Genomic DNA, 576,716 nt, shown 5'->3' on the forward strand with positions numbered 1-576,716 from the left:
CTCGCTTGGCGCATTCCAAGGCCCCCAAGTTTGCCCTCATTGTCTGTGAGCTTTGCAGACATGGAGAACCATAACTATGGAGAGATTGACATTTTGGTGAGGAAAAGTATAAAGTACCTGAGGAGTTGAGCTGAAAGTGAGATTTATTGTTTGTTTGTTTTATTATTTGTAATGCGCAAGCCTCCCCTCAGGTAACAGTGCGCAGCATTTACATGAGATTGCGAAGCTTAGTTACAACAACAAAAATATATACATACACATATTGAAAAGGTCAGCGATATGAGGTGAATAGAGAGAGAAGTCAAAGATGACAACCAGGTTGTTCGCCACTCAGGATGGTGACACGAGTGGTTATGGTTAGCATACTTTATATGTACACCGTACAATAGAATAAAATTCAAAAAGACAATCAGATTATAATCATTTATACCGGGATTTGTACTTCTCAACGAGCTCTGCTTTGGGTGGACATGGCACAGTGGCAATGTTTGGTGGCAATATATCTGTGCTGTGCACAGAATCGCTCAAAATTCCATGTGTGTGCATCTCTAGTACATTAACAATAAGGCATTTAACAAAGTCGAATTCCATTTCCTCATATACTGGTTTGACCACCCATTTTTTACTTCTTTTTGTAAAAGCCGTAGTGTAGCGAAGCATCCCTACATTTCCCGTAGTCCTAGATTGTTCACGGCACACATTCTCGGTATGTGCCAAGACCGCTAGTAGAGTCCTAGGTTTCATGCCTTGTATGCCGAAATGCAATCGCTTTAGCCTGTACTTTAGGCACATATTGTGGAACACCTCCAAACATCCTGTGTGACAGAATTCTGTCAGTCCCCTCAAATCTCTTGATAGAGTTTTATCAAACACAATCTTCTCAATGGCTTTGTGTGTAGGTGAAGATGGAATCAACCACTTCTTCCGTGCTTCCTCTGGGGACAAAGGGCCATGTTCACATTGGTGGAAATGTTGGTTTTCTGTCCAGCGGTGAACGTTGGTACGGTGGTGCATTAGTGACCGCCATTTTTCAAGTAGAATTTCCACTGACCCTTCACAAGTTTTGGAGCTCTACCAAAGATGGTTGCTGATAGACTGGGACCACTGTGAAATACTTTCCAAACCTTTTTTTTCCCTGCAGCCGAGATTTTCTTATTGATTGATTTAGCAAGATGCCATACATCAAATTGATTTTTAAAATGTGGGAACTGCTCTCTCATTGTCTTGGTTATTGAAACGTGTCTGTCCGTGGCTATGAGGTCGATGTGCATTCCCCTCGATTGTAGATATTCCAATGATTTTATAAATCCTAGTTTCTCCATGTCCACTGAGGATCTACATTGGGACACCTGCACGACCACCAAACTCACAATTTTCTTACTATCCATGTCCTGAAAGTGGTAGGTGCAGTACTTGGCTGAAAATCCAGGGCTGTCGCACTGTCCATTGCCGGCTAGCCTGAACCGTTTGCCTTTGAATGTACTTTCTATAGGCAATTGTTCAATTTTCCAAGCATCACTAATGGCCAGAAATAGATAATCATATTGGAATTTGTAGTACTGCATTTTAGAAATGAAATGGAGTCCCACAAACTGAAAGAAAGACTCTAACTTTCTGAAACTGGACCCACTAAAAAGTGAGGCAGCTGCACACAGTAGATTGCCTGCTTGCAGTTTCCCCAGCATCGCTTGTGCAGACCATGAGAACGTATGATGTAATGTACAGGTGGCATGTATTTTGACGTTACTGCCTTGTGTTTGGCGAGTCACGTTCATCAATGGCTTCCCACATACTTGCCCTCTAACTGAATGCCCACATTTCAGCATACTTATAATATCCATCAAACAACAGTTGAATACTATGTAGTTGCCCTCTTTCATTAGACTGTCATCCTGCATCATAGTTGTTTCGGACTGTACCGTTGTGGACATATCACCCAAATTGAAACTAATATCGGTGATATCATGTTCTGATGCATCGGTGAATAGTGCTGCTGGTTCATTCTCTGTCATTTCAACATCCGTTACTTAAACATTGATGGGAGAACACAACAATGTCGACAGTTTTTTGGGTGGCATTTTTTTGACGGGTGTAGATTGTGTGAATTGACATGCGACTACTTCAGAGCTTTCTTCAATACATTCAGTATCATCTTCTTGTGGTGGTGCAGTCGCACTACAGCAATGGTCCAATGACACTTTGCTTGATTCTCTGGACACATTCAATTCATGTTCTAGCCATTGGACAAACGCATCTCGAGCCTGAACGCGCGGCACCTCAATTAATAGTTCCTCCATAATGTAAATGGTTTGGCAAGCAACATCTCTCATTTGTTTCACTGTCTGTGTATGTATAGTTCATACACCCATGGGCAACTAGAGGACAGATGGGAAAAGGGATGTTCAGTTTAAACCCAAGATACAGTATTGTACAATTGACAGAAAAAAAAACATAATATAGTCCCCAGCTCAAAACAATTTCTAAAAATATGAACTGTTTGTAACTAACCTTATTTTTGTTTCTTTTCTTTGCAACTTTCTTGACTCAAACTTCAACATCTGCACGCTGTCGCTCCGATTGGTATCCGCATGTCTCCCCTTTCTCTTGCGCTGCAACGACTATAATTTCTGGATCCGCATAGACAGCACAGAATGACGCTCCATCGACTCCCTGAAACATAGCACTTTCATTACTATGGATCACAATATTGAAAACATAAAACACACTTGAGGACGACCACACAGGTACATCTCAATAGCTAAACACGAATGAAACATTGTGTAGAACAATAAAACGACAAGTATTCGAGCTCTGATGATCTAGTTCGATGGAACTGTCTGTATCCATACCTCTGGCTCCGCATAGACTGCCATGAATGATTTTATTGAAGAGGACGGTTCAGCAACTCCCTGAAACACAGTAATTGCATTAGTATGGTTTTCAATATTGTAAACATAACACACACTTGGGGTCGACGGCACAGGTACATATAAATAGATAACCACAAATGATCCATTGTCTAAAAGAATCAATTGATATCTAAATATGATCTGATTTTCTCAACTTATTTCTCCGATTTATTTACATCTGCATCACCTACAAGGGATGTTGTGATTGTAGAGGAAGCTCCGTCGTCTCCCTGAAACACAATACTTGCGTTAATAAGGAAGAAAGTATAGCAAATGGAATCACGTTATATGATCTCGCTCGATGGAACTGTCAGTATCCATACCTCGTGCTGCTGAAGAATATCTAGGGATGTTGTAAATGCAGTGTGCACTTCAGAAAGCTGTTGCACCAAATCGTATATGCATGCTCCCGCTTCAACTTCGTCTGGAATTACTTGATTGTCAGGCTCCGCATCAAGTGCAGGGGTTGACGCTCCATCTACTCCCTGAAACATAGTACGTGCATTAGTAAGGATTACAATATTGAAAACATAACACAAACTTGGGGCCCTTGACACAAGTACATATCAATGGCTAACCACGAATGAAACATTGTGTAGAACAATCAAACAACTAGTATACAAGATCTGATGATCTCGTTCGATGGAACTGTCAGTATCCATACCTCGTGCTGCTGAAGAACATCTAGGGATGTTGTCAATGTGGTGGACGCTTCAGCATCTCCCTGAAAGACAGTACTTGCATTAGTATGGTTAACAATAATTATAACTGAAAACAAACACTAGGGGACGACAACTAAGGTGTATATCAATTGGAAAGCACTAACCAAACATTCGGTAAAATAATTACACGATACCTAAAAACTATTACTTGACATGCATAAAACAAGTCTGTAGTGGAATAGCTAAGTAAGATTACCTGATACATGCTAGAAGTGGTTGATAACTGCAGGAACAACACGGATGGAGAATCTTGTTGCTTCATATTCAGTGGATAGTCAAGAAGTTGTAAAGGTAAATTATTGTTTGATAGTGAAATGCCAATATTAAAAATTGCCATGTAAGGCGAAAGAATACTTGAGAATAATGCTATTGAAAATGCGCAATATAGCAAAGTTCTCTGTGCCCATAAATATATTTCCTTTGAGGGTTATAAAATCGAAAAATAATTTATTGCTAAATGTCATTATTCAGAAAGCTATACACTCATATCAATATCGAAAGTATTACAAGGGACTTAACACCTAAAATATCAATTAATCCATTCGGCTACCTACACACTACCGCAAGGCCTAAAGCTAAATCCGGACACTTGACTCAACAGTGGCGGAATGTGGACGAATAAAGTGGGAATAGCGTTTGCGAACAATTTTCGTGTCGTTCGCTGTTTATTCTTCTTTGTTACCCAGGATGTGGCGTGCATGTTCAAGGGAAAGTGCCAGCTGCAGATGTGGTATCGATCACCCCTCTTGCCCTCAAAGACTTTTTGGACTCTACTTTCAAGCTCTGACGGTGCATATCCGCAATATCGGACCCATTCTCTTATCCGATCTACAGTCTTACGGAATACATGCATTGTAGTGCCTTCAGATTTATCATTGGTCTTCGAAGGGCAACCGCTAATCGAACAGGAAGGCATTGTTGAAAATTCTGAAAAGTAAATATCAACATTATTATAAATTCTTGATGAATAAAAATGTGATAAAAAGTAAATGAACCATACAATGTTCAATGCAAGGTTTGTTTTGGTCGCCGGAACTATGCCAGTTCATCATGTGCGGCTTAGTATTTGCATAACTTTCCCAAATTAATAAATGATGTGACTAAACTCTGAACATGTGACTCGTCCCTTGGATGTACTGTCTTGCACGAAAAGGAAACATGCTTATATCACAGACAGGACGCGCGACGGATGCAATTCAATGACAATTGACACAGATGAAAATAAATAGATCTATTGATGGCATAACAATTGAAACTCAAGTCAATAGCAATGAGACCAATGAACATAGCACTATTGAGCACTCTATTCGCAAATAGATAGAAATTTAAAAATGAACGAAATATGACTGTGATACATGGCCTTACCTTGACCAACAAACAGTTAGATTCAACAAGCCGAGTAGTTTGTTGCAGGAGAACAGGTAGATGGCCACAGGTAGCACACTGACGAGTCTGCTCAAAGCGGTCACAGAACTTCACAGATAGCACGACGACGAGCAGATTAGCATCGATCTCAGTGGTTCTCAGGTAGCACGTTCAGGAGTTGACTTGCAAAGCACAAAGATGTTCTCATGAGACATATCAAGTGGTTTATAAAGTATTAGAAACAGGGGTGTGTTTGTGAATGAATGATGTGTATATGTTGTGGTATTATGTGGTTTGCAGGGGGGCGGCAAGCGTGAGGGGGGATCCTGGCCAGAGACAAGGGGACTGAGGAGGCCATGTGAGCAATGCCCCCTGGGCGTGGGATACCTTTTGAAGTGTACATGCTGTTTGGCACCTTGGCCGTTTGCACCCCTGACAGCACACCTTGGCAGCGCACATCCACTGGCGCGAACTGCCTTTGATAGAGTGGGGTGGGATGGATGGGCCGGGGGCGTGCAGACAAGGCACCGGAACACTGCTGAATGGAGACATACTTATGTGGATTGCAGGGACGCGGCCTGCTTCAGGGGAGGCCTGCCTGGAGACACGGGCTCTGAGGAGGCCATGTGAGCAATGGCCCCTGGGTGTGGGATACCTTTTGAAGTGTACATGTTGTTTGGCACCTTGGCCGATATCGCCCCTGACAGCACACCTTGGCAGCGCTCATCCCCTGGTGCGAACTGCCTTTGATAGGGGGGGGCGGGTGGATGGGCCAGTGGGCGTGCAGACAAGGCGGAAGACTCTTGAATGGAGACACACTTGATTCATTTAAAAAATCAAAACAACCGTTGTTAAAATATATGTTGTGTTTTATTTTTTTTCTTATTTTGATGGCACAAAAATACTAAACTTTACACATTGTACAGGTCAGGTTGCAGCACAGCCTGGCAAAATCCCCTGTACTGACCGCTGGTACTGGGGAAAGTTTGTCTTATGGCACCAACGACACAGGCGGGTATTACTCCTCGAACGTGGTGTCTAAGCCTCCCGTGAAGCCACCATGTAAAGGAACGATAGGTCACCAGTCTGTACCACCTGTGAAAAAGAATGATACAAACTGTTTTTAAATGACCAAGATACGTTTATTAAACCTTTGTTGTCAATGACAATTCTTGTAACTAATGGCATTCTGCTCAGACAAATGCTATCTAGACACTGCACACTATTGAACGACTTCCATGCGTTACAATGATATGTAGATGTATTTTTGAATATAGGAGACGACCATGAAATAGTAGTGGCATCACAACCAGAGTATACTTACTCGTTACTCGGATTACGAGGACGACAGTTGCGCGAAGTTCATGCATAAGCACCATCATTATCCTCAACACGGACCGTGTGAGGCAGGCTGCCCTGAAGTCTGGCAGCTCGGTGATGCATTGCGGCCGTGGCTCGCCTTCCGAAATGTAGGCCATGCATCCAGAGTTTTCACAGCAGCAGCAGTTCTCGTCCTCGGTTGGCATTAGCTCGCACCGATTGCATTATTTTGATGGCACAAAAATACAAAACGTTACACATTGTACAGGTCAGGTGGCAGCACAGCGAGGGAATATCCCCTGTACTGACTGCTGGCACTGGGGAAAGTATGTCTTATGGCACCAACGACACAGGCGGGTATTACTCTTCGAACGCGGTGTCCAAGCCTCCCGTGAAGCCACCATGTAAAGGAACGATAGGCCACCAGTCTGTACCACCTGTGAAAAGAATGATACAAACTGTTTTTAAATGACCAAGATAAGTTTATTAAACCTTTGTTGTCAATGACAATTCTTGTAACTAATGGCATTCTGCTCGGACAAATGCTATCTAGACACTGCACACTATTGAACGACTTCCATGCGTTACAATGATATGTAGATGTATTTTTGAATATAGGAGACTACCATGAAATTTAAGTGGCATCACAACCAGAGTATACTTACTCGTTACTCGGATTACGAGGACGAACAGTTGCGCGAAGTTCGTGCATAAGCACCATCATTATCCTCAACACGGACCGTGTGAGGCAGGCTGCCCTGAAGTCTGGCAGCTCGGTGATGCATTGTGGCTGTGGCTCGCCTTCCCAAATGTAGGCCACCCATCCAGAGTTTTCACAGCAGCAGCAGTTCTCGTCCTCTGTTGGCATTAGCTTGCACCGATTGCATCTACAACAGGTGGAAACACTGTCCATGCGACTAGGTCTAGGGTCTTCATCCGTTGATTCGTCCTGTCAACTGCCGTCTGAAGCTCCATTGTTTTCGCATGTTTCCCTTTCCAGTAGTTCCTCCTCGGTATACTAGGGCTCGTACATGTAGGGCATTATTGTAGCCATTGTGTGGTAAACAAACTAAAATAATTTATAGGGATGGTACAGGTATCTGCTCACACAGGCTACAAGCGGCAAAGGTAGCTGACCAGAGCACAGAAACGAGTCACAGAATACTCAAAGTAACACAGAGAGAGGAATGGAATCGAAAATCTGCTGCTGTGTGTTGTCAAACGGTCTGTTTATACTTGTTTGTTTGTTTGTTTATTTGGTAATGCGCACCAAACCCTCAGGTAGACGGGCGCAGCAGTAAAAGAATTCTCAAGACTTGGTTACAGTGTCTGTTGTGGGCAATTACATACATGTAGATAAGGTACAGTACAGTAATAAATGCAATGGAATACAGTATATAGTACGGGGGTATACCTGAGCTAGGTACAACTCAGTGCCACTTATTTACAATAGGTTTATACAGCATATACAATATTTATGTGCAAGTGCAGATCATATACTACAGTGTAAGGTATCAGAACTCGTTGACCCAGGTGCCAGTTAAAGGCCGGACTAGGCCAGTGCGTCCAGTGGGGCTAGTGAGGTGACTAGGGTTAAGGGTCGTTGGTGCAGAGCCAGTTAATAGCAATGTGTCTAAAGCTGGTGTAAGGTAGTGGGCATCTGAGGTCAATTGGGAGTGTATTCCAATATTGCGCAGCTTTGACTGGGAAGCTGGTTGCACCAGCCGTGGAATGCTTAAATCGTGGGGTTTCAAGCATGAATGAATTGGCGGACCTAGTAGGTCGGATTGTGGATTTGCTCAGGATTTTTTCCGCTAGGTATGGGGGAGCTAAGCTATTTAGGCATTTGGAGATTATGGAGATAGTTTTGAGGAAGATTCTGGGCCTCATTACACGGTAGGCGGAAAGGGTTTACCGGTACCGGTATTTTACCGGTACCGGTAAACCCTTACCGCCTTACTACAAGGTCCCTTTGCGGGTTGGGGAATTTAATGCCTGCTTTTTGCAGGCGTTAAAAACCAACCCGCAAAGGGACCAGGGAGATAATTACGGTACCGCAATTTGCGGTGCCGTAATTAGCACCTTCCCCATTCCCATTATGCCCTATGGGGTAAAAATGGGAATGGGGAAGAGCAATGGGGAAGGGGGAATTACCACCCCACCAACCTTAGAATAGGGCGGTAATTCCCCTTTCCACCAAGGCGGTGCCGGTATTTTACCGGCATGGCCCAAGGTGCTAATAGCACCTTGGTCCACCGCCATCCGTGTAATGAGGCCCTCTGTCTTTTATTTTTAGCCAATGGGTTTTTTCCTAAGTATAGAGATGTGGTCTCTGGATGGGACATTCAGTGCTGCTCTTAGGGCATTATTTTACAGTCGTCGTAATTTGTCCGTGATATATTTGTTAGCTCCAGAGTACAAGGCGTTGCAATAGTCTAGTCTAGACATAATTAATGCATTGGCCAGGATAGTACAACTAGTACTAGAGAGGAAAGGTCTGGCAGCGCGGATTAGCTTGCAAGTGTAAGCTGTTGAGGTGGCGAGGGAGCTAACTTGCTTTTTGAGGGTAAGGGCGGAGTCTAAGTAGAAACCTAAGGTTTTTACTACAGGCAGAACTGTGATGGTGTTCTCATCAATATTGAAGGAAGTGTATTTTGGGGGTCGTTTTTTTAGGTTAGAGGTGGATCCGAGGAGCAGTATCTCAGTTTTATCGTCGTTCAGGCAGAGGCCATGGGTCAACATCCATGTCTGAATGAGGATGTATATCTTGTTCACCAAGTCCAGGTCTGTTTCATAGTTGCCCGTAAGGGGTATGAGGATCTGGATATCATCTGCATAATTTGTGTAGGGGATGCCCAGCCTGTCCAACATATCAAACAGTGGCTTGGTGAAGATATTATACATGGTGGGTGAGACACAGGAGCCCTGTGGGACTCTGCATGTTATTTGGATCGGATCAGCACAAGTTGATGTTGAGAAGACTCTCATAGTCCGGTTAGCTAGAAAGGATTGGACCCATGCTATAGCTTCCCCTGTGAAGTTGGCAGCGATCTTGAGTTGGCTGCATAGGACTGCATGATCCACCAGATCGAAGGTGGCCGACAGGTCCAGTAGGAAAAGCAGGGCCCTTTTTCTGCTATCCTTCAGCTCCTCCATTTTTGTCTTGAGGTCAAGCAAGGCTGTTTCTGTGCCTTGGAAGGGGCGGAAGCCTGATTGTCGGGTGCCTAGCAAATGGTTAGCTTCCAGGTAGTCCTGGATTTGTAAGTATGCCACTGTGTCAATAATTTTGAGAAGGAAAGGCACTGTCGTGATAGGTCTGTAGTTAGTGGGGATGGAAGGGTTGAGGGTTTGTTTTTTAAGTAAGGGGAGGACCCAGGATTCTTTAAGGTTAGTTGGTACTGTTGGATTTAAAGGAGGAGTTTATAAGTTTCGAGATGAAAGGGGCTAGATCCCTAGCTGCGTCCTTTATTATTTGCGCTCGGCAACTGTCTCCCTTGCAGTTAGATGGTTTCAGTGAGAGAATCACTTTTTCGGTGTCCACAACCGATATGGTTTTGACACTGAAAGGAGGCATAGTGTTTGATTCGAGGGTGGGTGGTGGTTTATGATCAGTGAGAGGCAGGGAGTTCTTTTTTTGTGTTATTTTGTTTTGGAGGGTAGTGATTTTGTTGGATAGGGCTGTTTGCATGTTAGTACACCACCTCCTATCCTTGGGAGTAGTGTCTATAGGTTGTAAGGGGGATTCCATTTCACGGAGGATGGAGAAGAGTTCCTTAGTATTTGACTTAGCTTTGGTGATTCTGTCGTTAAAGAGGTTTTTTTTGTATTAGTGATTTTTTTCTTATAGAGTTTGGATAGCTGGGTTAGGTTAGCTTTATTATTTTTGGTAGGAGAGTTGCGCCAGATGGCATGAAGCTTTCTTTTTTATTTTCTTAGGTCCTTAAACTGGGGTGTGAACCAGGCATTCAGGTGGGCATCCTGCTTGCCTTTGCGCAGTTTGATTGGAGCAATGGTGTCTAATGCGGAGGTCATAGCTTTGTTAAAGGTGTCCACTGGAGTGTCGTGGTCCATGTTATTGTCAAAGCTATTAATGGTTGGGAGGCTGAGCGGGATTAGTTTTTCTGCAGTAATGTCTTTCTTACTTGTAGTAGAGAGGGATGGTGTCATGTTTGATGATTTTGGGGCTCAAGAGGTCAGGTGTGGCGGTAAAGTTTATTAAGTAGTGGTCTGCCCAGGTTTGTGGGAAAATGTCGGTGATAGCAATATTGCAGTTGAGTTCAGATACCCAGTCGAGGATTCTGCCGTTAATATGAGTCGGGGCAAGGACTTTTTGGGTGAGCCCATGGTCATTGAGAAGGGCTACGATAGTGTCAGCATGTTTGTTATCGGGGTCATTAAGGCCAATATTGAAATCACCCAGCAACAATATTTGGGAGTGGTTTTGAGAGTTGTTCATTATAAGGTTGGTGAGGTCATCTTCGAAGGTCCCCAATGGTCCCGGAGGCCTGTAAATCAAATGGATGGTCAATGTGCGGTTGTGAGATAACAGCAGTTTTGCTGTGAGTAATTCACAGGAGGAGCACGAGGGAGAGGTAACAAGCCTAATTTGCAAGGAAGTTTTATAAATAATGGCTAGGCCACCTCCTTTAATATTCGGTCTATCTACTCTAAGGATCTGGTAGCTGTCCGGTATGGCTATCATCAGGGTGGGTCCTGCAGCCTCGGGGAGCCAGGTCTCTGTTATGGCCAGTAGGTCCAGGTTATCATTGTTTAATAGGTCTGCAATGTCCGTGGCATGGGCAACCATAGATCTAGCATTAATGAGAGATCCTGTTAACATTAGAGTACTCTTGGGGTTGGGATTCTGAGCAGGGTTGGTTAAGTGATTATTTTGTATTGGGTGCTTCTTTAAGTGAGAGCGAGCTGTCACTAGGTTTGGGGTGGATGTATCAGTTGCCTGCACTCGCTTGGCCGAGTGGTAGGGGGTGGGTACTGGTCCAGTAGTGTTATTTGTTTGATTTCTTTTTGGTTCATAGATAGATGGTAGTCTTGACCTGAGTCTCTTGTTTCTGTCTAAAGGTGGTCTGGTATTGTAGGTGGCGGAGGCCATAATGATAGTGAGGCTGGCCGTGATAATGAGGGACAGGGTGTTAGTTGTCTTACTCATGTTGGGTGGGCAAGTTAGGTTGTAGGCACTAAGCTAGTGTAATAGTGAAAACAGTTGTGATAGGGTACACTTATTTGACTAGGTGGTAGAATTACAGCATTAGATGAGGACGCATGTGGCTAATTGAAAGCACATTCGCACTAGCTTTAGCAAATTGAGTTCACCTAGATTTCGAAAATCACAACAACGATTGAAAAAGCATGAACTAAATGAAGCACATTCGCACTAGCTTTAGCAAATTGAGTTCACCTAGATTCGAAAATCACAACAATGATTGAAAAAGCATGAACTAATTGAAGCACATTTGCACTAGTTTTGGCAATTGGGTTCACCTGCATTCAAGGGTCAGAACACAAGTTAGGGTGCAGGTGATAGGTTAGCGAAAGGAGAGGTTTGTGAATCTAGTAGTGCGAGTTAACAAGAGGTGACAGTGGAACAATCTGTTATAGGGATGGCATGTAGCACAGCGTGTCATTCAGAGGCAGGATAAGAAGTTATATACATGCTAGGCTGTAGGGTAGCATAACGAGGAGGTGGCTCAATGTAAGGTTTGGTAAACATATATAGCAGTGCACATTGTTTGGGCAGTGTAGGTTTAAGGCAGTTCACAGCAGTGGCACCAAGTGTGGTGGACCACAGTAGTCTCTTCACACAGAGAACGTTTTGCAGCTGTGGGTCGTGGAGCGCCATGACAATGAAGCAAAGTTGGTGTTCACAAGAGTGTTTTAAAGAAGGAGTGGGGTGTTTCTGGGCATAGTACCTGAGGCTGGAGACATCCAGGCAGTGAATTGTGGGATGCAGGGGTCCTGGCAGGCGGCATGGACAGGCTAGGACAGGTGTTCGCCTTCGTTCATGGCCTTAGTGAAGATGGCTGGCTCACGCCTCCCGGCGTTGGATTGGCTAGGTTCTAGCCAGCATCAGCCAATCCGAATGATCTGCAGGGTGGGGTGGGTCAGAAGCCAGGAAACGGGCCTCTGCTGCTGCTAGGCATCCATCTTGGACTGGTGCCTCATGAAGCTTAGCATGGGTGTAGGGCCGAAAGGCCCTTTATTGAGTAAAGAGGCGTCCTGCCATTTTCATGGCAACACGTCATTAGCTGAAGCGCAGCGATTGATGACACGAGACGTGCTTTGGCGTTGGGAAATGGGCGGTACACGTCTGCTGATGACAGGCTCAGGGGCGGGGGATATGATTTAGTGCCGCAAAAGCAGGTCACCCAGGGCGATGGGGCAAGTGATAAGATTATCACAAAATGGCAGCGCCCTGCTGCCTGTTTTCGCATGTGTTTAGTGGCCGAAAACTCGGGTAAGGTCCATAGGAAATTTTTCTACGATCAACCAATTTAGGCTTAAAAACACATGGCCGACCCGTAGGGACAATAAAAATTTCTGACCGAACCATTCCTTTAAGGTTTCATGGTAAAACACTTATTAATTTATTACACACTCACTTAGAAAACATTCACTAGAAGGAGGCAACTTAATATCATACACAAATATACTTCAGTTCCAAACCAATACTTTTCTGAGTACATTAGGCTCCCCTGAAATAGGAGCAAAATGGCAGTTCAGTCACTTTGAACAGGAGGAAAAAGCCACAAATTAATAAAATAGATCACAATTACTTTCTTAGGCAGTGCAAATAGTTTTAGTTCACTAGAGGACTCGATTCAGTTCAATAGGCCTAGGCCAAAGTCAATGGACCAGTGTCTTGGATAGGAAAGAACAGTTCTTGTAGTAAACGGTAAAGCCTTTGCCAAAGTTCTCAGAAGTAGTTTGTACGAAAAAGAATCATATGTTGTGTATCAAGCTGATTAGGCCTGCAAGTTGGGAAAGTTTCACGATCTTTCACCGCGAGAGGTAAGTTCTCTCAATCGGCACAGTACCTTAGTAAGAAGAAAAAGATGCAGCTGAATATGTTGGTTCCTGGCAGTTCCTGCAGATCTCTCTGTTCCTGAGCCTCAGTCATGTGGACAAGACGGAGGACGTTGGGGGACTCGTGCACTGCACGGGGACTGGTCAAACAAGCTGGCAAAATGGAAGATCTTCGGTTTGAGTAGCTGTCGTCAAGCACACAAGCTGGTGTCCTTGCCCCTGGTTAATCCGAACCAGCTCTGAGAATGGTATCCAGGTGGCTTATGAGTTGATTGGTCCTACCAACTCAAAGGAAGAAGTCGTCCTTGAAGGGGCTTTTCTGTTGAGATGAACTTGGCGATTCGGACCTGCAGCAGGGCTTCACCGGGCAAACCAATGGTCCAGGAGTTGTAGCAGCCGTCCTCTTCCAGCTCGTCTTTGGTTCTTTAATTCCAGTGGTCGACACTGCCTTTCAGTCCAAGAGACTCACCTTTTAAACAGTTTTATCCCTTTAATTCCAGCCTAGCTGTCACTCACCCAGCAGGGTGGCTGTCCTTGCCAGACAGTCAGCCAGTCAATCACGCCAGAGTGCATTTGGGTCTCCTAGGAGACTAAGCACAGGGAGTTTCGGGCACCTCCCTCACTTCCTATCCACCCCAGACATTCAGGCACAAGAGGCGGTCTTGAGTCCTGAAGCCCGCCAAAGGCATACGAACAAAGGGACCAAACCTGGTTTGGCGTGCAGAGGCAAACTCTAGAAGGACCTTTACAAAAAGAAACGGCGGAAAAAGAAGACCGGGACCTGTTTAAACAAAGGGGCTTAAGGCGCCATCTTGAAAAACATGATCTTCTGCGATTTTTAGCTACTGGTGTTCGCGGTTGGGAAAAATCATGGTAGTTTGTTGTAAAACCACTGCCATCAGCCATCATGATAGGTAAGGGTAGCATTTGACTGCTACATGAGTTTCTAGACACAGGGGATACTAGGTAACACCTCCAGGACTCTATAGGAAGATAGTGTGTGCTGGGTCTAGGAATTTAAAAAGACTAGTTAAGTCAATTTAACCTTATATTCTCTGGGAAACAGTAGTTTATCCCAGAGAAGGCATTTAAACCTTTTGGAAGTCTAAAAAGACATCTCTGTGTCACTGCACTGAAGGTGCTGTGTAGCACACATGAAAAGATGCCTATGGAGTTATCTTAAAACTCCATAATCAAAGAACACAATTGTAAAACACACATGAAAATACATGAAAGAGTGGGAAAAAAGGCTCACACTCTTTCCAGGTCAAAAAAAGTCATCTAATTCCAGCAAAGTTTCTGGGGGTCTCCAGTGCCTTAAGTGGCACTACAAATCGAGCCGGGGCTCATCGAGGGGGCGTGACCTAACAGCGGGGGTCTTGATGGCCCGTTAGGCCACGCCCCCTTGACGAGCCCCGGCTCAATGGGCTACTGCCACCCCTGCCAGGCAGCCTTTTGTAGAGATTAGCACCCTCTCCCCTATGGGGGAGAGGGTGCTGATCTCTGCATTTATTTTGTGTAGGCTTGCCTGGCAGGGGACAGCGCCTGCCTATTCAGCCTTAATGGTGGTGCTGCCCCTCGCCAGCTGGGGAGGGGCAGCACCACCATTAAGGCTGAAAGGGTGAGGCCACTGGAATCAGAGGCCTTTTTCCTAAATACTGAAACTCCCGCAAATCCGTGGGAGCTCCAGTATTTAGAAAGCAAGGCCTCTGCTTCCAGCGGCCTCACGTTTCTCCATAATGGTGGAGCCGACCGACGGGAATCTCTTGATTAAAGGGATGCCTCGCAGGTGGGGCGCCACCATTATGGCTGAAAGGCATTTTTTCTGTAGCCTGAAGCTCTCGCACACGAGCGAGAGCTTCAGGCTGTAGAAAAAAATGCCTTTTCGTGTAGTGGCCGGGGCTGTCAGGGGAGATTACTGGGCCCCGGCAGGGCCCCGCCTCAAAACGAAATTTCGGAGACTGCCGGGGCTTAGCCCTGGCAGGCCCCGGCCCACTTAAAGCCCTGGGGGTCTCTAAGGTGAAGGGAATTAGCACATTTATGAGAATTCTCCCTAACACTCACAACCCACTAATCTCTCGCAGGACATCAAGTCACTATGAAACACTAAGAGACAACCCCATCTATGCCTCAACCAATGGCTGACCTTATTGATCAAGCTGCCCCCACGCTCCACTCTGCTATCCTGGCACTTGGGGACATTTGTAAGGTAAAAGTAATCTTTCTTTACAATTCCCGGGCTGTGATGGGGGATGTTAGGTGTTACAAAGGACCTAACTTCCTCCTTGCTACCCAGACCTGGCACCCTAATGGTGCTCGCACTGGGAAGCAACTGGGGCAACCGACATGTCAACATTCTTGTTAAGTGGGCCAGAACAGCTACCCCTCCCCCAACACTATCCTCCCCTCTCTCTGGGGCATTCCCAACCACTCCCGTGGAGATGGAGGCCCACGACGCCAAATCCTCCACCATCTTTGTTAGCCTACAGATATCACACTTGAGCTCTGCGTTCTATAGCCGTATACGTTCTAGGAACTTCAATGCACTCTTGCACCCCTCGCACCCCTTTATAGCCGGTGCACGGTCATCAACAGTGTATTACACGTATCTATTCCCACCTAAAATGAAAGGGGGAGGCAGAAGGGGCAACACTATATCCCGGGACATACCCTGGACCACAGATGGGGTTGCTTCAGTAACTGTTCCTGATGTAGCTAAGATCTCAAACCTATTACTAATGGGAACCCCATGGGGATACTGTCGAATGGTTTCTAGGATGCTGGCCCCCTCAGCACTCCCACCATCCTCCCCTATGTGCTCCCCAGCCTTAGCAGCTGTAACCTCAACTGGAATTTTATAATGGACCCCCTCCATCCCATGGCCTGTGTGTTTGACCTGATAGCCTGGGAGAATGTTGCCCACCACCACAGGTGCACCCAAGCTAGCCTTTTTCATTGCTAGGGTTTCCTTGGCTGGGAGATGCATTTCCTTTAGGCTGAGCTTGCTCTTTGGGCCAGCCTAAGGTTTCTACCCTCCAGCTGAGCCTTCCTTTCCACCCTTACCAATCATTTTGAGCCCCTCAACACCAAGGCTACTACAGTTCGAGAGAATCCTTAAGCCTGGTAAGCCCGCTTTACCCCTCCTCCCTTGCAGTACCTCCTTTGGATTCTTCCTGGTGCTTCCTTGGGGTATCTATGTTGCTCAGGAACCCAGGTATTCCTTCAATCATAGTGTTAGCCTCATCTATCCTTTCGACAAACCTGGAAGTACGTTTTCTTGCTGAACTAGTAAGTGGGGGACTTAAGGCTTTCCTTTTAGGCATGATCAAACAATAAGATTAAACACCCCAACCTAGTACAAACCTACAAAAACCTTAAAAAAGGAACAAAATGCAAAAGCAGAAATAAGATCAAATAGTCCAATAAGCCCTATGAAGTCTTGACAAGTCCCTTTAAAATCTTGAATATCAAATATTCCAATAGGCCCTATGAAGTCTTAGCAAGGACCTTTAAAATGTTGGATATCACCACTGTAAAAGCAAAAAACGCTTTTCAAGCACCACTGGTGCTGTCAGGGGAGGTCCATGAGAGATTTGCCAGGGATGGTTCGTGTCAGGCTGTCCAGTCAAATGGTCGAATATATTTGATCGAATGACAAATTGGTCGAATCAATTTGGTCGAAAAAAAAAAGGTCGAATTTTTTTTTAAAAGTATATATATTTTTTTTGCTCTAGTATAGGTAAAAATAGGTAAAAAAAAGGTGTTTTAACACCAAAAACGGGGGTTGGGGGGGCCCCCAAAACAAAAATTTTAAAAAAAAAAAAATCGACCATTTTTTCGACCAAATTGATTCGACCATATTGTAATTCGATCAAATGCATTCGACCAAATGTCTGGTAACCGTTCGTCAGTCGGAGCCAGAAAGTCAAATTGTTCAAATAATCAATACACAAATGGTCATTTAAAGGAATATGGATGGATACTGCAGAACAAGGGTTGCCCGATGGCTATGGATGCTGCCCGAGTCCGACTTCTCCTCCCTGTTCCTGCCTCCTACTCCTCGACGTGGCGGCGAGCAGCAGAAAAACTCCAATACTATTCAGTAATCAGCAGTAAGATCTTTCAATGCCGGGAAAGTACTTAATTATCTCCTGTCTTACACCCCCTGAAGCCAACAGCCCAGCGGCCTGGCCGCCACAGTCACAGGGAAAAGGAGGGATTCTCCAGTGGGTTGTTGTCTTGACTTTTGTAGACTTATATTGTGGGACCTGATCAAGGGGTCCCTGCCCACTCCAAAGTACAGAGTACTCCCTGTAAAACTCCCGCCCTAAGACCAACACGGCTCTCAGAGAAGTACAGTCAAAAATGGGGATGTGGGATAACGAAATGAGACAGGTGCTGGTAGCACCACAGCTATATGGTGGCTACTTTCACTCGACTGCAGTGCCCCCATTATTGTTACAGGTGTGGTGTGACCCCCAGGCTCCCCCGCACGCACGCACACAAGCATACGCATGCACACTGCAGAGAGACACGGGACGTGTGTTGCTGGTATGGGGTCCTCACGGCAACTGGCGACCGGGCCTCCTTTATTCAATATGCGCATGCGCGAGCCAGAATGAGGCTCACGCATGCTCCCAACGATTGCCTACTACGCAACAACTCGTACTCTCCGTTACCCTCACAGGGATACAGCAGGCGGACACCAGCAGTCACCAACAGTCACCAGTTACATAAGGAACAATATGGGAGAGAGAATAATTCAGACGCAAGTGTTGTTATAGCTACACTTTCCCGTCGTCAAAGTCTTTTCAAATCTTCGCCGAGGGTAAATATACGCGCTCCTCCTTACACGCATGCGCCTAAGACAGCCTCAGACAGTGCCCTTTCCCCAGCAGGTTTATGCCGCAAGGGCATCCCAGGAGGGTTTTTATGTAGCCTTTACTTCCTTCCTCTTCCTCGGAAAGGGGGTGGAGCCAAATCCTCGTAGACTGCCGGGAGCGTGCACACAGCACAGCCTCAGACAGCCCTTTCTGCCGCAGAATATGCTGCAAGGGTGTCCAGGAGATTTTTTTATGGAGCCTTCACTGCCTTCCTCTTCCTTGGAAAGGGGGCAGAGCCAAGTTCCTCGAAGACTGCCAGGAGCAGCCCCAGAGAGCGCCCTTCCCCGAGTGGCATTCCTTCATGAGAGCCAACAATGATCATACTAATTTCCTACCACAGAGGTGCCAGGGCTTTTTTTAAATGAAAGTATATTGCTGCGGGGTCACTATTTTTCCAAGGGTTTACCTTAAATGATTTGCATTTCTTGTCAATATTATGAGACATGCAAATAAATAGACAATGGTTGTAGCACAATTGTCCATCCACCATGTCGAGTGGGCAGTAATGTCATTTCCTAAATGACCGTTTACCATAAGTAGACCCCATGATTTTGTACAGTCAGTAATTAGATCACCTCTGTGCTTTGCATAGGTACTGTTGCCCAGAGATCTAGCACCTATACAATCCAATTTCAAGTCCCCAGCAATGAATATCTCTCCATCTGATTTTCCATTCCATAAATTCAGGACCTCAAATAGGTCCTAGATAAACTTGGAGACATTAACCGCCCAAGGATTATAATAAATGTTCACAATAATACATTCATGCAACACATTATTGTCAGGAGAGCAATACAACCATGTTACTGATTATAGAACCCTGGAGTGCGTACACAGTTGTTCATGTTCACAGTTCCTAGTAAAAGCTATGTTAATAGCTGCTAGTAAACCACATAAGGATGACACTTAGAAACCTTCTTCGCAGGGACACGAAAGACCGCTGAATAACGATCCCATAAAGGTTTATGACGATGACGAAGCCGCTTTTCTTGAAGTAAAATGATGTCAACATGTTCCTTTTAAATCTGTATTAAAAATGGGTGAGTGGCCCCTCGAGTTCCACCATAATAATGAGAAAGAGAGTATTCTCATTTATTGGTGGTATTCTCATTGAATTGAACATGAAGAGCCGAGGTTATTTCTGACCAGTCATTTCTTTTGTTTAGTTGATAGATTTTAGAATTTAAATTAATCACCTTCCTTCTGGGGGGAACAAAGGCCACGATCAACTTGTATCTTCAATCGCCTCTTTAGTGGACCACTACTTGCTGTCCAGGTTGGTGTCGAAATGCCAGTGTCGTGTGTGAGACTGTGAAGTATAAACATAATAACGCAAAGAAAGACAATATTAGGCCTCTTTTGAAAGTAATGATGTGGTCAATCTAGAGTATAAATGCATTTTTACAAAGTCCAGTCTCGTTTTGGATATGAACTCAATGGCCCTCATTACGAGTAGGCCGGTAACAGCATGTTCATTACCGGCATGCCGGAACGTGCGAGTCCATGCCCGAATGAACCCGCTAACAGAGGATGATTACGAGTGCGCGAGCACGCGCGTTCCCCCATGCCGGTAGTGGCAAAACCGCCATGCCGGTAAAGGGCCACCAACCCCTCTATACCGGCATTGCGGGTGCCGCCCATTGCGTAACTGCCTGATAACAACCCCTAAATACCGGCATGGTAATACCGGCACGGTATTTCCGTGTTCGCAAAAACAGGACCCGGAAATTACGTCATCGCGCAGGAACGGGAAATGGGCTGCCGGCCATCTTCAAAAACACAATCCATTGCCATCCTCCATAACCACCACTTCTTTCGTGCTGTTGTGTGCCACAACAGAAGCAGGATGTCCAAGGCTACCGAGAAGTCGACCCAAAGGAAGAGAAAGCAGCGTTTTTCAGACACAGAACTCACCATACTTGCCAACACCCTTGCACAGCATGCAGATACAACCAACAGCACTGACCTGAAGCATGCGGCCCAAACAAGACAAGTCTGGCAGGAGGTCGCACAGAGGGTGTCGGCAGTGGGGAGTACCCCAAGGAGTGTGCGTGACTGCCGGAAGCGGTGGGAGGACCTCCTCCTCCGGCTGAGGAAGATCCTGGCGGAGAACAAGAGGGCCGCACTGGCGACAGGCAGGGGCCCACACTCGCCTGTGAAGTTGACAGAATGGGAGGAGACCGCAAGTTCCTTCATCGACCCTGAATCAATCGAGTGAATTGGAGACCAGGAGGTTGGTGCCGCATCATCCACAGAGGAAGGTGAGTGAACCATCACATCCATGTAGAATAAACCATGATGTGGCACAAGTGATGTGGAAGTGAGACTAGGCAAGGTAATGCATGTCCCAAGGCTACATCAACATATCCATTCAAGAATGTGTGCCACACCCTGAACCACACGCATGCTGAGTGCCAATCCCAACAGAGGTGCTACATGACCCAACCATGCCCATGGAACTCACCACACAGACACCAAACCAATGCCATGCCATCAGCCATGCATTGATTTTCCACATGCCCCCTCAGAACACCAAATGCCACAGCCCAGAAATGAAATGATGCCTGAATGTATGAACACATCACACCGCAATACATCATAGCTGCCATTTGATAGCATAACTGATGACCTGCATCTCTTCTATCTCCCAGGCACCGATGAGGAAGAAGGAATGCAGGACAGGGGTGCAGGTCCATCCACTGCACGCCAAGGGACCAGGGCCACCGCCACCCCCCAGCCCAAGAAACTGCCTAGAGCAACAGCCAGTTTACCACGCAAGGCAGTAACCCTGCAGGGGACACCTGCAGCCACAGAACAGCAGCAGCCACCCACAACAGTGGGAGGCGTTTCCATTGATGCCCCACCAGCCAGCACGGACGTTGTGTCTACAGAGGTGGTTAATGAGGCTGACATCATGTCCGGAACACCCACCCTAAGCCACATTACCACCCCCCACCCCTATAGACTCTGAGAGCATGGAGGATCCGTGCCTCCATGACTCGGACCTAGGAGACTCAGACATTGGCATCTTTGCGGAGGACAGTGCCCTGGACGTGGGCCCCACGCAGGAGACAGCCACCACCCTGCCCACCACCACCCTGCCAGCCACCAGTACTCCTGCAACCAACGACTCTTTCGAGGCTCGCCTGGCAAGGGTTGAGGCCCGACAAGAGTCCATGCTGGAACTCATGCGGCAACAAGTAAACAATGGGAATGAGGCCATGAGGGCCATTGCCACGGCCATTGCAGCCAATACTGCTGCTGTGGAAGCATCGACATGTGTCTTTAGGGAGTGTATGGGGTCACTTACACAGGCCCTTCTTGCAAGTCTGCCGCAAATGCAGCACCCACACCTTGACCCAGCAATGGGACTGACCATTGACACATCCTCTGCAACAACCCCTTCCACCTCGGCCCAATCGAGCCCTGTGCGGTTGACGCGGAGAAGTGCACGGCGCTTGACCATGGCACCCCGGATCCAAAAATCGCCAAAAAATAACAGGACAGGCAATGACATTTTGAAAAAGTACATCGGTGAAGGGACCACTGTTTGTTGGACACATGGGGACGTTTAGGTTCTGTGGGGTGGGAGAGGGAGTTTACTGGGTTATTTCTGGGGTTTGTGGGGTGGGAGAGGGAGTTTACTGGGTTATTTCTGGGGTTTGTGGGGTGGGAGAGGGAGTTTACTGGGGGTTGTGAGGGGATTATGTTCACCATATCACGTCTGCTGAAAATACACCGTTGTGTGCAGGCAAATCATTGGCTGGACATCGTTCTTTTCATACATGTACATTTATTGTGTGATGGTGCAGAGTGGGGCAATTCGAACTAAAAAAGTGTGCATGTCCAGATACAGTGTGTCGCAGACCCATTACTTACATTGTCCATGCATTTCAAAAGTATTTGTCAATTAGTGCCTGGTGTACAGCATGGCCATCCCGTGCATCACGTACTGGCAGGAGGGCTCCTTCGCCTCCGTCTCCATCCCATTCATCCTCACCCAGCCCATGCATGTCAATGTCAGGTGGCAGTGGTACATTCCTTCGGACGCACATGTTGTGCAGCATGACACAGGCCATGGTGATCTTTGCCACCTTCTCAGGCCCATAAAGGAATGCTCCACCAGACCTGCTGAGGCAGCGAAACCACGCCTTCAGCAGGCCAAAGGCCTGCTCAATCACAACACGGGTACGAGTGTGCACACGATCGTACTCCTCTTCATGGCTGTTCTGCGGGTTCCGCACAGGGGTAAGTAGCCACAACCTCAAGGGATATCCTCCATCACCTGCAGGCAGATACAAATAGGTGTGTGTCACACAGAACTGCCATCGTCAGGGAGCACAGTCATGGCAGCAGCTACTTGGTGTGGGCGTGCACATGTCCCTGTATGTGTACAAAAAGTCACCTAGATGCAATGTATACTGTAATGAGGCGTGGTACACTGGATGGGGTTCACTAGATGATGCTGGGTGTAATCATGCATGCACTGGCAGAAGTGCTTTGGTAGTGCGCAAATGTTTGGGCTCCAAATCATGCTGTATATTCCTTAATATGTGTGGTCACACTTGCCGCTTTGCCGCAGTTGCCATCCTATTCATTCATCCATTGCTTGCCATCACGATGGTGCCCTGGTTGTGCTTCTTACTTGTTGTCATCCATCTGCAATATTTGTGATAAGTGGCCCAGTGATGTGTTGTGTTCTGTTTTGCTGTTTTAGGGGAGGAGTGTTTAGCTCTGCATGCATTCTCCACTCACTGGCTAGTGCAACCCAGGTGCACTATTCACCCCCCTTTCCCACCCAGGTGCAGTAGCAACCCCCCACCTTCTGCATCCACACACATCAGTACCCCACAGCATGGCCATGGGCCTGTTGTGCAACTCACCGAGCAGCCAGGCACGTGGTCCAGCATGTCGCTCCATGTGACAGGGTAGCGTTGAGTTGCGCAGTACCATGGCATCATGTGTGGATCCAGGAAATCGGGCGCAGCAATGGGTGATGATCTTGCTGGAGTCACATACCATTTGCACATTGATGGAGTGATATTGCTTGCGATTGCGGTACACCACCTCTATGGCATGGGGGACTACCAATTCCACATGGGTGCAGTCGATGGCACCAACACAATTGGGCATGCCTGCCAGTGCATGGAAGCCTACTTTGGTTTCAGCTATCTCCATGGCAGTCCGTGGTAGGGATATATGGGTGCTTGCGTGCTTCAGGAGGGCATCCAGCACTTGGTTCAGCATGCGTGAGAATAGTGGTTGTGAAATGCCATGCAGCTGGCCCACTGTGTGTTGGTAGGTGCCTGTGGCCAGGAAGTGTAGCACAGACACCACCTTTGGTAGTGGGGGGATGGCAGTGCGTATTTGTATGTGGCTGGCAATGTCGTTATGTATCATCTCCACTATGGTGGTGATGGCGTCACTGTCCAACTGGTACAGGGTGTGGATATGCTCAGGGGTTAGGTTGAATGGGCTGGGTCTGGTGTGAGGGATTGGTGGCTGCCTACGAGGCACTGGTGGCTGCGCTGGTGGTAACTGCTGGGCCTGTCTCCTCCTGCGTCTCCTATGTGCTGCCTGTTCTTGATGCTGTAGTTGTTGTTGTTGTTGCTGTTGTTGCTGTAGTTGTAGCAGTATAGGCATGTCCTCCAGTGCCATGATTGCAACTGCTAGTGGTAGCATTTTGGTGTAGGAAGGGGTGTGGTGTGTAGGTGTGCTCCTTTTGTACTGGGCCACTCTAAATTGCATACACCTGTGGGGAGGGGTTGTGGTGTGTGGGTGTGCTCAGTTTATACTGGCACAGCCTCCATTGGCTGCCTTGTATCCTGCTTGCTGTTTGCGGGTGGTCCGCAATGCCTGTATGGCCGGCATCGTGCAGCCCGTGATTACCGGCTTCGCGATGCCGGTATTTGCATGTATGCGTGGGTTGGAATTACACCCTATTACCGGCATGCCAGTATTTGCTCCTTGAAGGGGCGCGTGTACGCGCCTATGCCGCTATTAGCGGCACCGTTGTTTAGTGTGCCGCTAGTACCGGGTTTGCGGGTCGGAATGCAACAGGACGATAAACGATGCCGGTATTAGCACACCGGCATAGTTTTTGCCTTACCGGCATACCTCGTAATGAGGCCCAATCTGTTTTAGGTCTCGGGAATATATCACTCGCAGCCTGGGATTCTCCTTTAATAGTAGTAGAATATTGTTTCTATTTAGGGTAAATACATGATCTGTGCAGAAGATCCTTTCCAAGCAACTACACAAAGAACTATCAATTGTAGCCTCTTTTATGGCACTGTTGTCCCTATCGCCTTTCAATAAAGCACTACCCCTTCTGCTCACAGTATTTCTTTTGTCTTGTAGTGTGTGAAAGCACAGTTCTCAGTTATTGGCATTCCTGTAAAGATGCTTATCACTCATTATACCCACAATTTCAAGATCGACGATTGGTGTATCAGTGAAAGACAGAAAAACACTCATCGGGGGATACTGTAGATCTTTGCTTCACGTTGTTGATGACCATTACGCCCATCACGCCCAAGGATGGATCCTCATCTGAATAAATTGATAGTTGGCTAAGATTGAGGACCTTCATCCTCCTGTTTCTGAACCTTGTCCAAGGGTAACAAATAGTGTTCTATTGTTGATTATGGGTTGGAAGGCTTGGGCCCAGGTTTTGACCTCAGATGGGGTAAATTACTCATTGCAATTTCCTACAATGTGGAGGGGCTCTGAGCACCATTGTCCACAATTTTAGTTTTTTTTCATTCCCCTTTTCTTTGTATTAGTGGAGTTGGCTTGGTTCATTTCTAACAAGCAATGTTTGCTTTTACTGCTTTTGCGCAGACATTTCCTTGAACCTCTGTTGTTGGCTCTTTGTTTGATTTCTTTCGAGGATTTTGAACGCTAACCTCATCTATCTTAGCCCTTTCCGATGAGTAAGCATTTCTTTCCAACGTAGATAGCTCCTTGTTTAAAATAGGTGAATGAAGTGTGGTCAATAAAGTTTCTTCGCTGCGGAAGAGTATAACAGAGACTGTTGTAGAAGGACCCGAGGAACCAGAAATTGCTTCCTCCGGTACAACAGATGCTGAGTACCTATGAGAATTCCTAGCACAAATGTAACCCTCTAGAAAGTTCATCTTCGAATTCAGTGAGTTAAGAGTGACCTTTTGCTCTTTGAACTCTTCGTGTATATTTTCATAAAGCTTTACTAGAGAGTTTAACATGAAGTTGAGGGCAAGCAGCGGAGGCTGGGATATCGGGAGCTAAGAAACCAGAGGATCTGTAAATTGTGAAGAATGCAGCGGAAAGGGTGTGGCTTCATAAGCAAAGCTTGATTGTTCAAAGGTTCCTGTGATGTCAATTTGGTATGACATAAATAAATTAGGAGAAGGTGAGACTTTAGGGCCTCTACACTGTGTTACAGGGATTGAAGTAAGAACAACATTGCCACTGACAGCTTGCCCCATGGTTCATTCTGTATGTTTTCCTCTGCGACCACTGTTGAATATTTGCACGTACAGGATATATTCTAGTCACCCTTTTAGAGGGTGGCTAAGTTGCATTGTCAAAGATCTCTGAAATTGAGGCATCACCTATGTTATGTAAGTAAGAGGTAATTTTGCTTCGGGCTTGATTTTCCTTTTTAGGGGTATTGCCTGCAGCCCTCTTAGAAGGAAAGGTCTTGTCTTTATCAATGTAACCATGCATCAGTAGGGGAGGGTCCAGTGACCTATTCTCGTCTGGATCACTGATTTTGTGGGGTTTGCTACGGAGAGCATATATTGGTGCTGCTGGAGATTAGCCAAAAACCCTGATAATAATCAAGACCAAACGTAGCAATGAAATTAAGCAGAAGAACAAGTGTAATTAAAGATAAAATGGGTACGACTCACAGCATGGACGTCCATGGCAGGCAGCTGGATCAAGGAAAGATAGAAACTTTCCCCGGCCAACCTCACACGACAAAGGAGCAACGATGTAGAACAGGTCCGGATACCAGATGTACGGGTACCTCTGTGTAACTGTGCTAACCCTGACACTCTGTGGCACTCCATGCGAGCGCTACGTGCTCCCATGTTTATACATGCCAGCTGGGCTCAAGCAGCAGGAACTCCTTCTCCTCAGTGAAATAAAACAAGCAGCTTATTCCAAGCATAACGCCTTGTGGCACTGCGCACAGCAGTGCAACTCTGCTAGACCAGACACTCTGCTGACACTAAACCGCTGAGGAGGTTGTAGTGCCTGGGGGGACGGGGTCCACGTCTTTGAATGATCCAGCTGGGACAGTCATCTGTGGAAATTTATGAGTCAAGCATCGCAACAAAGTTTAGTGGAAATCTTGTCCTGGAATTTAGCGCCATTATGCCTGAAGGCAAATGATGATAGTTGTCTTAATTCTGTAAATAAATGTGAAGTCCTCCTGTTTCAGGAAACCTGGCCTATTGAAGCTCCCATGATGGCTATGTTTTGTATGAAAACAAGGTCAAGGCTAATCCTCGTAGACACTGATCAGGAGGGCTAGCAACCTATGTTTCCACAGCATTTAAAGGAATGGATCGGTCAAAAGTTTTTATTGCCCATACGGGTCAGCCAAGTGTTTTTAAGCCTAAATCGCTCGATTTTAGAAAAATTTCCTATGGACCTTACCTGAGTTTTCGTCCATTAAATGCACGCGAAAACAGGCACCAGGGAGCTGCCATTTTGTGATAATCCTATCATTTCCCCCATCGCCCTGGCTGACCTGCTTTTGCGGCACTAAATCATATCACCCGCCCCTGAGCCTGTCATCAGCAGACGCGTACCGCCCATTTCACAACGCCAAAGCAAGTCTCGTGTCAACATTCGCTGCGCTTCAGCTAATGACGTGTCGCCATGGAAATGGCAGGACGCCTCTTTCCTCATTAAGTATAAACAGACCGTTTCACAACACACAGCAGCAGATTTTCGATTCCATTCCTCTCTCTGTGTTAGTTTGAGTATTATGTGACTCGTTTCTGTGCTCTGGTCAGCTACCTCCGTTGCTTGTAGCCCGTGTGGACAGATACCTGTACCACCGCTATCAATTATTTTAGTTTGTGCAACACACAATGGATACAATAATGCCCTACATGTACGAGCCCGAGTATACCGAGGAGGAACTACTGGAAAGGGAAACACGCGAAAACGATGGGGCTTTGGACAGCAGGTGGCAGGACGAATCAACGGATGAAGACACTGGACCTATTCGCATGGACGGTGTTTCCACCTGGTGCACATGCAATCGGTGCGAGCTAATGCCGACCGAGGAGGAGAACTGCTGCTGCTGTGAAAACTCGGGATACGTGGCCTACATTTCGGAAGGTGAGCCACGACCGCAATGCATCACCGAGCTGCCAGACTTCAGGGCAGCCTGCCTCACACGGTCCGTGTTGAGGATAATGATGGTGCTTATGCACGAACTTCGCGCAACTGTTCGTCCTCGTAATCCGAGTAACGAGTAAGTATACTCTGCTTGTCATGCCACTCCTATTTCATGGTCTTCTACTATATCCAAAATTACATATACATATCATTGTAACGCATGAAAGTCGTTCAATAGTGTGCAGTGTCTAGATAGCTTTTGTCCGAGCAGAATGCCATTAGTTACAAGAATTGTCATTGACAACAAACGTTTATTAAACTTATCTTGGTCATTTAAAAACAGTTTGTTCATTCCTTTTCACAGGTGGTACAGGCTGGTGGCCTATCGTTCCTTTACATGGTGGCTTCACGGGAGGCTTGGACAGCGCGTTCGAAGAGTGATACCCGCCTGTGCCGTTCGTGCCATAAGAGAAACGTTCCCGAGTGACAGCGGTCAGTACAGGGGATTTTCTCTCGCTGTGCTGCAACCTGAACTGTACAATGTGTAAAGTTTTGTATTTTTGTGTCATCAAAATAAGCTACAAAATAAAACACCACATATATTTTAACAACGGTTGTTTCGATTTTTTAAATCAATCAAGTGTGTCTCCATTCAAGGATGGACGTCAGACACCTGTGCTCGGAATGGGTGAAGTTCAGGTCGCTGGTCACTATCTAAGCTATCATAATATATTATCAATAATGCATGCACTAAATAACACTTGTTCAAAGTCTTTCAGTCGGTTATGTCTCTATAAAAGTCACACATATATCAATACTATCAATTAACATTGGATTATACAGGCCTCAGGTCAAGGGTCTTGACCACTATAACACACTGTTTGAAGTGTGGGTCTGTGCTCACAAGAATCTCTGATATGTGGCATTTGTTATTGATAGGCAACGATATGCTGCAGTACGGGTCTAATGTTAGTTGGGGATCTGCTAGGTGGCCATCATGGCGTGGTCAGTGGTCTGGCACATGAAGAGAATACCTTGCAGGGACACAGGGTCAGAATGGCAGTAACTTTCCACTGGCGAGGGTGCGTGGGCAAGGACACGTTTGTGGAGATGAATGAGCCATGTGCTTGGTTCAGGCCGGTTCACATGCAGGACCGTGATCTTAGAGAGTGATGTGTGATGTTTATTAGCTGTTGCAAATACCTCTGGAGTTTTCCAGTCAGAGTGGGAACGAGGCTGTGGGCCATGTGCTCTGCGTGCTGTACTATCGCAGTGAGCCCTGGTCACCAAAATGGAGTGGAAAGGGGGTACAAAAATGGATGCCCCGTGTCCTGCTCAGTGTTCCCATCTACGCGAATGTCATGCAAAGTTAACATCACATAAGGGCAAGGGACGGGAGCAAACGGCCAAGGTGCCAAACAGCATGTACACTTCAAAAGGTATCCCACGCCCAGGGGCCATCGCTCACATGGCCTCCTCAGACCCTGTGTCTCCAGGCAGGCCTCCCCTGAGGCAGGCCGCCCCCCTGCAATAAACATAATACCACGACATACACACGTCATTCATTCACAAACACACCCCTGTTTCTAATACTTTATAAACCACTTGATATGTCTCATGAGAACATCTTTGTGCTTAGCAAGTCAACTCCTGAACCTTCTACCTGAGAAGCACTGAGATCTATGCTAATCTGCTCGTCGCCGTGCTATCTCTGACCGCTTCGAGCAAACTCGTCAGTGTGCTACCTGTGGCCATCTACCTGTTCTCCTGCAACATACTGCTCGGCCTGCTGAATCCAACTGTTTGTTGGTCAAGCTAAGGCCATGTATCCCAGTCATATTTCGGTAATTTTTACATTTCAATCTATTTGCTATTACAGTACCCAATAGAGCTATGGTCATTGGTCTCATTGCTATTGACTTGAGTTTCAATTGTTATGCTATCAATAGATCTATTTATTTTCATCTGTGTCAATTGTCATCGAATTGCATCCTTCGGGGGTCCAGTCTATAATGTAAGCATGGTTCCTTTTCATGCAAGACAAAACAGAAATCTCTGTAACTTATGCAAATACTAAGCCGCACATGATGAACTGGTATAGTTCCGGCGACCAAAACAAACCTTGCATTGAGCATGGTATGGTTCATTTACTTTTTTATGACATTTTTATTCATCAAGGTTTTATAATAATCTTGATATTTACTTTTCAGAATTTTCAACAATGCCTGCCTGTTCGATTAGCGGTTGCCCTTCGAAGACCCATGCTAAATCTGAAGGCACTACAATGCATGTATTCCCGAAAACTGTTGATCGAATAAGGGAATGGGTCAGACATTGCGGATATCCACTGGATGAGATGGAAAGTAGAGTCCAACAAGTCTTTGAGGACAAGAGGGGTGATCAATACCACATCTGCAGCCGGCACTTTCCCTCGAACATGTACACCACATCTTGGGTAACAAAGAAGGACAAACGGCGATCGACACGAAAATTGTTCGCAAACGCTATTCCCACTCTATTCATCCACAATCCGCCACTGGTGAGTCAAGTGTCCGTTTTTAGCTTTAGGCCTTGCGGTAGTGTGTAGGTAGCCGAATGGATTCATTGATATTTTAGGTGTTGTTTCCAATTTGTAATACTTTCGTCATTGATATGAGTGTATAGCTTTTTGAATAATGACATTTATCAATATATTATTTTTAGATTTCATAACCCACAAACGAAATCTCTATATGGGCACAGGGAACTGTGCTTTATTGCGCATTACTCAAGTATTCTGTCTCCTTACATGGCAATTTTAAATATTGGCATTTCATTATCAAACAATAATTTACCTTTACAACTTCTTGACTATCCCTTGAATCTGAAGCAAGAAAATTCTACTTCCGTCACGTGCTCGCAGTTATCAACCACTTCTAGCGCGTATCAGGTAATCATACTTGGCTATTCCGCTACAGACTTGTTATATGCATGTCAAGTAATAGTTTGTATGTATCGTGTGATTATTTTACCAATTGTTTGGTTAGTGCTTTCCAATTGATATACACCTTAGTTGTCGTCCCCTGGTGTTTGTTTTCAGTTATAATTAGTGTTATCCATACTAATGCAAGTACTGTCTTTCAGGGAGATGCTGAAGTGTCCACCACATTGACAACAGCCCTAGATGTTCTTCAGCAGCCCGAGTAATGGATACTGACAGCTCAACTGACCGTGATCATCAGGACTGGAACACTTGGCGTTTGATTGTTCTACACCATGTTTCATTTGTGGTTAGCTGTTGATATGTACCTGTGCGGTCGACCCTAAGCGTGTGTTGTATTTTCAATATTGTAATCCTTACTAATGCAAATACTATGTTTCAGGCAGTTGTTGAATCGTCAACCCACGCACTTGATGCGGAGCCTGACATTCAAGTAATTCCGGTGGAAGCGGGACCATGCGGATACGAATCGGCGCAACAGCTTTCGGAAGTGCGCACCACATTGACAACAGCCCTAGATATTCTTCAGCAGCATGAGGTATGGATACTGACAGCTCCATCGAGCGTGATCATATAACGTGATTCCATTTGCTATACTTTCTTCCCTATTAACGCAAGTACTGTGTTTCAGGGAGATGATGGAGCTTCCACTACAATCACAAGATCCCATTTAGATGATGCAGATGTAAAGAAATTGGAGAAATAAGTCGATTAAATCTGATCATTTTGAAATATTCCTTGATTCTTTTAGACAATGCAACATTTGTGGTTATCTCTTTATATGTACCTGTGCCGTCGACCCTAAGTGTGTGTTATGTTTACGATATTGAAAATGATACTAACGCAAGTACTGTGTTTCAGGGAGTTGCTGATGCCTCCTCTTCAATACAATCATTCGTGGCAGTCCATGTAGAGCCAGAGGTATGGATACTGACATCTCAATCGAACTAGGTCATCAGAGCTCAAATACTTGTCATTTCATTGTTCCACACAATGTTTAAATCGTGTTTGGCTATTGAGATGTACATGTGTGTTCGTCCTCACGTGTGTTTTACGCTAACAATATTTTGATACACAGTAATGAAAATACTATGTTTCAGGGAGTCGATGGAGCCTCATTCCGTGCTGTCTATGCGGATACAGAAAATATAGTCGTTGCAGCGCAAGAGGAAGGGGAGACATGCAGATACGTATCGGAGCAACAGCGTGCAGATGTTGAAGGTCGAGTCAAAAAAGTTGCAAAGAAAAGAAACCAAAATAAGGTTAGTTACAAACAGTTCATAACTTTAGACATTTTTTTGTGCTGGGGACTATTTTATGGTTTTTTCCAGTCAATTGTACTATACTTTATCTTGTGTTTAAACTGAACATCCCTTTTCCAATCTGTCCTCTAGTTACCCGTGGGTCTACGAACTATACATACACAGACAGTGAAGCGAATGAGAGATGTTGCTTGCCAGACCATTTACACTATGGAGGAACTATTAATTCAGACGCGGCATGTTGAGACTCGGTATGCTCATGTCCAATGGCCAGAACATGAAATGAATGTGTCCGGAGAATCCAGCAAAGTTTTATTAGACCATTGCTACAGTACGACCGCACTGCCGCAACAACATGATACTGGAAGTATTGAAGATAGCTCTGAAGTAGTCGCAGATCAATTCACACAATATACACCCGCCAAAAAATTGACACCAAAAAAGCTGTCGACATTGTTGTGTTCTCCCATCAATGTTGAGGTAGCAGATGTTGAAATGACAGAGAATGAACCAGCAGCAGCATTCACCGACGCATCAGAACTTGATAGCAGCGATATTTCTTTCAAATGTGGTGATATGTCCTCAAAGTCACAGGCCGAAACAACTTTGACGCAGGATGACAGTCTAATGAAAAAGGGCAAATACATAGTATTCGACAGTTGTTTGATGGATATTATAAGTATGCTGAAATGTGGGCATTCTGTCAGAGGGAAAGTATGTGGGAAGCCATTGATTCATGTGACTCGTCAAAAACAAGGCAGTAACGTCACAATACATGCCGCCTGTAGATTACATCATACGTTCTCATGGTCTGCACAACGGGATGCTGAGGAACCTGCCAGGAGGCAATCTACTGTGTGCAGCTGCATCACTTTTTAGTGGCTCCAGTTTTAGAAAGTTAGTGTCTTTCTTTCAGTTTGTGGGACTCCATTTCATTTAAAAAACGCAGTACTACAAATACCAACATGATTATCTGTTTCCGGCTATTAGTCATGCTTGGAAAATTGAACAATTGTCTCTAGCAACTACATTCGAAGGCAAACGATTCAGGCTAGCTGGCGATGGACAGTGCGACAGCCCTGGATTTTCTGCCAAGTACTGCACCTACCACTTTCAGGACATGGATAGTAAGAAAATTGTGAGTTTGGTGGTCGTGCAGGTAACACAATGTACATCCTCAGTGGCCATGGAGAAACTAGGATTTATAAAATCAGTGGAATATCTACAATCGAGGGGAATGCACATCAACCTCATAGCCACGCACAGACACGTTTCAATTGCCAAGACAATGAGAGAGCAGTTTACACATATTAAACATCAATTTGACGTATGGCATCTTGCTAAATCAATCAATAAGAAAATCTCAGCTGCAGGGAAAAAAAAGGTTTGGAAAGTATTTCAGAGTCGTCCGAGTCTTTCAGCAACCATCTTTGGTGGAGCTCCAAAACTTGTGAAGGGTCAGTGGAAATACTACTTGAAAAATGGCGGTCACTGATGCACCACTGTACCAACGTGCACCGCTGGTCAGAAAACCTACATTTCCACCAATGTGAACATGGCCCTTTATCCCCAGTGGAGGCACGGAAGAAGAAGTGGTTGAATCCATCTTCACCGACACACAAAGCCATTGAGAAGATTGTTTTCGATAAAACTCTATCAAGAGATTTGAGGGGACTGACAGAATTCTGTCACATAGGAGGTTTGGAGGTGTTCCACGATATGTGCCTAAAGTACAGGCCAAAGCGCTTGCATTTCAGCATACAGGGCATGAGACATAGGACTCTACTTGCCGTCTTGGCCCATAACGAGAATCTCGGCCGTGAACAATCTAGGACTAAGGGTAATGTAAGGATGCCTCGCTACACTAAGGCCTTTTCAAAAAGAAGTAAGCAATGGGTGATCAAACCAGTCTATGAAGAAATGGAGTTCGACTTTGTCAAAAGCCTTATTGTTGCTGTATTAGAGAAGCACAGATATGGAATTTTGAACGTTTCTGTGCAGAGCACTGATCCATTGCCACCCAACATTGCCACTGTGCCATGTCCACCCAAAGGAGAGCTGGTTGTGAAGTACAAATCCCGGTTTAAATAATTGTAATACAATTGTCTTTTTGTAAATAAATTTTATTGTACAGTGTGCATACAAAGTACGCTAACCCTAACCCCTACCTTCACCATCCTGGGTGCCGAACTACCTGGGTGTCATCTTTGAATTCTCTCTCTATTCATCTCATATTGCTGACCTTGTCTATATGTGTATGTTTATATTTTTGTTGATGTAACTAATTTTTGCAATCTCTTATAAATGCTGGGCACTGTTAACCGAGGGGAGGCTTGCGTATTTCAAATAATAAAACAAACAAACAATAAATCTCACTTTCAACTCAACTCCTCGGGTACTTTATACTTTCCCTGACCTTCCCCAAAAAATTAAAAGTCTCAAAAGTTATGGTTTTTTGGGGCTTCAAAGCTCGCAGACAACGAGGACAAAATTGGGGCCTTAGAGAAGCCAGTTTGCATTTGCACATTGAGGCGCACTACATAGATGGATTCGAAACTTCAAGTTCTCACAGATGGCTTTACTACGGGATGTTGCAAAGAAAGAATGTATGCTCATTTCTAGTGAAGGTCAGCGGCTTTGATTTTCAGCTCGCGCCCTGAAGGGGCCCACAACTCGCACTGGCAGTATAAGGTTCTATTGTTTTTTGACCTTGAGAGACAGGGACCATGCAGAAAGAACTTCATTTGAAGGGGGTTTTTGGGGGGTGCAATAACGTTTGAGACGATAAGGCAGAAAATTCTTAAACTAGACCGAGTTTCATGTTAGTTCAGTATACGAAAAATCGTTGTCAAGAGCACAGTGGGATTTACGGACTGCATTACGCAGAGATACAATGGAAATTGCAAATATAATGTAAGTAACTCTTTAGACGCTTTTATACCGGAATGAAGAATTAATGAATGGATGCATGAATAAATGACTGAATGAAGAGCTTTGAAAAGGTTTGTGGGATCATCCTTGTAGCGGGCACATGGGCATGCAGGTCCACATTCCGTAGACAAAAAGTTGTTTCTCATTGTTACTAACCTCGAATTATTTTGTTAGTTTTCGCATTGATTTTAGAGCCGAACATACTCCATTGCACTATCCTTGAAAGCAAATAGTTTCAGCTCGGCCGTAATAAATAAAATTAATAATATTAATAAAGATCGGCTGGCGAGACTAATTATAAATTTTATGTTTTCAAAATAGGTACATCCTTCCCTTTTGCCCCTGCCACCAGTTTCAGACACCGGCAGATAGAATTTTTAACCGCCAGCTGCAGCTTAATGTAAACAACTGCACCATTCTGATGATCTTATGGGACGATCGCCAAGGGCCCATATGCCCTTACGCGGTACTAGCGGCTAGAAGCAACATATAAACCTTTACGCTGGCCTAGTGCCTACTTGATGGAACAGCCTTGCGGTTCAACGTGCGACAAAAGTGCTTCTTTGAACGAAAACCAACACCCTGTGTACCATAAAGGAACAGCGCGTGACTCACGATAAAATGTTACGGATTTACGGATAGAGATAAAAGAAAATAAATGACTTTTAGAGTTCATATGGTAATTGCAGAATATTCTATAAACATTTAATGTCAAATAAATATACTTTACCAAATTTACCGTGTTGCTGTTTGATTTTAAAGTACAGTTTAATATTCCGAATTGTGGCGCGCTGTGTTGTGAGCTGATCTGTGTTGGTTTCCGGGTTCTGTGTGAAGTCGCGTAGAAGACGAATGGGCGCGTTTGCCTACACAGCAGAGTAACGTCACAGAGAGAGGCGGGGAATATGAATGTTTTGATAATGCCAGGCTCAGGGGCGGGGGATATGATTTAGTGCCGCAAAAGCAGGTCAGCCAGGGCGATGGGGGGAATGATGGGATTATCACAAAATGGCAGCTCCCTGGTGCCTGTTTTCGCGTGCGTTTAATGGACGAAAACTCAGGTAAGGTCCATAGGAAATTTTTCTAAAATCGAGCGACTTAGGCTTAAAAACACATGGCCGACCCGTAGGGGCTATAAAACATTTTGACCGAACCATTCCTTTAAGATGAAGCCCAGGAAACATTTGTGGTCAAGTGAGGATATTTTTCAGTATTGTTCTCTGACTCAGATATAGGTCAGTTGGTTGTGGTACATTATTATAATGCACCAAGAGTCTGTAATAATAATGTATCTGTGACCCCTTTGATGATCTTTGAAACTCATGGAACTGGTTTCTTAGACTCCAATCCTAATAGTAATGATTAAAGCAGTGTATTTTAACGATAAAATAGGTCATAGATTATCCCATAAGGAAATAGACCAGAAAGAATAAAAACATGGGGTATTCTGGCCTTGGTAACAACACAGCCCCACAATTGTCCCAAAGGCTGCTTATTTAACCTCTTCCTTGTGGAAAGTGTGCTTCGAGGGGTAAATGGGAGGGTACCCTTAGATTGCCAGCAAGAGAAACATTTGTAGAGCATATTTAATATTCGTAAAATCCGTCCCTCTATCACCTTCCATGCCACCAAACCATTAATCTCCTCCCTCATCTTCTCTCGCCTTTTCTATTGCTCCACTCCCCTCTTTGGCCTTCCTATATCTCATCTTACTCCTCTTAAATCTCTCTATCATTCTGCCATTCGTAGCCTTTGCCTCCTCTCTCCTCTTTACTCTATTTATTCTTCCCTCTCTCAAATTGGCTGGCTTCCCTTCCACGCTCAACTTAAATTTAACTTCCTTTGTCTCGTCTTTAAATCTCTTCATGATCTCGCTCCTCCCTACCTTTCCTCTCTTCTCTCATTCTACTCCCCTTCTCGCCCCCTCCGATCTGCTGATCTCTTCCTACTCACTGTTCCCCCGCCTCCTTGTGCCCCTTCTCATTTCCGTTCCTTTCAGCTCCTTGCCCCCTACACTGGAACTCTCTACCTCTCTCTATCCGCTCCATTTCCTCCTACCCCTCCTTTCTTTCCTCCTTGAAATCCTATTTCCTTCATTCCCCGTCCTGTTAACCTCCTCACTTTTCTCTCATTCTCCCTGCTCCCTTCTTTCATTCACTGCCCTAGGTAAATTGTTCCTTATATTGTTTTGATGGTTTGTCTCATGTTTTTGCATTATGCTTCCATTTATTCAATGTACTTAGTTGTTGTAATGTAAAGCGCTTTGGAGTAAAGCGCTCTATAAATTCAATAAATAAATAAAATAAAAATCAGGATACATCCTTAATAGATTGTTGTAATGCCTCTTCAGTATTGGCATGGAGTAGTTGATATACAAGTGACAGATTGAATGAGAGTGTTCACAAACCCATAAATTTGGTTTGTCATATAGAGAAGTCATCCTTCAATTATTTAGAAGTTTCTCTCTTGGCAAAATGAACAAGGCTCTGTTAGGATATGGTTAACATAATATTCTCCTATGAGTCTGGTTTGAGGGGCCTTGTTCCCTTATTTCGGAATGTCTAAGGGATGAAATGAGGCCAAATCACCTAATTTCAGTCTTTGAAGAGTCAACAAGGGTAATTTCCTAAAGGGTGACAAAAATGCAGCTCTGAAACAGGTACAACGGGGTAAAGGTTGGTTTAATAGTAAACGGAAAGAAGCCAGGAAACAGCTCTGGGATGCACTTAGCGCCCACATTAGAAATAGGATGCTGGTAACAGTAAAAAGGAAAGAATGTAAGATGAATGTCCCATACATAAGCCAGAATATGCCTAGGAAGAGCTTTTGGAGGTTGCACACAGAAAAGATTCTAAGAGATTCTGGATGAAGGTGGCAAAAGAAGCCAACCGCACTGTAAATGTTTACATAGAGACCAACATAGCAGCCTCACTATGGGTTTCGTATTTCAGCAATATATTGCTCAGAATTGCCTGTTATAAGTGAAAGAATCAGCCGGGCCTGGGGGTGATTTGCCTGTTATAGTTGTGAAATACCTGAGGGTATCTCAAATAGCGAACCTCGAGAAACCCTTATTCAGGTGGCCAACGAAGAGCTGATCTGCTCAGATCCCAACTGTTAAGGATTTCAGTCAGGCGGCACACACTTTGGTCTCGGTCTAGTATGTTGCGCACAACTGAGATGCCTTTATCCTTATTTTATGCAGATTCGATTTGAGATGGTGCACAACTCATATCACACCCCCTTTTCAAATACCCGGGTCACAATGGACCATGAACCAAGCTGGTTGGTAAAATTCAATATTTATTTATTTTTTCTAAAATTCAAAAGGAATCATAAACATTTTTAATATGGGGCAGCAATCAGCAATGGGGCGATAATCACAATGCAAATGGAATCAAGACACTTGGTTACTCTTCTCCTAGAACATATACACTGAACAATTGAATTGGAGCACTTTTTGATTTAGGAAAGATAGCACCCAAGTTAAGGGTTCCCCCTGCAATGTTCCCTCAACCCACAGATAATCGAATTCTGAGTGTATAGAAAGAAGCAGCAGGTAATCAGGAATGAGAGGCAGAAGACAGAATAAAAATCAGACCTTCCCTCACAGAATAGATCTGACTTTAAACCCTTAACAAAGGCATAAAATATCACTTGGAAATAGCAAATAATTAATTAATGTGTGGTTAAATTATAATATACATATGTTTTATCACAATAGCATGTAGGATATATCACTGGCAATTACAAGGCAATGGATCAGAAAAAGGCCCTCATAGGAGAGACATTCCTGGTTGTAAGGTGGGATCACAAGTCTGTTATCGACCAAATACCTACCACAGTGGGTGCAGCCATCCAAATTATTCCCGAGTTATATTGGTCCTTTTCCTATTACAGCTCAAATGAATCCAGTTGCGTTGAAATTGAAATTACCAAACAATCTTCAACACATCCATCCTGTATTTCATTCCTCTTTGCTATGTTCTTACATTCCGGACAGCTATCAAAGAAAGACGAATCCATAAGACCTAATCAAGGATTCTTCGTCTGTGAACTACAAAGTCGAAAAGATATGTGATTCCCGGTATCAGAGAGGTAGATTACAGTATCTTGTACGATGGAAAGGGTATTCCTCATCAGACTCTTGGGAACCCTTATCTCATTTCAAGGCTCCAAGATTGATTCTACGTTTTCATCATCTACATCCAGGCAAAGCCGGAACCCCCAACTATAAAAGGGGGCATACTGTCACAAACTCTCGTTCTTGGAAAATATGGAACAGGTTGAAGCACCGCCATTGATTTCTTCCACACGATTTCTAGCAATTGGTCATGAGCGGTCTAGTGTTTCTCAATATGGCTTCCTTCTGTTCCCTTAAACACTCATTGTGATTGCCCCTTCCTCGCGTTGCAACCCTTGTCTTCCTTTGCGCCAGGTGCTGTTTTCCTGCTCTCTCTCCTTGGAACTGCTGCTTCCTCATGTGCTTTGCCTTACTCAGAGTGTGCTTTTGAGCCCCGCCTTTTATCCGTGTGGTGAAGTGTGATGGAAGTCAGGTGTTTGTAATTATCATTAATTGCCTGATCCTCCCTGACCATTGAATTGGGACACATCAGGTATACAGCTCAGGTATTAGTCCGTTTTCTCCCACAGTGAGCTATCCATGATAAAGTGTTTGGGGCTAGGCGGGTTGAGTTCCTATGTATCATACCTGGTAGCATGGGGTAAAGGTGTTACAGGAAAGGCGATACCATGTCTCAACATCCAGTGTCCCACTTCCACTCCCCGAAGACCCCTCATCCAGGTGATCTTCCCGCACTAGTTTACCCTGAGGAACTGGATCCAAAAGCGATGGCCGTGTCCTGGCCACCTGGATGACAGATCCCCGGGGACTAGCGGATGAGACACTTTCAGGTTTCTCACAGCTTCCAGTGATTGGGCCCTGTGTTCAGAGCACTTCTGAACGCCACGGGCCCTGCGGCTTTCTCCAGCTCCACCTCCTCCAGCTCCTACGCTCCCACAGGGCCTCCCCTGCCTGTGTATTCGATCTTCTCTCTCTCCGCCTCGTTCGGCCAGCATTCTTTCTTCAATCTCCTCGTCCCAGTTGATTGGAGATTTTTATTTAAAGAGAAATTTTCGTTTTCTTCTTGGTCATGGCATAACATAGCTTTCTCTTCAGCCAAGTCTCGGCTCTTGACACTACTTTGGATATTAGATAGTCCCCTGTAGGCCATCATTTGACATAGATTAGGGAGTCCCTCACAGGAAAGGGAGTCCATGTCACCTAAGGGGGAGTCTCTCCTGGTAAGGTTCTACTTGCCTCTTCCCCTAGGTAGGGTACTGTTGAGTGGGCTCACCTCCCTAGCCTCACAGGGGGGCTCCACCTTGGGGAGAGGGGATGAATTCCCTCGATTCATCACGGCATACATATCTGTAAAGACCTGCAAATCTTCCTTGGCCGTAACCTAATGCCAATCATGTAAAAACGCCAGGCACATGCGTTATTCTGAGTGACTCTTCCTCTTTCTTTGCTTGCTCGAGTCGCTTCCTTCGAAATGATGACACTTTCTAGATATGTATATGTTCTTCAGAATACACCCTTTAAAATTCTGGGAAAGGAATTTGATAATATGGAACAGGCTCTGAGACTATGGGCCTCATTACACGTTGTGCGGTAAGGGATTAACCCTACCGGTAAGGGAATATCGGTATCGTTAAACACCCATGGCAATTACGACCCGGATTGCCGCTATTAGCGGCACCGCTAATATGGTGCCACTAATAGCGGCTAGTTCGCGGGCGTGCGACCCTTCATCCCGTAAATAGCGGCATGGCGCTAATAGCACACCATCACAAGCCATGCGGACATGCTAATAGCGGCATGGTAAAGTCCCAAAAACCCCTTACCGGCATGGCGCTAATACCGGAATCGTGAACCACCCGTTAAGAGAACTGAGCAGTGTCCCCAACTGCCACAGGTGGACACAATTAGCACAGGTGGAGGCAATGGAGACTGTGGCAGCAGAAAAGGAGCACACCACACCCCTTCACACACCCCTTCCCACACCAAGATGGTTCCAATACTAGCAGCATTACATGGGCTGGAGGACATGATTCCAGTGCAGCAGCAAAAACAGGCAGCACAGAGGAGACTCAGGAGGAGGAGCAGGAGGAGGGCAAGACAGGCGCAGCAAGCACCACCAGGGCACCTAGTAATACCACAGAGGCAGCCACCAATCCCCAGGATCCGAGCCAGTCCATTCAACTTAACCCCTGAGCAGATACACACCCTGTACCGTCTGGACCGGGATACCATCACCAGCATCGTGGACATGATACATGACGACATTGTGAGCCTCATAGACATCAGAACTGCCATCCCCCCTCTACTGAAGGTGGGGACTGTGCTCCACTTCCTGGCCACAGGCACCTACCAGCATACAGTGGGGCAGATGCATGGCATCTCACAACCAGTATTCTCACGCATGCTGAACCAGGTACTCGATGCCCTCCTGAAGCATGCACGTGAACACATATTCCTGCCACGGACTGCCCTAGGAGATTGCAAACACCAAAGTTGGCTTCTATTCACTGGTAGGCATCCCAAGTTGCATCGGGGCCATCGACTGTACCCATGTGGAATTGGTAGTCCCACATCACAATGAAGTAATCTACCGAAACAGAAAGCAATTCCACTCCATCAATGTCCAAATGGTATGTGACGCAAACAAGATAATCACACATTGTTGTGCCCGATTTCCCGGATCAACCCATGATTCTATGGTCCTACGGAACTCAACCATACCACGCTACATGGAGCGACAAGCTGGACAACGTTCAAGGCTACTTGGTGAGTAGCAGGGCAAGCACATGGCAGTGTGATTGGGTGGGGGGAGAGATACATACTCCAACTGGTTGTTGACTGTCGTCCGTAGAACAAATGGACATACAGATGTACGCCAATGTCCATCAGGGAAGGCCACAATGTACTTGAGAAGAACCCACATGCAATTTGAAGCTGCACAACATTGGGAACAATCCAGGTTTCCAAATATTACACATACATCCACATCGCACATCATGCCACACCACAAAATACACAAATCAGCAACATGGCGTCAAGATAGTTATACAGAATTAGCGCAGCACAACATCAATACAGCAATGTGCCCTTGAATGCATGCAAAGGGATCACCCCTAGCCATAGCATTAAACCACATACCTACTGCACCACTGAAGTGATGCTTCACAGCATGGCAACATCGTTGTCGGAATGGCAGTACACTAGCAGTGTGGTACCAAATTTGCCTGGGCCCAGGGACACCTAAAACCTGGCCTCACCCAGGACATGTCAATTACTGTCGGAGGCATGAAGCGGGCATGTCCACTTGCAGGGTCGAGCTCACCTTTGCACATTGCAGTCACACAGAACGTCTGCATGCATGCTGGTAATCGTGGATTTCAATCACAATGTAAAGTCGATTTGTGTGATATGTACAGGCCGCTCTTGAGGTGAACAGTAACAAGTCCCCATTCTTCCCCCCCATACAGGTGATGCCGGCTATCCCCTGAAGAGGTGGCTCCTTACCCCTGTATGGAACCCACAGAACAGGCACGAAGAGGACTACAATCGTGCACATCCCCGTCCCCGCGTCGTGATTGAGCAGACATTTGGCCTTTTGAAGACACGGTTCAGGTGCATAAGCAGGTCGGGTGGGGCTCTCCTGTACGGCCATGAGAAGGTGGCCAAGATCACCATGGCATGTGTCATGCTGCACAATATGTGTATCAGACAGAATGTGCCACTGCCCCCTGACGTTGAAATGCAACCACCTGATGAGGATGATGATGATGGTGGTGGTGAGGACGGAGGTGACAGGGATGCTGGTCATGCTAGAGGCGATGCCCAGGAGGGACGCGATGTGCGACAGCAACTGATCAACCAAATATTCTGAGACACATGGTTTAACTCTGTAGGATGGATATGGGTATTAGTGCACTGGTGTCTGTGGTGAAGCGCACAATGGACCCTGTCACCTATAAAGTACACATACACAATGACGAAGTCCAAGCCTGTGTTTCAACTAGTCACCAGTGTATTAAGGTATAATGAGATGAAAAAGTGCATGTCCCCAACTATCCCACCCCCCACAACACTCCCGAAAGACCCTTTCCCCCCTCCCCCCACAACACTCGTGAAACACCCTTTCCCCCCTCCCCCCACAACAACCCCATGTGTGGCTTGCACAATGTTGGTGTCCTGCTGCACACGTGCCAGCTACACCCTGCTGTCCCTATTTCCCATTGCCACCACCACCATTAGGAGGTTGGGATGATGTGTGCCTCGTGGTGCGCATGGAGCGGCGGAGGGGGCTTGTCTGCCTTGAACTCGCAGATGATGAGGTGGCTGTCTGTCCCTGTGCTGGTGGTGGGAACTGGCGGTCCATCGCCTCCGCCGTGCACGTGAGGACCTGCCTCAGACCTGCCTCAGTTGGCCAATCTCCACGCACAGCCTGTTGGTACAGGCTTCCATCGCCTCCCTCGAGTGCCTGGCAGTCTCCGTGATCTCCCTCCTGAGACGGGCAGCCTCTTCCACATGTTGCCCAACCAGCACTCTAATGTCCTCCTGGCGCTGCCTGATGGTGACCAGGTCATGGCCACTGTGGCCAGCTCGTGGTGTGGCTGCTGCGCCTTCCTCTACGTCCCGGACATCAGGTGAGGCCACCGGTGGGCTCCAGCACCCTCCCGTGTTCTCCTCGCCAGACTGGCCATGGACACTGGATCCTGGCGTTGGCCGTGGAGTTGCTTCTGGGCTTCCTGGGGGCATGGAGGGGTGCATTTGCATGGTGAACTCTATAGTGTCCTCCACATCTGACAGCGGCGCTGTGGCTGCTGCCTCACCAGTGGAACTTGTGGCAGAGGAGGGTGGGCCCTCCGTGGGTGTAACCTGTGGTGGGGTGTTCACATCAGTGGGTGTGGCAATTGTTGCTGGCGTAGACTGCGGTATTGGTGCAGTGGCACTCTTGCAATGTTTAAACCTCTGCAGGGGCTCACTCCTCCCTGTGCCCCTTGATGTGGTGGGGGTGTCCCCTGTCTCCTGTGCCCTGGGTTTTTTCTTGGCAGGGGGAGCCTGGGTCCCAGTGGCAGGTTCTTCGCTGTCTGTATGTGAGCCTGTGGGGGACATAGAGGGGGATGGCATTGGTGATGGTTCAACATGCTTCATGCAGATTCAGTTCATCATGCTGTTCTGTGCATTGGGACTTCATTGGTGGGGATTCAGGTAATGGGGCTGTTGAGTGGGTCATCCATGCATGGGTCTGTGTGGCACTTGTCTGTGGTGATGCGTGCATGTGTGTGTGTTGGGGTGTGACACTCAAATGGGCAGGGTTGTGTGCATGTATGATTGTGGCCGCATCCATGAGGTGAATCTGGGCTCACATTTGGGGGGTGCCTCAACATTCACAGTGCATTGTTTCATGTGTACACTCACCTCTATCTGATGTAGTGCCCAAACCATGCTCCCGACTCCCTCGATTGATTTGACGCCAATCGTGCTGGCTCAGGTCTCCTCCCACTCCTTCAATTTAATTGGTGAATCAGCGCCACCTCCTGTGGCCTTGGCCAGCTGGCGGTTCGCAGGCAGTATGCTGCGGACCCGGAGGCGGAGATCGTCCCATCGCTTCCTGCACTCCCTGACGGTGCGGGTGGTGGTGCCCACCGCACTCACTTTCAGGGCAACCCCTGCCCAGATGGCCTTTTTCTGGATCAGGGTCTCCCACCGCATGTCGTTGGCAAATACCACATCACAGTTTGCTGCTAGGGTCTCTGTCAGCATTATGAGTTCCTCGTTCGTAAACTTCTCTTTACGCTGGCGGTCAGTGTTTTTTTTTATGGCCTTTGGCATGGTGAGGGGATCCTTGTGGCTTTGGGATGGCACAGTTGTCGGAACAGGTCCAGGGGGCAGAGGATGGCAATGGATAGTGTTTTTAAAGATGGCCGCCGTGCTCTTTCCTGTTCCTGTGCGATGACGCTATTTCCGGTTCCGCTATTTAACGGTGACCGCTAATAGTGGTGACCGCTATTTGCGTGGTGCAGGAGGTCGGAAGTGCTATCAGCGCTTTCGTCGGTGCCGCTAAGGGTTTTTTTGGGGTCTTTCACAGCATGGCGGTAGGGTCATTACCGGCATGGTGCAATGCTCGTGTCCGCGTACTCGTAATGGTACGCAATTAGCAGACTCTTGCCAAGGCGGACACGTTAATAGCGCCATGCCAGTAAATGCCGTTTTTTACTGCGTAGCGTGTAATGAGGCCCTATGTCATAGTTCTCAGCATACGATTGCGCTAGAAACTTTCTTCTGCTCAGCCTGTAAAGGAAGGATTGAGCTCCCTGATATTAAAAGGTACCACTGGGCTTCCTTACTGTCTATGGCTAATGAATGACTCAATGGGGTCCTTCCTACCCACCTATCAGAAGTGAACATGCCTGGATGGACCATACTAACGCCCTGCAAACAAAGCATGACAGTGGAAATCACAGACGGTTGCCTTCAGCCTTACAGTAGGTTATCTGCCTTAGTAGGGCAGTCACCAGGGTGACGGCATGGGAGAAATAACACTTTCGGTTCTGCTTTGGAACAACAGGGATTTGCTTGAGATCAAGAAAAGGGATATTACAAAAATATGGGCCGCTGAATATATCATGTTAGTCAGTGAATGGCGGGATTTTGGAGGGGAAATGAATGTCTTTTAATGGCCCGAGACAGAAATGTGCATTGTCCATTTTGGTCCAATATCATATTTAATGTACACATGCAATGCACACACAATTTCTTGGTAGATACGATCTACCTGTCCAAACTCCATTGGAAGCTAATCTAAATGAAGAATTAGTCTTGAAAAAGACCATATCGACTCCATACCAGGTTGCCCTCAATTTCACCCAATATTTCCTCTCAAAACTTAAACAAAAATTGGAAATAGTTATTGGCCCCATTGATCTGGAGGATTGGAAATTAGCCATATCTGCCAATTTTAGAATGATCCAACTCAAGATTATTCACAGAATATTGTGACAGGGTCTGTCTCAAGGCCTTGTCAGTGGAGGGATGGAGCCTGACCCCTAAAACACCAGTGGGTGCAGGAGAACATGCAGGAGTACCCCCTCCCATCCTCTCCTTACCTGTGACAACAATGGCAGCGGATTCACAGTGGAACGCTCAGAGAGGAGAGGCCATGTGAGCGAGCCGGATGCAGTTGCATTAGCAGCCCACACAACCCGGCACGTCAGCAAGCAGGACACTGAGCATTAGAGGGGCAGCACAGAGAATAAAAAGGACACCATGGGAAAGCCATGGGCCATGAGCCAGCTGGTAAAATGGATTTCTAAACTCTGACCAGGTGGACAGACGTTTAGGAGGCCAGAAACAGGGGAACCTTCTGGACAAGCCAGACCAATCAAGGTACTTGGTGGCGGTCTAGGCTAAGTCTCAGGAGGGGTGAGAGGGATCAGAAGGCCAAAATGAGCACACACAGTAACGAGCCACAGATTACTCTTAGACATGTCTATGTCAAAAATACATATACATTTATTATAGGACTTATAACTAAACACGAATAACCACAGTAATAGAGAAACAATTAGCACACAAGAGTATCACTAGTTAACATATGTACAATCGCTTTTAGTCTAATGCAAGCTTGGGGAAAACAAAACCACAACCTGTAACAGAAGGCAATTAAGACAATTATTGCATTGGGTACTCTTCGGAATCCAAACCCTAACTTAAGCAGTCCCACCCTACAAAATGGGGAGCCTTGCTCTCAAACGTACAGCAGTGCATTTACAAGGCACGGTCATGTGTCAAGAGCGAAAATTGGTAGCTCTTCAGGGGGCTGTAGCAGTTCAGGAAGGGGCTTGAGGTGATGAAGACTGAAGTTCCACTATTCGAGGAGGGTCTACTCTTGCAGGCATTGTTATTAGCTCTAAATTCATCTGTTCATTTTATGAGATGTATATATGAAAATGCTGAGGAGTGATTGATGTATGTGTGTGATGGATCTCAAATGCATTGTGTTTTTTTGAGTTTGAATATACTGTCTGTTTTCTGTTGTAAATATATGATTGTCACAGCCTACGATTGATAAAAATAAATTGTTTATTTTCTAAATTGGTAGTTTCTGTACACAATTGTTTTTGTTCCCTGGTTTCAGTGGGTGAGGGGGTAGGGACACCAGCGTTTCTGTTTCTTTTGCATAGTCAATAAGGGCCTGAGTAAATCCTCCACAGCAGCACCCTGAACGGTGTTCCAGGTAGGATCCAAGAACTGCCAATGAGGACCTAATGGGTGATTCCGATGGAGAGTAAGCCCCTCTCTTATCCCTGCCCACGCTCAGAACAGTAACCAAGACAATGCCCACACACATCACCATTATAGAATTTAAGACCATGGGCGTCCCATCTGCACTAGCCCCAAAGTGGGCAATATTGGTCAAAAGGCTGGAACTTTACTTTGACACCATGTAGGAAAATGATAACTCAAAAAAACTGCAATGATATTTTGTGCAGGACTTGGAGTGTACAGAATATTTGAAATGTTGCCGTCCATTGATAATTCATGTGCAACAGCAAAAGCAGTTTGGGCCAACTATTTAAACCCGCAGGTTTATGCAGATTTTGAAAGATTTCAGCTATGCCAGACAGTACAGGAACTGATTGACTCATTCCATGCAAGACTGAGAAAATTGGCGTCTACCTGCACACTAAAAGATGAAACAGTTGAAGTCTGGGCCCAATTAATACAAGATTGCTACTCCAACAAGCTAAGAAGGCAGATTTTGAGAGAATTCAGCCTACCACTATAAAGAATTCTGGAGTTGGGACGCTCGCACAAGTTCACAGAAAAAAAGGCTGAGAAAATGGAGGCCGCTTTTCCACATGTGGCAATGACGCCGGTACAGGTGAGTTCACACAACTTCCCATGCAAGAGCGCGGAGGAAAGACCGGCAAGGACCCCCACAGGAACCAGCCACCACAGACGCCCAGCAAGAAGTGTGACTAGTGTGGAAGCCGTATACCACAATCTAGGCAGTACTCTGCAAGAGGTGCGGAAAGCGCAAAGTGCGATAGACTAAACCACTTCACCAGTATGTGCAAGGCTGGCATCTTCCTTTCGCCCTCACAATCTCAGAGACCAATGCAGCGAGATATTCGCAGTGTAGCTGAATATCAATCTTCTGACTATGAAGAATCGGATAACGACCACACAGTTTTCCTCATCTCAACTTTAGGCCCTGGATCCTGTCAATTACGCCAACCGCAATGCAGAATTCTGGTGGAGGGCACTCCCATGCCCATGGTATTTGGCGCTGACGGAAATGTAAATGTCATGAGTATGGCACAAAAAAAACTACTGAATGTACGCCCCCTCAGCCCCACCCCCCCCGATGAGTGAACAGTTGTGCACATGGCAGCGACACACGTGTCCCTCTCGCCGGAGTGCACATAACAACATTCCGCCACGAAAAATCGGTGGTCCATTGCAAACTATACATCATCCCTCCTCACATTGCAAACCTCATCAGCTGCAACACCGTTGAAGACCTGGCTCTGGAACAATTCTCATTTGGTGTGCATGCAGGTGAGATTGAGAGCCTTCTGGAAAACTACGCTGAACTCTTCAAAAGGATTGGCTATTTGTGATCTCAGGGCATACTCCTCCATAGCGACAAGACGCTCCAACCAGTGGTGCTGAAACACAGGCGTATCCCTTCCCACCTACACCGCAAGTAGAAGAAGAACTGCCCAGGCTGGATTTATTGATTGAAAAAGCAGTAGATTAACTTCCTTGGGTTTCTCCCATTGTCATGGCCACAAGCACAACAGACCTGACCAGGTATGCATCTGTATCGGCATGGACCTTCTGAACCGTGCAGTCAAATGAAAAGGCACCTGACCCCAACCCTGGACGACCTTCTTGCAGGCATCTGTTATAATGAGTGTCTTCCCTCCTGTGCCTTCCCTCCATTCCATTTCCTTCCCTGGAGTGGTGGTGTCAGTGGAATGAGGTGATGTCACTGTGCTTAGAGTGTTGTCATCTGAATATGTGTTCCATGGGGGGCAGTTGGAGATAGAGAGCTGGCTGTCAAGGATGTGCCGGTGTTTCCTGCTGTGTACATACTAATAAACCCATATAACTTACCTGCTGGCTCAGGTGTGTTGATGACAATACAACCTTGTTACACTGGTGACGAGGATGGGATCCTGTCGAGGAGGGGACAGCAGCTGATAAGGACACCGCCCTCCAAGTGTCCACATCCTGGGAAGCACCCAGCTATGCAGCTCTAGAGGTCCGGACCAGAGCCTGCAGGTCAACAAGCCGGGTGGTGCTAAACAGGAGCAAGTGGCTCCTGAGACATCTTGAGCGGGAGCCTGGACTGTCTGAGCGCTCAAAGGTGTTCCTTCCAGCCTGTAGCGGGGGCTTGCTAGCACGATTGCCCTCGGGACCAAAGCCGGTAGTTGGAGCATCTAAGGAGGCGCACACAGTGCCACAAGGACCATAGGCACTCAGAAATCTCTGTGGGCAGTTATCCGCCATCTGTAGCAGGGACCACAAAGTGAAGGTCCTTGGGTCCAGAGCCGGAGGGTCGAGCGGAGATGTTGGAGGTGAGAGGGTTGCCGTGGTCGGGGCCAAGAGCGTGAGCTGGGCTGAGCGTTGTTGTCCCTGGAGACATTTTGATGGTCAATGGGATCCTGGTAGGCGCGGACGACTGTTGCCCTGCAGTAATGTGGCCCGGCCGGAGATGTGTTCGCCACAGCGGTATTGGTGAAATGATGACGTTGTCGGGTCATCATGGAGCGTTCCAGCATGTCGAGCTGGAACGCGGAACACGTTGGGGATGCGACTTCTACAGCGTCTGTAGAGGGAGGATGACGTGTGCTTGTCATTGTGTTGCGTCCCAACAGGTGGTGCAGGAACGCAGAAGTGATTTCCTCAATGCTGCGTATTCGACGCAGGTTATGATGTGCTCCCGATGTAGGACGAGGATCTGGGCGCGTAGGGTACAAGGAGGTGCGGGTTTCCTTGGCTTTCTATGTGTGCTAATCTACATGGCTGGGAAGCAGGACTGGACCTGGCGGTCATTACTTTCCCTGGAAAAGTTTTGTGGGGAATATGCGTGCAGTTTGCTGGAATGGAAACGAGGATCGCATTTTAAACACATTCCTCCAGAGGAATTGAAAGTTTAATTTGTACTTGCGTTGGCAGAAGTGAGTTTTTGCCGGTGTAACCAGGGGTGCAAGTTATGGTTTGGAGTCTACTTGGAGTGGACTTTTGTTTCTGCTTTTGGTTTCGCCCAGATGTGCCAGCTCAAGAGGACAAGATGCGTTTTTGAAAATTGATTTAAGTCCCTGTAGGGCCGTGTGAGTGATGTCTTGTTTGTGTGTTGTGGCCTATTTGTGTTGTGCTCTGGAGTGTTCAACGTTATTGGCCTGTATGAGTATGTGTGTTTGTGTTGTGGCCCTACTATTTAAGAGTTTTGAAAGTTAAACATGAATTTTATTTTATGTCATTTATTATGTTGTGCAACAAGATATAAAGTAATTGCAGTTGGTCTATACTGTGGGTACTTGGACTCGTGGGTGGCGGGTTAAAATGTATGGTGTGTTAACATTTTTTTCTATTACAGGTGGGGGCCAAATATGTTTTCTGGACGATCTCACGGGTGGGGTGGAGGACTCGTGGGTTCTGTGCATTGTCATTATTTCTTGCACATCTATGTTTGCCTATTTTCCACAGAGTAATTGTAGCTTTCGTCGCACAGTGGACTTTGTCATGTAATGATGTTGGAATTTGTTCATTTGTCTCTGTCTGCCACTTTAATGTGCTGATGGTCGTGTGGAGGGTGAAGTGCTAATGGCGGATATTGTGGCCACGTGCGTTATGATTATATTGCTGCCCTGTGGTCAGGCACAGACTTGGGGTCCAGGGTTTAAGAGTGGTGCGATGAGCTGCGGTGGCCCAGTGGGAGTGTTGTGTTGCTGTGGTGCACTCCAGTGTGGGGTTGCTGGGATGCACTCCATTAGTGTGCAAATTTGGCAGGGACTTGGGGTCTCAATTGTGCTCGGGTGTACTGCAGGTGCATTTGTGACATACTATATAGTACGGTGGGCAGGGACTTATCGGTCCCGGGAAGTGGAGGTGTACTGTAGATGCAGTAGTGGTACTGTGGTACAGTTGGCAGGGACCTGGGGTCCTGGGGTGTGTACGTGCACTGTATATGCGGTTGTGGAATACAGTAGTACAGATGGCAGATGTCTGTGTGGCAGGGACTAGGGGTCCCGTGGTGTTAGGGTGGTGTCTAGCTTGCACCGTGTTATAGGGGTCCTTGTTGGATCCTTCTTGTGAGCTTGTATGTTGTTTCACAGGGACTAAGTTGCATAGTATTTTCAGGTTTGGTTGTGGTCAGAGTTAATGTGTTCCCTGGTTTCGGGAGTTTTGGGAACTGATGTTGTTAGTTGTGCTTGTTGTTGCTCATTTGAGTTGGGATAGTGCCCGGTGGTTGCTCATTTGAGTTTGGGTTAGTGCCCGGGGGTGGCAGCCCTGGTGCCCTGGGGTGCAGACCAGGGTGGAAGATTTTAGGTGCACTGAAGGGTCGTGGTTGTTAGGTGGTATATACGTTTTTGGTGATACTGGGGTGTGGCAGGCCCTAGGCTTCAAGGGGCAGCTTGAAGCAGGTGGAGTGTTTTGTTTTATTGTTTTGTTCCTCGAGTGTAATTCCAGTTCAGTTGAAGGGAGGTGCAGCCCTTAATTCATGTCGGTGGGTTCCTCTTTTGTGAGTTTATTGGTGGACAGTGGGTAGTTAAAGTGTTGTAGGTTGAATCTGTGTTCCTTTTGAGTAGATGTCATTGTGCAAGGTTATATTTCCACCTACTTTGTTCTTCGGGGTTTTATTTGTGGGGAGCTAGTTTTCAGTGGTGTCAGTGCACTTTTCTACCTTTATGGTAGTGTGGAGTGTTTGTACTCTGTTGTTGGCCTTGGTGTGTGAATGGGCTTCATGTGGACTGGTTCCTGGGGTTGGGTCTCGTGTTCATGTGAGCTTGGGTGTTGCTGGGGCAGGTACGTGGTGGCCACGCGTATTTGTATCGGTATTGTGTAGGATGGTACTTTGTGTGTAGGAATGACTTAGACTCTACCAATGTTTGGTGCTTTCCTATTATTAAATGAAGGGAGGGAGAAGTGTTACAATGAGTGTCTTCCCTCCCGTGTCTTCCCTCCATTCCATTTCCGTCCCTGGAGTGGTGGTGTCAGTGGAATGAGGTGATGTCACTGTGCTTAGAGTGTTGTCATCTGAATATGTGTTCCATGGGGGGCAGTTGGAGATAGAGAGCTGGCTGGCAAGGATGTGCCGGTGTTTCCTGCTGTGTACATACTAATAAACCCACATAACTTACCTGCTGGCTCAGGTGTGTTGATGACAATACGACATTGTTACAACATCCAAGCAACTAACACTTCTTGAAGCTTGATCTGACTGTGGGATATCACCAGATCCCGTTGCACAAAGATTCCAGTTGCATTAGTATGTTGTCCTCTCATGCAGGCCTCCACGGTTATAAGTGGTTCATTTTTGGGATCTCCTCAGCAGCAGAGGTGTAAAAAACTATCCGGGGAGTCTTCAAAGGTATCTTGGGTGACCTAAATGTGAGAAATGACACCCTGATCTTTGGGAAAACACTGTTGGAATACCATCAGAGATTAACAGATCATGAACTGACCCTGAACAAAAAGATATACACAGACCCAAAGAAAGTGAAGGATATTGAATCGGCACCTACGTCAAAAGAATCAGTCTGAAGTGCACAGCTTCCTGAGAATGGTGAATTACTATGGCAGGTTCATCCCTGGCCCTACCACCCTCGCGGAGCCCCTTGGAAAACTGGCTAAGTCTTCAGAGCCATGTGAATGGAGATTAAAGCATTTAAAGACACAACAAAGGCTCTGCCAGAGGACACTAACATGGCATTTTTAGACCTGCAATTGGACACCAAATTAATCATTGACGCTAGCCTCCATGGGCTGGGTGCAGTCTTCACCCAATGATCAGCCTCAGGCACCATACTCCCGGTCGCATTTGCGAGTCAGGCATTCACCCCGCCTGAGACTAGATACTCGCAAATTGAGAAAGAGGCCATTACGGTTGTCTGCGCATGCCGACATTTTCATCTCTACGGATATGGCAGACCATTCCAGGTCCTCACGGACCACAAGCCATTTATCCCCATTTTCAACGGATCCTCACTACAAGGATAGAAAAGTGGACAATTCAATTGCAAGAATTCAACATGAAAATTGAATTCCACCCAGGGAAAGGAAATCCTGCTGACTTCCTGTCACGTCACACCAACAAAGCCAACTAGCAACAAACAGCTGCACACCTTGAGGAACATGTGTGCATTCTCATGGCTAGTCCCCAAAGCTTTGTCCTTGAAAGAGATCAAGGAAGCCACAGACAGTGATTAATGCATCATCGCAATCCAACATGCGCCCTAGCCACTGCAAATGGAATAGTTTTCTGAACAGAATCTGCTTAACGCCAACTGAGAAGCATCTTCCTTTGCCGAGATTTGCTATCCACATTAGAGGAGGGACTGCTCCTCAGAGATGCCAGGATCACCATTCCTTCATCGCTCGCCAATCATATGGTCCTCCTGGCCAACAGTGGTCACACAGTGTTGTGCAAAATGAAAGCCTGACAGACAGAAAAAGTCTGCTTTCCTGGGCTGGATCCTACAGTCCATACCAGCATTGCAAGATGCATTCAATGTCAAGCGACTGACGCAGTATCGCCCCCCAGACCCTCTGTAAACCATGTGCTAGTGTGACACACCCTAGGAACCTGTCAGCACTTACTTTGGGTATCTGCCAAATGGGAGACACCCTCTTCTAGTGATAAATGAGTTCTCTCATTACCTGGATGTTGAAATCATAGAGTCCAAATCAGCTGCTTCGGTCATACCCAAATTCGAGGAAATGTTCACCACGCATGACTTGCAAGTGTCAGTCAAATCTGACAATGGACCCCCTTTTCAGGGAAACTAATTCAAAGTCTTCCTGAACCACCTGGGTATAACACACAGGAGGATCAACTCATGCTTGCCCCAGGCAAACAGGGATACAGCGTGCTTTATGCACATACCTAATAAGACGTTCTGCATCTCTAACGAGATAGGTGAAGATCAGCTCCAAGCACTCAGTAAACTGACTCGACGCTTGGAGCACGAATTGGACTTTTTTCAGCAGATGGGATTTGACCCCAATTACTAACTGGACTGCAATAAAGCAGACTATTGGGACTGCGATACTTTAGGAAATGCCCGGATTTGAGAAAGGCCAAGTGTAATGCCGAAACACATGTCATCCAAAAGGGCCTAGAATTATCACAAAAATAAAAAAATCTACACGCAGACGGACTTGAATGCTTTCATTTCTTCGTTGGGAATAGGATAAGTCATATATGTGAAGACAGGAAATACTGGCGCAAAGAAAGGTGCAAGCAAAACCAAAAAAGTTTTCTATTTTTACTAACGGAGTTGAGGAGCTCATGGTCTCCGTGTTTGTATACACCTGTCCGACAAACTGTAGGTTAACAAAACAGAATCTCAAATTCAAAAAATCCAATTTCCAAATAGATTTGGAGCAAAAGTATTGGTCGCGAGAGTACAAATCTAAGGGTATCACCAAAATGCACCTCAAATTGAACCACTCCTCCACCTTCAAACCTCTGGTAGGAGGAGGAAACACCACCATGGACACAGAGGAAGCCCTTCCGGATCAAGACATCTTACCCGCATCTGAATCACATGAGGTAATCAGTTGTGAGCACACCTTTATAGACAACCTACCGAAAAGGGCCCTTGCACTAATGGAACAAAGTCTCCCCAGTGTGAATGAACAACCAATATTGTGCTGTTAGCTACCACAAAGAGAAGCTCGCTTCCCAGAAAGGTTCAAGGACTATGTGATGGGTAGGACTTGCCATCTGCTAAATTGTTCAAGATTGTTAAAGAAAGGATGATATGGCACAGCAGGAGTGCTGCACGAGCAATGATGTCATGGAACCTCATGAGGAGGAATGAAAGGCATGGGCTGACAGCAGGAGTGCCAGCCTGCACAGAATATATATTGGATGTGTGCGTGTGTTCTGTTGTCTCCAGCTCACAGTTCCTTCTGCTTCACGGGCCTGTTGACAAGGCCCTCCACACCTCACACCTGTGCAACAGTCAAGGCCAAACTCCTGGGGCCAGAGGCGGAGTGGCCTCTAGGGAATTGTGGAGATTTCCCAGTAGGTCACTCTGCACTCTAGGCCTCTTTAGTGTGGTAACCTATTTAATTTCCAAATGTTCTCATAGGAAAAGGGTTGGGCTTGTTGAAAATGTGTAATATGCGGCCACTTTGAACATTGTTTCCAGGGCCTTTTTTGGTTCCCAGTTTACCCCTGCCTGGAGACCTGCAGCATCCAGCAGAGGATTAATCTCTATTGCATTGACAATAAGTGCCATGGTGAGTAGATCCTGCACACCCACTGGAGTAACGCCCCCCCGCCCCAGGAACCCAAGGTCCATGGGGCCCCCGGCCAAGACCTCACCCGCCATTAAAACAGGGTGAGGGCAGGGCCAGGGAAAGCTGCAGGTGGCACAGGAAGGAGGCGTTATGTCTCCTGCTCGCTAGACATGCAGATCCTGCTTCCTTTCTGTGCACACTTGTAAGCAGGAGGCCTGCAGAGAAGACGGATCGGGGGCTGTGCCGGAACAGGTAAGGAAATCTCTTTTTTTTTAAAATGTGTATGTGTGAGAGTGTGTGCCTGAGTGCGTGTGTGTCGTGATTGTGTATATAAGTATGTAATGGTATGCATGCATGTATGTATGTATGCTTATGTGTCCATGCATGTGAATGGTGCATGTCTGAATGGGTGGTGAGTGCGCGTTTCATGTGATTGAGAATGCAGTTTGTGTGTAAATGTTCTGGGTGCTTGTGTTTAGGAATGCAGTGTGAGAGAAGGTGTATGGGTGAGTGACTGGTGGGTGAATGGGTATGAGTGTGATTTTGTGTGTGAATGTTCTGGGTCGTTGCTAGTGTGAAGAATGTATTTTGAGAAGGTGTATGGGAGTGACTGCTGAATGAAGGGGTATGACTGTGATTGTGTGTGTGTGAATGTACTGGGTGGCAGCCTGTGTGTAGAATGCAGCGTAAATGAATGTGAGAGAAGTTTAAAGGGTGACTGGTGGGTGATTGGGTATAAATCGGATTGAGTGAATGTTCTGGGTGGGTGGGTGTGTGGAGAATGCAGTTTGAGTGGATGTGGTAGAAGGTGTATGGGTGAGTGACTGGGTGTGAATGTGGTTATGTGTGTATGTAAATGTTCGGGGTGGGTGCCTGTGTGTAGGAGGCAATATTTGTGAATGTGACAAGCGTATGGATGAGTGAGAGCTAAGCGAATGGGTATGAATGTGACTGTGAATGTTCTGGGTGGGTGGGTGCATGTGTAGAAAATGCAGTGTGAATGAATGTGAGAGAAGGTGTATGGGCAAGTGACTGGTGGGTGAATGGGTATGAATGTGATTATATGGGAATGGTGAGTGTGTGGAGAATGCAGTGTGAATGTTTTGGATGTATGTGTGAGAGAAAGCATATGGGTGAGTGACTGGTGGTTAAATGGGTACAAATGTGATTCTGTAAGTGTGAGTCGCTGTGGAGCCCAAGGAACACTGGAGCATTTTTTACATTTCCTTATGGCATGTCTTACTGGCATTTTTGGGCAAAACCAACTTGATGTGTGTTATTGCTTGGTTAGATCTGCATTTTTGGGCAGCCAGTCTAGCCATTGCTTACTGTGGCATTACTTTTTTTCTGGGCATCTATGATAAGGCTGACAGTTTGGTGCAGCCAATTTAGCCATTCTTACAGTGAAATATTTTTTACTGACCATCTATGGTAACGCAAGCATTATACGTGTGTTTACATGGCTAGTTTAGCATTTTGGTGCAGCCAGCCTAGCTATTTCTTATTGTGGTATGACATTTTTCACTGCGCATCTATGATAAAGCGTGATAAGTGTACTTACATGTCTATATTGGTCTACATTTCAACCAGTTTTGACATGTTTCCTTATTGTAATATGGCAAAGCCAACAACAATCACGGAACCTGTTTAAGGTAAATAACACCTTAAGGGGGGTATTAGCCCTACTGTTAAGTATTACATGCTTTTTATCACACAGGTACAACCGTAGAGCATCTTTTTTATTTATATCATGAGCAATTCAACAGCAGACACTCAATGTGTACGCTAGAACTATCCCTACAAGGAAGCACACCCTGTCCTTGTAAGGTGGTGCTGTCCCTAGGTCAGAGCTGGTGCGCCGCCTATCTAATAGGAAAGAGCAGAGAGGATCTATCCCTGCCTCTACAATGTATAATATTCAAACAGAATTAAAAACAGGAGTTGTTGAACCAGATCTATTTTTTGCCTGGACTTTTCAAGGAGGAAGCATTTCCCTCCGGCTTAATGCCGTTTCTCTTTATTCACTTTCAAAGAAGTGTGTACATGCATTGCAGATCAGTTGGTATACTGTGGTTCAACATACATAAAGAAGTAAAAAAGGGGGTAGTTTCTAAAACTGCCCAGATAGATAGGTTTATCGGAACCATTTTTTTGTTGTACCGGTAACCCATGTTCAATTTGTTCTAACCAGATAAATCTGATAAAAATCACCAGGTCAATGTTGTTACTGCCAACATAGAGATTTCAGTGAACATAGAACATATCCCCAACTCCCTTCAGGGATATCATACAATAGAGAGGTCATCCGGTTTCGATGACATAGTTGGTGTAGTCATCTTCTTCAGGACCTGTATTTTTAGTGTGTGTTATCACTTGTGTTGTCCATCAGATAGGGTGGGGCCATCCATACCCGACCTGGGGAAGAATAAACATCATTTTTTCACCTGGGTGTGCTGAGCATCATTTGCAATTGCAGGTCAATGCCAAATTCATTATGGGAGATCATACAGATCTAATAGTGACCTGATCACTTTTGGGCGAACCCCCCTGCCCACACAATGGCACGTCTATCCCTCATGTGGCCCAAAGGGGCCATTTCTTATCCTTTACTAAGCAAACATTTTGGACTAGTGCCAATGAAGTAATCTCTAGTCTTTACCTCATGTCCCAGTTCGTGTTTCTCCATGTGGGCTAGAGGAAACTTCCTTTTCTTTTTGGTGCTGTCTCCCTGTTGTCGCTTTAATACACGGTATGGCTAAACCAAAAAAGGGGATAAGGGTCCTGTTAGAGTCCATTTTTTTTATATTATTCACTGTCCGTTTATAGACAGGTTATCCATGCAGGAGACACAATCTTGTAAGAAATTAGTCTAATAATTTGTGCCAGCGATGTAGTGCAGGGTTTGTTTGAGCCTTATATTATTAGAGCTAATGTGTACCATTATTGCCTGACCGCGAGGATTGAATGGTCATTCCAGCGATTACGGGTGCGGTAAGCATGCATCTTATTGTACGATCGCACTGAATGTAACATTCAAAGGGTTTTATACTCAATCTGGGAGCACATTCACATCCATGCGCGCACGTAACTTCATTACAGCGAAGATGCGGTTATAATGCATCTGCTTATACTTTCGCACTCGATATAGTAGTCAGGAAGTATCATTCCTAGTTTGGGGACGTGTTTTCCTTCTGTGTCCTTGCGCACATGTAGTATTGATTAAAGTGATCTGGAGCGAAAAGTCGTCTCATTACATGAATGCTTAATACCCGCAATGGCCGCTCATTCATTCTGATTAATATTTAAGGTTCCAAAGGAACTGTTCTTACCAACAGGTGTGGTGTGCCCTGACAATTCTTCCTGCCGCTGTACAACTCTAGCGTACAGCAAACAAACTTGTTGCTAAGCAACACGGTCTCCCAGGATCCCATTATTTGTACTCGTCCCTAGGGATTCTGGGACTCGGCTGTCTAACGTGTCGGCCATTTTGTAATGGTGTTGTTTTCACTACAAATCGAAGTGATTCTTCACTATTTTTGGAGTCCAGTTGAACAAGGGGCTCTTGTTCTACTCGACTCTGGTAGAGTTATTTATTACCAGAGTGTCTGAAGATGGCATACTCGTTTATTAATAAAATAATCAGGTGTGGTCAGTGATCAAAACTAATCAGTATGAATCACTATATGTGACGGGATGTGGATGTCCAGCACATCAGTGTGTGCAGGGGCATATTAAGCAGCTTGGCGGACGGTGCTTTTGGCATGCAAATACTCCTACTGGGGATGTTGGATTTGCATGTCCCCATCAATACGTCATAGTAGGCGTGGTCGTTGCTAAGCAAAGGCCAGTATATCAGGAAAATGCAAGGTGCATCTTCCTTGCTGGGCTAATGATAACCCAAAAGGTATCTACACTGGCTTTTTTTTAAATGAGGGCGCTTTTTGTTCTTTATGAATAAAAGGCTGCGGAGCACAGGTTCACATGTCTTTTACTGGTGGCACATGGAAGAGAAGTCTTCTCCATTAGTGATGTCACTTATCTGACAAGGGAAATATGTCTAGACTAGAATTGGCCCCATTCACGATATTTTGGTGGAAGGGTCCTCTATCAGATATGTGGCCCTCAATGGAGGCTCCAATGGATCAGTATGTGTATTCATCTTAGGTTGTGTAGCGCTTACCTGGACTCCTCGGGTGTGTAATACCTTCCCAGCCTGTGGAACTGATAACTTGGAGCCTTTAGGATTCTTTTTCTGTTTAAACAAACAAATGACAACAATAGAAATGCTATAACATCTATTGACTGAGATAATACTACATGAGATGTGTATTCCCTTAAATCACTCACTTCTAACTCTAGGGCTGAATTCCATTCTCACCTGTGTTTTATTATTGTGGAGCTCTCCATCCTGCTTTTCTAAAGGGGCACGTTGAGATGACTTCTGTCAGGTAAGTCTCTTCTGTGAACTATGGTACTCTGTGGCTATTCGTAAAACTAATGTCTCCATTATCTCTTTCTTTTGACAGGTTCTGTGAGGAAAAACGCTGGTAGCTTTACCAGCTGTCAGCGGAGCAGATGCGAAGCGCGTGTTCCAGCTGAGTCGGGGCTTAAGTATCTCCCTCTGCAAATATGAATAGAACAGTGCTGCTACTTGTAAATGGGTTTTGCGGCGGCCATGTTAAGTGTATGAATTTACTGTTGAACATCACAGGAGTCTATGGAAGGAGATGCTGTGGATGGTGTAATAGCCATTTGTGCCAGGCTAACACCCACTGTTGACCTGCTGATTGATATAATGATCCCTGCCGAGTCTGAATGCCAGAATGAGGACTATGCTCACTGACTGGGATCATGACAGGTTGTCTCCATGTGATGAATACCCTTGTGGTACACATACTTAGTCAATGGTGCTGTGGGCATGGCACCCATTTTCAAGGTGTAATGTGTGGTGTTATCTCATTATGGCCGACTCATGCCATTGGATTTCCTCATTTGGACCGTTCTTGATGGTATCAAGTCGGAAAATCCAATGCTGTTCCTGTCGTAGGAGGAGGTTAGCAAAGTTGCCACCCGTTCGCGGAGCACTGATCTTTCCCAGAATACTCCATTTGAATTGTTCAGCGGTATGTCCAAGAGCTTGGAAATGAGCATGCAGACCACCCGCAACACAAGCATCAACATTGGATGGTCTACCTCATGACATGCCCATGTGGCCTTCGGTATGTAGGAATGACACCAGAGAAGTCAACAAAAGACTGACAGAACACAAGTGCTGTATCACGACAAGAAAACTAAAGGCTCCCTTTGTAGCACATTTCCAAGCTCTTGGACATACCGCTGAACAATTCAAATGGATTATTCTGGAAAAGATCAGTGCTCCTCAAAGGGGTGGCAGCTTTGAGATGTCGTAGAAGGAGGTTAGCAAAGTTAACAAAATGGCTGACACTTTAGACAGCCGAGTCCCAGAATCCCCAGGGGTTGAGTACAAATAACGGGATCCTGGGAGACCGTGTTGCTTAGCAACCAGTTTGTTTGCTGTAAGCGCAGGTTATACTGAGGCAGGAAGAATTCTCAGGGTAAACCACCCGACGGTAGGAACAGTTCCTTTGGAACCTAGAATATTAATCAGAATGAGTGAGCGGCTGTTGCGGGTATTAAGCATTCATGTAATGAGACCACTTTTCGCTCCAGATCACTTTAATCAGTACTACCTGTGCACACGGACACGGAAGGGAAACACATCCCCAAACTGGGAATGATACTTCCTGACTACTATATCGAGTGTAAATGTATAAGCAGATGCATTATAACCACACCTTAACTGTAATGAATTTACGTGCGCGCATGGATGTAAACTTGTTCCCAGATTGAGTATAACACGCTTCGAATATTACATCCAGCACGATTGCACAATAAGATTTATGCTTACTGCACCCGTGATCACTGGAATGACCATTCAATCTTTGCGGTCAGGCAAAAGAGGTTAACATTAGCTCTAATAATATAAGGCTTAACCGGACACTGCACTACATCATGGGTACAGAGTATGAGACTAATTTCTTACAAGATTATGTCTCTTCCATGGATAACCTGTATAGAAATGGACAGTGAATAATATTTAAAAAAAACTGGCTCTAACAGCACCCTTCTCCCCTTTTTTTGGTTTAGCCATACCGTGTACTGAAGCAACAACAGGGAGACAGCACCAAAAAGAAAAGGAAGTTTCCTCTAGCCCACACGGAGAAACACGAGCTGGAACATGAGGTAAAGACTAGAGATTACTTCATTGGTACTAGTCCAACATGTTTGCTTTGTAAAGGATAAGAGATGGCCACTTAGAGTCACATGGGAGATAGACGTGCCATTGTGTGGGCAGAGGGGATCCCCCAATAGTGAACAGGTCACTATTAGATCTGTATGATCTCCCATTTGAATTTGGCATATACCTGCAATTTAAAATGATGCCCAGCACACCCAGGTGAAAAAATGATTTTAATTCTTCCCCAGGTCGGGTATGGATGGCCCCACCCTATCTGATGTACAATGCGATTGATAATACGCACAAAAAATAACGGTCCTAAAGAAGATGACTACACCGACTATGTAATTGAAACCGGTCGACCCCTCTATTGTATGATATCCCTGGAGGGAGTTGGGGATATGGTATTCATTCACTGAAATCTCTATATCTGCAGCACTGACATTTAACTGGTAATTTTTATCAGATTTATCTGGCTAGAACAAATTGACCGCAGAACGTACGGGTTACCGGCACAACAAAAAAAATGGTTTCCGATAAACTGATCTCTCTGGACAGTTTTAGAAATAACCCCCTTTTTGACTTCTTTATGTTTGTTGAACCACAGTATTCCAACTGATCTGCAGTGTATGTACACAATTCTTTGGGGTAAATAAAGAGAAACGGCATTAAGCCAGAAGGAAATGCTTCCTCCTTGAACTGTCCACGCAAAAAATAGATCTGGATCAACAACTCTTGTTTTAAATTCTGTTGGAATACTATACATTGCAGGGGGTAGGGATAGATCCTCTTAGCTCTTTCCTATTAGATAGGCTGCGCACCAGCTCTGACCTAGTGACAGCACCACCTTACAGAGAGAGGGTGTGCTACCTCCTAGGGATAGTGCTAGCGTACACATTGAGGGTCTGCTGTTGAATTGCTCATGATATAAATAAGAAAGATGCTCTACGGTTGTTCTGGTACGGCAAAGCCAGCAGGAGTAGGCTCTTATGTGCGGGTGCTGGCATATATTGGCAGAGCCTGCTCGGGAATTTTTTCTTATGGTATGATTATTGGCATTAAACGCAAATCATATGAGTATGCTCTTATACAGGAATGCTGGGATATATCGGTGTAGTGAGAATGGAAATGTATGGGCACAGCAAGCGTGAATAGCCTTTTTATACTGACATATGTTGTGGGGTAAGGTATGAAAATTGGGAAATGTTCCTGTGCACTGGTGGTGACATGCATCTATTAGATTTTTTTCATGAGTTACCCAACAAAACCGATTGTAAACTGTCTGGCTTTTTACCATAGCTCCCATCCTTTTGTGTCACCAAGGTGGGTGAAAACACCCGATTTTCTATTTGGCGGTTGAGAGCCCATAGAAGTGAATGGGCGTATGAGGGACTTGGAGGGTGTATCAGCTGCTTGCAAGGCGGGTGACACCTGCCAAAAGCGGGTGAGTTGAGAGCTATGTTTTTACCAATTTTTTCCAAGAAAGTGTGCTGTATAATGCACCATTTTAATGCATTATTTTAAAAAAAAATCTCTCGTACAGGGGTTCCCAGGCTATACTTGGGCGCTCTTGGATACTTGTGGCAAATATTTACACCCCTCTAATAAAAAAATTCACTACTTGCCAATGGTGGCTGGTACATTTGAGTGCCAGAGGACAGTCAACGCCACTTTGTTCTTACGCTAGGTGAAAGATTTTGATTAAAGCATACATCTCATCTAGCGCAGTACGCACATGCCGCAGCAGCATGACCATCATGGACAATGCGCACGCATGATGGTCCAGGCCGGCCCAGAGTGTGACGCATTCCATGATTTGTTGGGTGTCTGGGCGTGGAGGGGGGGGATCAGCATGGCAGTTTGTGTTATGCCACTGTACACAGCAGCACCCTATGTTGTGTTCCTCAGGTAGGAATTTAACAGGTACAAGCAGGCCTAAAATCTGCGAGTGACTCAAGAAATCTGGGACTTATGGTAACCTGTATTATAAGAAAAAAAGATGTCTTCATGTAGAAGATGGACAGGTTAGTACGGATTTAAGTTCTAAGATCTTGTGAAGTAGTGTTGCTAAAAATATAGTGTCCATTTCCTAGAGCTTCCTCGACTTCTTAATACGATGGTAAGGTGTACAAGCACTCACCATCCCCACACAACCACCGCACTACCAAAGCGAACAGCATGGGTAAAAAAATGTTTTAAAAAATACGTTGTAAAATTATTCGCGACGCATGCGTACGCATGCGCCCTCTTCTTGTGCTCTAATTGGTCCGTCATGTCTTGCTCTGTTTGGGTAGGTGTGCTGGCAGTGCGAAGTAACGAGGTGGAGGGTAGCACTGACACATGGAAACTCCGCCCAGTGCAGCACACCTCTCTCTCCCTGCCAGCTTGAAACTTGCGCAAGCCGCGCCCCGTTAGTTCTGGCGCGCTATAGTTCTCAGGCTAGGGGGCCAAGCCACCAGTTGGTTCCGTCCCTTTCTAGGCCACTCCCCTTGCAGGCCCTGTCCCCCCGCAGGACACGCCCAAAGTACGTATTTTACTGTTGGATAAGCCCGGCCTCTCCTTTCGCTCTGAGCACGCCGCACGGGTGGTTTCCGCGCAACAGCACACCGGCACCACCATGAGCTACAGTACCGAGGCGCGCGGCAGCCAAAACAGCCTGGAACGCCGCATTTTCTTCAGTGAGTCGGTGCGGGAGAGAGCGGGGTGGGGTGACTCGGGGGAGATGCAGGCACACTCCTCGTGTGTTCTATGCTCGTTCATTCATTCCTCGCTCTAGTTGGGCGCGCGAGCTTGCGTCTGCGCCCTACGACCTTGTTTGCACAGCATGTTCCTGATGCATTTTAATGCGTTTCTTTTCCAGGTGGCGCTAGGTTTCACGCAGGATCTAGGCTTATTAAACCATTCATAGCGTTACGTGTTTTTCACGCTCTGTGCGTTACCTCCTGTTTGCTGAAGTTCGGAGTCGGCATTCTCATTCGAACTTTCTAAATGGAAGTTTTTCCCTGTGTCACCTTGAGCTATTCACAAACCCAATCGGGCATCCCATATTACGTCACATTTGCGCATTCCCACAGCCCATTCTGCCACTGTGAACTGTCCAGTATCTCATTCAATGATTGACCTATTTAGTATTCCGTCAGATTAGTTTAGGATGTATTTATTCGGGCAGTCAGTTAAGTGCGAATGGAGCCATTCTGTCCCAGAGCTATTCACGCCCTTCACTAGTGTTAAGTCACGCTTTCCCTCTTCTGTAACTGAGCTGTGCATGCCATTACCCGCCCCTTTATCCACGTTTGTTTCACGTCTGCCGCACAATCTATGTATTCGCCACAGTGCTGACGACCCTATCTTCCCCGTCATACCCATACATGTATTAATCCCTCACATGGCTGCTCTAATCCTCAGCTACTCATCTGTAGCATCCAGTTCCTCGTTTATTTTTATACTTCTCTTTTCACGAATTCATCCATAATTTTAAGGGTCTCACAGCAGTTAACACTCATCATTATTGTCCCCTCCCCCATCTTTCACATGACTATGCAGATCCTCAGTCGTATTTACCTTCCTGTGGTGTAGGTGGTGAATTTGAGTTGCCTCGAAAGGGTCGTGAAATGTAAATGAGGCAATAGAATTTAGACACAAACTTCATAGTTTTAGGATCTTACTAGGACCAAGGGTTAAAATATACTTTTTTTTTCTTTCTTTTAATTTAAAGACCACTTTTGGCAATTGTAGGAATTTACCGTTTCTGAACACAATGCCAACCAAGGGATAGGTTTTGTTTTGACACCTTTCCATTATCACACATCTGAACCACTTTCTAGGAATGTAAGGATCATTATTTGTACTACGTGGGGCAGTGTAGGATTAACAAGAGTTTGGAGTTAGTATTTCTACCTGCTCTGGTGTCTAGAGATTCCTAGAAGGTGGTTCAGATGTTTGTCGCGTGGGAATACAGGAGCATGCCCAGACAACAGACCATGTCCGAAATGTGTTGCCTTTTTTGTAGTGTTATGTCTCTTTCCTTTGTGCTTTTATCTGCCCACGTTATGTCCTTATGGTCATTTGTTTTAGTACAATATTATGTGTTTGACATTGATGTTAATCACCAAGTAGTAGTTTGGCACTATTATGTGAGCTCACAGTACCCGGGAGGTTTCTCTGGCTTATGTTGGAGGGAACACATCATACCATACATAGATCAGTGGTCTTCAAACTGTGGCAGGGTGCTCTTGGGATGACCGGGGTGAAGGGGGAGAGGCAATTTAAAAAGTGCCAGTGACTTCTTACCATATTACCACCCGGCTGACTCCTCACTGTTAAGCCTGTGACCTCATGACGTTCTCTATATCCTGCTGTCCTTAAAACGCGTTGGGTTAATCTACACAGAAGGCGTTTGCCTTTGTCTGGGAAAGGAGCCATTTTGTTCCGAGGGCCAGAGACAGTTTTCTTTGAACATGACCTATTTACAGATTCCTTTCCAGTGATGAGTTTATCTTTGACTTGTAAGGTAGGAGTGTAATGACTTATGGTTCGTATTGTATGAATTTGTCAGGCTTGGTAACAATAATTCAACCCTTGTGTACTTGTCTGAAGTTCCTATCCAGTTAAAACCTGGTTATGGTTTTGAGTGAGTGGGGAATTGCGTATTCATTTGTCTGAAGCGAGAACCTAGCTAAGAAACAATCGGGTAGGGCACGATGCACCCAGATGTTTCAAAATAGGGTGCAGGGGCGGGGTGTCACGGTATTAGTTTTATGGCGGTACGATAACTTTCTTGCCAAATGACGGTACATCATGGTTATCGTGGTATAGCAGGTGGAGTTAACCAATCTTAACAAATATTTTCTAAAAGTTGTCAAATTTATCATCAAACAAAATCAGGCAACCAGGCCCAGAATTGGGCTTTTCAACATAATTTCCACTGAAATGCCATCTTTCTTCCACCAAACAACACAAGCACACGTGTGGAGAGGAGGGGGGGCCTGCTGAGACTGCAAAGCAAACTGAATAGCTTTTCTTAAGTGGTCATTTAGGCTTTTAGCTCCCCACTGGCTACTGGTGAAGATGAACATGTTGCCATCTTTATAACCTGCATGCCACAGATCAATGGGGGCTGATGGTAGTATACACTTATGCACACGCACGCTCTCTTTATGTTACAGCCTTTAGTTTACTTGTGGACCAAAAGGTGTTCAGTAATCACAGACATCTTACCCTTTGGTATGGCAGCAGGGAATACCCGCAGAGATGAGTGAATTTCACAGTGTGACTTATTATAAGTAAATTCAATGATAGAACCAGGGCAATCCTCCATTGTCATATGTTTAGCACATATTATCCATTATAAATATATAAACCCCAGAGCCGCCAACCCAAAGTAAACCCTTTTCCTTCTTGGCACTGTATTTATTCTTCCTATTGCTAACATACTGTTTTTGTGTCTGGTCAGACACGTGTGGTTTATGGAATGGCATTAAAAACTGCTCCAACTGGAACTACTTGGCAGATGGCACATCCAACAGTGCAAGACCATGACTGCGCAGCAATTGCTTACGCAGCCTTTCCAAATCAGATTGAAAAGCACACTTAACGGTATACCGGTATAAACAATGTGACGGTTATTGTTAATTGGTTCACGGTATCTTTAACGGTATACCGTTATACCGTTACATCCCTAGTGCAGCGTTAGCATAGGACCTTTGATGGGTAGAGCATCATTGAAGAGCATTATGATGTAATTATAATCACATGGATTTGTTATGAACTTGACTACTCGCATTTGTAACATGGCAATAAAAGACTAGGTGACTCATAGGCCCGAAAACGCCTGTTCTTAGGGCATGGTCAAATAGTCGCATCCATGCCACCACAGATGGTTACCCTGCCCCCAACTGAGACTCAGCCGCTCATACACTTGCTTCACCTGATAACATTTTTCAACTATGTTCTGGTGTGTTGCTTGCCTTGGGCTGCAATGCAGCTGTTTTCGTAAGTGTTATTACTGCTGCCAATGCCACCCTCATCACGTGGGAGCCATTATATATCCCTCATACTGCCTGCTTAGAGCTCAGTAGAAATTAAATGTACAGTGTGTTCTACATATTAAGAAACCTAAATGTTTCAGCGGCTGTAAGTGGTTTCTTTTTAAAACAATTTTATTAAACCTGTTATGAAATGTGATGCCCAAATTATTTGCAAATAAAATATGCAAAAGTGTAGTCTTCCATCTGAGTTTGTTTCATGTGTAAAAACAGACTAGATAACATCAGAATCCTTGCATTCTACATAAATTGACATTACATGTATAATCTTGATAACATTTAATTGGGAGTGGGATCAACATCCTAGCCCAGTGTACAGACGAGCCACCCTATCTGGCATTCCAGACCACTGCACAATGCACTCGGTCAATAAGCCTAGATCAGCAGTTTGGGTAGCTGGATGCCCACGCAAGAACATGCCGATCCTCTTGATGGCTGAACCAAATCTCATTCCAAACTGGGGAGGGAGGGCTTCATCCCCCTTAAGCACAGTTTTCCTGAACAGCACCATGACAAGGCTTAGAAAATTAGCTTATTTCTAATGTAATTTGTATTCAAGACTTTTGTTTTAATGGACATTTGTAGTGTTTTTTATGCCACTGTTTCTATTGCAAGTTCACAAGCTAAAACTCTTGGTGCTAAGTTAATCTGAAAGAAAGTCTGGTCCACTGCAAATTCCATGTGACTGAATGGCTGTGCGTGGTGCCATATTGCTTCCCCTACTTATTGCTTGCCTCCATGCCCTTGCTATTTCCTCCTCCCTTTTCTATTGGTCTTTTGGGGCTTGCTCATGTATGTTCATATCTGGCTTCCAAGCAGATTTATTTGGGAGTGGGTAGTAAAGATTGAGTGTGCTGATCTAGTTCACAGGCCATCAAGTGCTATGTAATTTATTCAAGCAGCTGCTGGGAAATTTAATGATGCCTCTGATTCATAAGGGTGACCGAAGCCTATTTGGGTATTGCATTAGTAATGAATATAGTTAACCTGCTGCAGTACCTAGGCCATTGAAGGCATAATGCCTTGTAACTCTGTGTCTAAACCCAGACGGGGCAATTGGTTAAATAGAAGAAATACCTAAAGCCTGGGTAGACCTAGTTTCAAGATCTTGACTTGGAAGTTTTCCCCAAGTTACTGCAGAAGTATCGTTTACTTGGTTAACTGTTGAGCCTGCTGAGTGCCAACTTCAAAGGAATTGTTACAGGGTCAATTTACCAACTGTACATCAGAAAAGCAATCCTTTGTGTATCTTAACTTTCACTCGTTTTTACGTTTGAGTTATCCAGAATTGACATGGAAGTGTTACTTGGAGGTAATGGCACCAAAGCCACTTGGCAATAAAAGTACTGCATTGCTATTGCACTTCACGCTGCCATTTTGGCCTTTTGTGCTTTCAAGGATGTGATTTATTGATCGTGTTTGTATATTTTCAAAAAGCTGGTCATTTCCACAGGCTCAAGAGGATTGCATTGTGCAACTTCAAAATCGAAGTGAAAGACTGTGACTTAATCCTTTTCTGTTTTGGCTCCAGGGTATAACACCACCCAGAAACATCCTGCCATTGCAGGCCTGCAGAAACATTTTTGCAAACAATTATCCGTAGCTCATTTGGTTAGGTGTGAATGTTTAGGTGATTGGAACTGCAATGTGTACATTTCCACCTGAAATCCCAGTTTAGACCATATCGGCATCTTCAAAGGCAAGCAAACTAAGACACAAACCTAGCACCGTTTTAAAACTGTTTAGCTGTCCAGTTTATATCCTATAACTAGTTTGACATGGGGGCGAGGTTTTTTATCTAGGTGGAAATCCAATTTCACTAACAATAAGCTGCAAGGTTGTCAAACAATGACTATAGGCAGATCACGCCATCAGACAGGTTTTTATTGTGTCTTTAAGTCCTGAAATTAGTGGTAAAACACACATGCTCACAATGTTGTATTTGTTTCTTTATTACCTTATAATGAACATACACTTGGACAGATGGGAAATAATCCTTTCTTCACTTGAAACATTGAAAAGCCGCACTGACTGGGAAATTCAAAGATTCTAATTCTGTTGCGGTGATTCGTGGTAGGGTGAATCCATCCAAATAAAACTTTTTGATCCATGTAATTTTAACAAGTTGTGCATATACGTATTTATAAAATACTGTACATTGTTGGTTAATACTTAAAGCATATTTTTCTCACTTTGAATTCACCATTTCATTTATTATATTGGTCTATTGATGTTTTGGGATGCAAGTGATTGGGCGTCTACCTATCTCCTTCAAATAAAGTCTTACTGGATATTCGTAAACATTTTTGCTTCTAACTGTGGTAACCGTTTCCTCTTTCAATTCTTTTCTAAGTCAACACAGCGGCTCCAGCAGGTGGGATTTTTTTTGTTGTTTTTAAGGGATACTATTTCAGCTTTTTCTGTCAAGTTGAACTGCCCATAAGAACTACATTGCCCCTGAATAAATGCCATAAAGGCACCCCAACATACCAACACATTGAAAATTACTGCTTAACCAATAAGGCGTTTAATCCATTCAGTTGCCTTCTTCAAAATCTGGATGTGCCAAGATTCTAAGTTTCATCTCACATAGTGGTGGTTATCCATAACACATTTCTACCAAATTTTACTTGGAAGGTGTGTGGTTTTACCTACGTCGTTATGTTTTCAAATCCGAGCTTCACTGCTCAACCAAAGTGGTCCTGGGCATTTCATGTCACTGTTCCTCATCTGCAAAAATAGTCTGTAGAAGTGATTTCACATCGAATATGTATTAAAAAAATACCCCTAGTTTAAAAAACAATATTGACCATTCATAAATTCTTCACCATAAGTTGTCTGTTTTGGTTTACACAAAATAACCATGACCCTCTTATGACAGAAAAGTGAAATGATGATCACCTATTGTTGGAAGCATCTTTGATTTGGGTGTTTAGTGACAATTTTGGTATTTTCGGCATCTGGCCTTATTTGTTGGTGGCATGCAGCTTTTTAATTTTATTTCTTCTGTGTTCCCTGATTGAGATCATTGAGGCAGAGAGTTGCAATCTATATTGATGGTGGGAGAATAGTGCGCTATATTGTTTTAATGTAACTATAGATGGTGCATGGGAGGACCAGTCCCCATAGAGACATCGGTTTGTGTGGGTGAGGCTTGAGAAGTATAATGAACGGGGCCAATTTGTAATACACTCCACAAACGGAATTGACCCCAAGTGCTTGAATAATGGGCTTTACTGCCCTGCATGTTGACGGTCACTTTATCAACCATGCCAAGAAGTGTTGAAAGGATGCCCTGCCAGCATTACATCCTTCTCTGCAGTTTTGTGCTGAGCTCCCTGGGCTCTTACCAATTCGATTTCTAATAGGTTTCCAGCTCATTGACCAAATATATAGTGGATTATTAAATGGCGTGCTCATGTTTTGTTGGGCATCGTTTTCCAATGCAACACTTTACTAAATAACTTTGTGAAAGAAGATTAATGTCCCTTTTGACCCATTTTACAGATTTTGCTAGTATTTTTCTTGTAATGTCTGACAGGGCTAAGAATGTGTGCTCACCACTAGCTATTGGCTAGTGATAATTGGCCCCAGGCGAGTAACAAACACTGTGCTGTTGATGTGTACAATTGAGGTGGCGAGTCACTTTATATGGCTGGCTAATAGCTTTCAATTTAAAGAACATCTAACCATCTTAAATGTGTGCCCTGCAGTATCAAGAACTGTCGTGTGGAAATTGGGGGCCGACTCAACTTTTGCTAAGCGGGACAACACATTTAGGATTGACTCTATACATACATGGCTGAGGACTTCATACTGTGTTCCGTTGCTTGTCTTCATTGATTTAGTGGCCTGGTCGGTGGGAGGCTCTGAGAACTTAGGGAGGCCCTCGTAATTCAGGAAGAACATCTGCTCTTTTTAATACGAAGCACCATATGGACCACCGTTGAGCAGCTCGGGGTAAAAGCCACAATTACTCCCTAAAATCCATACTCCAAAATCCAAGGAAACACTCTGAATAAAACTATTGATGGTAAAAATATTCCTAATGTGGGAAGTATTAACCCACTCATCCAAGCCCTGCAACATCACCGTGCATTGCTGGCAGCGGAAACATCAGAATGGCCAGTGGAGAGCATGCTGCTCTCTCAAAATCACCAGAAAATGCGCAGTGAAAATCTGACAAATAGGCGGCCATCCACTTTTGCCTATATTGGTGAGCACAGGAGATCAATGCCTAAAACCACCATTGGGCTGCCCACAAAGCAGCCTGAAACCACTAGGAAATAGCAATGCTGATTGCAAAAGCAACAGCTAGCTTCCAAAAAAAATATTTTCTTGATTGTGAGCCACCTAAAAGATCCAACCTCTATGTTGGGTGTTCCACATTACTCTGCTGCAAGAATCCACATCAATACAATGTCAGCAAGAATCATATGCTATCAAGCAAAATCCTATTTTAAAGATACTGATGAAGACAGCTGTCAAAAATGGGTGCAATACCGGTACTCGCCACTACCAGAAGCCAGCGTTTTAAACCATTTCTTTGTGAAAGTTGAACAGGGAACCCCAAACTATGCCAAAGAAAGACTTGCTTAGGGGTGGAGACAATGTAAAACTATATTCTGAAATGACTTTAAGGAAGCAATGGTTTAATGTATATATTAAAAACGTGGGTTATATTGTAAGAAGAGACAATTTGTTGCAGAGTTAAAGAGTTCCCACACTGGGATGAAACAGATTCCACACCTTTTCCCTGAACAAAAGAAGCTTCCTTCTGTCCTTGGCCAAGAGATTGACAGACTGGTGTGAACAGGAACTAGCTAAGGCACCCTGGCATGTTGCTCTCAGTCAAGACAATGGATTCTTTGGGATGAATATAATATGCTGATTTGGATGTGACTGATCAACAACTGCTCTGGGAGAGACAGGACATATGACCCCTGAGGCAGCCAAGCTTCTGGGGGCAGAGACAAACCGTTGTGTGTATTGAATTGAAAGCAAATATGTTTTATAAATTGCATATAACAGATTTTACCAAGCTGACAAAAATATGAAACGTTGGGATTCTTAACAGAAATTCACTCACAATTTAAGACTAAGCTGGACGCTATGTGATGTTCTGAGACCAAACCCCAGAATTTATCAATATTGCAGCTGCAGTGTTTTTGCTATGAACATAACGTACAGTAATATGCCCAGAGAGGATCTGCATGCATGTATCAAATTTGGTGCAGAACCAATATTGGGGAAACTCACCAAAAGTGTGAATAAGTTGTCATTTCCGAACCAAAGCTCCTAGGAAGATCAGAGTTGGACAAGAATGTACCTTAAGTAATCTGTGGTGTGTATGTATTATGAACAAGTTGTGCACCTTGGAAATATGTTATGAAAAATTGATTTTCTATGTAAAAGCAGAGGGGGATGTCAGCTAAACCATAAACACAGCATCACGGTGACACCTCCTGACACGCTGATCCTTTCTCCAGTCAAGACAGAATCCTCTAACCTTTTAAATCCTTGGGGGGTTGGGCATAGAGAATCAGCCTACCCACCCCCTTTGGAAACACATTAATAGGAACTGCTGAGACCCAGATAACACACTTTTTCTACTACTCAACGATTCTTGCGAAGCACTTTGCCAGACCAGAACTTAGGATCCAGACTCTAGAACCAAGCTCTAGATCCCTGAAGCAGAGGCCTAACTCACAAGCTGAACCCTTCTCAGCAGGCCTTCAGAATCTTTTGCAACCTGATTCTAACCCCTAAACTTCAACGGGGCCTAACCAAACCATTCAACAGCCTTGCTGAGCTGTCTAGCTTCTAGCTAAGAACCCTGTGCTAGAATCCAGACCCAGAGAGAGCAGTGCTGTATCCAGACCCGTCAGATCCAGTTAAAGAGACCCAGACTGCAGTGCTGAACGCAGAACCCAGAAGGCTTGAGACCTGTCCGGTGGCGAGAGTGAAGCCAAACCCCTTGACCAGATCTTTGACCAGGCCCATTCCAAAGCCTACGAGTGAGTATCTAGTCTAGAACTGTCCATAACCAATCTCTTAGTGTAAAGTACTCCTCTTCCATCCATTTAAACCTGAACTGCATTATAGAATCTTGTGTCCATCCTGTTGGTAAATATCTAAGGCGCATCTGTCATTTCTGAAATCTTGACTTTATTTTTGCAAAATCTACCTTCACAAAAACCTCCATAACTTTTGAACCGTCCTAGAAGCGAAATGTAACTGTCATTTTAAAGCTAAGATCCTATTCTTTCCAACAGACCCAAAACAACATTCCAATTCATTATAGTTTTTCCATAATCGCGATTTACGCACGCAGAAAAATTGCTGCGAATTGCAATTTGGCTCAATTTCATTTTCGGTCAAAATGGCTGCTCCTTGTTCTCAATTGCTGAAATTCGTTTTCAATTTGATAAATCATTCATGAATCATTGCTAGTGTTGACGTGAACAAATCTCAAGTAACTATCACTCATCCTGAATCTCTTTTTAGTGAATTAAAATCAATTTAGCAGATTTTCCCATCCTTTGCAAACACATTCAAAAGCGTTTTGACCTGGGTTTTAAAATCATACCTGTTTTCTCCAAGCTTTCTGGGGGGAACTGGAATTGAACTGCATTCTTGATTGTATTCCTGAAACCTGTGCCCTCATTTCCATCTCTTCATATTGCATAGGGGGGAGTGAGTAGTCACAGGGGGAAAAAGTGATTATATTATCTTTTGATTCAAATCATATCAAGTTTATTTCTGTGTTGCATTCTTTACCATTATTGCATTTCCTTGAATCACATAGTATTCTCTGCTACAGTATCCTTCATATCCATACTCCATAAGTGATAAGAGATTGTTACTTTTGTAATATTATCCATTTTTGATTAGTCTATAGTCATTAGTGTGCTATTCAAATATGTTCATAAAAGTGTAATATATATATATATATATATATATATATATATATATATATATATATATATTTTTTTTTTGTTTAATTATTCAAACCTTTTAATTTGCAAAACAAACCTACTTCTTGGCTCAGTGAGGTCGGGGAGATCCAAAGAGGGGCGTTATATAAGGGTTCATCATCCCGATTCAAAGAACCTCTGACATAAAAATATATAAATAAGGGCTTCCTTTGGGCATCCTCTACTAAACATTGACTTAGTTGGTGTGGAATTGAAGTTACTTACACTAACATGATATAATAAGCATCAAACACAGCCCTCTGCTTCCGCACAGGCAGCTCTACAGATCTGTCTGGTCAGTGATACCTGCAGAGTAGAGGAACCGGCTCCTAATGTTGTTGCTTGTTTTATTATTATTATTTTTTGTTAAACAAAACTTTTATTTAATACACTAGGGAACATGACAAGATCACATTCCAAATACATATATCAACAAGACTCAGAAGAGGCCATTTACAGAATGCAACATGAAATTTCCAACAGCCCATAAACACATACTTGGACCCAATACCTTAACAGTCATGTTTACAACATTGAGAATTGCCACACGAGGGGGGGGGGTATACCTACGACACCTGGGGCAGTAATTTTCTCAGCAACCAGCGTATTGCCGATCTTAACCCTCCATCTAGATCACTGGGCCCTCAACTGATTTTGGGGTAGTCAGCTTAGCCGCTAGGAGTAGATGCCCACTTAATGTAGATAAAGACCCCGCTAAGGGGAATACCCTGTTGCCCATGTCCCCCAATAGCACCACCCACGGTTCCATAGGCACCACCCACGGTTCCATAGGCACCAACAGTCCCGTAATGTCTTTAATTTTTGATAGCACTTCTTTCCAGAATATGACCACTTTCTTACATGTCCACACCATAGAGTGCCCTCCTCTGAGCATCCACATCAACAGTACATTGAGTAATCTCTGGACATGCGGTGTAGACTTAAGTACCAACGATAACATTTATACACACAAACTGTCTGTAATACACTGAGGATTTATGCATTTGTTCTCAATTACTTCCCCAATATCCTCTACCTATTTGGACATGTATGTAAGACGCACTATAGGGTTACCCGTATCGAGTAGTCGGTACAGCTGAGACACGCCACAAAGAGATTCCCCCCTTGGATATTTAGTTCAAGGGCATTCAGCACTCGAGTAGCACACCTTGTGTGGGGGTGAAAAGCCCAGTGTTTCAATTGGGTATAGTGAAACCTTTCCCTTTGTTATGTTTAAGGCTGTCTTGCATTTGTTAAAGGTCAGTGGTTCACCATTACTAAACAGCTGCTGCAAATGATTGAGCCTGCCATGCCTCAAAGCTTCTTGCCTCCATACCTGGTTGAAAGTTCAGGTTCTTTCAGATCAGTGTCACCGGGTCCATACCGAGCATGGCAACCCATCGCCGCAGTGCCCTTCTATATAATAGTGTATTTTTGGTCGTGGTCAGAATGAAGTGGGTTGTGATTGTAGAATATCCCTGTTGGGATACCTGAGCAGCTGAATTATAGCAGAATACATCCGGAACCACCAAGTCGCCTCCTAGAGATTCTCACCTGTTTGTTCTCCCATATGAAATTAAGGAATTTCCCCCTGTAGTGCGCGAAGCTCTGAATCAGGCATTTTAAACTCTAATGCTAGGCCGAGGTACAGGAGTCGAGGGATGATCTTCTTCTTTACAGCTGCAATTTTGCCAAACCAAGAGGTTTCTTGTCTACCCCACCTAGCGAGATCCTCGGTCAGCTCTTGGAATAGTGGCAGGAAGGTGCACCTGTTGATTTCAGAGATTCTCCCGAGTAGTTGTACTCCTAAGTAGGTAATAGATTCCTGGAACCATTTCATAGGGGCCAAACCCACAACAAAGGGTAAATCCTGTCTTTGCAAGGAGGCGTTTAGACCATGTGATTTATCATAACTAATCTTAGAGTGCCAAACAAATAATTTGCTCAGCACCTCCCCCAGAGCGGTTCGGAGATTCTGCATGGTTAACCGGATATCATCCGTGTAAAGGGAAGCCTTACAGCTCACTCCTCCAATCCCTGTACCCATTATGCTTGCATTATTCCTGATATGGCAGGCTAGCGGCTCCATACTCGGGGCAAAAATTAGTGGGGGCAATGGACAGCCCTGCCATGTACCGCTAGATATTGACAGGTTAGCGGAGAGTACCCCATTGATCCCATAACCCATTTGCTGAAGCTCGGACCAATCCCTATGTGCTCCATAACACCTTCAATGCCACCCCACCCTGTTGAAAGCTTTTTGTGTGCAGAGTGCAATTATCCCCATGTCAACCTCCAATAAACACCCCACATTCAGGGCCCACCGCACATTATCATGTGTACTATGTCCCGAGATGAGCCATGTTTGGTCCCCGTCATTCATCTTTGGTAGAACCTCAAACGGCCTACGTGCCAGAATTTAGAGAACATTTTTCAATCCATATTGGTGAGTTTAATTGGGCGGTAGGAGTCGCATGGTGATCTTTACCCCGTCTAGGGATTAGTACCGTGTTTGAAACCCGCATGGAAGGAGCCCCTCTACCCAAATCTAACATTGAATTAAAAAGATCTACCAGATGAGTGACCAGTAGAACTAAACTTTTTATAGAAGGGAGCAGTAAAACCGCCTGGCCCGAGTCTTATTCTTCAGGGATTTGATGGTGTATTCACCTTCCCTTGTGGAAATCTGGACCTCCACAGCTTCTCTCTCCTCTGCAGATGATCTTGGCAAACCCACTCCAACCAAAAAGTTGGTTTGCCTGTCGATCAGACCATGCTCTGCCTTAAGGCAGCCTGAAAATGAGCTTTGAGTATATTCCTTTTGCCCCCCCCCACCATCCCCTTCTGTACCACCTCTTGGAAATCCCTTAAAGCCATCACTCCATTACGATTTTGGAGTTTCTTCAGTTTCGCCACCAGGAGACTATTTGCCATTGGCATAATAGTACTGTCTAGTTTTGAACATTGCTTGGCCCATTCTCTCTGCCAGGTGATACTCTAATTTCTTATCTGCAGCGAGCGCAGAGCCGCCTGTGATCCCACTCTGTGTTCCTCCTGCTATTTTGAGGTCCTTTTCTAGTCTCACCCAGATCCGATGCTGCACTCTGGTGTATGCCGCAGTCTTACTGACTAGTTCCACCCTCAACCACTGCCTTTATGGCGTCTCATACGATACCCAGCGGAGGTCTTGAGGCCTTATTTTCCTGGAAGTAATTTATCACCTCACTTATCTCTCTACATAGAACTGGGTCCCTCAGTACTGGATAATATAATTTAGATGGGCGTCTAGTCCACTCCTCCCTGCCCGTGACAGAAATGGCAAGTGCAACTGGGGCGTGATCTGAGAGCATCCGTATATGTATCTCCACTCCTGAACACATGGATGTAGGTCACATGAGCAGTGGAAGATCTAGTTTGGAGAACGAAAAGTCCATCTTTCCCTGTGGAATATAGCCTCCAAGCATCCACCACCTCTAGTTCCCGAAGGAGAGATGCAAAGGCTATGGGATATTTAAAATCAAGCCTAGTTGGAGGTAAAGTCTTATCCACCAAATTGAAATCCCCTCCCATCAGAATGTGTCTCTCCACAAAGGGGAGGGTGCATAAGAGAAAGTCCTCAAGGAAAGCATCTTAACCAATATTGGGGGCATATAAAGACATTAGTGTGAACATGTGGTCCCATAGTAGGCCCTTATAAACCACAAACTACCCAGAGAGACTCTTAGAAACCTTCATAAAGTACAAATGTAGTGTGAATCAAAGTCCGCCCCACAGTGAGTATTTGTAATATATTCTCCTTGCCGCACCCCACCACAACCAACAATGCGCCCTTCTAATTGCAGCCCCCGCACCCAAGTAACTGAACAAGAAATCCATATACAAGATAACCAAGAACTACCGTAAAGACACCTGTGCCCCTTCCCCCACCTTCCATATCCCTGTATAACCATGCTCAACTAGAGCATAATTCCCAGTTTACCCCATCCTCCTAGCCAAAAGCCCACCCCCTGTTTTATGAAGGTTCCCCCCATATCTACCACTGCAGGGAATACCCCATCCATTGAAGCCCCCAACCCCTATTCTGGGCCGTAACCCGGCATATTGGAAGGCATTCTTTTAAAGACGACTTAAGCACCCAGTCTTGTTTCATTAGTTCACTAGTTTCAACCTCTTCAGGTCTTCCTGAGTGGGCCCTTTGATTTTCCTATTTCTGCCGCCTTCAACGACCTGTGCTCCTTCTTGCCTAGCGCCTGAACCTGGGATCTCCACCCCTGCCTCTTCCTCACCGCCTATCATCGGATGCTCAACTTCCTTCAGTTTACAGACAGACCATCTGTCTAAAAAAATAAGTGAATAAAAGTGCAGTGGGGAATTCTCACCTGTAGGTCACCTCTCTAGTCCACAACCACTCCGTCAATGGACGGAAAGTCAGTTTTACCAATGTAGCAGAGGCCAGGTCCTGATACAGATAGACCTGTTACAAATATGATGGTGGTTGAGGTCCTGGCCGCCGACATTATGCGTCCCTTCATCTTAAAAATAAATTAACTCCAGACAGTACATCTGGGGGTCTCTCCTGTGTTGAGGATGATCGTGTCATTGTTTGGTGTGCCTTGTACAATATGATAGCTACATCTTCAAGGAGTTTCAAAATGTGATGAAAGAGGCCCTCTACAAAAACCGGTAGCTCATCTTAGCGTGCGCATACAAGGAGATGCTGCAAATTTGAATTTTGTTCTGTTGAGATCGGTTCTCTCTATCCTGCTCGTCTTCCAGGGCTTGCAGCCTCTTGGAGCATTCCCCCACTTCATGTGATTGCTCACACAAGGTGTCCTCTTCAGAGACCCGCTGCTCCGTCTCCGCCACTCTTTTATCCAGCGCTATAATCTTATGGGAGAGCTCCTCGGTGCTATTGTGGATTTCTTTTCTAATTTTTGCAAAGAGATTTTGAAGATCCATTTTGGTGGACATCTCTGTAAGAAGAGCTGGGAGTCGATCTCCCGCATGGACCCGGGCTGCTACAGTTTTTGCATTCATTCTTCAGGCAGCTCTAAGACTGGAGATATCACCCGGATTTAGGAGTCTTCGCCATTGCGTCCACAAGTCTGTCTTCTGTCTCTTCACTGTTCATCCTTGTTTATGTATTTGACCATCTGCATTAACTGGGGATTAGTGTTATTCTGTTGTATTTTTGCTAGCCCCTTAGGTTAGGGATCTGTGTGGCTCACTAGATCATATTGATTAAGACTCCCATGGTCCCTTAGACTATGCTTGCTAGGGTTAATGGGAATATTGGTGTGAAACATCTCGAGAGCTAAAGGTCGTAGACCGCTGCCTTTGGTGATGACTCAGTGTTCTCTGTGTACAATTTTCTGTGCTTTCTCTTGCATTCAGAGCCATGGCCCAGTTTACTTGGTCTTCTCTCCATTTAATAGTGAATATTCTCACCAGGTGATGCACCTCAGCCACTTAGGTGGCTCAAAAGGCAGGCAATAACCACTGTTATTTGTCATTTTATTTTCCCTTGTTCCTTCCCTTGCCGCGCTTTGAAACGCCTGTATAGGCGCTATACAAATGATCAGTATCAAGTGGTTAAGGGGTTATGCCGTTTTGTGGCCTATACAAGCCATCTGGGGGAGTGGTGTTATTTATTTTTTAAATATTTGTTCCTTGAGTCCAGGTACAAAATAAGCTACTAAGTAGATGGGCAGACAAGATGGTGTCACTGGCCATCTAGGCATATGGATATTCAAAAAGAATATGAAATTAGTGGTATCCCAACCTTGTGGGTGTGGTTGGTTGAGAAATTGAAGTGCTATTTATATTGGTCAGGAAGTTTTGATTTTGCTTTTGCTGCCAAGCCATAGGTTCATTTCACCAAAGGATGACCAGGTTTTTTTAGTTTATTTTTAATGCCTTGTTAAATGTTGGCCCTTCTTGCAGGACGGAGTGCTTCCATAAGTTCGACAAATGGGTGACAAGAATGGAGATGTTGTAGTTGCACCTGGATGATGATAGGTGGACGAATATGCATTTAATATTGTAAAAGGGATTAGGGCAAGTGGGTGTCTTAGAGTTGTGAGTGCTGATCTAGCATAACTGCATTTTCTTAGGTGGGTATGTGTGAACCCAGACCTGGTTGTGTTTTTGCAGGTTGAGTTCTTGCTGGCAACCGCGTTTACAGAGAAGACGGTTTTGATAATTGTTGGATTTCTCAGGGGTTGTTTTCTTTTCTGTGTTGGCCATGTTAATGTTTTGGGGTTTTATATAGTACATTTGCTATTTTAACGGTACATTTGGACCTGATGATGAAAACTATGCTTAGGAGCAGTGCAAGAATGCAGATCAGAAAGACGTGGTCTTTGTATGATGGTTGGTTATTTGGGACAACTGTATGCATCCAGAAGGGTCTCCCAGGCACAGGTATCCCGCTCAGTTTGCTACCAATGAGGTCTGCATTGTGATCAAGGATATGGTCCCTGGAGGGCCGTTGGAAAGCTTATGGTAGAGGTGTTGAGTTAGGTGTTGGAGTGTTCAGTGGCGAAGGGAACTATTTGGGTGTCCACTGCGGGGAGAGAAAGGCTATCCAATGTGTGTAGTATAAGGGCACAAATTAAATTATGAGGGGGTTGATGTGATCAAACGGTCGAGAAGCCACATAGCAAGGCATAATGTGGCATGAAAAAGGCTATTCTTGGTTTTCTCTTGGAACTCCAAAAAAGCCCCCATTTCCCTTTCACTGTCGCATCCTGTCCCTCGCCCACACTCCCTACTTCTCTTGATGGAGGCGATCAAACTATTGCTCTTGATGGAGGCGATCAAACTATTGCCATCTAGTATCGAAAAGAAGGTCCATGGTAGTTGAGCTTATTTATTTTGTTGCATTTTTTGGATAGGCTGACTAAAGGTATTTAAGATAGCAATTAGCGAAGTCTGTGCTAGTTCCCCTCAATTGGCCAGGTGGTTGGTAGGGATGTAGGTACAGTGTTTGCCTAGTGTTTGGCAACTTGGAGAGTTTGGTAGTGGGGCAGGAAGTGGTGTATTGAGTCTTGTCCGCTTTGAGTATGGGGGCTCGGGGAGGGGGGCAAGTTTACATACTAAGAGGTCAGATGAGGCCTACATAGCAGTGATGTGCATTAATCAATCTGAAGAGTATTACCAGAGTAGTATTTAATATCTATTGGTATATAATGTGTCAGTTTACTGCATGTGCTAACGTCATGGATGTTTGTCTAGTTACTATAACTGGTTTGTGTTGGTAAACGGCAGGAGTGGTGGGGAGAGCAGATTTTCAAGGGGTTTAGATTTACCCATCTTCATTTACCTGACTGTTGACTGTTTGTTTGAGCTAGATAAAGTGCTGTTTTTAATAGTAAATGAGATGTCTCAGTGGCAACATGCACGCCTTGGAAGCAAGACGACACAGAGCAACACAGGTTTGATTTCCCCAGGTCCGCGCTTAAAAACCTCTGGGTATTATGCATGTTATAAATAACCTATATCATTACAGCTTAATAGGTGGCAGGGATAAGTGGGTAAAGAAAGACGGAAAACATTGCTAGCCATCACCTACTATGAGGTACAAAGCAAAATCCAGGGAGTTGATTCCAGGAAGTGAGTTGATGTAGGAGTCCATAGTCTCTTGCTTAGTGACTGCATGACTCTTAGGCTTGCAACCAAGTACGAGATGCTTGGAGAAATGAGCACATCAACCTGCTGAGTTTACCAAACATCTACGTAGAAGGGAAAGGTGAGAAGAGTGTAACTCTTCACTAGAAAAAGCGCACTTGCTAGCTTCAATAATTTTTTTTTTTTTAAGAGGCTTAAAATAATATCGATCGAAAGGCACGATCACTCTTCAAACTGGCAGTGTGCATGTGTAGGCTCCTCATTTTGTTTCTGTAACAAAGTGAAGGTGTAAACGGACACTTGCTATGAATTCTCTAAATAAAATATTGATCAGTGTTGGGGCGGGGGGGGGCTTTTTCCTAAAGTCCACTTGAGGTAAGACTTCATAAAACTATCCCTTGGCATACAGGCCCCCAACTCTTAGTAGAAGTCTGTGCTACCAAAAGGCTCTTGGTAGAATGGCAGAGCAGCCAGGCTTAACATAGGAGGAAGCTGTGAGCTGTAGATAAGTACAATAGTCCAAAGAAACACACTAAAAATGTTATTCAAATATACATTTATTATATTTACACAAATGTAGATAAATACAAACACACAGACATTCTTAATACTTTTCAAAGACCATTGCTTCAATGATAGTTGCTTGCAGTACAATTGTTAGTTTTTACACTGACAGTTCTACCGTATTATCGGTACTACTGCGCACTCGCGTTACTTCAGATATACAGTAATTCTATTTAGTTAGCAAAACCGCATAAGGTAAAGATTGGTTAATCACACAGCAGCAGAGCCTAATGTTCTAGACCCACTTTTCGGGCTATCTAAGCTTTAATCCAATCCCCAGCAATACAAAAGTCGGTGTCTGAATGGGATGTCTCAGCAGCAGTCTCGACAGAGGACCCTTAGTATGGATTTCTTGAGTCACCTTGGTCGGTCTGCGGTTTTGGCACCTTGTTCTCGACATCAATAAAGGACTGTATTCGCCTGGACGATCTTAGATTTTGAAGTCCTGCACTCTGAGGGGTCTTGGACAAATGGAATTGTGCCTCTGTAGCTCACCAAAGACTTGGATGAATTTGGCCTCGCAAAGACGTTGTAATGTAAATGGGTGGGAGGTCTCCTGGTATTTGCGGTCTGCAGCTCTGGAAAGGTAAAGCACCTCGGGAGATGGCTCAATTTGTAGTTCGTCTCAGGGCTGGTTGGTCCACCAGCCAAAGGGAAGGAGTTGTCTTCTTCGGAGCTCCTCTGTCCCGTAGAAAACTGGTTCAGGAGAGCAGTGGTCTCTTCAGTGACTGGAAGGGTCGGTAGTCTTCATCTTCGGTTCTTCTGTTCCAGTGTTCGACTTGCCTTTCACCTCAGGAACCTCAGCTTTTATTCAGTTTTCCCACACTCCTCTGCACTTTCAGCTTTTCCAGAAAAGGGCGGGTGGCTGTCCCATCGGGACAGCCAGCCCCCCAGAGGGAACCGGTTCCATTCAGGCACTCGGGCAGACATAAAGCAGGGCAGTGAATAACTCCTTCCTCACTGCCTGCCTGCCAAGACACACCGGAGCCTAGGCAGGGACACCCAAGGGTCCTTGCCAAATGCAAAACTATAGAAATGGCAAAAAAAGGAGCCGCCATGTTAGAGCATAGGTGACCCTATTGTGCATAACCGAGACTACAGTCTGCGGTTAAAAAATAGCACAATAGTTGGTAGAAACCACCACTGCCACCAGCTGTAGGGTTGTCTGTTAAGAAAAAAAAAACACAGGAGCATCCTGTTTAGCACTCCACATTAGCTGGTATTTGCTAATCTCTCATAGTATACTCTTAGGAGGGCTACAAAGTATCCTGCTATCCTTAATAACTGTAGTTATTGAGGATCTCAACTGAGCACCCAAAGGGTTCCCAGCAACACTGCACATAAGGTGCTGTGTGCTGCAAAGGTTAAACACAGATGCCTTTTTAAATGGATTTGGAGGAAAGCAGATTCCATAGTAAAGGTAAAACAAAGAACAGTGCTCCAAAAGTCAGAGCAAATAGGAGTGAATGAGGGGGTGTGGGGGGGACGCTCACCTCATTCAGGAAAGAAAGAAATGGGTCCTGACGTCCATCAAAAGGTGCTGGGCGTATCAACCGGAGAGTGGATGAAGCATAAACGTGATCTCCCGAACAACCAGGATTATACCTGAGCTGACATCTGGCTGCAAGTGAAAATCTGTACTTCTGATGGGCACAGCCCAAAGACCTGCATGCAGCTGAAATGTGAGTTTTCGTAGAAAAGTGACATACCTTCAAATGCGCAGTGGGAACATTTCAAGTTGCAAGCTACGACTGGCATAAGTAGTTTACTTTTCACCTGTAGGGAATTCTAATTGAAAGAAAAGCTGCAGAGCAAGATGCCATGTTAAAAACAAACCTGTAAAGTGTGGCCTGCGCCCAGCATTAGGATAACCTGTGCAAGCACTATGTGCATTCTCGCCCGGGTAGGGCGCTCAGCCAATCGAGTGGCTGGAACAACGGGCAAGAACACAGTGTACCACCCGCTGTTTCCAGCGACCCCAGGCCCTTCCCTGGGTGATGCCATATTGATTGTGTGGAGGCAACAAGGTGCTTCTAGTTGTCTCCCCACCCATACCCAAAACCATACCCTTTACTCCCCTCCCCACTTACTTGCTAGACTGTAGCTTTGTGCCCTAGTCCCATTGTTCCTCCCTCCTGCAGCTGCTGACATGGAAATGGAAAAGGGACGCCTCTTTTCCTATCGCGGCAGCCATTTATTTATTTATTTATTTTAAATGGGAGGCTTGCACTATACGCACACAGCTCATCTCTGGTTAAAAAAATAAACATTTGCATCTCCAGGTGAACCCCTGTGTTGCGATTGGCAATCTCCCCCTTGTCTGGGTGGTTATAACTGATAACCCACAGCTCTCGGGCCAGTCAAGGCTCAGGCTGGCAGGCTGTTAGCGGCCACGTCCACCCCCAGATGCGGGGTTGATTGCCATATTATTTTCAAGTCCCCTCAAACATAGTGACCAGGCCCAAGATTAGTATTTCCAAGGACAAGAAAGCACCTTACAACTTTTATGTCGCTCACTGCATTTTAAAGTGATGGGTGGGGAACAAATTAGTATTTTCTGCTCCTCTTGGTTCTTTTTTCCTTTAGATAGAAATGAAGAGTTGGGATAAGGGAAACTACAAATGTTGAAAAATGTGGACCTTTGATAGGAGTCAGCCAATACAATGGGTAACCTGCTGTTTGAAAATGTAAAAATCTAGGAACAGGATAATGTAAAGTTAAAAGCTGCAATTGTGAATGTGAGCAAATACACTGGACTGAACTCTGACAATCTGTTCAATCCACCAATCTTCTCCCCCCCCCCCCCCACCCCATATAAGAATAGAAAGGATATTGCCCTCTAAAGGATTTTCTTTGAAGTGGTCCATAAATATAATGGCGGTCTCTGCAACTAGGTTAAAGCAAGGCCGAACTTGCTATGCATTCTATGCAGACGTTATATGGGCTGCATATGCTTGTGGTGGCTTAACCTTAGTAATTCAGCTTGACCAGTGGATTTTTTTTTTTTTTTAAACCCCCCCCCCCCCCCCTCTCCATTCTGCTATTTCAATCTTCCAGGCATTCCTGAGGAATGAAGTCTTGACATGAAAAAACAAGCTTTTATCTAAAATCTGACAGGCTGTGGAAACCCCCAAGATCTTCAAACTCCAAACGATTATACTATCGCCAGGCCTCTGAAGTCATTGATATCTTAGCGAGGAGCTGATGGTGAAGATCCCAGATGCTGCAGATACCCTGTAATATTTTGTTGCAAAATAAAATATGCTTTTTGAATGTTGGTGTTCATTTTTTCACTCCTAATTTTTCAACAAAACCCCAGAGTTTGTTTCTGATAGCAAATGCTCAACTGTTTTTCCATTATGCAAATTCGGCGAATTTGCATTTCGTCGCATAGCCACGTCAGTAATATAAATTTTAGTGTCTGGATTGGTGAGACAGTTACTATGAGATGGAAAAATTATTTGAGGAAAGAATTTTGATTATGAAGTAAGTTATAAGCCAAAATCTGTAGGTCTTTCTCTTTGTGCTGTCTTAATAAAATTGTTTGCTTTGTGCCAGAGGAGAAATCTGGTGAGCAGATCAGTAGCGACCTTATGTCTTATTTCAGAATGTTACAATGTTTAATGCGAGAAATATCTGAGATGACCTCACATCAAATGGGAGGGACACTGGGTGTAGAAGGTACTCTCATCAGACTGCCCCTTCATTAATATGCCAATGATCTACTCTGTTGCCACTTTTGGAACACTGTCCATCATATACATTGCCCAATGCTGAGTTTCTCAATAAACGAGAGAGGGTGATTATTTGCTACTCATTTTCTCCACTTTTTAAGTTTCCCATTGCAAGTGAGAAAGGTACGCTTTCACACAGCAATTATAGGAACTTCACTAAAGGGAATCTAGCCGACATATATGCTAAACATACATTTTCCGTTCTCCATGCCATTTTTATACATGAGGGTTCAGTAGTTTTTCAATTGAGTTTTTAGAATGCTGTTATTCTGATGTCTATTGGGTAAGTGGGGTGGTGTTTATTAGCAATAAAGGGGAAGTAGTGAGAATTGGATGGGTAGAGCTGTTTTGAATAGAATCTTTGTTTTTTTTAGCAAATTAGTCTTATCCTGGACTTTCAATCAATGGTGCGTGCGCACCCGGGCAAACGCGACATAATTGGGGTGTGTGTGTTGTAAAAGTGTCCTGTAGCATTAAAAACTGAGGCGAGTAGCGTGTTGATTATTTTACATCATTACATTGGAATTTCATGGTTGCGTAACTTTTTAAACTGATTCAATTATTTCTATTTGGTTAATAAATATACCTTCTGTGCAACCCTGTGTTTCTTATCCTAAAAGAGGGAGTCAGTAAGAAATCGATGCCAAAATTCAACTATCGCTAGCCAACGGTTATTTAAACTTTTGAGGCCTGAATGTGCATATGGCGAAAACAGTGTAGTCACTTATTTCTCCAGCATTGGATCTTTCATGGATTCACATGCTTGGATTCACATGCTTAGAATATTCCCCGTCGTCAGACTGGGACCCCTCGGTACACATATATAGCCTTTTCCTATAGGAAAACTTCCGACACTTTTGTGTCCTATCTATGTCCTTTTAGGACCCGCCTACGCATGCTCCGTAGGTCGTCCCAGTATAAGAGGCCCGCCCCCGCGGTTCCCCTCCAGATTTCAACCGTCTCCAAAGTAGTGGGATCTCCTCGCGTTGTCTTACTATTTTGTACAAGGTTGTATTCCTGGAGTTTGAGTTAGAGAAAATGTCCTCCATGTCAGGAAAAGCGCTGTTCCGTCCATGTGCGGCTTGAAAAAAGTTTACGAGGGGGACGGACATATGGATTGTATATATTGCCTCCACCCTCATCATTCGGCGGATAACTGTTGCCACCAAAGTATAGCCAAACATATTTTAATATTACTACAGGAAGTCAGCTAGGCCTAAAGCTTCCTGACAATGATAGGTTATTTATACATGCTTAATACCCAGAGGTTGGTTTCTAAGTGCGGACCCGGGGATCGAACCTGTGGTGCTCCTTGTCTTGATTCCAAGGTGAGCATGTTGCCCCTGAGCTATCCTCCTGAGACTCTGTGGTTTTATTTGTTTATAACCCTTAGGCTTTACCCACTGTGTCACAACACCCACCCCAAAGGTAGGAACCTGGAATGGATAGCTGATCTTAGTCAGATCACCATCTCCTCCAAATACCCCTTGTCAGACCACCATATACTGACATTCACCTTCCCGTCCTCCACATGCCCCTCCCCTTGCTGATCTCCCACCCACATGGGCCAGCATCACATGCAAGATGACAACTCTCCTCAACTACAGCCAGAGTACACTCGGATGACCCTGCCATCCTTGAAAACATATACACAACTACACTTACTCAGGCAGTTGACCCTGTATCCCCTTTGGCCCTGCGCAAGGCCAAACCTGCAGGCCACATCAACACCTCGTTCACTCCTGCCCTCCATGCACTACATTGCTCTAAAAGCCTAGCAAAAACCACCTGGATAAAATCGACCACAAAACAACTTTCAGAAACTCTGCTTGAATATACAAACAAGCCATCGCCACTGCCAAACCACTAGTCTACAACACAAGAATTACTAAAGCCTCATCCAATTCCAAAGAACTATTCAAAATACTAGGGAACTCAAATCCCCGTCTGCCCCCCCAGCCTCCACCAAAGACTAGTAATGGTGCATAAACATACAAAATGCCATGCAATCCAAAACACGCTCCGGACATGAGAAAATTACATTCAAAATGATTCCACTTCCCACGACACTGCTCCAAACAACCTGGCAACTTGCCTGAAGAGACCCCTATCTTTCACTTCAGAAACATCACTGAATCAGAAACCGAGAACATCCCCAAATCCCTTAAACCCTCAAACTGGAAAGGGGATATCTGCCCAGCCTCCATCATTAAAGACTGCTCTTATGAATGAATCCTCTTCATCACCAAGTTCATAAAAGCCTTGTTCCACTAGCATTGTTCCGGTGAGCATCGAGGAATCCTCTTTCGACACAACATCCCCAAACTATGACCCAATAACGTCAGTTCCCTTCCTGTTAAGAATACTGGACAGAGTGGTTTACAACCAAATACAAACCTTCTTCGAAACCAATCGCATCCTAGGTATGTAACAATCTGGCTTCCCACCAGGACACAGAACCAAATCAGCCCTGTTCGACTTGAAAAATCAGCTCGACAACTTTAAGGATAAGGGCAAACCCGCCCTGCTGCTCCTACTATATCTCTCGGTGGCATTGGTAGATCACCAAATACTTTATCACCTCCTCTCAGCATCAGCCAACTTCTCCCAAAAAGCCTCCACGTGGGTTGCCTCACATGGGTTGCCTCATTCCTTGAAGGCAGATCTATGAGTCTTCTCAAATAGCTAGTGCCCCACCAGCTCCCACCACCAGTGGCATCCCACAAGGATCCTGTGTGGCCCCACCCTCTAAAACCTTTTCACAAAACCCCTCTTCGACATCTTAACCTACTACGCGTATGACACCCAAATCATCCTCCCTCTGAGCAACTGCGACATGGACACACACTCCCTCAACAAAATCTACTGACATCACTTATGCCTCAATGATGACAAGACTGAGATCCTGCTGGCAGGCTACCCAGCAACACTGACCAAGCTCAACAAACAGTACACTTCTTCATGATTGAGGAAATTCTTATCCCAGTCTGACTCGGTAAAAACCCTGGCTGTTCACCTTGGTGCCACCCTTTCCCTCACAAGACAAGTGAACGCGATTGCATCCTCCTCAGCCTATGCGACAAAATTGATTTACGCAGCCAGACAATTCCTATCCCCATCTAGTGGTCTTGCCCTAGCTCGAGCGATCATAGGGGCTAGACTCTATTATTGCAACGCCCTATTTGCTGGCGCCTCCAAACAAAACCTGAAGAAATTACAAGCAATTCAAAATGCCCTACGCTCAGCCCTCCATATTCCCTAAAGAGACCACAGAACACCAGCAAGAAGGGAGTCACACTGGCTCCTTAGTTGAGATGTCTGTCCAACACCGCATCTGCATACCTTGCTCAGAAAATGGTGCAAGCCCAGTTTACCAGACCAGTAAGGGCTGTCCACACCATCGCCTTGTTCTACCGAAATATACCTGAGCCAGAGCAGGTGGTTCAAGCTTCCCCAAAGGGCTGCTAAACTGCAACGCCCCCACCCAAAGAGCAGAGGAATCCTACTGGGTCTTCTGAAAACCTGGTTATTTACCCAATTGGGGCACCTCCACTCAGACCCTGCAACCTAGAACCTTTTTGACAACGATGCGTTCCTATTGTACACAGTTTCGGGTCAAACAAAGTAAATTGTAACGCCTCTTTGTTCCTTACTGTATGCAACTGGTTATAACCGTGCCCTGATGCCTCAGGGTTTAGGCGCTTTACAAATGCAAAAATACATTAAGGTACCATGTAACTCATTAGTAATTCCAGTATCCTATGGCACTGGTGCCGGGTCCTAGAACCTTATACATTGTTGGGTGATGGGTATAGCAAAAGGAAATGTTATGACTGAAAACATAGTTGCGTCCAGAAATGATCATTAATCTTGCCTTTCGCTCATGGGTTGTCAAGATGAAGGAAGCCGTTCCTCTGAAAGCTTTCATCCCTTGAGGTTTAAGCACATCCCAGGAAGTCCTTTGGGAAAACCAGTGGAAAGGGCTGGCTCGGTCATAATGGGAGACTGGACACTGATTATGAGGTCTCCCATTATGAACTTCTTATGGCAGTGCCAGAAGAAAGCCTCGAGAAAACCTCAACACTCCCTGTAGCATGCAGCTGAAGGAGCGCTGATGGACTAGCTCAAGTGTCATGAAACTACAGTACACCAGAGCGCATGCCCAATGGGCCATGTAAGGGCAGGTGCGTTATTCTTCCCCAGCCTTCAATGGCCCATTAGCTTTGCAGGCTGAAATATTTGTAAGGGGGTGCTCCTGTGCCTCCCACGTGCATTTCTATGAACTGGGTTGAGGAGATGATGGCGCTTTGGCTCCATCGTGCATGATGGAGGAACCAGGAAGCTCTCCCTGCTAACTTGTTCCTGACTGCATGCTGCACGTGAGCTGAAGGGCCACTGTGGTGGCGTGCATCGGTAGTCTCAAGCTTCAGCCCAGGCATGAATGTAAAACAACTTTCTTTGTGTATGTATGCTCTGTGTGGGTGTTAGGTGGTTGTGTGATGTGTGTAAGTGCATGTTAAGTGTAGTGATTGCGAAACGGTGGAGTGTGGATTTTGTAGTGTTTGGGTACACATGTGATTTGAATAAGTGTGCATTGTGATGACCGGAGTAGGTGAGGGATAGGGAGATGGTGTGTGTGAATAAATCGGTGCGAGTGCTGGGAGGGGTGGTAATCTTAGCCAATCAGTCAGAGGATCGAAAAACTGCCATCCACAATCGGGATTGGAGCTGGTAGTTATGACAGCAATACTCCACTGTGAAGCTTTTCCAAATCATGCAGATGGTTTCATTTCTACTGAACATTCTAGTTTGTTCAAATCGTTTTATTAACCACTCCTCGAGTTGCTCACATTAATGATGCAAGATAAAAGTGACGTTCTGTTTTGAATGAGACGTAGGGGTGTGAGACTGCGACTGATGGTGGGTAGTCAAGGCTTTTCTGCTCTGTGCCAAGAGTGTGCTCCATTGCTGCAAAAATTTGTAATCTTTTTAGTGAAACCAGTTAAAGTAGATAGTATACCTAATTTACCTCTATTCTAATAGCATGGGGGTCGAGGGCAGGCAGAGGTGTTGATCAGCAGAGGCACCTTCTAACCAATCTTCTGTTGAGCATCAATGTCTGAGCCAAGTTCGTTGAAAGTACAGCTTTTACTCTATACAGGCCATGATTACAATCCCACTGGGGTTGTCCCACATAGAGAATAAACACTAATATGCAGACTAAATATTTTGATAATCAAAATGGGGGTGGGGGTGGTAGCCAAAATTAGAATATAAATGTAAGCACAAACACGCAAAATGGTGCCTTCAAAGGGATTTGTGTAAGGTTGGGAAGTGGGACCAACCAGAGGCGCTTTGGAAAGGTTCAAGGGGCAAGTAAGTTTACAAATATGGTCCTACTAAGCCTTGTGGCATTCAGACGTGCAGTGAAGGAGGTAAAGAAGGGAAGTGCTGGAGAGCCCGGGAGGGAAGTGCAAGGGGTGCCGGGGAGGAGTCCACTAGTTAAGTGCTGAGCGCAAGGATGCTAAGGAGTGGGATGCACAGCCACCATACAGGGAGCCCATGGGGGCAGTGCTGAAGGAGGAGGGTGCTGGTATTGACTGCGTAGAGGGCCTGGTAACCTGTGAGATGTATGATGGTACTAGGCCTCCAGTCTCAGTGGCAGAGGGGTGGTTAGCGGGGGAGCAGAGTTTTGAGAAGCTTTCTAAATTTGAGGTCCGGCTTGGGGCAGGGAGGATGTTCCAGAGATCTGCTCCCACTCTCTGCTTGGACAGATCCAATCCGAGTTAACAATCAGAGTTAGAAGAGCAGAGGCCTCTAGCATGGAAGTATTTAAGGGGAGAAAGTTGGAGATAGCGTGGTCCCAGGCCCTAGAAAGCCTTGTGGATGATGCAGAGGGGTGTTAAATTTGATCCTTGCAGCCTCCGGGAGCTAGTGGAGATATCTTAGGGCTGGAGAGATACGGTCACTGGGCTTGAGGCCAAAGATGAGTCTTGCAGCCCTATTCTGGATTAACTGAAGGGGGCGTAGGGAGGAAAGGGGGAGATTGAGGAAGGGGCTGTTGCAGTAGTCCAGCCTAGAGAGGACCAGAGCTCTGGAAACCTTGAGCTTCTGGGGAAAGGTGAGGGAAAGGAGAATGCCTCTGAGATGAAGATGAAATGGGCATTCTTGGCAAGGTCCAAGATGTGTGGGGTGAAGGAGTCAAAGATACCAAGGTATTTGGCCTCGAGTAGGTGAAGGTAGGGAGGCTAGCGGGTAGGAGGGAAACGGGAGGCAGGAATCGCAATAGGAAGGATCTCTGTCTTACTGGCATTAAGACAGAGGTCATTAGCTGTGCACCATGCCTGGATAGCGAACAGTCTTGGGGGTGGAATGCGAGGGTGGAGAGGAATGCGAGGGTGGAGAGGAAGTGGTAGATGGAAGTTTGAAGGAAAGCTGTCATCCGTATGACCCTGGAAATGAGAGGAGATCAAGTGAGCGAGATAAATATTGAAGAGCCCTGGGGAAGCCACGGGTAGAGAGTGAAGTGATGGAAAAGGGTCCCAGGTGCAACTGAGATGGGCAATTGGTGAGAGAAAGGTCGGCCAATCCAGTGCCCAGCCTGTGATGAGGATAGTTATCGACAATGTGAAGGGCAGGAGAGATCGAGGAGAATACAGCAGTAGAATTAGAATCAAGATTTGCAAGCAGTTTCCGTGCCTCTGGATGTCCGGAATCCAGATTGATGTGTCATGGAGTCAACCAACGAGTTTGGTATGAAGGGTCAGTTAGGCGAGGGCCAAGTTCTCCAGGAGTTTACCCAGGGAGGGGGTGGTGGAGATGGGGCGATAGCTGAGCAGTAAGAGTCAGCTGACAGCGCTTCAGGAGAGGTAGCACAAAGTGTGTGGAGGGAAAGGGGGAAGGAGCCTTTGGTGAATGACTGGTTACAGATGTCGGCAAGGGCCGGGCCAAGAGAGGTCTTTAATGGCTCTAGAAGAGCAGGGGAGCACCTGTTTGAATGAGGCCTTCATAGATAGGATAACTTTAGCGACCACATCAGGTGTTATTGGCAGGAGGGAGGAGACAGGGGAGGCAGGACTGGGTACAGGAATGGAGGTGGTGCAGAGTGCAGACAGGATGTCCTGTGTATTAGAGGTGAAATGGGAGGCCAAGGCAGTGCAGAGAAGGAGGGACAGAGGTAGAGACTACAGTTGGATTGGAAAGTTCCACTTTCACCTCTCCAATTTTTCCATGAGCGCCAGACATGTTTCCCTCACACGCCCCCACCCCTCCCCACAAAACTCCATGTTGCCCTCTCTTCACAGATGACTTTGCCTCCTACTTCACCAGGATTGCAAAAATACAATACTTGGTCTACCTTACTAGCCCTCATTTGCTCCACCTCCTGCCTCCCCTACTAATCACTATGCCAATCCCACCCACACTTAACTCTCATTTAGCAAACTCCTCCTGTGCTCTGAGGCCACCTGAACTATAGACCATGCGCCCTTCACCTCCTCTTCCCCCCCCCTTCGTTTTCTGCTTCTCACAGTCCAATCCCCCACCTGTTACAAAGTGGACAACATAGTCTTGATAATCTGGGAAACCTGGAGCTGATCCTAACAATACATTATACTGACAGGTTTCTGGCTTGCCCAATCAATGTGAAGTGCTCCAGAGTACAATCACATGACTATTCATCGGACCTATCAAGCTTCTGGAGCACACGCCACCAAACTGCTCTCGCTCAAATTTGACCTTGGCCACTGCCTGCAACTCTCACCTCTCCTCCATACTTATCCTTTTTGATATTTCTGCATCTTTTGACAGCCAGCCCTCCCTCAATCTTACCGCTGACCATTCCTTCATCTCTTGGAACTCCTGCACCCCTGCCAGTAAGAATCTCCCAAGGCTCTGTCCTAAGCCCTCTCCTTCCAGTACTCCCTGTAAGTTCATGTCATATTTCGTTTTCCACTCTCCACTGACACCCACATCGTTTCCCCCTTTCCATCTGTAAACCCTGCCATCTCATTGCATTACCAACGGTCACTGCATGCCTCGACGCTGTGGAGCACGTTTAGTTTTCTCTTGGATTTAGCCCGTTTTGGTTCATGTTATTTGAAAACAACTTGGACAAGTCCCCAGTATCTACGTTTCTTTTCCAACCAATAATGCACCCCCCTTTCCTGAGTGACCATAACATCTGCAAAGAATGTTTCTCATTTCTGTGTTTTAAAAGTAGTTCCAGGAGTTTGCTATAGGCCGATCTCCCAAAATGCCCTGATGTAGTTTCTGACCTTCATCAAATTCTGATGTACCCTTCCCAAGGGATAAGCTTTAATGAGACACTCATCGGTGAACATCAGAGTCTGCTATTAAGTGCCAAAAAAAATAATTAAGTGCCATTCGGTTAGCGAGGCATGTGATCTGTGCTTGGGTGTCTTCTAAAGTAGTGTGAGAACATGTATAAGGCTTCGATCAATGCAAGTGGAACAATAAGTTAAGAATATTTCAAACCATAGTGAAATAGAAGTTCTGAATCACCATTTTCAAAAATAGAATTACTAGAACAAAGCATTTAGCTGTGAAAGGGAGAAAAGAGTCTTCTGTAGAAGGTAGAACATCTTGGGGCGAAAGGCAGTAGGGACATTTTTGTTGACGTAATTCAAGGGACCATTTCCAACGTTTTTGGAGTATACCTTTTTGGGGTGAAATATGTGTAATCCTAAATCAGTCTCTTCCCTCTACTAAGGTCAAAACCATGACAATTTAAAGTGAGCGCTCTAGTTTTTGATTTTATACTATACTATGCACTGTGGTGTGCTTCACCAGTCTGTATTCTGGAGTGTATGTGTGAGTTGTGGTGTGCATGTGGGTGCGCAACTAAGTGGTGAATGAGTTGGAAGCTACGCGTTACTGTGAGGACTTGTTCTGAGCATTAACGAGTACTTTTTTTGCTGAATTGTTTTAGTCTCAGCTTTAGAAAAAATGAGCCCTGAATCTGGAACTGCTGCTGGATGGATTCAGCCTTCTGAACAGATTGGATATATGCATATATGAAACCTTCATTGACACCGGCATGATGGACAGGTCTGTCCATAAGCTATCTGAGACAGGTGAGCCAAGGTGGTGAATAAGCTGTCATTTTCTTTTAACGGTTGGCTACACTGCTGCCACCCATGCAGGAGCAGAGCTTAACGCTTCAAAGTGTTTTCAGGAGTGCAAAGCTATGCACGCATATCCAAAACCACAAAGAACAAATTACTTGCCTAACCATGTTGCTTGTTGAGGTAGGGTTTGAGGACTTGAAACATCCCAAGAGATGTCTGCCACTCTGTCCTCTGGTGGACTCTCCAAAGTAAAGTGTCCAAGACTGCCATAACAAAACAGGGCGACTGGGGGAGGGAGGGGGAGAATCTGACTTTTAGAAAAGTTCAGATGCATTTGTAACCACCGTTACCTGTGGCAGGGTTGCCAAAGCATAGTACCTTTTTAAAGGTTGTCTCTCGGGGACCACCATGCAAGTTCGAGCCACACGACTCAATACTTCCACGAGATCTGATGGCTTTCCCTGACCATTGGCAAAGGAGGAGCCTCTGAAGCGATTGAATGAAAAGCTGGTCCTCTACCAGAATGCGGGAGGCATTAAGAATCAGCAAGGGCAGGAAGGCTGAGGCGGGAACCTGCCCCTAGGGTTTGAGGACTTGAAACATCCCAAAAGCTGTCTGCCACTCTGTCCTCTGGACTCTAAAGGAAAGTGCCCAAGACCACCCTAAAAAAGCAGGGCAACTGGGGTGGGGACTTTTTGACTTTCAGGGGGCTGTGCAATAGACTGCATGTGTGCAACAGATGTGCTGATGCCTGATCAGGGGAGTAAGCTCGGATTAGCCAGTCGTCACAGTAAGGAAAGACATGAATGCCTTTCCTTATGAGCTGAATTGTCGGCACCTTGGTGAAAACACTGTGCTTTATAGACAGAACAGCATAACTGGAAACTGTGTTTTACATGAATTAACCCATGGAAGCAGGCATGCTAAATATCAAGTAACCCCAGCCAGTCCTGAAAGTTGAGTGCTTGGATGGTGTGTGCTAATTTGAATTCGTCCTTGCTTGGGTACAGATTCTATAACGCAAGCCCCCATCCTCCTTCAGAACCAGAAAATAAATTGAGTGCCGGCCTCTTCCTTGTTCTGAGCTCAGAACCAGTTCATTCGTGTCTTCGCCATAAATTGACAGATGACCTCTAATGGTAGGGGATCCAGAGGTGAAGATGAGTGTATTGTCTGGAGAGCGTTGAAGCAAAGGGAGACGGTAACCCTGTTGAACGACCTGTAAGGACTGAGCATCAAACATGGTGTGGAGCCATTCCGAGCTGAACTGGGAAATTCTATTTCCCACTGGTGAATCGTGGAGAAGGCTCCCCTCAAAGGGGCTTTGCACCTGTGGCAGCTGAAGGGACTGTGGAGGAGGCAGTACCGCCTCTCTGAGCGCCTCTGCCTCTAGGGAAATGGCAAGTTTGTTGCCTATTGGGTCAGCCTGGCTTCTCACATGGGCTAATCTTAACATAACGAAGGATAGGTGTATTTTACCCTCACTGTGTCATGTCAAGCCATTGTGACTGTTTTTATCTGAATGTTAAAATGTATTGATAAGTATCAATCAGTATATGTCTTTGTGTTTTGTTATATTTGTGACTTAGTTAGATGGCTTTGTTTTTAAGATGTTGTGTACATTGTTTTTGTGATTCAATAGGTGGTTTCATTTGAAGTAGGATTTAAAAAAAATGATTTTACTTATCTCACCTTCTGATTGTATCGCCATCTGCTTGTATTTGTTTTGAGGTAGATGTGTAGTCTTCCCTGTTTTATAGAATAATATCTGGGTACACATGTGCAATGCCTTTCTATAATTTTCTTATTGTTTAACGACCTCATATTCCCACTTAGAAGGAAAATCATTCACCCTGTAGTAGGACATACCTTATTAGAATACTGGCGGTTCTCACGAGGAGTTCTGAAACCTACAACTTCTGCTTGGTGACAGTTGTTGAACAGCCGTGCCCAAGACTTGGCTTGTCATTTGACAGGATTCAATCCTCTCTAAAGAGTAGTGAGGTTATGTCCCTTAAAGGGCATTTCTAGGAACTTGATCTGCACATCTTGTGCAAACCCAGAGGTTCTCATCCAGGAGTGTTTGCGACCATGCCAGTAGGAATCGCATGCAGTCAGCAGTGTCTAGTCCCGATTAGAGGACTTGATGGGAAGCCTCCCTGCCATTGTGGACAAGGTTTTCAAAGCCCTCCCTCACCTTCTGGTCGATGTTCGGCTGCTCCACTCAATGCAGACCAGGAGGCTGAAGGAACATCTTGCCAGTGCATAGGAGGGCTTTGCCCTCAGGTCAAGGCTTCTTTAGGCGAACTTTCTTCCCTCATGTGTCCAGTCTCTTGCTTTCTCTCTGGAAGCAGAGAAGGGGAAGTGGATCTCCACAGGTTGAGAGGTTTGCATGGGTGTGTGTAAAGCAGAGTTTGTGGGGGGCAGGCGCTAATGTGCCAGCTCCCTGTCTACAGCTGGGACTGAGGCACATTTCTACCACGAATTTACCACTGGACCCTCAGCTGCTGCATTGAAAGACAGTAGCCTATTTTTCAGCCACTCATCCAGGATGCATGTAATACTGAACTTTAGATCTGGATGACGGACAACTGTAAGGTGTTGGCCATCTTGGCCATCAAGCACTGGAAAGACGCTGGAGGCCTCCCTGGAGTTGGAGCTGGAAGTATGCCCATCTTATGGAGATCTGTGGCCAGTTCAACCAAATCTGCCTCCTCGCCATAGAAATCTGAGTCGTCCCTTTCATCTCCATGGCACACTGATTGCATCCCAAAGGGGTGGGTTGTAGGTCCCCTTCTTTGAAGATCTGGCCCATCTTCAACAGAAAGGGCCTTGTAGGGAGACGAGCATATTCAATGGTCGGCTACACTGAAGTTGAAATTGTTGCCGGCGCTGAGGTATCGATGCCCCAAAGGTAGTGTCTCTTGGTGCAGGGATGGGTATTCGCCTACAGTAGCCGTGGCCAAGCCATTCTGCACACCTGACTTTTTTTGCTTAGCCCCTGTGGGCCCAGATGGTGCTGCCGGGGCCTAGGCGAATAATGTCAAGCCTCTTTAGCCCGAAGATGTCCTGTCCCTCTCATGTGAAGAATTGGGTCTTGAGTTGGACCTGTTTGCCGTCTCCAGGTAGTCCTTGATATCGGTAAATCTGTTTCTTCGAAGAAGAGTGTTTCTGGGAAGTTGTCCTCGGCAAGCAGTAACTCTTATAGTGCTTTCCTTGCAGGCTACGGATCAGTCTTCTGACTGACACGCTGCAACCTCAGTTTTGCGCCACCTTTTTCTTTGTGAAAAAGGTAACGTTTTGCTGCCGTCTCATTAAGGGCCTGTGGGTGGTGCATGGATTTGCATGACCCACGGCCTGGATGTCGCAATCCTCGTCAGCACAGTAAAAACTGATCATATCATTGTCGGCCGCATTATGCACAGTGATGTATGCTCTTCCTAACGTCTGGTGTTTATTGGGAGGTCGGGTAACACTCATCTGTCGCACTCGTTCTCGCACACTGAGCAAGGACAACTCGCGACTCACTCTTTCGGTTGCTCGCGCCAGAATCCTCTTCCAGGTTGTTGAGATGCGTGGGTGGGGGGGTGTGTCGGATGTGTATGAATGTTTGTGTTTGTATTTTGTGTGTATGTTGAGATGCGGGGGGTGAGGGGGTGTGTCGGATGTGTATGAATGTATTTGAATGTATTTTGTGTGTATGTTGAGATGCGGGGGTGTCGGATGTGTGTCGGATGTGTATGAATGTTTGTGTTTGTATTTTGTGTGTATGTTGAGATGCGGGGGTGAGGGGGTGTGTCGGATGTGTATGAATGTATTTGAATGTATTTTCTGTGTATGTTGAGATGCGGGGGTGGGGGGGTGTCGGATGTGTGTTGGATGTGTATGAATGTTTTGATTTGAATGTTTTTTGTGTGCTGAGTTGGGGGGTGGGGGTTCGGGTCTGTATGGGTGCATGTGTGTGCTGAGTTGGGGGGTGGGGGGGGTTCGGGTCTGTATGGGTGCATGTTTGTGTGTGTGCTGAGTTGGGGGTGGGGGGTTCGGGTCTGTATGGGTGCATGTTTGTGTGTGTGCTGAGTTGGGGGGTTTGGTTGGGGGTGAGAGGGCCATGGGGCATAGTGTTTGGTTGGGGGTGAGGGGGCCATGGGGCATAGTGTTTGGTTGGGGGTGAGGGGGCCATGGGGCATAGTGTTTGGTTGGGGGTGAGGGGGACATGGGGCATAGTGTTTGGTTGGGGGTGAGGTGGACATGGGGCATAGTGTTTGGTTGGGGGTGTGGGACATGGGGCATAATGTTTGGTTGGGGGCCATGGGGCATAGCGTATGTTTGGGGGTGAGGGGGCCATGGGGCATAGTGTATCTAGGGTCAATAAAATATATATAAGTTAAGTAAACAGGCGAGATACAATAACTAAATAGAAATAAATTATAACAATGGAAAATGTGTAGTACAAAATGTAAGTTTGAAATGCAAATAAAAATCGTTACCCCTCAAACATTCTTTTTCCATGTGTTTAGTACAAATTGGGGGTTTAAAAAGCCTCCTGCCACGCCCCGCCTACCGCCCCGCCCACATTTACTTTTCGGCCCACTATAGCCCTCATGTAAGGTACTTTCGGCCCTCTTTCAAAATCAGTTGTGCACCCCTGCTCTAAAGCATTGATGAGTGACTCTGCGTTCGTGGACTTCACATGCTCCATCTCCGGGTATCTGCTAAACTCGTCAACCAAAATGAGGACGTACCTCTCCTGCGATGGTACAAAAGTCCATGCTCACTGACTCCACCTCATGTGGCTCCTGGGTGCGTTTCCAATGGGTTCAGGCGTCGTTGGTCTCCTCGGGCTGGCATGCTGCGCAGGTTTCCACCAATTCTGTCACGCGGTGTTGAATCCGCGGCATCCACATTCTTGATTTCAAATAAGCTCAAGTCTTCACTATGCCTTGATGGCCTCTGTGCTAGTTTTTAGGGTCTTTTCTTCCAGGGTCTCGGGTCAGCACAATGCCTTCTGATAATGTGAGTTCATGGAGATGCCAAACAGTGCCTGTAGCTTCTCTTGAGCTATTGTGGTGCGTGGTGACAATGCGGTTAAGTAGTTTTTCCAGTTACCTGATTGGATTGTCTGCATGGTCCATTGTAGACACGTGTCTGCCTTAGTTTAATCTGCCATTTCTTGCATTTAAATCTTGTGGGCGTGTGCAGACAACTACGTGGCATACATGATCCTCCCTCTCGACCCCGCGTTCCTCTTCATGTCTGGTTGCGGGTGGCGAGACGGGTACTCAGCCGATTGTCTGCTCCAGCTCTGTACGCGACGCCGATGTTCAATGACTAGTTGGAGCATCCACTTTTCTAGCCGTGCTGGGGGTGCGGTGCTGACCCTCTGAAGATCTGTATCAGTGGTTTGTGATCTGTGAAATCTTTAGCTGGTTGCCCTAGTAAAGTGGCAGCAGCCCTATAGGATCGCCAGTGCTTCCTTCTCGATGTGGGCATAGTTTTGTTCAGTCTGTTAGTGCTCGACTGACAAAAGCAACTGGGTACACGTTGCCGTCTTTGTCCACGTGTGAGTACTGCTCCTAGCCGCACCGCGCTGGCATCCACCAGGAGGTCTGGTTCGGTCTGTGTTGAAAAACGCAATTTTTGCGGTGCTGGATAGCGAGTCTTTTATGTGTTGAGACGCATTTTGGTGATGTTTTGTCCCTTCCCATTGCTTGTCCTTTTTAGGAAGCTCTCTCAGCGGCGCTGCAAGGGTGGCCAGGTCGGATATAAACCTGGCACAGTGTGTAGCCATACCCATAAAACTTCTCACCTCAGATGCTGACGTGGGTGCTTTTGTTCCTTTTATGTCACTGACCTTGCCTGGGTCCAGCGACACTCCGTCAGAGTTGAACAAAAGTTCAGTTCGCTCTTATTGAATTCACATTTTTCTGCATGTAGGGTGAGACCTGAATCCTCTAGTCGTTGGAGGAACGCAGCTAGTCACTCGTGGTGTTCGCTTGTTGTGGTGCTATACACTAAGATGTCCTCACTAATGTTGATGATTACGGCAAGGCCATGGAGCACTCTCCTGATCTCATTCTGGAAGACCTCTGCCGCCGAGGAGATAACAAAATTCAACCTCTTGTACCTTTTGGAGGCCCAGATGAGATGAAAAAGATATGTACCTGGATTCTCAGGAGAGATGCAGCTGGTGATAGCCGGATCTTAGATCGAGCTTGCTGAATACTTTAGCTCCCGTTCGATCTACATCAGCTAATCAATGGTGGGGCTAACATCTCGCTGATGGCTACATTGGGCAGCCTCATCGATGCAGATTCTCACTGCGTTGGGTTAGATTTCACCCGGAAGAGTATTCCGGCACGAGCAACCGAAAGGGAGTCCTTGCTCTGTGTGTAAGAACGAGTGCGCAGTTCAGTGATACCTGACCTCCCAACACACACTGCAGGTCAGGAAGAGCATATCGCACTACGACGAGGATTCGACACTGCGCATGTGTCAGGAAAAAAGAAAATGAGCAGCTCTGCTGCACACAACAGCCCACAACCCGGACATAAGGCTTTGAACGGCCAGGATCACTACATGCCACTCTTCTGCCTGCCCAAAATTTGCATTCCAGGAAATCCGGAAGGCCTAGTAAGGACCAGAGACTGCCTCTACCACAACCCTAAGCCACCAGAAGGGGAGAACAGTGGTGGACCCCAACCAGAGGGCATCCACCTTCGCAGCGACCACGTGGGGACACGTGCTGCCACCGGCATAACAAAGGGGAGGAATTGCACAACGGAAAGGGTGCGAAGAAGGCAAACAGCAGGCCCACGCCAACACAGCGAGGTGAGCCAACATAACCAGCCCCATACCATCACATCCTTGTCACCAGTGTGTTATGCTCTTCCTGACCTCTGGTGTGTTTTGGGAGGTCGGGTAACACTTATCTGTCGCACTCGGTCTCGCACTCCTACACGGAGCCAGGACGACACATGACTCACTTTCAGTTGCTGGTGCCAGAATCCTCTTCCAGGCGAAATCTTTTACGCCGGGGTCATGTGGCTCGGGGGGCCCCCACCTTTGCCCACGTGATCGGCCCAGCCTGGCCACACCACACAGGGCTTTAAGCCTGAGGTCTTTGCACGGTTGCGGCAGGGCGGACAAACTAAGTGTTGTGCTCCCAAAGGAAAATGTGCAGAAAAAAGGAACTGAGGTAACTGGGAGGAGTCTACTGTGCCTTGCTATGTATTGGCCCCGATGTCCTGTCTGGCGCAGGGCACATAGTTGTCAGGCAAAGCAGCGCTCTCTGCACTAGGGGCAGAAACGTTTCCGAAGATTAGCTTTGTTGGTGATAGAATATCATAAGTGAGCAATCTGAGAAACAGCACATTTGTTTGTTGAGGTCAGGGCTGCAGCCCATCAGTTTTCGGCAAGCGGTTTTAATGAAATACACTGCTATCCAAGGGAACAAAGCTTCCAAGAGTGAGGGGGTCTACTGTAGTGACCAAGTTACATCGGCGCTGCAGCATACTAGCTCCGCAATAGGGATTGTGAGGCAACTAAGTTGCATTCTGACTGGGCCTACAGAGGGCAAGTCAATGACTGGGAGACTACTTTAACTAAATGCAGCCTATGCCTAGAATTTCTAACTAGAATAGAAATTGAAACGCAACAATAGTGAGGTAATGGGGAAAGCAGCCCTGCAACAGATGGTGGTGTGAGTTGGCACTACCATCTTGCTAGCACTGGATCTTTTTTCACCCCAAACTATAGATCAAATGAACCTTTTTATACACAAGGGCGTCAGCTATTAATTTCACAGGTAACCATTGGAAATTCTAGTATACTTATGCTTCTATACCTGTGGAAACTTATGCTTTTATACCCGACTAGAAGTAACAGATTACTCTTATTCGCATGATCGTAGAAATATATCAAACTAGATGTTAACAGTTGTCAGTTTTTAATAACCGATTGCCCATATGAGTACAAATGCAACAAAACAAAGATTTTTTTTCTTTCTAAAATTTATATAGGACTTCCTCATAACCCAAAACACCTTGGTGTGCTACGTATATCAAAAAGTTTATGCTCCAACAATTAATACAAAATAGACACATTTTCTTAATGTTCTTAACACCATTTCCCAACATTGGTATGTTTTGCTCTGTAATGCGTTCAAATGCTAGACCTTCAGGCGATAGAAGGCGCTATGGTTCCCACGAGACTTGCATTTATTTAGTTGGTGCTTTGCTGATATCCCAACATTTCCACAACTGGTACGGTGCATGCAAGATCAGCCTGGGTAATGGCTATCTTCAAGGTTTCTGTCTATGCGCAACATTAAGCCTATTGGGATTTATCTCTGTCCTCCTGTTCCCTTTCCCGCTTCCCAGAATTCAGGCCTGCTGTTGACTAGAACTCTCTCCTATATGGAGCGGTCATGAGCAGGGCAGAGATGAACGGTGTCTGGGGGATGCAGAGCCATGTTCACAAAGGCTTGGCAATCTGTTCCAGTTTGTTTCTAAGCAGTACTTTTCCTTCTGGATGAATGTTTAGGCAATTGAAATTGTGAAGCAAATGTCCCACTCCACGTCCCCACACAGCTATGTCCTACAAATTCTGTCTGCTTTCGAAATCATTAAATTGAGTCAGTTTAACAAGGCATAGATTTTAGAGTGAAACAGATGTAATCCTACAATAAATGAATGCAGGCCTTAATTAAGGAATTAGTGTCTGCACTCGTGTGGCAGGAGCGAGCATGGGAGATTAAAAGTGGACCAGCGGCAGGAGCGAGCATGGGAGATTAAAAGTGGACCAGAGACACTACTCCTTGACGGTCATCATGCAGTGTCTTTCATAAGCAAGCAGGAGAGTACAGCTTTTAAACTAAAGGCTACAGCTCAAGTCTCTCTACAAGGGTACTGAAGAGGTTAGATGCTCTTAACACCACAGTGGGCATAGGAGGACGAGAGCGAGCTTTAGTTTGGCTATAAGGTGGCGCTTCAGCGCAACCTAGGATCCGAAACGATTCCATTGCAGTACGTATGAGGGAGTAGGCATACACAGCTTTTATGTTTGGTCATTGATCCGCCCATTTACTGCCCATGCTAATTCCTATACCATTTCCGCCCAGTATCTGCCCCTCCCAAGATGCTGTCTCCTGGGATCTCTTTGAGCTACCGTTATCAAACCGTGATATTAACCTTTGACATGACCATATTGTTTCGAAGTTGTAGCAGAGTTAATGACTTAATTTCAGTTGCAAAATGTGCTACTGGTGTAATAAAAATGACTTAACTGAGTGTGCCTGCAGCCCCTTAATTTAGATCTGTAACGTGAGTACACATTTAGTCTCGAGGGGTGGGGGGGGGGTAATAGTGGAGATAGCTGAGGGGCAACGTGCCCTCGTTTGCAGCAAGACGACACGGAGCACCACAAGTTCGATCCCCGTGTCCGCGCTTAGAAACCTCTGGGTATTAAGCATGTTATAAGTAACCTATCATATATCAGATCATACCTTGCACTGAAGTCCTGTTAAAAACAAGCACTGATGTTTTATCAGACCAACCTGTACCACTCTCTCCTGACATGGGGCAGTACGACAGCTGTAAAGTGTGATTTTCAATTGATTATCATATAAGGCAGATTACACATTTTCTGATCACTTATTTTCTCTGTATCGTAAACTATTTTTTTTTATTTGTGAATGCTCATGATTGGCTTTAAATCTGTTTTACACCATTACATTTTAATGAGTGAATGTTTACATCAAACCATTTATTAAGTGGCCATCCCTTTGTTTCTCAGTAAATGAGATGTATTCAATGAAATATCAAATTGTCTTATTCACATCTGAACTTCATTACGTGGATATCGTTGGTAACTATTAGTCTGAACTTGCGCAACCATGATTGTTTATTAGTACCCGGGCGGTGGGATTGGCTGGCTCCCCCCTGCCGGGTGCTAATGAACAATCAGATGGCTAAGAATGCAGGCTTGAACGGCTGCAAAAAGCCCACGTTCCAAGCCGCCCGACAGCCAGCTCCTCCGCCGCCATCTTCCCGCTCCCTTCTTCCCTTTTGTCTCCTGCAGGCCACCATGGAAAGGGACTAGGGGCTCTGTATGGAGCCCCGCCTTCCCTTTCCAGGGCAGTCATCTTGGGATTTTCCTTCTTACAGTGAGATGCTGCACGCGACACGTTGTAGGAAGTTTATTTTAATAACTTCCATGTACTTGGTTATTTCATAGTTTACTGCCAATGTGTTTTCTGCAAGTTGGCCGGTCCATTCCTAGTTTGTTTAAGCTTACTCTCAAATTTCTCTGACTGCTTTTCAGTGGCCACGTGTCTTAGCCTTTGATTTCCCATAACCTTTCCTGAAATATTTAGTGACCTTTTTTGTTTTCAGTTTGCCCTGTTTTCAAGACTGTAGTGTGGGGGATGGCGAGGAACATTGTGGGGGGCAAATCACGATGTATCACCCTAACCATTGGTTTGCAGACTTGAGACAAATCAAAATGCTTTCTTGACAAATGTTTAAGCTCCCTGATATTCCAGTCTGAGCTCAAGTGTTTAGCTCTTACGTTTCCCATGGCCATGTGAGGTATGAGCATGCTAACCAGGCCTGCTTTTTACTTTCCCCATTTCAAATTTAAGGAAACTACAAGTCCCAACATAGAAAGTAAAAACCAGGACTGGATGCTTTTCCCACACATGGCCACTTGAAACTCGAGAGCTCTGGAATCAAGTGGCCCTTAAATCGCTGCCTAGAAGTTGAAAATATTTGCATGGGAAGTGAAGTCAGGGGATGTGAGGCATAGACGCACATTCTGCAGGTATTGTTTGGAAAGGTATCCACCCATTGACCACTCATAGCAATGCTAGTCCTTTTGGCCATTCTCAGCCTCCATCTTCCTCTCCCCGTGGAAAACTCTAGCTCTGTGTATTTATGGGGAAGCCAATATTATTTCCAAGCAGTCTTCTGTAATGTAATGGTATATTTGCAGCTATAGACCTGGCCCTTCTGTAATATAAATCTCTCTCAACCAAGTGTGCCTGCACTGTTTTGGAATAAGCACGTGTTTACTTGCATCTGTTCCTAGTGCTGAATTCCTATTAAAAAGCATTGGTAAATCCTCGCGTGAGAAGTGGCACAGCGAGTAGAGCGCTCGCTTTGACATCTGTGCTGAGCCTGCCGACGCAGGTTCGAATCCCGGCGGGGCCAAACTCGGCCTTTCATCCTTCCGAGATTGATAAATGAGCACCACGCACCGTGGGTAATAAGCAGCGCTCAGATACCTGAGGGTTCGTAGCGCTATATAAATGCCAAATTATTATTATTATTATAATAGTTTTGGCTTTTATAGGCAGTAGATTTACTAGGCACTGTGATGTACCCGGGTGCTTACAACATTTGCTGGCTGTTGCCATCTTCTAGTCAGATATTTCATTGGCTTAACTGCAACAATTGGAGTCCTTGGTCATTCCGTTCATTTGAAAAAGTCCCCCTTGGAGAGGGACCAGTTTAATTTATTAAGGGACTCGATGGTGCCCCCTCGAGCACGTCTGCTAGTAGATCCTGAGCCCAGCAGCTAGAATTGCCTTCTTGCGGAACTCTGCTTCCCTTAGTCTCAAATCACTATTTGACATTGTCTCAAACGCCAGTCGTTGCTCCAGAGATTCTAGTGTAGTGGACTGACTGTAAAATAGCCAACACTCATTTCCTCTACAGTTGCTAAGGTTCAGGCGGAACTCTGCCCCACAGGACAATGAGCAAAATTCTTTCTAGCGCTAGATTATTGAAAATTATTATTGTGGTCGGTTAAGCTATGTTGTTGCATCTCAAGCCCAGTTTCTTCCATTTTCATAGGTTCTTGGTGCTTCAGGATCTTCGGAGAAGGGTAGATGAATGGAGAAGCAGGAAGCATGACAGGAATGCTTTTGTTTCTCGCAGAACTAAAAAAAAATGTAGTGCTCTTTGTGATGTATCATTTTCAGTTATTTTGTGAGTAATCTGGAGAAATTATATTGTGCGCTCCCTGTCGCTTATGTAAATTGTGGTTTTCTGTGCAGTCTGCCAGTACTGTTTAGGTGTGTGGAGAGTTGTCTGATTGGTTAGTGTGGCGCTTAAGGACATTTCATGTAGGCAAATTCGTCTAAAGTGGTGGTGTATATTCTGTTGTGTACTTGTGGTGTTTCAGTGCTGGAGTTGTGTTGAGATGTCATTGGTTAGTGTGGGGGGTGGTATGGTTGGATTGTATTGGAGCTATACCTCACTCCACAGACCACCCAATAACTGGACAAACCTTTTTTATTTGGAAACCTGATATTTTATTTGCGCTTATTCATGCGCTGGAGAAATAATTTTTCATTTTCTGTTTTGCTATATTGTGTGATGTTAGGTTGTGAAGCTATGTCAGGTTGCACTATGGAATGGTTTGTAATCCAAGCCCATAATCGGTTGTCAGTTGGCCAGTACTGACAATTTTGAAAAATTGTGGGAGCCATGTTACGGATATCGAACGCTGCCAAATAACCTGCTCTCTGGGATGGTTCGGACTCTGGTGGGGCTACAAACGCGTTTTGGCTCACTGTACCATTCCCTGCCACCTCGGACGCTGGAACTGTAATTTTGTTATTTTCTTTGGTGTTTATGGGCAATATTGTGCCCCATTTGCTGTTAACTGGTCACAAGTTCCTACAAAACTTTTTGGGGGGAATACCTTCTCCCAGAAGTAATTTTCTCCCACCCCCAAACATTCTGAAAATTCAATCCCCCAAATAAGTGTCAGTCTTGTTATGACCCTGCAGGGACGCCATTTGGGGGTCGCCAGGAGTTGCAGCCTCGACCCCAGTGTTTTCCCTTTGTACCACTGTAAAAAAGAGAACCTGTATTTCTTAAACTGAATGAATCTCCTGGAATAACAGGGACCCAGAGCCCCTGCTGTGCGGGGGCCTTGCCACTCTGGGTCTGGGGTGCTCCGGCAAAGTCTTCAACCTTCAGGGGGAAGGCTGGGCAGTGGATTGTAGTTCGAAGGAAGAGCTCAGTAGGGGTTGGCGCGGACCATGACCTGTGGCATGTGTCGCATGCCATGTTGCACTCCAACCCCGGGCTTCCTCGCGGTACATGCAGCAACCAGGAAGCTCTCCCAGCTTCCTGGTTCCGGTTTGTGAGCAACACGGAGGAGCTGAGGGTGACCTGTAGTGACGGACCGACCGAAGCTGGGAAAAAAGTAAAGGCTTTTAAAAAAAAAAAAAAAATATATATATATATATATATATATATAACATGTCTATTTTACATGTGCAGATGTATTGTGCTATGGGTCAGTGAATTGTGGGTAAATGAGATTAAATGCGATTGTGTGTTTGAATGTTGTGGGTGGGTGTGTGACTAGATAATGCAGTGACAGTGGATGTAAGAGAAGGTGTATGAGTGAGTGACTGGTGGGTGAATGGGTCTGAATGTGATTGTGTAATATGTTCTGGGTGGGTGCATACCCGTGTGGTGAATGTAGTGTGAATGAATGCGAGAGATGCATCGGTGGGTGAAAGGGGATGCCTTGTGTGGACGGCCCTGGAGACTGTGGATCACTAGAGCATGTTTGACGCATCCTTTTTTACTTTGCACATTTTACTGGTGTATTCGGGCAAAGCCAAGTTAATGTCATGGTGAGACTGGCATTTTTGGTACGACCCATTGCTTACTGTGGCATGATATGTATTACTTGTCTTTGATAAAGCAAGCATGGTAAGTAGTATTACCTAGCCACCTTTTGGTGTAGCAGCCTATATATTTCTTACTGTAAGGTGGCTTTTTATTAACTGATCATCTATGATGAAGTAAGGATAAGTGTTCTTATGGGTCTTGACTGGCTTACATTGGAACCAGTTTGGACATGTTCTCTTATTGTGGCATGTCACTTTTTTAATGGCCAAACCACCAACAGCAGTATTTTCTTACATGGGAGTACTGGCATATATTGGAAGAGACAGCTTTGTGTCTAGTGCCAGTAATGATATTATAAAAAACATCTCGAAGTGAACAGGAGTATGCTATATGGGAATAGTAGCATATGTTGGTGGAGCCAGCATGGAATTGTGTGGGCACAGCCAGCATGAAAATGTTTTATACTGGCGTATATTGAAGCGACTGGCATGACAATGCATTGGGAAATCGCTTTTGGTGAATTGCATCTATTGTACTTTTTCCATGCGTTATCCTACCAAACAGATCGGCTGTCTGGCCGTCTACCCACATTTTCAGAGTGTGCTGTGCATAATTTTAACCCATTATTCAAAAGGTCTTCTCATGGGAGGGAGAAGAATCTGTCCAAACCAGTTTTCGTTAGCTCAGGCCCTCTTGCTATGCTGTCGCAATTGCATATTTGTGGCAAATATTTACACCCTCCAATAAAACTCAGCAGCCACCACTGGTTTGTTTTGGGACGAGGCACTTGCCCCCCCCCCCCCTTGTGAAACATTTGAGCTTTGGAAAAAAAAAATCTATTTATTTACTTCTTTCGCTTTGAGTAGTGCATGCCCCTGCAGCAGCATAATCATCATGGACATTGCGGACCGGCCTGGGGTATGGCATGCCCTGTGCTTTAAGCAGCTTGGGGGTGGGGGAGAGGAGGCCCCTCAGCTTGGCTCTCGGGGAGCCCCCAAATGTGCTATGCCACAGATTGGGCTCTGCTTGCCTTGAATGCATTAGTGTGATGCGAGTGATTAAGAGGGGTTGCAAACTCGACCAGTACACTGCTCTGGTGCAACACTATTTAAGAAGGTGTTGGACAGAGTCTCAGAAGTGAGAGCTATGGAGTAACCCGCCCTTCCCTCCTTGGAAAAGGTTTTGTGCAAGCTTTATTCACGGGCCGGTCCTTGTGGGGTCATTAAATAACGCAGCTTGCACATAGAGCTCTGAAAATCATAGATGCATTGAGCCCCACTCTTGACTGAAGTGCAGCCCCCTGTCCCCACACCTCACCCTGTTAAAGATTGAAGTCAAGTATCAAAGCCTAGGACATTAAGGTATTATTTTCGGCTCTGGGTTATGTGTACACAAACAGATGGCCTCAGCTTACACCTGCACAATAGGTTTCTATTGTAGTGTTGGCTGACTGATGGATCCAGTTATAACGAGGGAATTTAGTTCATACTAAACCGTGGTCGATTATTTAATTTTCAGCCCTTGCTCGTGCGTCATTTTGCGTCTTGGTAAACGGACAGCGCAGGCCTTGCCAGGTCACTGCTTTATTTTTTTGTTGGCTTAACACATCCATGCCACAGATGACGAGTACTTCAGTGTCCATTGGTCTATACATGTTTCATACGCTAGCTGTAGCCTGCGTTAGATATTTTGGTTACCCTGTTGCAAGTACAGAATTAAGGCTTCACATTGAATCTGGAAAATTATTTTACCCAAATGTGTGGTGGTGGACAAATCTCACCTCCCTCTGTGCCTAGGTTCTTATATCTGACTGAAATGAGAGCACCTGGAAACACGTGTTGGACACATCCGAAGGTTGTGTGCCATCACTTCCTGTGTTGTCACTTGGGGGTGGGGTCAAATTACATCACTGCCTGTGATGTCATCAGAGGGCTGTGTGGTGTCACTTCCGCTACCCCAGGCATTTTGGTGAATGACATCCCCATGACCCTGACTGTAACGGGGAAATCTCAGACTTTCATCCAGCACTGCAATGTCAGCTTGATATCATCTGTACTAAACTTTTTCTTCTCGAGTCCTCTGATTCCTCAGCTCATCTATGTAAAATAAGAAATCTATGAATACATTTAAGTTTTTTTGCAGCTATATCGACAGGCATACATCCCTCCATGCTGGCAGGTGGGTACAGTGGAATAAAAGGCCAGTTTTGGTACTCCTCCCCGCCTAAACGTTTGTTTGGGTTCGTGGGGGCCCATTTCAATATGAATGCCCCCCTTGCCTATAGTTAGGAAGGGTGAACACTGTGGCTCCCTTGGGTTGCTTTAATAAGAATGGATATTAATGGCCTTTTAATCTCACCGGGCAGGGAGCCAGAGGGGAGCTGAAACCCTAAACTGCCACTGAAAAGTTGGTAATGGTTCTGTCAGCAAGGTGCGAACGCAGATGAAACTAAAGTAAAAGAGTTGAGGATACTGCTGGATGCCATCTAAGCCAATCTGTAACCTTCTGCAAAGCGCATATTTACAGTATTTACTTAAGGTGATCGTAGACAGCAAAGGGCAGCATGTAACATGCACACAAGGCAAAGTGCACATTTAATGCCATGAAGTAAGATTTCTGTTGCTTTGTAGTAGCCAAAATGGGGACAGCTGATTGGGCCCTCATCCTCCAAGGCTCTTGGACACATGCACAGAACAAAATTGCAACATTGTGGGACTATTGGGCTATTTCAACACATTGATGAGTTATAATTGTCTTCAGAACCTGTCCAGAAAAAGATGTGCAGCACCCTAATTTGCACGATATGACATCAGTTTTTAACATTACAAGCCGTATCAGTCTTCAGTAATGTTGGACACGATTGGTAAACACACTAAGAGGTTTTACTTGTACTCCAAGAGTGTGCGATGCAATATATCACTATATGCAAAAACTAGTAAATCATGAGGGATGTTATTAATAAAATTGCAAACTCCATCACTTCTAGTGACACCCAATATCAGCTGATCAGGCACAGTGAGATTAAATGATTTGCCCAGGATCACACATTTCGTTCAAGTGGTGAAATGTATTTGGACCACAGCTGTGATTTAAGCACTTGACTATATATGTTCCTAGTGATTGGTCACAAAGATTTTTTACAATTGGGTTTCCAAACATTAATTAATTTTTCTGTCAATGCTTTGAAAAGTATACAAATCGCATAAGAAATCAACCTTACATTGGTATAGAAATGGGTCAAGCAAAAAGACATGCATAGCTTTATTTTTACCTGCCTGAATGCACAATTACAGTAGCAGCTTCCAAAGGAATGTGGACCTAAAATCAAGATTTGTTTTTTTTTAAAAAATACTCAAGGAGAGAGAAGCCTATAGAGGGTAATCTGTTTGAGCCATAATTTTAACCAGTATGTAGCATTCTAGTCCCCTCCATTACCCACCAATTTCCCCTTCTAAGGGACAACAGTCCTTACCCAGGTGCCCCAAAGTCTGGATCATCAACCTCTACTCATTCATTGAAATGAGGTTGGCACAAAGCTGATCTCAGGGGTGCTGTGCGACTGGTAGAGCAGGAGCTTTGCTTCCCTGCGCTTTTATCTGCCACAGGAAAAGTGTGAGCTGGCAAGACTTTGGACAGCTGATCCTGATTCAGAGGAGAAAAGTGAGCCCTCATGTCTGCCTCCAGCTGGCCGTGTCCGAGACGCAGCTTATGAAATTGGGACAGTCCGGCAAAATGCGGCATGGTTGGCCACCCTACAGACCCACCCAGCACTGTTCCCAGACCTTGGGTTTCATCTGGGCTTGTTTAGCTGCCAACTTTTGTTTTCGTTAACCATGTGGATCTTTTTAGCCTATTTCAGTGCAACCTCATGGAGTGGCTGCATTTCCATTGATTCGCTGTTAATTTATCTATTGCCGCTGTGACTGCGTATAGGTGGGCAGCTATGGCGAGCACCTGCTGACCTCGCATCACAAATATACTGCCCATTTACTCCTTTCCCACCTGCTTCCTTTTGCCCCACTTCTTTTTTTCCATACTAACAATTTCATCTCACGATCCTACTCTTTGCTGCACTTTTTGAACACGGTTGTCCCCTGTTCTTGCCTCCTTCCCTTAATCTCACTGCCTTTTTATCTTTCTCAATTTCTGCCTAAGGTTCTTTGCTATAAAGATCCCACTCTCCCTCATTTTGCTGGATACTCGCTTGATTTCCTTCACTCAATTTTTCCCTCCCTCGATTACTCACATCACACACCATTTGCCTACACTGCTGCCCCTTTACTCCACATCCCTAATTTTCCTCCCTTCTCTCCCTTTCTCCTGCCCTCCCTCACTCTTCATTTTTCCCACTCTTAGACCTCATCAAATTTTCCCCATTTTCATTAACCCCCTCCACTCCCCCTCCCTTTTTAATTCTCTACTCTGCATTTCACCTCACTTTTGTGCCTGCCTTCACTCATTCTCTGTAATATTCACTCGTGTTCCCTCACCGGGCTCTGGTCAATCTTCCCTCACTCTCAATCTCTCCCTCACTCTCCTGCCCTTCATTTTCCACTCTCCTGTCCCATCAGTGTTCATGTTACCTGCTTTTTCTTTACTTTGCTTCCCCACTATCCTGCCCTTATTTTCTCTCCATTTCCATTCCATGCCCTGCAGCAGGGCCCTGTGGAGCTGGAGGAGATATCGAGGTGGTGGGTTGGAGTTAAGGGGAAGGCCACAAACAGCACCCACACAAAAGGTAACCCCTTGTATGTTTTTGAGATTAGAAGGTTAACTCCTTTTATCTCTGTTCACATTTCAAGTGCTTGGGGGTAAGGACATGCACAAAATGGTTCTGTATCCTCTAGGAATTATCCCATGATATCGCCTCCTGTAAGTCCCTGCCCATGTTGTTACTCGTTGCCTTGAACCCCATCATTTCCAACATTAGCTTCAAGCTTGATTATTCATTCAATATTGCCACCAAAACCTGGCAAGGAGCCCACTTGTCTCTAGCTAGTCGGATCCCCAAACACAGAAAACTGAAAACGCCTTTAAAAAAAACTGAAGCATTGACCCGCCCACCAGGGGCCCTCTGTCATTTTGCCGAATGGGCCCTTTGCCTTAAATCCGCAACTGTTGGTGAGACCAGTACACAGACACTGGGAGGAAGGCTGGGAGCTAATCTGCATTCTGTTTTGAAACCGTCATTCCTAACCTTGACAAAGCCGACTTGCCAGATAAACCTAGACCAATGTACAAGAAACATTAACAGGAAAGGCTTTGTATTCCCATAAACAAGCTCCATAAAGCTCTCCGCCTTTCCCTAAACACATCCTAAAATGTCCCCAGAATAGCGAAAGCAGATTTTTTTTTTTGAATGGGGAATGAGGACTGTGACGAATTGAACAGAATAAGAAGAAATGGCAATTGGCCTGTTTAAATCGAGCATTAAATACAAATACCCCACGCATTCAAACACTGACACAATCGCAACAGCCGACGTGAAAACGCAGACCGAAAGTTTCTGCTGTTGAGCTGAAGAATTTTGCAGTTCCAAAATAGTAAATATGGCAGTGTTTAAAGTTCATGGAAAAGTTGCTTCCCACTTAAAACGATGTACGTGTTGTGCACTCTAGAATGAGTTCGCAGAGAAATCTACAATCATGCCTTGTTCGTTGTCAAGTCTGCTTGATTTTTTTGAATTCGTAAATTCGTCATTTCTTTCAGTTTTGAGAAATCGCTTGCAATTGTGAAAGTAGAGAGCATAATTGGGTAGGCCGTACATGAGTGCATGTCCGTCTTCTGTGGACTATTGTGCCTGCCCTTTGCAGTATCTCAGAAGGCATCGTGTTAAATGCTAACTTGATAAACGGCAATTGCCGCGTGCCACGCCTCTAATTGCGAAATAGTGCGCTGGTGCTCTTGCTCCATGTAAACACGCAAGACAGCCTTTGTCGCGAGAGCTCGTCCGTGGACACGAGATTTGATTAGGTCATGGCATGCAACCTAATCGGGAGACCTGTTCGCCCCCAACATACTTGGCTGATGGATCATATGGGCCCCCAAGACCTACTTTGGCTTATAACGTGTATACCCGCATAGATCGCGTGTAATCGCGAACACCCTGTTGCGAGTAAACTAAGATTTGTAACCCGTTTCTGTGTGCTTCTCGGTTTCTGAATATCGAAGCCTGTAAATCACATGATTGACCTTTTTAACTTGAATTGCTTTCAAAACATGAAATGGCGTTTTAAATAAACTGCCCCAGCACTGTAACGTGGCCAGTACCATTGCAGCTGGATTGGTGTAAGGTTGTGGCCCTTGGCATGCGCTGCAGTCTTGTCTGCCAACAGGAACACTGCTGGACTCAGATGCCATACTTGCTGCCGCACTTGATTTTTCATTTAAATCCGTCAACTGCGTTGAAGAGGTTAAGGACGCTAAAGGCAACTTGTTACTTAATGTCGCTGTACTGCATTTCGATTCATAGACGGGTTGATATTTTGAGTTTTACTCTTGCAATGCGCATTCTAGTTAAAATGTTAACTCATTGCAAACTAGTCGCAGCTTCCACCGGGCGTGTGGTTGCCTAAGAAAGCAGGTACTATAATGGAAGACGTGTGCCAGGTGCTGCTATGCATGCCTGACTAGAGCCAATAGCGAGGAAAATGGTACATTGTATGTAATGGGTTTTATATAGCACTAACCTAGGTGGGGAATTTGGACACTCTACAGCAAGAGTCCGTAATAGGATTCAATATACAGATAAAATGTCCAGTGGATATTAAAGGTCGACTTAAAGTTATATGGAGAGAAGGGGTGTAGGTGGTTGAAGGAAAAAGGGGACCCAGTCTTTGTCGTGTATGTTCCATTGAAGCTATATTTCAGAGCTGCCAATAACCCGACCTTCAAGCCTGGCACTGGGCCCACTGACGTTCAGCCTCTGACCGACACTATTCTGAGAACACTGTGTCCTTGCCAAGGGTTTATTGCAGCACAAAACCTGAATGCTCTCCTATCTGTGATCTGATTTGAAAAATCATTCTGTTTTGAAGACATTTTCGTGTTGGTTCCATATGAAAATGTTTTCTAAAACAGCTTGCCAATAAAGGACTACTGAGTGATATACATTGTATTGACCCCAACTTTATAGTAAATGCATTTTTTGTTTTGACAATTTCCTTACTACCTCCCTCCTTAGTTTCTCCCCTTTTTCTGATCAAACCAGTCTTATTTGCACTTTAAGGTTCATGCTCCTTATATATTTTTTGTACCTCTGCCCTCACCCCCTATTTCACCATTTTCATGTCTTTTACAGGGCCCACAAACCCACTATTCCTCCCTACAGGTTTTATTTGTTTGAACATTTATTTTTTAAGGTCCTGTATTGGTGTTTTTCAGAAGGTGTTCACTCTTGCTCAGATGCAACTGAGGGAAATCTGGTTTGGTAATCTGGAGGGCTTGCCTTACTTACAGGTTGAACAGACACCCCTCGAAGGAAAAAAGCTTGGTGCGCCTCTCCGCAAGGAAAACAAGATGCATTTTGTATACTGACACGAAGCTTCCTGTTAGTTCAAAGACCGTCCAAGGTTTTAAGGAAAGAAATGGTCACTCATGACGTGAACAATATACAGTATTGATCCACTACCTATATACATACTACCAGTCTCCTATAGTTCCCTGACCAATTGGCTGCACAATATCTAAACCATTCCCCTAACATGTGATTCCCTACATTGTCACTTTGGTGCCCAGCTAATGGATTGGCAGGTTACCTGCCCCATCGGCCTAGTCACATGGTGTGTGTACCTGGTCGTTGACCTGAGCTCAGTGGAAAACTCGGCCCCTTGAAATGGTGCACTTCTCTTGGTACCAGACAGGCGGGCAGCCCAATCGTGCCTCCCCAGCTCTGGACTAGATATGTTGGCATCACCTTTCTCTATGGTGTGTTCTACTCTTCTGCCCTCTTATCAGTTGCAAACCCACAGCACACCTCCATATTATCTCCCTCTCCATTAATTGGCCTAATTCTGATGTTTAGGTACTGTTTCAAGCCATCTGGCAGTTCAAATGGGATGGCCATTGTTCTGGAGGGCGCTAGTTTCCTAAATCTGGACAAGGAATATTAGCAGCTCTAGACCTCTAACCTGGCTGCCATGGTTTGTCCTTTGGGGCAGGCCTGTAAAACCAGAATGGAATGTGAATGGCAGAACAAGGGTAGCCTTGTTCTGCCATTCACATTCCATTCTGGTTTTACAGGCCTACTTGCTGATACAATTAAACCATTATCTTTTTGACGTGAATGTCGCTTTTTTCAGCTTCACTGCTGGGCTTGTTGAAGGGGAAAATGATTCAAACTCTTCACTGTGCCACGCTGCTACACCTCCAACAAACTGCTTGGCCTCACTTCCAATATGGAGATACTTCAGCATTTCCAGCAACCAGTCCCTGTCTACATCATTATTGTTAAAGATTAGATTTCACTACTGCAACACAATATCACTTGTGCCCTATACCCGGGCCTACCTATGCTTCTATGACTACTATAAAACCAATGCATTTGATTTGCTGTTCCCTTTTTCCCCTCTCCCAGCCGCCCCCTCCCGTGGCTGCGCACCTTCACTTTCTCGTGCGATAAATTTTTCTAAGCCTAAAACTTACATGTATTGTAACAAACCTTCCAATTCTGTCTCTGGTAATGTAGTCCTGGCTTCAGGGGCCAGAAAAGTGGGCCCTGTACAACATTGGACACCAGCTGTGCTTTATACTGATCATTAAAATAATTAGTCAGATGAATTTTCTTGGAAGGTAGGCACAGTATAACGCCACAACACTTGCTATTTCTGATGAGACCTTCCTTTCAGCCGTAAAGTGATCACACTAAAAGGCAGTTTTGAGGTTTGTCGTGCTATTTTCTTTTCCCAATCAGATCACTGGACGTAGAGGTCCTTGCCAAACTTAGTACCCAAGCACTTTGTATGTTTAGATTTATATCAAACCCCATCAAAGTTATGTATGGTAGTTTTGCAAAGGGTTGAGGAAAAAACATTCCTTCTGAAATGTGATGGTAGAATAAGCAATTTGAGACAAGTCACACATACATTTAACATTCCTCTCTCCCGTTTGTAAAAATGTTTGATTAAAATGTTATGGCTAAAACTGGTTTGCGCTTTGATTTTGTCTTAAGGTTTTATGGTTTCTCATTGTCTAAACAAATCTCGTTGTTGATTGTAGGAACACTGCAACTTGTGGTTTTGGGCCTTAAAGTGGGATTTTTGGGAAATGTGGGCTTGCATTGGAGATTAAGGATGAGCATTCTTCTTTCTTGTGAAATGTTTAGAACTGTGTATTTCTTTCAGAAAATGGAAAAGGACTGTACATTTCTCCCTTCCATGACATCCCTCTGTATGCTGATGAAGCCAAGGTAGGAATCCACGTTGATGTGGAATATGATTTTGCTGACATAATGGTCTTGAAATACTTTGAAAGCTGCTCAGTTTGGTGGGGTGGATTTTGGGGGGGGGGGGGTGTGAGGTTTACCTCCCGTCAAGCAGTCTTGACTTAAAAATGTATCCACCTTTGCAAAAGGTCTTTGAAATTCGAGGTTAAAGGCATATGTGATGGTCCCATGCATTTGATGTGACTGACGGGCTTGCTGTTACATTTTATTGAATTTTTTTAATTAAAAAATACATAATTCGTTCGAGACAGGTTTTTATTCAGAACATCCTGAACACAGAAGACTCCTTTCAGCCATGAATCATGACCTTGCACGTGTTTTTCTACAGTCCTCTGGTGAGGGGTGTATGAATGCTTCCCCATAGTGAAATGGGTCAGTCCATCAATGTAGACTGAACTCTTATCAATTGGCAGTGTGACTGAGCATTCAGGCCTTAAATTCAGGAGGAGGGCTGAGAAATCGGATGCAGAAGTACAATGAACCCTGCATAAGCACACTGATTGCCCACTCTGTATTCTTTTGTACAACATCCTATTTGATACCCAACATCATGAAAAGTCCAGATTTAGGTTGCAGGTAAGGGGATCATGTCAAATTAAACCTGACCATCATGCTCAAGTTACAGAAGTGTTGACATGGTGAACAGATTTACAGCTATGTACACTTTTCTTCTGTGGTTAAAGAGCCCAACCACAATATACACATGAGGCACAAAAGGACTGTCCCTTATTATACTGTGCATACCAGGACCTAATTTCCACCCAAAAGGTGGTCTAAATATCGACCTAGGACTGTGGCAGATTATGAGGCCGAGAACAATGCTGTACCCCAAGCAAGGCTCTGTAGAAACGGTGTCTCTGTGCTTGGTGCAGGAGAAAGAAACTACGATCTCTGAACACCTGGCATGCTGACTGTTGGACAACAAATGGTCGTAGGTCTACCTCTGTGCCAATGCTTATTGCCTATGTGTGTATGATAAATATTAGTGGCTATCCCTTTTAATCCAGTTTTATACTCCTAAATATGAACACATTAAGACCAGTTGCCAATGTTGGCAATAAAGTAGTGTGAACAGTGTTGCTCCAAAAGGCTAGGAATTAGGGCTGGAGGAGGTAAAATATTGACCTTGGAAAGACATCTTTACGCGTTCCCCAGAATAACCATAGCTCCGTAGAGTGATTAATCGGGCAGATGTTGTTCACTGTGCTTTGAATGGACACTCTTGAGTTGAAGTCCACTCGTCAAAAGAAAGACAGGCAATGGACTATTTTGCGACAGAAAACAATGAGAATGACACCTTGTATACTTCTGGACATGGTATCGTACGCTTTTTTTGAGAATCTTGCAAGACTCCTGCATTAGAGATTATATGTATTGACTAATCTTTTGAGAGGTCAGTTTGATAACGTTTTTATTTGTAATCTTTTTTTTTTAAATGATATCAGTTAATGTTTTTATATTTTGCTTATTTAAATGATGTACTACACTGGGGCCTGTGAGCCAAATAACAGAAAAAAATGTTAAAACTCTGGCCTGTGTCACTTCTGTCAATGGGCAATCCCAGATTGTTTTCATCTGTGGTCTGGCAGGCTATGGCAAAACCCAACCAACAAGCCTACGTACTTCCTAGGTAAACTGGTGCATAACTCTGGGAGGGGAGGCATTGGGAAACGCCGACTTCCTGAATAATTTCAGTACTTCAGTAGTAATTGCCCTCCCAGGTTAGAGGTTAATTCCTGTGAGGAATTATGCTTTGGCTTTCTTGATAACTGTATGCTTAGATTGGTCGTTATTGATGTTACGGGAATGTAAACAAATTCACCTTCGTTTGAAGCACAGTGGAAGGTAGATCCCATTATCTGGAGATGCTTTAAAAATACAATCAACATTTTTTAATCTGGTTCATCGGGACCTGCCCTCCTCCTGGTAGGATTATTAGGCAGAACTCTGGAGTCTTCCAACCAGTGGCAGCTCTATCAAATGCTTTGTAGAGATTGTTAACTTTATCATCTCGGCCAACTTTACTTTAATATTCCCAACCGAAACCCACATTACCATTGATGCAGTGCCAATACTTATTGATGTGGTAACTCCGAGCTACAAAACGAATTTGTTGAATATGTTGGTGGATTGTGGTAGTCGTTTCTAGTGCATTGTTACTTTCTTTGCTCCTGCATTGCAAAAAGATTTCAAGCTGTGAGCCCCTTCTTTGCCTACACACTCTACCTCTCCTTTGCGTAACTGTACTTCTTGTGTACAGAGCTCTGTTAAATGCTTCCTTTTCTAATGCAATCATTGACCTCTGTGCATATCTTTGATGTTAAATAATCCTGTGAGCCTTTGAGATGTCACTTTTCATGCAGAGCCAAGCAGCCTCCTACCTCTCAGAACACTTAGTGGTTTGAGGGATGTCGCTGAACAGCTCCACTTTCCCATTCACATATGTGACCCATAAGTTATCTGATCTTTTAGCATATAACAGTTAAAACCACAGGTTTGTTTTAAAGACTGTTTATTTATTGGTTATGCATACTATACAGAACTGTTTTAGGGCGTATGAAGATGGGGGGGGCGTGGGGGAGGAGGTATAAAATAAAAGGTCTTGAAACATTCTGAACATGCACGTGCTAAAGCTTAGAACAGGGGAGGAAGGCGAAGCGCAGGAAGGGGAAGAAGGGATGAAAACAAAGCGTTCTAACTAGGTCATGAGGCGATTCAGATCGTGCAAGTACGGAATGTGTAAAAAGGTAGGGCAGAAGGGGAGGGTGGGAGAGGGGTACAATCAAAAAGTGCAGGGACAGGTAGGTGAACTGCATTGAAGAACAGACAGACATGCAATTATGACAAAGAATGACTGCAGACTGGGAAATCCTTGCCTTATGTAAGGGCTACATCAGACGTGCCAGAATGAACATAGGTAAACCGAGTAAAATGCAGCACAGGCTTCAAGAGGCTATGCAGTGATTGTATGTAGGTAAAAAAAGTAGAAAACGCGAGGATACAAAGCCAATCATTGGTTGCGGGTAGGTGACAGTGCGAGACACAGCGCAGGCTGGAGTGAGTCTGGCCCGAAATAAGGCACCGCAAGGGCCACAGTGGATAAGATCAGGCAAGCCTCGTCAGGAGATGCAGGGCTGTGTTGCGTGTGCTTCCAGGTAAGGCGCTCGTAAGCAAGCAAAGCAATGGCCAAAACAGTGATCGGAAGTCAATGGCAACTCCATCCGCGAATGCCGGGGGCCTTTGGCAGGACCGGCGTGTGCAATAGGTGGTGCAGAAAGCGGTGAGGGAACAAGCAAGCCGGGCTTCGCATAAGGTGACGCCAGGCACAAGAGTGGGCGGGGGCCAGACATAGCCACGAATGTGGACTGTAAAGCGGCTGTGAGCCACAAGCGACAACTCCAAGACCCAACAGACAATACGGGAAGAGGCAAGAGCCTCATTGTAATTCAGTGAGCTGTTCCTGGAAATGCAAACCTAGGGTGTTGAATGCGACCTGACGTTTCTTCTTTAATGGAGATTACCTATACTGTTTACTTCTCCGGTTTTAGTATTCTAAAGATATTGATGGTAAATACATGTTCTTGATTTTCTACCTTATAGAATGTCTACGAACCATGATTTGTCAGCAGACTATAAATGTCAGAGGAATTTTTACTTCGATTGCTCTCCATTGGGGGGGGGGGGGGGCACTCCAAAAGACCTTTAAAATATCTCAAAGTAAATGGCAGGGGCTCTGGCAAATTGATAGTTTCCCCGAGTGTCCCCATGAGTTTTTCTCCTACTCCTTTATTGCTGCAGCTCCTCACATCCACACTTTTATGGACTTGTTTACAGAGGTATTTTGTTTTTGTGCTTATGCCTATTTGCAGGCCTTAATTTACTTGCTCATAATTCAAACTTTTTTTCTTTTAAGTATTGAAGGTTTTTAATCTATTGTTCGCCTGTAAGACTTTATGAAGTTTTTTTTAAAAATATTCCTTACTCTTTGTAAAAGCGGCAAATAGGTACATGGGCATACTGTGGGCCTGATATTTTCTTGCACTCAACTTCTCCAGAGAATTTTTGCTGCCTTAGCACACGGCCGCAGTGATTCTGGTCAGAAAATTGAATTACATCCCAGATCAATGTAAATATGGTGAAAAGAAGAACCAGGGAGTAAGGTTGTCAAGGGAAAATCTAGAGCCCCCAAGCGCTCAGTTAGAATAGTGAGGGCCAAACGCCCAACCTCCCAACTTTCGTTGGACCTATACCTAAAGAACATGGCAGGGAGCCTCAAAGATGGGATCCAGGTAACGGAAAAGGCCATTTGGGCGGGGGGGGGGGGGTTAAATGAGAGAATTCTAGGTGGGGGGTTTGCCTGCATACCCAGATGCAAGTAATATTGACCAATGTCCGGAGGTGGTCTGCCTAGAGCCCACTAATGGAACAATGGGAACACCCTTGTCGGGCAGTCTTAAAAGCACAAGATGTGACTGTTGCTGCAGGGGGTGTGATGACGGGGGAAGCGGTGTAACCGTGGAAAAAGGGGAGGTTGAGGTGGGGTTACAGCCGGGAGTGGGGGAACTGGTGGACAAATTGATGGTAATGAATGCATTGTCTGTGTCCACTGCAATAGAAGATGAGGCTTGGTTGGAGTCATTGGTTGATGGGAAGCTCAAGCCGATATACCAGCTTTTGGCCAGCCAGTGAGGCACACACAAAGAGAATGAGTGTGACATAGCTCATAGTGCCAAATGGGAGGAAAAAATCAAGGCCATCCATGCCACACACTCCAATCCTTTAAGAGCGGGGTCATGAACACCTTGGCCATTCTAGATGACTTAGTCAGAGGTTTGAAGCAGAAAGTGGAGGAATTTAGCGTGGAAAGAGAAAGGGGGCTATGCAAGGAAACTTTGGAGTGCTCTCGGCATTGGCACTGGCCCATAGGAGGGAGGGGTGTAGGGTGGATCGGATACAGGGGACACCTCTAGCAACAAGTGACGGAACAGTCAGGGTGCCAGGGCGAGCAGTTCTTGGATACATGTGGGAGGCATGTCTAGACCTAACTTGGGCACAGGCGAGGCAATCTGGGCATCTGATGTAAGTGAGGGATAAGGGGAGAATACTGTGTAAATATAAGGGAGAATACTGTGTAAATATTCCCCGGTGGGAGTAAAGTGCTTGCCCAAGGGTGTGTTTTGAATCTACCAGATAGATGATGAACAAAGCCACACACTGGATCAACACCAACCTGATGGGTCCCAGCATAGATCCTAATCTCTACTAAATGGCCAGTAGAGTACAGTGGGTAGGTTCCTCCCGTAAATCAGTGTAAGGAGACTATATTGTTTAATTTTCCAACCCACAAATCTTCACCTCTAACCGGACAAGAGGCTTAAGGGCGATTGGATAGCAAGTGGGTGGGGCTGGACTTTTTCTACCTTCCAGCGGGGGAGGGATGTGGCGTCAATACACTGCCAAAGGGAGGTGGATGGAATGGGGCTTGAGAGAATAGGAGCAGGTGGAGCACCTAGTTCAGTCAGGTGAACTCCCATGGGTCCGAAAAGGTAACAGTGGCCCATTAAGGGAAAGAAGGGATGAAGTCCCTACAGGTCTGTTCCAAAATAAATGTGCTTCCCATCTCGTCCATCGATGAGTTTGACTGACTGTAGGACTGAGGCCTGTAGGAGATGGGGAGGAAAGGTACCACTGTTGGGAACATCTTGGAGAATATGAAAGTGGGGGTATGACTGGAAGGGGGATGCCCCAGTGGTGAAGGTGGTATCCTGGAACATAGTGGGAACCAGAGGGTAACGAAGAATTTTTGTGGACCCAGTGAAATAATCCTCCTACAGGAAACCTGTGCCCCTCCTATAACATCATTGAATGGGTATATTTCTACGGCATTCCAGCAAAGAAAAATCGGAGGGGTAGGCATTATGGCGGGATGTCCTTAATGGTCAAGGTATCGCTAAATTGCAGAGCTAAAGTGGTGGAGACAGAGATGGACTTTCTACAGCTCCTGATACTTGGCTCCCATGGGAAGGACAAAGTCTCCATTTTTAAAATGTTTATAATGGCCCGCATAAGGCGGAGGTGAACCCTCTGGAAATGGTTAAGGGGTTGAAGTATCGGGAATGGTCGGGGTAGTCCTATTTGGTTTATCGGGGGGTGTGGGGGTTCATTTCAACCTCACGATGGGCAGAGGAATCTCTAGAGATCTTTTCAACCCACTTTAGAATCTACTCCTGAATGTCCAGGAACCACAATCAGTGCATGGCTGATCGAATGGGGAATGAGATCAGTAAACGGCTGCATCAAACCGAACATCCCAGGGAAACCAACTTTCCACAACCATTTGGGTTCCTCCACAATAGGTTATTTGTGCCTCTTGAGATCCAAAAATAACCTATTGTGGATCTTTAGATTTGTGGAGCGACATAGTAAGTTTCCAGGTGCCTGCAGAGTGCAATAGCGATCATAACCCCTTGGTTTTGCGGATGAGGCATGCTTGGGGTGGAGGGAGGGGTTTGCTGGAGAGTTGAAAGCATGATGTAAACTGTCAAGTAGAACCAGCAGCTGTCCTGAACTAAGGATAACTTGGGGGAGAATTTGGGACTTAGGCCTGCATGTGAAAATAGAAGCCGGGCTGACTCTGGAATATCGCCAAGAACATGGCCAAACCAGTTGAGGTGGTTGAGTACTTAAAGGGCATCCTGGAGGGCTTTACAGGAGGATTTGTGGTAGAGAATAAACAGGGTGGGGGAATCATGGGGGCAGGAATGGTTTAACAAAGCCTGCAGGAATGCTAAACAAGCTCTATTAGAAATCCCCGGTCATCGCCTGAGGCAAGAGCTCACTATCCCCTAGTAAGGAGAATGGAAACTTGGAGCTGGAGGAAGAGGCCTGGGAAGACTTCATTGAGGCCAATAGAACCAACAATGATGAAAGATTCTGGGAATTTGTTAAAGGGGGGCGGGGGGATCTACAATCTAAGAGCGACAGTGGCTCCCAGGTGGAAGGGAAAGTTTGGGTGCAGTACTTTGGTTCCCTGTTTAGACTTGGTGGTGTATCAGAGGAGAGGGGGAATAGTAGCTTGACCCTATGTTTAAAAGTCAGAGGTCTCCCTAGCGATCGGGGCCCAAGCACGCAACAGAGCCCTGATGATATATCAGCCGATCTTATTTTTGTATCAGTTCGAACTATGGGGTCTGGTATTGACCCTGGCCTTTAATGCCTGTTTGACTTCTGGCCAATATCCACCCTCCTGGAAATCTGCTGTCAAGGAGACCCCATTAGCCTGGCATCTCAGCAACCCATATCATTACTAGACACTTCATTCAAAATCTTTAGAAGGGTCTTATTGGGCTGCATTGAGTCCTGGCTTGAGGAAGGATCAGTCCTGATGGACATTCAACTTGGTTTTCGACCAGGATTGGCGACCATGGATCGCGGCCTCGGTTTGTATCTCCTATCTCTTTTTTTCACAGGAGAAGTGGTTTATCTTGGCTTTATGAACCGAAGCACAGCCTTTGATAAAGTTGATGGACCTAAGTTATGGGCTGTGCTTGGGTCGTTGGGGTGCCGAGGGGAAATATTGATAGTCCTGTGAGAGCCAATCAGAAAACGGGGCTATTCGTACTGGACCGGACGGGAGGGGGCTCTCGGGGTGCGGGGGGGGGGGGGAGTGCAGTGTTTCAATTTTGGAATCTGGGTTCGGCAGTGGTGTGTGTGCTCGCCACTATACTGTTCACACACTACATCAATTGCATTCTGCAGGCTTTGGTGGACACACGCGTGGTCTACTTGAGCCCGCAGGTAGGGCCTTTCTGGTTCTGGCCTATGCCGACGATACAGTCCTCATGGTCAGAACCCAGAGGGCTCTGCAGGCTTTAGTAGATGCCTATGCAACCTTTATGAAGGGGCTGGGGCTAAAAACGAATGCCACTAAGTCTGCAGTAATGGGCTGTATAGGAAGGAAAGGACAAGCAAAGATTCACCCCATGGTGTGCAATGGGGAAATCACCCTAGAATAACAGAATTTGATTATTTAGGAGTCAGATTCTCGGGCACTGCTCATCTGAAAAAATCAAAATGAGTCTGCAAATGGCAAATTGTTTCTTAACCAGGTGCAAGGGACAGCCTCTGAAAACTGTCCTGACGGTTTAGGCCACCCAGATCAAGGGGGCTACGCTGTATGGAGCCCCATTGTGGGGGTTATACAAAGGCCCTTGAAATTCACAGGAAAAAATAAACCGCTTTTGGGCCTCCCCTGCTTATCCCCCTGTCCATCCGTTCACAGGGAATTTGGGATGGAGTATTGGGAAGATGAGTCGGTAGCTGCCCCATTTAATTTTTGGTTACGCCTATGGGCTAATAATGCTACTTGGTCATTTTATCATTTGATCTACCATGTGCAGGGAAAATTGGCGTAAAATCCCATGGCTAATGTATGTAAAGGAGTCAATGTGCTGCAGCAACATTAAAGGAATGGTTCGCACAAAAATTATTTAAAAAATAGATAGGAAATATAAAAAAAAAAAGTGCCTTTTTTTTTTCTCCAAGTCCCTATGTAAAATTTTGAGCAATTCAAGCTAAAAAATGTGCAAAAGCAAGCACATGGGCGCATCCATTTTGTGGAATGGATGCCCGCCTGTGCTGGCTTTTGCGGCACTAATGAAGGAAAAGCCAGCCAGCTGTAGTAAACCAAAGCTACCACTGGGTGGCTTTTCCTTCATTGGTGCCGAGACTCGTAGGACGCGGACCGAAGACTACAGGCAGAAAAGCTGCAGCTGCATCTCTGGAAGTGCTATTTATTTTTGTTTTTAAAATAAGCACTAGCTGCGTTTATTTTTCTAAGTTTTCCAGGCTGGAGGAGCCCGGAAAACTTATAAATACGTTTTTAAAGCTGAGGTTTTATTTCTGTTTGCGGTAGCTTTTGAAGCGACCGCAAACATAAATACGTTATTGTGTTTGAAAACGCTGCGGTTTTTCTTTCTAGCTTTCTCAGGCTCCTCTGAGCCTGAGAAACTTAGAAAGAAAAACTGCAGCGTTTTCAAACACATCCGCGTTGTTTCTGCCTAAATCTGCTTTTCCATTTGGGGCTTTAGGGCTCTCCACGGGTAGCCCTAGAGCCGCAAATGGGAAAGCAGATTTAGGCAGAAACACAGCAGCATGTAAACGCAACCGTGTTGTGTTTCTGCCTGCCTTTGCTTTCACTTTGGGTCTCTGGTGCTCTCCTGGGGGAGCACCGGAGACCCAAAGTGATAACCAGGGCAGGCAGAAACGCAACGTTATTGTGTTTGAAAACGCTGCAGTTTTTCTTTCTGAGTTTCTCGGGCTCCTCCGAGCCTGAGAAACTTAGAAAGAAAAACCGCAGCGTTTTCAAACACAATAACGTTGTAGTTATGTTTGCGGTCGCTTCAAAAGCTACCGCAAACATAAATACAACGTTTTTAAAGCTGCGGTTTTATTTCTAAGTTTTCCGGGCTCCTCCAGCCCGGAAAACTTAGAAAAAAAACTGCAGGTAGTGTTTCTTTTTATTAAAAAAATAGCACTTACCGAGATGCAGCTTTTCTGCCTGTAGTCTCCGGTCCCCGTCCTCCGCGTAAAGCACCAATGAAGGAAAAGCCACCCAGTGGTAGCTTTTGTTTACTACAGCTGGCTGGCTTTTCCTTCATTAATGCAGCAAAAGCCAAAGCGATCACAGCTGCAGGCATCCATTTCACAATATGGATGCCCCCATGTGCTATCTTTGAGCTTGAATTGCTCAATTTTACACAGGGACTTCGAAAAAATAAAATGCCAATCGTGTTTTTTTTATATTGCCCATCTATTTTTGAAATAAACATTTTGGGGCAAACCATTCCTTTAAGGTGGAGTTCCCACCCATGCACTGCTGTCTCACATGCAATTAAGAGCACACAAGCAGGCTTTGAATCGGGGGGGGGGGGGGATACATGTAAAACGGGCTAACGCGGCACGATCACCCCACTCTGACAATCTGCACCTGTTGATGAGCTGGGTTGATGTGATCCAGCCGTATCTCGTGTGGGCCTCAAATGGATAGATGGCTCCTAATGCGGGCCAGGTTTAACTGCCTACAGCTAAGGGGCAATACAGAAAAGTGGCCAGGCTTCCCCCCCAATGATCCAAGCTGCCAATGTATGGGGCGGCTAGGGAAGACCTGAAGCACTTTTTACTGTTTTGCCCTGCCTTTGAGGAAATCCGAAGGGGTACTATTTTTGCAGGTAGTAAAGATGAATAATATTCATCTCTATATAAACCGGAATTATTGTTACTCCTGTTGGTAGAAACGGAAACGACTGCTTGGGCCCTTCGCTCTTGTTTAAAGAGCAATGTACTTGAGGAAGGGAATTGTAAGGGGTTGGAACAATTTTAACTGTTTACTATACGGTTTTAAAATGTCCTTTTTAAAGGTCACGCACTTTGTCAAAATTATGATTCTCTATTTGTATGATGCTTGTTTTATGGATCTAATCCGGATAAACTTTTGAAACGAAAATTAATATCACAAACTTCTGGTTCACCAAAGATATCCTTCTACTGAAGAGGTAGAAGGCAAAATTGGAGCTCGCCTTCAGGGAAGGTTTGGATTTGGCGCTCAAAAGCTGTACTAGACATGATTATCCCAGCTAATAAGCTATGTTATGATCAACCTATACAATCTGATAATGTGCAGAAAGAACTGCATTTTATTTGAACTGTGCTCCCCTATTGGCATGTGCAGTCTTGAAATTGTACATGGCAAGTTTTTCGTTTTTTGTGCAGCTTTTTGTAGTGCTTTAACTGAGGAGTTCTTGCCCCAGTCGATGTGGTAAATCACCACTGCACTAGTAAATGCATGCATAGTAAATTCTGATGTGCTGTAGCTGAGATGCGGGAGTCATACAACAGACTTGTGCATTGTAACGGTCTCAGGATAATTGCAGTGTTTTGCTGAGTCAAGATTTGGTTACCCCTTAACATGTTAAAGGATATTTATACCACACACTCGCCACCGGTGTGGTCTCCTGGCGCTCTGGTGGATATGAGAAGTGAGAGGGTAGGTTAGTAGGACTGAGCGGGCAAAGCACAGGAGAGCCGTGATGTGGTTTTGGCAGCTTCAGTTCGGTGTACAGTTTGCTGAACCTAGATGTGATTGTGTTCGGTCGGTAGTTGTCATATGCTGTTCAGTAGGTTGGTTAGTGGTGGCACGCCATCGTACCTCCCCTACTTTGGCTACCTGTGGTGCGCGTCCCTGCCAGTCTCGTATTGTGTTGTACAGGGGTGGGGATGGGTCCTCCCTCCTATAGTCTGAGCTAGGTTGTGGGTTGTCTGCAGGGCTAGCTACTGTTGAGGACTTCTTGACCGACCCCACCCACCCCTGCCCCAATCCCTGTGTTCAGACTAACGGATGGCTACACAGTTTTATCCTGGTGTGCCGCTGCCCTCTCCTCCCTGTGCCCTTGAGATACTTTGGCCCCATGCGGTTGCCACTCTTTTCCCCTTCAACTGTTATGCCCTCGGTCTATCGTTCAACCTAGGACTCTCCAATCTCTCGTGTTAGCCTCCTGGGTCTCCCTTCCACTCAGTCTCTCCACCTCCCTGCATTTGTCTTGGTACGGTCTAGTCCTCTGTTTTGCGATGCGTGTTAATTCTGTGGGGTGTGGGTGTTGCACATTCGTTTTCATCCAGTTCTGAGTTGAAGAGCAATTGTTTCAGAATTTTCGATGGTCCTTCATGTTTTGTATTTTTCTCGGGAGGCAGTTAAAACATTTTGCGGCTAGGCAAGAGAATGTTGATCCACCACACTTTTTCCATGTGTACAGATTGGGTTCCAGGTGGATGTTGTTGCTGGATGTGAGTGTTGGTCGGCTAGTAAATGGTGATTTTCTTTTGTAGGAATTCTGCTCCTTGGCTGTGGATTGCTCTGTGCATTATGCACATTGTTTTGAACACGATTCGTTTTTTTGACTGTCGGCCAATGTAGCATTTTTAGCGCCGGTGTGATCTCAAAATCTCATGAAGACCAGAAGTCTGGCTGCTGTAGTCTGCATATGTTGCAGTTTCTTCAGTGAATACTACAGCAATCCGAGGTATAGGCTGTTTAGTCTATCCTGGACGATGAGGGAGATGGCTATAGTTTTGTGCCTGAAGGAAGGGAATGGTACACACTTTTTGATAGTGTGTAGGTGGAAGAAGCATTTCTTATTGCGTTTAATTGCAGTTCTAGGGTTAGTTTGTCGATTAGGATTCCAAGATTTTTTACTGTTTTTGATGGTGTGGATGCTGTTTCTGTTCTGTGGGCCATTGGATGTATTGGTTGCTTTCCTGGGTTTTGGATATAATCATGATTTGCCTAGGTTGAGTCTCAGCCCGTTTGGCTTCATACATTCGTAGTTCTTAGTCTACTAGCGTTGGTCTCCTTGTACATCTTCTATTTTGTACATGAATTGGGTGTTATCTGCCTAGTTGTAGCAGGTGAGGCTGTGATCTTTCAGGTTGATTAGTGATCAAGTTGATTAGTGGAGTCATGTAGATCTTGAAAAGGCGTGGGGCTATGGAGGGTCCTTGCGGTACCCCACAGGTGGTCTAACGCGGTGCTGCACAGATTTGGATTCATCCATATTGTTTTCTTTCAGATAGGAACAATTTTATTCAGAGCAGCACTGTTGGTGATCCTCATTTCTTCCAGTCTCTTGAGGATGTTGTGGCTGACTGTGCCAACACTGCGGAGAGATCAAGTATTCTCCAGCATGGGGTCTGGCATGGATTCACATGCTCATGAATATTCCCTGTCGTCAGGCTGGGAATCCTCGGTAAAGAAAAGAATCAGTTTCAGTTTTCGTTTCTGTACTGTCTTTCTACTAGTAACCAATCACTGGTCTCTGGGTCATACTGCCCTCTACCTAAGCCCCTCCTCTGGCAGCCATCTTCAGATTTTTACCGCACGTTCCAGTGTTGGGAGTCCTCGTGCTGTAGCTCTCGAGCTTTTACTGCGTTTTGCGAATTTTCAAAGAGATTTAATCTCATTTTTCGGCATCGAGCCTCATGCTCCACTGTTTCTACTTCCGATCAACGGGGACCAGTTTCGGAATTTTCTATACCCCTCAAGGGCGGAAATTTCGTCAAGTTTCACTTCTTGGAGGCTTCCGGAAGATCTTTGAGGCCTACCCCGCGTGGATATGGCCCAGGAAAAAGGAAACACGACGCCCGGATCCAAGCTCTTCAGGAGCTGCCCTGGATGTGGATTGCAGAATGTCTTCAAGGAGGATGAACATTCTCGATGTCTCTACTGCCTTCATGAAGACAAAACGCACGTGGAGGCCTGTTTTGCAAGAATGTCAGAGCGGACGATGAGGGATCGTCGTACCCACCTCACCAACTGGCTGGAGGGGGAAGAGCCCAGCAGCGGGTGAGAAAAAGAAGTCTGAGCGGTCTTCTAAGTCCTTTGAGGGCGCTCCGGCGATGGGGGTGCCCAACAAAAGGCTAAGCACCGCGAGTCCGCGGGCCCCAGGAGCGCCGAACGGTCAGGCTCCTCTGCTGCCGGGCAGGGCGCAATTTCACCGACGCCATCAACCACAAGCCAACTCTCTGGCTCGGAAGAGGAAAGCGGAGAACCCGGGTAAGCTTCGGGAGAAGTCCCGGTCGATCCTGACGGCAGCCGAGGGGGAGCGAGGCAGTGACCCCCTCCCCACCCCCAAGGTGAAGGCCTCAAGCGCCTCCAAGGTCGTGAAGGCCTTGATTCACCCGGCTAAGGCCTCTATCGAGGGAGTCGTGGCGGCCCTGGCGTCGCCTGTGGAGGCGACCTCAGGGCCTAGAAGTTCCCTGCCACCGCAGAGGGAATCCTCTTTTCAGCCCATCGATAAGACCCCCATGAAAACCCCGGTGGGAAAAGGGGGGAGGGGGGGCGGTGGCCATTACGGACACGGATACAGCCTCTGAAGAGGAGCTGGCTGAAGTCGTGAAGATCCTGGATAAGAGGCCTGAGAAAGTCTGGTCCCACGGGAGGGATCCCGACGAGGCGGACGAAGAAAGTGACGGTGGCACCGCCGAGGTTCCCGTGGAGGCGGAGGATTCCTCTTCTCAACGGTCACGCCCGTCGCAGCTTGTCCCTGGGCCACAAGATATCTCGGGGGGGTGATCTTGATGGTGATTCAGGCCTTGTGTACGGAGATAGGACAAGGTTGCCCTTACCACAACGGACGACCCAGCGGAGCCTGGACCGTCGGAGCTCTCCAAACAAGCAGAGGAGAATTAATCCACCCCCTCCTTTCCATCCTTCTCGGCCCGCACAGCCTTCTTCCCCGTCTCCTGAGCCGAGGGATGATACGGGAACAGACGGCCACAACAGGTACGGACGACTACGGTGGTGGCAATGGGATGGACCTTCCATCACCACCTCCTCGGGCCTCCCCGCCTAACAAAATTGGCTCCTTCCATGCCATGATCGCCAGGGCATCCGAGCTCTTCCAGCTTTGCCCCGTGGAAGAGAAGAAATACTGTTTCCTCTATCAATGACGAGCGGCCAAAAGGAAGACGGTCCTCTTGGTCCCATTGCTCGACATCTGGGACGAAGGGCTGTTGCTCCTGAAGAACCCATCCACGGACCCTGCCAAGAGACCGGTATGAGAAGGAGTACCGGGTTCTGGATTCCGCCCCCATGTGCCTTGGGGCACAGCCTACCCCGGATTAGTTTGTCTCTGCGGCAGCCAAGAAGAAAGCGCCAGGGAGCGGCGGCGTCAACTTTGACATCTCCACCGGACGGTGAAGGGAACAAACTGGACTCCATGGGACGACTGGTCATCTCGTCTGCAGCGACTAGCATCAAAGCGGCCAACGCCCTCGATTGTGGCCCACTACAACAGGGAGCTATGGTTTAAGATCGCTCCCCTGCCCGATTGCCTCCTAGACGACAAGAGGGCGGAGGCCCTAGAGATCCTACAGGAGGGAGAAGTGGCGTCGGACCACGCCATAACGGTGGCCACGGACATTGCCGACACCAGCTTCCGCCAGATGGGCAACAGCAGTTGCCGGCGCGGTTGGCTCAAGACAACCAATTTCCGTCAAGACATGCAGACCAGGGTCCTAGACATGCCCTTCGACGGTAACAACCTGTTTGGCAAGGCAGTGGACGAGTTGCTGCAAGCCATCAAGGCAGACACGGAGACGGCTTGTGCCTTAGGTGTCGTTCAGCAACGACGGCCGCCCTTTCGGGCTTCCTGCGGCAATCTGGGTGCCTCCAAGGGATTTGGCAGGAGCTCCTCGACTTACCGCTAGGCGGCTCGCTCCTCGTCGCAGGAGGCCTACAGGGGACGCGGCAAGCACGGAGGATCTCGTCAAGGAGGCCAGGGCGGCAAGGCCGCCGCCAAGCAGGATTGAACCTGCCATAGTGTCGGGACCCCACCTGAGCACCCCGGTGGGAGGCCGGCTGCCAAACTTCGTCAGCATGTGGGAGTCCATCTCCACCGACCGTTGGGTGCTGGATGCCTGGCACGTGGGCCCACACTGGAATTTCTAAGAAGGTGTCCCCATATTCCACCTGTGGCCAGAAAGGAAAATCACGTCCCACAACTACCACTGGAGGTAAGAGCGATGCTAAAGAAGGGAGCCATCAAACTTGTCCCAATGAGGCTCCGGGGCTCCCGAGTATACTCGCGTTATTTCCTCGTAAGGAAAAAGACCGGCGGTTGGCGACCCATCCTGGACCTTCGTCGTCTAAACAAGCACATCAGGTCCCAGAAGTTCCGGATGGTTACCCTCCAGCACGTGCTCGGACAACTGGAGGAAGGCGACTTCCTATCGTCGCTGGACCTACTTTCACACCCCCATCTTGAAAAAACATCTAAAGTTTCTGCGATTTGTAGTCCAAAGACGGCACTACCAGTTCAAGGCCCTTCCCTTTGGACGGAAGTCGGCACCCAGGGTGTTCACCAAGTGCCTAGCACCAGTTGCGGTGCGGCTGCGCCTTCAGAGGATCCACGTCTACCTATACCTGGACGACTGGCTCATCCGGGCAGAGTCAAGGGAACTCGCCGTCGAATACAAAAGGAAGACCGTCCAACTGACACAAATCTAGGATTTTCGATCAAATTCACAAAATCCCACCTGGTACCGTCGCAAGTCGCCCTGTTCCTGCCAGCCAAGATCGACAGTGGCGCGAATAGCGTTTCCGTCGGAGGACGACGACCATCCTAGGCAAGGTGCAACGGCTGTCGACCATGGACATGGCCAAGGTGAGGTCCGTCAAGTCCCTGCTCGGCATGATGTCCTCCTGCATTTACCTCGTGCGCCTTTGCAGACTACGGATGCAACCACTGCCGGAGTTCCTCGACGCCCGTTGGATGCAAGCGACGGGCAACTTAGACAGGATCTCACTCAACGAGACCTTTCAACAAGCGATCTGGTGGTGGGGCACCCGCACGCATCTGACGGCAGGTATGGACTTCCAGACCCCAGCCCATCAGGAGACTGTGATGACTGACGCCTCCCTGGAGGGATGTGGGTCTCATTCCGGAGATCTCCACGCAAGAAGCCTTTGGCTGCCGGAGGAGAAGTCACTACACATCAACGTCCTGGAGCTCTGAGCCGTGTTCTGGGCCCTCAGGTCACTCCTTCCGTCCCTCAAGGGCAAGGTGGTGAGGATCTTCACCGACAACACCATGACAATGTTTTACATCCGGAAGCAGGGAGGAACCGGATCCCCCAGCCCTATCCAAGGAGGCCCAGGATCTGTGGTATTGGGCCGTAGCCCAAGGGATGTTTCTGGTACCCTTCACCTGGCAGGAATAAAAAACACCATCGCAAACGCACTCGGCAGGGAGCTGCGCTCGTGCCACGAGTGGTAACTGCGGCAGGATCAAGTGGACCTCTTCATCCGACGATGGGGCAATCCCCAGATCGACCTGTTCGAAACGGCGGCAAACACCAAGTGCCAGAAGTTCGCCAGCAGGTTCCCCCCCACCCGAGGAGTATGGGCAATGCCTTCTTGTTCCCCTGGGACGGCCTGTTCCTGTATGCGTTCCCTCCGTTGCTGCTGCGACTCATCAACCAACTCAAACGGTCCTGGTGCAGGATGATCCTCGTCGCACTGGCGTGGCCGAGGCAGATCTGGTTCCCAGACCTTCTAGACATGTCGGTGTACCCCCACTCCCCGCCCCCCCCCCCCCCCCCAGTCAAACTGCCGGCGGACGCAGATCTCATCAGAGAAGGAGGCGCCATCCTCCACCACGATCTGGCGTCGCTTAACTTGCAGGCCTGGCTCCTGCAGCGCTAGAGTTTGGAGAGTACGATATCCCGGCAGACTGCAAGGAGGTGCTTGCAAAGGCCAGGGCGCCCTAGACACTCGTGTTAGGGACACAAATGGAAGAGGTTCTCTGTCTGGTGCCATGCACAGAAGATTAACCCTCTGCAGGTTACGACCCCTCAAGTGCTGCCTTACCTAGTGTTGCTGGCCAGGGCAGGGCTGGCGCACGCCTCCATCATACATCTAGCAGCAATCTCCCTCTACTCCAGGACCCCGGGGCGATCATCTCTCTGGTCCCATCGCCTGGTGAAAGAGTTTATGAAGGGACTGTTCCGGTTATTCCCGCCGGTGAAGGCTCGGGCCCCGGCGTGGGAGCTCAACGTGGTGCTGTCCAGGCTCATGGGGCCGCCATTCGAGCCGCTGCATTCTGCACCGTTGAAGTTCCTGTGGTGGAAAACGGCGTTTTTTGCGGCCATCACCTCCACACGACGAGTGGGCGAGATCCAGGCCCTCTCCTGTACACCTCCATACTTGACTTTTCACGATATGAGGGTGGTGCTGACGACGCACCCCTCTTTTATGCCCAAGGTGCCGTCAGACTTCCATCTCAACAAGCCCTTGGTGTTAACTGTTTTCTTCCTGCCACCGGCAGAGAGGACTTTGCACTTGCTAGATGTAGCTAGAGCGCTGAAGTTCTATGTGGACCGCACAAAGTTTTCGGATGACATCACAGCTGTTTGTGAACTTTGGACCTGTGAACCAAGGGAAGGCCCTCTTGAAGGCTTCCATTTCCAGATGGCTCTCCGGCTGCATCATGCACTGTCACTGGTTGGCAAACGGACCGCTGCCCAGCCGCCCGAGAGCCCATTCAACCAGAGCGATCGATGCTACCCCGGCGATCCTGTCTGGTGTGCCCCTGCTCGACATCTGCAGGGCTGCTACGGGGAGGTCGACGCACACCTTCACGAGATTCTACTGCATCGACCGGGATTCCAGGGAGGAGTCCAGAGTCTGCCAGGCAGTGCTGCGCAACCTGTTCACTTAAGGTGAGCCTGGTGAGGAGGTAAGCAATGCTTAATGTTGAGTTGTTGTATTGCTTAATGTTGAGCCTTGCCACCTCCCGTGGTTTTGCATGTGTGTACTGCTATGTATTCATATATTCATGAGCATGTGAATCCATGCCAGACCCCATGCTGGAGAAGGAACAAGTTACTTACCTGTAACTGTTGTTCTCTGGCATGGATTCACATGCGAACCCTCCCTCCCTCCTACCTGTCTGCGGCTCTTCTCTTGGTCCTACTGCCACTTTACGTGTTACCAAATCTGAAGATGGCTGCCAGAGGAGGGGCTTAGGTAGAGGGCAGTCATTGGCTGGGGGCAGTATGAACCAGAGACCAGTGATTGGTTACTGGTAGAAAGACAGTTCAGAAACAAAACTGATTTTTTTCTTTACCGAGGATTTCCCAGCCTGACGGGGGAATATTCCTGAGCATGTGAATCCATGCCAGACCGATGCTGGAGAACAGTTACAGGTAAGTAACTTGTTCTGTATCAGTGCTAAGTTTGTGTTGGAATCTGCTTTGGTCCTTCTATCATCCCAGATAGAGGGGTACCGTCTCTCAACCTCTCTTAGGTTGAAGCCAATTTGTGGTTTGGTCAATAGTTTGTGTATTTCTACGTGTTCCGGTGTTTGTTCGTAGACATAGGTTTTTTAGCAGTTTTGCTGGATAGGGAATGTTTGATATTGGTCGGAGAGGTCTTCCATGTTGCTCGTAGTATCCTTGAGTGGTTTGATGTACGCAGATTTGTAAGTGGTACTCTCTCCAATGAGGGCGATAGTTGAAGGTTTCTTTGGTATTCCAATGGTGGGGATACGTCCATTAGGGAACCTGCTTTATTGGCATGTTTCACCAGCTTGATTAAGCTCTACTGATATTTGTGTGAAGATTTGCAGGTTGATCTGTGGTGCTAGAGTTGGTGGGTATCGTGCATCTTCATATTCTATTAAGTTTTCTGCGAGGTCTTTGCATAGTGCAATGGCAGCAGTGTTGCATACAGGCGGGTTCATCATATCATTTATGATGAATAGTGGGTGTTGTGGCTATTCGGTTGCCATAATATTTCTTTTTGGCATATGCTGATTTTGTTTTGATAATTTATTCTTTGTCGTTTTTTCCTCCATTGTAGTTAGTTTTTCCTGTTCATTGTACTGAGGTGGGGTTTGACCCATCTTGCCACTGCTTTCTTTTGCAAAGGGATGTAGGTTTTTTTCTGCGGAGATGCTGTCTTTTGTTTCGGCGATCCATTTCTGGATGAAGTTTTTTTTTTTTTTTTGTCTAGGTCATGTTCCATCCAGGCTTGTGTTTGATTTCTGGGATTCCAGTTCTTTTAAGTTATTACTTTTAATGGTATTCCAGTTTCTTTTCCAGATCGTGGGGAGCTTTTGGGTCTATTTGGGTGCTTCAGCTTGTATCTCAAATGGTATGATGAGGTGGTCACTCCATAATATTTGTATTGGTGGCGCAGTAGCGATCACATTTTTGATTGCGTGGAGTGTCCTGCTTTGGGTCACTCCTTTAACCATCTGGCATAGCTCAATTGTCTTGAGTTGTTTGATTAGTGATTTGTTTGACAGTTTGCATTATTTTCTTCAAATCATATGAAGTCCCAGAGTATTGTCAGGTGGTTGTTTGATGGCTATTCTCATGATGGCTTCTGTGAAGGTGTCCACAAAGGTTGTGTTGTAAGTCGTGTGCTATAGGAGTATGAATATAGGTTGGTTTTTGAGTCAGCTGAAGGACGAGGGATTTGCAGTTTGATGTTCAGTGGGTCGTCTGGTTTTTATTGTCAGGTGTTCTTTGTAGGCTATTGCAAGTTGTCCCCTTTTTTTCTTTTCTGTTTATCTGTGTGCTTTTGAAGTTGTCGGGTAGATGGTTGAGTAGTGACTTAGTTGTCATCTAACCAGGTTTCTATGATAAAATAAGATGTATATTCCTCTGTCATAGAGCAGATCGTAGATCTCTGTAGCATGTTTGGACATTGATCTTGCGCTGATTTAGGTTTGTTTTTTTAGTTTTTTTTTTTTTAAGTGCTTTGTTTTTTATTTAGTCTTATGGTGGTCTTGTCAGGTTTCCTTGTTCAGATCAGGATGTAAGGTGTGCTCAGTAGGGTCCGTTTCGTCATTGAGTATTTCTGCTAAGGTTTGTATCGGGTTCCTGACTCCTTCCAGTTCCTCTTCTGTATCTCATTGTAGTTGCTGTATGTGCCCTAGAGATTTGGTGATCTATGGAGTGATGGCATTGTTTTCCCTCTTGTTCGTTCTCAATGTTTCTGGTCTTTTCCTGTGCGGTCCTGGTATCTTGCTGGAGCGTCTAGCATAGTGTATGGTCAGGAAGAACTTCTTTCCTGCAACTGATCCTGTGAAGATGCAGTATTCAACACATCCATTTGGTAACTAAGTGAAACCCTGGCAGAAAGCAGTTTTTAAGCTATTTTCCTTTTCTGAAAGGTGCCAATGTGAATTGACGCCCTGTTGATTGCATTAAGGAAAAATACATTTTCTGCTTGCTATACACGCAAACTTCATTTTTTAAATATTTTTTTTATCACCAAGCACTAGCAGATTTGTTTGAGCTTTGGCATCAGTGATCGAGACCAGGACCTCAATCTTCTCTCACAGATGGACTTGATAATGCTAGTTGTGGCTCTTTATGGCTTTTTATAAAATTCAAGTGGATGCAAGTCCAACTGCCTGGAGAACTGCCATCCCGCTGCTTGTAGATGCCTTGAATCCAGCTTTTTTGGTTGAGTCATGTTAGAAGGTAGAAACATGAACCTTGTCTTCAACAGTAAAGAAGTCTTTAATTGTCCTAGTTTAAGATGCTCAAACCCTTTCATGCTGGGGCCCCTTCAGACACGTCCAACACAATGGGACCGCTTTGCTATTGCTCTTGACATATGCGATGTATTGCTGCCTGGCATATCTCTGGAGGTTGCTGGACAGAGCCATAATACTCTGCGTGGAGGCGACCGGGGGAGGAGGGGCGTGGCCACCCTCTATTGCAAAAGATGCATTAAGATGAGTGGATGATTCACTTGGCGACAGTGCATCAAAAACGTGTGCAAAAGAGGACTTTGTGCTCTTCCGAACAAAGAAAATTATGAAACGGGGATGGTGGATGAGCAGCCAGTTCATTTGCCAAGTAGCATGCCAACTCTTCCTGTTTGCAGAATGCACAGCAGTCTGTGGAAAAGTTGGTTTGATCACAGCTTGTTCGTTAATTTATCCATTGTCTTTGCATTGGTAGTGGACCCTGCTAAAGAGCTTGCTGACTGTATGCACGAGGAGAGCCCGATTTCCAAACGTTGATCAGTTTGTCGAACAGCCGCCATTAACCTGCTGGGTAGAGATGTGTGTGTTCAGACGAAAATGATGCTGTTTATGTATCCAGTTTATGAATGCCTGAATGGCATCCTTGTCCTGATCTAGGATGGATATGCTCCTCAGAGGACGCACACAGGAATGACCAAACTTTTATATCCACTATTCTTTGGGTGGCTGCCATTGCATGTGCCCATTTTGGAAATGGTATTGAGGACATGCCGCGACCATGGGTAAGTCTACTACTGCTCTTCATTGAGCACAGTACAAATTGAATGGTCATCTTATCAAATACCAATCCAGAATTTGCTTGACATGCAAATGGTGAAGGAGTCTTGTACGTCTGGAAATTGCCTGTAACCATCTTCTCTTCCATGGTGTTTTCCAGATATTCACTTGTGCTAATTTTGCAGAGTTTAAATTACCAGCTTAATAAAGGTATGGCAACCTTTGATTTATGATGTAGCTTCCGATTGCCACAACTCAGTTCTGATCACCATGGTGAACATTGTGTTTATGTATTTTAAATCCTCAATTTCGCAGTGTGCCCACTGTTCATTTTAGCATGCTGTACTTTTCCTCAATGGAGAATTGTTGGATCCAAAAGAGGCTTGGAGCCAACCATGTCTTCGAAATTTGATGTACTGATGAACGGTGAACTGTAGCATTCAAGCTGTCGGTGTCCTCTTTAGGAGTCTCCTCAAGGAGTTGAGTAGCTAAAGCCTGCATAGCCAATAAATGATTACACATTAATATGGACACCACTATTCTTGGCATATGGCAGTGGATGAGGCATATACTGTCTACTTTTGCAATGGGGTGCCCAAGGCAAAATGGTGGCTTGAGTTGATGGGTAAGTCGCGAACTGATCACCCCAGGAGATGTTTCAGAGCACTTTCTGGGTATATGATGAGCAACTGTAAAAAGCTGAGGGATGATTCTCATTTGTGAAGGATTATAGTGATGCACACAGAGGGTTGTTTCTTTCAACCAAAAAGTTCGAGTTTTAGTATAGTGACATTTCTTTCGAGGTTTGAGGGCAATAGGGAAACATTATTTTTAGATCTTGGTGAGGCCCCATCACTAGGTTTCCCTGAGCACCTTGTTTTGAAGTGCCCATAAAACGATCTTGGAAAAAAGTGTAAGCCCAACCCATAGATGTATGGTCCACATTGATACCAATAGGTTGGTGTGCGTTCTCGCATGCAAACCTGCCATTGTGCTTCCAGGTTTCGACATCCAGGAAAATAAAATGCTGCCCTTGAATTACCTTGTAGTCCCACATCTGGTAGTGATCAAAATGCCACCGCCCCATGTCCCTTTGGGTAAATACCAAGTTCAACAATATTGGCATTATGAAAAGCTTTCCTATTAGTGTCCCTGGGCCAGGGTTTTTAATGAATCCTTATGGGGCAAAAATGGGTACAGCTTTGAAACTACTTACTTTCAGCATTTTAACAGTACTTCAATTGATCACAAACGGTTTCACTGACCGGACTTTACATGCACACGTTCTCTTCTGTGATGCTGTCCGACTTTTTTTTTTTTACATGGGGGAATAAACTGAGACTTGATGGTCTTGTGAAATGATTTTGTAATGGGAGAGCTGTCGAGTGATTTTATATTTTGATGGATGGTATCTGTTTGGTGTTTTCTTTAGTACACAGTGGGGAATAAGTGTGCATTTGAAAGCGGCAAAACGCATTACCTTTTACAGTGTTCACATTTCCCGTCTAAATTGGCACTTTCCTGCAGTACCAGTAAATTGCCGATTAGCTCTAATATTAACCAGCCACTTATGTCAATCTCATAAAAGGATGATGTAACTGTAGGCGTTAAAGAACTGAAAAGCTAAACATTTATCAAAAAATGTTAAGTTGACATTCCCTTCTGAGATAAAGGCAGGATGAAAATGTCAAACTGTTAAGTGGAATTTTGTTTTAGGCTTTCAGTTGGTTAAATCTTAATCTTTAAACCCATTTGTCCCGTTTTTTTTTAAGTGTCACTCGTAGTTTGACTGGGGAAAATTGTCAAGGCATTTAATAGCCAGGTAAATACATCAACTTGTCTTTGCAATTAAGCATGTTTTGACGTGAGCACACATGCATTTTGGGGCAGATCTTTGTAGAAGCCAAATGTACTATGCCTTTAAATGCCCGTCCACTGATTTCAAATTTAACAAATGTACTTCTCCAGCATTGGTATCTTTCATGGATTCACATGCTTGGAATATTCCCCGTCGTCAGGCTGGGAATCCGGGGATTCCCAGCCTGACGACGGGGAATATTCCAAGCATGTGAATCCATGAAAGATACCAATGCTGGAGAAATGGAGTTACAGGTAAGAAACTATTCCCTACTCTTTTGTCCTAGATCTGTTGGCTCGTATAAACCTACATCTGTCTTATTTGTCTTCAATAGTATGAATTATTTACAGTTTAAAAAGGCTTCTTTTGCAGCCTTCCAGTTCCTTGCGGCACTCCAAACCCAGGTATTCTACTACTTAGTATAGAACCATGGGACATGCTTCGATGTGGAATCTTATAGGTGGGGACCTTTTTGTACATTTGGCTTCGGAATGGTTCTTGATGGGTAGACTACTTTGATGTAGTATTTTGGAATGCTAGCTAGGGTGTTTTTTCTACATGGCACATCACAAGCCAAAGAATACTGGTTTGATGCTTACATTTGCCATACTGTGGCTACCTTTTGATTTAAAATTGGAATATACATGGCCTGTAATTTATTTGTACCGCTGCCGGATGAGTTGTGTGGGATTATACAGTGCTCCGCTGCCGTTTGCATGGTCTACAGGTGCCCAATTTAAAGAATCTTTATAAGAAGATCTTAACACCTGTCAAACAGGCATTCGGAGTACATGTTATTAAAAACTCATGATGTGCCAATTGGGCTTGGATAGCACAGGGGCGTCACTTGAAGTTTTGACGACCAATCCTAACTTTGTCAAATGGAAAATTAAACTGGAATAATTGTTCGCTGCAATGCCATCCAAAAATGCAAGGCATGCGAACATTACAAATTTGTCAGCAGGTACTTGTTGGGAAAGATTTCTTTTCTAGCAACTTTCTCTCCAGATCTATGGACTCGCAAACCTTTTGTTTTTAATCTAACCTTAACTTTACACAGTGCAGTGAAGCCTTCTGCTTCCCAGCACTGGCTTTTGCTCTTTGTTATGGGGAAACGGACACGTCCTTCTGGCTGTCGGCACTGCGAAACATTGTTTTAGTCTTTCGACTTCGTTGCCACTGTTTGGTAACGTTTTACCATTGCGCATTACATTAGTGTCATGCAATGAAGCCATTGTGTTTTATGACCCTAGACAGCTTTTTAAGGAATCTGGTGGTTGTACAATGTGCAGACTGGTGGCAGAAGGAAAGTTTCCTTGGGTATAACTTTTTACCGAGCACTACCACGTTTACTGTTTGGCTCATTCATAACTGTGGCTAGTGTCAATCATGGCAGGGTCTGTTCCTTTGGCCATTTGCTCTCTTGACCCCCCCCCCCCCACTCCCCAGCCTTGCAGGTCCTGGACTTCCTTATTTGGGCCTGCAGTTGCCCATGAAAGCTGCTTCTTTCGCGAGGCCCTGCAGATCACGTGTTGGCACCCAGGAAGTGGACCGGGACTTTCGGGTCCCAATCCACATTACTGGTTGCCAGGGTGTCTGCTGTCCAGGAGGGTAAGAATACCCAGTGGTCCCACTGCTGATGTGCATGCATAGTGGTGGTCCGGTGCAAGCACTTGCCTGACTTTGGCTACAAAGAGGTGCCCTGCATTCTTAGAGATCAACAGGTTCAAACTGATCTGCAGAAGAAACCAAGTATTCTGAAGAGCCGAGCAGAAAAAAGGACGATCCTGAGACACACTGGATCCTGAATTCTGTAGTCCTGGTCGAGCCCTGCTTTGTGCTTGATCTCAGGGTACCTGTGAAGGTACTTACAAACCCTTGGAGTGATGGGTCTAATCACAGGAGAGTTCCACCAGTTGGTGGACATCTGTTCTATCCACATAGGTCGAAACCGCCCAGTGCCAGGGACGGTAATTCTCCCTTGTACCCCACTAATTTATATGAAGGTTTCTTAACTAGTACATTAACCTTAGGAGTGATTCAGATTACTCTGTCTGATCGCTGGGCGCCCCTTGGTAGCCCTGCAAGTAAGACTTCTCAGAAGTGTCCTTGGGCCATCCAGTGGACTGAACAGCTGAAATCTTGGTTATCGTGTAGGAGCGTCACCATTTTGAGTTCCAACCCGAGAGTTTGGGGAATCCTAGCTTACCCTTCAAAGAATTTTTCCGCTGTCCCAGTAGAATTAGGGTCGCAAGCTAGGAGGCTGCGACGTACTACGAGAGTTGAATGCCCCAGCATCACTGCGACGGTGGCTGAAGGCTGTTTTTCTGCGTTGCTTCCTGTCCCTGAGACCTGCTGCATCAGTGTTTTCTTCATCTAAATCGTGTAATCACGCCTGTCCCATTCCAGACCTGTCCTCGACCACATCACCTGTGCATCTGAGAGCTGATCCAAGGGTGGAAAATGGAACCTCTGGTGACCATCTCTTGACCTGACAAGTCTGGACCAAAACCAAGCCATGGGCAGACAGTAGTGAAGTCACTTGCTGGTGGCCCTTTGTTTTTCCAAAAACCTTTATGCATTGAAGGTTATTTTGGCATTCCTTTTGACTTGGGTAGTATCTGCTCCCTAAAGCACTCTGGAAGTTGGAAACCACTTTGTTCGACGTAGCAGAAGTACTAACTTTTGGAACCCTTTTCACCCCTTCAAAATTCTTCGCTTAACTTTTTCCTGCATCCTAAGAAGTAATTTTGGGAACTTAACACAAGACCAGCCGCTTTGACGTACGCATCGAACATTGGGCACAAGGCTCCATTCATCTTAGGGCTGGAATTATAAAGTTAGTTGTCGCCCCACAAGGTTGTGTGCTATAAATGTTTGCCCTTTTCCTTTGCAGGTATTGGTGGAGTTCTTTCTTGCACTGACTCCAGTGATCTGTATATATATGTTGCATAGTGTGTTGCTTGTGTGGTATTTTACCATTGCATCTCATGATTCTTTTGTGTTATTGGGCCTATAATAAATAGTATATTTTGTATACTATCTAATTGCAATTCTTGGTGTTTCACTGTGCACATAAGAGACCCCCATATCACTCCCCCCCCCCCTCTTAGGAGGGGTGAGTGATAAGGCCTGCTTTTGCAACATCAGGTTCAACTTTTTCCTGCTCCCTCGCTTTCATGTTATTTGAAGATCAGGCCAGCAGATAGCCTGTGAAACATCTCCTCTTAACATGGTCACTGTCAACGGAGCATTAAAATTTGAGCATTTGGAGGTTAATTGTTGCAGCCAAAGCAGTGCAGAGGCTATTGGTAGGGACGGCAAGGAAATAAAGCTAATCTTCTTTTTTTTTACGGTCATTAGCATTAGGTGGATTATGTAATTTGTGCACTTTTCTTACAACCAAGTATTGAAGCACATGAAACCCAAACCTTAAACTAAAGTTTTGGAAATGTGCTCAATTGTAAGTAAGTTGGCACACCTGTTTTACCACTTAACCAAACTGTGTGATCCTGGGCAAATAATGTCATCTCAGATCAGAGCTTATCCTTGCTATTCTAAAAAAAAAAGCACCACGCTTGGTTTACTTAACTCGGGTCACCATATGTAAGAATAGTAACCATTCTCCAATCTCATACCAGTTATTTTTCTCGTGATTTACTAATGTCAGTCTTACGTGACTTAACATGGTGCTTCTTGGCATCAGACTGAAGACCTTTCTTGTCCTTTTCTGTGACATAACTTCTGATGTCAATACGTATGAGGTTTGATTTTTATTTTGCCACACAAAGCCTTGGAAATCCCAGGACCAGAAATATCAAACCGATCAGTGCCTTGTATACATAATGGTTCTGTGGGTTTTTTGTGCTGTTAATATGCAATTTGCGCTTATGTTTACCCAAAAGAATATGGGGTTGACAAGATGGATGTATTGACACTATACTGTACAGTGCAGGCTGCTTCCAATGCACTTCCACATCTGAAGTGTCCTGACTGTGAAATTACTGTAAAGTTGGCCACCATAATTTTTGGCTGGCAGCAACCTTTGTGTTTGGCTAGCTCCACCGCTTATCAATGCTAGCCAATTGATTGTACTTTGGCATACCGACTCCTTTGCTTTGGGCGTGTACAGATTAGGTGAGGTAAATACCCCTGCCATGTCGGCTGCATCTGTTGCAAACTGCTGGAGCAAGCGATGGGTCGTATGAGGCCACTTGCAGTGGGAGTCAGCCAATCGTGCCTTCACTTGAACACTGTAAACCAGAGGGAAAGCGTTTTTTGTAAAAATAATTTAGTGACTGCATTGGGCTTCTGTAACGCTTGTCGGAAATAAATGCTATTTATTCGCTCCTTAAGGAAAGGGAATTTTGGAAAATGAACTGGAACAATGGAGGGGCAGTGCTGCTCATTGGGCCACTTGGATCCGGCACCATTTAGGAATTTTACTGTTTTCAATTTGGGACCGCCAGGTACCCAGTTGGAACTGGATCCAAGCAGTCTTATTGGAGGACAAAGACCAAGGAATTTTTAGTGACCTCCCAGACACACTGGCCCCTCGGGCAGGCTTCACAAAGGGACCCCAGCGAAGACTAGACACACAAGCACCTCTCCCCATCCAACACGGCCGAAGGACCAAGAAAGAACAAATCATTGCAAGTTGGCAAAACAAGACAAACTATTTTGGATCAATGGTGTCCCATAACAGCAGCTGTGAATACCACCTGCGATGCAAGTTTCACAAATGTATAAAATCATCCACTGCCACATGCCACTTGGATGGATTTGTTACTGTAACTAGAAAGTTATTGGAGAAATGAGAAGGGTTGAATGCCGTCTCCTCGGCACTCCACATAAGGTGGGGGTGAGGTGATCTCTCAAAGAAAAGTGTAGGGAGGATAAAAAGTATCCCCCTATCCATGTGAACAGTAGTTGTCACAAGGAAAAAAGCTAAGATTAAAAAAAAAGCTTGAGTTGCTGCGTACTGCAATGGGAAATTACAGATGCCATAGGAAAAGATGGAGAAAAGAACTCCATCAAAAGAGCCCAAGGGTGCCCAGGGTACAAAATAAGAATGAGTGAGGAAAAAGGTTCCCACTCACAGAAGTAAGAAAAAAACCCTGTGGGCCAGCAAAAATGTACTGGAGAATAGCACATATGGTGGACATTCTATGTGGTGTTCTCTTTTATGCTTTGCTTGCATAAAAGCGAACACTTTTATGCAAGCATTGTAAGAAACTCATATCCTCACTTGGATTATTTTACAGGTATTACTAATGAATTAATCTCCCGAAATAGAAATGCTTACTTATGCAGGGCCTTAAAATCTCATGTGTTCACCACACCGCCCCACCAACATCTCCCTCCTCCACCCCCACACCCTGCTGCCACTAGGTAACTGGTGGGATTCAGGGATCCCATAGTTGATTTCTATTTCCAGCACTGGAGGGGTAACTTATGTAAATAACAGCCGTGTACGTTTTTGGGACTGAATCTGTTTTGCATTCTTATGAGCACATAAAATAAGGGGTGAAGGTCAGAAGTGTAAATGTAGGGGCGGGCTACAGTCAAGAGGAATGGGATGCAGCAAGTGGAAAGTAGACTGAGGGAAAATATGAAAGTGGCGGCAGGCATACAGTTTGACAGGAGACATGAATTTTAAAGCAATGGCAATCATCTATTCACTTCCTCGCATTATAGCTCACCACAGATCATCCAGTCAGATACCCAACATCTTCAAGTTGACCTTTGAAGGCTTCTCAATGAGTCGCTAAGCAAACAAGCTTTCTCGTGTTCCCCCACCATCCCTGACTGTGTATAGGTCTTCACGCATGCTGTGCTTTAATTGCTAATATCCTTGCCTCATTCAATCTGGTTTTGTTGCTGAGCAGATAACTAAAGCCTTTTTGCTCTTGTCTTGGATCAGAGAGGCTGCTCTTTAGAGGACTTCGGTGAGAAAAGCGTAGTGTTGCTGTGCTTGCTGCTGAGGGTGTTTCATCAATTTCATGAAACCTAAAGAGATCGAGGTAAACAGTAACCCCAGACTGCACAACTGGGAATGCAGCAATACTATTGTACCATAATGAGAATTCAATTCTGTGGATAGGAAGTTGTCCATTATTTAACATGAATCTCGAAGCAGTTTGTGGGCTATAGATATCTTTTAAAAAAAAATATATACTTTATTAGTGAATTAGCACAAATGGAAGAGACTTAAACAATGTTTTTTCTTTTTCCGCTTTTTAGGAAATTCACTGTACAGATTTGTATTCCCCCAACAACTTTGTATCCTTCCTCACCTCCCCCCAAACCACCCCCCCCTATCCTTTCGGTCTTATGCAGCCCCACTTGGCTGTCTCATTGGATCCTGCTTTTCTCAACCTCCTACAGTTGTTAGCTCCACTGTTTAATTAGTCTTTCTTCCCTGTTCACTTGTGGTTTCTACAATCTCTCTACCCAGGGTCTGGGTTGAGGCTTTTTGGCATTGTCCATTTCCCCATCCCCCCTGTCTCCGGCTAAAGTCGCCTCTCCCCTCACTGGGTATGTTCATTCCATTGCTGTATACTCTTCCCTGCAAGGCCCTCCATAGACTATGCGCCCCCAATCTTGGCATCCAAGTGTGGCTTCTCTAGATTGTACTTCTCAAGGAAGGCTGCTGACTCAATTTCCCTTGATGGGGTGTGGTCAGGTCATGTATTTGTCTTGTCAGCTGTTCCATGCTATACATGTCCAGAGCTTTTGAGACCCATTGTCTTTCACTTAGAAGTTCCTCTCTTTCATCCCCCCCTGCCAGGCAAGCCCTGGCTGCTAACAGCAGGTAGTGGGGCATGTACGGGAGTTTTCATCCAGTCCCCTTCCACAATCTCCATACCATACCAAACCAAACCGTACAAGTAGGGGGTCCAAACGCCTGTCTACCCCGTCCAGGATCCTTATCCATCCCAGAATCTCATTCCAGTATTTCTGTACCTTTTCGCACAGCCACCACATATGCCAGTAGTCTGACGTTTGCCTGCATTTCCTCCAGCAGTGGGGGTCAGCCCCTGGGTACATCTTTGATAGTCTAACTGGATCCCTCTGCCACCTATGAGTTTGAGCCCATGCAGCTTAGATTGACAGGCTACTGAGGTGCGGTGTGCGTTCTCTCAACCTTCTCCACTGGTCTACTTCCATTTATATTCCCATGTCCCTCTCCCATTTCCTCTTAAATGATTCAATATCTACAACCTGCGCCTCCAGTAGAGCCTGGTACAATTTAGAAATTAGACCCCTCATTCGCCGCTCAGTGTTCATTATCCTTTTTGTGCCTGTCAGTTCCCTTTGCAACTCTTCCATTTATCTGAGATCAACACCCCTTTAATCTTTAGGAATTAGTATACAGAGATTTTTCCTATACCCTGGAGTCTCGTCTAGCTCCCCCAGATCTATAATTACATCCTTCTTTAGGACCTGCCCCACTCTCTCCAATCCTGCCTCAAACCAGTCTTGAAATCTCTCATGGTCTGGGATGTGATATCTTACTGGGGGAACTCATAAGTGACTCAGTGGCGAAGGCCATGCTGTGACCCCTGCCACTTCCCTTTTGATCCTTCACAGAATCTTGTGCGCCTTTACCTTTCTCAGAGCTGCTTTCTGCGGTGCCCGGACTCACTCCCCCTGCGTGACTGGTCTAAATAGGTAATTCTCAATGCCCAACCATTGCTTATGTTTGTCCACCCTCAAGTGAGGGGCCAGGCCCCTGAATTGAGCTGCCCTGTAGTAAATACGCATATCGGGGTAGACCCACTCCTCCTTTTTTCTTTGGGCTGCACCAGTACTCTGTAGGCTACTCCGTTTCTTCTCTTGCCACAGAAACCTCACTATCCTTTGCAATTCTGTGAAATGCAGATCCGGCAGCTCTATTGCAGTGCTTGATATAAGTACAATACCCTGGGGAGAAGCATCATCTTTAACGCATTCAGTCTTCCTAGCCAAGAGATGGTGCATTTTGACTGAGTTTCCAACTCGCCAAAGAGCCTGTGCAGTAATGGAGGGGAGGGGGGGGGGGCAGGGGGTGAGGTTCGCTCGTATAGATTGTCCAATTCTTTGGGTATTCTCACCCCCAGGTACTTTATGTCCTCGTCCACCGGTATCCCGAACCCTTCCCCTTCTGCTTTTTGTTCCCCGGCTTCCCCTTTCAGGGGGAGGAGAGCTCACTTATTCAAGTTTATTTTGAAACCTGATACACTTCTGTACTCATTATCTGAAGTACCCTGGGGACTGACCCCATTATCTGAGAGATATAACAGTGTCATCTGCTTACATGCTTATATTATGGCTGTTCTCCCCCAACAGTTCCATCTTCAAGGCGAATAGAAGGGGTAACCGGGGGCATGCCTGCCTAGTACCCCTGCTAAAACCAAACTCTTCAGACTTTGTCCCATTTACGATGATCCTCGCCGTAGGCCCTGAGTAAATCACTCTGATAGCTCGACAATTTCTATCTCCCACTCCTATCTTCCGCAGTATAGCAAATAAAAAAAACGATTCGACTGTCGAAGGCTTTTTCTTTCCAGCTCAAGGGTGCATAGCCCCTGGGTCCCATGCGACGTGTTCCATAAGATCTAAAGTCTTCCGAATTGCATCAGGGCCCTGTCTACCTGCTATAAACCCCATTTTAGTATGGGTGGACAATGGCAGGCAATTTCCCTTCGAAGCGTGTCGCTAAGATCTGTGTGAAATTTTTTTCTTATCCAGTTATAAGCGAGCTGGGATGATATGAACATTGGGCTAGGTCCCTTACTTCCTTTGGGATTAGCGATATTAATGACCACCTGAACGTGGCCGGTGCCTCCCCCATGTCTAGGATGTGATTTATATAGCTTCACCATATGTTGTGACCCGATCCCAGCATATGTTTTATAGAACCCTATGGTGTATCTGTCCTCTCCTGGCGCATTTCCATTCAGGAGGCGCGATATTGCCTCCTGTACCTCTTCGGCTGTTATTGGGCTCTTGGTCATTTTCACATGCATTAGGTATTTCCCCCATCCATTAGGTATTCCAGCCCCCCCCCCCGCTGGATGCTTCAGATTTATAAAGCTTCTCTTAATATTGGGCAAAACCTTCTGTTAGAACTTATGGTGTGTCCCAGCTGCCCTCTTCGGGGCCTCCCAAGTGGCTCCCAACTTTCTGTGCCCGAAGCCATGCGGCTAGTAGCGCGTCTGCCTTATCCCCTTTTTCGTAATATTTCTGTTTGAGGTACCTCAATTTCCAAAGTGTTTCCCACATCCATAGTGCTTTCAGCCATGCCCTCTTTGCTAGCAGCTCCCCCCTTATATCATCTGTGTTCCCCTCTGTAGCATGCATCCTTTCCTCCCCCTCATCACCATCTTTTCTCAATCTCTCTTCCGACCTTTTTCACCTCGCCCCCTCCAGGTTGCCTTGCCTGCATCCCAGATGACCACTGTATGTACTTCCCCAGTGTCATTTTAATTCAAAATATTCAGTTATTGCCTTAGCCAGTTGATCTGCGAAGAGTCTCTCCAGAGCGATTCGTTACAGTGCCAGCTAAGATCCGGCCAATGCAACCCTTCTATATCTAATGTCATTAGTACCATGTCATGATCTGTCCACCCCACCGGCCTGATATTGCAACTCATCACCCTCGTTCCCTGGTCCTTGTTTAAAAGTAGGTAGTCGATCCTAGTGTGTGTTTTTGTGCGGGGCTGAGAAAAAGGTGGAACCTTCCTCTTGCGGGTGCTGCCTTCCCCACCCACACATCCACTAGGCCCTTGTCTCTATTGCCTGCCCCAAGTGTCCCAATCTGTCTTCCGCTCCCTTCGGTCCCCCCCACCCCCTCTTGTTTCTGTCCCAGGTTTAATTTGCCCAGGAGTTGAAGCCCCCCCCCTACCCCCACCACCAAACCCCTCTCCCCCCCCGATATACAGATTACAGATCAGCTTCCAGCCATTGTATCTTGTTGAGCGCACAGAGTATAAATTGTGCTTGCCCCTGGTTGGGCGTGTATACCACTGCCAGTAGTACTCTTGCCCCTTCCATAGTAGCTTGCAGCATCAGCAACCCTCCTTCCGGTAGGTTCGTAGCTACACACTACCATAGTCTACATTGTTTATGTAATACAATTCCGACACCACTCCTCTTGGTGCTCCCTGAAGCCCAGTGGACTTGTCCTATCCCGCCCCTCTTAGTGCCCACACTTCCTCCTGTATTAGGTGTGTTTCCTGCAGAAAGAGCATGTCAAGGGAGGCCCTACGGAATTCCCTTGTGACTAGAGACTTCACCGGGGAATTGCGTCTGCACCACCTTGCCCTCCTGTTCCTCATTCCCATGGTTGGTGACTTTTTTTTTTTCTTCCTTCCTCTTCCCTGGGGCTACACCTGTTACAAAAAAAAACCATTAACTTTGTAACTTTAACTTGTGTTCAATAAGTCGTTGAGATACGCCCCACAGAGGGCCACCTTGGAGCGGAGACATTCACCTCCCGCCTGCAATCTATTTTCGTAGGTTTACTTTCCACCTGGTATTTTATCTCTCCAGCCGTCAAGTCTTTTCTCTAGGATTGTTTACCTGCGGTGTGTTGAGGCAACTTTCCATTCAGTCGCATGTATTTTTTGCCAGTTTGTCCTTCTCCTCCTGCGGGCCTGATGCAGATATTGGTTTTCCCCTGCTCGTATTTGGACCTTCAGGGCCCCTTGATTACGTATACATGTCTGCGCTGAGGTGACATAGTGCTTGCTCTGCTTTTTCTGAGGAGGTTATGCGGCAGTACACCGCTTCTACTTCAAATTGCAGACAGAATGGGTAACCCATCTATACCTGATGCCCTTTTCTTGTAGTCACTTTGTGAGGGGCCTGCAGTCTCTGCGCCTTGAGAGCGTGAGGTTGGACAAATCTTGATAGATCATAACCTTGGAGCCTTCGAAGTCCAATTCCCTTTGTTGCTTTGCCCTGTTCAGTACATCAGTTTTGTCCTTGTAGCTCAAGAACTTTGCTGCTATTGAGCCGGGGGCTGTTCCTGTATGGTTTACCTCAACTGTACGCTCTCAAGTTGCACTGGCTTTCCTCTTCTGCTTCAAATAGGTGGTGCAATAGTGCCTTTACGCTCTCCTCCACTTGTCTCAGAGTTTCTCTTGCCATCTCCTTCATGCCCAGTATCCTTAAGTTATTCTGTCTCTCTGTAAGTCATCCATTTTCAACATCACTTCCTCTTCTCGAATTTCCAGCTCTGTCAATCTTTCATCAAGCCTCATTTCAACCATGTCTCCACCTTGCTCTCTACCAAGTCCTCTTGCTAGTTAGGTCGGTCAGCAAGGCCTGTATGTCTTCCATGAGAGACTTCATTTCCACCAGAATATGTCCTGAGTCTTCATTCGCCGAATAGGGACATGTATATCTCGGTCATCATTTTCACCTCCGGAGCCTTCCTTGTTGACCCTTACTTCCCTGGTTGTGCCGTCATTCCGTCCATCTTTATCATGTTGTTGACCCAGGAGCCCCCTTTTCTCTCTTCTGGTTCCTGTTCTTCCTCCCTTTCTCTTATCCGAGTCTCCTCCTTTTTCCCGTTTGCCCAGCCTCCGCTGTTGATTTGTGCTCCTCACGTTCTCCCCACAGGCCCCCATCCCTGTGGTGTTCCACTCTGCACCACCGTTTTTGCTTCTCTTCTCTCAGGGGTTGTTCCTTCTGTCACACATCATTATTAAGCTACCTCCACTCCACGTCATTCCTTGAGGCGGTGCGCCCGCACCCTAATTTGGTTGTTTGTCGGCCACACTTTGTACCTCTTATTCTCCACTTATGTCCTTGTTTGCCAGGCACCTGTCCCTCTTGTATGGTTTGCAATAGTTATGGGGTAACTTCCAGTGCTGGGTGCACCCCTTCTCCTTGCCGTGGTGTTTGCGTCTTGTTTGATCTGTGATTATTGGCTCCCCTGGAGTTGTCTCAGCTGCTCCACCGTCCTGGTGTTCTGGACCACTCTGCCTACCGACTTCCGGTTTGAGTGTGAGCCCATCTCTTATTCCTTAGGATTCCGTGCCCTCCGGCCGCTTCTCTGGGCGCCTCTGTCCTCTTGCCACATGTTCTATAGGCAGTTGCTCCCCATAGGACCCAGGGGCGCCGGTGGGGAATCCCTTGCTTCACGTTCACTCTGGCGTTCTGTTCCTGTCCTCCAGGCCGCTCTGGTGTGCGACTGACTCTCACCTTTGTTTTCTTCTTGCCCTGCTGTGTCGCTGACTGCCCCCTCCGAGGGCTCCTGTGCTTTCTGCTATGGCCTCACTGGTGGCAGTATCTCCCTTGGTGTGTGTGCTCTGTCGGAGTGTGGTGTTTCCTTTGGGGGTACCGCCGCCTGCTGCTGTTTATTGTGGGCTCCAGGGCGTGTATTGGTCCCTTATGGGTCACTTCTGGGGGGAGGCAGGCATCATCCGTGATTCGCCACCACTTCCCCGCTCCTTTGCCGTTCCTTCTGTTTCTCTCCTGCTTGGGGGGGGGGGGGAAGAGTCAGGTGGAGGGAGAGGCAGTGCGGGGCTGGGGGCGACTGGCCGTGCAGTGAGCCTCACTGTCTCTCCCAGGCCCAGCTGGCCTCTCCTCCCTTGTGGGGTATCCTCCACTTCTCCTGCTCTCCTCTCTGCTCTCCTCCGGTTCTCCGGGGGGGGGGGGGGGCGGGCGGGGTCCCTTCACTAGCTGGGACAGCTCCTACCTCCGCCACTTATCAGCCTTTCCGCCTGGCTTGCAGGTGCGTCTCCGGCTACTCTTCCTTTCTGGGCTTCTGCGCCTCATAGTGGCTTATCTGTCTGGGTCTCTCCGTGGGATCCCTTCCTGCATTTCGGCATATGGAACACATGCCTGTGTTCCTTGATGCTTTCACTGAGGCGCCCTGCACGTCTTCTCACCACTGCTGTTAACACGTAGCACCTGAAGTGGCACACTGCTCTTCTATGTAGTGCTGTCTATCGGGACACAGGCCGTCTCCTCTCCTTCTGTCGGAGGGCCTCGCCTACGCCTCTGCCACCGTTTGCTTCTAATGGTCCACTTTCCCTCTTCCTATTGCAGTTGTTCTAGTTCCTAGTTACCCACTTCTGGACACCGTTTTAGATATTTTCCGGGTGGAAATGCTCATCTTTTTGCTGGAGAGAGCGGGAGCTGTACGCTTATGTGGCCATCTCGCCCCTCCCCTCCTCCCCCCCCCCCCCACTAGCAGTCTCCGGGATACAGATTTGTAATGTCTTTAATTTGAAATTCCATTGCAGAGCCAAGGATGCAACGAATGAGAAAAATCACATTTACAAAGACAATAGTTTTGTCCAGCAAGTCGACATTTGTTGGGTGTTGGCAATCTCTTGAAATAATGCCAATGGAATAATCTCATTTGTCAGATATTGCCATCACAAGCTCTGGACTTGCATCATTTAGGATAATTTCCGTGAAAACTACATTGACTCTGACCCCATAGCAATAATACCTAGGCAAACCCACAATGTTAAAGTATCAGCAAGGTTGTTGCCCTGATGTGCACAATTAGCACAGCACGGGCTGATGAGTCATCCCGCTAGAAAAGTGACATTCCTGTATGCCCAGCAATCCCAAAATCCACAATGCCATAATTTGCCTAGGTTTTACACGGAAGTGTGATTCCAGTATTCCCGGTTTGCAGAAGGCCATATTCCAGTATGCCACTTTAAGAGCACATTTCAGTGAGCCAGTTTAGCACATTGGGGCCAATTCTATTATGCCAGTAACATAGTAAAGCCATTTTCAGAATTTCCAGTAAAGGAATTTTATTCGGAAAACAATCCAATAACTTACAATAAAAACACTAGTATAAACATAGTAAACCGACAATGCATGGTAGATTTTTATTACTAAAACACTTGTCACTAAAAATCCAACAGTTCTGTTACAACATTGCTTCTAATTTCTTTAAAAGCATTCTTAAAAAATCTCTATAAAATCTCTATCAGATAAAACAATTATTTCATTTTTTTAAAAGCCATAGCACCCACACGTCATTATATTATTCCTAATAAAGTGAGGCCTGAGCCACTGTTTCCTTAGGTTGGTTGAAAACATACAGACTGTAAAGAAATGTATTAAATCTTCCTCAAATTCCAGGTCACAAGGATTGTTATTCCCCAGACCCAGTCAAGGTGCCCTGGCTCTAAGTGGTAGGGTATTTAGTCCGGAAGAAAGGAGAACTAGAAGTCCATCTCTTTCAAGGTGTGCTCATGCATAGCTCTCCTATGGAGCTGCAGTTGAATATCCTGTAACTGATATCTTTTCCGGTATATTCAAATGTCAAAAAGGACAAGAAAACTTCTTGTATACAGTGCTTTCAGTTTTTAATTGCTACGAGGCAAAAAGGTGCATCCAAAAGTCAGTGACACTATTCGTAGAATGCCAGTGCATTTCGGACCAAGTCCGTCTTGGCTGTCCTGGGAGTTTGAAAGGGAACCCAAAGCTGTCACATCCCCCAGAGTTTCATTAGATTAATCCCACTGTTGTACAAACTAGAGCAATCTTTACTTGGTTGGCAGCGTATGTCCCTCAATGCAGCAGCAAGATTTGTGTTTGTGGGGCTAGTTAGCTGGAGGTTCAAGAAGAACTCCAGAAACCGCTGCTCGATTAACAGGGTGATGTTAACAAGTCCCAATATGTGCCATAGCGCATCTCCGGGCGATCTGGGTGACAAGCTCAGGATCCTATGTAACCCTGCAGCGCCATAGAGGACCGCGTATTAGAATTGTGCACCTGGATGCATTTATCAAGACTTTCCCACTAAAATGGCCACATTTTGAAAAGCGCAAACTCAAATACCTGTATTAGTTTACGACTTCTATTGTCCAGTTTTTGATAGTCCATTTTAAATCCTTCTTTCCATTAACAAAAACCAGGATTTTTGTTTCGCCAACTTCAGTTTAAGGCCATGTGCATGAAAGTAGCCACTGGCATATTCTAGGCACTGCTGTAATCCTCTAGCTGTCGAGTCCATTCGAATGTTTCATCAGCGTGCTAAATTTGACACTGTCTAATAAAGGGTGTATTGGACCTTGTATGGCATTATGGGGATTGAATTCACAAAGAAAGAATAGAAGTGTGGCAAGGGGACATCCTTGCTTGACCCCCCCTGCCTATTAGTGAAAACTTGTGATTACCTATAATTCCGATCACACCCAACTGCAACTGAAGTGTCCACATAAAGTAACTTAATTAGTTGAGCCAATGAGGAACCCCAATTCTGTTAAGCTTGTCCCATAATGTCAGGCTTATGGAAATATGTCTTGGAGAGATCCAGAAAGGCAGTAAACAGAAGTACACAAAAAGGAGGAAGAAACCTTCCTCCTTTTTGTGTCAGTCTACACTATTAAATTCAGAATAAAGCACTAGTTGATAGAGGTGAAGCCTTTACAGAATCAAGCCCCTCTCTGGAAGAATACAATTCTTGAGACCCATTTTTCCAGTCGAGCCACTAAGCAGCCTGCAAATCATTGAAAGCGTCAATTAAAGAGATTGGACATAAAGCAGTGGGGCTGCGGTCATAATCTCCTTTTTTAAATATTGGGACTATGACTTCTTTACCAAGAGGATGGGGCCAAATAAAGTATGCTTAGTTGGCATGGCAAGGAGTTAGCAAGCCCACTTGCCACACGCAGGGTAGATTACAGGTTTTTAATTTAGGCTGGCATGTTTTCAGAGAAATTACTTATGCAGATCAGTCTCATGGTTCAGTCACCATATTGACAATTTCACATTATGAGGCCTCTGTCCATGCCACATTCCCGATTTGTGACCCCCATGCCCTCCTTATTGCTCACGCCCACCACCCCCATTCTGACTCCCCAGTGTCCACTACTTTGTGTGCGTCGTCCTTGGCCTTTGTTCTCGTCTTTCTCCTGCTCCTAACCCTCATTGCCAGCACACACAAATCCCACCTCCCTTGTCCTCCTTAACATATGGCCACTCCATGCCTCTTTATAGAGGGGTTGGGAGCGCCCCATGTAAACCCTTACATGTCCACTTGCTCTGCTCCAGTCTCCCTACCACTTACCCAACTTCATGATTCATTCCATGTGGACGCAATGACTTCCGTTCTACAGGAGGTGTGTGGAAATGCAGGAGTGTTGGCTGTCTTGGCTCTCGACTGCTGAGGCCCTCTCGAGGGGGGGGGGGGCTGGTCGGCTGGAGTAGTCCTTGTTCTCTGCCTCCCAGTGCAAGGCTGGTGCACACTTCTAGGAGTCGTCCACCACAGTGAGGGTCTGGGCAGCAATGTGACTGGCAGAGATGCAGGGCGTGTTCCTGCAGCAGGTTTACCACCAATGTGCCATGTGGATGGGTAGGAAAGAGTTTTCTTCTGCATTGGACGCTCCGTTTTTCACCTCATTGGTGGCCGGTCTTTGGAAAGTGAACTCTCACAATCCAATGAAATAATCTGTGGAGGAGTGGGGATTCTTCTTTTAAAGACACAAGCCACACATGATTATACTAAAGCTAGCCTGCTTTAGAAGTCCAATCCCGGTTTCTTCCATCCCTTCAGACGGTACTATGTGCAAGGGGGGGGAGGGGGGATGGTAGGGGTAACTAGGTTTGAACCTATTCAGTTTATGCGATGTGCATCAGATTCCAAACGTTTTTATACACTGTTTTGCTATCGATGTGATATTAATTTTCTTTTTTTTGTACCTAACCGTTCGGTTGTAAATGCCTGTATAGGATTGTAAAACTTTTATTTTGAAAACTAATAAAAAGACGAATTAAAAAAAAAGTCCAATCCCTGTTCTTGGGCCATGTGGACTTTCCTGACATCACACCCAAAACGCTGAGTGGTGGACAGAAAGGAAAGGGGAAGGCCGAGAAAAAAGATGGCAGAAGGGTCTCTTGCTGTAAGAGTCTCCCTCTGTCTACTAACCTGTACCCCTTCCCAGTAGTCAAAGGCCCTTCAGGTATGCAACTCTCTGTTGTGAGGCTATTCCCTTTTGTGACTTGATGTGCGCTTTGATTCCTGTTCCCATGGCAGCTTCCTATGGAGTGGTTGTCACTCTGAGGATGGTGTTACCTGTCCTCATGTAACTACCAATGATAGTCTTGCTGGCAGCAGCATGGGCAGCCTGGCTTGTGGGAATGCGCAACCTTTTCACAGCTGAGCTGGGCTCTGACACATGCGATATCAATTGCATGTGGCTGCAATAGTACTGAGAAATTACTCTTGTATATGACTTAATTTAAAGATTATCATGCCACCAGGACTGTAAACTCTCATGTATAGGTTTTTGGAACAGAGCTGCAGGTCTTGAATGCAGCCCTTGCACTGTGGTGACTTTGGCTGTCACAGCAGCTGTCGCGGGCACCTCTGCTCTGAACTTGCACTGTGCAACAGGAGAGCAGAGGCAGCAGATAAGCATACTGATGCAGTGGTGCATAGGGTGTACTATGCTTTGTGGAGAGGGCTAGGGGTTCTGGTGAGCAGCGGATAATCATCTCTGAGAAACAATTTGAGGTATGCCAGGGAAACCAAGGTAGCAATAAATAAAATGTTTATTTATTAATATGGAACCGGCGCCCTGCACTGCCGCTCACACTCTCGTCTAAGTCTCCCTCTCCTCTCTCTCGAACCTCTTTTAAACCTAAACATTCCTAACCTCGCAGCAGGCAGGGACGCCGTAGCTAGAAAACTAACATCAACAAAGTGAAGGTGGAATACTACATCACCTCCCCCTTTTTAATTTTTTAAAGGAAAATTATACAGAACCAATTAAAGTACTACAACTACACCATCTCCCCTTTTATAAAAGAAAAAAAAACAAGAAAAACAAAAAAAAAAATTCACAACCAAATATGCAAGAATGGAAATTGTATGTCTCTATTTCTCCATGACAGTCTCTAGACCAGAACGGTAACCTTCTTTCTCTAGAGTTGCGCGAAATCTCACATTCAACAACACTTCTGCTTCCATCACTTGTGCTAGCATTTCCTCTGTGAAGTATACCGTCTTCCCCAGAATCATCTTCCTGATGATTACCTCCCAAGGCTCGGTTGCCAGCTATGGTATCGCAGTTCTCTCTCACACGTACCTCTTCCTCCACATCTCGGGATCTAACGTCAGACTCCACATTCAAATTCTTCTCACTACCACTCTGAAATCCTATATCATTTCTCATCCATTCACTAAATCCTTGATCTTTTCTAAGGTGACTCCCTCTACCATGCTCCAACTCCCAATTCCATTTGCTTACTCTGTCAATATTCCATACTGACCCACCACTTACTCTTATAGCTTTACCGAGAACTTGTAAAACTTTAACCGGTTTGCTGCATTTGGAATCGCCCTTTCTAACACTGTGACCTAGTTTTATCCTTACCATATCACCTGGTGAAATTTCAACCATGCGCTTGTATCCCATTGACATCTTATTCTTGACTTCATGGCATTTATTATCTCTGACTTCCCTGGGTCCTGATGCTCTTTTACAATTTACCCACTCTGGAGTGAGCAGAGTGTTGGGCGTTCTGCCCCTCATCATTTCAAAAGGAGACCACTCCAAACCCCTTTTGACTGACATTCTTACACTCCACGGGCTTTCCATGAGTGCTTCATCCACAGGCATGTTTCTCAACGCCAACTCCACTGTCTCCACCACCCTGTTACACCTCTCAACTAAACCGTTGGTCTGGGGGTGGTACAAAGAATACTTCCAATCAATCCCAGATGTCGAGGCAAACTCTCTAATTTCCTTGCTTTTTAAATTGAACACCATTGTCACTGATAATGGTTTTGGAAAACCCTCTCTCCTGAAAATTTCTTTAAGAAATTTGATAATTTCTCCCGAATCAACTGACCGCTTTCAATTCCACCCAACTTGAGTAATAATCAATCATAACTATCAAAAACCTTTTCTCTCCTATTAATCTTGCATATGGTCCAACAATGTCAATACCTAACTTCATCCAGGTAGCCTCTCCTTTATCTATGACAACAGGCTCTGACTTGAAACTTTTACAACTTTTATCACTGTTCTGGCACGGCCAGCAGTTTCTAACAAACCTCTCAATCAAAAGATCCATTCCTGGCCACCAGTATGCAGACCGTACATTACTTTTAGTCCCCGTGATACCCGGATGACCTTGATGTGCTTTCTCTATGAGCTCATCATACAACACTTTCGGAGGTATCAACTTACTCCCTCTCCAAAAATCCTTCTTCCATGGACAACTCATCCTTCACTTCCCAAAACTTCATACATTCTCCATCAACTGCTCTCTTTTCTGGCCAACCCAACATTGTAAAATCTGCAATTTTTTGTAGTGCTACATCTTTAGAGATCTCATCCAGCCATTTTTCCTTAGAGGTCACTTCAAGAACAACTGCCACCATCTCTTCATTACTTTCTGACTCCAAATCCATATTCTTTAACGGTAACCTTGACAAGAAATCTGCAACCACATTTCTCTTACCTGGTACATACCTTGTCACAAAATGATAGTCCTGTAATTTGATGCTTAATCTAGCCAATCCAGGTGATGCTTTACACATTCCTTTCACAGTCAAAACCTCAATGAGTGGCTTGTGGTCTGTTTGTATAATAAATTTGTAACCCCATAGATACTTCCTAAAATAGTTTACAGCCCATGAACATGCCAATAGCTCCTTTTCAATCACAGAATACCTGCTTTCTGTGTCTGAAATCACTCTGGAGGCATAACAAATTGTCTTCTCCTTGCCATTTTCATCAATTTGGGATAACACTGCTCCTAGACCATTTCCACTAGCATCCACTGTAACTTTGGTCACACTGCCAAAAACATATCCACCCAATTCTGTGGGATTGCAGATTTGCCTCTTGATGTAATTCACCGCTTCATCACACTCCTTACTCCACACAAATTTGGCCTCCCTTTTTTAACAGTTTCCTTAATGGTTCTGTTACATTTGCAAACTTTTCAACAAACTTGTTATAATATTCGCAGAGCCCTAGAAATGATCTAAGCTCATCCTTATTACTGGGATTGGGAGATTCCCTAATAGCTTTCATAGCATCACTCTTTGGTTTATATCCCTTACCATTAACTGTGTGTCCCAAATAATCAACTTCATTCATGCCAAACTTGCATTTACTCTTTTCAATCTTCAAGCCCACGCTCTCCAACTTCAACAAAACACCTTTTAGCCTCATGTCATGTTCTTCTCGACCTTTGCCAAATACAGTGGTGTCGTCCTGATATACAAATATCCCCTTCAACCCCTTCAACACATGTTCCATGACCCGTTGAAATACTGTATTGTACAATCCATGAGGGGTAACAAATGCTGTGATGTCTCTACAGTCTTCTGTCAGAGATATTTGATGGTATGTGCTAGAGAGATCCAGAGTAGAAAACCCGTTTGCACTACCCATGCGATTCAGCATTTCCAATATTATGGCAAGCGGAAATATGTCAACTATGACGTTCTTATTTACATCTCTGAGGTCCACACAAATTCTAACTTTACCATTTTTCTTCATCACCACAATGGGGCTTGCCCACTCCGACGATTCAATCTTTTCTATCACTCCTTCTGCTTCCAACTTCGCCAGTTCTTGTTCAACCTTGTCCGCTATGGCAAAAGGTATAGGTCTGGACTTCACATGACTGACAGGCACAGCTCCTTCCTTCAAACGAATTCTGTGCGAAAAGTCTTTTAGTAATCCCATTTTTTTTCTGGTGCGTACCGTTCACAATCTTAACTTCTTTCTGCTTGTCACTAGTGTTAACAATCAAGACTTGCTCATTTTCACAGGGATCTGATCCGCAGACCAGCTTGATCTCTCCAGCCAATGATGTTAACTCCTTTTTCTGCAACGTAGATCTTCACTTCTGCACGCCTGTACTTAAATTCTACAATAATTGAAAACCAGCCAATAATCTTGATTCTTGACCCTTCAAATCCACCAGGGTTTTTTTTTATATCAGGATCGTTTAATTTGTTCTTAAGACCGCATGTCAATAGATTTTTCCAGGTTTTCTTCGTGATGATCGTCCATGGAGAACTGTCTACCTTTACTTTGAGTTTCCAGGTGTCAATTATTATGACACAACTCGGACATTTGAATTCTCCCTCGAGAGGTTCACGGATGGTGAATACACTTTCTTCATCCGATTCTTCTTCCTCATCTTGTATGACAAATTCTTTTTTTTTTCGTCTGCATGTGACAGCAAAGTGACCCTTAATTCCACAATTCCCACATTTTTGTCCTATTGCAGGACAATGTTTGGCATAAGCAAAAAGTCCTAGTCTTCCACAATTATAGCATCTATCGCCGCTTTGGATTGTGCGGTACTTGGCTTGGGTTCGGCTTTCACCCAACCTTTCCCTCTGACTGAGTGTCCTTTGTTCTCAAATCCTCTAGATCTATTGTTCTTGATAGCGTTGTTTTCTGCTCGATCGCTTGTCCTCAGTGCGTTGACCATACCTTGTTCTCCTGAGTCTAGTGAGGATTTGTCATTCTGTTGCTGCATGTTCAGAACAGCCTCCTGTTTTCTGTTTTTCATTTCTTTGGCGCACAAATGACTGTTCTATTCGTTTGGCAATAGCCATAGTTTCCGGCAAAGATGGATTTCCCACCATCCAAAGTCTGTCTTGAACCAAACTATCCTTTGCGTGCATGATAATCTGATCTCTTATGAGTTCATCCAGGGTGATCCCATTGCCAAAGCGACATGTACGTGACAACACTAACGCTCACCTGATTCCCGTAGAGGCGCCGGTCTTGACTGGGCGTATACCGTATCTTCAAAGGTGATGTGTAACACACGGCTGGCTCTTTGGGCTGGACCTCTGGGCACTGTATGTCTGACTCGAAGGGTAAGATGTCTTAGGTAAGTGAACGCCTTGCTCTCCATCTGCCTCGGGGCAGGGTGCTGTAACCAGTTTCTTCACTGGATAAGGGGAGCAGGCCTCTTGACTTCAGAGGACTGCTGTCCGTCGTTTACTGCACGAACGGTAAGTTTCGAGTAATTCTAATGTCTTTAAAGTCTTTAGTAATGATGTCTCTTGTTTTGCAGGGTTCCGGCGATGGTGGATGACGGGCTGAAGTGAGTTGAAGATGGAGCCCGTGTGATGAATAGAAGCGCCTGAAAGCACGTAAGTAAGCGCTTGTTGCCTGCTTCACGATGCGCTCTAACTGTCTTTTTATTTTGCAGGTAGAAGTTCGGAGCGGCTGCAGGGTGCCGGAATACCCACTGGGTTGGATGTGGAAAGGAGTAATGGCACGTGAGTATTAAAGTTCCCCAATGTCTTTAAACGCACCTTGTTTTGTCTTTCAGATGCGGGATGCAGCGCCGAAGGCCTCCGGAGCGTGCGAAGAGTTGGTAAGCTTTTGTCTTTCAGATGCCGGAATGCAGTGTGAAGACCTCCGGAGCGCACGAAGAGTAGGTAAGCCTTTGTCTTTCAGATGTCGGAATGCAGCGCGAGGCGTTGGTGACAGCCGATGGACCAGGTAAGTGAAGAGCTGTCACTGAAGACCGTAATGCTAACCTGTTCTTTCTTGTCTTTATAGGTGTTGCTGAAGACTGGATTCAGGATGGTAAGCCTTTTTCCTTAGGCCCAGGATCAGATGCAGAAGACACGATGAGCGTTCTGCTGCAGAGGATGCAGAATAACACAAAGCAAGATTCATCCATCGGGTGTGGTTTAAATAGCCTCCTGTAGTGCTTAGGTGTCTCCTTCCACAGCCACGCCTAGGTAAGAAAAGAGTTCCTGCTTTCCAGAAGAGTTCCAGTGTTCTGAACCTAGGGAGTGGCTCCTGCCCCACCCAACAGGAAAAGTAGTTCCAAACAGAAGAGGATCAGAGGCTCAACTAGCAGGCAAGTAAGCAGCATGGTCTGCTGCAGGTAAATCCACCCAAGCATTATGAGCCCGGCGCTTCCAGCGCTGGGACTGGGCATATTTATGAGCCTGGTGCCACTGGCGCCAGGACTGGGTCCAAAAGGTCCCAATTGGGACTGGTTGGCACTCGGAACCTGGGTTATGGATCTGCTTCCAAGGGAGTTGGGAAAACCCTGACCTTTTGGAAGCAGAGATCATGACAAACACTCTTAAAGCCGATACATAATCTTCGATAGATTCATGCTCCTTTTGAGTCCTGGTGTAGAAATTATACCTGTTTATAGCTACATTAGTCTCAGGGGTATAATATTTGTCTAGCTGTCTTATGGCTTTTTCATGTTCATCAGTATCCCCAGCTTCATCTATTGGCAACTCTGGTAACTCCCTGTATTTTCTTTGTCCTTCCAACCCCAGAGCGTGAAGCAGTAGTGATTTCTTCTTTTGAGGGGTTAGACCTTCCTGGTCAACTGTTTGAACATAGTTTAGCCAAAATTCCTTCCATTCCAACCAATTGACCACGGGTTGTCCTGCAGTTGAAAGGAAACTCGCTGGGGGTTGTATGCTAATGCCTTGCATTGTTTTGTATGGCTATGTTTGTGATAGATGAATCATAAATTGCTCCAATTTCAGTGTTCAAACTGCCTTTAATAGTTTAAATTCCACTCCCTTTTTTTTTAAATAATTGCTGAGTCAGAAGTACTGTGAAGAGGATGAGGAGATGATCGTTAACTCCCCATTTTGCCTGACTCCAGGAGGAACGGATCACGTGATCTGTATCCGTGGGGCGGGTCCCCTCCTTCAATACACCAGAGGCGTGAGGTTTATCAGGGTTGCAGTCAGCCCTGCAGCCAATCAGATTAGCTTAAAGCCGAAAAAAAAGAAAAAACAAACGCGGCACAAACCAACGCGGGCTTGTGTGTCGATTCGGAGCATCCGCTCTCTCCTGTACACAGTATCGTGTACAACAGCTCAAACCAACGTGTTAATCACGTTAGTTCCGAGCGTCCGCTCTCTCTCTCCCCCAAAGCAGCACAAGCCAAGCACAGCGCTGTGCGACGGCTCGGAGCGCCCGCTCTTGATTACTGTTCTCCGACGCCTTCGTGGGTCCTCAGGACGCCGGCAATCCTCGTCGCCAAATGAGGTATGCCAGGGAAACCAAGGTAGCAATAAATCGTTTATTAATATGGAACCGGCGCCCTGCACTGCCGCTCAAACTCTCGTCTAAGTCTCCCTCTCCTCTCTCTCTCTCTCGAGAACCTCTTTTAAACCTAAACATTGCTAACCTTGCAGCAGGCAGGGACGCCGTAGCTAGGAAACGAACATCAACAAAGTGAAGGTGGAATACTACACAATTACTATGGTGTTATGTTTAAACATAACAAAAGCTAGGGGCTTCTACACCCTTGCCAGATGGGAATCCTTCACACCATGCATGCATTTAAGTCAATAAAACATTCTCTGCACAAAGCAATGTTTCCAACTTCAGTCTGAGGTGGTGGTGCATAATCAAGGATTGAACAAGAGTCTCATTCCTAAAATGCAGTACATGCATTCAACACAATTTCCATTTCCAGGCTTTTTTTCCCTTCGTTTGAGGCATTGTTGTATTATTATATAGCACCATTTCCCATTTGTATGGCCTCCAAGTGCTTTGTGGTAGGAACACCCTCTGGGACTGAGGTCCATGTATGGAAAAGTTCTAAGAGAAGGCTTAAGATGTGTGTGTGCGCATTTGGCCAAGATTATGACTTGGGAGGGCTGGTTAGGCCCCAATAAGCAACCCAAGAGGCTAGGCATGTGCACAGGTGCTGAGGGACGTCAACGGGGCGCTAGTGCAGTAGACTCTATGTAAGCTAGCTAGACCAAATTGTGTCATATGTTTTTGCTGTAGTCTAATGGCAGAGGTGTTGAGGTAAGTCTGGTGTTTCATTCCAAAGCAGTTTGTGTCGTAGCTGCATTCTGAAGTGCGTGGATGGATAGCCGTGCTTACAGCAGATGTCCACCAAAGTGGTGCGTTTATACAGACCCTACGCTCATGTGGAGCTCATCTTTGATATTGCTGTGATCCAATCTTCTGCGGGGAAGAAAGTCTGCTACATTTGTAGACCTTTCTATGCCCTATGGACCTGCTACCCTTAAGTCTGCCAAGTGCAATAGAATGGATGTCCTAGAGCATCTTTTAGTCCGGACAGAAAGGTTGCTCCAGAAACTAGGACAATGGTTTTCTTTAAGCGCAATCGACAGGTTATAATCTTGCTTCATATCTTCCAAGTTCTACAAACGCTAGCAAAAGCAATCTACTAGGTGCGATATCCTAGACCAAATGCGGAGTGGGCCTTAGTCTGTAGTGAGCTATACTCTAGGCGAACAAGGGTAAAGATCAATGTTGGCTGCTTGTTTACTCCACGACAACACTGTAGGGAATATTCAGGATATCTTGTTTTAGCAGACCAATGCTGACCATGATGTGGAATGTAGATTCGGTACTTGGGGTGGAAAGGGATGCACATCTAATTTTCAGCACATTTCTTTTTCTTACCTTTCCAGTCCCCACTACCCATTCACTTGGTAGCCCCCTTAAAAAAGGAATGGAGCATAATGATCCCGTACTGCAAATGTAGACCTGGAAAGAAAGCCATTTCTAGTAACCTTTTTGCTGTTGATTATATAGATTTGGGGGTATCTCAAGATGAGCAAAAGATTTCTGACGAAAGTGTGCTTATGGAACAGCACAGCAAGCACAAAATTATAGATTTAGTTTGTGGTTTTGGTGTTCAATTTGTTTACTGATAATTCCTGGCTTTATTATAACTCATGATGGCTCTGTGGATTTCAGCTATTCAAGCAAGGGAATTTGACATCTTTAAACTTGATCGAAGCCCATTTTATTTATGTATTCATATGCGCAGACCTGGCTGGGAAGCAATGGAGCACTGCGCACCAAAGGGACATGGTAATAAACGCAACTGGAAGGATGATATTAAGGGTAATGTTAGAAAGGTATCTTGAGGGGGGGCACATAGTTTCATGCAGGGAATGTGAGTTAGGCAGGGAAATGTGGGTTGCAGGTTCCAGGGGTTGGGTTGTCTGTCCGTTTGTTTAGATGTCTCATTTCACATACAGTTTTATACCTGCTTAGTTGGTAGATTGATCCAAGTAAACTCATTTTTCTTTTTTCCAGAATGTGCTCTACATGGTGGTGGAAGTACCGCGATGGACCAATGCAAAAATGGAGGTAATTCTTTTGCTTACTGCTTATTAGCTTGTGAATAGCTTACATCATATGCATATTCCACTGTCCAGTTGTCAGTCTAGATGACCACTTGTTTACTTGCAAAGTAAGAGTAGGTTTTGACAGGGGTATTCCTTACAATAAATCTATAGATACCCATAGTGCCCTGCTTTGTCTATGCCCTCAGATTGTTTTTTCTTGTCGGGCATCGGATTGAAAGCAGAAACTGATACACCCTGTGAGGCCAAAGAAGACATTGAGCAGTTGGGCACTGATATACAATACACAGACTACACCCGCAAACTGCTCAAGCACTGGCGCATGGGGACGGGGTCATATAATAACAAATGACTGACTTCGAAATGTAATTCCTTGCGTCTCTTTGGGGTGCCACCTTTTAATGGTGAACTCATTTTTAAGTTTTTTCCTGGTGTCATGGATGGCTTTAACTCTACAAAATTCAGAGGAATAGTTAAAGGGTTTTATGGCTTTTCAAGGATTTTTGGTTATGTTTAGAGGACTGCAGTTTGATCTGACTATGGAGGCCCCCTCCACCCTAGCAGAGGCATTGCGCTATTCCCCAGTGTGGTGTAATGAAACCAGCAATCCATCGACCCTTCTTTCTAAGCAATCACAATCTGGTGGCGAGGGTCTAAAGGCAGAGGTCTTATCCATCTTGATCACTCACTGACTTTCTAAGGACTCCCTGCTCTTCTGGTGCCCCACAATATGACAAATCATGTTCAAGATGGAGGCTGTCTTTTTGCCCACTTTCATTCCTTACCGTTGTATGGCCCTACTTGCTCTCTACCTTGTTCTCCTCCTACTCTCTTCCATTTCTATTTTCCTACCTTTGAGCTTCCTAGGTACTTGCCGTCTTTCATTTTCTCTCCTTTGTCTCTTCAGTCCTTTTTCACTCCTTTCTTCTCAATATCCTCCTTTCTGTCACCCACTGTCCTACTCTCACAACCGCAATAAGTCTGGTTTTTCAAAATAATTTTAAATACTCATGTCAGTAGAACGACATAGAACCCTATGCATCCACATAACATAACGAGGTAATGCTATCCCTAGGACTAGTGAAGTGTTACTTCAAATTTGTTAAGCATTTTGCTGTGCAAAGCAAACCTGTCCAAGGACTTTGCAAAAAAGATACCAAATTTGAATGGTCTGAAGTGTTTGAACTTTAATTCATGGACATTAAATCCATCATAGAGCACCAGCTCTCGCATGCTTCACCATGGATTGTTGGAGCATTATTGTAAAGAATGCCAGTGAGACAGGTTTTGGGGGTGGTGCTGCTGTCGAACCAATGGGGCATAGAAAGCGTTCTCCTATGCTTCTCACACCCTATGGCGAGGGGAGCTTAGGTATTGGGTAATTGAAAAGGAGGCCTCGAGTGTTGTGGTATCTGAACAAATTCTGCTAAATCATATTGGGTTTGAAATTCGCCATCAGACTGCATCTGAAGCCTCTGGTGGATCTTCTCTGTTAAAGGTCTGAAGGGATCTTCCCACTAGATCATGAGATGGTGGTTCTCCTTCCTATCCCATCAGGGCTGATGAGCATATAACAGAAGACCATGATGATCCATATGGGTGGGTAAGGTGGAGGGTCAAGTGTTTCAATTCTAGGGGTATTTTCAGTGAAGAGTAAGAGGACACTTAGCATTGAGGGTTTTTTGAGGTAAGTCATTGCCCAGTTGAAGAGGGATTGAGAGAGGGAGGTTGTGGCAAGTGATTCTGAAACTGTACCACAGTGGTATATGAAGTCTCTAGATACAGGCTTCCTTTGCAAGGGCAGGAAAGCAATCCCACTTTCGGCTGTCAAGATACAGGAAGCATACCGTAAGGGGCCTGCAGTTATGACCAATACAAAGGGAAGAGTGTTGGAGGTGTATATGGGGATTTGGAAAGGTTATTAACTGCTGGCTTTGTTCAGAGAGCAACAGTCTTGAAGATGCTGGTATAGCAGCCAAGAGCCTTGCTGGGCCTCAATGGGAGTTGTGGTGCTGAAGGTATTGGGACCGTTAGATGTGGTACGGGGAAGGACTTGCTAGTTCTGATGGATCTCGGTTCCGAAAGTGTGGTGAAGAGCGTGTGCATGACATATGCGAGCTGTTGTATTTTTCTTGAGAGAATCTTCCAGAGGCAGAACTATTCAGGAAAAATACTTAAAGAACAATGGAGTGCAGTTTAATGGAATCCTTTATTGCTTGGATATTTATAAGGTGCTTGTAAAGTGTTTAAAAGCACAAGGCACTGGGGAAGTGAACAAAGGAGCAAGTAAACCATAAGTGACAATGAACAAATGGAAACAAAGCAGTCCTACTAGGCCTTGTAACATCCAGAATGTGCAGTGAAGAGGAAAAAGGGGCGTTGCAGGAGGGTTCGGGGGGGGTGGGGTAAATGCTATTATGGTCCCCCAGGGGAAGAAGTGCCAGAGGTGCCCATGGGGGAGGCAACAGATAAGTGCATGGGCCGGGACGTCCCAGGCAAAAGAAGTCTAACGACCAAAGGGTAAGTGTAGGCAAACTAGACGGGTGGGCCCAGAGGGCAGTGCAGAGGGGGGGGGGCGCTGGTGGCGATTGGGCAGAAGGCCAGGACTCTATTGGAATCTTGAGGGAGCACCCCGCCAATCTCGGCAATTGAGGGTAAGGTTAGCACAAGGGAGGGAAGGAGGAGAAGAAAAAGGTCTTGAGTTGTTTGCAGAACCTGAGGTTGTCCAGTTCAAGACCGAGAGAGGGAGACTGTTCCATAGGAGGGAGCCAGCTGCGGAGAGATCTGCCCCCAGCGCTCTGCTTGAAAAACATTTGATCAGCAGAGAGTTAGAGCAAGACAATGAAAGGGATCCAGAAGAGTATTTAGTGAGAGCTGCAGGTAGTGATCCCAAACAGCCTTGTGGGTGATGCAAAATTTCTTACATTTGATCCTTACAGCAACCGGGAGCCAGCAGAGAGATTTTAGTGCTGGAGAGAAGGTCCCTGGGCTTGAGGCCAAGGATAAGTCTTGCAGCTCTATTCTGGATTAGTTGAAGGATGGAGTGAAGAAAGAGGCTGTTAGTTATCCAGCCTGGAGAGGACCAGAGCTCTAGAGACATTGAGCTTCTAGGGGAAGGAGAGGAAAGGGAGAATGCCGAAGTTGAAAGTGAGTATTCTGGCAAGGTCCAAGATTTGAGCAGTAAAGGAAAGCGGGGAGTCGATGTTTCTGGCTTCAGTGGAAGGAGAGGGAGGTGAGCCCATAGAGGGCGGCCAGAGTGCAGGAGGGAAACGGGGACCATGTGTTGTGATAGGAAGAATCTGTCTTACTGGCCTTAAGACAGATCATTGGAGGTGCACCAAGACTGCATAGCAGACAAGCAGTTGGGGAAGATGGAGGAAGAAGAGGGGAGCTTGGAGAGTTGTCATTTGTGTAACACTGAAAATGAGAGAAGGTAGATGTTGAAAAGCCATGGCAGGAAGATAGATCGCGGAGTAACGCCACACGTAGAGAGTGGTGGTGGAGTGCAGGAGGGATACTGGGAATGGATAGGAAGAATCTTGAAGACCAACTGCGGTAGCCCATCACAAGACTTCCCTGTATCACCCAGAGACTAATGAGGCTGTTGAAAGGTTGAAGCGCACCTTGATGGATTCTGTGAGAATGGCAGCGAATGGGAGAAAAATGGAAATAAGTGTGACCATTGACAGACCTCTCCCCAAGGGGAGCCCACCCTTTTGGGGGGCTAGTGAGGTGATCCGGCCACTAAGCTGAACACCTTGGGGACTGCATGCGGGATCGCACTGGTGTTTATGCCAGGCCCCCTTTTTTAGTGGAGAGGCAACCCCTAAACGGAGGTTACTGTGACAAATAGTTTTGTTGGTTGTATGGGAGTTGAACTGTAGAATAACTCTTGCAACTTCTACACAAACGGCTGATATGGTCTCTGACCCTTTCCAACACTGTCCACACCTCCAAAGAAGGAAGAGGAGGTGAAATGCCCACCCCTGGGTTGTGTGGCGGATCAAGACCAATCAACGTGGCTACAGGGTGAGAAAATTAAACCAGTGCTACAGAGGAGGAGAGATCGTCTCCTTGGTGGTGTGGCAGGAAGAATGGTGCCTATGCTTGGCATGGTGGACCAAAGCACGTCCAAGCCTGCGCAACACTCAGCAACTCTGCCGAGACACAGACCGGATATGTACTTGGACAACAAAACCTAGCTGTGTATTGATGGCACGATTGGTTGAATACTAGTAAGTGCATTAGGCCATACGATTGTTCTGTGCCAGTGTTGCATTTCCCATTTCCTCTCAAAGCTCTCATAAAATCCTTACCCCTGTCCAACTTAAAGAAACCTTCTACTGGGCACACAAATATACTGTCTATTCCTCTCAAACAGGGCAGCTGAAATGGTCTACCTTAGCAAGTTTGGACCCGTCACTGGAGAACTCCCTTCAATGCAGGACTACACATATAGGAAGTTATTGACAATGCTCAACCTATGGGATGCTGGCCGCCCCCTTCTATTCCCCCCTCCCCCACACGATGATGCCAGCTCTTGCTCATTGGAAAGGGAGCATTGGTGTTCACGTCCTGTTTTCAAGAAACAGAACTGTGTATCGCAGCTACTGTAGGTTTTGCAGAGTATTTTGTTTCTTACTTATCAGTGCTGCTCAGGCACCATACCGCAATGTAGAAAATGCTCGGGCCCCATGCAAGACGCTTATTGAGCAGAGTTTCGCCTGCTAATCCCCAGCCTTCTGTGTAAACCGCTGCTGGTCACGCTCGGCATAACATCAGCTTTTTTTTTAACTGCTGAGCAATCCTGTCCCCTTCTTGCATACATGAATTGGATGAGCAAACGGTGTGTAAATTGAATTTCTTTGAGCGTTCATTTAAGTGTCTATTCTTTGCAGATTGCGACCAAGGATTCCCTAAATCCAATTAAGCAGGATGTTAAGAAAGGGAAGTTGAGATACGTTGCCAACGTGTTTCCTCACAAAGGCTACATATGGAATTATGGTGCACTCCCACAGGTAATGTTTGTGTGCAGATGTTTCAATGTGAACGCGGTAACTGTAAAAGTAACTTTTCCAGTTTGTTCAGAATTAACACGAATAGTTAAAGAATGAGTTTGTAATTTTGATACTGAGCGTTTTCTTTTTTCCAATATCGGTAGATATTAGAACAAAGTGTATTGTTGAATTACAAATGTGGTTGTAGAATTTGAATTGTGTACAGTGTTCTCAATTATTCAGGGCTGTCTTTAATTGCACTGTGGGTGATTTAAAATTATTGTTCCTTACATGTACAGGAAAATGTAATTTCCCACTGCTTGGAGTGATTGAAACCTACTGTGAATGTTAACCACAACAACCCCTTCAAAATCGGCCATGGCCTACCACTTGACCAGGACCCAGAAAGAGTATTCCAAAACCTATTGAATGCCAAGCAGACTCGTCTGCCTGCACCACATGAATCCCTGATTTCTACCTCTGTACAATTCCAGCAGGAGACTGGAGCATTCTATTCAGATTTGCATTTGCTCAAATCAACCCATTTGCTCTTGCGTGTTAACGTTAAAAATGCAACTTAGGATGAGGATAAATGCAATACAAATACAAAACAGAAAAGCACAGCAACAAATTGCAAAGGTGAGTAATAACGAAAGTGAGCAGTAGTAGGACTTAAATGAGCGTGTTTGGGAGTTGGACTGGAGATTAAAAGGATGGAATCTATTTGCATGTCTGACCATGGCATAGTTGGTATTAATTTCAACAATGGGGAGCTATGGCAAGGATGTGCATGGTTGAAATTGCGTGCCTATCAAAATCCCTCTAGTTTACAATGAGCTATCTATCGTGTGCCCAGTAGTCATCTTATAAACATTTTAAATGTTTTATGTTTGTGCTCCTCTATGACAAGGATTGCTTTGTTGGATTGAGCATCCTAAAATCATAATGAAGTTAAAACTACGTGTTTTATCTGGAAAAATGTGTTTTCTGATCAACAAACATTTGAAGATCTAATTGCCTCCTTTCATCAAAACATTTTTTTAACTGGATCGCTAATTGGGCCCCATAACTGGTTCCTCATCAGAAGCTGGACATTCTTTCTCAGCTGTAATTAAATCTTTTAATAAAGACGCGGGCTGCGAAGAATACCTGGACTATGTCTCGCCCAGGTCGGAAAGGGCATTATATTTAAAGTCCTGTATTGGAATCTTGCTGACTTCATGTATCCTTTGTGGGGAGCCTGAAGAGACGGTACAACACTATTTGCTACTCTGTCCGGCCATTAAGCCTCTGAGGAAGCGCTACCTGAAGCCTCTATTTTTAAGCCGTGGATGTAGGTCCCTAGCTGGTGCTATGGCAATTTGCCTGGATGCCTCGGATAAGGAGGCTGTGCTTGCCACTAAGTTATCTGAGCTGGTCAAGAAAAACTTATGAGGTAGGATAAGCTGCTGAACAGTGCTATGGGGGTAAAGGCATCTTTCAGTACGAGCTGCTATTGTATGTAGATTTTTATTTGGTTTTAAGGCAAAGCACTGACACTGTAATTTTACTGGTTATTATGAGCTAAGCAATTGTGACGAGGTAATAATGTGTTAACTTCTGTGAACTGCTTTTGACTATTTTGGCGAAATAAATTAATAAAAGTAAAGTAATAAAATCAGGATTTTCAGAATTCCATTCTGACATTTTTTTTTTCTCATTTACTTTTGGAGTTCATCCAGTATTAACCCACATTTATTTTTCCGCATAGAGATGTACAATCGATCTGAGGGGATCTGAATATTATGCCATCTTTGCCAGACGGTCGGCTTGTTACACTCGTCCTTATTTCCCTCTACCTTTGAACATCATATAATCTTGCTCCAATAAATCGTATTTACATTTTCTTGAAATACATCTATTTCTTGGATCAACTTTCCATGTTTTAGTGGCTTCTTATGAACACGTTTTCATGTGGTAATTCAATAAAACAATTTTTTGCATACTCTCAATTAGTTGCCTAGGTCCCGTAATTTAATATGGCTACTTAATTGCTGCATTGGGCAATCTTGAATAGCTTGGAAGGCATCCAAAAGTAATGTACTTATTCATTACAAACCCTGGCAGCAAGTTTAAATTTTTACCTTTTGTCTTTTGTGAGGGGAACACCCATAAACAATTACTATTAATACCCTTGACATAGACTTAAATGCATATTTTGTGATGGTAACTTAAATAGCTTGAATTTATATTTTCTTTTCTCATTTTCATTTTCTGCACGATTTTTATTCACACTATTGTAAAGTTCAACTAAGCGGTTTACTATTTTGAGCATATCGGACCTCAATGGGAAATCCTTACATATCGATTAACCTAGAAGCGATTGTGGAGTCTGATTTAATTCATGATTTTAATTTTACTTTGTAAATATTGTATAGGTTAATGTGTGGTTTCAACTATGATGATTATTGCTCAGAAGTAATTGCTTGAAATGTTCTATTGATCCTAAAACGTCCGGCAAAGCTGTCTTGCACAGGTCAAAATTAAAGTTCAACGTGAGACCTTTCTTTGCTGGCACATGCAATAATCATATTCACTTTGTCATGGTATTGACAAAAAATGCACACCTCTGAAAATCCTGATTCATGATACTGCATTTACCCTGATTGGGATAGCCAAGCATGGTGCAATGGATGGTCTTTGTAGAGTTTGGATAACTTTGATCTGAGGCAGATCCCAAACCCATGTGACTCCTTTACTCCACAACATGAGTGGTTGGGTGATTTCACCGTAATCTTCAATACATTTGGACAATATTGAGTTATTTATAATAGATTTTTTAACTCTTTGGTGGAACAGAACTTTCACCTTTTTCTTATCTGTATTTAAGCCAATGTCCGTTACACTCATGGACTAAAGAAATCTGTTTAGTTTTTTGCACCACTCGACTTTCTGATGCGAGACTTTAGCACCATAATTTTTCAATTGTATTAGTACATGTTTGAACAAAATCCAAACCTTGGATGAATTAAAATTGTCAACAGTCTCGTTTCTTAGCTTGTGGGTTTTGTAGAAAACCTAAATCTTGCTACCAGAGTTTAGCAGACCAAAAGGGACCTTAGTATATGAGAATTGTTAACTGAAAGTTGCGCGGAAGTAGGTGGTGGTGTTGGAGCCATGCACTCGTGCATGTTACCAGTCATTAAGTCTATTGAAGTGTGAAGACTTATTTTTGTTTGAGTGAGGCCATGATCCGTTAATTGTTAAGCCAAGCAGAAGGTACGACACTTTTTATTGAATTCCCGAAGAACGGTGCAAACAGCCATTCACCATTGGGTTTCATGACTTTTAAAATAAGATTGTTAAATGAGCTAATTCGGCTGATTTATTACTTTGGATTCCATTTTCTTAATCTGAAGACATTTCTCCAGCATGGATTCATATGCTCATGAATATTCCTGGTCGTCAGGCCGGGAATCCTCGATAAAAGAAAATAGTTTCACTTTAGTTTATAAACTTTCTCTTATAAACCACTGTCCCCAGCCAATGACTGCCCTCTCACTAAGCCCCTCCTCTGGCAGCCATCTTCAGATTTTTACTGCACGTTCAAGTGTTGGGAGTCCTCGCGTTTCATTCTTCGAGCTTTCTGCGTTTTGTCATGCTTTTTCGATAGGAAAACTGTTTTCGGTCAATCAAACCTTTGTTTATCCATCCGATTAACAGGGACCCGTTTTTCGGCATCTCCTTGCCCCTCAAGGGTTTAAATCGAGTTTACTTCTTGGAAGTTTCCAGAAGTCCATCAGGCCTACACTGTGCCGGATCATGTCTGAGGAGAAGGATGGAGCTTCCATATTCAAGCTCTGCACCAGCTGCAGCTTGCAGAATGTTTTTAGGGACTACAAGCATTCCCAGTGCCTGTACACCCGATGCATAAGAAGGTGAGATCTGCCATGGCTTTTCCAAGCGCACTATGAATGCCTCTACCCCGTGAGGGCCACAGGGGCATGCCTCATCCAGATCTAGCCAACCAGAGCGGGCTTCTAAGTCCTTTGAGGGCGCTCCATCCGTGGGGGCCCAAGACAAGCACCACAAGTCAGATTCCGCTGGGGTCGCTGTGCAAGCGGGTCCCGCGACGGTCGGGGCACGTTCATTGTCTCCATCAGCCTCAATCTCTGGCCATCGATCCAGCTCTTCGCCGAAGAGAAAGTCAGCTGCCCTGGGGAAGCTGCGGGAGAAATCAGAGAAGGCCAAGCAGGACAAGGTTTCTGTCCTGCCAGATAAAGCCCCGGTGATCCAGGCCAAGACGTTCACTTCCATCAAGATGGTTTTTGCCACCCTCTCAAAGGTGAAAGGGGCTGTCCCGGTCCAGGGTACCCCGGTGGTGGCTAGGGTGGCGCTTCCGCCAGACCAATCGAAGACTCAGAGGAGAAGGACGAGAAGAGGATGCCAGACCTCAGCCCAGCAACCCTGTACCCCAGGCACCCTCCCCCCGAGACCTGTCACAGGATATTCGCTCGACCCTCCACACACTGGTGTCAGATTCAGAAGAGGATGCCGACGGCTACACCAGATAGCACTTCTGAAGAACCCCTCCTCTGCCCTGGCAAAGGACTGTCTAGAGAAGTATCGGGTGCCGTAGTCTGCACCTGAATGTCTGCGGTCGCAACTATTGCTGGACTGTTCTCGGCTGCGACAAGGAAGAAGTCGTCCAACCCGTCGTGAACCTCTGACCCCCACCCCCCGGACGACGAGGGGAAGAACTTTGACGCCTTGGGACAGAAAGTAATTTACTCGCTGACGACTCGGGGCAGCCAATGCCTTAGCAAATCTGGCAAGGTACGACCAGGAGCTATGGTACATGATGGTCCTGATCCTGGATTTCCTCCCAGAGGAAAAGTGGGTAGAGGCAATGGCCTTCCTCCAGGAAGGCCAGGTGGCGTCAGACAATGTCATCACTGTGGCCCTGACATTGCGGACACAGGGTTCCGCCAGATGGGAAACGGGGTTTGCCTTAGTCACGACTGGCTGAAGGCCACCAACTTCAGGCAAGACGTCCAGACGTGGGTCCTAGACATGCCGTTCGACAGACAATCTTTTTGGCAAGGCGGTCGACTAATCCTTTCAGGCCATCAAAGCCAACATGGAGACTGCCCATGCCCTGGGCACTCTGCAGCAGCTCCGTCCCTCAGGAGGGAAGTCCGGGGGGTCTTCGAAAAGTTTCGGCGGTGGATCGTCCTCTTTACCGCCAACTCTCCCGTTACACGAGCCAAGAAGCCTACAGGGGTCGTTCCAGGACCTTTGGTGGCCGCCATTGTTATCAATGCTCCCGGGGCGGCATGCCAGCTGCCAAGCAGGACTGAACCGTCCAGGACGTCGGGCTACCACCCCTGCACCCTGGTGGTAGGCCGGCTGGCAAACTTCATCAGCATGTGGGACATCTTCACTGATCGATGGGTACTGGACACTCTAGGCCACGGACACACTTTGGAGTTTCACTGAGTGTCCGCCAATACCACTGGTAGCCCGGCAGGAACACATCCCTCCGATGCTGCTGGAAGTTCGGGCCATGTTAAGGAAAGGGGTAATAGAGCTGGTTCTGAAGCGAATTCAGGGTTCTGGAGTTTACTCGAGATACTTTCTGGTACGAAAGACCGGGGGCTGTGGGCCATTCTCGACCTACGACTCAAGTTCATAAAGTCACAAAAATTCCAGATGGTCAAGTTGCAGCAAGTGCTCCGCCAACTGGAAGAGGGAGACTTTGTCATCATTGTATCTGGAGGATGCGTACTTCCATGTCCCCATTCACGTAAAACATCGCAAGTTCCTGCGCTTCGTCGTACAAGGGAGGCATTACCAGTTCAAGGCTCTCCCCTTCGGACTGAATTCTGCGCCCAGAGTCTTTACGAAGTGCCTGGCTCCGGTGGCGGCCCATCTATGCCTACATGGAATTCATGTGTACCCTTACCTCGACGACTGGCTCATCCGGGCCAAGTTGAAGGACATCGCCGTCTATCACACAGAATAGACCATCCGGCTGCTGACGGATCTGGGGTTCTCGGTGAACTGTGCAAAATCCTGCTCAATTCCATCCCAGAACGTGCTGTTCATGGGGTCTTTGCTCAACAGTGTCCTGTCAGCGGCTCTGTCCATAGGACAGGATTGCGACCATTTTGGGCATGGTGCAACAGCTGTTGGCACCAAGGATCGCCACAGTGAGGGCCATCCAGTCACTGCTCGGCATGTCATGCATCTACCTGGTCCGGCTCTGCAGGTTGAGGATGCCACCGCTCAGGAGTTCCTGGACGCCCGTTGCACCCAAATGTCTGGAAGGTTCACAGACAGGATCGTGCTTGACGAGGAGTTCCGTTGAGCGATAAGATGGTGGGGCGTGTGCTTCAACATCGCCGGGGGCACAGCTTTCCATACCTGGTCTCGGTCACAACGGACGTTTCCCTGGAAGTATGGGGAGCACACACAGGTCGGCTCCACGCCAGAGGCCTGTGGCTGCTGGAGGTGAAGACGCTACACATCAATGTACTGTAACTACAGGCTGTGATTTTGGGCCCTCGACTCCTTTCTTATGTCTCTCATGGCCAAATTGGTGAGGGTCTTCACGGACAATACCACCACAATGTTTTATATCCGGATCAGGGGGGCGACAGTTCCCCAGTGCTCTCCAAAGAGGTGTAGGAGTTGTGGCACTGGGAATAACACACTGTCGCCAACTCCCTCAGCAGGGAGCTGTACCCGGGCCTTCTCAGCATGTCGGCGTCCCCTCCAGTCAAGCTGCCAGTGGTCGTGGATCTTCTCGCCAGGGAAGGAGGAGCGATCCTGCACCATGACCCAGGATCGCTAAACCTGATGGCCTGGCTCCTGCAGCATTTCGATGGGTAAGAGTTGCTTGCGGGCGGCAAGGAGGTCCTCGCCAAGGCTAGGGCGTCATCGACTCTGAAGTGTTACAGACACAAATGGAAGCAGCCTCCAAGGTGCTTCTGTACTTGTCATTGGCTAAGTCTGGGCTGGCGCACGCCTCCATCGTGCATCTGGCTGCTTATCTCCCGCTACACCAGATCTCGGACGGTATTCTCTTTGGTCGCACTGTCTGGTGGTGTTCATCAAAGGACTGTTCTGTTCTTTCCTGCCAGTGAAGGCTCCTGCCCCGGTGTGAGAACTCAACGTGGTACTGACTAGGCTCATGGGCGGGGCGGACCATTTGAGCTGATGCATCAAGCTCCGTTTAAGTTCCTGTCAAGGAAGACTGCTTTCCTTGTGGCCATCACCTCTGCTAGGAGAGTAGATGAGCTCCAGGCCCTGTCTTGCAAGCAGCCTTATTTGACTTTCCGCGAGACGAGGGTGATGGTGCGACGCACCCCTCACTTATTCCCAAGGTTTCCTCGAAATTTTATCTCAACAAGCCCTTGGTTTTACCTGTATTTTTCCGACGCCTTTGTCACCGACTGAAAGGACTTTGCACTCGCTGGATGTGGACGAGTTTTATGTGGCCTGCACGAAGAGCTTCTGAAAAACTTCTCAGCTTTTTGTGAACTTTGGTCCTGTGAACCATGGGAAGGCCTTGTCTAAGGCTTCCATCTCCAGGTGGCTTTCCGGCTGCATCAACTGACACTGGTTGGCAAACCGACTGTCTGGCCGTCCGAGAGCCCATTCTACCAGAGAGATCGCTGTGACAGCGTTCCTGTCTGGTGTGCCCCTGATGAACATGGAGGTCTATGCACACCTTCACGAAATTCTACTGCGTTGACAGGGATTCCAGGGAGGAGTCCAGAGTCGGCCAAGCAGTGCTACGCAATCCGTTCGCTTGAAGGGGAGCCTGGTGAAGAGGTACGAGTAATTGCGTCTGTTAAGCCTTGCCACCTCCCGTGGTTGTGCATGTGTGTACTGCTATGTATTCTCTATTCATGAGCATGTGAATCCATGCCAGACCCCATGCTGGAGAAGGAACAAGTTACTTACCGGTAACTGTTGTTCTCCAGCATAGGTCTGGCATGGATTCACATGCAAAGCCTCCTTCCTGCCCCTCTGCGGCTCTTCTTGGTCCTGCCACTTTACGTGCTACCAAATCTGAAGATGGCTGCCAGAGGAGGGCTTTAGGGAGAGGGCAGTCATTGGCTGGGGTCAGTATGACCCAGAGCACAGCGATTGGTTTATAGAAGAGAAACTGTTTCACTTTGGTCTATAAATTTTACTGAGGATTCTCGGTTTGACTGGGAATATTCATGAACATGTGAATCCATGCCAGACCCATGATGGAGAACAGTTACAAGCAACTTGTTCCTTTTTTACATGAACTGGAGGTTCACTTGGGTCTATTGAAATTGTATAGATCTTTGATGTCGACCCATAGCAACCTTCTTGAGTGAATAATATGCATATCTGTCTGATCTCATTCATATGCACTCAATTGACAGACCAGGTCTGAAATGTCACAAGTGACATCAATTTCAGTTGCTTCATTGTTCTTCATTTCAGCTATTTAGTGGCATTTTCAGTGTGGTGTTGCAGGGAATTGTCGTTTTTTAAAGTAATTTTTTTTTTTTGAGACCACAAATTGTAGTCCCCTTAATCCACACATCAGTTAATTTGTATCAGCTTTTTGGAGAGAGGAACTGAATAAAGTTTTATTCAAAAAACATTTTTTTATTACAAAAAAATTAATCGTACAATCTTTTCGAGGACAAATTCAAATGAACTGGCCATGATTGGCACAAAAAATTAAACTGTACAATGTACTTGACCATGCCAGTCATACACATCAAGCAACATCCTGTCAAGCTGAGTCCAGTAGAGATGGTCCGCGGAAGCTGCTGAACCCTGACAGTTCCCCTAAAGTGTAGCACACTAAGCCAAATTAAACAGCTGAGCCTGGTACACATCTGGAGGAAAGTGGATAAAATGAGAAACACCAGTTCTTCTATGGAAACGACCAAACTGCAGGCAGGCTGAAAAAGCAAAGATTCAAATTAAACAACCATAGATACTTACTCCCTTCACCTTCTATAAATATGACTTCCCCACCATACCCGGCTCTCCTCTGTTTGCCCACAGGATGTATTTGAGTGATTTCTTCTTCTGGCCTTGAAATCACTTTTTCCTGATGCAACTCTCAACTTAATACAAAAACCCTAAACCTTCTGACTTGGCTCTCCTTAAGACAGAAGCCACTGCTCCCATTGAATCTTGATGAGCCAGTCTCTCTCAAGGAAACAAACCTCTTGCTGCCTTAACTGGTTCCAGTTTATTTGCCTTATGAAAATACTACAAAACCATTCAGGTTCATATGAGTTTTAAGGTGCACACCAAACCTAGTTCGCTAGGAATCCTGGTACAACTATATACAGACTTGAGTTCCTTCTCATTGCCTTTAAAATAGTTTCTTTAGCTTGGAAATGGTGCAGTGTCTCCAACAATGAACTTCTTTTGCTGAGATCCGCGCTCGCGTGCCTCAGTCTACGTGTTAGTTGCAGTTAGTGCAACGTCACTGCGCTCCCGAGATTCAGTCTCCAAGGAAGAGAGTCCCCGTGCACACGTCCTCTTTTGACACGGCATACCGGAACGAAAATCACGCTGCACACACGGGGGGAAAGCTACAAACGCTCGAATCTAATGGGATAGAAAACCAGGAATACAAGCGCACACATTCCAAACTCAAACTTTTACTGACGGGTGTGCCGCGCTACGCTCCTCACCTGCTGCAGAGTTCAGCCAATTGGGTACGCTCGCTGTTCGCGTTGCCGGCCGAGCGAGGGGTGGGGGGAAAATAAATGTAAACCGCTGGGAGCGCCGACTCGTGTTGTCACAGCAATGGCACGAGCAGCTCCATCCAGCATAAGTTTATAATAAAATGACTCTCGTGCGAGAGTAACCTATATTTACAGTTTTACAGACTTTTGTTTTTTAACTTGCAGCCATTTAAATATTTATAATTATCTAATCAAACAAGTGCTATTGCAGACAATGGTCTTAGTTAAAGTCACTTTACTTCCGGCCTTGAAAAGTAACAGAATATTCCTCCAGCCACCAGACTCATCCTCCTACTCCTGGACACTTGCACAAAGGTCTTCATGACTCTTTTAACCCCACTAGACATCAGAAAACATGAAGTTAAGGCCAAACTAAGAAAGAAACTATTCATACTAAAGACTCAATTTCTAAAGGCACATGCAAACAGAACCTGACACTTTCACAATCGATAATAAAATTACATGCAGAAACACATAACTTGCAGTATAACACTTACTGAACATAAATCTTCAGTTCAAAGAGCAAGGGTTCCGAACCAACTTTTAGGCCCCTGCAATCAGTTCCAACCGGTTTTGACATAGATATTCAAGAACGTCTTAATCGGGGAAAAACAAAGCACTAAAAATGCAAAGAAAAAATAGTCTTGGAGACAACTCATTGTACATATTCATTACAAAGGACAACTTAATCCAAAGAAAATATGCCCAGTAAATTACGGTATACAATTCAAAAGAGCCAGGGGGAAGGCAGAAACGTTAGCTTCCCACAGCCTACAGTGTACCGATGCAAAAGGTGAGGACACCTCCATGTCCACATGCAGAACACTGTATGCCTAAAAAAAACCACCACCCGACTAATGGAAAATGAATTTAAAAGTGACCAACTCAGAGGAATTGTCTGAACCTAGCCTACCTATTTCGGATGCAGTTGTCCAAAGATGAACACCGACAAGAAAAGATGTTTTAAATCGGGAATCCGCCTTTTGGGCATGATTTGCTACTTAAAAATCTGGGCTTTTTTTTTGTCTCCACTCCATTTTAATGTCCACTTGTCCAAGTGCTATTTTTGAACCATTATAATTAATACTTTATTTCAGTAAATATCTCGCCATACAAATCCAAAAAATACCTAAATCTGCAATAAATATTATGTAGATATTAATACAATCTGATAAAATACATTGCATGCCAAAACCAATTAAACTCCTCACGCATTCATTAACTGATCAAGATTAAATTGACTAAATCAAATTCTCATGGTCTGTCCTGAAATGAGGAATAAACCTAAAAACCGTAGCAAATTGGGACTTCTGTTGCAGATGGTGACACAGCTTTCAATAAACTATTCTCAAATTGCTTTGCAAAGTGCATAAGTGCAGAAAGGTTAAGTCGTACCGAGTAAAGGTAATTAACGCCGGTTGGCATTGCTAAGAATTGAACTTTAGACCAGATACATTGAAATCACTCTGAGGAGAATTGGGACACACAAAGCAGTGCATTGTTGTTTCTTGGTTCTTACTAAAAAAAAAGGCAAACTATTTTTCCAAAACAAAGAATCATACTTTTGCAGTTGAAATTCATGACTTATCTTCAGTGGATTCATTTCAGTTATTTAAAGCAAGTGATCAGATTTTTTCAAAAATGTAGTGAAGTGGAATGACACTGTTACCTGTTAAGCTATGCTTTATTCCAAAGCACAAAGCAGATATTGGAATGTATTCGCTATTTCAGAATGTTCATTTTGTAAAGAAGTAGGATTTTCTAAAATTCAGATTTTAATTTCTTTTTTGTAATGCTTGAATCTGATTCTGAATTCTGTTGCTTGAATGGCATTATTTTCTGTACACTTCAATTACATTTTTTTACAGTACCTTGCCTGACGGTGCAAGTTTAGTGAAAAATGATGGCGATTGTCATCCAGCAATCATTCTGTGTTACGTCATTGCTCCCGTAATCTGTCTTGAAATTGTAATCATTGTATGCATTTGCTGGAATATTATAGAAGTGTTGCATCAACGTTTATTCAAATTGTAGTCAAATTATTTACCTGGCCGTATCTTTACCATGGCATTGCATGCATTTAGTGTGCCATAACAAAGTTCTGATATTTCGTTGCCTGCATGGACATAAGTCTACATGAAAATTTGTTTTGACTGCTTGATTAAAGGCATCTGTTTTCATTTCTGTGGTAGAACAGTATTTTTGTAAATTATAGGCTGAAGATTGTCTTTCTTCTTGGGGCGTGCTCCCAAAATCGTCCAAAAGCTTTGTGGTTTGGAGTGTCATGAAAAACCACCAAATCACGGGTTGTTTTTTGAGCCATTATGGGATACTGATCTGAAGAATTTACGTACGTGGCACTCCTCGTACTGGTGTTTTTATTTTTTGGAGCCTTTGAGATTTGTTTTTCAAGATTATAATCGTAACGAGTGCTCCAGGTAAAATTTTGAGGTGGCAGTATTTTACTGCATATTTTAAAATGGAGTGTAAATGTGCTTTCAAGAGAATAAAAATGACTTTTCACCTTTACAACAGTAAAATGTATGTGACATCCAGCTGTGGTGTGCGGAAACTGTATGGAAAACATTACCATGTGGCAGCTTTCTGCATTGACAGAATACACCTTTTCATTATTTCTCTAGTCTGACAATTTGATATCCTTTATATATTTAAATGTTGAAAATACAAAAACCTAGTCAATTGCATAGTAAAGCTAACATTGTATTGTGTGTTCTGAGGTTCGATACGAGAATTGTCTTTTGTTAAAGTATATTTATACTGTGTACTATTGCCACTGGAGTGGTCCTCTGGCTGCTCTGAAAGGCAAGGTGGTAGGTTAAGTTAGTAGGTCATCGCGGGAGACGGAGTAAGAGAGCTGTGATGTGCTGTTGGCAGCTTCAGTTCGATTTTCGCCGTTCGCTGAGCTGCAGCGTATTGGTTGCTAGCCTTCGATTGCTGATGTGCGAAACCAAAATGAAAGCATGCTGTTAAAGTCCTAATTTCCTGGAGCTATTGCTACCTAATGGTATGCCAATGTTATGATACAACAGTGCAGAGAGGAAAGGACTTCATGATAAATCATATACCTAATCTCATGGTTAAATGGTTAATTATAAAGCACTTTTTGGCAAAGCGCTGTACATAGAACATTTATCGCAATTATCACCAAACCGAAGTTGGTACTCCTTTATCGACCTCTAAAGGATGAAAGGCTGGGTTGGCCTTGGTAGGATTCAAACCTGCAACCTAGAGATCATGCACGGATCGCAGCAACAAGTGCTCAACATGCTGAGCGCTCTTATTGGTAAACATTCTTCGATAAACTGAGTATCGACTGAGGTATAATAATCAGTGCCTAAATGTTGGACGAACATGTATGAAGCTCTACATAAAGTTAAATGCCTATCTGGATTATCACAGGGACAGGTTTTGCTTAGTTTGTTAAATTACAAATGTTACATTCATTTGTTTCTTTTTGAACAGCGCATGCACTTCCTGGAGAGTCAGGTTTTGGATGTTTTAATTGTATTCTTAAAGATTTGAGGCTATAACACCTGTGATTGGTGTAATGACAATCACTCACCCTTGAGCAAAGACTCCTATAGTCAGTGGCAGCAATGTACCCCATTAGTATGCACGGTTTAGTGTACATCCATTCAACCTTGCAGTCAATCATTTTACACAGTTTTTATAATTAGTGTAAATTAAATTATAAGTGTGAAAATGATCTGCCTCTGCATGATTATGCACACAGCACAGGAACTCTGAAAAATGCAATTGTGCAATACTGGTTTGGTTTTACTGCAAAAAAGCATAATTTGTTACAAAATAATTTTCAATTGCAACTTAATTTTCCATAAAATTATACAATCCTAAAATGCTCGGAAAATAAATATGTAAGGTGCTTCCGTTTGCTGCAGGAGCATCTACACACCACAGCAGACGTGGTGTGCAGTTTTTTAAATATATATATATATTGTCTTTTAAAGGCTTCATAGAAATAAATTCTATTTCAGACGCTTTACTCTTTTCTCCATTGCTTGCAATTACACCCATGTAGATAAAAATCAAAGGAATCCTTCTGGTTTCTGTCAAGTAACCTGACCTTTGCACTGCCCTCTGCTCTAAACGTGGGCTTAAATGTACTTTTCGTATTTACAAGATTTTCATGGATAAAGTCCCGGTACGTACCTTATTTGGAGGCCTGATCGTAACTATCACTGTCTGAAGATGCAATCGCATGCTGACGGTGTATTTTGACAACGTGATTTCTTATCAAAGCGGTCTAGCATAAAAACAAATCTGAGATCTCCCTGGCCCTGTAGTTTGAGTTAATGTATTTGCGTTTGTTAAAATAATCTTATCTTTGTGCAGAAGGTGGTTTGTTCTTTGCTCAATTTGGGAGCCATTTTTTTGTTGTTGAAGATTCCAGATTAGTGTTTTCAATGTTAGCTTGAGGTTTCCAGGAGTATCTGAAGCCTATTTTGTGGCCTTCACACCATCTCTCCAATTGTGGATTTACAGTTTGATATTGACATTTCATGATTGGCTGATGGGAAAATGATGGAAAAATAATTTGACACACTCTAATTGATGCAAGTCCATTTCTATTTTACGAAAGGTATTCTTTTGCTGCTTTTGAGTTCAGTGACCAGTCGAATTTAGACTGGTTTTCTTTTTATTTATAATTTCTTGTTCATGTAATGTTTGTGAGCTCTCCATTATGACTTGATTTCTGAAGAGCTCATAATTGCTTATGCACAAACCATTCCCAACCAGATGTTGCATTATGGTTTCAGGAAGTTGATCGAAGAAGCATGAACAAATGTCTGTTAATTCCCATCAAAATCTATTTAATCACATAAATGCTGACCAGCACGAAAAACATTTTGTGGGTGTGATTGGCAGTAACAATGATGCGCAGAACATTTCATCTGTTGCTTCCAGGCATGCCAATTGGAAAAAAGTGAAGCTAGTTTATCATTGAAAGCCCAATAAACCACATACGATTCCCATGTCTATTTAAATTACTTTGTGTTCTCTCAAATGTGTACTGTACAGGTCTTAAAATGTGCACCCTCCTCTAGCCATTGGCAAGTGATAACTGATTCTTGGTGAGTAAAAGTGTGTGCTTTTTCGATTCGGAGAACTGAAGGGGACCACCCTTGCTACATGCACTTTATTTTGAGTCGATGTGTTTTTTTTTAAATGTATATATATTTTTTTTTTCAGCTGCTCTTGTGATGTGACTTTTGGTATTCATCAAGATCAAATTCTAGTCCCTGATCTTTCAATAACACTTTCCATATATTGTGGGCAACGCAACCATGGTGCTCTTCATGTCAACATTATATAATGGTTCTATGTAATTACTCCATCTATGAATTCCACTTTATTGCAGTTGTAGTTTAAAAAAGGAGTGAACCATAATTTGTCATCCCTCCCCAAATGTTTATTTCGGTACACCTACCTTACTGGATCTTGGAATTGCCACCATGCACGCACACATAAATACACATACACATATATTCTATCCGACGCTTGTGTGTCTGCTTAGATCACATGCCATGCACATAGGCCCACATTTAGTGGTAGTCGGTGGGATGTCGACTGGACGTGCCAGTAATACTATCCCTAGTGTGACGTATACTGTGCCCATGGCGCTTCACATCGTGGTTGGTCGATAGTTTGCAGAGTTCTTCTTGATTAGACCAAGATTAATTTTAGACTTTCTTCCTATCCTTACTATATTCCCCTCCCCCTTCGCCGCCCCCACCCGCCACACTGCCAACTGCTTCAGCGGCTTTCAACGGACCGCTCTTATTCCATTCTGCAGAGTAATTGTATTTTGAATTATTTGCCGTGTTCTGCTTTAGTATTTTTCATAGACGTGCTGTTATCAATAAATAACTTACTATCTTTATACTAAAGCCTGGTTGCGTGTTCACTCGTTTTGCTGCAGAGAATTACCCTATCTTGTACGCTCCCTATACTGACCAACTTTTCTTGAGAGAAGTCTGACTGCTCAGCCACAGCTACCAATTGAATCTGTGTGGTACAGACTGCTACCAAGTGGGTTCATCGCAACACCTGTAGTCCTAAATCTTTTGCAGTGGTCCCAGAGGGAACTGCACAGGTTTCCGCCTAACACTTTCTTCCTATCCTTATTATATTCCCCTCCCCCTTCGCCCCCCCCCCCCCCACCCGCCACACTGCCAACTGCTTCAGCGGCTTTCAACGGACCGCTCGATCGTTGACGCTACCACCGCCTTGACGATCAAAGACTGCGACCTACACAGGTCTCGCCAGGCCTTGGCCCATTACAGTAGGGAGAGTGGGGGGGTTCACATCTTCGCTGTTACAGAATGCCTCTTCTGATGCCTTATCTTCCTTGTTATCTCCACGCTGCCTTTTTGTCTCGCTGTGGACAACACACCATTAGTTTTGTCCTATCTGCAACAGGAAATACCCCTGGAAAGACTAGTACAAAGTGTGCAATCACTGGCTGCCAATGGATCACCCTGAAAAGACTTGCAAGTCCTGCAAATTTTTCCGCCCAAAAACCTTGAAGGACTGCCGAACCAAGCGCTGGGCGGCCCACGCCATGCAGGCCGAGGCCTCCATAGATGGCGCAGGGGAATCGAGTTAAGGCTGCATTCATGTCCTAAGTGACGCAGAGGACGATGGGGTCCAGAAGGAATCCCATGTGTGAGCCCCAGACTACAAGCAGGCCAGTGTTCCTGTGACAGAAATCCCCCGGCGGCAAAGGCATTCGCATCACACTAAGCACACACTGCACAGCCGAACGTTGACTATTTCACAAGGAACCTACACCCTTGCCGGGCGCTCCTACACCCTCAGCCCTTCCCAAATTGAGGACACCAGAGTTGATGGTCATGAGGATTTCCTGTCTTGTGGACTTGGACTGCCACCCTGAAGAATTTAGAAACCCCCAGGGCTTGCTACAGAAGGGAGGGGGAGCCAGAGATGAATCACTTGCTAAGGTGCTTTGTTTGGACACCTCAGCCCGGGCACCTCCAGCCAAACCTATGCCATTCTACAACACCATGACCCATCTCAGGATTGCTACATTGTAGACCCCTCAGGTTCTCAAGATCCTAGCTCCCAGGGAAACCAGTATGGTCAGTACCAGTATTACAATGATGATCAGGACATCTGTCGTCCAGTCCCCAGATAATCAAGATCAGCTGGTGGCTGATTCACCGATTGACAATCGGCTCCAGTATAATGATCTGCTCCTTAGGGCTGCCCAGCATTTTAAAATTGACACCCAGGAGGTACAACTTTACAAGGTTTTTGGAGAGGATATTCTGGGAGACAAATCTGCTACAAAGTTTATCCCCCTCCTGCAATCAGTCCAATGGCACATTCAGCCTTCCATCCTTAAACCAAATCTAGAGCATCAAGGTGTTCAGGCTGGCCTCTACTGACCCACTGTACATCAGGGGTCAACTCCAACCCGATTCCTTGGTTGTCACCACAACAAAGAGCAGGCACACCTCTGGCCTTTAAAGTTTGTTTGTTTATTTATTTGTATAGCGCTCTTGACCCAGGGGTATATGTGCGCTTTGAACATCAAGTTACAGGCAACAGTAGGGAACAATAGTACAGTAGTAATGAGACAAAGTAAAGGTTGTCAAGCAGGCAGTTAGTGCATAGATGATAATAGGCAAAACATAATAAAAAACATTTGTACATTAGGTATGCATACATACATGGTTGGTTATTTGTTGAGTAACCAAGTGATGACCTTAGTTCTGAAGGGTTGGAAGGTGGGTGTGGATTTGATATCCAGTGGAACAGTGTTCCAAAGTTGTGAGGCCAGAGTTGGGAAGCTGGATCCACCAGCTCTTTTGAGGGAGTATTTGGGCACCGTCAGTTGTAGTGTGTTAGAGGATCTAGTGGTTCTGGTGTTCTGTCTTAATGTAAATTTGTTAGTGAGATAGGGTGGGGCTAGATGGTTAAGAGCTTTGTATGTGAGGCATAAGGTTTTTAGGTCTATTTTTTGTTGGATGGAGAGCCAATTGCAAGCGATTCTTGTAGCGGAAATATGTTCTCTTCTAGGAATATTTAGGGCGGCACGGAGTGCGTTATTTTGTAAAACTTGCAGTTTGTTGATTACTGTTTTGTTGGCACCTACATAGAGGCTGTTACAGTAGTCCAATTTGGATTGAATGAGTGCTCTGGCTAAAGTGAGGCAGTTGTTAGGGGAGATCAATGGTCTGTAGGCCCTGATTAATTTACCAGTGTAGGCAGTGGCTGAGGCAGTCATATTAATTTGTTTGGCTAGGTTGGTATTCGTGTCTAAATAGAAACCGAGGGTTTTTACACTCTTTGCGATGGGTATGGTGTTACCGTCAATGGTAAAGCTGGTGTAGCTGGGACAGAGTATCCGGATGGTATTGGGTGAGCCGACAAGAAGCAGTTCGGTCTTATCATCATTTAGGCAGAGGCCATGTGTGGCCATCCATGCCTGAATAATGGAGAAGACTTCATTGATCCATTTGGCGTCCGCGTTGTAATTACCGGATAGGGTGAGGAGTATCTGGGTGTCATCTGCGTAATTCGTGTAGGTAACACCCAGATTGTCCAGCTTGTCGAATAGGGGCTTTGTAAATATATTGTACAAAGTAGGGGAGACACAGGAACCTTGTGGGACACCGCAAGTAATGGGAATAGGGTCAGCCGCTGCTAGGGGTGAGAAGACCCGCATGGTCCTGTTGTCCAGGAAGGATTGAATCCATGTGACCGCAGAGTGGGAGAAGTGTGCTGCCGATGACAAGTGGTTGCACAGGATTTTGTGGTCAACAGGTCAAAGGCAGCGGAGAGGTCTAGGAGAAGGAGAATGGCAGCCTTGCCTTTATCTTTGAGTTCATCTATCTGGCACTTGAGATCAACAAGGGCCGTTTCTGTCCCATGTTGTGGTCGAAAGCCAGATTGGCGAGTTCCTAGTAAATGGTTTGTCTCAAGGTAATCCTGGATTTGTAGATAGGCCACTCTATCAAGAATTTTTAGTAAGAATGGGACGGTGGTAATGGGTCTATAATTCGTGGGTATGTCCGGGTTGAGAGTGGTTTTTTTTAGTAGTGGTAGGACCCAGGATTGTTTCAGATTGCTGGGGACCAAGTTATTGGAGAAAGACAGGTTTATTAATTTAGTAATGAAGGGGGAGAGATCCCTGGCTGCATCTTTTATGATTTGTGCGGGGCAACTATCCCCCTTACAGTTCGAGGGTTTCAAAGATGCTATAATTTTCTGTACCTCCGGTATGGATACCTTTTAGAAGGTAAAGCCTGAGCTTGTGGCGGTGGGTGGAAGAGGGGTGGAACTGGAGGTAGGATCAGGAGTGAGTTGTTGTCGTTTGTTGTCAATTTTGGTTTGGAGCCCTGAAATTTTGATAGCAAGAGCATTCTGGATCCCTGGGCACCAAGGTTTATTCTTAGTGCAAGAGTCAGTGGGAGGAGTGGGGTTTTCTAATTCCTTTAGGATGTTAAAGAGCTCCTTTGTGCTGGAGCTTGCCTGGGAGATCCTAGTGTTGAGAGATTCTTTCTTAGCGCGTGTAATCTCATTTTTGTAGAGTGGAGATATTAGCGAGATTAGTTCTGTTATTTACTGAAGGCACTGATTTCCAAGTGCTTCGAGTTTACTTTTTTGTTGACAGAGTTTTGAGCTCCGGGGTGTACCATGTATTCAGGTGCGCTTTAGGTTTCCCTTTGCGCATTTTCAGTGGGGCAATGATGTCGATGGCTTTGGCCATGGAGTCGTTATAGACGTTGACCAATTGGTTCAAGTCAGTTGTAGCTGGAAGTGCGTTTAGAGTAGGGATCACCAAAGGTATTAATCCTTCCGCTGTGATGTTACTTTTTCCTAGTTGAACAGGCAGGTGCAATAATGGGCTTTTTATGCACTAGATTGCTGGTATTAATGTCAAAGGGAGGAAGTAGTGATCGGTCCAAATGAGCTGTGGGATCTTTCACGGTAAGGTCCCGCCTGATTTAAAAAAAAAAAAAAAAAAAAGCAAGAAGATATACACCTTTGGCAGAAAGGTGGCATCAGTTGCCTACCAGACTAAAATAGCCTACAATACCACCCTTGTGGCTAGCTATGGTTGCCACAAGTGGGATGAGCTGGAACAACAAATTGAAGCTGTTCCAGAGCCTCTAAAGTCACGACTCCTACAGACTGTATCAGAGGGCAAGCAAGTGGCCAACTGCATCTTACAAAACAACTTGGATGCCTCCTGGCAATGCAGAAGTTGAAGGCACATTAAATGCCATGCCTGGCTGAGACAGCCTGGGTGGATGTTGGAAACGCAGGCCACGCTATTGAACATGCCCATTGAGCCAAATGGCCTGTTCGGTAAGGCAGTTGAGGATGCTCTTAAAGTGCCAAAGAGGAATATGACTCCTTCAAATCTCTACGACAACTTTCCAACAAACCTTTTGTACAAAGGAGGGGCCTTCAATACAAGGAAATTCTTCCGTGGCAGGGCACACAACATTTCTCCAATTACGGTCAGAGTAGCCAATCACCATCATGGGGCAGCTCACGGGAACTGTCCTCACATTTTCAAAGAGGCTACAAAAGGTTGAGGAGCCGAGGTAGAGCCTCCTCCAGAGGCTCCACTCCATCCAAGCAATGACACCCTGCTCCAGGTCCCCTCCCATGCTACTCCAGTAGGATGCATCCTACAATTCACTTGCACATGGGAGGGGATCACTTTGGATAAGTGGGTGTTATCCACAGTGGCAGGCGGATATTGTATAGAGCTTCTACAGCAACCTTCCGCCAAGACAGAGATGACACCAGAGGGAGAGAGGGGCATTCTACTGGAAGAGGTCAAAACCCTGCTGGAAAAGGACGCCATAGAAAGTAGGTAAACAAGACTGTCTATTCAACGTACTTCCTTGTGCCAAAGAACGACTTAGCAATGCACCCAGTAGTAGACCTGTGCCCAGCGAACACGTATGTCGAGTCACATCACTTTCTCATGACACACTACAGGAGGTAATTCCTATCTTAAAACAGGGGATTAGATGGCAACATTGGATGTGAAAGATGCATACTTCAGATTTCAATGTTGCCAGTGCACAGAACAGATCTACACTTCCAAATATCTGGAGAAAACTACCAGTTGAAAGTGCTCCCCTTTTGGCATAGCCTGAGCTCCAGTGGTATTCACATAGATACTTGCAGTGGTAGCAGCGCACCTATGCAGAGTCCATCCCAGTGTACCCTTAAATAGACTGGATAATAACAGGGGAGTCTCCACAAATTTGCAAATACAACACCCAAAGATCAATCGACCTTCTGTTCCAATTGGGATTCTGTATCGACGAGAAAAAATAGTCTCGTACTCAGTCAAATAAAACAATTCCTGGGAGCAATCTTAAAAACGAGAGGAGTTGGTTTTCCCCTCAAATGAGTACAAAACATCCTGTTGCCTGTACCGCACTATCTATCTGGTCGCCTGATAACCGGAGTGCGCCTGCTTGGGATGATGGTCTTGTGCATTTACCTAGTTCCAAACCTGCGGCTGCACATGCGCCTAATGCAAGAGTGGTTAGCAAAACAATGGTCTCAGGCAAGCGGTCAGTGGGACGATCTACTGGTTTCGCTCACCCTACTACAGGCTCTTCGTTGGTGGTCCAAAGACCATTTGCTAAAAGGGAAACCCTTTTGCAATACACCAGGTCAAGTGATTACTTCAGATGCCTCATTCTCCAGATGGGGAGCCCACTACCTTCATCAAACAGCTCACGGCCAGTGGACATATTACACCCCCGAACCATATAAACAGTTTACAACTACTAGCAGTTCAAGGCTCTGAAAGCTTTTCAGCAGCATATAGTAGGACAAACAGTGTAAGTCCTCACAGATGACAACACTGCCATGTTCTACCAAAAAAAAAAAAAAAAAAGCAGGGAGGCACACACCATCTGTCCAGGCTATCCCAAAAAAATCTGGAAGTGGGCCCTCAAGTGGATCATGTTCCTAGTCTTTCAGCGCGTTCCAGGTGAACGCATTGCTCTAGCAGACTCTTGAGCAGAAATCCTCTACCAGAGGAGCACGAGTTGCAAACCAACAGATATTCTGGACTAAATCCTCTCCCTGTTGGGTTAGCCTTTTTCGATACAAGCCAAAACATAAAATGCCCAGACTTCCCATCCAGGTTTCCCCAACCAAGATCCAAGGGGATCACCCTGTTTATGAGCTGGTCAGGGAAATTTGGTTACACTTTTCCACTGACACCACTCGCGAGCAGGATAGTGTACATGATGCACCAGGAGCAAGTCACTCTAATCCTGATCGCTCCAATGTGGGCAAGACAACCATGGTTTCCACACTGACTCAAACTGGCGATGTGCAAACCACCAATCAAACTTCCGTGCCCCTCCAACATGCTGTCCCAACACGATGGGGACAACACTCCATCCACATATGAACTTGGCAGCCTGGCTCCTTAAACCTTCCTCAAAGGTGTATGGATGTCCTAAAGGAGGGCACACAAACCCAACAGACACTGTTAGTTCAACACGTGGAAAAGGTTTGTGGTATGGTGCAGAGCATAATCCTTCAATCCAATTGAAGGGTCACCATCCAGCATTCTACACTAGATGCTCCATCTACTAGACTCTGGTGTACCTTGATGGAGTTGAATACTAGACCAATCGGCAATGTCCGCGTACACCTTGTTTTGTGAAGTGGTGCCTTGGTGGAAAGTTCATCAAAGCTTTCATGGAGGGTATATTCCATTTACTCACTCAAATTTCTAACCCTCCACCAGTTTGGGACCTTAATGTTGTACTCTCAAAGCTCTCTCTTTGAGCCTATGCACATGGTCAGCCTAAAACACTTGACTTATAAAACAGCCTTTCCATCTGAAATCACTTCGATAAAACGAGTCAGTGAGCTACAGACTTTATCTGTATAAGACCCCTTCATTGTAATCCACAAGGACAAGGTGGTCCTTGGAACACATCCTAGGTTCTCACCATATCCAGGTCTATGCCAACCAGCCCATTGAACTACATATGTTTTTCCAAACTCCATCGAACTCTGCTGATTGAAGCCTCCATACTCTATATGTAAGGAGGGTGGTCTTGTACTACATACAAAACCTTCAAAGAAAACAGACCAGCTCTTTGTTTCCGTAGCATCTGGTAGGGAAGGTGATCAAATTTAAAAAACGCAGCATCTCCTGATGGATAGTCAAGTGCATACAACTATGCTATTCACTATTAAAAAGACCCTACCTTTCACACCAAAAACTCACTGTACCAGAGGTACAGGAGCTACTTCAGCATTTATTGCAAATGTCCCTCCAGACGCCATTTGCAAGGCAGCTACTTGCGTTTCATTCTTACCTTTACGCAGCATTACTGCATTTACACACATTCTAAAGCAGACTCAGTTGGGGCAAGCAGTGCTTCAACATCTATTTGCCGCTGTATTCTGTTTTCTGCTTTATTACAGCTGTACTCACGCTACACTTCATGGCAACATGTCCGCACCAAAACAATCTGAGGGACCTTGACGCATGAAGAACCAGTAGATGTCACACGAGGGATAGCATTACTAACGCTCACAATCGACGTCCCTATTTGAGCTTCGATTACAAATCGTGTAATGATCCGAGTACCAGTAGATGTCAGCCTATCCATAGCATGTGACTCTAAGCAGATACAAGCATCAGAAATAAGATTACAGCGAGTGTTGTATGCAATTTTATATTTACTCCACTTCTTGCCATTTTTTTTCCTTACAAATTTCGAATTTCATTACCTAAAGCAGTTTTTGATTTTTACGGAGGTTTGCTCATTTGTTTCATCTTTGGGGTCCCCCCCTCGTAATCACCTTCAATTATTAGGCATAGTAACGTAGTTCTGAGCACGTTATGATGGTGTCCTTCTACATTGTCATGTTTTATGTTTTATTTGAAATGTTAGCTAATGGCCCCTGCCCTGGATGTCTGAAAACTCGTTTTCCCTGCCCTCAACAGATAAGTCACATCAGGGCACTGAGCACAGCACCTGAGCTATTTTGGTTGCCAGTCTGAGATGCACTTCAAACCTCCCTAAGGAAGGTGAAATGGGTTACTGTGGTCCCCAAATTGCAAGCAACCCCTTCTGAAGCCATTTCCCTTAGCATGCAGCTAATGCTTATGATTGGATAATGGCCCTTTCCCTTTTCTGCCAACTTGCAGATGCTCTTTGATACATTGCATCCCAAATAAGACAGAGCGGGTCAGGTATAGCTGCTGATGTGGGATTGTCTCAAAGTGCTGAAGTCTTAAAGATCTCTACTCCCAAGCTGCTTCGCCAAAACCACAAAGCACACTAGTCACAGGAACTGGGTACTTCAACTTGCACCCATCGCCACCACAAGTTTCACATCTGCCTCTCCCACTGAAGCCCCCTTTTCTTACAGAGCCATGTGCTATGAGAGCACCAATGGTGGCAGAAAGAAATACCCCAAAAGACTGAAATAAAAAACTGGCATATTTGACAGAACTTGGACTGTACGAATGGTTCGTACCACCAAATATTTGATCGAATATGCCATTCAAACTCATTATAGCAAACCAGGGTTGCGGGGGTGTCCCCCGCTCCCATTGTTCTCTTTAATGGGGATTGTGGGGGTGTCCCCTGCATAAACCAATAAAAAGATGTAAAAAAAATATATAATAAAGGACCCTGCGGCGCTGGTTCCCAAGCATGTGAGAACCAGTATCGCAGGGAGTCGGGGGAGTCGGCAGCAGCACCCCAGGAGGTGCGCCGCAAATAGGTGTTAGGCAAGAATTGATGTAGTAACACTGAGACTACACAACAGTTGGATACTTGGTATTGGGTAACCCACCTTTTTGGTATAGGCAGTGTTCCAGATACAATTTTGAGGTGGGAATATTTTACTCCATTTTTAAACTTTGAGATTAAATGATTTTAAGAGTAAAAATGACTTCTCCTTCGCAAGAGTAAAATGTATGCGACATCCAGCCGACGTGTGAACTGTATGGAAATCATTACTATGCAGCAGCTTTCTGCATTGTGACAGAATACACCTTTCATTATCTCTGGCCATTTGATATCTCCTGTATATATTTAAATGCTGAAATCACAAAAACCTAGCCAATTATATAGTAAAGCATTCATGAATTTGTATTGTGTTTTGAGATTTGATAGCAGAATTGTCTTTTGAGGTTTAATGAAAGTCCTAATTTCCTGGAGCTATTTCTACCTTATGGTATGCCAATGTTATGATACAACAGCGCAGAGAGGCAAGGCCTCTGTTAAATTCTATATCTAATCTAGTGGTCAAATGGTTATTTATATAGCTCTTTTGGCAAAGCGCTGTACATGGAACATATTTATCACAATTGCCACCAAACCAAAGTCGGTACTCCTTTGCTGGGATTCGAACCCGCAACCCACAGATCACGCAGAGATTGCAGCAACGAGTGCTCAACCGGCTGAGCTATCTTATTGCTTAACATCCTTCAGAGGTTGGTTAACTGAGTATCGACTGAGGTATAATGATCACAGTACCTAACCTAGATGTATAACGAACCATTTATGAAGCGCTACATAAAGTTAAATACCTATCTGGATCACAGGGACAGGTTTTGCTGAGTTTCTATTTTAATTACCAATGTAACTTTCACTTGTTTGTTTTTGAACAGCGCTTGCACTTTCTTGAGTCAGGTTTTGGATGTTTTATTTGTAGGCTTGAAGATTTGAGAGGCTAGAACACCTGTGATGACAATTACTCACCCTTGAACAAAGACTCTGCTGCCACTGACCATTTATAATAATGTACCCCATTGACTGCAAGGTTGAATGGATGTAAACTAGACCGTGCATAGTGTGGGGATGACAAACTCTGGATCAGTCGGGTGCTGGTAGGGTATGATGGTCCAGTGGTTGCGGTTGAGCGATTTGATCAATTATACGGTCCAGTCAGGTCTTGGTCATTAATTTGTTTATTTTTAGTTAGCACCAAAGAAAACATCATTGTAGAAATGAATGACAAGTTTTTGACATGGTAAATCGCTACACAGCCGTCGCGCGTTTCAACCTAAGTCTTTCAAGACTGTGATTCGTGAGTTGGTTTGGTGATGTTGTGATGCACACCGTGAAGTGACAGTGATACCCATTGTTATTTATGACATATATATTCCATCCAATATGCATGTATTTAATAGATAGTTGCAGTAATGAGGAAATGGAAGCACATTGTGGCAACAGATTGGTAATTAGCAAAACCCATGATCGTGAGTGGTGGTGACGGGGTGAATAACAGGGCAGAACATAGAACAATTGATAGTTACATTTAGGCATAACAAGATGTATAGTTAGTTAAAGTAACACTGAGACAGAGTAAGAGACAATGTACCAAGGGAGACAAAGGAAAGGAGAGTCAGTTGAGTCAAGGGCCAAGAGAATTTGGTATGACAGCCTTATTGAAGGAATGTAGAAAACGCGGAATCTTACCCAATTGAGTTAAGAGGTGGGCTTCAAGATATTGTAGGCTGGTCCTCACAGATAAGGGTGCCAGGGGGGCTGGATAGCCGATCTGAAAAGTAGATGGGGTTCTCAGCAGGGATGGGACCCATGGGCGAGTGGGCGATGTTAGATATCTAGCGGGAAAGGTGAGGGTGCTAGGTTGTAGCAATTAGGCAGGAGGCCGGGAAGGGACGCATTTCCACCCACTCAAAGGGTGCCGGATAACCTCGGGTAACCATTTGTAAAACTAGAAAGACTTTGTACCAAGGAAATCAATAAATTCTGGGAGAGATGTACCCTCCAAACTTACATGGAACAAGAGAAAATCCCAAGGGGCTTAAGAATCATCATTTTCCTGGACTTTACGGACCCTGAGGACGCCGACTTGGCGGCCAAATGGGAAGAAAACCTCATCATGGGTTCCAAAATAATGATGGAACTATTCCTAGAGCATGCTGACAGAGCACATGGGAGATCCAACAATTTGCCCATGGCAACTAAGGAAAAGAACTACAAAATCATGTATGAAATATTGCGAAACCACCAAGACTAAGTCAAAATCAGAAAATGCAGAAAATTTGCAAGGGATGAGAGACTACCAAGACAATAGTCTTCACCTTCCAACCAAAGTTTGACAATATACAAGGAAATAACTCCAAAAGAAGTTCCCCAGCCAGCTCTCCAGCAACATCTGACGCAGACAGTGAACCAGAACAAGAAACTGAAGAGAATGAAGATTGTGACCAGGCACCCGATACGCCACAAGCAGAGACGGAAATGTCAGCACCCCACATAGAGAAGGAAGGGGCTGCATCAAGATTGTCCAGACAACATGAACTAAGCAGAAGCATTGGCTACAACTTCCTTGACGAGATCCAACGCTACAGGAAAGGAACCAGAGTCCCACAGCAGCAACAACAACGAAATAACAAACAAGTCAATTTTTAGACCCTACCCGTTGAAATATCCCACCAAGATTAGAGCCAAGAGAGCGGGGACCAAGAAGAACAAAGTGCTATCAGACTAACAAGATCCCAAACACAGGTACAGCAACGAACGCTAAGATAACATACTTGGTGACGAATCTCTCCAAACACATCCTCTCAGAACATAACTCAGAAATCCTGAACAAAGGTCTCTCTTTTGCTCCAGCAAAGCAAACCAACTATGTGAATGCCCAGATCGACCTATTCAAATACATCAGGAAACTAAAACTCAAGAAATTCTTCTCAAAACAAGTGGAAACAACCCAAACCTGTACCAGTACCACTGAGCACTTTAGATATGGAACATATTGAGTGTACCCACCTCCTGACAACCCTGGACCATTCACCCAACAAGGAAACGCAGACCATGCAAGAACTGAATATTGAAGAAAGCAACTTGAAAATACCAGAAATGAAACCAAAGTCCAAATTCACTCCCAACCTACAAGGGGACAATGCCATAGACCTTGTCAGCCTGGCGGTCACACGAGACCTCCAAGCATTACAGGACCGTATGAGAAGGAACCAATCGAGAGGAGAACATATTACCAGTCAAGAACGACTCGCTTTCAAGAGATTACAAGACAACCACCAAATCATAATCAAGGAAGCTGACAAGGGGGGGGGGGGCAACGTGGTCATAATGGACAGATCTGACTACGTAAAAATGGCCCTCACCCATTTGGCTACAACTGGTTGCTAAGTAACAACCCAACGAATGAAATCCTAACGGAAGCCAGCAGCCTGCTGACCAAATGGCATAAGCGTGGACTTTTGTCAGATGACGAAATGAAATACCTACACCTATCACACCCTAGGATGCCGACGATCTATATTTTGTTTGCCTAAAATCCACAAGATATTTGACTCCATACCAGAAGGACGCCCAATACTGAGTGGGATAGGATGGGTAACGGAACCTTTGAACAAATATATCAACAACGTCCTGGCACCTGAGGTCCCAAAGATACCAAACTTCCTACGTGACACAATGCACACCCTACTGATTTTGCAGGATATCGTGTGGAACCAAGACTACACTCTGGTAACTCTGGATGTGAAAGCCCTTTACACATCCATAGACCACGGATTAGCCCTAAAGGCCATTGACTTTGCCTTCACAAAAGCATCAGCCTCATTTTGGTCACACTTGGAACTTAAAAAAGAATTTCTAGAATTCTCACTGACCAATATGATCTTCCTATTTGACCAACAATACTACAGGCAAACAAGACATAGCCATGGGTGCGACATATGCACCCTCAATGGCCAACCTATTTATGCACCATTATGAACAAGTACACGCCTTCACCAACAACCATTTCAACAAACTGATCCACACTTGGATGCGATACATTGAAGACATCCTGATGATCTGGTGTGGTACAAATGAAGAGCTTGAGTCATTCAAACGCTATTTGAATGAGAACAATTTTGTTATTGAACTAACGGGGACCTCAAGTAAGGTGAGCATTGACTTCCTGGATATCACTATCACGGCAGCTGGCACAGAGCTAATGACCTCAACTTATAGGAAACCAACAGAAGTCAACTCAATCTTGCACGCATCCAGCTGCCACAAAAGATCTGTAATCAACAATATCCCCAAAGGTGAATTCCTCCGAGCCAAAAGGAACTGCAGCACCCAGCCATCATATGGAAACAAATGTGCAACACTTAGCAGACGCTTTCATGAGAGAGGATACCCGGAACAATCAATACAAGCAGCCATAGCTATGGCTAACAGTAGAGAACACAGCTCGCTTTTGACTCCCAAGGCACCCACCAGCAAACTGGTAACAAATGACAGACCATGAAGATACATTATCCAGTTCTGCAGTGATAGCCATCAAGTACAGAAGATTCTGAAGAGACATTGGCATATCTTATCAATAGATGAAGAGATCAAGGCATGGATCCCAGACAAGCCAATCCTAACCTATACCAAGGCCAGAACACTCATTATTCCGAAAACCGATGGCAACTGGCTCACCAGCAACAAACCAGTGGGCTTCTACAAGTGTGGAAACTGCTCCATGTGCAAATTCGCCACAACAACCAAGACTTTGTGAGTGTGTCACTGGTACTAAGTCAATCAGAGAATACATCCACTGTAGATCCAAATTTGTGGTTTATGCTATTAACTGTGTATGTAATAGCAAATATATTGGGAGTACTGAAAGAACTCAGAACAAGGATCAGGGAACATCTTAATTCCCTACATTCCCAGCACACCAGATATCCACTGGCAGGAAGAACACCAGTGGGACAACAAGGAAGACATCACCTTCGTGGGACTGGAGAAAATATCAACCAACATAAGGGGTGGAGATGGAGAACTCCAACTACGCCAGAAAGAAGCAAAGCTGATATGCAAATATCACACCATTACTTTTGGATTAAATGGTGACCATGATTTCCATGTTTTCCTGTATCGGTCGTACATAAACCTGTGAGTTTCTGCCAACACATGCATTATGGACGCAATTGATGTAACTTCCTTCCATGTACCAATCCTATATCGAGCCCATAGCCGGTCAAGTGGCACAGCGAGTAGAGCGCTCGCTTTGACATCCGTGCAGAGGCTGCTAACGCAGGTTCGAATCCCGGCAGGGCCAAACTCAGCCTTTCATCCTTCTGAGGTCGATAAATGAGCACCACACACCGTGGGTAATAATAAGCGGCGCTCAGATACCTCAGGGTTCGTAGCGCTATATAAATGCCAAATTATTATTATTATTATTATACCAAGACCGCCCCCGCCCCCTCCCCTCCACCTTGACTGTACCTATACAGACCAAATCTGCAACCTTCAGGGACCTACCCTACACCAACAACTCACCACGCGGCAACTTGCATATTATGACTGGGCTCTGCAGCAATTCACCATATCTATAATTGCCATTCAACTCTACAATGAAGTTTTCTTTTGTGCTAACTAACCAAAAATTAAACCAGTTCAAACCTACCACCAGGGCTATCCCTCCACCACACTATCAGACTAATCTGTCTGACCAGGCCCGGTTGTGGGCAATTCCCTTAGATTTTTCAAATCTCACCCCTGTGACGTAAACCATGACAGCTTCCCAACCCGCGGCACGGCCTTCTTAGACCAATCGCACTGCTCGATGAACCAACCAAGCCGCGCCATGTTCTTATAAATTCCCGGAAGTAGGGCCGTTCCACAGCACACGGATTTCTGAGAACGCTCGCACGCAACAAACTCGCCGGACCCGGCCATCAGTAAGCCTCCCATCAGACGCCCCTTCTTAGACGTCCCTCCCCGACCTCCTCCCTAATTGCTACAACCTAGCACCCTCACCTCTCCCGCTAGATATCTATCTAACATCGGCCACTCGCCCATGGGTCCCATCCCTGCTGAGAACCCTATCTATCTACTTTTCAGATCGGCACCCTTATCTGGGAGGACCAGTCTAAAGTATCTTGAAGCCCACCCCTTAACTCAATTGGGTAAGACTCCGCGTTTTCTACATTCCTTCAATAAGGCTGTCATACCAAATTCTCTTGGCCCTTGACTCAACTGACTCTCCTTTCCTTTGTCTCCCTTGGTACATTGTCTTACTGTCTCAATTTTACTTTAACTGTAACTATACATCTCGTTATGCCTAAATGTAACTATCAATTGTTATATGTTCTGCCCTGTTATTCACCCCGTCACCACCACTCACGATCACAGGTTTTGCTAATTACCAATCTGTTGCCACAATATGCTTCCATTTCCTCATTACTGCAACTATCTATTAAATACATGCATATTGGATGGAATATATATATGTCATAAATAGCAATGGGTATCACTGTCACTTCACGGTGTGCATCACAACATCACCAAACCAATTCACGAATCACAGCCTTGAAAAAGACTTGGGTTGAAACGCGTGTCGGCTGTGTAGCGATTTACCGTGTCAAAAACTTGTCATTCATTTCTACAATGATGTTTTCTTTGGTGCTAACTAACCAAAAATAAACAAATTAATGACTAAGACCTGACTGGACCATATAATTGATCAAATTGCTCAACAGCGACCACTGGACCATCATACCCTACCAGCGCCCAACTGATCCAGAGTTTGTCATCCCCACACTTCTTATAAATAAATGGGAACCCCGGAGTTGGTTCCTCGACAAACCAGGATCCAGGCTGCTGGTCAGATTCGGAAACAAGAAAAGAGGAGGTGCGCAGGAGAAAGGGAGTCCCGCCACGATTAACTCCACCCTTGCTAAAACTAGACTGTGCATAGTCCTCATTTTACACAATGTTTTTATAATTGGACTGTAAATTAAATTAGAAGCACCGGAACCCTGAACAATACAACTGCGCAATACTGGTTTGCTTTCACTGGAAAAAAAGCATAACTTGTAAAATAAAAAATGAAGAAAAAAAATTCTCAATTGCAACTTAGTTTTCCATCTTATTATACAATCCTAAAATTCTAGGAAAACATGCAGTGCTTCTGAAGCTGAATGGAAAGAAACCATTCCTTTTATCAGTGAGCAGTTTTTTTTTTTTTTTTAAAAGGCTTCAGAGAAATGCATTGTTTCAGAGGTGGCTTGCAATTACATCCATGTAGATAAAAATCACAAGAAGCCTTCTGGTTTGTCAAGTAACCTGACCTTTTCACTGCCCTCTGCTCTAAACCTGTGTAAATGTACCCAGGAAAATAATAAAGCTGGAATATTTACAAGATTTTCATGCGTTAAAAAGGCCTGGTACTCTCCTTATGTGGAGCCCTAAGTACAGGGCTGTACTACACAAGTTGGTAGTTTCACTGAGCAGCCAGGCCCATCTCAAGAGGGGTAAATGTGAGCTGTGGAAATGAAATTCGCAAATAAAAGTAGCCAAGTAACACTTCAGTTATAGTTATTTATTTAACATCCATTTTAAAGGAGCGTTTTTTAAAAGGGCAAGATACGTAACAATCTAATGCCGATTCTGGAAAAGTCATTTAAAGTATAAGTTTAGTGGCTACTCTTTAGAGATGCTTTGTGTACACACTTCCTACACCGGGAGGTGGCATCTTTCACAAGGACAGTAATGGCATTTATAGATCACTAGTACATTTTGCATATCCTGAGGTTGTCGAAATGGAAAGTTAAAGGAAGGAAAAAGGTTAAACAAGTTCTCAGGGCATGTGATTCTACTTAAATCTTCCAATGAAGTCTAGACCAAACCTTTCCCAGCAATAAGTCTAAACACAAGTTATCACCTCTTGAGGGACAGAAAATATTAGTCCATGAATAGAAGTCTGCAGGGAGCCAGGACAGCCAAAGTCAATGGGAGCAGTCTGGGAGCTGAGGCACTTCGTAGTTAATAAGTCTTGCACAAAGCTAGTTTTGTAGAAATTGCATGTAGGGTTACAAGATGTTACACTCGTGGAAAGCAGAGCTCAAATCAACTAACAAAAGTAGTCACTGCAAGTCTCAACTGAGAAGGGCAAAGCTAAACACATTGAGCCAAGCACCCCAAGTCTGAACAGTACCTCTGGTTTGAAGCAGCGATGCAGATCCTGGGTTCCTGAGCCTCAGTCGTGGGCATAAGAGGGAGGACGTCTGGAGTATTCCTGCGGCAGCAATTTGAGGTCGGCAAGCAACTGGCTCTTTTTCGGATCATCAGCACTTTCACTGGGATCTTGGATACCAGTTGGGCTTCCTTCACTACTTGAGTCCTGCACTCTGGTGAGGGGACTCGAGCTCTGGTCATCCTGCTTCTGGAGGGTCCTTAGACTCCTGGAGCTTCTGGCTGGATTGCAGACATGGCACTTTTTCTTAACCCCTGGCACTCAGTTGCTGCAGCAGCAAAGTTCAGCCATTTGGGGGAAGATGGTCCAGCTGAGTTAATCTCTGGGCTAGTTGGTCCCACTAACCGAAGGGAAGAAGTCGTCCCTTCCAGAGCTTCTCTTGTCAATCAGAAAAGGGAGTTTCAGAACAGCAGCAGGCATTCACCGGGCAATTCAAAGGTCCAGGAGGATGCATCAAGATTTGTTCAATTTCTTCGTCTGGTGTTTATCCCAGTGGTCGACTCTGCCTCTAGTCCCCAAACCCTTCTTTTTAAGCGGGTTTCTCCCTTTCATGCACAGCGTCGGCTGTCAGTCACACAGCAGGGTAGCTATCCTGGAAGGACAGTCGGCCAATCAGGACTCGCATTCAGGCACTCCTAGAGACATAGGACAGGGGTTTCGGGAACCTCCCTCACTTCCTACCCTTTCAGACACACTGGAGCCGGAGCCGGGATTCAGGACTGAAGCCTGCCAAAGGCAAAATGAACAAAGGGCTCAAACCTGGCTTGGCGCGCAGAGTAACACCCAAGAAAGACCTCCCAAACAGAAAATGGCAAAAAATAAAGACCGGGCCATTTTGATAAAATGGTCACTTATGGGTGCTATACTGCAGCTAAGGATTCAGCCTGCGGTAGAAACGCACAATGGTAGGAAAATAAAACCACTGCCACCAGCCATTTAAAGTAGTGAGGTTAACATACAAAAATGTTACATGAGAAAGTAGGATAAGGGGCTACTAGGTAACCCCCTTAGCACTCCACATAAGATGGTGTGTGCTGGACCCACAAAGAAAAAAAGGTAATTAAAGTCAATTTCAGTTCACTTTACTATTCTCGGGAACAATAGTTCACACAAGAAAAGATATTTAACCCTCATGAGAAATCTAAAGGATTTCTCCGACACTGGACTGGAGGTGCTGTGTGTCACCATACAAAATGCAGATGCCTATGGAGTTTGTCAGACTCCAAAAAACCGCGGAGAAACATAATCCAAATCGGGTCAAAACAAATGAGTAAAAGTTTCACTCACTCCAGGGTTAAAATTATAAAGTCAAAGTCCAGTAAAAGAGTGGGGATCTCTAAGGTTGAAGTGAATTGGCACACCTAATTCTCCCTTACAATAGGTAAGCAGAGACAATTTGGGGGGGGGGGGGGGGTTGGTGCATTCCTAATGTATGTGTTTGACCGTAATGGTCAAGTTAGCTACGGTCATTTTGCCCGTAAACATTTCCATTATATTGCGGCCAAACAACCCAAATCCGCTGCAGAAGGGATCCATACAAGACCACCGGCTGAACCTAAGATTACTCAGCTGCTCTTAACTGGATGAGAACTGCAGGTAGGCAAGACCAGATTGTGCAGATGAACTCCCAGAAGAGCCAAGCCTCGGGCCAAGAGCAATTAACTCGCCCACACATTACGGACATTACTATATCCATAAAGCTCCTAGGCCTCTCCAACCTTACAGGCAGCCTAGAACAGGGCCTTGTTCCCAGTAGAGCAACAGACCAGCAGCCTCCCGAAGAGTGGCCATAGTTCCTCCCTGCTTTCCTGTCCAAAGAACATCGCCATCCATGGCCTAGGGAGTAAAATGTATTTGCTCACCTGCTCCTTTGAGCATCTCTTGACTACACCTTGGCAGGAAGTGCTTAATGTGCTAGTCGGTCTGTGTATGGGCTTTATAATGGTTAAATGCCTTCCTAGAGTGTTGTCCATCGTCCAAAGCAGTGGACTTTACAGCTGCAGCAGCATTGCTTATTTTTTATTCAAACATGCATTGACAAAAGTTTCTCTTTATGGTTGGTGATGAGCCACACATGAGTAGGGAAGAAAAGAAATTTACGATTCGGATCACATTTTTATTTTACTGCCTATTTCCAAGGACAGGATAGGTGCGCTTAATATGTTAAATTTCAATAGACATTGATTTCAGTTGAGGGTGCCTAGGTGGCAATTTGGTGCACTACGATTACTTTTAGACCTGTGTTGGCTTTATTTGGCTTATTGGGTTTAGAGTCCAGTTGCGTCAGATTAACTGTTTGCATCAACTAGAAAACCTGCTCTGTCATGAACGCCCACACATGGCTTTGTGTACCCAGTAATTCTAAAGATGTATTATAAAGCTGGCTCAATTCATGGAATCCTCTTCCTCCTCTAACCGTTTTTAAAATGTTATGATTTTAAGCTTTTCTACAAAAGCAGTCCATGTATCTTTCATTACTTTTCCTTGTCCGGCTAATTGTCTAGAGCTTTGGACCACTACTTGGAAAGACTGTCCTTCTGTCAGCCATTGCTTTCATTACACATGGGCATTTTTAAGCTACTAGCCAGCCATCGGGTCACTCACCAACTCAATTCTACATGAATAAAAAGCATACAATGTCTTACTCGAGTCAATTACCACAAGCCAATGGCTAGTGGAGAGTGCAGATTTGTAACCCTGCTTAGGATAGTCCTAGTGCATCTCGCGCCCTTCATGCATCCACACAATACATCCACGTTGCATTCTCTCCACATTTGCATGCCGTTCATACTTACCTCATTTCTCTCTCCCTACTTTTCTTTTATCCTTTTTTTTCTCCCACTTTCATCCAAATGTTCATTTAGCTCCAGTAGACTAAGATCCTGAAATGTGGGCATCAATTCTCTATCAAATTTTTGATCAAATCAATATTACTCAAAATATACCTTCATCTTGTCCCTTCATGCGTTAATAGTCCCTATCCATAAGAATGGCGATCGGTGTCTTCCTGAAAATTATAGACCCGTTGCCTTACTGGATGCCCCCGTAAAACTTTATAGTGGCATTATATTACAAGAACTAAACATGTGGACTATTCGAGAGTTTAAAAGAGACCCTTTTCAATCTGGTTTCGGGGCTGGGAACATCTGTAAATTTAATCACCCTAAATATGCTAAAGTCCAAATACCTTGACATCAGTCAACCGATCTTTATGGCTTTTGTAGACTTCCGTATAGCATTTGATTCGGTTGATTGGGCTTTATTTCACAAATTACAAAAATATAGCTTTCCTTCCTCGCTTTTAACTGATTAAAAAGCTTCATAAAATACCAGTATTCAAGTCAGATTCTCACTTGATGGTGGCTTATCAGCTGACATTAAGACCTTAAGAGGATTAAAACAAGGGTGTATATTGGCATCAACCTCATTTAACCTTTTTCTGTTAGATATTGGAGTTTCTCTTGAAGATGCTGTGTCTGACTCCCCGAAATTAGGCTCACAAAAGATCATATGGCTATTGTATGCCAATGACCTGGTGTTACTTTTCCAGACACCTAAAGACCTGCAAGAATTGCTGAATAAATTAGCTGATTGTCACCAACAATAAGCTGACCATCAATGTTTTTTTTCCGGCTCTACCAGAAATGTCGTCAGGCCTAGTACGGTAGTCGCCTGTCAGTTTCCATTTCCTTCCCACTCTCCCCCTCCCTTCCTTATCTATGTTCTAGCTCTTACACTATCTGAAATGTCGTCAGGCCGAGTAGGATAGTTAATTTCACATCCTTACTGTTCATGGCCTGTAAGAATGTCATTGTTTTTTCCCTTGTTCCCTCCCTTGCCTTGAAGTGCTTTGAAACACATTGTGTATAGGTGCTATATAAATAAGCTATCATATATCATATCAATGTGGATAAAACTCATAGTGATGTGTCAAAGAAAGAAAAACTCAAATGTTAAACTATCAGTGGTACCTGCAGGCTACTCCATTAAAGGTGGTGCCACACTATAAATATTTGGGTTTGACTTTTGCGGGGTCAATGAAAAACCACATTTATGACGATACTTTAAAAGCTAAAACACTGTCTGATATCTCAAGCTAAAATCATATTGCATAAGTATGGTAAATTTACTTCAGCACACATTGTGACCTTCTTTACACAGAAAGTAGTGCTTATTCTTGGTTACGGCGCTGATACTATAATGCCGAGACCGAGACAATTTTGGGACTGCATGGAAGGAAGATTTTGGAAGGCAGTCTTTCGTATGCCGGCTTGTACTCCGGCTTGTACGCCTATGTGGTTTCTAAGATATGAATTGGGCTTGATCTCCATGTTTGGTCAAGTGCTTTGGAAGATGTGCAATTTTTATCAAAGTGTTTACTAGGAGTGAACTCAACAAACATTTTGGGCGTAGTAGCGGCTTATGTGTTCGCTGAAAGATGAGTTTCCAAAAAACTGGGTTAAAACCGTCCAGAAAGCTCTTGTTGACGCTGGCATATCAATTGATTTTTATTACTTACTAATCCTGAAAAAGCCAAAATACAACTTTACCGGTATGGTTGGATTGTGACTCAACAGACTTGTACAGGTTATGTTGATTTCGATCTGAATTTGTTCCCACACAAGAGATTCAGACAAATGGGATATTGTCTTTTTAAAATGTCCATCCACTTGTTCGCTCTGAAATGTTGAGATTATGCCTGAACCTGTGTCCGACGAATCAAATTCTAGCTAGACTAGGCAGAATCTCTAAAAAAAAAAAAAAAAAAATCAAGCTTTGTCGATTCTGTAAAAATTGAAGGCAGCTAGAGACTTTATCTCATTAATAGTTGAATGCCCGGCACTTACTAATTTACGAGAACAGTATTTTCAAAATCTATTGCAATTTTCATGTGTGCGCTCGTCCTATGAAATTTGGAGCTCCTTAATCATGAGCAACAGAACTGTTATACATATTGTGCTTACTCAATTTATAAAAACTATTTTCCTTGTGTCCTGTCTTCTAACGGAAATTGAGAAATGCTACTCTTGTTTGTGCTTTGTAACAGATTCTGTTCAAATGTAGTATTTAAAAAAAGTTTCCTTTTACTAAAAATTGTTCTCTTGTGTAAATGAATTTGTAAATCATGTATTAGGATGGAGCTATGTACTAATAGTGATTTTGTCTTGATTGAGGTTTTAGAAAGATGTAGTGTAATGTTTATTAATCATTTGTTTTTTCCATGTTGTAACCAAGTGTAATTTTGAAAGGTTGAATTTTTCAGCCAAATCAAATAATAATCAAAAATCTAGTGTTCCTAGGGAGGGACACAATTTGCCCTGTTTGGACCAGGATAGGCTTTGAAACCACTACAGTGGCATAACCGCATTGTTAAAGTGCAATTAATGTCAGACTATGCATGTATGGCTAATGCTAGTTCTCTGGTCCTTCCATTTAATAATGTTCTGGCCATCCTCAAACCCTACCTCACAAGTGTACATGCAATGAATGTATGTTCGACAGATCTGACGTATGTGCATGTAATTGGCATGTTATTGTGCGTGTGGTCTGCACGTAATGTTTAGCAGAGCCCTGAACTGTAGATTGGTGCCGATAGACTGATTTATAGTAGCCCCCCTTCTTCCACTGGATGGAAAACTGCTGAGTCTCTCAAAAAATGTGGTTCCGCTACCACATAGCCACTGACCTAGCAATCCATGTAGCACATGAGCACACGTCATACTAAAGCAATAAGAATGTCACTGGACTAGTCATCACTGCTAGTAAGTAAACTAGTTGCTTCAAATTATAAATACTATATGCATGCAATGTAATGCTCTTTTGGTTCATGTCTGTTAAGGCTATTGCCTACCAAGGGCCGTTAACCCAAAAACACATCAAAGCCATGGCAGTAAGGCGCTATGAAAATATCAAGTAGGATTAATTTAATTTAACTTTCTCCTAACATCAATTTGGCTCCCTTTTCATGAAATGAAGCCAATGCACCACCACTAAAGTATGTTCAGATAAAGCTTGGTGAACACATTATTTGCTCTATTCTATGCTCAAAACTTCAATATAGTAATTGAACAACAAAACCAGCTCAATCTGATGTACCGCCACAAACCAGCAAAATTCAATTTTGTTAATTTAATAATCCCGGGCGTATCTTCCAAAGAAGCAAATGGTTCAATAATTATCAAGTGATCACGTCCACATTGAGCATCAGCTAATTTTATGTCACATTATTGCTTTCAGCCTCAAGTTTCATTTTCTTTCTGCTGCAAGACACATTTTATCGACAAATGAATAGTGTCAGTTTTCTCCACATGTACACAATGGTCCTGCTGCACAATGTCGGAGATTTGTGCATACTATAGTATTTTGTCCACGAAAAGGTTTTACTCGTGTGAATCAGAGATTCACGTTTTTGACTTGAAATAGGTCATGGTTTGAAATGCAGACGACTTAATAAATGGAAGCACTTGAACTTGTGGACTATAATCAATATTTATGATTTGAGGCTTGTGGATCTGCTTAGAATCACCTTTTTTGCACCAACCACTAGATGTCGGCCTATGCAAAGTATTACATGATTTTTCTTTTTTTCGTCAAAGTGAGGTTGATGGGGTGTGTATGCAATACTTCCCCCTACTGTGGTGTGTACAGTACCCATAATCCTTCACGCATCAAAGTCCTTGTATTGTTTTTTTTTCCATCTGGTTCTAGTTTTCAGAATTCGTGCCTCGTATCGAGCATTTATGTTTAATCTACTTTAACTGACCAGCTTCGCTGAGCATGCTCGACGCAACTTGCCGAACTTCGACAGCAACTTCGTGGTACTCTAGGGTTCTGGAGCATCGCCAAAGGCCTACAACTCTTCAGACTACAGCCTTCACAGCAGGACAAGTGGGAAGGAAAACATTTAAAACTTCTGAAGAGAATGTCTCCACTTATTTTCCCCCATAATGTCTTCACTGTCTTCCAGCATTACTCATGGAGAAGACTCCTTTTAAATGTTGTCGCTCCTGTAACTTTCCTGGAAGAATGCCCAGAACGTCTGTCCGCGGGGAGGAAAGGACGCGCTGTTAACTGCTGTTCGGCTGGAGGACTGGAATCTCCTTCACTTACCTTCATTGACTGAATCTCTGTTACCGCTCCGAGTCGCGTAAGTTTGACAGCAGTTGAGGAGAGCAGGGCGCGAAGCAGGCCGATTTGCATTCTCACGTGACACGAGTCACGTGACATCCAGAAGTGACGCCCCCCCCTGGGCAATCCCATTTAAGCATAACAGCGCGGCCCTTGCGGCATGAAGCCCGCATGGAGGAAAGGGCGCGCTGTTAACTGCTGGAGTCGGCGCGATCTGCTGGTAAGTGTATACTAAAAACCTAAATTCTATTTTCTAAGTTGCTAGAAGTTTCACTTGCCTGATCAGCTACCACCACCAACAGATAAAATGGATACTGCCAAACCCCGTACAAGACTACAAGAGAAACTAGAAGAATCTGTAGCCTTGAACAATAGACTGACATCACACGCAAATACCAACCCTCTGACAACCATCATCTATAGAGGAGAGGCCCAGATCAGTTAAAAATAAAATGAATACCGTTCAGAAACCTGAGATAAAAGATAAAATCAGTGATTTAACACCAAAGACACCCATGCCTATGGTTGACAACATGGATGCACACATCCATTCTACAGTTGGAAGTACTACAGAGCTGACATACATATTACCAACTAAAACTTCATCCAAGGTGAAGTTAACAGAAGCAGATCGTACAGCAGCTACAGTATCATCAAGTCAAAGAAAAGCCCAAAGCAAAAAATTTCAAAAAAACAAGAGCCGAAGATTCCTGTTTTCTCTCCATTACAAGAGAGCAAGGATAGCAAAACTGCATTGGCAGTCAACATATTGTCCAACCAATTCCACCTGTGAGAATAACATGCAGTCTTTACCTATCGGGATAGCACGCCTGTTGCTTGATATCACTGAGATAGATGCAATAATGGACTCCCAAAAGAGAAGAAATGAAGTTTTTAAGGGAATCCGTCCATCTGCACAAATCAATCAAATACGTCAACGCCGATAGCACACAGTCAAATATCATCAGAAACACCCATGGAAAAATCTTATAACCATGTAAAGAACCAAAGATCAGAGACTCTTGAATCTTTATCCATAAGCACGCACTCTGAGCCGATGAGGGATTTGTTAAAATCTCCCTACCACGATGTTAGACTTGCAAAACACCTTGGTTGCAGTACTATCAAACGCAATGATTCAATTTCTGGAAATTCTGGAATCTATGGTTGACGCAACAAAAGATCAAGCGACACTATTGGCGATGATTATGACGAAACAGACTCGGTTTGAATCATTCACAAATGCCATACAAGAACGAATGAAATATGAAGCAGAAATGTCCAAGACATGGCAAGAGTGGATCGCATTGACAAACAGAATCTAATGGAAACAGTGTAAACTATAACAAAAAAATGAATAGATGAAAAAGCGAAAAAACTACTACATACGACACCGCAATTCCAAGCAACAACGAAAGAAACACAAACTGATGAAAAAAGTTACATCAATGGCATTCACATCAACCAGACAACACAGTATGAAATGCAACCTTTCACGATTGAAACAAATAATCCCTTACTTTTGGTAATCCCAGGCACTAATGAACCACCGATGTGCACACCATTCGATATATTCGACCTATCCAAACGAGGAATGGCAGGCCAAGATGCCTTGAATAAACCACTTCATAAAAAAGCGATCAAGAAATTGCAAACAGGGTCACGTGCATTCCTGAGAAAAATACAAACTATTCAAAAATCATTAGGCGCCAAAATACAGCCAATTAACCAACGAATTGCAACCAAGAACATAGTGCAAAAAGAGCTAAACCCAACTCTGGTTGCATCAAAGATATCGAATCCAACACCGCAAATTGCTAATCGAGTATTACCCAAACCATTGTATGAGTTGATAACAGAAATCAACCTTGATGCAACAAACTTGCCAACAACTAAGGTCCCTGTACTAGAGATTTTGACTAGTGAGGAACCGTCGGAGGACAATTCAATTTCCAGAAACTGACGAGATGACGCACTGATAGTTATCGATAATGCAATGAGACATCCTTGGACACCTCAATTACGCAAAGATCGGACGAACTGCACAACATTTTTTTTTACATATTCATCGGTATCAAACAATGAAACTTGGTTATCTGCAGAAAGGCAGAAGAGTGCTAAGGAAACTGACAGACCATTGCCTGCTGGAAGTCCTCCTATTACAAAACCTAAGTTCCAGAATCCACTTAGCTTGACGCATGCCTATAGAATTGCATTGTTTCAATTGACGCGAACTACAGAAGTGCCGGTGATGCCAAACCGATCCAACACTCTACGCTTATTCAAAGCCATACCTCAACTTAAAACAATTGGATCAAACAATATTTAAGTAATCATCTTCCCAGACACGAATTACATGGAAGAAGCCCACATAGATTTCTACACAGAAGAGACTATGCAGCGGGTTCTAGCGGAAAATCATCAATTTGAAAAACTCAGATTTAAAACGGAAGACATTTTTGTAACCAGAAGGATGGCGGAAAAAAAATCTAAGAACATTGCATCACTTGATCAAAATATAAACAAAAAACCAAGTGCCTAGGAAAACATATCTATAACGAACAAAGAAGCTGACACAAATAAAATCTCCCTAACATCATGGAATACAAGGGGTCACAAACCTCTTCTGGAAAACCCATCTACAATTCTTGCAGAATCAGAAATGATCTGTCTACAAGAAACTTGGTTAACTGAAGAGGTTCTTTGTGACGGATACATAACCTGGCTGAATCCCGCAATATCTTCAAATAAAGGCAGACCGGCATCAGGAATGTTAATCCTAATGAAAATCAACGCTACGTGGTCAATAAGAGCAAGAAAGAACATCAATCCTTGGGCGCAATACATTGCTATTCGCATGCCAGCCTACAATCCAGCACATAATGGCAACAGTGTTTAGATAATTGTATTTCAGTCTTTAACATTTATTGGAACCCTACTGCGATTAGCGACAACAAATAAATTGACGCTATTTGTGAGGAAATTGATTCCATCGCGCTTTCTAACAGCGGTAATGAATTTATCATAGTAGGTGATATTTAACATCCATCTATTTAATAAAGAAGGCCACAAACGCACTCCGCAAGAAATGCGCCTCGTGCATGTAAATGGTTGAAAGAAATGAGAATTCGTAATATCGCTCTAACTGACCAACCTACGAATGCGAAAGGATTACCATTCCCGACCTGGACAGGTGAACCCTCCACCTCAATCGACTATATATATATATATATATATATATATATATATATATATATATATATATATATATATATATATATATATGCCTCTGAAACCTTGCAGAAACTAATTGCAACCAATAATATATCACATTGTGCTAGTGACCGCCACCAAATTTCAATTTCCTGGATTGCTCAAAAAACTATCGTGGAGCAAATAAACTTACCAGAACTTGGTATTGAATGGGCTGAATAAGCTAAGAATCCGAAGCCATCAAGTATCTGAACTGCTTTCTAGTTTTCAAGAGGCCCCACTGAAAGACCAGGTAAAGTTGAATTCTGGATGGATTCTGGAAAAATACAAACCCATTCAAGCTAAATCTATGACCAAAGCTAATTCTTCTCATGGCCATCAATATAATCTAGAAATTAAGAAAAAGAAACGACCACCAAAAGAGACTACAGCAACTGAAAAAAAAGAGAACCTGATTTTGAAAACCAAATAAAAAAAGAAACACAAATATTCCAATTTCCTAAAGGCAAACAAGGCGACGATGAAACAAACTGACGCTGAATCGATTTTGAGGGCCTTACAAAAGACAAACACGAGAAACTTGTGGTCAATGATGAATGACAGTTCAAATCAACAAACTTTGATACAAGAAGTGGAGTCTCACAGGTGTCAAGCATTTCCTAGAAGTATATAACATCAAATCGTCAAATTTGCCGGAAATCGGAGAAAATAACTGTACTTGGAATTTCAATTGGGAAGTAGACGACATAACAATCGACATCAAAGCCCTAAATCCATCCAGAGCGCCAGGCCCTGATGGGCTGTCAAATGCAATCCTTAAAGCAACACCAGAAGAATGGGCAAAATTCCTTGTTCAGCTGCTACGTCTTATAGAGAAAAGAAAGGAGATCCCTTTATACCTGGACAGTCGCTATTCTAATTCCAATCTACAAGGCAGGTGACCGAAAGAATCCGAGTAACTACAGACCAATAGCTCTATTAGATCCACTGGGAAAACCTTTTGCAAACCATCTACAAAAACAACTTAATAACTGGGCAGCAAACAACGAAAGGCAAGCGAAAAGACAAACCGGGTTTGTTACCAAGATTGGAACCAATGTAAACCTATTGCTACTGAATATGGTAAAAACAGAAGCAATCATAAGAAAACAAGTCTATGCCCTTTTCATAGACCTGAAAATGGCGTTTGACTCCGTAAACGGGCATAAGCTCTGGGCAAAACTAACATGGGGTTGCCCTTCTTGCATTCTAAATCCAATAATTCAATTGTACTCAAATGCATCTGTTCGAGTTCGCCTAACAAATGATGGTATGATCACAGAATCCATTCCAACTTGGAATGGGTTGAAACAAGGATGCCCTCTAGCCGCTTGCTTGTATAACTTGTACACCAACGATTTTGAGGAACAAATACAAAATCCAAAAGCAAATCCACCGAAGATTAATAGTGAATCAATCCAAACACTAATCTATGACGATATCATCATACTTGATAAAACTACAAAAGGCTTACAAGAAACCCTGGACAGAGCACAAGGGTACATGCGCGAACACGATCTGCAAATTAACACATGCAAAACAAAGGTAATTAAACTTTTTATGCAGAACCGGAAAATCCAACAGCCCATAAAAATTGTGCTAGAAAGCCAAGAAATAACCACAACAAAGACAATAAAATAGTTGGGTGCTTTGATCAATTCCTCAAACGAAAAAGAATGGTGCAATCACATTGAGGGCAAGGCTAGATCCCTTGCAAGACAAGGGAGGTTTTTTCACCTGAAATACGGCACATATTCAGCAAAGGCTACCACCCTGTTATATAAGCAAAAGGTAGTTCCGATAATAACTGACGCCAGCAAAACTTTAGTAGATCAGAAAGTTATTAATTGGCCTTACCTTGAAGGGCTATACTGGCGGAAGACACTAGCCCTCCCAAAATCATTCCCAATAGCAAGGAACGATTTGAACTGGGATTAGTCAATCAAATCTATAGTTAAATGGAAGCAGATGGATCTGTATAGAAAGATAATCTTGGATCACAAGAGTCCGTCACTGGAAATATTAAAAGAAAAAACAAACTCTGCAAACCTCAGCTCTTTCGACATGGACCATAAACATAAAAAGAAAAATGCAACTAGAAGAAATATTGGATATGTTGATCGAGAGACCTCAGCAGACGAAACGAAAATTAAAAATCAATGATTGGATAAAAAGTGATACAAAAAACAAATAAACGTTATCCTAAATGTGATAATGAGGTAAGAGCTCTTAATGAACTACCCCATTATCTAATTCAATTTCCAGACAGAATGATTGGTGATTTGTTTCTACGTTTCCGGCTGAACATATTACCAACCCGAGAGTATCTAGCAATGCTGGACAAAACAGACATCACATCCCCGGATTGTAGATTTTGTAAAGAAGACCAAACAATAGAAAATTTATTTCATCTGATCATGGTGTGCCCTGCGTTGAAAGAAAAAAGAACTCTATAGAGATTTTTTTCAGAATCTCGAAAAAAGTGACAGCCGAAGAAAGATGGGCTAACTTACTTCAAGGAAACGACCAGTGGCTTATTACAATAATTACATTCTGGATCGAGATCACAAAAGAGAATAAATGGACTGAACAAATGAAATGTAAAAATATGTGAAACATTATCATAAATGAAGTTTGTAAAATCAAACAACATTTGAATTAAAAAAAGTAATTTGTCTTCAGAGACCCCCAGGAGGCAACCGAAGGTGCATAAAGATCGATCAAAACGCTGGGTAGCCTACATGAGGCAAGCAGAGGCATCGACTGAATACCCCCACCGGTGCGGAGGAGTTGGAGCCGGAGCATGACAGTCCAGCTTCATTAGTGCCACCAAGGAGAGATCTGTTGGGAAAACTGAGGATTCCAGAGTGCCAGTCCCCAGCTCTAACATCCTGCTCTGTTATGGACGCTTCCCCTAGCATCGCAAACTTATAAAGCTCACGTAGGGGCCCAGTGCGCCACACAGACGCCAAGCAAACGGAAGCATACTGTTTCTCACAAACCCACAACGCCCACTGCACCCATTTTGATGCCTTTGTCGAAGGGCGATAATACATCATCGGAACATGTCACCTGAGCAAGCAGCTTTGCGGCCCCTAAAACGTCTGCATCAAGTGGTTCTTTCGGTGCACGTTCCTAAAACTACACCCATGTTGAGCACGGGCAGTTCCGCTCTGAGTATCTACACATGCACAAAAACCTAAACTGCATGCGCCAAAACTGTTTAGACGACAGTAAAAACACCAAAGTCTGTGTACGCAGATGTCGCCTCACCTTTGTGGTAGACACGTTAAAGAAAAGACAAGCCCAAGTGTCGGGAAGAAGAGGCGTGTTTTCCAGTGCAAGACACTCCTTATGGTGCTTGGAGTAGTGATAGGTTTGATAATTGCTTTTTTCGTGGAATTGTTAGAAACACATCCCATCAAACCTAGACATGTGGTTCAAGAGAAGGAGGAGGAACCGGCATCAAACAGCTGGAGAAGAACCCACCCACTCTTATGAGGAGTCCATAATTGAACTGGATGCAGATGAGTTTTTTTGTAGAAGACCCATGCACTGAGCCAAAGGACTATACGGTCCCATCACCAGACATTGTCGATCCCATATCTTGACCACCTATTGATGATCATATTTTATACAATCTTCTTAAAAAGGCAGTTGATTATTTCAAAATTGACACCCATGAGTCTGAATAGGATACTGATTTTGTTGATCTTCTCAACAAACGGAAACTGGCAATATATCTCATTATTCCAATTGGTTAAAAGGACTCCAGCCTTAACGAGAGCAGTTTTCCCACGTATTGAAAAATGATTGTCAGCACCAACGTACGCCCTTTGATAAAAAAAAGGGGGATGGGGGCTCTTAAACCACATTCTCTGGTGGTCACTACTACGCGCAAGAGACTGGACTCTTAATAGCCCCATCTGAGGCACCACCTGATGAGTAAAGACAAAGGATCTACACACTGGGGGAAAAGGTCGCTATGTCGGCTGATTTCCAAATGCACATTGCAAATACTACTCTCATGGCAGTTTTTAACAGAGCACAATGGTACCATGTACCTGGTTAGTGGCTTCCTTGAGCCCCTGAAGTCTGAAATACTCAGGAAATTAAGTGAGGGCAATGAGCGAACACCATTATTAACAATACACTGGATGCCACAGAGGATAGTGGCACACTAATAGAGACATGCGTGGCTAAGCAATTTGAGTTTCAGACCAGACACTCTGGACGCACTGTTAAACATGCTGGTAGAGAATGTGTTCTTAGTAAGGCAGTAGAAGATGCTCTCGAAACTGCAAAGAACACGAAACCCTTAATTTTCAGGCAAATTTCAAATAAACCCCTTCAACAAGGTCATATTCCAACCCCTGTAGTTTTCGTAGTAGTCTACACAAGATCTTCAGCTCAGTCTAGCTACCTCAGGAGCTGGCTCCAGCTCATGGTATACCAACCAGTTACAATTAGCTATATCTCAATCATCCTTTCCAAGCCAATTTAGAAGGGGGGAAGCCCTAAGCCACTCGACGTTGGATTCCTCCCATCGAGCAATGACTTGCTGCTTCAGGTCCCTACCATATCACCCTAGGGTGGGGGGGATGGTTGCATTTTACTATTCGCCCACTCATTGGAGGGGAATCACCGCAGACTAGTGCATGTTCTTCACTGTAAAAACTGAAATTGCGTTGAATGCAAGGAACAACCGCAAGATGATCTGCTATGAATCGGAAGAATACCAATGTATTCTACAAGCCAAGGTAGAAGCACTTCTGTAGAAGGGACCACAATACTTGTTTCACCATTGGATGTAAACTAAGGTATTTCTGTGTACTTCCTTGTTCCAAAGAAAAACTAACAAACGCCCAAGTACTCTTTCTATGACCCAGCAAACATATGTGCAATCTCAAAAGTTCAGAATGACAATATTACAGGAAGCATTGATGCTGCTCAAAAGGGAGATTACATGGCAACAGTGCATATGAAGATGCATACTTTCATATTTCAATACTGCCAGAACATCGAAAATACCAAAGGTTCAAAGTGGGCTTGGTGCACTACCAATTCAGGGTACTTCACTTCAGAATCGTATCCACCCCCTGCGTGGTCACAAAAGTACTAGACGTTGTAGCAGCACACCTGTGCAGAGAAAATATCCCATTGTACCCTTATATGGACGACTGGCTAATAAGAGAAACATTGCAGTTATGTAATCAAAATACGCACAAACCAATAACTGAGCTTCTCTATCAACGAAAAGAAGTCCAGCGTAGTACCCAGTCAGGAAAGAGTTTTTGCTTCAAAAAACTCCCTAAAATGTCCACACTGGCACAAATTGTGGAAGTGGTGCTTCCTGAGATGGAAGATAAATTCCCCTCAACCTGGTCAAGGGGAACACAACTGCCTAGCAGACACACTGAGCAGAAATGCATTTCAACTTTTAAATCACGAGTGGGAGTTGCATTCGGACATTGTACATGACATTTCCTCACGTTGAAGGCAGCCAAACCTAGATCTGTTTGCAACAAAAGAAAACATAAAATACAGTAATGCCTCCAGGTTCTCAGAAGGGATCCAGGTGGAACCCACTGTGGATCACTTGGTCAGGTATATCTGTGTACGCTTTTCCATCAACACCACTCTTGAACAAGGTAATCCACAAGATGCACCAGGAGCACTAAACAAGGATTCTAGTTACTACAATGTGGGCACGTCAGATGTCCATTTGCCCATCAATGAAGCAAGCCTGCCCTCAAAACATGTCACAGAATCCAGGGTTAACCCTACACCCTCAAACAGCCAACTTAGCAGCTTGGCTCCTGAAATCCTAGTTTGGGCACCTTAACTTGCTGACTAGATGCACGGAAATATTAAATATTAAAGGAAGTGCATACACCAAACACTAGACAGTGCTTCGATAAAAAATGGAAAATATTTGTAATGTGGTTTAGTGTCAAATGTCAGCCCAATTGACTGCTCACCATTGTGTATAGCGCACTACTACTCCACTTGTTAGACTGTTCTTTATTTCTTTGAAAGTCCAGTTAGCTGCATATACAGCATTGCAAAGCAAGGTCTCTTGGTGGAACATTCCATTTGTTAAAGACTTCATGGAGGGGGTTAAAGTACTTTATTCTCCTGTTGCAAACCCACTCCCTGGGTGGGATTTAAATATCTTCAGTAAGCTCAAAGGGTCTCCCCTGCCTTGAGCCTATACATAAAGCAAGCCTCAGTGATCTGGCTTATGTCGCTTTCCTCATAGCCATCACTTCGATTAGAAGAGTAAGTGAGCTTCAGGCATTCTGTAACCAAACCTTTTGTCACAATACATAAAAAGGTGGTCTTGGGAACGCGCCCCTGTTTCTCACCAAAATGCGTTTGTATTTTTTCAAGTTCTATGTCAATCCATTGAGCTGCTAGCATTCTTTTAGGACCCTCGAAACTCTGGAGAGGGGGCTCTCCATTCACTCGATGTTCATAGGGCAATCATGTACCCCAACAAAACCAAGCAGGAAGATGGACCTGTTTTTTTATTTCCCTAGCCACCGGGAGAGAAGGATCTTGTTTTGAAGGCTACCATTACTAGATGGATAGTAAGATGCCCATAGCAGTGCTGCACTTTGTACAACAAGGAGTTGCCATTCATACCTAAAGCACACTGCACATGAGCTACATTGGCCTTGGTTGCTAATGTACCTCTAGAGGCTACCTGTGTTGAAACCAAAGTAAGGAATGACTTGCAAGTAGGACAAGCAGTATTGAAACATTTTTGTTGCCTTTTCTTTTTATCTATCCACCAACTTCACCTGGTTCCGCTTGCTAGTCTTTACAAAGCATGTGATTCGAATCCGATCCACAAGCCTCAGAAGATCAACATTACATGCCTCTAATCATCTTTATGATGCTTATATCTGTTTAGATTCACTTGTGCCCACCCTCCTCCCCTTGTTGGGAGTATAGGGTAACGTAGACAACAGGTTTCTAATGTGGAAACCTCTTCACATTAATTATTCAATATACACTTAATGCAACCTCAGGTCAGAAATAAAACTAAGGACCTCAACGCATGAAGGATCATGGGTACTGTATAGGTCACAGTATGATATATATATAATCTATCGCGCTTAATACCCAGAGGTTTCTAAGCACAGACCCGGGGATTGAACCTGTGTGCTGTGTCTTGCTTCCAAGGCTCTCGACGTCCCTTTTTGAAATCGAAAATAAATCCTGTAATACTCCACATAAACCACTAGAAGCATGTGAATCTTGGAGTTAAGGATCAGAAAGATGATTACAGGTATGTAATGTATGTCTTATACACTTATGTATAAATTGCTCTTCATCACTTTCGGTAAATGCTCAAAACCTACCTCCTAGCCCACACTTATTCGAGGCAGACCACCTCCCCGGTCATCCTCTAAATCCCCTGACCTTCCAGTCATATCCTGAACATTATGTAACTTTCTTTTCACCTTCTCCCTTTTGAACTTTTTCTGGTGCTCCAACTCCCTCTGGGTTCGGCAGGTGCTGGATAAAAATTTAAATGTCTAAAAATAAATGTTAATATGATTTGCTAATCCCACTTCATTCCAATCTCACGACCACTAACAATGAGGTGTTTTTATTAGAACCCCATTGAATAAATCTCAAACATGTTCCTTTCGTGAAACAGTGCTCCAATTTCAGTCTGAAGCAAGTGATGCACATGGTGATCAGTCACCCGCACTTGATCATGCAAACAAATGGACAATGCTGTAATTCTCAATCTGCTCTACATGTTCGACAAACTAGTTACATTGGCTAGTAACTGATATTTCATATACATCTTTACACATTGAATTGTGTGGGTACATCAGTGTATTGTGTAGAGCCATGTGACATAAATGCTAACTCCAATACACAACAGCAGCAACTGCCAAAAATGTATCCAGTTCTCTACTATGAAGATGTGTGGAATTAGTACTAGGGGATCTTCGTCCCAGAAGACAAGAGAAGTAACCAGAGGGTTATCTTGTCACAAAACAATCAGCAAATTAAAAGGTCAGTTAATTATCTCAAAGTTACTACCATGTCCTTAAATGGAAGATCTTCCTCAAGATTATCTTGGCTGAAAAGCAACACAAAAAAAATTCTGGGCAAACCTTTCTGGCTGTACTTTTTCATGCCTTGGTATAGGAGTAAGTGATGCTTAAGAAGTCTGAAGCAGACGCTGAAACTAGTGAGATCGTAGCCAAGAAAGGTAGCATTTAGCATCTTGTTATTCCGTTATTAGACAGGGTTTCAATGAGCTGGTGTCACCCTCCTATGGACATCACCAGCATCAATATCATAATTCCCAAAGATACTTGGGCCTTCTAAAGAGGTACCAGGGAAGAGGTGATGAATCGTCAGTGGCTGTAGCTAAGTTTGCCACTTGCACCAAAATAATCGCTCCAGCTATGCAGCTGGAATTTACTACTTTCTCACTTCTCAACACCAAAGTGGGTGGACAGTTCTCCTTGGAAAAACTTCTCAGGTGACACATTGCTGTTGAATGTTCAGGGAGATAACCATCACATTTGTGAGCTCTCCACGCAACATTCCACTGCAAAGAAATAAGAATCCTCTTCATTGAGAACAGCTGGTCCTGAAAATCTCTGCTACAGAAAGAGCCCCACTTTCACAAGGGGGCACGGTATCTACTTCTGGCACTCTCGAAATAAGGACACAACAGTTTGGACTAATCAGAGTAAAACATTCCCAGTGCTGGCATTGCAGCCGTGGTTTCCACTTCTTCAGAAAAGAGCTTGGATGTGAACTATAAATCTTCTGCACATATAATTTCACATCCTAGTTGGAGCAAAACATCAAAAGGTTCCTGAGATTTATGGTGACAAATCAACTCTTTATGCAAAGTCTTTCCATGTGGCCTTGAGTCACACTCATGATTTCTCTAAATTCATTGCAGAGATTTTGGCAGACCTTATGGTAACATGTTCCAGACAATCTTGTTGTTAATGGTGATCTCCTTCAGGAAAGTGGAAAGACTTTCATATTGTTTGCGAGGCCCTTCACATCATTGTGTTCTAGTGAACCTGGCGAAATCCTCACCAACTCCACTGCAAAAGCTTCAATACTTGGATGTGATTCTAGACACAAATGACACAACAGTGTTTTCCTGCAGGAAAGACTTACTTGGACCCTCAGTATCCCAGTCTCTAGATAATGTCATACGCAGCAGAAATCAAGTATTTCCTTCTGGGCTCCTGACATCCTGCGTCATAATTGCCAAATGCTAGGGTGTTCAGGAGTATTGTGGGAATGCGTAGTGGGCCAGTAGTCCCATAGACCAGACTCTTGGGGAGATGTTTAACTTTTCAAGAAGGCAAAACTGTAGGCTGGCAGTACAAGAGCTCATACCTGACGATATGATTTCCCTTCCAGTAAGTGGTTTGATTACTCCATGAAGGCTTTAGACCAAAAGATTCCCCATCCACATGCTACAACTAAAAACACAATGCCTAGCAATGAAGGAGTCTCTTCTTTCCTTCACCTCCACATTTTCTGCTGATTCAGACTGACAATACCACCACAATGTAGCAAAGGTGTTAACAGCATGTCACTGGTTGCTGCTGAGGAATTTGGTCATGTCCATATACATTCCGGCAGTGTGGAATATACTTGCAATTTAGCAAAGATCACAAGTGGGTGCTGAACGGCATATCGCTGTTCTTGACTTATTTGCTTGTTGGGGAAACTCCTTGGGCAGACTGGTCTGCTACTGATCAGGGATGGTGATTAGCTGTGCCACTAGTTCCTGCCTTTTCCAAGCTGATGGTCATCCTAAAACTGTACAATCCTGTGATGTTTGCGCTAGGTTGGCCGTGTCCTTGGGCAACCCGGACCTTCTATTCCAGTCACTAGAGCCACACAAGAAGCTTCCAGTCTGGCTGGAAACGCTGACCAGGTAAAAGGGTAGTGTTTCAGCACCACCTCAACATTTTACTTGGTTTGTTTGAGTACATGCAGTGTGGATACTTTAAACCTACCTGACTACAAGCACATAAGGGGTCACAGAGGCCATCCTAATGTCTTATGATATGATAGGTTATTTATAACACACTTAATACCCAGAGGTTTCTAAGCGCGGACCCGGGAATCGAACCTGTGGTGCTTTGTGTCGTCTTGTTTCCAAGGCGAGCACCTTGCCCCTGAGCTATCCTCCCATGGTCTTGCACCTTAAAATAGAAGAGGTTTTAAATGCTGCCCGACAGGTCGCACACAACTCCATTACCTGCCAAGAAATAATGTTATCCTACCTTTTTTTTTTTATATTTAGCAAAATGCAGCTTCCATTTATCCTCCACTAGCAGTTGTACCCATGCTTCTCACGGTAATGCCTAAAAGAAAATGGACCATGTTGTATTCATATTTTATACTATTGTCTACACCATGGAACCTACCCACATGCCAAATGTCACATGTGTAGCGTGTTGGGAATTATGATTAACTTTTTTAATACACACCCATCCACAAATGTCCCTTTTATATATAGAGGGGTAGAAGATGGATACAAGTTTATAGTTCAGCTATTACTGATTATAGAAAATATCCGTTTCTTTTTTCACTTCTCTGGTGATCAATTATTTTTTGTAAGCGCTCAATCTACCTGCTTACCAAGAGGCCTTCTGCCAGATCAGCAGCCTTAAAATGAATGGCATAGATAATTTGAATCTTTACATAAATATGAATTACAGCCCATATCTTGGAAGGTAGCCTTTCTTGTAACAACCATATGTTTTAGAAGAGTTGGTGAAACACAAGCCAGGTTTTTTGGAATTTTTCAGAACTCTCTTCGGGCCACTTAAGCAGCCCATTCAGATTGTCTTGGGAAGAAGTATGAGCATTTCAGACCAACCTCTATCGTGAAATCGATTTACTCCTTTTGATTGCAAAGATTTTGGAATTAAATACTCTTGCCCAGTAAGTTTGTTCATGATCATTGATTGGTCCCTTTGATGACCTATGCTTGATTTTACAAGAAACCAAGGTGGGGTGTGATCTCGCATCAATAGGGCTGCTTAATTGTATTGCTTCAGGGAAGCTTACAATCTAAAGGGCATGTCTGCTGCCTTGGCCAGTATCCGCCTCTTTACAATAACTAGTCCCACATTACGAGATGTGGAATCCAGCGGAACTCCTGCAGTGGCTTTTGATGGCACACATCTTATTTACCAGAGGGCAATCGGAAGCTCTGTGGCAAAGGCGTTTGATTGTTAATGCTCTGTGCAACTCTTGGCTGTCTTTTGCAAGCAGGGCTTAAATTTCATTCACTGCTTTAAGCTGCAGTTCTATGCATGGGCTGCGGTGTATGAGGGAATCTGGTAGTCATTTTGGAAGACTGAGCAGAGTGTGTAGGTCTGTGGACAAGAAAACAGAAATGTGTGGTTGGAATGGGAGCACAACTTGTGACAATAGGAAAGGGACTTGAACCTGAGAGACAAAATATAAACAAACCAAGCCTAGTTGCAGGAAAGTACCCTGATCATTTTTGTCCCATAATTCCTTTGCATGATTTTGGGTGTCTGTAAGATTGTTCTGTTTTTTTACATTCAAGAAGGGAAGACTCATCTTTCGGTAAAGCATACCTGTAACAAAAATGTATACCCCAGCCAGTTCACACTAATTTGAATTTTCCAATAAGGACATGAAATGCAGGGGGGCATTGCTCTGTTTGGAGGGGGTTCAGTTGGCAAAGGTTTGCAAAATATGAAAAAGGGCAAGACTAGCATTTCTTCACCCAAGACATACAAACTATGCCATTAGGCCTGTCAACATGGAGGCCTTCGCGCCCTCTAGGGATGCATATAGGATGAAATGCAAATTTAACAAGTTTAACGAGAGATGACACTCTTGAGGATTAAATTGGCAGTTTGGAAGGCAAGCTGAAGAAGGTAGAGAGGGAATGCTCGCAAACACTCCCAAAAACAACAAAACTAGACCAGATATTTGAAGCCTTGAAGAAAAATAAATCCCTGACCATAAGAGCCGTCCATCGAAAACCTACTTTCTTTGTCGCAACTGCATACCAAAACTCCTGGATTTAAAAATCATGACTGACTATGTAAACCTGCTACTGGATTAAGACAAAGTGATCATGGACCCTGGTGAAGGTATTGCACTCATTGGAGTATCTAACATGAAGGAGGGAGGGGGGGGTTGAGGGAGAAGTATCTCTCTGAAGGAGCACTGAAGTATGAGGGCCTAAAATCCATATATTCCCATACCTAGCCCCAGAAACTGAGATGGAGTAACAAACTGAACGAGATTGAGAAAATCTTAGCTATCTATGGGGGGCGGGGGTTCAGGTTGGTTATGGTTGGTGGTTGTTCTATCTGGCAAAGCTGAGAATCATTTGGAGGGTGAGGGAATAATGTTTTGAGTTTCATTGGAGCGATTAAGGTTCCCCCAGAAGATGCCGTTGAGAAGGTCTTTTGGGCTTGCCATTGTTAAAGGAAAGCATATCATTTTGAGTAGCGTTGGTTATGTCTGGGCTGAAGAAATAAGTATGTAAAATAATTCAGTTTGGCAGACTAGCTATGTTTAATGTTATTCACCCCCCTTTTAGAGATTTCTTAAATATTGGTCATTCTTTCCCCAGTTTCTTAGAGGACCCTGCCCAAGAAGTGTAAAAGATGTGTTGTCTTGCCTAGAAGGTTGTAAAATCGTTAAGATTCCTGCAAGCTAGGATGGTTGCCTCTAAGCTTTTGCCACCCTTGTTGTATAATAAAATAAAGAAAAAAATAAAACTAGTTAAGCAAATGGTCACCCAAAGTAATTGTTTTAACAAAAATGATTGTATGTTACTAAAATACATTGTGTTGAATATGAAACCATTTATCTGTCGGAAATGAAGAGCTCATTTAGTTTTGTCTCATAAATTATGAAGCATTTAAATGTATTCTGGAATTAAATGTGGCTTGGCAGTTTGAGTAAATAAAAAACTTGTCAAGTTTGCATTTCAATATTTTTTTTCAAACCGGACTCTAAATTCGATTGCTTAAATGTGCTATTTTATGTTCTATAGTCTTGCGTTTTGAGAACAGTGCACAGATGGGTTGGAAGTTATGCAGTACTGTGATAACTTGCAACGTAATTTAATTGGACAACTGAATTATTCTGTCTTAGACATGGGAGAACCCGAAACACATCGATGAGAACACAGGCTTCGGAGGTGACAATGATCCAATTGATGTCTGTGATATTGGAAGCAAGGTAAACTTATTTTGTGTGAAAAAATCTGTTAATTTAAAGTGCAACTAAAACTAATTGGAAAAATTACATTCTGAAATCTGAGTAACCATGTAAGCAATAAAAGACCTGCTTGCCACCAACTTTTTCCAGAAGGGACTTGTTGCTAGTTGCTTTTTATTGTTTTCCAAATAAGTCCTCTTTTATGGAGTGTTGTATTAAATGCAAAAAGCACAAACGAATGAACCTGAAGTATTGGAAAACCTGTAATTTATCTGTCTGGTCTCGGTAAGCTTCTTTAGGAAAGACCCATCTGAGATATCGGGGCAACTCAACTGTTCCACAAGACAATTTGGTGCTTCCAAGTCTTGCTCAGATATTTCTATGGCGTCTGAAATGTGTTGGTGTTTAGGCATCAAAATCAGTTGCCATTAACCACATTAGGTGGTTAAGAGTATCAATTTTGAATTGTTACTTGGAGCACCAACGTACAATGCTGTTTTCAGCAAGGATGAATAACCTCCCACTCCAGTAACAAAGACATTTGTTATGTTGACTTACATTGCACCCTGCTACCACACAGGATGTCCCCAAACGCTCATGTGGCTCTGCAAGAAAGAGGACACCATTGGTTATTGAGGGATAGGATGGGTCCAGAACCAGAAGAAACTGGAGTCTGTGTGTTGGGTTGCAGATGGGTTGTATGCGTGCACTGGCTTGTTGTATCCGTAAGGCTGGTGCCCAATACCTGGGTTGTTCATGAATGTCTTATGTTTGTGTTTCATGTGTACATTGGCTGGGTTTTAAGGTTATGGTAGTGCATACTGGGGGGGGGGTTTGGGGGGGAATTAGAACATTGGATAGTCTGTTTTTCCCGGTTGCTAATCTTCATGTTTTAAGTATGACCCGTGGCTAATCTTCACAATTCTTTCTAAATGTGACGCATGGCTAATCTTTACAAATCGATCTAAATATGATGCATGGCTAATCTTTTTGAATGCCTCGTCTGCAGGCTTGGTGTCGCTCCAACCCCATTGACTCTCGCCACCATCTACAGGACCACTGGTTCGGTCTCCCTCTTCCCCTCCGAGTGGTCTGACCTCGCCTCGTCGTGTCTCTACATCAAAGCTTCTCCTCAGACTTCAATATTCACCTTGACTCTCCTGATATGGCCACTGGACTCTTCCGCAGCCTCTTTATTTGCCTCCCCATTCACCCCTCCAGTCCAACGCGCTCTGCCAGACATACCTTGGATGCTCTAATCTCAGCAGACATCACCATCTCCAACCCTTTCGCCACACCTCTCTCCTGGTCTGAATATGCGCTACTGTCCTTTCACCTGGATCCCTCATGTACCCTGGTTAAGCCTCTGCCTGCACTGCCAGTCTCCGTCTCCATCATTCGACCGTTGAAGTGAGTATCACAGTTGCAGCTTTTGTCGCCACTTTCACCCCCCCCCACCCATTCCTGCCACAGACTCCCACACTCGCTCTTCCCTTGCTAATCTTCTACTCTCTATCACCAACACCCTGGACATCCTTGCCCCGGTCATGAGAATCCGTATAAATCTTGCCTCCAAGCGCAACACCTGGTATGACTCCGACCAAGCCTTTCTGAAATGCAAGTGCAGAGTTGCTGAATTGGCAGGCATCAGGCACATCCTCCGACAGACTGGCGTGCTCCAAAAAAGCTAAACGGACTCCATCTGCTCGAAGAGGACCCGTATCCATGGTGCATCTCTGGGGCCACTTACACTGGCGAACTGTTTACAATCTGCAAGGAACTCACCAATCCTAGTGTAGGCTCCACTTCTCCCCTGCCATTCATGACCCGCTGTACTTCATTTTCCTCCACTTCTTAACCAAAACTCAGGACATCCAGTCCTCACTCTCCTCCCCTCCCACCTTCCCCCCAGCTCTCAGGCCTCCCTTAGCCTCCCTCTCCTCTTCCCTCCTACTCTCCTCTTTCCCGCCCATAGCACTGGGTGAGGTCTCCAAGTCCTCTCTATGAAAGTCTCCTCCAAACAGGTGCTCTCCTTCTCGACAATCGAGGACAACATTGCCTCCCTTGGTCGATTTCTGTTATCTCTCCTTTGCCAATGGCTCCTTCCCTTCCTGCTACCCCTCAAGCACTCCCTTGTGCATCCTCTACTCAAAAAGCCCTCTGCCGACCCCTCCTGCCTGGCTAACTACTGCCCTATCTCCATTACCCCCTTCCCGGGCAAACTACTGGAGAAGCTGCCCATCTGCCAACTGATCCAACATACTGAAACTGTTGGTTGTCTCAACTGCCACCAGTCTGGCTTCAGAGCAGCCAGAGGCACGGAAACTGCTCCACTTGACACCCGTGAAGACTTCCTCTCAAATCTCGATTCCAACTCTCATCCATTCTTATCCCTCTGGATCTATCCTCTGCCTTCAGCACGGCCAATCAAGCCACCCTGACAAATCTGCTCTGTGCTACCCTAGGCATTACAGCTTGGTACTGGACTGGTGGACCTCATTCCTCTACGAACGACCTTCCCAGGTTCAACTGGGACACTTCTCTCCCGTATCACACCATCCATCTGTGGCGTCCCTCAAGGCTCTATCCTCTCGCCGTGGCTCTTCAACATCTACCTTACCCCTCTGGCCCACCAGATATCCTCCTCATCTCCTCTCTTCCAGTGTTATACAGACTACACAGCTCTCATTCAAGTGTCCCTTTACTGCCTCCCCTTCCTCCTCGCGCATCCCTGACTGCCATTCGGGCATGGTGTGCTGCCAGTGATCTCTGCCTTAATGGCAGTAAGACTGAGATCCTTCTCATTGGGACCCAAGCTCCTTCCCGCTGCCCTATATGGGTCCCCTCCCCTCACCCTTTCGTGTGGCAAAAACCTTGGTGTCATGACTCTTCTCTCCTCACATCGCAGACCTTGCCAAGAAGGCCCATTGTCAACTGCACCTCCTCAGAGGCATTCTCCCTTTCCTAACCTTCCCACAGAACTCAATGTCTCCAGAGCTCTAGTCCTCTTTAGGCTGGACTACTGCAACAGCCTCTTCCTCAATCTTCCTTTATCCTCCCTTCGCCCCTTCAACTAATCCACAAGACTTAACCTTGGCCTCAAACCCAGGGACTGCATATCTCCAGTCCAAACATCTCTCCACTGGCTCCTGGTTGCTCCTAGGATCAAGTTCAAGACCCCCTGCATCATCCACAAGGCCTTCTGGGGCCTGGACCCTGCTACATCCAACTCTCCCTAAATTATCCCCCCAGCCCCCTGCTAGAGCCCTTTGGTCTTTTAGCTCCAATTCTTGTGGCAAGTGTAGGAATTGGTTGAATAATTGGACTGCATTAGCGCATAGAAAATTACGCTTTATTGCAGGATTTTAGTAACATTAATCAGAACCATAATTAAGGAAGAACCACTGGAACTATTCATAATCCTATTTAAAGACTTTCATTCCCTTAGACATTCTTTTAAATTTTGTCAATGGTTTTGTAACATCTAATTTTCATGTTTTCAATACACTTAATGTGCCTGCCTTTAATCCCCAGCACGTGTTTCGACCCCACAGGTCCTTATCAAGGCTTGGATTAGCTGTTTGTTTTAGTAACAAATACCGTTTCACGTCTTTCCAAGAAGCTTCTTTGTTCTTATAACCAATTTATTTTTCTGGACTTGGATAATGTTGGAATTAAAATAAGAATAGTGTATATACAAATTCTCTTTTGAATGTAATTTCTCAAGTCGAATCTTATTGACCAATATATAACTGATCCCTGAAATTAAAGATTCCCCCGCCGCCCCTCCTTACCCCATGCAAACCAGCTATTCAACTGTAGGACTGTGCTCTACAGTGTTCCTTTTTCACAAAGTCATTTACCAGTGGTTGACAATGTGCAGGTGGCGACGATGAGCAGGGTTATCAACGCGCCAACAAATGGAACTCAATGGGGACGTTCTCTCTGTGGCATGGGGTACCCTCTGATTAAGACCTATGGTGTCCACTGTATGCTTCGCTAGGGTGGGGGGGTGGGGGTTGTTAATCCCTGGGAGATCGTATGGGAGGGTCACTACTTCTATGCTCTTCCTCGTTCCTCAAGAGAGCTCAGACCGAGTTGCCCAAGAGATCCCAGTTTTTGGACCTTCTGAAGTTGTTGGCATGTCTTTCTCCAATACTTCTACTCACCAAGAGGGACGGGTTCTCCATCTCTCCCTTCTTACCTTAGCTCTCTGGTTCTAGAAGTACATGTTTATGGAAGTCTGGGTTTTCAGAGAACATGGCAATTTTGTAAGTGGCTAGCAAGGATTCCATGAGGGGGGCAGTAAATGAAGGTTTGTCATTGGCTCCCTCTGCAAGGGCACTAATCCTCTCCAGTCTCTTTGGACAACGTACTGACCTCTGTCTTGATTGTGGCCTCACCTGGAATTAAACTATATTGTTTTGCATGCCTTTCTGCCATTAATGCACATCTCAATTCGTGGGGGGCAGAGTCTACCTTCTCCCTGCGAACCCGGAGGCGCTTCATTGAGCTCACTATTATGCCTGCCAGTGAAGTAGCATAGGTCCCAGTTGGATCTTAATATGGTTCTAGTTACTGTTATGCACAAACCCTAGAACCTATGGCTTCAGCGGATGTAAAACTGGTTTCATGGAGGGCCGGGTCTTTGCTGGCTCACATCCGCCAGGTGCATTGGGAAGCTGCAGGCGCTTAACTGCAGGGAACTGTTAATTTCTTCAAGGAGAAGTTGGTACTTTGCACAGACACCTCCGTTCTCCCAATGTAGTGAGTTCAATGTCACAGGAAAGGACTTGAACACACAAACTAACCAGAGTGTAGCAGACAGCCACCACAGACTCCAGGAAAGGAAGTTATGTAGCCAGATGAGAATCCAGACACCCCATCATAGAGCTTTGCAGCCGTGTGCACACAAAATAGCATCTGACCTAGTTAAAGACCTCTGTCCCAGATTCGAAGCTACAACACATTTCTACCACCAAGCATGCTCAAATGGACCACTGGATCCTTCCAGTTACTCAGACTATTCAATCCAAGTCCTATTTAAAGGACAGTTCACAGGGCAGAAGTCAGAGTACTGGAGTGCATAAAGCAGCCTGTAAGATCTAGAAAATGTAAGGGGCCTATGGTTTGCTAGAATAATGGTCCAGCACAAACCAGTTCAAGATCAGACGCCAGCATCTCTGCAACGGAGCCTGTACAACAATCCCGACAGGTAGAAAACCTTACGTCAGAATGCCAGTGCTAGAAATCAAGGCACATAACTGGTTTTCTGCGTGGTTCAAATGAGTGGGAGTGCAATACTGTCTGAATGGCACTGCTCAATGTCTCAACCATAGCACACTACATTGAGCTGCAAGTAATAGTGACTCATACTCGCGCCTCACTGTCCGACATGCATAATTGGTGAGTAGCATGTCCCACCTCATAACAGTAGTCGCCCACCTTCGCAATGTAATGACCATAATGAAGAGGAACTAGAATGCACTTGCTCCACCACCTCAGCTTGACCTGGCTAGGCTGTACACCAGAGCATGGTATGGAGGCCAACACCGGCTGTTACTCCAGGGCAGCATTATAAAGGCCCATTTATCCCTAGTCTAACGCCATCTCTGATTTGCACCACTGGTTTCTGGTTGTGCAAGTGAAATTGCAACTGGAAGTCAAACAAATCTCTAAATTGCGAACTTCTCATCCAGATGACACTATTGTTTACCATTGAAATGGTTACCTCTTAAGTCTATCTTCTGTCATATTACACCGTTTTTTCCACAGTACTAGGTCATGCTGATTTAAGACCGACTAAAAGGCACCAAACAGGGCTGGTGCAAAACTGCCACCCAATCCCCACCTTCGGAGAGCAGCCCGTTCTCAGCCAGTGCTATCTTGTGTCCTTTTGACCTGGAATATTGGCAATGTATATATTTTTTCCTTATTTTACACTGTGCTTCATCAGGAACTGGGAAGTTGGACTCTGCATTAAAAAAGACAAACTATAAAAACAAGGTCATTTAGTTGACACGTCTTTAATGATACAAGTCCAACTTTAGGCGCACTCATCAATGTGTGAAGCATCTAAACAGTGTCCTCCTAGATTCATCTAGCTAGAGAGGTATTTGAACGTAACAATCTTCCGTTTGCAGTGAATTGTAGTTCGGAAAACCGAGGCTCGAGGGGAAATCCCCTCTGTCCAGAAACGGAGGAGTGCAGTAATGTGACAAATTGCTTCTTTATTTAGTCCAAGCAGGGATATGCACACAAACTCCACAGCTCCAAATGTACTCGGCTCATTACAGGCGGGCAGTGAGTTTTGGAGCTGCTGTCACTTCACAACCAAAAGATACATTCCTTGCTCTTAAACAAAATGGGATTGGGTGAACAGTATAGGCATAATTAGTCTATAGGGGACAGATAATTTGATTGGTCTGGCTAGATCTTCTAGCTCCACCGGGCATGAAAAATGACTCTCTGCTGTCATTTGAGGGATTTCAGCCTTTTTGTCTTTGCATGTGCTTTATCTTTTCAGCTGACTCGGGCCCCTTCCCCAGTGTCCTTGGTAGAGCTGGACATGCTGCCAATGTAGCTGTGGGTTCCATTTAGCTGAAAATCACTTTTTCAGTGTGAGCAAGCAGTTCATGTGTTTTGCACCTGGCTATTGTCTCTGCGGGTGTGTTCAGCTACGTCACCTTTTCATGGTAACTTCGGAGATGTCATCCGTATGCCCTGTAGGGCGGCTTCAGTGGGTGGCATCTGTCATCTTGGGGGGGGGGGGGGATTATCTTGGGGTGCAGGGGTTTTGAGACACCCCCCGCCCCCCATCGACATCAAATTAGTAGCAATGTAGACCTGTTGGGACATTGTTGCTATATGCAACATGAAAAATGAATACAACGAATGACCTATTTAATCAGTGTATGAACACATTATTTGTTTTCCTTCTCCTTTTTTTGTTTATCGTTTTTTGGCAGGACACATGCACCCAGGCAGGTATAGAGACCCAATGTTGAAGATAACTGTTATAAATATGCATGTATAGGTTAGATCAACTTTCATGTTTCTATTCCTTGATTATTTCAGGTCCTTAAAGGACATTGTCTGACATCTGATCTACATAAAATAAAAACCTGGTCTCATTTTATATATACGAAAAGCTTGGTGTCAACACCAAAGGATATTCAAGACCTATCGCTAGACCATGTTCTAATAAATGCTGCAAGGCTAGGCAAGCTGATGGTTCACCTGTTTTCTGACATATCTTTTGTTAGAAGTTTTAGTACAAATATCACAAAGCCCCTGCAAAGCTCTCCAGTTTGGTCGGGTATGAGTAGCTTCTACAGTCCTGCTCTATTCTTGGCATTCTCAGAATTGTGGCATTGCATCTTCCATTCTAAATGGAAGACTACATTTCCCAAAATATCATGATTAATGGGTTCATCACACATGAAACCTTCAGAGCGCAGCAACTAGAATTTTACTGAAGCTGAAGAAACTACCCGGAGAAACCTACACTACTGCCTTCCCACCCCACGATGGACTGCGTATCATCTTTAAAAGTATGTGTAATGTGTTCTACCCCTTTCTCCAATAAATTCAAAATGTTTCCTTCTATTCAACCTCTTGGAAGTCATCAGACCAACTTATTAACTTCTGTGCCGTATAGAAAGGAACAGTGGTTCTCCAGCATGGGGTCTGGCATGGATTCACATGCTCATGAATATTCCCCGTCGTCAGGCTGGGAATCCTCGGTAAAGAAAAAACCAGTATCAGTTTCGTTTCTGATCTGTCTTTCGTAGTAATAACCAATCACTGGTCTCTGCGTCATACTGACCACAGCCAATGACTGCCCTCTACCTAAGCACCGCCTCTGGCAGCCATCTTCAGATTTTTACCGCACGTTCATGTGTTGGGATCCTCGTGCTATTGCTCTCGAGCGTTAGTGCTATTTTTTGCGCTTTTTCACAAAAAACTTCGATTCTTTCGGTCAAAAGAGCCTCAAGCTCCACCGATCCTACATCCGATCAACGGGGACCCGTGTCGGATTCGTCTGTGCCCCTCAAGGGTGAAGATTTCGTCGAGCTACACTTCGGAGGACTCCAGAAGCTTCTCAGGCCCGGTCTCGGAGATGGCCCAGGAGAAGGGAAGCTCGACGCCCGGAAAGCTGTTCAGGGTCTGCCCTGGATGCCAGCTGCAGAACGTCTTTAAGGAGGACGAACACTCTTTCTGCCTTTACTGGCTTCATGAGGACAAGACGCACGTGGAGAAGGACTGTGCGTTTTGCGGCAACATGTCGGAACGGACCATGAAGGACCGCCATCAACGTCTCGCCAACTGGCTGGAGGGTAAGAGCCCGTCTGGCGAGAAGAAGAAATCCGAGCGGTCTTCTAAGACCTTTGAGGGCGCCCCGGCGACGGGGGCCCAACATAAGGCTAAGCACCGCGAGTCCGCTGGCACCGGGAGTGCCGAACGGTCGGGCTCTACGGGCGCCAGGCAGGGCGCACCCTCCCCGGCACCATCAACCACGAGCCAACGCTCTGGGTCGGGTAAGAGGAAGGCCGAGCACCCGGCGAAGCTCCTGGAGAGGCCCCGGTCGAGCTCTAAGGCAGAGGAGGAGCGTGGCAGTGCCCCCTCCCTCAAGGATAAGGCGGTGAGCGCACCTAAGGTGGTGAAGGCCTTGATCCATCCGACCAAGCCCTCTATCGAAACGGTCGCGGCGGCCCTGGCTCAGCCTGTGGAGGCTGCACCAGTGGTGGCGACCTCGGGGCCCAGAATCTCCCTGCCTCCTCGGAGGGAGTCTTCTTTTGTTCCCATCGATAGGACCCCCGTGAAACCCTCCGTGGGGAAGAAGAAGGGGGGGCAGGGCGTCGTCGTAGATTCGGCCTCAACCTCAGAAGAGGAGCTGATCGAGGTCTTAAGCCACGGCCTAGGCGTGGAAGAAGGCCAGCCCGTCGGAATGGACCCCGACGCAGGTGACTACGACATCGTCGAGGATACCGACGGGGCCCCTGCTCGCCCGTCGGACTCCCCTCTGCCAGCGCCGCAAGACAACTCGGCGGCCATTTTGTTGGCCATACAGTCCTTATGCTCCGAGATAAGGACGAGGCTACCGTTACCGACGGAGGAACCTCTCCCGTCGGGGGATCCAGAACCGGGACCTTCTGGTGTTCCCCCTACCAAGAAAAGAAGGATCCATCCACCACCTCCTTTTCAACCGTCGCGTCCCGTCCAGCCCTCCTCCCCGTCCACCCGAGGGGATGATACGGGGACTGACGCGGCAGCGACGGGTACGGACGACGAGGCATACGACGAGGATTTTCCGTCGTCGCCTCCCGCCAGGGCTTCTCCGCCCGACGAGATCGGATCTTTCCACTCCATGATCTCCAGGGCTTCCGAGCTTTTCCAGCTCTGCCCTGAGGAGAAGAAAAAGGAAGGCTTCCTTTATCAGCGGCGCGAGGCCAAGAGGAAGACGGTCCTCGCAGTGCCTCTGTTGGACGACATTTGGGATGAGGGCCTTTCCCTCCTCGAGAACCCTTCCACGACGCCAGCTAGAAGAGACCGGTACGAGAAAAAGTACCGGGTCCCGGACACGGCCCCCCTGTGCCTCCGGGCGCAGCCTACCCCGGATTCCGTCGTCTCCGCGGCAGCCAGGAAGAAAGCGGGGGGGGGTGCGGCCTCCACATCGACTTCCCCGCCGGACGGCGAGGGAAGGAAATTGGATGCTATGGGACGTAGAGTCATCTCGTCGGCAGCGACGACGATTAAAGCGGCCAACGCCTTGGCTATCGTGGCTCGCTACGACAGGGAGCTCTGGTACAAGATAGCTCCCCTGCTGGATTTTCTGCCGGACGACAAGAGGGCGGAGGCCCTGGAGATCCTGCAGGAAGGTGAGGTGGCCTCGGACCACGCCATCACCGTGGCGACGGACATCGCCGACACTGGGTTCCGCCAGCTGGGCAACGGCGTTTGCCTTCGACGTCGTGGATGGCTCAAAGCTACGGACTTCCGGCAGGACGTCCAGACCAGAGTCCTGGACATGCCCTTCGACGGGAACAATCTGTTTGGGAAGACAGTGGACGATTCCCTTCAGGCCATCAAGGCGGATACTGAGACGGCCCGGGCCCTTGGAGTTCTGCAGCAACGACGGACGCCCTTTCGGAGCAGCGGAGGCAAGGGCGCCTCCAAAGGTTGCGGCGGTTTCGCTTCCTACCGTCAAGCGGCCCGCTCGTCGTCGCAAGAGGCCTACAGAGGACGAGGCAAGTCTAGCGGACCCCGCCGTCGTCGCCAAGGAGGTCAAGGCGGCAAGGCCGCGTCCAAGCAGGATTGAACCGGCCGTGGGGTCGGGCCCCCACCGAAGCACCCCGGTGGGAGGCCGGATGGCGGGCTTCGTCAGCGTGTGGGAGTCCATCTCCACCGACCGATGGGTGCTGGACGCCCTGGCCCGGGGCCACGCGCTCGAGTTTCAAAGAAGGTGCCCGCGCGTCCCCCCCGTGGCCAGGTAAGAACTTCACGCCCCTCAACTTCTCCTGGAGGCGCAGAAGTTCCGGATGGTCACCCTCCAGCACGTCCTGGGTCAGCTGGAGGAAGGAGACTTCCTATCGTCGTTGGATTTGGAGGATGCCTACTTCCACATTCCCATCCTAAAGGGGCACCGGAAGTTCCTCAGGTTCGTGGTCCAAGGGCGTCATTACCAGTTCAAAGCCCTTCCCTTCGGACTACGGTCGGCACCCAGGGTATTCACCAAGTGCCTCGCACCGGTGGCGGCGCAGCTGCGCCGCGAGGGGATTCACGTCTACCCCTACCTGGACGACTGGCTCATCCGCGCCAAGACGAGGGAGCTCGCCGTGGTCCACACGGCAAGGACCGTCCAACTCCTCACGGACCTGGGATTCTCCGTGAACTACGCCAAATCCCACCTGGTGCCCGCGAAAGTCGCACTGTTTCTGGGAGCGAGGCTCGACAGTGTCCCTTCTGGCCTCCCCGTCGGAGGAGAGGACCAGGACCATCTTGGGCAAGGTGCAACGGATGTTGGTGGCCGACGCGGCCAAAGTGAGGTCCATCAAGTCCCTCCTCGGGATGATGTCTTCCTGCATCTACCTCATTCCCATGTGCAGGCTCCGGATGCGCCCGTTGCAAGAATTCCTGGATGCGCGCTGGATCCAGACGACGGGCAGCTTCGAGGAAAGGATCAAGCTCGACGAGAGCTTCCGACGAGCGATACGGTGGTGGGGCACCCGCGCGCATCTGACGGCGGGCATGGACTTCCAGGCCCCAGCCCACCGGGAGACTGTGACCACGGATGCCTCCCTGGAAGGGTGGGGAGCGCACACCGAAAATCTGCACGCAAGGGGACTCTGGCTCCCGACGGAGAAGTCCCTGCATATCAACGTCCTGGAGCTCCGTGCAGTGTTTTGGGCCCTCAGGTCCTTCCTTCCGTCCCTCAAGGGCAAGGTGGTGAGGATCTTCACCGACAACACCACCACCATGTTTTACATCAGGAAACAGGGCGGAACCAGGTCCCCAGCGCTGTCCAAGGAGGCGCAGGACCTGTGGCATTGGGCCTTCGCCCAAGGGATTTTTCTGGTGCCGTTTCATCTGGCAGGGATAAACACCATCGCCGACTCACTCAGCAGGGAGCTGCGCTCGTGCCACGAGTGGGAACTACGGCAGGATCTGGTGGATCGCCTCTTCCGACGGTGGGGCACACCCCAGATCGACCTGTTCGCGACGGCGACGAACACCAAGTGCCGGAGGTTCGCCAGCAGGTTTCCCCAGACGAGGAGCATGGGCGATGCTTTCTCGTTCCCCTGGGAGGGCCTGTTCCTCTACGCGTTCCCTCCTTTGCCTCTGCTAATCCGGCTCATCAACCAGCTCAAGAGGTCACGGTGCAGGATGATCCTCGTCGCACCTGCGTGGCCGAGGCAGATATGGTTCCCGGACTTGCTGGACTTGTCAGCGTCCCCGCTGATCAAGCTGCCGGCGGACGCGGATCTACTCTCCAGGGAAGGAGGCGCCATCCTCCACCACGACCCGAAGTCGCTGAACTTGCAGGCCTGGCTCCTGCAGCGCTAGAGTTTGGAGGATACGACATACCGGCCGATTGCAGAGAGGTTCTTGCAAAGGCCAGGGCGTCCTCGACTCTTAAATGCTACGGACACAAATGGAAGAGGTTCTCTGTCTGGTGCCGCGCACAGAAGATTAACCCTCTACGGATTACGGCTCCCCAAGTACTGCCGTACCTGCTGACGCTGGCCAAAGCTGGTCTGGCACACGCGTCCATCAAGATTCATCTTGCTGCGATCTCCCGATACACCAGAACCACGGGGCGGACGTCCTTGTGGTCTCATCGTCTGGTGAAAGAGTTCATGAAGGGACTGTTCAGATCGTTCCCGCCGGTGAAGGCTCCGGCCCCGGCGTGGGAGCTCAACGTGGTGCTGACCAAGCTCATGGGACCTCCGTTCGAGCCTCTGCACTCGGCCCCGTTGAAGTTTCTATCGTGGATAACAGCTTTTCTTGAGGCCATCACCTCCGCACGACGAGTGGGAGAGATCCAGGCCCTTTCCTGCAAGGCCCCGTACTTGACTTTCCACGACACGAGGGTAGTGCTCAGGACGCACCCCTCCTTCATGCCCAAGGTACCGTCGGACTTCCATCTCAACGAACCCTTGGTGTTACCTGTGTTCTTCCCGTCGCCTTCGTCGCCGGCTGAGAGGACTTTGCACTCGCTGGATGTAGCTAGAGCGCTGAAGTTCTACGTGGACCGCACGAAGGGTTTTCGGAAGACGTCACAACTCTTTGTGAACTTTGGACCTGTCAATCAGGGGAAGGCTCTCTCGAAGGCTTCCATCTCCAGATGGCTCTCCGGCTTTATCATGTGCTGTCACCGGTTGGCAAACCGACCGCTGCCTGGCCGTCCGAGAGCCCATTCCACCAGAGCGATCGCAGCTACCACGGCGTTCCTATCTGGTGTGCCCCTGCTGGACATATGCAGGGCTGCTACGTGGAGGTCGACGCACACCTTCACGAAATTCTACTGCGTCGATCGGGATTCCAGGGAGGAGTCCAGGGTCGGCCAAGCAGTGCTGCGCAACCTGTTCGCCTGAGGTGAGCCTGGTGAGGAGGTAAGATGCTTAATGTTGAGTTGATGTGATGCTTAATGTTGAGCCTTTGCCACCTCCCGTGGTTGCATGTGTGTACTGCTATGTATTCTTTATTCATGAGCATGTGAATCCATGCCAGACCCCATGCTGGAGAAGGAACAAGTTACCTACCTGTAACTGTTGTTCTCCAGCATGGGTCTGGCATGGATTCACATGCGAACCCTCCCGCCTACCCCTCTGCGGCTCTTCACTTGGTCATACTGCCACTTCACGTGCTTCCAAATCTGAAGATGGCTGCCAGAGGCGGTGCTTAGGTAGAGGGCAGTCATTGGCTGTGGTCAGTATGACGCAGAGACCAGTGATTGGTTATTACTACGAAAGACGGATCAGAAACGAAACTGATACTGGTTTTTTCTTTACCGAGGATTCCCAGCCTGACGACGGGGAATATTCATGAGCATGTGAATCCATGCCAGACCCATGCTGGAGAACAACAGTTACAGGTAAGTAACTTGTTCCTTGTTCCGCTTTAGTCCTGGCAGTAAAGATCTGGAGCTCCCTTTCCCTCTTCTTGGGTAACAAAGCTGATTTGTTAACCTTCAGGACAAAATCTGAAAACCTTCCTCTTTAATCAGAATTAAAGCTGAAACCCAATCTGATATTTTGTGTATCTTCATAATGCTAGCGCAAAGATGCCTTTGGGAGGAAGTTGCGCTTTACTAAAAACCTTTACATAAAATCACAATGAGCTCTGCACCTATGAGCTGTGAAGACGAATGTGTGTTTTGGTATTGCTATTGATTTAATAATGAGAAACTGTCTGTGCTTTGGATCACTTGTTCTTTTGAAAAATTCGATTTGTGGAATAATTTCTAAGCTTGAAATAGTGGTAGGGTGAAAGCAAGATCCCTTAAATAGTTCCATTTTAGGCATCAGAGCGCATTGAGTCCTATTCTTTGCACTGAAGGACCTTTTTATTTGTAACAAGCAAAGTACAAGTCCCATAATGTACTAAACATGGCTAAGTGAGCAACATATGCTTGAAATACAACAGCTTGAAAGTTCTAGCATAGCCTTTCCTCTTATGGAAACCTTTTTTTGCTTGTGATTGCGCCATTTTACCAGAGAGGCACTGGCGATGAAGGGGGCAAAATACACTTTGCCTAGGACTGCATACATCTGTGCAGCAGCCCCGGCTGTTATATGTAATAATTTCAATCATTTAGCAATTAAACTCCAGTCTCCTTCAGAACATTGCATTTTTAGAATTCTTAAATTATCATTGATGCTTTAATTAAAAAAATTGGCAGTTTGTCACTCATATTGAACCCAGAAACAAAATCCCCTCATTTGTTTTTAAATTCTATTTTGAGCAATGCCAGTCCAGTTTGCTTCCAGATGCGCAATTTGCTACAGCCTTTCATTAACATTTCTTGACTGAGCACTCGCGTCCAAACCACTGTTCAATTGCCTTTACATGTTCCCTTTTGAGCAATAGTGCTGACCCAGTGTACTTTAAGAGTTGCCATAAACCAGTAGTTTATCCCAAATGTTCCCACAGCCATTACACAAATAGTATCTGGCAGAGATGCGGTAATGTCGGCCTCTTTTTTGATGCCTGTGTCTATTTATATACAAGTGGTATTTGCAACGCTGGGTGTGTGGCATGCCTTTGCTGACTGTTAAATGCTATGTGTCTTTCACATGCCCCTCCATTGCCAGTGGGAGTGGTGTTTGGGCAAGTAAAAAAGTATACTCTTAAACAGATGGTTTAGTGAAATCTAAACTACTTTTCACCTGGTAATTCATGCAAACAAAAATATGCATTTTTATCTTAAATTTCCTTTTTAGGGGGTGCTTTTGGGCGCTATCGAAGATGCCGCTTATTGTTAAAGCTCCCAAGACCCAGAGGGAATGGTAGACTGTTACCCCTAAATCCTATTCTGCCAGCATCTTATACATGGGAAGGTGGCGGATGGAGTAGGCAATCTAACAGTATTTGCGTGCAGCGGAGATTGCATGTTTCATTTGGACCTCAGTCCTCCATTTCAAGATGGATTGCAGCCTGCATCTTTCTGCCATCAACAGGCGGGCAGGCTTCTGCCTAGCAGGCCACGGGCACACTCCACCAGAGCAGTGGCTGCAACTACTACTTTTCTCTCCGGAATTCCGCTGCCTGACATCGGCCGTGCAGCCACCTGAAGAACTGTGCACACTTTCACTAGGTTCTATTGTGTGGACAGATTCCCCAGAAGAGTCTAGTGTCCTTTTTGCGTGAGGTTCGTAGGTCTCCAGTGGTGTTATGCTGGGAGTTTGCCTCCACCTATGCATATTGTTATATTACTGCTTTGTAATCTATTCAAGGCATGTCAATCAATGAAAGATCTAACGCTGGAGAAGGAATAAGTTACTAACCTGTAACTCTGGTTGTCCAGCATTGCCATCTTTCATAGATACACATGCGACCCTCCTGCCAACCCTGCATGGCTCGTCTTTTGGCTCTGACTGCCACTTGCTTGCACTTGAGGAGCTAAGGTTCCTATTGGCTGTGGACAGTATGACCCCAAAATGACTGTTATAAAGCACAAAAGTGTGATGTCAGTTTAAACTTCTTTCTTACCGAGGATTCCCAGTCTGAGTGGGAATATTCACACCATTTGAATCTATGAAGGATGCCAATTCTGGAGAACCGCAGTTACAGATAAGTTACTTACTCCTTTCACACATCTTACCTTTTTGGGCTTGTCAACTGACACAAATGCAAAGTGATTTGCCAACATGGCAGCTCCAAAGTAATGTGCATTTACGAGGCAGCTTGGTGGAACCAAATTAATTTCAAAAGCCATGGATTGCCTTGAATAGTAGGGTACCCATAACTAAAAAATTCTGTAATGATCCCCATAGTCTGGTGGCAGAATTTCAGTTCAAGATAAAATTATATCCGGTTTGGTCTAGTGGCCTTTGAGGAAATGCAATTGTAAATGCCAGAATCCATATGTTATTTTGTTGTCCATTCGGTGTCGTGTCTTATGTAGCTGCCAGTCCTATGCCAGCGCCCAGAAAGCAATGCACAATTTCACACGCAACAAATACTGGGCCCAGACCCCTTTATACCCTTTTCATTTTTGCTGTGAAGTGTGGTGATTCCTAACCCCAGTCTAAATATCCTCCCATGTAGCCAGGGAAAGGCAGCCACTACCTGAACCTAACCCCGAGTGTGGCACTGGGAGAGGCAGGGCGAAGAATCACATGGGAGGAAATGGCCATCAAGGGGAAGTGATGACTCCACTAGGAGAGACACAGTATTAATCTTGAGGATGAACGTGAAATCATTCCCAGACACTTAATGGCATACTATCAAGTATCAGTCCCTCCTATATCCATTCCAAAATACCCTATTATAAGTCATTTAAACAGAACAAAGTTGGTGCCTCAAAGTTCCAGGAATTAAAACTGAAAACATTGAATTATCATAATTCTTACTTAATGAGAAATTGTCACTCTTAACTGGAATTACAAACTCTTACCACAGCTTCCCTTTACTCTAATAACTCAGTTCCTAGAACAGTCTGACTTAAATAAAACTACACATTGAACTACCTTATGTTAAGGCAATAGAGATTCATAATTGAGAATATTCAAAGGTGCGGTCTTGTTACTGCCACTCAAAGCACCTGAGTGGGACATTTAAAACTCAAGATGAGACACAGCTGTGGAATGAAGGGAAAGAAGGTGAAGCAGAGGAAGAAGGCAAAGGAGCTTTGAATGGCCATGCGGGGGGCGTTGCTGAGAAAGCTGAAGCCATCTGAGGTGCAGGAGCAGCCACAGAAAGAAGCTTGTCAGAAGTCGCCACGAACCATGAAATTAAGCAGAATTGCAGAGTATGTGCAGCGGTAATCGGCATACTAAGCCCAGCTGAGGAGACTTGTTCCCAGAGCAGCGTGTGGCAGACTGGTGAAGCCACAGATCAACGGAGCTGTCATCCTACTTGAAGACCGACGCGCAACTTACCTGCGGCTCGTAGAAGCGGGAGAGAGCAGACTGAAAGCAGAACGACTGCTGCAAAGCGTGGCGGCAAGAGGGAGGTGCTGTTACAAGAAAGCTGTCGCAACGTAACAATTTTGAATACCAAGCAATTGACAAATGGAACTTATTTTCTAAATACCGAATAGTTCAAGAAAACTAAGCTAAGTGACAAAGTTCCCTTATAAGGGACTACAAGAGGGTAAAGTTGATAACCAATGCTACCTACAGCCAAGAGGCTGAGAACCATATTAAGACAACCACTGGGGAAAAGCTAATCCGCATTACCATCAGCCAGTTGTGAGAAAATCTTAATAAAGCAACCAAGGCATAAATCCACTTGGGAAAGATTCTATCTCACATTGCCAACAGCCAATTGACACTGAAACCATACTAAGGCAACAAGGATGCAACTCTTCCTTTTTGGGATTTCAACGGGAGGACGTTTGTAACCCAAACTGCTAACATCAAATGGTTGTCTAGAAGTGAATGAGACCCTGTGAGATTCATTCTTTTGCATTTCGTTCTCAGTTTAGGGAAAACTCGAACACAGGATGTCAAGAATCAAGAGACTATAAGAAAAGGCAGTTATTGGTAAACTCTCCATGAGTCTGGTGTGGATAATACTGGAATCAATATTGCCATCAAGTTTGAAGTTAGTTGTAGGCGTTTTCTTCCTGGCAGGCAAGGGGACCAGGCAAAATGATGGTTTGGTATCTTTGTGGCAAAGGATATGTGGAAAGAACCTTTGTTGTTTTACAAGAATTCATGTACTTTATCATTTGTTTGACAAGAAATGGCATCACTGAGACAAGTTGCTTTTTGCTATTCTGACAAAAGTATTTTATTTCAAGATGAGTATTGAGAGAGATTTACGTGCTATCTTTACAAGAAGTAGTTCCTTTGAAGAAAGTGGTGTATTGTAACAGAACAATTGCACTGGTTTTGAACTTGTGGTTTTTAAAAGCAAGTCAGTCATCCTTCCAAGAAGAATATTGTGGAAGACATTGATTTGTTTTGAATTATCAACCAACTGTGGTATGAAGGAAATTTGTTGTAGCTCCAAGAAAGACAGTGGTTGAGAGACTTTTCTCTTATGTTGAACAGAACTTTGTTGAATCGGAACTGTAATCAAAGTATTCCTGATTTGATCCAGGGGAAGGCAATACAACCCTGGTTGCAAGGAGTGCTTTCAAGAAAATTTGAATTACAAAACTGTTTAACTAAAGTTAACCATGCTTTCTGAAATAAAGAGGGTTCCTTTGGCTTTTCAGTTAAGTTGCAGTAAGATTGCTTTATTCCATTACATAGGATAGTTTATAAGAAAACTGACCCCCATCACCCCGGCAAGATTTCTCCAAGTCTTGATTGCTCAATCTTTCCACAGATCATTCTCTCTCTCATACCACAACATTCTCACATCACCAGACACATGCATCCATCCAAAGCACTATAGAACACATCTCCCTCCCTTCCAAATCTCACCGAACTACAAAGCACTTCACAACACATCTCCTTTTCACATACCAACCATCCACCACCAACATGCAAACGGGAACACTAGCACAGTGCACATTTTAACCCCCCCCCCTTCTCAGCCACACATCAGCCAATTTCTACACACACTGGTTCTACACTTTATTTGTTTTGCATTGGACCTCACATCAAAGAAGGACATTTTGTTAGTTTCCTACTAGTCATAGCTGCTTTAACATCTCTATTCTTGCACATCCTCCATTTTGCCATAGTGAGAAATAGTTAACTGAGTTTATGGTTGCATGTTTGCTACTCCAATGCTTAACACTGCATATTCAGGAGTACCTATGACCATGAGGCCAATCCCGCAGTTTAGTCCCTTACTTCTCACCACTGACAACCTTGAGGATAGTCCCATACTTTTTTAACTGAACTACACCCACAGTAGTCCTATACCTTTACCAATGACTACCACACATGGTAGTCCCTTACTTTTTGCCAATGCATAGACTCTCCACCACTGACAAGTACCACCCCCGACCATGTCACACAGAGGCACACACAGAAGATGACATATTGCCACATTGCCCTAATACTCCATTGCTGCACTAACCATCAAATCCAGAAAAGGCTAACTGCTAATAAAGACTTCCTTATGAATGATATATTGCTCACCTTATCCACACACATGCCTTGCCACCGCTCCCGACCAACAGTCATCAAATAACTACCACCCATCTTGTGATATGTATTTCTCTACACAGCTCACCATACACATCTCGTGGCTTTTACTATTTCTAACCACTGCTTAATCACACTTTAGACGCCACTTTTTCCTAAAACCCTAGCTGCAGCCCCAAGCATGCAAACCCAACAAATGGCACTTGCTAAAAGTGTCACTTGTAGTCCACTAAGAGCGAACAGGTAACTTTTAAAATATGTATACAGCAATCCACAACCACTCTCACTTGGCGTAAGGTGTACATGCCGATCTACACTATTTGCCATCAGCAATAAACCACCCACACATGGCGGAAGGCGTACCCCCTTTCTATACAACTCTCACAAATGGAAGGCACTCAACCCCCCGCCTTCTACATGCCGCTCACATCACAGAACCCCATGTCCGTCACATCACGGAAGGCATTCAACCCCCCCCCCCCGAACTCCTTTTCTAGTCAGGTTGACATCCGAGGAGCATCCACTACTCACATGACTTCATGTACTCATCATGCCAGTACTAGGACATTGGAATACTCCACATTCCACACACAACCATCCATATTGAATATTCTTAACACCAACATGAAACCATAGCTAAAGGGCAAAAGCAATAACAATTCTGCATCTGAAATTCCTCAAAATATTCAGTAATTTCCCAACATACCCCCACTATGACATTTTGACATGACATAGTCCGAAAGGTCCATGGCCGTCACTGCAGCTCTACACATGAAATTCCTCAAACCGGTTAAATACTAGCCCACATTCTCAGGTTCTCCAATCACATAAGACCCTTGCCTTTAAAAGTGATGAAGTTAATTTCCTAAATGTGTATTGGTGACTTGCACTTTCAACCTGAAAATCCTATTAATGTTACTACATTAACTATAACCTTGGCATGTCGATAACACCATTGAACGTCTTGCAATGTCATATTCGACCTTATGTGACCAAACTATGACGGCATTGTTCACACATCCCATCCACACATACCATGCAGCAGTACAAGCACCCATGTAATACTATCTACTGCAAAGTGCATTGAACCGCCTGCAATGCTGACACTCGGCAAAAATACACACACCATCACTGTTCAAATCCCCACAAACTGCAGCATATATCTGTAGTTTTACTACACTTTTACAGTGCAAATGTTTACAGTAACCAAGGGATCAACACAAGGAAATATACGTTCCAACACACCGCTCATCAGTAAAGTAAAACATTGGAATTACTAGTCTCTTAACCATCCGTATGGGAAAACGTTTCTCACTGACAACTGGTAACTTGCCTGTAACCCATTTTCTACAATGCATAGACAAAGCTACGAGAATTTGCAGCAGCCCACAACAAATGCACTTTGTTTTCTGCCCCGTGTATCCTAGCACCACGCTAATCTAAGAACTAGCACAGGATACTGGCTTCTCTCTTGGGTGAAACATAAAAGTCGATGACACATTTCATTCCTCTGACGGCACGGTACCGCTGGACGTTTCATAGAAAGTATTTTGCTACTTATAACAATGGTGACACTTCATTAAATGTACTTCGATGCTCCTAGCGCTGGGGCTTCTCACTTAAAAAAAAAAGTACAATGCATTATTTACAAACTGCACTCGCTCAACGATAGTCGAATGCAGATTTCAAAAGGTACTATCAAAACTGCCTTGTCAATGGAATCCTGTGACATTGGCTACTGCTAATGAATGTTTGTGGCAGCCCATGTCCTTGCATCAGCACACACGGAAATTCATCCTCTAGCCCCAGGTCTTCAATACCTGCAGGCATAGATGTTTTTTTATTTTTTTTTATTTATTTATAAGATTTACACAAAGAAAAACAAGCAAATCAATTAATATAATTAAAACAAAGCAATTAAGTACACGCAGAATATAATATACAAAACCATCAAAGAACTAATACAAACTTATAAAATCATCCCAGATCTTTTCATGTAATCTCAACCTCCCTTGTCGCTTATAAATCACCCTCTCCATGGTTGCAAGCCCAGACATTCCCTCAATCCAGTCTTCCACAGTAGGTGCAATCCGTGTTTTCCAGCCCCTCAGAACTAGTTTCTTGCCCAAATTTCTTGCCCAAACTAGCACCACGGAGCAGAAACTTTTTCCGTGAAACAGATCTTCTAGCAACTCACCTCCCCCCAAAATCATAGTCATGAAATCCAACTCAACATCCAAATTCAAAACACGCAAACAAATGCAACAAACATCATGCCAAAATCCCTGCACACGCACACACTCCCAAAGCAGATGTTCCAAACTTCCCAATCCATTTCCACAACACCAGCAATCATCCGAATCAATCATCTCTCTTGAACATTCGTTCTGGAGACCAAAACACTCTATTGAGTATCTTTACTTGTCTCGACCGTTCCCCCAAATTAATAGCACAAAGCCTAACGTTCGCGCACATTTCAGACCACATCTCAGGCGAAATCTCACATTCCAATCTCCTCCCCCACTCATCCCTCAATCCAGAGTTCTCCTCATAAGAAGACACAATATTATTGTAAATCCTGCTAGCAATTGAACAACCACCTGGCTCCCTCTCCTTAAAGAGATTCACCATTGCACACCCTTGCTCTACCACATCACCTATACATCTCTTCAATTTTCTGAAGTCAGTAGTTCGAAAATTGTCAATGTTAAATCTCATCTGTAATTCTTTCACCTATCCACTCACCGTCCACAAAGACATCGTCAATCCAGTAAATCCCACTCAAAAACCAATCCGGCCAGAATAAAGACCTACCTACAGAAATCAACGGATTCAACCAGATGGATGCATGAGTGGTCTTCATAGCAACCGATCCAAGCAATTCATGTATATGTCTCCATGTTTCTCTCAGAAAAACTGTCAAAGGCGATTTCTTACACAATGTGTTCGTAGCCGTGAGAATTGCCCTAGGAGGAAGCGGGCCCAGCAAACTCGCCTCAGCAATTGCCCATTTATCAGGTGCGTCAACCAAAAAGGGTACAATGAAGTGACTGGAAAACGCTAAGTGATATGCCTTAAAGTTCGGAACTCCCAGTCCCCCTTTTTCTACAGGTAATTGAAGTTTCCACAACTTGAGCCGTGGCGGCTTGTTATCCCACAAAAAGGACTGCAACAAACCATCAATTTTCCTCCAATAGTGTTTACCAATTTTCACCGGGAGCATACCCAGAATGTAATTAATTTTCGGAGCCGCATTCATCTTAAGAGCGTTCACCTTGCCCCAAAGAGACAAACGAAGTAACGACCATCGCAAAAGGCTCAATTTCAAGTCGCTACACACCTCGCTCATGTTCACCACAACCATCTCATCTACCAGCGGTGTCAGCCATATACCCAGATATTTTAGTTTCCTTTCACACCACTGAAACCCAAGTCCAGTAATCAAATTCTTATCACAGTATCCCGAAATCGGCAACACCTCGGATTTAGACCAATTGACCTTAAATCCTGCCACCGCATAAAATCTATCCAAAACACCTAATAAGGCCGGAAGGGACACTTTCAAATTCTGCAATAATAGCAGATCATCTGCATAAAACCACAATTTCTGATCGGCACCATGAAAGTTCAATCCCTGTATTTGCATATCGCACCTCAAGGTTATCGCCAATGGTTCCATTGCCAAAACAAAGATCAGAGGGGACAAAGGGCATCCCTGTCTCGTACCCCTCTGTAGCACAAAAGAATCTGATGATTGTCCATTAGTCCTGACAGTGGCCGTTGGACAAGCATAAAGCAGGGCAACCCATGAAATAAATTCTTCCCCCAGGTTCATAGCACGCAATACCGAAAAAAGATGCTTCCAATCCACACGATCAAACGCCTTCTCCGCATCTAAAGAAAAAATTGCCACATCATCCAAATCCTGTGCATGCATCATCAGCAGTAACAAGTTTCTAATATTACTAGATGTCCTTCGACCAAGAACGAAACTTCATTGGTCAGTGTGCACCAGTTTCACAAGCAAAGTCTGCAAGCGCACAGCCAACAACTTCGCCAATATCTTGTTATCCGTATTAATCAAACTGATCGGACGATAATTTGAAGGCAAACTGCCATCTTTATCCTTAAGAAAAACCGAAATGGTGGCGTGGTTGGTAGAAGCGGGAAGCAGACCCCCCACCCTAGACTCCACATACATATCCCATAAAAGTTCCACCGCTGAATCTGGCAGGATTTTATAAAACTCAGCAGGCAGACCACCGGGACCAGGAGACTTGCCTGAGTTCAGTTTTCCGATAGCCAGCCTCATCTCATCCACAGTCACACTCTCACCCAACATGCCCTTCTCCAAATCATTCACTCTAGGTATATCCAAACCATCCAAAAAGGACTCATCCACACCACTGACACCCAATTCATTCTGATACAATTTCTCATAATAATCCTTAAACGTCTCAATCTGTTTTGGATCAGAAGTCACCATACCACCCGCCGTTACAATGGAACTGATTGCACCTTCCGACTGCCGTTGCCTTAATCTGTACGCAAGCCAGCGGTCACATTTCTCACCATATTCATAATAGGAACATTTCAACCTGAACAGATCTTTCTCAGATCGTACTCTCAAAATCTCATTCAACTCTCTCTGCATATTCCTTAGTGACCTCTTCTTTTCCAGATTTGCAGGATCATTCATCAAAGCATTTGAGAATTGTTTAATACGTTGTTCCAAATCTAAACTTTTCTTCAAATTTTTTCTCCTGCTACTGGACAAACCCAGGATCAGACCCCGCATTGTACATTTAAAAGCCTCCCAGATTGTCCCAACACTAAGCCCCTCTGTTCTGTTTTCAGCCACAAAATGTTCAGCCTCGGATCTGATTTTTTTCCACAATCTCCTCGTCCTGAAGAATAGAGGTGTTCATTCTCCAACAAAATGACTTGGATGTATCAAACTTCAGACCCACATTCAGAAACACCGGTGCATGATCAGTAACAGCAATACAACCAATCTCGCAACCTGCCAAATTCGAGGTTGCAGAGCCAGCCGTGAGAAACATGTCAATACGAGAGTGTGAACCATGTGAGCCAGAATAATAGGTATATTCCCTCAAATCAGAGTTATGCAATCTCCAACAATCCTCCAAGGCAAATTCAGACACGAGAGCGGAAAGAACAATATGTCGGATCCCTCCTCCGATTAGCACAGGGACCATTACGATCCTTGGCATCATCCATCAAAAAATTAAAATTCCCCCCCCCCCCAGGATCACATTCCGTGAACCAAAATCCTGCAGCATCTGAGCAGCTGTTCCAAAAAAGGAGCCGTCATCCACTGAGGGAGCATAAACATTACAAAGAAAAGTTTGGACCCCCTGAACCTCCACCAAAAGTGCAATGACCCTGCCCTCATCATCTGAGCGTGAATGTAAGACTTTAATCGGGGCATTTTTCTGTATCAAAACAGCCACCCCTCTACTCCTAGAAGAAAAACACGAGACAAAAAACTCCCCAATCCACCGTTTGCGGAACAAATTAACTTCATCTAACAATACATGTGTCTCCTGAAGGAAATAAACATCACAGCGCATATCATTCGAACAGTTAAAAATCGTTTGCCGTTTGGTTGGATTGTTGAGACCATTCACATTCCAAGAGGAGATGGACAAAAGATCCTCCCTCCCTGACGGCATTGCAAAAACAGTAAAAAAACAAAAAATAGCAAGCACAAAAATTCTGCCCCCAAAATAGCCAATAGCCCACCCCCTACAACAGAAGTATGAATCCAACGTCAACAAGAACTAACAAACCCCAGACCAACACCCGGTACCCCTCCCAATCACATATTAGAATTTAAACAAGTCAACCCCACCAGAAACACCCCAATTGTGTAGGGCGTATATATGACCACGAACCAAGCAAGTACTTGGTAACCAAAAACTTCCCCCAACTTCTTTCAAGAAGTCAAGCAACTGCTCTAAATAAATATAGCAAACATTAGTCCTAATCAAAATGGCATCAAGGATGCCCAGAAAACCACCCCTCCACCATAATTGAAGGTGGAAGATCAAAAGAACTCCCTCTACATGTGTCATCAGCAAAAGGCTGATAACAAAAAAAAAATACAAAAACAAAAACAAACCCCCCCCAATTGAAAAACAGCAATTGTTAAACCCAGTACCACTGCAGTAGTTACAACAAACAATATCCAACCCCAGTATTAGTCTCAGAGTAGTCCCGGTGTTGATGGGAACCACTCCAGTATGTCACTCCCAATGCCTTTTCAAATAAATAAATGCTGTGTTAGTGGCATGTATCATTATGAGACCATGACATTATCGATAGTTGCAGGTTACATTCTGGCCCCCACCTTTGCATAATACATACATATTATAGGCATTACAATACATCAGAACGTTTGTAGCATTTGCCTATACGAATATATCCATAACATAGTACAATAAACTGAAGGCCATTGAATAACCCTAAAGTCCACAGGTCAAAGTGTCATCAGTCCATGACAATCCCCAACAGGATAAAACTACATATCCCCAGAGCAAGGCATTAAACACCATCATTAATCAACATTTCAAAGATTTCACTAATATCATATCCTTAAAACGGTGTCCTCCTTGCATTTACATAACTACATGTCATTTCCCATAGTCCTTAAATTACACGTCGCCTTCTATGCCTATATATGTAACCATAACATGTTGCATCTCATATCTACCCATAACGTGTTGCACCCAAAGTAAACCATCAATCTTGGCAACCTCATATGACCAATACCTTCCCTAAACTAATAACATGTAGATTGAAGTTTGTCTTTTCCTTTCCTAGCCAGTAACACAAAACATACCTTGAGCGACTGCCGGCTGCAGGCATAGATGTGTCGGCGCAGTGAAACGCTGTGCAGTCCTTGCTTCAGCTATTGCTGAACTTTGACACTGGTGACTCTCCAGGGCTTGTCCTCCAACACCAGAATGCCTCCACAACGACAATTTCAAGTGGTCATCAGCCCTCCCAGTTGTCGCTGTGACGTAATCACTTGCCACACGACAGGGAGGCCCTGCAGAGCTCCTGGTGTCAAACTGTTGCATTAGACGGCAACCAGCGCAGCCCCTCTCCCGGCAGCAGGCCTCTGTGCAGGAAGTTTCCTTTGAACCGGGACCCCTGGCCAGGCGTCTTCACTCTGCCTTACCGTTCCTTCTTGCTCACTGGCAGGGCTTCGTGCTGAGCACCGTCCTGAAATTCAACTACGATATAGTGCTGTCCTCCGGTTTGATAGCCACCTGCACAACATGACTGGCTCCTGCGCTTGCTCCCACGCTTCTTGTATTTCTGTACCTGCCATGGATTCCTCCCGTCTCTTCTGTTCAGGCACCCTGCTTCATCTTTGCCCTGGTTACTGGGCGCTGGCTGCTGTTCTGCCCTGGGGCTTCTTGCTCGCCTCCCTTCGCCTTGGGGCTTCTTCTGGAGACGCGCAGTACTCCTGTACTGGGAAATTCTTCTATACCTTGGGTCTTCTACTTGGACGCAACTCCCCTTCCTTCGCCCTGCGTGATGGTACTTACTCCTTGGGCAGTGGTTCCTCTTTTCTGCACCCCCTGCAGCAGATTTCTTTGCTCCGTTTCACCTTTTTGCCACGCAAGTCCGATTCCAGGCTCCACCAGCAGACCAACTCGATGCCAGTGAAATAAAGTAGGTTCCTCAGGTAAATTGCAGTAAGGTTGCTTTATTCTGTTACATTGGTTACATAAGATGGCTTATAGTGAAATCACTGACTCCCATCACCCAGGCAAGCTCTTAACTCCCGATTGCTTAACCTTTCCACAGATCATTCTCTCTCATACCATAACATTCTCTTGCATCACCAGACACATATATCCATCCAAAGCACTATACAACTCTTTGCTTGTATAATTTTATTTTATGTATTAGTGTGAGGGTCAGATATTTTGGGCTTTGGTTAATTTTTCTGTAGTTTGTTTGCTAGGCAGGGACCCCTCTATTAGGTTGGGGAAAGTGGGGCGTTTACCAAACCCCCCTTTTTGATTTGGAATAAATGGCAAACTTGGAAAAACTTTACCTCTGTAGCCGTCTCACATTTGACTCCTCACAGAAGGCTTGATGCCCTCACAGGAGGCCAAATACATGTCCCCAGGGAGTAGGGTGAGAACTAGGTACTTCGGTGACTGCTGCAGCACAAGGGAAAAGTTACCCAAGGGGAATAATTATTAGTCTTTTTGATTTCCTGCATACAGCAGAGGTGGGGGGGGGGGGGGAAGTATAGTGTAGCCAGAGTACCGGCTTGCAGAAGAAAGGTTCAGCCATCTTAAAACTTCCTAGGCCACGCTTGCTTCCTTGCTTCCTGTGACACCCTACGAACTCGCTGCTGACGAAACCGCTACACCTGTTGAGACCCAATTAGGCGGAGATTGGTGGTTCTCCCCACCCAAGAAACTGTGGTCCTGATCTCCCCTTTCCCTGTGCACCCACTGCCCTCCTTTTGAACACAAACTTCTAGCAATCGCCCCCTCCGCTGCACAACCAACGCCACCTCTTGTCTCCCACTCAGCCTCTTCTTTCCTCATCGTTGGTGCTCTGCCACCTCTAACCTCTGCCTTGGGTGCTGCCAACCCCTACAGAGTACTCAGGATTCTAATCATGAGCAAGTGTTAGGCAGAATTATATGCAGTACCCTTTGGGAACACCACACACAATTAAGACTACAAGTGGTAGCGATGACTGAGCAGCCAGACTTATCTCAAGAGTAAGTGAGCAGTATCAAATAATTACCCAAAGGACCGCAATTACTATGATTCAGGCAAACGCTGACTCAAGGTTTTCAAGTAAAAGAATGTCTGATGCTTGTTAATCTGCTTAGAATCGCATGCTGTGCATATGGTCCGACATCCAGTGGTAACTGCGGAGTATTGCATCTTGTCTTTCAGGGGACCGAAAGGGGATGTCGGCATAGGCGTGTCTGAAACACTATCCCTATCATGAAGTGTGTAGTACCCAAAATCCCTCACGCGCCGAGGTCCCTCAGGTTTTTTTCTGCCCAGATAACTGGTCGCCCTATAGCGGAGCTCTTCATGAGACATTGTTTATCTTACCGAATTGTCTGTTATTCCCTGTTAAGTCACTTCGCCCATCAAGAACATCTTTGATGAAGACTATGGGGGCATCGTCTACGGTTGTGGGTTCCGGCGCCTAAGATCCGACGTTCGGACTTCCACGTGGTCGGGCCTTCTGGCCGGCCTACACAGTAGGGAGAGTGGGCTCGGGGTTTGCCATACTGTTATTATGTCTTTCCTCTTTTCCATTGCTTTCCTTTTTGGTCTGGTCACCCTTCCCTTCTGCTATGGAAAGGACTCCATTTAGATTCTGCCCTGTGTGTAGGGTCAGATATCCGTGGAAAGATGAGCACACATCGGTTAACGCGTCTCCCCCTAGAGCACGACGAAAAGCGGTGTTCGGCGTGTAAACTCCTAAAACCCTTAAGGAGCGCCGGTTGAAGCGGTGGGCCACGTATGGAATGTCATGCGTGGAGCCTCCCTCCCCTGCCACGACACCAGCCGAAAGTGACGGGGGTACATCGGATGACCAAAGGTCCAACGCGGACGTTATAGACCTTGAGGCGGACTATTCTAGGGCTGCCACGCCCGTCCCTTCCAGGCTCAACTCCAGTCTTGCTACAGGGATCACACCCGTTGACAGGGGCGTACAATCGCACCGCACAAAGTACACAACCGAAGCGCCCTCCTCGACGACTTCGTCGAAGAAGGCGAAATCGCCCATGGATCGGTCTGATCTGAAGCCTTCCCCGCATCCGCAGCAGCGCATGACTGGGCATAAGAAACATAACAAGGGTGCTACTCCCCAAACTACACGTGCTGAAATTTCAGAACCAGAAACTTCGACGGATTCCAAGGTTTCCAAGGCCCGTACAGGCCTGAAAACTACAAGTAGGCCTCTACCCGAGAAGCCATCCGCTGGCCCTTCTGGAGCCGCGGAAGACATTTTCACTGCCGACACATCATCGGAGGCATTGTCTCCCGAAGATTCGGTGACTATCCGTAAGAGCATCAATAGGATTGCTATGGCGGTGGGCCTAGTACCGGTTCCGCCCACATTTATGGGCCAATCCGCCGAAAAGTTTTCCACTGATTAGGAAGACAATCCCAAAGACTCTTAGGAAGAAAGCCAGGTACCCCTCTCGAGCACCCTGAGGAGATCCTCTCAACGCCTTAGGACAGAGAACACGGTTCCTACTCGGCTAGGTCCATTTGGGTCATCCAAGTGGACCACGGAGCAATTCGAGGGGTGTATGGATCGGCTGTAGCAGTTTTTCAGGGCTTCTGATCAACCTCCACCGAAAAAAGCTCGGGTAGACCCTAACCCTCAAACAGAAGATGTCCAACACCAAGTTGACTTATCAAGAAGATGTCCAGATGGACACGTATAGAGACATCTATACAGAAGTCGTCTTTTCTGGACAACTATGGGAAAGATCAAGGAGCAACGGACAACTGGGAGGACACCCAGCAGGACGATCACAACTCTATCGTTTGCCTCGACTCTCCCCCATCCACCCCGATTCGACAAGCTTCCCCGGTGGATGATCAAATGGCTTTCAACAACATGTTGAAAAAAGCAGCGGAATTCTTAAAAATTGCCACGCTTGAAGCCTTGCCCGAGAAAGATTTCGCAGAGGACATTATACTCACACCCGCTCAGACTAGGGCTGTGAACCCAAGGGTCAAAACTTTTCCGACCCTCCTCCACCGACCCGCTTTATATCAAAGGACACGCAATCCCAGACTCACTGGTGGTGACCAACACTCGCAAGAGAGCAGGGGATCCCCTTGACACGGGAGAGTATCCCCCGGACAAGGAGTCCAAAAGGTTGTATGCCTTAGGCAAATGGGTTACGGCGGCCTGTACCGTCCGGATTGCCAATAACCCGACGTTACTAGCAAGCTATGCCGACGCCCAATGGAACCTACTCCAGGAAGGCCTATAAGAGGTTCCGGAACCAAACGGAGCCAAACTTCTCGACATTGTCTCGGAGGGCAAACTTGCCAATCAGAATGTGGTAAAGAATACCCTGAACACCGCAGGGACAGCAGGCAGGTCTCTCGCACAGGGTACTCTCCTAAAGAGACACGCGTGGCTGCGCACGTCGGGCTTCAGGCCTGAGACCCAGGCAGCCATTATCAACAAACCCATCGACGAGGCCGACCTCTTTGGGAAGGCGGTAGACGATGCGTTGGAGACGGCCAAGAAGGAGCACGAGACTATTAAGTCGCTGCACCAAATTTCCCAGAAACCCTCTTCACAGAGGGGCAGTAATTCTCGGCGGTCCTTTCGAGGACAAGCCCGCGCCGCTCAAAACAATTTTGGCACGGGCAACTTCAACTCAAGTCAACCGGCTGCAAGCCCCACTTACTATCCCCAGAGGGGTCAGAAGCGCGGAAAGAATAGAGGCAGATGCTCCAATTCCAGAGGAGCGTCAACTTCGTTTCAGAAATGACGACCAAGTCCATGTCCCCCCCGGTCAGGGGGCGATTAACATCTTTCTTCAAGGCATGGGAGGGGATAACATCAGACCAGTGGGTCTTAAAGACGGTTGCCCACGGTTACTGCGTAGAATTCGCCCAACCTCCAGTTCAGACCGCTGAAACATCGACACCCTTCACCGGAACATCTGCAGATCCTGATCCAAGAGGTGGAAGCGCTGCTGGGAAAGGACGCCATAGAAGCCGTCCCGATTCTTCAGGTAAACAAGGGTATCTATTCAGTGTACTTCCTTGTACCCAAAAAGGATCTCACCATGCTTCCTGTTCTAGACCTGCGCCCAGCGAACAAGTTAATAAAGCCCGGGTAGTTTTGCATGGTAACACTGCAAAAGGTGATCCTATTGCTAAAACAGGGGGGCTTCATGACAACATTGGATATGAAAGATGCATACTTTCATATTTCAATGCTGCCAGTGCACAGAAAATTCAAGGTTTGTGATTCAGGACAAACACTACCAGTTCAAGGTATTCCCCTTCGGCATAGGCTCGGCGCCAAGGGTGTTTAGCAAGGTCCTGGCAGTGGCAGCGGCACACCTGAGCAGACTCAGTTCCAGTTTACCCTTACCTCGACGATTGGCTCATCACGGGGGACTCGTTTGTTTGCTTTTCGAACACCCAAAGAACAGTAGACCTACTGTTCAGCCTGGGATTTTCTATCAACGAAAAGAAATCCAGCTTAGCCCCCAGCCAAGTACAACAGTTCCTGGGGGCTCTAATTCGTACGGAAGACGGTCTACTCTTCCCTTCCAGCGAGAGGGTTCAGAACATACTCTCAGGTTCCTCAGTATGTAGCCAGTCCAGAGGTGACGGTACGCAAAGCTATGCGTTTGCTAGGAATGATGGCGTCATGCATATACTTGGTTCCCCACGCGCGGCTGCACATGCATCCCATGCAAGAGTGGCTCAACAGCGAGTGGTGTCAGGCCAGCGGACAATGGGAAGATCTGTTGGTTGTCTCGCCAGCCCTCGTTCTCTCTCTGCAGTGGTGGTCGAGGGAGAACCTCTTGAAGGGGAAAACCTTCACCACCCCTGCAGTGGAAGCCACTCTCACGACAGGCGCATCTCTCACGGGGTGGGTGTGGGGGGGGGGGCCCCTCACCTGCTTCAACAGACAGCTCGCGGAGTGTGGCTCCCTTGGGTAGCGTCCAACCATATAAACCTACTGGAGCTACTAGCAGTGTTCAAAGCATTGAAAGCCTTTCAGGAGCAACTGCAAGGGAAGACAGTGCTGGTCTTAACCGACAGCACAACAGCAATGTATTACCTGAACAAACAGGGGGGCACTCACTCTCCAGGGCTATCCAAGCTGTCCCAGAACATTTGGATATGGGCTCTCAAACACAAGATGTTCTGATATCCCAACATGTTCCAGGGGAACTCAATCTTCTGACAGACGTACTCAGCAGAGATTTTCCTCTGCCAGAAGAGTACGAATGGCGACTGCACGAAGACACTGTATCCAACGTCTTCGCAGAATGGGGGTTTCCAGAGATCGACCTGTTCGCTACTCAGGAGAACGCCCAATGCCAAGATTACGCCTCCAGGTACCCCCATAACCGATCCAAAGGGAACGGTCTCTGGATAACTTGGTCGGGGAAATTTGTCTACGCCGACTCCCCTTCTGAACAAGATAGTACACCGGATGCACCAGGAACCAGTCACCATGATTCTGGTGGCTCCCATGTGGGCCCGCCAACCTTGGTTCGCGCACCTGATGGAAATGTCCCTCTCCCCACCAGTCAAGCTGCCCTGCCCGTGCAACATGTTGTCTCAGGACAGGGGGGGGAGACTCTGCACCCATTTTTTTTTTAAATATATTTTTATTTTATATATATAAACCACACGACATTACAACTTGAACATAAATAAACACGTTTAACAACACTGCAATCCCCATCCCTCCCCCCTATGAGCCTGTATGGTGTTCGCCATTGGTATCCGCTGTGGGCGAGGGGGCGTCATCACTCTCAGATTCAATTGAAGCCGACCCTGTTCCAAACAGTTCAGCTATCAACAGTTTCCATGCCGCAAGAGAGCACATTTCCTCCTCCTCCCCTGCGATACTGGCATCTCGCCACACAGCCGTCTCGGCCTCCGCCCATTTTTGGAGATCCCTCCACCAGACCTCCGTTCGTGGCTTATGACACTCCTTCCAACCCATGGCAATCCTACGTTTAGCAAGCACATAAGCCAGATCTTTCAATTTATCGACATGTCTAGGTTTACGCGCTCTGGGATATCCCCCCAGTAAGCAGGCCCAGGCTGAATCCACTTTGAGCGTAACACCCTTTCCTGCCAGCTTCTGCGCCACTTCACCCCAATAGCTTGCAATTACTGGGCACGCCCAAAACATGTGTATCATGTCTGCATTCTCCTCGTCGCACTTGGGGCACACCTGGCGTCCAACATCCCGAAATTTGGATATTCTCAAAGGGGTCAGGTATGCCCTGTGCATTATATAAAGCTGTATTTGCTTAAACCTGGCGTTTCTCGATACTTTTTTATGATACCCGAGGGCTCGCTCCCACAACCCATCTGCCATCGGGGCCCCCATCTCTGTTTCCCATTCCAGTCTCAAGTGCTCTAAATCGCTCCCAGCCTTCGTCATCAACATCTCGTACAACCTAGAGACCTCATGCCCGCCCTCCGATGTGTCATATAGTATCTCCACCGGGGCATCCGGTTCATCGGCCAGGGTAGTTTCGGGCCACCTATTCCGGATCTCCTGCACTATCCTGTGATATGTCACATATTGACCCCTGTGCAGTCCCGACCCTGCCTCTAATTCTTCGAACTCCAAGATGGTCCCCTCCTGCCAAATATCTCCCATGGTGACCAACCCCACTGACTCCCAGTATATCCGAATGGTTGCCCTGAGCTGCCCATCTCCCTTCGCCAGTGCGACCAATGGGAACTGCAACACACACGGCAAAGGGTTGCCCATCATCCGGCAGGCCCGTTTCCACATGTTCCGTCCCAAAGCTAGCATACTAGGCCGCTCCCTCATGCATGCATTAGCCACCCAGATCACCTCTCGCAAGTAAAAAGGGGAGCAATCCCTCCCAAACAGCCTGTGTTCAGGGGTCTCTTCATCAGAGAGCCACCTGGACACATATTGTAGCTGCGCTGCCACATAATATGCCTCAAAGTTCGGCAGCTTGATTCCGCCCTTCTCATAGAAGTTCTGCAGCTTCCACAGTGCGACTGTTGCGCATGCCGTGCCACAGGAATTCTCTGCAAACACTATGTAGCCTCACAAAAAACTTCTTAGGAATCATGTAGGGGATGTTGTTAAAATAATGCAGAAGCCTGGGCAGCACTACCATTTTAAGCATGGCTCCTCGGCCCATCATCGCTAGTGGTAATCTTTCCCAGAACCTCATACATTTCTCGATCTTCCCCACAGCAAGTTCAGTGTTATGCTTGTGATCTTCCACGGTCGTATGATACACATCAATCCCCAAGTATCTAAAGGATCTCGTCGCCCACGGGATCTGCAACACTGGCAACCTCTCCACTGGAGTCCCCACATAGCCCCCCAGCGGAAATAGAGTGGATTTCTGAGGGTTTACCGCTATACCGGACAACCAGGCATACCTCCCCATCACCTCTAAGACATACTGCAAATTTTCTTCTGGATATCTTAGGTATAACAGCATATCATCTGCATACAGGGATATAAGGTGACACTCTCCTCTCACATCGATGCCGACCGGGTCATATTGCTGCCGGAGGTAAATCGCTAAGGGTTCTAGGGCCAGGATGTACAACATTGGGGACCAAGGACACCCCTGCCTAGTGCCTCTGCCCAACTGCCATCTCTCTGACACCACTGCGCCCGTACGGACCCTGGCTAGTGGTGCACTGTATCATCTCGGCCCACCTAACATAACCTGGTCCCATCCCGTACCCTTTCAGAGCCGCTAGCAGCCAAGGCCACCGAACAGAGTCGAACGCCTTAACCGCGTCCAATGCTACTATCGCCATTTCGCCGTCCTCACCACCACCCCACTCGACCACCCTGTGGAGGCGCCTGTGGTTGTGAGTGATGTTCCTATTAGGGACATAGCCCGTCTGGTCAGGGTGGATCAACTTGCCGATCACTCTACGCATTCTAGTAGCCAGGACAGCTGTCGGGATCTTACTATCTTGGTTCAGCATCGACAGGGGCCTGTAGGAGCCACAATCATGTCCCGGTTTATTTGGCTTGGGGAGCGGTATTATAATCGCCTCCCTAAGTGACTCCGGCAACCGTCCCATCTCGTACGCTTCGTTGAGCATTTCCAACATGGGCGGGAGCACTTCCTCTGCATAAACTTTATAAAATTCACTGGGGAACCCATCTGCCCCTGGGGCCTTACTAGTGGGCGACTGTCTCACAATCTCCTTCAGCTCTTCCAGGGTGATCGGAGCATCCAGCTCCTCTCGCTCCTCATCGCTGACCTTGGGCAAGCCTACATCTTCCAGCACTTCGTCTATCTCCTCCTGGCTGCCCCCCTCGCAATCTTCGTATAAGACCTTATAGTATTCCACGAATGCCCTGTTCACGCCTTCTTGGGTGTCTACCTCCTCCCCCTTTTCATTGGTTACCATTCTGATCGGGGATCGTGGGGTCTCACTCTTGTACAGCCAAGCTAAGAGTCGGCCCGTTTTATCTCCCCCTGCATGCAGTCTCTCAATATACTTTCTATAGTTCAAATTACAGAGCCTGTCCCAATGTTCCGCACACTCTTGTTGCAATTTGGAGACCGCCTCCGCATCTGTCCCACCACCTTTCAACTCCTCCTCCAGCGCAGTCTCAGCTCTATGCAAATCCGCTAGGACTCCCCCCATCAATCCCTTAGACTTCGCAATGGCGATCCCCCGCATTACGACCTTAAAGGCCTCCCATAAGGTGCCAGCCGACTTAACGCTCCCTTTATTCACCTCAAAATAAGCAGTTATCTCTTCTCTAATATCCTCTCTGAAGGCGGGGTCTTTGAGCGCCTCCGCCCTTAGGCGCCATGTTGGTATACGCGCTCGTGGGGAATACAGTTGCCATCGCATGACCAGGGGCGAATGGTCAGAGAGGACCCTCGCCCTGTAGTCTATATGGTCGCACTCTGCGACTATGTCTGGCGTAGTGAAAAAGTAATCAAGCCTCGTGTGCAGTAGATGCGGAGCCGAATAGTGCGAGTATTGTCTCGCGCTCGGGTGTTTCGCTCTCCACACATCAACTAGGCCAAAATCCGCCAGCAGCGTCTGCAATACCCTAGCCGCCGGACTGGGCTTAGCCATCTTGTCATCCGACCTATCCTCCCTGGGGTTCAACACGCAATTAAAGTCACCACCCCATATCACCGTGCCCCCCATCCCAACACTGAGCTTGGTGCACAGCGTCCTAAAATATGTCGCCGTTTCCTGGTTAGGCGCGTATGTGTTTACAATGCACACTACTTTGTTCTCTACCAGCCCCCTCACCATAACCAACCTCCCATCCTCCTCCACAACCTCCTCAATTAGCTTGAATGGGACGTGTGGCGCCACCCACACAGCACTCCTCTGGCATAGGCGGAGTACGTTGATCCTACCACTGTTCCCTTCCACTTCCTCCCTACCAGCTCCAGTTTCTCTCGCTTTAGATGTGTCTCCTGTAGCAGGGCTACGTCTATCTTCTGCCTCTTAAGATACAACATGACTTTATTTCGCTTAAGATAACTGTTAAGCCCCCTAACGTTCCACGTTAATATCCTGAGGTCTCCCATGGCCTATCAGTAGTTTCCTCCCCCCATCCGAGGCAATCCCTCCCCACTTTGCGAACACCCACTCCCGGTTTCACCCCCAGGCTCATACAAAAACTAAAACTCCCCCCCCAAACCCCTACCCCCAACAACTGCCCAGCTCCATCCCTGGAGCTCAGGCATCCCTGTGTTCGGTCCTCCTTGGAAACCCAAATAGAGAACCCGACAGGGTGTCACCCCACTAACAGTGACTAAACTAAACACAAAAAGGGGGTGTGAAGGGTGGCTTCAGGCGGCTCGTCAACTTCGCAACCATGTCCGCGCAAGGACCACGTTTCATAACCCCTGACGCGCGCATGTTCTCAAGCGAGTTCAGTGACTATAATCTAGTCCCAATGCTCATGACCCGACCGGGCCTACAGCGTTACTTATCTCGTCCTTTATTTTCCACCGGCCGTCTGAACATCTGACTCCTGAGGGCAGTTGTGTGCATCCAACCACTCCATAGCATCCTCCGGGGTGACAAAACAGTAGCTTGCTCTGAAAGAAAACCTTCAGTTTGGCCGGATAGAGCAACATGTATTTAAGCCCCGCTTCCCGCAATCTCCTCTTCACCGTTCCGAAGTTCATACGACTGCGCTGTACCTGCAGGGTGTAGTCGGGATAGGCCGTTATATTCGCCGCTCCTCGTATTGTGCCTCCCTTGCGGAAGTGTTCAAGGATCCTTTCTCGCTCCCGGTAGTTAAGGATCTTAGCTATCACTGGCCTGGGCGGGTTTCCCGGTGGTGGCTTCCTAGTTAAGGCCCTGTGCGCTCTCTCAACCGCAAAACCCTGCGACAGGGTGCCTCCTGTGATCTCCTGCAGTAGCATGTTTTCGATAAATTCCGTTGGATTGTGGCCCTCAGTTCCCTCCGGCAGGCCTACGATACGAATGTTGTTCCTCCGGGCGTGCCCTTCTGCCTCCTCCGCCCTACTCTCCAAGTTGCCCACGCGTTGCACCAGGGCATGGAGTTCACGCTTATGCACAGCGCAGTCCGCCGCGGTAGGGCCCAATTCTTTCTCCAAAGTCTCTGTGCGCTCTGCCAGGGTACACACGTCCTGCCTTAGGAGGTTCACGTCCTCCTGCACTGCCCCAACCTGGAGTTCCATTGCGGTCTTCAGTTCAGCCACAGCGAGCTGGAGCTTGGTCTCCCAGGTCGCTTTCAGGTCTGCGATCGCAGCGAGGACCTCGTGGTTCGCATCCCCGGCGGCCATTTCCTTGGCTTGCGTTTTTGTCTTTGCTTTTGGCTCCGTCTGGGCCGGGAGGTGTTTTAGCGTATTCGTCGAGCGTGTGATGTTTGGTCTTCGCTCTCAGGGGCTTGTTAGACATGTCTCACGTCCTTCAATCCCCGCTCGGATCTGGGGCAGGGTGTCAGTGCGCTCTGCGGGTGCCCCATTGTTATCACCTCTTCTCTGACACAAAGTTCCTCTGTCCTCCGGCTCCCCCGGCCATCTTGTCTATTACCTAGCTAAGCCAGGTCGCGTCTCACCCTCTGAGGCCCACTTTAGGCCACAAAGGGCCCGGGGCACAGTTCCCGGTCACACCGCACGCTCCGGTTACAAAGTATCTTCGATCAGGCCCTGCTCCCTTCCCAGGTCCACGCCGTCGGCCTCGCAGGACTGGGTGTCCTTAATGACCTCGATGCACCCGCGTCATGCACCTACACCACCACCATGCTCCAGTGCGACCGTCAGGCGCCCAGATCAAGCACCCCTTTGTTCCTTCGTTCGGCGGCGGAGGCCATTTTCTCGTTCATCGCACTCTCGCCTCCAGATCTTCTTTTAGCTTCTTGTTGCGCTCTCACGGTGCAGGCCCGTATCGAAACATATCCTCACGTTCACCTGAGATTCATGCGCGCAGTCATCAGTCTCAGCCAAATTACATCGGTCCTTGCACTGTTTTCAGTCGGATAATGTGCGGATCTTCGGGAGCCCCCGTACAGACACGTCCTTTCACATGGCTTCCTAGCCACGCCCCCCTTCGGGAGACTCTGCACCCATGCCCACAAACTCTGAATTTAGCAGCTTGGCTCCTGAGGTCATAGTTTGGACATCTGCAACTCCCTCAAAGATGCATGGACATAATGAGGGAGGCAAGAAAGCCTTTATTGCTATGCCAGCAAATGGAAACGTTTTGTCATCTGGTGCAGTTCCAAAGGCGTCAATCCCACCGATTGCTCGCCTTCACACATTGTGTTATATCTAACCCATCTGTTGGACTCTGGGTTAGTCTTCAATGCCTTAAAGGTTCACCTAGCGGCGTTGTCAGCCTACACCACGTCACAGCAGAAGGTGTTGTGGTGGAAAATACCTGTGATTAAAGCTTTTATGGAAGGGGTTAAAAGAATGTATCCCCCCATCACTCACCCAGCCCCTGGGTGGGACCTAAATGTGGTTTTAATTAGGCTCATGGGACCCCCTTTTGAGCCTATGCATCAAGCTAGTCTGAAAGACCTGACCTACAAGACAGCCTTTCTGGTAGCCATCACTTCTATCTGAAGAGTTGGCGAACTACAGGCCCTCTCGGTTTTGGACCCCCTTGTTACAGTCCACAAAGATAAGGTAGTTCTGCGCACACATCCCAGATTTGCGCCGAAATTTATTTAGAAGTTCCATGTGAACCAGTCAATCGAACTACCCACGTTCTTCCAGAGATCTACTAACATGGTCGAAAGAAGCCTTCACACACTAGATGTGCGCAGGGCAGTCATGTTCTACATGGATAGAACTAAACCACTGAGGAAAACTAAACAATTCTTTGTTTCAGTGGCAGCTGGTAGAGAAGGTGACCCTGTCGCTAAATCAGCAATATCAAGGTGGATTGTCAAATGCATCACACAATGTTGCACTCTTGCAAAGGGAGAACTGCCTTTCAAGCCTAGAGCACATTCTACCAGTGGCACTGGGGCATCCATAGCATTCATTGCAAATGTTCCCCTAGAGTCCATTTGCAAAGCGGCAACCTGGAGTTCTGTACACACCTTTACAAAACACTATTGCCTAGACACTCATTCTAGGTCTGATTCTCAGGTGGGACAAGCAGTACTAAGACATCTTTTTTCTACTGCTCCTTCTCACAACCCACCTCCAACTCCGGGTACTGCTCGCTAGTCTATGCACAGCATGTGATTCTAAGCAGATTAACAAGCATCAGAAGACATGCATTACTTACCATAAAAGCATTTCTGATGATTGTATCTGCTTAGATTCACATGCGCCCTCCCTGCCTCCCCGCTCGGGGTGGAAGGAACATAGACTTCTTACTACTTTCTCTCTTCATGTACTCACTCACTATAGCCTTGGGCTCCATCATGAAAAAATACAATTGGAGGGACCTCGGCACGTGAGTGATTTTGGGTACTACACACATCACGATAGGGATAGTGTTTCAGAAACGCCTATGCCGACGTCCCCTTTCGGTCCCCCGAAAGACAAGATGCAATACTCCGCAGTTACCACTGGATGTCGGACCATATGCACAGCATGTGAATCTAAGCAGATACAATCACCAGAAATGCTTTTACGGTAAGTAATGCATGTCATACATTTATTTCACTCTTCAGTTGTATAACATTACACTATTATAAGCAGTTTAAAAATCTCTCTTAATACACCACACCACTCCTTATAAGTTCCAGACAAGTTAAGCTCGCAAAATAAAGTGGGATCAAAATGGCACTCCAGCAATTTAAAAGGGAGGGAAAGACAGTTAATGGACTTTGAACCACACCAACAGGTAAGTACTCAAGGCAATTGAGCAAGAGGAACTAGTGATAGAATCAGGTAAAAAAGGCTTGGGGCCAAAGTCAATGAGTCATGTCTTTTGCTCAAGATCACAGTTCAGGGTAGTTCGCAGTAAAGTTCGTGCCACGGATTCCGGACGTTGGTAGAAAAGTTAGTTCAAAGAGAATAAAAGGACAAGCACTCGGTTTGGAGAAAGATTTCAAACACTTTCTCTGTGGTTGAACGAAACTAATAACCGGATTTGCGCAGTACCTTAAAACGGAGAGGAAGCTGTAGCTGAGGCGGACGTTCCTGGTAGTTCCTGCAGGCTCACGGTTCCTGAAGTTACTGTTGGACTGACAAGAAGTAGGAAGACTGGAGGGTCCTGCACTACCAAGGGAAGAAAATAGCAGCAGAGCAAAGCAACAAATAAAAGGTGCGCTCCTTAAAACCCAAGCAGGGTCCAACTTTCCTGGCTATCCGGCCCACTGTAGCTCTGTACAGCGAATTCGACCAGGAGGGGTCCTAGCTTGAAGTTTGGGTGAACTGGCTGGTCCCACCAGCTCCAGGTAAGTTTCCTGGAGGATCGTCTGTCATCGGATTCTGAAGATTCGGACCTGCAGCAGGGCTTCACTGGGCAGTTCAGTCGTTGTAGGGGTCCTCTTCCATCAGCTCCTTGTTGGTTCTTTCGTTCCAGTGGAGACTCTGCCTTTCCAGTCCCAGAGACCTGCTTTTTATGTAGTTTCCCCCATTCACACAACCTGGCTGTCAATCATACAGCAGGGTGGCTGTACACAGCAGGGTGGCTGTCCTGGCAAGGACAGTCACCCAGCCAATCACACAGGAGTGCGACTTGGGTTACCAAGGGAACCCATGGCAGGGGTCCTAAAACCCCTCTCACATCCTGCCTACCCAGACTTTCAGGCGCCTTAAGGAAGGCTTCTGTGCAGAACGCCATGAAAAGACTGAACAAAGGGACCAAACCTGGTTTGACGTGCAGAGTAAAACACAAAAAAGACTAACAAAAAGAAATGGCGACTAAACCCAGTCGGAGCCGAAATACAATATATTTGGTCAAGCGGGTTTATGTTTGAGGCTAATATAATAGCCTAAAACAATACCACGTTTATATAAGATAACCGCGGTATGAAAAATGGGGTACTTACCACTGCCACCAGCCAAGTCTTGAAAAGGGAGCGAAGCAGGAAAAAAGGGATAATTAACCCTTTCCAATACTCCATGCAAGATGGGGTGTACTGGGTCTGTGGTTTAGAAAGACTACATAAAGTTAATAGCAACTTTACATGTTTGTGGGAGACCGTCAGACCCAGAAAAATTGAGTCAGTGATGAGTCTAAAAGACAACCCTGTGTCACTGCACTGAAGGTGCTGTCTAACGCACAAATGATGTTCATGGAGTAGGTGAGGCTCCAGATCCCAAGAACACACAAATGGTAAAACACACACAGCAAAACACATGTGAGAGTGGGAAAAAGGCTCACACTCTAACCAGGTGAAACGAAATGAACCCTAGAAATCCAGCAAAGCTGCTGAGGGACTCATTAGGTAAGGGAAATCGGCCATTTATGAGAATTCTCCCTAACAGCAAGTTACTGCAATAACTTCTTAACACCGGTCTGGGTATTGTACCGATATGGACTTGGAGGTTGGGCAGTGCACCGCACATAATTGCACCTTAGGAAAATCACTTTGATCAACCGGGAGGATGACAATTGGGCACATCTGATCCCTCCCTTCTAGTCGGCAATGTATGGAAGTACATGAGGGTTGGCCATGCCACTGCATGTAATCATAAATGGGGTCCATGTTTGCACTTGAAGGAGCTAGGGATACAATTCATCACTGTAAGATCCTCTCAAGGGGTGAGTATTATGTATTCATTTAGCACTTAGTGTCTGTGAATTGTAGCGCCGCGCCTTGTACATAGATGGAACCCAAGTGATAGACATTGTTTATACAGCGAACCTATTTTCTCCTCTCAAATACTGCAACTTGGCGGCAGGCACAGGCTCATTCCACACACCCTGCACTCAAATGTAACCCAAACACTAGTGCACAATACATCTGCCATAAGAATGAAGCTATCTTTAACGACAAATTTGAACTGTACCTTTCCACATATCTCCCTAAACACAATCGGTATACCTCAGCTGCACCCATCCACATGCCATGCAGACATGGGTGTGACTATAGGGTTGTGGCCACTCCAACTATACTTGAATGGCTGAAATGCACAGATGCATTATAGCTCCTCCCAATTCTCCCAAATGTTGGTCCCTCTGAGGGTGTTAAACCAACCGCGTTGGGAACCAGAATTATGGTGAAAGGCACTATACAAATAAATGATTGTTTTACTTGCGCAATTTGCATTATAATGCAACACTTGGCACTCATTTCGAAGGATAGAGCAGTGTATAGGGATTTTTGAATGTTCTCCCCATTGGCATAATTATGAAAAACAAACTTTGCCAATCATGAATGTCAAAGCAACTTGGGCCAGTAACGATGACCAAAATAGCGATGAGATGTTTTTTTTTTTTTACATTTTTTTTAAGCACAGGAATTGGATAACTTCACAAAACTTTTTAGAAAGTTATTTTAATAGTATGCGTTTTAAAGTAAATCGCGCCAGTACCATTGACATGAGGTAATGACTACCAGTTGCTGGCAATACTGTGGCATTGGAGAGGAACAGCTCGTTTTTTAATCTTTAAAAGGAACCTGAAGACAAATCGTATTACATTGCCTTTTCTCTCACTGGCAATAGTGCCAAGAGGCCACTTGCAGCCATATTGCTTTACAAAACTACACAAACCATTTCAGCCTGATGGTCAAAAACTTCAAAGGAGTTCAGCAAGTGCTAAACTCTGGGGGCAGCCCCTTACTGCCTCCGTCACAGCTGTTCCGCAGGCCATACACATTTCCCTGCCTTGGATCATGCTAAAAGCAAGCGCGGGCCGTACTTCATCAAACACTTAAGACACAACACCGGAAGTACCTAGCAGTGGGTATCGGTAGTACTGGGGACACATGCAATTGGCAAGAGCCACGCGATAGTTCCACTAAGAGAGCCAAGTGGTTAGCAGCAAATGGCTTACAACTGGATCTAGTGCTTTAAGATCAGAATGAGTGGATCCAGGCTGCTGGCATCCCCAGTTCTTGTTTTTCGGTTGGTGGTTGGGGAGTGGTCGCAGGGGTTCCTGCTACATACCGCTTGCGATTGAGGATGCGCCTCTCCGTTCATGCCTCCATGAGACCCGCCCCCCCGCCTTAACTCGCTATGCAGCTTTCCCACCTATGACCTACCCTGCTGCTTTTTGCCTCTGTGGCACTTGGGAAATGGGGTGGACCTGAGGTATTGGGGGGGGGGGGCGATGTGGTTATAGAAGTGCGAAAAATAAGCTTTTAAAAAAAAATGTACAGGTACTACCTATAAAACGATGAAGACTAATACGGGTAGGAATGCGAACTTTCATAAATTGTCCAAAATATGTTTTCTTTAATACAAAGTTAATCACCGTATAAATTCAACTTTTAACTCTGCACTGCACCATTTACTTCAGTTTCACCTTAAAAAATTATTTGGTTATTTAGATGGCACCACCGTCACCAGAAATCCAGTCTTGAGTGCTTGGTAACAGGTTACTTATTACCGTTATTATTTCTCTGAAAGTGGCACACTGTTTCATCACCTACGGCTTTGGACTTAAAGTCTGCAATGGGCGAAACTGGGTATCAAGCCCATAGGAAATGGTATTGTCCTGTTCCCAAGTTGAGTATGTTGCGCCTGAGCTATTCTCTCTGATTAGATCACCTTGTTTTAGGCCGTCAATTAAAAAGAAAGCAAACATAACAGAATTCGGATTTTTTTAAAAAAAATCTGTGCCTGGTATTGGTGGTGTGTGTACGTACATTGGTTGTTACTTGTATATATGGGGAAGGGACTTGTCTGTGCTTGCATCATCCGCAAATGCTCTTATCATTGGGGTTTATGTCTGCATTTTTAAAAAAAATGTTTATTTTATTTTTTTAAGCTTCAGCCCCTTCATGTTGGTTTGCTTGAGCATACATCATCTGCACACTTCTGTAAAGTCATGATACGCTTGTTCCCAGTCTTACTTGTGTAGTATGTTTTTCACAGCATTATAGTGTTGGTGCTTGCCTGAGCAGTAGTCCTCCACCTATAAACTTGTGAATAGTAACTCTTGTGTGTATTATGTTTGCCCCTTGCCATGCATTCATAATCTGGAAATGTGTAATTGTTGCTGTCTTGTGTGAGTGTCCATAGTGTTCCTGTCTTGCATACTTTGTATCTTCGTCCTGCTTCAGAACCCCAGAGGATGAACCTGTGCACCACAAATACACTTCTTGTGTTCTGTGACTGGCAATATTGCATCCTTGTTTATTATTGCTAATTATAAAGCTTTGTAAAGGGCATTTTTGATGCAGTGGTGATATTAATTCAGGAATGTCTCAATACGATCATTTCTCTCCCCACCAAGGTGTGTGAGCAAGGAGAAGTAATTAAGGTTAAGGTTTTGGGCACTTTGGCCTTAATTGATGAGGGAGAAACGGACTGGAAAATAATTGCCATCAATGTGGAAGACCCGGAAGCCGACCATTATAATGGTGAGCGTTTTTTTCCTTCTGCTTGTTGAGCAGCAAATTAAGAGATTTAACTAACAACTTTTGTATTGTTAGATTAACTGTCATCATATTGTAATTGTATACCAATTTTTTTTCAATATAACATTTTATTTGAGATTTAACATTACAGAGGGACATCAGACATTTCATAAGATTTTTCTGCAATTCAACGCACGTTATGTTAGTTTAGTCAGTCCTCCGCCAGTGTAGGCGGGGTTTGGGTGCTGGGTTCTGCTTCAGTTCAGTTTCTGGTGATATGTAGTGGGGAGCAGAGGTTCGTTTGCTGTGACACTACTTAGTCCTTCTTTAGCCTAGCCAGCGGGTAAGAGGTAGTCTACGGGATAGAGTTGGGAATTGTTCCGCGAAGTCCATAAACGGGGCCCAGGTGTTCTGGAAGTTAGGGCCGTGATCTTCTCTGCCACTACTGTGTCCCAACAATTGGCCCACCACAACGGGATTGATGGGCCTGTTGGATTCTTCCAAAGGCGTGCAAGCGCGATTTTCGCTGCTGTTAGATGTGTCCCTAGGCGGGCCAATTGTCCGGTGAGGGGAAGATCGCCGTCGCCCAGCAGTACTATCCCTGGGTCCCAGGGGATGGTGAGACCTGTAATTGCTCTTATGTGGTTCAGAATTTCTCGCCAGTAGGCTTCTGCTTGTGGACATGTCCAGAGCATGTGGAACAGAGTTCCTTCGGATTTGCATCCCCTCCAACAGCCCGGCGGGATATTCGGGTCGATTTTGTGCAGTCGGGCGGGTGTGATGTAATATCTGTAGCAGATCTTGTAATTGCATTCTTTGTTGGTGGTGCATTTGGAACTTTTCCGATTCCTGCTCCAGATCTTGGTCCATGTGTCCTCTTCTATGGGTCGCCCCATGTCTCTTTCCCATTCGGTCATGTACTTTTCTTTGGTTGCGATGTCGTGTTTATCCAGCAGCCGGTATAGCGTGGCGACCTTCCCTTTGGGTGGATCTGTTGTCATTGCGAGTTCTAACGGTGTTAGGTCTCTGGAGCCTTTCTCCTTAATTTTCCTTTGCGATAGCCAATAATGTCTTATTTAAGTGTATCTAAATCTTTCCACTTCTGGGACCTTGAATTTGGCTTTGCATTCCTCGAACGATAGAGGGCTGCCCTCCACCAGGAAGTCTGATATTGTCCGAAGGCCCCCGGATTTCCATCTGGCAAAGGCCTGGGGATGTAGGCCCGGGGAGAAGTCTGGGTTGCCCCAGATTGGTGGTGATGGGCCTATGATGCCTGTGTCCCCATTTGCGTGATGCGGCTTTCCAATTCACTATTGTTTGATTTTGCGTGCAGGGGTCTGAGGTTTGTTTGGCCTCTTGATATCCGGACGTGCGGGAGGTCGTGCAGAGGGACTTTGCACCACGCTTCTTCTATTTGTGTCCAATATGGGAGGTCTGCAGTTTGTGACCATGTGAATGCCGGGGCTAATTGCGCCGCTTGTTTGTATCTGGTGACCTCTGGGACTCCTAGTCCTATGTTGTGACCTCTAGTCATTATGCGTCTCGTTTTCCGGGCTCTTCCCCCCCCCCCCCACCCCCCCCCCCACATGAATTTCATTATCGCTCGTTGTAATTCTTTGAGTTGTTTTTCTGGGATAAGGGTTGGCAGTGACATACAGTGGTAGAGTAGTCGCGGGACTAGGTTCATTTTTGTGGCAGCTACTCTCCCCAGCCATGATATTTCTTGTTTAGTTCAGTGTGTTAGGTCTTTTTTCAGTTCCTTGAATAGCTGTGGAAAGTTGGTTTGATATATCTGGGTGGGGTGTTTAGGGATGCGTATACCCAGGTACTGGATCGCGTCCTTGGCCCATGGGATGGGGAATTTGGGAGATAGGTCTTTCTTTTGGCTCTTTGTAATATTGATTGTTAGTGCGGCTGATTTATCGTAGTTCACCTTGAATCCTGATGCCTTGCCAAATGCTTTAATCTCTTCTTGTATGGGATCGGTAGAGATGGTTGGGCAGGTGATTGTTTGTTTGTAGGACGTCATCAGCGTATAGTGCTGCCTTGTATTCCCTACTGCCTACAGTAATGCCATGTATGTTCGGGTTCTGTCTGATTCTTCCGGCGAAGGCTTCCATGGATAGTGCGAACACGCTGTCCAGTCAAATGGTCGAATATATTTGATCGAATGACAAATTGGTCGAATCAATTTGGTCGAAAAAAAAGTCGAATTTTTTTTTAAAAGTATATATTTTTTTTTGCTCTAGTATAGGTAAAAAAAGTTGTTTTAACACCAAAAACGGGGGTTGGGGGGGGGGGGACCCCAAAAAAAAAAATTTCGACCAAATTGATTCGACCATATTGTAATTCGATCAAATGCATTCGACCAAATGTCTGGTAACCTGCGAACACCATGGGGGAGAGCGGGCATCCTTGTCGGGTAACTCGGTTGATGTGTATGTTGCCAGACCTGTGGCCGTTAACTCTCAGTTGGGTTGTTGGTGATTGATGATTTGCCATTATCCAGGTTGTAAATTTGGGTCCGAATCCCATGTGTTCAAGGATGTGTTTGATGTATGTCCATTCCACCAGATTGAACGCTTTGTGGGCGTCTAGGGGAATCACCATTAGTTCTTCTTGCCGCCGGTTGGCACTCTATTAGGTCTATTGTTCGCCCGATATTGTCGAACGTGCTTCTCCCGTAGATGAATCCAGTTTGGTCCCTGTCTATTAAGTTTGGGAGCACGCGTCCCAGTCTGGCGGCTAGGACTTTGCAATATATCTTTCCATCTAAGTTCATGAGGGTTATCGGTCTGTATGCTGTTGCTTTTTTTTGGGTCTGTCCCCGGCTTGTGTATCAGGATTGTGAGAGATTGTCCAATGATGTTGGTGATGGTCTGTGTGCCTAGGAATGAGTTGAACACTTGGGAAAGTTGCGGTGCGAGGATATGCGAGAATGATTTGTAGAATTTCGTTGTTAGCCCGTCGGGATCGGGGGCGGTGTTTGTGTTTTGATGGCTTCTCTGACGACTTCAGATGTTATCGGGTCTTCGAGGGCTTCGAGTTGTTTGTCATGGGTTGTTGTGAATGGCTGCAGGTATTGCATGCATCGGTTTGGTGTTTCGGGGTTAGTGGGCGGGCCCGTCATTATCGTTTTGTGGTGGGCTGTGAGGGCGTCCATTTTCCCTTGGTCTGAGTAATGGATGGACCAGTCTTCCCCCAAGAAGCATATTATATTCTTTTTATGGATCCTTTGTAGTTTGTGGGCCAGGATACGATTAGCTTTATTGCTTTTACTGTAATAAAACTGTTTGGTGTATGCGAGGGCTTTGGCTGACCTGTCTGCCCAGTGCATTTCCAGCGCGATTCTGGCTTGCTTCAGCTCTCCTTAGTTTTCTGGTGTCGGATTTTGAGTTTGTTTTTCTATCTCTGATACTTTGGACTCCAGCCTTGTTGCTTGGATCTTTGAGCATCGGTGGTATTCCGTCGTTGTGCTGATTATGGTGCCCCTGATTACTGGTTTCGTTGCATGTCTGGGGTTGCGTTTTCCTGGAAGTAGGCTGTGAGTGCTTCTTTAATTTCCGTTTTGATCGCGGTGTCCAGGAGTATGGAGCCGTTCAGCTTCCAGTATCTTGGTGGTGGGGCTGGGAGTCCGTTGATGGCTAGGTCCGCCGATACCGATGCATGGTCTGAGATTATTCTGGTATGGATCTAAATTTTCCAGGCATGGAAATAATGTACCCGTTATCAGCAGTAGGTCGATTCGGGAATGGCCTTCGTGGGCATTGGCGTAGAAGGTGAAGTCCTTGGTGCCGCGGTTCGCCAGTCGCCATGCGTCTACTGTTTCGGTTGCTCATCCGTTTTGCCAGGGCTAGGGCGTGGGCATAGTCCGTGTTGGACGCTGGGTGGGTTTTGTCCATGGCGGGATCTGGGACCATGTTAAAATCTCCTCCTATAATTAGGTGCCCGGTGGTGAATGCTGCTATTTTTGGAGTTAGGTCCTGCAGGTATTTGGCTTGGTCTATGTTCGGGCAATATATTCCTACTTTAGTGATTGCTTGTGCCATTAGGTTCCCTTTCAACATGAGGAATCTGCCTGCTGGGTCCTTTTTCACTGTAAGGCCTTGAAGCGGGAAGTTCTTAGTTAGCAGTATTGCTACGCCCCGTCTCTTTTCCCCTGAGGTGGCAAAGAAGGCCTGGGTGTATCGGCGTAGCCTGAGGCGATGTTCGTCAGCTGCCAGTAGATGGGTCTCTTGTAGGATTATATTATCTCCGTCTAGACTATTCAGCCTTCCCTCCACTGATTTGCGTTTCCACGTGGAATTGAGACCACCCACATTCCAGGTGATGATGCAGATATTCCTATCCTCCATATAGACTGGTTAGTTTGTGCTGAGTAATTCTTGCAGGATTGTCTGTGCTATCTCTGTGGGCCTGTGATTGCATGTCGCTCTTTGGCGAAACTGTTTGCAGTGTTTCTGAGTCCGTCTGATGCATGTTGTCTGTACCTCGTTCACGGGGCAACGTGCCCCAACTCCCCCCCCCCCATCTTTCTACCCCTCCCTCCTCCCATTTTCCCAATTCTTTGGATCAAGACCAGCCTCATCCAACGGGGGTGACTGGCTGAGCCGCAACGTTGGGCTCTTTGTGGTCAACTGGGCCTGAGAGTCGCCGATGTAGTGTTCGGGGAGCTCAATGATATTTCTAGGTCCGGTGCGCTCAATGATAGATATTTCTAGGTCCGGTGCGGTGCCTTGGTGGACGGTAATGTGTCGGTTTGTGGAACAGGGCGCTTGGTTATTGGTGAGACTTGGCGTGTTTTCAGTTTCTCCCCGTGCAGGGTCCTCTATTGGTATTGGTGTTGCTTCCGTGGTTAATGATTTTTGGTGCGGGATTACCTTATGGGCATTTCTCCTTCATGTAGTTCAGTCTGGGTCCTTAGTTTTTTGTGGGCCTCTGAGCCTGTGTTTTCTGGTGGCTCTGGACCAAACCCCATCATTAGCGGCTTTCCGTTTGTCTTGGTCATGTGCCTCGGATTCTGAGGCTTCATTTTCCGGTTCTGTCCCCATAAGTTTGTCTGCTTCCTTCGGGGTGCGGATGTGTTTTCTGGTCCCTTCCCAGGTAAAGTTTAGAGCTGTTGGGAAGCTCCATCTGTATTGCACTTTGCGCTTGATCAGCCATGTTGTAAGGTTACGGAGTGCCTTTCTCTTCTGCAGGGTCAGTGCTGATAGATCTTGGTATAGTGCGATTTGTGCTCCCCTGAAGAGGATTTGTTTGGTTCCTCTGGCTTCTCTCATGATCTCTTCTTTTACTTTAAAGTAGTGCACTCGTGCTAATACGTCTGGCGGGAATTGTGATGGTTGCCGCTGATTTGTGCGGTGGACTCGGTCGATCTCCAGGGGGGAGCTGTCCGGGAGTGTTAGGATGAATCTGAATAGCTCTATGGTGAAAGCCTCCAGCTCTGCGTCTGCGATTGCTGTGACGATTCCTCTGAGGCGGATGTTGTTCCTCCGTGAGCGATTTTCAGCGTCTTCTTGTTTGAGTTCTAGTAGCTCGTATTTTGCCTCTAGTGCTGATATTCTGGCTAGATTATTTTCCAAATCGAAGGCATGATCACATATGGTGTTCTCTAGGTCTCCGGTGCGTTGTTCCACCTGTTACCCGTTTGTCTAGGGCAGTGATCTTCTTTGTGACCTCCTCCGTCCCTTTCTGAATTTCCTTAGTTATTGCAGACAGTAGATCTTTCAGATCAGATTTTGTTGCTGATTGGGTTGTCTCTAGGCCTGTGGGGGGGGCCGGTTGGTTCTGAGGTTGGGTCCGGTGTGTGGTCGGTTTTCTTTGGCTTATCTGTTGCTGCCGTGGTTATTAAGGCTGCAATGTCTGTCTGTTTTGTTGCTTTGCCGCTCTTTTCCATGGTGGTGCTTGGGTAGGTAGTGGGTGGGGAGTCAGGGGGTTGTGTGTCCTTTGGTGCTATAGGTGGGCAGGTGTTCTGTTTTCTTGGTGTGATGGTCGTCTTGTTTTGTGGAGGGGTGCCTTCTTCGTGGGTTGTTTGGAGGATGGGGACCAGAGATCCGCTGTTTTTAGGGTCCCTGGACCTGGGTCATGCGTTTAGTGCAACTCCGGCTGCCCGGGAGGTGGGAGCTGTGGGTCCTTCTGGGGAGGTTCGTTTTGTTTTGTGCCGGTGGTGGGACCTCTGCCCCTGTTTAAGGGGATGTGGTGGGCTGATGCATTCCTTCGTTTAGCTGGTGGAGGGGCCTCTTCCAGGTGGATTTTGGGGGGGGTAGGGGGTGGTGACTCACCTCTTCGCCGAATCTGGGATCCTCGCCTCTGCGTGCTAGGCCTCCCAACAGGTGTCTGGCAGATCGACGGCCGGTGTTGCGGAGTGCAGCTCCTCTAGGAGGTGATATTGGAGCCGAGTCGGGGGTCGGAGGTGTTGTGAGTCCTTGATCCGTTGCCGTAGGTGGGCGTTGCGGGTTGTTGCGGCTGCTTAGTGGACGCCTAGGGCCTGTGGAGGACGCTGTGGCTGGCCCACCCCATCTGGTTCTGCTGAGGCTGCTGCATTTGGGGGTGTATGCGTCTCAGTCTGTTCGTGTCTGGGAGGCCGGGCCCTGCACGCGTAGAGTCCTTGAGTGCGACTCGTGTCCGTTCCCGCCGTCATTGCTTCTGGGTAAGGACTCCCAGGTGACTAGCCCGTGACTGTCGGGTGTAGCAGCAGTCTGGGAGGGCTCCTACTGGCTGTGTCCCTTCAACCCAGGTGTGGGGTGCTCTGTTCCATGGGGGCCGGGATTGTTGGTTGCTGGGCGATGCTGGGTGCTGCGGCTGCTTGTAGTGTGCTTTCCGGCAGCCTTGGATAGCGTGCGGGGCTGCACTCCGTGTGCTGACGCCTGAGCGTATTGGGCTTGGGGCTCGGGGTGGATGCTGCTCACCGCTCTGGTCCTGTGGCTCGTGTCTGTTCCCGACGCTGTTGAGGCTGAGCAGGGATCTCCGCCGGAGGGCCCACGGCTGGGGGAATCTTCTTAATTAGCGTACACTCGGTCCGGGGGAGGTGCTCTCTACCCCGCGAGGGTCCCGATCATCAGCGAGCCGGTCCTTATGTATAGTATATGTGTCATTCGTACGGAGCTCTTGTGGCGATCTCTCGGCGGGGTTCATAGTGGCCATGTTTCTGCTGCTCCTCTATGTGCGTTCCATCCTGGGCTCCGGCCGCCATTTTTGTTCCGGCACCTGAGCGTGGGCACTGCTTCGTAGTGCCGATTACTCGAAGATGGGAATCTTTCGCTGCAAGCTGTGCAGAGCGCCAGGATGGCGGATGCTTTAGGATCTCATGCTGCGTTTTTGGGGTAAAAACGGACAAGGAGTCACTGCTAAAGTTTGCCTGAATGGTCGGCTCAGTCAGGAGCTCTCGGGGAGCCATGTTCTCTTCGCCGCCAAGCCACGCCCCCTTGTATACCAATTTTATTACTAAGAATACAGTAGCCAAGAATGAGAAATCTGGTGTGCAGAATGACGCAACCACATGTGTGGGAAATTTCAAAAATTGCAAGAAAAGGTTCATGCTGGTCAACCCCTCCATTGGTGGGGATCAAATGAGCACAGGCCAGTCGAGACAACACAAACATGACATGAGTTCAGTCTGTTCAAAGTGTCATCCTAGCTAGCACCAAATTGGGCTTGCACTGCATCTGTTACCCCTGCTTACTATACAGTGATAGATAGCCTGCCGCCCGCCCCCCCCCCCCCCCCCCCTGCTCCCCCATCTATCTACACTGACCAGCCTTAAAACATGGACAGGTTAGTTTCTCGTTCATATGCACTAGAAGAATTTTATTTTAGTGGAGAAAAGCAAGAAAAACATAGCAGTGAAGGGAATTAAAGTGCAGGGAGAAAGTGGGTTAATCGAGACCAAATCATGAGTTTGGGATCTCTATATTTAGCTTTGTAAATGTAGCACTTAGTACTAAGTGCAAAGTCACCCATTTACATATGTTTGTATTAATATTTCTAAGCCCCCCCCACATTGTCAGACAAAAAAAGGAAGTAAGGGAGAAGACTATTTGCATATAATGTATTTGCTGACAATCGGTGGCATTTCTATAAAATCATTGGACTTGTGAACATTATCATGCATCTCTCGACTCCAATGACATCATTTGAAGGGGAATACAATTGCCATCGACCATTGTATGGCGTTTAGCAATATTTGTGAAATCTGAGTCGGCAACTTGTTACTAAACATGGATGATGCACGAACACCCAACTACAAAAACAACCAAAGCTAAAGACATCCTGACCAGATCAGTAGTTGGATTGGTTTACTAAGTGGTGACAAACCGACCCTCATTGGTTTCTTGTAGCCGGCAAAGGGCCAATGATTGCTTCACCACAACGATACCCATATTTCTAATACAGCTCTGCTGGTTCCAGTACAAGATTTTGACACGAAATCAGTCGCACCTCTCCTCATTAGACACTTTGGTGTAATATTGCCCTATATATTGGTGGTCTGGTTTTGTTTTACTACCCTGAAATTCGACATATAAGGGATGGATGGACCACCCATGGCAAACCGTTTTGGTTTTATTGGGAAGCCAAGATTAGAACCTTTATCCTGGTGTTCAGAATTCATGCTTTCTTACTGCTTTTCACCAATCCCTTAGATTTAAAGTAGCACGTACACTAGGGTTCACTTTATCTCTATGCACTCCCATGATTGGCAGATAAGCAAATTGGAATACATCTAGCATCCGTATTGTCTTAATCCAAAGTGTGCCTCAAGACCACATCCATAATTTAGCCAGTGGCATCTTATTAATATGGTGCTTTATATTATTTATTTCTAGGCACTTATATAGTTGAAAGAAAGCAAATGGATAAAAAAGTAGTTTGCACAGGATCCCTCAAGGAGCTTACTTCAAAGAAGGTTTCCAACTTTCTGACCACAGCTCACCACTTGCATCTCCTCCATCTAAATACTAAGCTGCCTGCAGTTTTTGAAACTGGACTATGCCTCCCTAAAGACCTCTTTTGGCTTTCAAGACCCTGCATTTAGATGGAAAGTGAGTGGTCCGAGAAGCAACTCTTCTGAAACTCTTGACCCCTCCTCGTCGCAAATCTTTCCTGTGCGTCACCCCCAAGAATAGCTATTTGGCAATTTCCTTTTTGCGCTCAACACCACCCCCTTTGAAAAATGAATCTCCTCTTGGCTTTCACGGACACCTCATTGCATAGGACACCAAGATCATCTCCTTTCCATTCTTCACCCCACCATCTCTCATGAGATCACCAACTGCTTCACAGCCATCCGTCACTAGAAGGGGTGCTGCCTTTTGCTAAACTCTTCCTAAACCATCCTATTCCTCCCCACCTCCAGTGTTAATCTTTCTCCCACCCCCTTCCCTTTGGGCATCCTTATGTAGTGTTCAACATTGAGGGGATCTGGGAGCTATTTGGCTCCTGCCTATAACTTAGTTTAAAACCAACAGTTTCCAGGAGTTTTTTTTTTATGCCCAGGCTAACTGATTCCGACCCAACACAACTATTTGAATTTAACTCTATGCGTTTGGGACAATTTATAAATAAACGTTGGCTTGTGAATCTGCTTAGAATGACATGCTGTGTGTATATAGACCGATGTCCAGTGGTAATCGTCGAGGATTGCATCTTGTTTTCGAAGTTCGAAAAGATTTGTCAACCTGGGCATGTTTAACACTATCCCTACTGTGTGTAGTAGTGTACCCATGAGCCCTCACGCGTCGAGGGCCCCCCCAGACTTCTTTTTTCCACCATTCTGGTTGGTCGCGTAATGCGGAGCTCCTAGCGTGCTACGAATATATTGCTAGTGTATTATTTAAATTGAGTGCAGCTTTTGAAGTACATTTAGCATCCCTTAGACTGTTCCTTCAACCAGCCAAAGACTTTCCTGGACGACTGCCTGCAGCCTTCACCAGGCTTCGCCTTTGACAGTAGGGAGAGTTGGGGGAAGGGGGGGGTCTTAGTCTTGACATTCTTCATTATTAGAGAATGCTTATTCTTTTCCTTCCCTTGTCTGGCTGCTCCTTTATTTATATTAAAAAATGGAGAGCACTCCTTTTAAATGTTGCCCTTCCTGTAACAGGAAGTTCCCTTTGAAGGACACTCTGTGTAACAATGGTTTGCTTTGTAACCACGACAAATGGCATTGCAAGGCATGATGATTCTTGAAGCCCAAAACACTTACCCGGCGAACTAAGCAGTGAGCGGCCTACGCCATGCAGGCCGACTCCCTTTTTCCCCCACCGATGCTGTTGCTTCGAGGAACAATCCAGCAGTCACGACTCCAGTTCAGCTGGTGGCTCATGACCTCATGGAATCCATCGTGGCCCATATCGACACCTCTGGCCGTGCCATCTGTATAGCCACGGAAATGAGGACAGCCTGGCTCAGGGCAAAAAAATTCAACCCGGACATTCGGGAACACATTAGATCTTCTGTTCGAGGGAGAGTGGAGGGGGACCTCTTCCACTCCTCCACGGACGAGGAGCTGGACAAAAGGAAACGGCTCACAAACGGCCAAGTCTTTATCCATCCTAACAAAGACCATGCCCAAATCGTACACCCAATCTCAGCAGCGCTCGAACAGGGGTCGTACGTACGGTTCTGCGACTTCCAGGAACGGAGATCCAGGCAGTCGGACTGTTCACCGTCCCAGAACCGGCACAAGCAACAAAAAAGGGTGTTGTGGCTTTTTCCATTCCCCCTCCTCCGCAACAGCCTCTGAGGGAAAGAAGGCATGACGCGTCCCTTCGGGTCCACGTGTCTCCAGTGGGGGGCAGGCTAGCTCCACACAAATTTCTGGTGGCAGAATTTCATGGACCCCTGGATCCTCTCTGTAGTATCCACGGGGTACTGCCTCCCTATCCCTTCCCTTCCCCTCCACTCCCACAGGTTGGGACAGCAACTCTTTTGGCATAGATCCGGTCGCTTGTAGAGAGCCAGGCAGTGGAGGAAGTCTCAGCCTCCCAGCGAGGCTTGGGCTTTTACTCCAGGATTTTCGCCATTCAGAAGAACCAGACAAGACAGAGTTGTGCTGGACCTTTCCACCCTCAACCTCTCCTTAGCCCTGCAAAAATGCAAGATGGTTACGCCAGCTTTTATAGTGGAGACATTGTGCAAGGGAGACTGGGTGTGCTCCCTGGATCTAAATGACGCGTACCTACACGTCCAGATTTGGCAGCACCATTGTTCTTTCCTACAGTTCAGGATCATGGGCATCATTTTTAATACAAGGTCCTTCCTTTTGGCCTCAACTTGGCCCCCAGGATTTTACCAGGCTCATGAATATGGTGGCGGCCCTCCTCGGAGCGCAGGGCCTCCACATCTACCCATACCTCGACGACTGGCTCGTCAGGGCTACATCTCCGGAAGCGGTTCACCACTCTTCCATGCCCTTATGAACACACTGCACGATCTGGGCTTCTCGCTCAATCTCAAGAAGTCACAGCTGCAGCCCATGCAGACTCTGACATTCTTGCGCCTCATCTGGGACACGTGCTCCGAGAAAGTATTTCCGTCAGAGGACAAGATCTCGGCCATCAAGAGGGCCACCACCCACTTCCTCAGCAGAGAGGTCACCTCGGCATGGTGGTACCAACATATCCTGGGTCTATTGGCAGCGGTACTATTAGCGGTTCCGCACACGAGACAGAGGAGAATTCAGCTGCACTTGGTGGCCTCCGGGAACCAGGAGCGGGGCTCTCAATCCGAGATTATCATCGTTCCTCCATCGCTCCACCCGGACATAACATGGTGGTCCAGGGCCTGCAACCTACACCCACAGGCCATCACCACGGATTCCTCGCTCAAGGGCTGGGGAGCCACCTTGGACGGTCTCTCGGTTCACGGCACCTGGCCTCGATAGGAACAGGAATACCGCATCAATTGGCTAGAGCTGAACGCCTTCTGGTTAGAACTCGGGGCATTCCTACCACTTCTCAGGGGCAAGGTTTTCCTCATTCAGACAGAAAACTCGACCAGCATGTACCATATCAACAAGCAGGGAGGCACCAGATCCCCCTCCTCTGTGCAGACTGGCAATCAGTATGTGGGAGTGTGCCCTGGAAAACGACATCTACCTCACGGCAGTCCACCCACCGGGGGAATCCAACCTGGAGGTGGACAGGCTCAGCAGGCTGGGAGCGGACAATTACGAGTGGCAGCTAAACGACCTCGTTATTCAGGAGATCTTCAACTGGTGTCATGCTCAGGTGGATCTCTTTGCTACCTGGCACAACAAGTGCCCTCAGTTCACCTCCTGGCAGGGACAGGGTCCCGTCTCCCTGGGTGACGCATTTTGGCTCCAGGTGAACGGCATGAGGGCTTACGGCTTGCCACCCGCTCCGCTGATGCACAGAGTAATTTGCAAGATCAAGGAGTCTCGCCAACTCAACATCATAGCTCCATGGTGGTAGGCCAGGTTTTCGGCCCCTCAGAGATGCCCCCGATTCATCTCCCGATGGGCCCAGCACATCTTCTGGCGCTGCAGCGGGGCAAGGTCATTCACCCCGCACCACAAACTAGCCCTCACAGCATGGTTCCTGAGCAGGTAACGCTGCAGCACCTCAGCCTCTTGCAGGCTAATCTAGAAATCAATCGGGGCGCAAGAGCAAGGCTACCAGGACCTACTATAAAAGCAAATTGACCAGATTCTGCCACTGTGCTGACTCCAAAGACATTGATCCACTGGCATGTACTTTGGACGACGTGCTCTCCTCCTTGGCGCACCTCGCCCACTTGGGCGTGCAGGTTGACACTTGCCATACATATATCACAGCCATCGGAGCTTACAGGAACTCTAGGGAGGGGGGGGGGGGGATCTCCTCCATTCCTATTGTCGAACATTTGACGGAGCTTTCGAGGCTCTACCCCCCCCCCCCCGCCCCCGTCAAGAGGCCGCACCCTTTGTGGGACCTCAACATGGTCTTGTGCACCCTAGCACACAAACCTTTTGAGCCAATGGCATTCGCTGACATCAGGCTGATCACCATCAAGATTGCCTTGATAATCGGACTCACCTCGGCTCGTCATGTCAGCGAAATCCAGGCACTGGTTGCCTTGGAACCATATACTACCTTTCACAAGGACAAAGTAGACCTGCAGACACACCCAGCATTCCTGCCCAAGGTACCGTCTGCTTTCCATTTGAACAAGGAAGTAGTCCGTCCTATGTTTTCTGCCGATTCCCAAGGACGAAGCAGAGTGCTGCACTGCCTGGATGTCGGGCATGCCCTGAAATTTTACTTGGACAGGACCAAGGGCTTCCGCAAATCAGACGCCCTGTTCGTCACTTTCGGGGGCTCAAGGCTTCCATATCCCACTAGATGGTCTCTGCCATCAAAGAGGCATACGAGGGCCAGCACAAGCCGCTTCCGGCCAACATGCACGCCCATGCAGTTGGTGCCAAGGCAACGGCCATTGCATGCCAGCGCCATGTCCCTTGGCAAGTCATAAGCAGGGCAGCCACTTGGGCACTCCCTTGGCTTTCTGCAAGCATTACGGTTTGATGCCGGCTCCAGATCTAACGCGACTTTCGGAAAGACGGTTTTCAGGAACCTATTTGCTTAAGGAAGGTCTCTTCTCCACCCTGGGGCTACATTCAGTTGTAATCGCCCATGTAGTATGGAGGAAACTGGACGGGACGTAAGAGTAATTATAAGTTACTCACTGTAGTGACTAACGTACTTAGTCTATAGTCCCTTTCCTCCATACATCCTACCAACCTCCCCTCTAATAATACTGGTGTCATTAGGCAATGCTAAATCTATTGTCGACGCGTCGGTGGGGACTGAGGTGTGGCGGCGGAGGGCGGAGTCACGGCAGCACATGCTCCCTGGGCCGCACCACCACTCGCCTTTAAAGTTGAAGACGTTTTTTACTGGTGAAAAAGGTTGTGTCTCGTCGCTTGGAAGGGACGCCCATGCAATATCGAGGAAAGGGGACTATGGACTGAGTACGTTAGTCACTACGGTGAGTAACTTCTAATTTCACTTTCATCCCAGATGAAACCAGTGACTGCTGCCTTTTGCATCCACCTTCATTCCCCTCTCAACCTATGATACTACCACTGACTCTGCTCTCAGCAACCTCCATCTTTCCATCACCAATACCCTTGAAATTCTCACCCCAGTCATGAGGTTCCGCCTGAAACCTGCATCTAAGCGTACCACCTGGTGTGACTCCGAACTTCAGGCCCTGAAACGAAAGTGCAAGACAGCGGAATGGAAGTGGCAAACTTCAGGCTCACCCTTTGACAAACTGGCCTGCCGCCTGCTCCAAACGCAATACAGACATTCCATACACGCCAAGAAAGGAGCTCACATACAGGCACAGGTTTCTGGTGCTTTCAACACGGCTGAACTTTTCAAGATCTCCAGGGAACTAGCCAACCCTTCTGCAGTCTCCTCCCTCCCTTCCTCCTTCCCAGGCCCTCTGCAATGTACTGGCCGCACACTTCACCACCAAAACTCGGGCCATCCTGAACTCACTTGCTAGCCAGCCTCTGAACCCATCCCTCACCCCCTTGCCTCCCTTGGCCTCTTACCCTCCTCCTGCCCTGTCACACCTGAAGAAGTTACCAGAGATGGCCGCTCCATGAAGGTCTCTTCTAAACAGGATTCCCCTTGCTTATCAGAACCATCAAGGATAACATTGGCTCCCTTGCCCCCGCACTTGGTGATTTCTGCAATCACTCGACACTGGATCTTTCCCTTTCTCCCTTAAGCACTCCCTTGTGCGCCCACTCCTGAAACCTTCAGCAGACCCTAGATGCCCTGCCAACAACCACCCGATTTCCATCACCCCCTTCCTGGGTAAGCTGTTGGAGAATCTGGCATTACCACAACTCCACTCACACACACACCAAACCTATTGATGGTCTCCATGATCATCAATCTGGATTCAGAGCATCCACAGGCACAGAAACTGCTCTTGGGAACCCCTGTGAAGAATTGCTTGCTTCTCTGGGCTCCAACTCCCCTGCTGTCGTCCTCTCTCCTCTGCCTGACAGTCAACCATTCCATCCTCATACAAAGGCTCCACAATACCCTGGGTATCTCGGAACGGGCACTGGACTGGCCGACATCCTTACTGACCACTCTTTCCAGGTCCTCTGACACCTTCTCCTCTACTACTTCCTTCTCCATCTCTGGTGACCCCCAGGGTTCTATCCTCTCCCCTTGGCTCTTTAACATCTACCTTGCTCTTCTTGCATGCCTCTTTGCAACTTCCAGTGTTATGCAGATGAGACGCAGCTCTTTTTCAAACTTCCTGCTGTCTCTCTTGCACCTGCCATCAACCCTGAATGCTTATCTGGCATCCAGTATCAACGCCAGTAAAACTGAGATCCTTCCTTTCTCCAGCATGGGGTTGGCATGGATTCACATGCTCATGAATATTCCCCCGTCGTCAGGCTGGGAATACTCGGTAAAGAAAAAATCAGTATCGGTTTCGTTTCTGATCTGTCTTAGTAGTAACCAATCACTGATCTCTGGGTCATACTGCCCCTAGCCAATGACTGCCCTCTCCCTAAGCCCCACCTCTGGCAGCCATCCTCAGATTTTTTACAGCACGCTCTAGTGTTGGGAGTCCTTGTGCTTTAGCTCTCGTTTTTGCTGCGTTTTCGCACTTTTTCAGGAGATTTTCTCATTTTTTTTTTTTAGGTTTAATCGAGCCTCAAGCTCCACCGTTTCTACTTCCGATAACGGGGACCCGTTTCGGAATTCTTCTACGCCCCTCAAGGGTGAAGTTTTCGTCGAGTTTACGCTTCTTGGAGGATTCCGGAAGATCTGTGGCCTACCTCAACGGACATGGCCCAGGACAAGGGAACATCGACGCCCGGATCAAAGCTGTTCAGGTGCTGCCCTGGATGCGGATTACAAAACGTTTTCAAGGAGGACGAGCATTCGCGAGGTCTCTACTGCCTTCATGAGGACAAGACGCACGTGGAGAAGGACTGTGCGTTCTGCAAGAACCTTTCAGAACTGACCAAACAAGATCGGCGTTCCCACCTCGCCACCTGGCTGGAGAAGGGCACAGCAGGTGAGAAGGCGAAGAAAAAGTCTGACCAGGCTTCTAAGTCCTGTGAGGGCGCCCCGGCGACGGGGGCCCAACCAGAAGGCCAAGCACCGTGAGTCCGCGGGCACCGGGAGCGCCGAAAGGTCGGGCTCTTCGGCTGCCAGGCAGGGCGCGACTTCCCTGGCACGTACAACCATGAGCCAGCGCTCTGGTTCGGGGAAGAGGAAGTCCGAGAACCCGGGTAAGCTGCTGGAGCGGCCCCTGGTAGATCTCGAACGGACGCGAAGGAGAGTGCGGCGCTGACCCTCCCCCCAATGCGAAGGCCCAGGACGCACCTAAGGTGGTGAGGGCTTTGATCCAGCCGGCAAAGGCCTCTATTGAAGTGGTTGCTGCGACCCTGGCGAAGCCGGCTGAGACTACGCCAGTGGAAACGGTCTCTGGGCCCAGAGTATCCCTGCCACCGCAGAGGGAATCCTCTTTCCAGCCCATCGTTAAGACCCCCGTGAAGTCCACGGTGGAAAAAGAGGGTGGGGGCGGTGGCCATTAGACTCGGAATCGGCCTCTGAGGAGGATCTGGTGGAAACGGGGAAGGGCCTCAACGAGAGGGTCATAGGCCTTGTTAAGATGGATTTCTGAACTCTGTCCTGGAGGGGCAGAGGTTCAGAAGGCCAGCCTAGTTACTTGGAACAGGGTAACCTCTGGACAAGCCAGACCAATCAAGGTAGCGATCGCGGCGGTCAAGACTAGGTCTCAAGAGGGGTGAGGATGACTGAAAGCCCGCAATGAGCACACAAAGCAAGGACACTTATAAATTACTCCAAGCAGGTGTTATATTAAAAATATAGACACATTTATTACAAGGCCTTTGTAACATTGACCGTAGCGAGAAATCACAATAAAACTCAGGTAAACCAACACATCACAATCAAATACAATATATATACAATTACCAACGAAACTAACAAGTTAGACGCACGAAATGTGCAGACCACCTAGATGGGGAGGAAAACGGGCAGTGTGAATAATAGTTGGTCCCAGTCCGCCTTCAGAGGCACCTAACTAGAAGGCAGTCCGAGCCCTACGAAGAGTGGAGCCTTGTGCTCAAAAGTACCTGCACACGCGGGTACCAACAAGCAAAGGGGAGTCTCCTCGAGGGGATCAAGCAGTTGAGTTCGGTGAACAAATGAAGATGAACAAAGCTCCGCGACTCAAGCGCAGCCTCCAATGTGGGCAGAAGCAGAGCGCAAGTATGGAAAGGCGTGCTGTTTGACACAGCGGGGAAAAGCTATGGGCTACTGCAGGAAGGCGACCAGGTCCTAGCGATGCTACTCACCGGTCCCTGATGCAGGCAGACCCAGGCTTCTCCGTGTCAGTTTCAGTGCTGGCAGGTTCAGGTACGAGCAGGGGACGTCTCAGCGCCGTGTAGATTCTACAGCAGCAGAAGTTAGAGTTCAGGATGTCCCAAACGCAGTGAACCCGCACAGTTTGTTACCACATCAGGGCAACGGAGCAGCCGCATGTATTTCAGCCCAAAGTACACTTCTCACTTCAGACCTGGGAATGCCAAGTGTACGAATCGTGTGAGTGGCAAGGACTAGTAATACAGCAGCAACCTGACGGTGGTTACAGAGCAAGACTCCTGGGTAGGCTGGTCAGTCCACTGGATGGCCCAGAGACGCTTCCGAAGGCTTACATGCAGGAGATGGTGAAGATGCCAAGAATAGATGTTCCCACTATTCCAAAGGGTCGAAGAACCAGTACAGGCCCTTCTTGTTCGATCAGATGTAGAAAGGGTTTCACAAAGCGACAGTGGTGCAGAGGAGCAGTCCTTCAGCGGGTCACCCGCGATTCCTCGGTTCAGCCTCGTAGTTGCAGGATACTTGGCTCCTGTATTCCTTAGTTCGTGAGAACTCAGGAGATCGACCTGGTAGTGGTGTTTCCAGCCTCCTCTTATCCACGGTTCCCTTCGCGCCAAAACGGAGGGGACCCAATGGGAGATCTGCTCACAAAACACTCACACCATACGTGGACCTACCACGGACCATGGTGGTCCCAGGCTTTCACGACACTAGACTCTCTGGCACCCAGGATGTGTATTGGGACCAGACATCCCAGCCCACAACCTGGAGGCGCACACAAGGCCTGTAGAAGCCCGCGAAAGCATCTGTGTTTCGCGGGAAAGTACATGCCCAAATAAGGAAGGCCCCGGGTCGGCTCGACCTGGGGAAGGTGAAGGGGGCAAGACGGTCAGCGGGCAGGACAAAGAGCCTCGTGGTCTGGCCATTTTGGAAGCCAGTCCACCATTTTGGGCTAGGCGCGAGAAACACGCTTAAACAGCCAAAAGGAGCTCAAAACACAAACGATCGCTGCCACCAGTCCCATCCGTGATTCACTTGCACCGTTCGTTAACAATCCAGAGAGTGTCTAGGGCCTGTAGAAGACTAGAGACCCAAGAGAGCAGTAACTCAGCTTACAGTGCCCTCTTGTGCCATGTTGCGCGAAAGCTGCAACATGATAAAAGAACTACGGAAAACCTTTCCCGGTACTGACTGTCTTAAGGGCATGTCAGTTTCCCTGTAAGAATGGAGCGAAAGCCCAGAGGAGTGCGGCAGAAGGCTGCACTTCTCTGGCAAAGTCTAGATCATGGTGAAAACAGCAACAAGTTTAGGGGTTGCCACATGGAACGAAAATTACCCACAATTAAATCTTTCCTAACCGGCCTCAACGAGAAGGTTTGATCCCAGGGGACGGTCCCCGCTGAGGTGATCCAAGATAGCGACAATGGCGCGACGAAGAGGGCCCAGTGGAGCGGCCATCCCGTCCATCGCAGCCATTACCCGAGCCCCAGGATAGCTCGGCGGCCATTTTGTTGGTGATCCAATCCTTATATACTGAGATAAGGACTAGATTACCACGGACCCCGATGGAGGATCCAGAACCAGGCCCGTCGGCAAGCCCCCGAACAAGTAGAGGAGAGTCCACCCCGCTCCTCCATTTGTGCCCGCAAGGCCTGTGGACCCCTCATCCCCCTCGCCGGACCCTAGAGAGGATACAGCGACGGGGATGGACGAAGACGGTGACACAACGGACTTCCCAACACCACCCCCCCCGCCCCTTGGGCTTCTCCACCCGACGAAATCGGCTCCTTTCAAGCTATGATAACCAGGGCATCCAAGCTCTTCCAGCTCTGCCCTGAAGAACAGAAAAAGGAAGGGTATCTTTACCAACAACGAGAGGCCAAGAGGAAGACTGTCCTCGCGGTGCCGTTGCTCGACATCTGGGACGAGGGACTGGCTATCCGCAAGAACCCTTCCACGACACCCGCCAAGACTCTCCGTGCCCACTTGCCGGCCTAAAACACTCACCGTGCAGGCACCAGAGACACTCCTTTGCCACATGACGCAGCCATCCACTCCCAACCACTACCCTCCCACTCCCCCAAGCTGCTGCCCACTGGCGCAAGTGAAATCCTGCCTTCAGTCGGCTGTTAGATCCACCTCCTCCAGTTCTTTCAGCAACCGCTCAACTATGACCGCTACTGGACAGCCCTCAAAGACACATCTGCAATTATTAGCCTTGCCCTCAGCATGCAACCTATTGCTAATATGCAATGCCACACACTCGGCACTCTCGTAGGGCCACCAACCTCAGCCACAAGCTAGCACCCAACCGACCCAGCATTTCACCTGCATGCACCTCTGGAACATCCAAACGCACACAGCTTGCATAGCCTGCTGCCCCTTCCAGCAAATTAGCAATCAGACACATGTCCTCTCCCATGGACAGGATGCTACCCACCAATATCCACCACAATTAGCCTCCCTACCCCACTTTCTCCCCACTCCCCCTAAATCCTTCACCTATGCATTGATCAACGCGCGTGCTCCATCTGCGCTCATGCTCCCGACATCCACATCCTCCTACTAGCTAACAATTTAGATCTACTAGCCTTTTCTGAAACCTGGCTTCATGAAGCAGCCGGCCCCCTCCTTTCTCTCACTATCCCCATCGGTTACGCCATCCTAAGAGTTCACCGGCAAGAAGACCCAGGGGGTGGAGTTGCTTTCATCCACAAATCCACCCTGCCCATCAGAGCCTCCCCTCTGCAGCAGCTACCAGGCTATAAAATCTTCCTGGCCATACTTGAATCCTCTCCTCAGACCACCATCCATATACTTCTCTACCGCCAACCTTCCCACGCTGGCAGCCCAGAAAACTACATCTCTGTCCTCATCACTTCACTCTTTCAGCCCAATACTAAATGCATCCTCTTAGGAGACTTCAATCTAGGCTACAAAGACTCCCTGTATCACAAGGCCTTCACCCTTGGAGAAATGAACTTCACTCAACTGATGTACCTACGCACAAAAAAGGAAAAACACTTGACTGGATACTCCCTTGCAATGCTCCCCTCAAAGTATCTTCCATTCTCCCCCTTCCTTGGTCCGATCACTCCCTGATCCTATTCTTTTACCTCTACTACCAAAAACACTCCCACTTTCAGCAAACCCTTTTGCATCACTGCCAGACACCTGCAAGCTCAGTCGAGCTTTTAATTCTCACCATCCTAGCCTCAATTCTACCCCTAAAGTCGTACAACTGTTTTGCTAACTACACTTGGACGAACTTGGGACCCCCAAAAATATTTCATTTATGACCTCGCCTATCTCTGGAAAAAGAAACATGCTCTTGAACATCTCTGGAGGAAGAACCCTACCTCACCAACAAAACTGCCTTCCAGTGCTCAGCTGACAATTCTAAAACCGCTATCATTTTTACTAAAGCCAACATTTTCAACACTAGAATCTGACCCAAGCTCCAATCCCAATGAGTTCTTCAAAATTCTTAGAGCTTGAAACCCTGACTTCCCCACCACCCTCCAATCCTCCCATCTAATAACTTCTCAAATACCAACACTTGGTGCATACTAATCCAATCATCCCTGGATATGAAAACACGGAAATTAAGGGACAAATCTATCCTCAAAAAATCCCTACTTCCACCCTTGCCACCTACCCCCCCCTTAGCCCTCACCTCCACGACCACAACCCATACCCCCCCAGTTCCAATTCTCTGCCATCTCCCCACCTGAAGTCCTCACAATCATCCAGCACCTGAAAGCATGTTGAGATACAAGCCCAGCTCATGTTGTCAAAATGTGTGCAGAACACCTGGCTCCTATTATAGCCAACTTCATTAATGCATCATTTAAATCCAACTCCATTCCAACTGCCATCAAAGAAGCATGGGTCACGCCCCTCCTGAAGAAACCCACCTTAGCGCGATAGTTTGTGGGGATAGTGGGGTCTATCACCACAGTACCTTTTCTCCTCGGAATACTGGATGGCACTGCCTACACCACTTCAATTACATCTTGAAAAGCACAATCTGTTTGGATCTGAAGCCTGATTGGCAGGTACCTAACAGTACGGAATCTGCCCTCCTTGACCTCAAGATCCAACTTGACCACATTGGGGATAACCGCAAGCTTGCAGTCCTCCTAGACCTCTCCGCAGCCTTCGCCCTGGTAGATCACAAAATGCTCTGTAAACACCTTCCAACTTGCCACAGAAGCCATCTTATGGATCCAGTCCTTCCTATCTGGCTGATCCAGTAGGGTCTTCACGGGGCTGGAATCAGCGGACTCCATACCTTTTTCCTACAGTGTCCCACAAGGATCCTGCCTCTACCCTACCCTCTAACATGTATACCAATCCCCTCTTTGACCACTAACACTGCCTTAACATACCCTACACCAACTTCGCTGATGTGCAAGTTCTCCTCAAAATCACCTGGAACAATGAACTAGACTCCTCCAACATTAACCGCATCTTCAGCATCATACAGACCTGGATGGTCACCCATCATCTCTGCCTGAAAGACGAAAAAAACGGAGCTCCTTATCGTGGGATCCCACACTGCCTCAAACACCTCAGTCCTGCCTTCTCCTCCTGGTCTCCACTCATGTCAAAACACTAGGCATTTAGTTGGATGCTGAACTCAACATGCAAAAATATGTCGAAGCCATTGCATCCTCAGCAGTTTATCCCACCAACCTTATAAACCTCTCCAAAAGATTCCTTACTACGAACTGCCTTACCGCAGCTAGAGCCATCATAGGCAGCAAACTGGATTATTGCAATGCCATCCTTGCAGGTACCTCAACCAAAAACATAAGCTGCAACTGCTTCAAAATAACACTTGCAGAGCTATTTGGGGCATGAAACCCTCCGATTACATCTCACAAATCAGACTGCATCGACTTTAAACTCCTTACTATCACCTACCGCTGCCTACACAACACTGCCCCACCTCATGAACCGTATCACCAAGAAACACAACACATGTTATCTCCATTCTTCCACCACATCTGCCTTACTCATACCTAGAATTGCCAGAAAGAGAGCTACTGGTCATGCATTACCACCCTCGCTCCCACATTCTAGAACACCCTCCCTCAGCATATCCAGAACGAACCTGCCTATACACTCTTCCGAAAGAAAATAAAAACTGCACTGTTTAACTCTTACAGCCCTATATAGTCTATACATGACTAACTATGATGACATGTAATCCTACTGTTTCTAACCAGCCTGTAACACTGTAATTGCCTTCTTAGGGCTGTAATACCTCCGGGTCTGGGCGCTACCAACAAATAAAATAAATAAAAATAAACCTATTTCTCCCCAGAGCCCAAGCCGGATGGGCACTGGCAACGGGTTTGGAAACCAGTTGTAGAATGGCTTTGACCCCCATCAATGTTTGATTTGTCACATGCATAGTAGTGCATGTTTACACTGCCCAATCTGCCTACACTGCTAGATCAGTGATATTTTGGGTATGGCTAAACGCACACGAACAGTGCAATTTGGTTTTGCAAAATGTATGGTTACAAAATAATGTGGGAGGTGGCTTGCCGATATGCATGGTGTCCTATTGAGGTAAAGGACACGCACATCTGTCACCGTAAATTGCAATTCTGACATATCAGGTTTTACTCAAGAATTCAGCGTTTTGCGTGTGTGCTTTTGTGTCTGTAAAACCTGTTGGTGAAAGAGTTACTTGTAGCAATTGTGAGCAGGTGTCTTAGAAAATTGATGTTTAATGCGTTCCCTGGAAGTGTTTCTGTAAACGCAGTGCTGTTGATTTGACGATGCAAGTTCATGGTAGGTTAACCTCTTTTGCTGATTAAGTTAAGCCTCTTATTTTGTCAGATATCGAGGATGTAAGACGTTTGAAACCTCACTTCCTGGAATCCACAGTAGATTGGTTCCAGAAGTACAAGGTGCCTGATGGGAAGCCTGAAAACAAGTTTGCTTTCAATGGAGAATTTAAAGCGAAGGTAATCGCATCATGACAGTTATCCTTTTTTTAACTTTGCGTATAAGCCTATGCCACCCCTAATTGTTTAATTTGTGCTCTAATGTATCTGTAGTCTGTATCAAAATAAAATGCATAACGTGTACATTTTATTTTTACATCAACTATCCATTCAAATGTGGATGTCCTTCCCCTTGCATGACATCTTCTATGTAAAGATGCCACTTTCACGCTTTCTATTTCCACATGTTACCTCCCTGACATGCAGCCTGCCAAGAGCAGTATGTACAGCAGCATCCTTGGAATGTGCACACGGATGTGTGAAGACTGGATTCAGAAATACCATCAACATACAATGGTCTTGGGAGCACGGGTTTACTCATTATGTCTTTAATAGCATAATTAACCGCCTTTTCCATGTAAACTTTCATCACATAATGTGATCGTTTTGGGATGGATGAAAAGCAGATTCTATCAACTGTTTTCTGTTGGTTAAACTAACCCCTGTTTAGTGCTAGAACCTTTAAACCAGGCCCAGGCATCCAATATACTTTGCAACAGACATTTATTGATCAGACAAACCTTTGTTCTTGTGGCCACTTAGGTTTTATTGGGAAAAAATATTCCTATGTTACACTTATATATATATTCGTTTGTGCAGCCTTTGCCTCCCCTTTGCTCATAATCAAAGTATTGTTCTCGGTACAACTGCAGATAAGCCACCTCTAACACCTTGTATAAAGAATAAATGGCGTGCTTCCAAGATCCGATGGCATTGGTTATGAGAATTGATGACTGCTGTTTGCTGACATCCAGCCACGCTAGCCCAATGACATGTGTTCAGGTGACCTGGGCCATCCCTGAATTTCCTGGAAACTTTCTACCTTGCCATAAAGCTGCTGTAAAGAGTCTAGATGGAGTGCAGGTCATCAAGGGTAACTGCACAAAGAAAATAGCTGGCCCTCCCCGATGCTGGTTGGGTGGTTAAAGAGCTTTTCTCATACTCTGTAGAAGGAGGGAGCACTAGTTACGGAATAAACAGTAAATTGGAATGCAGACATAATTTCTGGGAGGGCTTTTGTTTGGTGGTGGACAAAATGGAGTACTGTTTTTCAAACTCTATGAAACAAGTTAGAGGGTGGCACATTTGTAATACCTTCTACCATGTGAGAACTGCCTAAACGGACTGCAGTGACACCAGTCTCAATCTGTCCCTCTGGTGTGGTGGTGCCGAATGTTTCTAACTTTCCTTTGATTACTCAACACCTTTACCCTGATGAGATCTAACCTAGGGATGTGAATGCTTTCTGGGTCTTGCACAGTAAAGTCCCACACAGTTGGGGTATATCGTACCCAGTTTTCTATATGGAAGTAACCTCCCATGGATCACTGTAGCAGTTTCACATATTGGTGGCTGCTTTTTCTGCTCTTTAGGATATCTACCATGCTGTGCTACCCACAGTGTAAGCCCACCAGGGGCCCCAATGTGAAAATGTTTGTTCCTGTGGAGATGAGACACTGTAATGGATGTATAATTATGACTGGCTCTGGCAGCATTTCTAGAGAGACTGGGCATAGACCAGATCTAGCTGATTGCGTGAATGGTGCCTGCATTAGGACCTGAATCAACATCAGTGTGAGAATGCCTGGAAAGAATAATGCAAAGTTTGAGGTTCGCCCCTCCCTTATTGTGTTGCCTCCATATTTGAATAGATGCAACCCTCCTTTTTGCAGCCAAGGTTCCTTCCCCAGCCTCAATTACTCACAAAAGTGGAGTATCTGCTACAGTTACCCGTAAACAATTTGAGACCAGTCCCTGGGAAAGGAAGGCTGTGGACAGACTGGATTTGATCCGCGCTGCTGGAAACTTCAGTCATCCAAGAGTCCCTCTGAAGCTCTCCTTGGTTTACCTGGCCAGATGCCTTTTTCACTGGAGTCTGCAGGAGCCACCTTATTTAAGCGACACTAAAGAAAGCCTTTCTTGCCAAGTCCTTGTGCGAGTTAGCACCATCTGCTCAGTCTACCTATCCTGGACTGGTCTGCTGTGTATGCCAGGTTTAACCCTCCACCTCCAGCACCGTCTAGCTGCTGCGTCGTCTGAAGATGCACACGATTATTCTCCCTTATGTTGCTGGCTTTGAGTGGTATTCCATTGCTGCCCCAGCCCCATGCTTTTTTGGAACATCCTGTGCACTATGCTGCCAAATGTGCCTTTGCTTTACCACGCCGGAAAAGTATTCCTTTTTCCCCTCACCTGTCTCATGCAAGCACTCCCTGCTGGCTTATTTCACCTGGCGCTCACTCATTCTATCCAGACTCCTGCAGCTCTCCCATAGAGGGTGTTCGGTTGTATGTGATGATATCGTATTTAAAACATTGTGTAATAGAAATGTCATGGAAAAGAGAGCACAGTATTTAAGCACTTTAATAAAAATAATTGCACATAAAGAAATACCACTCTTAAATATCACTTAGCGCAGTCGATGGGGGGGGGGGCGGAGGGAGGGGCGTGTGAGAATCAAATATTGTGTGAAAAGAGCCGAAATGTCATAGTGATCAAACAAGCAGTGCAGCTGAAAACCGTGCCTGTAACTGCTTACACAAGCAAGATAAGAATAGCACCACTTTAGCATGAGGCAAGTCTGCTCTAAGAGATTTACGGTCACAGAAGCCAGTTGCTTTAAAGCCACATTTCCAAAGGTAATTAGTGGATAGCTTACATGACAACGTAAAGCGAGATACTACATGCTTTATTTTATTAGGCTGAAACTGTGAAGTAATTCTTTAACATTGTTTACAGAATTCATGATGGAAGAAGTGTAATGGAATACATACAGAAAGGAAGGAGGAGGGACCCACCCCCAGAACCCCTACCGTCCCTGCCTAGTCGTCCCCCAGAACTCCTTGGTCGCATTCTTTTTTTAAACAGAATGTAGGAAGGCATTATGTGCCACTAGTAATACATTCCTTCATTATTAATTGTTCCGTTTCTGTGAACAATGTTTTGGGGAAAGATTATATCACTGGCTACCAGGGTGTGCTTCCCCATAGGAGTAGCCCTTATGCCCCAGAGGATGTTCCCAAGAAGCTTGGTCAGTTACCTGCCAATAAGATGCCTAAAGTTCACCTCCACTCCCAAGATTCAACAACTGACCTCCACCAAGTTGTCAACGTGCTGGCCCTAGCTAAATATTCTACTTCAAGAGCACCCTAGCTCTTAACAGTAGTTTCAGTGATTCAACAATGACCTGCCCAATTTTCTGAATGCAATTCCCCTAGTCTGCATTTGTAAGCATGCAACATCAGAACAATCTCCTGCTTTGCCTAGCAAAGTGATCTTCGATGCAGGCCATTGATGTGGTTCAGCTGGACTTGCTTATCTCGTAGGACACCTGTATGAAGAAAATGACTGTACCATGCCCTGATGAACTTGTGATCCTGTGGTGGACACAAACCTACAGTTGGTTAACTAATAATATTTCTAAGTACAGACTTGAATCTTTCATGTCGACTTGTCTGCTACTGTTCATACATACTCCTACGTCCCGTCTCCTTTCTTCCATACTTTTGGGACATTCTGTCCATCTGGACGGGACCGAAGCACTTTAAAAAAAATGTACTTTATTGTCCTTTTATTTTTACACGGCTACAGCACGCAACCGCTGCCCTGCCTTCCTGAGCTCTGCATCGCCCTTCAGTCCTTTTCTCCACGCGTTCAGGGTCAAACGCACTAGTATCACAGGGAATATTTTTTTTTCCCCTTGTCCTTCAATCCTGCTCCGGTTCGACGGTGCATCTTGCAAACGCTTTGCGAGGGTGGATCTCCACTCCCTTTGCCTGGAGTGCCTAGGCCGAGAGCACCATTGGGATGCGTGCTTCTACTGCAACTGCGTCTCCGTCCAGGCACTCCTTCTGCTTGTCAGGTGGGAGGAATGTTTCAATGCGTCCCTCCCTCCTCACTTACAGCTCTTCATTGAAGAGAAAAGGAGATGGGCGGTAAGTTTGTACCTTTTTAGGGCACCCCGGCCAGGGGACTCCTTCCTGGGGTTTTCTGGGTTGGGGCGGGGCTCAACCAGCTCTATTCCCGCAAAGGATCTAACGGGCACACCGGTGCATCCTCAGAGGACCACTGTAAGGGGGCTGCCAAGACCTGATCTTCAGGTCTTGGCAGCCTTCCCCCCCCTCCCACCCCCCCCCCCCCAACCCTGCGGGGCATGGGTAATGTGAAAGTTGGGCCAGTTCTTCTGGTGCCTTTTTTTCACTGTGGTCAGCCCTGAGGTTTCCACTCTTGGAACTAAGTGTACCGAGTCTCGGCTCGAGGTCCCCATCACAGTGAATAAACGTACCGTGGTTATCCCCCTGCCCCCCCAACCCCCTGAGGTTCCCCTTCTTGGGGCTATTTATAAAACCGGCAAGATCGAGGGGCACACTGCGAAGACCCTTGTTTCGTTGTGACTCCAAGCCTCCACACATGCAGACTTGTGGTTTAACCAATCCTTCTGAGGGGGCACAGAAGCTGGTCACGCACCAGAAGTCTTCTCGTATCTGTTCTGCCGAGGCTCCCCTTTTCGAGGCTAACTTACCAGCCGGCCCTGAAGTGCCCAGAAACACCCTAGATCTGCTAGCACTGGCTCTGCCGAGGTTCCTTGTCACAAGGCTAAGATGGCACTTAAGACCAGATTCCCCTGCGGTCACCACTGCCTCACTTACACCTGGGACACAGTTCACCTCAGGCGTTAACAAAATGGCGGTCCAACTCCTGTGGTCCACGGGGGCCATTTTCAATTCCTCTTACACCAACTTATGGTTACTGGGGGTATGCCCCTTCCGAGCAGCCTCTGCATTTTTGGGGAAGTTCAGATGCTTATGCATTCTGAACCCATGAAGGCATACTTTAAGGATTTCTTTAAGGAAATGTATCCTAAGCCGCCTGAACCGGCCCCTGTTTCAGCGGTTCTATGCTGATTCCGGTAACTCCACAGCTTCCCGAGGGGCCTCATCCCCCACTTCCTCCTTTGCCTCCCTTTTCCCCCCATGGAAAGACTCTGGTGGCTCTGCCAAACACCACTTTAGGACCTTGGGCGCGACGTGCAGCAGACCAGTCATCTGCTCCAGCTTCGCAGGATGCGGACCAGGATGGCGACGCCCTACTCTATTTGAGCTTTTCATGACCGGGTGCTGGATATGATGGTGCTGCTAGACACACCAATACCCGAGCCCCCTGCTCCACAGGAGGGGGTACTTTCTGGAGCATTCACCTTGTCAGCACAGCAGCGCACCGGTCTGTTCCTTCAGAAGGACGTCCTGGCTGAGGCACGTAGGGTATGGGAAAAACCGCATACCGGGCAGCACCTAAGGAGAAAAATAGACGCTCGCTCTGAAGAGATCTTTGTCTTAGTCCCCTCTCCCTTCGACTGTGGTGGTAACAGCTACGCGCCAGTCAAAACCGGCCTATACATCATCTACTGCAGCATCCCAGATACTTTCCAAGGAGGACAAACTTCTGGATGCCATTGGGAGGAAAAGTTATTTTCCAATTCAGCTCTTCAGCTACATCAGGCTAATACTGAGCTTATCCTGGCTGATGCCAATGTGATACTTTGCAAAGAGCTAGCAGAGTTCCAGGAATGCATTCCTCCAGATAGGCTCGAATTTCAAGGGTGGGGTTATCTGACACCAGAGTTCTGGCACAGGATCTACTTGAGGCTGCAGCCCATCACAGACTCTTCTGCTCGCGGCCTTATGGTCGGAGTTGACCTCTCCCACCAGGCGTGGCTCCATGCGACAAAGTTTTCAAAGGTCCAGGACAAGGTGCTTGACCTCCCTTTTTTGAGGGTAAGGAACTGTTCCACGCCTCCACGCACAAGGAACTTACGAAGACTAAGGCCAGTACTCAAACTGCAAAGTATTGTCAACCCTTGTAAGACACCTTACACTCAAGAGGTCAGGGTCTCAGACAAGGTCCTTCTCTGGCTTCATTACCGCCGTACACACGGCTCTTATGCTCCAAATGGCGGACTCCAGTGTGAACAGCAACAGCACGGTGGCCAGTTTTTCTCTCTGCTAGCAGCGGCCTCCTCAGCAACGGTTGGACTCTCCACCGATCAACTAAATTATATTTTCAATCAGTCGCACAAGACTCTGGTGGGAGGATGGATTTTGTCTCATCTGGAGGCGTGGCAGACAATCACCAAAGACAGATGGGTTTTGTCAGTCGCTCGGGCGGGCTTTCGCTCGTCTCCCCCACCCGTCCCCCTCGCCACCTACCTTCCTCCAGCAGTCAGAGGGGTCACCCTCCCTCAGAGCCAAGGTACACCAGCTTTTAGACCTCAGAGCAGTGGAAGCTGTTCCCCTCGGGGAGCAACGGGAGGGGTTCTACTGCCGTCTGTTCAGTGCACAAACCCAACCAGGCTGGCCTGCGCACTATCCTCGACCTCTCAAAGTTCAATCTCTGCTTACCCCAAGAGAGATTCAAGATGATTACCCCCTGCCAGATAAAGTCCTCTCACCGGAAGGGCGATTGGCTCAGCGTGGTGGATCTTCAGGATGCATACATGCATAGTCTGATCTGGAGTCTGCATCAGAATTATCTGCGGGTCTCAGTGGGAACGGACCACTTCCAGTATTGTGTTTTTCCGTTAGGTCTGAGCTCAGCACTGTCTTTACGAAGATGTCAGTCATTGCTGTGTTCCTTAGACTACAAGGGGTTCATGTATATCCATATTTGGACAATTGACTTCTGTGCAGTCCCTGCCCACAAGCAAATGCAACCAATCTTCAGTCATTTCTTCAGCTCTTGTTCCAGCTCGGGCTGTCGGTGAACTGGCAGAATTTACGGTCTCGCAACCTGATCTTTCTGGGTTTCGGTTGGGGACACCGTCAGTACCAGAGTGTTTCTGACAGAGGACAGGTTTGCAGACCGGTCAGCCACATGGCAGCTCTTTCTGCAGTCCTCCTATGTCGGTCTGGTGGTTCCAGAGACTTCTGGGCCTCATGACCTCTTGCGTGTTAGCTCTACGTCTGGCACTCCTGAAAATGACTCGCTCAGCTTGCTCTTCGGAGCTGCTGGTCCCAGGCTACGGACCTGGATTACAAGATGATTCCAGTTCCGTCCTGCATGACGGCGGATCTTCAGTGGTGGTCATCTCCACTGAGAGGTTGCTGGCGGAACTCATTCCAGGAGCCCTGCCTACAAGTAACGGTTACTACAGACTCCTCCCTTCTGGGGTGGGGCACGACATTGCATCACCTCAAGGTTTACGATGTGTGTACGCCTCAGGACAAGCGCGTCCCTATCAATTACTTGGAGCTCCTGGCAGTTTTTCTGGCGCTCAAGGCTTTTCAACTCTCGATCACCAACAGTGTGGTTCGAATACGCACAGACCATTCCGTAGCAATGTTTTGCATTAACGAACAGGCGGGCACCAAGTCCCCTCTTCTGGTGGACCTGGCTATCCAGCACAATGTCTGGCCCCAAGCTGTGCACATTCTAGGCCACATCAATGTGACTGCAGACTCCCTCAGCCGCCAGGCTGCGGTGAGTTACGAATGGGAGATGAACACCGATGTTCTCACCGATCTCTTCCAGCAATGGGGCACACCACAGGTGGATCTCTTTGCAACATCATCAAACAGGAAACTTCCTGTTGATGCTTCCAGGGACGTGCTCCGAGCGTCGTCTTTCGGGGACGCCCTTGAGTTCCAGTGGGACATGAGCGCTTTATTTTTCCCTCCTTTAACACCGATACATCGGTCACTTTGGAAACTCATGAGTGCTTCCAACTGCATGCTCCTCTAAATAGCCCCTTGGTGGTCAGCCAGATTCTGTTTCTCTGACCTGCAGCACTTGTTATCCTCCCCGATCAGGCTGCCGCAGATTCCCGACCTTCACCAGAGCAATTGGTTGTGGCACCCCTCCTCACAATCGCTCAGCGTGGTTGCCTGGTGCCGGAGTTCCGACCATTGGCACAGTTTAATCTCTGAGGACAACATGCGTTTAATACAAGCTGCACGGAAGCCCTGTACAAGAGGGAAATACAGGAGCAAGTGGTTAAGATTTTGTCACTGGTGTCTAGCCAAGGAGCGTGACCCCAGGCCTGCTTCTATCGACACTGTTTTGTTTTTCATATCACACCTAGCAGCCCTTGGTATACATGTCTTATCTTGCAGGACTTACTTGTCCTCCACTGCAGTTTACCTGTCTACTGACCGTTGCTCTTTTTCACTGACTAATCCAGTCATCAAGCGGCACTTTGCAGGTCTTCATCTCTTCCCGCCGGTTAGAACCCTTCATCCCAAATTTTATCTGAATGTGGTTCTTACCGCTTTATGCCATAAACATTATGATCCTATGGCTGCTACCGAACTCCAATCCCTTTCTTGAAAGGTGGCTTTTCTGACTGCGGTAACATCTGCAATGCGAATAAGCAAGCTTCAAGCTCTTTCAGTGGAACACCCTTTCCTAACTTTCCATAAGGATAAGGTTGTGCTTCGTACTCCATCCTTTCTTCCTAAAATGGTCTCCGAATTCCACTTGAACAAGTAGATATCCTTGCCAGTCTTCTTCCCTCACCCTGCCGCTGAGAGTTCTGCACAATCTTGATGTCAGACGGGCTCTCAAGTTTTACCTCGATAGAACTAGTGATCTCAGAAGCTCCTCACAACTGTCACGTTTGGTGACCCTAAAGGGAAGGCAGCCTGTAAAGTATCCATCTCCTGTTAGATTTGTGTATTTCGGAGGCTTACAACTTACAAGGCCTTCAACCACCAAAAGGCACCCATGCACATATGGTCCGAGGGAAAGCGGATGCTGTTGCCTTCCAAAAGTATGTCTCATGGGAGTCCATCGCCAAGGCAGCTACGTGGGCCTCCCCATTGGCGCTTTGCTGAAATTGTCTCGATCTGAGCTCCTGGGCAGATGCCCAATTTGGCCAGGCAGTTCTCAATTTAATTCAATAAGGGAAATTGCGGGGGGCGTGGCTAACCGCGGGATGAGGTAGACGCGTGTCTGCTCGGCTCCCGCGGCCGCACTACAATATCCTGTAAAAGCCTTATTTTTTGCACACTACGCAAGTTGGAAACATCTCCATGCCCAAGCGAACACCCTTGGGCACTCCCGGACCGAAGATCGGGGGAAACCGCAGTGCGATCTGCTGTAGACGTCCGAGTGAAACTTACTGGCGTGTGGAGCCCGGCCTGTCTCTAAAATGGCCGCGGGCGGGCTTGACTGTACGCGCTGAGCGTATGAAATGAGGCCGTGCTGAGGAGAAATCCAGGAATCCAGCCCGCGGCTGACCTGCTATTCGTGGCCGGAGGAGAGTGCGAACCAAGCCGGGCTCCCAGTGTCCCGATCGGTGACGGTGCATCTTGTGTACTGGCACGGACGGAGGCGTTGCGAAGGAGTCCACCGGGGAGTCCGGATCTCCCTACGCCTGCACCTACCTCCTGGGAACCCCGGAGGGAACAGAGATCCGGAACGGTGCCGGCTGGGAAGCCAGGAGGGCTGACCAAGGCGAGGTAGGCTAAGCCCCCCCCACGCGGGCCCAGACCCTGACACTGACACGGACAACGGCGGCTGGCGAGGCGGCCCAGAGAGAAGCCGGGGCCGAGGAGGAGCTACCCCTGACAACAACGGCGGTTGGCGAGGCCGCCCAGAGAAAAGCGGGGGCCGAAGAGGAACTACTCCGGACTACGTGGTTCTCCCCTGTCCGGCCCCGCCGGTGCCACTTACTCAGCGATGCACATGCGGAACCGCGGGCGGGAGCAGGAGCCTGCATCCCTGCTGCGGAAGTGACACCCTGGTACAGGAGCGAACCGCGGCCCAGCAGCGGGTGGCTGAAGGGCACGGAAGGCCGCCTGGAGCCCTGGGCCCAAAGCACTCGTGGAGGGGTGACGCCAAGCCAAACACAACAGCTCACGCAGCGCAAATGACATTTTGAATGAGATGGCACCTAACATCGGCAGAATTAGTGGCGGCCTCAGTGGCACAGGACACCGCACTTGTTAGCTTGACCCCCCCCCCCGGACATCCGGGCACACTGGCCTGCCTTTGAGGGACAGATTGAACCTCGTGCCTGTTATGTCAAAGCTTAAAACTGCAACTCCCGCGCGTGTGAATTCGTAGTGCAATATCTAATACAAGGGGGACAACGCAACAAAACGCTAAATACTCAACGTGGTACTATAGGGAAGGAGAAACCGAGGCGGCTTCCTACACAGAGCAGAATGGACCAGTACACCATTCCCCCTCCCCAGCCCACTGAACACCACCTGCTAGCACCGGAGGAGATGGAAATGGACCAGGGAATCTCGCTGAAAGACATCATGGCCGCCATAGCGGACTCTCGCTCGTCCATGGAGCAAAAAATGGACGGTATAAGTATGGATGTTTCCCTCCTCCGGCATGACCTGCAAAAACTAACGGCACGCACGGGAGAGGCGGAGCAGCGCATATCCACCACGGAGGACAGGGTGAACAGCATGCAACAACAGCTCCATATTTTGACAACCAAGCTGAAGGTGTTGGAGGACAGAGTGGAAGAGGGAGAGGGTAGATCCAGACGCAACAATGTGCGCATCCTCGGTATACCCGAAAAGGCAGAGGGCTCCTGTATGGAACTATTCCTAGAACAATGGCTCTCTGACCTGTACGAGCCCGACGCCTTCTCAAAGTTCTTCTCCATAGAGAGGGCACACAGAGTACCCACGAACAGACCACCACCTGGGGCCCCCCCACGAACTGTAATGGCGAGATTCCTAAACTACAGAGACCGCGACGCCCTACTGCAGCATGCACGTGCCAAAGGAACTGTCACGTTCAATGGCTCCAAAATCGCCTTCTTCCCAGATTATACACGGGAAGTCCAAAGAGCAAGACAACTCTTCGATCCCCTGAAAAGACAACTGCATTCGATGGGAGTTGCTCTTCCCCGCACAACTCAAGATTTACCACAAAGGGACAACAGTCCATTTCAGTGACCCCGGAGAAGCGTGGCGCTGGGCCGAGCAGAATATAGATGGAGACTGGTGGACCCCCCGCGAAAACACGGGGAGAAACCGCAGACCTCCGCCAGACCAACAGCGAGGACCCCGACGACGACCAGCGCAGGTCCTGCCGGAAGACCGGGGGGATGAACCCACCCCCATACAATGCCTGCCAATACTCCCTGCCCACACGATACCCAAAGCAGGCAATAGATCCTACCTACAGCACACACATATGTAACAATAGGCAGCATACACCCACCTGTAGCGGCCGCGGAGAGCCCCGAGCCCTACAGTAGAAGGAGAGTGCAATAAACCCCAGGTGTTGCACACTGGTAACTCCCCGTGGGACCACCTTTAGAGAAGTCAGTTTAGTGCATGTTAAGTGTCCGGTTGACACCATAGTTTCGTTGTTTGGGCGACCGATGCTTCTAGTTGGGAGGAGTATGGGGTGGGGGGTTAAGGGTTTGTTAAGAACAGCTTCAACAGAGACCAATAGAACTCATAGGGGCATGTGGCTGGAATGGATGTTAGGACCCCATGGGCATGGCTCCAACAGGCATATTTCGAAGGGATTGTGTCCTCCGACGTATTCCTTATCTTAGATAGAAATCCTTCAGCTTTGCTGGCCTCGGAAAATTTTTTCGCCAGAGGGCGCTGCGCGTCGATGATCGCCGAGTCGATGACCCTCGACGGCCTCCGTGCCGACGTCGACGTCATCCTGCCTATAAAGGCCGCGCGCAGCGTCCGTTGCTCAGTTCCGTTTTTCCGCGCTTCGTTGTGCCTCGGAACACCGTTGCTCAGTTCTCGTCAAGATAACGTATATAATAACTACTATTTACCTCGATATCGATGGCATCCTCCTCCGACCCGACGACCCCTCGGTCCGGTTTCAAAAAGTGCCGAGACTGCGGGAAGAAAATGTCGTTGACGGACCCTCACAGGGTCTGTTTGTGGTGTCTGGGAATCACGCACCAGAGTTCGGAGTGTGAGGAATGCCTTTCCATGACGGCGAAAGCCTTGAAGGAGCGTAGGGGGAAGCTCGAGAGAGGTAGGTCAACTTTAACTTCCTCGAAAGCTTCTTCGGTAGAGTCGAGACGTTCGTCTCCTCACCATAAAAAACACTCTCGATCTAGATCACGAAGTGGCTCCCACCACTCGTCGACATCGAGACACTCGAAGAAGAGACGTAGGAGATCCCCTTCGTCATCTTCGTCGAGTTCTCCTGAGAGAGTTCATTGCCCCACAAAACGCAGCTCGCAAGCTGAGTGGGAGGAATTCAGGAAAAAGATGCTAAGCGTCTTCGAGAAAGCGGCCTCGTCCCCCTCGAAGACAGCTGAGGGTGATACCCCGGGTAAAAAACCCAAAAAATCTAAACGCCGCGAGTCGCAGTACCCGGCGGAAAAGTCAACCCGAAAGCGCCTCGAGCCATCGGGAGATAAAGCATCATCGACGCCATCGTCGAAAACTCCTTCGAAACAGAGGTCGGCGCCATCGACGCCGTTGTCGAAGGATTCATCGGCGCATCAGTCGATCGAGTCGACGCCGACGTCGACGCCGATATCGACGCCGGTGAAGGAAAGAACCACGGCTACTCCACAGCCAACGGTTAGACAAAAGACCTCCGACTCGACGCCGAGAACGTCGACGTCGTTCTCGAGCAAGACTCCGATCCTTTCGAGTTCTTCGAGGCCTAGTACACATTTCTCGACGCTTTTCACGGCGCCTTCGAGTACTTTCACGTCGGTGTCGACGACATCGACGTTTTCAAGGCCTGTGATGATGGCTCCTTCTGCATTGGAAATGGGGTTTATACCATTCCAAAAACCAATGTATCCCCCTTTAACCTCGATTTTTGAGGAAAGGGAGGATTCAGACCAAGATATTGATTTACAGAGGACCACATCACCAGAGCCAGAGACTTTCGCCTCTGAGGAAGGAAGATTAAAAAATCTTCAGGATGCACTTCAGGAAGCTAGTGGCTTGGACACTTCTCCTGAAGCAGAATTTATCAAACCAGACCCAGGAGAACATGCGGAGACTCCATATAGAGCTCTGATGTCTAGAATCATAGAATTTATGGGTTGGTCTGCACCTTCTCCTGCCTTTCAGCAGGATGACCTCACTGACATACTGGACAAGGGCCCACAGGAGGATCCTGTGGTTCCATTTCATTCTGCTCTACAGAGAAGGATTTTGACAAACTGGGAAACGCCAGAAATTATCCCGGCAGTAAATAAAAAACTGTCAACAAAATACAGGGTGGCTAGTTCTGACCCTGAATATTTGTCAAAACACCCTACTCCTGAGAGCTTGGTTGTACAGGCTGCAACCTCATCAGGCAGCACATCTGCATACCCCACTGCTCCGCAGGATAGGGATGACAAAAAATATGATGCCATGGCTAAGAAGGTTTTTTCTGCCTGTAGCATGGCGTTAAAGTCTATTAACGCGACCTGTACGCTCGCTAGGTTCAGCCACACCCTTTGGGAGTGCGCTTCATCAGCGGCTGACTGCCTCCAAGAAGGAGAGGAAAGGGACGCATTTTTAAACATCATCAGGGATGGTAAAGATGCGATGTGCGAGACCCTACAAACTGGCCTAGATTCTGCTGACAGTATCAGCAGGGCCATGGCGGCAAGTACCACAATCCGCAGGCATGCGTGGTTGAGGAAGTCTGGTTTTGCCTCTGACGTGCAGACCAGGCTTTTGAATATGCCCTTTGACGGTTCTACCCTCTTTGGAAAGAAGGCGGATGACAGTTTGGAGAAACTGCAAACGTCCAAGGCAGCAGCCAAGTCATTGGGAGCTGCTATCCGTCAGAATACCTTTCGTCCTTCGGGATCATCGTGGAGAGGACGGTCCTTTCGTTACTATTCCTCATATGGAAGGGGCAGGGGACGACCGGCTCAAAGAGGACAAGGAAGATTTACCCGTGGTGGACGGGGTAGGGGAAAGAAAGCCGCACCCGCAGGAGCAGGAGCCACTTTACCTTCGGCAACTGCATCAGCCGCTTCAAAACCACTCTGAGGTCTCCCCTCACAGAACACCAGTAGGGGGCAGGTTAACTCACCATCTGACGGAATGGCAGGCTATTACGTCAGATGCTTGGGCTCTGGAGACAGTAGCCCAAGGTTACTGCCTGCCCTTCCTACATATCCCTCAGAGTCATCCACCGGGGAACAACCCTTTGAAGCTTCCAGATCCGCTCCTCTTGCAGGAGGTTTTAGACCTGCTAGAGAAAGGTGCCATAGAACTGGTACCTGTAGCGGAAAGGAACAAGGGTTGGTACTCCCCCTACTTCATAATACCGAAGGACGGAGGACTGAGACCCATCTTAGACTTACGGGAATTGAACAAATTCCTCCGAAAGGACAAGTTCAAGATGGTGACTCTCTCTCAGATCCTTCAGGCCCTCCAGCTTCAGGACTGGTTGGTATCTCTAGACCTCCAGGACGCTTATTTCCATGTGCCGATCCATCCCAGGCACAGGAGATACCTGAGGTTCGCAATTGGCAGCTCTCATTATCAATTTCGAGTTCTGCCATTTGGGCTAACCTCCGCCCCGAGGGTCTTTACCAAGCTAATGTCGGTTGTGGCTGCAAGTCTAAGGAGGGAAGGGATTCATGTCTACCCTTACCTAGACGATTGGTTGATCAGAGCTGTATCTTCGGAACAGGCTCAGAGACAACTAGATTATGTTTGCCACTTCCTTCACAAGCTGGGCTTCTCCCTCAATTTAAAGAAGTCACAGATGATACCATCACAGAGACTCCAATTCATTGGAGCAGTCCTGGACACTTCCCTGGGAAAAGCCTTGCCACCAGAGGTGAGGGCTCGAGATATTCTGCAGATGGTCATCAGATTTCAGAATGCCCAATATCTCCCAGCCTACGACTTTCTGAGGTTGCTAGGCCTCATGGCATCCTGCATATTCCTCGTGCCGGAGGCTCGCCTGAGAATGAGATCCCTCCAGTGGGCACTGAGAACTCAGTGGTCACAGTTCTCAGGAAGGATGACAGATCTCCTTCGGATCCCGGTCAAAGTAGCCCGAGACCTTCAGTGGTGGGCCTGTCGGGAGAACATCCTGAAAGGAGAAATGTTTTGGCAACCATGGCCGGAGATAACAGTAGTCACGGATGCCTCACTCACGGGGTGGGGAGCTCACGCCAACGACTTGACCATCAGCGGTCGTTGGTCTCCATCGGAGTCCAGACTACATATCAACCTGTTGGAGCTGAGAGCCATCAGACTAGCGCTGAAGGCTTTTCTGCCGTCTGTACGGGGAAGAAACGTCCTAATAATGACGGACAATACAGTGGCCATGCACTACCTCAACAAAAGAGGAGGCGTAGGCTCACTACCACTGTGCAGAGAGGCGATGCAGCTCTGGTTTTGGGCAATTCAGGAAGGAATCTCTCTATCGGCAATTCACCTAGCCGGAGAGAAGAACTTGACAGCGGACGCTCTGAGCAGGCAGAGCACAGTCTCTCACGAGTGGGAGATAGCTCAGGAAGTCCTTCAAGAGATCTTCGCCCTTTGGGGAACCCCTCAAGTGGATCTGTTCGCCACCAGTATCAACAGGAAGTGCGACAGATTTTGCTCAAGGGAATTTCCCCCGAGAGGAGCTCTAGGAGATGCGTTCGTAGTGGACTGGGAGTTCCCACTTCTGTACGCGTTCCCTCCGGTCCCTGTCATTCCTCAAATGATCAGGAGGTTGAGAAGGTTTCGGAAGACCATGATCCTAATTGCCCCGGATTGGGCCAGGAGAACGTGGTACCCGGACCTTCTAGACATGTCCATCTGCCCTCCAATTCGACTGCCATACAGAGAGGATCTTCTCTCGCAGAAGGAAGGTCAGGTTCTCCATCCAGCCATCAAGACCCTCAACCTTCACGCTTGGTGTCTGAAAGGTTGAGGTACAAGGATTGGGACCTTCCGGATGATGTTATGGAGGTGTTGCTTTCGGCCAGAAGGCCGGCAACTAAAACTCTATACCGCTGCCGTTGGAACAAATTTTGCAGCTGGTGCAGAGAAAAGAATATTGAACCCTTTTCTTGTGGTACACCTATGGTGTTGTCATTCTTACTTTACCTGGCTAATTCAGGCCTACAGGTTGGCACAATTAAGGGCTATCTCGCAGCGCTATCAATCTTTAAGCGCACTGCAGAGGAGCCTTCATACTTCAAAATTCCATTGGTAATACAATACCTAAAAGGATTAACTAATGTTTATCCCCCGAAACCTTTTCAAGTTCCCTTATGGGATTTAAACCTAATTTTAAACTTCCTAAAGGGTGCCCCTTTTGAACCACTACACTCTTGTTCATTGAAGCTTCTCACCCTCAAAACTGTTTTGCTAATAGCATTGACATCTGCTAGAAGGGTTAGCGAGTTGCAAGCCTTATCGTGTAAACCTCCACATACAATCTTTTACAAGGACAAAGTTGTTCTTCAGGTGAAGCCTAACTTCCTCCCGAAGGTAGTCTCGGAGTTTCACATCACTCAGAAGATTATATTACCTTCTTTCTACCCTCCTCCTCATCCGGGGAAGGAGGAAGAGAGACTGCACAGGCTGGACCCTAAGCGAGCCTTGAGCTTCTATATCAGCAGATTGGCTAAGATCAGACAAGCAGACCAACTCTTTGTAGGTTATGCAGGACATAAGTTGGGCCTTCCAATAACAAAACAAACCATCTCCAGATGGATTATTTTAGCCATTCTGGAGTGCTACAAATTGGCAGGAAAGGAGCCTCCTCAAAATCTAAGGGCTCATTCTACCAGGGGTATCGCAACATCCTCAGCCCTTCAAAGAGGGGTGCCAATTCGAGATATATGTGCGGCTGCCACATGGTCGTCCGCACATACATTTACCAAATTCTATAGCCTGGATTCCTCCTCTAGTCAAGAAACTAGATTCGGCAAGGCTGTGTTACACTCTGTCCATTCTGGAAGGGTAACATAACTTTTATTACTCCCGCCTCCAGTCACAATACCACTGCTATGGGAGTCTATCTAAGATAAGGAATACGTCGGAGGACACAATCCCTTCGAAGAACTAGTTACTCTTACCTTGTAACGTTCTTTCGATGGGATGTTCCTCCGACGTATTCCTTATCGACCCTCCCATCCATCCCCGCAGTATGACTTCCTGTGGGTTTGCAGCCTATGCTCCTTCAAGGTGATTAGTCTAATCCAAAAACATTACTGGGGACTACAAAACGGAACTGAGCAACGGACGCTGCGCGCGGCCTTTATAGGCAGGATGACGTCGACGTCGGCACGGAGGCCGTCGAGGGTCATCGACTCGGCGATCATCGACGCGCAGCGCCCTCTGGCGAAAAAATTTTCCGAGGCCAGCAAAGCTGAAGGATTTCTATCTAAGATAAGGAATACGTCGGAGGAACATCCCATCGAAAGAACGTTACAAGGTAAGAGTAACTAGTTCATCGCCACCGGAGGCTATGAGGGCCAATACTAATACATGCTCACATGGCAGATGACAATAGTAAGGCGGACGCCCTCAGAACACTAAAGCTAATGTCTTGGAACGTAAATGGTCTGGGCAATGCCATCAAGCGCCGCCTGGTGCGCCAATTCCTGAATAGACTGGGGCAGATATAGTGTTCCTATCTGAGACACACCTTGCAGGCACAGAATGTACCTTATTCACACGCACGAATTACAAGCTAGCCTTCCACTCTGGCTTCACGATGGGCTCAAGAGGCGTCATGATCCTGGCGCACAATCTCCCCCTCCATCTTTACACGGTGACTCATGATACAGGCGGCAGGTACATATATGTGACGGGTGAGTTGTGGGGACAATCCGTGGCACTAATAGCAATCTATGCACCACCAACCCTCCTAGAGCCACTACTCACCGACATTACCCCACTAATCGCCAATGATGCCGCCAACTGCATGATACTGGGTGGTGATTTTAATGAAGTCATGAATGTTACCCTGGATAGATCACACATACGTAACAGGAATCCCAACATCCCCACCAGACTGGCCACGTTCACCAAGGCACTCTGCCTTTGCGACGTGTGGAGAGAACTCCACCCACACACTAGAGCGTACTCCTTCCATTCGGGGGCACATGCTTCGCTCTCCAGATTGGATTACTTCTTCACCCCCGCAACCGACCTCTACAGAGCACGGGAAATAAACATACTGCCTAGAGGCATCTCCGATCACTCTCCGATTGAAATGTTAGTCACAACATTCCGGAAGACCCCTCCGCCGTGCTGGCGCCTAAACAGCTATCAGTTGGGAGACCCTGAGCTGGTTGATAAACTGCAGGAAACTACTAACAACTATTTCGAGCAGAACACATAGGCAGGAACAAACCCTGAAACGCTGTGGGAAGCCTATAAAACGGTCTTAAGAGGCGAGTTTATATTGTGGACAGCGGCCCAAAAGAGGCAGCACTTGAGCAAGACCCTTGAGGCAGAGACTCAAGTCCAACAGGCAGAAGAGGACCACATAAATGAAAATACGCCGGCCACTAACCGGGCACTGCTGCTAGCACAAAAAAGATTGCAAAGCATCGCGATGGATAATGCCAGACAGGCACACACTGCGATGAGAGCAAGGATCTACGACACAGGCGATAAGGCAGGCAAGATGCTGGCGTGGCTGGAAAGGAAGGACCAGGGACGCAGCCATGTTCAGAGACTCGAAGCAAAAGGATTGAATACAGGAGCAACAGATCAGGAAATAACCCAAGGCTTCGCGGAATACTATGCTGAGTTATATAGTGAACCCACAACTCCGATGGACGCCACGGTCATGGATCACATCGACACCCCTGCCTTAAATGAGGCGCAACGGCAGCAGCTGGAGCGGGAGATCAGAGGATGAGATCTTGGGTGCCATCTCCGGTCTACAATCCGGCAAGACCCCTGGCCCAAGTGGCTTCCCGGTGGAGATATGGCGTAAGGTAGGCACTAATGTGGTAGCGCCCCGATTGCGGCAAATGTACCTCCATGCACGAGAAAAGGGCATCCTCCCTCCAGATCTGCGAGAAGCAACAATAGTAGTGATACCCAAGCCAGACAAGCCCCCAGAGAGATGCAGTTCGTACAGGCCCATTTCACTCATTAACTCTGAGACCAAAATACTTGCAAAACTATTAGCAGACCGATTACAAAAGGTAATTCCCACCCTGATACACCCGGACCAATGCGGCTTCATGCCACAAAGATCAACTCGCATGAACCTCCGCAGGCTATTTACAGCGCTGGAAAGGGCCAACAGCATACAGGGGCCACTAGCCCTGTTAGCAATTGCTTTTGAAAAGGCCTTCGACACGGTGAGATGGGAAGCCGTCTGGACCATAATGCGCCGCATGGGCTTCGGTGAAACCTTCATGAGTTGGGTGCGACTGCTGTATGAAGCACCGATTGCTAGGACCAGGGTCAACGGCTGGCGATCGGAACCCTTCAGGCATGGAAGAGGAACAAGGCAGGGCTGCCCACTATCGGCTATGATCTTCGCCATTGCCATCGAACCCCTGGCGATCCTGCTGCGAAACACTCAAACCTGGGAGGGCTTCCGATGGTCCGAGAGTTGGGAGGACAGAATATCTCTTTACGCGGATGACCTACTCATCTACTTGAAGGACCCGAATGCATCGTGCCCCAAGGTTGTTCAATTACTGAGGCAATACGAGGTATTTTGCGGATTACGCGTGAACTGGTCCAAATCCATTCTTTTCCCTTTAGGGGGAACCCCGGTGGAGGATCTAGCGCCGGGGCCCTACCAGATCGAGAAGGAGCAGTTCAAATACTTGGGTGTACGTGTCACGACGCAACTCACGGAGTACACAACACTGAACCTCTCTCCCTTGATAACAAGATTCGCGGATGACACTCGCCACTGGATCTCCTTGCCGCTGACGCTGCTGGGAAGGGCGGCGCTGTTCAAAATGATTGCCCTTCCCAAATTCCTATACATCCTGCAAAACGCACCTTTGTACATTCACCCGCAGGACTTCCACAAAATTGAATGCATCCTCCGAAAATTGCTCTGGAAGGGTGGACACCCGAGGATCGCGCTTGCCACTCTTCAGAGGTCCATCTGGGAAGGGGGGATTGGGCTGCCCAGACTGCAATCATACTATTGGGCCGGCCAAATGGAAGTGGTGAATGATATGCTTCATGGCGACAGGGGCCTACCACACATCAGGGGCCTCCATTGTAACACCACGATGAAACCAATAGAGCTCCTTTACAGGGACCTAGACCGACCTCCGAAACCAGACATGGCGTCCCACATAATGAGTTTGAAAGGAAGCTCTTCGATACTTGGGCTGGGGACGGAAAATAACTATGGCCCAACCGTTGTGGAACAACCAACCTCCCAGAAGTACGAAAGCTGCCAAGATGGCCCGAGTGGACCCAACGCGGTGTCTCCAATGTCGGAGATGTCGTGCATGAGGACAACCTAGCGACGTTCGAGACATTGCAAGAGAAATTCTCCCTGCCGGACACAGAGGTTCCACCAAATGCAACTGAGCCATGCCTGGACGGCCCATCGCCAGACCATACAAGATCTGCCGGAAAGCTCCCCCCTAGAACGCAACATAGTCCTAGATCGGGTAGAGCGGAAGGTTACCGCCACAATGTACAATGTAATAACCTCATTCGCGACATCAGAACTTTCCAGTCTAAAAGCAAAGTGTGAACGCGATGTAGGCCAGCTTCTGCCAGAGGACTGGGTGGAGGCCATGATGTACCCGCGAGAAACCACTATCTCCTCAAAGCTCCGATTGGTCCAGCTGAAGATCCTGCACCGCACCTACTACCCGAGGGTGGCCCTCTTCCACTGGGGCAGGGCTTCGGATGCAAGATGCCTGCGCTGCAAGAGAGGAAGGTACCTTTTTTCATATACTATGGGAGTGCGGTAATGCTGTGACAAACTATCCAGAGTCTTGGGTAAACCGATACAGAAGTGCCCGAAGCAATTGCTTTTAGGGATCTCCAGTGAATCTGACCTCTCCCGCTATGAGAAGCTGCTATGGTCCACTGCGATGGCGATCCTCAGGCGGAACATTGCACAATTGTGGGGCTCGGAACGAACACCCAGTTACGAGCAATGGGTTACGGATGTGGACATATGTGCCGTAATGGAGCACCGTGTGTACAAAGCAAGAGGTTGCCCGAAAAAAGCAGAGAAAATATGGAAAAGGTGGGAGGAAGATGACTGAGTCATGAGCAAGTACTGTAGTCTATAAGACTGTGGGAGGCCCACTAAAGGGGAAATATTGAACCTACTAAGTGCACCCTGTATCACAAGGACATCCAATGTCAACTCCGACGTAATGCTGTACCATGGTCCCTGAAGCTGAATTGTTAATGTTATTGTTTTCTTGTCTGGCGCGCTCCTCCCCTGTCATCCCTCCTCCTCTCCCCCCCCTCCCCTTTTTTCCCCTCCCATATCCCATACCTAGAGCATAGAGGGATGAATGTAATGTTGCTTAAATTTGAAAATCAATAATCTTTGATTAAAAAAAAAATAAGGGAAATTGCCATCCACCCATAATACCTGTGGTTAGTGCTTGGGAATCTCCCACAAGTATTGAGGAAAGGGGACAGGACGTAGGAGTATGACCAAGTTACTCACTGTAGTGACTACCTTACTTCTAGTCCATAGTCCCCCCTTTCCTCCATACGCCCGCTTGCTGTCTCCTCTAAAAAGTATCATCTATTGCTAAATGGTCCTAGACCTGGCGACAGAAAAGGACCCAAGGGCGATTCCTGGGGCTGGGCTCAGGTAGGCAGGGCTGCGGTCACATGCTGTAGCCGCGGAAAAAGGACTAACCAGTACATTTTTTGATGTTTTTAAAAAATGCTCCTGTCCTGTCCTGATGGACGGAATGTCCCACAAGTATGGAGGAAAGGGGACTATGGACTTAGGAGTTAGGTAGTTACTACAGTGAGTAACTGTCAGTTTATTTACCGTAAATGGTGTGGCCATTGCTTTTATTCAAATGTATTAATGTTACCCTGTAACTTTAGCCTCCGCCTCCAGCCCCTCTCCCACTACCCCCGCCTTGGTTGCATAACCACCACAACCTCTAGGTGAGGCAAAGAGAGCTCAAAGGAACACGTTTCCTGCTTGGATCTATTTTCCAACAGGACACTTCACATGGCCTGCAGGGAAATATCTTGACAATTGGGTCAGGAATAATACACCAGTGGTAGGCATTTGGTCAAATCTAAGCTACCATTTAGTGTTCCCAGAAGTTTTTCTACATGCAGCAAAAACTACAACTGACTTTCTAAGGCAAAAGGCTACAGGGCAAGATTGCTTGCCTCAATCGGTTCTACTTTGAGATTTGAGAGACTGCAATCGGCCATCTCCTCTTCCTTCTAGAGAAGTATGGGCATTTATGTTGAAGTAGTCTGTCAGGGAAAATGTTCCTTTTTTTGCTAATTCCCTTCAACCTTAGAGACCCCCAGCTCTTTTGCTGGGCTTTGGGCATGTGATTTATTTATTTATCCCGAGTGAGTGGGACCTTTTTCTCACTCTTGTATTTTTCCTGACTAGGATTTTTGTGTTTTCACTGTTTATGGAGTGACAAACTCCATAGGCATCTGCTTGTTGTTCGGTGACACACAGCAACTTAGGTGCAGTGCCACCAAGACGTTCCTTGGACTTCTCTGAATGTTCAATTACATTTTCTTGGGTGAACTACCGTTCCCAAGAATAGTAAGATGATCCCTGTCTTGCTTACCTTTTCTCTTCGTGGGACCAGCACCTACCACCCTGTGGAGTTCTGGGGGGCGGGGGGGGTGGTTACTTAGTAATTCCCTACCCCACGTGTGACCTTTTTTGTTACTGTAACATACTTTAAGGGGCTGGTGGCAGTGGTTTACTTTTTACTACCAGTGTGCATCTTTACCACAGGCTGAATACTCGGCTGCAATAAAGCACCTATTGGTGACCATTTTCCCAAAATGGCCCTGGTCGTCTTTTTTCGCCATTTTCAGTTTGTTTCTTCTGGGCTTTTACTCTGTTGAAACCAGTTTGAGCCCTTTGTGTGTTTTTGCCTCTGGCGGGCTTCAGCTCTGAAGCCCACCCAGGCTCCAGTGTGTCTGGAAAGGCGGAAAGTGAGGCAAGGTCCTGAAACTTCAATTTCCTTTGTCTCTAGGTGTGCCTGAGTGACACTAGTTCCGATTAGCCGGAAAAGGACAGCCACCCTGCTGTGCAATTGACCGCATACGCTGTGAATGAATGGAAAATCAAATAAAGCAAGTTTTTTTGGGACTAGAGGCAGTCTATCACTGGAGAGGAAATGCCAGCAGCACCCGCCTGGACCGCAAAGTGCACAGTGAAGCCCTACAGCTGTGCTGGCCCAGTTTTCATATCGAGTGGGAATACCTGTATGGGTGACTTCTTCCCTTGGGCTGGTGGTACCAACTAGCCCCAATACAAGCTTTCATTCGGCACAACCCCCGACCTGCTGTGCCTCACCAGAACTGCAGAAGCCCAATGCCCCTGTGACCATTTACGAGTGCATCGTCTTGCGAAGTCCGAATCTGTGCAAATCTTTGTGGGCATCCAGAGGACCCTATCAAAGCAGGAAATCTTGATCCAGAGTCCAGGACTGAGCTTCTCCAAACTGAGTTTTCATTCTTCAGTGACGCAGAGGAAAAAGGCGCCAAAACACTGCAGTGCTGCTGAAACAAAGGAAATCCATTGCTGGGGAGTCCCTCTCCGAGTACTGCCTCAGGAGCCCGCCAGACGTCCGATCAAAGTCCAGGAACCAGGGTCTGCCAAGCTGTAGCAAGGAGGAATTCAGTTGAACATTTTTCTTCAAATAAAAGGTACTGTGGGGCTTGGGGTTTTCACCTTTTAGCCATAAGGTGTGCTTCCTGTATTGCAAAGTACTTTTTGGAGTTTGGATAAACTCCACTGCATGGGCTTAACCGCTTATGCTCCCTACAAACGTATCTCACTTGAGTTGCTGATTTCTTCTACACTTACTAACTTTTTAAGAAGTGCATCACAACTATTGACTGTCTGACTTTGGCTGTCCTAGCTCCCTAAAGACACTCCTCTGAACCTACTGGCTTTGGCAGTACTTGTTCCCTCGTGGACACTATTATTGCTGGGATAAAGGTTTACCTGCCTCCCCTCTAGGAGATTGTAATTGTTTAGCATACTATTAAAGTATGCTCTAAATCGTATTATAACCTTTCCTTCATTTAACAACTCAATAACTTAATTGGTAACTGAAATAAGTGCAATACTGGCGAGCATAAGAAAAGTCTTTACCAACTTTTGTCTTTTACAAACTGCATCCTAACTTTGAATGTTACTAGTAGATGACGCTTTTGAGAGTGCGTATTTAAACCTTGTGTACATTATATATAACTTTGTTTAAGTGTTAATTGGCTACTTGTACTTTCTTTTTTTTTTTAGTTTTGATAAAACATTTTTATCATTTAATTACAACATAAACAAAACAACCAAAACGGGAGGAAAAAGACTAGGCAGTTACATCCACTGTGCCAGCCCGGCCCCCCTTACAATAACTGTCTTGCATCACCATCTTCATGGAGTACGGTCACGGTTCACCTTATAAGTGTTCAGGGTGATGTCCCCGGAGTCCGTATACCTCGGGGCCCTCCCTCCTCCCATATTTTGGAGGCCTTATTGGGACAGCCTCTTGCGGTATAGATCCTCCTTTCAATCATAGCACATGTGTCCATGTCCAATGCCCATTGCTCCAGTGTCAGAGTCCGGGGCTCCCCATTTCTGTGCAATATTGTGCTTGATTAGGGCTGCTGCCGTATGCAATAGCAATTCTTCCCATTTGTTCAGTTCATGCTCTCCCGGTGCTCCCAGGATTAGGACCTTCGTGTCCATGTCTATAGTTTTGGAGAGTATCCGGGTCAGTTCCCCACAGCAGGCTTCCCAGAAAGTACGGATCCGGGGACAGGACCACATGATGTGAAAGAAGGTTCCCTCCTCATCCCCGCACCTGAGGCAGTTCGGGTTTCGTTGCTTTTCCCCCACCCAATCATAGCAGTTCTGGGATAATACACTATATGCAGTATTTTCAGTTGCACCGGTCTAAGTCTCGAGGAAATGGCGTCTTCCTGTGGATGCATTAGTACCCGGATCCATTCCTCAGGGTCGATCTCCCCTACATCTATTTCCCACTTGGCCTTTAGATTGGTCAACTCAGGGGTTGCGAAGGAAGTGATGGCGTTGTAGAGAATGGATATGCATTTGGAGGGGATATTCGGGTAAAATGTTGCGTTCTAGAGGCGAACATTCCGGGATCTTGTCCTCTGTCGATATATGGACTCTCGGGGCATGGGACATTTGCATATATCTCTCATTGTCTGGAAGCTGGAACCTGCATTGTAGGTCTGCTAACGGGGCAAGATTCCCATCTTTCAAGACATCCCCCCCCCCCCCACCCAGCTCGGCCAGGGCTTGAGCTTCGCAATTTCTTTCAGGTTGGCGTTGCGCCGCTGATAGTCTGTTCCCCCACCCCACAAACTTGTGGACGCTCCTCCAGGTGGTAATGATCTGTGCCTTCATTGTTAGTGGGGAAGATCTGGGGGGGTGGGGGTTGGTACAGTAGTTGCAATGGGTCGGTGTCGTGCATAGATCCTACCTCGGCTTTTAAATGGGGTAATTCCCGGTCTCCGTGCAGAAGGTCATTAACCAGCACCAATTGGGAGGCCCAATAGTAGGTCTGAAGGCGGGGCACTCTGATCTCACCCTCCCAGATCGACCTCTGGAGTGTGGCCAGGGCTATACGTGCTTGTCCTTCGCCCCATAGGAGCTCCCTGAGGAGGGTCTCCACCTGGCCAAATTACGCCCCGAGATCTGCAGCGGGGCGTTTTGAAGGACGTAAAGGAACCGCGGGAGAGCTAACATTTTAAAAAGGGCGGCTCTACCCATGAGGGTCAGGGGGAGAAGCTTCCAGTGTTGTACATCGTTGGAGAAACGATCCATGATCGGTTTGAGATTGTGCATGGTATAACTGGTAAGATCTGTTATCCAGATCCCAAGATATCGAAAGCCAAATTGTTCTATGTGGTATGGACAGCCAGGTGGATCAGGCTGACAACTACCCTTCACTGGGAAGAAGACGATTTCTTCCAATTGATCCTTAGACCGCTAAATTCCCCGTATTGAGCAAGCATCCGGGTCACCACGGGGCAGGTTCAGACAGGATCTCCCAGGTAAATCAGGAGATCGTCCGCGTATAGGGATATCCGTTCTTCGTGTCCCTCTGGCCACCTGAATCCTATCCAGGATGTGCTCTGGCGAAGCCATATGGCCAACGGCTCTATCGCGAGAGCGAAGAGAAGGGGGGGGGGGGTGAAGGAGGCAGCCCTGTTTTGTACCCCTGCCCAGTCGGAAAGAGCGAGAGGTCCACCCATTCACCCTGATCTCCGCCCGGACATTTGTATACAGCAGTTTCACCCATCCATCCCTCCCCGAAGCCCATGCGTCCCATGATCTCCCAGAGGCCATCCCATCGGACCGGATCGAAGGCCTTCTCAAAATCAATCGCTAGGAGAGCGAGCGGGTCGTTAATGGTGGGAGCCCTCTCTAACGCCAGGTGGAGTCGATGCAGGTTCATAGGGTCGATTTGTGTGGCATAAAGCCACATTGATCCGAGTGTATTAGGGGCTCAGCCACCGGTTGTAACCTGTTGGCTAGGAGTTTGGCAAGGATCTTAGCCTCGCCATTGATTAGCAAGATTGGCCTATAGGAGGTGCACCGATCCTGGGGCTTATCAGGTTTAGGGATGACCACAATGGTGGCCTTACAGAGGTCTTGCGGGAGGGTGCCCTGTTCCTGGGCTGTCAAACATTTTATGGAGGGAAGATATAATGTTGCCCTCCCCCAGCTTCGGGTCGAGACTCGCCCTTTGCTGTACTGAGAGAGCTGGGAGTGGTATGTCACTAAGGAGAGTTTGGTCCTGGTACAGGGTCGGGGCCCGATAGTGTTTCATAGCCTAGGCCTTTGCCCAATTCTATCTCTGTGTCCGATGTGCACCTTTCACCCCTTAAGGTGACAATCTCACGAACGCACCGTTGTCCCTCATCCCTTTTCTCCAGCCAAGCTAGCATTCTGCCGGCCTTGTCCCCATGTTCATAGATTCTGGCTCGAGAGTCCCAATGGGCTTGTTTAGCATTATCCATTAAGAGGTTTCGGAGCCGCTCAGTGGCTCGTTTAAGGGAGAGCTGGGTCTGTGGGGATGGGTCAAGAATGTGTTCGCTCTCGCGTCAGGCCAGTTCGCCCTCCGCTGTTGCTATGTCTTGCAGTCTCACCCGCCTCCTATTTGCCACCCAGGAGATTATGGCGCCCCGCAAGACTGTTTTATAGGCCTCCCATACCACCACTGGGTCCTGTTCTCTGTTATCATTAAACTCTAAGTATTCGGTGGAGACTTCCGTAAGGTGGTCAACTAGCTTGGGGAAACCCAGATAGTAATTGTTCAATCTCCAAGTTCTAAGGAGAGGGGGGGGGGAACCATGTGTGTGATTTCCACAAGTAGGGATGAGTGGTCTGAGATGCCCGGCCGCTCGTGCCCTGTAAAGATCTGTGTGTGGGACAAAGAGTCGATCCTGGAGAGGGAGCTGTGGGCTCCAGAGTGAAAAGAGTACCCTCTGGTGTCCAGGTGTAACTCTCGCCATACATCACCCAAACCAGACGCAAAGTTATACAGTTTCGGAGGGGTATCTGGGTTGCGATGTCTAAGGTGCGTACGGTCAGTGGTATTGCACATGACATCATTAAAAGTCTCCCCCCAGAAACAGCCTATCAGGTTGGTATTTTCCAATGAGGGCCGTCAAGTCCTCCAGCAGCTCCTGCCCCAACCCAGGTGAGGAGTACACTGAAGCAAAAGCGACCCTCTCCTCCCAAAGCGTTCCCAGAATCAGCACATAGCGGCACCTAGGGTCCTGTTCCAGGCTCTGAATAGCAAAGGGAATGCGCTTGTGTACAAGAATGAGGGTGCCCCTGGATCCCATTGTGTAACCCGCATGGAAGGCCGCCCTGTAGTTTGTGCGTTGGAAATGGGCACAGTTTGATCCCGCAAGGTGCGTTTCGGATAGCAGGGCCACGTCGGGAGAGTGTCTGCTAAGTAGTTGTTTAATCAGGCGCCTTTTGATCGCGGAGCCCGTCCCATTTACGTTCCAATTGAGTACCTTAAAAGATTTGGGGCGTTCAGTCGGGCTCGACTGGGGTTGTATGGATGCCATCCGATAGTCAGGATAAGAGATTGGGTGGGTGATTCACGAGGAGGGTGTCCCGTCAGTGGTGGTGTATTGCGGTGCCTGCCCAGGGTAAATGGTATTGTACTGTCTGGACCATCTGTGGCCTCGTCTTCCCATGACCCTCAACAAACCCTGGAGTTTGCAGTGACACGTTGCTCCCAGGGTAACAAACTCCCTATAACTTTCCCTTCCCACCCCCCCACCCTCTCCATACTCGCTCCCCCCCAACACGAAGTACCTGTAGCCAACATCGTTGACTCTCAAAAAGGGTTGGAGCGTCAACCTTTCAAACCCCCGTTTAGGTAAAAACTAGCGTTGTTGGCGGGGGGGAGGAGGGGCCTGGTAGTCTTCTTCCAGGTGCGATGGAGATACGCCACCGCTAGCCACATTTTAATGATGTAAACAACTTACAACAGTTTTGTGGCACCACCCGGCTTAGTCCGTGGTATCAGTTCGGTCTCACACCTGCTTGTGGGATCGTTTTTTAAAATTTTTTTTATTTTTTAAATTCCCCCCGACCCCCCACAGGGGGGGCCCCCCAGAATCAGTCCCCGGCTTCAGCCGGTTGGTTCGGTGAGGGTGGTTGATCCGGCTCCGGTGGGTGTCATGCCAGTGGCCTGGGATTTCTTTCTGTTGGCTCGAGGTTTAGACCAGTCTCCATCGATATGCTGCTCTGCCCAGCGCCAGGCCTCCCTTGGGTCGCTGAAGTGGACCGTTGTGCCCTTGTGATAGATTTTCAGCTGCGCCGGGAAGAGGAGGCCGTATTTGACTCCCATCGCTTGCAGCTGCCTTTTAAGTTTATCAAAGGATTGTCGTGCTTTCTGGACCTCCTGCGTGTAATCCGGGAAAAAGGCTATCTTGAATCCGTTAAAGGTGATCGAGCCTTTGGTTTGTGCAAGGTGCAGCAGCGTGTCTCGATCCCGATAGTTCAGTAGTCTTGCTATCACCGTTCGCGGGGGAGCACCGGGCACTGGCCTACCCGTGGGCATTCGGTGGGCCCTCTCTATAGAAAAGAACTTGGAGAAGGATTGCTTGTCGAACGGGTCCATCAGCCACTGCTCCAAAAAGAGTTCCATGCAGGGGCCTTCGGCTTTCTCGGGAATACCTAAAATCCGAATGTTGCGTCTGGACCTGCCTTCTCCTTCTTCGACTTTGGCTTCCAGAGTTTTGAGTTTGGCGGTGACCCCTTGAAGCTGTTGTTGCACTGCGTGCAGTCCATCCTCCGTGTTGGAGATACACTGTTCCGCCTCGCCCGTTCATGCTGACAATTTCTGCAGGTCGTGTCGGAGGAGGGACACGTCCAGGCTGATTCCGTCCATCTTCTGCTCCATCGATGTGCGGGAGTCTGCTATAGCCGCCATAACGTCCCTCGGAGAGTCCAGGTGCCGAGTCCTCTACCGACGGCAGTGGTTGGGAGTCGGGACTGCATTGGAGGGATTGTGTACTGTTCTATTCTGTTTTGCATGGTGGGCTGTCTATCTTTGTCTTTCTCCATGTCCGTAGCCGGGCACTCACCGCTGTATGCGGGTCTTCGTCACGGTGACCAACTGGCCTTGCCCGTCTCTCCTCGTCCGGGCGGAGCGGTTCAGAGTCCAGACAACAGATTCCTCCAGTCGGGGTTCCACAGGGCCACGCCGTAACTCCCGGTCCTCCGTCCCCAACTCCGACTGGCAACCACCTCAGTGCGTGGATGGTCCGGTCCCCGCTCAAAGCGCGCCCAGTGCTCCAGCGGCCATCTTGGTACGTCGTCGGGCCTCACCGGCGTCTCCTTCCCGGGCTCCCACCTCTGCAGCCCCGGTGCGTTTCAGGCTGGAATTTGCCCCAGACGTGCCCTGGGATATCACGCACCGGAGATAGTATTTTGGGGGTCACCAGATGGTCTTATACTGCTACTTTCTGTGAAGCCGAGCTTTTCAAGCCTGAACCCAAAGGCCAGTTGTCACAATAAAACCCATCAGTTCTAATGAAACCAGACTGCTTTTCAGCATCACTATGAATCATATTATTTAGTCTGTTTTAGAATGCTGGGATTGTTGCCACATAGTGCATTTAGGGTTAAGTTTGACAACACATTGCAAATATATGCCACTAAATATCGTATCTAAATTTCTGAGGCTTGTGGAATCTGCTTAGATCACATGCTGTGCATAGGCCGACATCTAGTGGAAGCTGCGGAGTATTACAGTTTGTTTTTCGAAAATCGAAAAAGGGCGTCGACACAGGGCGTGCCAGTAATACTATCCCTAGTGTGACGTCCACTGTACCCATGATCCCTCACGCGTCTAGGATCCCCAGATTGTTTTTTTCCGCCATTCTGGTCGGAAGCACTTCATCGGAGTTCCCTGGCTTTGCCATATTTGCACTTAAAACTAAATCTAATTTGCCCCGTTTTGTCACCCTTACGTCGATCAGCATCTCGACGCCGAACCGGGGAGGAGATCAACGTCGAAACCCGATGGATTGGGCCTTGAGGCTTCCGCCTCGGCTCGGGCCTGGGCCGCTGGCCTCGGCCCTACAAGTAGGGAGAGTGGGGGGTGGTACACTTCCACACTCTGTTATAGACACCTTCTTACCTACACACACTTGCCCGCTGCCCACAGGCGCGTATGGAGTGTACGCCCTTTCAGTTTTGCCCCAAGTGTAATAAGAAATACCCTTGGGTAGATAAGCACGCTACGTGCAACCTTTGCCTGCCCAGAGACCACCCCGAGGCGGGTTGCAGGGCCTGTAGCAGGTTTAAGACCAAAACTCTTAAGGACCGCTCCACCAAGCGTTGGGCCCACCACGCCAAGCTAGCAGCTATGGAGGCGGAGGGTACCTTCAGCGACTGCAGCGACGCCGGACTTTCGGACGGCGAGGGCAACAAGGCGTCGAAAGACAGCCTAACGCACGTCCCCGGCCTCGGAAGGTCGTCCGTCCCGGCGACTATGGGGAAGTCCCCCGGCGACAAGAGCGTTACACATACACACGCTAAACACAAAAAAGCCACCCGAGATTCGACGTCGTCGAAACCTCGGAAAGAGGCACAGAAGGAGCGGTCCGAAAGGACGTCCTCTGGGCGGTCCCGGTCGAGGTCGCCGCACGACGTCAGGCAAGCCTCCACACTTGCACATAGTGCCTCGCCCATTAACATCACGGAAGATCACTCGTCCGGAGACGAACACGACTTCCATCCCCAGCCTGCACCCCAGGGAAAGGGTACATCACTTGGGAGTAAGGAGGGCCCAGTTTCGAAGCCTAGTTCGAAACACAGGGATTCCACCTCCGATCCTCGACGCCAGGAGTCGAAAAATAAGGGAAATGGTAAACACACTTCCACCCACGGGGAAGGGGGTAAGCAACAAAGGAAACAAACCTTGCAATCCTCCACAACAATAGAACTGACTTCCCCGTCCAAGTCTTCTCAGGGACAGTCCATAGAGAGTTCCAGCAAGGTCACCCCAAGCTCAAAACTCTGGTCATGCGAGGACATTGACAGAGTAATGTCAAGGATGTCCTCCTTAGCAAATTTCTTCGAAAGACACCCTGACCAACTACTAGCTTTAAACCCTCAGGAATCTTCTCCCTCAGGTTCAAGGGACCCTATCCCTTCAAATAAAAGGCCCCGGGTCGAGACACCTTTAAAGGCTTCAGACCCCTTCGAGGTCCAACCCTATTCTTGCCTTTTCCCTACAGGCCAAGGAGACTCTTCCCTTATAGAGGGCCAGGATTTTGAGACACCAGAAGATCTCGCAGTGTCAGATTATTACGGGGAGGACGAAGACGAGGATGAGCCAGAAAATAGCCCAGATATTTTCAGAATGGACTCACCAGTCGAAAGGGAAGCCCCAGTGTCTGATTCCCCAATAGATAATCAGCCCCTACTGAATGAACTGCTCTCTCGGGCAGCTAACCACTTCCACATAGACACACAAGGTGTCCAAGAAGAGAGGGACTTCGCGGAAGAACTAATAGGGGAAAGGAAGACAGTAGCCCAGACCATTCCCATCCTGAAATCTATTCAACGCAGAATAGCACCATCCCTTGTCAACCCAAACCTGACAAGACCTGTAAACCCTAGAGTAGAGAAGCTGTTTAAAGCAGCCCAGTCGGACCCTCTATATATTAGAGGCCAACTTAAGCCAGACTCTCTAGTCGTAACTAACACCCGCAAGAGAGCTGGAACCCCATTATCTTCCTCGGAGGCTCCCCCCGACAAGGAAAGTAAGAAACTCTATGGTTTTGGTAGAAAAGTAGCTTCCACGGCAGCCTACCAAACCAGAATCGCGAATTCCACCACACTGTTGGCCAGCTACAACTGCCATCAGTGGGAAGAAGTGGCAGCACTAATAGATTCTGCTCCCGAACCCCTTAAGAGCCAGCTATCTCGCATTTGTGCAGAGGGAAGAAACGTCTCAGGCTGCATTTTAAAAGCAACTTTAGACGCTGCAGACAATGCGGGTAGAATTATTGCAGAGGGGACTGTCATCAAAAGACATGCTTGGTTGAGGCAGTCGGGATTCAGAGCAGAAACACAAGCTGCACTCTTAGACAAACCAGTGGAAAGTGTTCTCCTGTTTGGAAAGGCAGTCGAGGACGCACTAAAAAACGCTAAGGAGGAATTCGACACCCTCAAATCCCTTGGCCAGTTAACTACAAAACCACCTAACCAAAGAGGGAACGGCAATTTTCGTCGCCCCCGCGGCCAAAATTCCAATAGAGGAAATAACTATTCCCACACCCAGGGTACACAGTGGAACACCAACTCACAACAGTCTACCCAAGGGTATGGTAGGGCTAGTAGAAGAGGACGTGGTAGAGGCAGAGGCAGCCCCAGTAAAGGAGGCGGCACGCCTCCACCAAAGCAGTGACGCTCATTTCAGGGTCCCTTCCCATGCAACCCCAGTAGGGGGACGAATATCAAGCTTCACCCAGGCATGGGAAGGGATAACATCCGACAGATGGGTGCTGTCGACGGTATCCAAGGGGTACTGTATAGAACTACTGCAACGTCCCCGAAACCACCCTCCAAGACAAAAAGTCCACTCTTTAGAACATCAAAAGATCCTCCTCGAGGAAATCTACAATCTGCTCATAAAGGACGCGATAGAACTCGTCCCAGGACACCAGGTAAACAAGGGTATCTATTCAACTTACTTCCTTGTGCCAAAGAAAGATTTAACAATGCGCCCAGTATTGGACTTACGGCCTGCCAACAAGTATGTCAAGCCCCAAAAATTCCGTATGACCACGCTACAAGAGGTAATCCCACTCCTAAAAAAAGGGGATTACATGGCAACCTTGGATATGAAAGATGCCTATTTTCATATTTCCATGCTCCCGGCGCACAGAAAATACTTGCGCTTCAAGGTGGACAGTCGCCACTACCAATTCAAGGTACTGCCCTTCGGGATAGCTTCAGCACCAAGGGTATTCACCAAGGTACTGGCGGTGGCAGCTGCACACCTACGCAGGGAGGCAATCCCAGTGTACCCTTATCTGGACGACTGGCTCATAACGGGGGAAACCCCAGGAATCTGCAGATCAAACATTCAGAGGACTATCGACCTCCTCCACGAATTAGGCTTCTCTATCAACGAGAAAAAGTCAAGTCTAGTGCCAAGCACCTCAAAACAGTTTCTAGGAGCTATCCTAGATACTCAGAAAGAATTGACCTTCCCTTCGGAAGAAAGAATTCGGAATATACTTCTGCAAATTCCGCATTATCAGTCAGGTCAACAGATAACAGTACGCAAAGCTATGCGGTTACTGGGCATGATGGCGTCATGCATTTACCTGGTCCCCCACGCGCGTCTGCGCATGCGTCCCATGCAGGAATGGTTGCCGAAACAGTGGTCTCAGGCAAGTGGTCAGTGGGACGATCTAGTGGTCGTTTCGCCAACACTCGTACAGAGCCTACACTGGTGGACAAGAGAGAATCTCGCAAAGGGGAAACCCTTTTACGAACCCGAAGTACAGGCAGTGGTGACTACAGATGCATGCCTGACTAGGTGGGGAGCTCACCATCTCCACCACACAGCTCAGGGTCTCTGGTCTCACTCAGTAGCCAAGAACCACATAAATCTGCTAGAGCTTCTGGCAGTATTCCGAGCGCTGCAGGCGTTCGAGCCCCATCTACTGAACTTGTCGGTGCAGATCAGGACGGACAGCACGACAGCCATGTTCTATCTGAACAAGCAAGGAGGGACTCGTTCGCCAAATCTGTCCAAGCTTGCCCAGAAAATATGGATATGGGCACTCAGACGGAACATCTTCCTGTCATCGCAACATGTTCCAGGGGAGCTCAATTCCCTAGCGGATGCTCTAAGCAGAGACTCCCTCCCAAAAGAACACGAATGGGTCCTTCACAGAGACGTAGTAGAAGATCTCTTCTCTCAGTGGGGTTTCCCCACTATAGACCTATTCGCCACAAGCGAAAACAAACAATGCCCAGTATTTGCATCCAGGTTCCCCCAAACGGACTCCCAGGGGAATGCCCTGTGGATGAACTGGTCAGGGATGTTTGCGTACGCTTTTCCACCAACTCCTCATCAGGAAGGTGGTGTACAAGATGAACAAGGAATCAATGACGCTCATCCTAGTTGCTCCCATGTGGGCGAGACAACCATGGTTTCCACACCTACGCAGGTTGGCGGTGTGCGAGCCCATCAGACTCCCAGCCTGGTACAACCTTCTGTCCCAGCAACAAGGTCAAACAGTGCATCAGGAACCCAACTCTATGAACCTAGCAGCATGGCTCCTGAAGTCATAGAGTTTGGACATCTCAAATTACCACAGAGGTGTATGGACATTCTAAAAGAGTCCAGGAAACCAAATACAAGACACTGTTACTTTGACAAGTGGAAAAGATTCGTTATCTGGTGCCAGAATAAACAAATCAACCCGGTTGATTGCACTCCTTCCAACGTTGTAACATACATGCTCCACCTGCTGGATGCAGGGTTGGTTTTTAACTCTCTGAAAGTACACCTGGCAGCCCTCTCGGCTTACACCACATCCCATAACAGGGTCTCGTGGTGGAAAGTACCAGTGGTTAAAGCCTTCATGGAAGGAGTAAAGAGACTTCACCCTCCTATTTCGAACCCACCGCCAGGATGGGACCTCAACGTGGTGCTAGCTAAGCTCATGGGCCCCCCCTTCGAACCCATGCATAAAAGTAGTCTCAAACACCTGACTTATAAAACGGCCTTCTTAGTAGCCATTACCTCCATAAGAAGGGTCAGTGAAATTCAGGCTCTGTCAGTGCAAGATCCTTTCTTTACTATCCACAAGGACAAACTGGTTTTACGCACACACCCTAGGTTCTCACCAAAATTCATATCCAAGTTCCATGTAAACCAGTCCATCGAGCTTCCGGCTTTCTTCCAAAACCCACAAAGCTCGGCTGAGGTGAAACTACACACCCTAGATGTGCGTAGGGCGGTCTTATACTATGTAAATAAAACCAGACCGCTAAGGAAAACAAATCAACTGTTTGTCTCCGTAGCTACAGGCAGAGAGGGGGATCGCGTCTCTAAGGGCGCTATCTCTAAGTGGATTATCAACTGTATACAGCTGTGTTACTCTCTTTCTGAAAAGAGACTGCCTTTTACGCCAAGGGCCCACTCTACTAGAGGCATTGGGGCCACTCTGGCTTTCATTGCAAATGTTCCCCTCGACACCATTTGCAAAGCAGCTACTTGGAGCTCTATTCACACTTTTACTCAGCATTACTGCATTGACACTCATTCCAAGACAGATACACAAGTGGGACAAGCGGTTCTAAGACACCTGTTTGCTCATGACCCTTCTCACATCCCACCTCCTTCTTCTGGTACTGCTCGCTAATCTATGCACAGCATGTGATCTAAGCAGATTCCACAAGCCTCAGAAGGGATACATTACTCACCGTAATCGTATTTCTGATGCTTGTATCTGCTTAGATTCACATGCGACCCACCCTTCCTCCCCTCCGAGAGAAGGCGCATGGTTGCTTGTAGTCTTACCTTTCTGTCTATCTGCTTGGACTATCTGTACTCCCGCTACTCCTCATGCTACCTCATGTCAGGAAAAACACAATCTGGGGATCCTAGACGCGTGAGGGATCATGGGTACAGTGGACGTCACACTAGGGATAGTATTACTGGCACGCCCTGTGTCGACGCCCTTTTTTCGATTTTCGAAAAACAAACTGTAATACTCCGCAGCTTCCACTAGATGTCGGCCTATGCACAGCATGTGAATCTAAGCAGATACAAGCATCAGAAATACGATTACGGTGAGTAATGTATCCCATCCTAGGCATTGTGGATATTCTGGAAACCTGGTAATGTTACTGTTCAGTGTCAACAATCCCAGTAATTTAGGATCTGGCTGTAGTGTTATCTTCAACAGATCTTGCAGCATTATGTAGATGAGTCATGGTATAAATGTGTTTGACTGATGCATCATTGTGAAAGCTTGGCTATAGCGTTGGCCATTTTCTAGAAGAGTTCAACATTGACATACCAGACCAGAATTGCCAACACTACGCTTTCAGCTAATTGTGGCTGCCACAAATAGATTTGGCGTTCCAGGTCTCCCCAAGCTGTCCCAGAACCCCCTAAAGGCTCAATTGTTAACTATCTCAGAAGGCAAGCAGATATCAAACTGCATTCTGAAAAATAACCTTGATGCAGCCGATAATGCAGGATGCATAGCAGAGCGTACGCTCATCAAGCGCCACGCCTGGCTCAGAAAATCGTGGTTTAAGTTAAAAACTCGGGAAACCCTCTTAAACATATTAGTTAAGCAAAAAGTTTTATTCGGGAAGGCTGTCGAAGACGCCCTTAAGAGTGTTAAGGAGGAATAAGACGCTCTCAAATTCCATGGCCAGTTGACAAGCCCTATGTGCAATAGGGCTCCTCAAACTCTAGAAGGTTTCCCGGTCAGGGTGCTCAATGTTCCTCAGGCTACGTTCATTGTGGACAGTCCTTGTCTGGGGGCCAATCGCAAGGTCAAGGTTCCTCTTCCAATTTTCAAAGAGGTAATAAAAGGGGCAGAACCTCACTCCACGCCTCCCAAACAATGACACACTGCTTCAGGTCCCCTCCCATGCCACTCCAGTAGGAAGCCGAATTGCACACTTCACCCATGCATGGGAGGGGAGAACGTCGGACATGTGGGTGTTGTCCACCGTGGCAGGCGGGTATTGTATCGAGTTGGTACAAAAACCGCACTACCACCTGCCAAGAAACAGGAAAATGTTGACAGAAGAAAAACTCAGTGTTGGAAGAAGTAAAGGCACTGCTGGAGAAGGGCGCTATAGAGATCGTACCAGCAAACCAGTTAAACGAGTATATTTGTTCAACTAACTTCCTTGAGACCAAAACCTTTCCATGTGCCCAGTATTTCTGCACCCTGCAAACTGTCAAACTCGAAAGGTTTCTCATGACCACTCTCCGTGGTAATCCCACTCGTAAAATGGGGGGACGACATGGCAACATTAAAATATGAGTATGCATCTTTCATATCCAATGCTCCCTGCGCACAGAAATTCAAAATGCTCCCCTTCGGCATTGCCTCAGCACCAAGAGTATTCACAAAGGTGCTCGCAGTAGTGGCAGCACACCTGCGCAGAAAGTCCCTACCAGTATACCCTTATCTGGACAACTGGCTAATCCCTGGGGAATCTCCTCAAATTCAGCAACATCTCACAGGTCAACAGTGCAAGACCATACAGACAGCACCACTGCCATGGTCTACATGAACAAGCAAGGAGGCACGCACTCTAATCTTTTTGGGATAGCTTGGACAGACTTTTAAAGTGAGCCCTCAAACAGAACATGTTAGTAACATCTCATGTTCCAGGGGAACTCACTTCTCTGGCAGGCACTCTAAGCAGATACCCTCTACCAGAAGAACACGAGTGGCAACTAGACGGATATCTTAGACAGAATATTCTCACAGTGGGGTCACCCCCATTTGACTTGTTCGCTACAAGCCTAAACACACAACACCCAGACTGTTTCCCCAACCAGGATCCAAGGGGAATGCCCTGTGGATGAACTGGTCAGGGAAATGTGCTTATGCTTTCTTCCCCAACCCCCTACACCACTCCTGAGCAAAATAGTGCACAAGATGCACCAGGAACAAGTACCTCTAATCCTGGTTGCTCCTATGTGGGCGAGACAACCTTTGTTTCCACATCTGCTCTAACTGCCGGTGTGTAACCCAATCAAGCCCCCGTACAACATGCTAACACAACACAGGGGAATATCCCTCCACCCGTGCCCTCAGTCTATGAACTTGGCAGCTTGGCTCCTGAAGTCATAGTTTGGCATCTTAAATCGTCCACAAAGGTGTATGGATATCCTAAAGGAGGCAATAAAACCAAACACCAGACACTATTTCAAGAAGTGGAAGAGATTTGTGATATGGTGCACGTCACAAACACTAAACCCAACAGAATGTTCTCCAGCTACCATTCTGCACTACGTGCTTTACCTACTAGACCTAGTATTTAATAAAAAAAGGTGGAACTTTGGTCCTTTCTCCCCTCTATCACTACTTGTCGTGTCCCCCATGGATCTAACTTGTCCCCCTGGTTCTTCAATATCTACATGGCCCCCTTGACACACAGGATCTCTACCTTTACCTCTAAATTTCAGCATTATGCGGGTGACGTGCAGCTCTTTCAGGCTACCTTTCGGCCGCCTCCCCTCCTTGCTCATCCCTGGCTGCCTATCCGAAATTCAGTCTTGGTGTGCTGCTAACGATCTCTGCCTGAACGCCATTAACACAGATTGTCCTCATTGGGTCCCCTGCTCCCTCTTTCTCACTGGCCGGCCTCCCTTGGCCCTGCGCCCTCACCTACTAATGAGGCAAAAAATCTTGGTGTCATTTTTGACTTCACTCTCCTTCTCTTTGCACATCTCGGACATCTCCAAAAAGTCCCACTACCAAATCCACCTCAGAGGTATTCTACATTTTCTCGCTTTCTCCTAGAGGCTCACCACCTCGAGAGCCATGGTTCTATCCAGGCTGGACTATTGCAACAGCTATATTCTCAACCTTCCTACTTCTACTCACTGTGCTCTACAACTCATCCAGAACTGAACCGTGAGACTTATCCTTGGCCTCACGCCAAGGGACCACATCTCACTGGCGCTTAAGTCACTCTACTGGCTCCCCGTGGCTGCAAGGATCAAGTTTGAGACCCACTGCATAATCTACAAGGCTTTCTGGGGCTGTGGGGCTGCACTATCTACAATGCGTTCTTCCTAAATACTCTCCCTCTAGAGTCCTCTGTTCGTCCAACTCTCTGCGGGTGAGCCGCTTTCACAAACAGATTTGGGGGTAGATCTTTATCCGCTGCAGGTGTCTCCCTCTGAAACAGCCTACCTGCCTCTCTCCGTCTTGAGCCGAAGCACCTTAAATTCCAGAAACTCCTCAAGAGCTTCCTCTTCTCTTCGAAAACAAATCTTTTAATACTCTGCGACTAGATGTCAGACTATGTAGAGCATGTGAATTTAAGCAGATGCAAGCACCAGAAATATGATTACAGTGAGTGAGATAGATATCCATTATACGCTCGTTTCATTGACAGTAATTTTTACGACTGGCTTTTTTACAAGTACACTATCCATTTTTTGTGGGGGTGGGAAAGGGCAGATAAGGGGTTGGGGTGGTTGGCAATAGTTAAAAATCGGTGGCGGAGAGGGGTGCTTGGTGGGGGAACGCCCCAAAAATAAAAGTTGACTTTTTTCGTAATAGTGTACTCTTAAAGGCAGTCGTAAAAATGACTGGTGATGAAATGACACAACCATATATTTCCAAGATAAATGAATGTCCTTTTCGCTAACCGTTTGTTTTCAGTTTAATGTAATTCAGTGATGCATGATTGTGATTCCTTACTGTATATCTGGAAATCCGGTGTGAAAGAGTTCATTAGCTTAGGAAAGCGGTTTGCGTAGATGTTCAGCAACCACAGAGATTATGTAGCCTCATGGAACTCTGCAATGAAGTTGGCAGTAAAGTCCCGCAATTTGGCAAGTCAGAGCAGATTTACTTGAAGTAGATCCATTTGAGAGCATGACGTTGTACAATAGGTTTATAAGGATGCCTTGACTGTCGAATGCTTACCTCAAATCAAGGTAGATGAATGTGATGCGAGTGCTCTTGTTAACTGCTTTCAGGATCTTCTCTTTTGAAGAGACTAAATTCTGTACTACTTGATGGGCGGAGGCTCTTGATCTCAGTGAGCCATCAACTGGGATCATGTGAGCTTTTCTTAATATTTCCTATGAAAGCAATGTTGGCAATCGATTAGCCATGGGCTTTTTAGAACTGGGGGGATGGTGGCTGCTTTTAGAGGGGGAGTAGCCAACTGGCAATGGAGGTGTTGCAGGCATTTGTGCTGTGTCAAGGAGGTGCATTATTTATCATGAAGGATTGTGGCATTGATTGGCATAAACCTTAAGGTTTAAGGCACATTCCTGTCTAGAACCATTCAGGCAGTCTAATGGTGCAGGTTGTCTATAGACAATACATACGCAGGGACATGTCTTTGTAGAACCACAGCTTGCATATCCAGGGAGGCCTGAGGAATCTAATCTTACGTTGCAGATGCTCAACAGATTTGCCAAGCTTTCTATGACTTCTTCCTCTGCTCTGGTGCCGTTAATGGGACACATTGCGGTTGGCTTAGCCGACAGAGGTTACTCTTTGGAGCCCAAATACATGCCTGCTAGCACTATTCGGCTCTAGTGGTGGGCCTTGGCGCAGTGCTACTCCTCCCCACCCTCATCCCCTGGTGTTGAAGCCTTTATGCAAGTCCCCTTCACCACAGCACCAGCACCTCCTTATTGTACGTCCCACTTTTGAGGGGTATGTCCCTATAAAAAGTTCCAAGATCTTCCATGGTGGAAGGGATCCCAACCCTTTTGGGCTGGAACCCCTGAACTCTGATGCTGAGGACATACCTGAGACGTTCTACGGCAAAGGGGTTGATTTGGCTACAGATCTGCGGAGTCCTCTGGCTTGAATATGTTCCCAGCGCTGGACATTATTTCTACACGAGTCTGACTGGCTTCCTGGTTCTTTCCAGAAGACTATAGTAAAAGTAGTACAGACACTGGTTCTACCCCCAATAGGTCCAAGATTCAGTGCAACCTTACAGGTATCTTGGACGAGGTTGCTCCACGGGAGACCTTGTTAACCATGCCACCTGTTAGTGGCAGCCCCTGCTTTGACCACGTGGCATAAGCAGCTTAGATCCCTGCTGTGGGGGCCATGAACTTGCCAAGAAGCATTACCTAACAACCTTGGATGCTAGTTTCCTTTCCACACATCCATTGCCAGAGAGTTTAAGTGAATTGCACCAAGCAGGTTTGAAGTATGACATTTCCCTCTTTGCCCACACAGAGAACTAAATATTGGATGCCTTGGCTGCAAGGTATTTGAATTTGGCAGTCTTGCCTTGTGGGCTGTCGATGCTACCAAGGGCCTGACTGAGTACACATTTGGCTGTGCAAGGGTGATCTCTGGTGTGGCTCAAACCTTGGACATGGAGGAATTTAAGTCTGGTTAGCAATGGGAAGGATGCTGCACGCTAGATGTTAGTTGGGCTTGGACACTCACATATTATGGTTACCAGGTCTGTCATGAGGCTCTCTGGTTTCGCACCTTGTGTCCAAGAAGTGTTTGGATATGCCCTTCGACAGGAATAACTTGTGCAGGGCTTACTCATACTAATCCCTGCAGAAATAGGCCACTTAAAGTGCTTTGGCAGCAGTCTACATCCACTATAAGGGGTCCTTCTTTTCGCCCCTTCACCTCTGCCCACTGTGGCAGGGGCCAGGTGCTCTCAGGCAGCCGCAGTGCCATGCTACCCATCAAGGTAAAGGCAGAAGGACGCAGAGAGAACTTTTCTGCCATCACTGCAGTAACCCCCTGTGTTAAGTCAATGTAAATTGGACTTCATCAAACAGATGTACCTGTTCCAGAATTGGCATTGTACAACTACTGGTTTTTGAGATTGTGTCGAAGGATCACTGTCACCTTTTTTATTTTTCAGTCCATATCCAACCACCCTCTTTCTCAGAGTAAGGGAAGAGCTGTAATCCATTTACTTTCTAGCACTAAAAAGGACTTGGTGCTTCGACCCATCATGGATCTGAGGCTCCTGACCTTGTACCTGCGCAAGGACAAGTTCACGATGGTCACCTTCGACAAAACCCTCCCGGTCTATGATCTGCAGGACTGGTTGTTGTCCCTGGACCTTCAGTGTTCCTATTTCCATATGCCAATTAATTTTGAGCACATTAAATAACAGGTTTGTGGTTGGAAACACCCACCACCAGTTAAAAGTTCTGCTTTTCAGATTTTCCTCTGCACCCCACGTCTTCACTAAACTGATGATGGTAGTGGTTGCTCATCTCAGAACGGGATAACATTAAGTCTTCACCCTTTCTGGACAGTTGGTTCTCATGCTTGCATCCCGGATCTAGTGTTGGTGTGTTTGTACGGCACATGCAGCCTGTAAGAGGTCCCAACCTTTTGCTGCCCCAGTCCCTGTTCATTGCAGCGTTCTTGGACACCTGTGCTTTTGTTTCCAGAAGATCTGATGACGCATTTCCTCCAGATGGTCTTTCTGTTCCAGAGGCTGGTTCCGGCTTCTGCCTTTCTGCCCCTTCTGGGCCTCATTATTCCTGTAAAGAGCCAAAGAAATTATTTCGCATGAGGTCACTCCACTGGCAACATTGAGTCCGTAGTCTCAGCTCCAGGGTGATGCATTAAACCTGTTGCATGCCCAAACACTAGGTCTTCTGTGGTATGCCCTGCGAGACCACATGCTGAAGGTGATGTTGCTTTGGCAATCCAGGCACCCACCCAACGGTAATAATGTATGCCTTCTTAAAGGGCTTGGGTTTTCTTATGGTGAGCGGCCTGTTGTCCCCCACAGAAGCCTGGGAACACATTGTTGCTGTAGATTATCAGACTGGCCCTGATTACCTTCCTTCCCTCTGTGAGGCAGGGGCGTGTTGGTCTGCTGGACAGCACTGTAGCCATGCACTACCTTGGCAAGCGAGGTGTCATTGCCTGTGTGCAAAGCAATGCGATTGGTTCTGGGCTTCGGAAATCATGTCTGCAATGGTGGCCTTTTCTGCCAGGACAGAGAAAGTCCTTGCGGATGCTTTGAGCTGCAAGTATTCAGCCTCCCATGAGTGGGGGCTTCACCAGGAACTTCTAGAGCAGATCTTTGCATTCTCGGGGACTCCTCACGGATTTTTAGATTATCAGACTGGCCCTGATTACCTTCCTTCCCTCTGTGAGGCAGGGGCGTGTTGGTCTGCTGGACAGCACTGTAGCCATGCACTACCTTGGCAAGCGAGGTGTCATTGCCTGTGTGCAAAGCAATGCGATTGGTTCTGGGCTTCGGAAATCATGTCTGCAATGGTGGCCTTTTCTGCCAGGACAGAGAAAGTCCTTGCGGATGCTTTGAGCTGCAAGTATTCAGCCTCCCATGAGTGGGGGCTTCACCAGGAACTTCTAGAGCAGATCTTTGCATTCTCGGGGACTCCTCACGGATTTTTAACTGCCAGTTTGAACAGCAAGTGCAAATGTTTCTGCTCCAATGAATTTCCTCTGCTGAAAGCTGTGGGGACTCATTGGCTGTCGATTTGAGCTTCATCCTCAATTATACCTTACCGCAGATTTTAATAGTTCCACTGGTTCTCAGTAGGCTGCAGACTTTCTGCTAGTCTGAAAAACTAAACCCCTAACCATCATCCCACCCCCCCTCCTGGGCAACCATGCACCAGTCCAGACAATCTTAGACAACCTCCTGGGGGGTTATAGATCACTATACCCCCCATCCCTGCTGCATTCTTATCTCGGGCACCATGTGCACTGTTACTCCTATCTTACTACTGGGACACAAATAACAAGACGCAATAGAAAGAATCGATTCAATTATAACAATGGAATACATTTATTTATGCACACACATGCAAAGCATAATGTCTAATTTGCACCTTTTATACTTCTGGTGCAAAGCGAATCTACCATGTAATAACTATAAGCCTTACAGGTTTCTAATGCAAGCCTACGATTCAAGCCTGTGATTTTAATGCAGTCTAAATGCAAGCGTCCGCATCCATCTCCTTCATGTAGGATCCAATCCACACCAATCCTTCACACTCACTCTAAACAATCCGTCTGATTTTCCCCTTCACCCTCTTTGTGTGAGCGTCTGTTCTAATCAATCAGTTTAGTCTAAGCCATAGACCATACTTCCAATTTGCTTCCCTTAGTCTCCAGATCTGTTTGCCAGGTCTCTCCTCTATGCACGACTTTGCAATCCGTCAGTGGCAGGCAGGCCTCAAGATCTGGTAACTGCCAAGCTCTCTCTGCCAGATCAGGTTCTGCTGCACCAAGACACCTCTCGTCGCATCTCGTACTCCATCTTGCACCATCTCCAACCAACAGCCAACAACCTCAGCAACTAACTCCAGTCAGCTCCCTCTCCCCCTTTGTTATACTCTTCCAATGACACACATCCCTCCATGGTTACTTGAAACATTCTCTACTAAGAATGTCTGTCAGCATATAGCAAATGCCTGCCAGTCTGTGTTTCGTGTTCTGGTCACTACGTGTGCTGTCAAAGTGACATTGGACATCATACCTCTTTCATGGCCATCTGTGTGCAGTGAAAAACACCATCTAATTCCATTTATTTCCATCTATTCTCCCATTCACTCCACTGTTGGCATCACTAAATGCTCTCTGTCCAGAAAAAAAAGGCCATCTCTCTCTCATGCAAAAGGCACTCCTCCCATCTCCCCATGTCCCCATGTTGCTCACTCCATGGCCCCAACCTTTGCTGTCTCCGCGGCACACAAGCTCAAACTGAATAGCCTCCTTCCCTCTCCCCACTCGGACAAGGGTTCATGTTATCTGTGTCTGCCAAGCAAATGTTTACAAATTCCTTCTTTTAGTGTACCATAACATCTTCGCGCTGAGCCCAGTGCAAACAACTTGTGTGTCCATCAGAAAAGGCTCATAGGCCTCGTGCTAAATGCTTCCTAGCGTTTACGCTTTCCTTTTCGCAATGTAAGCGCGAACTAAATACAAACTCATTCTAAGTGCACACTTAATATACATACATATCAAACATATCTCTAAATGTGTAACTACAAAGCATAACAATGCATCATACTAAATGGCTCTTCATGGCATTTTCAAATATGACAGTGTCATTCTATTGCAAATGGCAAAGTGGCAGTCTAATATATGGATACTATAATGATGCTACTTCTGCAATGTACAATGGATAGCTTAACAGGATGCAATCATTCTTAAAGGGATAATACTGGGTAACAATGAGTAATGATTCTCTATCAATGGGTATTGGTTCTGTAACAGAGTACTGATGCTCTCTACTGATGCTCTCCAATGAGTCTACTGATGCTCTCCAATGAGTCTACTGATGCTCTCCAATGAGTCTACTGATGCTCTCCAATGAGTCTACTGATGCTCTCCAATGAGTCGACTGATGCTCTATCAATGGGTCTTATGTTTCCCTAATGATAACAATCCAGGCATCTCATTTTATCAGATTCCACAGTTTAGGTCCATGTTTCTTGATTGCGCCACACTGGGCCTGGAGGCTTTGGTACCCAGAGCTTCCTGATGTCCTCTGCCCTCACTGCCACCTCCTGGAGAAGGAGTTCCTGCTGTCCCAACTGGGTGTGCAGGTCCTCCATTCGAGGCTCAGAAGCCTGAGCCTGGATACTTGGCTGCTGAGAGGTTAAGCTTTAAGGAATGGAATTTGTCAGACAATCTCCTGGATGTGCTCCTTTACACTGAGGCCTACCCCTAAATCCATCTGATTGCAGGTGACGTACGTTTTCGACTTGGTGTTTGGAGAGGTTTGGATCGTTAGTCCTGTCCTACTGCCTCTGCTCTGGATTTTGATTTCCTTGCACCGGTTGAACCTGCAGATTTGCACTGTCCACAGGTTCCTGGCTGCCATTTCGGTCTTACAAGGTCCCTTGAAGGGTTTGTCCTTTACCATCCCGACTTTTGTACAGATATTTTCAGGGTTTTGGATAACCAGTCTCTTCCCCCCTTCACACACTACCTCACCCTTCCCTCCCAAGGCAGTTTGTTCCTGTTTGTTTTTTGCATGGGATTTGAATTTATTTTTGCCTTTTCTTATGGACTCTGCATATGAGCCTCTGCATTCATGCTCTTTGAGATGGCTCGCCCTTAAGGTCATTTATCGGGTGGCAGTCACTCCCGCCAGACTGGTGAATATGCTCCAGTCTCTGTTAAACCCCCTTATTGTTCTCCATGGAGATGACTTTAACGGACCTTCCTGCCCAAGGCTGCATCAGAATTTCATCCTTCTCACAAGTACAATCTTGCTGCTTTTCCTCTGCCATGTCCCTCTAAATAGTTGTTTTGCCCAAGTAAAATACTTTGTTGTACTTTACTTTGACAAAATAACTTTGTGGGGAAATAGAAGTATGTATTTGTGTGTGGGGGCGGGGAGCTTGGGAGGGGAAACCCCCTTTGTTTATGAGTGTCAAAATAAAATACGTGTTTTACTTCAACAAAACAGAGAACCTTGGAGGAATATCCTGTGTGGGTCCTCGGCTCCAAGTCTCTCAGCGAGAGATCTTGGAAAAGATGCACTCTTCGAGCGCTACACCCATGGGGACAGTGCTGTTAATAAACAGGACCTGTCCTGATAGATCATTCCCTGCCTCTTTGAATGGTAAATTTGCCTGGGAAAGATGTGGCTGGGAATCTCTGGGCTCCCACCTCTGCAAGGCAGTGGCTCCCTGTCTTTGAACATCTATAGTGGTTATCTGGGCTTCGCTGCACAGGTTTGCCAAACATTGCTTCCTGGATTCTGATGCTCTCATTCCTCCCAGTGTTCCGGTTTAAGTAGTGCTACTGAACCTTCTGCTGGGAGTTTGCCTAAAATGAGGAAGTTTGGCATGAATGAATCCATTGGGAAAACAAATTACTTACATCAATAGTGTTCTTCCTGATGGATTCGTTCTCCACATATCCAGAAACACCCTCTAAAGCTATCCATTGCCTCTGAATGCTAGATATGGCAATTTATGGCTGCATCTGCCACAGATCCATCCTCGTGGAGCTGCATTAGCTACCCCTTCAAGCACATATGTGGATGACTGCCTGAATCGCCTACAAAGCAGCCACAACCAAAGAACCACTCTACTTGGCTGAGAAATCCACCTTCTCAACACCTCTTGAAGCCACATCACCAGCTTGGAAACCAAGAAATGCAAAAAGGAAAAAAACATGAATACTTGTGTCTTCTTGCTGTGCGCCCTGACTCTGAAACAAGTTACCAACACAGATCAAACTGGCCCCTCCCACCTACACCTCAAGGAGGACCTGAAGTGCTTATTCTTGAAAGAACATCTCGCAAGTTGACCATTCAGCCATATTTTTCACCCTCTGGGGTTCCCACACTTTCGCAACTCCCCTACCCATTCCCTCTTCTCTGCTATACCTGCACGTTACTTGTAATCTATGCGTGCCCCCTTGGATTACTTTGCATACATGGCACTTGATGGCACTAAATGCACTCTGTGGCCTGATGTTGGTCTCAAATGGCATATGTACACGTCTCTTGTCAATCATTCCCATCACATGCTAGGGTACTAGAGAATTTTACCAGGTGATCCTATGAAGTACAAGGTACATATATAATTTGCCCAGTATCCTCCCCAAATGCCTCTATACTTGCATCATGTCAGGAATGTCCATCAAATGCCAGACACCTATATCATTTTTGGCAAGTATTCCATTATATTCCATGTTCTCAAATCCGATATCCAGTATTGCCATGAAAAGCCATGTATCCATTCACAATTTCGAGATTCTCACATTGTATGGCAGCTGTCAGGCACTTGCATTGCTGATCAGCTATTCCCACCAAGGACCCATGCACATCGGTTCTATGCCATCTATTGCCACATTCTCGTATCGTGTGCCAGACAGTGGGCCTTATAAGTTGGGCAGTGCAGTCAAATGTGGCAGTGCCAGACCATATACCACCGCATTACCGCACCGCCCAACTAGGAGTTTGGGCTTAAGATGGAGGAAAACCTCCAGTAAGAATCTATAATGCCGCAGAAATCACAATGAGTCCTGTGAACTCCAATAATTGGGGACTAACACTGCCTAATGCCACCTGTAATACCACTGGACCAAGTGGCAGTAACAGTAATAGGTTGCATTTCAGCATTAAATCTGCTGAGATACCAAACAAACTCGTAATGAGGCCGTATTTGGTATTTTAAACCAAGAAGAGTGCAGCCCTGTACTGCCCATACTTCACCAGAAAGTCAGCAGAAATGCGAAGTCAGTGGGGAATGATGACTGAACCATCATAAGGGGGGGCTTAGATTCGCACTTCTACCCTGCCTCGGTGACAATTCCAGTCAGCATTTCATATTTTTTTGCTGCTTGGGGAAAAACTACTGTTTTTCAGAGAGTCTGGATCTTTGTGAGTACTGAGATACTGAATGTGATCATACTGTTCTCCCACCCCCACACGTTTCCATGAAAATTATATGTGGGGGCAATCCCTACTGCAGTACTCCCCTTATAATGTATTACCCTCCTCCCCCACATATAATTGCAAGGTGTTTTCGAAATTCCGTATTTTTGTCTTCGAAATTTTCTTTGGCTCACTAGTTGGTTGATAACGACAGGAGCAAGCCACCAGTTCTTGTGACCTAGTGATTAAGTTAGTGACTAAATACTAAAATGCAGCAAAGTTTCCTTTTATTCTTGCGCCCTGGTACACTTAACAAATTTACAATTGCTGTAGTGAGTTTTTGTACGAATTGTCAAATAATTATGAACTATCATTGCCGACATTGTGGTCAGGTGTTCCCCAAAAAGGCTTTTTCAAGATGTGCTCTCTGATGGAAACGTAATAGTATTCCACGTTCATATTATCCAAAGTTAGCATGACCTTCATTATTAGGTTGACAAACCCATTCTTTCACATGCAAAGGTTTAATCAAAAATGAACTGCATTAACCATAAATGAAATTCACCAATGCAACCATATGCGTCATAATTAACATGATTCTGAAGAGAATATTAATAAACAATTCAAAATAGGGGGCAGAGCAATGTGCAAGAAATTGGTTAGTATTTACAAATCACACCTGGTAAATCAGTACATTGAGAACAATTACTTCCAATTTAAAATTATATTTGTGGCACTGACAATCATATCTGAGGTAAAGGGCCTCTGCATTTACTTCCAAAGTTTAAGTTGAAATTTTCGTTTGGACCTGTTTGGGTAATAAAATAAGCAAAACATAGTTGTAATAGTACATCATTGTGTGTCCATTTAATTTATTCAAAAGGGAGGGTGTGGGTGGGTTTGTCGTTGATCCTCTACTAAATTTAATCCTTCAAAAACGCAGAATATGTTTAACAGATGTTGGTTTTGCTTGCATATTGAGATTAGAAGCTCTAGATAATGAAAGGCGTGCTAATATTAGCTGCACATATTACAAGAATTTATAGAATACTTTGCTATAAGGTACATGTATTTCCATTGTATAATTGAGAAGTACTTCAAAATATGAACATGCAGGGTGGCTGTGGGTGCATCCTGCTGTGCCATGTTTGGATTATCTAATCTATGCAATCAATGATGTCACATGTAATGCGTGACATTGGCGAAAACGGCATAACAATAGGTGCGGGAGGTGTACATGTGCTGCTCCTTTTCCTATTCTCTGTTTAAAAGAATATAATGTCAATGTTATGATACAGGATAGGTTATTTATAATGCGCTTAATACCCAGATTTTTCTAAGCGAGGACCCGGGGATTGAACCTGTGTTGCTCCGTATTGTCTTGCTTCCAAGTTGAGCACGTTGCCCCTGAGCTATCCTCCCGAGATAATTAAAGGAATGTTGATATAGAAATTGAGTTGGTACTATGTATGTATTCAGGAAATATTCAAAGGTGTGTTGCAGAGCTAATGTAAATAGTGACATCGTCATGTGTAACACTTGATATCCAATGGCATTACGTGAATACATGCAGACAGATCTCATTGCATTATCTCTTCCAATTGTATCTACTTGTTCAACATTGATTTTACGCTTGTGAGTGAAGGATTGCAACTTGTATCCAGATCCGTACCGGGGATAATTAACATTGCGTTAACCACGTACATTACAAACTGAATTTGTAGTCCCATATACAGATCATATATCTTGTGTGAGAACAGTTGACATGTTAAGGTTCCCTCTACTCGCTGTAGACTTTAGTATAACCATATTATCTCAATAGAAAACCATAAGAACATTTTGTATATGTGAAGTGGTTTGACGGCTTTATTAGTAGTTCCACATTGTCAATCTGACATCTAGTCACATGTCCAAGGTGTTTTTTCTTGGTCCTTCAAAAATCTCCTTTGTCTCATAGGAAAGCATGCAGCTAATTGTCTTTGAAGGCCTGTTGTAGTGGCTCGTTCTCTGCATAATATACTTGGCTTTTCTTCTTCGTGCTAATTCTGTTACCTCTTCTAACCACATGTTTCACCTGATCTATTGCCAAAAATGTGATGCCTTTCTTGGAATCCATTTGGTGTACAATACGCCAATGTTAGGATACTGGAAGTCTTGGATCTTCGCTCCCATTTGTACTTGGATGTTCGAGTCTCACGCGTTGCTCCCTTAACGTGCTACGTGCGTACATTTTCTCACATACACAAATGATCTATCTCAGATTTTCTCCTACAGTTGAAATTCTTTTATGTATGTTGGTTTTTGTTGGCATAAAATAAAGTCTTATCTAAGGCATATTGGCTTATGTTGCATTGTCCACATTTGTTTAAACCTTCATTGGAAAGTACATGATCAAACCAGTTCTTCCAGTTATACGTTGGTTTCATAAAACGTGGACACAAAAGTTGGTGCTCTCTGAAAAATTATCTTTGGCTGGTCTGGTATAGTTGCTTAAGGCGTCTTCGGTAAGTAGTAGATGCCATGTTTTTCAAAACCTTATATAGCACCTGGCTCACTGCTTTATCTAGTTGTACATTTAACCTCCTTTTCCCAAGTAATCATTTTTGGTCAATTTGATGCCATCAATAAGGTCCTGCCTGCTTCCTAGTAGTCGCTTGTTTAAACTTCTTTTTTGTATAGCCCCTTTCTCTGAATCTTTGGTAAACAAGATGGATGTCCGAAATTGTAGTAATATCCATACTGCAATTGTCTTGCTCTAATTAGTTCACCAACAGGAATATTAATGCATTTCCAGTGACGGCTGGGGGCCCGTAAGGTAGTTAACCCCAGTTGGTTTGCAAAAGTATGTGTTTATAAGCCAGTTTTTAATACAAATATTAAGGGCCAGAAAATAAATGGATGTTTTGCTAATAGTACCAGCAACTCCATAGCAATTCTTATTCAATTAAAGATCGAACCGCCAGCTCTGAACCAGTTATGAATACCAGTGCATACTCCTTTTTCACATTCAACCCGCTATAAAACAATTGGTGTTTTCCATGAGCGAGCCCATAGACAATATTGTTTTTTTCACATTCTGTCAGAGAAGCAGTGATGTGTGACCCCCTCTCTCCCTAAAAAGATAATGTATTTTGGCTAAGTGGTGTAGTAGCAATTTCGGTACGTTAATACATTTGCAAACTATCGCCTAATTTCCATTACCCCCTTTCTGGGCAAACTCCTGGAAAAGCTGGCCATTTCTCAGCTTAACCTTCATTCAGATTCTCTTGATTGTCTCCATGACCACCAGTCTGGCTTCAGAGCGGCCAGAAGCACGGAAACTGCTCTCCTCAATATCCGTGAAGATCTGCTCTTCAACCTTGATTCTAACATTCCCTCTGTCCTCATCCTTCTTGATCTCTCTTCTGCCTTCGACACGGTCAACCACACCATCCTGCTCAACCGTCTCCATGATAATCTGGGTATCACTGATCAGGCTCTGGCCTGGCTCAACTCTTTCCGCTCTGACCGACCCTCCGAGGTCCAACTGGGGTCTTTCCTATCCTCCATCTTCCTCTCCACCTGTGAGGTTCCCCAGGGGTCTAACCTCTCACCCTGGCTTTTCAACCAATACCTGGCAACTCTCGCTCTCTGCATTGCCATTTTCTGCTCAAATTTCCAGTGCTACGCTGATGACACTCAACTCATTTTCCGGCTGCCCTCGGCCACCTCCTCTCCCTCTCTCATCTGACTGCCTAACTGCCATTCAAAATTGGTGTGCCACCGATGATCTTTGTCTGAATGCCAGCAAGACAGAGATCCTCATCGGCACACCATCTCCATCCTTTTGCCTCCCTTGGCCCTCCTCCTACCCCTATCTGCGAGGCTAAGAACCTTGGCGTCATCTTTGACTCCACACTTTCCTTCTCGGCCCAGATCTGTCTCTAAAAAGTCAACTTCCGACTGCATCTCCTGAGGAAAGTATTCTGTCTTTCCTCTCCTTCCCCCAGAAGCTCATGGTATCCCAAGCTCTGGTTCTCTCAAGCTTGGACTATTGTAACAGCCTCTTTCTAAATCTACCTGCCTCTACTCTCCGCCCTCAACTTATCCAGAACAGGACTGCAAGACTTGTCCTTGGCCTCAAGCCCTGGGATCGTATCTCTCCAGCTTTGAAATCTCTCCATTGGCTCCCAGTGATTGCAAGGATTAAATTCAAAACCCTCTGCATTGTCCACAAGGCTTTCTGGGGCTTGGGTCCAAAATAGCTTCAGCTATCCCTCCGCAAATACCTCCCCTCTCAAGCTCTTCGCTCCTCTACCTCTACTCCCTCGGGGTCGGTTCTTTTTCAAAGAAACAAGCTGGGGGTAGATCGCTATCTTCGGCTGGGGCCTCCCTCTGGAACAGCCTTCCTGCCACTCTAAAACTTGAGGAGAAGCAACTCAAAACCTTCCTCTTTGCTTCTGCCTTCACCCCCCCTTCTCCCCTGCTGATCTGCTCTCTTGGCAGTGTACCTGGCCACCCTCTGTCCCCTGGGCCCAGGTACCTGCTCACCCTGCCACCTTCCTGCACTGCCTCCTGGCCACCCCTTGCACTGGGGACTGTATCTGTACCCATACAGCCCCCACCCCCATTTTTCTTTTTCTGCACTTAAGTCTGCTGCCTTAAACACAGCACTTGCCACTTGCTGGCTGCACTACCACAGTTTGCCTCAATTTTCTATTTTATTTATCTGCGCTCCTCTGCTTCTGCACTTTCCACTTGCTGGCTGCACTACCACAGTTTGCCTCAATTTTCTATTTTATTTATCTGCGCTCCTCTGCTTCTGCACTTTCCACTCTCCCCTTCCATGCACTTTTTCCCTTTTCCCTTTCCCATGCACTTGCGCGTTGTCAATGTCACTGGGCCTAGTAAGATCGTTTTTATGTTGTGCTGTTCTCCCTTGTTCCCCTCCCTTGCCTAGTCGTGCTCTGAAACACTTGTATACGAGCGCGATACAAATAAAATATATCAAGCTCCAGTCATACAGCAATCTACAATTTGTGAATATCCTGTTTTCAATGGCTAAAACAATACTTTATCATGTAGAGCAGATTTGACAATATATATTATATACTGATCTATATGCATAAACAAAGGACACTGTTGGTCCATCATAGATGTATGTTTTTACAAGGCAGTGAGGCGGTGCCTGCAGACCTTTGTCACACCAGCTGGCCTGCACCAATTAGAATAACCTTTTGGAAGCTACTTGAATGCAACATCCACTCTGAAAATGTGCAATTGCCCAATCCACCACTGCCCCGTGTCCTTCAAATCCCAAGGCGCCCAGAGCTCAGGAGCTGCAGTTGCGTATGAATATTCTGGTGTTCCTGGCGAATCACCCAGCGTTACTCGGCTTCATGACACAAATGGAAAGGCAAAGTGTTCTCATGAAGACAGATAATGCTACAAAGATGTTCTACATAAACTGGGCCGCTCACTGCCAACAGCACAACTGATTTGGCACCAGTGCTTAAAACAGAGCATATAATAACTTTCAAACCAAGAATGCGCCAGGAGTGGACATAGCCTGTCAGACAGCCTTACCCTGCATCCTCTTCAGGAACACGAATGGGAACTAGGCACAAGTGTACACTGTCAAATATTTGCCAAGTGGAATACACTAGTTTGATTTTATTTGTGACCAGTACAAACACAAAATGCCCTACTTTTCATCCAGATACCTAGAAACTGGGTCACTAGCCAATTTCCTGTGGAGGACATGGGCGATAGCATACATTAGGTATTTAGATTGGTCGCCACATTAAACATTGTATCTGTTGGGTAACCTGTATCTTTGCTTTCAGTTCCTGCAGTGTTCGAATTATATTCTCACTTGCTTAGTGTTCTATCCCGCTGTGTTCAGCATACCGCATGTGAACCTATAAGATTCAAGAGAATCTACATCTAAATGGAAGGAAAGAATACATATCCTTAAACATCAAAATGCAATTTGCCAGTAGGTTGTGTGTATGTCCCAATTCAAGGGCTTAATTAAATGTACATAGCTTGACAGCTGTCTCGAATATACCAAGCGTACATGTGTCTTATAGAGCGTGTTAATCATACATAGGTCACAATCTCAGACTGACGGGAATACGCTCATGAAAGTGTCTTAGAATAACCTTGTAAAAGACCTCAAGGGTCGAAACATGGGTCAGCTATGATTGTGAATAAACCGGGCCGAGCAAAAACTGTTGGGACTTGGCCAATCTATTGAATTGAATCAGGTTAGCACAAACTGTTATATTAAATTAACTTTGAATGGGAGTGAACATTTGCATCTGCACATTTTTCGTTTACGAAAAATGCATTTGAAAAAATAAATACATTCCTCTAAACACTGCAATCTATGCCTAAATACACTGCAATATATGCCTAAATACATTTAGACTCAAGCTGCAAATGAATAATAGAAACACATGAGTTCATAACAAGGGCCATGCTATGTCAAGTTAAAAAGTACAAGCTGGTGACAATTATGCATTTTAGGTCTCCATAGTATAGTTGTAAAACCAGAGTAGATTGTTTAGGTCCCCGTCAATGCATATCTCAACGAAATAGAGTAGGGAAGATGTGTGCAAGTGGCAACCTACAGACTGGGCTCAAATCCCGGCTTTACCACTTAATCTGTGTGTAGTCCTGGCAAGTCTCGGTTATAATTGCCAGTTGTTGAAGTTTTAGAAAATGTAAACTAATATAAAAACAGAATGCCTTCAATGGGTGAATAGAGGCTATTAGCTCTAATTGGATTGTCAGTTTATTTGAAAAAGTAGTTTATGCAGCCTTAAGCACTTGCGGCAGCAATATCAAGGCAAGCACGCTTTAGATAATGAACCGATCAGTGACGACTCGCTGTTATTGGTGGGAGGGCTCCCCCGCGCCTGAGTGGCAAGCAATAGTCCAACTGTGTGCATTATTTGCATGGGGGCTGTGCTGCCTGACTCTGAGCAGGGTGTTCACCCAGCTACACATTTATTTGTATTTTTTTATTTGTTCCACATCAAACGTAGTGCATAATAATGGGACGCAGTGGTGCATCGGAAGTCGGGCCCCACCATCTCTCACTGAGCTAATGGAGTAGACCCGCTGACGGGTCAGTAGTCTTGAATGTAGACCAGCCTCGCTACGTAATAACACGTTTGCTTTATCCTTGATGCAAAGTAAAAAATGACCCATCAAGGGTGAATGCAAACGGACATGATTACATGGTGTAGCCCGCCTGGATATGCTTTTTCTGTAGCATGGAATTTGTTTACCGACATATCGATGAAGCCTGCAGGGGCACAGCCAGCATGAACATGTTTTATATGCAGTCATATGTTGTGGGCAAAGGCATCTTCAACATGCTCCACGTGCTACCATACAAAACCGATTGCAAACTGTGTGGCTCTTAACCCAATTTTTCACTGAAAGTGCTAGAAAATGTACCATTTTAACCCATTATTTTTAAATGTTCTTGGGGGTGGGAGGTGTGGGGGGGAGAACACCCTTAATCACCCTTGTTTGGTTCGGGCTCCCTCGTTGTGCTCGGTTGCTTGCGCATATTAGGCACAAACGTTTATGCCCCGCCAGTTTTAAATTTACTAAACTCCACTGGGACATATACCTAACATAATGTAAGCTTATTATTTTGTGAATATATTGTCTAATGTTCGCCCGTCTTGTTACTTTGTACTTTAATTTCAAGTTAATAAAAACCTTTTGTTCGTATTTTGTAAGATTTCAATAATGATATGGCGTTTTTTTTTTAATTAGTTTCCTGTTTAGGGGCACATTCAATAAGCCCTGTGACCTAAATTCTTACTGTAATGAAACTGCTTTTCTCTGGCTTGTAACTGACGCCCCAGTGGAATGCCTTACCAGTATTGCCCCCCCCCCCCCCCCCCCCCCCCCCGCCCAGAAGTTATATTGCTTAGTCACCACTGGACTATGGAGGATTTTCTTACCTTCTCCAGCATTTGATTTTTCATGGATATTCCCCGTAGTCAGGCTGGGAATCCTCAGTAAATTATATAGACCTTTTCCATAGGAAAATTTTGACACTTTTGTGTCCTATCTACGTCGTTTTTGGCCGCGTACGCCTGCGCCATTAGGATGTATAAGTAGCCCCGCCCCCTCAGATTTCAACCGTCTACCAAAGTAGTGGGATTACCTTGAGTATCTACTATTTTATTAGGTTGTGCGTTCTTCTACTTCTGCTTCGACTGTTTCTTTTCAAAGCATGTCTGGAAAGGCGTTATTTCGTCCGTGTGCTACATGCGGTCTTAAGAAGGTATATGAAGGAGACAGCCATATGGACTGTATTTACTGCCTTCACCCTCATACAGCGGACACGTGTGAGATCTGTCGAGGCTTCTCACAGAAGACCCTAAAAGACCGCAACAGACGCCTGGTTACTTGGCTCAATGACGGAGCAGATGCGTACCCGGCATCAGAGGTAGGCTCTACAGCCTCGAGATCTAAGTCTCCTGTCCCCCCTCGTCGATCGGGGTCGGCGGAGCCTCTGGTGAAGAAATCGCGCTCATCTGAAAAACGCCCCTCGGAGAAACACCCTGCAAAGTCCTCCTCTTCACATAAGGCTTCTTCTTCCTCCATCTAAAAAGGAGAGAAGACCCATAGAAATCCTCCTCAGGAGACAGTCATAAGTCTACCTCGAGTCGAGAGTCCTCGTCCCACAAGTCGAGGCCAAAAACGGCGGGAATGCCTCAAGACCCTGCTCCACAGACTTCATCGTCGACGGTCCGGTCGTCGACGCCTGCTTTGTCTTCGGCGATGGCTCTTCCGACGGCTATTTCGTCAGGTCAAACAGAGCCTATGGGAAAGATGTCATCGTCGGCGGTGGCCCCGTCGGTGGGATGGCAACGAGGTTTCTCCAGCATTGGATCTTTCATGGATTCACATGCTTAGAATATTCCCCGTCGTCAGACTGGGACCCCTCGGTACACATATATAGCCTTTTCCTATAGGAAAACTTCCGACACTTTTGTGTCCTATCTACGTCCTTTTAGGACCCGCCTACGCATGCCCCGCAAGCCGTCCCAGTATAAGAGGCCCGCCCCCGCGGTTCCCCTTCAGATTTCAACCGTCTCCAAAGTAGTGGGATCTCCTCTTGTTGTCTTACTATTTTGTACTAGGTTGCCTTTTTGGATTTCGAGTACGATATGTCCTCTGTATCAGGAAAAGCGCTGTTCCGTCCATGCGCGACGTGCGGCTTGAAAAAGGTTTACGAGGGGGACGGACATATGGATTGTATATATTGCCTCCACCCTCACCATTCGGCGGATGCCTGCGATATATGCAAGGGGTTTTCTCAAAAAACCCTCAAAGACCGGAACCGACGCCTGGTGACATGGCTGAATGAGGGTGCGGGAGCATACCCCCCCTCGGAGGTAGGCTCCACACAGTCGGCGAAAACATCACGCCGCGCGGCCTCGTCGGAACCCCCGACGAAGAAATCTAGACCGTCGGAAAAGGAGTCGTCTGGAACTCACTCCACTACAGACTCCTCGTCGAAGAAATCATCCTCATCAAAGAAGCATGAGAAGGAAAAGAAATCCTCCTCTGGCGATCATCACAGATCGACCACGAGTCGAGAGTCGCGTAAAAGCGGGCACAGTGTGGAGAAGGCGGGACCGCCAAAACCACCTGCGAAGCCTGCGTCGTCGACGGCGATCCAGTCAACGGCCGCCTTCCCGCCACTAGCGCAAGGGGCATTCTCCGTCCCGTCGACAATGGCGTCGACGAGAGCCTCTTCGACGGGGGTCCTACAGGAGGCCTGGAGGCCTGAAGTCTTCGAGCCTACCCCCCCAGAGGCTTTGCTGCAAGAGCAAGCTATGTTGCTGTCCTCGGAGGACGAGTGCGAGAGAGTGGCTGGCCCAGCAGACCTAGGGCTACGAGCGGCTGACAAGTCGTCGACGAGGGCACCCGTTACACCGGTATCTGCTCCTCTCCTCAATCCTCAAGCGGTTTTGTCGTTGGATATTCTGTCCTCGCTTCAGTCCTTGCTACGGTCGTTGGACCAGCGACTTCCCCATGCCAGCCTGCCACAGTCACCCGTCGACGAGCCGGGCCCATCCCGTCAACCGCCGCACCCACGCACGCCAATCTCTACGCTGGCGCAGGAGGAAGGTGAGCTGCCAGATTCAGAGTCTGACAGGGGAGCCATGTCAGAGGTCTCTTTATCCCCCTCCAGGGATCCTACCTGGGAGTCCGAGGCGGAGTTAGAAAACCCCAGAAGCCCAGCTCACCCGTCCCCTGCGGACGACATTGCGTCATTCCATTCGATGATGGAGAAAGCATGCAAAGAATTTGGTCTGTCCCAGGAAGAACAGAAAAAGGACTGTTTTTTGTTCGACCACATGGGCAAGAGAAGGATGTTGGTGTTCTCGATACCGAAACTTGACCATGTATGGAAAGAGGGGTTGCAGACAATGAGACACCCATTCTCAGAACCAGCAGTGAAAGGACGCCTAGAAAAGAAGTTTAAGGCTCCAGAGTCTACCCCCAAGTGTTTGTCCTCTCAACCAACACCAGACTCGGTGGTGTCGGCGGCGGCAGCGAGGAAGGCAAAGGCACAGCACAAGTGCACGACTCCACCCGAGAACGAGGCGAGACGCCAAGATGCCTTTGGCAAGAAAGTGCTCTCTGTGGGAGCGACCACAGTAAAGGCCGCAAACTCTCTGGCTATTGTGGCCAGATACGATAGGGAGATGTGGCACAGGCTGGCTCCGCTGCTTGATCACCTTCCGGAAGCTCAGAGGAAGGCGGCGATGCTACTGGTCCGTGAGGGTGAGGAAGCCTCAAATCACGCAATAAACATCGCGGTGGATCTTGCTGAATCTGGCTTCAAGCAGGTCAACAATGGGGTCGTATTACGTCGACAGTCATGGCTGAAGTGTACCTACTTCAGACCAGAAGTACAATACAAGGTCTTAGATATGCCCTTTGAGGGAGACCTTCTTTTCGGTGAGAAGGTAGACGAGGCCCTAAAAGGGATGAAAGAGGATTCGGGCACGGCACGTTCTTTGGGTGCCCTCCAGAGTGGCAGAAGCTACAAGTCTTTTCGCCCCTTTAGAGGAGCTTCCGGTAATTCAAGATTCTCTTCTGGAGACAGATCCTTTGCCAGATCGGCTTACCCCTCACAGGGATACCGACGTGCCTCACAATCGGCGACCTTTCGACGAAACTTCCAGTCTTCCAGAAAACGTCCATCATATCCATCGTCGGCGAGAGACAAGCAAACCTAAAGATCAGCAGTGACGTTCCACAACCCGTTCTGGGGGGGGAAGAGTTTCAGCATATGTCGACGAATGGGAAAGAATAACGACGGACCAATGGGTGTTAGACACTATAAGACACGGACACTCTCTTCAATTCAAACACAGCCCTCCGCAAATTCCACCTGCGTTCACCGCTCAGTCCCATATGAAGGCACTGCAACAAGAGGTTACACTCATGTTAGCGAAGGGAGTGATAGAATTAGTTCCAACATCACAGAGAGGCCAAGGAGTCTACTCAAGATACTTCGTCGTAAAAAAGCCGAACAGCAAATGGCGTCCCATTCTAGACTTACGCGATCTCAACAAGTCCTTAAAGAGGCTGAAATTCAAGATGCTCACTCTGCAGGAAGTTATCCGCGCAGTTCAAAAGGGAGATTTCCTGGCGTCCCTGGATCTAGCGAACCCACTACCAATTCACGGTTCTTCCTTTCGGGCTCAAAACCTCCCCCAGAACGTTCACAAAATGCCTGGCTCCAGTGGCTGCCTGGCTAAGAAAGCAAAGCCACCATGTATACCCTTACCTCGACGACTGGCTGGTAAGGGGATCCTCCCCAGCGTCGACCAACACAAGTCTGCAAGCCACCATGCAGCTTCTACAACGGCTAGGATTCGCCATAAACTTCGAGAAATCCTCTCTGCGGCCATCGAGAACGCTGGTATTCTTGGGGGCACAGTTCGAGACTCAGCTAGGGCTGGTGAAACCTTCTCTCGACAGGACCTCAAGACTCATTCAACAGGTGGCCCGGCTACGGCGAAACACCAGGATCTCAGTGAGAAAGTATGTTTCGGTCCTAGGGGCCATGGCATCCTGCATCCATCTGGTGAGAAACTGTCGACTTTTCATGAGGCCAGTCCAAGAATTCCTCGCGGACTGATGGACACAAGCTCAGGGATCGTGGTCGGACAGGATAACCGTCGACAAGCTACTTCGGACCCTTCAGTGGTGGCAGAGTTCCCACAATCTGAACAAAGGTGTGCCCCTACAGGAGCCGGAGTTCCAGAGCACCATAGTTACGGATGCATCCCTCACCGGATGGGGAGCGCACATGGGTGCTCTCCAAACGCAAGGTCGCTGGTCTCCAACGGAGTCACTCCTACACATAAACGTACTGGAACTCAGAGCGGTACGATGGGCCTTGAAGGCGTTCCTACCACACATCAAGAGGTCGCGAGTGCGAATACTGACGGACAATACAACAGCCATGTTTTATCTGAGGAAACAAGGAGGGACATGATCAAGGACTCTCTCCATAGAAGCCCAGAAAACATGGCATTGGGCGTCGAAGCACGAAATCTCCCTCGTGGCTCATCACCTTCCAGGAGTGAGGAACTGCCAAGCCGACTCCCTCAGCAGAAACATGGCCCAGATACACGAGTGGGAAATGGACACGGGTCACTTGAAGAAAGTGTTCGAGAAATGGGGCCACCCCCCTCTGGACGCCTTCGCGACCAAAGAAAACAAGAAATGCGAGAACTTTGCAAGCAGGTGGCCCCAAGAGGGTTCGGTGGGGGAGGCGTTCTCCTTCCCATGGACGGACATGTTCCTCTATGCTTTTCCCCCGTTTCCCCTTATACGGAAGACAATACAGTGGATACGCAAATACAATTGCCGGGTGATTCTAGTGACTCCATACTGGCCGAGGCAACCATGGTTCTCAGACCTCCTCCATCTATCGCTGGAACATCCCATAGCGTTTCCGAAAGTCCCGTACCTTCTATCCCGGGACAGAGGCACAGTGTGGCATCACGACCCGGACAGTCTCAACCTTACGTCCTGGCTCCTGACTTCTCGGAATTCGGGGCTTTAGACATTTCAGAGGAGTGCCAAGAAATTCTACAGGCGGCTAGAGCCCCTTCCACTAACAAATCCTACTCCTATAAGTGGCGGAGATTCTGTGAATGGTGTAGAAAACAGCGGGACCTACAACCATTGTCGGTGACGCCGGAACAAGTTCTACCTTACCTGCTCCTCTTAGCAAAAAAGGGATTGTCCCCCTCATCGATAAAGGTACACCTGGCAGCCATCTCGAGGTTCACAAGGAAGAGGCAGTCGTCTCCTCTCTTCAGCGACAGACTGGTGAAACACTTCATGCGGGGTTTATTTCGAGCCTTTCCCCCGGTGAAACGTTTTCCCCCGACGTGGAGCCTCAACACAGTGTTGGCAGGCTTGATAAAACCGCCTTTCGAGCCTATGGCCACGTCCGACATGAAATTAATTTCGTGGAAGATGGCATTCCTGATAGCTATCACATCAGCCAGACGTATCTCGGAACTACAAGCACTGGTCGTGGACCCGCCCTACCTATATTCTTTAAGGACAAGGTAGTCCTGGCAACTAACCCTACGTTCGTCCCTAAGGTTCCGACGGTATATCACAAACATTCATCTGTGGTTCTGCCTACTTTCTTCGCCACTCCATCGTCGGCAGCAGAAAAAGCTCTTCATACCCTGGACGTTAAGAGGGCTCTGAAATTCTACCTACATCGCACACGAGACATCAGGGCTACTCGGCAACTGTTCATCGCATATGGTCCGTCGACGAGAGGTAAAGCAATCTCGAAACAGGGATTGGCCAGATGGGTCTCGTCGACAATTGCTTAAGGCCGGAAGGCCACTGCAAGGACATCCTAGAGCCCATTCTACAAGGTCGATGTCATCCTCAACAGCGTTATGGGCCGGAATTCCGCTGACGGACATATGCCAAGCTGCGGCATGGTCAGTGCCCCACAAGTTTACCCGTCACTACTGCCTTGCCAGGCAGCATGCGGATGAGGTGCAGATGGGAAGAGCTGTCCTGCGCCATCTGTTTCAGTAAGGTAAGATCCACGCTGTGGAGAGTCTGTTTTCTACCTTTTGATGACAGTATACTTTCTGGGGGAAAGGTTATGAGTAAACTTATTCCTGCTGTACATATGTATTGTGTAGTATGGTTGGGGTACGTTACATTGCATTCTCACCACCGTCTCAAGTGTTACTGCTATACAATCTATTCTAAGCATGTGAATCCATGAAAGATCCAATGCTGGAGAAGGGAATAGTTTACCTGTAACTCCATTTCTCCAGCATTGGTATCTTTCATGGATTCACATGCGCCCGCCAAGCCTCCCCAGGACTGCAATGTATGTGATGGATAAGTTTAACCCTTCCTACTTTGGAGGGGCCGAAATCTGAAGGGGAACCGCGGGGGCGGGCCTCTTGTACTGGGACGGCCTGCGGAGCATGCGTAGGCGGGGTCCTAAAAGGACGTAGATAGGACACAAAAGTGTCGGAAGTTTTCCTATAGGAAAAGGCTATATATGTGTACGGAGGGGTCCCAGTCTGACGACGGGGAATATTCTAAGCATGTGAATCCATGAAAGATACCAATGCTGGAGAAATGGAGTTACAGGTAAGAAACTATTCGCTTTTGACCCGATTCCGCCTGAAGCCTTGCTACAACCAGAAGAGACTTTCTCCATCTCGTCGGCGGAGGATGACCGTGATCCGGTCGCACATCCAACCGATCTGGGACTACAACCAACTGGTTCGGGGTCGCTCTTTAGTGGAAGTGCCATTCCAGTTACCTCTTCCTTACTGAATTCCCCAGGCTGTTCTGTCCCTGAAGGTGTTGAACACATTACAGAAGCTGTTGGAGCGGTTGGACACTCGGTTACCTCAGCTTGTCCCGACAGCGCCGCAAGCCTAGTCAGTCGTCGACGAGCCAGGCCCGGCTCCTCGCCCTCCACCCAGGATTCCTACCGCTTACCCAGTTGAAGATCGTTCTCGTCCGCAGGAAGATAGGGAACTGTCAGTCGAAACGTGAAGGGTCGGTTTCAGACATCTCGTTATCCCCCTCAAGGGACCCTACATGGGACTCTGAAGCGGAGATGTAAACTCCGAAGAGTCCAGCGCAGCCATCACCACCTGATGATGTGGGTGCTTTCCATGTCATAATGGGTAAGGCATATGCGGAGTTTGGCCTAGTCCCAGAAGAAGAGAAAAAAGATTGTTTTCTGTTCGATCATATGGGCAAGAGAAGAAAGGCGATATTTGCTATCCCCATTTTAAACCATGTCTGGCAGGAGGGACTGAAAACCATGCGTGACCCTTTTTCAGAACCGGCAGTAAAAGGTCGATTGGAAAAGAAATTCAAGGCTCCAGAATCGACCCCCAAGTGCTTGACGTCTCAACCTTCGCCGGAATCAGTGGTATCCGCCGCGGCGGCCAGAAAGGCAAGGTCGCAACACAAATGCACGACCCTGCCCGATAACGAAGCCAGGAGACAAGATGCTTTTGGAAAGAAAGTGCTATCGGTCGGAGTGACTACAGTTAAAGCAGCCAACTCCCTGGCTATTATGGCCAGGTATGATAGGGAAATGTGGCATCGACTAGCTCCTATCTTGGACCATCTGCCGGAGGAACACAGGAAGTCTGCCATGCTGCTCGTACGTGAGGGAGAAGAGGCCTCCAATCATTCCATTAACATTGCTGTCGACCTGGCGGAATCAGGCTTTAAGCAAATTAACAATGGCTTAGTGTTACGGAGGCAAGCCTGGCTTAAATGCACGACGTTCAGACCAGAGGTACAATATAAGGTAATGGATATGCTGTGCGAAGTAGAACACCTGTTTGGGGAGAAAGTCGATTAAGCCCTGAAGGGCATGAAAGAAGATTCTGACACGGCTCGTTCCCTTGGAGCCCTCCAGAGTGGTAGGAATTTTCATTCCTTTTGTCCCTTCAGAGGAGCATCAGGTAACTCCCGGTTTGGATCATCTAGAGACCGAGGTTTCACCAGGCCCTCCTACTCTTCCCAAGGCTAGACGTGCAGCCCAAGCTACTCGAAAAGGCAGGGATTACCAAACCTCCAGACGACGAGGCGCCTACTCCTCGTCGACGAAGGATAAACAGACCAAAAGCCAGCAATGACAATTTACAAGGCGTCCTGGGGGGGCAGAGTGTCTCGTCACGTCGACGAGTGGGCACGCATAACAGACCAATGGGTTTTGGACACGATACATCTGGGCCATTCTCTAAAGTTCAAGGACAAGCCGCCACGCATTCCACCTGTGTTCTCGACACAGCCCCACCTTCAAATACTAAGGCAAGAGGTGATGCTTATGCTGCAGAAAGGGGCTATAGAACTGGTCCCGGTGGCAGAAAGGGGACAGGGCGTGTACTCCCGTTACTTTGTCGTCAAGAAACCCAATGGAAAATGGCGTCCCATTCTAGATCTACGAGCACTCAACAAACTACTCAAGAATCTAAAGTTCAAGATGCTTACGCTCCAATTAGTGATCCGTTCGATACAACCGGGAGACTATTTGTCGGCGCTAGATCTTCAGGACGCATAATTCCATATCCCGATGCGTTGGCGTCACAAAATAATTCTAAGGTTCGTCGTCGGACTGACCCACTATCGGTTCAAGGTCTACCCATTCGGTCTAAAATCATCTCCCAGGACGTTCACCAAGTGTCTGGCTCCAGTAGCAGCCTGGTTAAGGAAAGAAGGTCACCATGTGTACCCTTATCTAGACGATTGGCTAGTGAGGGGGTTGTCTCCAGAAAGGACACAGGAAAGTCTGCATGCCACCATGTGCCTCCTACAACATTTGAGCTTCGCAATAAACTTAGAAAAGTCCTCCTTATTTCCATCAAGGACCTTGGTCTTTCTGGGGGCAGAGTTCCAGACGCAGTCGGGACTGGTAAAGCCATCAGTCAAAAGGGTTCTGAAACTGCAGCAAAAAGCATCGGAGTGGAAAGTCAACACCAGAGTATCAGTGCGAAGGTACATGTCCCTACTGGGGACCATGTTGTCCTGCATACCCTTAATCAACAATTGTCGTCTCTTCATGAGACCGATTCAAGAATTCTTGGCGGATCGATGGGCACAGAGTCATGTGTGTTGGTCGGACAAATTGACTATCAACAGCAAACTCGTGCAGGCACTTCAGTGGTGGAGAGTTTCCATAAATCTGACAAAGGGAATGCCCTTACTGGAACCAGTGTTCCAGATGACAGTGGTGACGGATGCTTCCCTAACTGGATGGGGAGCTCATCTGGATTCCCTACAGGTTCAAGGGCGTTGGTCATCGGAGGAATCCGGCCTTCATATCAATGTGCTTGAATTAAGGACGGTGCGTTGGGCACTGAAATCCTTTCTTCCACGGATAAAGGAATCGGTTGTACGAATTATGACAGACAACACAACAACAATGTTTTATCTAAGGAAACAGGGAGGAACTCGCTCCAGAACTGTCATCCGAAGCCCAGGAGATCTGGCATTTGGCCCTTCAGCACAAGATATATCTATTGGCGTTCTACTTGCCAGGAGTCAAAAACGTGCAAGCAGACTCTCTCAGCAGGGAAATGAACCGACTACACGAATGGGAATTGAACGACCAACAACTACCCCGTGTCTTCGAGAAATGGGGTAATACGGCCCTCGACCTCTTTGCAACGAGAGACAACAAGAAATGCCCACAATACACGAGCAGGTGGCCGCAGCAAGACTCACTAGGGGAGGCGTTCTCTTTCCCGTGGACGGGCAAGTTTCTGTATGCCCCCCCCCCCATTTCCGCTCATACGTCGGACGCTGCAATGGATCCACAGATATCCATGTCGGGTGATCCTGGTGGCCCGTACTGGGCCAGACAAGTGTGGTCCTCCGATCTACTCCATCTTTCAGCGGCAGAACCATTGAGGTTCCAGAAAGTCCCGAACCTTCTGTCTCAGGAGAAAGGGGTTGTTTGTAATCACGATCCCGACAGCCTCAGTCTGACAGCCTGGCTCCTGATTTCCCCGAGTTTGGTACGTTAGAGATTCCAGTGGACTGTCGTCGCATTTTGCAAGCGGCGAGGGCGCTTTCCACGAATGCTTCATATTCATACAAATGGAGGAGATTCTGCATATGGTGCGCAGGTCAACCAGGTCTGGTCCCACTGGATATCGCACCAGAACAGCTTCTACCATACTTGCTACTCCTAGCTCAAAAAGGCTTGTCTGTTTCATCCATAAAAGTGCATCTAGCTGCCATTTCGAGATTTACTCGGAAGAGACATTCAACTCCGTTATTTAGTGACCGGCTGATTAAACATTTCCTTAAAGGGTTGTTCCGAACCTTTCCTCTGGCAAAAAAGTTCCCTCCAAGCTGGAGTCTTAACCTGGTTCTGGCAGCGCTGATGAAGCCCCCTTTTGAGCCGATGTCGTCATTGAAATTTTTGTCATGGAAGTTGGCTTTTCTGGTAGCTATTAATTCGGCTCGACGACTGTCAGAAATACAAGCTTTAGTGATCGATCCACCGTACTTGAGATTTTTCAGTGATAAAGTTGTGTTGGCTACTAATCCTCATTTCATTCCTAAAGTACCTACCATGTTTCATAAGCACTCTCTATAGTGCGGCCAACGTTTTTTCCAACACCTTCGGTTGCAGAGAAGACTCTCCATACATTGGACGTGAAAAGAGCTTTAAAATTTTATCTCCATCGCACTCAACGCTTCAGAGACACGAGACAGCTATTTGTGGCTTATGGCCCTTCGGCTAAAGGTAAGCCGATCTCGAAACACGGACTAGCCCGATGGGTGTCGTCTACCATTTCCTTTTATCACTCAATACCCGGAAAACCTCTGGAGAAGCGTCCAAGGGCCCAATCGACGAGATCCACTTCCTCGCCGACGGCGTTGTGGTCCAGAATTCCGCTGGGAGACATCTGTCAGGCGGCTTCCTGGTTGGTACCACACACACACGTTTACCCGGCATTATTGCCTCGAGCAGCAACATGCTGAGGATACACAGATGGGTTGCGCAGTCCTACGGAACCTGTTTCAATAAGGTAAGCCCCAATTAAGGGGTCACATCCTTTGGCTAATGTAATTTGAAGTGTGATGTTGTCACTGTTAACATACTATACGGTGATGTTTTGCTATGATAAATATACATTATGGTTATGGGGATATTGGTTTGCATACACGCCTCCATCTATGGGGGATACTGCTGTACAATCTATTCTAAGCATGTGAATCCATGAAATATACAATGCTGGAGAAGGGAATAGTTTCTTACCTATAACTCCATTTCTCCAGCATTGGTATCTTTCATGGATTCACATGCGCCCGCCAGCCTCCCCTGGCATGCAAACCAGATGTCCCCCCCCAGAATACTTTTGGGGTCGAAATCTGAGGGAGCCGCGGGGACAGGGCTACTTACACCTCTACGTCCTAATGGCGCAGGCGTACGCGGCCCAAAACGACGTAGATAGGAATAAGTGTCGAAAATTTCCTATGGAAAAGGTCTATATAATTTACCGAGGATTCCCAGCCTGACGACGGGAAATATTCTAAGCATGTGAATCCATGAAAGATACCAATGCTGGAGAAATGGAGTTACAGGTAAACTATTCCCTTTCATCGCCTTTCATCGCCGGATTAATGGCTGTTGGTTGCATAAACCAAATCTCGCCATCCCCTTTTCAAGTTTTCATTCATGAATGACCAAATGCTTTCGGGTGAACGTTGCACTATAAAATGGAAACGAAATGGGGGATTGGGTAGGTCTCGGCGTCTGCATTATCATATGCCTAGGTTGCCCCTTGTATTGCTCACTTTACTTGCACTTTGACTTCTCTATCGCCCTCAGTCACAGGATAGTTAAATGCACAACTAATGCAGAAACTGTCAGATTTATAGCATATCTCATTCAGGAAATGTCATGTGGGGAGAGGTGTGTGGTAGCTCAGGGGCAGCATGTTTCATGAAAGCAAAACAAGACGACAAAGCGCAACACAGGTCGGAATCCCGAACCCACGCTTAGAAACCAATCTCCGGTATTAAAAAATAACAATTTCAATTCATGGCATTGAACTATACCCCCGTGTTTAACATGTTTCTCCAGCATGGGGTCTGGCATGGATTCACATGCTCATGAATATTCCCCGTCAGGCCGGGAATCCTCGGTATAGAAAAAATCAGTATCAGTTTCGTTGCTGATCTGTCTCTCAGTAGTAACCAATCACTGGTCTCTGGGTCATACTGCCCCAGCCAATGACTGCCCTCTCCCTAAGCCCCGCCCCTGGCAGCCATCCTCAGATTTTTACCGCACGTTCAAGTGTTGGGAGTCCTCGTGCTTAGCTCTTGAGCTTTTGCTGCGTTTTCGCGCTTTTTCAGGAAATTCTCATTTTTTCGGTTAAATAGAGCCTCAAGCGCCACCGTTTCTACTTCCGATCAACGGGGATCCGTTTCGGAGTTTCTACGCCCCTCAAGGGTGAAGATTTCGTCGAGTTACGCTTTTGGAGGATTCCAGAAGTTCCGAGGCCTACCCCGGACATGGCCCAGGAGAAGGGGAGCTTGACGCCCAGGAAGCTGTTCAGGACCTGCCCTGGATGCCAGCTTCAGAACGTTTCCAAGGAGGACGAGCATTTGTTATGCCTCTACTGTCTCCATGAGGACAAGACGCACAAGGAAAAGGACTGCGCGTTTTGTGGGAACATGTCGGAGCGGACCATGAAGTATCGCCACATCCGTCTCGCCAACTGGCTGTAAGGTAAGAGCCCGCCAAGCGAGAAGAAGTCAGAGCGGTCTTCTAAGCCCTGTGAGGGTGCTCCGGCGACGGGGGCCCAACAAAAGGCTAAGCACCGCGGGCACCGGCAGCGCCAAACAGTCGGGCTTCTTGGCTGCCAGGCAGGGCGCACCTTCCCCGGCGCCATCGACCACGAGCCAACGCTCTGGCTCGGGTAAGAGGAAGTCCGAGAACCCGGCAAAGCTTCTGGAGAGGCCCCGGTCGATCTCGAAGATTCCGGCAGAGGGGGAGCGAGGCTCGGACCCTTCCCCCCCCGCCCCCCAAGGTGAAGGCCCCAGGCGTACAGAAGGTGACGTTGGCCTTAATTCACCCTGCTAAGACCTCAATTGAGGATGTCGCCGCGGCCCTGGCTCAGCCTGTGGAGGCGCCCTCAGGTACCAGAGTCTTCCTGCCACCGCGGAGGGAGTCGTCTTTCAGGCCCATCGAGAAGACCCCCACGAAGTCCTCGTTGGAAAGGGCGGGGGGTGGTGGCCGTCGTGGATACGGACACGACCTCTGAAGAGGAGCTCATCTAAGTCGTGGAGGAGGCCCAGCCCATCGGGAGGGATCCCGACGAGGGCGGCGACGGTGATGCAGACGAGGCTCCTCAAGAGCCCTCGCTCCCATCGTTTCCGGCACCGCAGGACACATCGGCGGCCATTTTGTCAGCCATCCAGTCCTTATGCTCGGAGATGAGGACTAGGTTGCCCCTTCCCCCGACGGAGGTGCCTGAGCCAGACCCGACGGAGGAACTGGAGCCAGGACCTTCGGGGAGCCACCACTTAAGAGGAGGATGATGCATCCTAGGCCTCATCTCCCACCTCTGCGGCCTTCTCTGCCTTCCCCCCGGTCCACTACCCACAGGGATGATACAGGCATGGACACGAATACGACGGGTACGGATGACGACGACGGGACGTGCCCCCCGTCACCCCCTGCCCGGGCGTCCCCGCCCGACGAGATTGGATCCTTCCATGCAATGATCTCCAGGGCATCCAAGCTCTTCCAGCTCTGCCCCGAGGAAAAGGAGGGTTTCCTTTACCAGCGACGCGAGGCTAAAAGGAAGACGGTCCTCGCCGTACCGCTTCTTGATGACATCTGGGATGAGGGGCTCGCCATCCTCAAGAACCCTGCCACGGCTCCTGCGAAGAGGGACCGGTACGAGAAGTAGTACCGGGTCCCCGGCGCTGCCCCCTTGTGCCTTAGGGCGCAACCTACCCCGGACTCGGTCGTTTCGGCACCGGCCAAGAAGAAAGCGGGGGGCGCATCGGCCTCGACTTCAACCTCCCCTCCGGACGGCGAGGGTAGGAAGCTGGATGCGATGGGATGACGGGTCATCTCATCTGCAGCGACGACCATCAAGGCGGCCAACGCCCTGGCCATCGTAGCACGCTACGACGGAGTTGTGGTTCAAGATCGCCCCTCTGTTGGACTTCCTTCCGGATGCCAAGAGGGCTGAGGCCCTGGAAATATTGCAGGAAGGTGAGATTGCCTCGGACCACGCCATTACGGTGGCTACGGACATCGCAGACACCGGTTTCCCTCAGTTGGGCAACGTATTTTGCCTGAGACGACGAGGGTGGCTCAAGGCGACGATTTCCACCAGGACGTTCAGACCAAGGTTTTGGACATGCCCTTCGATGGGAACAACCTTTTTGGCAAGGCGGTTAATGAATCCCTTCAGGCGATCAAGACGGTCACGGATACGGCCCGTGCACTGGGTGTGCTCCAACAGCGACGGCCGTCCTTTCGGAGCTCCGGAGGCAGACAGGGTGCCTCTAAGGGAGCCGGCAGCAGCTCCTCTACGTACCGTCAAGCGGCAAGGTCTTCTTCGCAGGAGGCCTACAGGGGACGCGGCAAGTCAGGTGGATCCCGCTGTCGCCAAGGTGGTCAAGGAGGCAAAGCGGCCTCCAAGCAAGATTGAACCGACCGTCGGGTCGGGCCCCCGCCGAAGCACCCCGGTGGGAGGCCGGCTGACGAAGTTCGTCGGTGTGTGGGAGTCCATCTCCACCGACCGTTGGGTGCTGGACGCCCTGGCCCTGGGACACGCCCTCGAGTTCCAGAAGAGGTGCCCCCGCATTCCTCCCGTGGCCAGGAAAGAAAATCACATCCCTCAACTGCTGTTGGAAGTACGGGCGATGCTCAGGAAAGGTGCCATCGAGCTCGTCCCGAAGGAGCTTCGGGGCTCCAGAGTTTACGCAAGATACTTCCTCGTGAAGAAGACAGGAGGATGGCGTCCCATCCTGGACCTGCGACGACTAAACAAATACATCAAGGCACAGAAGTTCTGGATGGTCCCCCTCCAGCACGTGCTGGGACAGCTGGAGGAGGGCGATTTCCTGTCGTCGTTGGACTTGGAGGATGCTTACTTCCACATCCCTATTCTAAAGAGGCACCGAAAGTTCCTCAGGTTCGTGGTCAAAGGGCGGCACTACCAGTTCAAGGCCCTCCCGTTCGGATTAAAATCGGCACCCAGGGTGTTCACCAAGTGCCTAGCACCAGTGGCAACGCAGCTGCGCCTGCAGGGCATCCACGTCTATCCCTACCTGGACGACTGGCTCCTATGGGCAAGGACAAGGGAGCTCGCCGTGGAACACACTGCGAAGACCGTCCAGCTGCTCACGGACCTGGGGTTCTCCAACTTTCCAAAATCCCACCTGGTCCCGTCGCAAGTCGCCCTGTTTCTGGGAGCACAGCTCGACACAGTGGCGCGGCGGGCCTCACCGTCGGAGGAAAGGATAAGGACCATCCTAGGAAAGGTGCAACGTCTACTGGCCACGGACGTGGCCAGAGTGAGGTCTATCAAGTCCGTCCTCGGAATGATGTCCTCCTGCATTTATCTGGTGCCCCACTGCAGACTTCGGATGCGGCACTTGCAAGAATTCCTCGACGCCCACTGGATCCAGATGACTGGCAGCTTCGAGGACAGGATCCCGCTCGACGAAGCGTTCCGTCAGGCGATACGATGGTGGGGTGTCCGCGCTCATCTGACGGCGGGAACAGGTTTCCTAGCCCCGGCCCACCAGGTGACCGTGACGACGGATGCCTCCCTGGAAGGTTGGGGAGCGCACACCGGGGGTCTCCACGCGAGAGGCCTTTGGTGCTCGGAGGAGAAGACTCTCCACATCAACATCTTGGAGCTCCGCGCAGTGTTCTGGGCCCTCGGGTCCTTCGTTCCGCCCCTCAAGGGCAAGGTGGTGAGGATCTTCACCGACAACACCACCACGATGTTTTACATTCGGAAGCAGGGCGGAACCAGATCCCCTGCCCTGTCCAAGGAAGCCCAGGATCTGTGGCATTGGGCCGTCGCCAAAGGGTTGTTTCTGGTACCCTTTCATCTGGCAGGGATAAAAAACACCATCGCCGACTCACTCAGCAGGGAGCTGCGCTCGTGCCACGAGTGGGAACTGCGCCAGGATCAAGTGGACCGACGATGGGGCGAACCCCAGATCGATCTCTTCGCGACGGCGGCGAACTCAAGTGCCGGAGGTTCGCCAGCAGGTTTCCCCAACCGAGGAGCATGGGCGATGCTTTCTCGTTCCCCTGGGACGGCCTGTTCCTTTATGCATTCCCGCTGTTGCCGTTGCTACTCCGGCTCGTCAACCAGCTCAAGAGGTCCCGGTGCAGGATGATCCTCGGCGCACCGGCGTGGCGGAGGCAGATCTGGTTCCCGGACCTACTGGACTTGTCAGCGTCCACACCAGTCAAGCTGCCAACGGACGCGGATCTTCTCTCCAGAGAAGGAGGCGCCATTCTTCATCATGAACCAGAGTCGCTGAACTTGCAGGCCTGGCTCCTGCAGCACTAGAGTTTGGAGGATACGACATCCCGGCCGACTGTAGAGAGGTTCTTGCAAAGGCCAGGGCATCCTCAACTCTCGTGCTACGGATATAAATGGAAGAGGTTCTCTGTCTGGTGCCGTGCACAGAAGATTAACCCTCTGCGGATTACGGCCCCTCAAGTATTGCCGTACCTAATGTCTTTGGCCAAGGCTGGCCTATCTCACGCTTCCATCAAGGTACATCTGGCTGCCGTCTCACGTTACACCAGAACTACAGGACGGGCGTCCTTGTGGTCTCATCGTCTGGTGAAGGAATTTATGAAAGGACTGTCATTCCCGCCGGTGAAGGCCCCTGCCCCGGCGTGGGAGCTCAACGTGGTGCTAACTAGGCTCATTGGAAGGGGGGGGGCATTCGAGCCTATGCATTCAGTGCCGTTGAAGTTTCTGTCGTGGAAGACGGCATTCCTCGTGGCCATCACCTCTGCACGACAAGTGGGAGAGATCCAGGCCCTGTCTTGCAAGCCTCCATACTTGACTTTTCACGACACGAGGGTGGTGCTGAGGACGCACCCCTCCTTCATGCCCAAGGTGCCGTCGGACTTCCACCTCAACGAGCCCTTGGTGTTGCCAGTTTTCTTCCCGTCGCCGGCTGAGAGGAGACTGCACTCGCTGGATGTAGCTAGAGCGCTGAAGTTCTACGTGGACTGTACGAAGAGTTTTCGGAAGACATCACACCTGTTTGTGAACTTTGGGCCTGTGAATCAAGGGAAGGCTCTCTCGAAGACTTCCATTTCCAGATGGCTCTCCGGGTGCATCATGCACTGTCACCGGTTGGCAAACCGACCGTTGCCAGGCCGTCCGAGGGCCCATTCGACCAGAGCGATCGCTGCTACTACGGCGTTCCTGTCTGGTGTGCCCCTGCTCGAGATCTGCAGGGCTGCTACGTGGAGGTCGACGCACACCTTCACGAGATTCTACTGCGTCGACCGGGATTCCAGGGAGGAGTCCAGAGTCGGCCAGGCAGTGCTGCGCAACCTGTTCGCCTAAGGTGAGCCTGGTGAGGAGGTAAGAGTTGCTTAATGTTGAGTTGTTGTATTGCTTGATATTGAGCCTTTTGCCACCTCCCGTGGTTGTGCATGTGTATACTGATATGTATTCTTATATTCATGAGCATGTGAATCCATGCCAGACCCCATGCTGGAGAAGGAACAAGTTAGTTACCTGTAACTGTTGTTCTCTAGCATGTGTCTGGCATGGATTCACATTCGAACCCTCCCGCCTACCCCTCTGCGGCTCTTCACTTGGTCATACTGCCACTTCACGTGCTACCAAATCTGAGGATGGCTGCCAGGGGCGGGGCTTAGGGAGAGGGCAGTCATTGGCTGGGGGCAGTATGACCCAGAGACCAGTGATTGGTTACTACTGAGAAAGACAGATCAGAAACGAAACTGATACTGATTTTCTATACCGAGGATTCCCGGCCTGACGGGGAACATTCATGAGCATGTGAATCCATGCCAGACCCATGCTGGAAAACAGTTACAGTTAAGTAACTTGTTCCTTATCCATTTACCAGATTTAAAGAAGTTTTGCCCTCTAATGAGCAATGGATGTTTGCTTTATGTGCTGCATGAAATCACCAAGCGTGAGCTAAAGCCATGTTCTGGGAGTTTTGTGGCCTCTTCGCGTACAGAAGTATAACACATTTTCTTTACAAATTATCTTTTTGTTTTTGTGGTAGGATTTTGCAATTGAGGTAATCAAAAGCACTCATCAGCAGTGGAAGGACTTGGTGAATAAGAAAACTGATGGGGGAGAAATCAACTGGTAAGTTTTTGTCACCAGAAAGTTTGATAATGAAACACTTTAAAGCACGTTACCCAGTTGGGCTTTAAACTAGAGTTGCCTTAAGCGCACACTGACATTTTATACTTGTGCAGGTGGGATCTCATTATCATTGGTGGAGCCCAGTTCTAGTTTTGAGCCCTTTAATCCACTTTTCTTAGACATGTTTTTCATCTTGTGCTTTGAAAAAGGTCCGATGGTAGTTCCAAAAAATAATGCTTAAGATTGTGACGACCCAATCCGTGAAATTCGATGCTTCTTGCCTGCAATAATTTGTTCTCTGCATTCCAGTAGGTTTAACAAGGAGCACAAGTGTTGTGCAATACCAAATTGAAATGCAGTGAGAAATGGGCACATGCACAGTTGAGCAGTTTCAGATTTTCTCAAGGAAGCGCGCTTCATTAATGTAGTGTAGGACGTTATTTGGCACAACAGCTTCTTGAAACACTATTTTTTGCAAGTGAGCTGCTTCTTCAATTAAATCTTGTCTTTCGTTTGTAGGATACGAGAAGGCTTTGGCGTTGTAGCTTTGTGCAATCCACAAAAGCCATATTTGGGATTTCTAACTCCCTTTAGACTGACAAAATGGACATTTCAATAAAACTATTTTTAAAACCCATTCCCTAAAATGTACTTTAAAATAAAATGGCAGTTTACCCTCTCTCAAGCTGCCCGGGACTTTTATATGATAAAATGCCCCCATTGTACATTAGGGATATTGCAAGTCACAGGAGTTTCATTATCAAATGGAGGAACGAAGCTGAAGACAACCTTTATAGGGTCACAGAACTCAACAGTGACTTGAAATATCCTTTTTAGTGTGGGCTAACGGATGTCGCGTGCATCTACAATCCGAAACTATTGCATTGCACTACAGATAGGTAGAACTGACGTTTGAGGAGGGACACATAAACGTGCAGTTTTTTGGTTGTTTTTCCCCACCCATTAACTGCCCATGGCCATGCTAATCCCTACCGCTGCCAAGTATTATGAGTAACCATTTGCTGTAGTAAAATGTGCAACTATAATTGTCTAAGATGGCTTCCCCAAGCTGATAAAACACTGCTTGAAGTGCCAGCCATTTCCCACTTGGCCCAAAAATGCCTTGAGCCAGCGCCAACTACCTCGTAGTGTTTGCACACCAATAAATAATGGACCCTCTTGTCCTAGTACAACCCCCATCCTTAAGACACCTGTTCATGATTCCTAAGATCCAGGTCGAAGTTTCGGGTATCACCATCGCCAAACCGGTTGTATGTCCTAATACACTGTTGGAGGTAAATGAACCTAGTGTCACCTATATTGCAGCTTCTTTCCCTCTTGAAAGCCAGCCTCTACCTAATTCTCCAGTTCGTAAGTCACTTAGTGCAAAGGAGTCAATTTTAAATAAAGCAAAATCGGGGTGTCCTGATTACATCCTTGGCACAAATTGCTCTTATTTTGGGGTTTGCTTACTAGCACTTCCCTCTGTTTTCTCATAGAAAAGAATATTGAGGTGCTAATGTTAACACAAGCACTGGAGTCAAAATATTCTTTGCAGATAGTGAAAATCTTGATGGTTACCAAGATGTGGCTGCCCTGTGACAAGACTAATACTTCTGATCGCAGCAAGCCCACTTTGATGGTATAGCAATGATGCTGCTTTTACCTTAGCATGATACACCATTGGGGACCTAGGTATGAATCTTTCTTTTGAGGCCCAGATTCTCAATTTTCGCCTGGTCCATAATCGTGTCTGGTGATGTCCATTACTGTAATACTTGGGGTGTACAATATTCCCTTTTACCCCATCTACTTTTCTAGTTGTATCCTCACGCAGGGTTTGTTAATTGTTTACTGGCTTGGAATATGGACGAGACACTCTGGGGCATGTCTCCCAGACTACTGCTTGGTTCAGGTTTGATTCGAATGCTTACTGTATATCTGAAAAAGCATGCGAAAGGGTCTGGCATGGACAAATGTACAGCCTTTCTGAAAGCCAGCTTGCAGTGGTATCGCCTCCCCTGTCCACCATTCTAATTGGATTGATATCCATTAGCTGTAATTTTTTCTATCCACATTCAGGAGTATGATGGCTATGAAGGGGGCTAGATCTCTTGTCCCATTTCTTCGGTGATGCAGCTAAAACTACCTCGTTCAGTTTTTCTAGCACCTTTGCTTTCACCCTCATTAATGCTGGCCCTTCCCATACAGACAAGGCTTTAAAACTTCCTAGGCTATTTGATTGGGCTTGCCGCTTTCCCAAATAGGAAACTATCAATTGGTCTCCTTACTTTTGCTTTGATTGGGCTTTGCAACACTACATAGATAATTTCTTCAGTGCGGGCATTCCGTCATTGGATCTATAAAAGTAGGTTCGCTGATTCCCATTGGTTAAGTATTCCTTACACATCTTTGCTATGATCATTGGCAGCAAGGTTAGTTTATTTACTGCTTTGCCTTTGGGTACTAGTGCTTTGAATAACCTGCAGTCTTTTGCTTTCACACGATGGTGGTAAAGCTTATTTTGATGAGTTGACTGAACTCGCATCCTAACAAGTGAGGCGAAGAGACACCAGAGACTAGGCTGGTCCCGCCACTACCAGTATGCTAACCGGAGATTAGATGAGTGGCTCAGCTCGCTAACCCTGCAAAAGGAAGCTCTTCATGCCCAGGCTCGGCCTGGCCTATAGGGCAATCGGCCAAGGGCCACAACAAAAACCACAAAGTACTAGTGTGGGCCTGATTGTTTTGATCAAAGTGTGCCACTTTTTAGGCCCATGTGGGCCAGTTTGATAAGCGTGTAGTGTTGATCAGTGTTACTGAATGAATATTTTTGAAAATGCACACTTAGCAACACATTTTATCAAAAGCCTCCCCCTTGGGTACTACTCAGTCTGTCACAAAAGGAATTAATTGCCTTTTGCAAATGTCTGACCCTGTTCATGAACCCTAGCAATGAATGCCACCATCTTAACATAGTTTAACATGTTAACAAGCTTATCACTGCTTGTAGGCCTTTCCTGACACCACCCAAATGCATTAACCTCGCCAGAACATTGGTCCTGTCCAAAATCGACTACTGTAATTCACTTTTTTTCTAGGGACCAGTCTGAGAAACTTGAACTAATTACAAGTAACGCAGAATAACGCTATTAGGGCCGCACTTAACATCCCGAGGAAGTTGCACAAATCCGATACAAGACGTAACCTTAACTGGTTCGGTCAAACACAGAATCGCCCTTAAAACGCTTGCCCTAACACAAAGCTAGAGCCCACCTTGCACCAGCTTACCTTTCCCTTTCCAACAGACTCCTGCCACATACCACCTCTAGGCCCCTAAGATCGGCCCATGCCAACACTATGTCCATTCCTAGATTCCGGCTTCAGAACTCGTGGTGGGGGTGGTGGGGGTTGGGGGGGTGGGTGGACAGGGGGGGGTGAGGTGGGGGGGGTCAGGCGGGGGAAAGAACCATCAAATTCCGGTGAAAGTAAACTTGCTGCATACTGCTTCTATGGCCCTAGGGGAGAGTGATGAAGGGAGAAAGACCAAAGCTGGTGGAAGACACAATTCTTGAGAAACCTTGAGGAGACGGGTGCCTGGAAGAAGGCACTGCAAGCCCTGAAAGCTTGCGAAACACTGGGAGCTGCTAAGAACTGGAAGTCCTGGGAAGGCATGCTTGCCAAGGTGTCCCTAATCACCACCCAAATCCCTGGAGGAAGTGGTCAGCCATTGTCAAAGACTTCAGATAGCAAACCTTGCGGAAGGAGGAAACCCTAACCCATAGCTTTAGGGTGACCGATCGGCTGCCTGAAAAGGACCATGAATGATGAGGGGTGGTTGGAGCGGGGGTCGGGGGTGAATGGGGGTAAATGCCCATAAACTGCTTTGAATCCTAAGAAACACATGTACTCCAGCATGGGCTCTGGCATGGATTCACATGCTCCTGAATATTCCCTGTCGTTGGGCTGAGAATCTTCTGGTTGTAAAGGAGAAATACAGTTTGTAAGTGACTGTTTTTTTTTTCTTTTGCCATCACTGTCCTCTGGGTCATACTGCCCCCTCCAATGACCGCCCGCTCCCTAAGCCCCTCCTCTGCCAGCTATCTTCAGATTTTTACCGCACGCTTCGGTGTTAGTCCTCGAGTTTGCACTGCAAGCTACTTTCCGTTTTTTTCGATTGATAAAGCTTTGATTTTTGTTACAAAAAGAGCCTGTGCTCTTTTCTCCATCTGCCGACAGCAGGGATCCATTGTGAATTTCAGCGCCCCTCAAGGGTAAAGATCGTCAAAGTTTGCAGAAGGCCATTGGGCCTACTTCGTGCCCTGCTACCGAGGAGGCGGAAAGGTACCTCTTCAAGTCCTGCACAAAGTGCGGGCTACGGAACGTGTTTGTGGAAGAATAACTACAATGCCTCTACTGCCTACACCCAGACCATAAGGAAGTGGTGAGAGATTTGCCTCGGGTTCTCCAAGAAGACGAGGGACAGCACGCTATACTGGCGGCGTGACTTAAAAATAAGGCCTCTGCCCCTTGCCCCAAGCAGGGCCATGCCTCACCCAGGACCGGCCATTGCGAGGAGCAGTCTTCTACGTCCTTTGAGGGCATCTCATCCGTGGGGGCCCAAGACCAGGCAAAGAACCGCAAGTCCGAGTCCACTGAAGCGCTGCGGAAGCGGGCCCCAAGATGCATAGGGTGCGACTGACCTCACCATCCACCTCCCTTGCCATCCGGCAATCAAGCTCCTCCTCAAAAAGGAAATCTACCCCGGCTAAACTGCAGGAGAAGTCAGAGAAGCCGCGGACAGAGGAAAAGGCTGAACTGCCCAAGCAGGCGCAATCGGCGCAGACTAAGACTTTGATGATAGTTGATGGCAGCTGCTCTCAGGACTGCTAAAGGAGCTGACCCTGTGAAGGTAGCACCTGCAGCACAGATGGTATCCTTGCAGCCTAAGGAGCTCAGGGGGAGGAGGCTTCGAAACAGCCCTCTCAAGCCATGGAGGTCTTGTCCAGACGACTAGGACCAGGAGTCCTTGCACACAGTCCATGAGGACATGGAAGAGGAGGGCGACGACTGTGACGGCGACGCAGGGCCTAGTTTTCCTATTCCGCTAGCTCAGCCAAGGGATGGGTCTCTTGGCACACCTTGGTGTCGGCGATCCAGAGGAACAATCGGGAACTCCCAACTTTCCCTGAGCTCTCGTCCCCTTTTATACAATCTAGAAAGGTGAGGTAATGCAATGATCATCATAAGACATCCTCATTGACTTTGGTATTTGAAGACAACCCCTTTTCCAATCCCGGGTTTGTTGCCTTAGCTGTCGTTCAGACCCAGTCTAATCGGCTTTCATCTAACTCATTCTACACCAGTGGCCTCTTCATGAACTTATATGGAGAAAAAGTTATCCACTGACCTCATCAAATCAACTATTTTGTATGCTCAAGCATCCATGTTAGGGTTGCCTGACTTGTCTTATCAAAAATGGCCGACCACATTACAAAATGCCTGACCAACTTTTTTTTTTTCCCAAAACTTGGTCCCTGCTCAATTTCGAATCTGTATTGTTTAATCATTTATGATAAACATGTACTAAACATATTCTGTACTATGCACAACATTCTGACACCACAAAATAGATCGCCTTTAAAGCGCTTTTCTGAAAAAAGGCACTATATTTCTGATCTCCGCAGTATTGAGTCATTGATCAACACGGTAAGTTATCTACATTTGGTTAGAGCGGAGTGGGGTCTATTTTCTACAGTCAGTTTGAGGGGAGAGAGGGGGGGTAAGCCTAACCTTCAGTACACAATGATAACCAGAGTCTCTGCGCTTTTTCATCTTGTGCCTGAAGAAACCAGGAAGGAGCATTTCTTATACCAGAGGCGAGAGGTCGGGAGAAAGACTATAGTGGTGTTGCCTCTTCTGGACGACATGTGGGAAGAGGGCCTGGCCCTCATGAAGAACCCTTGCGCGGCTACAGCCAAACTGGATAGGCTGGAGAAGTATCTGGTGCTGGACTCCGCACCCAAGTGCCTGAGGTTGCAACCATTGTCTGTTTCCTCATGGCCGACGATACCACCGAATCGGTCTAACAACCCGCCTAGTCTTCGGTCCTTCCAGAAAGCGAGGGGAAGAAGTTACATAGGAAGGAAGGTGATTCACACCACAGTGGCCACTATCAAGGCAGCCAACGCACTGGCGATCCTAGCCATGTACAATCTGGAGCTGTGGTACAAGCTGGGCCCTATTTTGGAGTTCCTCCGAGATGATGGAGGCTATTGCTCTTTTCCAGGAGGGGAAATTTGCGTCTAACGCCATTAGTGGCGTTGGACTTCGCAGACACATGGTTACGGCAGATGGGGAACGGTGTCTGCCTTCCTTGGCAAGGCTGGATGAAGGCCATGTATTTCCAGCTGGAAGTCCAGGCAAAGGTGTTGGACATGCCCTTCAACAGAAAGAACTTGTTTGGGAAGGTAGTCTAGTCCCACCAGGCCATCAAGGCGAACACAGCCAGCCTTTTCCTTTGGCACTCCCCAACAGCAGCGCTCTTCTTTTCTCTCCTCCAGGGGAAAGCCAAGCAGGTCTCCACCACCAAGGAAGCCTGCAGAGGCCGTTCCCAGGCCTACGGTAGTGGAGGACAGTGTCAGTCACCCGCAGGGCAGGACACCAGCCCCAAAACAGGCCTGAACCAACCGGGACGTCAGCCCCCCACACGTGCATCCTGGTGGGCAGCTGGCTGACTAGGTTTGTCGGCGAGTGGAAGGAGATCACCACCTACTGGACGCTTTTGCCCAGACACACCCTGGAGTTTCAATGCAGGTGTCCATGGATCCCTCCGGTGTCCCTTCTGGAGCAGCACATTCCTCAGCTCCTGGAAGAGATAGGGGCCATGCTGCAGAAAGGGGTGATGGAACTGGTTCCCCAATGAGACTGGGGCGCCATAGTCTCTTCCAGATACTTTCTGGTCATAAAGAAGACAGGGGGCTGGAGGCCCATCCTAGACCTAAGACATCTCAACAAGTACTTAAACATCACAATAGTTCAGGATGGTTCTGTTGCAACATGTGCTCGGTCTGCGGGGTATACCCATATCTCGACGGGCTCATCCAGGCCTGCTCACAGCAGTTGGCTGTCGGACACACAGAGGCGACCGTCCAGCTACTGACAGATGCAGAATCCCAGATAAGCAGGACGTCAGATAGTTGGCCACCATCGCAGAATGCGCTGTTTTAGGAGCCAGACTCAATATGTTGTCCTGCCTAGCGTCGCCCTATGAGGAGAGGGTAGTGGCCATTCAAGGGAAGGTGCATCGACGGTTGTCGATGTGTAGATTGCCACGGTGCAAATCATCAAGTTGTTGATCTGCATAATGTCCTGCATCTACCTCATCCGGCTCTGCAGGTTACAGATGCAACCTTAAGGAGTTCCTGGACGCTCACTGGATGCAGGTGTCCGGAAGCTTCGCAGACGAGATCATGCTGGGCGAGTTCTGTCGGGTGATAAGGTGGTGGGGCGTCTGCTCCAACATCGCCTGAGGCACAGGGTTTCAAAACCCTCCATACCAGGAGACAGTCACCACAGACTCTTCCCTGGAAGGCTGGGGAGCCCACACCATACATCTGCACGCCAGAGGCTTGTTGCTGCCGGAAGAGGAGAATCTTCATATCAACATCCTGAAGCTACAGGCAGTGTTCTGGGCCTTTAAGTCATGTCTCTGTCTCTGAAGGGCAAGGTGGTGAGGATCTTCAGACAACACCACAATGTTCTACATCAGGAATCCGGGGCGGGTACTCGATCCCCAGCGCTCTCCCAGGAAGTGCAGGACTTGCGACGCTGGCCGTTGGACTAAAGATGTTCCTCTTCACCTAGCGGGAGTCAAGAACCCCTCAGCAGGGCGTTTGCTCCTGCCACAAGTGGAAACTTCGGCAAGACCAGGTGGACCGCATCTTCAAGTGGGGCAGGCCCCAGATTGCGTGGTTTGCAACAGTGGCAAACTCCAAATGATAGAAGTTTGCCGGCAGATTCCACCAACTGGGGGAATGCCTTCTCTTTCCTGTGGGAAGGCCTGTTCCTGGGCAGGACAAAGACTGATATGCAAATGGATATTTCCCATCTGTGAAAGGCACAGTGAGTAAAAGCAGTGGCTGCGAACTCTCAAGTGGTTAATAACCACTGAACAGGTTATCATGTCTGTTCTTGCGAGAGAGGGGCGCCCGCTACCTTTGTAAAACTATTTTATAAGGAACCTGGGATTGGTAACCCTAGGTCTCCTGGGGGCAACCAGACGTGGTCTCCCTCTCACTGTGCTTAGAGAGGCATCGGCTTCACCTCACTGATGATCCCCAACAAGGGTGAAACACGTGTATGGGGTTGCTGGTGGTACTCTCGTTCAGATTGGAATTGCCATTGCATTTCGGTGCTGGACTGCCCCTGGGCAGGACAAAGACTGATATGCAAATGGATATTTCCCATCTGTGAAAGGCACAGTGAGTAAAAGCAGTGGCTGCGAACTCTCAAGTGGTTAATAACCACTGAACAGGTTATCATGTCTGTTCTTGCGAGAGAGGGGCGCCCGCTACCTTTGTAAAACTATTTTATAAGGAACCTGGGATTGGTAACCCTAGGTCTCCTGGGGGCAACCAGACGTGGACTCCCTCTCACTGTGCTTAGAGAGGCATCAGCTTCACCTCACTGATGATCCCCAACAAGGGTGAAACACGTGTATGGGGTTGCTGGTGGTACTCTCGTTCAGATTGGAATTGCCATTGCATTTCGGTGCTGGACTGCCCCTGGGCAGGACAAAGACGGATATGCAAATGGATATTTCCCATCTGTGAAAGGCACAGTGAGTAAAAGCAGTGGCTGCGAACTCTCAAGTGGTTAATAACCACTGAACAGGTTATCATGTCTGTTCTTGCGAGAGAGGGGCGCCCGCTACCTTTGTAAAACTGTTCCTGTACATGTTTCCTCATGAGTCAAACACACTCACCAATTCAGTATGATACTCATCGCCCCAGTGAGGCTGAGGCGGATTTGGTATCTGAACCATCAGTCTGTCAGCATCGCCCCGGTCAAGCTGCCGGTAGTTCTGATCTTCTCATATCCTGCATCACGACCCAGGATCACTAAACTTGAGGGCTTGGTTCCAGCAGCCCTAGAGTTTGTATGAGTTGCCTGTGGACTACCGAGATCTTCGCCAGGGCGTTGTCGACGTGGAAGTGTTTCCCTATGTGGTTCCGGTTGCAGAAGATTACCCCGCTGAGGGTTACGGCCCCGCAAATTCTCAGATACTTCCACTCCTTCGCCAGGGCCGGCCTGGCACACACTTCTATCAAGGTTCATCTGGTGGCTATCTCCCGCTATGCCAGGTCTCTGGGAAGAACTTGACTCATCAAGGAGTTCCTCAAAGGACTTTTTCGATCTTTCCTACCGATGAAGGCTCCTGCCCCAGCGTGGGAACTCAAAGTGGTTCAGACGAGGCTCGTGGGGGTGGGGGGCCCCTTCGAGCCAATTCATCAGGCCCCTCAAGTTCCTCTCATGGAAAACTGCTTTCCTTGTGGCCATCACCTCTGCTAGGAGGGTGGGGGAGGTCCATGCAATATCCTGCAAGCAACTATACCTGACTTTCCACGAATTAAGGGGTGGTGCTTCAGATGCACTCCTCTTTCATGCAGAAGTTTCCGTCAGAATACCACCTCAGCAAGCATTTGGGGGGACCGTATTTTTTCCCCAAAACCTTCGTCACGGGCTGAAAGGGCCTTGCACTAGCTGGACTTTGCTTGTTCCTTGAAGTTCTACGTGACGTGCACGAAGGGATTTCGCAAGATTTCCCATCGGTTTGTGAACTTTGGTCCTGTGAACCATGGGAAGGCCCTGTCCAAGGCTTCCATTTCAAGGTCTATTTGTCTGTGCCTAGTTGTGGCTCTACTGGGCCAGATTCTGCCTCCATTTGCCACGAGGAGCTTCATTGAACTTGGCCGCACCGTAAAATGGCCGCCGCCTACCTGGATCATGTTTTGTTGATGTTGGTTGCCTCGCAATCTGCTCCACTATGGCTACAAAGCCAATAGTGAGCGACCGGAGGTGGAAGCTGGCCTCCTCCTGCTAAGGCCTCAAGAATAAGGCCATCACCCGTCCGTGCCTGTCGTTGCCCGATGCGCCGAGAGGCCCGTCATGCTGCCCGTATGCTCTGACTACGATAGCAAATGGTAAGACTCTTAATTGACTGCCTGAATGCCTGAGCCCAGTGACGTGCCTTTGCCTCTTAAGTCTGTTGCAATAACTAGCGCTACTCAGCACAAGCAACTCATTTGCCAGACTGTCTATATACAATAAATGCACACGTTCACGCCACGGCAATGGACCCAACCATTAAGCGTGCCTTTCGTACCAGAGTACTAAATGTGAACATTGCTGGTTACATGAGCGAACGATCCGCCGCATTATACATCCCATTAACATTGTTGCACTCCTAGGCCACCTGTAAAACTTTACCATGACAGATCACTGATTCTATTCCTTTCTGCCCAGGTGACCATTTGCATCAGACTTGCTTATTAAATTTACTGCATTTGCTCTACCTGATTTGCATATACTACTGTCCCCACTGCTTTAGATGGCACTAACGAGGCCTGTTGGTCCAGTCTACCTTGCCAATTACCCATTGCCAGCCTTACTGTCCTCTAGCATATAAGCAAGCCTATTTTTGATACACCCTTTGTCTTTGAACTAGCCTACTGTTTGACTCAGCCTATTCCTCTTCACCATACTGTTTTGGGATAGCTACTGTTTAACTAGTCTATTCCGTTTCTCCATACTGTTATGAACTAGCCTATTGATTGAAACAGCTTATCCTGCTTCCCTTACTCTAATTGAAGTAGACTAATTATACGTGCCCTATTGCACTGAAATCAAGTTTAAACTTGATATGCCCACTAGTCCGCACCAGACCACCACGTCATCCTCATTGTATTGATCCTGTCCACATTGCCAATGTACTGTCCTGGATATCCACCCATAATATGAACAGAGCCTATTACTATTTATCTATACTGGAATGATCCTACGATGCACTTTATACATTCACATTAGTTAGGTGACATGACTAGCTTTCTGTGTACTTATCGCCATTTGGCCTCATGTTAGACAATTCCAACATGGAGCACCTATGGGACCTAAGCCCCTCCATTGCCACTCACATTACAATATGTATGATCCCGCCTATGCTATTTTTACCAGCACTCACTCCCACTAATTGGGACTCCAGAATAAAGCCCACCTCATTTATACCTACGCTATACCCACTCACCACTCCTAACGTGAATCATGGTACTTCCATTTTGCATGGCTTACCCAACAGCTGTCAAGAAGCCACATCCTGGAACAGATGCACTTACCACTAACACACACATATCGAAGCGTAATAATAGACTAGGTAGTAGATTACCCTCCAACTTGTACTCACCAGCCAAACATAACCATAATTCATCTTGCACACTACTTACAGAACCCACTAATGACATGCCTATGCGCAATAAAACCCTCACCACCACAACGAATCGGACAGTTGCTATTAGCTCCAGTTTGACCCAGAAAAGTATACAGAAGCAGCGTATAAAAGGGGCACTCCTCAATGCCAGGTCCCTTGTTGCCCACGCAACCGAGATCGGTGACGACATACTGAACAAGTTCTACTTCCTTGCGGTGACAAACTTGGCTGCACGACGCAGCAGGACCGTCTCTAACACTTGCTGTCGCTGACAACTATTCTATCATCAGAAATGACAGACCTAATGCTCGAGGAGGAGGAACAGCTATCCTCTTCAAATCCACCTTCAACATGAGGCTAACCACCTCTACCTCTATGGCATCTTGTGAAGTACTTTCAGCTAAATTCCAAACCTCGCCTAAAAATACCATCTCTATCCTCCTTTTCTACAGGCCCCCAGATCCACCTGGGTCCTTTGAAGAAGACATAACTTCACTAGCAGTTGACTACCAAATCCATGGAGCAAAGCATTATCCTCAGTGACTTCAACCTTGGCTACAATGACAACAATGACCCACACGCCATTTCTCTAGCTAATGCACTAGTTGAACAAGGTTTCACACAAAGGTACCAAATCTACCCATGAGAAAGGTAGGACACTTCACTGGGTAGCAGATAATAATTGCAACATTACCCTAACTGACTCGGACCACTCGTGTGGTCCGACCATCAACTCCTCTCCATAGAACTTAATGTTAACAACTTGGAGATGAAAAAGCCTACTATTGCACCACCCTGTCTCACCAGGAACAAAAGCAATATCACGGCGGGGACTTTAATACCTTTGATAATCCCCGCACAATGCATCACTGGCAACGAATGACCCTAACCTACTAGTTGACATTTACAATGACTCAGTGACTAAAGCCATAGACACCATTGCCCCACTAAAACTATGCAAATGCAAACCTAGAGCACATTTGAACTCTTGGTTCACTCCTGAACTTAAAGTACTACGTACAGAAAAGAGAAAATTAGAAACTTTGGAAATCCTCCCCCTTCCTTGAAAACGAAACAAACCTAAGCATTATCACTGCCACCTACAAAAATGAGAATCTGCACTAAAAAAGAAACCTTTAATAACAGAATAAGCCAAGCAGCATCCAGTACCAAAGAATTATTTAACATCCTAAAAGAGCTAGAAAACCCTAACCCACTGGCAGACACTTACACCAACGTTCTCCAGCATGGGGTCTGGCATGGATTCACATGCTCATGAATATTCCCCGTCAGGCTGGGAATCCTCGGTAAAGAAAAAAATCGGTATCCGTTTCGTTTCTGAACTCTTTCTTAGTAGTAACCAATCACTGGTCTCTGGGGTCATACTGCCCCCAGCCAATAACTGCCCTCTCCCTAAGCCCCTCCCCTTGCAGCCATCCTCAGATTTTTACCGCACGTTCAAGTGTTGGGAGTCCTTGTGTTATAGCTCTCGAGCTTTTACTGTGTTTAGGTTTTTTTTTCTTTTCAAGGAGTTTTATCTCATTTTTTCGGTCAATCAAGCCTCAAGCTCCACCGTTTCTACTTCCGATCAACGGGGACCCGTTTCGGATTTCTCTACACCTCTCAAGGGCGAAGTTCTCGTATTATGCTTTTGGAGGATTCCAGAAGACGTGAGGCCTACCTCGTGGACATGGCCCAGGACAAAGGAAACTCGACGCCCGGATCCAAGCTGTTCAGGAACTGCCCTGGATGCGGATTGCAGAAATGTTTTCAAGGAGGACAAACATTCTAGATGCCTCTACTGCCTGCACGAAGACAAATGTGGAGAAGGACTGCGTTTTGCAAGAACTTGTCAGAACGGACCATGAGGGATCGGCGTTTCCGCCTCACCAACTGGCTGGAAGGACGTGAGAAGAAGAGGTCAGAGCGGTCTTTTAAGTCCTTTGAGGGTGCTCCGGCGACGGGGGCCCAACCAAAGGCTAAGCACCGCGAGTCCGCAGGCACCGGGAGCGCCGAACGGTTAGGCTCCTTAGCTGCCAGGCAGGGCGTGCTTTCACCGATGCCATCAACCACAAGCCAGCGCACTGCCTTGGGGAAACAATAAGTCGGAGAACCCGGGTAAGCTTCTGGAGAAGCCCCAGTTGATGACGGAAACAGCCAAGGGGGAGCGAGGTAGTGACCCACCCCCCGCCCCCATGCCCTCCCAAGGTGAAGGCCTCAAGCACGTCTAAGGTCGTTAAGGCCCTGATTCACCTGGCTAAGGCCTCTATCGAGGGAGTCGTGGCGGCCCTTGCAGAGCCTGTGGAGGCGACCTCGGTGCCCAGAGTTTCCCTGCCACCCCGGAGGGAATCTTTTCAGCCCATCGATGAGACCCCTGTGAGAACGCCGGTGGAAAGGGGGGGGGGGCGGTGGCTATCACAGACACGGATTCAGCCTCTAAGGAGGAGCTGGCTGGGGTCATGAAGGTCCTCAAGTTCGAGGAGGTCCAGTCCCACAGGAGGGCTCCCGATGAAGCGGATGAACAGAGCGAGGGTGGCGCCGACGATGTTCCCGTGGAGACGGAGGATTCCACTCCCCAACCGTTGCGCCCGTCGCAGCCGGTACCCAAGCCCCAGCACAACTCGGGAGCCATCTTGATGGCGATCCAGGCCTTATGTACGGAGATGAGGACCAGGTTGCCTGTAGCCCCGACGGAAGATCCAGCGGAACATCGCCTGTGCAGGCTGCGGAGGCTTCCTCTACAAGAGTTCCTCGACGCCCGTTGGATGCAAGCGGCGGGCAGCTTCGAGGACAAGATCCAGCTCAACAAGGTCTTACGCCAAGCAATTCGGTGGTGGGGCACCCACGTGCATCTGGCGGCGGGCACAGACTTTCAGACCCCGGCACATGAGGAGACGGTGACGACTGATGCCTCCCTGCAGGGATGGGGAGCGCACACTGGAGATCTCCACGCAAGAGGCCTTTGCCTCCCAGAGGAGAGGGCACTCCACAACATCCTGGAGCTCCGAGCCATGTTCTGGGCCCTCAGGTCGTTCCTCCCGTCCCTCAAGGGCAAGGTGGTGAGGATTTTCACCACCACCACAATCTTCTACATCCAGAAGCAGGGAGGCACCAGATCCCCAGCCCTATCCAAGGAGACCCATGATCTGTGGCACTGGCCCGTCGCCCGGGGATGTTTCTGGTGCCCTTCCATCTGACAGGAATAAAGAATACCATTGCTGACTCACTCGGCAGGGAGCTGCGCTCGTGCCACAAGTGGAAACTGCGTCGGGATCAAATGGATCGACTTTCAACAATGGGGCAACCCCCAGATCGATCTGTTCGCGACGGCGACAAACTCCAAGTGCCAGAGGTTCGCCAGCAGGTTTCCCCAGCCAAGGAGCATGGGTGATGCCTTCTCGTTCTCCTGGGACGGCCTGTTCCTGTAAAGGTTCCCCCAACCCCCCCCGCCCCCATTGCCGTTGCTGCTGTGACTAATCAACCAACTCAAGAAGTCCCGGTGAAGGATGATCCTCGTCGCACCAGCGTGGCCGAGGCAGATCTGGTTCCTGGATGTTTCTGGACTTGTCAGCGTCCCCACCCCCCCAACCAGTCAAGCTGCTGACGGACGCGGACCTTCTCTCCAGAGAACGAGATGCCATCCTTCATCACGACCCGGGGTCGTTGAACTTGCAGGCCTGGCTCCTGCAGCACAAGTTTGGAGGGTACGATATTCCGGTGGACTGCAAGGAGGTGCTTACGAAGGCCAGGATGTCCTCAACTCTCGTGCTATGGACACAAATAGAAGAGGTTCTCTGTCTGGTGCCGTGCACAGATTAACCCTCTGCGAATTACGGCCCGCAAGTGCTGCCGTACCTGCTGTCGCTGGCCAAGGCGGGGCTAGCTCACGCCTCCATCATACATTTGGCAGCAATATCCCGCTTCAACAGAACTGCGGGACGATCATCTCTGTGGTCTCATCGCCTGGTGAAAGTTTATGAAGGGACTGTTCCGTTCATTCCCGCCGGTGAAGGCTCCGGCCCTGGCGTGGGAGCTCAAAGTGGTGCTGACCAGGCTCATGGGGCCACCATTAGAGCCTCTGCATTCAGCACAGTTGAAGTTCTTGTAGTGGAAGACAGCTTTTCTCGTGGCCATCACCTCCGCACGACGAGTGGGAGAGATCCAGGCCCTATCCTGCAAGCCTACATACTTGACTTTTCACGAAACGAGGGTGGTGCTGAGGACGCACCCCTCCTTCATGCCCAAGGTGCCGTTGACTTCCATCTCAACGAGCCCTTGGTGTTGACAGTTTTCTTTGCGCCGTCGCTTTTGTCACGGGCCGAGAGGACTTTGCACTTGCTGGATGTAGCTCGAGCGCTGAAGTTCGAGGTGGAACGCACAAAGAGTTTTCGGAAGACATCACAGCTATTTGTGAACTTTGGACCTGTTAACCAAGGGATGGCTCCCTCGAAGGCTTTCATTTCCAGATGGCTCTCTGGCTGCATCATGCACTGTCACCGGTTGGCAAACTGACCGTTGCCCAGCCGACCAGAGCGATCGATGCTACCACGGCGTTCCTGTCTGGTGTGCCCCTGCTGGACATCTGCAGGGCTGCTACGCGGAGGTCGACTCGCACCTTCACGAGATTCTACTGCGTCGACCGGGATTTCAGGGAGGAGTCCAGAGTCGGCGAAGCAGTGCTGCACAACCTGTTCGCCTGAAGGTGGGCCTGGTGAGGAGGTAAGAGTTCTCCAGCATGGGGCCTGGCATGGATTCACATGCTCATGAATATTCCCAGTCGTCAGGCTGGGAATCCTCGGTACAGAAAAAAATCATTATCAGTTTTGTTTCTGATCTGTCTTTCCTAGTAGTAACCAATCACTGATCTCTGGGTCATACTGCCCACAGCCAATGACTGCCCTCTCCCTAAGCCCCGCCTCCGGCAGCCATCCTCAGATATTTACCGCACGTTCAAGTGTTGGGAGTCCTCATGCTGTAGCTCTCGAGCTTTACTGTGATTTTGCGCTTTTTCAAAGAGAATTTCTAATTTTTCGGTTAAATTGAGCCTCAAGCTCCACCGTCTTTACATCCGATCAACGGGGACCCGTTTCCGAAGTTTCTACACCCCTCAAGGGTGAAGATTTCGTCGAACGACGCTTTTGGAGGATTTCAGAAGTTTGAGGCCTACCCCGGACATGGCCCAGGAGAAAGGGAGCTCGACACCCGGGAAGCTGTTCAGGGACTGCCCTTGATGCCAGCTGCAGAACGTGTTCAAGGAAGACGAGCGTTCCTTAGTCCTCTACTGTCTTTACGAGGACAAAACGCACATGGAGGAGCACTGTGCGTTTTGCTGGAACATGTCGGAGCGGACCATGAGGGACCGCCATCTTCGTCTCGCCAACTGGCTGGAAGGAAAGAGTCCGGCAGGTGAAAAGAAATCCAAGCTGTCTTCTAAGTCCTGTGAGGGTGTCCCGGCGACGGGGGCCCAACAGAAGGCTTAGCATCGCGAGTCCGCGGGCACCGGAGCGCCGAACGGTCAGGCTCCTCGGCTGCCAGGCAGGGCGCATCCTCCCCAGCGCCATCGACCACGAGCCAAAGCTCTGGCTCGGGTAAGAGTAAATCCGAGAACCCGGCCAAGCTTCTGAAGAGGCCCCGGTCGATCTCGAAGATTTTGGCTGAGGGGGAGCGAGGCGGGGAGCCCTCCCCCAAGGTGAAGGCCACAAGCACGCAGTCGGTGACTAAGGCCTTGATTCACCCAGCCAAGGCCTCTATTGAGGAGGTCTTGGCAACCCTGGCACAGCCTGCAGAGGTTACACCTGTGGTAGTGGCCTCGGGGCCCAGAGTCTCCCTGCCACCACGGAGGGAGGCATCTTTCAAGCCCATCGAAAGAACCCCCACGAAAGCCCCGGTGGGGGAAGAGGGGGGGGGGGGACCAGTGGCCGTCGTGGATTCAGACACAACCTCTGTCGAAGCCCCCGAGAGCCACGACGCAGGCATGGAGGACCAGCCCGTCGAGAGGCATCCCGACGGGTGTGGTGACTGCGGCTCCAACGGGACCCCAGACCAACCGTCGTGCCCGTCGCAGCCAGTGCCGCAGGACAACTCGGCGGCCATTTTGATGGCAATACAATCCTTATGCTCTGAAATAAGGACTAGATTGCCTTTACCCCCGACGGGGGAGCCGGGAACCAGGCCCGACGGAGGAGCCAGGGGCAGTGCCGTCTAGGTCCACCACCCAAGAGGAGAACACATCCTCCTGCACCCTTCCAGCCCTCGAGGCCTGCTCAACCCTCCTCCCCGTCTGCGGGGATGACACGGACACGGCCATGACGGGCACGGATGACGAGGGTGGCGACGGCGGGGTGGAACTTCCCGTCGTTCCCCCCCCCCCCCAACCGGGCTTCCCTGGGCTTCCCCGCCCGATGAGATTGGATCCTTCCATGCGATGATCTCCAGGGCATCCAAGCTTTTCCAGCTCTGCCACGAAGAGGAGTTGTTCCTGTATCAACGTCGAGAACCCAAGAGGAAGACGGTTCTCGCGGTACCTCTACTGGATGACATCAGGGATGAGGATCTCTCCCTCAAGAACCCGTCCGACGCCGGCAAAAAGGGACCGATACGAAAAGTACCGGGTCCCCGACGCGGCCCGTCTATGCCTTGGAGCACAGCCGACCCCGGATTCAGACGTTCGGCGGCAGCCAGGAAGTAGGCGGGGGGGGGGGCATCGACATCACCTCCGTACGGCGAGGGAAAGAAGCTCGACGCGATGGGAACAAGTCATCACGTCGGCCGCGACTACGATTAAGGCGGCCAACGCCCTGGCTATCGTTGCCCGTTACAACAGGGAACTTTGGTATAAAATCGCTCCCTTGTTGGACTTCCTGCCGGACGACAAGAGGGCAGAAGGCCTGTAAATCCTGCGAGGTGGCGTCGGGCCACGCCATAACGGCGGCGACGGACATCGCTGACACCGGTTTCTGCCAGTTGGGCAACAGTGTTTGCCTCAGACGGTGGGGATGGCTGAAGGCGACGGATTTCCGCCAGGACGTACAAGCCAAGGTGTTGGACATGCCCTTCGACGGGAACAAACTGTTTGGGAAGACAGTCGATGAGTCCCTGCAAGCCATCAAAACGGACACGGAGACAGCCTGGGAGTTCTCCAGCAACAGCGGCCATCCTTTCGGAACACCGGAGGCAAGCAAGGGGACTCCAAAGGTTCCGGCAGCGGGACCTCTACCTACCATCAAGCGGCCCGTTCCTCGTCGCAGGAGGCCTATAGAGGATGGGGCAAGTCTGGAGGTTCCCGCCGTCGTCGCCAGGGAGGTCAAGGTGGCCTCAAAACAGGACTGAACCGACCGTGGCGTCGGGCCCCCACTGAAGCACCCCAGTGGGAGGCCGGATGGTGAAGTTCATCAGCCTGTGGGAGTCCATCTCCACTGACCGTTGGGTGCTGGATACCCTGGCCCAGGGGCACGCCCTTGAGTTTCTAAAGAAGTGCCCTTGTGTGCCACCCTGCTGCTGGAGGTAAGGGCGATGCTCAAGAAAGGTGCCATTGAGCTCGTCCCAAAGAGACTTCGGGGCTCCGGGGTCTACTCAAGATACTTTCTCGTAAAGACAGGAGGTTGGCGTCCCATCCTGGACCTGCAGCGACTGAACAAGTACATCAAGGCTCAGAAATTCCGGATGGTCACCCTCCAGCACGTGCTGGGACAGTTGGAGGATGACGATTTCCTGTCGTCGTTGGACTTGGAGGATGCCTACTTCCACATCCCCATTCTAAAAGAACACCGGAGGTTCCTCAGGTTCGTGGTCCAAGACCGGCACTACCAGTTCAAGGCCCTCCCGTTCGGATTAAAGTCGGCACCCAGGGCATTCACCAAGTGCCTAGCACCGGTGGCGGCGTGGCTACGCCTGCAAGGGATCCACGTCTATCCCTACCTGGATGACTGGCTCATCCGAGCAAGATCAAGGGAGCTCGCCGTAGAACACACAGCAAGGACTGTCCAGCTACTCACGGACCTGGGGTTCCCCATCAACTTCCCCAAATCCCACCTGGTCCCTTCGCAAGTCGCCCTGTTTCTGGGAGCCAAGCTCGACACAATGGCATGGCTGGCCTCGCTGTCCGACGAAAGCCATCCTGGGCAAGGTGCAACGCCTGCTAGCCACGGACGTAGCCAGGGTAAGATCCATCAAATCCCTTCTCGGGATGATGTCCTCCTGCATCTATCTGGTATGCCTGTGCAGACTTCGGATGTGTCCACTGCAGGAGTTCCTCGACGCATGCTGGATCCAGGCGACGGACAGCTTCGAGGACAGGATACCGCTCAATGAAACCTTCCGACGAGCGATCTGGTGGTGGGGCACCCGCGCTCATCTGACGGCGGGCGCAGACTTGCAGACCCCAGCTCACCAGGTAACGGTGACGACGGATGCCTCCCTGGAAGGGTGGGGAGCACATACCGGAAATCTCCACGCCAGAGGCCTTTGGCTCCCGGAGGAAAAACAACTTCCTATCAACATTTTGGAGCTCCGCGCAGTGTTTTGGCCCCTCAGGTCCTTTCGTCCGTCCCTCAAGGGCAAGGTAGTGAGGATCTTCACCGACAACACCACCACGATGTTCTACATCAGGAAGCAGGCTGGAACCAGATCCCCAGCCCTGTCCAAGGAATCCCAGGATCTGTGGCACTGGGCCGTCGACCAGGGGATGTTTTTGGTACCTTTTCATCTGACAGGGATGAAGAACACCATCGCCGACTCACTCGGCAGGGAGCTGCGCTCGTGCCACGAGTGGGAGCTATGCCAGGATCAAGTGGATCGACTCTTCAGGCTGTGGGGCAGACCCCAGGTCGATCTCTTTGCGACAAACTCCAAGTGCAAGAGGTTCGCCAGCAGGTTCCCCCAACCGAGGAGCATGGGCGATGCTTTCTCGTTCCCCTGGGACAACCTGTTCCTCTATGCCTTCCCGCCGTTGCCACTGCTATTCCAGCTCGTCAACCAGCTCACGAGGTCCCGGTGCAGGTTGATCCTCGTCGCACCAGCGTGGCCGAGACCGATCTGGTTCCCGGACCTTCTGGACTGATCAGCGTCCCCACCAGTCAAACTGCCCGTGGACGCGGATCTTCTCTCCAGAGAAGGAGGCGCTATTCTTCATCACGACCCGAAGTCTCTGAATTTGCAGGCCTGGCTCCTGCAGCACTAGAGTTTGGAGATACGATATATAACGGCCGACTGCAGAGAGGTTCTTGCAAAGGCCAGGGCGTCCTCAACTCTCAAGTGTTACGGACACAAATGGAAGAGGATCTCTGTCTGGTGCCGGGCACAGAAGATTAACCCTCTACGGATTACGGCCCCTCAAGTACTGCCGTACCTACTGTCGTTGGCCAAGGCTGGACTAGCTCACGCCTCCATCAAGATACATCTGGCTGCCATCTCCAGATACAACAGGACGGGTGTCCATGTGGTCTCATCGCCTGGTGAAGGAATTTATGAAGGGACTATTCCGCTCGTTCCCGCCGGTGAAGGCCCCAGCCCCGGCGTGGGAGCTCAACGTGGTGCTGACTAGGCTCATGGGCACCCCGTTCGAGCCTATGCATACTGCACCGTTGAAGTTCCTATCATGGAAAACAGCTTTTCTTGTGGCCATCACCTCCGCACGGCACGTGGGAGAGATTCAGGCCCTCTTGCAAGCCTCCATACTTTACCTTTCACAACACGAGGGTCGTGCTCAGGACGCACTCCTCCTTCATGCCCAAGGTGCCGTCTGACTTCCACCTCAACGAGCCCTTGGTGTTACCAGTGTTCTTCACGTCACCGGCCGAGAGGACTTTGCACTCGCTAGATGTAGCTAGAGCGCTGAAGTTCTACGTGGACCGCACGAAGAGTTTTCGGAAGACGTCAGCTTTTTGTGAACTTTGGACCTGTGAATCAAGGGAAGGCTCTCTCGAAGGCTTCCATTTCCAGATGGCTCTCCGGCTGTATCATGCACTGTCACGGTTGGCAAACCGAACGCTGCCCGGCCGTCAGAGCCCATTCGACCAGAGCGATCGCTGCTACCACAGCGTTCTTGTCTTGTGTGCCCCTGCTGGACATCTGCAAGGCTGCTACGTGGAGGTCGACGCACACCTTCACGAAATTTTATTGCGTCGATCGGGATTCCAGGGAGGAGTCCAGGGTCGGCCAAGCAGTGCTGCGCAACCTGTTCGTCTGAAGGGCCTGGTAAGGCGGTAAGAGTTGCTTAATGTTGAGTTTATGTATTGCTTAATGTTGAGTTTTTGCCACCTCCCGTGGTTGTGCATGTGTGTACTGCTATGTAATCTTATATTCATGAGCATGTGAATCCATGCCAGACCCCATGCTGGAGAAGGAACAAGTTACTTACCTGTAACTGTTGTTCTCCAGCATGGGTCTGGCATGGATTCACATGCGAACCCTCCCGCCTAGCCCTCTGTGGCTCTTCACTTGGTCATACTGCCACTTCACGTGCTACCAAATCTGAGTATGGCTGCCGGAGGCGGGGCTTAGGGAGAGGGCAGTCATTGGCTGTGGGCAGTATGACCCAGAGATCAGTGATTGGTTACTACTAGGAAAGACAGATCAGAAACGAAACTGATACTGATTTTTTTCTGTACCGAGGATTCCCAGCCTGACGACGGGGAATATTCATGAGCATGTGAATCCATGCCGACCCATGCTGGAGAACAGTTACAGGTAAGTAACTTGTTCCATACATTATGGTGCACCAGCATACAAAATGCCCTCCAACAAAATCATTGGGGGCCCCAAACTAAAATGGATGATAAAAGAACCCAACTCGCCACTGGCAACCCTACCACACCTATGCCACCTTCCATTGCATGGCTTAATTCAGAATTCAAATTCAGGAAGGTCGCCATACCGGAAGTCCAAAAAATTATAGCATCTCTAAAACCTTATAAATGTAAAGGTGACAGCTGCCCCGCTCATATTATAAAAGATGCAGCTAGAGATCTAGCACCCTTTTATCACTAAACTTATAAACTCCTCGTTTGCCAGCAACACCATCCCAACTAACCTGAAACAATCCTGGGTTCTCCCTCTATTGAAAAAACAAACATTAGATCCAGCTATACCTACCTACCTATTATAGACCGATCGCAACAGTCCCTTTCTTACTGAAAATCTTGGATGGAGTTGCATACTTTCAAATTCAAGACTTTCTAGAATCCAACCAACTACTCGGAACCAGTCAATCTGGCTTCAGACCTCAGCATGGAATGTAAACTGCTTTGGTTGACCTCAAAAGCCAGATCGACGAACTAAAAGACAAAGGCTAAGTTGCTATCCTACTCCTCCTTGACTTATCAGCTGCCTTTGATCTGGTAGACCATAATATACTATGCAATCACCGATCTTCGGCAGCTCACTTTTCCGTCTCTGCAGTCACCTGGACACAGTCTTTCCTTGCGAATAGAACTATGCGTGTCTTTTCACCGACTGCAGCAGATTACCCAGTCCCTATAACTTGCAAAGACCCCCAAGGATCCTGCGTATCGCCCACTTTGTACAACATATTTACAAAGCGCACTATTCGACAAATTGAACCGTCTGTCACCAACACGGATTATGCAGATGACACCCAGATACTCCTAGTAGTTCCTGATAGTACATACGATACCGACGTTGGCCGGATTAATGAAGTCTACACCATCATTCAGGCCTGGATGGCCACACATGGCCTTTGCCTGAATGATAAGACTGAGTTACTCTTGGTTGGCTCTCCCAACAACCTCCTAAAATTGAGCCCTAACTACACCACCTTTACTATTGATGGGAACAATATACATGTCGCCAAACATGTAAAAACCTTAGGTTTTTATCTCCAGGCCCACTCTAGCCTAACTAAATGGGTAAACATGACCGCCTATACCGTCAAGCTGATCAGGGCATGTAGAGCAGAACTCACCCAACAGCTGCCTTACACTGGCCAGAGCTGTCATACAATCCAAATTGGACTATTGTTAGCGCCTAGGTATGGGCCATTACAAATCTATAACAAATTGCAGATACTTCAAGATAATGCGCTTAGAGCAGCATTAAGCATCCCTAGAAGAGCATATCTCCACAAGAAAGCACCACAATTGGCTTTCCATAAGAGAAAATTGACTTAAAAACATCTGCCTCACTCACAAAGCGCTCAACCACCAAGCCCCGCCATATCTCGCTGACAAATTCACCTGGAAACCATCACCTAGAATCACAAGATAATCCAATACCTCCGGTCTAGTCGTGCCCAGGTTTAATCTTGAGAGCTGGCGGTACCAGCTTCCTGCTTATAGCGGCACAGCTATGGAACTCACTCCCACAGAATATCAAAACTATCCAAGCTTTTGATTCATTCCGAAGTCACATTATCACATGGCTACTGAACAAAAACGAACTTCACCTCTCTACCCCACTTTCTTACTGTTCTTCTATTGGCCGTCCACTTACCCTTGCATACTGTCTTGTTATATATACGTTAAAACTTTATTTTTGACTGTATAAATTGTATTTCACTTGTAGAAAATATACTATAACCGTTATTGTAAAAATGTTTGCCATGTAACCATCCTTTTACTGGCGCCCAGAAACCCATGGTTAAGTGTGCTATATAAATAAAACAAACAAGGTGGCTCTCGGGCTGCATCATGCATTGTCATCGGTTGGCGAACCGACCGTTGCCCAGCTGTTGAGCCCACTCCAGCAGATTGCTGTGACGACTGCGTTCCTGTCTGGTGTGCCCCTCCCAAACATTTGCAGGGCTGCTTCGTAGAGGTCCTACTGCGTCTCTTACATGTACATGCGCATACTGTGTACATAACAAAAAAATGTATGTAGATGTTTGCCCTGTTTTGACCATTCCTAAAACATGAACAGTCGCAAAACCTGCCCTCCCATTACAAATTTTGAATTTCTCGGTCAAATCCATTCAGGTGTATGTACTTAAAATCGCTTGGTAGCTATTCATCACCAATCCAGTGTCCTTCAAAGTGGTTTTTGGTTCCGTTCTTGGTCTCCAAACACTGCTACGAATGGGTCTACTAGAGTGTCCGTAAAAACTTGGGATTCCGTTGGACATAACCACATTGTGTAAAATTTAGAGATCCATTTCTCCAAATCTTTTTTAAATTTGTGTTCCATTTATCTGGATGTTTTCTCTGATCTACCATGTCATGATTTATTTGGATCCTTATTCCACTCAATCAGTTTCCAGGTTTCACTTCAGGAGTTCTGATATGTCTGTATTGATCTGCTTCCTTAATTTCTTTCCTAATTCTGTCACTTTTCTAAAAATATTGTCTGGAAGCTTCTGCGATGACAAGGAATATGGGATTAAGTCTTCTGCACAGTTTAATTTTGTCATTGTGTATAAACCATGCAGTTGACTATTCCAAACTCAGCGACTGAGGGTATCCCGAGCCGGTTCCTTTTGCTGGTCTTGAGACCTTGCCATTGGCAACTGCTGGTCCCTAGTAATGGCCTAACAAAGCCTCCAATATTGTCTATAAAGTGGCTTATGAATCTAGCTTTTACCAGGAGAAATTCCCAATATCCCTGTTGCCTTTCTTTGCTTCATATATCGTAGTGGCCCATTCCAACTGATTTGGATACTGCAATGTCAATGATGGGCAACCGAATTGTTGGGGTACTAATATGCTAGCTGATCCAATTGTACCAAACCATCTTGAGGGCCTGCAAAATCTACTAGCCCACTCGCATTGGCGAGTAGATTTTATGAAGGAAGAGGTACTCAACCTTGCTGGCGGGTATGGGGATGTTTGATACGTTTGCTTGACATTTACTGCAAACAAACTTTGTTTGCAGTAGCTGGCAAATAATGTTCACTGTGCATGGCTGGCCTTTTGGGTGGCAGTATTGTTCCAAATCTGAAGTGTGCTTATGGTGTCCTGCTCAATTTTACAGAAAACACTGGTAAATATTTTATCACTGTGGGGCAAGTGCGTTTCTTTTAGGTGGAGTATTTAAACTAAGGAGCGCGCCGTGCAGGTCTAGTGGGATTTGTAAGGCCTGATCTTGATTACTTTTCTTTGGAAATCACTTATGGTTGCGTTGCAGTATCTATCTGGGAATATCCATTTTAGATGCCAGCCTCTAGAAAAATTTTAATAATGTTGGACATTCAATAACTGTTCTTTTCAGGAAGGCACGTTATCTCTGTGATCCTATGGATTACACACAATTTAACTATAATCTAAGTGCTTGGGCTTCTGTGGCTTCTGCCTTTGGGGAGCCAATACATTTTATTAGTTGAGGCAAATACTTTGTTTTAAGAATGTTCAGGCATAATATGCTGATCATCCAACAGTGTCCTCTGCAGTATCTTTGCAGATTTCACGATTTGCTTCTCCAAAGTAGTTTGGTATCATCTGCGTAGTTCTGATACACAAAGGCAGAGTCTCTCAGGTTGTTGCATAATGGATTCACATGGATGTTTGTACAGTGCAAAGTGCAATCACCCATTGGGTGTGTGCACGCTCCAAATGCTTTTCCCTGAATTACTTTGAAGGGTATGTGGCCATTGTGGGGGGAAAAGGCACTCTTTACTCTTACTCCATTGCTAGTTTATAGTAGCCAATCTTAAGGTCCTTTTGTCTCATTGAGTGATGCAGTGGTATCGATAAGGTGCATCCAGCTATGGCTGATTTTTTTGTTGTTGCAATATTGAATCTGCCTACTTCCACCCGCTTTCCTCAATTTTTGTGTCATCCTAGGCGTGGCTTTGACTGTAGCACACTGTAGTTGGACTGCAAATATCTAGGACACGTGTAAAGATGGGCTGGTGTATGGATCCTCTTCCTGATCCATTCCCTTACTCCTCCAGCAGAAAGCACCCTTCTGTGCACAAACTGGGATGCATCACTGCCTGTGCAGCTAAATTGCCACCAATTTTTTGTATGGTATTTTGTTTATTTCCTCTGTTCCTGTTTATGCCCCATACTAAGGTTGAGACCCTCTGACCTGTAGCAGATATTTCACATGCCTAAGGCTGGTATCCTGAGGTTTGAGGATGCCTTCAAACATCCACAAGCAGCCTTCAGGTAATTAATTGCATGCAAAATTCAGGTCTCTATCATTCTTTGAACATGGGCATCATCACTCTGGGTGGGGTGTGGGTGAGAAACTCTTGACACCCGCGTTCCCCCAGGGCAGCAGGGGTCCAGCAAGCCACTTGGATAAATCAGGACTGTTACCCTAACCAGGTCGAATGACTAGGGTCCTGCTTTTTGCTTCACTGGCTGGATTTCTAGACAGATCATGCCCTAAAGGGTCTTCGAGACCTAAAGGGTGTTCCAAAGCTAGAGGATTGCCTTTGCCCAATGCTCACTACCCCAAAAGGGCTAGCCAAAACAGGACAACTTGACATATTTTTGTAGCCTGAAAAGAGGGGACTAATATGAAACTATGAACCCAAAACAAGATGGATGATGAAAATGAAGGTTGTCCTAATTCGTGGTGCAACAACTATTCCTAGAATGACTGTGGTGCTCGGACCCTATTGGTGTGAAGATTTTCTAGTCCTCTATAATGAATGATTGTAAAGTAGCAACATTGAATTTAAGTATGAGTACTTGTAGACTTAAACCAAGGTAACGGAATATCCCACTCCTACCAAACTTCATTCACTTGGCGGCAGGAACAGGTCGTCGGGATACACTTCAAAGTCATTATTAAAGGTACATTCCAAGGGGGACCATGCCCCGCTGGGAATATAACCTTTATTTCAGTTCCCTTTTAGTTCTGTTAGAATTTCTTAAAATGTGTATGGTTCCCAAAAATGTACTTCTAGGACGCTGGTTAGTGGGGCACATGCCATTAATTTCTTTTAATTTCTTTTATTATTTATTTTAATGAAGGGCTTTTCATAGGACATACTTGCAAACATTAATATTACTACCCAATTGAAATTGATGCTCTTTTATTGACCTTGGAAGGATGAAAGGCTGATTTGGCTTTCCCGGGATTCAAAACCTGCAAATCAAACCAGGATCTCAGCAACTAGTGTTTTACCTGCTGATCAATCTTACCTGCTCATACCCCATATGTTTGAGTACTCCTTTTCATAATCTTTTATAAGAGCAAGGCAACTTTGAATAGAAAAGCAGTCTTTGCTGCCCAGGCTATGTTTGGAATGTTCTCTGCCTCTTTCTTTCAGTCTCCGCACACATCTAAAAGGGTTGAAAGATTCAATTGCCTGACCTTTTAGAGGGCTATAGGGTGTTTGTGTCTAAAATATTGTGTCCATGCCAAAAAATCCTTTAGATGGCTTGTGATGCTGGCCTAAAAGGTGGTTTGGGGCTGTCACTTGGGCTTTCTTAAATACATTCTCTAAATGTTACTGTCTTGGACTCCATGGTAGGGGTAGAAGACTAAAAATGTTACAGCGCTACCAAACAAAAACTAGTTATGGGCTCCCGTCAGATTTGATCCCACTTAAATTTGATTTTCCTGCTGTAGAGTTGTTGTAAAGAGTCTTTGGAATGAAAGTAAAAACCAAGTTACTTATCTTCCCTGATGGTCTCTCTGTGTTCTATATTAGATTTCTTGCTTTCTTCATCTTCCTCATAGGAATAATGTTTGTAACCAATAGGGCTATTTTTGCTAGTTCTACAATTTCTCTGATCATCTTGGAGAAGGGACATTGGGTAGGACTGGAGGGGTGGATACAAACTACTACATATGTTCACCCAGACATCCCTTTAGCATCAGTGGACCTGTTGCTTTAGTATTAGGGCTCCACTGTAGATGCACCAAGGCCCCCTGTAGGCAGTTAAAGATTTTCTATATCCAGGCTGCATTTGCTATGGTGAATTTGAAAATTCTCTGGTGTGCAGGAGTCGAAGTCTTTACAGGAGACGTTCTACAAACCCCCAGTTTCCAGCTGCATTATTTTATTTGGTAATTTTCAAAAAAGGGGAATCTCGCTACAGCAGCTGTGTTTCTGTTCAAGAATGGAAGCCTAGTATGCAAAACAAATTGTTGTGTTCTTAATATGCCAGATCATGCAATCGATTTTCTGCTTCGGTTGACTTATAATACAAACAAATTTTAAAACATTTCAAACCTTTTTGTTTTAACAGTACAAACACTACGTTAAAAGACAGTGAGTTCCTGTGCACCCAAGAAGCGGCTAAAGCCTTCGTTGAAAAAGTAAGTACTGCATAAACGTTTTATTTCAGTTGCATTTGTGAACCGGGGTGCTAGCAAGAGTCCATATTGATGAGCTGTTACTTATTGTAGTAGCGTTTTAATACCCCGTAGGCAGCCTCATTGACAATGGACCACTTAGTAACATTATTTTTATGCCTGCCTACCATGACCTGCCCATTTACCAATTATTTGCCAATCTCCAATTTCTGTAGCAAGCCATCGGGTCAAACTGCTCATTCAAAAGCTGCTGAAAATGTGCGTTTTGAGAGGGTCCTTAACGTTTCCCTTTGCACAAAATGGCCCATGCTTCCTCTGTCGCATCCAACCACCCGTTTTCTTTTTCCAGTTAGCAATATTGTTGATGGCTAACTACTTTGTTAGCTTTACCAGCCTCTTTTTATGATGGCTGGAGCATTTTGTTTTGCTTTTGTCCTTTTATTAAAATTCAAGAAAGGGGCACATTTATTGTTTGGAAAATTCATTTTCCAGTGCAAGGCACTTGCCTCACTCCGATTTCCTTTTTTAAATTACTATTTGTCTACATTTTTCCTGCATCTCTGCTACTTTCAGACAGTTTATGAGAGAATTCAAGCCATACATCTTACTTACATAAGTTATAAACATCCCTATGTAAGCATCTTTATCCCACTGGTTTGACAAATTTCCCCCCAAGTTAGATTAAAACTCCCGCTATTAATAGAAGGGAATTTAACCTTTGGGTTTAATGGGAGATGTGCACACTATCGTTGAGTTCAGGGTAGGTTTACACTGCAAACCTTTTACAGCTGGTCACTAAGTTGGCATTGCAGGTTTTGAAAAACGTTGTTCCTCCAACTGATGCGTGCAGTTAGAGAATTAGTCAGGATCCTTTCTAGTATTTACACATCCTCGCCCAAAGTTACTTGTGAGGGAGGAGCAAGTAAATGGATGTACAACTTCAACGGGTGGTCTGTAAAGGCCTAATGGGAATTCTTAAAACCCTCTGACAATCAACTACTCCCCAGAAAAACCTGCCTTTTCACTTAGTGGCTTCATCAAAGTGCCTTTCAGGTTCTAAGATTAGTCTCTGCACACTGGTGGGTAGCAATACAGTACCATTGCCTGATTGGGGGCCTTAAAGAGTCCTTCACCCTGTAGCATCCAAAACCCCACCAATAAGTTGTATAGAAAATAGGAGGCCGGCTTTAGAACTTCACACTTGCCCTGTGTCTGAAGTTCTAACCTGCCTTAAGTCAGCTTAAGTCTTGTCACTCAGAAAAGATGGATGCAGAGCCTTGCCAGGGGCCATACCTAGCCAACACCAAGCATTCTCCCACTTGAAACATTGCCTTAGCTGCTGTAAGCCATGGTGGGGCTCCCCCTTCCTGCTATGCCGAGGGAGTCACAGGATTTTGAAACCACATAACCACCTAGTCTTTGGACATAGTTTATACTTGCTTACCCGAATCTCAACACCTCAGAATATGCTCTGCAACTCTCTGAGAAATCTTTTCTGTCCAAATAATCAATATTCCAAATCGGGGCTCCCTTCCCATTGATTGCTTACCCCAATAAACGGGCTTATGCATGTTCTGAAATGTAATACTTGTCGCTGCTTCGGGACCATCCGATTTCAGAATTGTCCAACATCTTAATCCATAGAAGTCTCTAGTGATTGGTTTCCTGAGCTGTTAAAAGGCTTACTTTTCCCCACCATGAGTCCCACATAATGTACACCCTAGCCAAAGAATGTTCTGAGTATTGTTTTACAAATGGCTTGTGCATGAACATTGCATGTTGTGTAAAGACATATTCAGGTTTGTGCAATCAGACATTGGTGTGAATTGACTGCTGTGCTCCTTCATCTTCAGGAGCAAGTCGAACATAAATAGGTGCACAAACCTCCTTTAAAATATTTAAAATCATTATTTGTGTAACTGTTTTAGGTGCCTACGTGTGGTCAAGTCAACGAAATACCATCTGAAGGTAAGAATGATGAGCCGTACCTTTCTTTCTCGTTTGTCCATGGCACCCTTACTCTGCTTTAGGAGGGAAAGTTCATTCACTGACTTGCCACCTGCTGTGCGCAATCATGTTCCTACCCTACTGTAATATTCACCTTCCAGAATTCCTTGCATTCCAGGTAACCATGAGTGAAGAACCAGTATTTTACCATGTAACCTTTTGAATTCTACACATGTATACCATGTGTTGAGGGCTAAATTATGACTTTAGCATGAAGTGGTTCCTGGCCTACGAACTTAAAATACCCTAGAGGAGTCCTGTGGATGATTGCAGAGACTATGGGTATCAACGTTGAGTGTCTGGATTTCCATTTTTTAACCACCTCCTCCAAGCCCCCATCCCCCCACTCCACCCCAACCAGTCTTATTTCATGCATAGCACACTATTTACAAGAAATGTATGACTTGGGTCATTTTTTTGGTGGCTAAGAAGCTTTTGCATCAGTGTCCTATTGGTGGTCAGTCAAGGATTTCTAGACACTTTACATTTCAATCAAACCATAGACCCCAGGACCACTGTTGCTTCGGATTACAGATACAGGGTTTGAATAAGCGACAGTTCTCTATCATACTGTTAAGGTATTACGCAAGGGAACCGAAGGATTCCTAAAATCCTTTTACACAAAATATAACCTTTGAAGTAGTAAGCAAACAGTTTCTTGAAACAATCTCTCATACAAACACACCAATCGTAGGCAATTAGGATTAAACTTTCTTTTTAAGGTAGCAGCCCTTCAACACCCACATTCCCCTGTCCAGTTCTTGCCTTTCATTTCCCACGTGTTCTGTGAGGATTAGACTTTTTCATGTCTTACTTGTGCACAGCATTTCTACTCTCCTCTTAAAGGATTTATTTTCTGCCCTTGTAAAAACCTCAGTGAGGGTCATTTTACGTTAACCTTAAATATCAAAATGGGTCCTCCTTTTAAACTTTACTCTAAATGCATTGTGTAGATGGGCAGAGACAACAGGCACTCAGAAATATGTTCCATTACCAGAGCACCATAGCTGTGCATCAAAGGTTAAATATTTGTGGAAGGAGCTTTTCCACACCTCACTTCCACATGCTCCTGTCATGCACTAGATCTGCAGCATTTTAGGCAAATTCAAATCAAAGGTCCTCTCTCCCAGGAAACCTCCTCTATTGCTGAAGGGTACCACGGTCCTGCGGAAACCCTACTTATTTTAATCTCTAGCACAAACCTGTGTAGAAATTGCACTTGAAGACCAAAGGAGGCTCCACAATGTGCCCCAGTAATCGTAACAGAAAATGGAAATCATTCTCAAGCCACCTTCTGCAATAGCATGGCTGGTTGACCAGAGCAAAGAAGTGTAAATCTGGCTCTAATGGTCGCTGCAGCTAAAAGAGTTCATTTACTTATTAAACTTCATGAAGAACCCCCAGGATCACTAAAGCTATAGACACAGCTTAGATACTTTGCTTCCTATCTTGGGCACATTTGTAATTTGCGACTCAAGCTAATAAAGATCTGTGCAGAAATATTGAACTGGTAACTCTGATCCCTGGTTAAAGACAGAGAAAGCAACCAGCATCTGGGTTATCTTTAAGCACAGCTCACAACGAAAAACCAAAGCAGTACTAAAAGTGCAGATACTGCAGTGCAGGCAAAGGAAGTGGTGCAAGTGTCCCTTCAGCATCCCTAGCAATGTTTCCTCATGCAGGCAGAATAATCCTAATTTCTTGCTCCTTAGTCTACCGCTCACCACCTAGAATGTGGTAATGTGGTAAGTGTTTATTACTCCTTAACTGGAAGGTAAAAAAATATTGGATGCGTCAGTGGTGGCCATTCGAGTAATTGGTTGCACTTCATTTATAAGTAGCTATGCTCTGGTGCCAGCGGCTTAGCAAAAGTACCATCCTGTTTGACTTTCAAGAGAGGAACCTGCCCCACTGTGCAAGACAAGAATGTAGAAAATATACAGACATGTACAGCCCAGATTTAAGTTATGTGAAAAATTCAAGACTGTTAGAATATTGACACTTAAATAAAAAACGCCTATTTTCAGGTTTCAATTGGTCATTACTACATAAAATACCTCGGGTGTGGATAGGCTGTCAACTGTCAGTTCAGTACCATTCTGCCTCAAATCATGTATTTGTAATTGGGGCAAAAGTGGTGGCTCATGGTAGTTTGTTGTATCTGCAATCTCCAACATTATTGGTATGTGTTGGGTTTTAACTGCATAATGTAAGGGTGCAAAAGTAAAGCTTGGACACAAAGGTGACCGTTTTGTTTATAGACCTTTATCAGTAAAAGGGTTGGAAAAATTACCTCTGTCCCTGAGGCTAAGCGGTGTATCCGTGCCTCCAAGGAATCGAAGAAAGCCATCAGGTAGTGAAATAGTCACTGTGTCCTAAAACCCTACCTCTGACCCTAACACCAAACTCAAATCTAATGTGCAGGTATGTTATATTCACAACTGACGTGTTCGCAGTTCTTGCCAACAAAGTTCCCAATCTCTTGCGTTAATAAATAAAGCAAATGTTCCTTTTCCACAAAGTAATATCTGGAGGACCAGGGATTGGCTCCTTTCCCCTGAATTCCTTCTTCCAGTTCACAAGTTGGGAGCTAGCCTCCTTGTTGTGTGGTTTCCTATCATTTGCAAAATAACACCAAAAGTAAACACAGCGTACACTCTGCCATGGGACTTGTCTCCACTTCCTTTGACTTCCTCCAAGCTTCCCCAAAAATGGACAACAAAGGTTCCCTGTTTTCTCTGTGAAAATGTCTTCTTTGCTCATGGAGAGGGATATCTGGTTCACTCTCCTGTTTCACATCCCAGGAAATTATAACTGAGAGTCTCACCTTAGTCTTAGACTTTCAAAGGTGTGTGGGTCCCCAACTCTCACTGGAGTATACCAGCGCGGTCTACTCTCATGCCAAGCAGAGGCAACTTCCTTGTCTGTCTGTTTATCTCAGGGTCCCAGGCACTTTTATTTTCAGACTTTCATATGGGTGCAAGTCCCAGACTCGCAATGCGGTTTTACAGTAGCTTGGTTTACTCTCCTCCAAGCATATCTTCCTTTCTGGAATGTCTGTTTCTTTCGGGTCCCAGACACTCCCATCTTGTACTCTAGAGTTCCTCTACGGTACCTCCCAGACCTCTAACACCTCTGTCTGACTGTGTACCTGTTTGTGTGGTTCCCACCTCCGAGTGGCTGTGAGGCTCTGGGAACGTTTGGGTGCTTTCTCAGGATGGAGGCACTTTTGAGGATCTAGCATTCACAAAGGGTTTTCTTCCTCCCCAGACTGGCCACCTTTACCAATGTGCACTCTTTCACTCTTTCACTCTTTCTCTCTCTCTCTTTCTCTCTTTCGATATTGGTCATCCTCCAATATCTTCATTGGTTATATGCAGATTTCACCAAATCAGTGAGAATGGTTCACCAGGTTAGGTTTCTGACCTGGTGCTGTTGCCATCACAGAAGCAACAGATTGCTTCATCTCTTTTCAGAAACTGATCTAAAAGCAGCACAACACCGACATGGAGGAGTGAGATGAAGTGCCACTCGCTGTCCTACAGAGCCAAGATGCAGAGAACGTCTCGCCCCCTTCAAGGTAGCCAGTGCGACCCCCACACTCTGATGGTGCAGAGGGAAGCCCATGGTGCACTGCTCCTTGCTGCCCAGCTCAGCCATACCGAGAAGTGACACGACCAGTGCTAAGAACTGAAACCTGCAAGCGGACTGAAACCACACTGCTGCCCTGACTGCAAGACAGGTATGCAGTACGCTCTGGGAGGACGGTGGACTGGTCTCGAGATGCCCCAGGCTGGTGCGAGAACGAAAAGTCCAAGAGACTGGACCACCATACAGCGCAAGACTTGAGGGAACAAAAGATCCATAAGGGGTAGAGTTGCCACACAGGCCGAGACTGGGCAAGAAGCTAAACGCCGTACAAGGGAGCGAGGAACTTGAAACTGTAGCAGAGATCCTGAGAGTGATCCATGGAATAAATCCCCCAGGACTGAGGGAGACCCCACCCCACAAGGGGGCATAAAACCAGAGACCCCCAGGGAGGGTCAGGAACCAATGGGATTCCACACCAAACCCGGAGACACTGGGTCACTGAAAAATACTTCGAGGCAAAACTGAAATACAAGCCCAAAGGCCTATACATTTGTTTTCCTTATGCTACTGGCAGGAGCCCTTGGAAATGTATCTGTTGGACTTGTAATCAGGCTAAAGCCTCAAACTCTACCCGATAATACATTGGGACATTCCAGTGCAGGTCTGAAGTCGGCCAACTGGGCAGGAACCTTTATCCATTTTATAAATTGTTTTGTTACTTTGTATTGGTAGGATTAGAATCGGGCTAGATAACTTTACTTTTTGTACGTCCTTTTTGGGCTTGCTTTAAGTCAGCGTTATTCAAACTGTGGGTCGCGGCCCTCTGGTGGGTCACAGCCTCATGCCCAGGGGTCCGCGCATCCACAGCTTGAAAGTAAACATTGGCATCCATTACCAAAGGATCAGGCTGTTGCTTCATCAAAGAGCAACAGCCTGATCCACGGCCCCTGCCACACATGCTTAGTGCGACAGGGGCCGGGCTTTGTCAGGTCTCAGGCTCGCATTAGAAGCCTATTTAGGAAGACAAAAAAAAAACACACACACTTTGTTTGCCGTGATGACAAGTCATCACGGCAAAAGAAGGTGTGCGCTTTTTCTTTTGTCTTCATGAATAGGCTCCTAATGGAGCCTGAGGCCCCACAAAGGCCCGACCCCTGTCACACTGAGGTCAGGGGCCTGGCTTTTGTGAGGCCCTGCAGGCTCCATTAGGAGCCTATTCATGAAACAAGGTAAAGCGCACACCTTGTTTTGCAGGGATGACCAGCCCCTCCCATATGAATGCAGAGCAGGAAACCACTAATGATGCACATTAGTGACAAACTGCCCTACTTTCAGATGGGAGGGGTGGTAGGGAGAGTGAGCCAATCCATGACAGCCAGCTTCTCTAAACTTGCATTTGGCAAGGGCCTCAAGCTGTGCTGCTAGCTCAATCTGGCTGACTGACAGCCAATGAGGATGGAAGGCGCCACGTCTTCCAACAATAAATAGTACTCACCTGCAGCTTCAGTGATCCTGCTTCAGATTGCGTCCATCAACTCCGGAGTTACATGCTGTCACGAGGTTCCTGCTTTTCTATTCTTTTTACTTTCAAAAAGGTAAGTGGCATTTACATACATGACCAATAAATAAAGTGACCAGAAACGCAAGGAAAATCGAGGCGTGGGGGCCTCTGTTCTAGTTGATAGAACAGAGGTCCCCACGGTCCTTATTTCTCCTGCAGCAGCAGTGTCCAGGGACAGCGCCAGGGCATTATATCCCTTTCGAATTGGAGGCGCCAGGGCATTTCAAACTTTTCACATGAGAGGGGCCTTCACTGAGTCTTGGGGGCAGGAGGAGCAACTGCCCCCATGTTTCCAGTCAGAATTCATTTAGCTCAGTGATATATTCAGTGCTCTGTTTTTTTGTGTGCTGGTGCTTAAAATGTGCGCTTTGCATTACAAGCTGTATACCGCTGACTGGTTCCACTCTAAGCAGGGGAGAAAAGAGGTCTGTGGGGACTCCGTACAAGTGAATAGAAAAAAGACCCCATGGTCCTCATGTCTCTTGCAGCACCAGTGGCCAGGGAAGGCGCCAGGGCATTTCATCCGTTTCAAATTACAGGCGCCAGGGCATTTCATCCGTTTCAAATTACAGTCGCCAGGGCATTTCAAACTTTTCACATGAGAGGGGCCTTCACTAAGTCTTCGGGGAGGGGGAGCAACTGCCCCCATGTTGCCAGTCAGAATTCATTTAGCTCAGTGATGTATTCAGTCCTGTTTTTTGTGATGCTGCTTAATATGTGCGCTTTGCATTACAAGCTGTATGCGCAGACTGGTTCCACTCTAAGCGGGTGAGAAATGAGGTCTCTGTACAAGTGAATAGTGAATTGTGAAGGGGTGGGTGAAGCGGCTATGGTTGTCTCAAGGCTTATTGGAGGCAAAGGTACAATTTCTTTCTTGGAGGACCACCACATAATGCCCCAATGGATTGTGGCCAGCACAAGCAGTTGGCAATGTCCCTTGCCTTTCTTTGGATTCTACAAACTAACCAGATCTTCAAGTCGGGACCCATAGTACATGTAGAACACCACAAAACATGTGGTGCACTATTGGAGGACCATGTTTTTTTCAGCCCCTCATTTTTGCTCAAAAGCCTTCTAGTGCATGTGTGATTTTGTCACAGCTACATGTTTTGCATTTTTGTTTTTGAATTATCGTTTTCAAATCCTACTGTACCTCATTCGGTACGTAAATGAGGTTATCAACAAAGCATATGAAAAGGCATTAATATGGGAGTTTACATTTTTTTCATAGGTGAGGAACCCATTTTGAAATGGAGCACTTCTTTTTGCCCAAAAACGGTAGTGTGAAAAGGAAGGCAGACGCAGACATTGACACAGGAAAAAAACTTGCAAAAGCCAGAAAGTTTGATGGCACATATTTAGACCTTGGATTTACTTCCGTTGTGATCAGAGGTGAAACGAGGCCTCAGTGTATGGTGTGTGGAGCAATTTTAGCCAATGAGAGCATGAAACCAGCCAAATTAAGACGCCACTTGGAAACAAAACATGGGGAGCTCATTGGCAAGAGCAGAGACTTCTTTGCTCGCAAGTTACAAGTCATCAGTCAGCAGAAAAGTACAGTGCAAAATATTGCTTCTACTCCAGCCAGTGCACTGAAGGCATCTTATGATGTTGCCTACCTCCTTGCCAAAAATAAAAAACCGTTCACCGATGCCGAGAAAGTCGTTCTACCAGCAGCCATGGCAATGTGCAGGAGAATGGGTGCTGAAAGTGTAGCGGACAAGCTAAAAATGATTCCTCTGTCAGACACCACCATCAGCCGACGTGTGTCTGAGATGGCAGACAATATCACTGCTCAGTTAATCACACAGCTGCAAACGAGTCTCTTTGCATTACAGTTGGATGAGGCAACAGATATATCCAGAGAGGCTCATTTAATAGCCTATGTAAGGTACTGTGGGGCAACTACAATATTGGAAGACTTTTTGTTTTGTAAGGCCATTAAAACCAGGGCAACAGCATCAGAACTGTTTGACATTTTAAATGATTTTATGAGCAGCCACTGTTTGAGATGGGAAGCCTGCGTAGGAATCTGCACAGATGGTGCCCCTTCAATGTGTGGAGATAGATCGGGATTGAAGGCCAAAGTGTTGGCAGTCGCTCCACATGTTGTATGGACACACTGCATAATTCACCGTGAAGCGCTTGCTGCTCGGAATATGGACAATGAACTTTCTGATGTACTCAGTTCAGCTGTAAAATTAGTTAATGCCATCAAAGCACAGCCAACAAGAGCACGTCTCTTTGCAATTCTGTGTGCAGAAATGGGGTCAGAACATGATGGTTTGCTCTTTCACACAGAAGTCAGATGGCTGTCCAGGGGAAGAGTGCTGCAGCGTGTGTTTGAACTCCGAAATGAAGTGCGGCAATTCCTTTTGGATGTGGACACTGGCAAAGCAAACCATCTGTGTGATCCCCGCTGGCTTGTGCTCTTGGCATACCTTGCTGATATTTTCGATAAGCTAAATACCCTCAATATGTCTTTGCAAGGAGCCAATGCCAACTCATTTACAATGAATAAAAAAGTATTTGCCTTCAAGAGGAAGCTAGACCTCTGGAAACGAACAATTGGAGCTGGGGTAGCAGTTCAGTTCCCATTGCTTGCAGAAGCAATTGAGGAAACAGAGTACAACCTGCTGCATGTCCTAGAACCAATCACAAGTCACCTAACAACATTAAGGTCCAGCTTTGATAAATACTTCCCTGAAGAAAATGCTGGCATTAATGACTGGGTGATGCAGCCTTTTCTGGCAGAGGAGGTGGTGCATCTTCCATTTGATGCCCTGGAGGAGCTGATTGAGGTTCAGTCGGACACTATTCTGCAATCTGAATTTAGGAACATTGCAGTGGGTGACTTTTGGCTGAAGGTAATCCTGGAGTATCCTACATTGGCAAGGTCTGCTATACAGTCTCTCTTACCCTTTGGGTCTTCCTACTTGTGCGAAATAGGCTTTTCAGCATTGGCTGTACTGAAAACTAAATACCGCACAAGGCTGGAAGTGGAGGACAACCTCAGAGTGGCGGTTTCAAAAATAAAGCCACACATTGACTCACTTTCTGCAGAGAGACAGGCCCACCCTTCCCATTAGTGCTTGCTCTGTAAAATCAGATTGCCTTCTGCTGAATATACTAATAGGAATGTATTTTGAGAAAATAAAAGCCCTACTGGAGAATTTTGTGTTTACTTGCACGGTTTCTATGTTTGGATTGGATGTGATTGTCCTAGTGTCTTGGAATGTCTCCCCAACAGCATATCCCTTCATAATTATGGCACCACGCATTCTGCAGCCCTCTCTAAAAAAAAAAAAAAATAACACCAACACAGAGGGGCGGGGCAGGGGGGTCCCGAACAATTTATTTTCTGCTCAGGGGGGCCATGGCATAAAAAGTTTGAAGACCACTGCTTTAAGTAAAGGGACTAGTGCGATGGGTTTAGAGCAGGGCGTTGCACCAAAATAAATCTGATTCTAACTTACTACAGTTGTCTTAACAGTTTAACTGTCTTTCCATTTCAAGGGTCCTTTAGCCTACCCTTGAACGGTAATACGATGGCTTCAACATTCCTCTTCACCAAACAACTTTCTTCTGCCAAGCAACCACCTTAACATATTGTGGGGCATCTCATTGCACACCACCAACACCACCTAGGAGCTATAATAAAAATCCTTCAATATGGGCTTTTAGATCTCTTTGCAGACTGCATGGAAATCTTAAAGGAGGTTGGATATCTGCCTCCTGGGACACGATGTGTGTTTAACCAAGAATTATTCAGAAGATCACATGATTCGTTTAACCCTCTTACTGCTGCATGTACTTTTTGCAGTGCTGAGTGCATTTTGCGGTGAACGCTCTGAGAACTGGTATATCCCGTTATCGCCACTGGCTGGCAGTGTCAAGAATGTGAACTACATGTTCTCAGCAGTAGAGGGGTTCTGTGGAGCATTAATTTGCTGCCCCTCTTCGTATGTAGAAATCTTCTGTAAGAGTAAATTGGTATTCAAATATTTTTTTAGCTTACCTTTTTGATGAAGGTTTTGTTCCTCCCAAAAAAAGACAACCATCTCCAGCCCTGAAGTTCAGTGTAGTGTTGATTTTATGCGAATACATTAGTCTCTCCCACCCCCTTTTTAGTTTGGGCTCTTTGGTGGTGCTGAAAGCGCTACCTATAAACTGAAACTAACTATTGTCATGAAAATAAGAGCTTTAACATAGGAGCTTCAAATATGGGCTTTGAATGAAGGTCATTGATACTTTTCAATGGAGATAACATTCAAGGGAGGGTTACACAATGTATTTGGCTATTGGTCCCCTCCCAGTCCCTGCACCTAGCCTTATCCATATGGATAATCCCACCATTCCTGCCATTCTCTATGGAGGCAGCCATCTTGGATGACTGTCTCGAAGGGAGGTCTCTGGAAACGAGGCAAAACTAGCAGCCATCTTTGAGTGGGAACGATACCATGCATCTGACTTGTTTTGACTGAGAATACTTTCGACAGCTGTAATTATTTGTCCCTTCTGCGTTTCATTTCTTTGGTGAAAAACACTACCAAACTGGCAAATGAACGCAAAATATTACTGAGAAATAGTGATGCGCCAGGGCACAGCTATCGCTTTCTTAATATTCAACAGTAACCTTAAAGAGGCACCTTCTCACATACAAGACATCTGTAACTGAGATGCACACAAGCCAGGCTCACAATATGTGTAAGTTTACATAGTGCAAGGAGGGACCGGAAGGAGGTGGGAGGAAGCAAGGCTGCTGTCAGGCTGGGGACATGGAGGCCTCTCTGCCAGAGGAAGATGGGAAAACTTGCGTGCACAGAGCTGGAGTCGCTTACTTTGACGGCCTATCCATTGATGCCTTGGCCCCTTCCAGCACTGGGCTCAGCAGCGTTTAACAGGGCAACACAGCCTCATTTAAGTTTGCTCTGGGTGCGAGAGACAGTAAAAGCAGCGTAACGCTTTGGCCAATCTGCAGGCCTAATGGGGTATGGTTTGGTGCAGGGTCAATCACACACTCATTTTGTGGTGGGACAGCAGCTCCAGGTGCTTTTGCACGTTGATTCCCCGCACCAGGAACAGTATGCGTTTTGACTGCCTCAATAATTGTTGGGCCGGAGATTTTCGGATGTCGCGTGCAGAACTGTGGTGTGTGGCCCGAGACCTGAGGGGGCCAGGCTGGCACTTTGAAATGCATGCCTCCCTTACTCTTATGTCCCGTCCCCTTTCCTCATACTGCATGGGCATCCCTTCCAAGGGACGGGAGACAGAATCTTTTTCACCAGAAAAAACCTTCTTTAAATTTAGAGGCGTGTGGCCCTGGGAGCATGCACTGCCCTGACTCTGCCCTCCGGCGCCACACCGCAGTCCCCTTTTCAGCGTCGACGGGAACGGGATAAATTCACCAACACTCCTGGGTTTGACTTCGGCCATGTAATTCCACGCACGGATACTTTTGTTTTTTTGTCTTTTCTTCATTCAGGTACTCGGTCCTCGGGCGTCGCGCTCCTCCCCGGCGCATGCCGACTTATACTGGATTCCGCAGGTGCCCATCCTACGCCGGGCTCTTTCCAACTAAAGACCCTCACGCCCTCTGCCTACGTTGCCTTGGCCCAGACCACGGCTGGCAAGCTTGTACTGCGTGCAACGCACGCTCCTCTTGTTCTCTGAAGAACAGACTAGCCAGGTGGAGGGAGATCTTCCAGAGATCGGTGAAATGCCTACCAGGCTTCAGCCTGAGGAACAGAGTAGGCATCAAGATCCACACTCAAGTCCTGGACGGGGCTGTGCCCAATGAGCCAGGCAACACGACGCAGGCACGTGGAAGGCAGCTTGACAAAATGGCCACTGTGCCAGACCTTTCTGACAACCGCCTGATACCGCACTGACGGGGAACAGGTGGAGGAACGTGTGCCAACCAGGTACGTGGTCTACAGCCTACCCTTCCCTTTGCGCAAGGTTTCCGCTGTGTCTGTATTGGCTGGGTACGCAGCAGCTCCAGCAGCCGCCCGCTACCCAGTCAGTATCGCTTCCACCCCTCTGGCCTGTGAGGACCGATTCTTTGAAAGGTTCCTTGTGCTCAAGAAATCTCCTGATGGGGGGCGGGGGGGGGGTCATCCTTAAGGACACCATTGGGGACATGCTCCCGCCAATGACTCTGGCGCTGCAGGGCCCAGTACAGGCACCCCTGGCCCCTGTTCAGCCTCCGCCGCCCGGTCCGGCCCCCCAACCAACTGTGCAGGTGGTTCCATTCCAGGCTCTGGTCTCCATACCCCGGCCTTCGGCTCCCTGTACCCCTCCACTGGTACCAGACCAACCGAACCCTCAGGTGGACACAGATGAGGAGGAGGAACCCAATACAATCTAGTCAGCAAAGGCCTTCCATGAATGTCTTGCAGGGATGGCAAGGTACTTGGGCTTTCCTCAATCCGAGGTTGGGCAACCATCAAAGGGGGTCCTCACAAAAGTCCTCATGCTATGTCCTGCAGCAAGACCGGGGATCCCAATGCAGAAGGACGTTGTAGCATTGGCCAAGAAGGGCTGGCTCAAGCCCCACTTGGTCCAGACAGTCAGTCAATGCCTGGACGCCAAGTACAGGCAGATGGAGGGGATACTCTATTGCTATCGGCCCACCCTCAGCCGCACTCTTCGGTGATTGCTGTGTCATCACTATACTCAAAGGCTCAGTTGTCCTTGGCCTCTTCCTCCGTGGCGCTGCTAGGCAAGGAGATGATCTTGGAGGCATACGGGAAGAAGCTGTATGCCAACGCGTCCCTGCATCTTCATCAAAACCAACGCAGATGCCATGCTGGCAGCCGTTAACCAGAGGCTTTGGCTGGAAATTGCCAATTTCCTCCCAGAGCTTCCGATGCAGACCCAGTCACGATTCAAGGCGGGACTGGTGGAGGCCAAGATAGTGGCACAAGACATCGAGTCCACCGTGGCCCCATTGACACCTCTGGCCGGGCTATCTGCGTTGCCACTGACTCTGTGCTACGAAATGTAATCCGGATGTCCAGGAACGCATATTAGACCCTCGGTTCGAAGGGGGGGGGGGCCTCTGCCACTCCACCACAGACAGAGCGTTTTTTCTTTTTTGTCCAGCTCCTAAACGGCCAAGTCTTTATCCATTCTTTCAAAGACCATGTTCCAGGCAGCCTGACCGTTCGCTGACCCAACATTGGCGCTAACAAAAAGGGGGATGAAGGGGGGGGGGGGGGTGTAAGGGCTTTTTCCAATCCCCCTCCTCCGCAACAGCCTCGGAGGGAAAGAAAGCATGACACGACCCGCCAGATCCACGTGTCTCCAGTGGGGGGCAGGCTTGCTCTTCATGCACAGAATTCTGCAGATCCCTGGATCCTCTGTAGTATCCACGGGCTTACGCCTAGCCATCCCAGCCTCTCTTCCCCTCCACTCCCACAGGTTGGGACAGCAACTCTTTTTTTTTTTTTTCGGAGATCCGGTCGCTCGTCGAGAGCCGGGCAGTGGAGGAAGTACCAGCCTCCTAGCAAGGATTGGGCTGTTAATCAAGGATTTTTGACATTCAGAAAAATAACCAGGCTGGCCTGAGAGTTGTGCTGGACATTTACACCCTCAACCTCTCCCTACCTCTACAAAAATTCAAGATGGGTATGCCAGCTTTGATAGAAGAGACATTGTGCGAGGGGAGACTGGATGTGCTCCCTGGATCTTAAGGACGAGTACTTGCACATCCCGATTTGGCAGCCTCATTGTCATCTTCTACGATTCAGGATCATGGGCTACCATTTCCAATACAAGGTGCTTCCCTTTGGCCTCAACTCGGCCCCCAGGGTCTTTACCAGGCTAATGAATACAGTGGCGGCACTCCTCGGGGCTCATTGACACCATCTATCCGTACCTCGACGACTGGCTCGTCGGGGCTTCATCTCCGGAAGCGGTGCACTACACCTCACGCCCTCATGGACACACTTCGCAAGCTGGGCTTTTCGCGCAATCTCACTATGTCGCAGCTGCAGCCTACTTTCTTGGGCCTCATCTGGGACACAGGCTCAGTTTTTCCTAGGACAAGATCACTGCCATCAAGAGCCACTGCGTACTTGCTCAGCAGAGAAGTGACATCGGCCTGGTGGTACCAACACCTTCTGGGTCTCCTGCAGCGGTCCTATTGGTTGTCCCCCACACGGGACTCCGGATGAGGAGGATACAGCTGCACTTTGCAGCGTCATGGAACCAGAAACGGGACTCTCAGGCGGAGATGATCATTGTTCCTCCTTCTCTTCACGCGGACCTCACATGGTGGTCCAGGGACTGCAACCTGCGGACGGGCAAGCCCTTCCGGCAACCTACCCTCCAGGTCACAATCACTACGAACTCCTCTCTTTCGAGGGATGGGGGGGAACCCTGGACAACAATTGCGTCCATGGCACCTGGACCCAGCAGCAGTACCACATCAATTGGCTGGAACTGAAGGTTATCTGGCTAGCACTCGGAGCCTTCCTTCGAGGGCAAGATTGTCCTCATTCAGAAGGACAACTCGGCCAGCATGTTCTATGTCAACAAGCAGGGAGGCACCAGGTCCCCTCCACTTTGCAGACTAGCAGTCAGCATGTGGGAATGGGCCTTGAAGAACAAAATCTACCTCAGGGCTGTCTACCTTCCGGGGGATTCAACCTGGAGACAGACAGGCTCAGCAGACTGGGAATGGACAATTACGAGTGGCAGCTAAACAACCCTGTTCTACAGGAAATCATCAGCAGATGAGGACACTCCCGAGTGGACTACTTTGCCTTCTGGCACAAAAGGAAGTGTCAACAGTTTGCCTCCTGGCTGGGACAAGGCCCTAGCTCCCTGGGCGACGCCTTTCAGAATCAGTGGAACAGCATACGCCTTCCCGCCCACACTGATCAGGATGACATGCAAGATCAAGGAGTCTCACCAGCTCAGCATCATTCTGAAAGCTCCATGGTGGCCAGCCAGGCCACGGTTCTCGGAGCTGCTCAGCCTCTCGGAAAGACCTCGCAATTTGCCTTCCGACTGGCCCAGCACATCTTCTGGGGCAGCAGGGGGGCAGGGCCATTCAACCAGCATCACAGAAACCAGCCCTCACAGCGTGATTCCGAAGCAGGTCACGCTAGAACACCTCAGCTTGCCTCGGGCTAATCTAGAGAATATACAGGGCGCCAGGAGCAAAACTACCAGGGCCCAGTATAAGAGCAAGTGGACCAGGTTCTGCCACTGGGCTATCGACCCCCTTGCATGTACATGTGCAAGGGGGGGCTATCAACCCCCTTGCATGAACAATGTGCTCTCCTTCTCGGCGCACCTCGCCCACTCGGGCAGGTAGACACTTGCTGCACTTAATTGGCAGCCATTGGGGCCTAAAGAAACTCAGAGGAAGAGGTCTTCTGGTCCAACCCGATTTTGTCAAGAAGCATCTACCCGGGCTCGCCAGACTCTACCCGCCCATCAAGAGGCCACACCCTGTGTGGGACCTCAATAATAGTGTTGGGTGCCCTGGCGCACAAACCATTTGAGCCAATGGTGTCCGCGGACATCCGACTGGTCTCCATTAAGACGACCTTGCTAGTCGCCTCAGAGCCCTATACTACATTTCAGAGATAAGGTAGTCCTGCGGCCACACCCAGCATTCCTACCTAAGGTGCCTTCCACGTTCCATCTGAACGAAGAGATGTGCTGTCTACATTGTGCTTCATCTTTGGGCTCAGCAAAAGAGTTCTTCACTGCCTGGATGTCAGGCGTGCCCTGAAATTCTACTTGGACAGGGCCAAGGGCTTCCGCAATTGGGACGCACTTTTCGTCACCTTCAGCGGATCAAGACCAGGATATCAGGCCTCCATAGCCTGTTGGATGGTCTTGGCCATCAAAGAAGCTTACGAGGGGCAGCATAAACCAATGCCGGCCAACATGCATACCCACCATGCGGTCAGAGCCACGGCAACGGCCATCACATTCCAGCGGCATAAGCAGGGCGGCCACATGGGCCACCCCTTCGGCTTTCTGCAAGCACTGTTTGGATGCCGGCTCTAGATCAGATGCGGCTTTCGGACAGGTGGTTCTTAGAAACCGATTTGCTTAAGGAGGCTGGGGCTACACTCCGTTGTAATCGCCCATGCAGTATGGAGGAAAGGGGACGGGACATGAGTAATTTACTCACCGTAGTGACTAAAGTACTCTTAGTCCCCTTTCCTCCATACGGCCCACCATCCCCCCTCCTAATAAAACTGATGTCATTCTCCAGCATGGGGTCTGGCATGGATTCACATGCTCATGAATATTCCCCGTCGTCAGGCTGTGAATCCTCGGTAAAGAGAAAATCAGTATCAGTTTCGTTTCTGATCTGTCTTTCATAGTAGTAACCAATCACTGATCTCTGCGTCATACTGACCACAGCCAATGACTGCCCTCTACCTAAGCCCCGCCTCTGGCAGCCATCTTCAGATTTTTACCGCACGTTCAAGTGTTGGGATCCTCGTGCTATTGCTCTCGAGCGTTAGTGCTTTTTTTCACGTTTTTTCTCAGAAAAATTTCTCTTTTTTCGGTCAAAAGAGCCTCAAGCTCCGTCTCTTCATCCGATTAACGGGGACCCGTGTCAGATACGTCTATTCACCTCAAGGGTGAAGATTTCGTCGAGCCACGCTTTTGGAGGACTCAAGAAGTTTCTCAGGCCCATCTCGGACATGGCCCAGGAGAAGGGAAGCTCGACGCCCGGAAAGCTGTTCAGGGTCTGCCCTGGATGCCAGCTTCAGAATGTCTTTAAGGAGGACGAACACTCCCTTTGCCTTTACTGCCTACATGAGGACAAGACTCACGTGGAGAAGGACTGTGCGTTTTGCGGCAATATGTCGGAGCGGACCATGAAGGACCGGTGCCAACGTATCGCCAACTGGCTGGAAGGAAAGAGCCCGTCGGGCGAGAAGAAGTAGTAGTAGTCCGAGCGGTCTTCTAAGACCTTTGAGGGCGCCCCGGCGACGGGGGTCCAACAGAAGGCCAAGCACCGCGAGTCCACTGGCACCAGGAGCACCGAACGGTCGGGCTCTACGGGCGCCAGGCAGGGCGCATCCTCCCCAGCGCCATCAACCACGAGCCAACGCTCTGGCTCGGGTAAGAGGAAGGCCGAGCACCCGGCGAAGCTCCTGGAGAGACCCCGGTCGAGCTCGAAGGCCCCATCGGAGGGGGAGCGAGGCGGTGACCCTCCCCCCAAGGAGAAGGCGGTGAGCGCATCTAAGGTGGTCAAAGCCTTAATCCACCCGGCCAAGGCCTCTATTGAGACAGTCGCTGCGGCCCTGGCTCAGCCTGTGGAGGCAACACCAGTGGTGGCGACCTCGGGGCCCAGAGTCTCCCTGCCACCGCGGAGGGAGCCCTCTTTCATGCCCATCGACAGGACCCCCGTGAAACCTCCGACTGAGAAGAAAAAGGGGGGGCAGGAGGCCGTCGTGGATTCGGCCTCAACCTCTGAGGAGGAGCTGATCGAAGTCTTAAGCCACGGCGTTGGCGTGGAAGAAGACCAGCCCGTCGGGAGGGACCCCGACGTAGGAGACGACGAGAACGTCGAGGGTGCCGACGGGGCTCCTGACCGCCCGTCGGACTCCCCTCAACCAGTGCCGCAAGACAACTCGGCGGCCATTTTGTTGGCTATTCAGTCCTTCTGCTCGGAGATAAGGACGAGACTGCCGTTACCACCAACGGAGGAACCGCTCCCGACGGGGGACCCGGAGCCAGGCCCTTCTGGGAGCCCTCCCCCTAAGAGAAGGATTCATCCTCCACCTCCTTTTCAGCCATCGCGCCCTGTTCAGCCCTCCTCCCCGTCACGTGGGGATGATACGGAGACTGACACGGCCGCGACGGGTACAGACGACTAGGTTTACGACGAGGATCTCCCGTCGTCACCTCCCACCCGGGCTTCCCCGCCCGACGAGATTGGATCGTTTCACTCCATGATCGCCAGGGCATCCGAGCTTTTCCAGCTTTGCCTGGAAGAGAAGAAGGAAGGTTTCCTTTATCAACGGCGCGAGGCCAAGAGGAAGACGGTCCTCGCTGTACCTTTACTGGACGATATTTGGGATGATGGCCTCGCCCTCCTCAAGAACCCATCCACGACGCCGGCTAGAAGGGATCAGTACGAGAAGAAGTACTGGGTCCCGGACGCGGCCCCCTTGTGCCTTCGGGCACAGCCGACCCCGGACTCAGTCGTCTCCGCGGCGGCCAGGAAGAAAGCGGGGGGGGGGGCGCGGCCTCTACGTCGACCTCCCCGCCGGACGGCGAGGGAAAGAAATTAGACACGATGGGACGCAGTCTCATCTCGTCGGCAGTGACGACGATTAAGGCGGCCAAAGCCTTGGCTATCATAGCCCGCTACGACAGGGAGTTGTGGTACAAACTGGCCCCCCTGGTGGACTTCCGACCAGACGACAAGAGGGCGGAAACCCTAGAGATCTTGCAGGAAGGAGAGGTGGCGTCGGACCACGCCATTACGACGGACATCGCCGACACTGGATTTCGCCAGTTGGGCAACAGCGTGTGCCTTAGGCGGCGTTGATGGCTCAAGGCTACTGACTTCCGTCAGGACGTGCAGACCAGAGTCTTTGACATGCCGTTCGACGGAAACAACCTGTTTGGGAAAACAGTGGACGATTCCCTTCAAGCCATCAAGGCGGACACGGAGACGGCCCGGGCTCTTGGGGTTCTCCAGCAACGGCGGCCGCCCTTTCGGAGCGGCAGAGGCAAACGGGGTGCCTCCAAAGGTTCCAGCGGTGGATTTTCCACCTACCGTCAAGCGGCCCGTTCGTTGTCACAGGAAGCTTACAGGGGACGAGGCAAGTCAGGCGGACCCCGCCGTCGTCGCCAAGGAGGACAAGGCGGCAAAGCCTCGTCGAAGCAGGACTGAACTGGCCGTGGGGTCGGGCCCCCACCGAAGCACCCCGGTGGGAGGCCGGCTGGCGAGCTTCGTCAGCGTGTGGGAGTCCATCTCCACCGACCGTTGGGTGCTGGACGCCCTAGCTCAGGGTCACGCGCTCGAGTTTCTAAAGAGGTGCCCGCGCGTCCCCCCCCTGTGGCTAGGAAAGAACATCACGTCCCTCAACTTCTCTTGGAGGTAAAGGCGATGCTCAAGAAGGGCGCCATCGAGCTCGTCCCAAAGAGGCTTCGGGGCTCCGGAGTTTACTCAAGATACTTCCTCGTGAAGAAGACGGGAGGATGGCGTACCATCCTGGACCTACGACTGAACAAATTCATCAAGGCACAGAAGTTCCGGATGGTCACCCTCCAACACGTCCTGGGTCAACTGGAGGAGGGCGATTTCCTGTCGTCGTTGGATTTGGAGGATGCCTACTTCCATATTCCCATCCTAAAGGGACACCGAAAGTTTCTCAGGTTCGTGGTCCAAGGGCGTCACTACCAGTTCAAAGCCCTTCCCTTCGGATTGAGGTCGGCACCCAGGGTGTTCACCAAGTGCCTCTCACCGGTGGCGGCGCAGCTGCGCCGAGAGGGGATCCACGTCTACCCCTACCTGGACGACTGGCTCATCAGAGCAAAGACGAAGGAGCTCGCCGTGGAGCACACGGCAAGGACCGTCCAACTACTCACGGACCTGGGATTCTCCATAAACTACGCCAAGTCCCACCTGGTGCCCGCGCAAGACGCACTGTTTCTGGGAGCGAAGCTCGACAGTGTTCCTTCTGGCCTCTCCGTCGGAGGAAAGGACGAGGGCCATCTTGGGCAAGGTGCAGCGGATGCTGGTTGCGGACGCGGCCAAGGTGAGGTCCATCTAGTCCCTCCTCGGAATGATGTCTTCTTGCATTTATCTCATCCGCCTGTGCAGGCTCCGGATGCGCCCGTTGCAGGAGTTCCTGGACGCGCGTTGGATCCAGACGACGGGCAGCTTCGAGGAGAGGATCACACTCGACGAGAGTTTCCGACGAGCGATCCAGTGGTGGGGCACCCGCGCGCATCTGACGGCGGGCATGGACTTCCAGACCCCCGGCCACCAGGAGACAGTGACCACGGATGCCTCCCTGGAAGGGTGGGGAGCGCACACTGAAAATCTGCACACGAGAGGCCTTTGGCTTCCGACGGAGAAGTCCCTCCATATCAACGTCCTGGAGCTCCGTGCAGTGTTTTGGGCCCTCAGGTCCTTCCTTCTGTCCCTCAAGGGCAAGGTGGTGAGGATCTTCACCGACAACACCACCACCATGTTCTACATCAGGAAGCAGGGCGGTACCAGATCCCCAGCCCTGTCCAAGGAGGCGCAGGATCTGTGGCATTGGGCCGTCGCCCAAGGGATGTTTCTGGTGCCGTTTCATCTGGCAGGGATAAAAAACACCATCGCCGACTCGCTCAGCAGAGAGCTGCGCTCGTGCCACGAGTGGGAACTAAGACGGGATCTAGTGGACCACCTCTTCCGACGGTGGGGCACTCCCAGATCGATCTGTTCGCGACGGCGACGAACTCCAAGTGCCGGAGGTTCGCCAGCAGGTTTCCCCAGCCGAGGAGCATGGGCGATGCTTTCTCGTTCCCCTGGGAGGGCCTGTTTCTATACGCGTTCCCTCCATTGCCATTGCTGATCCGGCTCATCAACCAGCTCAAGAGGTCACGGTGCAGGATGATCCTCGTCGCACCTGCGTGGCCGAGGCAGATATGGTTCCCGGACCTTCTGGACTTGTCAGCGTCCCCGTCAATCAAGCTGCCAGTGGACGCGGATCTTTTCTCCAGGGAAGGAGGCGCCATCCTCCATCACGACCCGAAGTCGCTGAACTTGCAGGCCTGGCTCCTGCAGCGTTAGAGTTTGGAGGATACGACATACCGGCCGACTGCAGAGAGGTTCTTGCAAAGGCCAGGGCGTCCTCGACTCTTAAATGCTATGGACACAAATGGAAGAGGTTTTCTGTCTGATGCCACGCACAGAAGATTAACCCTCTACGGATTACGGCTCCCCAGGTACTGCCGTACCTTCTGACGCTGGCCAAGGCTGAACTGGCGCACGCGTCCATCAAGATTCATCTTGCTGCGATCTTCCGATACACCAGAATCACGGGGCGGACGTCTTTGTGGTCTCATCGTCTGGTGAAAGAATTCATGAAGGGACTGTTCAGATCGTTCCCGCCGGTGAAGGCTCTGGCCCCGGCGTGGGAGCTCAACGTGCTGCTGACCAAGCTCATGGGACCTCCGTTCGAGCCTCTGCACTCGGCTCCGTTGAAGTTCTTGTCGTGGAAAACAGCGTTTCTTGTGGCCATCACCTCCGCACGAAGAGTGGGAGAGATCCAGGCCCTTTCCTGCAAGCCCCCGTACTTGACTTTTCACGACACGAGGGTAGTGCTCAGGACGCACCCCTCCTTCATGCCCAAGGTGCCGTCGGACTTCCACCTCAACGAACCCTCGGTGTTGCCGGTTTTCTTCCCGTCGCCTTCGTCGCCGGCCGAAAGGACTTTGCACTCGCTGGATGTGGCTAGAGCGCTGAAGTTCTACGTGGACCGCACGAAGTGTTTTCGGAAGACGTCACAACTTTTTGTGAACTTTGGACCTGTCAATCAGGGGAAGGCTCTCTCAAAGGCCTCCATTTCCAGATGGCTCTCCGGCTGTATCATGTACCGTCATCGGTTGGCAAACCGACCGCTGCCTGGCCGTCCCGAGAGCCCATTCTACCAGAGCGATCGCAGCTACCACGGCGTTCCTATCTGGTGTGCCCTTGCTGGACATCTGCAGGGCTGCTACGTGGAGGTCGACGCACACCTTCACGAAATTCTACTGCGTCGATCGGGATTCCAGGGAGGAGTCCAGGGTCGGCCAAGCAGTGCTGGGCAATCTGTTCGCCTAAGGTGAGCCGGGTGAGGAGGTAAGAATTGCTTAATGTTGAGTTTGAGGTAATGCTTAATGTTGAGCCTTTGCCACCTCCCGTGGTTGTGCATGTGTACTGCTATGTATTCTTTATTCATGAGCATGTGAATCCATGCCAGACCCCATGCTGGAGAAGGAACAAGTTACTTACCTGTAACTGTTGTTCTCCAGCATGGGTCTGGCATGGATTCACATGCGAACCCTCCCGCCTACCCCTCTGCGGCTCTTCACTTGGTCATACTGCCACTTCACGTGCTACCAAATCTGAAGATGGCTGCCAGAGGCGGGGCTTAGGTAGAGGGCAGTCATTGGCTGTGGTCAGTATGACGCAGAGATCAGTGATTGGTTACTACTACAAAAGACAGATCAGAAACGAAACTGATACTGATTTTTTCTTTACCGAGGATTCCCAGCCTGACGACGGGGAATATTCATGAGCATGTGAATCCATGCCAGACCCATGCTGGAGAACAACAGTTACAGGTAAGTAACTTGTTCCTTAGGCAATGTTAAACTATTGTCGACGCGTCTATGGGGACTGAGGTGGCGCCGGAGGGCAGAGTCAGGGCAGCGCATGCTCCCATGGCTGCCCCGCCCCCCTTCGCGTGCCTCTGAATTTAAAGGGGAAGGTTTTTTCTGGTGAAAAGTCGTCTCCCGTCCCATGGAAGGGACGCCCATGCAGTATGGAGGAAAGGGGACTAAAAACTAAGAGTACATTAGTCACTACAAGGAGTAATTTATAATTTCGAATGGATTGTGTCCTCCCACATATTCCTCATCTTAGATATATCCTTCAGCTTTGCTGCTTCAGAGATTTTTTTCTCTCTCCACTAGAGGGCGCTCCACTCGAGGCGTCTGTCCCTCGGCGGCATCCGTCGAGCACCAACGTCATCCACTGTATAAATGCCTCGAGCGCGCCTGTTGGCCTCCGTTCCGTTTTTCCGTTAGCTTTGCTTTGGATAGTTATAACGGCGCTTCAGTTTCGTGTGAATGTCGTCTTCATCGAACCCTTCCACACCAAAAACTGGATTCAAGAAATGCCAGAAATGTGGGAAAAAGATGTCGCTGACTGATCCCCATAAAAATTGCCTCTGGTGCCTCGGCTCCGACCATCATATAGATGACTGCACTTTTTGTCAGTCGATGACCCATAAGGCCTTAAAAGAACGAAGAGGTAAACTGGCGGTGTGGGAGGGATCCTCGAAGTTTTCTCCGAAGGGGAGAAAAGACTCGGCTGAGTCTTCGATGAAACATCATAAAAAATCTAAATCGAGGCGCAGATCAGGAAAGTCCTGTTAGTCGACTTCCAAAAAGGCCTAAAAAAGAAGACACCGGTCTCCTTCTTCCTCAACGTCATCTGAGGAAGTTATAACATGTCCTTCAAGACATGACTCTCCGACAAAAAGGGAAGCCTTTAGGGTTTCTATGTTAAAGATGTTGAGAACGCGGCCCAGACCCCCCTCAAAGTCTGACAAAGACCATGCCCCTGGTCACAAGGAAAGTGACGGGAAGATCTAAAACAATAAATACGACAAAGTTGCTGAGGGTGGCATCCAGGGACTCTTCCCAGACACCTCAGGCTGCGTCAAAAATCCTCGAAGCCATAGAGGACGGTCGAGTACAAGTCGTCGATGACAACCTAAAAAGACGTTGAGTGTACAGTCGACAGTTTCGAAGGCTCCTTGGACGGCGTCAATGGTCTCGACAACTGCTTCGATTCCTTCGAGGACGTCGAAGGCTACCTCGATAATATCGAAGGTTGTAGCTACAACATCGACTTGTTTGTTGACGCCTATGCCAATATCAAAACCTATACCACCTGAAAAGGTCTTTCATCCTGAGAGTAGACATGATTTTTTTATGTCCATGTCATCCATATACGAAGCAGTCATCAGCAGATGAAGTTTCTCCTGCTGGTGTTAAATTTGGCACAAGACCAGTCCCTGAAGAATTAATTGACCCTCAATCTAAAATACAAGACTTAAATGAGTACTTGCAATCCGCAAGTGGCTGGATACTTCTCCAGAATACGAATTTGAAAAGCCTGACCCAGCAGAACATGCTGATGCGGGCTACAGAAAGTTAATGAGTAGAGTTACTGAATTCATGGGATGGGGTAGGAATTCACCTATCAAGATGACATGACTGATATCCTGTCAGGAGGTCCTCAGCAAGACCCCATACTTCCCTTTCATGTAGCCTTACAAAGGTTAATTCTGCATGGGAACATCCTGAAACAATTCCAGCAGTAAATAAGAAATTTGTGTCAAAATATAGACCCTGTAATTCAGACCCGGCAAGCATCCATCTCCAGAAAGTCTGTTAGTTCAAGCAGCTACTTCTACTGGAAATGCTGCATACCCTACAATTCCCCCGGATAGGGATGATGAAAAGGTTGATGCATGGTCCAGAACGATTTTTACATCGGGAAGCATGGCTTTAAAATCCACTATTGTAACTTGCACCCTTGCAAGATTTACATATACCCTGTGGACTGCTCGTCAGCGGCAGCTGAACACATCCCAGATGGTGAGAAACGTGATGGATTCCTAGCCATAATAAGGGATGGAAAGGAGGCTATGGGGGAATGCCTTCAATCATGTTTGGACACAGCTGACAGTATCATTAGGTCCATGGCATCTAGCACAGTGCTACGTAGATTTGCATGGCTAAGGAAGGCCGGCTTTGCACCGGACGTACAATCCAGGCTTCTTAATATGCAATTTAACGGCTCGAGGTTGTTTGGCAGCAAGGCAGATGAAAGTTTGGAGAAGCTGCAGATCTCCAAAGCAGCGGAAAAATCACTCAGTGCCGCTATAAGACAACCTCAACAACGCCCCTACACAGGCTCATCTTCCTGGAGGGGTTGTTCCTTTCGATTTTATTTTTCAATTGGAAAAGGAAGGGGACAGGTCTCTCAGAGGTCAAAATGTCCTCGGGGCGAGGAAAAGGTGCTAGATCTGCCCCAGCAGCGACATCTGTCCCTTCAGCCGCTGCTGCCGCAAAACTACTGAGGTTTTGACCCACAAGACCCCAGTGGGAGGCAGGATCTCACGGCATCTGAAAGAATGGCAGGGCATTACTTCAGATGCTTGGGCACTAGAAACAGTATCCCAAGGTTACTGCCTTCCTTTTCTAAAACCTCAATCACCCACCGGGATACAACTGTCAAACATCCAGATCCGCTCCTGTTGCAGAAAGTTTTAACCCTGCTACAGAAAGGTGCAATATAACATGTACCTGCAGCGGAGAGGAACAGGGGTTGGTATTCCCCATATTTCCTCATTCCAAAGACAGACGGACTGTGACCCATCTTGGACTTGAGACTTGAACAAGTTCCTCAGGAAGGACAAATTCAAGATGGTCACACTTTCTCAGATTCTTCAGGCTCCAACTCCAGGATTGGTTGGTGTCATTGGATCTTCAGGATGCTTACTTTCATGTGCCAATCCATCTCAAGCACAAAGTACCTGAGGTTTGTAATTGGCATTTCTCACTATCAATTTCGAGTCCTGCTATTTGGGTTGACCTCCGCCCGAGAGTTTTCGCCAAGTTGATGGCGGTAGTGGCAGCGAGTCTCAGGAGAGGGGGGATCCATGTCTACCCCTATCTGGACGATTGGATGATCAGGGCACGTTCTCCAGAACAAGCCCAGGATCATCTGTCCAAGGCTTGCCATTTCCTTCACAAAGTAGGGTTTTCTCTGAATTTCAAAAAGTCAAACCTGATACCATCACACACACTCCAGTTTATCGGAGCAGTCCTGGATACTTGCTTGGGCAAAGCCTCGCCTCCTGAAGAGAGCTCACCACTTTCTGCAGATGGTGATAAAATTCCAGAATGGCCAGTATCTACCGGCCTTCGAATTTCTCAGGTTGCTCGGTGTAATGGCATCCTGCATTTTTCTGGTGCCAGAAGCCAGATTGAGGATGAGATCCCTTTAATGGGCGCTCAGTCCCCATGGGCTCAATTTTCAGCGGAAATGTCAGATCTATTGCAAGTTCCAACCAGAGTAGCACAGGATCTACAATGGTGGGCTTGCAGTTAACATATCCTCAAGGGAGAATCTTTTTAGCAACCATGGCCGGAGTTAACAGTAGTAACAGATGCCTCAATCATGGGGTGGGGAACTCACACCAACGATCTGACAATCGGCGGTCGTTGGTCTCTATTGGAGTCCAAACTACATATCAACCTATTGGAGCTGAGGGCAATCAGACTCGCGCTGAAGGCCTTCCTGCCCTCTGTACGGGGAAAGAATGTCCTAATGACGGACAACACTGTGGCCATGTACTACCTCTGCAAGAGAGCAGTTGGGTCACTGCCACTGTGCAGAGAAGCAATGCAGCTCTGGTTTTGGGCAATATAAGAAGGGATCGGCAGTTCATCTAGCCGGAGAGCAAAACACTGCGGTGGACGCTCTGAACAGGCAGAGCATAGTTTCCCACGAGTGGGAGCTAGCTCAGGAAGTCCTTCAAGAGATCTTCGCCCTTTGGGGAACCCCTCAAGTGGATCTGTTCGCGACCGGTGCCAATCGGAAGTGCAAACTGTACTGCTCATGGGAATTTCCCCCCAGAGGAGCTCTAGGAGAGGCGTTTGTGGTGGAATGGGAATTCCCACTTCTGTACGCGTTCCCTCAGTCCCTATGATCCTCAAGTAATCAGGAGGTTGAGAAAGTTCGGAAAGACCGACCATGATCATGATCGCAATTGCTCCGGATTGGGCCAGAAGAACGTGGTACCCGGACCTTCTGGTCATGTCCATCTGCCCTCCAGTACGTCTTCCAAAAAGAGAGGTCCTTCTCTCGCAAGACGGAGGTCACGTTCTCCATCCAGAGGTTACCACACTCAACCTTCACGCATGGCTTCTGAGGTTGAGATGCAAGGATTGGGCCCTTCGGATGACATAATGGAGATCTTGCTTTTGGCCAGAAGGCCAGCAACTAAATCTCTATCGGTGTCGTTGGAACAAGTTCAGTAACTGGTGTAGAGAAAAGAATGTGGACCCATTTTAATGTAATATTCCCACAGTATTGTCTTTTCTAGTACATTTGGCTTATCTGGGGCTACAGGTTGGTACGATAAAAGTATACTTAGCAGCGCTATCCATTTTTAAGTGCTCTTCAGAGGAAGAATCTTACTTTAAGATACCTTTTTTTAATAATTCAATTCTTAAAGGGCCTAAATAATGGGTTTCCCCCGATACCCTTTCAAGTTCCTGTGTGGGATTTAAACTTGGTTCTAAAGTTCCTCACATGTATTCCATTTGAGCCTTTACATTCTTGTCCATTGAGGCTCCTTACTTTAAAAACAATACTTCTTGTGGCAATGACATCAGCCCGCAGGGTAAGTGAGTTACAGGCACTTTCTAGCGCCCGCCTGACACCATCTTTTATGAAGATAAAGTAGTCCTTAGAGTAAAACCATCTTTTTTGCCAAAAATTGTTTAAGATTTTCACCTGTCACAAAAAATAACACTGCCTACTTTCTATCCTTCTCAGGCAAGTAAGGAAGAGGAACGGCTACATGGATTAGATCCTAGAAGAGCTCTTAGCTTCTAGATTTCAAGATTGGCAAAAATACGTCGGTGTGATCAACTTTTTGTGGGATACACTGGCCGCAAACTAATACTTGCTGTAACTAAACAAACATTATCTAGATGGATAATTTTAGCTATAACAGAATGTGTTAGATTGGCTGGGAAAGAACCGGCAGATGGGCTGAGGGCTCATTCAACCAGGGGCATGGCAACTTCGATAGCACTTCAAAGGGGTGTCCCTGTGCAAGATATTTGCGCAGCAGCCACATGGTCATCCATGCACACTTTTATAAAACATTATGCTCTAGATTAGATTTCTTCTCGAGGAGGTCTATTCGCTAAATCAGTACTTCATTCTGTACATGATTAAAATTTCTGTACTCCCAGTCTATCTAAGATGAGGAATACGTGGGAGGACACAATCCATTCGAAGAACAAGTTACTTACCAACTGTAACGTTCTTTCGATTGGATGTTTCTCCCACGTATTCCTCATCCACCCTCCAAGCCTACCCCACAGTACAGTTTACGTGATTTGCACTCTAAACGCTTAAGACCTGGGTCAAAAGAGGCACGCCCTTTAACTATAATCCATGGGCTATAATACACAAAAAAGAACTGATGCCAATGGGCGCGCTCAACGCATTTATACAGCGGATAGCGTTGGTGCTAGACAGATGCCGCCGAGGGACATCAATGCAGTGGCCTCAAGTGGAGCACCCTCTAGTGGAGAGCGAAATATCAGAAGCAGCAAACCTGAAGGATAGATCTAAGATGAGGACTACGTGGGAGGAATATCCGATCGAAAGAATGTTAGTTGGTAAGTAACTTGTTCTTTTCCCATGCGTCTTCCTTGCAGTGAATTGTGCTGGCAAAGTGCATTTCGGCAGCTGTACGCATGATAATGTAAAAAATGCTGTGTCCAAACTGGGAAAGAATATAAAATGGAACTTGACCCAGGTGTTGGAGATTAAGCTTTCTGCTGAAGAATATCTTGCGCCATTGTGTACAGTGGTGAAAATTGCAATTCACTACTCGTGCCCTGTCGACGTCCTTTTTCGAGTTTTGAAAAATAATCTGCCGCTTCCACTAGATGTCAGCCTATGCATAGCATGTGAATCTAAGCAGATACAAGCATCAGAAATAAGATTACGTTGAGTAATGTATCCCATATATGCTTGAGGTATGGCGCAAGACCTGGGGGCCAGGCTGGCACTTGGAAATGAATGCCTCCTTTCTCTTCATAATGTCTTCCTTGCAGTGAATTGTGCTGGTACGGCCAGTTCCTGCACAAAGCACCTCCTCATGGGAACTCATTGAGCTTGCTTTACTCAAGCCTTGCCATCAAACCTTGTACTCACCGTGCCTGTCAGTTTTTCAAAGCTGCTTTTCTGAGAGTTCATAATTTAATTGAAACTGTAAACACGCAACTGGTGTAATATGTCTTACCCAGGTCTCCCTTCAGCCCTTGGATTTATATAAGCACTATGCATGTCCTTTGTGAAGTCCAGTTAAAATCAAGCATTGGCAAAGCCAGAAGTTATGCTTGGGTAGAAGTATTTGGCATTTGCCAGGCATTCCTCTTAGATGCAGTTAGTCACACCATGTTTGCACCTATTGGCAACAATGGCCAGTTGCTACTAGTAGTAAAAATACTGTTAAAAAGAAGCCTTGGCTAGGCCAACAGTTTTAGCTTGTGTATGCATTTGCCAGAGACCGCTATTGGATGCCCAGGTTATCTCACTATTTTGCAGCTGCTATCATCGATGGGCAGTTTATACCAGTACAGCAGTGCCTGATAAATGCCTTTCCCAGGCCTACAAAAAAAACAATTTGTTGGCATTGCAAATGCTTGTTTTTTCTTTCAGTCAATGCTGACCACAGGTATATTTATGAAAATTACCCTTTGCCTTTACTATATCAGCTAGGATTCGTGAGATTCAGTTCTCTATGCTGAGGAACTGAACTCAAGATGTTTATTTTTCATAAGACTAGATTATCTTTGTGCAGGACACCATCATTTCTACCTTCAGAGTTAGATCAGACTTTAAAATTAACCATTTTATTTACCTTTTTTGCTAATCTTTGTTTTAACATAACTGCACTTCAATACGCTTCAATGAAATGGAGCGCTGTTAGATTATCTTGACGGAACCATCTCGAAGATAATCTAAGCAATGGTTTGTTCCGTTCCAATGGCTATTCCTAGGAAAGGCACGGCTATGTCCAAATAGTTGTGTGATGGATGGTTTTGGATGTTAATTTATCAAAATGCTCATGACCTTGGATAGGCAAGCCAGCAGTACATTCCACAAGTGTTAAAGCTGCAACAGAAACATTGGTAGGTGATATTTCGATTAGAGATTTGCAGCAGATGCCTCGCGATCAGTGCTTACTGTCAAAGAATGACTGCATTCTGATGCTAATACATTTCATAAGTTGGGACAAGTGCCTCCTCAAAATCCGTTTGTCAAGCTTGTTTCTTCACTGCGCTACCTATTCAGTCCGGTTATGAATGATGATTCACATCTCAGAAAAAAAAGATGCTTGCTTCTAATGTTGCTCCTCCATTTTGGATGTCTGTCACATTCCTAACCAACACATCCATACCTGCATAAGGGGAAGGAAGAATAACTATCATGCAGCTTCAACTAAAACAGAGCGGACGGATGTGGGGCATAATGTAGGTGCTGGTTGGATGGTACCAATAAAGGTGCAGTGTTAATTCCCTGTGCAGTCTTTGGTGAAGTTCCGCTTAAATTGTAGGTCAGAATCGGGATTCTGTTGACAAGACATTTGGAGTTGATAAAATAAAACCCTTGAAACAATAATTCCCTAAATCTACAAGCACAAGACCTGTGCACCTGAAGACCATGCACATGGTAGCGGTGTGCAGTATAAATCAACATAACATATATTATAATAAAAGGATGTCAAACTGGTGCTTGTCAGGATGTCAAAGTAGTAAGTATGCTGAATCCTGCTATAACACCATTTACTCAAGCTTCCAAAATGACAAACAACATATAAAGACTTTGTTGAACTCTGGAAGGGATGGCTGCTGGCTTCTAATCCAAATCCTGCCCCTTTTTAAAGGCCTTTACCCATAGGTGAAGTCAGATAGTTCTTCCTGTGCTAGAAGGGAATCCAGGTGTCCCTGTCCAGGGGTCGCTCTCCCCACTCTGGAATTCTTTCAGATTCTCACCTATGGAATTTTAATCCTCCCCACCCAGGGGTTTTCTCAGTCTCCACTCCCTCCCCCCTCGGGTGTTTTTTCCAATACCTCCCTACTCTAGGGTGGTCTCAGGCTCTTCTCACTCCCCACCCTGTGGCTTGCTTAGTTTGTGTACTCTGGGGCTCTTATCCTTCTCACTCCCCAGCTCTGGGGTATTCTTCTCCTTTCTCTTTTGGCTGCCATTGTTCCGGTTGAGTGACCACATACCTGGCTGCCTCGAGCCGTGCTCCTCAGGAGGGGGTGTTGTCTGATTGGATCTCCTGTTGCTGTGGAGTTCCTTATGCAACTTTTGAGATGAAGCTTTCTTCTCCCTCGCTTTTGCAGCTTCACAGCGTGTCTTTGGCCGGCCATTAGTTGTGCCTTGTTGCACCCTCCTAGTTCACGTTGTGGTACTGCCCGCCAACACTGGCGTTTCTCTCTCTCTCTCTCCAGACTTGCCTCCTTTGGCGTGGTTAAGCTCTGCAGGGCCTGCTCAGCATCCTCCATGATTGGCTATTGCAGGGCACTCCTCTAGTGGGCTGATTCACTTGAATCTTAGTCTTCACAGGAGATTATACAAATGACTTGGCTTCTGACCCTAGTCCTCAGTCTGCCATTAGTAAAGGGTGTACATGGTACTTAACTCCCACACATACCCAACAATGTGTTAGTGCAGGAAGGAGGGGGCTGATGACTTGTACCCTTGTTGGAGTCTCATCTATGGGATTCCCATCCAGAGAGATCCCACTTACTGTCCCTTAGGGGGTGTTGAGTGTAGATGTCTTACCTCCGTAGTACCAAAGGTGGGATGTGGGGGAATGGGGGACTCCCCCTCAGGGGGAGGACTGAAGTTTGGAGCCCAAAGCTTTGCACTAAAAGCTATTTCTCTTTTGTAACGCTTTCCTTTAAGGAGACCACTTTCACACTACTGAAAGCCCTCCTCTTCAAAACCGCATTCAGCAACTCCTAAGGTGCCAATTTCTTGCTTTCTCTTTTCACTTATCTGCAGCTTCACTTTCAGAACCAGCCAATGCAAATGCCTCTTGCATTCTTGGTTCTAAAGATGCTTCAGCAACATGTGGTAAACTACAATTTCCCAATACAACACAATATTCTGCTCAAGGCAATTCATATAGCCGAGTAAACCCATGGATGGAAAGGGCGTGGGTGTTTTCTCCCGTCTGCGGAGCTTTGTTTTTTTTTTTTTCTTCCTCGCCGCCTTCACTGCAGGCCCTGAAGCCCCGCTCCAAACAGGATAAAGACGGCGGGCTTCACCTGTGAGGGTTTAAGCCAGCGATAGGAAAGGGCATGGGTGTTTGCTCCTGCCTGGGTGTTCGCAACTCTCTGGTGGAGCTCCGACAGGAAAGAGCAGCAGGCTACAGAGTGCCTGTTGTGGGGGTGGGACAAACGCCTGGGAGTTAACTCCCTGAGTTAACTTGATTTCACTCTATGGGATGGTCGGCTTGCCCTGGGACACTGCTGTAGATATGACTTGTGTCACAAAAGGGGAGAATCTCCTTTCCCTGGCTCTTTCTCAACAAATCTGTCCTGTTGAACCTGCAAAGCCCCTTGGACTTAAAGGCAAATCGCGAATTTATAGCGAGCAGAAGAAAAGGGTGGGGGTTGCCAAGCAAAGTGCTGGGAAGTGAAGTTCGTTTTGGGGGCTTTAACGTGGACAGAGCACTCACCCACCTGACAGCGGACATAATTTGTGATGGGAGACTGGGGGCGGGGGGGTGGCACATGGTGAGTCAGTACTCCTCGGCACCAACAGCCTTCAGGGTGGGGGTTTCTCCCTTGACCATCTGTGAATACCCTAGGACCTGTTTACCCCCCTCTGTCCTTGTAACCCCCTCACCCCCCTTGTCTCTGGTGCCCCGATCGTCCCAACTACGAAGAGACAACCAGTAGCGGACCAACCCCCAATTTCAAATCTACTGAGAGCCCATTAAGAGCCCATCCTCGGGGTTGATTCCCCACCCTTGGTGTCATTTAAGTGTGTGATAATATTGTTTCAGAGGAAAGTTCCCCAATATCCAAATCCTCTGCCACATACCAAACTAAAAAAATGCAAGCAACGGAATTTAAAAAATCAAGTCGCTAATCCTAATCGAAGAACCTCTGGGAAGTTTCCAAGGGCCTTAGCCCGGGTTAATGAATTAAATTAGTTTGTTTCAGAAGAGGTAATGGCTGGGAAGGCTCTAACTCCAATAAACGCAAAGTCTAAGAACAAGAAGGGGAAAGTGATAGTTCAAAAGCAAATTACACAATTTGTCTCAACAGGCTACACCAGTTGAATCAATGTACTTTTGGAAGAAGGTGGTAATGAGACCTGTTTCCCTCTCATTGGTGACGGATTCACCCCTCTAAAGAGGGGCCAATGTAGGCTGTGTGGTTGTCAATGTATTGACGAACTCTGAGATCTGCAATTCTTTAGAATCGAAGGGCCAAGGGGAAGGGATTAATAAAATAACTAACCAAACGTTAGATGACAAATAAAAATTTTTGATTACGGATTTTTCTGTTCCAAAAAACCTCAAAGTTGATGGGACATTATGCTTAGATCGCTTAGAATTGCATACATTATTTGAAAAAATGTGCCCTTGTGACTAGTTCATAAAGGGGACTGGGGACATTGACTACATTGAGATTACAGAAGAGGGCACCGATTAATTGTCCACTTTTATTCTCATATGGTGGACAGAATTGTTTGGGAACAGAAGCACCCATTTCGATAAATGTGTTTTTGGTAAGTCTTGACATTTCTTTAGAAAATGTGCAATTGATTAATAAGCCTCTTTTGTCTGAACTGATTTGAAAATCTACTGAAGAACCTACCGAATCTTTCGGGTTACAGGGGCAATTGTTGGATCCCTCCATGGTGAGGTATTGGCTACACACTAATTTGAATCCATCTGTTATACCGAAGGGCCCTTTAAATAGTCTTTGACATGATTTTGTCCTGGAACACATGTGGTATAAATATCATAAAAGCCACTAATCGGCATTCTATATTCATTGGTATGAATAACTTGATGTTCCAGGAAACCATGTTTTTGAGCCCTTTGATTTCAGATGGCTGCTTGACATACACAAAAAAGGTCAGCGAGGCCCAATCTGTCGCCTGAAAGGGGATTTAGTGGTTGCCATTGACCAGTCTAAAAATGTTGTTTTTTGAGATTGAAATAACATATACGGGTCTTCAGGCAGTGGACATTATGTTGGAAGATCTGAGTCCAATTGTTTAGCCACCGGGTTCCAGTACAGGTTAATGTCTTCACTGGCCATTCTCTGCTTTGGATATTATAGCTGACTGGCTGGTTAAGGAATACTGAAACAAAATTATCGGAGATTTTAATGCTGCCTGTGCCGCTCATGAAATATATTTTTTTAAACTTTAAAGCACGGGATATCGCAGACTAAAACTGGAGCGAGTAGTAATCGGTGGGAGTCGTACACGAGTTCATGGGAATTTTCCTTTTAATTTCTGTCACCTAAATGCCCAGATTAAGTAATTACAACATGGAAAAGGGCATCATCGGACTGTTGGATTGACCATTTCTTTGTATCCGCTCCTTTGTTGACCTTATCAACCTTGGTGACCTTTTGCTTATTCACTTTTCCTTGAAAATGTGTGACCAGGAGTTAAAACCCTCGTTAGCCTTGATTAGTGCTGCAAGAAGTGGTTTGAATGTACAGTGGAATATTGCTAGTATTCAAAGATTTATTCTGAAACTAATATTTGTGGGAATCTGTAGAAATGGGCGTTTTATTCTCTACAGAGGTCTTCAATGGGGCAGTTGGATCTTGCCCGGATACTATCGTAGGAAAGGGTTGAATGGTTGCTTCTCAAACATGTGCAATGTCATGAGTGGGTGGCTCAGGCCAAAAGGGATAAGCGGAAGGAACTACGAGCATTACTAAGTTTGGGCATGATGCTAAATACTCGCAGTTAAAGCAGATTACCCAAAGATATAAGTAATACCTAAGTAAAAGTTTATTTGGGGAATAAAAAACATACCCATACAAACAGCATAGACAGCATAATTACAAATCAAAAGATAATACACAAACCACATTAGGACCATAAAAAAATTAGAAGTACAAGCAGATTTCAATAAACATTGCCTCAGATAATGCATTCTTTAAGAATGACAATAAAAGACCAGTCCACACATACTGAATCTGCCCATAATCGGTAGTACAAAGCAGGCCTGTAACATGGAAATCCGGTCCCTGCAAAACTGGTTTCAGCGTGCATTCTCCAATGGGTGAAAAAGCTGGACAAAACAATGTGCCAGATGTTCTCTGGACGCATCACAAAAAATGCATGATTGGTTCTCATTCCCCTTGGACCAGGCCGCCACTACAGCTCTCAAATAGATACAATTAAACAATGCCCTGGTTATAACAATATGCTGCAAAGGATTCTGGGCCCACTGTAAATACTTCTGGAGAGTTGGCCCTGCAATGATCATGTGCTTCCTATTATCAGGCCTCATGATCTCGGATGAGACTTTTTTTCCCCAGGATGTGCTGAAAGATCAGACTTTCAATCCATAGTAGGCATAATATTTGTCATATAAAAACATTCAGCCTCAACCACTTTCCCCACCCCCTCAATGTGACTTTTATAAGCCTAAGCCAGGGGATCTTCAAATGGGGGTCCTTGGGCACCAGATATCTGATTAACTCATGAGTCAGAACGGCTTTACTGTTACCCAAATCTCTTAGCCAATGGCTTACATGCTGAGCTGCGATGTGGTCACTTACAAATCTGCATGCAGCCCAGCTCCTTGTGCACTGCAAAATTTGGAGCAGATTGGGGAAGCCGCAGTTTTCTTTTTAAAAAAAGATGTTCTCTGCCACCTGAATGGGTTCAATCTTACTATGCACCCACAGCTCCATGCCATACATAGCAATAGAGGTAGCTTTGCCATTGTAAACTTTGAACAGCAGCTCGACTGGTTTTGTTTTAAAATGGCCATAGCTCTGCCCCCCCCCCCACCAGAAGCCCGTTTGAATCTAGCCATCTGTCTATTGATGTGGCCTTCTGCCCTAAAGCTCGATAAAAATCTAACCCCTAGCTAGTCAAACTATCCACCCTAGGGATTAAAATGCCCTTGCTTAACAAGGACTGACAGTTTTATTAATGCTTGCCCATACTACAGACTGTGACGGCTAATCTTTGGGCATTAACGTTTAGCTCCAGTGAGTCCACAAAGAATGGTCATCAATAAGACACTAAGAATTCTATCTGCCATCTTGGATATAATCTGAATATAAATGATAGTCTGGGAATATTGCAGATGATGAATAGATCCAAGAGTATTACATTTTGGAAACTAACCAATGTGGCTTGATGTAGCTTGACCTCGCAATGAAGATGGAGAAGTTTGTCCTGTTGCAGAGTCATCCTGGGTTGATTTCTTTCAGAAATTGTATGTGAAAAGTGGCCAAACTTGTTTGATTAATTTCTAAAAGGAGAGCTATATGTAAATAGTATGCTGTCTGTTCTAAGGAGGATGTTAAATAAGCAATATAGCGTCTAAATAGTCTAGGGCTGCAGGCCCTGATGGTCTTGCACCTTTAGTTTTAAAAAAGTAACCCAGAGCTATAAAATTCTATCTTACCTATATTTTTGGACATTCTGGTTACACACACGTTTCCTTCCTCTTGGAAATCTCTTTATAATTGTGATATTTAAGAAGGGCGACCGGCTTTGCTCTGTAATGGTCCCATTGTCCTTTGGTGTTACATGATTTGACCAGATGGACAGAGAAACTTGCTATTGGAGTAATAAACCACATCACCATAAAATAAATCCTCTAACACTGAGGGTAACGTTTTGGTTAATGGAATGGACCAGAGATTTGCATAGGAGGAATGCAGTAGTGTTATGGGATAGTAGGTTTCCCCGTGATTTAAGATGGGATTTAACTTGAAGACATACATTTTTAAAATCAACTCTGGCTTTGCCATGGAGCCAATGCAGAGAGTTTATGTAGATATAACCGCTCATGGGGAGGCCAAAAGCGAACAAATGAAAGGGAAAGTGGGTGCTCCACCAAAAAGGCTGTTGCAATAGTCCAAGTGCTAATTGGCACGGGCGCCAACTAAAGTTGCTCAATCCTTTGTGATGCAATTTAATATTCCTCGGTTTGAGAACTTGTTCATACAACAGTTACTGCTGTGTTTCATGGGATTGTAAGGGGAAATCTGGGTCCCGCCAGCAGCCAAGGCCTTATACCTTAATCCTAAGGGTAATGGAAGAATGTACAAAAAAGTCCCTGCTCTAAGAGGATCATAGTGATCTAGAAATACCTATAAAGGTAATTTCTCACATATGCATTGAACTAAACCCAGGTTGTCCTCACTGTTAAAGCCATTGGGAACTGGGTAAGCTAAGACCTCGTTTCATTATCATGCTTTCCTACATTGATGTAATGCTTGTACAGTAAATGCAGGACTGTTTGGTTTATTGTTCGAGAATGTTGTTGTGCGCAAGAGGGGAGAACAAAACTGCGCGACTGGAGTCGAGTTGGGCCATTGGGTTAGTGCATTTGAAGAGTTGATCAATTTAGCAGTCACCTTAATAGGAGGCCAACTCTAGTGAAAAATTCTGTGAACCAGTATGTGACAAATGCTGGCAAAGGAGTAGCTGGAATGAACTGTAAATCCTCGGTGTCCTTGATCTGATTTATATGGCATCATGATATTATGAATGTATGCCGGTAGTAGTCTTTGGCCTTTCAGGTGGCAACACAGCACTGCCCTTCATTCTGTGCAGTGGATGTTCTAATGCTTTCACAATTTGTGTTTAGCTTGTTGGCAACTCCTTGTTAAAGTCAACGAGCTCTAAAGAAGCCTGCACTGTTTTGTGTGATTGTGTTGGAGTTCTGGACGCGAGCCCCGTTTGTCCAGGCCTTTATCACCACTTGGTATAAGTCAACTTGATGCTGACAAACCTGAAGGCATAATCTTGCCATGAACGCAAGCTGGAAGAATGTTGTCTGTCCTTTTTTATAAACGAAAGGCACCCCACTCAAAATAAAAAGTATTGGGCAATTAGATGGGAGGAAAAAAGTCATCTTAGTGTAGGGAGCTCAAAAGCTTGGCAACAACCACACAGGATTGCTCAAATTCTCTAGAACCTTTGAAGGGATTAATGGAAATAGTACATGGGGTGCGTGTGTGGGAGGTGGAGTATACTTTCATTCTTAGCCAATGTAACTTATGAAGAACAGGAGTGATATTGGCATCTCTAGGGGAGTCCGGGGACTATGCAAACGACCGTACTTTGAAAGACTTGCTGTTGTAAAGTATATTTTGTGGCATGTACCTACAGTGGAGTAGTATAATTTAGACCCTACTGTATAATGGGCGATGTAGACCATGTTCTGGATAGTAGGAGTGGTACGATTGGTCTTGGCAACATCAGTTAATTACAAGACCTTATTAATGAGTAAGTCTGGAAAGTAAGGAATCCAAAAACCTCCCCAAGGTTTTTACTTTTCATTTGCGTTACAATGTTAATTCTTGATGGATGTTGCCATAAAGACTCTTGTCTGTGAGCTGGAGCCATGACTAGAAGAATTTCAGTTTTGGCTTGATAAGTCCAAGCCAATTGTCTGGCATCGATATTTCAATATGGGTAAACACAAATTGAATTCAGGAAATTTTGAAGTGGGGAATCTGAAAATGATCTGTCATTGGCATACTTTTGAAAGTCTGCACCCAAATCCATCGGGTGGTCCTGAAATGATTTTTTTTTTCAGTTTTAAACGGCAGAGGTGGTGATCCTGATCTTGGGACACATTTCACCAGAGTAGATGTAAAAACAAAGTCTCCCGACTTGACTATCGATGTGTGATTTGTCCGGCAGTCAGTCACCCAGTCAATGCTAGATTTAAAGGAAAAATTGTTTTCATGCTGTAAGAGCAGCGGTTGTAAAATCTACTAGCCCACTCTCATTGCGAGGAGACTTTATGAAGGGTGAGTACCATTTTCATGGTACTCAACCTTGCTGGGGAGTATGAGGATTTTTGAAACACTTATTTGACATTTACTGCAAGTAAAATTTGATTGCAGTAAATGGTAAATAAATGTTTCGCTGTGCATGGCTAATCATTTGGTGCAGCATTGCACCGAAGATGAAATTTGAACCATTTTACAGAAAACACGCATGCCCAGTCCCCCCTCCCCGAACAGCCTCTCCAGCATGCTTGTGCCGTATTGGGAAAAAATACTATGAAGCCGTTCCGGCGTATAGTTGCATTGCACCATTATTCTATACCAGGCTTCCCTTAACTGGGTAGACCTCGTTAATTTTGGTATATTAACCGAAAGACTTCCCCAGTATGATGCAGGAATTGCCTCTCCCAAAGTTATTTCGCATCTCTGAATATAGGGCCGTTTACTTTCCGGCTGCAGGTCCACTAAATGGAGTCAAGTTTGAACAATTGTTTGTCTCCTTTATGGGTGGTAATAAGTTTGAATGGCGTTAAAACCCTCTGGTAGTCTTTAAGTCTGGCTGCTTCAGCCAATTGCGGAACTGGTAATATTCCATCCTATCACTTTCCATCAACCCTATACATTCTTTACAAAATTCAAAAGCTCTTAATTCCCCTTCTATTATCATATCCCCTACTTTGCTATATTTCTTTTGCTTCGATTTCTTAAATGAACCCTGCGTCATCCCTGAGGAAAACTGGGGATTTTTAAAGAGCAGAGTAAATGGAGAGGGACGCGCTGAAAGATGTCCTTGGGCAATTCCATACGCCACATGTTACCGCAAGTACCTTGCTCAAAGTAGCACTTCGGGACCTATCCTGTTTATCTAGCCACAACAAGCCCTCCAACGAAGTTCCCGCTACACTCCTATCCATTATTGCCCAAGATATCGTACGATCTCCAGACAGCCATTCCCTCATTACCCGTAATTGTACTGCTTCCTAATATATCAAAATACTATGGAGTCCCAATCGCCCCTCTGTTTAGGGGCTATCAATGTTTCCACAGCAACACTCGGTCGCTTATTCTGCCAGTTAAAGCCTGTTATTAACCTGTTGACAGTCTTGAAAAATGATAGTGGTAGCCATACTAGAAGTGTCTGGAAATAAGGCGTCTAAGTAGCGTGGCTATTTTTTATCGTTGCTATCCTACCCAGCCACGATATGCATAATGAAGTTCCATTTATCAAAATCTATTTTTAATCTGCTAATTAATGCCTGATAATTTGCTGCATACATTGTAATAGAATTAGTTATCCAAACTCCCAGATAACATATAGAATTCCCCGCCATTCGAAAGTGTGAAATCCTTACCCACTCTTGTCTCTGAATCTCCGTCGTCCCTATTCCCATTATTTCTGACTTGGAGATCTGTGTTCTCCGCCTGCTACATTCTCCACCTTTGTTAGTTCCTCACACAAAGCCAGAATAGAATCTTCTGGGTCTGTCGGGGACATCATCTGCAAATGCTGTTATTTTGTATTCTTCTGCCCCAAACCCTATGCCTCTTTATCTTTTGATTGCATCGTATAGTTGTTAATAAGGTTCTAAGTAAATGGCATGCAAAAGCGGGGAAAGCAGACCTCCCTGGCGCGTCCCTCTCGTGATGCAAATGTGTTTTGTGTTTTTATGTGTGGGAGATAATAGCCTAAATGAGGGATTTGCATAATTATTGTATTGATTTGTTTCCAAGCGCTTAAGGAGGCTGTGTAACAAAGGGAGAAAACAGTCGCTCAGAGCCCTTGAAATTCGGAGACGATAATAGTCTGCACAGGCAGAGTAAGTGCATAAAATAAATTTAACAGTTTGAGATGCAGCAAATGGGCCTGACGGCGATCCTGCAGTTTTGCCAGTGCAATTGAGGGGTGAAGACCAGGGAGAACAATCTTCAGGCACAGTGCATACAGATCGAGCAGGTGCACAGATGGTCATAGGGAGGGGGAGGTCCAAATGCACCTCGTCGGTGGAGACTGGAGTAAGCGCAGCGAGAGCTACTCTGTAGGGTTATTTCTCAATTGCAGCAAGTGTAGGTGGGGTGTAGGGCCCTGAGGCAAGTGCGAGAGAGGACTGACGGGGGTCCAGGGTCCTGTGAGACTGAGGTACACCAGACAGCCAGTCAGCAAGCTGTAAAGGAGAGAGCAGAGAACTAGGGTAGTATGGTAGAGGGAGAGAGAAGGAAGATGAGAAGAGGAAGGTCTTGAGTTTCCGGAACTTAAGAAGATCCGGCTCAGGACTGAGGGCGGCAGAGAGGCTATTCCAGAGGGAGGCACCTGCTAAGGATAATCTCCCTCCAAATCTGCTTGGAGAACCGGCTCACTTGCAGAAGGTTGAAGGTAGATGAACAAAGGGCTCGTGAGGGACAGCATTTAGGAAGGCAGCGTTGCAGGTAGGTAGGGCCCAGGCCCCAGAAAGCAACAATGCAGAGGGTTTTGAACTTGATCCTTGCAGCCGCAGGGAGCCAGTGAAGGGATTGCAGCGCCGGAGATGCTGTTCCTGGGCTTGAGGCCAGGGATAAGTCTTGCGGTTCTGTTCTGGATGCGTTGCAGAGGGTGCAGGGCAGAAGGGAGGTTGAGGAAGAGGCTGTTGCAGTAGTCCAGGCGGGAGAGAACCAGGACAGTGAGCCGCTTTGGGGGGGGGGGGGGGAAGAGTGAGAAAAGGTAGAGTACCTCTGAGGAGGTGTAGCTGATAGTTGGACTTTTTAGAGATGTCTGAAATGTGAGGGAGGAGAGACTGGAGTTAAAATGACCCCAAGGTTTCTTTCCTCGCAGGTGGGTGCGGTGCAGGGCCAAGGGAGGCAGGCCAGAGTGAAAGTGGGAAAGCGGGAGCAGGGGTCCCAATGTGAACGATCTGTCTTACTGGCATTGAGGCAGAGGTCGCTTGCAGCACACCATGACTGAATAGCAGAAAGACAGTCTGATAAGGGTGTGGAGGAGGAGGCAGCTGAGGGTAGCCTGAAAGATAGTTGTCATCTGTGTAACACTGGAAGTTAGAGGTGAGTGGAAATCACACATGCCATGGCAGCCATGCAGAGGTTTAAGAATAGGATAGGTTGGATCCTTGGGGAACGCCACAGGTTGAGAGCTATAGTAGAGAGGAAGGCTCCGAGTTCCACCTGGGATGGGCAGTCTGAGAGAAAGGCAGTTAACCACGCCAGAGCGATCAGGATGCTGTGGTTAACCATGTCAAAGGCAGAGGAGAGGTCAAAGAGATGAGGACCGAGGGAGTGTTTGTGTCGAGATTTGAGAGAAGGTCTTTACGGGTGTTCAGAAGAGCAGTTTCTGTGCTTCTGGATGCTTTAAAGCCAGACTGATGGTCATGGAAGCAACCAATAGATTCTGTGTGGAGGGTCAGCGGAGAGATGGCCAACTTCTCTAGGAGTTTGCCCAGGAAAGGAGCGATGGACATGGGGCGATAGTTTGCCAGAATGGAGGGGCCAGCAGAGGGTGCACAAGGGAGTGCTTGAGGGCAGTTTGGAAAATTCCAGTCGGGAGGGATTGCAGAGATCAGCCAAGGCTGGGGCGAGGGAGTCCATATTGTCTTTGATCTATCAAGGCCTCGTCCAAACAGGTGGACCCCTGCCCCTCAGAAACCATCAGACTTGTCTGTCGACCTCATCCGGTGTGACTGGTGAGATAGAGTAGAGGTTAAGTGGAGGGGGGGGGGCAAGGGAGGCTCTGGTGTTTGTGTATGCTGTGGAAGAAAGGATGTCTTGGGTTTTTGTGGTGAAGTGTGCAGCCTGAGCCAAGCAAAGGTCCTGGGTGGGTGTGACGGAAGAGGCTGCTGCATGATTGGCCAGTTCCTTGCAGACTTTGACAAGTTTGGCCGTGTTTGCCACAGAGATACAGGCTCGAATAAAGACGTTTGCGTCCCGTCCCCTTTCCTCCATACTGTATTGGCGTCCCTCGCAGTTGGGGACGGGAGACAGATGTTCCAGAAAACTTCTTCCCCTTTAAATTTAGAAGGGCGTGGCCTTGGGAGCATGCACTCCCCTGACACCACCCACCGGCGCCACCCCCCAGTCCTCTTCTGCATTGACAGGAGCAGACTGCTTTCACTAGAGCTCCTGGCTTTGACTTCGGCCTTGTAATTCCACACGCTCTTCCCTGGTTAGTATATCTTGTCTTTTGTCTTTAATCAGGTACTCTGTCCTCCGACGACACGCTTCTCCCCGACACATGTCGTCCTCCTTGGGCTTCAGCAGGTGTCCAGCCTGTGAAGGGCTCTACCCCACATCCGACCCCCACGCTCTTTGCCTCCGCCCTGACCACGGGAGGTAGTGAGAGGGATAAAGGGAGGGATATCAGTAGAGATGAGAGCATCCAAGGTGTGGCCCGTGGTGTGCGTGGAGCCAGAGGGTAGGATGGTGAGGAGAGTCGCCAAGGTTGCGCAAAGGACCTGAGGAGTCCGGAGAGTCCAGGTGGATGTTTCAGATCACCCATCAGGAGGAGTTGGGATGAGGAGAGTAGGGAGGAGGGGGGGAAGAGTGTACTGACCTGGTGACCGATAGAAGGTGACCATAATGATAGATTTAGGGGAGAGAGAGTCTTAGCTTAGACAGAAAATAGGAACTGCTCGACCCGGTTAAATGCTTTCTCCGTATCGAGCGAGATCAGTACTGCTGGGATCTGTCAGCAGGTGCCAAATGTGCCAATTTCCTTGTATTAGCCCCAGTTTTTCTCCATTTTATAAAGCCTGACTGGTCCATGGCAATAATGTCTGGAAGAAGCAGGGTGACCCTGGCTGCCAAAAGGCCTGTAAAAAGTTTTGCATCTAGATCTAAGAGGGCTAAGGGCCGATACAACCCACATAAAGTTGGGTCTTTATTAGGTTTTGCGAATACCACCACTTTCGCCTCAGCCATAGTGAGTCACCTGACCATTCCTCCCAACAGAATTTAATAGATGGCACCAGTCTAGGACATAACCGTTTACAGAATATCTGGTAAACTCGCAGTGAATCCATCTGGACCCACAGCTTTATTTTTGGTTAAACTTTGAATAGCGGCCACAACTTCCTCCTCCAAAATCCCTGTGTCCAGTCTATCCCTTTCATGTTCCGTTATTTTCTGCAGCGAGAGGCCACTAAAATATTGGTCCACTGCCCTCTGATCTGGTTCATCAGACCTATAGAGAGCCCCATAATACTCTTCAAACGCTTCAGTATTGTTTCTGAATCCAGCGCTAATGAGCCATCTGCTTGTTTAATTCCCATAATTGTCCATTTTGCCATGTCCATTCTAAGCTGTCTGGCTAATAGCCTATCTGCCTTATTGGGGCTTAAATAATACTGCAGTCTAAAATTCAGCAAGGCCCCCTCCGCATATTGTGTACACAGCAATTCCAATTGTGTTAATACCTTCAATTTATTGTATGCCTCTTTATTCCTGCCCTCTGCTAGTTCACTCTGCCTCCTTCAGTTGGGCCTCCAATTACATCTCCATTGCCACCCTCATTTTCCTTTTTTGCCCCGTGATCGCTAATGGCTTTAAATGCCTCCCAGGCACCCTCTGCTTTCATTCCCTTGCTTTCATATGTTAAATATTCACCAGCCTTACTATTCATCGCTTCCACCGATACTGTCGATCCCGGGGGCAAGTCCAGGTCCATACCCTCTTCCGATTTTGCCATCCCCTTCAATTCTACCACCCTCGGGGCATGATCTGAAGTCTAAATAGCCTCTATGTTAACCCTGTTCACCTCCCCACTAAGGATGCAGGTATCCATACATAATCTATTCTGGAATATGTTTGAATGTGGGAAAAAGACGTATATCGACTCTCATATCCCTTTTTTGATCGCCAAACATCTACAAGAGTTAAATGGGCACATTTCTCTTTTAAGGCTTTTGAAGGGCTACTCCCACTGTCTATTCCACGCACTCATCTAGAACTGGGTCCCATGCCATATTAAAATCTCCAGTAAGCACAATCTCCCCAATCGCAAACCTTTCTAGTTTTAAGAGCGACGCCCTAACAAAAGCCTCATGCCCCACATTGGGTGCGTAGACCGTACCCACAGTCACCCTAGTTTGTCCAAGCAGAATCGCTAGGAACAGGCATCTGCCTGGCTTGTGCACCTCTATTCTTTCAACTTTTGCCTGAAGGGAGTCTTTAAAGCCTATCGGCACCTCTGCTGTTTTCCCTGGAACATTGGCTTGCTGTATTTGCGTAAATTGTTGAAAGCGCGATAATTACCTAGCCGCTTTCCTTATGTGGGTCTCTTGCAGCATCATTAAGTCCGCCTGGAGTCAAGGTGGATCCCTGTCTAATCTGCGCCTCTTTCTTAAGCTTCACCAGGGAGTTCATATCTTACATTATGCAAGTAAATTGTTATGGCTATATCTTGTTGTTAAAATGGTGTTTACTAACCACCAACATCAATGATAAATCACGTTTATTCCTTAATTTCCAGTTGCCATCACCCCCCTTCGCAAGCCCCCCCTTCTGTCTCCTAACTTCAATTAAGCACATGCATCCCCTTTCCCTACCTGATTCCCCCCTCCCCTACCATCCAACATTACCCCCTAACCCTTTCCTGGTCAGAACCAGGGTTCCTATGGAAACCCTCAGATACCTCCCTGGGGCTCTGATCCTGAGTCGACCCTGGGAGCACCCCTAAGGAGGGCGAACTACACCTCATAAATAATTCATCAATGCCGTCGCCTCAACCCTCCATCCAGACAGGTGAATACCTATGCCCCGTATTCCTTTTGCAGCATCTTGGCACCCCTCACACCAATTTCTGGTATCTAACCAACATTAAATCACTAAACAGCAGGAGTGACCTTGATAAAAAGTTTGAACCAACTTCTAAAACGCCTTCTGAAGTTCTGGGCTTGTCCATGTTACCCAGAGGTCCTTGCAGTTTTACATATCTGCTGTCTAGCCTGCCGGGTGCTGCAAACAAACTCCACAGGAGATGACCTTCTCACGATGATTCTTGCAACTGTCCACTGGGTCGCCTGCCCTCCTGTATATTCATAATGGACCATCCTTCCTCACAGGACGTTATCTTGTATTGCTTGCCTTCCCATTAGTTCTTTAGTGACCGGAATCATGGCCCTCCTTTTGTGAAATGTTGTCGATGCCAGATCTTGAGAGATATGTCTGGACCCCATTAATGGTTAAGTCAGATTGTGTGCTTGCCATCTTAAAAACCTCTGCTTTAATTTTAAATGAGAAAATGGCCACTAACACATCTCTGGTCTTGTACCTGGACCAGATCTCCTGGGGCCTACATGGTGTACCCCATCAATCCCCCACATCTTCAGGTGTTCTAGCCATAAGTAGACTCCCGAAACACTGCTGGATCGTTATTGTCAAGTCCATGTCCTTTATCTCCTCCGGTAAACACTTCACTCGTATATTCGACCTCCAGGCACGATTTTCCAGGTCTTCCATCTGTATTTCCATATTGTGGGTGGCTCTAGCCAATTGATCTAGAAGATCGCTGTTCCGGCCTACTACTTACGTAATTTCTGTCGGGCCCCGTTCAGTTGTATCCACGCTGGTACCAATTTCACTGCTATCCTTCACTTCCGTCATTGAACCCTGCAAGTCATCCTTCATTTTACCTAGCTGCGCCTGGAAAGCATTCATCCTCCACTCTTCTATTTGTTGTTTGTTTTAAACAGTCCTTGATCTCGCTTGTTTTAAAGCCATTTCAATCTGGTTGGATTACCCTTCTCCTAAAGACTGCTGCGCTACTCCTCCCCCCCCCCCCCCCCCCCCCCCCAAATTGATGTGTCCAGTGCAAGGCCTCCCACATTGTTCCAACTGGCCCCCTTGAGTAGTGACAGTCGTCTTAGATTTCAAAGAGGGGTGGGGGGGTTCCCTTTATCCCCTGGCATAGCAAAGTGTCCTCTGGCTCGGGGATGCACAATCCATGAACGACTGCTAATGTAAAGATAGTCCACTAGTCCACTGCAACAATACTAATATGAATCTTAGTTGTGGCCCCCTCTCCTCCCAAACTAGGGTTTTTTTCTCCCCTCGCAGGATTCTCAAATTTAGGTGGCCTCTCCACTGTGTACCTAATACGCATTTACTGTTTCTGAAATGTGGTAAACTTGGGCTTGCCGCTCACTTCCTGTCTGCGTGCTCTCGTATCGTCTGCCCCCCCCCCAACTCCCCCCCCCACTCCCTCCTACTCCATGGTGCTCTCTACCTCGCCTATCTTCTCCAACTGCTTCTCTATTGACTATCCTGCTCTCCTCACTAAATCTGGTAGGAAAAAGTTTAAAAAGGTCATCCTGGCCTCCGACCCAAGCCTCCCTATCGCTGACACCTACACTAGTGCCTGCTCCAAGGAAACTCTCACTGACCTCCTCTTTTTCGTGCCTTCACCTGACCTATGGACCCTTCATATGGTCTCTGTGCTCTCTCCTTTCTCCTCTTCTCCCATTAATGGTGGCACCCGTTGGGATGTCCTCTAAGGCCATCATTAATGTCTACGCTAATGGGACCGTCTTGGTCCAAGGCCCTCAGGCCAACCTGCCCCTCTTTGATAGACGCTTCCCACGCCTCATCAACTTCCTTTCCTCTCCTGCTGTCCCCCCTCCTCTGTCCTCGGCTACCTTGACTCTACCCTCCCTCCCTGCCCCCTCTCGTGCTCATTCTTCACCTCCCTCTTGTACACCTCCGCAGGGCGTACCTCTGATCTGTACCCCTCCCCGGAAGTCCTTCAAGGATGGCAACCTTCTCCACATTGCCACTCTTAACTCTCGCTCTGCCATCAAGCATTCCTCTCCGTCGCCTTCTTGAGGAACTGGACCTTGACGTCCTCGGTCTCACTGAGACATGGTTCACGGCCAGCTCTGTCACCAGCTTTGGCACACTCCTACCTGACGGTTACAAGATCCTCTCCGTTCCCAGGCTTAACCGTGCAGGGAGGGGGGGTGTTGCCCTTACCTTCCCTGAGTGGATTATTGCCACTGTCACTCCTACACAGACCTATTCCTCTTTTGAATGTCTTGTCTGCCGACTCTCTCTCTCTCTCTCTCTCTCTCTCTCTCTCTCTCTCTCTCTCTCTCTTTCTCTCTCTCTCCCCTAGCCATTCCCTTACCGTGGCTACTATCTATAGGCCTCCTGGTCAAATTTCCTCCTTCCTCTCTGAGTGGGCTGACCTCTCCTCCTCACTCCTGTCCTCTTTCTTGGTGACTTCAACATCCACCTGGATGCCTCCTGTCCCACGATTGGACTCTTTCGTGACCTATGCGACTCTCTCACTCTCTATTCTCCCGTCTGGGCCTACTCATTCTGCAGGGCACACTCTTGATGCTCTGATCTCTTCTGACCTTCCCCTCTCCGTCCCTCTCTCCACTCCTCTCTCCTGGAGTGATCACTTTCTCCTATCCTCCCACCTCACCCTCCCCACCCCACAGGCAAAGCCACCCTCATCACTGCCACCTACCTTCTCGGTCATCCGACCCATGAAGCGCGTGTCAGTTGCAACCTTCTCGCCCCCACCCTTGGCTGACTCACACCCTGACACAGCCCTCTCCATGCTCCACTCTACTATATCTGACACTCTTGATATCCTTGCCCCCGTCATGAGAATCCGCCTGAAGCCCAAAGCCAAATGTAACTCCTGGTATGACTCGGATCTCGTCACCCTAAAACGCAAGTGCAGGGTGGCAGAGGAAATGGCGAGCTTCATGTTCATCCGCTTACAAACTGGCCTGCCGCCTGCTCCAAAGGCAATACCGTCTCCCCGTTCTCACCAAGAAGAGAGCCCTTATCCAAGCCCGCATCTCTGCGGCATCTAACAACTCGGCCGAACTCTTTAAAATCTGCAAGGAGCTTGCCAACCCTGCTGCAGTCTCTACCTCTCCTGTCCCCTCCCAGGCCCTCTGCACTGCACTGGCCTCTCACTTCATCTCTAAAACTCAGGACATCCTGTCCTCACTCTCCTATCACCACCCTCCCTCTCTTCCCAGCTCTTCCCCTGGCCCTTCTGCAGCCATCCCTCCTTCTCTGCCTTTCCCCTTTTTTCTGCTGACGCTGTTTCCAGACAAGTCCGATCTATGAAAGTCTTGTCTAAACAGGTTCACCCCTGTTCCTCAAACTATCAAGGACCACATCGACTCTGTGGCTCCTGCCCTGGCTGACTTTTGCAACCCCTCCTTCGCCTCTGGAGTCTTCCCTTCCCCCCTCAAGCACTCCCTTGTGCACCCTCTTCTTAAACACTCTTCCGACCCCTCCTGCCCGGCTAACTATCGCCCAATCTCCATCACTCCCTTCCTGGGCAAGCTCCTGGAGAAACTGGCCATCTCCCAGCTTAACCTCCATGCTGAATCTGTTGGTAGTCTTCATGACCATCAATCTGGCTTCAGAGCTGCCAGAAGCACGGAAACTGCTCTCCTGAACATCCGTGATGACCTGCTCTTGAACCTCGACTCCAACACTCTGTGTTCTCATTCTGCTCGATCTCTCTTCTGCCTTTGACACTGTCAACCATGCCATCCTGCTCAACCGTCTCCGTGATAACCTGGGTATCACTGGTCAGGCTCTGGCGTGGCTGACCTCTTTCCTTTCCAATCAACCCTCCCAGGTCCAACTGGGGTCCTTCCTCTGACATCTTTTTCTCCACCTGTGGTGTCCCCCAGGGATCTAATCTCTCTCCCTGGCTGTTCAACCAGTATCTGGCACTCCTTGCCCACCGCATCGCAGCGCTCTGCCCCTACTTTCAGTGCTATGCGGACGATACCCAGCTCATTTTCAGGCTACCCTCGGCGGCCTCCTCTCCTTCCCTCAGCTCTGACTGACTGTCCGCTATCCAGGAATGGTGTGCCGCCAATGACCTCTGCCTTAATGCTAGTAAGAGTGAGATTCTACTCATCGGCACACCCACTCCCTCCTTCCCTGCAGCCCTCTGGCCAGCCTCTCTTGGCCCTCTTCCTGCTCCTACCTGCAAGGCAAAAAACCTCGGGGTCATCTTCGACTCCACACTCTCCTTCTCTCCTCATATATCTGACGTCTCTAAGAAGTCACACTACTAGCTGCACCTCCTTAGAGGTATTCTTCCCTTCCTCTCCTTCCCCCAGAAGCTCACTGTCTCCCGAGCCCTGGTTCTCTCAAAGCTGGACTACTGTAACAGCCTCTATCTTAATCTGCCTGCCTCCACACTCTGCCCTCTGCAACTCATCCAGAACAGAACTGCGAGACTTGTCCTTGGCCTCAAGCCCAGGGACCGTATCTCTCGAGGACTGAAATCTCTACACTGGCTCCCAGTGGCTGCGAGGATTAAGTTCAAAACCCTCTGCATTGTCCACAAGGCCTTCTGGGGCCTGGGGCCTAAATACCTTCAACTCTCTCTTCCTAAATATCTTCCTTCCCGATCCCTTCGCTCATCCATCTCCAACTCCCTCAGGGTCAGCCGCTTCTCGAAGCAATGAGCTGGGGGGTAGATCTCTCTCCGCGGCAGGGGCCTCCCTCTGGAACAGCCTTCCTGCCTCCCTGAAACTTGAGGAGAACCATCTCCGGTTCCGGAAGCACCTCAAAACCTTCCTCTTTGCTTCTGCTTTCTCTCTCCCTCTCCCCTGCTAAATTCTTCACTGAAACTGCACTGAATCTGCAACTGGGCCACTCTCACCGACCTCTGTCCTGGGCCCAGCCACTCTCCACTTGCACTGCCTCCCTGGCAACCCCTGCACTGCGGGACTGTCTCTGTATCCCTACAGCCCCCCTTCCCAGCACGTGTGTGCACTTGCCACCAGCTGGCCCTATTTATTTATTTTTATTCTACTTACTTTGTACTGCACTTCCCACCCCCTCCGCCTCCCCTTGCACTTTCTCCCTTCCTCCTGCACTTGCACGATCTGAATGACACCTGGCCTAGTAGGATCGTTGTCTGTCTTCCCCTTGTTCCCCCCCTCCCTGCCTCGTCGCGCCTTGAAACACTTGTGTATAGGCGCGTTACAAATGCCATATATCATATCATAAACCACACTTTTGCATTTGTACTGTGCCCTTACTTGTTCAAATGGTAATTGATTGAATGAGGATATAAATTGTAGCCAACTGAGTTGCCATATCTCACATCCTCCTGGTGTCTGCTGCAACAACTTTCGTCCGTGGTTTACTCTGACCAAAGTGAATTCCATGTCGTGGTTCCCATTGACCAGTGAGAGGTCACTGTGCGTCCAAAAGGTGCAACCCTACTTATCTCCTCTATTTATTTCACTCCTTAGAGCTGTTCCTCTTCACCCCCACACCCCAGTATTGCATCAAGTCTGTTTTAAGTCTATCCCTTCTTATATGTTCAGCCAATATCCGATAAATGCTCCCATGCTTTTGTGTATCTCTGCCCCCCCCCCCTTCCAGCCCGTGAGAGCGCTGTATATAATATCCTTGGGGGCGGGGACACCAGCTCCCTTTTAACGAAAAAGGATGTTGTACTTTTAGTCACGGGGGGATGGCATCCTAAGCATTAAACAGGCTGGTGTTCTCTATATATGCACCTGTCCTTTCGACCACAGCTGTATACCTGTACGGTCACTCACCCTGCCTTATTAATTTATAGTTTCATCTTTGCTGGGGAACCAGACAAATCCACAAGGATGCACTGATCCTTCTATGTCACATGATCCAATCTTATCATGCCCAGCTCACGCCCTACCCAATGTTCAAGGATATTCCCAGCGTAACTTTTAGTTTCCTTGTGGTCACTCCCCTGCCTCTTGTGCTGTAACAGTCTCTGCCTTCATCACAAGGCCGTCAAAGTGGCATCTATTCATTTAAAATTGCCAGCCCACAGGCTTGCTGAAAGTCGGCCTGCTGGAGCTGAGGAGATGCACCCTCACGCCACAGTGGCCATTTTGGAATCCTCTAGGGGTATTAAGAATTTGAGGCCTGAAGAGATTGGAATGATCTAGTGTGTTGAAAGCTACAGAAAGATCCAGCAACATTAATGGTGTCTCCTTGATCCACCGTTTGTAAAAGTCCTTTATGTCCAAGTGCAATGTAAGTACTTCTGTGGGGGCGTGAAAGACAGATTAGCGATCCCCCTTCAAGTTTTGCTTACAGCTGCAGTGTGTCAACTTTGGCAATTTTGACTAAAAGCTTCAACAAAAATTGACCTCATAATAGGCCAAAATGAGTGCAGATATGGGTATTCAAAGTAGGTTTCTTCAAAAGAGGGTGATCCATGCCAGTTTTGGCACAATCATGATCGAAATGTCCTTAAAGGAAGCATCAATGCATTTTGTAATAATGGGACTTTGGGAATCTACAAAGGCTTTAATGATAAATGAAGTATACGTGTCTCAGAGAAGAACTGGGTCGGTGAGAACAATTCTCATTAGTGGTTTCTTGGATGGAAACCACGCTGAGTGTAAATACTTCAGCAATAGTGGCGGTTTATTGTGCCATCCTGGAACGCAATGCTGTAAAAGATATAATTTCCCAGAGATTCGGAAAGGATAACATTGGAGGTGGAAGAAGCAATGTTGTCCCTTTTTTATATTTTCAATTTTAAAGAAAAAAATGTTTTGTACAGGAGTGTCATTCCACCATTCTTCTGAGAAAAGATGAAACAATTTTCCAAGGGTTATTAAGTCCATTGAGAATGTTAAAATCTCCCCCAGAAGAATATTTATAGTTAATCTGAGTTGCACAAAAGCCACGATTAGTTTTTATGATAAGTTTCATAGCATTATTGAGCTAGGTTAAACTTGCCTTTTACATCTTTCAAATGTCAGTCCCGTAGATCTGGAAGTAGAACATTTGAAGGGTAATTGGTTTAAAACATGCTCTTCACGCTATATAGCACAATCAATGTCTCCCCAAGTGCAAATGTCATAACATTAACTGATTGCTCAGGTCTTTACCCTGATAATCAAAATTGTCAGAATATTTGTTTATATACAGCAAAGAACAATGCTCTTTTAGTCCCAAAGCAATGTAGAATTGAGATATGATTTGACATGAAGCAATTGGCTTCTTACAATGGGATGCGTTTGAGTGACATTTTGACCAGATTTGGAAGGGAGTAAATTGTACAGGCGCCTGCGGACAATACATGGGTAGACAAACATAACGGATAATCAACATTAGACATTTTTAATTGAAGGTAACTGGTAGAGCTATCTGTTATTGATGTGACCATGATGGATGAAATGCTAGAGTGGAGGCAGAGAAAGGCAGGGACAGAGGCAGGCTAGTTATGGAAAAATGTTAGCTTGAAGGCAGATCAGAGGTAGGGTAACTCTGAACTGAGTAAGTAGGTTTCAGTTTGAACAAATCGGTGTAGTCTGTTTCTCCGATACCAGGGGAGGAGAATTCCAAGCAAGAGGAACAAGAAGAAGGAAAGGGCGGAAGCGAGAGGAAGCACAAGGAGGGCCAGGTGCCACAAGGTTAGTCGAGGAGGCAGAGTGGAGATTACAAACCGGCTTGATGGGTTGGCTAGAGCACAACAGATACAGTGGTACCTTACTGTGGATAGATTTGTGAAATGGGAGAAGAAATGTTAATCTGGCCCAGTTTTACATTGTAGGCCATCCAGCCTGGTGACTTTGAGGGAGTAGGTGTGAAGGGAGGGAGTTCAGCGCCCTGCATGCAAAGTTAATGATCTTGTTGAGAAAGCGTAGTTGGGGACACCAACAAGGATCCTGGCACACTAGTCCAGTTACAGAAAACCAGAGTGGTTAAGAGATGCTTGGCAGTGTGGAAAGGAAGAAGCTGCCTGATTTTCCTAACATTAACGAGGTTGAGGCGAGCCGGTGTTGCACTTTCACAGCTGAAATGAAAGATGGTGTGAGAAGGGTCATAGATGATGCTGAGTTATCTAGCTGAAGGGTACTGACCGGTGGGAACATGTTAGGCAGGGGAAGAGATGAGTATGTGGCAGGGAAGAGCAGCACCTTTGTTTGGTCTAGATTCATATCGTAGCGTAAAGGCATACAATATTTAATGGCAGAGGGGCAGTTGGACATTTTGATAGTTTAATAAAAACTGTCCTATCTATTAGATTCGGGTGTTGTCTGCAAAGGGTTGGTAGCAGAACTCAAATGAGGCGATTAGTGCACCAAGAGCAGAGGTATGGCGTGTAAAGAGGGGACCCAAGAGAGCATTATGGCACACCAACTGTTGTAGGAGGGAGTTGAGAAATGCTGTTCCAGGAGACAGTGAATTGGTGGGGTGCCAGGTAGGATTCAGTCCAGGCAAAAACATGATTGCGAATCCCAAGAAGAGCGAGTATTTAGCAGATCAGAGTGATCAGTGTCAAAAGGCAGCGGACATGTCAAGGAGGATTACTTTAGAGGATAGGTTGGAGTGCTTAGTAGAGGCAGTGAAGATGGAAACATTCTTGAGCAGTTTTCGTGTTGTGACGAGAGCGCTAAGGTGTCTTGAAGGTTGTGGAGTCTAAGGAATTTGTATGACGGTTGAGCACAACCCAAAGGAGAGACAAAGGACGAATGTTGGCTTGTATGTTCAGGTCAGCATCTTGCTTTTCAGAAGCAGGATGACCTTGCTTTGCCTCTTTTTTTCAAAACCTCCACAAAGTCGAAGGACTGGTTAACGAATTCAGCAAGGTGAGAGCCCACTAAAGGGGCAATAGGCTGGAACAGCAGAGGAGCAGGATATGACATTTGTTGAAAGTTTAGGAGGAGTGAGATTTTAGGGTACCCTGTAGCCGCCGAAGATGGTTGGCATGCGTCAATTTGGATGAGGCTGAATTCCTTTTTCCCTCTGTGAAAAAATGACTATGAACAATTTTGAGTTGTGTGGGGCTGCCAGGGTGGCAGGGACTGATGGAGAAATCCAGGTTTCAGTTATAGCATAGAGATGGAGGGGAGGAGAGCTGGTGTGAAAGTGGACGGTGATAAAGTACATTTTTTTACATACGGACTGTGTGTTCCAGAGTGTGATGTTCAGTTGATGCAGTAAGTAAGAGAAGTGGAGTCTTGGAGAAAGAGAAAGGAGGTGTATAGGTGTTAGAGGAGCTATGGTTTGCTTGTGGGCTTAGTTGGGCTCCCTTTCACCTACTTCCAACCGAGTAGTGGGAGTTTCAAGATATTAGTTTTATGATATAGGATGGGAGGAAGTTGGTGTGATTGGAGAAGGCGCAGAAAATGTAGGAGGAGCAGCAAGAGCAAATGGAATATAGGCGAGTACTGCATCACTGTTCTCATAGACTTTTCCCTGTGGTATTGATCATCTGTAGCGCTCTGCTGTCTTCATTTCTGTTTACTGGCTTTCCCTTCCCGTTATGTCCCTCATGTGTATGTTTTGGAGCCCTTATGCCTGCAGGCTAAGGTGCTATATAAAAAAAAAACTGCAGTGTGGCGAGACATCACAATTAGCAAGCAGGGGGTACTGACAGGTGCAGCAAGTAGGAAGACGCATAGAAGAGGCAGGTCTTCACCCTTGAAGAAAACAAGTGCATCCAGTTTTCACAGGGCACAAAGCAATAATCTCTGTATTTGGTCTTTGGTTCACCAAAGTACTTAAAGTTCCTCCTACAAAATGTCAAAGGTCTTTAACTCCACGCTTTTTGTGATGACCCCATACATTTAGAGATTCAGTCTTAATCTTGAAGTTCCAAACTACAGAAGTATGTTCTTAATTTGCAACAAGATTACACTGTTTTGAGTGTCCAGGAAATCAGGTTAAAGTACTTTCGGATGAGTTTTTCCATAGCTTTGTAATCCCCTTTAATGTATCTTTAGATAATGCACTTAATACCGGAGACCAGTCTGTTAAGCGTGGGACCGTGATTCAAATCAGTGTTCCTGTGTCTTGCCATGCCCTGAACTATTCTCCCAGCCCTCTTAAAGGTGATGTCCTAATTACTCTTGGGTTAATCAACGGGACATGTTTCAAGAGGATTGACACAACATAAGTGATTGTCATGAGTACTTTTTCCATTAGATTGAGCATTTGTCCCATTTAACCTTTTGGACTTGATGGCTAATAGAAAAGTAAATGTAATCTATTAACTAAGGGAGAGGATCCATTCATACCAACTCTTTGGCAGCTTCATTCCATATTTGTAACCAGCTCTCCCTTACATGTTCGAGACATTAGGGCTTCAATGTTTACTGTACGTCTTGAGTCAGAAAAGTGGTCTGTCCAGGAGATTGCTATTGTGGATGGACATTTAGTTCATTATTTCAGTGGAAGGTGTTGATTACTGATAATTCAGTTGGGTTTATGGTGTTATGGATACGAGATCAATGCTCTGAAGCTCAGATTGGTTGGAGGAATCCAGGACAGAATTTTGATGGCACAGTTGCTCTTGTAAATAATTCTAGTACTGCAGCTTGGAGACCCAACGCTATGTTAATCGACTATAGAATGTGTTAAAGCTATTCAGTTATAGCTTTGGTGGAGTTCACATTTTACATGTTCATTTTTGAAGGAAGGTTGAGGGTTTACAAATCTTTAGTAGATGCTCACCCACAGCACCACATAGGAAAGAAAAAAGATTTAGGATTGTCTCAACTGAAAATTACCCGAAGACATGGGTATACTCAAGGAACCTATCTAGGAAAGTGTGGCCGATTTTTAGATTTTTGAAACCCCATCAATGGCAAAACATTCATCTGCACAGTTTGCTGACATATGCTACTGGGCAACGTACTTAAACTACTTACTTGCCTTTTTGATGGTGCAAAAGGGATAGTTATGGAAGATATCTTTGTCTGAGTGGTGCCTGGAATCACTTGTGTATAGGTGCCATACCAATGTCCAATAAATAAAAAATAAATATAGGTATGAATGAGGGTCAGTGAAGTCACTGGAAAGAAATGGGACAGAGGGGAAAGGTAATCTAGGAGGTCATATTGTAATCTCCTGAAAGCGAAGTGCCTTGTGTGAAGCCAATGAGTGGCCATTCTGATTCCTGAAAACCTGAAGAAATCTCTGTGTAGCAAGGTAGAGATGCATGCAAGACAGTAGGAGACTCCACTCAAAGCCTCCAGCATATCTGGGTCTCCAGGCTTTCATTACACTGCCCCGTCTTGAAGCTCTTCTTGCACCACTTAAAAGATCACCATGTTGGACTCTGACAGGATTGCAGTAAGGAAGAAAAAGCTGGGGTGGAGACCATGCTGCCTCTAGAAACCTCATAGAAGCAGGAGAGTTGCAATTAACAGACTCAGGATTCAAAATGCATTCAGAATCAGTGTGGTAGTTGACATGCACTCACTGATCACTCAGTCCTTACCAAGGTAAAAAGCACAGGCCCAGCATTTCGCACATGCCAAAGGCTGCCAGCATAATGCAGCTTGACTATTAAGCATCCCTTTACCGCATTCCACACAGAGTGCACACACAGGGGCATCAGTCATGCCGAGAAGGAGACTAAAGTGTGCCATATTGCAGGCTGGCCACTGGAGGGGGGGGGCTCTGGTGGCTAGGGCGTTTTCCTCCAACCCCCGAAAAATAGATCTGGGTGCCATTGATCCTTTCTATTTTCATGGGGGTAGGGGCTATCGAGGTTCTGGGGCAACCTCCCAAAAAGATGGAGATTTTGGCTTGACTTGAATGAGGGCGCATTTACTGCTAGGGCCTTGTGAACAAATCAAACCGCATTTTAAGCGAGAGCCTTTAAGAGGCAGAAGGATACAGGACCCTATCTGAACCAACAAGTGCAGATAAATTGCAATTACCGGCTATGCCCCCTAGATCTTGGCCCAAGAATTTTGGAATTTAGAGCACCCTGTTTGGAGATCTGAAATCAAGTGTTGCCCTCTTTTTCAGAGAAACTCTCAAGCTCAAATTGTTGTAGTGGTTTGTATGCCCTTCTGCTGCAACGAAAGTCCTGTTCTATGTTTTAAATGATCGTGATGAAAAAAATGAGCTAGATGGAGAGTTTATGATGGGGAAATGAAAATGTCAAGATGCAGAACTCATTGGAATCTATGATGGTGTGACCGTCCCTAATCAATCTGCCCATCAGGCTGCAGTACAGCCGCAGCCACTGCAAGGCATGCCTCATCCAGTGACCAGTCCACGCTGAAGATTAGAGCGGGCATCCAGTAAAGCTGGGCAGGCAATTTGTTGAATTAAACAGCTGAAGCAATTGATGTCACCCAGCTCACTCCCTTGTTCAATGAATGCACAAGAACTAGGACAGGACATGATTAATAATAAAATTTAAGAATACTGGAGCAATAAACTCGCTTCAAAGCGCTTCAGTCCCAAGTCTCTTGAACCATGTTAAGATTTGTGGGGTGTGAAGCTACATACGGTGGGGGTCGGGGGGCATAAGGAGTTTTTCAATGGGCCTGTGTCCCTTAATTAGGTTTCATAATGAGGAGTCTGTATCTCATATCTTGTAGAAGTCTACCTGGGAAAGGTTATTGCAGCATGTGTCAAGAGCAATGCCCATAGCACCTAGGCCTGAAATCAGTGAGGGCTGGGTCCAGTCCACAAGGCGACTGGTTTGTCTAGACACACACCAATGACTGAGCGATCATTTTGGATCTCTCGGACTGTAACATGTTCCTGCCATTGCCGAGATTCAGGCTAGTTATTCTGCAAAGATGTTTTCTGAGCTTCAAGATGGGGTGTGGAATGTGTCCTCCCCCATCAAATGTTTAAAATTTTCCACAAACTACCAAGCATTTCAACTCGAGGCACTCCCTTTTTGGTCTCGTTTCCTGAGCTTTGAAATATGAAAGTTTGTTACTCTTTACAAAACCTCAAAGAAAAACTGGGAACCTTGATGTGGACTGCCAACTCTGAAGGTGCAGTAAAGAATCTGCAGACAGCCTCCAGAAGTGAAACCAAAAGGGAGCTGTGCCTATTGTTTAGAGGGCAAATGGGCCAAAATGTGTTTGAAACACTAAATTAAGTGCAGTTTCTTGTCTTCTGTTGAAACTGGTTTATCAATCAACTGAAGATTCCATGAATTTCAACAGGAAATATTGAACAGCATGTGAATCTATAAAAGATACCAATGCTGGAGAACCGTAGGTGGAGGTAAGTAGCTTTCCTTTACTAGCAAATTTAATGATCAGCCTTGAAAGGATAAACACATGACTTGGCCATGCTGCTTTCGAACTTGCACAGTGCAGGCTTGTTCCAGACGAGCGCTTAATCCATGAGCTAGCCACGCTGACAGCATGCCAATCTTTTCCATTCTGTGAACAAGAACGGAAATCCATATGCAAGGTGCTTTTAAATTAAGCTTTTAAAAATGGGTAAACGTAGCAAAGCAGCTTGTCAAGGCATGGCATGCTGTTTAAAGAAAGACTAGAACAATTTCATCCACTGCAATTATCATAACGATTATAAAATGAGTCTTGTTTGGCGTTGGTTTATTGGTTTGAATTACATTGGAAATAGTCCAGAACCGTGACTAGACTGTAAACCAAACTGTTAGATTATGATTATTGTATTAATCTTACAACATATTCCAATAGTAGTTCACAAGTACAATAAAGTTTGGAAACTTTTTTAATAAAACATTTAAAAATAAAAACATGGGTGAACATGCACACAGTAACAGATTGGCTAATTTGAAGATTCATGTATACATCTTGTCATAGTAAATGCGTATTATAAACTTAATGTTAACCACGTAAGCGAAGAGCTATTTGTCATTCATGGTTTTATTGTAGTAAACTATGCATCGCTAGATTTCTTTGACTCGTTTTTTGTATTGGATTTATTGGATTTAAAGTGAAATATGGAGCTGCAATATTTATGCTATATACATCAATGAACACCCCACACGGGCTATATAGATCACCATAATTCTGTATTTTTGGAAAAAGTATTAATGTCTTTCAGATCTCAAAGTAGAGGATCAGGGGCTTTCTTAGAGGGTTGGTGAACAAAAATGACCGAATGCTACATAAATTCATAATAAAACACCTGCGTATTGCGGCTGGTTATATGCTTGTACTTAAGTCATTTAATACATTTCCCTAATCTTTTCTTTGTCATTTCCTTAATTCAGTGGACAAGTGGTACTATTACCAGAAGAACTAATTGGGAGCTACAAATGTCACATCATGTATCTTGCATCACCCATCAAAACCAGAACAATAGAAGTGCAGTAGCTTTAAGAACAAATCCAGCAGTTGATGTACAGTAGATGGAGAATTCAACGTATGGACTTTATTGGCTGATCATAGCATTTTGAGTCATTTAAGCCTTAGGACCCAATTGGATTGTTTGCTAACAGCAAACTCAAATTAATAAAAATGTGCATTGGAATGCAATAACTGCATTTTATAGACATCAACAGGGTGATTGTGTATAGCGTGTAATGGGGCAACAAATGTCATTGTATAGCTTGCTGTATGTCACTAAAAGGAATAAAGTTATTTTTCAAATATGTGTTACTACTGGGATTTTTGTGCAAAAAGCAGCACTTCGACGGTGCTACCAGGAAAGCTATGGGAAATGTTTCTTTAATGAATCCAAATGAAATTGGGCAGCTCAAGGGGTGCATTAATCCCCTCTGTTTAATATCTAATACAGTAATGTCTAAAATAGTCGGTGCCTAGGAGCAAGTGTGTATATTTGAGCATTCAAATCTCTAACCTGATTTATTTTAACCAATTGTCTACTTAATTTACTACTACCAAGTTATATATATATTTTCTGTCCACTAAAACTCTTTCATACGTGCCTAACTGGTGCCAGATTTCTCCCTGCAAAAGGAGTTGCTCCATTTACTACAAAAGAACCTTGTGATGTAGATCTTTTGCTAGTCAGCTAGAACTACTTTTCACTCTGAAAGGCCTACTGGCAGCAGAACATTCTTTAAAGCATCACCGACTGGTCACGTACAGAGTTTGCTTTTAAACCAGGGTTTCTTTCCTCTGGTTCAAACCCTACAACGACCTTTTAACCACTGTACCACATAAGAGCATATGCTGGGGTTGGGGGGGGGGGGGGGGGTGAGTTGCTGTCACCACTGCACGATGAAAATCGAGGCCAGATGGGATCAACAGAATGTATGCTCTACATTCTCTTTTCCACCATAGGAGAGGCACAGGTCCAGATCATGATGCAAAGCATTGTTGGCTATAAGGACAGTGACTGAGTTTGGAGCTGGGAGCATGCCCAAGGAAGAATAATATTGACAGTACCACTCCAGTCGGCCTCCGCATGCATAGGGTAGGAACTTGCTGCAGTAACTGGTCTTTGCGCCTTCATTTATTTATACTTTATTTTTTTCACTGTGCATTTGATGTTTGGCAAGCACTACCGAATTGCTGCACAAAGAAAATTAGTATGGATAATAGTCCCTCGTGACGGTGCTTTTTTACATAGGTAAAAGTGAGACAGATGTTGGAAGTGTGTGTGAAGGCGAGCATGCATAAATATGGTGTACCGGTTTTCAATTGGTCCCAATTACCTATTGCTAGTTACATTATTTTCACATCCTGAAACTTTTCAACTATGTTCTTTTTAGACTTTATTTCATTGATGATCCCTGCTCTACCCATATACACCTTAAATTGTAGCATATAGCTCATCCATGTGAATGTTGTAATTTCCACCTGGACAACTGGAATTCCTCCAATGTGAAAAATGTTGTACCCGAGAGGAAATATGTGGTGCAGTTGAATTACCAAAGGAATCCAGCTTTTCTCAGCAGAGTAGGAAACGGGTCAGAGCGGTCAGTTTACTGGCTCAGCAATATTGTTTCTACTGAAGGCCTGTGCAGAAATAGCAAAGGGGAGAAAAGGAGCCATGTGCAGCTCGCTCATCTACTTCTGCATTGTGACTGAACCAACTGAGGCCTGAGCAGCCTTTCTGCCTAAGCATTAGGTGCCCGGATATGGATTTAGGTATGTGTAACTGCACTCCAGTGGGGTAGGGAGCTAGCAGATTGAGCACATCCCTCATTGCGAATGTCCCAGAACATAATGCATGTTCAGGACTGCTGGGTGGTAGGCTTGTGAAATGGAAGGCAGACACCAATACTTTTTTTTATGTAGCCTCAGTGCCACACATGCAAAAGTAGTTTTTTCTAGATATGTGGGTGGTTGTAGGTGAAAGGGTCGAATGCAATTGTTTCGAACCAAAAGGACCAGAAAAAAAAGTAGCATGTACTTTTTTTTTTTTCGGGGTTCCCCTCCCAAAACCCCCGTTTTTTTCCTATACGAAAGCAACAACACATTTAAAAAAAAAAAAAAGGCATTCGACTTTTTTTCCCGGTTCTTTTTGTTTTGAAACTATTGTATTTCGAAACAAATGTATTCAACCCTTTGACCGGACACCGTGTGGGTGACCTAATCTGAGTTAGATTTTGCCCTCATTCAGTCAACGTAAACATCGAGTACATCCGTAACAATGCAAGTCTTGTTGCAAACATTTCTCTACCCGATCGATGTGAGTGGGAACTTAACGGATACGACTTTACTCTACTCCTTTGGTCGAACCAGCCATTGTTCCCTCTTATTATTTTTTGCACTGAACAGTTGCTGGACTGGCAGGCGAAAGGCATGTTACAGGCGAAAGGCATGTTTCTTTTCTTCCCACTTACTGGGATTTGAACTTCAGCGTGTGTGTGTGTGTGTGTGTGTGTGTGTGTGTGTGTGTGTGTGTGTGTGTGTGTGTGTGTGTGTGTGTGTGTGTGTGTGTGTGTGTGTGTGTGTGTGTGTGTGTGTGTGTGTGTGTGTGTGTGTGCTGTCACATCCCGTTGAGCTAACTTGCAGCTACTTGCGTACTCTTTTTCAGTAGCATGCTTTGGACATACAGCCCATTCCCAAGCCCGCTCGTAGCCCTGCTCCCGCAGTGATCCCATTTCTCTTCAGCATGTAAGCAACCGATTCAATGTGAAATTGCTGCAGGCATAGCTGTGTGCATGCATTGGGTGGGTGGGAGACGTATGTTTGAAATACGTTCATTTTGGAGCATTTCAATACAGTTTATACAAATATAATAAAAACATCTAAAAATGACCGAAGTTTGATCTAATATATACATGAACATACTGACCGACAAGTAATGCTTTTACAATTTGTTTTTCTTAACCTAATATACTCAAATTATTACTTAACAATACAATTGAAAAGATTGTGCAATAAATACAAAAATAACAATTGTAAGATGGCAAAGCCATTAAAGGTAATGTTTGCTTGCATATAAACTTTTGATTTATGTACACAATCGTAATACATGTAATGTTTGGGTAATTATTTTATTGTCATAGAGCACAAGTCTTTCTTCCCTTCTCCTATGATTGACATATCTTCAAGAATGGGGATTTTCTGTTGCGTTGTTTAGAGGAGCTTTCCTTTAGGGAGGCCGTTGTGAGCAGATGGCCGCTAACAGCATTTGTTACCATGAGACGGGATCTTGCAACCTTATATTTTGCTGCTACAGGAGCTTGAGCCTGCTGAGCAGGGACTTCTGATTGATACTTATCGCACATTATCAGTGTCTCTTTGCAGGGAGTGAGTGGAGCTTAGAGATCATACAACAAGGTGACTGGTAATGGGAGCAACCGCCCAGAGTTGGAACAACTTGGTAGTTTCCGTGATGGGGGCTGAGTGCATTTGTTTGCTTTAGCTGTTCTAAGAACCTATATGAGAACTGTGTAGAACGGGTGAGATCGAGGTCCATGGTCTCTGGGCCTTGAGCAAGCGGGGGATATTTATTGCTTACGGACAACTATCCTTGGGTCTGTGTTTGCCCCCAACTTGCCATATTCTAGCGCCCTGAGTGCATGGCCAGCCAAAGTCTAAATGGCTGCAGTGATCGCTTGTAGCAAATAAGTTGCCTGTCTGTGAGTGAAATATTTTCAGGAAAAAAGAGGGATTCTCCTGATCTCCTAAACTCCCGCTTGGTGGTAATCGTGGTGTTATTATTGGCAGACCGGGTCGTCTCACCCCTATGACCAACAGAGCGATGGCTACGGCTCATTGCAACCTTTGTAGCACCCCTCCCTCTAATATTTGATCTATCGAGCCACTGGTCCTGCTGCTCACTGTTCATCCGATATGAGTGAGTGGGTGGATGCATTAAATGATGTGGAGATATGTGCTAAGAGGGGTTCTATCCACAAGCACCCTCTAAAACCCAAACCGGGAACAATTGCACACTTTTCCCCAAAGCCAACTATGAAAGTTGGATTTAAAAAACCACCAGCTTCTCCACAGGCTTTTCCAAACGCTGTCTGTGTTGATCTATCAGACCCCATTGTTTTGGAATCCTCTTTTCTCTGCCTTTGCCAGGAAATATGTGAAGATCCTCTGATGTGCGAGATTGAGAATCTGGGAGCTATCCAGGGGAGGAGAGTGTTGCTGGAAAAACATAATTCTAACAATATCGTACAGAACGAGTCAGGGCTTCAATGGGCACACCTACAGTTGTAGGGCCTGTTGCTTGTATGGAATCGCTATCCAATGTGTCCACCCTGGGGCCCTCTTCGGTGGCCGCGCACCATTTAGTATTGGAATATATCATTGGAATATTCCATCAAGGAATCAGTTTCACCGACTATTGATTTCTTTAAAAGAATCTGGGACCGATTGGAGAAACAAACGGTTATTTACTTGTGAGCATCTTTACCTACACAAGTGCTGAATCTAGAGAGCACCGAAGAGGCACTGTTGAATTTGGCAACTAACTTACTGAAGGGTTCCTACTCTGAAAACATCACTCTATCAAGTGCCTGCCTCGAGTTGTTTGAGCCTCATTCAGTGGAGTTGCAGCAAAATCGTGACAATCCAGATGTAAGCTAAATGTTAGCCATTATCGTTTCTCAGCCGAAGCTTGCCTTTAAAGGAACCACTTCTCTTCCAATGCAAAAATCCCCCCAAAAAATGTACCCAACAATAAAGGATCAAAGAGAAAATAATCTAGGAAATGTTTGAGAACACTGACAAGAGCCCCTGAAAACATGGATTGATTATTTGTATAGCGCCTATACACAATGTGTTTCAAAGCGCTTCAAGGAGGGAGGGAATCAAGGGAAAATACAATTACATTCTTACAGGTCCTTGAAGCAAATCAGAATGTGAGAAATTACTATCATATCATAACAGTACAAGTGCATGGAACAAATAATGGAGAGGTGAGGGAGGAAAAAAGGAGACGATACAAGCAGTAGCATTACTATGTCTGACGGCAATTGTTGCAGTGCAAAAATGACAAAAGGATGGGGGGAGGAAGTGGGGGAGGGAATGGGAGCCTATTCTAACTAATACCTTGAAAACAATGGTGGATGAAGAAAAACGGAGCAAAAAAAAAACTTTTTTTTTTTCTGGCCGAGCAGAGCTGCTTTTTTGTTTGGTTTATTTCTATTCCTGAAGAGTCGGACATTGAGGTCACAACTCCTGCATCCATTGGAATGTCAATTCAGCTAGCTGCAACCTGGGAACTGGACTTGGTGTCTACCTCCCTAATACTGAAGACCTATTTCTTGTGGAAGGGTAAAGTACCACGAGCAAATACAATCTCTATTCCAGATTATCATAAGAAAAGGAATTTGGGTCTTTTGGATTTAAGAGATGAACCTTATGGATCCTTATAAATTGTTGTCCTTTAATTAGCGAGTCTTTGGTGTTTAGAACCTCCCTCAAATGAATGGGCCTGTGCACCTTAATCGGTCAAAGTTATTGGCCATTTTTGCAGCGATTCCTGCCGTGAGATCTTTACACTCGAGAGTTAGACTATATTGCAATACTACCTGTGGGATTGGGTAGACGAGTGCTTTTATATTGAAGACTGCCTGCTCCCACACAAACTATGCAACCAAACATCTTAAAATCTATGGGCTTTGATATAATCCACTTTGATAATCAAAATCAAACTCATAACTGCTGTAAACTGCAGCCATGCAAAATGAGGACTGCAATATACCTGCTGCGGTGCCGATAAAGGGGGTGGTGCCCGTTACTGCCTTAATTCGTTGGGGGTGGTGGGTGGTCAGGTCAATGGTACAATTGGGGAATACTCTTGGCTATTAGAGGCTATTTCTGAGAACGTCATGTCTGCAGGCATCCAACCTAATCTTTAACGTCCAATCTCGCCGAATGTTGTCTTGGAATTGTTGCAGGTTCGATAATTTGAGTGAATTGACAAATCCAGAGTCTTTGTTATTTGAACATGATGTATATATGTTTTGAGACGATGACTTACTCACCTATGTCTATTATTGGCTTCCAGGTTTTTTTCAAATGGCAGTTAAGCCTTCCCTGCGGTGATCCAGTGGGGGAATCATTATTGCCTTGGACATTAGAATGGGGTTTGACGTTTAAGAACATTGACTTTTTGCTTTTAAACCTTTACTGGAATCCAGCCAAAACTGAACATAACATATTCCAAGAGGATCTGGCTATTTTGGAATCCTGGTTGGGCTCAGGACATGCAGCCAATATTATCGCGGGAGGTGACTTTATAATCCATAAAAAATGAACCACACACAGTGTTAAAGTCAAGCGAATAAATGAATACAATGGGGGGTAGTTGGAATCCTGCTGCATCTGGGATCTTTCCTTGGTGGCCCTTAAGGCTAATGAGGGAGGAAAATATTCCTATACATTGTCGCATGGTCTAAGGTCTTCATGAATTGATTAGAGCTTTGTGTCCTCTTTAGCCCCATATTACCTGGCATTAACTATACTAAAATTGCATATCACAGTCCCTTGACCATTGTACTTTATCCTAGCCCTTTCGTTCAGTAAACTAGAATATTGCCCTTTGTTAAAGATTTCTAGTAGGGAAAAGCAAGATCTGAGGGAGATGAAACACCTCTTAAATAACTATATTGGGCATATCAGGGAGCCAGCGAGAAGACCAAATCTGATTAATCTTTTTTCCTGTGGGAAAATTAAAATGCAATGGCAGACTGCCCCCTCTGAATCGATTTCACTAGACAATTACTTGAGCAAAATTACTATACACATTGGTACAAAGGTAGATTGGCAAAAGCTAAAAGTTTAAAAACCTGAAGCTACGCAGTCTTTGTGATGGTAATTTATCAGAACGTGCCAATTTCGAAAAAAGAAATTAAGCAGCGTTATAAGAACTTGGTCAATGGCATCAAGATGCAACTGTGTATTAAAGATGCCCAACTAGCTGTAAAACATTTGATAAAAAACAAGATGACTGAAATCTGGAAACTTACGAACAAGTGTGTAGATTTGGTGGCGGATTTGTGTATGATCAGTGAGGAAAAGTGGATAGCCTACTATGCTACCGTTTTTTTAGGACATTCCTACGATTTTGGGTTGCTTGTCCTCCCTACTGATGTCGGAAGCCATTTCATGTGCGGCCTTTGACTCAGATGACATTGTTCAGTTAATAAAGAAAAGTAAAGGGTCTATGGCTCCGGGCCCTGACAATATGGTTCTAACTTTGAAGAGTGATCCAGTTCTTTGGGCCTCTATCCTGATGCATCTCTTTAGATATCATGAAAACGGGGATGCTCACTCCTACGTGGTGTGTAGCATATAATCCCTATATGTTAAAAGGGCAATGGGTCTCGTCCAGCAGATTATAGACCATCAATTTAGATGCTACCAGTAAAATGTTAGCTGCTGGTGTCCTGAAGGAGTTAGAACTATGGGTGAATAAACTTAATATTCTGCTTCCCAGACAAATTGATTTTGAAAAACAAGTGGGAACCATTCTGAATGGAACCATTGTTTCCATTGATCGGGCTTCAGTGGTGCAGGGTCTATTGGTACAATATGCATGGCCTCATTGGACGGCACTAGTGCCTTTGATAGAGTGAACAGACGCAAACTGTGGCACAAACTGATGAATAGGGCGGTGTCTCCCCCTGTGATAAAAACGATGTCCTTACTCCACCACAACACACATGCCAAGATCTAAAGATGGCTTTGTCTAGACCAATACAAATCTCTGAGGATAAGGCAGGGCTGTTTTTTAGCCCCTCTCCAACATGTCCATCAGATGTTAAGAACTTGTGGGAATCCACCAACTCCTATCCCATCAGATTTGGCTCAGTGAAACTAAATTGGTCGGCTTTTCCTGACAACTTATTGTTTGACTTGACCCCGATCTGGTTGCAACGAAAGTTGACAGGTTTTGCATTATATGCAGAAGAGCATAATCTCAGTCGATGCGAAAAAGTCGAATAGTTATGTTCTCGAAAAAATAGAATCCAAAAGTGATAGGATGAGGAGTGAGCAAGGCACGTTTGACTTCTACCCATTCCATGAGATATTTAGGCTTTAATCGAACATAGTCCAGGAGGCCTGGTGATGTTTTGAGAACTAAGTATTGCACAGTTTAAAAGAGTACGCCTGTCGATGTGCAACTTTTCTCTGCTTCCATTTTGAGAATATTAGCTGGCTGGGGTGGTGCCATGTTTGATATATGGTCTAGAAGGCTGTCTTTACGATCATGGCACTTATTTGAACTCTCGAGTGCACTATTTTGAAGTTGGGGTTAGGTCTTCCCCTCTTTGTTCAAAACTGCGTAATCCGCCATGAGTTCGGGCTGGTTTCACTAGCCGATAGAGTAGCCTGGCCCGATTGTGCCTCTACTACAAGTTGCTAGTCCCGCCTACTAATCTTTTTGAGTCGCAACAAGCCTTGCTGAATGAAAAATGCATTCCGTTGTTGGATTGTTTCGAGACGAGCATGAAATCTAAACTAGAAATTCTACGTCTGGAACAAATAAACCTAAGGGAAACTCCAGAATTAAGAGAACTCTTGAATTAGATTGGTGCTTGACTTTTGATGGTTTGGGAACCTAGTCTTTGTTTAGGGATTATTTTATTGGATATTTATAAGGCGCGTATACAACAAGACAGTGTTTCAAAGAGCCATAGGGGAAGGGAGCAAATAAACAATGAAACTGAATCTAAAGGAAAGCAGTCCTACTAGGCCTTGTGACATTCGGAGCATGCAAGTGCAGAGAAAGGGAAAAAGGGTCATGGGAGTAAGTGCTATTAGCAGTAATAAGTGCTATTCCTCCCCTAAGGGAGGAAGTGCCAGATTTGCCTGTTGGGGAGGCAACTGGTCAGTGCATGGGTGTAGATATCCCAAGCTATGGAGGTCCACCACCCAAAGGCAAGTGCAGAGCAGATGCACCCACCTGACAGGCGGGTGTGAGCCCAGAGGGTAGTGCAGGGAGGGAGTGCTTGTGACGATTGGGCAGAAGCCTAGGACCAGGCCACCAATCTCGGCAACAGAAGGGATGGTTAACACTGGAGAGGGAAGGAGGAGTGAAAGGTCTTGAGTTTTTTGCGCAACCTGAGGTGGTCCGGTGCAAGACTGAGGGGATGTTCCATGGGAGGAAGCAATCTGAGAGATCTGCCCCTGCTCTCTGCTTGAAGAAGCGGTTGATCAGCAGGGAGTTGGTGCCAGAAGATCAAAGGGATCTGCAAGGAGTATTTAGTGAGAAGGGGGTTGCAGGTATTGTGGTCCCAGGCCCCAGAAGCCTTGTGGGTGATGCAGAGTCTTGAATTTGATACTTGCAGCAACCGGGAGCCATTGAACAGATTTTAAAGCTGGAGAGATACGGTCCCAGGGCGTGAGGCCAAGGATAAGTCTTGCTGCCCTATTCTAGATTAGTTGAAGGATGGAGCAAAGAAAGCAGCAGATTGAGGAAGTCTTACAGTAGTCCAGCCTAGAGAGGACTAGAGCTCTATAGACATTGAGCTTCTGGGGGAAGGTGAGGAGAAGGAGAATGCCCCTAAGGAGGTGAAGTTGTAAGTGGGCCTTCTTGGCAAGGTCCAAGATGTGAATAAAGGAGAGGGAGGAGCCGAAGATGACCCCAAGGTTTCTGGCCTCAGTGGAAGGAGATGGAAGTGAACCCATAGAGGACTGCCAGAGTGCAGGGGCGAAACTGGGAGCAGGTGCCCCGATGGGAAGGATCTAGGTCTTACTGGCATTAAGACCAAGATCATTGGAGGTGCACCAAGATTGAATGGCAGAAAGGCAGTCAGGGATAATGGAAGAGGGGGTTTGAAGAAGTTGTCTCATCTGCGTAACATGGAAAATGAGGAGAGTGGGCTGAGATCAAGTGAGCAAGAGGTGCAAGGTAGATTAAAAAACCAAGGAGAGAGGATAGAGCCCTGGGGAACGACACATGTAGAGAGGGTGGTGGAGGAAGAGTAGGTGCCCAGGAGTACTCGGGAAGGAGGTCAACCAATCCAGTGCCTGGTCTGAGATACCAAGAGTATCGTGGAGCCGTTTTGAGTATAGTGATTGACTGTGTCAAAGGCAGAATGAGAACAGCAGGAGAGTTAGTCACGATTTGCAAGCAACTCTTCACGTGTGTTCAGGAGAGCAGTTTCTGTGCCTATGGATGCTTGGAATCCAGATTGAGCTCATTGCTTGCTTGCATGACATGCAGTGTGTTGGGTTAGTTGGGAGATGGCTAACTTCTCCAGGTGTTTCCCAAGGAAGTGTGTAGTACAGATGGGGCGGTATTTGGCTGGATAGGAAGAGTCGGCTGAAGGCTTTAGGAGGGTGTGCACACGGCAGTGCTTGAGAAGAGAGGAAAGAGCCAAATGCTAAGGAGTGGTTGCAGAATTCAGCAAAAGCTGGAGTGAGGGAGATGTCCTAAATGGTTCTGGAAGAACAGGGAGACACCTGTTTGGGCGAGACCTTATTGGAGCGAACTACTTTAGAGAGCTTGTTCATTGTGATAGGTGAGCAGGTGGAGACTGGGAGGGTGTGCAAGAGCAACCAAGAGTGGTGGGAGGACGGGGGAAGAGGGCAGAGAGGTCCAAATGTCCTGAGTTTAGAGGTGAAATGAGTGGCCAGCGCAGTACAGCTGAAAGATTAAATAATATTGAGGCTTAATACCACATAATAGAAATACGGCAGTCGCGAGTCCAAAGGTAGCATGTACATTTATTAAACAGTTGTATGGCTCTCAACACACCGCAATGTGTGCAAGCAGAAACCATGAGATGAGTGTGCTTACACATCTTTGAAGGAAAATAACAAACTCTTGCGTTTAAAGTCAGCTTAGTTTCAAGGAGCGAAAACAAAGATTTCTGCAGAAAAGCATGTCCAACTATTTGTTATTTTACTTTGCTGTTTGAAAGGGGAAGGCACTATTGGAACAGATGGTATCTAAATTACTGATTAGTACGGCTTTTGTTTAACTCCAAGGTTTCTCAGTGTAGGACAAACAATCCGCTTTAGCAGCTTCAGCATTCTTATCTACGTTGACATCATGGAAACAGTACAAAGTTCATTTTGCTCTGCTGTAGCCAAAAACACAATTCTAAACATGGAACAGAAAGCAAGTCGATCAAAATGGCGGATAACTCAATGGCGGCTTAGTCAGCCTGTTTCAGATGAATTCAATGCAATATTACAGTAAACATTGGCCTAAGTACATTTGCATTGCACTATCAGGTGGTATTCATACAAAATATACTTTTACAAACCCTCTTTTTGGCCTAAGCCAAGAGCATTACTTAAACATTAGCTTCATCGAAAACCACGTATCGGAGCATCCTGAATCACTATCTTCAAAAACATTTATTGCCATTAATTCCTTTATGGTGATGTCCTGCATTACCAAGGCATTAGTAATTTTTCTCGGCCTATGTGTTTTAGGGGGAAGTTGTGCACAAGCAGTTGGTAAACTAGAATTTATCATGGAACAGATGACAGGAAGACACTGTATGCAACAGCAAAACGGTACAATGCCAAGGATCACCATTAGGACTGCAAAGATTTTCCAGCCCCAAGATCGTAACAAGTCCCAGAACCATGTGCCAATTTCCCTCTGGGACGTGTACTTCAGTACTCAAGGTGTGCAATTTCTCAACTGCCTTAAATATGGTGGGGGAGGAATCGGGTACAAAAACACAACACACGGATCCCACCATTTTGCACACTCCACCACGCTCAATGTCTAGCACCATCCTATTTTGGAGAGGCAGTAATCTAATAGCCTTTTGCTCCAATGTCATGTTATATCGGATGTCAGAAAATTGGCGAGGGTTTTAGAGAAAACCATCAATGAAACCACTAACATCTTGGATTTATTATCTGTCCCCAAAATGGTACAAATCATTTAGCAACATCGCCCAGAATCTGTGAGGAAGTGTCGCCGTCCTCATCCCGCCTGGGTACGAGTTCTAGAAACATCAGCAGTGGTGGCGACATATACACCGGGTAACAGTATTCCTAAATAACAAGTACCCTCCCAGTCTCTTGGCAACCATGGATACGCTTCATTACCGCAAACCAACTAAACAGGATCTCCTACATAGAGGTCTATCCTCACTGGTTAGTACGGCAGTATTCATACATCCCTCAAATGTACCCATTGGCTGGGAACCCTCTCCTTGTATACAAAATGGAACAGAGTGTGGACTATGGTTAATGGTATAGGAAGGAGGCATGGCATCCCTATTACCTATGGTAGCCATTTTAAAGTTAATCCTAGATTAGAAAGTTCTGGAGCGTATCAGAAGGCCTAATAGAAGCAACATTTAGCTTGCTCCCATTTGCAAACCGAGAACATCCTAAAGGTGCTAAAACTCGTTTTTCAAACTCGTTGACATTAGTCCCATCAAAATTCCCAGTGACACAATCGTTCCACCTGCCAAAGAATAATGCCCTAAGTGAAGCATAACAAGCAGTAGTTAGAGGATGTATGTACCAGCCCAATCCTTTTTCCCCATGTTGTGGCAGATGTGAACATATGCCATTCCAAATAAGACCAATTGTTGGATGTGTGGTGTTCATGATCAACAAGAGGGTGGTGTTGTGATAACCCCCTCTATGTTGGAGGTCTCGAACGAAGAGTACGAATGCACATATGGTGGAGACCTAGTGGAGACACTTGCAATTGGCAATAAAATATCAAGCGGATGTGCCCACTCCAGATACCAAAATACGAGTGTCAATGTAATTACAATACAAGCTGTTATCAGTATCCATTTGGTCCTAGGGGACCATGGCCCTTGATGGGCGTGTTCCTTATCAGCAAAACAATCAGTATCCTAAGTACGAGTGGCCCCAAACGCAGGCATAGTTTCTCAGTGTCTGTTAAGAAGCCTCACTGTTAGGCTCTTTTAGTTCATCCGTGGGTGGCACTTGACCACGTGCCTATCTTGATTGAAGGTAACTTTGCCAGTCCCTGCCTCTTTTCATATGCAGCAGAGGAATAACGAGGGTCTGGCTCAACATTGGTTTCTTATGGGAACAGAATCCTAGCTGCACTGTCCTATTCTAGTTACATTAATGTAATGTCAGCAGGTTCTAAACCCTGTTCCGTGTTTGCAGATTGTACCTCGAGACACCAGGTGCGGAATGGTCAGTGAACAAAGCGTTGTCGTTTCCTGAAGATGAAGAAGCAGAAACCAGATCGATTGACGGTGAAGAAGAAAATGAAGCAACCATCTCCCCAGGCCTCACGGACTCGGGAAGAATTTTTGTGGCACCCTCAGTGTTGCTTAAAGCAAGCTTGTTATGAGTGTCGGGTTCATTAATTCCCTTCTCCTCCCCTTCGTCATAGGGCAGAGGAAAAGGAATCCTCTTCACATGTGTCGCGTGGATCCAGTGTTTTCTTTCCGGTAACTCGTACTGCAGTTTGCGTAGCCAAAAGGATCTGATGGGGGGGGGTCCCTTCCAACTAGGCGCAGGGCAGGTGCCCCCTCATGAAATTTTTCACCAAGTCCCACTGACTAGGTCAGAGTCGGTGACCTGGACCCTCGTATTTTACAAGGAGGGCTGCTCGTACCGGTTTGTGAATCAAACGCAAGTTTTGAGTCAACTGGTCACAATCTGACAAAAGCAGATACTCCATATCTTTCAACTGTTTGGGCCTCGGTGCATTCCATAAATTGGCTGGTCTCCCCATGACAATCTCATCGGGGAAGAGCCCTGTCTTTGACTGCGCGGTCGTCCGCATCGTTAGTAAGGCTATTGGCAAAGCGTCCAGCCATTTCAGATTGCTGTGTGCACAGACTTTAGAGATTTTATTCTTTAAGGTATTGTTATGGCAATTCACAAGGCCGGCACTTTGAGCATGTCTGGCCGAGTGGAACGTTTTTTTTGTGGAACAGTTTATTGATCTGTAATCCTGCACATACTTGCAGGATGACAGCAGCGATAAAATGTGGGCCATTATCGGACCAAATTACACTCGGCAAGCCAAACCTAGAGAAATATTCCCTAAGCATAGTCTTTGCTGTTGACATTGCTGTGGTGTCTTTGTGGGAACGCCTCAACCCATTTGCTAAAGGCACAGATTATAACTAAGACATATTTATAGTTTTGGCAACATTCCATCTCAATGAAATCAAAATGATCACCTCAAAAGGCATGGAGGGGGGCAAAACTGCCCATCTGTGTTCTCTTCCCAATGTTATGTTGCAAGCATATAATGCAACTCTGGACTAAATGTTCAGCAGTTTTCTGGATATTAGTGTTCTACCAGACGGCATCTAATTGTTGACTAATCTTTTTAGCACGTTTGTTGGGCCATGAGCCATGGCGACCATAGCAGTGACATAGGCATTGGGTAGCATCCATCTTTGCTTCTCATTATCCACCCAACAACACTCATCGTCTAGACCCACGGCCCACTGTTTGATTATCCCCTTTGTCCATCATACAAGTATCAGTAACCCATCTTGCTGAATCGAGCATGTACATTTTTGAGTGCAAATCAATAGCAGTCTGTTTGGCTATTCTGTCAGCAAGAGTTTCCTTTTCCCACATCGTCCGTCACTTTCCGATGTGCTGTGCACTTCATTATTGCTAGTTCTGTAGGAAGCGCAAGCGCTGATAGCACCCGGACTATCAGAGTGCCATGTTGAATTTTTGTTCCATGTGTGGTCAAGAATCCTCGCTCAGCCCATAATAGGCAAAAATTATGAACCACCCCAAATGCGAATTAACTTTCTGTATATATGTTTACACTAAGCCCTTCAGAAATTTCACAAGCTCTAGTTAATGCAATGATCTCTGCAGCTTGCACAGTTATGTGGAATTTGTTTACTCTCCACAACAGTGCTTAATGTGGTGATTGCATAAGCAGCGGTGGATGTACCATCTGGTAGTTTAAAACAGGAGCCATCACAGAATAGCTCCCCTTGTGTATTCTTTAAAGGTGTATCAATTAAATCAATTCTGCCCTTTGTTTCTAGTTCTGTAATGGAGGCAATCCTGTGACATTTCGTCACTGCAATCCTTCTCTTGTGGAGAAGGCAATAGTTCAGCCAGATTCAATGAACAACATCTCTTAATTTGAATATGCGGAGCAAATGGAATCAGCGCGTACCTTGTTAGTCGAGCTGATGTGAGATGTCCGAAGACGTTCTATTAAACAGAACGCAGACACGAGTGTGGTACCATCACGGTTAAAGAGTGACCTAAAACCATACCCTCACTACTTTTCACGGATGCAGTAGCTACAACTCTCAAACATCTCGGCAAAGCGCTTGCAACAGGGTCTAACATGGAGGAAAAATGGCCGCACAGCCTATTCTTGCCCCCATGTTCCTGTGTCAAAACAGCCAAAACGCATCCTTCACGTTCATGCAAAACAAAGCCTTTTTTGTAATTTGGTGTGGCCAAAACTGGTGCTGAACACAACGCAGCCTTAAAGGCATGGTCTAGTAACAATTTTTATTGTCCCTACGGGTCGGCCATGTTTTTTTAAGCCTAAGTGGCTCGATTTTAGAAAACTTACCTATGGACCTTACCCGAGTTTTCGTCCATTAAACGCACGCGAAAACAAGCACCAGGGAGCCGCCATTTTCTGATAATCCTATCTTTTCCCCGATCACCCTGGCACTAAATCAATTCCCCCGCCCCTGAGCCTGACATTATCAAAACATTCATATTCCCCGCCTCTCCCCGTGACGTTACTGTGCTGCGTAGGCAAACGCGCCCAGTCGTCTTCTGCGCGACTCCACACAGAACCCGGAAACCAACACTGATCAACGCACAACACAGCGCGCCACAATTCGGAATATGAAACTGTACTTTAAAATGAAACAGCAACACGGTACATTTGGTAAAGTACATTTATTTGACATTAAATGTTTAGAGAATATTCAGCAATTGCCATATTAACTCCGGAAGCCATTTATTTTCTTATCTGTATCCGCAATAACTGTTTCGTTTCATCTTGAGTCACGCGCTGTTCCTTTATGGTACACAGGGTGTTCATTTTCGTAAAAAGAATCACTTTGGAAGCACAGTGAACCGCAAGGCTGTTCCATCAACTAGGCACTAGTCCAGCCTAAAGGTTGCTATGTTGCTTCTAGCCACTAGTACAGCGTAAGGGCATGTGGGCCCTTGGCGATCGTCCCATAATATGGTGATCGTGCTCCAGTTGTTGACACGAAGCTGCAGGTGTCTGCTGAAGAATCCATCCGCCGGTGTCTCAAACAGATGGCAGAGGCAGAATGGGATCAAATACCTGTTATGAAAACAAAAAAAATGATAATTAGTCTCGCTAGCCGAACTTCACTAATATTACTCATTTTATTGATTACGGCCGATCAGCAACTATTTGCTTGCAAGGGTAGTTCAATGGAGTATGTTCGTCTCTAAAATCAATGCGAAAAGTAACGAGATAAATCTAGTCCAACACACAATGATAAACGACAGTCTACATGCGTGAGGAATGATATGATATATGATATGGCATTTGTACCGCGCCTATACTCAAGTGTTTCTAGGCGTGACGAGGTAGGTGGGGAACAAGGGCAGACAGACAACGATCCTACTAGGCCAGGTGTCTTTCTGATCCCGCATGGGGAAGGGCTGTACATGGTTAGTTGAATACAAATTGAATAGGGCCAGCTGGTGGCAAGTGCAAGGTAAATGCCTGGAGAAGGGGCTGAAGGATACAGAGACAGTCCCGTAGTGCAGGTAGGGAGTACAGGGAAAAGTGGCTGGGCGAAGGAACGAGATCAGTGAGACCAGTGGACCTGCATGCCCATGTGCCCACTACCAACAGTTTTACTTGCTTTTCCTAGCTCTTCATTCATTTATTCATGCATCCATTCATTAAATCTTCATTCCGGTATAAAAGCGTGTAAAGATTTACTTACATTATATTTGAAATTCCATTGTGTCTCTTCGTAATGCAGTCTGTAAAACGGACCGTGCTCTTGACAACGATTTTTCGTATACTGACCTAAAATGAAACCGTCTAGTTTCTGAATTTTCTGCCTTATCGTCTCTTACGATATTCGCACTCCCTTCAAATGTAGTTCTTTCGGCATGGTCCCTGTCTCAAGGTCAAAAAACAATAGACCCTTATACTTCCAGTGCGACTTGTGGGCCTCATCTGGGCGCTGTCCTTCGCATTCTTTATTTGCAACATCACGTAGTATAGGCATCTGTGAGAACTTGAAGTTTAGAATCCATCTATGTAGTGCGCCTCAATGTGCAAATGCGAACTGGCTTCTCTCCCAAATGCCACGGCCCGCTTGGCTGGTGCGTTCTAAGTGCCCCAATTTTGTCCCCGTTGTCTGCAAGCTTTGCAGCCCAAATTGAGACATTACATTTTTGGCGGAAGGTCAGGGAAAGTATAAAGTACCGCAGGAGTTGAGTTAAAAGTGAGATTTATTGTTTGTTTTATTATTTGCAATACGCAAGCCTCCCCTCCGTTAACAGTGCACAGCATTTACATTTACATGAGATGAGACATGAGAAAAATATATACATACACATGTGAGGTGAATAGAGAGAATTCAAAGATGACACCCAGCTTGTTCGCCACCCATGATGGTGAAGGTAGGGGTTAGGTTTACAGGTACACTGTACAATAACATTTAATTACAAAAAGACTATCGTATTGCAATTATTTAAACCGGGATTTGTACTTCACAATCAGCTGTGCTTTGGGTGGGCATGGCAGTCGCAATGTTCGGTGGCAATGGATCACTGCCCTGCACAGAAACGTCCAAAATTCCATATCTGTGCTTCTCTAACACAGCAACAATAAGGCCTTTCACAAAGTCGAACTGCATTTCATCATAGACTGGTTTGATCACCCATTGCTTACTTCGTTTTGAAAACACCTTAGTGTAGCGAGGCATCCTTACTTTACCCCTAGTCCTAGATTGTTCACGTCCGACATTGCTGTTATGGGCCAAGACCGCTAGTAGAGTGCAATGTTTCATGCCCCGAAAGCTAAAATGCAAGCGCTTTGGCCTGTACTTTAGGCACATATTGTGGAACACCTCCAAATCTCCTGTGTGACAGAATTCTGTCAGTCCTCTCAAATCTCTTGAGAGTTTTGTCAAACAATCTTCTCAATGGCTGTGTGTCGGTGAAGATGGAATCAACCACTTCTTCTTCCGTGCCTCCTCTGGGGACAAAGGGCCATGTTCACATTGGTGGAAATATTCATTTGGTGTCCAGCGGTGAACGTTGGTACAGTGGTGCATCAGTGACCGCCATTTTTCAAGTAGTATTTCCACTGACCGCTCACAAGTTTTTGAGCTCCACCAAAGATGGTTGGTGATAGAATGTGACCACTGCAAAATACTTTCAAAACCTTTTTTTTTCCCTGCAGCCGAGATGTTCTTATTGATTGATTTAGCAAGATGCCATACGTCAAATTGATGTTTAATATGTGGGAACTGCTCTCTCATTGTCTTGGCAATGGAAACGTGTCTATACGTGGCTATGAGGTCAATGTGCATTCCTCTCGATTGTAGATATTCCACTGATTTTATAAAACCTAGTTTCTCCATGGCCACTGAGGATGTACATTGTGTTACCTGCACGACCACCGAACTCACAATTTTCTTACTATGCATGTACTGAAAGTGATAGGTGCAGAACTTGGCAGAAAATCCAGGGCTGTCGCACTGTCCATCGCTGGCTAGCCTGAATCGTTTGCCTTCGAATGTACTTGCTAGAGACAATTGTTCAATTTTCCAAGCATCACTAATGGCCGGAAACAGATAATCACGTCGGTATATGTAGTACAGCGCTTTAGAAATTAAATGGAGTCCCACAAACTGAAAGAAAGCCTCTAACTCTCTCAAACTGGAGCCACTAAAAAGTGATGCAGCTGCACACAGTAGATTGCCTGCTGGCAGTTTCCCCAGCATCGGTTGTGCAGACCATGAGAACCTATGATTTAATCTACAGGCGGCATTTATTTTGACGTTACTGCCTTTTATTTGATGAGTCACATTTATCAATGGCTTCCCACATACTTTCCCTCTAATGGAATGCACACATTTCAGCATACTTATAATTTCCATCAAACAACTGTCGAATACAATGTATTTGCTCTCTTTCATTAGACTGTCATCCTGCGTCAACGTTGTTTCGGCCTTTGACGTTGTGGAGATTTCAACAAATTGGAAAGTAATATCGCTGATATCAAGTTCTGATGCGTCTATGGATGCTGCGGCTGGTTCATTCTGTCATTTCAACATCTATTACTTCAACATTGATGGGAGAACACAACAATGTCGACAGGTTTTTTGGTGGCAAATTTTTGGCGGGTGTAGATTGATCTGCAACCACTTCAGAGCTATCTTCAATACATTCAATAACATCTTGTGGTGGTGCGGTCGCACTGTAGCTATGGTACAATGCAACTTTGCTGTAGTCTCCAAACACAGTTAATTCATGTTCTGGCCATTGGACCGGAGCATCTCGAGCCTGAACACGCCTCGCCTCAATTAATAGTTCCTCCATAGTGTACACGGTCTGGCAAGCCACATCTCTCATTCGCTTCACTGTCTGTGTGTGTGTATAGTTCTGACACCCACGGGTAACTGGAGGAGAGATTGGAAAAGGGATGTTCAGTTTAAACACAAGATGGAGTGTAGTAGAATTGACTGGAAAAAAACAAAATAGTCCCCAGCACAAACATTTTTTTAAAGTTAACTGTTTGTCTAACTTTTTTTTTTTCTTTGCAACTTTTTTGACTCGACCTTCAACATCTGCACGCTGTAGCTCCGATTCGTTTCCGCAAGTCCTCCCTTCCTCTTGCGCTGCAACGACTATATTTTCTGTATCCGCATAGACAGCACGGAATGAGGCTCCATCGTCTCGCTGAAACATAGTACTTTCATTACTATGTATCAAAATATTGTTAGCATAAAACACGTGAGGACGAACACACAGGTACATCTCAATAGCCAAACACGATTTAAACATTGTGTGCAACAATAAGTATTCGACCAGTAGTGATCTATTTCGATGGAACTGTCAGTATCCATACCTCTGGCTCTGCATGGACTGCCATGAATGGTTGTATTGGAGAGGAGGCATCCGCATCTCCCTGAAACACAGTACTTGGATTAGTATGGTTTTCAATATTGAAAACATAACACATACTTGGGGTCGAACGCACAGGTACATATAAAGAGATAACCGCAAATGATGCATTGTCCAAAAGAATCAAGGAAATTCTAAATATGATCACATTTCATCGACTTTTCAACGATTCCTTTACATCTGCATCATCTAAATGAGATGTTGTGATTGTGGTGGAAGCTTCGTCGTCTCCCTGAAACACAGCACTTGCGTTAATAGGGAAGAAAGTATAGCAAATGGAATCACGTTATATGATCACGCATGATGGAGCTGTCATTATCCAGACCTCGTGCTGCTGAAGAATATCTGTGGATGTTGCAAATGTAGTGCGCACTTCCGAAAGCTGTTGCGCCGATTCGTATACTTGAATGTCAGGCTCTGCATCAAGTGCAGGGGTTGACGCTCCATCAACTGCCTGAAACATAGTACTTGCATTAGTGAGGATTACAATTGTGAAAGCATAACACACACCTGGGGTCGACAGCACAGATACATATCAACGGCTAACCACGAATGAAACATTGTGTAGAACAATCAAATGACAAGAATTCCAGCTCTGATGACGACGCTCGATGGAGCTGTCAGTATCCATACCTCCTGCTGTTGAAGAACATCTAGAAATGTTGTAGATGTGGCGGACGCTTCAGCATCTCCCTGAAAGACAGTACTTGCATTAGTATGGATAACACTAATTAGAACTGAAAACAAACACCAGTGGACGATAACTAAGGTGTATATCAATTGGAAAGCAGTAACCTAACATTCGGTAAAATAATTACACGATAGAATAAAACTATTACTTGACATGCATAAAACAAGTATGTAGCGGATTAGCCTAGTAAGATTACCTGATACGCGCTAGAAGTGGTTGATAACTGCGACCACGTCAAGGATGTAGAATGTTCTTGCTTCAGATTGAAGGCATAGTCAAGAAGTTGTAAAGGTCAATTAATGATTGATAATGAAATGCCAATATTAAAAATAGCCATGTAAGCCGACAGAATACTTGAAAAATGCTCAATACAGCACAGTTCCCTGTCCCCATATATATATACACATTGCGTTTGTGGGTTATGAAATCGAAAAAGAATATATTGATAAATGTCATTATTCAAAAAACTATACTCATATCAATATCAAAATTATTACAAGGGATAGAACACCTACTATATCAATTAATCCATTCGGCTACCTACACACTACCGCAAGGCCTAAAGCTAAATCCGGACACTTGACTCACCGGTGGCGGAATGTGGACGAATAGAGTGGGAATAGCGTTTTCACGCAATTTCCATGTCGTTCGCCGTTTATTCTTCTTTGTTACCCAAGAAGTTGTGTACATGTCCAAGGAAAAGTGCCGGCTGCAGATGCGGTATTGATCACCCCTCTTGTCCTGTAAGACTTGTTGGACTCTACTTTCCAGCTCATCCAGTGGATATCCGCAATGTCTGACCCATTCTCTTATTCGATTAACAGTTTTCGGGAATACATGCATTGTAGTGCCTTCAGATTTAGCATGGGTCTTCAAAGGGCAACCGCTAATCGAACAGGCAGGCATTGTTGATAAATCTGAAAAGTAAATATCGACATTATTATACAATCTTCAAGAATAAAGATTTGATACAAAAGTAAATGAATCATACAATGATCAATACAAGGTTTGTTTTGGTCGCAGGAACTATACCAGTTCATTATGTGCGGCTTAGTATTTGCATAAGTTGCAGAAATGTATAAATGATGTGACTAAAAACTGAACATGTGACTCATCCCTTGGATGTTCTGTATTGTACTAGAAGGAAACATGCTTACATTATAGACTGGACCCCCGAAGGGTGCAATTCGATGACAATAGACACAGATGAAAATAAATAGATCTATTGATAGCATAGCAATGGAAACTCAAGTCAATAGCAATGAGACCAATGAACCTAGCACTATTGTGTACTCAACTCGTAAATAGATAGAAATTAAAAAATCTGCGAAATATGACTAGGATACACGGCCTTACCTTGACCAACAAACAGTTGGATTCAGCAAGCAGAGCAGTATGTTGCAGGAGAATAGGTGGGTGGCCACGGGTAGCACACTGATGGGTTTGCTCTAAGCGGTCACAGAAGTTCACGGATAGCACGACGACAAGCAGATTAGCGTAGATCTCAGTGGTTGCCAGGTAACACGTTCAGGAGTTGACTTGCAAAGCACAAAGATGTTCTCATGAGACATATCAAGTGGTTTATAAAGTATTAGAAACAAGGGTGTGTTTGTGAATGAATGACATATGTATGTCGTGGTCTTAGGGGGGGCGGCCTGCTTCAAGGGGAGGCCTGGCTGGAGACATGGGGTCTGAGGAGGCCATGTGACCGATGGCCCCTGGGCGTGGGACACCTTTTGAAGTGTACATGTAGTTTGGCACCTTGGCCTTTCGCGCCCCTGACAGCCCCCCATGCCAGCGGGCATCCACCGGCGCGAACCGCCTTTGATACAGGGGGGTGGGATGGATGGGCCTGGGGCGTGCAGATAAGGCACAGGAAGACTGCTGAATGGAGACACACTTATGTGGATTGCAGGGGGGCGGCCTGCCTCAGGGGAGGCCTACCTGGAGACACGGGGTCTGAGGAGACCATGTGAATAATGGCCCCTTGGCGTGGGACACCTTTTGAAGTGTACATGTAGTTTGGCACCTTGGCCGTTTGCGCCCATCACAGCCCCCCATGCCAGCGCGCATCCACCGGCGCAAACCGCCTTTGATACAGGGGGGTGGGATGGATGGCCCTGGGGCGTGCAGATAAGGCACAGGACGACTGCTGAATAGAGACACACTTATGTGGATAGCAGGGGGGCGGCCTGCTTCAAGGGGAGGCCTGGCTGGAGACACGGGGTCTGAGGAGGCCATGTGACCAATGGCCCCTTGGTGTGGGACACCTTTTGAAGTGTACATGTAGTTTGGCACCTTGGCCTTTCGCGCCCCTGACAGCCCCCCATGCCAGCGCGCATCCACCGGCGCGAACCGCCTTTATAGCAATATACAGTATCTCGCCTTTATATCAATGATAGTATATCGTTGCTTATCAATAACAAATGCCACATACCGGAGATTCTTGTGAGCACAGACCCACACTTCAACCGGTGTATTATAGTGGTCAAGACCCTAAGGCCTGTATAATCCAATGGTAATTGTTAGTATAGATATGTGTGACTTTTATAGAGACATAACCTACTGAAAGACTTTGAACAAGTGTTATTTAGTGCATGCATTATCGAGAATGTTATGTTAGCTTAGATAGATAGTGACCACCCTGCTTCACAGCGACCAGACCTTCACCCATTCGGAGCACAGATGTCAGACGTCCATCCTTGAATGGAGACACACTTGATTCATTTAAAAAAACCGAGACAACCGTTGTTAAAATATATGTGGTGTTTTATTTTGTATCTTATTTTCATGACCCAAAAATACAAGACTTTAAAGATTATACAGGTCAGGTTGCAGCACAGCGAAAGAAAATCCCCTGTACTGACCGCTGTCACTCGAACGTTTCTCTAATGGCACGAACGGCACAGGCGGGTATCACTCTTCGAACGCGGTGTCCAAGCCTCCCGTGAAGCCACCATGTAAAGGAACGATAGGCCACCAGCCTGTACCACCTGTGAAAAGGAATGAAACAAACTGTTTTTAAATGACCAAGATAAGTTTAATAAACGTTTGTTGTCAATGACAATTCTTGTAACTAATGGCATTTTACACGGACAAATGCTATCTAGACAATGCACACTATTGAACGACTTACATGCGTTACAATGATATGTAGATGTAATTTTGGATATAGTAGAAGAACATGAAATAGGAGTGGCATGACAAGCAGAGTATACTTACTCGTTACTCGGATTACGAGGACGAACAGTTGCTCGAAGTTCGTGCATAAGCACCATCATTATTCTCAACACGGCCCGTGTGAGGCAGGCTGCCCTGAAGTCTGGCAGCTCGGTGATGCATTGCGGTCGTGGCTCGCCTTCCGAAATGTAGGCCAGGCATCCCGAGTTTTCTCGGCAGCAGCAGTTCTCATCCTCAGTTGGCATTAGCTCGCACCGATTGCATGTGCACCAGGTGGAGACGCCGTCCATTCGACTAGGCCCAGGCTCTTCATCTGTTGATTCGTCCTGCCAACTGCCGTCCGAATCCCCATCGTTTTCGCGTGCTTCCCTTTCCAGTAGTTCCTTCTCGGTATACTCGGGCTCGTACATGTAGGGCATTATTGTAGCCATTGTGTGTTAAACAAACTAAAATAATTTATAGCGGTGGTACTGGTATCTGTTCACACGGGCTACAAGCGGCGAAGGTAGCTGACCAGAGCACTGAAACGAGTCACAGAATACTCAAAGTAACACAGAGAGAGGAATGGAATCGAAAATCTGCTGCTGTGTGTTGTGAAACGGTCTGTTTATACTTATTGAGGAAAGCGGCGTCCTGCCATTTCCATGGCGACACATCATTAGCTGAAGCGCAGCGAATGTTGACACGAGACGTGCTTTGGCGTTGGGAAATAGGCGGTACGAGTCTGCTGATGACAGGCTCAGGGGCGGGGGAATTGATTTAGTGCCGCAAAAGCAGGTCAGCCAGGGCGATCGGGGAAAAGATAGGATTATCAGAAAATGGCGGCTCCCTGGTGCTTGTTTTCGCGTGCGTTTAATGGACGAAAACTCGGGTAAGGTCCACAGGAATGTTTTCTAAAATCGAGCCACTTAGGCTTAAAAAAAACATGGCCGACCCGTAGGGACAAACATTTTTACTAGACCATGCCTTTAAGCAAATCAAAAGCGTTCTGGCAATCCATGTTCCACGGTAAAGGCAAAGAAATGTCCTTTGTCAGTGCCAACATATGTTTTATCAACAACGAAAAATTTGGGATCCACTGTCTACAATATGAGGCCATGCCTATTAAAGCTGTGACCTCTTTCTGTGTATTTGGAACAGACATAGATGCTTTGTATCCGTTCAGGTGTCGGTCGTCTTCCCTCCTTCGACAGGCGATAGCCTAAATAGGCGACCTCCTGTCGACAGTACTGAAACTTCTTCAATGAAGCCTTATGCCCATGTTCTGCTAAATGAATTAACAAAAACACAGTGCCCTCTTTGCAGGCATCTTCAGAATCAGCAGCTACAAGTAGATCAACAACCTATTGCAACAGCGTGCAAGTGGAAGGCAACTTGAGCATATCAAGCTGCTCTTTCAACGCTCTACTATAGATAATTGGACTCTCAGTGTACCCTTGTGGCACACAAGTAAATGTGAACGAGTGTCCCCCTAGGGTGAACGTGAACAAATATCTGCTATCAACATGCACAGGGATACTAAAAGCGTTTTTCAAATCCACGACACTAAAATGTGTAGCTGTGGCTGGAATCATAGTCAGAATTATGGTGACATCTGGTACAATCGGAAACTGTGAAGAAACCATCTTAGTAATTGCACGCAAATCAATAATAAAAAGAAGGAATCCCATTATCCCCTTTCTTATAGACTGGCAAAATCAAACTATTACACATACTCCACGTAATTTCTTCAATTACACCTCGGTGTACGAAATCAGAAATGCTTTTCAAAGCCTGTTCACCTTCGACCGAAATCTTATATTGTGGAATACGCGACAATTTAACAGCTGGTTTCAACACAATTTTAACTGGCTCAACCTGTAAAATTCCAACATTGTCATTAACTGCCCATAAACATATCGGAACATTATTCAGTTGGTAAACGCATAGACAAAAATTGTGGAACAGAAGTTTGTTGGGGTGAAATAGTTAAGTACACCATCTGGAGAACAGTAAATCACAGCATTCAATTTCTTTAATAAATTCAATCCCAACAAAATGTTGCCACAATTTGTCATCAATAGAAATGGACAAGAGTCAGTGAATGGTGCCAGTGAAATTGGTACCGGCCGAGAGACTGGACTAACCACTGGCGTACCAGAGAACCCTACAGAAATGTTGTTCTGCCCTGACGGTGGAATATCTAGAACCCGTGAATGAACACTTCTGTGCTCCTGTATCTATCAAAGAGATGCTCCCTATTCCCCACCTTCATTTCAACGTAGGGCCCTTTCTGATCGATGGGGAATAGGTATCTGCTCCAGACCCTGCATTGGGCTGTCCTAACGGAACAGTATATCGTCAGATGCAAAATCCTCAGAAAAATAGACAGTAGTGGGAATATTTTTGATAATCCTTCGAATAACACTCTGTTGCTGATTATCTTGGGATGGTGTCTGTTGGTTCTGTGCAAACTGATTCTACCAGGACAGCCTCTGGATCTACCCATGGCACCATACGTACTATTTGATCTCTGCTGTAGGATCGGGCATTGTGCTCGCCAATGACCCTCCTGTCTACAATATGCACACTGATTTATATGCACGGGACCCACTTGTGCACCACCCTGTGGTGTAAATTGGCCTCTGAACTGTGTATTCCCACCTCTGGCTCCTCTAGCTATTTGCTGCAGTAACACTAGTCTTCAGGTCTCCCTTTCGCTTTTCCACCTTTTTCTCTGTATTAACCCTATTTTCATAGTTCTGTGCCATGTGCAACACTTCAGATTGTGATTTCGCTTGCCATGCACTCTCAGAAGTCCTGATCTGTGATTGGATTTCAGGCAACAAGCCACGCACAAACCTATCAACAAATAGCCTCTTTCCTGGCTCTGTACTTAAATACTGACCACTAAAATCTGAAAATACTTGCTCAAATCTGTTAAAATACTCTGTCGCACCTTCGGACTTCCCTTGCATGCAAGCCGTAAGCTTATCCCGTATAATTCTTTTTTCAGGAACCAGAGTTTTTAATTTAGTCACTATTCTGTCTGGCAACATCAAGATCACCTGTGGCGGTTTCTCACAGGCATTCCTTTCCCCATCTGCTCGTACTAAGGCATCCCATGTATCACCCAACCCTGCCTGATCATCTACAGCTCTAAACTGCTTCCATAAATCAGCAGGAAGGATCACTGGAAACAACAAATCTATATCACCCAATATGAAAACTGATTAATGCAGGACAGATTCGATTTCTTTATAAAATCCTGTTGGATTCTTCCTAATATCTGGAATTGATTGCCTAATGTTGTACACTTCCTGTCTAGAAAAGGACATGGACAAACTGAGACATAATGTGCTTTAATAGTGGTGTCGGGTGTTCCTACTGCAGTATTAGCAGGAATCTCTACTTTTGGAACAAATGTCAGAGGAACCTCCCTCATTGGAAATTGTAAAGTAGGCAAATCTGAACATCTATTAAGCAACAAGGCTAAATCAAGTGACAGACGTCAATGCAGTATCGGGCGAAAATGCTCTTTTATAAATAGCCATCAAATCTGCGGGATAACATTCCTTTCTCTTCATAAATTCATCTTGTAAATATTCAACTGTCACCTGTAACACTTTCCTTTGCATTGCCAGAGCATACTGACTAAATGTGTCATGCATTTAGATGGATTTCGGTTGTTTCAGTTTCTCCCATTGAAGAGCGTCCCTTGTGCAAATGTGCATTTCTTCACTCATTGGTTTCAAGTGGAGGAAGAAATCGCTTCTGCACAAATGAAGCCTGCCGTCCATTATCATCCATCTCATCTTTCTGTAACCGATCTAGCTCCCTTTTAAACTCAATTACCTTCTGTACATGCTCAAATACTTTTGCTGCAGTGTCCCTTGAGCGGGCAAGAACATTCAAATCCCTCAACCCCTGTGGGACATTCATGTCCATCAAATCACTCCATATAACAATTAAATACATTCCCATTCGTTCCATCAAAATATTCTGTTCAGGAATACCCCCTTGATCAGAAATCGCAACTAAAACAGCCAATTAATCACCCTCTTCTATGTACTTTTTAGCCCATACAATTCTCCGTTTCTGTCTTTAGATACTGTGCCACGAGTCACTATTCTTGGATCAGCTCCTGCCCCTTCTGCCACTACAGGTGGAGCAGAACCCCCTGGCAAAGAGGGTTCATACAATTCTTGTTCAATAGGTAGCGCAGGCAATACCACTGCTGGTGCAGATAGAATTATGGGGACAGTGCAGGAGGAGGAACGGGAAGAAGAGCAACAAGTGGAGGAGGAGGAACAACTGGGGAGGCACATAAGGAGGTGGTGCAGCTGAGTTAATTAATAAATTATTGAATGAACGTATAACTACTTCATCTGATGTATGAAAATCCTGAGGGATATATCTTTTGCACATCTAGTTGGAAAGCCCTACCATACCTCTAATGGATTCTGACTGTTTTCTGCTGATCATGCAATAATGCTTTCTCAGCATTCGTCATGTGTCTACGTGCATGCTTTTCTCTACTTTTGAGTTGCTGCATAGCTTCCTTCCTCCAATCTCTAACTACATCAAATGCTGCAGGCACAGCCTTTTCTCAACAATACAGATTCTAAATGCTCTAGGCATGCAATTTCAAAACTACCATAAACTGGCCACTGAAGTTCGGAAACATGGCTGGTCTTTCTGTGCCAAATTTAGACTATAGCTCCCAGGCAATACATACAATACATTAAATAAGCAGGCGACCCTTCGGGTGGCGCTGGTTGGCCTGGTTTCAAAGATTCTTTCCCTGCGGAAAAATACCCTGAAACAGGATGACAATTTCCTAGGCATAGTTAAATCGTGATCTTACCTGGCTATATATATTTCTGCAGAGACAACAATTGCAACAAATATCAGGATTTTAGGAATCTGGGTACGACTCACCCGATTTCAAATCAAAGGGCCAGCTCGGACATCAAATCATTGTGGCTGGCGTTCGACAAACATGCCTCGATACGGAGACCCTCATCATGATGCCCTACTAAACGCTGCTCTCCATCCAGGGATCGGGCGTGCAGTACTGCGGAGGAATCGCGTCTCACATTGCAGGGTGCCCCACCACTCTCCGATCACGGTCCGGTAGCCTCGTCTTCGTCTAGCGATGTGGCATCAATCTTGAGGTTCCCTATTCGGGCGCCATCTGAAAGATTAAAGAATATCGAGGTTTAAACCACATAATAGAAAAACGCCAGTCACGAGTCCAAAGGTACCATGTACATTTATTAACCAACAGCTGTCTGGTTTTCAACACCCCGCAATGTGTGCAAGCAGACACCGTGAGATGAGAGCGCGCTGGACATTTCAAAACCACAAGTATTTATACAGATTCTCCACAATCCCGGACACATCGTCCAGCCCCTCTTAAATTTGCCTAGGGTTCATGGCCTATCCACATAACTTAGTCATGCTTAAACATCTTGAATAGTTTGTTTTCCTTCAAACATTTCACATGTTTTCAAAAATATAAGACACAAAGGTAACCTTCCTTATTTTGCTCACTTATATTTGTCTATCAATTGTTCTTGAGTTTAAAGTCAGCTTAGTTTCAAGGAGCGATAAAGATTTCTGCAAGAAAGCATGTTCAACTATTTATTTAACTTTTCTGATTGAACGGCACTATTGGAACAGATGGTATCTAAATTACTGATTAGTACGGCTTTTGTTGAACTCCAAGGTTTCTCAGTGTAGGACGAACAATCCACTTTAGCAGCTTCAACATTCTTATCTACGTTGACATCATGGAAACAGTACAAAGTTCATTTTGCTCTGCTGGAGCCAAAAACACATTTTTAAACATGGGACGGAAAGCAAGAGGTGATCAAAATGGCGGATAACTCAAAATGGCGGCGTAGTCAGACTGTTTCAGATTCATTCAATGCGAAATTACGGTGCAATGTGAATGTGCTTAGGCCAATGTTTACTATCAGGCGGTATTCATGCAAAATATACTTTTACACAGCGGGCCTGAGAAGAAAGCGGTGGGGTGGAGACTGCAGATGGATTGGCTAGTTCCTTGCAGATTTTGAAGAGTTCAGCCATGTTGGAGGCTCCGAAAAGGAACACTGGCATCGGGCCATGGGCCTGTAAATAGTGACAAGGGTCAGAGCGAGTCAGAGAGACACCAAGCTTGCAGACAAGACATTCAAAGGAGGAGTAGGGGTGGGTGGGTGAGAGGTTGGGACCCACTCTGGGAAGATCCAGGCTACTCCACTACCAGGTCGGTTGGGCCAAAGCCTGGAGAGCATCTTGTAGCCATCTGGAGAAGGAAGTCAAAAGCAGTGACTGATCTCAAAGTCCTCTCTCTCACTCACTCTCTCTCACTGAGACGTGGTTCAATGCCAGATCAGTCTTCAAGAAGGAGGCAGATGTCAGAATAATGTTAGCCACTCTGACAGCAGAACGAGCATTCAAAGTGAAGCTGGTCACCACCTTTGAAGGTTTTCCGCAGAGGGGTGCAGGGAAGGGGTACACCAGTTGGAGGTGGTGAAGGAGAAGCCGGAGAAGTTAGGAAGTTGATGAGGGCCAGCAGGTGCTGGTCAAAGAGATTAAGGTTGGGTTGAAGACCCTGAGACATGACCGTGCCATTGTGATGCATTAATGATCCATTTAGAGGATGAGAAGTTTGCCAAGTGTATTTCCCATCTAGTGCCTCCATTAATGGGTGAAGAGGAAAGAGGGGAGCGATCAGATGGAAGGTCCAAAGTTCTGGGGACAGAGAAGTGGGTATCCATGATAGTCTGTCTGGAAGTGGCATGAACGTAGGTGTCTTCATTCGGTAGTCCATGATTATAGACCAAGAGATCTTTTTAAAGCTTTTTTCTTCCAGACTTTGCTACTCTATTACCTATACCTCCCCTCTCAGTTAGAATAGATGGGAGGGGGGGGGTTATGGAGAGTGCCATAGTGGTGGAGGAAAAGGACCGTTTTACAGGCTGCACAATGCACAGGCAAACTCAAAAGGCTGCTTAGCAGCCAAGGGAGGCAAAAAGGGTGTAGAAATGTGTAAACACCTACATTTGAATATTTCAGAAAGCGCACAAATGCAGTACAAAATGAAGGGTGGCAAGATGTGAACGTTTTAAAATTTTTCTCTGTGAGCAGGTATAGAGGTACAGCAGGATTGAGGTTGAAGAGATAACTGGTGTAAATAGGCAACAAGGATCAGTGCAAACTATCGGGGGTCTATGAGATCACAGTTGTCAGTATGATAGGATAGGAGAGGAAATAGGGTGCATATGAGAATAGTGGGGAGAGGAAGACTCAATGTGAATGCAGTGTCGAAACCGAGGTAGGTGCAACATGATGCAAAGTTGAGTTAAGTGTTGCGGCATGTTGACTTCCGAAGAAAGGTTGAGAGAGGCTGAGTGATTGTAAAGCAGTCTAGTTCCCAGGAGATGAGGGTTTTACCAAAAAGAAATGAGCATGTATTCAGTATGGCAGCTTTCCAAGGAGTGGAAGGTCTCTTTAGAAATACATAACACTATTTGCTGCTATAAAGCGCAAATCATATATAAGATTCAAATGTAGTCTTCCAACCTTGGAAATCATGGGACCGAGATTGTCAATAAAAACAGAATAGAACCTGCAGATTGTTTAAAGTCTTATCATAAGGAGACTATTAAACATCTACTTTTGTTTGTGAAGCACCAACTTCCCTAAAGTACCTTTATTTTTGATCTTCAAATTAATCTTTATTAAAGATTTTGTTCACAAAACATTACACAACTTGGCAAGGCATGTATCCACTTCACCTTGACATAGTTAATGAAATAACATTCTGTATTCCTTATACCCTCCTATGCAAATCAACATTAACCAACTCTTTCCCACTCCTCCCTCGCACCCCCTGTCCCCCTGGTACTGTTCCCCCTAAAACCTCTTTAATCCTTTGGCTTCCTAAAACACTCTAAAGCATTGGTGCAAAGCCACCTCTACGGCATCCTCTTTTATCCGGCTCCCCTGGCAGTTCACGCACAAGTGATGCCCATGTCCCCGGAGGACTCGCAGCCCTTCCATTCCCATTCTACAACGGCTTCCTATACCCACTGTGTGTCTGGAAGCAGAATGGGATGGATTCGTAGAAATATACCTGAGACCAAAGGGCCTTTTTTATCAGAGGTGTGGGCATTTTTCCATTTTGTGGGTAGGGACGCTCTTGCTGCTAGTAGTAGGCCCACAGCCATTTTAGGGAGTCTAATGAGGTGCTCCTCCTGCCTCTGCAATCCAAATAAAGCCATCGGAGATTTGACCCTGTGAACCCCATCCACTTCTTTAAGCCACCCAAAGACTTTGTCCCAGAAGACCTGCACCCTCGGGCACCCCCACCACATATGCCAATGGTCAGCCCTCGCCCCATATTCCCGCCTACAACTCGGGCTGACACTCTGATACATTTTAGAAAGTCTGACTAGGTTGTATTGCCACCTATGTAGTGTTAAGTTGGAGTGTAGGACTCTCTTGATTAGTACACAGACCAGCTGTGGAGCCATATAGGTTTGACCAGGATACTTTATTACACATAGTTGCATATGTAAAACTCCAGTTACTTGCAGGTATATACATAACAGGAACAGGTAGGGTGACCGGTGGGTCTGTCCCTTATGTCTACTGATGTCTCTCACTTCCAGCTCAGGTCCCCAACTGGCATTCGTGGAACACTCACACACAACACTTAACATTCTACTGAGCTGTCTATCATGCATACCAACATTCCATCAGCATGTATTCCTGACCAGCGATACGGAACAAGACTAACATTACAACATGTTAAGAAGGATTTTTGAACTCTGACCTGGTGGGCAGAGGTTCAGAAGGCCACCCTAGTTTCTTGGAACAGGGTAACCTCTGGACAAGCCAGACCAATCAAGGTAGCTTTGGCAGGCGGTCAAGACTAAGTCTCCGGAGGGGTGAGGGTGACAAAGTCCTCAATGAGCACACAAAGCAAGGACACTTACAAATTACTCCAGACAGGTGTTATATTAAAAAATATAGACACATTTAGTACAAGGCCTTTGTAACATAGACCATAGCAAAAGAAGCACAGTAACACTAGGTAAACCAACACATCACATTCCATACAATATATATATATATATATACAAGACCATTGGGGTCTAAAGGGGTAAAAGCACGAAATGTGTCGACAACCTAGAGGGGAAGGAAACATTTTTTAGGCCCAGTTCAACATCAACAATACACCTATCTGCACTGCCTAAGAGGCAGTCCAAGCCCTACGAAGAGAGGAGCCTTGTGCTCCATAGTACATGCAATGCAGGTGCACGCGCTTGTGCCAATGGGCAGAATAGGGTCTCTAGCAGCTCAGGAAGGTGGATAAGGCGATGCAGAACAAGTTCCCACTATTCAAGAAGGACCTCCACTTGAAGTCAGAGGCAGTTTGAGAGTGCAGGATGGAGTCACTATTTTGCAATAGCAGAGCAAAGAAGAGGGACCCTTGGGCCACTTGTGCGTAAAAATGGGCTCTTGCGCTAGGGGCCACCAGTTGGGGTATGGAGTACTCACCGGTCCCTGACGCAAGGTGACCCAAACTTCACCAGTTCAGTCAACTTCGCTGTCAGGTTCGAATGCGGCAAAAAGGACGTCTCGGCACCTTTCAGTTCCTGAGATACAGTGATGATTCCCAAATGGGAGAGTGGCGATTTCTCTGCTCCGGGTGGACAAATCGACTGTTTCACTGCAGCAGGCTTCAGGGGCAAGAGGGTCACAAATGCAGCGCACTTGCAACGGACGTTGCCGCGGCAGGGCAACATGGTAACCGCGTTTACTCTGGTCCTGGTGCACTCGTCTCGCTTCAGACCTGGGAACGCCAAGTGTACAAAATTCGATGTGAGGGTGCCGGGGACACAGAGCTAGCAGTATACCAAGTTTCGAGGGCCTCAAAGGTCCTGTGGAAGCTGGTCAGCCCACTGGTTGGCCCATGGACGCTTCAGAGAAGGCTAACTTGCAGGGTTTGATGAAGGTCCCGAGAATAGTTGATCCCCCTATTCCAATGGGTCGAAGCGTCTTCGCAGACTACCTAGGACGACCAGATGCAGAGGGGTCCCACGGGATGACAACGGTCTCGGGGTGCCAAACCTTCCAATCGTTCACCAGCGGTTCCTCGACTTGGCTTTGTGTTGCAGGATACTTGGATCCTATCCTTTGTTCGGTGTGAACTCGGGAGATCAATATGGTAGTGGTGTTTTCAGCCTCCCCTTATCCAAAGTTCCCTTCGCGCCAAAACAGAGAGAACCCAATGGGAGATCTGCTCACAAACACACACTCCATATGTGGACCAATCATGGACCACGGTGGTCCCAGGCATTCATGGCACTCCAGACTCTGATTCCAATACACATCCTGGGAGCCAGACATTCCAGCCCACATCCTGGAGCCACACACAAGGAATGCAGAAGCCCCCGAAAGCATTGGGATTCGTGGGAAGGTGCATGACCAAATAAGGACTGATACGGGTCGACTCGACCTGGGGAAGATGAAGGGGCAAGATGGCCAAAGGACAGGACAAAGACCTCGTGGCATGGCCATTTTGGAGCCAGGCCACCTATTCGTGCCAAGCAGGGTTAACGTGGTTAACATGGCAGGAAAGGGTTGAAAATAATGCGAAAAAATAGCTGCCACCAGTCCTGTCCATGACACATCTGCACAGTTCATAAAAAGTCCAGCGAGAGTATCTAGGGCTTTGGAAATGACTATAGACACAAGTGTGCTGTATTGTAAGATACATTGCACACTTGTTACATGTTGCACAAAAGCTGCAACATGAGGAAATGACTAAGGGAAACAAAGTCTCCCAGTACTGACTGTCTTAAGGGCATGTTCGTTTCCCTCTGGCAAAGTCAGTCAATGGTGTCTAAACAGCAGCAAAAAGTTTGGGGGTTGACACATGGAGGGAAAATTACATACAATTATCTTTCCTAACACAACATGTAGACGCTTAATGGTGGGTAGTTTGTGAGGGGTCCTCGCAGACAGAAGAGTAAATAGAATCCGGCCTGTGGGGGAGACTGTATTGACATGAGATGTATAAGTTCCATTCCCACCTTCCTTACAATTTTTCTGTGGACCCGCCCACGGAGCTCACAAGGGCTCCATACATCACTGAAATCAGGCCCTTGATTTCTGTCCTGGTGTTGAGAATTTTTTCGAAGGGATTGATGTCTCGCCGTATCTGTTCACTCCAGCCCCTATCGGTCAGTGCCCCCTTTCAATTGTAGGTACAGGAAAACAGTGCACCTATGCCTAGGGCTTCTTCCAGCTCGGTTATGTCGATAAACCGATCCCCCTTCCACAGCTCACCAACCCTCTCCAGCCCCACCTCAAACCATTTCTGAAATCTTTCTGGGTTAGGGATTGAGTCCCTGACCCGTGGGACTGATGGGTGACCTTGAGGGGAGGGGTTGCATGTCTTCATTGAAAAATGTTTAATTTAAATATTTCATCTAAAGTAGATTATTGACATTTTTCACTGAAAATGTGTATCGAATTTACTGAATTTGTGTATTTTATTTTTTATTGGGGGGGTACGCCAAACCCCTGCTTTCCAAATGTAACCCTTTACCCCACCCAAACATACATGCATATATTTTAAATAAGAAAATAATTCATTGAAAGATTTTAGTGATGAAAAAAGTTTTCAATGAAACATTTTCGATTAAACATAGTTCACTGACATTTTTTTCAATGAAAAGACTTTATACCGAGGGGAGGGCCATGTCGTGACTCCCTTCATTCCCGCCCCCTTTCTCCAAATGTCCCAGATAGGCTTCCCCGAAATCGGGAACATCCTGTAGTGGGGACTACCTCTTGGTACCCAGAGCCACTCCCCAACTGTGACTGGTTGCAGGTGCAGGTTGTCTAGTGCAATCCATTGAAGAGCCTCCTGAGCTCGAAGTATTAAAAGTCTGAGTTGGGCGGCCTTATAATAGCGTTTCACATCTGGAAAGCCCACCCCTCCCTGTTCTTTGTGGTAACAAAACATCCCATGCTATCCTGGCCTCCTTCCCCTGCCAAAGACATTTCAATAGGGTGCTCTTCACCTCCTGAAAGAAAGATTCTGGGATACAGATGGAGAGCATCTGAAACGGGTACAGCAGTCTAGGGAGGATGGCCATTTTTTTAGTGCATTGAGTCGACCCAACCAAGATACTGTCAGTTTACCCCACTTGGACAAATCCTCCTTAAGCATGGCCATAAGAGGGGGGAAATTTGCCTCATACAGTTCTCCCATTTCCCTTGTGACATTGGGTACGTTAAGATATCTGGGAATCCAACTAAAATGCATGCCCAGGAGTGCAAACCTCCCTGTTACCCTGTCTAAGGGTAAGAGAACTGATTTGGACTTATTGATCTTAAAGCCTGCCAGGGAGCCGTACTGCTCAATGTATCGGACCACTGCTGGTATAGACATCATGGGGTTCACTATGTGCAGTAGCATATCGTCCGCATATAATGCGACTTTGTATTCCACCCCTCCTACTCAGTCCTTCTACTTTAATGTCTCTGCTAATCCTCTGTGCAAGAGGCTCTACTGAGAGTGTGAACAGTGAGGGTGAGAGTGGGCAACACTGACTTGTCCACCTACCCAAGTCAAACCAATGGGAGTATCCCCCATTCACCGCTCTGCATGCCTTGAGGGAGGTGTACACCACCATGATACCCCCGAGAAAAATATTTCCCCTATCCTGTATTTGACGAGTACCGCTTTGAGGAACTCTCACTCCACTCTATCAAAGGCCTTGTCGGGGTCAACTGAGAGATGTGTGTGGTCCCCTTTTCCCCCGCCAGACCTCATGCATCAGGTGCAGCGTCTTCCTCATGGTGTCCGCCCCCTGTCGGCCCCTGATAAAACCCACTTGGTCTGGGTGAATTAGATGTGGCATGTGCCCTTCCAATCTAGCCGCCAGCACCCGGGTGTATATTTTGGCATCTATATTAAGAAGGGAGATGGGACGGTAAGCACAGCATTTCTTGGGATCCCTCCCCTCTTTGGGCATCACCATGATGAGTGACCTTGAGAAGGACTCTGGGGCTTTACATGTGTTGAATATGTCACTAAAGAGCTCTGTCATAATAGGCTGAGGAAGGATTTGTAGAACTCTGCAGTGTAACCGTCCTCCCCCGGGGCTTTCCCCATCGGCAGTCTCCTCACCGCCATCCTAATTTCCTCTGCCGTTATGGAAGCGTCCAGTATGCTGGACTCCACCTCTGTCAGACGGGGCAAAGGAATGTCCACCAAGTATTCCTCAATCCCAGCACCCCCCTGCATATACTCAGATTTGTATAGTCTCGTAGCGAGGCAAATGTCTCCTGAATCCCCTCTTTTGAGAACTCGCATCTTTCCCGTCGCCTCAAACTCAGAGACCCACCGGTCTGCTCGCTGCCCTATCAACCTCGCTGCCAGGAGTGCATCAGCCTATCCCCCTTCTCATAAAATGTCTGTTTCAAGAAATTGCAAATTGCTTATGGTCTTCCCTTCATCGAGGAGCCGTAGCTTCTTCCTCTTTCACCTCGCTACGTTGATGCTCTCCTCTCTCCCTGCCCCTGTCCTGTGCGCCTGTTTGTCTAGGTGTTTTATCTCTTCCCTCAGCCTATTCTCAGTAAGTGACCGTTCCCTTTTTTTCTGTGCGTCTTCCCGAATCAGATCCCCTCTCAAGTGCGCTTTCCCAGTCTCCCATACCACTCGTGTCCACCTCGCCTGTGTGGTTTATATTGAAAAATTCTTCGATTTCCTTAGTCATCTCCTGGTGGAATACAGAGTCCTTCCAGAGGGACTCGTTGCATCTCCATCTAGTACCCCTGGGTTGCGTACTCAACTAGTCTAGATCCAGCATGACCATGAAAAAAAGACCTGGCTGAGGTGAGTGTACCCCCAGATGCCCCACAACGCTTCCAAACACTGTAAAAGTGTTTAAAATGGAAACGTTTGCGCACTCGGCGCTGCAGCTCCCTTCCTCCTTCCACCCCCCTTCCTCAGCCCAATTCCGCCTCCCAACCCTCCCCCTGCACCACGATTGGTGTCCTGGCCCATATCATGAAACCTCCCAGGGCAGCCCTCTGCCTGGCAGCCCCCGCGGCGAAGGGCCCCTAGGCCAAGGGCAGCTCCAACATCGGCGGCTCCAAGATGTGTCTGCAGGTGTCCGCAGGGGACGCCAAGGAAGCCAACAGACACCAACAAAAAAAACGTGAGTGTGGCATGGGTGGGGAGTAGAGCAATCACTCTATTCCAGAAAACCCTGCCACTCTATCTTACCTACCAATAACATAGAGTGCCATAATACTAGCATGTCCACCCTTAGATAGAATTGTGAATGTTAGCATGTCCACTCTTAGATAGAAGTGCCAAATCTAGACAGAAATGTGATTGTTAGCATATGCCACACTTAGATGGAATTTACAGAAATGGGATTGTTAGCATATGCCACACTTAGATGGAATTCTCAAGCTTAGTCTGTGCCAAATCTAGACAGAAATGTGATTGTTAGCATATAACACACTTAGATGAAATTTCTCAAGTATAGTCTGCGCCACATCTAGACAGAAATGTGATTGTAAGCATATACCACACTTAGATGGAATTTTCAGAAATGGGATTGTTGGCATATGCCACACTTAGATGACATTTTCAGAAATGTGATTGTTAGCACATTACACACTTAGATGGAATTCTCAGAAATGTGATTGTTGGCATATCCCAAATTAGATGGAATTTCTCAAGTCTAGTCTGCGCCAAATCTAGACAGAAATGCGATTGTTAGCATGTGCCATATTTACATGGAATTCTCAAGCTTAGCCCGCGTCGCATCTAGATAGAAATATGATGGCTAGCACATGCCACAGTTAAATGAAATCTCAAGTTTAGTCTGCGCCGAATCTAGACAGAAATGTGGTTGTTACCATGTGCCACACTTAGATGGAATTCTCAAGCATAGTTTGCACCGAATCTGGGCAGAGGTGCGATTGTTGGCATGTGCCACACTTGGACCGGATTATCGGGCTTGGCCCGCGTTGCATCTTGATGGAAATGTGGTCGTTGGCGAGTGCCACACCTGGATGGAATCTCAGAAATGTGATTGTTAGCATATGTGATTCTAAGCATGTACCACACTTAGAATTATGAACCTAGCTTGCACGGCATCTAGATAGAAATGTGACTGTTAGCATGTACCGGACCTAGATGGAATCCCACAATTGCAAGGACAGCAATGCCAACCAACCAACTAACTAACAATTCCATCCCTCTGCATACACCTCTCAAACTATAACCAAACACAACCACAAGCCTTAAATGCAGCAATCCGCACAAACTTCACAACAATGCAACAACAAAACAAACCACCCATAGACTTGCACAACAGCACACGACGACTACGGACCATAAAACACCCCAAGCCCAGCCGACGGACCCACCCGGCTGAGGCTGCCAACAGCACATCACTGCTCTCTTGCACTTTTCCAGCTTATTCCCACTAACCCACCCTGTCTCCTCCCCTTTTTCAGAGCCGCCAGAGCACCAGGGGACCACTTCAGTGGTGATGGTGCGCGGTACAAATGTCCTTTAACATTAACATATCCTGATCGGACCAGGTGATGGGCTCTGTGGGAGGAGGCGCGGAATTCGGAGATTCTCCCTGTGAGATGTATACATAATCTATCCTAGTAAAGGTTTTGTGGGCGGGGTGAGTAAAAGGTATATCCCCTCTCCTGTGGGTGAAAGTGACGCCACATATCCTGCAGCCCATACAATCTCAGGGTCTCCTGGACCTTCTTGTTCCCTGTCTTGCAACCCCCTGTCTGTCCAAGTTCACATCAGCCCATATATCCATCACCTCCCAGAATGAGGTGACCTGCACTGTCCACCAGTATTTTCAGAAGAATATTTTTCAGCAATCTCAGTTGACCCTGGTTGGGTGCATAGATCGTAGTGAAGGTGAAACACACCTTTCTAATGGTGCCGGAGACTATCCAGGCCCTCCCTCCACATTCGACCAAACCTTGGTCACCTCAAACTTAAGCATTTTGCTGAAGAGGATACCCACCCTTGCTTTCCTCACCGGTCCAGAGCCCCAGTATATCTGATCGGCCAGGCCACCGGGAAGTGTAGTGTAGGAGGATGGTAAGAAGTCATCAGGATTCAGGTAAGGCACTGGAGACTTGTATATGTAAAAGTAAGTTTATTTCTTAGTTACAGGGCTAGTTGGTTAGAAAGGCAGGGAGCTAAATAGATGACATCCTTTCAGTAAGGTTCTCCCATCCTGTGTTATCAACTGTAGCTCTTGGAACCCTCAGGTCCCATAACATTCTAGATGACATCACTGTATTCTACTACCAGCACTGTATGCATCCAGTGCAGATAGATACATTAATACTACAGGAAGCCTACATTCCTTTCCCTTACAAAATGTCATCTCCTGAAGAAACATGACATCCAGCTTAACCATCGAAATTCAGTTGCAACCAGAGATCTCTTCGTCGGAGTTCAGCCACTTGACGTTAAGCATGCCAATCCTCAGTCGGCCCGCTTGGGCCCCATTCCCTGAGGTTGCCATCATGTTACCCCACTTTGAACTCTTCTTTTCTGCCACCTGGCAAGCCTTTGCATACCAATTGTAACTTTGTCATAGGAAGAAAACTCATTGAAAGAATGCCGTACCAGATTACCCCTACTACCTCTGAACCCCTCCTTTCCTAAACTGTAACTGGGGGGAACAAGGCACTATCACCCGGTTGATACTGATCCACAAACAGAATTCAGATTCGCGGGCCCTTCGACCTTATTAACAACGGATAACATCTACTGGCCACCACTGTCTCGCTAGGTCCACTTTCTCTCTAGGTGCCTGATGGCGATTGTCTTAACAACATTGCCCCTTGAGTTCTGCCCCGTTTGACCCTGGGAGAAGGGAAGGTTCTGTGGGAAGGGACAGTTACTTAAGGAAAAGATACAACACCAGCTTCCTTCCGTTCTCGTCGGCCGGGGATGCATTCAACTGCCTGAACTTCCGGGATTCGTCGTCTCCTAGGTACCTTGATTTGACACTGACCCTCACCGGCCTCTTTTCCATTAGGGTCCTGCAAGGCTCCAGAGTTTCCAAGTAACTCCCCCATGGCCCTGTGTATCTCCTCCTTAGTAGACAGTTTACATTTGTCCCTGTCCACTTCAAAGGTGATGGAAAACGGGAATCCCCACTTGTACCTGGCCCCCTACTCGTTCAGCCACTTCGTAAGGGTTGAGTACAGTCGCATCCTGGCCAGTGTAAGGGAGGAATGGTCTTGGACGATTGTCACTCTGGAGTTGCCATACATCACCAGGCCCCCATCTTCCTTGCTTTCTCCAGAATCTTGTGCTTGTCTGGGTAATTGAGTAATCGGGCTAAGACTGACCTAGGGCCCCCTGCCGAGCCACCAGCCCTGTGTATCCTCTGTATTTAGGCTTTGTCAATGTTGTCCTCAAAGATGAGTTTTGTAACTTTATTAGGGAGAATTCTCATTCTATGGCTTATTTCCCTTACCTATAGAGTCCCCCAGCAGCTTTGCTGGATTTGAAGGGTTTGTTTCTTTTCTCCTGCTAAGAGTGACTCTTTTTCCCCACTCTTTGCCTAGAACACACATAGCAAAAATGCCTATTTTCGTGTTTAATGTCTATGGGATTTTTTCAACCCCATAGGAACCATCTTTATTCACATGTGTTACACAGCACCCTCTGTGCAGTGACACAGGGGTGTCGTAGCGACCCCCAAACATAGACTCCATACCCTGGGACTGACTACTGTCTCCCAGGGCATGTAAAGTCCCCATTGACTTTACTAGTCAATTTCTGTGAACTAAACCAGTACAAACCATCTTACTATGGAGGTACTGGAAAGGGTTCATAGTTTTTCCCCTATGTTCATTTTCGAGGGGGTACCGTACAGTCCCTCTCTCTAAAGTTTCTGGCTGGTGGCAGTGGTTACTAACGTAAATATTCGACCGCAAATATTTCCCTATGGGATTTTCCCATTGTTCGAGGCTACCACTTTTTCTGACAGCCTCTAACATACCGCCGGTTTATTTTTATATTAACTTTACTCCGATAGGTTTTATTTGTCAGAACTTTAATACAAATTCTTTCTCGTGTCTTTCTCTAAACTCCTACCCCAGGTTGGGGATCCTTTGTTCGTCCTTTCGTCGCCACTGAGTCTGGGGTGGGTCCATTGTGTGGGAGGGGGGAGTAGGACCCCTGGACAGGGTTGCCTCAGCAACCCATGTCGCACTCTATCCTTATAGGCTGGAGGGTCTCCCGCCAAGGATGACCACTCCACTGTGTGAGTGACAGCTAGGCTATATGAATGGGGCTCTTTTTGCATAAAAGCAGGGTCCTGAGGACTGGAAGAGTAAGACGTCGCCAAAGACATCTGCAACGACTGAACCACCGGTGAAGCCCTGCTGCAGCGTCTCACCACTTTTCTCCACACGACGAGAGAAGATCTTCATCTGCAAGAGCCTTCTTCCCTTGAGCTGGTGGGGCCAACCAGTTTGCCAATCGCCTTCCTGGACCTGCCTTGGTTGAATCGCCAGTACCCTGTACTCAGAGGCCGGATAGCCAGGCACCAGTCCACCCGGACCGCGATTTAAAGGAGCGTACCTTTTATTTGTCAGGCAGCACTGCGGCTGGTTTCATCTCTGGGTAGTGCAGTAACCCAAACCTTCCTCCACGACGAGAGCCTCTCTTCCTCTGCTGGATCCTCCGAACTGCAGGAACTACCGGGAACAACCGCCACCGCAGAAGCCACTTCTTCATTTTAAAGGTACATTGTTCCGCCAGGCCGACTTTCTTCGTGGTAGAACTAAAGGTGTTTTAAATCCTTTACCTACCTGTTGGGTTGGCCGCCCCTCTCTCTTAACATTTTCTTTCACCTTCTGCATCCACCTTTCCAAAATCGTTAACCAAAGACTTGACTGCAGCTACAAGAACATTTTGCTCCTGGGCCCTTGCCCTATACCACTGACTCTGGCACAGGCCTTTTGACTCTGGCTACATTTGTTAGAACTGCCTTCTTTAGATTGCTTCTCAACTAGAACTGTGTTGGTGCACCGACTTCTTATAAACCCCTTTTCCTTCCCCTTTCTAAACCTTGTGAAGTCCCATTTTGCTCAGTTTTCATTTAAGTATATTCTATACTGATTCACTGTCTTGCTTAAACTGGTTCACAAACTTATGGGAAGTGTTGCTAGGGTGTGTAAGAAGATATTTCTGTATAACTTGTGCTTTCCCTCCCTTGTGGGAAATTGCTAGAGTACCCCATGTGTGTGGTTGTTACTGTGCCATTTTGCTCAGTTTTCACTCTGGTTCACTTTGTCTACAATTTAACTAGGCAGTGCGTTTATTTTTCGTTGACTTATTTTAACTTGCTCGATGACTGTTATAAATGTGTTTTACTAGAAGTGTATAAAATAAATATATATTTACTTTTTGATACAAAGCTTTGGTCAGTTGTTCCTTGTACCATAGTACTGTAGGTATATTGTGTAAACCCTGAATACTGCTCATCTCCCTCTTGAGATAGATCTGACTGCTCAGCCACAGCTACCAACTAAATCTTTGTGGTACAGACTGATACCAAAGGGGATTTATTGCTCTAACCTGTAGTCCTCATCTTCTGTAGTGCTCCCTAAGGGAACTGCACAGGATTCTGCCTAACAAACTTCATGGAGGGTTCTCCTCAGGTCCCTCTCTGCCTATCCGGGATACCAAAAAATCGTGGGTGTTTCCTCCTTTTTCGATTTTCAATGTCATCCATCTTCAACGTAATCTCACCCTCTTTTCCATTTCTGCCATTCTCACGTCCATTTGGATCTCCAAGGCGTCCGAGGAGGACTAGTTATGTTCCACTTCTTCAAGACGGTCTTCCATCTTGTCTGGCCTCTGGGTGATTTTATCCACCCTACTCCCAATGTCTGCTCTCATATTCCTGATCGCCTACATAACTGCTTCAACATCACTCTTCGTTGCCATGGACTCACCCCCTCCAGCGACATGGTGTCTCCATACCCGGAATTACCCAGCTCTCCCTTAGGGCGTACTCAAAATTGGCTAGCTTGGCCTTTGCGTCCATGTGCCGCCCCTCAAGGGGGGGTGTACTGTTGCTCATCTTGGGGCGCTTCTGCCATGGGTCGGCCTGCCCTCCGATGTGTGCCTTGCAAAATAACTTGTGGTCGGTCTACCAGCAATACGTGCACATCAGATGGCAGTCCCCGGGTAGCTGAGAATGCCAGGTCGTACGGCCTTTAGTGGGGCCAGGGAAGTCATCAAATATGGGTCCCATTTCTTGTCTGAGCCACTTTGCACCCTAATTTACTTTCTTTCGGTGCACATCCCCAATTCCTCCGGGAGGGGGGGGGGTGGTGCTCAGCCCACTGACCTCCACTCTCTGACCTTCCAGGGGCCCAACATCCTTCGTGTGGGGCCTGCGTATACCTTGGAAGGGAGGCGGGCACATGTCCCTAGACAGGGGCCCCACACCTGCCACATACCCCCCACTCGTCCTGGCGCCCCCTGGCATCCCAACCAGGCCCTGGCTCCCAAGTGTCTGCACAGGTGTAATCAGCTGTTCCCCTTTGGGCCCAGGGAGACGCCAGCAACGCACCGCTGACACAGGCCTCCTCCTTGCTGGTGAATCCAAGAGCCTCCCTTGTGGTCTCCGATCTCAGTTCTGTGGGAGGGGCAGGGAAGGGAAATCCACTAACTTCAGCTGGCCTCAGTCCTTCTCTTCGTCTGGTTCCCGCAGGCGGGGGCATCACATTCCTTCTATCCGGTGCCGCCTCCGGGGGAGTGGGGGGGAGCCGGTCTCCACAGCAATGGGGTGTAATTCAACCAGTGTTTAGGCCCGGTCCTGGCCCTTAGTCCTCTAGCAGTACCACGGTTCCATGCCGCCGCTTGGGACCGCCAGGCCGGTGCCACAATGCAGGCACTCCTCCTGGCTGATCCTTCTTTCAGCGAGATTTCCCCTCATAGCGGGAGGATTTTCATCTGGGTGTGCACTTGATGCTCCCCTGCAGCAAGCTCTGGTGGGGTAGCTCCGGGGGGTGCGGGGTTCTGCAAAGGGGGTCTCTGGTCCCTTTTGGACCCGGTAAATTGGGAGCTCTGCGCCTAGACTGCACACATCAGAACGCCCACTGGTAGCCTCCGTCCTATCCTTTTTTATATATTGCAGCCACTGGCTACAGCGAACCTACGTCAAACCATGAGGTCCTTTATTATTTTGTGATTTAGGTGTAATACTTTCTTCCATTAACTTACCCACAGTTTGATGTGACTTGGTTTCTCAGTGTCGATAATATATCCCAAATTAGCTTCCCAGTGTAGCAGAAAATTGGAATCAACCTTTGAAATTTTAAAATACTGCACGCTGAAAGCATTTTCAATTCTTTGTATGACCAGGGCATTCACGTTCCCCGGACCTTGGAGCCATAAAGTCCTCTTGGGACAGCTTTTGCAAGGTAGGTGGATAATGTTGGCTTCATGGAAAGACCATCCAACTCATGACCATAATTAAATATTGCACCATTTACTTCAGCCATTTTTGTAGCAGCAATATCCCTCAGTGCATACTTTCTGAAAAGGGGTAACCCCACGGTAGACCTATTGATTCATTCAATTCACTGTGCTACTGACAACACAAAGGTTACTGAGATTTTGGATGACTGCCGATGCACATTTTACAATTATTTTGAAGTGTTGAGACTTGGGTCTCATTCGTCCATGCACACCATGAATTGTAATTGGTTATTTATAACCTGCTTAATATCCAGCGCTTTCTAAGCACGGACCCGGGGATCGAACCTGTGTTGCTCCGCGTCTTTCTTCCAAGGGGAGCACCATGCCCCTGAGCTATCCTCCTGAATCAATTTACAAGTAGGTGAAGGGCTCTGGGGGTCCATGCAATTAACACTACATCTGCATATGTTGGAAGACGAACTATGTGATTTTAAGCGTATCATGTTTTATTTAGTTCATTGGGCAAGGAATTTATGTAATGGTTAAACGTTAAAGGGGCCAATACACAGCCTTGCCTAACACATGGATGGAAAATCATGGGTGGACCCTAGCTGTGTAATATCCTCGAAGTGCAATGAGAAACTTTAACAGGGAATACGACGTACTGAGTCCTTCAACTTCTTCCATAAATTGTTTATTCACATAGTCGAAAGCAGAACTTGAGCCCATAAGACCTTAGTAAATAGGGAACATATATCCTTGAATATAGATAACAATAATACATCTCATCTAGTACTATTTTTCTACCGTGCCACACCTTCATGGAAACCGTAATGTTTTTCACAGAAGATTTAATGGTATACAGTGTTTATATTGAATGCCCATATATCAAATCTTTTATCTTGAAAACCTTGTTGGGTGTCTTGACCCACGTTCAAGTTATTATGCTGCAACATTTGGTGCTGTGGGCTTAGAAAATCCAAGATGGCCGAAAAGCCCACAATTGCGCCAGAATCCAGGAGAACCGCACAGTTTTGCGCACACCAAAATGGTCGCCTGACCTGCCACCCACCAGTGCAAAGAAGGATCGTTCTGTTCAAAATCTGTTTTTATTAATGTCAAAAATTGCTAAGATCATGGCCCACAAGACCACTATAAAGATTCAACCTTCTGGTGGGGTGTTCTACATCACTCTACTGCAAGGATCCCCATCAAAACGATGTCAGCTAAAATCATATGCTGTCAAGCTAAATCCCTTTTTTGAAAGACATTAATTCAAGGCAGCTCCCAAAAATAGGTGCAGTACCGGCATTGGACACTAACCGGCGCTAGCAGTCTAAACTCTGACAGGAGAACTGTATTTTCAGTAGCTGACAAAGGAGCCTGAGCCAGCCTGGACTTCAAAGCCTTGCTGGTTAATGAAAATTCTTAACACCTGCTGTTCCCAGAAGACAGTCTGATTCAATTAACAGTCAAGAGGCTGGGAAGCCTTCACACCTCAGAACTCCACACAAGAAGGCAGGAAATCACAGGTTTCTGTTAACCAAATGCATTGTGGCTCCCTCGTCTGCTGACCTCAGTCAACACAGTAGACTCTTTCCATTGAATAGAATATGCTGATTTGATATGTATTTGTAAACAGTGCTCTGCCTGGAAGGAAGGACATGTGATCTCTGACTCACCAAGTTTCTGGGGGCAGACCCAGACACTTGTGAATTGAAGGCAAATATATGTTTTATAAAAATACTGATAACTAATTGTAACCAGATGACAGAAATGTACAACTTTGAGTTTCTTAAAATGACAATTTTACTCCCGGTTCAAGACCCAGCTGGTCGCTCTGTGATGTTCTGAGGCAAAACCCCGGGAAATATGAATATTGCAGACTGTCTTATGCTAGAGACCTAGTAAATTACTGTAAATATGCCCAGAAGGGGGGTGTACCTCTGTGTAAATTTGGGTAAAAATCCAATATTGGAAAAGCTACCAAAAACGAAAATATGTTGTCATTTCTTAACCCAAGCTCTTAGAAACATCAGAGTTGGAACAGAGACCTACCTTAAGTAATATATGATGTGTACATGTAATTTCAGCAAACTGTATCTGGGAAATATGTATTTGGTTCAAGAATAGATTTGTGTGCAATTTGACCAGGGGTGGATCCTTTGACCCATGAACATACCTCATCACGATGACTCACAACTCAGCTCCCCAATCAAAGGAGAGAGGAGGACTTGGCCAATGATAAATTGTGAGGGGCAGGCTTAGTTATGCTCACACACACACCCATTTTCAAAACACATAAAAAGAGACTGCTTTGGACAGGCAAAGAGACTCACTTTCCATTTTCTTGCGAAGCATTTTGCTGGACCAGACAATATCCAGAAGGACCATCTCCAGAACTTAGAAAACCAGACTCCAGATTTCAGAACTTGCAGCAGAGAGACCAGACCGCTGTGCAGTGCCAAGAACCTTTGCCAGAACCAGAGACCAGACCGCTGTGCAGTGCCAAGAACCTTTGCCAGAACCAGAGACCAGACCGCTGTGAAGTGCCGCTAGCAGACCCAGACCAGAGTGCTGTGAGCACAACCAGTACCAGAGAGAGCAGACCTGACCAGACCCTGACGGCCTATTTCAAATTTATATTGTGAGTACTCAGCTAGAACTGTGCCAGAACCAATCTCTTAGTCTAAAATAATCTGATTCAAACCATTTTAACCTGTCCAGAACTGCATCATAGAATCGTGTGTCCCTTCTCCGATTTTAAACCTGTAAAAGTGTAATTTTGCCATTTTGAATCATTATTTCATTTCTGCAAAACTACCTTCACAAAATCGTCCGTATCTTTGGAACCGCATGTGCTAGGAACGACTTTCTATTCCTTATAGTTATTCCGTAATCGCGCTCGACGCACGCGACTAAATTGCCACAAATTGAAAAATTAGCTCCTGTCAAAAATAGCCGTCTTTTGCTCGCAGCTGCTGAAATCCATTTTCCCTCTGATAATCATTCCTGAATCATTGCCAGTGTGACTTGAACTAATCTTAAATAGCTATCCCCTACCCTGAACCTCCTACAGGGAATGAAAAATCATTTTTAGCATATTTTTCCCTTTTTTGCATACCACATTTAAAAGTACTTTTGCCTGTGTTTAAAACCATCCCTGTTTCTCTAAGCTTGCTAGGGCGGAACTGAAATTCGTATTGTATTCCTGAAAACTGTGTGCTTTACTTCCATCTCCTTATATTGCATGGGGGGGGGGGGGAGTGAATTGCCACAAGGAGAAAAGTGAACATATTATCTCTTGTGAAACCCTATCAGTTTATTCCTGTACTGCATTTTTATTCATCATTGCATTTCCGTGAAATCATAAAAGTATTCTCAGCTACCTTATCCTCCCTATACTAACTCCTAAGTAATTAAATCAGTGTGCTAGTGTAACATCATCCATTGTTGATCACGGTCAGATGCCTAAGTGTGCTATCAAATATTATTGTATTCATAAAAGGGTGATATATATATTATTTACTTTCTCAATAAACTTTTTAAATTGCAAAACAAACCTACTTCTTGGCTCAGTGAGGTCAGGGGGATTCAAAGAGAGGGGCGTTATATAAGGGTTCATCATCCAGATTATAACTTGTCATAAAAATATTTAAATAAGGGCTTCCCTTGGCCGTCCCAGACGAGGCAATAACTTAGTGGGATTGCTGAATTGAAGTCACTTAACAACCTTTATAGTGAATGTATTTAGGGTGGGGTAAAGAGTTAAATCTTTTTGGGAAAAAGCATTCACTATAAACGTTTTCAAGATAAAAGATCTCTATATGGGCATTCATTATATATTACTTCCATACAAAGACATGTAACCAATGTAATCTGACAATTGCCTTTCCCATATTTTGTTATGTATTATTCTACCAAACCACTTGGTGGCAGAATGAGTTTGAGTGAGGCGTGATGACTGGGATCTGATCTGTTCACCTATTTGAAGAGTGATATAATAACTGCTTTTCTCTGGATCTACGTTAAAAAAACGAATTGCAGAAGCTCCAATTACAAAAATGTGAAGCCCACTTGATTGCATTTTCTAATTCGAGCTTTTGGGATTTTGGTTGTTTGTCCCACGCTGGGCATTTAATGTATGCAGGGCACTCCCCCGCAGCCCTAATACCGAACTTGGGGAGCGGAGAACTCCCCTGGTCCACTTGTTTGGTATTATGGGCTTCAGTCTGTCTACCAGGCCGAATGCGCACTAAATGTGCAAGCAGCCTTTTTTTTCTTGGTATTTTTGGGTAAACCCCTTTTCGCCAGCTTACCAGAATGCTTCCAGGATAGCAGAAGATTTTAGTACAAACCTAGTTTTTTAAACATATGGGTCCCTATTATAACCATATTCGGCATTGGGAGTTTCCATTGTGACTAAAGAAGTATCCACCCCATTACAAGTGATCTTAGCAGAACAATCATTATTCCTTGCTTCCTTCCCCAGTATCTCCAATGCCAGGCCGCAACAGTATTTGTGACAATTTGGGTAAAGAATTATAGTGACTGAACTCCAATCCGATGGAGATGGTCTTAGCAGCTCAGATTTATTCCATATGTATCCCGTTCCTAGCTAACAATTTTCCAAAATTCAATTTTACACTTAATACGGGCAGCATGTTCCAATTTTTACCATTCTTTTCCAATTATGATTTGCCTCAGTTACAGCCTCTTCATACTTCTATAGGCTACTAACAGTGATATGGACAGCAAGGACTTTTATTTAAAAGAAAATAAGGGGATGGGGCTTTACCTGCCTCAACAAAACTAAGGATTGTCAGGATGATGGTCAAAAAACAAGTGTCCACAGTCCTATGTCAAAACCTTTGTCCTTCCCTTACATGCTTAACACACATATGGAAAGACTATAACTTCTTTACCTGTGAACTTAGCCTGGGTAAATAGTCTCCTTTCCAGGGGGTGCCTTTTCAGTATAACCTTCTCAATTGAAGAAAACAAAGTTCCAACGGAGTTCCAACAAAATGAGGCGGTCAAAAGAAATATGTCTTTCTCCTGGATACAATCAACACAGTATAAACCACAAGGATGCCACTTTATCACAATGTTCAGTGTCTTAGGGGATAACTCCCTTCCCATAGCTACAGATATGGTGCAATCCACAAAGATACATCCCTCTTCTTATCACTTTATCATACAGTTCAACTCCAGGGGGAATTACTCCCTTCTCTGGTCAAGATTTAACACAAGCCTAGAGGATGCCTCCCTCCTCTTAGGTCAAAGATTAACTGTGTGAATAAAGTGCTGTTTCCCTGGTTTATCAGGTACTATGACGAGGAAGATTACTTAGTTGGTTATCTTCCCATGGGTACCCAAGTACCAGACTCGCCGCCTTACGCTTTTCACAATATCCAAGGGGGATTGCTCTTCCCTGGCTCTGATTTGACTTCAGTCTTCACTTAAATCCCCGGTTCTCTAACCTGCCAGATATTGTATGTGTGCCAGACCCTCTTGCATTTGCTTTCCTGAAGTACTTCTCTTGGTCCCACTTTCGTATTGGCTTCTCTGCTTTGTATCGCCTGGATCCCAGCCAGACCTGTTTGTATTGGCCTTTTTGGGTCCCAGACCACTTTAGGAACAGTGTATTTGGGTCACGTACCCCTTTAATGTCTCAGGTCCCAGACCCTGGATCATTGGCTTCCCTTGCCTGCCTTGCTTCTCACGGTTTTTTTGTTCCCTCTGGCCCTGTCAGTAACCCATTTACTTCAAGCTTTGGAGCGTCTAACTTCTGCCTTTGTAGTGTCTTGCACGACAAACTGGCGGAGATGCTGAATGGTCCCGGAGCAGTTTGCTTTGGCAGAGCCCCTGGTCTGCTCAGCTGTTCGGTTTGCTGGGTTTCCTATTCCCGCATCCTTTCATTACCAAGCTGGTCTGGTGACTTGGTGTTGCAATGTTCCAGCCTGTTACTCGTCCAGTAAGCAACATCAAGCGAGAGAGAGAGAGACTCGATTTGAATTTCCCTCTTCTAGTTCAATTGTCATTTGACTAATGGGTGATATAAAAAGACTAGAACGTTTATTGTAGACTAGAGCCATTCTTCTTACTCCTACAGCTCTTCCTCGTCTCCACTTTGAGAAGTTGTGATGAATCGGCCTCTTCATTGTATACTCTTTAAAGGCGTTAGTCTCTGTACTCAAAGGATTTGTCTTCATTGTCTCAGTACTTTCTAATGAAAAACATATGGAAATACTAGGGTAAAGTTCATAGGTAGGGTCTTGGGGTGGTGGTGTAGGGATAGATGTGTTAAAGGGATACCATGTTATGATATTATAGGTTATTTATAACACGCTCAATAGGTTTCTAAGCGCAGACCCGAGCATCGAAGCAGTGTTGCTGCGTGTCATCTTGCTTTCAAGGTGAGCATGCTGCCCCTGAGCTATCCTCTCGAGACTTCCCTCTAGGTTGTCCCTAACACCTACCCTCCCAGGGGGACTTTTGGATAGCGGCCTGACCGCCCTGGCCTCATGGGAAGGGGCTCCCCCTAGGGGAGAAGGGATGACCTGATTCTTCACACCACCAATACCTTATTCCTGGTATTTTCTTTAACCGATTGTTTGAGCATGCATTTTGCCACTCTGCAAGCCTTATACCCTTTAGAGTAGCAATGCTCGTATTAAAAAGCAGATATCTTGTCATATGCTTCACAGCTATTCGCGTTAAATGATTTTAAGATTTCTTGATACTGGTCATTGTCAATTAGACCGAGCTCTATCTGCTAATGCTGGCATTCTACTGTCAGAAATCTGCTCTTTCAGTGCTGTCCCACTTCAGGTACAACTGTCTGTCGATTATTCATCTTGTCCTTCATAAACCGGGGGTTGTCGATGCCTAGACAGCTTGTTAAAATATAATTAGAACAGTGTGGTCAATTTCAGGCCTTGGAGCAATGCGAAAATCATGTAGACAGTGCCCATCTTTAGTTTGCACAAGGAAACAATCTATGCTTAAGGCACTTCTATTATTCCTAAAAGTATACTGGCCCCCTATGCTGGAGGGAAATCTTCTGTTAACTGCTCTAAGGCTCATTTCACATAAAGTGGACAAACCTTTTATCTGATGTATTTCACTCGGGATCTTTCATTATGGGATTAGGGATTTATAAACCTTGCCCTCTTCATTAAGATGCTGAGTTGGATACAATTACCCAGTTTTAGATTAAAATCTCCCCATAAAAAAGAAAATCGTATTTTGTCATTTCTGTTCGCAACAGTATGCTGAGTAAATTTGTTAAACTGCGACAGTACACCACGTTTTTATTACCACGAGGCGCATTATAAATATTGGTAAAATACTTTAACCATGATTTAGTGCAGTGAGAACAACCAATAATGTACCATTTACAAATGCTCACTTGCTTTGCTTAGCCGTCTTATTGCTAATGTAAGTGTCCAGACCGCCCTTTTTCCTTCCGCTAGTACTTTTTGTTTCTGGGGAATGATGCAAATCATAACAGTCTATAATGATTGTTGCCTTTGTACAAGAATTTGATGGAATGACTCAAGAGACTTGTCAATTGAGCCAATCCGAGTTTCTGGAATGGCCTTTTAATCTGGCTATGATCCATGAAATTTACAAAAAAACATATTGCGGCCCTAGGCTTCAGCTAAACCTTCTTTGGTGCATCAAACTGTACTTTGCTTGGGCAAAGGATCTAATATACAACAAATGAAAATGAGAAGGTATCCCTACTTACGCTTTCTAGACCTCTTGGGGTTATATCCATAATGTCCGCTGTATTTAATGCAACAATTAAATTGTGTCCATGAAACAAAAATGTACAAATGGCCGACATTCTCTTAAACGTTTAGCTATTTTCGGTTTATACCAATCATGAAGATGGTAGTGCTTATCACTTTTGATGATAAAGATTTTTATGCCTGCTTCTGAAAAGTCAAGTTTGTTCCAAAATAGGTCACTTATCCTTGGATCTGCAAAAGGGTTGCTTCTACTTCAACCCCACTCCCCCATGCAGAACATACAATCAAAAAGAATGCACAATAAAGGGAACATCTTCCCTGTTGAGCCCACAACTCCCAGTGAGTTGTGTAACAATTTGGATAATGTTCTCCTGTGTGCGTTCTTGTTCCTGTGAAAACAACCTCTGATAGTACAAATCAGGTTTCCTTTCCACTAGCGAATCTTGACTTACCGGATTCCGTACTTGGTCAACCAACTGTCAAAGGCTTGATGGGCTGGAGCACTGAGGCATGCAGTCCAGTTATCGTGGGTTAGTATCTTGGGGTAGTCTGCCATCCCATCAGGTGCTAATAGTAATGTGGGCTCCCAGGGAGTGTGCTCCGATTGGGTATTTGGTTTGATCACCGTCTGAATCTGTATTTTATGCTGAGACACTGAAGGAACCAGGGTAGCTTGCAATACATTTTCCTTGGGAGGAATAACTAGTTTATCCAGCTGGCCGCATTGTTCCTTTGCCGATATTGACATGTTCATGATGCTTGGAAAATTGTTGCCCGAAGTCGTATTTGTTCCAATGTTCCATGAAATGACCTCATTATCACGCGGATGCGCAAGATCCTTTATTAAATCAAGACAGATTATTCCAGAAGAATCTGATCTTAAATTCTCTTTTCAGATGGGTCACAAGGCGAGTGAGTTCCTGAAGGGCAACTTCTAATCTCAATAATTGTAGGCTCAACCCTTCCGGTAACATTCTATAAAAGAAGCACAATATGGTTTCTTCCATGTGAGCAACAAGTCTTTTGTCCTCTTTCCTCGCTACTCCTCTTGTAAAGTCTCTCCAGCAACAATGTATTCTTCCATATAGATCCAGGTTTCTCTGGTACTTCCTTTGTGCGACGAGAGGTTGCAGATAACATTTGAGATTAATTGGTGAATTTATCCGATGCAATGGATTCACTACGTGCACTGCAGTTATTCTCAAGCCTACATCCTGTGCCTCAGACTGGGCCACTGTACTCCGCACCAGACGTCAATGAGGAATTATTTTGCTTCTCCAAACTCCCTAAATGATCAGATTTGCAAAACCAGCTTGGGCACGTTCCCTTCAAGACAATGAACTCATCTAGTTTTTCCCCAAAACCGGTCTGATGTAGTTTAGTATGCTGGTCCTGTGTTATTTCCGTTACGGGAAGGCAAGGCAGCAGCGCGTCATTCGCCTCGTACTCTCTACAATGCTCTCAGCACGGTCATCAGTCAGAGTATCGTCTGGATAAGTCATTCTAGAAGATGTTGAGGTTGCTAGGGTTAAGGCACTATGCAATAATATTGGGGTTGGGGGTGGAGTCCTTTGAACCAGAGTTCTAATGAGAACAATATGAGTAGACTTCCAGGTTCACGTCATGCTACCTGCTCCACCATGCCTTCATCCATGAGTCGTTGCTTGCCTTGACCCACCAATGAACGTAGTTCCGCTACTTTTATTTTGTACTCTTCGACCCCTGTTCCTACAGCTACTTTGGTCTCTTTCTTGAAAACTCGAGACAAATAATGAATTAACCCACCCCCTGGCCAGTGGCACTTATTTTCAGGGAGCTCCAGTGTGTTAGTCTTCACTTAAAGCCAGATAGTTCTGTCCTTTACTAAAAGCAGAATGCTGACAAACTGGAAGAGTTGGTGTCTTTGAGCAATTTGGGAAGGTCCTGAACTAACTTCACTGCCACTTGAAATATGGGCCTTGTCCATTGATTGGCACTCTTCCTCTGGCTGGCATTAACCTATGCAGATTCTCAGTGCTGAAATGGGCTAAAAATATTTGTGGACCCATCCCCTGTGGAGTTTGTGGGTAAGCAAAAGCGACGGGGGCAATGCTAGGGGCATGTAATTGCAGTTGAATGATGGACCATTTCTATAAAAGAGGAGCAATATTTAAGCCCTTTGTTTTTTAAAAATCTATTAATTAAGCCCTTTGTGCATAAATAGTAATAGATTTTTTAAAAACAATCTGGTTTTATATAAATTGTATAGTCACACTCTGAGCAAAAAGAGTAGGATTGTAGCTTTATTTTATCCATCCTGAACGGAAGCAACAATTACCAGCATACAAAGTAATAGGCTATGTTTTATGATCCCGAGTTTTACAAATGTACTATCCAGGCTGAAAGGAACACATTGAAAGGAAATGCATTATACGATGCCCTGCTTGTACTTACTGTTTCACACAGCTTTATGCACCCCCTCTATTTCTAATCTCACAAGGTTCTCACCTCTTAAGGGTCAAGTGCCACCCCGCAGTCCCCACTTACTGCTGTCTGCATCCTTTTTCATTAATGGCGCCGAACAAAAAAACAGGAGTGTTCTATTTATCTTGGTATTTAGTCTTGGAGCCTCATTACAAGTTTGCCAGTTTCCCACCGGAAGTACCAGCGGCAAACACTAATACTGTTCCAGCACTGTAATCTGCCAGTGATACCGGCAGACAAGGGCCAGTTTAAACGGTGAACCCCCATTCCATGGAGTCGATGTTGCTGATATTACCAGCAACGGTATTACTGTGCCGGTAATGCCGGTAGGGCTCAGATTTCGTCCATCCCTACCGGCAAAGTTGTAGTTGGCTGGTCGGTATAATTGCCGGTAAACGTTATTACCGGCAGTTTTACTGTGTACCGGCCCGTTATTACCGGCAGTTTTACTGTGTACCGGCCAACTTGTCATGTGGCCCTTAGTATTTCCAGATTAGCTTGATTTGTCCTTGGGGACTCTCCCCATGTTCAACGTTGGAATCTTTTTTCACAACACACCCACCCTCCCGATTCTGTGGACAGTGATGGCTTCAACATGTGTTATTCTGAGTTCCTACCACAGAAAAACTGCAAGGACCTGTTCTCATTCGGGATTGTATTGGAAGTAACGACTTACTTTGAATTCAAGTCTGTGCAATTTTGTTGTACTGCTTTACGGCAATGCAGTTTATTTCAGATTAAGTACAAAAAACTGTACTGCTTTCCGTCCCTCCCCTCCCAAAGTACTCAAGGGTAAGTTATGTAAAGCCGGCTTGATCCGTACCGTAACATTTGTTTATATAGTGCACCAAACCTGGAGGTAACTAGGTGCTTAAGAGATTGGTTACAGTGCTTTTGTTACATGGTGTCAGTAGTTGCACTTGAATGTAACTGACCTTGATGTAACCCTACTCTGTTACAGGTATTAATCGGGTACATTTGGGGAGCCATACCCCATGTTGCAGGGTGGCTACAACACCAGGATGCAAGAGGTAAACAGGTAAGTGCATTTGGGGAGCCATTCCACATGTTGCAGGATGGCAAATAGGAACATGGAAGACAGTGGGATGCAGAGTACATTCATACAGACACATTGATATTACGAGAGAGGCAGGTAGAATCATGAATTAGTTTACCCACAAAAATACGCCCTATGACTCGTTCAGATAGCGGACAGGGAATAGAGGGGGTGGGGGCTAAGGAGGGAAGGCTGGCCAAGCCTGCTGGTTCTCCCCTAGGCCAGTATAAACCTAGCCCCAGCCAATAGGGGACAACAGCCAGAAACAAAGGCCCAGGCACCCTAGTGCACGCGGGCGGCCATCATGGAATTGCCATGCAGCACCAACAAGCACTGAAGTAACACAAAGAAGGTCGGTGTGTGGCGAGGCAGGGCTATATTTCCAAAGGGCAACGGAGAGTTGCCGCTCCAGCACAGTATTCGAGTCAATTTCGGAATTTAGGTGGTTTTTCAAAATAATCGCGCTTGAATGGTTTGTCTTTGTGAACAGTCCAGGGCTGAAGCGTCGCTGCACTCTACAGACCCCTTTTCTATACTATTTTTAGAGAAGGGAGGGCTAGACAGAACTCTTGGTTTACAGGTAGTTTCAGATTGGAATATATGTCAATATTTTATTTTGTAGCTGGAGAGCAGAGTCATACCAATCAGTGAATCTGGCAACCTACCTTTTGAAGTTGTATATGTGGTGTTGGCAGCCAGTGATGGAACATGAGGCTGTTGGAATGGTGGTCTGGTTTCTTCACTCTGCCCACCAGTCTCAAGGCGACATCCTGTGACCGTTTCTACTTTTTTGAATCAGTGATTTTGGAATCCCAGCATAGGAAATTACATTATTTGTTTGATCAGGCAATAGTAAAAAGGCTCATTTTTCGGCTTGATTGAGTCAATGTTACGGTATAAAAAAAAGCTCTTTAGGCCCCATCACTCCTAGTTCATTTTGACCGTATATTATTGAGATATCGGAGCAAAAAATGAGGGGAAGCCACCTTGATATTGCTCTTACATGGGGAGGAAGAGAATAACCTACGTTTTGGCTACATTCAAATGTAGCAAATTCATCTCCATTCTGGACATCACTTTGACAATACACTTGATGTGTGAAATTTTTACAGGCTGCCATCCACTGCTGATTAGATCTGGTTATCATCTTTGTATGAATGGCAACCCAGATCAAATATGGAGGCCTAGTGGAGAAGGGCCAACATGTACGAATTAAACATCAAGAGTGATGTAGAGGCTCCCTGTGACACGCCCCAAGGCACACATTCCTGTTTGCAATCTAAATTCACCAAGAACCGCTGCATGCTTTCTTGCACAATTAAAGCGTAAAATCAATTTAGTTTTGTGACCCTGTCGACATCTGACAATATATGACATAAAGGAACCGCGCAAAACAATTTCAATCGGTCCCATGAATCAGGGTTTGTGTGAGCAGTGCAAAAAACACTTTGCACTGCTAAATCACTTTTCAGCCGTGCAAAGTCACTTTGAACCGTGCAAAAAAATTCTATGAATCGTGGCCAAAGAATGATCAACCAAGGTTTAGAAGGACTAGCTTGCAAGAGTCACCAGTCTACCTGGTTTAAGATATTATCTCTGTATTTGACTAGAGGGATTTCCCTGTTATGTTGCTGTGTAAAACATGATTGGGAAGCAAGGGAAGCTGTTCCACCCCATACAGACGCACCCATTTCAAAGCAGGCAATGCCAGCAGGACTCCAAAGAGGATGAAAGGAGACTTTATACATGCTAGGGCAGTTCTGAATTCCAAGATGGTGATGGGCTTTGATAGCTCAGCCACATTGCTCAGACCAAGGGTGTGGGGTGTTGGAGAAGAAACTGGAGAAAGGTGTTTGGAGGAGTTTGGTGAACAAGAGATCTATTGAGAGGAGTGCTGGAAGGTGATTCTTGGAGATGGGAGGTAGGATGTTAGTGGAAGAGCTGGAGGGTTACCATCTTGAGTTGTACTGAAGTGGTTGGAGAGAGAGTTACCATCAGGAGAGGGTTAAACTGTATGTTGGGGGTGGAGTTATTTTACACTTTTAAAGCACTCACACAGCCCACTGGCATCGAGGCGCTTTTACAGGAATTTTTTGTAGTGTAGTTGCGTAATTGGTTTTGTCTTAGTTGCGTATTTATAACGCGCTTAAACACCGAGGTTTCTAAGCGCGGACCCGATGATCGAACCTGTGTTGCTTCGTGTCGTCTTGCTTCCAAGGCGCGCACGTTGCCACTGAGCTATCTTCCCGATAAGTTATCATTTGTACTTAGGATGTTGGTGGGAGCGTTATCTGGAGGGGGTGGGGAAAAAGAACACGTACCATCTGGAAGAACGGAGGAAAGTGAGGGGGGAGGGGGGGTGGGGAAATCTGAATAGATGGGAGCGGAACATATATTCCTGCTTGCCAGAGAGCATAGAGGGTCTGGTGGTCCAAGTCCATATATTGCAGCTTTTGGAGGCAGGGGAAGCTAGAAGATGGTGCAGCCCCACTGAGGAGGGGGCAACTACCATAAGGGTTTTTTTTGTTTTAGACTGCGATAACTTTGTAATGAGGGTGCACAGAAGCCAAGTCTGTGACAGTAGGTTTGGGTTCCCCAAAAACCTGCAGGCAAAAACCAGGGTGCTCAATTGGACAGTGCAGCAGGGAGAGGATGGGCCCCAAGTCAACATTTGTAAGACCTTTTTTATAATTCTTTGGTGAAGAAGCAATACTCCATTTTGGTTCTGTAAATACATCTTGCTTTCTAAAGAACCACATTCTTCTGTCGGCTTCTTTGTTTCCCCTCTCTTGCTGCCCATGACTAAGAAATACCACATTAGTTTCGGTCAATTTAACAGTATTTTGGGTGCATCAACTATATAATGCTGTTGCTGTAATGTTTTGGCTATCCTAATTTTCGTTTTGGTGGTTTGGTGTTGCTGAAGCACCATTTACAGGTCAAAACTATTGCACAGGAGCACAGCTAGGTGAGAGATGGCAGGTTAGGTTAACGCTGCTTGTCAATGTTTATGTGCCCACCCATTGACTGTCCAGAGCCATGCAAACCCCTCTAGCCATTCCCACCTGTTATCTGCACCTCCACATTGCCAAATTAGTTTGTATAGTTCTTGTGTTCAGCATCGCAGGTGGTTGAGCGCAGAGGTGGACAGGACATTCGAAGCCAGGAAAATTCCCTTTGCACCACCTAAGTCTCTGAGCCCGTGGGCATGTAAGAAGCATTTCTACCCCTTCCCCATATTGCGACCCTTCTCTTGGGGATATGTTTGTACATTTTAGAGTATGAAAACATCTTTACATTCATTCCCTCCTCCTCTGCCCCTCTTCAGGCTACCTTCACAACTCTGCAGGGTGTACCTCTGATTTGTACCCCTCCCCTGAAGATCTTTAATGCTGGCAACCTTCTTCATATGCCACTCTCAACTCTCGCTCTGCTGTCAAACACTCCTCTGACACCTCCTTGAAGTATTGGACCTTGATGTCCTCGATCTTATGGAGACATGGTTCACGGCCAGCTCTGTCACGAGCTTTGACACTCTCCTCCCTGATGGTTACAAGATCCTCTTTGCACCCGGCCCAGAGGGGGTGTAGCCCTGATCTTTCCCAAGTGGATTCCTGCCACTATTATTCCCACTCAGATTTACTCCTCTTTTGAATGCCTTGTCTGCAGGCTCTCAATCTCTCCTAGCCACTCTATTACTGTTACTACTCTCTACCGGCCCCCTTGGCAAATCTCCTATTTTCTTTCTGAGTGGGCTGACCTCTCCTCCTCTCTCCTGAACTCTACCACTCAACTCCTCCTCCTTGGTCAGCTCAACATCCACCTTGATTCCCCCTGTCCCTCATCTCTGCTCTTTCGTGACCTTTGCGATTCCCTCTCCCTCTCTATCCTCCCCTCTGGCCCAACACACTCTGCAGGACACACACTTGATGTCCTGATCTCCTTTGGCCTCCCCCTCTCTATCCTTCGGACCACTCCTCTCTCTCCTGGAGTGACCACTGTCTTCTCTCCTCGCTCACTCTCTTCCCCCCACGCCTTTTACACCCCAACACTGCCACCTACCTTCTTGGACATCTGACCTACGAAGCGTGTGTCAGTTAAGGCTTTTGCTGCTACCTTCTCTCCCCCCCCCCTCCTCCTTTGGCTGACTGACACCCGGACACCACCCTGTCCCTTCTCTACTCTTCAATTTCTGATGCTCTTGATGCTCTTGCCCCTGTCATGAGGATCCGCTTGAAGTCCAAAGCCAAGTGTAATTACTGGTATGACTCCGACCTAGCTACACTTAAATGTAAGTGTAGGGCAGATGAGAGAAAATGGAGGGCTTCTTGTTCATCCTCTGACAAACTGGCCTGTCGCCTGCTCCAAAGGCAATGCCGACTTTCTGTCCGCATCAAGAAGAGTCCACATTCAAGCCCGTGTCTCTGCGGCATCTAACAACTCGGCAGAACTCTTCAAAAATCTACAAGGAGCTTGCCAACCCTGCAGCAGTCTCTACCCCTCCTCTAACCTCCCAAGCTCTCTGCAATTACCCTGCCTCTCACTTTATCTCAAAAACCCAGGGCATCTTGGCCACCCTCTCATCCCCCCTCCTATTCACCCTCAGTCTGCGCTTGCTAACCCCCCTTTAACCACCCCCTCTCAACCCCTTACTTTCCTCTCTTCTCCCCTGATGAGTTCGCTAGACAAGTCTGATCTATGAAAGCCTCGTCAAAACAGGTTCATCCCTGTCCCTCTAAAACCATCAAAGACCACATTGCAAAAATCGGCAAGGGCCGGAGCGAGGGTGTCAACCATTTCTTTGCTTCAGGGTCCTTCCCCTCCCCTCTGAAACACTCCCTTGTGCATCCTCTTCTCAAGAAACCCACAGCTGATCCTTCCTGTCCGGCTAACTATCGCAGAACCTCCATTACTGGGCAAACTCTTGGAAAAGCTGCCATCTCAGCTTAACCTGCATTCTGATTCTGTTGGCTGTCTCCATGACCACCAGTCTGGTTTCAGAGCAGCCAGAAGCACGGAAACTGCTCTCCTGAACATCCGTGAAGATCTGCTCTCCAACCTTGACTCTAACATTTCCTCTGTCCTCATCCTACTCGATCTCTCTTCTGCCTTCGACGCAGTCAACCATACCATCCTGCTCAACCGTCTCCATGAGAACCTGGGTATCACTGATCAGGCTCTGGTCTGGCTGACCTCTTTCCTCTCTGATCGACCCTCCCAGGTTCAACTGTGGTCCTTCCGATCCTCTATCTTCCTCTCTACCTGTGGTATTCCCCAGGGGTCTAACCTCTCGCCCTGGCTTTTCAACCAATACCTGGCAACTCTGGCCCACTGCATTGCCACTCTATGCTCAAATTTCCAGTGCTATGCTGACCGACACTCAACTCATTTTCAGGCTGCCCTCGGCCACCTCCTCTCCCTCCCTCATCGCTGATTGCCTAACTGCCATTCAAGATTGGTGTGCCACCAATGATCTTTGTCTGAATGCCAGCAAGACAGAGATCCTCCTCATCGGCAACCCTTCTCCATCCTTTCCCCTCTCTCTCTGGCCGGCCTCGCTTGGCCCTCTTTCTATCCCCACCTGTGAGGCTAAGAACCTCGGGGTCATCTTTGACTCCACACTTTCCTTCTCCGCCCACATTTCTGAGGTCTCTAAAAAGTCAAACTTCCTATTGCACCTCCCCTCTCCTTCCCCCAGAAGCTCACTGTCTCCCAAGCTCTGGTTCTCTCTAGGTTGGACTATTGTAAGAGCCTCTTTCTAAATCTATCTACCTCTACTCTTTGCCCTCTGCAACTTATCCAGAACAGGACTGCGAGACTTGTCCTTGGCCTCAAGCCCTGGGATCGTTTCTCTCCAGCTCTGAAATCTCTACATTGGCTCCCAGTGGATGCAAGGATTAAATTTAAAACTCTCTGCATTGTCCACAAGGCTTTCTGGGGTCTGCGTCCAAAATACCTTCAGCTATCCCTTCACAAATACCTCCCCTCACAAGCTCTTCGCTCCTCTACCTCCCTTAGGGTCAGTTGTTTCTCAAAGAAACAAGCCGGTGGTATATCTGTCTTCGGCCGGGGTGTTAGAACTGATATAATATTGTTTCGTCCTCATTGTATATGTTGGCCTATGCCCAGTCGCTTTGCGAGGAAATCCGTATTACAAGGTCGTGACCTCAAGTGAATCAAGCCTCCATTTTAGGTTAGAGCTGCCATTTTAGTTTATCGTACAAAGTCACCCTGTAGTCTAAAATGGCCGTCTCGTGTGCTCTTGTTCTTGCTTTAACCTCTCCAACCTCTGTAGGGGAGTTAATGTCCAACCTGCCTTCAGGCTACATGTTAGGGTCATGTAGACATTGTCCTTCGTGGACCTCGGGATCAGGGGATTACTTGAATCGGCGAGGTTAACCTACAAGTATACAAGAACAATAACGCTATCCAAATACGACATGCGAAACATTTGTTTGATCTGTATTAAAGCAATGTGTAAAGAGTGTAACGTTAAAACTAAAGAATAGTGTGTGTAGTAAATATGTTGAAGTAAACCGCATGCACGAGATATGTAAATTAGGAAACGAACCTGGCGCGACCCTAGCCCAGTATATAATTAACTTGTAAGTGGCTGGACATCATTATAACAAACTGTATAAATACGCTGATGTCCAGCTAGCAAATCCTGCTCACTGCTCACATTGAACCCTGCTGGTGGTCTCTGATGTACTGATGGCCAAATAGCTATTTGTGTACTTTGTTCGATACTGTTCAGTTTTGTAATAAAGATTCTGGGAATCTTTACAAGCCTCTGTCGGTGTATTTTCCTTTGCATGGTGTAAAAGCTTTAATATTGTATTTTTATGATTCCACAGGGGCCTCCATCTGGAACAGCCTCCTTTCAACTCTAAAACTTGAGGAGAACCATCTCTGGTTCCGGAAGCACCTCATGACCTTCCTCTTTGCATCTGCCTTTGCTCCCCCTCTCCCTTGCTGATCTGCTCTCTCTTGGCACTGTGCATCTGGCCACCCTCCGTCCCCTTGGCCCAGTTACCTGCTCACCCTTCTGCCCTGCCTCCCGGACACCCCTTGCACTGGGAACTGTATCTGTACCCATACAGTGCCCCATCCCCCCCCCCCATTTTCTTCTTCTTTATATGCGCTTGTCAGACTTAACCAGTTCTGCTGCCGTAAACACAGCACTTGCCGGCTGCACTACCCCTGTTTATTTCTCCATTATATATTTTATTTGTATTTATTATTATTTATTTGTTTATCCTCTGCTCTGCACTTTCCACTCTCCCCCTTCCATGCACTTTTCCCCTTTCCCCTTCCCATGCACTTGCACGATCTCAGTCACTTGGCCTAGTAAGATTGTTGTTTTGTTCTCCCCTGTTCCCCTCCCTTGCCGTGCTCTGAAACACTTGTGTACGAGCGCGATACAAATAAAATATATCAATTGACAGCTATACATAATAGTTACTCTTTAGGTTTGATTGATCTGAACTTGAAGCATCGCAGTAGGAGGTAGGTGACCTAAGACGGTAGTGCTTTTAGCCACTTCAGTCCTTTTCTCTTAATAAACTGACTCCTGCAATGGTGCCCCAGTCCATGCCTGTCGCATCTACTACTAACTCTACGAACACCTGCCAAATAGCCCATCTAGCAGTGTACATTTTGAATTTGTGTTTGCGTCTGCCACGCGGTAGAAATGTACACAGTGTATTGGATATTTGAAGCCTTGTTAATTTGGGTGCTGGGGGACTTGCTTAACCCTCAGTTGCAGTATTTACACAGACTAGCTTAACCTCGGTTTCCTTTTTGTTAACTGCTTCCCAAAAATCGAGTTACACTTTCCGGTGACTGAACTCTGAATTGTGGCTCCAACTGAAGCCTCATTTAGAAATTCCATCTGATCCTTATAAAGTTCTTTATGGACTAAATAAATAAATAATGTGATATGAACATGGAATGGGAATCGCACATTTCTGACCTGAACCTATCCACCAGGAGAATCCCCAAGCCCACTTCCAGGAGAAAGCTACACCACTGATGGCAGATGTTAACATTCCTTTGCAGATTCAGGGCAGAGTCAAGCCATGAACCTTGGAATTGTGACTCAAGTACCCACTGTTAGGAGAAAACAATGGAATAGGAAACATAAGAAACTATTTGACAGTCAGATTTCCTATAGGCCGCTGTATGAGACAATATAAATTTCCGGCCATCTGATTTTTAAAGTATACAACTCCCCTTCCATAGCCGACACAGAAATAATGGAAGAACCATCTCCTGATCATGGTTTAAAAAAGTACATTTTGAGCAAGAGTCCTGGACTGGGTCTGAACACTTGGTGCTTTGTCTAATCGCCCTCTTCATATCAGGGGCGCAAGTGTCCCAATCGCCTCATGGAAGAAATCACCACCCAAAAATAATCGGTCTTATATGAGAGCCATTTCAAATAAATGTACTGCAGATGTTCGAAGGGAGCAGCTTAGATGCTCCTTAAAAACCAAATGCAGATCCAAAGGAGGAATAATGGCGTGTCTGATTGTGAGGAATTCCTGAAACACAAAATCCCAATAGCTTGGTTTCTTGGGGCGAAGGTCCCGTGGCTCCTGTTGCATTGATCTGAGACTCGACTCCCAAGCCAGTAGCTAGACTGTGTGACCATATGTGCTGCCTGGACTACAATTCCTGACTGCATATTCTGTGTAGTGCAGCTTATGTCCTGTTATGCCATCGCCAACATTCAGCGTGCAAGCAGTATGGGAAGGAAAAACGCCACCCAATGCCAGTTCTTGCTGAGCTTAGTTCCCGATATTTCTTTTCTGTGTATCTAACCATCGCCTGCTCTGACTTGCTACTTTACCTGATCTCTTACCTGATGCCTGGAACCTATTGCCTTCATAGTGCTAGACCCCTAGTTGCTTTAAATTGCCTACTACTCGTACTTGGTGTTTAGTATCCTTTGCTCCTACCATAATTCAGACCCGCAGCATGCTCTCCCATACCATTGCCTGCTCTCTACATTTGTCACCTGACATTTTGTCTTCTGCCCTGTACTTAGGCTCAGAAGGGCACCGCAGTGAAGGAGTCAGGCAAGGTCTATCTGGCCTACTGAGACTCTGCTTTTGGTCCCTACAGCTTTAGTCTGCCTTTCACTGTTTCTGGTCGGGTGCTTTTATTTCCCACTTACCTAGCTTTGCACTTTCTTGTAATATATTGCCCATGGTAGCACAAGTTTCTTGCATTTGCCTTTCCTGTTCTTTTGTTCTGTTGAATATTTAATATTGTTCTACACTTGATCTAATTCTAGGACAGCAGACGGATCTTGGACCCTTGGGACTGTGGGGGTTTGGTCATCATTTCCTTAGTTATGACCATTGTGCCCGCTCCCTTTGGGGACTATTGATGTCTTTGATCCTCTTCTCATCGGGTGGCTTTTGAATCTATGGACCCTGGCCTAGTGGGAGGGATCTCGGACTATGTATGTTCACTACCCATCACTTTACACATCTCATTTTTTGTTTTTTTTTTATTCTTCTGCCAGTACAATACACAACTGCAAAGGAAAAGGGGAAAAACAATCAGGCAGGAGTTGCTGGAGACCAATTTCTCCTACTTGACCAACTGGTCCCTGGATAGCACTTAATGTTCAAGGGGCAATCCTTGTGGATGCCTCAACCCCAACAACTGGGAATGTATGCCCCAGAACTTCTAATCCACCCCATGGACCCTAAATGCTCTTGCTGCTGCCCACTCAAAACTTTGGAATTTAACTCAAAATCCTTTTCTAAATTCACCTAGAAGGAAATCGAAAATGTCTTGGGCTTCACAATGCAATAGATGGAGAACATTTGTCAAACGCTACTGTTGAAAAGCTGTGCATTAGTGAGAATATGCCCTGGATTAAGGCCTTCAATCTCCTCCAAAAAGAGCTGTAATCCCTTGGCCTGACCCCCACTAATCTTAAAAAAACGAGGTCACGAACATACCTCCTTCCTAATCAAAGTTGCCAACAAGGTAAAAACCTGAGGTTTGTACCTCGACTTGACTCTCACCTTCACTAAACAAGTTAATGCCATGGCTTCTGTCACTGCTTACACTTGTAAACTCATCAGAACCGGCAAACCTTTTCTTTCCAACAACAGTTGCATCATCCTGTCCTGAGCCCTCATCCTGTCCAGGCTGGACTACTGCAACGCCCTCTACATTGGATTCTCTTCATATATTTGTTGCGACCAAACTCTCCAAAATAGCGCCCTCAGAGCTACCCTCGGCGTAGCCAAGAGATCATATATCTGAGATTAGGTAACAAACTAATTGGCTCTCTACCTACGTCATAATCCAGCTAAAAACCGCTTCTCTTATTCACAAATCACTGAACAATGCTGCTCCCAGCTACCTCATTCCTCAGAAGGACCTCCTTGAGACCCTCCAGAGTCATCAACACCAACTGCCTCTCTATTCCCTGATTTAAACTCTCGAAGGTTGGGGGCAGTAGCTTTCCTGTCAAAGCGGCCCAGCTTTGGAACTCCCTGCCGCCATCAATCCGAGCTGATCAATCATACCAGAACCTTAGACACAATTGCATTAACTGGCTGAAGACATCAGACCGATACCCAAGGCCCAGCCGCTGCCCTAACACAGGGGCCAACTTTCCCCTACTGCACGTTTGCACAGAGACCTTGCCTATTGCCTGAGCTGCACAGCAACTGTATCTTGAATATCTGTATCCCTTTGAACACGCCCCCATCGACTGTTGCCTTGTAACGATCCTGCGATGCTCTTATACTCCCTGCGATCTATGCCTAGGGGTCCCCGATTGTTAAATTTGATTTTAGGACCCACTGTCACCGAACCCGCTAGCGTCCTACGCCTGGGTGCCTGACTGCTACATATTGAACTCAAGTGACCCATCACCTATGCACCTCACTAGTGCAACCAATGCCTCTTTGTCCCAATTGTTAAAATTGAATCTAGTGGTTCCTCAGCCTCTATACCTTACTAAGTTACCCATGCTTCACACTTAGATGGCGAAACTGAATTTAGATGCCCTATTGCTTATGCACCCTGCTAGTGAGCTATGCTCTATGGCAACTTGCTAACACTTGATTCCAGATGCCCTACTGCTTTTGCACCACGCCAGAGACCTATGCCCTTGTGCCTTGATTATCAAAATGCTTTGGCATCTGATTGTCTAAACCGTTTCTATATGTCCCTCTGCCTTCGCACCCTGTTAGTGATCTATGCTTTGTGCCTGACTGCTGAAAACTTGTATCTAGGTGTCTCATTGACTATGCACCCCAGACACTTAGGTTCTTGTGCCTTGACTGCCTAAATCAAATCTAAATGCTCTATACCTGTTTGCCAACTGAACTTTTGCGCCATGACTGTCTAAATTGAATCTAGATGACCTTGCCTTCACACCCTGATAGTGAACTATGCTTTATACCTGTTTGTTAACTGAATTGAAGTGCTTGATTGTTAAAAACGATTCTAAATGACCTCTCGCCTTCAATCTGCTGCAAGCGACCGCTGCACTCGTACCGCGACTGTAAAAACTGAATCCAAGTGACTCACTGCCCCCACACTGTGCCTGTGACCTCACCTTTGTGCCTGGACTGTGTGAACTGACCCACGCTACCAGACATTATCACATCGCACCAGTCTACCCTGCCCAACACAACAATGTATATCCACACTCTCTACACAGTGTTACTAAGATTAACATTATACATCTTGAATAGCCAACACCTAACCATGCTATCCAACCTTTCCATACCTGAGCCTGCATACATCCCACACCTATCAACTGAAATGAACTCCACACCTTGCCCTGTTCTCGCAAGAAACCGTAGATTACGCGCCAGGCTCGCAAGACTCTATGACCCACTGTACTAGCCCACAATACGGTGACCAGGAATCCATCTCTACACCCCCTTCAACTGAATAGCAGACTCCACCGTGAGCCCATCCGTGACCAGAAAAGCACGCACGATGTTATGCCACCACCCCCTAACCTAACAGATCCAGGGACCAAGGGTGCATTAATAAATGCACGTTCCATGGTAGCCCACGCATCAGACATTGCTGACCTGCTACATAATGAAGACCTGGACTTCTTAGCAGTTACCGAATCCTGGCTTCACCCCACGGAAGGCCCTGCAATTATGTTAGCAGTCCCAGACGACTACACGCTATTAAGACTTGATCGCACCACCTCTAGAGGTGGAGGTCTTGCCATTATAGCCAAAACTAAATTTACTATCACAATCGAATCTCCTATCAATGCTAGCTCTTGTGAATCTCTTACAGCTAAGTTAACCCTCTCTAGCACTCAATCCATTTCCATTCACCTTATCTACCGACCACCGGGCCCCTTAGGATCATTCGAAGAAGACCTCACAAACATCGTATCAAACAACCTCAAAAACTCCTCACAACGCATCCTACTAGGAGACTTTAACCTTGGTTTTAGCGACCCTGCAGACGCCAATGCTAGCACTATTAACAATACCCTAGAGGAACTGGGCTTTACCCAGTTGATTACCGAACCTACCCACATCAAAGGGAGAACTCTGGATTGGCTAGCTGTGCACAACTGCCCAGTCCTGGTCTCTGCCATACTCCCACAGCCTTGGACAGACCACTATCTGATCTCGTTTACCCTAAAGACAACCCCAGCACTAGCCAGCACTATAGCTCCACCCATCCAATCCCGTAACAAAAAAAACATCACCTTGGAAAACCTGATCCCGCTTATCACACCTACCTTGAATGCCATCCCGGACCACACTGATCCACTCACGATGGTGGATATCTATAATAAAATCATGCTCTCATCCCTCGACACCATAGCCCCTTTGAAGCTAAAAAAGAGCAAACCCCGGAAACACATTAACTCCTGGTTCTCGCCTCATCTCAAAGCCCTCAGACAAGAAAAGCGACGATGTGAGAAAATCTGGTGAGCTTCCCCCTCAGAAAAAAACAAAAAAAACTTGAGTAGCCTAGCCTCCCAATATAAAAAAGAAATTATACTGGCTAAACAATCGTCATTCAGCACGTGGATCTCACAAGCCAAATCTAACACCAGAGAGCTTTTCACAATACTTAAAGAGATCGAATCCCCGATTCAAATACCTGACTTGTGTATTAAAGATAAAAATTGGTGCACAGGCATTCAAAATGCCCTAGCGAACAAAATCTCATCCCTTAAGACTAAAATAAGCACTAAAAAAGAATCTCTACTCTCCTCCACCAAACAGAGTACCGCCTCCCACAAAAAGGTTTACCCGTCTCATTCCCCCCCCTAGCGATTAACCCATCCTTCTACTTCCACAAAGTATCCACCAAAGAAGTTGAGAATACTATTCTCACCCTCAAACTGCCATGGAGACTTATGCCCCGCTCAACTAATTAAGGATGCTGCCCGTGATCTCGCACCTTTTATCACCAAGCTAATAAATGCGTCCTTCACGTCAGGCACCGTACCTAACAACTTAAAACAGTCTTGGGTCCTCCCTCTGCTCAAAAAACCGAATCTGGACCCATCCACCCCCACCAACTACCGCCCCATTACCACAGTACCTTTCCTCCTCAAAATCATCGATAAAATAGCATACCAACAGATCCAACACCACCTTGAGCACTTCCAACTCCTAGGCGTCCGTCAATCAGGCTTCAGGCCACAACACGGAACAGAGACCGCACTCATAAATCTCAAGGCACAGATAGATGAGCTGAGAGACCAGGGGGAGACAGCACTATTGCTTCTCCTTGATCTCTCTGCGGCCTTCGATCTGGTCGACCATGAAATCTTGTGCAACCACCTACAAATAGCTGCCCATTTCTCTCAAGATGCCACTAACTGGATCCAATCCTTCCTCAACAACCGCACAATGAGAGTCTTCTCATTAACAGCATCAGCCGACCCTATCCCGATCACATGTGGTGTACCGCAAGGATCGTGCGTCTCCCCTACACTTTATAACATTTTTACGAAGCCCCTTTTCGATGATCTAGACGATCTGGGTATCACCTACACTAACTATGCTGATGATACCCAGATCCTCATCCCGTTATCGGGGGATTATGACAAGGATTTGGCCTTCGTTAATAAAGTGTACCTCATCATCCAGGCATGGATGGCCGCACACAGACTATGCCTGAATGATGACAAGACGGAACTTCTCATTCTAGGCTCCTCACACCTCCTTAACAAATTGGGCCACAAATACTCCTCATTCATAATCGACAACAATAAAATCATGGTAGCTAAGGAGGTTAAAACCCTCGGATTCTATCTAGATTCCACCCTTACCTTCAACAAACAAGTGAACGCATTGGCCTCCTCCACTTCTTACACTTGCAAACTTATCAGGGCAGCCAAACCCTTTCTCTCCCCCCACCAACTGCACCACCTTGGCCAGGGCACTGATCCTGTCCAAGTTGGACTATTGCAACGCCTTATATGTAGGCTGTAATAAATACATCTCCAACAAAATCCAAATTCTCCAGAACAATGCCCGAAGAGCGGCCCTTAGCATCCCGAAGAAAGCCCACATCTCAGATTCCAGAAGAACCGCTAATTGGCTATCCACTATGGACAAGATATTCCTTAAATCAGTGTCTTTGATTCACAAATGCCTCCACCAAGCAGCCCCCCAATACCTCATCGCTAGATTTACCAGACCCACCCTCTCCCGCCCCATGAGAACGGCAAATTCCAACCTTCTACTGGTGCCCAGGTTTAAACGTATCACATCTGGGGGTAACAGCTTTCCAGTAAAAGCAGCACAATACTGGAACTCCCTCCCTCCGTCGTGCAGGGAGGACCTACCTTACCACCAGTTTAGAGCTAGGACCATCAACTGGCTCAAATCCCTCGACTCACAATGACTCCTAGAGACCGAGATGTGCCTCTACTATGTGGCGCATCACTGAATGTAAATTTGTTTATAGTACTGCCCTAATGCACATGTTATGTTCGTCACCTACGCATTAATTGCAAATATGTTTATAGTACTGCCTTTATTGTACATGCTCTACCCTCTGACTTGGCGTGACATTTCCGGCAATGTAACCCTAGCTGGACCTCGCCACGCCTATGTAACTAAGCTTTGCAACCCTCTTAATGCCTCTGCGCCTGGCTACCTTCGGGTTAGGTGCGCATTACAAATAAATAAATACAAATACAAGGACCGCCCCTCTCTACACTGATTCTTAAAGGCTGCTATTCGATCCTAGACATGTGCTCCTGCCTATGTTCCTAATCCTGTTTTGTGATGACATGCTACCTGTGACCTTGTTCTATATTTGTACCATGTGTATTTATTTCTGTAACCTAAGCTGTGAATTTCCTTGTAACTTCTGCGCCCTGATACCTGCGGGTCTGGTGCGCAATACAAATAAAGAAACAAACAAACATTACCAAGCCGCCCAATTGAGATGGCCCAGTTTCAGCAGGACCTGCAACTTCACTAGTGATGAGGACATTGTCCCAGGAGGTCATGTTTCCCATGGCTGCAGGTGCTAATGCCAATGGGATACGACCAGGCTCACCTTGACCATGACTTGGCAAAACCCTGGGTATCAAAGTAAAAAAAGGGAATGCATATAGGAGAACTCACCATTCCAAAGACAGTGTGTACCACTACCCCCAGGCCAACATCTGCAGTTCCCTAGAACTAAAAGAAATGGTACAATGGTGACCTCCATTTGAGGTCCATATCTGATTGGGTCTCTGCCAATCCTAACATGCTTTCATGGAGAAATGTCAGCTGCAACATTCTTGCTCTGTAAATACAATACAGGCAAAAAGATCACGTTTTATTCTCCCTACATAAAGATCAAATTTAGTACCTTTAACAGGTGGGCACAAAGATTGTAACTTTCAATTTGTCAGCCTTAATGTTGCTGTGCCTGCATACCTCTACCACCACTTATTTGAGAGGCTGCACTAATACCATTGCTGCCGTGAGTACTCCCTGTAGTTTTCATCAATTGGAAAATTATCTGTCACTTTCTGACGATCTGCCCCAGGCAGTGTATTGCCGCCAAGATACTCCTGCAAAATACCATACTGGCTTTGGTACCATCTAGAGATCAGTGATTCAGATGAAATTCCTTTACCATGTTTTCTGGGATGAGCCACCATTGAAGAATGTCTGATTTTTGGGAAAACTGCAAAACCCTCTTTTAAATTTTCAACACTGGAATCCTCACCCGAAGAATTCAGTGACCAGATATTGAATTTAAAATTGAGCCCAGAAGACCTGAAAATCTGCTGTAGCCATGTCTGCCTTTCTCACAGATGGCTCAAACAATAAACTACACCAAATCTCAACAACGGTTTGGTCGCGGTTTCAGCAGGGTGTTGTATAAGTAGTGTGGAGGAGGGAGAGACCCATCTCCACCCCATCGTCTCAGACCCTTCCTCTTTCACAATTGCATTCACTCCCTCATCGCGCTTCCTTTAACGCACACCTGGAACACATAACTCCCAAGCCAATGTCTCACCTGATCTACAATTCATCACCACGTTGTTCTCTTCCGTCCTTCCTCCTGAAGGTCTCTTGGCATGCCTCCTGCCCTGATCTCACCGGAGCATACCACACCCATCTGCTTCCTGTGGTCATTCTTATCCTTCCTATCTTCGGATTGGTTCCCTGTGTTTCCCAACCAAGAGAGGTAGGCATTACAAAAGCTTTAAAAAACGTATTAACCCTGTCACACTTCTCCATGTGGGGCTTCCCTGCTGCAAAAATATTGGCCTGTGCAGTAAAGTGTGCAAGTTCATATTGGGTACTGCGGTCCGGTTTCCTCTCCGGCAAGTTCATTTTCTGGGAGCAGTTGTCCCTCTCGATTAAGTCCCTGGTGGTCTTGTGTAACCTCTGGCCCAAATCCGTCCTTTCAGCTAGGGGGTTTATCTAAAGGTAGGTAGTGAAAACAATACAAGGAAAATAAAACACCGTGACACATGAGTTTTATAAAAGTCTTTATTTAATGTGAATGTGCTTAACTGGATTTACCTGACTGTATCCTGTGCCCCCACCATGGGGGCCACGTAGAACTCTGGGACGTGTAACAACAGGCAGGTCTCCCCTGCCAATAGGAATGGACTTAAAAGGATTCAAATTGGGGAATGAAGAAAGAGACAGTTGGAAGTGTCCATTAAGGAAACGCTGGAGAGAGACTTATGCTTTCTTTTCTCTAGATCTTCCTTTTCCCCGATATAGAGAATAGGGCTCCATGGAGGGCATGGGCGTAGGACATGGGGACAAATCCCCCCCAAAATTTTAAGTGGGGGGATATAATAGCTTTTATCCCCCCCAGAATGTGTGTCTCTAGCGCTTTCACCTTAATGCCACGTGTGTGTGTTTCAATCCTGCAGCAGGGTTGGATTGCCCCCTCTGCCTCTCGGCCCGTGGCTGTGCCGAAATCGTCCCTGGGGAGTGGGGCCCGTTTAAAAAAAAAGTCATCAAAAAAAATAAATACTTGAAAAATGCAATTCTTTTGCAGAGGAACTTAGCTGGTCTGCTGTCACATCTCAGTTACCAGTTTAATGGTATCCACTACAGAATAATTGCTCATTTTACTATAGCCGATATGATAGCTCAGTGGGTTGAGCACTTGCTGCTGAGGGGGGGGGGGGGGGGGGGGGGGGGGGGGGGGGGGGGGGGGGGGGGGGGGGGGTGTGTGTGTGTGTGTGTGTGTGTGTGTGTGTGTGTGTGTGTGTGTGTGTGTGTGTGTGTGTGTGTGTGTGTGTGTGTGTGTGTGTGTGTGTGTGTGTGTGTGTGTGTGTGTGTGTGTGTGTGTGTGTGTGTGTGTGTGTGTGTGTGTGTGTGTGTGTGTGTGTGTGTGTGTGTGTGTGTGTGTGTGTGCGCGCGCGTGTGCGTGTGCGTGCGTGTGTGTGTGTGTGTGTGTGTGTTCGTGTGTGTGTTCGAGTTCGATCTGCAGGTTCGAATCCCAGCCTTTCATCCTTCTTAGGTCGATAAATGAGTACCAACACAGGTTAGGTGAAATTGTATGCATATTTGTTCTATAAAAATTAGCTTAAGCATAAGTGCTATACAATAACATATTATCATTTGGCCTTAGACGTCTGCTTGCATTCACAATATTTTGACAATATGGATCTATACACACAGATATTAATGATTCATATGGTGATCCATTCTTGTATGAAATGTAGATCACAAGCATGTGTAAATCATAAGTACACTACGAAAAATATGGTTAATTACAGTGCTATTTGATGCCCCTTCCTGTTTTGTCAAGGGGTGAAAGGTAGTGTTTCATCACTTCCCAGGATGTCACTTTGGGTGGGGTCAAATTACATCACTTCTGATGATGTCATCAGAGGTCAAGGGTTGTGAGGCAAGGGGTGGAACACTTTTTTGAGGCGAGGGGTGGGCCACTTTTTTTGGGTGTCCGGGCCTATTTCTTGTCCCAGTCTGACCCTGTCCTGCGGTGCCATAAAACAACTCACTGGGTCCAGGACCAGAATTCCCCCGCCCCTCTCCCGCCGTGACAGAGCACGGCGGGTATTCTCCCTGCTGTCCAGTACACACAGTGCCAGAGCACGCACACCTTTTCATCCGGTGTCTTTGGGGCTGTGGCGAGGAAGGGGGGCACAATCGCTCTATCTTCCTTGCTCGCATACAGTGGCAGACCGAACCATATTTTTACCACTGCATTCAGTGTCCCAACAAAACCCACCTTTCTTCCCCCAATGCATGCATTGTTAGATCACCCGCACTCCCCAACATAATGCCTGCAACACCTACACGCACTGTGTGAAGACACACCCTTTCTCTCCCCATCGAGCGCATGTAATGCCAGAACACACACCCCTCCGACTCCTTTCACCCTAATGCAGTAATGCCCCATTGCTGGACCTGCCTCCTCCCTTCACCTCTTGGCCACAACGCATGCACTGCCACACAAGGTGCCACAACGCATGCACTGCCACACAAGGTGCCTCATCCACCGCTCCCCGCTGTATGCAGTGCCATAGCGGCACCCGTGCACCGTCCACCCCCCTTCCACTGCAGTGGTGCCACCCTTGGCCCTCCCCGGGCGCTCCATCGCCTCTGCACGGAGAGCTGCGCGTGCCACTGCCATGGATGCTCCCACTCCCTTGGCCGGTCAATGCCAGGATGCACTTTTGTTGCCAGGCCGCTGTGTCAGCATTGCTGTCCCTTCTTGGCCACATCAGTCGCCATGCCGACACTGTCACCTCCTGTGAGATATTTTTGGAAGCATTTTGATAACAAATTATTCACCTTGAAAGACGCACCTAGCCCCAAAAGAAAAAAATGTTCCTCTCGTGGCGATATTGTAGCACTTTTGTATATTCCTGGCACTATACAATACTCAGATAGTCCAATATTTGGAGAACCAGCATACGCTGCCTCGTACAAACAGTGGGCGATACACGGCCAGGAGAGAGAAGGGGGAGGGGAAAATGGAACTGCAGCACAGCACTGGTAGGTGGAAGGGTTAGCATAATATTGAAATGCGTGCATTTCTTATGCTGTCATAAGGTGGAGCTGGGGGAAGTAGAGGCAGTCGCGTGTCAGGTGGGTCGGGTGCGTCCATGTATCTTTCTGCGGGCAAGTAAAAGAAAAACTGATTTATAATATTCCTGAAGTATTATAGATGCTGGTACTTCCGAGACTGTGCAAGGGCAGTTACATATTGAGTGTGCCTACATAACCTTCTGTTCTTATGACGGCCATCAAATGTCTGCCACGGAATTGTGTAATGTATAAATGCATGTGTTTTATAAAGCATAAACCTATGTGGAAAGCAGCCCCTGTACATAGGCGACACACCCAGTTGGCCATTATTAAACACATGTCCCTCTTAAAGACCAGTAGAGAAGAGGACGAGTCAATCACATGTCACATGTGCCCAACAGAGCCCTTTATCTTGCTTAGAACAGTATAATGAGAGACATTGAAATGGGGAAGATTAACATGTGCAGGCTTCCTACAAGTTATTACTTAAGGCCATTCTCAAATGGTGCCGACTAGAATGGCTTCATTGCACCCCTGACAAACTGGTCAAAATATAATAAGGATTTCTCCAAAATGTGTTTACGCAAAGCGCAAAATGTAAGCACCATACCTCTAATATCAACCTTGTTTGAGGGGTACCACCAGCACCCACCTTGGTATAAGCTTCACCCTCATGAAAAGCCAAAGGTTTTTCATAATCTAGAAAGGGGTGGGTGGACTTGTAATCTCTCATTACCTCCAGAATATATGTGATCTAATTTGCTTTTAACGGGATCACCACTACCAACATCTGAATTCGGTCATCTTGAAGGGACAGGTGGTTTAGCTGACCCTGGAACACCAGGCAAGTATCTGCAGTGTGTAAAATACAATGTCAGCTTGCAAAAGTTAAAAGTAGACTGTATGCAACTTCTGCTGCGGTACCCCCGCGCCTGCGCATGAGCATGCCCAGGCGGGGGAACAAACTGTACGTGCCCTGCCTCAGCCTTTGTTTTTCAAGAATGAAGGAGAAGCCAGGCAGCGACCGTGCTCACGTGAATCTGGGACAGCGTGCGTTATCGAGGGAGACGGAGTGAGACAGACTCCGAGTCCGACTGCGCTTAGACCTCCACCTAAGACCTCAGCTACCGTAAGGTAAGTCAAGTGGCGTGGCCAGGTGCACAGTGGCATGGGGAGGATTTATTAAAGGGAATGTGCCACTGCCAATGTCAGATATACAGTTTCTAAACACGTGCATCGCATTGCAAAACTGATGGGAATCCTGGCCTCTTCATTTTTCATGATGAAACTTTAAGGATTCCCTGATCAGTTTGCAACGCACCGCACATGTTTAGAAACTGTATATCTGACGTTGGTACACTTTCATGAATTGAAAAACCTGAGGCCCTGCCGCCCTCAGGTTTTTCAATTCATGAAAGGGTGTCCCTGCCAAAGCGGAACATCACATTGGAACAACTCTTTGTTCGTTCCTTACTGTTGGGCAGCCAGGGCTCACATTTAAGCTCCAAGCATTGGCCAACACGGGCTTGCAAGGCCGCACAAACAAAATACGGAGGCCATTCACCGATACAGCGGAGGATCAAGGGTGCACAATGGGAGCTGGTATTTGTTAAAATGGATTTCTGAACTCTGACCTGGTGGGCAGAGGTTCAGGAGGCCAACCTAGTTTCTTGGAAAAGGGTAACCTTTTGGACTAGCCAGACCAATCAAGGTAGCTTGGCGGCGGTCAAGACTAGGTCTCAGGAGGGGTGAGGGTGACTGTGTGCTCATTGAGGTCTTTCAGAGTAAAGGACACTCACAAATCACTCCCAGTTAGGTGTAGATATATTAAAAATACATATATGAGTTTCAAACACACAATCAAATCACAGTAATACTATTTAGACCAACACAATACTATCAAAATACATATATACAAGACCAATGGGGTCTAAAGGGTTAAAGCACGAAATGGGACCACACGGAAACAGGCAGTGAAAATAGTCTTTAGCCCCTTCTACATCCAACACACTCCTAACTAAGAAGCCGTCCGATCCCTAAGAAGAGAGGAGCCTAATTCTCAAAAGTACAGCCAATGCAAGCGCACGCAGTAGTTCCAATGGGCAAAACTGGGTCTCTTCAGGGGTTTCTAGCAGCTCAGGAAGGTGGGTGAGGCGATGAAGAATAGGTTCCCACTATTCGAGGAGGGTCTCGATTCCAAGAGTTGGGAATAGTTTGCTAGTTCACACTAGCAGTCGAAGGGTGAGGGGCCCCCAGGGGCCACTTTTGCATAAAAATGGATGGAGGCGCTAGGGGCCACCGGTTAGGGTTGCGATTACTCACCGACCCTCGGTGCACTCCGGACCAAACTTCGGCAGTCGAGTCCACTTCGGTTGCATGTTCAAGTACGGCAATTTGGCGATGATTCCCAAATGGGACAGTGGCGATTTCTCTGCTCCTGATGGATGGATCAGGCCAGTTTCACTGCAGCAGGCTTCAGGGGCAAGAGGGGCACAAATGCAGTCCACCTGCAAAGATCGTCACCACGGCTGGGCAACATGGTAACCGTGTATGCTCTGGTTTTGGCGCACTCGTCTCACTTCAGACTTGGGAACGCCAAGTGTACGAAATTCAGTGTGAGGGTGCCGTGAAAACAGAGCTAGCAGTATACCAAGTTTTGAAAGCCTCCTCGAAACGGCGGCAGAGACAGAGCAAAGGTCCTGTGTAAACTGGTCAACCCACTGGTTGGCCCAGGGACTCTTCCGAGAAGGCTTACTTGCAGGTTTTGGTGAAGGTGCCGAGAATAGTTGGTCCCACTATTCCAATGGGTTGAAGTGTCTTCGCAGACCTTCTACGACGACCAGATGCAGAGGGGTCCCACGGGACGACAGCGGGCTCAGGGTGCCATACCTTCCAGCAGGTCACCAGCGGTTCCTCAACTCAGCTTCAGGATACTTGGATCCTATCCTTCGTTCAGTGAGAACTCCAGAGAGCGACATGGTATGGCTGTTTGGGGGCTTCTCTTATCCAGAATCTCCTTCGTGCCAAAACAAAGAGGACCCAATAGGAGATCTGCTCATATTCAGGCATACCATACGTGGACCAATCACAGACCACATTGGTCCCAGGCATTCCCAGCACGCCAGACTCTGTCCCCAATATACATCCTGGGTGCCAGACACCCCAGCCCACATCCTCGAGGCAAACACACAAGGCATGCAGAAGCCCGTGAAAGCTTGGCGTTTGCGGGAAAATGCATGCCCAAATAAGGAATGAACCGGGTCAGCTTGACCTGGGGAAGGCAAAGGGGCAAGATGGCCAAAGGACAGGACAAAGAACCTCCTGGCATAGCCATTTTGGAGCCAGGCCACCTATTCGTGCCAAACGCAGTAATCGCGGTTTACCTGGCAGGAAAAAGTTAAAATTATATGAAAAGATAAGCTGCCACCAGCCCTGTCTGTGACACATCTGCACATCTCCTAAAAAATCAGTTGAGAGTATCTAGGGCCTTTGGAAATGACTAAGAGACCCAAGTGCACTGTACTGGAAGGTACATTGTGCACTTGTTACATTTTGCAGAAAAGTTGCAACAAGTCAGACTATGGTGTTAAACAGCAGCAAAAAGTTGGGGGTACACAACTGGAGGGAAAATTCATGCAGTTTCTATACAAATGCCAGGCACAACAGTTTTATATATTATCTATTGCCTTTAAGGAGAAGGGTGTGACGATTATTTTAGCCGCTTACACTACTGCCCCTAAACTGTCAGGTTACTTTGTTTCTAGTTTATTTCCTTAGAGTTAGATCACGCTGACTGCACCTGACATGTTTCTCTGTAAAAAAACATTACAAATTCTATGAATGTATCTATAACTGCTTCTCAAAATGAGACCCGGTAGCCCCAGCTGGAGGCGACATCTATTGCTGTGACACTCTGTCCCTCTTCGCACTCACTCAACATGCTTAGCATACATGGAGCAACAAGAAACTCAGGTAGAACATTTACGATTGAGGCATTTCTTTATAGTGTACACTGCCAACTGAGTCACTTCTAGGTGATCCCAAGTAAACCTATAGAGAAAATAATGCACAGTGGGGGGGTCACATGATTCACCCAGGATCACACAATCTGGCAAAGACTGAATTTTCTCCAAGATGTCCCTGTACCCCAGGCCTGCTTGCAAAGTGCAGACAGTGGCTGAGATATCAGCCTGACATTGTATACGAAATCCTCATGAAACCATATGAAGTAAAATGAGGATGAGCCAATCTCAAGCAGGGCTGCTATGTGGGATGTGTGCTCTTTTCCATAGTAGTGTCTAAGGTAGGCAAGGGAAAACACTTGATGTATACTCTAATATCAGTAGGACTTAAGGCACACCCCTCCACCTCTACCCACCAACTCACACCTGCTTGAGGTTTGGATGGTACCACAACTAAAGCTTGGTCTCTGACATGAGGGCTACCTGCATTTCGCTAGTTCAAACCCAGCAGCAGCTGGGTCCACTTAACCTTTCATAAATTCAGTACCGTTCAAATGAGGGTAATACTACCTGCTATTACATTGCCTAGAAGCTGAAAGCATCTTGCATGAAGCGCTATGACCAAAGTGTTATTATAGTCCAAAACAAACTATTACCAGCCCAGACCTGAACTCTGTCCCTGCCCAAAATAAAACATTGGTTGGTGCCCATCATGCACATCTCTCAAAAGAAATGAAGCGCTAATCTTCTGCAGGTCTTGGCTAAGCTTCACCCTGTTTTATTCAGCCTGGCTGTTTCTGTCAGCATACTTGAGTGGTTGCAGTGCGATCAGACTTTTGGGTTAGAGCCTCGGCAGTACGTGGATTTAGTGACTTCTGTATCTGACCCCGCTTCCAAATATCCATGTTCCTGACTATTTCTTAAGAGTCAATACTTGCAGGTATCAATGGGCTCTTTTAAGGTCATGGATCCGACATGCCTGTTCCAGCTTATTCTGAGAAGCTAGATGGAGTGGTTGGTCATGCAAGGCGTGCAAGAGACATCCTAGCTTACATTTCACAGGTTATCAAGGGTGCTCTGAAGACTCAGGAGAAAGTGCTGAGTAAGTGTACAGATGAGAAATTGGAAGGGAGGGACTGGGGTGCAGTAGAGTGTGGGACTGCAAAGTGAAAAACGGTAGAAAGGGTGCAGAGGACAGAAAAAGAGAGGAGCAAGGGTGGGGAGAGATAGGAACAAAAACAGAGTGCAGATGAAAGATAGGGATGGTTTGCAGCACGGGGTGACCAGTGTGTGCTGGGCAGAGGGGTCCAGGAAAGACCAGAACACAGGGAGAGTGGTTTAGGGCAGAAATGGCATCGGATGTGCTGCAGGTTTTGCAAATGAGCGAGAAGTACAGACAAGTGAGAACATGCAGAGGGCAGTGTGTCAGAGGAGTGACTTGGTGTGGGCTGCAGGGAAGGGACTTGGGAGAAAAGAGTGTACAGCAGACAAGAATGTGGAGTAGAGAAGGGTACAGAGGGGAGATTTGTACAAGGAAGAATGGTGGCTCGCCTCATTTTCCCAGATAAAGGGTGCAGTCACAAATGCGTCTTCTTCTAACGCTTGATACATGCTCACCAGGAATACAGGAGGATGATTAGAAGTAGTTTGTTGAAAAAATTGCAGATATATCCACTACACCATATCTGTCTGTGCATTGATTGGTCCTGATAATGCACACAGTGGCCCCCTCCCCCAGGTGCAGGCCGGCATGGGGAGGATTTATTAGAGGGAACGTGGGAGCTTGAGCTCAGCGCTCTCCCACTGCCCCAGTGTAATCTGCACTCCTGTCTGGTTCCTCTCCAGGAAGAGTGTGTCTCGGCAGGCTGTTCCTGCATCAACTCCCTTTTCACTCAATCCTACCTGCAGCCTAGGTCTGACATCAGGACTAACCTTAAATGAGGTATATATTCACATCTGACATGTCCTGTAGTGGGAGCTGGTGCCAGGGTGCGTGGCATCTTGCCTTGCGACACAGCATCATGTTATTTGGGCTATTTTAGCAACCTTCATGGGTTTTTGGTGGATGGATGCCACGCAGGCCGCAGACTCATTTTACGCCATAACATATTCCTTTAAAAAAACACTAGAATGATCTATAAAGGGCACTTAAAGTACCAGTTCTGGTTTGGATAAAGCCACTGATTTAGGGATGTTTACTACAAAGCCCTGTGTAGTTAATAACTTAATTGGAGCTGGGAGCATACTACTGGTGTAATACAATCCAGGGATGCCTTCAGCCACTCTATTAGCACTATGCATTTCCTTCACTGAAGTCCTGCTAAAAACCAGCAATGGCAAGCGTTTGCTTGTGTATACGTATTGGGCATTTGCCAGGCACTTCTATTAAATGTCCAGCTACTTGCACCATTTGGCAGCTGCCACCATCAGTGGGTACCTAATACCTTTATGGCGGTGCTTGGCAAGTGCCTTTTCCATGTCTACATTTAGGCCCAAATGGTTGGCATTGCCAACGCTTTTTTTAGAATAGGGATGCAACTGCATTTTTGGTACCCACCACCAGCTGAATAATGAGTTGTAGACAAGTTTTAATAGAGGCCACCATAAGCCATCTGGGTGACCCAGAAAAAAAAGCAGAGCCTCGAGTTTCACAACAGTTCTTGTTCCGCTATCCATGTAAATCCAGTGAATACCCTGGTGCTGAGGTATGATTGCAGCCCATATACTGCAGTAAAGGGGCACACTCATGTTCCATCATTGAGGGTTCAAGTGGAATAGGTTGGGTTGGCCAAACGCCATAAAGCTTCTGCACTTAAAGCACAGGTGAGAGTATTATAAAAGATCTCGCTAAATGTCCATCGCTGGGAGGATTTTAGAATCTGAACTGCTTTTCTTTTTCATAATTATCTTCTGTTTTCTTTTCTTCTCTTGTTTTATATAGTGATGATATATGTAATTTAATAAGTACTGCTATTTTAATGTTGTGAAAAGTCGAGTCTTTTGACTAAAACACAATAAATAAATTAAAAAAGCAAAGTCCCCAAGGTGTCCCCTGTACCCCCCAGATTATGTGAGTCTCCTACGCCCCTGATGGAGGGGTAGAGGTCTCCAGCCTTGAGCAGCCCCCAAGGCATCAGTCTGCACACTGCGGCTTCAAATGTGTGAAATAACTCCCCCCCCCATACCGCCTGCGGCGGTGTGTGCGGGACAACCCCAAAACGCTATTGTTGCCTGTGAGGCGATGCCCTCCCTGGGGGCCACACCGGACGGGAGGAGCGAGTAGACCGGCTGGGTGAAGTAACGCTACGGCTTGGGCAGCGTGAGAAGAGTCCCTGAACCGGGACGTGGCCTGAATGTCCCAGGCCACGTTGTGCACAGCAGCCTGGGTTAAGATGGCAGCAGCCTGTGGGGGAAGACCAACCGCCCCGGGGCCAGACGGGGCAGGTGATGAAGAATGAAGACCCAGATGGCACCAGCGGCTTGCACCAGGGGGCTGTGGAGCATCCTCTCTCACTGGGGCTAGATGGGGAGAGCGGTGAGCAGCAAGCACAGGACTTACCTAGAGCCCGGCCGCATACGTCCTATGTGGCCGGTGCACAGCGCGGACTGTGCAGTGATCTAAGGTTCTACCAAGGTGGGCTGGTCCTAGGTGAAGCCCAACTGAGACTTTTTCCACCCACGGAAGGAAACGGGCAAGCACCACCACTGAAGAAATTGATGGGCTTTCAAAGCCCTGTTAAAAAATAAATAAAAAAAACTGCCACAGAGGAAATGAGGGCTTGGCGAGCCCAGGAATAATACACTGCACTGCCACGGCGGAAACTAATTGAGCTACAGCAGCTCCAAAGTCGAGTGCACCGCCTCAGATAAAGTGGGCTTCTCTAGCCCATGTGGCCAATCTTCTCGTGGCCACAGAGGAAAGGGGTTGCTTTAGCCCCTAGTATTATTAGAAGACACTTTGTAAAGTGAAAGGCAATAATCCTGTCAAAGCCACCTGCGGCAGAGTGGTGCAAATAAAGCACAAAAGGACATGGACAGACAGTGAGAAACCGGACAATAAGGGCATTTTAAAAGAAGTAACCATTAAAGGATAGTTCCGGGACTTTTTATTGTCCCTACGGTTCGGCCATGTGTTTTTAAGCATAAATCGGTAGATCGTAGAAAACTTTCCTATGGACCTTACCCGACTTTTCGTCCATTAACGCACTCGAAATCAGCCGCCATTTTGTGATAATCCTATCATTTCCCCCATCGACCTGGTTCACCTGCGTTTGCGGCACTAAATCAAATCCCCCGCCCCTGAAACAGACTTTATCAAAACATTCATATTCCCCGCCTCTATCCGTGACGTGACTGTGCTGCGTAGGCAAACGCGCCCAGGCGTCTTCTACGCGACTCCACACAGAACCCGGAAACCAACACAGATCAGCTCACAACGCAGCGCGCCACAATTCGGAATATAAAACTGTACTTTTAAATCAAACCGCAAGATTGTAAATTTGGTAAAGTACATTTATTTGACATCAAATGTTTAGAGAATATTCAGCGATTTGCATTTTTATTTGCTCACGTTCCAAAAAGTTCATTTTGAGGCACGCGATGTTCCTTTGCTGTACACAGGGTCTTAGATCATCTCACAATACAGCCCCTGAGCCTGACATCAGCAGACGCGTACCGCCCATTTGCCAACGCCAAAGCACGTTTCGTGTCAACAATCGCGCCTCAGCTAATGAAGTGTCGCCATGGAAATGGCAGGACGCCTCTTTCCTCAATAAGTATAAACACACCGTTTGACAACACACAGCAGCAGATTTTCGATTCCATTACTCTCTCTATGTTACTTTGAGTATTCTGTGACTCGTTTCTGTGCTCTGGTCAGCTACCTTCGCCGCTTCTAGGCCTTGTGAACACCTGTACCATCTCTGTAAATTATTTTACTTTCTTTACCACACAATGGCTACAATAATGCTGTATATGTACGAGCCCGAGTACACCGAGGAGGAACTACTGGAAAGGCAAGCACGCGAAAACGATGGGGATTCGGACGGCAGTTGGGAGGACCAGTCAACGGATGAAGAGCCTGGACCATGTCGCATGGACGGCGTCTCCACCTGGTGCACGTGCAATCGGTGCGAGCTAATGCCAACTGCTGCTGCCGTGAAAATTCCGGGTGCTTGGCCTACATTTCGGAAGGCGAGCCAAGTCCGCAATGCATCACCGAGCTGCCAGAGTTCAGGGAAGCCTGCCTCTCACGGAACGTGTTGAGGATGATGATGGTGCTTATGCACGAACTTCGCGGCACTGTTCGTCCGCGTAATCCGAGTAACGAGTAAGTATACTCTGGTTGTGATGTCAGTGATGCCACTACTATTTCATGGTCGTCTCCCACATATAAAATTACATCTACATATCATTCGAACGCATGTAAATTGGTTCCATATTGTGCATTTTCTAGATAGAATTTTTTTCAAAGCAGAATGACATTTTTTACCCGAATCGACATTGATAAGAAAGTTTTGTCATTTTAATACAGTTTGCATCTTTCTTTTTCACAGGTGGTACAGGCTGGTGGCCTATCGTTGCTTCACTTGGTGGCTTCACGGGAGGCTCGGACACCGCGTTCTGAGAGTAATACCTGCCTGTGCGGTACTTGCCATTAGACAACATTTCCCCAGCGACAGTGGACAATACCGCGGATTTTCCCTGGATGTGCTGCAACCGGAACTTTACAATGTGTAATGTTTATTATTTATGTTCAATTGAAATTAAGATCTAAAATAAAACCCAACATATATTTTAACAATGGTTGTTTTGATTTTTTAAATGAATCTAGTGTGTCTCCATTGAATATTCTTTCTGTGCCTTGTCTTGTCACACCACATGTCTCCGGCCAGCATCCTCCCTCACGCTGGCTGCCCACCTTCAATCCACATAACCGTTGAACCCATATGCAGCAGACATACATATGTTATTTTGCGGGTTGGCATCAAGCCTCCCGGCCTTGCCTCCTCCCCCAAAAATACTTACCACACCACTTTGTTCAAGCGTTGGCAATAAAAGGCTGTTGGATTTTATTGATACAAAACATGGTTATAGGTAAATAATCAATATGGTTGATCATAATAAATCATCCTTTTGGGCACCGGGTACAGAGATGACCCCCTCTGGCCCGTGCCGCCTTGCCACCACAGGCCAGCCTGCTGCTGACTAACTGCCTAGGCATCCAGGGTCTCCAGGGTGAACTGCACCCATATATTCTCCTGGGAGGGTGAGGTATTTATAAACTCACCCCCCTGCCTTCCATGTACTAGATCCTGCAGCCTGCCTCTTACATGCAGTTAGATGGCCTCTCCTTGGTGAGGCCCTGCGGCAAACGAGTCTTGTCTGCACGACCACCGCCCCAATCCACCCCCCGCCCTATCAAAGGCAGTTCGCACCGGGGTACTTGCGCTGGCAAGTGGAGCTGTCAGGGAGCGATAAAGGCCAAGAGGTGCCAAAGACCATGTACACTTCAAAGTGGTCTATAGAGCATGGGTTGTTGTTCCCATGTCTACCTCCAGACCCCATGTCTCCTGCCAAGCATCCCCCCTCACGCTGGACGCCCCCCTGCAATCCACATAAGTGTGTCTCCATTCACGAGTCTTCCTGTGTCTTGTCTGCACGACCACCGCCCCAATCCACCCCCCGCCTTATCAAAGGCAGTTCGCACCGGGGTACTTGCGCTGGCAAGTGGAGCTGTCAGGGAGCGATAAAGGCCAAGAGGTGCCAAAGACCATGTACACTTCAAAGTGGTCTATAGAGCATGGGTTGTTGTTCCCATGTCTACCTCTAGACCCCGTGTCTCCTGCCAAGCATCCCCCCTCACGCTGGACGCCCCCCTGCAAACCGCATAATGCCACGACATATACACGTCATTCATTCACAAACACACCCCTGTTTCGAATTCTTTATAACCCACTTCATATTTCTAATGAGAACTTCTTTGCGCTTTGCTAGTCAACCCGTGAAGGTGCTGGTTATCTGCTCTTCGTCTCTGTGAACTTCCGTGACCACTTCGAGCAAACTCGTCAGTTTGCAACCTGTGAACTGCTCCCTGTTCTACGACAAGAAACTACTCTGATCCCTGCATCTAACTGTTTGTTCGTCAAGGTAAGGCCATGTACCATAATCATTTTACGTCCAATTTTTTAATTTATATCTATTTGCTAGTAGTCATCAAATTGCATCCATGTTTTCTTTTAGTTCAAGACAGTACATGCAAGGAACTAGTCACATGTTCTGAGTTTAGTCAAATTATTTTTCTATTTTTTTAAAGTTATTCAAATACTTATCCGCATGTGAATAACGTGTATAGTTCCAAGAACCAAAACGAACCTTGCATTGAACCTTTTGTGTGTCATTTAATTTTTTAACACATTGGTATTCATAGAGAATTGTTGATCTTTACTTTTCAGAACTTTCCACAATGCCTGCCTGTTCCATTGGCGGTTGCCCTTCGAAGACCCATAATAAATCTGAAGGTACTATAATGCATGTTTTCCCTAAGACAATAGACCAGATAAGAGAATGGGTCCGATATTGCGGATATCCACCGTCTGAGCTTGAAAGTAGAGTCCTAGAAGTCTTTGCGGACAAGAGGGGTGATCGATACCGCATCTGCAGCAGGCACTTTAGCTCAGACATGTACTCCACATCATTGCTAATAAAGAAGAAAACACTGCGAGCGACGCGAAAATTGCTCTCAACCGCTAATTCCACTATTCGTCCACATCCCTCCACTGGTGAGTCAAGTTTACGGATTTAGCTCTCGGCCTTGCGGTAGTGTGTAGCATTAGCTAACAATAATTTCCCCATTTATGTATCCACTCAATATGAAGGCGGAAGATTCTCCATCCGTGTCGTTATTGCAGACAAGCGCCTATCGGGTAATCTTACTTAGCTATTCTGCCACTGACTTGTTTTAGGCATGTAAATCAATAGTTTTAATTTATCGTGTAATTATTTTACCTAATGGTACACCCTAGTACTCGTCCTCTAGTCTTTGTTTTCAGTTATAATTATTGTTATCCAAAATAATTCAAGTACTGTCTTTAAGGTAGATGCTGAGGAGTCCAACGCATTGACGACAACCGTTGATGTCACTCAGATGCTCGAGGTACGTTTCCGGACAGTTCCATCGATGGAGATCATCAGATCTTGCATTCTTGTAGCATGATTGTTACACACAATGTTTCTTTCGTTTTTAGCCATTGATATGTCATTCTGTCGTCGCCCTCCTATGTGTCTTCTTTTTTCAATATTGTGTTCATTACTAATGAAAGTCCTATGTTTCAGGGAGTCGATGGAGCATTAGTCCAAGAAGAAGGGGGAGCATGCAGTTACGGGTCGGCGCAACAGCTTGCAGAAGTGTGCACCGCAGTTACAGCGTCCCTTGATGTTCTTATGCATTTCGAGGTATGGATACTGACAGTTCGATCAAGCGAGATCATATGACGTGATTACATCCGCTATACTTCCTTCTTTATTAACGCAAGTACTATGTTTCAGCGAGATGACGGAGCTTCTTCTACAAGAACATCACCCCTAGTAGTTGATGCAGATCTCTGGGTGGTGACACTTCCAACGATCGAGCAAATCGAATCATATTTAGATATCCATTATTTATTTTAGACAACTGATCATTTGTGCAGGTCTATTTAGATGAGCCGTTGACGCCTGCACAAAGTTTATGTTCTTTTTAACAAAATAGAAAACCATACTAATGCAATTACTGTGTTTCAGGGAGTTGCTGAAGCGTCATCTTCAATAATATCATCAATGGAAGTCTATGCGGAGCCCGAGGTATGGATCTTGACAGTTCCATCTAACTAGATCAACAATGCGTGAATAATTGTCGTTTGAATGTTCTACACAATGCGTTCATTCGTGTTTTGCTATTGAGATGTACGTGGGTATTGGTCCCCAAGTACATTTTGTGTTTTCAATATTATTATACATACTAATGAAAGTTCGATGTTTCAGGGAGTCGATGGAGCGTCAGTGCTTGATGGATGTGCTTATGAAAATATAGTCGTTGCAGCGCAAGAGGAAGTGGAGACATGCACACACGAGTCGGAGCAACAGCGTCCAGATGTTGAAGTTCGAGGCAAGAAAGTTTCAAAGAAAAGAAAGCAAAAGAAGGTTAGTGTCCTGGTCACTATATTATGTTGTTTTTCACTGTTAATAGTTCAATACTGTAAGTTGTGTTTAAACTGAACATCCCTTTTCCAATCTGTCCTCTAGTTGCGAGTGGGTGTACGAACTAGATCTACACAGACAGTGAAGCGAACGAGAGATGTTGCTTGTCAAACCTTTTGCCAGGGACTTGAGACTGGAGATGCATCGTGCCAATGGGAAGAATATGAAGTGATTGACAACGGAGCTATACCACCACCAGCCATTGATAGTGAATGTCCTCCTAGTAGTTCGGATGCAGTCGGAGATCAATTCACAGAATCCACACCCGCAAAAACTAAGACCGCGAGAAAGTTGAAGAAATTGTTTTATTCTCCCATCGCCGGAGAAGGAACAGATGTTGCAATGGAAGAGAATGAAATGGACGACAATGAAACACCATCAATATCACTGAACATAGCGGAAGACGATATCAGAGATTGTACCTTTAATGTGAGTGACATGTCCTCAACGTTACAGGCCGAACCAGCTGGGATGCAGAGTGACAGTATAAGGAAAGAGGCCAAATTCATTGTATTCGATAGTTGTTTGATTGATATTATTATTAAGATGAAATGTGGGCATTCGGTTGGTGGGGAAGTATGTGGGGAGCCATTGATTAATGTGACTCGTGCAATTCGAGGCACTAACCTTAAAATACATGCCACCTGTACACAATATCATCTGTTCTCATGGTCTGCACAACCCATGCTGGGGCAACTGCCAGCAAGCAATCTACTTTGTGCAGCGGCCGCACTTTTTAGTGGTTCAAGTTTTAAAACGTTAGAGTATTTCTTTCAGTTTGTGGGAATCCATTTCATTGCGAAAACTCAGTTCTACAAATACCAAACCGATTATCTATTTCCAGCCATTAGCGAAGCTTGGAGAATGGAAAAAATGTCTATTGAAAGTACATTCGCGGGCAAACGGTTCAGGCTAGCCGGTGATGGACAGTGCGACAGCCCAGGATTTTCAGCCAAGTACTGCACCTACCACTTTCAGGACATGGAAAGTAAGAAAATTGTGAGTTCGGTGGTCGTGCAGGTGTCACAAAGTACATCCTCAGTGGCCATGGAGAAAGTTGGCTTTGTAGCATCATTGCAAGAACTACAATCGCGGGGAATGGTGATCGACCTGATAGCCACGGACAGACACGTTTCAATTGCCAAGACAATGAGAGAAGAGTACAAAAATATAAATCACCAATTTGACGTATGGCATCTTGCAAAAACAATCAATAAAAAAATGTCGGCTGCAGGTAAAAAAAAAAGATATGCAAGGTATTTCACAGTGTTCCAAGTCAATCAGCAACCATCTTTGGTGGAGCTCAAAAACATGTGAAGGGTCGTTGGAAATTCTACTGGAAAAATGGCGGTCAGTAATGCTACACTGTAGCAACGTTCACCGCTGGACCACAAACCAACATTTCCACAATTGTGAACATGGCCATTTGTCCACAGAGGAGGCACGGAAGAAGAAGTGGTTGATTCCTTCATCACCCACTCACAAAGCCATTGAAAAGATTGTATTTGATAAAACTATAACAAGAGATTTGAGGGGACTCACGGAATTCTGCCACACAGGAGATTTGGAGGTGTTCCACAATATGTGCCTAAAGTACAGGCCAAAACGATTGCATTTTGGCATGGAGGGCATGATAAATCGGACTCTTCTAGCGGTCTTGGCACATAACCATAATGTTGGCCGTCAACAAAGTAGGACGACCGGAACTTTAGGGACGCTTCGCTACAATAAGGCCTTCACTAAAAGAAGTAAACAATGGGTGATCAAACCAGTGTTTGAGGATATGCAATATGAGTTTATTGAGAGACTTTTTTTTTCAAATATATTTTTATTTTATCTCAACCAAACAACATTACAACGAAACATAAATAAAACACCTCAAACAAATAAAACCAAACAAAAAATAAGGCACTGCAATCCCCATCCCTCCCCCCTATGAGCCTGTAAAGTGTCCGCCATCAGTGTCCGTTCCATGCGGTGGGGACTCATCGTTCTCAAGTCCAGCCGAGGCCGACCCCATACCAAACAGATCAGCTAAAAGTAATTTCCATGCCGTGAGAGAGCCTGTTTCTCCCTCCTCCCCTGTCATACTGCCATCCTGCCACGCTGCCGTTTCGGCATCAGCCCATTTCTGGAGATTTCGCCACCAGACCTCCGCTCGTGGCTTATGACATTTTTTCCACCCCATGGCTATCCTACGTTTGGCAAGCACATAGGCCAGATCTTTAAGTTTCTCAACATGTCGAAGCTTACGCGCCCTGGGATACCCTCCCAGCAGACAGGCCCAAGCCGAATCCACCTCAAGTGTGACACCCCTCCCTGCCAGCCTCCGCGCCACTTCACCCCAGTAGGTTGCAATCACTGGACACGCCCAGAACATGTGTATCATGTCCGCATTCTCTTCGTTACACTTGGGGCACGCCTGGCGCCCATTGTCCAGAAATTTGGAAATTCTGAAGGGGGTCATATATGCCCTGTGCGTAATATAGAGCTGTATCTGCTTAAACCTGGCGTTCCTCGATACCTTTTTGTGGTACCCCAGGGCGCGCTCCCACATCCCATCCGCCATCGGGGCCCCCATCTCTGCTTCCCATTCCAGTCTCAGGTGCCCCAAATCCTTCCCAACCTTTGTCATCAACATCTCGTACAACCTAGAGACCTCGTGCCCACCCTCTGATGCGTCATACATTATTTCCAGCGTGGCATCCGGTTCACCGGCCAAGGTAGTTTCGGGCCACGTGCTCCGGACCTCCCTGACCACCCTATGATATGTCACATATTGACCCCTGTGTAGCCCCGACCCTGCCTCCAGTTCATCGAACTCCATCAGGGTCCCATCCTGCCAGATGTCGCCCATAGTGATCAACCCCACTGACTCCCAGTATGTCCGGAAAATAGCTCTCAGCTGCCCGTCTTCTTTCGCTAGGGCAACCAGAGGTAACTGCGGCATACACGGCAAGGGGTCACCCATCATCCGACAGGCCCGCCGCCATATGTTCCTGCCAAGGGCTAGCATTCCAGGACGCTCCTTCATCCATGAACCGGTCACCCAGATCACCTCCCGCAGATAGAAGGGGGAACAGTCTTTCCCTAGCAGCCTGTGTTCGGAGGTCTCTTCATCAGAGAGCCACCTGGCCACATATTGCAGTTGCGCCGCCATATAATAGGCCTCAAAGTTTGGCAGCTTCACGCCACCTTTCTCATAAGAGTTCTGCAATTTCCACAATGCGACCCTGTTGCGCGTGCCGTGCCATAGGAAATTCCTACATACACTATGTAACCTAGCAAAAAACTTCCTAGGTATCATATACGGGATGTTATTAAAGTAATGCAGGAGCCTGGGCAGCACCACCATTTTAAGCATAGCTCCCCGACCCATCATCGTTAAAGGCAATCTTTCCCAGAACCTCATACACTTCTCAATCTTTCCCACAGCTAGTTCGGTATTATGCCTGTGTTCTTCCTCGGTAGTGTGATACACGTCAATGCCCAGGTACCGGAAGGAGCTCGTCGCCCACGGGATCCGCAGCACTGGCAGCCTCTCCACCGGTATCCCCACATACCTTCCTAGCGGGAATAGTGCGGATTTCTGAGGGTTGACCGCTATGCCGGACAGCCAGGCGTACCTCTCCAATATCTCCAAGATATACTGCAAATTCTCTTCCGGATGTTTCAGGTATAACAGCATGTCGTCTGCATACAGGGATATAAGATGGCACTCCCCTCCCACCTCTATGCCCACCGGATCATACTGCTGCCGGAGGTAAATTGCCAAGGGTTCGAGGGCCAGTATGTACAACATTGGGGAACAAGGACACCCCTGCCTAGTGCCTCTGCCTAACTGCCATCTGTCTGACACCACTGCGCCCGTACGGACCCTAGCCAGGGGCGCACTGTATAATAGCTCGGCCCACCTCATGTAGCCCGGTCCCAGTCCAAACCGCCCCAAAGCCGCCAGCAGCCACGGCCATCGAACAGAGTCGAACGCTTTAACCGCGTCCAACGCCACTATCGCCATTTCGCTGTCCTCATTGCACCCCCATTCAACCACCCTGTGAAGGCGTCTATGATTCTGAGTAATATTCCGATTCGGGACATAGCCCGTCTGGTCAGGATGGATCAGTTTGCCTATCACCCTCTGCATTCTGGCCGCCAGGACAGCTGTTAGGATCTTGCTATCCTGGTTCAGCATCGATAGGGGCCGGTAGGAGCCACAATCATGTCCTGGTTTATTGGGTTTGGGGAGCGGTACTATAATCGCCTCCCTGAGCGATTCCGGCAGCCGCCCCACCTCGAACGCTTCATTAAGCATCTCCAGCATGGGCGGGAGCACCTCCTCTCCATACGCTTTATAAAATTCACTGGGGAACCCATCCGCTCCTGGGGCCTTGCAAGTGGGCAGCTGCCGCACAATCTCCTGCAGCTCCTCCAGAGTGATCGGAGCATCCATCTCCTCTCGCTCTTCGTCACTTATCCTGGGCAGGCCTATGTCTTCAAGTACTACCTCTATCTCCTCCCGGCTTCCCCCTTCTCGATCCTCATATAGTGCTTGATAATAATCCGCGAATGCCCCGTTCACCCCTTCCTGGGTGTCCTCCTCCACGCCCTTTTCAGTGATAACTGATCGGATCGGGGATCTCGGGGTCTCGCTCTTATACAGCCAAGCAAGAAGCCTGCCCGTCTTGTCCCCGCCCGCATGCAACCTCTCAATGTACTTCCTGTAATTCAAGTTACAGAGCCTGTCCCAGTGTTCTGCGCACCTCTGCTGCAGATTAGTGACCGCCTCCGTATCAATCCCACCCTTCCCCAGCTCTTTCTCCAACTCAATCTCGGCCTTACGCAGATCAGCCAGGTCTCCACCCATTAATCCGTTGGACTTCGCAATGGCAACCCCCCTCATTACAACCTTAAAGGCCTCCCACAAAGTACCAGCCGACTTGACACTACCTGTATTCGCCTCAAAGTAAGCAACTATCTCCTCCCACATGTCCTCCCTGAAGACTGGATCCTTGAGCGCTTCCGCCCTAAGGCGCCATGTTGGAATTCGCGCACGTGGGGGAAAAAGCTGCCATCGCATGACCAGGGGCGAGTGGTCCGAAAGGACTCTCGCCCTGTAGTCTATCTGGTCGAGTTTATTGAGAGACTTATTGTTGATGTCCTAGATAGGCACATACATGGAGTTGTGAACGAACCTGTGCAGGGGACAACTGCATTGCCACCCAACATTGCCTCTGTTCCATGTCCACCTAAAGCAGAGCTCATTGAGAAATACACATCACGTTTAAATGATTGTAATTTGATTGTCTGTTCTCTCGAGTCTCCTCATGTTGCAGGCCCATTGAATATGTGTATCTATGTAATGTGTAAATAAAAGTGATTGCTCAGTGTACATGCAATGTGTCTATCCAACCTTGTTCATTTGCGCATTAAATTAAATTAAACCAAACAGTAATATAAATCATTTTTCAAAAAATATAGAATGTCTCCGTATTTATGGTTCTCTGGGGCTGCAAAGCACGCAGACAAAATGCAAAGATGGAGTGTAAATTTCAAGTCCTGTGAGATGGCCTTACACTGAATGTAGCTAACTAGGAATGTGTGCTCGTTCAAAGTGAAGGTCAGCTGCTTTGATTTTTTGCTCGGGTGCCGGAATGGCCCACGACTCAGTACAAGGTTCTATTGTTATTTGACCTTGACAGGCCGGGACCATCCCGAAAGACTTCTTTTTGGGGGTGTGGTGCAATAACGTAATAAACGATAATGAATAAAATTTCAGAAACAATAGCCATTTAATGTTCGTTCATTAGAAGAAATAACGTCGGCATAGGAGTGGTATTTCGGGGCTGCCCTACGCACAGACACAATGGAAAATGCAAATATAATGTAAGTAACTCTTTAGATGAGTTTATACCGCAATTTAATTACTATACAGTAGCTTTAAAGACGGGTTAAGTTGTACTTGTTCGTTCTATGTGGCATATTGTTTTGTACCGCGCACTATCTTGAGGAGAACCATCTCCTTTTACGGAAGCACCTCAAAACCTTCCTCTTTGCTTCTGCTTTCTCTCTCCCTCTCCCCTGCTACAACTGGTCCACTGTCTGCGACCTCGGTCCTGGGCCCTTCCACTCTCCACCTGCACTGCCTCCCTGTCAACCCCTGCACTGGGGGACTGTCTCAGTATCCTACAGCCCCCCCTTCCCAGCACTTGTTCTGCACTTACCTTGCACTCGCCACCAGCTGGCCCTATGTATTTATTATTTTATGCTACTTACCTTGTACTCCACTTCCCCCCTCCCCTTCCCCTTCCCCTTGCACTTTTACCTTCCCCCTACCCCTGCACTTGCGCGATCTGAATGACACCTGGCCTAGTAGGATCGTTGTCTGTCTTCTCCTTGTCCCCCCCCCCTCCCTGCCTCGCCACGCCTTGAAACACTTGTGTATAGGCGCGTTGCAAATGCCATATTATATCATATCAGTGACGAAGTGGTCCACTGGCGCTCAGGCGGCTCTGAAAAAGGCGGAGGAGAGGGGGTGGGTTACTGGAAATGACGTATAATACCCAGTTGCACTGTCCTAGCTATGAAATAATTTCCCGACCTAATATATAAAATGAATAATTTTAATAAAGATCTGATGGTGAGACTAATTTCATTTTTTATGTTTTTAAAACAGGTACATCCTTCATTATTGTCTGTGTCACGAGTACCAGACACCGGCGGATGGCTTTTACAACCGCCAGTTGCTTCTCCGCGTGAACAACGTTACCACCCTGACCATTTTATGGGACGATCGCCAAGTACAAGTATGCCCTTACGCGGTACTAATGGCTAGATGCAACATACATACCGTTGTGGTGGCCTAGTGCCTCGTTGTTGGAACAGCCATGCGATTATCAGTGCGACCGAAGAGCTTATTTTATCGTAAACCAACACCCTGTGTACTGCACACGAACATCGCTTGCCTCAAGACGAACTATTTTGGATCGAGAGCAAAGAAAAATGCAAATCGCTGAATATTCTCTAAACATTTGATGTCAAATGTACTTTACCAAATTTACAATCTTGCGGTTTGATTTAAAAGTACAGTTTCATATTCCGAATTGTGGCGCGCTGTGTTGTGAGCTGATCTGTGTTGGTTTCCAGGTTCTGTGTGGAGTCGCGTAGAAGACGCCTGGGCGCGTTTGCCTACGCAGCACAGTCACGTCACGGATAGAGGCGGGGAATATGAATGTTTTGATAAAGTCTGTTTCAGGGGCGGGGGATATGATTTAGTGCCGCAAACGCAGGTGAGCCAGGTCGATGGGGGGAAATGATAGGATTATCACAAAATGGCGGCTGATTTCGAGTGCGTTAATGGACGAAAAGTCGGGTAAGGTCCATAGGAAAGTTTTCTACGATCTACCGATTTATGCTTAAAAACACATGGCCGAACCGTAGGGACAATAAAAAAAAAGTCCCGGAACTATCCTTTAAGGGCAGACTGCAGCTGCCAAAGCTATTGAGGGGAATTTAATTGAATGTGAAGTGTTAAAGGAGTGGGAGATTAAGCAAGTTCCTATTCACACCACACCTTTGGGAATGAATATGGCGGCCAAAGTTCATTCAGAGAGGAGTTTTGTGCAAAGGGTATCTACTGCTCTGCTAAAAGTATCCACACACAATGAAGGAGAATCTAAAGTGGGTCATGTATGGAACAAAAGATGTTTTTATATAAAAGCTTGTGAGAGCCAAAAACCTCCCCTCTGGTTTAATGCGCGATATTGAATACTAGGAACACAAGATTGAGGACCATTTCTTGTGCAAACATTTTTTAATTGCAGCTACTCCAACCCCACTACAAACAAACTAGCCAGCAAACCTCGAAGATCCATCGACACTCCTACAACAAGGAGCTCACCGAAAGGAAAAGGGCGCTGAGAAACACTGTCTTTTTTTTCTTTAGTTGTCGCACAAAGACACGATCACCAAAATAAAAGCGGCTAAACAAAACTATAATAACTGGATTAAAACGCATCGCATGACACTACTACAAGCAGATGCAGAGGCAATCCTAGAAACCTATAAAACGCACAACCTCCGAGACATATGGAATTTGTTGAACAACTACTCAGCACATCAACAAAAACTGACAGGAAATGTGATAGAACAACGATGGATCCAACACTGTCCGAACATATACAAAGCCCGGCCCTCAGAAACCGAAAAAGAATCACAGACACAGAAGACAAAGTGGACAGTAATCTGCAACCACCAAGACATTCTAGACATGATACAAAAACTTAATATATCCCGTGCTCCAGGCCCTGACGGGACCTCACACGCGATCAAGAAGATCCACACTCATGGGCCAACCTCATGAGTAACATCATGACACTCATAAACAAGCTCAACCGGATACCTTCATCATGGAAAACTGCAACCATTGTGCACATCCATAAACAAGGACCTAGAGACGACCCGGCAAACTTCCGTCCAATTGTGCTACTTGACCCCCTAAGGAAGCTGTTAGCATTGATCCTTTTAAAAAAAACCAGTGGGCAACTGATACACAACGATTTTCAACAAGACAAACTGGCTTCTCTCCAAGCGTCAGCACAAACAACAATCTACTTCTGCTAAATCTGATAAAACAGGAAGCAATTCACAACAAAACAAGAATCTTCGCGGCCTTCATAGACCTTCACATGGTCTCTGATGGAATATCCCAACAAAAACTATGGAAAAAACTTGAAAAATGGAAATGTCCTAATGACATCTTGGGGCCAATCAGACAACTCTATTCAAACACCTCAATAACAATAAGACAGCGAAAATATCAGCTGAAAATGGACTAAAACAAGGATGTCCTCTAGCAGCTACACTATACAACCTCTTTTCCCACAGACATCGAGATTCATCTCCAATCCAATGCCCTCAACCCCCAAAGGTCAACTCAATACCAGTCAAAATCATGACTTACGTGGAGGACATCATCCTGCTGGATAAGACACCCTCAGGCCTCCAAAATAGTCTCTCAATTAAACCAATACATGAACTTCAATGAACTTACTATCAATACAAAAGACGAAAACCATGCAACTGAGCAGAACAACAAATAAAAATGAAAAACAACTAAAAATCTATTTAAACGGTAACCAACTTGAAGAAGTAACATTCAAATACCTGGGAATCCATATAAATCAATCCAAATTCGAAAAAAAATGGACAGCGAAACTAGAACAAAAGATCCAATCTCTGGCAAGACAAGGATGAATGATCCAGTGAAAGTACGGCAAATACTCATTCAAACCTTTAACAACATATTACAAACAAAAAGTGATCCCAACAATAGTTTATGGAACAGAAGCAATGATAAACGCAACGGATGATGACTGGACAAAACTAGAAGCTTCCTTCTGGCGCAAGATTCTGCATTTGCCACCTTCTTTCCCTATGCCCAGAATCAGACACGAAGTAGCCGTCCAATCCATCAGCTCAATTGTCCTGTGGAAACACCTAGATCTATACCGCAAGCTGCTCACAGACGAGAAAACACCGGCAATCCAAATCCTAAGGTCTCACCATGGAGCCATGAAAAACACAATGCTTGCTAAGTGGAAAGACAATCTCGGACTCATGAAAACAAGAAATCTCCCATGAAATGCTCACGCTACGCCCTCAACATGCAAAAATAAAAATAATGAGAAACGATTGGATAAAAACCATCGAAGAAAAAACAAAATACAGTCTGAATATACAATGTAAGACAAACATCAGATCAATCAATGAACTCCCAGCCTACCTGACCATCTTCCCTGACGCCAAAATGCGAGCAATATATCTGAAAATCCGAGTCAACACAATACCAACACGCCACTACCTAGCAAAAACTAGACAAATGCCTCCAACAGAACATTTTTGCCGTTTCTGCTCAGACCCACAAAAGTCAGAAACGCTCTTCCACCTACTAATGGAATGCAACAATCTCTCTGAACAAAGATCCAGACTTGGCACTTACTCAAGATTAGAGAACAGACGATGGAGACAGAAGAAAGATGGATGGAGATACTTAAAGGCAGATCAAACAAACTCATTTTCACAATATGCCAATTTCTACATGAAATACTAAATCTTGGCAAACATGCAATGAACTACCTTTGCAAAACCGGAGACAAATGAAAAGTTTTAAAAAATTAAACTATAACATTTAAAAAAATGTTTAAAAAAAATGGTAGGTTGCTCAATGGCTCAGAGGAACAGCTGGTCTGGGTTGGTGGGGTGGTTCCAGTGTGGCCCATTACTGGCTCAGGGTACGTTTAGAATTTCCCAGGCCTTAAAACTAGGATCTACACTAGGGTGGCTGCAGCAGTTCCTTTACAGCACATGCAGAGGTTGAGGTTTGATGTGCGACATCAGATAGTCGTGTAGGAGCTCTGACTCCTTGTTCACCTGCTCTTTTGTTGGTGGTGATATGCGGTTTGTACAGTGCTCCAGCAGGCACTTGGGAACTCTGGCTCTGTTCATTGGCTCTCACTCCCCAACTGGGGTCTGGCAATGAATTGCATGGTGCACTGATGGGCTGCTACCCTGCGGGTGGTCTTCCCGCATGATTGTGGTTTCTACAGCATTTCTGGAAAAAGGGAGAACTTGGCCAGCAATTTTGGAAAGATGCATGGGGTAATGCAAATTGCTACTGCACATGTGCATGGCAGGCACCTGGGGAGGGGCAAGAAAATGGGGCTCCTCCCAACTGTCTCCCCCGCCAGGTAGGGGTGTCTCTGAATTTCTTGGTGGTAGGCCTCCCACCCCAGGCTGAAGGGGTTCCCATTTATTTCTTGACAAGGCCAGAATACTGACCTGGTCACACTTTCCTCTGAGCCAGTCTGCCTTTGCCTGATTGCCTAGCAAGGGCCTGCAGTCTGACCCTGATTTTCTTTTCTCTTGTCGTGGGAGACTTATTGTTGAAACCTTTTTCAAAGCGTGCTTCGATAAAAATCCATCTTTTTGGGCGTGTTCGAAATTACTTAACATGTTTTCGTTCATCAGAAAGCCCAACTATCACCTTACAGCCTAGTGCTGTATTTTTGAAAGCGGGATCCTGGAAGAAGCCAATATTTTATTTAAATACAGGGACGAACAATGCTCTTTTGATCACAAAGGAATATACAATAGATAATCAGATTTGATGGGAAGCAGTGAGCTTCTTACAATGGGGTTAGTTTGTTCCATTTACTCCCTTCAACAACCTGGTCAGAATGTCACTCACTCACTGGGGACAACACATAAGTAGACATGCATAGATTAAGGAAAACCAAAATTAGATGTTTTTAAGTGCAGGTAGTCGGTATGGCCAGCTGTGTTCGGGATATGACCGTGATGGATGAAGTACTAGACTGGAGGCAGAGAAAGTGAGGGACAGGCGGGTTACAGGCAAGAGAACCATGTTAGCTAGAAAGCAGATGTGAGGTAGCTTAGGAGGGTAACTCTGAGGTGAGGAGGTTTAGTTTGATTTTGAACAAATCAGTGTGCACTATTTCTCAGAGAATTCCATGCAAGCAGAGCAAGAAGATCGAAAGAGCGGAAGTGAGAGAAGGCACAGGGAAGGCAGGCAGAGCAAAGATTGTTATGTTAGTGGGCATTTGTAAAGCGCCTTTCACCATTGGTATGGTCTCCACGCGCTGTAGGTTTAACGCTCTCGGCGCCCGGGGTACAGGAAAATTGAGATGGAGCAGTAAAAAGTGTGTGCGCACTCTGTATATGTGCAGCTAGGCCTAATGAATCTTGCGGATAGCTGCATTCTAGTATTGTAGGTGCTGAACAGAGAGTCAGGGTAGTGGTTGGTATGTGTGAGTATCTGTGGGGTTGGGAGAGGCCTCCCGTTCCCCAATTACCTTCCTGTGCCTATCGGATTAACTATGTTCCCCTTTATAGGCATCTGGTGCATCAGAAACCTCAGAGCGGAGTTCATACTAGACTTTATCTGCAATACATGGCCTTATCTTCCCGGGCCTAGCACTTCAAACAATGCTCTGATTGGCCACCTTTCACCCACTGTAGAAGGCTAGTAGCATCCAGATGTAGATAAATGTTGGGTAATCTAGGTACAGGCATTGCTAGGGCTGCAGAATGTAGTAAGAATGCTAAGGTTATAGAGCTTCTGTCTACCATCCCTTTGTCTACCTGATAGGGTAATGCTCATGGATTATAAGCTTCTGGGTAGGCAGATGCATCCAGGTCAATGAACATTTCGAATCATTCCTGCAATACATGGCTGGATCCTCCAAGAACCCAGAGACTAACGCATTGAAGCCAGCCATCATCTTAAGTGCTGTGCATGTCTGAAACTTTTAGTTGCAGCGGCTGGCTGAGTATTCTAGGTGCAGTGCATGGCTGGAGGTTTCTAAGGGCAGTGCATCGCTATCCCTTACAAGAGTTGAACTTGCCAGAACATTGTTGATCTATACAGAGTAACACATTGCCAACTTCTAAGCGTGGTACAATGCTACTAGTCCCAGGGTTCCATGTCACAGGCCTTCTTACCTGTCCATTGTAGTGGGCCCTTGGTCTTTCAATATCCGTGAATAGATTGGCTGGGAGGCATGGTTTCGCTGAGGGTCAAAAGCCAGGTCGGCCCTTAAGCACGATTTAGGGAAAGAGGCGGGACTTGAGTGTTTTTCAGAATGCCATGTAGTCTTGCATGTGTCCAATGGGCAGGGGGCAGAGAGCTCCAGATTGTTAGTGCCAGGTTTAAGGCACACTATGATCCTAGTTGATTTGGAGGGGGTGACCAAAGGAGGAGGGGCCGTGCTTGACCTCAGGTTGCCGTTTTGAAGGTAGGGCATAATCTTCTCTTGTAGGTATTTGAAGCCGGTTTTGTGCAAGGCTCGGTGAGTAATGCATAGGGAGCCAGTGCAGTGCGCAGGTGTAATGTGATCCCTTCGGCAGAGGGCAAGGAGGAGCCTAACTCTGGAGTTTTGGAGTTTGTTTAGTTGGTAGGCAGGTGCACCCAGGTATAGGGAGTTCACATAGTCGAGTCTAGACATAGCAATTATGTCCATTGTCGTTAGTCTATGGGGTAGGTGCGATAAGGGAAGATGCATCTCATTAGCTTGAGTTGGAAGTGGCAGCATTTGGATACATTGTTAATGTGGTGAGACAGGGTTAGGTTAGAGTCAATTGTGCGGCCAAGATTTTTGACTGAGGTGGAGGACAGCGTGGCCAGGGAGATGGTTATGGGAATAGGGCTGTATTTCCGCACAACATGATCTCCAGCTAAACCCGGGGAAAACAGATGTTTAATCTCTAAATGACTAGTAATGTCCATCAGGCATGCTGCCAGGTCAGGGTGAGGGCGGGGGTTGATTTTGGAATTCTCAGTATATGCATGTCATTGGCGTAGTTGTAGCAAGTGAGGTTGTGGGAGTAGATGAGCGGTCATGTAGAGGATGAAGAGAAGGGTCGACAGGCAGGTGCCTTGGACGGCTCCATTGATCACTGGCCGTGCAGTGGAGGAGAAACATGGGAGATAAGTGATTTGGTGTCTTTTTGAGAGAAACTGTGTGATCCAGTTGAGTGCAGAGTCTCCGATTCCGAGGGAATGTATTCTGTCAATGAGGATGTTGTGGTGATGGTGTTAGAAGGCTGTGCTGCACTCATTCTTGACCTCTCAGCAGCCTTCGAGTCTGTGGTGACTTTAAAGTCATCCCAGATAGCGATTAGTGTGAATTCAGTTCAGTGAAGACGACAGAAACCTGATTGTGCAGGGTCCAGGAGGTGGTTGATTTCTATGAAGAGTTGAATAGGGAGTATGCAGTGCGGTTGATGAGTTTAGCCAAGAATCGGTCTTGGAGATGGGTCTGCAGTTGGTTGGTTAGAGTGGGTTGCAGTGAGTCATGGGATGGTTTCTTTAGAAGGGGCTTCATGTGTGAGACTTTGAAAGTTCTTTTAAAGATGCCAGATGTGATGGTGTCATTTAGGATGGACCCTGGCCAGTTCCCCTGTACATGTTGAGGTGAAGGTTTCTTTGAGTGAAGCGGGACTGGGGTCAAGGGGGGAGCCGGATGGTCGGTTGTCCATCTGATAAACTTCAGACTCATAGTTCAGCTCTTTCAGCTCCATCTAGATGTCTGAGAGGGCACATGGGTAGGTTCCTGGACATTGGGTGCTGGATGGTGGTGAGGCTGTATATTTTGGCATTGATTGCAAGCAGCCCTATACAGGAGGGCCACCATTACCTCTCTGAATACTTCCACAGAGAGATTGGGGCCGGCGGTGCATGGTTGGTTCAATAATTTAAAGATGATGCTGTGGAACTCTTTGCTGCTGCAGAAGTTCCAGATTGTTATTGTAAAAGGATTATTTGGCCTTGCACATCTTGGATTATAGTTATGGTGCTGATTTGTTTTGTGGGGTACGGGTGGCTTGCCATTTGCATTCTAGGGAGTAGTTTCGAGTTGAGGCACCTGTTGGGCTATGAGAAGTTGGATGGATATGATGGTGCCTTACCATGGATAGATTTGTGAACCGTGAGGAATTTGATGATGCAAAATGACCAGAATTAAACATCCAGCCTGGTGACGGTACTAGGAAGGTGTGAAGTGAGGGAGTTCAGAGTCCTGGTGGCAAAGTTCATGATCTTGTCAAGAGGACAGAAGCATAGTTTTGCAGACTAAAGAGAATGCTGGCACAGTAATCCAGTTTAGAGACGTTAAGGGATGCTTGTTGGTGATGGAAGGAGTGAGGTGCCTGATTTTTCTAATATTTAGGCAGTTGAGGCACGCTGCCATTGTGCTTTTGGAGATGAAAGTAGGTGTGAGATGGGTCATGGATGACGTCAATGTTTCTAGCTGAAGAAGAGTATGGGAGTGTGTCAGATGAGAACTGGATCGGCAGAGGGAGAGATGAGAGTATTTCGCAGGGAAGAAGAGCATGCCTTTTTTGGGAGAGTTTAACTTTGTGCAAATCCATACATTATTTAATGATGGAGACAGTTGTACATTTTGATAGATCAGAGGAGAGTTCAGGAAAAGAGAATCATTTGGGTGACGTCTGCGAAGAGTTGGTACGAGAACCCTAAGGATGAGATTAGTGCCCCAAGAGGCCACTCTAAAGGGGGTTGACTAGTTGAGGAGCAAGTGGGTCTAATGAAGGCTAACCCCCCTTGTGCCCCATCAGTAGAGATAGGACTTCTTCAGTATTGGTATCCATAAAGTAGGAGATGGAGGCTGAGGACAATGGAAGAATAGGCAAAGTATAGATTGTAGGAGGTGGGGAGTGTGAGGAAGGGCAGGAGAGTGGGTCTCTAATGTTGGCTATGTTTGCAGCAAAGTATTTAGTTATGTCCTTGGCCGTTCATTCAAATAAGGGTGTTTGCACATACTGTGAAAGTAATACACGTATTATAAAAACTGCTGTTTTTTTGGTTGCCTGAGGAGCAGCCTTTCTAACATGACATTGTATTTGTCTAGCACAAGATGATATGTATCCTGTAGATCACACTCCGTCCCTCTTCCCAGACCCCCCTCTTCATGGATTGTATGACATCCTTCAGTGTTTCCAATTAGAAGTGGATAACCTCAATTTATCTGCTCAATTTTATGAGATTTAGCAACAAGCGTGTTCAGCACCAGTAACACTGCGGAGTACAAACCCTTAGCTTATTTGTTCTGGGGAACTACTTTTGTAATCTTTTGGAGAAGAGTGTAGTTTATTTCCTGCTGATTCCTGAGTCTTTGTATCTGTCCCAAAACTGGAATTTCAGATGGAAACCTTGCTTGGTAGCCTTCTTCCACAATTTGGTATACCCACACATCTTCTCTTCATGCTGGAAAGTTAAAGCCTTCCTCTTGCGAGAAGACCCTTGGGTTATTTAAGGGGTTAGAATCCAGGCTTCCCTCCAAAATATTGGGTGATCTTTAATTCTAAGTGGTTTCTTAAATGTTTTTCGTTGATGATGGCTTACCTTGCAAGGTCTAAGAATGACATGTCCTTGTATGACTGATCATCTAAGCATAGCCCAAACATCTGCCCTCCCAAGAATCATACATGTAGTGATTTCCAGGGGGTGGGAGGGGAGGTGGATGGTGTATGTATATATATATTCAATAAAAAAACTTTGTTAAAAAGGGACGTTATGGTTAAGTTGCGCTACTAAAAACCTATCAAATTTAGTAAAAAAAAAAAACTTTGTTAAAGGGATGTTATGGTTCAAAGTAAAAGCAAAAACCCCCTGAAATTCACCAGTTATGGTAAGCTAAGCAACCATAACTTGTGCCACCGTGTACCGCTAACACTAACACCCAGGACATCAAAGATGACATCACAAATGTCATTGATGACATCACTGATGACATCACGTGCATTTACTTGTCATGAAAAGTCTGTACAAGGGATTCCTATTATAATGTTGAGCTATGTAGTACATTAGGCAATGCATTGATATAAATAGCATTCTATTATGAAGTTCTTACAGTATTCAAAGCTACTAATATATAAATACAAGCATTGTGTGCAGTATACATGGAGGGACAATATTTATAATCTTCCCAGGTTGAATAGTGAAATGATAAATGCTTTCTTATTAGAGTTGTGTACTGTGCAACATGCGATAACTAGCTAATAAAACCCACTTACTACATAATTTCATTATTACATACTAAACACAAAGACACAACAACACATACAAATATGAGTATATATAGAGAAAGTGAAGTATGCAAAAAAGCAGCAGTAGAAGCAGAAAGTGTTCACAACCTAACTGATTATCTTTATGCACAGAAACGATTGCTCTGCTTCAAACCTACTACTTCCCTATGTACAACTATCACATGATGTGACTGCACCCTAAAGAAAGTAATGCAAATACAAATATGAGCACATCGAGAGAAAGTACAGTAATAAAAAAAACAGCAGAACAATAAGAAAGTGTTGATAACCTTACTGATTGTATTCATACACAGAAAGCCTTGTTATCTTTTAAGTGTGTATTTTTCCTATGTATATGTTTCATATGCTGCGAGTGTCCCCTAAGTGAATTATTGTAAGATTATATTTGAAGTATAAGTCTACAAATATAGTACTTTCTTATTTCTTTGTTTCTAACTATTACTGTCTAAGATATAGCACTAAAAGAAAAAAGAGTGAGCCAGACATGTGATGTCATCAGTGATGTCATCAATGACATTTGTGATGTCATCTTTGATGTCCTGGGTGTTAGTGTTAGCAGTGCACAGTGGCGCGAGTTATGGTTGCTTAGCTTACCATAACTGGCAAAATTCAGGGGTTCGGTTTTACTTTGAACCATAACATCCCTTTAACAACGTTTTTTTTTACTGAATTTGGTAGGTTTTTAGTAGCGCAACTTAACCATAACATCCCTGACTTTATATACATGTAACATAGAACATACTGAACCCCAGCTAGTGATTTTATTGTCCGCGGACTGTGCGAATGTCCGCGGACGGACGTGGACATCATCAACACTACCCAAATACTCAGGGGTGTCTTAAATTGTTATATCATGCCATATGAACACTGCACAAGTTGAAAAACCAACACAAACACATTATATGTAGTAATAAATAAGAAGCAGAACCTATATATCCAACACATCAACCATCCATTTAAATACCATATATACTAAAATGGAATATACCAAAACAAGAAAGATATGCTTCTAACATAATTACCTCACAGAAACTGCACAACTAGGAGCAACAGCAGATCTACAGAACAGTCACAATCTAGTAAGTAAACTTCTTTTTTCTTATACATTTCTAAAATGTCTATATTAGATACAATAAAAGTAATATTTTTTTTTTCCTCACAGAAATGTCAAATACTTTAGAATGGCTTGAGGAGAATTTCCCACATGGTGAAATATCTGAAGATAGTGAAACTAATGGTAGACACTTCTCTATATAACCAAATGAATAATCATTACTTTATGTGCACTTAACATATATATATCTTTTTTTAACAGACCATACAAACATTGAAAACAATACACAACAAGATACTTTAAAACAAACTCTCCAGCTCAGGAAGAAAAAAATGAACATGCTCATGACAAATTTCCACCTTTTGAAAGATTTTGTGGAGGACCATATGAAAGAAAAAATTAGATACCATTAGATACCATTGTGCAACATGTACCTGTCCCCCCTCTGAATATCCAAGTCAATTATCCCCAAACCCTCCCCACATACAAAAACGTTTTGATGAGACTTCCTTCATCTTCTCCTATCCATCCTCTTGAAAACCCCAATTCCCCTGTGTTTGTGTCAGTGTCTGATTCCCCTTCTCCATCATAAATTGTACATATATATAATATAATGAAAATTCAATGTTATGTGTGTGTTAATTTAGTCCATCGTGTTTTTTTTTAAAAAGTTAGTTTTGGTGTCCGCTTACAACACTGGTGTCCGGAATGTTCGTAAATAGACAACATCAGGGTGTCCTGAGGACACTATGCCTGTCCGTATTGTCCGTAAGCCAGTTGAAACTGTTCTAAGAACACACGCGGTGTCCTGAAATGTTCGTAAATAAACAAAATGGGTGTGTCCTGAGGACACTATGACTGTCCGTATTGTTAGTAGGCAAGTTGAAACTGTTCTAAGAACAACCGCCTGTCCGTAACTGTTCGTTTCACTTCTGTCGCACTTATAATTAGTTTGAGGACCCGAACACTGTCTGTAGAACACCAACGCACATGCGCACTACACCCCATAAGTCCTCCGAACATCGTGCCTGTCCGTAGCTGTCCGTCACACTTGTGTTGCACTTTTAATTAGTTTGAGGACCTCAACACTGTCCGAAGAACACCAATGCGCATGCGCAAAACAGTTCCCGTGCATTTGGTGTCCTGCAGACACCCGTTCCCTTCGCGGACATGTTCGCGGCGCCATCATGTGACTGCGCCCAAGCTGAGCGTGTGTTCTGAATGTGGACACTGTTCGTGTCCCCGAACAATTAAAAAGTACCTTTTCAGGCAATCCACAGTATTTTATAATAATAAATCACCATAGCACATGTCCCAGACAATGACCCTGACTTTCTACATACTTTTTGAGCCTTTTTGGGGTGTTCGATCCGTCTGCGAACCGCGCACCAGCACCCCTATTAAAAGGGCCACACCCCAGAGCTCATCCTCTGTTTCTGGCTATCTTTCAGAACACAGTTCATTTTTGCTGCCAATTTTCCAGATTTCTGAAACCTGATGGCATCCATGGCTCCACTACTGTCACCTGGTGCTACATCTGCTTCAGCACCACCCTCACCCCCCTCCACCACCACCACCACCACCACCACCACCTCCCCAAGGGCCTGAAGATGGGAACAGGAGTGAGGATGTAGAGGAGGATGAAGAGGAAGACGAGGATGAGGTAGTGGAAGTCCCTACTACCAGCACTCGCCGTGAGTCTTGGGTGTGGCGGTTATTTACCATTCATGGTAACGTACCCAAGGCGCGTGCAAACAAGGTCACCTGCAACCAGTGCCAAATGGTACTGAGTCGCGGGAAGCCTGGTTCGTACACCTTTGGTACGACTACTGCAAAGCAACACCTAACGTCGTTCCACGGTGGGGCCGTTCTCAAGGTTGTACCTTGTGAGGAGCGTAGTAGGTCGAGTTCCTCTACTACACCCACAGTTTCCACTCCTCTCACCACAAAGGACACTCCTGTGGGAGAGCGCATCCCTCCAGCTGCCTCAGGCCATTCATAATGCTGATGACCTTTCCCTTTTGAGGGTCACAGTTTTGTGTATGTACTGCGATGCAGTACTCTGCAGGGAGGAGAGACTTCGTAGTGCTTTTGAGACTGCGGTCTCAGTGCACGAGAAGACCTGCTACCCACCTAAGTAAGGCCCACCCTACATCTTCCTCGCTCCACCCGCCCTTTCTTATCCCCATGGTTGGTGTCCCCCCTTTACACTCCTCTCCTAGTGTGTCGTGTGTAAAAAAACAAAACAAATATAAAACAAAAATAAAAAAAGGCTCTTTTCAGAGCCACCTTTCACAGTTTAAAAATAGAAGTGGCAAATAAATAGAGCAGGGCCCTGTGCATTTTTTTTAGAAGTCCGTGGACAGTTCGCGGACATCTAAAATTTGAGGGTGCTGCCCTATCAAAACCATTGCCCTTTTCTCTGGGAGAAGAGCCTTTTGGTGGTGTTTTTGTATGTTTGAAAAACTTCAAATAGTCAACACCTACTGCAAAATGGATTGCTGTTGTTCCAAAAAAGGTTGCAATGTATTTTCTACATTTCTCAGAAAATTCTGATTTGATTGCCAGCATAAGTAAGATGGACTCCATCTCTGTGAAAAATGTATATGCTACGTAACATAATATTTTCATTGTGAAAAGAGGAAATGCCAACATCTCTTAGAAAGGCACAAACAGCCTTATTGACATTGCGCCTCGCTTTCTCCATTTGTGGACCAAATAAAGAAGAACGCAGCCACATGTGTCTCTGGCAATCCGAGAAAAAATTACTTGAGAATATGGAAACATGTCCATGACCTTCCCAAGTCCTTCTTTCATTGCAAATTGCAAAGAAATTTGAGACACATGTTCTAAACTGTCCCCTCCATAATGAATTATCATTATGTCTGGATGATGCTCTGTCTCCAAAATAGCACAGAGAGGTACCAAGTCCAGCCACTTCATTCCACACACTCCATGCCAATGTACTTCCACATGTGGGAATCCAAGATCTACAGTTACTCCACAGCTTTCTGCATGCACCTTCAACCAATGTATCCACAAGTCTCCCAAAATCCAGACAATCTGTTTTCTGAAACACTCAGCCATAGCTATCTGTTCTTCTCTCAGGAAAAAGACTCTGACACACACTCTCCTGACACAACACACCCACTAAACTTTACTGACCAATCCCTTGCTCTGCTCATTCTCATTTGCATGCCTCCTCACCCCAAAATTCCCGTATGTAATACGTGATGTCCGTGGACTACCGCCATGTCCGCGGACATATCGTAACATGGGCAGCCCTTCTACCATTTCCACTTCACTCTCTGTGCCATTCCCTGATTGCATGCAGCTAAGCAGTCACACAACCATCCACCAATCACATCCAAAACCTCTACATCTAACTCCATCATCATAGATCAGCACTTTAAATGTACTGTTAATCACTCTGAGTACAAGTCATACAAAATTGCATGCACACACTATGTTCAGATATCAAACAAGAATACTTCTACAAAAACATAAAAATCAATGTCTAAATTAACATCAGTGCTATAAAACACACAAAACTACTAACTTCTTTCCTTTACAATTGAAAGTGAAGACCACTCTCCTGAAAAGCAGCAGCAGAATTTGAAGTACAAACAACAACTCAGAAGAAACCTGCTCATTCCACACAAAAAAGTAAGTTAAATACCACCATAATATTTTTACTGTTACTCAAACACACTGTGGGGTTCATTCATGGTATTTCTGCACCAAAAAACGGATTGTGCACCATTCTGCCCACAAATCCCCATTTGTTAAACAGGGATTTGGAGGCAGAATGGCGCTCAAATCCCCATTTTTCGGCGCACAAATGACATAACTCAGCCCTAGAATGTTAGTGTTGTAGAACAAATAACTGTTTTAATTCTATACCATTCGATTTACTATGTGTGCTTCTCCTCACCACTAGCTTATTTTCTACTGTCATCTGTACCCTAGTATAGTACAACATAAATACAAGAATAGCCATCCCGACTATTTGTAGTTGCCCAATGCATAATCACACACCATCACATACATATTTACCATCATACTCAGACACTCATGCACACAGCACACATACATTACAGAACAGCCCAACCCATACCTTCTTTATTTTTTTCAACAGACCCCAAAGAATGCCTACCAAAAAGCAAGTCCGTAGAAAGCAACGCAGAAGTAGAGCAAATGAAAATAGAAGTGTCCAAAATAAGCATCCATCTCCAGCCGAATTTGTACAAAAAGTTCAAACAAAACAGCTAATACAGTCATTTAGCGAAACAAAACAAGCTTCAAGTACAGAAACTTTGCCTCCTCTATCAAAATGTAAAACGAAACAGAAAACGATTAACAAGAATTCAGCTACCACTACTGCTAAAACTGCTCCGATAAATCTTGATATAGTGCCAACTAAGCATACCAAAAAAAGTATTTTAGCAAAAATGTTCCGCCACAGAGTCCTTCAAAACCTTATAAAAACAGGAGAGAAATCATGCACAACCCTTAAAACCTACCGTAGAAAATTTATCTTAGAAGCTTTGATAGACAGTGCAATCCTTCTCAAAAGAAAGTTATTTATTTTAGTGTTAAACAAAATGAAACCACTAACAAAACTAATGACTAAATTACAAAAAAGACTTCTCAATAAACTAAATGTCAACAAAAATAACTTCTTAAATATCTGTGGAGGTGAGTGGAGTCACACCACAAGCACAGAACCATATTTTAATGAAGAAGCATACAAACAAAAGCAAACGCATACAATTGCCATACATAGAAGTGGACGAGGTTATGAAAAAGTTAATATCATAATGGAACAAGAAATACTGCTTACAAAAATATCCCCAGAAAACTCAGAATTACCTCTCCATTCGACTGAACTAGAAAGTCTAGTATACAAATGGCCATGCACGTCAATGTGTAACATTCCCAAAAAATCTTTCAAGTCTTGATGCCAATTCCTCAATCAGTATGTGAAAGGCAAAGACAAAATCAAAATGAAACTACTGAAAACTATGGATACCTGTCCAGTGCGCAAGTACACAGGACTACAAGGACATTCATTAGCCTGCATTTCAGGACCTATTTGCAAAACCACCTTCCATCATATAAAAATGATATGAACACATCATTCAACTATAAGAAATCTAGTCTATAAAAACTGTACTATGCTAAAAGTCCTGCTTTAGCACTAGCCAATTTAAATAACCTTCTTCTACATGGTACAGCCAAAGACCTACTCGAAGAAATCGACTATATCCAGAAAAAATATTTTGGAAGTGAAAGCCACTTAAAAAATGCAATAGCTTAACAACAGACTAGCAACAATTCTGCACATGGCAACCTTCTGCTACACACATACAAAAAAGAAATACTAAAATTTTAAAGTACATTCGCTGAAGTACCAAACCATGTGTGTGTGTGTTGCCGCATAACTTTTTATGAAAGTAACAAAAACTATAGACGCAACATACAAAATAGAAGACAATGAAGTTTACAAATGGTTTGAATTAGCTCTCTACCTTCTGGCAGAAAACAAATACGAAATAACTGACCCTTAATACTTTGCAGTTACTGCACTATAAAACTTGACAACAACCTAACTCCTTCACGTGCTATCACAAATAATTTGGAATTATTCCCACTACCAAAACCCCTACAACAACTCAATTTATATGAGGGCATAATAATTCAAACAGTGCATCCCTTTCAAGCAATAATATGCCTTCAACCAAAAACAGCAAAATTACCTCTCTCTGAATTGGTGAAAGGCATTCGTGGCAAAGTAGTGTATTTACCATTAGATCTAAAACAAAATGTGCACACTCTGGGAGTGCAACGTCAAATACAGCAATCTTTAATTATCTTAGTAAATGGTGTACCTACAAAAGACAAAAAAATTTGGCAACAACTGGTAGACTTACATAAAGTTAGACAAGCCTTACAATATCTAAAAGACAATAATGAATACTACAAAGAAATGAATATTGAAGAAAACGTGAAGGATACCACTGAAATAATTCAAGACTCACCAGAAACCGGTCAATTTGAGCTTCTAGATCCTGCTACAGTATCCAATATTTTAGACCATTATACAATTCATCCATTGCACTCCGACACCATAGAAGATGCACCAGAAATGTACCAAATGCGACAAACAAAAGGATCACCAATCAGCATATGGGAAAAAAGTATAGAAGCACATGCTTTTCCTCTACTCTTTCCTACTGGCAAAGGAGGAAGGTACGATGATAGACCTATTCAAATAACAGCTTCAGAATACCGTTCGTTACGGATGTATTCTCAAGATCCCAGATTTCGACAAAACATGGATACATATTCCACCTACTCTTTGAAAGTGAACTAGCAACTTTATATTACGGAGTTGCACACACATTAAAATCAGGATCACACTTTCAAAATATGTCAGCTACGCAATTATTACAAAAAGTGCAAGAAAAAGATGAGGTTTACAATCAAGTATTACAAATCTATTAGCAAACATGCGTGGTATTAAAGAGTACTGGTTCCGACGTCATGGAGATGTACGTTGTATGATAATGAAACAAACCAAGTGGGTGGGCCAAGGTTTCTTAAATTGTGCAGAATATGCATGTGAAGATTTACATGATTTCCTACGCATATAAAAAAAAACAAACGTAGAAATACTAACACCTGGAGAACT

General features: G+C 46.5%; 1 protein-coding gene across 1 annotated transcript; it reads left to right on the forward strand.

Annotated features, from left to right (window-relative positions):
• The first annotated feature begins 63,965 nt into the window (after positions 1-63,965).
• On the forward strand, positions 63,966-463,097 carry PPA1 (inorganic pyrophosphatase 1). Its single transcript, XM_069610510.1, has 11 exons — positions 63,966-64,249; positions 118,602-118,666; positions 168,427-168,480; positions 173,375-173,494; positions 229,807-229,893; positions 274,742-274,868; positions 298,109-298,236; positions 373,318-373,403; positions 401,985-402,054; positions 403,980-404,019; positions 462,717-463,097. The coding sequence occupies exons 1-11, from the start codon at positions 64,189-64,191 to the stop codon at positions 462,746-462,748; spliced, it is 870 nt and encodes a 289-aa protein (XP_069466611.1). The 5' UTR covers positions 63,966-64,188; the 3' UTR covers positions 462,749-463,097.
• The last annotated feature ends 113,619 nt before the right edge of the window (positions 463,098-576,716 follow it).

This window comes from Ambystoma mexicanum, chromosome 8 (genome assembly GCF_040938575.1).
Source record: "Ambystoma mexicanum isolate Mex_15411 chromosome 8, UKY_AmexF1_1, whole genome shotgun sequence".
Lineage (NCBI taxonomy): Eukaryota > Metazoa > Chordata > Amphibia > Caudata > Ambystomatidae > Ambystoma > Ambystoma mexicanum.

Excerpts from the sequence above, each read along its gene's own strand:
- PPA1 (XM_069610510.1), top strand. The coding sequence starts at position 64,189 with ATGAGCTACAGTACCGAGGCGCGCGGCAGCCAAAACAGCCTGGAACGC. Across the intron at positions 173,495-229,806 it reads ATTATGGTGCACTCCCACAG|ACATGGGAGAACCCGAAACA; the intron begins GTAATGTTTGTG and ends ATTCTGTCTTAG. Across the intron at positions 402,055-403,979 it reads CTAAAGCCTTCGTTGAAAAA|GTGCCTACGTGTGGTCAAGT; the intron begins GTAAGTACTGCA and ends TAACTGTTTTAG.